This window comes from Ovis aries, chromosome 1, assembly GCF_016772045.2.
Source record: "Ovis aries strain OAR_USU_Benz2616 breed Rambouillet chromosome 1, ARS-UI_Ramb_v3.0, whole genome shotgun sequence".
NCBI classification, from domain to species: domain Eukaryota; kingdom Metazoa; phylum Chordata; class Mammalia; order Artiodactyla; family Bovidae; genus Ovis; species Ovis aries.
The window spans coordinates 13,794,689-14,344,571 of NC_056054.1; the positions used below are offsets into that span (position 1 = coordinate 13,794,689).

The window sequence follows — 549,883 nt, forward strand, 5'->3', positions numbered from 1 at the left end:
AAAGGATGGTGGGGCTGGGCCTGGAGGTAGGTCTAAGCCTAGAACTAGGTTTTCTTCCACGAGTTGGCCAATGGATAGCCTCTTTAGTGTCTGTCTGTCTGGTTGGCTGGCTCCGGCTACTGTTAGAGCACAAGAGACGGTGTACCTTTGCAAAGAGGACCAGAGAAAACACACACACACACACCCTCCCTGCTAGCAAGTAATTTATTTATAAAGCAGCAATTAACACATGTAAAATAATGCAGCATGAGCCAAACTGAAGAAGTGCTAGGAGTAAGCCTTCCAAAGGCTGGAGGAGCACCAGCAGGAGAAATGATTTGCACTTCCCTATTTCCTCTCTGTGCACGACCTGCCCTCAGCTCTCGGCCACTGAATTGGACTTAGTTGTCTTGAATCACAGATCTAGTTCACAGCCCCCACCTCTGTGTGTTTTCAGCAAGGCACCCTTGCCTTCAGCAAATATTTACTGAGCACCCATTAGGTGCAAAGCATTGTGTGCGGCCGTATGATGAAGAAAGTGAAATCAATTCTTCTGCCTCAAAGAATTTGTGAACCAGGGCACTAGGAGGCCGTGATGTAGGTAGATTGCACGCGCAGTATATGTGGCTGCCCAGGAATGGGGAAAGAATGGGTTTGTGGTTGGGATGTTTGAGAAGAGCCTCTTCTATCTGAATTGACTAAAAAATAACCTCAGGTCGTTTTCAGGTGAGCTTTTACAAGATGTGCAGGAGATCATTAGATGGAACTGGGGATGGAGGACATTCCAGGCGAAGCTTCTGAGTTTGATTGTTAGGGATAAGGGAAATCAGACTCTAAAGGAAGGTAGATGTCAAAATATGGAGGACTTTGAATGCCGGGCGGAGATAAGGGAAGCTGTGGGAGAAGCATACTTTCTTAAATACCCTTGCCTTCTATGGAGTCAGAAGCCACAGGCAGCTGAGTATTTTAGAATCATCTGGTTCAGTCATTCATGCATTTAATCGAAAGTTAAAACAAATATTTAATCAGTACCCTCTGGGCCAGGTCATTTGCTAAATGCTAAGGATCCTGTGGTGAACAAGACACACAAACAACAGCCCTCAGGGAGCTAGTGACTTAGTAAGGAGGGAAGACACTGAACCTGTAACTCCAGTGTGATGGTCATTACCCGAGGGGAGTAGAGAGGCAGGAGGGCCTACTAATCCGAGAGATTTTCAGCAGAGGCCTGAGCAGGAGCGAGCCAGGAGAAAAGAGGAGAGCAGTGGAGGGTTCTGGCCTGGGAGAAAAGCAGGTGGGGAGGCCTTGAGGAGAGAGAGCCCATAGGAGGTGGTGAAAGAAGTTGAACCTTAGGGAGAGAGGCACCTGGTGAGGCTTTTAAGAAGAGGAGGACACTCAGAGAAAATAGGGCTTTATTTACTTGCATTACCCCTTCCCACCACTAGATGCCCTTCGGAGTACACCTTGTCTCCTTCAGCTCCCCCTTGGCAGCCTCTTTGGAAATGCAACAGCAGTCTCACTATTGGAGCAAAGGAAAATCATGGACCAAAAGGAGAGAGCCTCAGAGCTGTCCCAATTGTGTGGTCTGGCTATAAATTTAGACGGTTGCCTGGAAAAAACTAAAAACTCCCCTGCCTAGGCTTCATTCTTCCCATCACTCCCCACCCCCCCAGCAGCCGCTTTGTTCCTCTATCCTTGTAAAATTTTCTCTGTATAAAACGGGAACATCAGCCAAACATGTGGACTTCCCCTTTTCCATTCATTAGAAGAATGCATTACTTCAAAATCTCTTGGGAGCATTTAAATGCAAATCATGTCAAGAAGCCCTTCTAGCCACAACCCAAACCAGAACTTTCTTCCTTAATTACCATGCTTCTTAATGGCATCTCAACCCCTTGCCCTCTCCCTCAGATCACCCCCGAAGCCTCCAGCAAAGCCTGGTTCCCAGAACAGATTCTCATTCCCTTCCTGCACTTGCCTTTCCTCACCTTTGGCAATTCTTGAGCAACCTGCTCGCTAAGTGGTGCATGTAGCAGCCGCAGGAAGGGATGGAGCAACTTTCCAATTTACTGTGCTGAAAATGAGGAGGCAGATACTGTTTGGGGGCGAGGGTGGAGGTGTGTGTGTCTGTATGTTTGTGTCTGGGCTTTCCTAGTCCTCTGCTATGAAATAATATAGGAAATGCAGATGACTCAGCATGAATAGAGTCAAGATCCTCAGAGTTAGCATTTCTATATTCTCTGCTGTTTACCAAAAATGTGCTTATGCCATCAATCACTGACTTCTGCATCCTGCATTTTCTACTGAAAGCCTTTTATTTTAAAAAGAATAAACCTCAAGCTTCTTCTCTTCCTTTTCTTAAACTGAGCTCATTAGCAGTTGATGCCAAACTGTGAACTAGCTTTTTCTGAGCACAGAGGACTAAACTGGAAGGAAACGAGCATTTGTCCAAGGCGCCTCCCTGTCTGTCCTCTTTCAGGCCCTTCCCTGTATGATCTCTATGCCTAGAAGTTGGGCAGGTCAGCAAAATTTGATGGAAAAAGACATGATTAATGACTTGCTCACACAATTTCTGATCATGGTATGATGTGGAAACAACCATCAAGCACCTATCAGTGAAAAGCATCATCTCTTCTTGTTATTAATGTGCTTGCTGAGCACTAATCAAATACTTGGCACTACTCATAGCGTACAGAGATGCAGGCCTTGCCCCGGGGTGAGAAGCTTCTCTTAAAAATCTGGAGAATGGGAACTGAAATGGAAGCCCAAGTCCCAAATTTGTCAGCTCAGTGTCACATGAATTCTTTTTTGACTTGCTAGTGCGCTGTTATTGTGAGATCAGTGAGCCTAATTTTTAACTCACAACCACATTCCCACCTGCTTGCTGCTGCCCTCCCCCTAAACCCCCAAAATTAACAGACTTGCGGAGGCTGGGAAGGATAATGGCTAGATAGGTGTAGATGTGGGCAAAAAATCACCTGCATTTACCTGAGTTCCTCACTGCTCTTGCCTCAGTGCAGCCCATGAATACTGGCCTGAATGGAGGATCAGAGGATGTTGGGAATGCCCTCCTCAAAATGGTCCTCAGTATATTCCTACCTGCATTCCCCAGCACTCTTTCTTCATTCTTTCCCTTTTCCCTGAGGACAGAGAGTTAGTGGCTTGCCTTTTTCTTCTGTGAGCAGTTAGGCTCCAGAATCCTTTTGTTGCATAGCAGACTCTGTTCAGCCTCAGGTCCCCACATTTCTCCCTTTTTATTTAAGCCTCTGTCCCTGTGGCCGTCACGGTGTAATAATATTCCTGTTGCATCGGTTCCCTGTAGATGTGTTATCTCCCCTCTCTCCTCTTATTCACCCCACGGTTCAGTCAGAATCCTGTTTTCCTTCCCTCAGTTGTCATTTCTCAGGCTCTGGCTCCTCGTTCTTGGCCTGGTTTATTTCATGGAGCTGGGATTCAGTTTCTTCCGTTTCTGGAAAACCCTTTGTTCCTGGGATTCTTTGTGGTCTGAGTGTTCCCTTGGCCTCGCCCGGCAGCCCGTCTGGATCTTGCCCCGGCTTCCTCCTGACCGTGTCTGGCCCTGCGACCTATCTAGGTCTTTGGCTCGCTCCCTAACCTTCAGCGTCCCTGGGTCCTTCTCCAGCCGCGGCACAGGCCCAGCTCGGCTTCTCTCCAGCCAGGGGGCTCCCTCCTTTGTCCCGGCTCCGGGTGTGGGCCCGCCCCGAGTGGGGCAGCCCGCCCGCCCCGCCGAGTGGGCCCCGGGGCTCTCCCCCACCGCGGCGGCCGGCCGGGCCTTTCATCCCGACGCGCCGGGAGCCTCCCACCCGGCGGGGCTCGGGCGGAACGCCCCCGCGGGGGCCGGCCTCGCGCCCCCCACCCCGGCCCCGGCCGCGTCCCGGCCGCGCGGGGGGCCCACAGACCCCGGGGGTGGGGGTGGGGGTGGAGGGGGTCGCGGGGGCGGCCGCTCGGGGCCCGAGGAGGCGGCGGGGAGAGGGGCGGGGAGCGGGCCGGGCCTGGCGCTCCTGACGGGAGGAGCCGCCGCCGCCGGCGGGGCGGGCTGAGGGAGGAGCGGAGCCGAGGGGTGGGGAGGCGGAAACGCCAGCGGGACCGGCGGCGGGGCGCGAGCGGGCTGAGGAGCCGAGCGCGAGCGGCAGGCCGGACGAGGCGGGCGCGGAGCGGAGAACCGAGAGCCGGGGGCACCGCCACCACCGCCGCCCTCGGGCCGCACAAAGGGGTCGAGGCTGGGGCTGCCGCCTCAGCGCGCCGGCCTGGAAGCGGCGCCCGCCGGGGCCCCGGGAGAGCGCGGCGCGGGCGGCCATGGCCGGCTACGTGCCGGGTCAGCAGCCGGCCAACCGCAACCAGGAGAAGGAGTTCGTGCAGGCGTACGAGGATGTGCTGGAGCGCTACAAAGGTGCGGCGGCGGCGGGCGGGCGGGCGGCCCGGGCCGGGGACGGGCTGGAGCCGGGGCCCGCGGCAGGTGGGGCGGCGGGCGGGGTGGCGCCCACCCGCGCCGGGGCCGGGCCGGAGCGGCCGTGGGCCGAAGCCGGCTCGTTTCTAGAGTTGAGACGAGCCTCCGAGCCCTCTCCCACCTGGGACGGCGGCTTCACAGCACTAGTTACATTATGAGCCCTGTTATCTGGCCTCTGCTAGAAGGAGGCGAGGCCAGGCGCCGCTTCGGAGACCAAACGCGGCGGGGAGTGCGGGGAGGAGGAGGAGGAGGAGCCGGGGCGGGAGAAGCCACCCGTTCCTGGAGAGGCTCGGACCTCCGCGTGCCCGCCGGGGTCCCTCGCCCCCTTTTGTCTCCTTCGGCCTCCGATCAGTCGCGTGGCAGCGGAGGTTGTGAATCACCTTGGTTCCTTGGGGGTCGGGGTGGGGGGCAGTGGGTGAGCGTCGGGCGGGGTCGGTGAGCGTGCAGGTTTGGTGACGAGGTCGCCTCCCACCCCCAGCCCCTGGGCTTCCAGCCTGATCGAGGCAGGGGTCTACTGGTCTTGGTCCTCCCGACCCCCTAAAAATTTGTCTTGGGAGCTCGGATTTCCAACCCCTGGAAGCTCTCTTGCTAAGCAGTTCTGCAAGTTAATGCCTTGTCCAAAGCCTGGGTGTCTGCAGAGAAAGTTTTGACAGGCCCGGAGGCTGGTGGACCGCGTTTGCCTAACTGCTGGAGGTGCCCTTTAAGTGGAAGCAGGGATTCGTGGCCTCGGTAGGCCCATGCTTTGATTTTTAACATCTAGTTTTGGGATTTTGCTTTGTGTGGCGGTTGTGCTTGCCACAGACATGGAGATTTCCCCAGAAACTACATGGACAGCACTTTCTCCTGTTTTATTCAGCTGGGGCCCTTGTGACTGGGCCTTTAGTTTCTTTTCATCTGAAGGAGAGGAAACTTCAGCCCTTTTGACCGAGTCCAGCATACTTGTTTATGGCAGCCACTCAGTGAAGGGAAACTAATGAAGAAGCTGTAAAACGCTCCATCCCCCCGCCGTGCCATTAGAGCTCTGCTTGGGAATGCAGCAGAGAGAGAGAGAGGTAAAATGCTGAAATGGACCTGTTTAGGAGTTCTACTTGTTCCCTTCTGCATCAGCTCCTGTAAGCTGTCCAGGTTTTCCTGCCTGCAGCAAGTTTTCTGTCAACCCCCTTGTGGTCTTTCTTTTAAGAAATGTGGTTCATTTCAGTGCACAAAGGGATTAGATTGTGCTGCTGAACTTCATTAAAAAAAAAGTGCTGCTAAGTGGATGGTTTCATTAAGTTTCTTTTGCAGGATTTTGGGCAACTCTTGTGCCCCTCTGGGCCTGTCTCTGGCTGCTGTAGCTTTAAAAACCAGCAGAATTAAAACAAAAATAAGTGAAGAAATCCCAGTACTTCAGTGGATCATCTTGCTGGTGGCCTCCAGCTGAAAGGAAGTGCGATTGCTGGCAGGTGAAGCTAGGAAAGAAGGGGGAAGTAGGGTTTGTTCCAGGAGAGGCTCCTGTGTCCAGTCCTTTTAGCTGTTTCACTCAGTTTGGCCTTCCTCTGAAGGACTTTGATCAGGTGTATAGGAATTTGATCCTTCCCAGACACAGATCTCTTTTTTGAGGGGAAGAATGAGTCAAAAATGGTGGGCCAGAGTCAATTAACTTGAGCTATATGAGACTGTTGTGCAGTCTGCTTTATGCTTAAGTGCCAAAGAATTTCTCTCCCTTCTCTGCACCATTCTCACTGGGAAGTCAGGGTGGATTAGCATCCGAACCTTTGTTACTTTGCTGTGTGGAATTCCTGCATTTTCCAGACTTAGAAATCCCCTTATTACCTTATAGAGAACTGTTTGCCTAAGCTGGAATCAGTAGAGTGAGCAGGGGAGGTAGTTTGTGAGGTTAAAGCCAAACATTCTTTTGGAGAGAGTTGGGGAAAGAGATGTTGATGATGATGGGGATCCTAGACACTCATTGTTTGACCCTTAAATGACTTGGATCTCTCTGCTTCTATTAATTTGTAGTCTCCTCACTCTACAAATGAAACAGGATTTTCGTACTCAGGAGAGCTAAAGTTTTCAGTTATATACACTGTCCCAGAAGGGGCAAAGATGAGAAGGGAAGCGATGCATTTGCAGCCTGAGGGGAGTAGGGCAGTATGTGTTGCGGCTGTATTAGGGTTGGTTGTCAAGCATGGGTTTTTCAGAATTGTGCCTGGCAACCATTTGCCTGTGTGTTGGTAGTGAGCATGGTTTTGGCAGGATTGGATGCAGCCTGGAGATAAACACTCTCATCTCCTGAATATCCGAAAGGCTCTTGCAGACCTTGACTGGCCAGCAAACAGGAGGTACTAAGTTTAGTTTAGTACCTAAACTTTGGATCCTACCATTTTACAGTGAGCAGCAACCTGACGGAATCAGGATAGATTCTTCATTCTTCTGATCCTCCAACGAACAATTATTAAATATCTTTTAAAGGTAACATAGTGTTAGCCATGGAGATGCCAGAATTTTGAATGAGATCTGGTTCCTGCCCTTGGTCATTCATATCTAGCAAGGGAAACATACATGCAAGCAGATCGTTGTGATCCTGTGAGCAGTGCTGGAACCGATGTGTGGGTGAAGTGCTGCAGAAGCAGAGGAGAGATGAGTGTCTCCACTTGGGGTTCTCTGGGAGGTCTGAGAAAACTGGTGACATTTGAGTGAGCCTTTAGGATAAATGGGGTTTAGTCTGATGGAGGAGTGTAGGTAGGGGAGAAGGCAGAGGAAATAACACGTGCAAAGGCGTGAAGGTATGAACTGAATGGAGAGGTTTGAGGAATGGGAGTAGTTGAGTGTGACTGAAGGGCTAGAGTTTTGTGGCAGCAGGTGATACTGTAAAGAACTCAGAGTCCAGCATATAAAGATTCTTTTGTGGCTTCATTCCATGGGCATTGGGGGAGTTAGTCATTGAAAGTTAAAAAAAAAAAAAAAAGCAACCGTTTGTAGGCCAATTTTATTGCTTCATAATAGAGGACATACCTGTCCAGTGATTGGAAATTCTTACTGCTGCCTGGAGCACACTTTTCCTTATACCAAAGTGCTTGTGACGCTCATAATCAGATGGTTGCTTGGTAAATATCAAAACAAGAGAGAAATGTTTCATCCAGATGATGATATGGACTGGTCACATGTACACTGAGGTCCTTATGAACACCAATGGGAGCTAAGAAGGAACAGTCAGAGAGGTAGGAGAACCAGAAGCTAATTCTTTTCCTAGTATAGAGACACACTCTATCCTTGGTCACGTATGGACGGAATTTTAGCTTTTAGAGAGGACGTTTACTTCCCTGGTGGCTCAGATGGTAAAGTGTCTGGCTATAATGTGGGAGACCCAGGTTCAATCCCTGGGTCGGGAAGATCTCCTGGAGAAGGAAATGGCAACCCGTTCCAGTATTCTTGCCTGGAAAGCCCCATGGATGAAGAAGCCTGGTAGGCTACAGTCCATGGGGTCGCAAGAGTCAGACATGACTGAGCAGCTTCACTTTTCACTTTCACTTAGAAACAGACACACTCTGGATTTGAGGTGAGTGGTTAAACAAAAAAGGTAATATGTAAGGAGGAATTATACTATGTTTTCACAAAGCCCCAAAGACCGAAGGGCCTTTACATGCTAGGCTGGACTAGAAATAAAAAAGAACGTTTACGTTTCAATATTGGTAACATGGACTATTTGGTATTTAAAAGCTTCAGAGTTCTCAGCAGGTGCCAGGGGTATATGAAGCTAGTTAAGACTGCTTTTTTTAAAAAATCATACCACAGAAAAGAACTTACAGAACTTAGTGCACAGAGAGGAGTGAAGGGTCGGCATACTATTTAACAAATTGAGCAAGGCTTTGTATTTCTTCAGCCCTGCTACTGCTGCTACTGCTAAGTCGCTTCAGTCGTGTCCAACTCTGTGTGACCCCATAGACGGCAGCCCACCAGGCTCCCCCATCCCTGGGATTCTCCCGGCAAGAACCCTGGAGTGGGTTGCCATTTCCTTCTCCAATGCATGAAAGTGAAATGTGAAAGTGAAGTTGCTCAGTCGTGTCCGACTCTTAGCGACCCCGTGGACTGCAGCCCACCAGGCTCCTCCATCCATGGGATTTTCCAGGCAAGAGTACTGGAGTGGGGTGCCATCGCCTTCTCCAGTCCTGGTTTTGCCATTTACCTACACTGTGTGACCATGGAAAAGTTGCTTAACCTCTGAGCTTTGCATTTCTCATCTGTTAAAATGGGGATGACAATACTAACTCCTTGGGATTCATAAGAATATAAATGAGCTATCAACACATATTAGGCCATTAAGGTTCAGTAAAACCTTCATATATATAGTACTTTGTATTTTACAGAGTGGCCTCATATTCATTACCTTATTTGATCTCCATAATATCCTGTAAGGAAAGTATTATACCTGTGGGCAAATTTAGTAATACAGAGTTAAATTATTGTCCACTAGTCAGAGGATCCTGATGGCTCATATGGTAGAGAGAATCTGCCTGCAATGCAGGAGACCCAGGTTTGATCCCTGGGTCAAGAAGATCCCCTGGAGAAGGGAACTGGCTACCCACTCCAGTTTTCTTGCCTGGAGAATTCCATGAACAGAGGAATCTGGCAGAGTGCAGTCAGTGGGATTGCGAAGAGTCAGACACAACTAAGAGGGTTTGAGCAACTTCAGTGAGAGGATCCAGGCTTCTAGATGAAAGTTCCATGCTGCGTGGAAAGGAAGGAAATTCTTCCATTCCTTCCTTTTTCCATGCAGAAGGAAATTTTAAAATCAGAGCAGTGACTTGGTTGAAGTGAGTTAACTGAAAATAGTCGTTACTATCATTGTTTTTTTTTTTAGTTAGATTTTTGTCAAAGTATACATACAGGCTTCAGCAATACATGAACCATGAACTTCCTGATGTTCAAGCTGGTTTTAGAAAAGGCAGAGGAACCAGAGATCAAATTGCCAACATCCGCTGGATCATGGAAAAGCAAGAGAGTTCCAGAAAAACATCTATTTCTGCTTTATTGACTATGCCAAAGCCTTTGACTGTGTGGATCACAAGAAACTGTGGACAATTCTGAAAGAGATGGGAATACCAGACCACCTAACCTGCCTCTTGAGAAATCTGTATGCAGGTCAGGAAGCAACAGTTAGAACTGGGCATGGAACAACAGACTGGTTCCAAATAGGAAAAGGATACATCAAGGCTGTATATTGTCACCCTGCTTATTTAACTTCTATGCGGAGTACATCATGAGAAACGCTGGACTGGAAGAAACACAAGCTGGAATCAAGATTGCCAGGAGAAATATCAATAACCTCAGATATGCAGATGACACCACCCTTATGGCAGACAGTGTAGAGGAGCTAAAAAGCCTCTTGATGAAAGTGAAAGAGGAGAGCAAAACAGTTGGCTTAAAGCTCAACATTCAGAAAACGAAGATCATGGCATCCGGTCCCATCACTTCATGGGAAATAGATGGGGAAACAGTGGAAACAGTGTCAGACTTTATTTTGGGGGGCTCCACAATCACTGTAGATGGTGACTGCAGCCATGATATTAAAAGACACTTACTCCTTGGAAGAAAAATTATGACCAACCTAGATAGCATATTCAAAAGCAGGGACATTACTTTGCCGACTAAGGTCCGTCTAGTCAAGGCTATGGTTTTTCCTGTGGTCATGTATGGATGTGAGAGTTGGACTGTGAAGAAGGCTGAGTGCCGAAGAATTGATGCTTTTGAACTGTGGTGTTGGAGAAGACTCTTGAGAGTCCCTTGGACTGCAAGGAGATCCAACCAGTCCACTCTGAAGGAGATCAGCCTTGGGATTTCTTTGGAAGGGATGATGCTAAAGCCGAAACTCCAGTACTTTGGCCACCTCATGAGAAGAGTTGACTCATTGGAAAAGACTCTGATGCTGGGAGGGATTGGGGGCAGGAGGAGAAGGGGATGACCGAGGATGGGATGGCTGGATGAGTCTGAGTGAACTCTGGGAGTTGGTGATGGACAGGGAGGCCTGGCGTGCTGCGATTCATGGGGTCGCAAAGAGTCAGACACGACTGAGCAACTGAACTGAACTGATACATACAGAAAAATATTTTCACAAACATAAATCATATATACCATCATTCACATCAACAAAAAGAAAATTATCAGCATCCACAACCTCTGTGTACTCTCTTCCAGTCATCCTCTGCCCCCACTATCCTAACTTGTAACATCACAGACTAGTTTTGCCTCTATGTACAGTATGTCTCTGAGAGTGATTAACTGTCATTGTTAATATCATTTATTGTTATCAGTTTTTAGCCCCTGAACTACTGTCACACACTTTATGTGGCCTGCATTTCCAGATCTCTGAGCCGTGAAGGATTTATTTTTCTCTCATTATGGGAGAGGTTTCATGGTATATAAATCACTGAAACAACGTAGTGTGAAGTGATAAAATTTTGTTAACACAGTGGTTGGAAAATACAAGCTTAGGATTTGGTATTGTTTATCTAAGTGACACTGTGAAGCAATCTCTTAGTTAAATGTACACTTGGTTTTTAAGTTCCTTTTTAGAACACAGCCCATGAATTGGAGTGGATAGCTTCTAGACAGAACAATAGAGTAATTGCTGCTTCTGGTCATGGACACTGTTAATTCAGAAAGTGAGTCAAGTCCGTCTGCTGGGAAATCACAAGGTTTGGCCACATTCATGCTGTTGAAATCGTAAATGTGTGCATGTGCTAACAGTGCTTATGAGAGCTGCTGCTTGCTTGCTTGCTTACTGTCTTGGACTTGCTTGGCAAGTGACATCATCCATGCCAGGGAAATACATCAGCTGAGGCCTTATTGTCCTGGTACTTTTCAGTGCCAATTTCAGGTTTTTAAGATCATCGTATAGAGAATACTTCAGAGTGCACATCTGGGAAGAGGATCAAAGTCACAAGTGAACAATTATGGGTTGCACAATGAGTTGGTAGTGTTTTCTCAATGATCCTGAAAACACCCAGGCATTCCTTTTACTAAATAAGGTTGGCACTTTCAGCTTCTGACAATTATATGTTGAGCCATGTTGCGACTAGGTGTGTGGAGTGCTAAAGCTCCTTCCTGTCTTTGCTCCTCATGGTTTTGGCTGGAGTGTAAGCCTCTGTTCTCTCGCTTCTGTCAGGGGCATTTACTGATTTCCAGGCCTGGAGGAACTCTTTCAGACCCATTGGCTTTGTGTGTTTGCAGGGTCTAAGAATGTTTATTCTGACTTTTTTGTTACTTCTAGTAAAATACTATCTTTTTCTTCCAGACCTTCTCAGTTCCTGGAATAAATTACACTAAATTTCTGAGTCTTTGTCTCCAGTTTTTTGGCCTTCCATAATTTGACTTGTTGTGCACAATGAAGTCTCGCCACTGTGATTGCTCTCTGCTTCATTTGGGCAGGTCTCAGTAATCATTCCCTCAGGTCCTCATACCTGCCCCTGTACCTTCCTGTTCTCTCTTCCTGGGATGCCCACTCCCTTTCGCTTTGATTCTTCACATCTTATCTCTCCTTATTAGCGCTGAGCACAAGGCCTGTGCCCTCCATGTGGCTTTCTCCCATTCCTCTATCAGAAATTGATCTCTCCCGTCACTGATCTCCTGGAATGTCTACCTCGTAATTAGTCTTACAACTATATACTGTTTTGTGTTATTCTTGCATTGCCTCATGTCTGTTTGAATTGTTTCCCTAATGAGATTTTATATTCTTACAGAGTAAGGACTTTTCATACTTGTTTTGCATGTGGTCCTTTGGCAGAGAATTTCTCTGAAGAGAAAGGGCAATCTTGGCAGCACTTTCAAGTCATATTTTAAGATAATTTTCTTTTCATATTGTAAAAGTCATATGTGCTTATATGCCTTCTGTGTATGTGTGGAGAATGTGTAAAGGCAGGCCTACCTGCAGATAGATGTGCTCTAGCTGAAGAGAACACAGCTCGCAAGAATAGGCCCCTTTTAGCAGCCTGGGATCTGATACCCTTAGCTTGCCTCTGGCTCCGTAAATTTTGTGTCAGATTGTGAGTCTGCTTTCGTGGGGCCCAAACACTTGTTTTTCTTTCACTTCCAGGACTGCTTCCTTCTGTAGGACTATGTGTCAGTCATCAGGATGTGCCAGTTATCAGGTTGATTTGGGCTGTAGCCTAGGACAAGTTAATTAATTGGTCAGTCAGCATCTTTCTCTTGGGCAAGGGCTTTGCCAGATGTACTGTTGGGTTGCCTCTTACCATTTCACATTTCTCTCATCATTTTTATTCAGAAAGGTAAACAATTCCTTTGTGTGAGTAAAAGAACAAGCTTGCTTAAAGTGTCTGTGAAGTTCAAATGGTTTCAACCTGCAGGAGCATGTTGGATTGAGATATATAGGAAGGGATTTTTTTTTTTTGGGGGGGGGCCCATGTTTTTCAGTGGGTCTTCAACAGTGAATAAGCTCACTTTTGTACACTGCGTTCTACTAGCAGCTATAAACAGATACTCTATTGGGGAGTGTGTTAACTGGAAGATGGGGGCACTTAGAGTTGAAAAGTAACATTGAGATTAGGGGTCGAGGGAAAGAAGGTCCTGAATGTTCATATGGGGAGCCTGAGTTTTATGCAATGGCAGGATTAGTGTAGTGACTGTAAATGATGAATGAGAGTGGAGATTGACTCTCTTGCATGTCACTGTTGCAACTGAGTCAAGAGGTTAGATTAAGGGATATTAAAGAGGGAGGGGCCTGTTTGAGAGACATTCTGGGCAGGGCTTCCCAGGTGGCATTGACAAAAGAGATGTGGGTTTCATCCCTAATTTGGGAAGATCCCCTGGAGAAGGGCATGGCAACCCACTCCTGTATTTTTACCTGGAGAATCACCATGGCAGGCTATAGTCCATAGGGTCGCAAAGAATCCGACATGACTGAAGTGACTTAGATGCACAGGGACCTAAGTTTAGATACTGTACCAACATTGTTAACTCTTCTAGAAGATTTTGTCTTGAAATGAATTAACTATCACTCATTCCAGGGCTATTCCAAAGCAAAATCTTTTTTCTTGTTTAAAAATCTTCTTCTAAAGATTTTACTCCAGCTGAACTTGTTAGATAGGGCTGTGTGTTTGAACGTAGGGCTCAAGATTGGGTTTCTTGGTCATTACGTCTCACTTAAATTAGCAATGCTGAGTGCCCCAGACACTTACTCTTCCCATCCTCTGACAGCCTTCAATGTGTGCTTCCAGGAACACCTGCTGAGAATTGCATAAGAAATCCTCTTAAATCCCTTCTAAAATCTTCCAGTATATCTTAAAGTGCTAATCTCCCAGAGTGTCGGGGGTTGTTTGGAGGATCCATTCATTCATTTAACTAGTGTTTATTTATTGACCACATCGTGTGGCAGTGGGATCTTAGTTCCCCAACTAGGGACTGAACCCACGCCCTGCAGTGGAAGCTCGGAGTCTTAACCTCTGGGCCACCAGGGAAGTTCCAGTAATCATTTAATGAATATCTGCTCCAAACTAGGCAGTAGGCAAAGTGTTGAAGGAACAAACATAATGTCCTTGCGTCTCTTTGACCTTACAGTTTAACAGGGAAGACGTTTTGGTGGACTGACAATGACCTTCCATTGCAGGGAGTGCTGGTGAACATGGGAGTCTAGTGCCATCGTAGTGAAAAGGAGTACCCACGACAGCCAGCGTAGGCAGGGGCCAGGGAAGGCATCCAAGAGGAAGTGGCTGACTTGCCACCTGGAGAATTCAGAACTCTGGGCAGAAAGTTCAGGTGAAGGGCATTCTGGGCAGCATGAACAGGAGGAGGGATGGAGAGCCTTAGGAGAGGAAACACGGGATCTTAGTAAGGGGGAAGTGGAGGATGTGAGGGGAGGAGAAATGAGATGAGGTGGCAAAAGTGGGCAGGCTGGAATGTTGACTGATACTCTTATCATACTGCAGAGAGTTCAGACCTCACCCTACAGGCTTTGGGGAGCCATTGAAGGATCTTAGGCAAGGAAGACTGGGATTGGATTTACACTTTAGAAATACCCCTGCTCTAGCAGAGCTGTGACAGAGGACTGGAGAGGGGCAAGGCTAATGACAGACCAGTTGGGCGGCTGTTAGAGTAGTTTACGAGTGATTAGAGTTTAAACTAAGGTGTGGACATAGCAATGTGGAGTGGACAAATCAAGAAATGTTAAGGGGTAAAATCCATTGGTTTTGCTGACTAACTGGATGTGGTGTGAGAGGGGAGAACCTAGGATGACTTGCAGGTTTCTGCATGGGTGGGTGGTGTCATTCACTAAAATCGGGAGTCTAGGAGGAGGAAGGCTATTTGTGGGGACTGGTGGCAGTGCTGGCGCAGGGGATGGTACTGAGTTCCGCTTTGGTTGTGTTGAAGTTGGGGTTTCTGAGGGGCACCGGCAGAGGTGCCCTGCCGGAGGGCGCCTATAGGATATGGAGCTCAGGAGGGCTCTAGATAGGAGTGGACGGACCAGGAGGTTGCTGAGCGAGTGTGTATACACTGAGAGACAAAAACCCTGGGGAACTCCCAAGGAGAGGGTGGCTTGGGGACCAGAGGAAGAGGATCCCGTGAAGGAAATCGTCCACCGAAAGCGAGTGCCCAGAGACGTAGGACGAAGAGGGGAGACCTGAGTTCAAGAAGGAGGCTGTGTCACACCGTGTCAGATTATTTAGAGGTCAGGCAAGACCTTTCTCCTCTGTTAGAAAGGTCACCTTTTCCTGGAGCATGTTCAATGGCAGTATGGACGGTATAGTCCAGAAAGCAGTGGGTTGGCGAGTGAATGAGAAGTAGGTTTTGAAACCTAGACTTGGATGAAGTAGAGAGGAGGAAGGCCCAGACTAGTTAGAGAGGGATGTAGGGGTGGAGAGCATTTTGCTTGTTAATTGTAACACAGAATTAAACATTAACACAGAATTAAGTTTAAGTGCTGTTTGAAAAGAATCAGCAGAGGAAAGAATAAAATTCAAGGGAGGGAGAGAATAATTGATCAAAGTGTGAGATCCAGAGTCAAAGGAGGAATGTGTCTGATGAGAAAGATAGAGGGAGGAAGCCAAGAACGCAGGTGGTCGAGCTGGTTGATTAGAGGCCAGGGAATTTCTCCTGATGGGTTCTGTTCTCTCTGGAAGTAGGGGGTGAAGTTATCTGCTGAGAGTAGGGGTTGTGCATCTGTATGTGTGTGTGCATGCTTGCCCAGGTGTGTTCATTCTCTCCCTCTAACCCCAGAAGCACTCACCAACCTGAGTCTAGACACTGAGAGAGCAGACAGGTGGATTGATCCGGGATCCAAGTTTTCCAGTGTAGGTTTGATGGAAGAATGAAGGGTCCTTACAGAACGGGGGTGGGGTGGGGTAGGGTAGGGGGCTTCCTTGGAAGCTCAGCTGGTAAAGAATCCGCTTGCAATGCAGGAGACCCTGTTTCGATTCCTAGTTTAGGAAGATCCCCTGGAGAAGGGATAGGTTACCCACTCCAGTATTCTTGGGCTTCCCTGGTGGCTCAGATGGTAAAGAATCTGCTTGCAGTGCAGGAGACCTGGGTGCTGTCCCTGTGTAGGAAAAATCCCCTGTAGGAGGGCACGGCGACCCACTCCAATATTCTTGCCTGGAGAATCCCATGTACAGAGGAGCCTGGCAGACTACAGTCTATGGGGTTGCAAAGGCTTGGGGACAGCTGAGCGACTAAGCACGTATGCACAGAATCAGGGGTCTTTCTAAGAAAATGTAACATCTGCTTGGTTATCGATTGTTTATGTTATTTTCTGACTTTTATTTTGTGCCCCTAGAAAAATTTTAAACTCTTTCGGAACCTTATGTAACTTGTATATTCTTCTGTATCATTTAGTAAAGTACAGGGCAGAAATTGATTTTTCTCTATTTGTTGACTTAATCTGACTTTTGCAGTTAGGAGCATCTTGACTCTTGACAAGGAGAGAGGCTTTTCTCCCCTGTGGTCTTTAATACTCGTCTCACTGTCTGTTGTGGGAGTCCTCACGAGCTAGCCTCGCTTACTCTCCCCAGGGCAGTTGAGCTCAGGAACATTGGTGCTTTCCATGAAGACTGCAGGGTTAGTATTTCCTATTCTGTTTGGACCAGGCTTGTGAAGTCCGGGTCCTTTGCAGGACTAAACAGAGTGGCTATTGTGGAGGACGTAGCCTCCTTTTTGTTGATTTTGGCAGGCAGGCAGCGGATGTGATGGATTTGTTCTCATGACTCAGAACCTCCCCTGCCTTACCTTAGCAGATTCAATATAATCAAAGTGAAGTCGCCCTCAGTCATGTCTGACTCTTTGTGACCACATGGACTGTAGCCTGCCAGGCTCTTCTGTCCATAGGATTTTCCGGGCAAGAATACTGGAGTGGGTTTGCCATTTCCTTCTCCAGGGGATCTTCCCAACATAGGGATCAAACCTGCATCTCCTGCATTGCAGGCAGACGCCATACATCTGAGCCACCAGGGAAGGTTAATATACAATCATCAGGGAAGGTCAATATAATCACAATTTTTCAAATCATGATAGTGTCCTTCAGAGTTTATCTGACCTTTGTATCTACAAAGAGTATTAGTTACCCTTCCCTTTGTCCTCTGCTTGCTTGGGTTTTTTTGCCTTTAGTGTAGAGGGTATTTCCTGGTGTGTTAGGTCCCCTTCAGAATTGACTTAGGTCTTCCCCCTGTGGTATTCTCTGATTTAGTTGTTAACTGGTAGGTTCTCCACAGTGTGACTTGTTTTCTGTTCTTTGTTGTGTAAATTTGGACTCTATATTGGGTGAACTTGATGTGAGTCATCCCTGGGAATGGAAGGTGTGTCTCCACTAATTTGGAGAGTCTTTGATCTCATTTCAGTCCCTGGTTTGGCTGATCCAGTTTCTGAGTCCTGCAGGAGGTGTGTGTATGCGCGCTTATTAGTTCCTTGCCTCTCCTTTCACAAAACGCAGTGGGTGCACTCCAGGGGATGCTGCTTTACGTGTATGATCGCCCTCTGCTAGCCTTGTCATCACCATCAGCCAAAAAATGCCTCTGTTAGGGGCCTCTTTGAATGTAGTGCAGTATCTACCACTGAATAAGTGGAGTTGGTAAACCCTCCATCTGCCCCCCGGGAATGAAAGTATACAGTGGATGTTACAAATGACAGACAATAAAGAACGTATAAGCAGTTGAACACATAATAGATGGTTACTCCTTTTTTAGGTATCATTTTCCCAGTAGAAATTCTCCTAAAAAGGGACCTAGTCCAGAAGGAAAGGGGTTTGACAGAGTCAAGCTTATTTTCTGTTCCAAGCAGAGTGACAGGGAGCTGCTGTCTGTGGCCCTTTGGTGTCAGGCAGTTTCAGTGCCCTTTCCAGTTGTGCAGAACCTTATTTCCATGTTCCCTCTCCATACAGCCAGGTCAGGATCCTAACTGGGCCCCCTGCTCTCTGTGACCTGTGGCTGGAGTGGTAGGCAGGAGACCATCCAGAACACTTGGGTTCCCTGTACAATGGTAACATGAGGCAATTCATCCCAGACCTTCTGCAGACACTCAGTGTCCACACAGAAACCAGAAATGAGCCATGGGGTTGCTGTTGGGTTGGAAAGAAACTGGGCTGGGCTGGGCTTGGGCACCTCTGGGCATCGGAATGTAGGACCCATCCCAGCCTCTGTTGGTTAGTTTCCCAAAAGGAGAACGGACCAGACTAGTTCAGGCGGGGTGCTTTGAGATCCTCACCTCTCCCAGAGGACTGATTCATTGTTTTTATTGTTGTTATTTTTAATTAGTATCACAACACTATTCATGTAGTGCTGCCTTTATTAGGAAGAATGGGTGTCTGTGAGGAGCTGGAATTTCCCTCCACCTGCCTGTGGGAGGGAAAGCTTTAGAGGGAGCATTTGATTCCCATCGGGCAGGCCTCCTCGCTCGCATCATCCTGTGGGCGGCTCCTGGGGTGAGGCAGTGGAGGCCCTGGTATGAACATGCCATTGAGAAAGGATAAGAGGCAGTAGCCGCTGTAGTTGTGGACACAGGCGGTCTGTTAGTAAGTGTGGATGGGCATGGGGGCACTGCCCTGGGGGAGAGGCAGCCTGCCGTCTCTGTTGTTGCTGTTGGCTGCTTCCCTCTGCCTTTGTCTAAAAGCAGAGCCACCCTCTCTGTCTTCTTTCCTCTCCCGCCTCGCCTCCTCCTCTTGATCACATCTCACTTTCGGGCTTGTAAAGATGTGTAATGCCTTCAGCAGATAGGCTTGTGATAATATGGAAAGTTAAAGAAATAAAAGCTCCAGAGATTAGAAAGTTGAGTGGGGATTTGATTAGTGGTTTAAGTATAACAAGTGTTTTTCTTGCAACTCATCATAAACCAAAACTGCCTTGTAGCATTTCTTATGTTTTTTTTTGTTGTTGTTGTTGTTAGTTAACTTTTTGTATGTATTTGTTTGACCTTCCCAACCTAATTATGATCTTGTTCAAGGTGTTCAGTTCAGTTCAGTCACTCCGTTGTGTCCGACTCTTTGCGACCCCATGAATTGCAGCACGCCAGGCCTCCCTGTCCATCACCAACTCCTGGAGTTCACTCAGACTCACATCCATCGAGTAGGTTGTGTCAAACGAGATGCATGTGATATACCAATACTTGAAAAAACTGAACCAGTTTGCAAATGTTCGTGGTGGTTATATTTCTTTGTTCTTCCAACAACTTAGAGCACCTGCAATGGGTTTTTCCATATGATTGTCCCACAGACATCTCAAACTTGATATGTCCAAACGGGCATCATTGTCCCTCTCCCTGCTCCCAGACCTACTTCACTTCCTGGGTCCCCAGCTCAGCTGAATGTCTTCCTCACCCATCCAGGTGTACAAGCCAGGAATCTGGCTTCATGCAGGTCTCCTCCCTCTCCTGCATCCTGCCCAGGCGACCAGGCTTTCAGCAAGTCCCATGGATTCTGCCTCCTGTAACTCTCTCCACCTCTCATCTCCTCCAGCGCCACTGCTAATATATGAGTTCAGAACCTTATCGCTTACCAGTACTGCTGTGATTGCTCTTTACTCCGACTTTGCTCTTACTTCAAATTCCTACCTGAAAAAAAAAAAAAAAAAAAAACAACTTTCCAAAACTGTAAAACTGTTCACATCGTGTGGTATGTTAGTAAGAGAAGATAGTGTGGACAGTTGTTTTTTGTTTTGTCTCTATGTTGGGTGGTGAAAAAAAAATGCTCTGAAAAACCATCCCTCCGTGTTTCTCAAAGGGTGCCTGTGCAGATACACACAAGCTGTAGTGAAAAACGGAAACAGGAAGACCAAAGGCAGCAGTTCTAGTTCTCCATGTAGACCAGCTAAAGTCTACTTTTCTGTACCACCTTTTCCCCCTTCCTGGAGGTACTGCAATATCAGGCCAGAGCTAGGAGTGAATGGCACAATCTCGTATCCCAACTCCCTGCTCCAAAAATCCATTTAATATATTGTCCTCGGATAGAGGGCGTACCAGATATTAAACTGGTAAGTGTGGGCAATTTTAAGGGAGCTAATAAAGGCAGAAAATATTTGTTGGTGTTATTAGCTGCTTCCTCTTGTTTGCATATTTGTCTAAAAGCAGAGTGGAAGTTCCTGCATGTTTTTGTTTATTAACTCTTGTATTCCTAGTACCTGGAAGAGTGTCTGGTGTATGCTGTTCTTTAGTTGGTAAGTTGTGTCCAATTCTTTGCAACCCCTTGGACCCCCGCCAGGCTCCTCTGTCCATGGGATTCTCCAGGCCAGATTACTGGAGTAGGTTGCCATTTTCCTTCTCCAGGGGATCTTCCTGACCCAGGGATCGAGCCTGCATTGCATTGGCAGGGCGGGTTCTTTACCATTGAGTAAGGTACTCAATAAATATTTGTCAAATCAATGAACTGGAAATGAACAGTTGAGCTCACTCTTGCTCCTTGGAAGGAAATGAAATGAGGAATGGAAAAGCGTTAGTAACTTGCCCAAGGTCATGTAACTAGTGCTAGCGCCAGATCTCACCAGGCGAGTGGTGATTTTTCTTTCTTTTTTTTTTTTTTAACGAAACCATGCCTAAACACAGTTCTTTTATGTGTGAACAGAGGCACATTATCGGCTTGATTGTGTATCCCTGTGAGGAGGGGTGGGGAAAGGAAACTAATACATATTAAACCCTGAATGCTAGGTGCTTTATCTCATTTAATCGTCACAAGTAGCATCCTGTGACAGTCCAGTGATCTTGGTGGATATTACAGATGAGGAGGCCAAAGCTTAAGGGACCTAAGTAAGTTCCCTGAGGCTCACATGCTGGTAAGCAACTGAACTAGGTTTTTGTACTCAGGCCTGTTGAACTCCAGTGGGCAGGGGGCCCTCTTACCTTAAATTTTGATTTTGTAGTCTGAGTTGCTTTAAAACAACTTAAGATGTTCAAGTCAGACTGCTCTTGAAAATGGTCTGATTTGAACTGCTCAAACAGAGTTGCAGTATTGTTGTTGTTCAGTCGTTATGCTGTGTCGGACTCTTTGCAACCCCATGGACTGCAGCACACCAGGTTCCCCAGTCCTTCGCCATCTCCCAGAGTTTGCTCAGATTCATGTCCATTGAATTGGTGATGCTATGTAAATACCATCTCATTCTCTGCCACCTCCTTCTCCTTTTGCCCTCAATCTTTCATAGCATCAGAGTCTTTTCCAGTGAACTGGCTCTGTGCATTAAGTGGCCAAAGTACTGGAGCTTCAGCATCAGTCTTTCCATTGAACATTCAGGATTGTTTCAGTTTAGTTCAGTTCAGTTGCTCAGTCACGTCCAACTCTTTGCAATCCCTTGGACTGCAGCACGCCAGGTCTCCCTGTCCATCAACCAACTCCTGGAGCTTGCTCAAACTCATGTCCATCCAGACGGTGATGCCATCCAACCATCTCATCTTTGTCGTCTCCTTCTCCTCCTGCTTTCAATCTTTCCCGGCATCAGGGTCTTTTCAAGTGAGTCAGTTCTTCACATCAGGTGGCCAAAGTACTGGAGTTTCAACTTTAGCATCAGTCCTTCCAATGAGTATTTAGAATTGTTTACCATAAGCCAATCCCATGGAATAGAGGGAGGGATCGTGGTGACAGAGAGGGGTCTGTGGAGCTCTTGAGTCAAAAAAACAATCCCATGCTCTGGGTAATGCTAGCCCGCCATTCAGTTACATCACACAGAACTGAATTTCAGACCCAGGACCACTATATAAAGGCTCAGACCAGTGCAGCACTTCTGAATGTGTTTGGTAGTGTTCATAAGCACTAAGAGCACAAACAAAGACAATACCTAAAATGTAGGACAGGTAGAGCAGGAGAGAGGGCTGAGCCTGATTGAAGCTAGCTGTTTCTGTAGTAAGTAGGCAGACCATAATTACCTGTGTTGCTCAGAGACCTAAACTGAGAGTGGGGGTGGGGAGAGGTCACACCCATTGTCTTTGGAGAAATGATGGGAGTAAATAATCCTTAGTTTCCAGTTTACTCCAGGAGGTTTCACCTTTCAGAGTCACATGTGGACTTTGAGGTGGTACCTTGTCACCCCAGATCATCCAAGCATAAGGTTAACATTGTTTTTGTTAGAAATCCCCTTAGATTCCCCAGCTATTCATTTTGAACTCTCTATTAGCTTCCTCTCCATAGCTTTGTGTGGCCTGCCTTAGAAAAGAGAGTGGGGCCCAGGAGGGGAGAGGAAGGAGCAGGGAAGGTAGCAGAGAAACAAAGACTTAATTAGGAGGTTCTTCTGTCTTTTGGGAGTTAAAGTCCTTTTCATTAGCTGATTGCTGAGCTGGGAATGGAGACCCAGGAGGAGGAGGAAGAATTGTTGTGAAAGCAGAATAGTTAGAGACTTGGTGATCCAGGACTAGCAGCATCCATAGCACCTGGGAGCTAGTTAGAAATCCACAGTGTTAGGCTCCACCCCAGACCTGCTAAATCAGTTTTTATTTTAGTGAGATTCCCAGGTGATTCCATGCAAAATTTGAACAGCACCAAGTTGGTAATAAACAAAGCGGTTCAGTGTAAGGGATTTTGGAGTCTGATAGATCTGGGATTGAGACCTGGTTTGGCCATTGAATAGCTGTGTGATCTTGGATGAATTCTTTAATCTCTCTGTGTCTCAGCATCTTATCTGCAGAATAAGGGGACTGTCTACTTCTTGGGCTGCTGGGGAGAGTAAATGAAATACTGATTCTTTCTGCGGTTGATGGTGTCTTAGATTTAATGAAATTTAGTAATGTCTGTAACCTATCAAATACTGAGCCTGGTACAGAGTAAAAAATAAATGTTATTGCTAATAACTGAATTAGGCAAATTTTCAGGAACAAAGCGCCTATTTCTTGTTTCCCTCTCTATCTCTCAATGAGTGCATTTGTCTGCAGTTTAATAAAACTACAGTCAGTATGTGTATCCTCTTTGATGTTTTACTTAGCATTATTATTTAATAATAGTTGGAGCAGGAGCAGCTAACAAATATAACACTTATTAATATTCCAGGCACAAAAATTTATGTGTGTCTTTATTCATTCAGCCCTTAGAGTAACGATGTAAGACAGGATCTCCATTTTCAGGTAAGGAAACCAGAGAGGTCAAGTGGCTTGCCCGAATCACACGGCTGGTAAATTGCAGAGCCAAGATTTGAACTCAGGTAGTCAGTTTCTAGCATCTGTGCTCTGTTTTCATGTATTACTGTTGTCCTCAAATGAATGGGATATAATGGAAATCAGGAGACTTGGGTTGGGTACCTAATTCTGATACTAACTTATTTGTGACTCTGATCAAGTCAATTTACTTCTTTGGGCCAATTTCCTTATGTAAAAATGGGCGAATTAGATAGGATTTATAAAGTCTCTTTTTTAATTCACTCAACACACAGTGCTTGAAATTAATAAAAGATTGTTAACTGGTTCAAAAGTACTTGCTCAGGCAGGTTGGTTTAGTTAAAAGCAAGGGGTTGGAATCTTGGCTCAGCCACTTTCTGGCTGTATGATATTGGGTAACTTACTTAACCTTTCTAAACATTGATTTCCTCGCTAGTAATGGGGTGATAGTTCATACCATGCAGGGATTTATGAAATTTGAATAAGATAATGTGTATTAGCACCTAATATCCATGAGGCACACAGTGGATAATGTGCAGAGTTCTCTTTCCTTCTTTCTTTACATCCAGGGATGGTTAAGGAAGCAGGTAGACTGAGTTCAAAAGGAGTAAGAATCTATATTGGACCTAGTGTCTTTTTCCCATAGTGGTATTTTCATTGTTGGGAAAAAAAGTGTATATATAGCCAGGTCCTGTCGTTTTTTAGTAATCCACCTTTGATTTTAAATTAAAATTTGCTTAAAAAATACATAGTTTATGAGCAGTTATTCTCGTTTAGTCACTAAGTCATGTCTGACTCTCTTGTGACCCTATGGACCGTAGCCCACCAGGCTCCTCTGTCCATGGTATTTCCCAGGCAAGAATACTGGAGTGAGTTGCCATTTCCTTCTCCAGGGGATCTTCCCCACCCAGGGATCTAATCCATGTCTCCTGCATTGGCAGGTGGATTCTTTACCACTGAGCCACCAGGGAAGCCCCATTAAAGTAGGATAAATGCCAATTTAAAAAAATGGTGTATTGCTTTCCTGGGGCTGCCATAGCTAAGTACCACAAACTGGCTTAACGCATTATTGACCAGAGATGTATTAATACATCCTTTGTTACCCAAACATTATTGGCCAGAGATGTTTCAGTATTCACTTAACATAACAAATTGCTGGCCACCGGCATTAGTTTTCTGCAAAAATTCCCCAGTCAATAATGTGTTAAACAACAAAAATTTATTGTCTTACAGTTCTGGAAGCTAGATATCCGAAATCAGGGTGTGTCAGCAGAATTGACTTCTTCTGAGGCCTGTAAGGGCGAATCTCTTCCAGGCCTTTTGCCCAGCTCTGGTAGCCTCAGGCATTCCTCGACTTGCAGATGGCTTGTCTCTATGTGCTTTTATACCGTTCGTATGTGTCTGTCTTTTTACAAGAAAACCAGTCTTATATTGGGTTAGAGTTCACCCTGAGGGTCTCATCTTAACTTGATCATTTGTAAAGCCTGTGTTTCCGAATAAAGTCACATTCACAGGTGCTGTGCGTTAGGACTTAAACATCTTTTGGGGGACACAGTTCAAACTGTAACAGTTTAGCTACTTCTAACCAGGAGAGAAGAGCATGTATGAAATTCTGCTTGTCTCCCAGAATTTATTACTAACTGTTTTCTTTAACTTTACAAATGTGCATACATATATCTCCTCCCTCCGGGACCTCCCTCCACCCCACCCCACCTAATTCATCACAGAGCACTGAGCTGAGCTTCCTGTGCTTTATAGAAGGTTCCCACCAGTTATCTATTTTATATATGGTAGTATATATATACATCAATTTGAAGGGGTGTTTCAGAGTCGCATGATCATGCAGAGTTGATGTTTGTCTGCAGGTACTGGAACGGGTTCTGACTGAGTAGTCTCTCATGCTTTTTGGTTACTGCCCACCTTTGTGCCAGATAATGGTTTGAAATCCTCCTTTACCTCTCAAAAGTCAATAGGAAGTTTTCATGCGAGCAGAACAGTGATTTTCATCCTTAAAAGTTTTTTCCCTAGCTTCTCTGGGCCACCTGCTCCCTGTGGCTCCCAGCCTCTTCCTCCATCTTGAAAGTCAGCCACGTTGAGTCTTTCACCGTCCTTCCGACATCTTCCCTCTCTTCAGTACGACTCTTTTGGTAGGAACACAGGAAGAAGCCAGGGTCACCCCCCGTCCTGCTTGCTTTGCTACACCTTGCTTTTGGCATCATTTAAGAAAGAGAGGGGAAATGGATCTGGTACATAGCATTGTAGGATATGTCTTTTTTAATGAACCGAATGGATTAATAATAAAGCTCCCATTAGTTGAATTTTTACCATGTGCCAGGGACTGTGTTAAGCACTTTATGTACACTAGCCGATTTAATTCTCATAACAACCTCATAAAATAGATATCATTATTATCATCATTTTACAGAGGAGAAAGTGTAGGCACTTGTAGTTCAGTTGGTAAAGAATCTGCGTGCAGTGCAGGAGACCCTGGGTTGGGAAGATCCCCTGGAGAAGGAAATGGCAACCCATTTCAGTGTTCTTGCCTGGAGAATCCCACGGACAGAGGAGCCTGGCAGGCTACAGTCCACGGGGTCGCAGGAGCTGGACACGGCATACAGACTAAACCACCAGCACCGAGGAGGAAAATGAAATTCAAGCCAGTGAGATAACTTGCCCAGGGTCACATCTAGAGATATAACTCTGGGGTGACAGAACTCCTGCTCTTAACCACCATGTTAGACTTTCCCTTCATTTCCTTGAATAGAACTGCTTGGCCTGAGCCTCCTTTTTTCTAAAAACTCCTAGTTCTGAAAGCACAGTGACTGAAAGGGTCAGGGAAGTGACCTTTATATGCATTTTTTAAGAGTTCCTATTGTTTGTGAGTGGGAAAGGGAGTGTGACTTGTGACTTCAGTTGGCACTTCTTATTTAGCGGTTTCAGTCTTTCCAAGGGGCCCTAGTCAGGTGTGGGACATTGTGAGTTACTTTAAAACAAAGAATACTGTTCTAGAACTGAAGAGGAAAACACACAGGCTTCCTATGCTTATCTAACTCTCATTATGATTACAAAATTATGCATGCTTATTGCAAATTTAAGCAGTACAAATTAAAAGGTAAAAGTTTTCAAGTCTTTCTCTCTGTAGTCTCACTGGTCAGGGTAAATGGTCTTTTAAGTTTAGTTTGTATTCTTTCTGCTTTTTCCTTGCCAGGTTTACTGTTTGTTTGTTTTTTTTTTTAAATAATTGAAGGATAGTTGATTTATAGTGTTGTGTTAGTTTCTGGTATACAAAAAAGTGATTTAGTTATTTTTATATATACATACATATCTATTCTTTTTTATATTGTTTTCCATTATGGTCTGTTGTAGGGTATTGACTATAGTTCCCTGTGCTACAGGATAGGACCTTGCTGTTTACCTGTTTCATGTATGGTAGTTTGTATCTGGGCTTCCCTGGTGGCTCAGATGGTAAAAAGTCCACCTGCAATGTGGGAAACCCAGGTTTGATCCCTGGGTTGGGAAGATCCCCTGGAGGAGGGCATGGCAAGCCACGCTAGCGTTCTTGCCTGGAGAACCCCACGGGCAGAGGAGCCTAGTGGGCTACAGGCCATGGGGTCGCAAAGAGCTGGACACAACTGAGCAACTAAGCACACATCCAGTTGGTATTTGCTAATCACAAACTCCTAATTTATCCCTCTCCCACTCTGCTTTCCCCTTTGGTAACCATCAGTTTGTATTCTATGTCTGTGAGTCTGTTCCTGTTTAGTAAATAAGTTTATTTGTATCGTATTCTAGATTCCGCATTTAAGTAATATTGTATGGTATTTGTCTTTCTCTTTCTGACTTCGCTTAGAATGGTAATCTCTAGGTCAGTCCGCATTGCCACAATGACATGATTTCATTTTCTTTTACTGCCAGGCTTGCTCTGGGCTCCTGTGGTGGCTCAGTGGTAAAGGATCTGCCTACCAATGCAGGAGTCGTAAATTTGACCCCGGGGTGGGGAGGATCCCTGGGAGAAGGAGATGGCACCCACTCCAGTATTCTTGCCTGGGAAATCCCATGGACAGAGGAGCCTGGTGGGCTACAGTCCTTGGGGTGGCAAAAGAGTAGGACGCGACTTAGCGACTAACCCCCAAAATTAAAAAAGCAAACTTACTTATTTACTAAAGGTGACGTTTACCTATGTGCCCTCTAGAAAGCAGTCTTTCATTGGGAAGGGCTTTGTAGGAGAGAGAGGCTGTAGATTGTCAGTTTAGCATAAGGCCAAAATTTCTTAGTAGAAGACACAGTCTCTCCACATTTTGGGTCCATACTGCGATTCTTGTTTTAAACCGCTGTCATCCTTTGCTGTACTCAGGCACCTCTGCATGTAGTTTACTCACACTCCAAATCATTTCTAGTTCATTTGTCTTGCTCGCATTTTTGCCTCTGTCTGCAGAGTCCTCCTAAATCTATTCTCTTGAAAAACTTATCCTTCCTGACTCATTCCCGATCTTATGTTGTTATTGATGACTTTTTGAGTTCTTTTGAGTGAGTGAATTAGCCACTCTCTTTTCTCTGCTTTAATATTCTATGCACACATATATTACTTATTTTTATCATAGCATTTATTTTTAATGCAAATGTTTTAGTGTATTTTTGTTATGTTTATTAAGTAAATAAACACCCATTATGATTTTTGCTCTGTGTAGACAATGTTCACATATTTATGTGGACCGTTTTTAAAGTCTTTATTGAATTTGTCACAGTGTTGCTTCTGTTTTATGTTTCAGTTTTTTGGGTGCTGGGCACATGGGATTGTAGCTCCCTGACCGGGGATTGAACCCACACCCCTTGCATTGGAAGGCAGAGTCTTAACTCCTGAACTGCCAGGGAAGCCCCAAGACAACATTCATCTGGATTTACCAAATATTTACCTTTTTTTAAAAGTTGCTTTTCCTTTCTGCTAGCATGTCCAGTCTTCCATTTGGGACAATTTCCCGTCTGCTTGAAAAAGTCCCTGTACTGATAGTCTGCAGCGTGGCCTGCTGGGTAACGCGGCCTCTTTGTTTGTATTTGCCTCTTATTTATTTTTGTTGCCATCTGTCCGGCTTACTCTGAAGCTTCGTTTGGTATTTAGTGCCTCTGCTAGCGCCGTCCCCTTCTCTGTCAGGTCTGTCCCCGCCTCTTGAAATCCTACCTGAGAGCCCAGCTTGAGTCCTCCCTTTTCCCAGTACTCCTTTGCAAACCACACTGACTTGTGCTAACTCAGCCGCCTTCTGCGCTCACAGCATTAATTTCTATCACTCACTGGCCAGTTGACCATGCCATGCTGTATGTCATCACTTGTATTTTATCATTTGGTATTTAGCTTCCCATGCATTTGCCCAATTAGCTTGTGCTTCTGGAGCTCACAGATTATGATTTGTTCTTCCTTCCATCTGTCATCTTGTCTGGCTCAGTGCCCTGCATTCAGCAGGTATGCACCAAATGTCAGTGTGATTGGATTCTCTTAGTACTTCACACTCTGTTAAAGATCAGGTGCTCACAGCCGGAACCCTGGGAGCATTCAACTGATGACATCATCTTGGCTGCCTATCACGAGGGGCGTGTGCTACTGAGGAGTGTCAGCAGATGAAACACTCGCGCAACAGGTTATGCTTCCTCCTCTAATGAATGGGATTCAGACTCCAGGTTGGGGAAAAGATAGTAAGTGTAGGAGGAGGGCTGATAAGGGGATGGAAGGGAGGTTGCTATGTTGTTAGATATGAAGGTATGACTTTCTTAAACACATAACTAGAAGGATGGCATAATGCAGAGAGAAACTCCTGGAACCAGGAGGCGGATCAAGTAAACCAGCTTCTCTGGTACAAACCAGTTATTAATTGCCATTCATTTTCTTTGCCATAAACCTGTACCATGCAGCTACTTGCTTTCTCATTAGAATGAGTCTGGGGAAAAGGCTTAGTTTAGAATTAGGAAATCCAAGGGAGGTGCAGAATAGCCAGAGTGGTCTCGGGGTGGGGGATGTACCTTTCATCCCAGCTGTAGACCTGAGGGGTTGCTTGAGTCTGCTTGTAGGGATCTCTACTAGAGTAGTAGGACACCTTTTATTTCTACCCTACTTCTTCCTTTTTGCCCGTCTGTCTTTCTTTCTTCCTTCCTTCCTTCACAGATGCCCTCCTACCACACACACACACACTAGGTTGGTCATCAGACTCATCTCTGAGGCCCACATATGCAGTGGACACTGCTGCTAGGTGCCCAGGCCTCAAGTGTAATCCAGCTAGCCTCCACTCCTCTGCCCTCCCCAAAGGATAGGAAGCTAGAGAAAAGGAAATAGAGTCTGATAGTTTAAACCCTTCTGTGGTATAGAGGGCAGAATGTTTTGATTGCCTGATTTAGGCACCTTGGGGTCTCCTAATAGGAGAATCTATTGTTTTGCTGATAGAAAGCCTCACTTCATTCTTCATTCTTTTTTCTGTGAGTAATGTGGACCTAGAAAAAGTCTTGTGCTGAGGGTTTGGTACCTGCCCCTGAGAGGGAAAAGGTCACTCTCGGACTTGATTTTATTTCCATCAGTGGTTTGTCATTATCAGAAGATGAAAATTAATGGTGTTTTGAACAGAATATAGAGTATAACAGAGTATAAATATAGCTAAGACTCTAATACATTTAAAATGATGGGGCTTTGGTTTTAAAAACACATTTTTAAAGTACACTGTTTTAGGCTAGATGTCTCGCTACTTTTTGTGGAATGATTTAGCTGCAGACTAATCTGGAGGGAATAACAATACTAAATGACTTTTTTATTTTGTTAGAGTATAATTGCTTTACAATGTTGTGTCAGTTTCTGCTGTACAACAGAATGAATCAGCTTTATGTATACGCATATCCCCTCTAAACGACTTTGAAGTCATCAAACATTATGATGTTACTGTGACTGTTTCGGTGGGGAGAGTTTTTGTCCAGAGGAGTAGTGTGGGTTTCCTTTCTCTGCCTTCAGATAAAGCCTCCTGCGTGTCCCATTCTCTGGCTCTGGGAGTGATGGACAGTGGGGCAGAGTTAGCACACTCATTTGATTGTTCAGGTGGTTTCCTGGGTGCGGTTCTGCCGGGCTTCCTCTGAGAGCTGACTCAAGAGTTCTCTCCCATTGTGGTAGTGTTCTTGTTTTTACACGCCATACCAGTTTGCAGCCTGGGCATCTGGGGGAGCATCATTTGGAGGTGTCAAGTCGGGAATGAGGAAAGTAAAAATATTTTCAGAGGTTCCGTGAGAGAAAGGTTCCTCTCACTGGACACACCAGTTCTCCCTAGATGCTATGGCTCGAGAACGGAAGCGTCCTAAGCATATATTCTTCCTTTTTGATGTCACTGATTCCTCTGAATAACAGTTACATGTTTGTCTTTCTGTGTCCCACGAGACTGCGCATCCTGAGAACTGAAACAGCTTCTCATCCATCTTTTTGCCCCCAAAGTTTAGCACAGCGCCCAGCTCGAAGTCAGTGTTAAAAAATGTTTGTTAAGTTGGATAATGGAGGGAAGCTTTAAATGCACTGGATGCCGGCAGACATGCCTGGCATATTGAGTTGGGAGACATTAGTAGAAAATGGAGATAGGAGAGAGAGAGATAAAGGAGTTTTTGTGGATAGGATACAGGGAATTTTCGTTGCCTAAGAATTACTTGAGAAACAGTTGTTTTGCAGTCTTCCTTCATGTGAGAAAGCATTTAAAAGTTGAATGTTAGTTCCATCTGACTAGCTAATGACCTTGGATAAGGCTTCTAATCACTGACCTTCTTTGTGGCAGGAACTAAAGATACATGCTTGTCCCTCTCAAATGGAAAAGGAGGGTGGTCAGGGTTAGATTGTGGCTGGGGAAGAAGGCATTGAGACCCTGCTAACCAGCATTGTGGAAACATAAAGCTGTTATTATAATGGTTGCTGTTGGCAAACAAGAAGTCTCAGCCTCTTCTCTGGTTTGTGTCCCACACTCAGCCACAACCTCAGATTGGGTGGATGCAGACTTTAAATATTGGGGTCACCTGTACCTAAAATGTCCCTTGTGGTTTCTCTGAGTATTGTGCAAACATTCCTTTTTGGCTGTTTCCTACATGAGGAAAAAGTAGGAAGTCTGTGGAGTTGTGCTTTTGGTTGGCATTAGGGCAGTGGTCCCTAGCCTTTTTGGTACCAGGTACCAATTTTGTGGAAGACAATTTTTCCACATAACCAGGGGTGGGGGGATGGTTTTAGGCTGATTCAAGTACGTTACATTTATTGTGTGTGTTATTTCTAATCTTATGCTGCTGCTGATCTGACAGGTCTGAGTCCCAGAGGTTGGGGACCCCTGCATTAGGGCATAAGGGGCTTTCATTTTCCCCTTTTATCTGGTAACTATCTAAACTAGTAAAGAGGTGTAAGAAAACAGCCCTGGCTTGGAAGTTCTCGCAGTAGTGACTGAAGCCTGAGAGGAACTCGGCTTTCATAACTCCCTGCGTTGAAGAAGGGGACAGTCATTTCCCTGACATGTCTGAGATTCTGGTCAGCTGATTTCCTGTCTCTATAGGGATGTGTTTCCTCTCCCTTCCTTCGGGAAGAAATGGATATTTTTTCATTTCCTGTTTGATAGCATATTTTCTGAGTACCGGGAGACACTTGCTGGCTATAAATCAGTTGGGTCTTGGGGAAGGAAGCTGCTTTTGTTTTCAGCAGAACAGCTTCCATTTGAGAGACAGACATGTACAGGAACCCCAGCTTCCTTGTGCCCCTGGGAGAGACACGGGGCCTAGAGGATTGTTTTGAATCCTTTGCTGGGCTGTCTGCTTGACCTGTGGTAGTAGCGCCCCTTCGCCCGTTGAAGATGAGAAAGGCTTGGTCCCTCACGGGGCCTGCGTGCTGTGACCCCACTCTGGCCGCGTCTTCTGGCCGGCGCTTTCGGTGCCTGAACACTGCCCGGGAGCAACTGTTAGTCCCTGCTGGAAGTGACACCATTCTTGGAATGGAGCCTGGCAGGATGCCCCCTGAGCCCTGCTGGAGTGACACAGGCTGGGCCTGCAATCGGGCTGTCCAGGTTTCCTGCCCTCACCAACAAGCCCCGCAGCTTCCTCTCGGGCGGCGCGGGCCTCGCTGTCAGCGGGCAGTGCCGCCTGTGGGCCGCACAGCAGTTTCGGAACCTGCCGGTGCAGAGCGGCCTGCTCCTCGTGGGTCGGAGCGAGAGCAGGAGACAGAAGAGGGAGGAGTGGGGAGGAAGTTGTGAGCCCCTTCGCTTCGTGAGGACTTTTTCTTAGCGTTTAGGGTAACCTGGAGTTTAATTTTGTGACACACTAACTTTTGCGTTTTTTTTTTTCCTTGACCTTGGAGAAGTCCTTAAAAGTTCTTACAAAATAAAACATTGCTTGATAGATTACGAGGAATGTCATTTTTGAGTTTTGTGTGTAACACAGCTTTTCCTAGTTTGGAAGGGTTTACATGAGTAGGTAATTGGTGTGTTTCAAGTTCTTGAAGGTCATCAGAGAAGAACAGCCTTAGAAGTGGAATTAGTGTGCCTGCCTTGACTTTGAACTCTTGACTTTGAATTCATCCTTTACCTCTGTCCCTTCTTGCTCCAGGGGCGTTGTGGTTTGTGGCTACTTTATAGTATCAGATAAATCTCCCCTCTAGGGTGGAGAGCAGCATTTTACAGTGGAAAGGGTATAAACGTTAGAATCCTGGTTCTGGTACTTACAAGCTCTGTGACCTTGGCCAGTCACTTAACCGATTTGTGTGATTTTTCTAAGTCCTCATTTGCAAAATGTTAATGATAATAACCACCTTGTACTGTTTCTCTAAAGGTTAAAAGAATTAATATATAGAAAGCATGCTACTTGATGTATAGTGGGTATGTAATTGTAGTTTCTTTTTATTTATAAGAGTCTTGTAAAATGTGATTTTTAATGTGGTAAAATATGCAAAAAATTTACCATTTTAACCATTTTATGCATACAGTTCAGTGGCGTTAAGTACATTCACACTGCTGTTGTTACCATTACCACTGTCCATCTCCAGAACTTCTCAAACTTATATTTCATACCCATTAAACAATAATTGCCATTTTCCCCTCCCCCAGCTCCTGGCAACTACCATTCTGTTTTCTGTCTCTGTTAAGTTTGACTATTCTAGGTAGTTCATGTAAGTAGACTCCTACAAGATCTATACTTTTGCGATTGGGTTATTTCACTTAGTATAATGTCTTTAAAGTTTATCCATATTGTAGTATGTGTCTTAATTTTATTCCTTTTTAAGGCTGAGTAGTATTTCCTTGTATGTACCACATTTTGTTTATTCATTCTTCCATTGATGGACACTTAGGTTGCTAAAATATGATTAGTCTCAGTAGCAGTATTGTTGAATTGATTCCTTATCTAGAGCTCTCAAAGCTGGGAGGAAGAGGATGAAGTGAGGGACAAGTCCATTGTGTGTCCACTTCATCTCTCTGAGTTTTGGTTGCAGGACCTGTTTTGATAGGAGTCTAACAAATGATGGAGCCCATTCTGATGGGAGTCCATATAGAGGGTCCAGGCCTGGCAGAACTCTAGTGGGGAAAAGTGTTGCTTCTTAGCCTAAGCAAGGAGTAGACTCTTCTCCAGGGATGGACTGCTTAACAGTAGCTGTAGCTTAACACCCTTGGCTTTCTTCCACCCTCTTCTGCCGTTACTGTGAATGGGACTCTTGCTGTTGTGATGTATCTAGACTCTTAGTTTGTTTTACACACTGAGGGGGAATTGTTGTACAGCCGTACAGTAAATAGCCAGTTGTGTGCCAGCCTGGCTTGTGGGATTTGTAGGCTATATACACACATGTGTGCGTACATGTATATGTGTGTTCATATGTATGCACATGCATACGTACACATATATCCTATCATTGGCAGTTGACACAGTATAGAAGCTGTGTGCTCTCCTCTGGCTTCGCCCCAGCCCATCCCTCGCCATGGTGTGTGGAATGGTAACAGGGGGTCCCAGGATGATGGAAGAGGTCTTCCATCAAGGGGATTAAAGCACTAAGAACCTTAGCAGGATGGTCTTGACAGCATAGATAGGCTCTTGCAGTTTCTTGCAAAATTCTGCAGAGTGCTCTGCAGCTCTGACTTCTTTGTCCCATCTTCAGGCCTGAGTTAGACCTGGAAAAGCCCACATGCTGGGCTTCTGCCTCCTGCACTACGTTGGACATAGAAGTGGAGGTTGAGAAGAAGAGGCAGCCCCTCTAAACTCCTGTATCCCTCTGTGTGGTCTCTCCTGTTTGTCTGAAGGGGCTAACGGGTGGTTTGTACTGATTTCCCCTGAGTCCCCTCTGTGCTTAAGGGGACTGCAGTGTCATTGGGGGTGTTTTGCCCCATTGTGTTAAGGATACAGGGACACACCCCCTCGGTGCACTCCTCCACCCACATTGGCCTACCTGCATGTTTCCTGTTCCATACCTTATTGTCTGTCTTCTAGTTATCTTTCTAAAGCTATTCAGGATGATTTTATGTTGTCAATATAATATGAGTGAGTGAATTCTATGTTAAGTTAATGAGATCACATTTAGTATTCAGTTCTAGTTGTGTAAGTACATATGATGAAAGAATTATGTTCGTGCTTTGTGAAGGCTGCTACAGGAAAGGCTCTAAAAGAAAAGAGATCTGAAAAAAGCTATTTCAGAAAAACATAGGTTAAATATGAGCGACAGTAGGGGGCACTTGTATGACAGTGGAGGAGAGACAAGCACAAGAGTGTTCAGTTTGATTTTTGATAATTGGTTCTTTGGAAAGCTAATATTTTTTCCTTAGGCAATTTTCTTTGTGTAAAATTGACAATTGAATTTTAGAGACAGATATTTGGCATGATCAACAAGTTATATTCACCCCTTGTCAACTAAAAATGGACTTTTTTCAAAGTTTGTTAAATTTGCTTTCTTTCAGATGTTCTTTGACAAGCGAGAGTTGCTGGATTAAAATTACATTATTTCGTTCAACCATAACAACATATAAAGCTTTAAAAATTTCTCTGAAACAATTTATTGGAAACCTCAATTTCTGTATCAACAGATTTGTGCTACTCTAGATTATATGCTTACCTTCTGCACAAAAATAATGAGTGAAAACAAAACACCAAAACAAACGTGCTGTATATTGTATTTAAGTAGAGGCACCAAAAAACACGTGAAAAATGGTTAAGAGAGTTGAACCCCTTCCATTTCATTTTGTAGCTGGTGTTAGGTGAACAAAGGTTGGTCTTAGTTGAATAGTGATGTTCCAAAAGGCCCAGTCTTTGTGAGCTCTCTCTCTCCTGGACTCCCAAGGAGCAGCTCTGATGAGGAATAAAAGTATTGTTTTCAAAGTGGCCCCTGCACAGACTACATATCTATAGTTATTCTGTTTTCCATACATATGATATAGCTGGCTCTTAATCCCTGAAAATGGAGCAGAAGGCATGCTGAATACTTCAGACTCACAGGCGTTAAGAAATCCTGAAACTAATTTTAACCCACTGTTTCATCATTTACCTAGTTGAAGTACCAAAGATGCTTATGGGGGAAAAGTGAACAGATATTTCCCCCCCTTTTGCCCTTTACCTGCCTTTTTAATGCCATCTCCCATTATTCTTTAGGGCTTCCCAGATGACTTAGTGAGAAGGAATCCACCTGCCAAGCAGGAGACATGGATTCGATCCCTGGGTTGGGAAGATCCCCTGGAGAAGGAAGTGGCAACCCACTACAGTATTCTTATCCGGAGAATCCCGTGGACAGAGGAGCCTGGCGCGCTACAGTCCATGGGGTCGCAAAGGGTTGGACATGACTAAGCGGCTAAACAAAAACAACAACAACCCCATTCATTATTCTTTACAAGTGGAATGAACTAGTCCCCGTTCCCGCTGCCCCCCTTATATGCCCTGTATTCTCACGTGTTTGCTTATGCTCTTTCCTCTCCTTGGATTTTCCTTTAATTTCTACGTCTTACTTAACCTTTCACGTCCATCTCATATGTCATTTTTTTGGGTGCAGCATTTCCTGGTCCCTTCAGTTACAAGTCATATCATCTTTCTAAACTTACATAATATTACTGAAAGAAATTCATTTAAAAGTAATAGTAATAGTTGTTCAGTCGCCAAGTTGTGTCTGACTTTTCATGACCCCGTGGACTGCAGTGTGCCAGGCTTCTCTGTCTTACCATCTCTCAGAGTTTGCCCAATTTACAGAATGCTTTCATATGTATTATCTCTATTGTGCCTCACAGATTATTATGCTGCTTGATAGCCTAAGGCTCAAGGAAGTAAAGTGACTTGCCTTAGGACATACATAGCTGGAACCGAGTCTAAATCTTGTGACCTCAAACCCAGTGTCCTTTCCATCGAAGAATGCTGTCTTCTGATTCTTATCACTGGCTGCTATGTGTTGCAGTTACTCCTGTAAACGTCATGTCTGAGGCATGCTTTGTCCTTGAAGGAAGGGTTAATGCCTTGTTCTTTGTGGCCCTTGTATCCCATAGCACAGAGTACTGCAGTTAATAAGGCATTGATAGACATTTGAAAGGCCGATGATGAGTTCGGGAGATGTTGATGGATGCATGTCTATGGCACAGTGCCTGGTACATATATGTGTTAGTTGCTCAGTTGTATCTGACTCTTTGCCACCCCATGGGGTGTAGCCCGTCAGGCTCCTCCATCCATGGGATTTTTCCATGTAAGAATACTGGAGTGGGTTGCCATTTCCTTCTCTAGGGGACCTTCCTGACCCAGGGATGGAACCCAGGTCTCCTGCATTGCAGGCAGACTCTTTACCATCTGAGCCCCCAGAGAAGCCTGATACATAGATGCCTAATAAATGTTTGTTGAATTTAATTGTAAAATGGATCAAGGACTATAGTTAGTAAGAACTTATATGGCACTTACCAAGGGCCACACACTTTATAAATGCTTTGCATGATACCAAGTCATTTAATCCTCACAACTAAATGATGTGGGTACTGTTATTCCCGTTTTCCATTTGATGAAACTGAGCAACAGGAAGGCTAAGTGACATGCCCGGGGTCACACAGGTCATAAGCAACAGAGCTGGGCTTTACACTGACAAGCAGTTGGCCCTGCACGCACTCTTAACCATCAGGCCACAATCAGTTGTTTAGGATATTTTTACACTTAAGTTCCTCCTGGACTCCTTTCTGTCTCGGGTGTGGCTCAAATAAAGAAAAGCAGAAGCAGCGCAACTTGTGAATTGAGCAGTGGTTCTCAAACTTGAGCCATCAGAATCACCCACCCGGAGGGCTTGTTAAGACATGGATGGCTGGGCCCCACCCCCAGCTTCTGATTCAGTATGTCTGGGGTTTGGCTTAAGAATTTGTATTTCTAACATGTTCCCAGGAGTTGCTGCTGTTCTAAGACCACTTATGTAGAGTATAGGGGCTGAGAGCATGGACTCTGAGGTTAAGCTACCAGGGTGTGAATCTCAGGTCTACTGTTTACCATGAACTTCAGCGAGTTCCTAAACCTTTCTGAATTTCAGCGCTTATCTGTGAAGTGTCTGTGCTGAGAGCAGCTGCATCATAGAATTCCCCTGGAGACTGAATACATGTAAAGTGCCTAGGATGGTGCTTGAAAAGGAAAAGTGAAACTCGCTCAGTTATGTCTCTTTGTGACCCCATGGACTGTAGTCCATGGAATTCTCCAGGCCAGAATACTGGAGTGGGTAGCCTATCCCTTCTCCAGTGGATCTTCCTGACCCAGGAATTGAACCGGGGTCTCCTGCATTGCAGGCAGATTCTTTACCAACTGAGCTATCAGAGTGTTGCTTGGCTTGTGATAAACATGCAGTGTTAGCTCAATAGTGGTGATAAAACATGGTTCCTGCCTCTGTGGAGTTTGCAGTCTAGTTACATAGACCTCATACTTGAAAAGGCGATGTGAAATTAGGTGTTAGTTCTGACTCTGAAGTACCTTAGAGATGACGTGTGTGTGTGTTGTAGGGCAGGAGAAGTGGTGAGGGATCAGGAGGACGAAAGCTACATGGGACCTTTGGAAATAGTGGAAAATTGCATCGTCAGAATTTGGAAAAGTTGGGGTGGTCAATGGTTTTGGTTTTACAACCGAAGAATTGGAGATGGGGAGGTGGTTGGAGAGAGATACAGAGAAAGAGAGATTGAGAGAGAGAGATGCTCTCACTCCATATGCCAAAGAGATAACTAACTCCCTTTCCCGTTTCTCTTAGAGCTGGTAGCTGGTCTGAAGGTGAAGTTGCTGGCAGTGTGCTGTTTGTTGGGAACAATGGCTAAGGAAGTGGTTTGCTACTGGCTTCTGAAACTGGACTCTACAACCTTTATCCTCCACAGCTGATTCACATACTTTTGATTCTTGCTGAGAAAGGCAGTTGTTAGTTTTGGAAGTTTTCAGATTCCAGAGCCAGCTGGACAGCTGACCCTCTGGTAACTATTTCCCAAACTTGCCAGCCCTCTGTCGCCTCATCTCCCTGGGCCCCGTCTTTTTTACTTTGAAGCAATAGCCTATATTTAGTGAATTAGTCAGTGAGAGGTTGGAGGAGGATTGAGGGGGAGTCTCTCCCACCTTCGCATTCTGGATGGATGGAGTATTTGGGCCTAGGAACAAGATGTATCCTGCTTAGAGATGTTAACCCCTTCATTGTCAGGCATGCTCAGGTGACAGCTTACAGTGCTAAGAATGTGCCTCTAGCTCATGGGTAAGGAAGGAGCCGTGTTTATTTTTGGGTGTCCTGAAGAAAATATTTGGGAGAAGGAGTGGGGAGAAGCTCAGACAGCTCCATTTATGGTTGAGCAATGCTTGGTATTCTACAGAGGGCCCATATGGGCAGTGGGGAAGAGTTCAGCATTCTCATGATCCACCTCTTGCTCTCTCCATTCGGAGATGATCAGGAACACCTCATTAGCCATTAGAGTGGGTCAAGGATTCCTTGGCATGACAGGAGCCTCACCCTCACATCCTGGGCGTCTTCTGCTCCACCAACCTGCTGAATCACCACCTAGGAATGGCAGTAGCCAGGTTGCCACCTGGAGCACTCTTGGCACAGTGCACTGTTGACTGGTCCTGGTCTCCTAGACACGGCTTGGGCCTCTCCAGGCCTGTCGGAGTGAGAGTCTGGGTCTTAGCTCCCCCTCCGGCTTGTTCCACAAGGCAGTGACCTACTTTTCAGAGACAATTAAGTGTTTGTGAGCAGAAGAAGGCGGTGACCCGAGCGAAGGTGAACGAGAGCTGCATTAAACAAACACCACTGGGAATTCACTTTTTTTTGGTCTCACATAGCAGGGGCCCACCTCGGTCCAAATGGAATGGCTGACCAGGCTGATGTAGGGGGCTGGATTCCAGATGCTTATCCAGAGAGCCAACCCGCCCTGAATTCTCCTTTCTTCCACCCATGTACTTTAATATAAGAAATTGCCTTTTATAGTCTTTGTACCCTTTGTCTTTGGGGTGATGGGGCAGGCTTGGAAAGCGATTGGGGCTCTTAGAGTGAGTCAGCGCTCTAAGCCAGCGGTCCCTTCTGGTGGCAATGTTGTGTTTCATTTGTAGCCCCTCTGAGAGGATCTGAATCTCTCTCTTTTTGTACAGGCTGTGATAATAAGCTGGATGGGAGCCCGGATCTTTAGGGAATGAGTGAGTAGCTTGTTTAGGTTTTCCTGTCCTTGTGGGAAGACAGGGTGTAGATTCAGTTTTTGCAGTGAAAGGAAGTGAACTCACTTTTCTCTTTCCTGGATGTCACTCACCTTATTAGCAGACCCCAACTCTGCTTCCCTGTTGAAAGTGATTATTGTGCTCTAGTTGTCACCCGTGACTGTTGTGAGTTAGCACTGGGGGAGGATCCAGGGCCCTACAATGAGGACAGTGACTCTTGTCCTATACCAGCTGGCTCCAGGATCCTGAGGGAATTGCTGAACTTGCAAGTAGGCAGTTTCTTAAACTTTTATTTTCAGCAGCTCCACACACGACAACTCCCCAAATCTCCCTGTTACTAAAAAAAACAGTTACTGATATTCTTCCCAGAGATCCAGATCAAATCTTACAGTCCAGGAAGGAAGACGCTAAGAGAACTCAAGCTTACCATTCTCTCACTGGAATTCCTTCTGACAGTCTTTGAAGTGCTGCCCCATTTGAAGAACTAGTTTACGTATCAGAGCAGGGCTTGGAAGGCAGCATGGCATCAATATTGGTCTTGGTTGATGGCTGAGCTTCTTGGGGAAGAATATTTGAGGTGACCTGAAGTTGCTACCCTCCTCCTAGGAACCCCAGAGCCTGGCTGCAGCCTGCTTTCTTCTGTTTCTCCCATCCCTTTATTCCCAGGAAACCTGGTCTCTGCTTGCCTCCCGGCCACTTGGGCCCTGGCTGGTGTTGTTGCCCTGCCCCTCTTCCTACACGCCGTGCTTGCCCTGGTGCTCTCAGGTCGCTTTCTTTCTGCCACAGTTTCCTGTCCTTTCCCCCAGCCGGACCCACGTTCACTTGCCCAGGCAGTTCTGCATAGCATTGTGTGAATGGGCTCTGTCACAGGTTTATGAGCTCTAGCCACAGCTTGACTCTCCACCCTGCCCTGAAATCTCTGTTCCCTCCTGGGTGACTCCCATTCCTTTTCCTACAGCAGCTCTTTCAGGCTTTCGCCACACTCCTCCAGCTTGCTGCTCCACCCCACCTTGTACACTTTCAGCAAGCCATTTAGCCTTTTACTTTCTGTAGGTCTGCCTCTCAGCTCATCTGTCTCTTCCTCACCTCCTTCCTCCTTTTTTCAGAGGCAGCCTCTGGGCACGTGCATAGTTTGTATTCTAAGTCTCTCCCCTCCTCAGCTCAGTTCAGTCGCTCAGTCGTGTCCGACTCTTTGCGACCCCATGAATCCCAGCACGCCAGGCCTCCCTGTCCATCACCAACTCCCAGAGTTCACTCAGACTCACGTCCATCGAGTCAGTGATGCCATCCAGCCATCTCATCCTCGGTCGTCCCCTTCTCCTCCTGCCCCCAGTCCCTCCCACCATCAGTCTTTTCCAATGAGTCAGCTCTTCGCATGAGGTGGCCAAAGTACTGGAGTTTCAGCTTTAGCATCATTCCTTCCAAAGAAATCCCAGGGCTGATCTCCTTCAGAATGGACTGGTTGGATCTCCTTGCAGTCCAAGGGACTCTCAAGAGTCTTCTCCAACACCACAGTTCAAAAGCATCCATTCTTCGGTACTCAGCCTTCTTCACAGTCCTATTCTCACATCCATACATGACCACTGGAAAAACCATAGCCTTGACCAGACAGACCTTAGTCAACAAAGTAATGTCTCTGCTTTTGAATATGCTATCTAGGTTGGTCATAACTTTCCTTCCAAGGTGTAAGTGTCTTTTAATTTCATGGCTGCAGTCACCATCTGCAGTGATTTTGGAGCCCCCCAAAATAAAGTCTGACACTGTTTCCACTGTTTCCCCATCTATTTCCCATGAAGTGATGGGACCGGATGCCATAATCTTAGTTTTCTGAATGTTGAACTTTAAGCCAACTTTTTCACTCTCCACTTTCACTTTCATCAAGAGGCTTTTTAGTTCCTCTTCACTTTCTGCCTTAAGGGTGGTATCATCTGCATTTTGGAGGTTATTGATATTTCTCCCCTCCTAGTAACTCTTCATAAGTATGTTCAAGTTGTCTTCATCCTAAGGAAAAGAAAATTTTAAGCTTTTTCCAACAAATTTATTCCATCTAACTCTGCTTTTTATTTTCTAACTACTAAACCTCTTTAATAGGCTTTCTTACATTCCTCTAGTCATCTTGACCCACCATGACATGGCTCTTTTGCCCTCCAGTCCAGCAGAAATCACTGCCACTTAGGATGACCTACTTGCAGAACTCAGTATTTCTCACGTTTGACCTTGTTACAGCTTTTGACACTATATTTGGGCCTCTCTTTCCCCTTTATTGTGTGCTTTCCCTGGATGAGTTCACCTACTCGGGTGATTTCATTTATCAACATTGTCTACCAGTTCAGTGATGACTCTCGAATCCAAATCTCTGAATGTGAACTTTCCCTTGAGGTCCAGACTTGTCTTATCAAATGACTACTGCCCTCTTCCACTTTGGAGTCTGTAGAAGTTCTAATATAACATATCCAAAACCACGCTTATCCTCATTCTCCTTTTTTCTCTTCCCAAACCTGCTTCTCTTCCTGTATGTGCTGTGCTTAGTTGCTCAGTCATGTCCGACTCTTTGTGACCGCATGGACTGAAGCCCATCAGGCTCCTCTGTTCAAGGAGATTGTCCAGGCAAGAATACTGGAGCGGGTTGCCATGCCCTCCTCCAGGGGATCTTCCTAACCCAGGGACTGAACCCATGTCTCACTCATTGCTGTTGGGTTCTTTACTGTCTGAGCCACCAGGAAAGCCCTCTCCTATATACCTTGTCTCATAATGGCAGTATCACTCTCTACCTGTTTGCTGCAGTGGGGAAATTCAGGTTTGTTTGTTTTTTGTCTTCCTTTGTTTTCCACATCTGATTGGTCACTAAGTACTGTTTGTCTCAACTCATGTTGAGTTCTAGCTCAACATGCATCCTTTCCCTTCCGTTCGCCCTGGATGGACCCACTGCCCTGGTTTAGACCCTCATCATCTTTGGCTTTCTGTCAGTGATCATGCCATATCTCTTCTTAAAATCTCCAGTGCTCACTGCCTTCTGTTCCTCCACAGGGTAGAGTTCAGACTTGACATGAGTATGATTCTCATGTTTATGCTGTTTCCTCTGCCTTGGATGTTCTTTCTATTTAATCAGCTTCCCAGTTCCTATTCATGTTGTTAAGTAATCTTTCATCTCAGCTAGAATGAACTGGCTTTTTATGGTGTTCAAGCTTATTTTCTTCTATCCCAGCCAGGAAAAATTTGACTTAGCTCCTCCTCTGAGTTTTCATGGTACTTTATACATCCCTTGTGGTAGTACTTAGCTCCTTGTTTTACAGCTGTCTATTTAATTGGCTCCTTTAGAACATGAGTTTGTTGAAGGCAGACTGTGCCTTCTTCATCCTTGGTTTCTTAGGGGGGGCTAAAACAATAAGTTGAATTGATGAGCTGTATATGAAGTTCTTGCTATCTCCAGATAAAGGATGTTTGCGAAGTCTAAAAGAGCTGTGCTACATTAGATATTGTGGTATAATCTGCCCTACTCTTTATTTCACAGAGTACCCATGTTTACTGCATGGAGATTATATAATAATAAGTAAAATTATAAAATTAAAGTCACCTAAAATCCCACCATTTTTGGATAATCACTGTAAATATTTTGGTATATTTTCTTTCAGACATTGTCTTCTGCTAATGTATATATATGTAAATATGTATTTTGTAAAAATATACTGTTCGTAACTTGTTCAAAACCCATGGTGAAAATCTTTCAGTGTCAAAAATATGTGCTTCTGTCATAGTTTATCTTGCTGTCTTCCTGTGTGTGGTCCAGTGGTACTTGAGATAGCCCCCTATTGTTGGACTTTAAGGTGATTTTGCATCGTTTGATGTTATAAACATTGGAACAAATATACTTTGTATGTGTGTGTGTATTTGCACATTTAGCCACAAATTTTATATAAATTCCTAGGAGTGAAATCACTGTATTAAAAGTTATTGGACACTTAAAAAAATTTTAGATATGTTTTGTTCAACCCCATTCCATAAAAGTTTATACATGTGGTTGAGTTTGTATACTTCATTGAGATTCCCACCCCTTCAACCCCACCTGCCATGGTAGGTTTTGTGTTTCTGTCCAGAGGTTTATCTATTGGAATGATTGAATAAAGGCTGTGTTTTAGGAAGATTATCTAGCAGCACGGGCAACATGGGTTGGGTGAGAAGGGAAATCCATTTTTTTTAAAAGCTATTTTAGCAAACCAGGTGAGAGGTAGTGAGAATTAGACAGGAGAGGCTGACTGTTGAATAAAGAAGGTGACTACTAGAGGTATTTGGAAGAACCACTAGGACTTGAGAGTGGGCTAGGCAAAGGATGGTGCTGTTACTCAAAGTAGGAAATTCAAAGGAGGCATTGATGTGAGGAGGAAGGATGTGGATTCACTTTTAGTAACTTGAGATCTAGTTGCTATGGCATACTCAGGTGGAAATGCCCGCCAGGCAGCAGGCACTGCAGAGCAGCAGTCAGAGAGGCAGGGCTCACTCTCCTCAGCATCACCTTTAAACCCTGCCTCCCCCGCAAACAAACTCCCTCGCTGCCTCCGCACATGGAAGCCAGGCAGGACTGCCTTTCTGAAGCATCTTCATTGTGTCTGCCATCCAGCCTCTTACCCATTGCTCACAGCCCACCTCAAAGTCCTCTAGGAAACCTCCTCCCATCACCCCCCTGGAAGTTAGTTCCTAAATGCTGATGGTCATTTAAAAGCTTATTTATTTGTCGTTTAGTTAGTCTGGGTCTTCACTGCTGCGTGCGGGCTCTCTCTAGTTGTGATGATCAGGGGCTTCCCTCCTCTGCGATGCCCAGGCTTCTCGCAGCAGTGGCTTCTCCTGTAGTGCAGCACAGGCTCCAGAGCGCCGGGTCAGGAGTTGAGGTGCACAGGCCTTAGTTGCTCTGCAGTGTGCGGAGTCTTCCTGGACCAGGGATCGAACCCATGTTCCCCTGCATTGGCAGGGGTATTCTTAACCACTGGACCACCAGGGAAGGCCCTCGCCAAGATTCTCAAGCATAGTTTATATCTGACCTTTAGCTTTTAACCCCCTCTGTGCTCCTGAAATTGCTGTTGTCCAATCAAGGTCACCAATCATCTCCTAATTGCCAAATCCAATGGCAATTTTTCAGCCCTGATCTTCCCTGACCTTTCTGTGGTGTTTGACACTATGAAATTAAACACTCCATCCTCCTTGAAAGCTCTCCTTCCCTAACCTTTTATGACCTGTGATTTTCCCCCTTCATTTACAGGTTTATCTTCCATTAAACAAGGTGCTTTCTAGGACCTGTCTGACCCTCTATACAGTTTTCTCAAATGGCTTTATTCACACTCATGGCTTCAATTGCTGGGTCTGATCTCGCTCCTGAGCTCCAGAAACTTGTCTTGGAGTGCTGGAGGACTTCTTTTGGATCCTGACTACACAGTTACCTTTTACTCAACATGTTATGAACTGAACCCTTCATCTTCTTCCCAGGAAGCCTGCTTTGTTGTTGTTGTTTAGTGGCTAAGTTGCATCCATCTTTTATGTCCCCATGGGCTGTATCCTGCCAGGCTCCTCTGTCCATGGGATTTCCCAGACAAGAATACTGGAGTGGGTTACCATTTCCTTCTCCAGGGGATACTCCTAACCCAGGGATCAAACTTTCATCTTCTGTACTGCCAGGTGGATTCTTTACCACTGAGCCACCAACGAAGCCCAGGAAACCTGCTATTCCTCTCTTTATTTATTTATTTATTTTTTTAAAGTACAAAATAATTTATTACAGTATTATATAGGTTGGCATTATTTTACAGTGAATTCTTTTCTCTCAACAATTATGAATCTAAATATAAACTTAGCGTGAAGGAAAACAATTTTAATTAGAACAGTTTCTCTAAATAAAATCTCTTTTGAATTTATATTTGTCTTAAAAGGAAGTATTAATGTTACAGACATATTTATATGGTTCTGAAAAAAACATTCAATGATGCCATTACTGTTTTCTGTACAAGACAGAACAAAAGCTGCTGCTGCTAAGTTGCTTCAGTCGTGTCCGACTCTGTGCGACCCTATAGACGGCAGCCCCCCAGGCTCCCCCGTCCCTGGGATTCTCCAGGCAAGAACACTGGAGTGGGGTGCCATTTCCTTCTCCATATTCCTCTCTGTATTTAAGGCCCTGCCTTCTACCCAGTCACACAAGTGACTTGGAGATTTTCTCTCTCTTGGTCCATCTACCCCATCCCACCTTAACTCAGGTAAAACAGTGATCAAATGCTGTATAATTCTGCTCTCACATTCCTTTCTTTTCTCCCCATTCTCAGTGCTACTTACTTAGAGTCTATTATTTCTCAGCATTTCACGTAGCAGGGTCATAACTGGTCTCCCTCCCTTCTGTCTTGCTTCCCTCCTTTTCGATACTGCTCAATGCTCTTCGTAGTCACTCCCAGGCTTAAACCCTTTCTATGGCTTTCCATTGCCTTCAGGATGAGATATGGTTTCGTGACTGTGGCATGCCAAGCTTACATGTCCTGCCATCATTCTTCCAGGGCAGAGTGTACCCTGCACGCTATCCGTGTCAAACTATTTTCAGTTCCTTAAACACATCACGTTCTCCCACGTTTCTGCTTTGCTTCCTCTGTCTAGACACTCCTGTCCCCATCAATCTAATTCTCTCTGGCCCTGAATCCCAGTTCCAGCCTCATCGCCTCCGGGAAGGCTTCCCCAGTCTCCCATGCTTCCTCTTTGTTTCCATGTACCTTCATCGGCATCAGCTGTACTATATTGTGTTTGGCTCACTGGCTTGTCTCCAGCACTAGATTGTAAGCTGGTTGAGGGAAGAGCACCCATTTCCTTCATCTCCATCCTCTGTGCTCTACAGATTTGGCACAGGGCAGACACACAGGGGAGGCTTGTTGAATGTATGAATGACTGTGTGAGAAGGTTAAGTTATCAGTGGCGGTGCTGGGATCAGGATTCAGAATCTCAAATCCCTGGCTTTTAAACACTTCTTTTTTGGTTAGGTAACATGTTCACGTAACTGAATATGCAAAAGTTACAAAATAACATATAATGAAACGTCTTTTCTTAACCCACCCTTTTTTAAACCCAGACACCCTTTTCCTCTCCCTGAAGAGTATTATCAGTTTGCATTTCCTTTCAGAGATGATATGTGCATTTAGTCCTTCACATATCTTATGATTAAAAAATTAATTTGGCAAATATTTATTGACTACTTACCATGTGCCAGGTACTATGCTAGGCTCTGGGGGTAAACAGTGAACAAAACAAAAATCCCTGCCTTTATGGAACCTAAATTCTTTTTTTTTTTTTTTCCTGGATTCTAAATTCTATGTATTCTTCCTCCTTCCTCTTTTTAAAATACGTAAATTAGAAGTAACTTACACGCTACTCTGACATTTTGTTTCACTTATTGTATCTTGAAGATTAGTTCCTATCAGTACGTTAAAGCCTTTTTTCTTCCATGCGTATTATTTTATTGTGTAGATGCACTATCATTTATTTAGCCACTCCCCTATTGATGGGCATTTAGGGTGCTGACAGTCTTTTGCTTTTGTGTTGTTCAGTTGCTAGATCATGTCTGACTCTTTTGCTCTTAGGAAATGCTGAAATGAAAAACTTCATTGTATACTTGTCATTTTATGTATGTATATCTTTAGGAAAAATTCTTAGGTGTGGAATTGTTGTATCAGAGGAGGCATATTTGTAAATTTGATGGATAGTTTCATCCATTGCTTTGATTTTTTATTATGACTATTTCAAGCATATAAGCAAGTATAGATAATACTTCAGCATATACATATATACCCACTACTCATTAAACAGGTGTTGACATCCTCACTGAGATCCTGTCTACTAGGTGGTTTTAGCACCTCCTTAATGTTACAGGGTATTCCAGCAGAATCTGGAGTACCCTATTTTAGTTCAAATTAAGTAGTTTCTTAGAGCTCATCCCTGCCATCCTGGAGTCACCACTAAGCAGTCTATCTTGAACGTAAAAATATATATGCATAACTTCATTGTTAGCAAATGATAGCTTCAGAGGAAAATTCCATTGTGTTATTTTTAGTACCTGGAATCTGACTCTTAAAAATGTTTATTTGTCTCCTTCCTCTGCTCAAAAGCAACAAAGAAATGCTACTGGAAGTTGGTGGCCTGTCTTTTTGGAGACTTGTTTTATTTGCTGGTCGAGGAGGCCAGGTGAATTGAGCCAGAAGCACACCACCACCCCTTCTCCCCCTTTGGCAGGTGCCTACCTTTAACTGACTTGGAGGTGTAGCAGTGTCCTTAGTGTGGGTCCTGATGGAGCTGATGAGAGAAACTGTTCCTGAAGGAAGGAAGCTGTTGATCTCTCTCTATTACACCTATATACCTGTAACTGTTTCAGTAGGCCTTTTTTTTTTTTGGTCTGCATTGCATGGCATGTGGGATCTTAGTTCCCAAACCAGGGATCAAACCCATGCCCCCTGCATTGGAAGCATGGAGTTTTTAACTGTTGGACCACCAGGGAAGTCCCTTAGTTGGCTTTTGTTGAAATTAATTTCCTTCCTTCCCTTCTCTCTGCTGGAGACCTATAACTACATTCCAGGGGTGGGTGACTCTTGGTTCTGATCTTTTTCTTAGGTCCTCAGAGTGTCCAGCAATAAGGCTTTCACATTTTATGGTTTTATAGACCTAGTTTCAGGTAGGTCTGAGGTCATGCAGGTGCAGATTCTCCCTAGGAGCAGGTGTTTCTGCCTTCCCTTCCAATTGCTCAGTCCTTTTTACCTTGTTTGGACTTGTACTTTCATGTAATCACCACCAGTTCAGTTCAGTTCAGTCGCTCAGTCTTGTCCGACTCTTTGCAACCCCATGAATCACAGCACACCAGGCCTCCCTGTCCATCACCAACTCCCGGAGTTTACCCCTCATGCCCATCGCATCGGTGATGCCATCTAGCCATCTCATCCTCTGTCGTCCCCTTCTCCTGCCCTCAATCCTTCCCAGCATCAGGGTCTTTTCCAATGAGTCAACTCTTCTCATGAGGTGGCCAAAGTACTGGAGTTTCAGCTTCAACATCAGTCCTTCCAGTGACTTGGAGGTATAGCAGTGTCCGTAGTCTGGGTCCTGATGGAGCTGATGAGAGAAACTATTCTTGGAGGGAGGAAGCTGTTGATCTGTCTCTATTACACCATATAATATGGTATATTACACCATTTAATATGGTAATCACCATAGGGAGGAGAGAATGCATGGGTTGCACCCATTTCTCCATGGACCACACAACCAAAAAGAAAAGGATCAAGGAGAGGGAGCTGGGTTGAGAGTCCATGGCCTAAAGCACAAACCCCTTTTAAGTCCATTGTCAAACCCTGTAGTATACGTTTGACCACACAAAGTGCCTCTCCAGGCCACGGGCAAGCACAGGGTGGGCAGAACTCCTTGGACTCACACTTAATTCCTGTTAAAGCCTCTTGTGGTCCTGCTATTTCAGTCTTTTCCTCTAAACAAGAGGTCTTTTTTTTTTAGTGTCATCATCGGCATTGTCTATGACCTACGACATTCACATCACTGAAGATTGGTCTTTTAAATTTTGCCAGTTGGATAGAGTAACATAAAATGGGTTAAATTTGTATAAATCTGAGTTGTCTGTTACTCTTGAAACTGAGTATTTCTTTGTGTATTTTTAAAAATTTATTTGATTGGAGGATAGTTGCAATATTGTGATGGTTTTTGCCATATGTCACTATGAGTTGGCCATAGATAGACATGTGTCCCCTCTATCCTGAACACCATCCCCCCCCCCGCCCCCCCCGCTTCTGTTCCTCAGCCCTGCAGCCTTGGCCTTGGGGACAAGCCTTCTTCAGATGGCAAACTCATTTTCTGTCTAGCGGCCCAGCAGGACAAGGTGTAATTCAACCCCACGCTCCATCAGACACTGCTGCCAGGGGAGATAATGGAGAAAGTGATCTTTGTTGCTCCCTGAATAGGACTATGAACCTGGCACCTGCTTTTGTTACTGGCTTGTTAAGTCACTGGAGACATTTTTCTTGTCTTCAGCTGCTTTGGGGTAACAGTGGCAACTGGCTGTCAGGGTATCAGTTCTGCCTCAAAGAAAATGATGTCTTTAAAGCAGCTTTACCTTTTGTGTCTCTAAAACCTCTTGTCTTGAGGGCTGGCATTGGGAATGAGCAGTTGAGCCTTCACTTCGACCGCCCATGACCCTCATCTTCTCTGGTCCTGAGGAGAGATTCCTTCCTTTTTCCTCCGGCTTTCTCGTTAGACTCTTGAGTTCCGTGCTCCAGGCGCATAGGTCAGGGGCTGGGCATGGCGAGTATGCGGCAGGTACGTGTGGAATGGGCGAATTCCTTACACTGTGCAGATTTAGGGTCACTGACCCTGATGACGAGAGGGTGACGTTTATTTTTAAGGGAAAGGTTGCCTCAGAGGAATACGGAAGGTCTGGATTTCCAGGAGGTTTTGGGAACTGTGGGAACGCCAAGATAGGACTTGTTCTCTCCTTTTGGGCCTAGAACATTCCCCTCAGCTGAAACTCTGCTGGCAGACTTGCTGTCCTGTTTCAGGAATAATATCCTGAACCTGACTCAGACCTCTCCACCCAGGCTCCACATCCCTGAGCCCACCCGAGGGCAGGGCAGGCATCCTTTTTGACTGCCATCCTGTCACCACAGTTGCAGTGCGTGAGGACCACACCTCATGCGCTGCAGTCTGGACTTCCTGATCCGCCTGCGTTCAGTCCAGTTCCACTCAGCCCTTAGGTGTCTGTGCCTTTGTAAAGGCTGTTGGAGACAGCAGGGCTTTTTTCCCCTTTGTCAGCAGCTGGCCAGGCCTGTTAGACTGCCAGGTCCTGAGCCTTTCACATTTTGTCTGTCTCTATCTGGAACTTAGGGCAGAATCGCTTACCACTCGAGGTTACCTCTCATTGTTCACCACTGTGGGACCTATGAGAATAAAAGATGAAGGGCCACGAAGATCACAGAGAGGTGCTGGATCCTGGTGCTTTGAAATGCTCTGATTCTAGTGAAAGGCCCTTGGTGTGCAAGAAAGCAACTGGAGTCCAGGCCATTGTCCCCCCTCCCCTCTTCCCAAGAGCCTCAAGTTGGAACCATCCCTCACTTCAGGATTCTAAACATCCTTGTTTTTGTTTAATTTTTATCTGATAAAAGGTTATTAATTTCAGTGGTGAAACACACAGAGGAAATGACAGACTAGCATGTGTTGTCTTTTAAGTGCACTTAGTTTAAGTGGCTATTTTAAAAGTCCGTTGTTCCTGCTGTCAGATCCCTGTTGTCTGGCCTGCTTTCCTCCCTTAGGTGGGAGGGGTCTCGGATAGAATTTTACAGGGACATTGTTCTTTCCAGTACTTACATTCAGACTGTCCCTTGTTAACTGCTTTCAGATCTTGACACAGACGAGGTCTTAGAAATCAGTCCAGAGGTTCTTTACCTGTGGTTCATTGACCCCCATCCACTTGTAAACAAAAGTTTGGCAGTAGGTGAATATGCCTTTTCCTAGGGAGAGTAGCTTTACTTTTCGTCAGGTTCTCGCTGGAGTTTGTAGCTTCTTGTGGCTTAAAACAAAACAAGAACTACCATTTTATAGGAATTTGGAGCTCCTGCTCACATGGCTTGTTTAATGGCAAAGTTGGATCTTGAGAGAAATTCTGGAATCCAGGTATCCTGACTCTGTAACCAAAGTTCTTTCCACTGCGCTCTCTTATCCATACTCTTCCAGGAGAAATAGTAGAATAAAGCCAGGGAACCAGACACATGTGATCTGAACTGTTATTTATTGTTTGCCTTTTGCATCCACAGCTTCATTTCATGGATGAGGAATCCAGGGTACTCGGTCTGTGACCTCAAACATAGTTTGGTTCTCACAGTAGTATGTTGTAGAATCTATAGTTGCTTTTGAGCACATATGTATTTATCATATCCCACTGTCTTTTATGCTTTGTAAGCATAAGAGCTTTTTATGCTTTTAACTTTGCCCATTAAAATGGTTCTTTGAAAAAAGGAACCATGTGTCATGTTCCCCCAACTCCTGACATTCAGATCTGCATAGTAGCTGGCTACCTTGTCGTCACCATTAACCAACTAGTAACACCAGAAGGCACAAAAGCTTGGGTTGGTTATTTTTATTATCTGAAGATTTTCCCTTTCCATTGTCTTGGCAGCTGTTAATGTTATTTAGCCTGATCTTTTCTAGTAGAAACACTCCCTTTTCTCTTTGTTTTCACAATGCTGCTTATACAGTTTCTCCACCTTGCATCCAGCCCGCATCATTGGGAGTTCTACCATGTCACTGAATGGCAGCCTACCCGGCAGGTTACTTTGGAAAACTTCAGACTTGGGAGAGAGGTATCTCTCTTATGAGGGGTTGTTCGTTGGATTCCGACTCGGTTGTTGCTCGTGGGTGCTTGGCTCAGGTTTGTGAACTATAGGTTCTTTTCGTGCTGTCTTACTGACCTGTAATGCAACTTTTGGACAGATTGCTTAACTTCTGTTTTCTCATCTGTAATTGAAAATTTGCAGTTACTTTCCTAAAAACATTTTCAAAGATGAGTATAACAATGCAGATGAACCACTTTGTATTCCTTACATCAAAGATGCTAAGAAGTTTGAGGATTTCTTCCCTTTAATTATAATCTTTGCAGATCATCCTAAGAGCCTGTGACAGTTAGGGTGAGTTGTCTTTTTGAGGCTGATGGAATAGAAAGAAGTTTGCGTCAGCTACTGACATCACTAAAGCAAACTGAAAACACACAAGCGGTGGTGGTGGTTTAGTCGTTAAGTCATGTCCCACTCTTTTACGACCCCATGAACTATAGCCTGCCAGGCTCCTCTAACCATGAGACAAGAATACTGACGTGGGTTGCCATTTCCTTCTCCAGATGGTCTTCCCGACCTAGGAAGCAAACCCGCATCTCCTGCACTGCAGATGAGTCCTTTACCGCTGAGCCACCAGGGAAGCCCAGAAACAAATTAGCTCAGTGAGATATTGCCCTAGAGTAGGGAGCATGCGGGTTGTGTCTGGGCTGCGTTTTCTCCCTTGTTGTGTTTGGGGAAGGTCTTGCCTCCCTGAGTTAGGCTTTTAGCACTTGGGGAGTGGGCTCCCACAGCAGTTTCTGCTTCTTTGCCTGCCTTGGACCGTGTTCCTATGAAGCGTCTCCTCTGTATGTGGCTGTATTCCAGTCTGTAAACATGACTGCTGTGAGCACGGTGCAGAGCTGGTTGTTTATTTTGTAAAACCTGTCTCATTGCCATGTGATATTTGCCCGGGAACGCCTGTTGTGGTGACACTCTATGGCGAGTGTGGCCCTTTAAAGGTTTCTTTCTCCGATGTTAAGATGGGCCCTTCACTGGTGTCCTGAGAAGCATTTAAGGCTCTCTCCCTAGAGTTTAAACCAGAGGGGCAGTAATCCCAGTGGAGTCTGGGCTGGGGTCTAACGGGAAGGTGGCAGATGACAGGCAGGGGCTGCTGTGGTCTCCCGCCTCATTTGCACAAAGGAGGGGCGGGCCTCTCTTGGGGAGGTATTTCTGCTCATTGCAACAAATGAGGGCGCACAAAGGGCTGTAATGTAATGAGGCTCCTCTGTGACGTCACTTGCAAGTGTGGTCAAAGTCCAGCTCTTGGGGGCTAGGAGACCGCAGTGGAGCTCTCCCTTCTCAGCTGTCACCGCGATATGGTGCCTGCTTCCAGCCACTGAGCCGACACAGCTGGGCCGGGGCATGAATGCTTACAAGTACCAGAAGTTCCTGGAGGGGCTCAATAACCTGAGAGGTATTGCAGGGCTCTTGGCTCCCCGCCTCCTGTCCTTACTGGTTGTGAACGCTTGCTATTGGTGTGTGTTGTATGGGATCTTTACTCTCCATCAGTCCGTAGGGGCTTAGAACGCCCTCTGACTCAGAGCCAGCCATAGTTTTTCCTGGGTTTGGGCAATGGCATAGGAGGGATAGAGTTTGTAAATGTGAGAGTGGGAGATGGGAGGGGATCCTCTCAGGTAATCCAGTTGCAGCCCGTTCTCTTGCTTGAATGGACACTAAAGCCACGTTCGGCCTCTCGAGCTCAGCAGTGTTCAGGGCGCTCCCCAGCAGGGGAGGTGGAGGGCTCCTGCCCTGGGCTCTGCGCCCTCACCTAGGTGCACCTGGGGTTCTTGGGCCAGGTTTTCCGCTTGCCTGTGTCTACAGGGAGTCAGAGCCCTGTCTGGAGAGAACAGGGAGTCGGGATGATTGTGGGGAGGAGGGGGAATGCTGGTTGGTGTGGTAGAGATGCCATTGTAAAGGGTAAATCAGTGACTTTAAAGAGGGCAACTTTTTACTAAAATAATATTTACAGGGAGTAGTGTTTGCTTTGCAAGGTTGGCAGACTTTTCGTTGATTATAGATGAGAAAAATACTCCCAGATAAGATGCTGCAAGGCTCTTCTTGGGTATTAAGGAGGAAAATGAATGAAATCTTTTTACTTCTCCCTTTTTCATTAATAGGTAGTTTTATTTTCTGTTTAGAAGGGTGCTCGAACCCTCCCTGTTTCATCAGCAGTCAGGGTCTGGACCCAGAGTGACCATGGGGTGTGGAAAGTGTTGGGGGAGACCAAGGGAAAGGGTGAAGTCACCTCCTTTGGGGTGGGGGGAGTGGCAGGAGGTCTGCACTCACATCCTGCCAGGGCTTCTCTAGATATTTTACTTTCTTTCATTATCTGTAGAGTAACAGTTTCCTGATGCTGGGAAAGATTGAGGGCAGGAGGAGAAAGGGACGACAGAGGATGAGATGTGGATGGCATCACCCACTTGAAGGACATGGGTTTGGGTAAACTCCGGGAGTTGGTGATGGACAGGGAGGCCTGGCGTGCTGCGGTTCACGGGGTCGCAAAGACTCGGACACGACTGAGCGACTGAACTGAACAGTTTCTAAAAGAACATAAATGTGAGGAGCTTTGTATGCTACAAAGGGATATACATCCATAAAGTATTCTTCCATTGATCTCTGTCTTCTCTTCCCCTTTCTCTTCCCAATGCCATAGAAACATTTTTTTTTCTTCAGAACTTCCAACAGCTGGAGCCAATCCCTTTTGGGTTGAGGGCTCTGCAAGCTCATCAGTCATCAGATGGGTCTTAGCAATAATGAGCAACGTCAACTGTTCCTTTCCTGTCAAAGGAAGTTTTGAGAGAACAGAAAGAGTCAGAACTCCTTTATCCAGACCCATGGGGAAGAGATGGTGGGTCGGGCCAGAAACCAGTGGTGCTTCTCAGTGACTCTTCCAGTTCCTGGGCCTTGCTGGGGGCTGGATGAAGGGATGTGCAGGACTGTACCCTTGTCCCATACAAGAGCCCCTTTTCTTGCCCTCTTTCCTGTCCTAGAGGATCCTTCTATATTCCTGGATATGAAGCCCACTCAACAGCAGGAGCCTCTTCCCTTGGAAGGGTTATCACATTAATTAATCTGCATATTCCTTCAGGAGCGGAAAAGCCTCAGAGTAGGAATCCCAGACCTCTCCTTGGGCACTGAGCTCCTTAATGTAGCTCTATTCCCTGTTATCCTTAGTATCATTCTTCTGATAAAAGGCCAGAGCTTTCTACAGATTTATGGGTGGTGAGTGGAAACTACTGGAGGTCAACATAACTTTTCCTTTTGGTTCCTCTTTTGTCAAGGGCTTAGAGAAGCAGTGACCCACACTAGGACAGCCACAGCCTATGGATCAGGTTTAGCAGTGACCTAAGTGGATTCCTCACGTTCTCAGGAGACCATGCCGCTCATAACTCTGCCCCCCTCTGCCGTGTGTGCTTCAGGAACAAAGGGCAGGTATGAGGGCTGAGAGCATTTCTTGTTTTCCTCCCATAAAACATGCGTGGGGGAAGGAGGCCTTTTTTACTCCCTGAGTAGGAGTTGTTTTGGTCCTCAGTGTCCTCTAACTCTGCTGACTTCATCTGGGGGCTAATGGGACAAGTAGCTCTTGATTTGATCATCTCAGGGCTGTAGATGTTAAAATTTACACCCTACATACAAAAGGTTATTTTTGCTTTTGGAGGAGGTTATATTGAAACCAGCTTGGCAATCATTTGTTTTCTCAGTTCACCTATAAAGTTTTTTTTTCCTCCTTCCTTTGCTCTGTTTTTACTAGGAATGAATGAATAACATAGCAAGGAATGAGTGAGTGACAGGCAGTGAATGTACCTGTCATGGGGAGTGTCCTTTATAGGACTGAAATCAGAGAAGAGGAGTGACCCCAAGAGTAGCAGCTACCCCTCCACTTTTCCCACCCAGACCCTGGGGCTGTCTGCCATGTTATTTTGGTTCTGCACGTCCAAGATGAACTCAGAGAAGCACTTACTGCCACGGACATTAAATAAGAGGACATATTACACTCAGTTCATGGTGTATATGTCTGGTATGTGGCTGGAATTCGCCAACTGTTCCACCTCTTCTTTCTCCTGTCTCTCCCACAGGCTGCTTTGAGTCACAGTGTGTCTTGTGCTTATGCTGGTCCAGGATGAACTGGGTCAGCTCACTTTCTGACTGAAGAGTTGTGCTCCCGGTCGCCCATCTTCATGTTTGGTTCCAGGTCGCACTTGATCTTGCTGATGGTTGAGACTGGAAGACAGCGGCAGTAGTGATATTCTTGAAAATGCTATGTGCTCAGCAAATGTTAGTTATGGACTAGGTACTGTTGTAAGCACTTGCCTGTGATTTTTCATGTAGCACTTGTAATAACTCCTGTAACATAGGCACTGTACAGTGGTGTAACCGAGGCTCGGCGGAGCCAAGAACAGGGTCATATGTCCTGCTAAGGAGACAGCAGTGCCTGGGAGTATAGCAGCCAAGATGGCTATGTCGTGCGGCTGTCTGATGCTGGGGACCATAGGAAGTAGGAGGGAATACCCAAGTCTGTCGAGTGTAGGTGTGAAACATGCTTGCATACCTTCCTCTGAGGGAGAGCAGAGCAGTATGGTGCTTTGGAATGAGGGCAGTAGAGCTTTTCTCTCACACTAGCCTCCTTGAGCCATGTTCTCTCTTCTAATCCTTCATTCACTTACATACACTGTATAATAGTCTTCATGGCATAAAATGTATAATATACACCAGTTTGTCCTGTTCGCTCAAAGAAAGATTAACTCCCTTCTCTCCCAGAACCTGAATCGTTTTCAGGTGGGAGAGGTGCCTAGAAAGAGGACATGTGGTTATTTTGGTTTAGTCCTTATAATCATTTCTGGAACATTGCTATAGGTCTTAGACAAGTATCCCCCCAAGTCTGAGTTGCCAGGCCAACATCTAGACACAAACTGCGGCCTTTGTCAAGCTCTCGCGTGGTTTGTTTCCTCACTGTCCTCTGATCACGGAGAATAGCTGCTTCCCTTGTTCATTTCACCTGTACCTTTGTGTATTCCAGAGGGACTGGCAGAGGCAGGTAATTGGCTCCCCCTCTTCTCTTAGCTACTGACTTTGCTCTTCTTCCCATGGTTCGGCTTGTGGCCACTGCTGCATCTCGTGGGTAACTGTTGAAGGGAGCCCAGTGGGAGAATAGAGACACTGTAAGTCTTGGTGTTTTTTCCATCTCCAATTTCCTGTGAATCTTCGTTGCTTTGATGCCAGGGTTGAGGTGCAATATATTTCATTGCCCCTGTTTCTTCTGGAAGGCTTTAACGTTTATTTGTCAAGCTTGCCAGAACCCACAGCTGTTGAACGATTTCTGCCTAGATGGACCTCTTCCGTGGGCATGACAGGTTGAACTATTGGCCCAAGCCCCACCCTTTGGCAGAGCCCAGGCCTGTGCTGTGACTGGTAACTGGGGACTAATTAGGGAGGCAGAGAGGTAGGTGAGGTGAAGTAATGAGAAAGTGGTTCTCTAGCCCTTGCTAAAAAAATTTGAGATAGGTTTGTGGGATAATGACTGACTTATTAAGGCAAATGTACCCCCAGCATATCCATGTACTTTCACCCTTTTTCTCCTATGCGTGCGCACACGCACACGCACACGCACACGCACACACACACACACACACCCAGTCTTGTTCCCTCTGCCTGGAAGACCACTGTTGTTTTCTCTTTGTGTCAAATTTCTCTTTGCCTTCACTGCCTAGCTCAGTCTTGCTACCTGCCTCCCCACCATAGTTTTTTGTTTGTTTTGTTGAACTTCTACATATAATTATTCTCTCTTCCTCATCTGTGTTGCCAGAATTTTTTTTTTTTTGCCATACTATGCAATATGTGGCATCCTAGTTCTCTGATTAGGGATCAAACCCATACCCTCTGCATTGGAAGCGTGAGTTCTTAACCACTGGACCAATAGGGAAGTCCCTGCAATATCATTTCTTAAGCTGTATGGTATTTCATCAAATGTAAGGGTCATTTATTTAACATTATCCAGTTATGGGGTGTGTACATTTCTAATTTTTCACTGCTATAATATGATAATGAACATTCTTATAAATAAATTTTTCTGTGCATCTCTGATTATATTTTTTGGATAGGTTCCTAGAAGTGGAATTACTGGACTTAATTCATACATTCACTGCTCTGAATATTGGTTTTTAACTTTATTTCACCTTTAAAAGCTACCGAAGATACCTGTAACCCTTTGTATACCTTTCTGATAGCTCTCAGCCCTTGCCCTCTGGGAATAGCTCTGTCTTCAGGCTCAGTGGCCAGCTGGTTCAGATGTTTTATTATTCACTTAATTTCATCATGGGACAGGCGCCAAGTGTCTCTTTCACTTAGTCAGCAGCTCCCACATGTCATCATCACATCACCGCACTGTCTCACTCTGAAGCTTTTTCCCTAGCAGCTCCAGGCTTCGTTGATAAATAGCTTCACTGATTCTCCCAAGCCCAGATTCTTTTGGATCAGGAGAGATCCATAATGTTGATCTGGAAACTGTAGTACCAAGAATGACCGAATCAATGCTGTATAGAAATCCTGCATTGGAAGCAAAGATCAGTACGAAGTTGAGATTCCCTCTGTCTTTTCTTGTTACTGAGATAGCCATCTAACTAGTAAATCGGGCCAGCTTAAGACCTGATATAATAAGTTGGCAAACTCCTGTGTTATCATCCCTAATTATGGTAGGTGTCTGCCTTTGATAGAAATGGAGATGATGCTGTATGTTTAAATCAATATATTGCAGTTGGGTGCAAATCGGCTTCTGTTACTGGGGACTGACAGCCCTTAGGGTTATGGCCGTGGGGAGAGTGCAGTCTTGTTTCTGATCTGGCGTTGACACACGGCAGCAGACAATGTAGGGTTTTCTAGTTGATGATAGGCTGAGGGTGTTTGGAGATTAGCTGGAGGACTGAGAGAAGGAAGACTTGTGTGGGGCTTTGTGTGCTGGAGTCAGTAAAGAACATCCTGACAGCATCCAGGATGGTGGAAAATGGCTTGAGTCGCCCACAGGATTGCATCCTTCCCAGTGAGAACTGTCTGCCTCTCCCATTCCCAGAGCCCTGAAACAAACCTGTCACAGTGGGATGGTTCTCTCCTCTGCAAGGAATCCGGGAGTCTGCATGCTTTTGGGATGAGGCATATTAAGACATCTTACAGCACTATACACCTACTAGACCCTCAGTATATCCTATACTTTCTGGATGAGGTAGTTTTGTGTTATTAAAGTTTATTCTCTCCTTAAATGTTTACTTTTTAGGCTTACTGCATGTCACTGGACTGGAGAGGGGCATTCTGTCCTGGTTTGAAATGTGTTGCAAATATGGGGTGTCATGGTATATTGGTTAGCACTCTAGACTCTCAAATGTGTGGGGTAGTTCTGTGGTGGTTTTTTTTTTCTTGTTTGGTTTTCTGGGGTGTTTTTATATATGTGTGTGTGTGGTTTTTTTGTTGTTGTTACAACTAGAGGTTGTAACCCTTTCTCAAAGGGTGAGCCTATATGCTAACAAAGTATAGATTATCACTGATGCCCCCATCTCTTGGTCTTGGATTCTTTTGAAGTAGGCAGTACTGAAAGGTAAGGCTCTCGTCTGCATTGTTCTGGCCACAGTTTCTTTTGGCAGCTCCCCTAGAGAAATCCCAGGCTAGTTGTCCTAATCATGTATGTTTCTCATTGCAGCTGTGGGGAAGGTCCCTTTGAATGACTTACCAGTTGCTAAACAGCATCTTTTGCTCATTGAGGGGCCAGGCAGGAACCTTTTAGACTTCCTGGTTTGTTGTATTTTGGAATCTTCTGATTTGGAAGATCATTTTTTACAATTTGTTATGAATTAACTATTTCACTCACTCATAGTGTTTCATGCTTCCTGTCTCTTTCACTGGAAGTCCTCACATCTGTCTCCTTCCCTCCTTTCGTTCAGAACCTTCTCTGTGTCAGGCCCTGCACAAGGAACTGGGGATATGACAGTGAATGACAGCCCCTGTTCCTGAGGGGAACAGCCCTAGTGAGAATGGATACACACGCACACACGCATGCACGCACGCACGCACGCACGCACACACGCACACACGCACACACACACGCACACATGCACACACACGCACACACACACACGGCGGGTGCTATTATAAAAATGAGTATAGTGCTGTGAGAACAGAGGGGGAGTAACTCCTAGCAGCAGTTGGTGGGTGACTGGGAAGCCTTTATAGTGGGATTGGTATTTGAGGTGAATCTTGAACGGAGATAGGAGTTTGTTAGTTTGTTAGTCCGAAAATGGGGAAAGGTATTCTGGGAAGGCAGCAGGGTGCGCGAAAGAGCAGACTCACGCAGGCCTCTGTTTCCCCTGCGCAAGGCGCAAAGTGTTACGAAGTAGGAAGCCGGAGAGAGTGGGGAGTTGTTAGGGCTGGAATGAAAAGTTGAGTCTGTTGTAAAAGGCTAAGGAATACAGTAGGTAGTAGGGGGCACTCAGTGTTTTTAAGGCAGAGGAATGGCATAAGTATTCAGGGTTCTTTTTTGGTGGAGGAGAAGTATAACTTTGGTAGCAGAATGAAAGGTCATTTTTAGGGAAGTAAGGCTATAGCTAAAGTGGAGCTTTACCTGATGTACCTGATTTTATTTGTCTAAGATAAGAGAAGAAGTAAAGAGAGCAGACGTGTGACATTCTTCTAAAAGAGAGTTTGGTTTTAGGGACAAGCAGATTTTTAAGTTGAACTGTATTCTGGATGGTGCTCCAGATTTCCCCTACTGCTCCAGCTGAGTCTGTCCCTGGGTTGTGCAATGCTCTGTGTTTGGGTTGATATTTCCTGGGATTGGTCAGATGATGTACCTCAGCATGAGGCCTATAGCTGAGACCAGCAGCCCCAGGTGTCTGTCAGAGATAAGAGGGAGAGAGGAGGCCCATTTAGGTCTGGGTAGGGCTTTCGTTTCTTCAACATTCTCTGGCTGCAGTACCTAGGGCTCCATCTTTTTAAAAAATTATTTATGTATATTTGACTGCACTGGGTCTTAGTTGTGGCAAGTGGGTTCATTGGTTGCTTGAGAGCTTGAGGGCTTCGTTGCCCTGAGGCATGTGGGATCTTAATTCCTCGACCAGGGATGGAACCCGTGTACTCTGAGTTGGAAGCTGGAGCCTTAACCCCTGGGCCACCAGAGAAGTCCCCCAGGGCTCCATCTTTACATGACCCTACAGAGGGATTTGGTTTGTTGACTTGTGACACTGTTGATCACATTCCTGCCTATTTCAAATACTCTCTTCTGTTGGCTTCAGTTGAGGGCATGTCTTGGTTTTCCCTTCCCTATCTGATTGCTGTTTGTCTGCTTTGGCTGGGTCTTTCCCTTCCTCTGACTCACTCTCAAGGTCTCCTAAGGGGAGAGGTAGTGTGGAGGACGGAGAAGAACATAGGCTTTGGATCCAGGCAGGATTGGGTTAAAAAATCCATGCTTCTATATTTACCACGGAGGTGACTTAAACAAGCTCCTCACTTTCTCTGAGCTTGAATTTTCTCATCTGTAAAACAGGGATAATAATATCTCCCCCCCAAAATTATGAGGGCTAAATTAATGGCCTAGGTAAAGCTCCTAACACAAGGCTGGCATTTAAACACCCAAGGAACACAGCTGACATTATTATTAGGCAGCTCTTGGCCTTCTTTTCTTTCTCCAGCCAGTTCTTCTGGCTCTAGCTTTTCTCTTAAACTGCAAATTCCCATATCTGTCTTCTACTACTTAAAAATCTAAATTGAATTTTTTTTTAAAAATTGTAATAAAGACCAGTTAACATGAAATCTACCCTTGTAACAAATTTTTATTAACTGTATGACCATTTGTTGTACAGGAGATCTCTAGTACTTTCTCATCTTGCAGGACTGAAACTGTTCTGGTTGAATAGCAACTTCCCCTTTCTCTATCCCCCCAGCCCCTGGCAACCACCCTTCTACTTTCTGCTTATTTAAGGTTGACTACTTTGAAAACCTCATGTTAGTGGAATTGTGCAGTATTTTTCCTCTTGTGACTGGCTTATTTCCTTTTGCATAGCATCCTTAAGGTTCATCCACGTTTAGCGTATGAAGATACTTCTTTTTAAAGGCTGAATAATATTCCATTATGTTTATAAAAATCTTTGTGTTTTAATTTCTCTTTCCAGCTGCATACAGGACATCCACAGTTGGATATTGCCTCAAACTGAGTATTTTCAAAACCAAGCTTAGACTTGGCAACTCCCCTCTTCCTGTTTTTTGATGACTGTGCGCACATTCTCCAGTCTTCAAGATCAGAAACCCTGGAGACATCTTTGACTCTTCTCTCTTCATCAACGCCCATTTTCAATCTGTCATCGAGTTCTTTTGTTTCTTCAGAACTTCTCCTAAATTTCCCCTTTCCGCCCCATTCCCTCTGCTAAGACTCTAGCTAGTCCAGTCACTCATCACCTCTCGCCTGAATTACTGGGACAGCCTCGGATTCTGTCTCCTGTGTCCTGTCTCTGCCTTCCAGTTATCACTGCCAGCTACTTCTAGTGTTTTCTGTTACCCAAAGTAAGAAAGACCTTTTATGCTCTGACCCCCTTCCTCCTTATCGCAGCTTATCTCACACGATTTCCTGGGACACTCCCAGACAGATACCCCTCCTCATTGTGCCCGAAAGTGCTTTGTCCGTCGTCTCCTCTTGCCCTTCCTGTGCAGCGCTCTTTACCTGGAGTGCCCTGCTCTTTGTACTTCACTGAAATCCACCCATTTCTGCAGATCTCTCTTTTGCACGAAGACGTCTGTGATTATCAGTCCATGCTGATGTGTCGCTTTCTCACACTCTAGTTCTGCTTGCATGTTGAAACTAGGCTTTTCGAGGGGACTGTTTTATAGACATTGCATTTCCATATCTCTCATCGTACCTCATTACTGAGCACTTATGAGGCACGGTGACCAAAACAAATCCTCCTTTCAGCTGACAAACGTGTGTGAGCGCCTGCCCTGTGTGCTGGGCTCAGGCCCTGGGATTCAGCAATCAACCACACCCTGAGAAGACTAGTTATGCTGCATGTAAACAGACAGATACTGGTCAGTCCACTGAATTTGAGGAAACCAGGTTGGACTCTTAAGTGAGGACAAATGAAAAGGGAGACTTCAGAAAACAAGGCGTAAATGAAACAGTTATTGTAAGAAAAAGGCATTTAATGGATTCATCAAGCAAGTAGTTTACTGAGTAACCACTGGCATCCATTTATTCGGGATATTTAAGGATATACCAGAGGACACGACCAAGTCCCTTTCTGGGTGAAGCTTATATCCTAACATTTAGAGGTATTTATTTTTAAATGAAAAGCACTTGATATTAGGTGAAGCCCATGTGTACGAGATCAGCACTGAAGGAGTTAATATGCTTGTAGGGCTCTAGGCTTTGTTGAAACAGATGGTTGCTTTGCCCTAGGGAGCTTTTTTTTTTTTAAGGGGGATTAGAGGACTGGGCTGAGGAGGGCCGGAGACCTCTCTTCCTCACCCTATAGCACACACACCTGCTGTTCTGGCGCCTGGTGAGCGATGTAACTTGTCCCCCACTTGGGTAGGCACTTATTTGCAGGCTCGTGATTGTGACTTTAGGGCTGGCTGTGTGCTCCTGGCATTCCTATATTCCTTTCCTGATTTTTATTTGTCATCTAATATCAGTGAAGTCCCGTTTTAACAGATGTTGGACTTGGCTGTGCTCCTTTCTGATCCATGCTTACTTTTATATAAGTATAATCCTGGCCTCTTTCTAATTTTTTTTTAATCTAGTTTTTTTATTGTGGTAAAATACACATGACATAAAAATTTACCATTGTAGTAGTTTTAAAGTATACAGTTGATTGACATTAAATACATTTTCAGTGTTGAGCAACCGTCATGACTGTCTAGTTCCAGAATGTTTCATGACCCCAAATGGAAACCAAGGGACCCATGAGGCAGTGACTCCCTTCCCCTCCTCCAACCCTGACAGCCACTCATCGGCTTGCTCACTTACCTGTTCTTGATATGTCATGTAAGTGGAGTCATATGACACGTGGCCATTTGTATTCAGCTGCTTTCAGTTGTTATATATAGATCCATGCCCTTTTCATGTAACATTTTAAGGTTGGTTTTTTTTTTTTTTTTTTTTTTTTTACTGTTTCCTTATAGTCATTATAACTTTATGTTATAGTGTTGATCATGGTTTCACTTAGCCATCGTGTTAAATGTTGAATGTGTGGATTGTTTCCAAGTTGTCGCTGTTACCAGAACTGCAGCGGTGGCTGTCTCCCGGACTGGGCTCTGCCATTTCCCAGGGGACTCTGTGTGTCGCACACCAGCTGCAGAACAACCGCTGTCCTCGGCTCGGATAGGGCAGCCTGTTACCCAGCTCTGAGAGAGAACAGTTGAGGAATGATTTTTTTTTATACAGAAGGCAGCATTTATACTTTGTCATAGAAGAGCTTGTTCACCAGGGAATGGCAGAAAAAAGAGTTTTTTCCCTACTGTCTAGAAGTCTTCTCTACTCCCTCCACCCCACTGGGTGTAGGAAGGGACTAAGTATGGCAGTTGAAGGTGAAATGTTTTATTTGTTTGTTCATTCAGCAAATGTTTGAGAACTTCCTGTATGCCAGACATTTGAAACTTGCCAGTGGTTTGAGCCGGGCCAAGCAGTGCCTTTTATTCGACTGGCCTTTGGTCCTGCCTGGGGTTAGGACCCAGGACCTGATTGCAGGGCAGTCAGGATTCAGAGTCTGGAGCCTCATAGGGCCTCATCACCTCTCGGTTTAGCACCTTAAGGTTTGGTACCATTATAGAGAATAATCATGTTGATTTGGGCTGCTTGCTCCCAGGAATTTCACAGCCAGGCTGAGACCCCCTCATACACGGCTGCTGCTGCTGCTAAGTCACTTCAGTCGTGTGTGACCCCCATAGACGGCAGCCCACCAGGCTCCTCCGTCCATGGGATTTTCCAGGCAAGAGTACTGGAGTGAGGTGCCATTGGCTTCTCTGCATACTTGGCTAGGCTACTCTTGTTCCCCACTGTGACAGAGAGCTGGCCAGTAGGAGGTGAGCCATCAGGCCTGTGGCTTCCCAGTGGTTTTGTTCACGATATCCTGGCAAAGCAACAAAAGAAAGGTGCTGTTGCCTGGGTCTCAAGGGTTCAAGCACTTTGTTACAGTGAAATTAGCATGTCCACACAAAGCGGTAGGATGGAGAGTCACAGATTCCGAGGTTAGTCCAGGTAGCTCTGGGATTAGTGCTGCTGGGACCTTCTTGTCTTCTGGTAGACTGTCCCGCCTCCCTTTTATTTCCTTACTGACCCATTTTATAAAATAGTCTTAATTTCTGCTTACCCTGTCTTACCACTTAAGGCCATTTAGGGCCACACTCTATCTTTAAAATCCAGTTGAAGTGGAGAAAGCACTGAACTGCCAGATCTTAACAGTTATACTTAAGAAAGTGCTCAAACTCTCGAGTTGCTGACTTGGGGTTAAGACTTGCAGAGGTTGGTGAGAGCACCCAGAATTAGGCCTAATCCCTGCCCCTTCCACCTGCCATGGGTTCCTTTCCTTTAAATGTCAGAACTTGATCTGTTATGGGTCTGTATCTTCAAATGCATTTTCCCTAGTGCTCTTTTAAAACTGTTGAACACTTCCTCAGGTAGAGGTGAAAGGAGTTAGACCCTCAGGAACAGAGACTCCCTTCTCTCTCTCCCTAGACCATGGCGTTAACAGAGTTGGCCTAGAGCTGCTGAGGGGCTGCTGTGTTTGTGTTTCAGTGGGCTGCCTTTACTGAGTGGGACACAAAAGCCCAAAGCACAGGCCATTCCCACAAGCCTAACATTTTCATATTTCTTTCTCTGCCAAAGAATCTTTGGTTAGGGTTAAGAATAACCAGTCTGTCTTTGGAAATACCAAGGCCTTTTGTTTGCCAGGAGAAAAGGGCTTTTGATTAAGGCCGTCTTCTCATTTTTTTTCCCCCTTAAGCTGCTGTGAGAAGACTTTAGAGCCTCTGAAGGTGCTGTGCTTGGGGGAAGGAAAGATAGCTGAATGAAGCCAGGAGAGACTTAATCATGCTTTGGCACCCATTTGTGCAGAGATAAAAATAAATAATGAATAAAATCAGTCCAATTTTTGGTGACTGCTTTTACCAGCCTTTCTTTATTCCTGTCTTTTCTTTTTGTTGAAATCCATACAAAACTACTGTTCCCCAAGGACCTACCATACAGATGAGCTTGAATCCCACTGTGTGACTGTGGGCAAGTTACTTATCCTTTCTCTGTTAGGTGGCAGTTTCTCAGCCATAAACTGAGAATCATAATAGTGCTCCTTTGATAGAGTTGTAATGAAGATTGAATGAAGTAATGTGTAGAAAGTACTTAAAACAGTACTTGGTACATAGTAGTGCTCAGTAAATATTGACTATCTCAGTAAATACTATTACTCCTATGTGTAGTAAATGCTGTTGCTGCTGCTAAGTCACTTCAGTCGTGTCCAACTCTGTGCGACCCCATAGACGGCAGCCCACCAGGCTCCTCTGTCCCTGGGATTCTCCAGGCAAGAACACTGGAGTGGTTGCCATTTCCTTCTCCAATGCATTAAAGTAAAAAGTGAAAGTGAAGTCGCTCAGTCGTGTCTGACTCTTAGCGACCCCATGGTCTGCAGCCTATCAGGCTCCTCCATCCATGGGATTTTCCAGGCAAGAGTACTGGAGTGGGGTGCCATCGCCTTCTCCACTAAATGCTGAGTATAGCTTTATTTTCCTGATTCTGTTTGTGGCTTGCTAGAGCTGTCAGAGTCAGATCTTTGTCTTTTTACAATGAGAAGGAGGCAAAGATTCCCATTGGGCTTGATCTTTTTATCAGAGGCGAAGGGAAAGCTTATTCTCTGGACACATCTTGCAGGCTCAGTGCCTTCTTAATTAAATGTCAATAAGGGAATCCATCTCCTAGGAGGAACGTACTATTCTTTGGCAAAAACAGTTATTTGTGGGGTGGGAATGGGTCATGACTACAGCAGGTCATTACTTCCTTGGTCTTGGAGGATGGTGAGGTTTCTTGTGCCCCAGGAGAGCCTGAACCAAGCTATAGAGGAGGGGCCTCTGGTCCTTCGAACATGCAGCAGTGGGAGAAGCAGGAGGCGTGTCAGGAGCGAAAGGGGGCATCCCCAGGGCTGGTGCCAGTGACTGTAGACCAGGTCTGGGAGTGTCATTAATGGAGGCGCCAGGCTAGTGCCTGGCCACTGCAGTTCCCAGGCCATAAGAAAGAGACGCAGTGAATGACTCGCCCTAAGCCTCTGAGCTGTTTTATAAGCAGCCGCCTCCTTTCCTAGATTGGTGGAGTGGCTAAGGAAGGGACACAGAAATTTAAGTTTGTTGTCTCTTTCTTGCCCATGTCTGCATTGCTGTAGCTTTTAGGAAGGATTGGCTTGTGTGGCTCCCTGCCCGCCACCTGCACCGCCCCCCCCCCCGCCCCACCCCTGTGGCCCCAGTACCTCAAGGTGAAGTTTCATCTTACCTCTTGCACGAAGTTAGTTTCTAAAGTTAGCATATAAAGTGAAAATCTCAAATAATCAAAATTATCCTTGAAAAATATCTCAAATGGTCCATAAATCCAAGTGTATAAACCTGGTTTTGTATATACTCCAGGACAGAGTTGGGACACCATATGAAGTATTCAGTCTGTAATTAGGGGTCAATTTAAGTGAACGGTAGCTGTGCTTAAGCACTAGAATCGTGTCAGGATTCAAGGTGCTCACAGTGTGTGTGCGGTATACTGGAGCCCAGCCTTGCTGACGTCTCAGGTGCAAGTCCCATCACCTCACGTCCACCTTGTGCATAACTTCACCTTGGTGTGAGGCCTCATCAAGCAGAATTGTGGGTAAACCTCTGCACATGTTTAAATTCTGTCTCCTCAGGTTTCTGTAGTTCAGTGCAAGTGTGTTGAGATTCTCTGGTATCCTTCTTTTGTGCATTCTGTTTTTATTTACTTTTTAAATCATTATTATTTTTTTCTTCTAAACATGTTTTATAACCCTCTGCAGTCGTCTTTTATCCAAAATACTTATCTGTGTGTCTGTTTATTGCATTCTTAATTATTTTCAGTGTTCAAGATTCTTTAAAGGGGGGCTGCAGGAGAAAGCAAGTGTGCAGGGAAGGCCTTAAACAATCTTCATTTAATCCTGTAACCATAGCTTCCACTTTCCTCCTCTCTGGTCCTCTGCTGACTTAAAATTCTTACCCCTTGCACATAAGACCCTTTCTTTCCTTCATTTTCTTCTCTCTTTACGTCATTCTTCAGTAGAAAATTTCTGCTTATGCTAGGCCAGTTAGAAATGAATTCTTGTTATACCTACTATACATCACTGGTTTAGCTCTAGATGGTTAGTTGGTTCATGGATTAACCCCAGATTCATAGTATCATTAAGAGATGGATGGAGAATGGAGCCCACCCAGAGAAGTCAAAGGACACTTTTCCCAGGTCACACAGCTGCTTACTGACAAACTAAAACCGTGACCTTGGTTCCTGATTTGGAGCTGAATTCCTTTTCTCCTAATCACATAACTTGCCTTTGAAGCCTTGGTTGGGAGCAGTCCTTTGTAACATTTTCTTTTTTCTTCCAGCCTTTGGGGAATTGTGACTTCTTTTGTTTAATTTTATTTCAGTTCTTTTCCTTAACAAAGATGCTAGACCATATGAATTTCAAGAGGGTTAAATTTAGTTCTTTGTCAAAGATATATTTGAGAATTATGTGGTGACTCTTGATAAAAGCTGAGGACTGTGTCACGACTTCCAGGACTGGTAATCACTGTCCCAGGCACAGAGGTTTGAGACAAGGGAGACTGGTGACCGTAGTTCTAGGTGGGTGAGGGTTTCTGTAGGGAATCAGCTGACACACAGAGGGTAGTCAGGGTCAACAAACATGTGTTGAATTCCACTCTTTGCAAGGTACTAGGACTAGGTGTTGAAAGAACACACAGTCCCTACTTTCATGGAGTTCAACTTGAGAAAAGAACGTTGTATGTGTATTTAGAGAGATACCATGGAGAGGCTGTAATTTCTTTTGTCCTGATTTGGTCACAGAACTAAAGGAGATGGAGCTGCTGTTCACTGGGACCTTGAAAGAAATCCCCCAATACAGGGTACTCAATGCTAGTTTAGCCCTCAAATAGGGCAGGTGGGGTTTCCCAGGTCCCAAGGTCCAGTTGTATTTTCTCAGTAAAAAGGGCAGGTGGGGGGAATGGAGTTCTTTATATTCTTTTCTCCTATTTCTGCTGGTAAGCATTAAGCTAGATACTTTCTAATTTAAAAAAAAAAATGCTATTTCTTTTGAGCAGTAGGGGGAGTGTATCAGAAAAAAATAACTAGTGAAAATCATGATGCTGCATGTAAATCAAGCAATTCATCAGGCCTGGGGGAAGTTGGTGCCCTGTTTTCAGAGCATCTGAAAGGAGCTTCGGACTGGTAGGCGCATACAGGTGTTCTGATCTTTGCAGCCCTGCTCCAACCTGTGCTGCTTGACTCCCTGAGCTTTTGTTGGTTTAAAACATCACATTACAACAAAGTTCAAAGCCGTTGTCCTTGCTTTCTCAATCCCAAGGAAGGAAAATGGGTTATTTTCAGCCATATATGTTTCTTTTGTCTCAGGAAAAATGTAAAAGCAAACGAACAAACAAGAAACAAAAAATGAACACCTAAACCTTCCAGTAAAACAAACTTCAGCAGCCATGATGGACTTGTGGAGCCTTTGTTGCTGGACCGCCTAACAGGGTTTCTCATACAGGAGTTTTCCGGATTGACAGCTAATGTATAGATAACTGAGCCAGGCCCTGGCTGTCGTCATTTTGCTGTTGGAGAAGTGAGCATCAGAGAAGGGCTCAGGACTCACTCCACGCGACACTTGTAGCATTTTCATTGCTCACCAAGAGGGGTACATTGGTGGTGGTGGGAGTGTTTGTGTGTGGAAGAGAATGGTAGGTCTGCCTGCCCCCATGCTTGGCACGGGTAATGCAGCTTTCCCTCAGAGTCTGCTCCACGAGGCAGCTCTGTGGCCCCGTCTCAGTTCTGCTCTTCGCGCTGTTTACTTTGCTCTCTCCCCCAGCAGCTGTGTGAAGGGGAGAGCCGCAGCCTGCTGAAGTACCCGTAGGCTGTTCCCAGTGACCCTCAAGTCTTCAGAAGCATTTGAGTGAGAAGAATGCTGAAATCCGTTAGCTCTTTGGCCCAAAAGAAAAGCTGCACTGCCATGGTGATAAAGCTCCCAATTGAATAAGGAAAATGGCAATTTCCAAGAATCTGGGTGGTAGTTGTTTTAGTCAAGTTGAGAAATGGGATCACTGAGAAGGGGATTTCCGCAGCATCTAGGCTGTCAGGGAAACAGTTATTCCCCTCTGCCTCCTGTTTACAAATTCCAGGAAGGGAGCATGAGGCCTCGGGTTGCATCTCCATACCCAGTAAGACAGGCAGTCTGCAGGGCCTGTCAGCGCTCTTCACGACAGTTACGCTGTAGTTTTTCCTATTAAAATTTCCCAAAGAAATAGAGAAAGACACTGTAGTCTACAAGCCTTTGTTCCTGGGGAAGTTGACAGGGATTTCGCTTAGCTTTGTGTCCTGTCAGACTCCTTGAGGGAGGTCGTAAGAACATTTCTCCCTTTCCCCCTCTCTTTCATTCACCCTAATGGGACAAAGAGTTGCTGGATTCAACATTCTTTCCCATATGATTCTTAAGGCATGAGGGTCACTCAGATTTATTTTTAAACTCACAACCTCAGGCTGAGGAAAAGCAGTTGTCCTTCCTGAATTCCCTTGGAGGCTTTCAGCTGCCCAGACACCCCACGTCTTTATGGGGCACATTCCAGCGGTCTTAAAGCCCTGGCCCTCGGAGTAAAATCTGGTCTGGCGTCTCACTCGTGGAATCCCTTCGTGAGCCATGGCATGAATTAGGTGTCAGATTGGAAAGCAGAAGGAGCAGGTGGCCTGTGAGCTTAATATAATACTTCCGGCTTGGTAAAGTGGTTTTGGAGCCTTGTGCTTATTGAAAGTTTCCTTCCGCTTTCTTGTCCGCTTTAACCATCTCTTGATGGTCTTTAGTACCCTTCTGGGATTTTTCTAGGAGTGTGCTGGAGACTGTCAGAATATAAGGAGTTAAACCACAGTGAACTTGTGGAGAATAATTAAACAGTGATTAAGTGATATTTTAACTCCTGTTTACAGGGGAGAAATGGAAAACATCAGGAAGAAACTTTGGCCGGGGTCATCTTTGTGGGCCAGAGCCTGCCTGCCCTTACCCAGTTTCATTTTTAGCTGTGAGGTGAACTCACGTACCCTTCTCTACTGATGTCCATCTCTGTCTTTGGCCGTACCGCTCCATCTTCCCTTTCCTGTTGCCCCCTCCTCTTCTCACTCTCCCCTCTTCACCTCTGCCTGCTTCCCTTCCTTCCCCACATTTCTTTAATTGGCCTGGGAAAACCAGTTCCACTCAGAACAGTTGGAGCGGGACTCAGGTTCCCTTCTGTTTTCTGTTCCTTGAAGGCCGTGAGATGAAGCAGAGAGATAGGAGATTTGGGATATTTGGAAGGCCACTGGACTAGTGGGAAAAGCACCTGGGATTGAACCCCAGCTCTCCTGGGATCCTACCTGTGTAACCCTGAACAAGACACTGAATCTTTGCAAGTCTCTCAGCTTCCTCTTGTATAAAATGGGGATGTGATTCCTAGTTGAAAGAGTAGGAATTAGAGAGGATTAGAGCCTTGCCTGCCACCCACAGTAGGTATTTGATTGTGTTTGAAAGTTGGAGCTTTGCTGCATGATGGAATAGGTAAGAGTTGATGGTAGGGTTTAGATTGCCTTTGGTTAGCTTTTTGCCTGTTTAACTACATGTTAATTGTATAGTTTATATAATATGAAGTTATGTTATTCTTTGCCTTTATTCTTATCTAGTAAATGTAGTAGCAACCCAAAGGAGAGTTAGGAGCCCTATTCCCTCCAGTCTTCATCACCTACTGTTCCTCAGCCATTCCAGATAAACAAATTTAAGTGAAAAGAGTTTATATATAAATGTAGAATTAAGGCTTTAAAATTATTTATTTTAATTGGAGGCTAATTACTATACAATATTGTAGCGGTTTTTGCCATACACTGACATGAATCAGCCACAGGTGTCCCGCGTCCTGCACCCCCTCCCACCTCCCTCCCCCTGCATGCCTCAGGGTTGTCCCAGTGCACCAGCTTTGAGAGCCCTGTTTCATACATCGAACTTGGACTGGCAATCTGTTTCACATATGGTAATATATATGTTTCAATGCTATTCTCTCAAATCATCCCACCCTCACCTTCACCCACAGAGTCCAAAAGTCTGTTGTTTATATCTGTGTCTCTTTTGCTGTCTCACATATAGGGTCATCATTAACATCTTTCTAAATTGCATATATATGTGTTAATATACTGTATTGATATTTTTCTTTCTGACTTACTTCACTCTGTGTAATAGGCTCCAGTTTCTTCCACCTCAATAGAACTGATTCAAATGCATTCTTTTTAATAGCTGAGTAATAGTCCATTGTGTATGACAAAGCTACAGTCATCAGGACAGTATGGTACTGGCACAAAGACAGAAATATAGATCAATACAACAAAATAGAAAGCCCAGAGATAAATGCAGGCACCTATGAACACCTTACCTTTGCAAAGGAGGCAAGAATATACAGTGGAGAAAAGACAATCTCTTTAACAAGTGGTGCTGGGAAAACTGGCCAACCACCTGTAAAAGAATGAAACCAGAACACTTGCTAACACCATACACAAAAATAAACTCAAAATGATTAAAGATCTAAATTTAAGACCAGAAACCATAAAACTTCTAGAGGAAAACATAGGCAAAACACACTCTGACATAAATCACAGGAGGATCCTCTATGACCCACCTCCCAAAGCAATGGAAATAAAAGCAGAAATAAACAAAGGGACCTAATTAAGCTTAAAAGCTTTTGTACAATGAAGAAAACTATAAGCAAGGTGAAAAGACAGCCTTCAGAATGGGAGAAAACAGTAGCAAATGAAGCAACTGACAAAAAATTAATCTCAAAAATATACAAGCAGCTCATGCAGCTCAATACCAGAAAAATAAACAACCCAATTAAAAAATGGGCCAAAGAACTAAACAGACATTTCTTCGTAGAATTAAGACTGTGATTGCTTCTCTTCTTCAATTAGATTGGTACTTTCAAGTCCATTTTATATGTAATTTCTGAATTCCTACTCTTCATACCGATGCAGCTATTTATTTCTCTCAGGAACAATTCATTTACATAGAAGATGTAAGTTAATTTCTGAACACTTTTTATATTGTCATATTTGAGGCATTTGTGATGGAGAAATAGATCATGGTTATTCCATTGTTTTTCCTTTACTGAAGTGGAATGAGCCAAGGCCAGTGGGACTTGGCATAGCACAGGGCCTTTGCTATTCCTTTCAGCCCTTGTTATGCTTGGCTGTGTCTCTAGGTCTTAGGCTGCTCAGCTGTTTTGGAAACTTGCATAATGCATTGCTTTGCAGTATGAAAGATATGCTGTGGCTTTGTAATCCTCTTCTTTTGGTATATCACTTCTTTTGGGGAGGAATCTTCAAAAGTCAAGTGTCTCTAGAGTGCTTAGTATTTGAAGAACATAAGGAAGTTTGAGTACTTTTGTCTCAAAGTATCACAAGACATCAGCTCAGATTGCTTTTTATTTTATATATTCATGAATTGAAAGACAATATTGTTAAGATGGCAGTACTCCCCAAATTGATCTGCAGATTCCATGCAGTCCCTACCAAAACCTCTGTTGCCTTTTTTTTTTTTTTTTTTTTGCAGAAATTGACAAGCTGATCTTAAAATTCATAAAGAAATGCAAGGGACCCATGATAGCCAAAATAATCTTCAAAAAAAGAAGAGGAAATTGAAGCACTCACATTTCCCAATTTGAAAACTTTACTACAAAACTACAGTAATCAAGACAGTGTGGTAATGATATAAGAATAGAGATATAAATCAGTGGAATAGAATGAGAATCCAAAAATAACCCCCTGTATTTATGGTCAGTTTTTGACAAGCGTGCCAAGAAAATTCAATGTGGAAAGAATTCCCTTTTCAGCAAATTATAGTGGGACACCTGGATATCCATATGCAAAAGAATGAAATTGGACTCCTACCTTGCATGATGTACAGAAGTTAACTTGAAATGGCTCATAGACCTATGTGTAAGAGCTAAAACTATAAAACTATTGGAAGAAAATTTAGGAATAAATCATTGTGACTTTGAAATAAGCAATGATTTCTTGATTATGACACGAAAAGCACAAGCAACAAAAGAAAAATGTAGATAAATTAGATTTGATCAAATTAAGAACTTCTGTGTTTCAAAGAAGTGTAACTTCTGTGTTACACTGTTAGGAAAGTAAAAAGGTGCCCCATAGAATGGGAAAAGATATTTGTGAACCATACATCTAACAAGGCAGGGGTTTCCAACCTCTGGGATCTAACGCCTGATGATGTGAGATGTAGCTGATGTAATAATAATAGGAATTAAGTGCACAATAAATGTAATGCACATGAATCATCCCCACACAATCCCGTTCAATTTGTAAAAAAATTATCTTCCATGAAAATGGTCCCTGGTGCCAGAAAGGTTAGGGACTGCTATATTAAGGGACTTGTATCCAAAATATATAAAGTCCTCTTAATTAACAGTAAAAGGACAATTTAATCACAAATGGGCAAAAGATTTGAATAGATGTTTCTCCAAAGAAGAAACATAAATGTCCAATAATAAGCACATAAAAAGATACTCATCATCATTAGGGAAATGCAAATCAAAGCTGCAGTGAGATACCATTCCATACCCACTAGAATGGTTACTATAATCAAAAAAGAAAGCAAGATGTGGAGAAATTGGAACCCTCATACATTGCTGGGTGGGAACATAAAATGGTGCAGCTGCTTTGGAAAACAATTTGATGGTTCCTCAAGAAGTTAGAGTTACCAAATGGTCCAGCTTTCCACTAAGTACAAATCCAAGAGAAATGAAAGTGTGTATCTAGCAAGATGTGTTTAAAAATGCTTATAGCAGCATTATTCTTAATAGCTAAAAAATGGAAACAACTCAAATACCTACCAACTGATGAATGGATAAGCAAAAGCAGTATATTCATACAATGGAATATTATTCATCAATAAAAAGGAATGAAATAATAATCAGTGCTAACATGAATCACACTTGAAAATATTAATATGCAGAGAGAAAGGAGCCAGCTTGAAAATATTCTAGGTGAAAGAAGCCTGCCACAAAACACCACATGTTGTATGATTTCGTTATACAGAATAGGCAGATTCCTAGAGACAGTAGTAGATTAGTGGTTGCAGGGTTAGGGAAGGGTGGGATGGGAAGTGACTACTGATGGGTGTAGAGTTTCTTTCGGGGGGTAATGAAATGTCCTAAAATTACATGGTGGTGATGGTTGCACAGCTCTGTGAATATACTTGCATTAAATTATATACTTTAAAAAGTATGTGTACGGTATGTGTATAAAATTCAATAAGCTGTTATCCAAAACATTTCAGGTGATTTGTATGTCTGAATAGTATTTTTTCAGTTTGAACTTGGCCCCTGTTCCTGCCGTCATGAATCTCGGAGTTAGAGCATCACTCTTGAGCACTGGGCAGGTGACTGTTGCCTCAAAGCCTTTCTCATCTTTCTTACCTTCAGTTCATTTCAGTTGCTCAGTCGTGTCTGACTCTTTGCGACCCCATGAATTGCAGCATGCCAGGCCTCCCTGTCCATCACCAACTCCCAGAGTTCACTCAAATTCACGTCCATCGATTTGGTGATGCCATCCAGCCATCTCATCCTCTATCGTCCCCTTCTCCTCCTACCCCTAATCCCTCCCAGCATCAGAGTCTTTTCCAATGAGTCAACTCTTTGCATGAGGTGGCCAAAGTACTGGAGTTTCAGCTTTAGCATCATTCCTTCCAAAGAACACCCAGGGCTGATCTCCTTTAGAATGGACTGGTTGGATTTCCTTGCAGTCCAAGGGACTCTCAAGAGTCTTCTCCTACACCACAGTTCAAAAGCATCAATTCTTCGGCGCTCAGCTTTCTTCACAGTCCAACTCTCACATCCATACATGACCACAGGAAAAACCATAGCCTTGACTAGACAGACCTTTGTTGGCAAAGTAATATCTCTGCTTTTGAATATGCTATCTAGGTTGGTCATAACTTTTCTTCCAAGGAGTAAGTGTCTTTTAATTTCATGGCTGCAATCACCATCTACAGTGATTGTGGAGCCCCCCAAAATAAAGACTGACACTGTTTCCACTGTTTCCCCATCTATTTCCCATGAAGTGATGGGACCAGATGCCATGATCTTCGTTTTCTGAATGTTGAGCTTTAAGGCAACCTTTTCACTCTCCTCTTTCACTTTCATCAAGAGGCATTTTAGTTCCTCTTCACTTTCTGCCATAAGGGTGGTGTCATCTGCATATCTGAGGTTATTGATATTTCTCCTGGCAATCTTGATTCCAGCTTGTGTTTCTTCCAGTCCAGCATTTCTCATGATGTACTCTGCATATAAGTTAAATAAGCAGGGTGACAATATACAGCCTTGACGTACTCCTTTTCCTATTTGGAACCAGTCTGTTGTTCCATGTCCAGTTCTAACTGTTGCTTCCTGACCTGCATATAGGTTTCTCAAGAGGCAGGTCAGGTAGTCTGGTATTCCCATCTCTTTCAGAATTTTCCACAGTTTTTTGTGATCCACACAGTCAAAGGCTTTGGCATAGTCAATAAAGCAGAAATAGATGTTTTTCTGGAACTCTCTTGCTTTTTCTATGATCCAGCGGATGTTGGCAATTTGATCTCTGGTTCCTCTGCCTTTTCTAAAACCAGCTTGAACATCTGGAAGTTCACCGTTCACGTATTGCTGAAGCCTGGCTTGGAGAATTTTGAGCGTTACTTTACTAGTGTGTGAGATGAGTGCAATTGTGGGGTAGTTTGAGCGTTCTTTGGCATTGCCTTTCTTACCTTGGGTGAGAAATTTAGGTTTGCAGTTAACTTCTTGAAGGAGAAGAGCTGATGGCACTTTGTATCAGGAACCAAACCTTTTAAGGTGAATGTTCTGAGGTTGAGACCTTTCCAAATTTTAAATGTGACTGTCTGTGCCCTACCCTCGTTTTTGTTTATCCTCTCAACTTTGTGTCCCACTGGAATAGATTATGTTTTGGATCCCAGATCCCATTCCCAGCTCTTCTAAGAACCTCCCTTCTTTTCATTTCTTACCTTTTTCGTCCAGGCTGTTCTTGCTCTGAGGCTTTCTTTCCTGGGAGGTCGGGAATAGCTGGAGGAGCCTCTGGGTGGCGCCCTGTGTCCAGAAGGTGGACAAAGGAGAAGGACTCGCCTGAAAGACGCTTAGGCCTGTGTTGGCAGGAAGAGATGACTCATTTTTCATCAGAGGAATTTCAAAGAAAATATAATGACAGGATGATGTCAGAGGAGCAGGTGGAGACAGGAACCTTGATTGAGGTGCTGGAGGGTGGTGTTGGATTGTACGGTTGCCAGGGTAGGCAGAATGATTGACTGGCACAGATCACAAGAATCATCACCTGTTTTTCAGTTCCTTTCTCAAGAGCCCCGGTGTGGGCAGAGCCTTCAGAGCATGTGGTCAAGTCCGTGCCTGTCTTGGGTGTACTGGTTTTGTATCTGGGTGAGACACTTCATCCCATCCCAGTCATGGACGTATTTCACATGCAGTGTGGTGTGCATCAGCTCCATGACTCGCAGGGTCTGTGTCTGAGAACTGAAAATCACATGCTCATAGTGGCTTGAGGGGTGTCATTTCCCCTGATATATTAGATACAGGAACTTGCCTAGATAGCAGAAGCTCAGATCTCAGGGCGTGTGCGTACTAAGTCACTGCAGTCATGTCCGACTCTTTGTGACCCTATGGACTTCAGCACGCCAGGCTCCTCTGTCCCTGGGACTTTTTTCAGGCAAGAGTACCAGAGTGGTTTGCTAGACTCAAGGGATCTTCCCAACCCAGGGATCAAACCGCATCTCTTATGTCTCCTGCATTGGCAGGCAGGTTCTTACCACTAGTGCCACCTGGGAAGCCCCTCAGATCTTAGGGTCTTTACCTTGTTGCTGAAAATGCTCTGGTTCCGTCCACTGTTTTGGCAAGAGCTGGATCTTTGTTCTAATCTTAGTGGGTTTTTTTTTTTTTTTTCTTTTCTTTGAGTTGAGTTCCCTCCTTGGTGTGTATGGATGAAGCTGATAAGTGGGGGGAACTTACAGTCAGGAGGAAGGATAGATAAGTCTTCTAATCTTTTCATTTTGTAAAGCACTCCAGTTGGTTAGATGTTTAGGCTCCTATTGATATTAAGACTGTAAGGCGTGCTCCTGGTCATCACTGTGTTTTCGCAGCTACCGGAGTCTATGTGCTTGTGAGGTTGGATGCTAAATCAGTAGTTTACAAAAGGATAAAAGAAAGGATATTTAGTGCTAGTACTCAAGGAATGGGATTCCCCAGTGGCTCAGTGGTAAAGAATCTGCCTATCAATGCAGGAGATGTGGGTTTGATCCCTGGGTCGGGAAGACCCCTGGAGAAGGAAATGGCAACTCACTCCAACAGTCCTGCCTGGAAAAAATCCCAGGGAAAGAGGAGCCTGGCGATTTACAGTCCATGGAGTTGCAAGAGTTGGACCCGACTTAGCAACTAAACAACAACTCAAGGAATATTTGAGGAGAGATATCTTAGCAATATCAATTGTTGCTTTTGTGTTTTATGCATCATTCCTCTGCAAGTGGAGATAGGGGCTTTTAGGTGGCGTGGGACGCTGCCAAGAAATAGGAGCGCCTCTCTCTAAGATACACCATATGTGCTGCCTGCTCTGTGTGCTAAGTTGTGTCCAGCTCTTTGTGACTCTGGACTGTAGCCCACCAGGCTCCTCTGTCTGAGATTTTTCAGGCAAGAATACTGGAGTGGGTTGCTGTTTATTCCTCCAGGGGATCTTCGCGACCCAGGGATCGAAGCCATGTCTCCTATGTCTCCTACAAAGCAGGTGGATTCTTTATAGCTGAGCCATCAGGGAAGCCCAGGATACATCATAAGTAGGAAGAAAAGTGAAAACAAACCCTCAAACAAACAAAAATGCCTGAAATTGGAAAGAGAGGGAAAGAGAGCTTCATTTATTACTTGGTGCTGTCTTTAATCGTTGGACAGCACTACCAGGCACACTGTGGGACTGAAACTGATGTTTGGAGGAGGGTATGGAGGACATGAATCAGACAGCTTTTCTTAGAGAAGGGTGCTGGGCTTGCTTGGGCCTCAGTTAGCACTGTTACTCCTCCCGGCTAGTTGTGCTTCTCTCTGTTACCTTTCCATAAAATAACAGGTCAGTAGAGTAGATTTTTTACTTGAAATGCCAAGGAAAGTATCCTCTAGAATGGATTTGATTTGGGAGCTTCCTGAGGTTAATTTGTGATGACGGTGTTTCAGAAATCACCACCTGACTCACTGAGCAGAAGCAGCAGTCTTGTCCTGAACGTGTTCTTTGTGTATCCATCCCTTAATGTATTCAGGTCCTCTCTTCCTTTGGTTATGAGCTCAAGGCCTTTAATCATGAGGTTGAGCAGTGGTAAGCAAGAACTATTCTAACATGTCAGTTAACCAGAATGTTAAAGGAATCCACATGGGAGCTGGGGTTCCAAACATCTCTGATTTTTTTCGTGGGGGTGGAAAAGGACTCCTTTAAGGGTTCATTATCAACTATAGAATAAAATCCAAACTTATCTTGTCACTTAAGACCTCTTGTAATCCAGCTTAACTTTCTATGAAATTGTTTTTATCAAAATTATATTTGTTCTTATTTTAAAAGGTCAAACATTACTAGTACTATGAAGTTTCTAACAAAAGTCATTTCCTGTTCTATCCCTTCGTACCTGTGAGAACTACTTCCAAGTCATTTAGCTGTTTCTTTTAGTATTTTCCGCTGCTGCTGCTGCTGCTAAGTCACTTCAGTCGTGTCCGACTCTGTGCGACCCCACGGCTGGCAGCCCACCAGGCTCCGCAGTCCCTGGGATTTTCCAAGCAAGAACACTGGAGAGGGTTGCCGTTTCCTTCTCCAATGCAGGAAAGTGAAAAGTGAAAGGGAAGTCGCTCAGTCGAGTCCGACTCTTCGAGACCCCATGGACTGCAGCCTATCAGGCTCCTCCATCCATGGGATTTTCCAGGCAAGAGTACTGGAGTGGGGTGCCATCGCCTTCTCCATCTTCCACTACACTTATTAAATATACTCTTGTACTAGTGACTTGAATTTTCAGTTTTAGACATTATCTGTTGATGTTCTACTCTAGGAAGTTTGGGTTTAGTTTTTTCATCCCTGCTCTTTCCCTGGTTTCTGTTGTCATGTATTATTTCCATTGCTAGGTGCTCAGTGTTTAGATGGTTATGATCATATAAAGTTGCTTAAAGCTGTGGCACATAGTATTCTACAATTATATTTACTTTCTTGACCAATTTTTAAAATTTTTTCCTGGGATTAGCAATTGTCCTATGTTATCATTTGTTTACCATTCTATGTACCTATCTCCATGCTCTCCTATGGGAGTGTAAGGCAACTCTGTGTGTTGGAACATATCACATAATCTTTTGGTTCATTATTTCCTTTGGAGACACCCCCCCCCCTCGACCCCACGAAGAGTTTTCTGTTTTCCTGCTTCAGCTTTTTGTAAAGCTCAGCCCTGAGTCTCCCCTTTGCCATCAGACTGGGGAGTTCCTTTGCCTCTCTTCTATATGGGCTACCATGTTTCCTGGATCTCCTGCGTTCATCTTTCTTGGTTTACTGCATCTCTTCATTGGAATATATCGTAGAGTAGCTTCCTGAGAAAGGACCCTTGAGAGATTCATATTTTTGAGATTTGCTTATTTGAAAACGTCTTTATTCTCCTTTTCATTTAATGGAGGGTGTAGAGTGCTAGGTTACAAATGACTGGCTTTCAGTGTTGCTCTTGAGAAGTCCAGTGGCACTCTGGTTCCTGACCTTTGTTTGTGATCTGTTTTCTTTTTGATAGCTCTTAGGATTTTATTTTTATCTCTGATATTCTGAAATATGATGAAGATGTGTACTGATGAGGATCATTTTTACTTACTGAGTTAGGTTCTCTGTGGGTCTTCTTTATTTGAAAACACCTCTTTCATTTATTAGTTCTTTATAATTTCCTCTCTTCCATTTTCTCCTTCTGGTACTTCAGTTAGTTGGATACTGGACTCCACTGTTGATTTTCTGTCCTCTCCCCCTCACTCTATATTTTCTGTCTCTATTTTTGTTGCGATTTATGGTGAAGATCTTCAGCTCCACCTTCCAGCTCTTCCTGGAAGTATTTATTTTTGCTCTCATAATTTGTGTTTCTAAGCATTTCCCCCTGTTCTCTGCGTATTGCATTTTTATATGCTTGTTCTTGTTTTTGGCGATATTGCCTTTTAAGGCTCTGAAAATAGTAATTACCGCCTCCCTTCAGTGTCTTCCTCTGCTTCCAGTGTCGTCTGTGTTTGTTTCAAGCTCCTTCTGTTTGCTCATATGGTCTCTGTCTTTCATGTTGGAGACTCTCTTATGTCTGAAGTTTCTTGGTGGTCTTCATAATTAAGAGTTAGCCCCTAAAAAGCTGATTGGTGGGGCTTGTTGCCTGGTGTGCAGTCATGATTGACCGGGTAGGGAAAGTCCATTTCCCCTGGCCAGTCTCCTTATCTAGGGCCTCTTTAGCCTGGCAGCCAGAGCTCTGGGGTTGCCAAGCAGGGCAATAGGGCACCGGGGAGGGTTGTGTTGTTCATTATGTCAAATTTCACTTAATGCTCCTGTTTTCGGTGAGGTACCTCACTTCTGACCTCAGGTGAGCCTGAAGACATTCAGCCAGTCAGTGTCCCACCTCACCCTGCATCTCTCCCCCACCACCAGGCCTTCCAGGGTACCGAGTGCTTCCAATTCCTGATCCTTTCTGGAGTCTTGCAGCACCCGTTGCCGTGTTCCCAGCCCCCTGAAGGCACTTAGCAGAAAGAGAAAGCTGAAATTTAGTGACCATTTATCTTTCTACTCTCTAGTTTATCAAATTTCTGTTGATATTTTAAATTCCAGACTGGTTTATAAAATTTCTGTTGTTGCTAATAGTTAATATAGAACCTAGGCAACTAAATATTTCACAGAACCGCAGAATTTTAGAGCTGGGAAAGAATTTAGAGATCTAGAATATCAACTCATTTATGAATAAATAAATGGATCCAGTGTGATTAAATGGTGCTAGAGTCATAATAAGCTAGAGAAATGGAACTGTCGCTTCATTGTCTAGCTCTCAAGCTGCTGGATGTACTGATAAAATCGGATACATGCTTAATTAAATATTCTGGTTAATTCAGAGTTAATCAGAGGGCACTTTCTGTTTCATTCTTTTTTTTTTTTTTAAATTTTATCTCTTTCTTATGGCTGTTGCTGCTTGGGCTTTATCTCTGGTTTCAGAGAGCAGGGGCTACTCTGCAGTTGTGGCACTCGGGCTTAGTTGCTCTGAGGCGCGTGGGATCCTCCCGGACCAGGGAATGAACCTGTGTCTCCTGCATTGGCAGGCGGACTCTTCACACTGAGCCACCAGGAAAGCCTTCTGTTTCATTCTTGTTGAAAATTTTTATACATTTCTTTTGGTCTTAGTAATTACATAATTTTGTCATAGGTAAGTTCTTTCTGATTTTTGTTTTTGACAAATCGGGATATTGAATATTTATTTTGAATTTTGTGAAAAACTGAGTTGTGTAATAGTTTTTCCCAAGGCCTTAGGAAACCATGGATTACTGGTGAGAAGGATATTAGCAACTGAAGTGAAAAACGCTGTGATTTCAAGAAAAATTCTTTAAAAATGAGTGATTATGATGTATGTGGGGTGATTATTTTTCTTCTTCAGTAGTAGAGTGCATATAGTAGGGGGCAACCCAGTCTAGCTGAGTCCTGGTTAAAGTTTTGCTGTTTGAATATATGTCAAGGATTATTGAAATATCCTTAAGGTAAATTGTGTCAAAGGTGCTCCAGAATTTCCCTGAGTTATTTAGCTCTTGGCAGTCATTTCTAAAATGTTTGAGATAGCTCTGTTGATGATCACTTCTGATGGGCTAGAAGCTCTAAGAGTATCTATTGGGAGAAAGCTGAACAGTAACTATTGTTTTTTTTTTTTTAAGGATTTGTTGAATATCAAGAATGCCAGTCACTAATCGAAACAGCCAGAAGCCATTTGTTTCCTCAGTCCCCACTTTGGGCACCTGAGGGTGGATGGGCAGATACTTACTTAAGAGGCTCCCTCTTCCTCAGATTTGGTTTTCATCAGTGCTTTGCCTCATAATATAAGGCTGCAGGATAGCAGATGGTCTGATGCTGGGGCTGGCTTGCAGTCTCCATTGGGCAGCGCTGTTGCTAGAGAAGCAGTCTTATGGTGGAACGAACCAGAGCTGACCAGGAGGCTGGGCTGGGCTCTGCTCCATGTCCATTACTCTCGGTTTCATCCAGAATAGAGACTGTGGCCCCCAGATTTTAGATGTGCTCGTTGGTGTTTCTGCCTTTGCCTGCTTCTTCATTGCCATCTGGCTGTCATTGGAGAGAATTCACTGTAGCTCTGAGACTCTGCAGGGAGTTGAGAGGAACTATGCTTGTTTCCTGGATGGGGTGTGTGTTCTCTTCCATTAAAACTGTTACCCACATTTCCTTTTATTACTCGTTAAGTCAGAGGCAGCTGGGAGGATGCATTACTCACCAGCCGCACACAGTGGCCCTGGCTGTGGACAGGGAGTCTGGGCTGAGCTGAGAGTGAGTCAGCTCAGGGAATGGAAAAATTGCAGGGTAGTGTGGGGTAGGGGTTGTGTGCCAGTGACTGTTCCTTCTCTGCTTGCTCTTTTCTCTATAAGGACTCATCAGAAAGCTCTGAATACTGAGCATCCAGTTTTGGTAGTCAGTAAGCCAGCCAAACTGTGGTGATGGTGTCTCCCGTGAAAGGAACCAGCTGACTGCACTTAGCGTTGTTGTCCTCTATGTTGTGTGTGTATAACATAGAAGGGTTATATGGGTTTTGAGGCAAGCTTGAGCTTGTATAATAAAAGTTCTGTGTGTGAGGATTTCACTAGAATCAAGCAATCACAGAGTCTCTTTGTCTTAGTTGTAAAATTTAGTCATCTGTATCTATTTTTGTCCAGTAGGGGTCACTGGGGTATTAAACTCTAAAGGAGAGAGCCAGCTAATCCCATGATAGACCAATCAGATTCCTTATCTTGATTGTTTAGAGTACTTTTTTTATTTTTAGAGCAGAAACGAAAGACGTGAACTTTGTGGAACATTAATTATTTGAAGAGCAGATTATTCCAATGGTTGACATGGAATTGATTAAAAAATAATAATAATAACCAGCACCCCCTGAGACCCCTTGAGTTGGAAGCAGGGAGTCTTAACCACTGGATCTCCAGGGAAGTCCTGAGATGGAATTGATTTTATGAGTAAGATTTGAAGAGCAGTTTTTAAAGACAATGACAAGAAATAGGGGAAGAAAATTGTCCATTAAATCATCTGATATGTACCCATGTACTTTACATATATTCCTTATTTAATCTTGTGACCAATGGTGAGAAACAAGTATTTATATACATATTATAAGTATTAGGGACCCAAGTTCAGGAACATTCGTGGCTTCCCCAGGTCACATCGTTATGAAGCGATACTATCAGAGGAGATCCTGTTAGCCATGTCTCATTTGACTTTGATCCTTGGACCCTGGTAAAGGGTCATGAGAGCAGAAGGTTATTAGAAGGTAAGCAGAGCCTGATGGTAGATTCTCCTGAGAAAGACTAAAATGATTCTTGTGTTGAATTAGAGTTCAGAGCAGGCTCCAGGGATTCATAAGTGGAAAGAAGCTAGCAAGTCTGTCTTTATCTTCAGGGGGCAAGTTCTACCTCTTTTTCACTTAGAGCTACCGCCGGGATGTGGTCAACTGTCTCACAGAGATCTAAAATTAGCTCTTTGTTTGTGTGCAAAGTTTGGTTTCCATGGATAAGTAGTTTAAGTTGGTCTCTCTGACCTGCCTTTTATCTTGGCCTAGACTCTTCTGAGCCTTGAATGCTGCTGCCTACTGGCATTTTCATGCCTGCCCGGTTATATCTTAGTTGAGCTCCCGAGCCCTCAGTCAGTTGCTTGTCTATTCTACTTCTGCATTCTTGATTTTCTGATATCTCAGGAAAACAAGTCGATCACACGTTCATAGCCAGACCACACTAAAAGACATTTCCCATTGAGACCATTGTTTTGTTTTTATTTGGAAAAGTATTTTTAAAATTGCATTTAGGTGGGATACAAGTAAGATGCTAACTCTCTTTAAATGTGCATTTACTTGGAATCACAGATATTTCTGGACAAAAATAACAACCTTGGCAAAATTCAGAAACAGCCCCTGTAGACAGGGCTTCTTCTTCTTAAGTCACATTTTTCCATTTATTTGAGATACTGACTCTCAGAGTATCCTGGAGAAAGTTTAATAGCTAGATCTTATTATTTTTACTTTGCTGGGGAAAACAGAACCCCAAAGAGAAGGATTATTTAAAATGGTGATATGGATATTAAGGTTGACTAATACTCTTACACTTACATATTCCTTTTGGAAGCAGGGCCATTGAAGCCCATTTTGTTTTATTCATTGAGTTGGTGGTTTAGAGCTGTTAAATACCTTGGCTTACCTCCTTGCATTGGCCAGTGAAGATGATTTGATGCTTTGCTAGGTCCCATGTGGCTCTGTGGTAAAGAATTTGCCTGCCAGTGCTGGAGATGCAAGAGGTGTGGGTTTGGTCTCTGGGTCAGGAAGATGCCCTGGAGGAGGAAATGGCAACCCACTCCAATATTCCTGCCAGGAAAATTCCATGGACAGAGGAGCCTGGTGGGCCACAGCCCATGGGGTCGCAAAGAGTTGGACACATCTGAGTCATGAGCACATGAACAAATGTTCTAGTGCAGGAACAATGATAACAATAGTTCACATTAATGAGGGTGAGAAAAATGCATGGACTATTTGGCACTAACATACATAGTGCTTACTGAGTGCCGAATAGTCCATGCATTTTTCTTACCTAATCCTCACTGGAACACTGTGAAGAGGTAACTTTATTATCCCCATTTTACAGACAGGGAAATTGAGAATGAAAGAGATTGAGTAGTTGGTCCAAAGATACAGCTAGAAACCATGAAGTCAGATTTTGGGTCTAGGTTTGGCTAAAGATTGTGTTAGAGTTCTGGAAAGAGAGAAGAGAATGGGGCTTGAGGAGAGTTTGGCTGCTGGATAGAATTCATATCTTGAGAGACTTGTAGAAGTGGAATTTCTGAATCAATAAATTAACTTTTTCCTCATAATCTCTCAGGTAGATTTGGAAGTTCACTGTTAAAAGTGTCTCGGCTCCTTTGCTAGTGTATGTTATCTGCTGGGCCTGTTGAGAGGAGCATGCTGAGTTATCCCTGCCGTAAGATGAATAGTTTTCTGGGCACTTGCTCTCTGGCGTGTTTTTGTGGTGAAAATAGACGTTGTATTTTGGGAATCTTGATGACTGGTTGGGTCCAGTCTTGCTTTTTCCAGCATGTTCCCCCTTTATTCGTGGCCCTCACAGTGCTCTTTAGATCCTCTTGCCCTTTTCATCCGTCCATGCATTCATTCACAATTCACTCATTTCCTGAGTAGTTCTTTAGTGATGAGATTTTATATAGGAGAGCGACTTCAGCTTCAAAACCTTTAGTGGAGTGAAAATATATACGCAGCCATATTATAAAGTAGAAAGTGCTGGATGTCATAAGAGAGAAGCCTACACATTGTAAGTGCACAGAAGTTGTTTACTTCTAATGGGGATGGAGGGAGTCACCGCGGAGAATTCTGTGAAAAGACTGGCTTCAGCTGATCCACAGGAGTGGGACTTTGACTTCTGGAAATGAGAAGGAAGTACATGCCAGGGTAAGTGAAGGAAACATTGTAAAGCCAGAGTTTTTAATTTGCTCACTGTGAGAAATGCAAGTTATAGAATTAAATGACAGATGAGTATTTATTGAGCATTTAAAACAAACCAGGCATTATGCGTGCTTCAGGGAGATTAATCTCACAGTGGATGAGAACAGGGTCAGCAGGTTGGAGACTGGGATTAGGAAAATTAGATTTGGTAGTTTTGGTGATAGGTTAGGTAAGTGATCAGTTTACCAAGGTTTTGTATAGTCTGAGCAGTATTCAGATGTCTTTTTTTTTCTTTTGGCTGCACCTTGCAGCTTGCAAAATCTCAATTCCCTGACCAGAAATTGAACCTGGGTCAAGGCAATGGAAACTTGGAATCCTAACCAGTAGGACACCAGGGAACTGCCTGGTGTTTCTTCTTCTTCGTTTTTTTTTTAAATTAAGTAATTAATTTATTATTGGGGCTACTCTGGATCTTGGTTACTGTGCTTGGGTTTTCTCTGGCTGCAGCCAGCAGGGGCTACTCTCTAGCTGCAGCCTGCAGGCTTCTCTGGTTGTGGAATGTGGGCTCTAAAGCTTGGACTCAGTAGTTGTGGCTCTCGGGCTTAGCTGCCCTACCACCTGTGGAATCTTCCCAGGCCAGGGATTGAACCTGTGTCCCCTGCATTGGCAAGTGAATTCTGAACCGCTGGACTGCCAGAGAAGACCTATTCAGAAGTCTTGTGATCACATATATTAAATAGTTTTTTTGCTGTCCCGCCAAATAATGATAATTACAGACAGTATTGTATTTATTGAGCACATACTGTGTGCCTGGCACAATCTAAACACCATCAATGCCTTAACTCATTAATCTTCACTACAGCTCTGCGGGACAGGTTCTATTATTATCATCATTTTACAGATGAGACTGAGGTTCCTTGAAGTCACTTATGTAACTTGCCCTCAGGTGCTAATGTACCATATATAGTAGAGTCTGGATTTGAACTCAAGTAGGCAGACTAAAGCCCATGGGGTTGCAAAGAGTTGGACATGACGGAGCACAGCACAGTCTGGTTTCAGATTGGGCCTGTAATCACCATGCTGCTAAGATAATCATGGCATGTAGGTTATCGAGCAAGAAATGTGGATATTTTCCTGCCTTTATTGTGTTCAGTGACTCTTGGGTATGTAGAAAATTCTTTGTAGACATTCTGAACCTTTGCATGTTTATTGTCTCAATACCATATTCCTAAGTCTTAGAGATCGGAGTTATAGATGTCTCCTAATTAGCTTCTATGAAGCCCATGTCCTTTGCCTTCTGGACTCAATGGGAGAACACAGGTGACAGGCATTCAAGGCCAGGATTTGATGCCTGGACCTCCCATTTCCAGAAACCCAAGGTTTCTAATCCTATTAGTCATATCGTAGTCTCTCCACCAAAATTTTAATCTTAAATTGTATTTGATTTTTTTTAAGTCTCTTTCTGTAAACATTATTTTTTCTAGATTTCACTCTTTTAAATGGGTCTTATATTTCCAGTCTGTATCTGCTAAAGTGCTGATGCTGGTGGATGTCAGTTATTTTTGAGACCAGGTATACTCCATGACAGTTCAAATAAAACATACAGCCTCCTTTCTCACAGGCTTGCTTTCATCTCAGTCACAGATACTGACGTGATTTGGGGCTGTTGCCCTGTTTCAAGATTTCTGTGGGTAACGGTTGTGGGTGACCAACCCTAAATCCTTGTGAGTGAAGTAATCTGATAGAAAGGCAGGTCTCAAGTCTTAATGAAGTTCAGAGTGTTGCTTCTACAAGGTTTTTTGCTGGTTTGGGGGCCCTTTCCATTGGCTGTTAGCAAAGGATATCCTGGAGGGTGCTGAATATGTCTTTAAATGGCCTATTCTTTGTATCATAAATGATCTCTAAAACGAAAACTAGCCACTCCCCTTGCCAGCTTCTAACCACTTCCTGTGACAACACACAGATCCATCTTAGTTTTTCTGAGTGAAAACGTTATTTTCACAAGGCAATTTCTCTGCCCTTTTTCCTTCCTTCAAACATGCATATGTACATATACACAAAAGCTAGAAACAAACTTTTGACTTGTGATATGTAGAAAAATGGTGTATCCAAGGTATAGCGTGTTATCTTAGAAAAATCTACAAAGAATAAATTAAGTTGGATACTTTCCATTATCTTCTCTGATAACAGTAGATTCAGAATGTATCTTGCTGTTTGAGTCCTTGAATTTTTTTCCCTTCAAATTTCCTAGGTGTTTTTGAATGGCACAAGCATGATACATGATTTTCCAATTAAGACAGCCTTGCAAAGGCTTCAGGTAGCAATGTAAGGAAGAGAAATGGCTTTCATATTAGAAAATGAAAATTTGGTGAAGATACTTAAAAGATTGCAAAGAAGTGTTATACAGTGGTGACACAGACAGCACTAGCTCTGTAACATTTTGTGTTGAAATTGAGCTTCTCTCTTTAGTGCTGGGTAGAGCTCTTTATAGGCTCTGTCTTACAAAGAGGAAGTATTCTAAATACATAAATATCTAGAATTGTTTAGCTTCAAATTAGCATACTGATTTTTCCAGAACTTTTCAGCAAGAGGAGATAGTGTGCTCAAAATAAATTGATTTGAAATCAGACAGATAAAAGTTCAGATGCCAGTTCATCCTCTTACTTTGTGACCATGGGCAAAATGACTTGAGCAAGTTACTGCCTAAGTGATCTCATGTAGTTTCTTGACTGTAAAACAGTATCCTGGGTCTCTCCCAGAATTCCGGGTTCATACATTCAATTGCATATTCAAAATTCCGCTAAAATGTCTACTAGGCATTTCAAAGTTAATACATCCAAAATGGAATTCCTACCCCAACCCCTCAGTAAAAAACAAACAAACAAAAAACACCCCCCTCCCAAGCAACTACAATCACCACTGAACCGCAGACCGTCTGCTTCTCTGGCTGCCTTCCCCATCTTAGGAAATAGCAGTTCTGTCTTTTTAATTTCTCAGGCCCAAACCTGGAAGTCATTCCCAACTGTTCTTTACTTGCTCACCTCACATCCAGTCTATCAGCCGATCCTGATGACTCTTTTTTTTTTTTTTTCGTTATAAAAATATTTATTTATTTACTTGGCTCAGTTGGGTCTCGGTTGGGGCATGCAGGATCTTTTTTTCCCAAGTGACAACATGCAGGAATTTTCGTTGCAGCATGGAGGATCCTCATCCGCAGCGTGTGAAGCCCTCGTTGCGGTGGGTGGGGTCTAGTTCCTCGACCAGGGATCAAACTGGGACTCATGCATCCTGCATTGGGAGCGCGAGTCAGCCACTGGAACACCAGGGAAGTCCTGAGTCTCTTTTTAATTTGTCCAGAATATGATCGTATCTTACCGTCTCCATCGCTGCACCCTAATCTCAGGCATCGTTTCCCAGGCGCTGGTTTTCACTTGGATCATTGTGATCACGTTGTAACTAGTTTCCCTGCTTCTGCTTTTGCCACTCAATAGCCTGTTCTCAATGCAGCAGCAGGAGTGGTCCTTTTAAGCCCCAAGTTAAATCCTGTCACTCTCTCACAGGAAACCCTCCAAAGGTTTTCCATTTCACTTAGGACAAAACCTGGAGTCTTTACATATGGCCTACACAGACACAGGTGATCCAAGCCCCCTCTCTGGCCTCGTCTCCTGACATTCCTGTTCGCTTTCACCTTCCGTCATTCAAGTTTCTTTGACGTCCCCAGAACACATCAAGCCCACTTCTGCCTCAGGGACTTTGCACTTGCTCTTTTCATTGCTGGGCTCGTCCTTGCTCTAGATAGCCATATGACTTGTTGGCTTGTAATCTGTAGGTCTGCTCAAGTGTCATCTTCTTAGAGAAGCCTTCCCTGACCATTCTGTACAGAAAACTGTATACATCTCCCCTCTGGTTCTCCCTTCTCCTCTTCATCTCCTTAGTATATATTTACTTTATTTTCTGTCTCCCTCTGTCTTCCTATTAGCATATGAGTCCCATGAGGGCAAGGTCTTTGCTTTATTCACTACTGTGTTACCAGTATCTAGAACAGGGCATGGCACATAATAAATATTTGATGAATGAAATGTAGGTTAGCATAAAATTGTAGATGATCTTGACACCAGATTAAGGCATTCATATTGTATTAGTTCCCCTATTAAAGGCCCTTTATTAACCTTTCTGGTTAGTAGATTGTTCAAATATAAAACCCTTCCCTTTTATTAAAAAAAGAAGGGATAACTTTACAGATATTAAAGCAGTTTGCATTTTTAAAACTTTTTGGTGGTAACACAGAGTGTTTATATACTGTAGTTTAAAAGGCACTGTAGAAATAAAGAGCCAGTTTGATAGAAAAAAGAGGCTGTAACCCTTCTCTGAGTGAAGGATCCTGGATGTTAGGTGTGCTCTTGGCTGTTGGGTCGTCTGTGTTTTTGTGTGTCCACACTTCATTTTATAAAGTATCTCTCCATAGGAAAGTAGATAAAGAGGGGGCACTGCAAGAACTTTGCATGTGCAGCTTGGATTGTGCAGACTTCTTTCTAGCCTTCGAATGTGTTTCTTAGGTTTATTGAAATATAATTTAGGGACTTCCCTGGTGAGCCAGTGGTGAAGAATCCACCTTCCAATGCTGGGGACACGGGTTCGATCTCTGATCAGGGAACTAAGATCCCACATGCCACGGGGCAACGAAGCCTGCGTGCCACAACTGTTGAGCCCTACGCTTTCTAGAGCCCATGCTCCATGACAACAGAAGCCCATGAACTGCACCTAGAGAAAGCCCAAGCACCTCAGTGAAGACCCAGCACAGCCAACATAAAAAATTAATTAAAAATATAATTTATATATGATAAAATCCATCCATTTAGGTCTGCAATGTTGTGGGTTTTGACAAATGTATATAGTAGTGGAACCATCATCACCATCAGCATATAGAACATTTCCATCACCTTGTAAAAATTTCTCCCGTTCCTCCTTTGTATTCTGTTCCCTTCCCTCACCCCATGCCCCTGGCAACCACTCATCTGGTTTCTGTTAGAGTTTTGCTTTCACAGTTGGCTTCTTTCATGTAGCCTGATGCTCCGGAGGCTCATCTGTGCTGTTGTGTGTATCAGAGGGATGTCCCTTTTGTATTGCTGTGTTGTAGTCCCTTGTATGGATGCACCACAAATTATTCGTTCACCAGTTGATGGACATTCAGGTTGTTTTCAGGTTTTAGTTATTTTGAATGAAGGTGAAGGTTTTTGTGTGGACACATGCTTTCATCTTCCTTGAGTCAATACCTAGGACTTATATTGTCTGGTCATTCTAGTATGTGTATGACTGTTTTCTAGAGTAATTTCCAGAGTGGCCAATTTCATCCCCACCAGCGATATATGAGAGTTCTGGTTGCTTTACGTCTTGCCAGGACTTGGTTTTAGTGATTCTAGAGGTGTGTAAATATTAAAATGTTTTCAGTTGCTGCTACAGTGTCCGTTTGGGGTTTTCATTTGCAAGCAGGTCTTAGTGTCCTGAAAGGCACTGTTCTGCGCTGTCATTGAGTGTCCTGCTGTCCCCTTGGGCAGCTAATGGAAATCAGGTAGGTTTTTCAATTTTGGAAAACACACTTGTGGAGCAGTTTTGTTCTCCTCGCTGATCGTCAGCATGCCTGTTTCATGGAGCTTGTCCTGCACGTCATCCTCTCCGTAGTGATGTTCGGATCCCTTGCCTCTCCCTCCCGGATTGTGGGTGTGGAAGGATTGCCCACCCACTGTCCAGGGAACTTGTGGACACTTAAACATCCTTCTGTACTTTGCCTCCTCCCTGCTAGTGGTTCCCTGGTGCTGCTGTGACTTTTTTCTTCTGGCTCCATCCCAGCCAGGCTGGGAATGGAAAGTTGAGAGTGTGACGTCCTCTGACAGCCTCCCATCTTGTAGAAGGGTCTGAGGCTTGTTTGTTTAAGCTGAACAGAGGATGCCAAAGATAGAGTTTGAGTCAGCTCAGCACCAGCTTAGCCGCCCCTTTTTGCTCTCCTTGTTCCTCCTTCCCTCTCCCCTCCCCCCTCTGGCCAGTTGTTTCCTGGGCTTTGTCTGAGACACACTGTAGAGTTTTAGTCCTGTCTGCTACTGCGTGCTGAAAAACAGGCGAGATGGGGGAGAAGCCGCCAGGAAGTTTCTGACAACCCTGAGCAGCGGGGCCTGGGCCTCTGCCTCTGCTGATAGTACAGGACGGCAGTAACCTCAGGAGAAAGGCATTTAGAGGCTGCGCCGCGCTGTGGGCTTGTGGCTAACTCAGGGGAGGAGAAAGGACGGGCCTGGAAATGCCTCTCTTAGATGCATCTTATTTGCCACCAACCATCTTTATTTTGACTCACATTCTTGGAGTCGCCGGTGTTCTATACTGGAAAAGATGCGCCAGAGGCAGAGCAGGTAACGGGCACCCAGTGCTTCTTGGAATCTGCTGTGGGGCTTTTGAGGGTGGGGTGGATGACAGAGGTCTTCCCACTTGCTTTCCTTAAAGGGCCAGCACAGCCTGTGGGCCATCAGACCTGAGTGTGTGGGGGACCTGCTGAGGAAACCAGGCTGCCCCGGGACCAGTTTAGGACTGGGCCCTTTCTTGCTCTGTGAGACTTGTCTGGCGAGGCGGTGCTGGGGGGATGAGATGATGTCTGGGCTCAAGGCTGAGGGAAGTGGCAACTCTGCTGACTTGTGTCCTTCCCCAGAGAATCAAGGCCTTCCATTCCTTACTTTCTCAGTCTCAGAGTAGTTTTTGGATCTGTTTTTGTTTTTGTTTTTGTTTTTTTAAGCAAAAACATAGAGTAACTCTGTCACCCTCCCCTAGGTATAAATGTGGGAGAACTTGTGGGATTAGAGAAGTTTCTGGATTTGCTAATTATTCGGGTGAGAAAAGGCAGAGGAGAAGAGGTCAGTGAGAGGAAAGGGTGGCAGGCTGTCTGCTGAGGTGCATCTGGGAACACAGGGACGCCTCTGTTCTCTTTGGTAGGATTGAAACTGTCCTTTTCCCCTCAGGCAGCTATACACTTTACACAATGTGTACCCAAGCCATCGTGTATCCTGTTCAATGCAAGGCAGTTAGCTGTTCTTTTCCCCGGGTGGATATTCAGATCCTGATACTAAAATTTTATTCATTTTGTTCTTGAGTGGTAGCAGACCCCTCTTTCTTCCCGAATTACTATTTGCTGCATTATATTCCTTTGGCTTCTAAATGCCCAGTGCTGAGATCAGCCCTGTGCTGAGATCAGCCCTGTGCTGAGCAAATTCTAAGTCTCCACAGTTGAGGACTGATACAGTCCGGCTTTTGCTGGAGTACACTCTCGGATCTCAGTGCCTTTAGCACTTACTGTCTTTGTGACCCGCCTACTGCCTGAAGGCAGTAAGCCAACCTATTGAGACACCTGTTACTTTATATCTTACAATTAAGATGCAGATTTGATGACTTATTACTTAGGAAACTATTAGAATTTCATGAATGCTTGGCAGAATTAGATTCAGTCATTCCCAGTGTCTTTTTCCAGTAAGTCCTAGAAAAGCTTATGACTAAATATTCAGATCCCAGTGTGCATCTGTATCAGCAAAAGCAAACAGACATTTAGAAATGTGTTCACTTGTGTAGTAGTGTGTTTTAGAAGGTAGCCCAAAGTGGCTTTCCTGATATGTAAGCCTGTGTTTGTACTTATAAAGAAAGGAGTAGGCAGGCATGAGTTATTTGGCCCTATATGCTATATCATATGCAATGAGAAAGTAAATATTATTTAAGCGAAGGCTGATGCTTTCATTTTCATTTTTCTGTGCATGATGGTAATGGCATTTCTCAACCACTAGTTGATTAACATTTTAAGAAGTTAATGCTCAGTATAGGATTTGCTCTTGAACTTAGAAGTCATAGCCCTATCTTTGAAGTGCTCCTTTATGTTTTAGTAAAACGAAGAAAAATACACTGTAAAAGCTTTTTATTTTTATGAAACAACTTTGAGTCTAGTGCCTGTTAGTTATATTGGGAATATGCTATGTTCAGTTTATCCGTAAAATTAGAGTGGTGGTTTTTTTCAGTTGGAGAATATGAATTCTAAAACTTTCACAGAATTACTTTGGAGGTTCTGAACCCATTTTAATTTAAATTTTAAAATGTATTTTATCTATTAAAATGTTTTTTAAAATTACATGTGTACTCTAATGTACTATCTGCCAGTTGGACATCACCAGAATAAAGTTTCTCCCCCATTTCTGTGTATATATTTATAGTGCTTATGAATGTATTCTTGATTAAAAAGGTGAAGATTACGTCTTCTAGTCTGGTCTTTTTTTTTTTTTTCCCTTCCTCTGCTAATAGCAAGTGTGTACAGTATTGCAGAACACACTGCAGAACACGAGTCCTGTGCTTAATAAACATTAGGCAAGTCTCGGATGTTCAGTTGTAATAGTGAGTGGGTGACATGTCGGTCATTAAGTGATCACATTGTAATCCTGGCTTAGTGTACTACCAGTTTCTATGCGCCTTGCCTCACTTTTCTAATCATATCTACATATTATAAGAATGTACATAGTGTTTAGATATTGAAGCCATTTAACTTTGAAACAATATTCCTGTTATTCCTTCATGCTCTTGTATCAATTTATTTGAATAATATGTTGAGATTAGGGGCAAACTGAAACTGTTACTACTTGTTTCTATTTGTATAAAGCAGTTAAAAAAAAAAAAAAAAAGGTTCCCTGCAGTAAAATACAGCACAGAAAAAAGCAAGATGCTGAGACTGATATAACTGTAATTAAGTAATCTCTAATTTCAACCAAAATTACTTGATTGGTTAAGTCATTTGGCTTTAAATAAGCAATATAAATTTGAATCTGTAAAATTGATTCATGCTATTAAACACTGAAATTACATGTTATATATGTTGAGTTCCATATAAGATTTGTTTGAAAAGTTTCTGCTGTTTCAGTTGAAATCACTAGGTTCCTTAGTGCTAGAGTTCTAAGATAGAGTACTCGAGTAAATCTTCATTGTGCTTGTGTGCATTTCTCATTTCTTCCATTCTTAAAGTTGATCACATATTCTGTATTGCTCTTAGAGTTGAAAGGGACCTTGCCTATTAACCAATCCAACTTCTTACTTAGTCCTGCCCTTGTCAGAAGTTACTCCTTTTGCTTGAAGGTCTCTGATTGTAGAACATACAACCTGTGGACTATTCATGCTGTTGGTAGTAGAGTCCTTTTTTAAGCTGAAAGTTGCCTCTTTGTAACTTATGCCCATCAGCCAAGTTCTGTCTGGCAAAGATCAAGTATACAGACAGTCCCCAACTGTCTGATGGCTCGATAGACTTTTCAATTTCAACAGTGGTATGAAAGCAACATGCACTCAGTGGAAATCGGTGTCTGAATTTCGATCTTTTCCTAGGCTACTGGTGGACAGTGCATACTCCCTCCTGATGCTGGGCACTGGCAGCAGCCACAGGGCTCACTCAGCCCCATGATCATGGGTGTAGACAACCGATACAATGATTCTGTACCCACGCAGCCATTGTTTTTCATGTTCAGTATGGTATTCAGTAAATTCCACGAGATATCCAGCACTTCATTATAAAATGGGCTTTGTGCTAGATGATTTTGCCCAGCTGTAGGCTGATGTAAGTGTTCTGTGCACATTTAAGGTAGGCTCAGCCAAATGATGTTGTTTGGATATATCAAACGGTTAGCTATATCGAATGCACTTTTGACTTACGATCCCCCCCGCCCCCCACCCCCATCCCCGCAGTTTTTATTTATTTGTTTTTGGCTGTGCCGGGTCTTCGTTGCTGTGTGGGCTTTCTTTAGCTGCAGCAAGTGGGGGCTGCTCTCTAGTTCTGGTGCATGGGCTTCTCATTGCGGTAGCTTCTCTTACTGCGGAGCGCAGGCTGTAGGTGCGAAGGCTACAGTAATTGCAACACATGAGCTTGGTAGCTGTGGCTCATGAGCTCTAGAGCAAGTAGCCCTGGTGCACAGGCTTAGCTGTTCTGTGGCACGTGGGGTCTTCCTGGATCAGCGACCGAACCCACGTCTCCTGCATTGGCAGATGGATTCTTTACCACTGAACCACCAGGGAAGCCTTGGCTTAGGATCTTTTTACCCTATGCTGGGTTTATCAGGATGTAACTGCATCATAAAAATACCTGTATTTCCTCTTCTAGTTGTCAGGCTTGCTTATACTTAAGCTGTCTTCACCAGCCTAAAGAATTCTCTTTCCATTACCACATGCAATTAAATCTCCTAACTCCTTGTCATTTTAGCATTCCCTTTGGACAGTTAAAGTGTTTTTGCTTTGAAAATGTGGTGGTCATGTGTGTGTATAAAGAGGTGAAGGAAGGACAGCAGAAACATGGGGAAGGCGTTTTTGATTACTTTTCCTTAAGCTTTCCTTCACTATTTCTTCTAGGTGTTAGGAGTGCATCGGTGAGACACTGTTATATATGTACATGACTTTTATAGTCAGGTTCCCAAGTCAACATGTCTTCAGCAGATGCAAACGAGAACAGGAAGACACAGTTTCTGCTGAAGCCGTATAATACCTGTAAGACAGAATTTGGCCCTCACTTAGTACTTGGAATGTTACATAGTTTTCAGCACACCATGTCTACACTTGCGTTCACATATATTATCTTCTTGTTTCCCAAACTTCCTACTGTTTTAGCTTACATCTTCATTTTTCCTCTCTGGGACTGCTGAAACAATCTATTTTACCTATTCTCTATATCCTCTAACCCCTCTGTCTTCTAACTGTAGCTAGAATGATCTTTCCAAACTACAGAGCTTTCTATGTCACTCTCCTGCTTAAAATCTATTAAAGCTTTCCTTCTGCTTTTAAAAGAAAGTTCAAACTTTTTAGCAGGAGATAAAAGGGTTTTCATGATCTGCCCATTGCCTGTTTCACTAGTTTTACTTCCTGTCTTGGCCTTATAAGCACTCAGTCCTGAAATACCATTTAAAACTTGTAGACATCTACCTGAAATGCCTGTATCTTCTTTTTAACTGGACAACTTAATACTTGTCCTTCAAGGTAAGTGGTTATCACTTGTGGAGAGCCCTCCTTGACTGGAATAAAAGTTCCTCTTCTGTGCTCCAGTAGCATTCTGTTAATACTTCTTATTCAAACCTGTGTTGTCATCTTTTCTAGCTTGGTTCTCTGCCCACTAGTTAGATTCTGTTAGACTGTAAGATCTTTAAGAAGAGGAACTCTTACTCATCTCAGTTTCTTAAATGTCTGTGACAGAATAGATGTCAGTGAATGTTACATGAACAAATAAATGAAAGAATTAAGATATCATTAGATTAAGCTGTAGTGGGAACCATGCCCGGTTCATTTGTATATATACAGGGCTTTGCTGAGCTTGATGTGAGGCCTGAGGTGGGTGCTTAGTATAGGATAACTGAACAGTATAGAGTTACCCTGTGCCTTAGCTTATTAATATACATATGGTGGTAGTCTAAACAGGAAAAGGGATTTATTTATATACTTGAGAAGAGCTTTTAAACTTTTTGTTTGTGAAAGGACAGATTTCCCCCTTCAGTCTTGTTTTCTTTCTCTATAAAATGAAAGAGTTGACAATCCAATCTCTTAAGGTTTTTTCCATTTCCAGCATCCTACTAGAAGGAGCAGCTATAATTCCTGAATATGGACCATATGAAGTACAATCTAAAATTATACCATGAATTTTTTTTTTTTAAGCTGCTCCATTACACTATTGAGTCTCAAAGTGAAAGTGGAGAGTGAAAAAGTTGGCTTAAAGCTCAACATTCAAAAAACTAAGATCATGGCATCTGGTCCCATCACTTCATGGGAAATAGATGGGAAACAGTGGAAACAGTGTCAGACTTTGTTTTTTTGGGCTCCAAGATCACTGCAGATGGTGACTGCAGCCATGAAATTAAAAGATGCTTACTCCTTGGAAGAAAAGTTATAACCAACCTAGATAGCATATTGAAAAGCAGAAACATTACTTTGCCAACAAAGGTCCGTCTAGTCAAGGCTATGGTTTTTTGAGGGGTCATGTATGGATGTGAGAGTTGGACTGTGAAGAAAGCTGAGTGCCAAAGAATTGATGCTTTTGAACTGTGGTGTTGGAGAAGACTCTTGAGAGTCCCTTGGACTGCAAGGAGATCCAACCAGTCCATTCTGAAGGAGATCAGCCCTGGGTGTTCTTTGGAAGGGATGATGCTAATGCTGAAACTCCAGTACTTTGGCCACCTCATGCAAAGAGTTGACTCACTGGAAAAGACTCTGACACTGGGAGGGGTTGGAGGCAGGAGGAGAAGGGGACGACAGAGGATGAGATGGCTGGATGGCATCACTGACTCAATGGATGTGAGTCTAGGTGAACTCCAGGAGTTGGTGATGGACAGGGAGGCCTGGTGTGCTGTGATTCATGGGGTCGCAAAGAGTCGGACACGACTGAGCGACTGAACTGAAACCTAAGTTATAAAATGACCAAACCCTGTGCATGAACTGTTGTCACTCCTCCAAAGATTGCTGTTCCTTTGGTTTTCTAGAACTTCAGCATAAGACTTAGACAGTCTCATGAAATTTTGTCCTGTGAGATTTAGTGCAGGTTTTTGAGATTGGTTTAAAATTTTTTTAGTACCTTTTAAGTACTTTTTTATAATTATTTTATTTTTTTGGCTGTGCTGGGTCTTTGTTGCTGCACATGGGCTTTCTCTAGTTGCGGTGAGCAGGTGCTACTCTTCATTGGGTTATACGGGCTTCTCATTGTGGTGGCTTTTTGGTTGCAGAGCACAGGCTGTAGGGCACATGTACTTCAGTAGCTGCAGCAAGTGAGCTCAGTAGTTGCAGCCTGGGGGCTCTCGAGCGTGGGCTCAGTAACCCTTAGCTTGTGGTGAGCAGGCTTAGTTGCTCTGTGGCGTGTGGTATTTTCCCAAATGAGATGTTGAACCCATGTCCCCTGCATTGGCAGGTGAATTCTTATCCACTGTACCACCAGGGAAGTCCAAGATTGCGTTGAATTTTGATTCTTCCTTTATGACTAGGCTGTGCTGCGTCCACTTGTATTATCTAACATTTTATTAGGGGCCTCCCTGATGGCTCAGATGGTAAAAAATCTGCCTGCAATGCTGTAGACTCCGGTTCGATCCCTAGGTTGGGAAGATCTCCTGGAGAAGGAAATGGCAACCCACACCAGTAGTCTTGCCTGGAAAATTCCATGGACAGAGGAGCCTGGCAAGCTACGGTCCATGGGGTCACAAAGGGTCAGACATATAATAGATATGCAGATATTTAAACAAATGGTCAAATACCTAATATATCTTTGCTGAGATAACTAAAGCATTAGGTGTTTTAATCAAGATGTAGTCTTTCTCTTTTTCTTTCCTTAGTTATTTTTTTCTAGGTTGTGCAGTGTGTGGGAAGACCAGTGAACTTAGAGTCAGAACATCTGGGTTCTAAATCCTAGCTTTTGTGCTTCCTACTATTATGTGATATTAGACAGTCACTTAATTCCTCTGGACTTGAAACCTCTAATTGGCATGAGAAGAAAAAAGACTGAAGTCTCCAGTGTTCTGCAATTCTGACAGTGTGATAATCTGGGCCACACTTGGATATAGCATGGAAGTGTCACTGAGAACTTATTGAGAGTCTGGAGTTAAACTGCCTGTATTTTCCTCCTGTCTCTGCCCTGCTGGCAGAGTGACAGTAATCTATATGGGCCTCTATTTCCTCATTCGTGAAATGGGGCTTATAATACTTCATGATTGCTCTGAGTTAGTTCTTAGAATATAGTCTACACACGGTAAGGACTGTATCATTGTTTGCTGCCATTAGTATACTTAAAATACCAAAAGATGTCAGTGAAGACGTTGCAGGTTCATGTAGGCTCCTGGGACAAAATATAAATGTTTGTTTTTACAGTTGGGAATTTAAAAATATGGTAGAAGCCAATGTGGAAATGTATAAAAAGTTGGTGACCTATTACGAATCATTGTCACACACATTAAAAGGAAAGACTCTGCTTTATTATCCTCAATACTGGGGTGATTTTGATGTTTTGGGAAATAAATGAATAGCTTCAGTTTTCTGTGCTAGTAAGAAAGCCAGTAGCTGTAAATTCTCAAATAACTTCTAGCCACGGAAATATTGGCTTGAATCTCCTTCTTCCATTCAACATTTTAACGAATCTTCAGGGAGCAGCCAGATTCACCTTTTCCTGCCTCTCACATCTGGTGAGCTATGAAATGGCTAAACATTGGGCTAAAAACGAAAAGGAATGACCTGGGTAATCATTATACCAGCTGATTTTCTCCGGGAATTAAGAGCTGACTGTCTCCATCAGGGTCCTGTCTTTTCTGTCAGCAGTGGATTCCGTTTTGAGGCTCAGAACCTTCTGGGATCCTGAAGGGAAGGCTTGTCTCCTGTTGGCTGGACTGACTTTGCCCCCACAGCTTTCTCTTACTTTCCACAGTCTCTAGTACGTTCTTCTGCCTAGATACCAGGGGAGTGAGAAAAAGGCAGGCTTTGGTTCACCTTCCCAAGAGAACTGTTGGGATTAAATGAAATGCTATTTGTTTTTAGCGCATTGCATGTGAACTAACAGTTACAGTAGATGCTCAATTAATTTCAGCTTGGATTATTGAGTGCCTTCTAAATGTGTTAGGGACTGGGGTATGAAAACTAAGACAGCCCGTGTACTGAAGGAATTTAAATCTGATAAAGGAAAAGGTTACTAAATATGAATCAGGAAATCTTTGTTCCCTTTTCTTCTCTCTTCCCTATTTCTTACGCTTTTCTTTCCCTAGTACAAGGTATTTTCTAGGAGAACCCTTCCTTCACGACTAAGAAGACTCTAATAAGAGGAACAAACTGAGTAGAGTTGTCACAGGTTATTGGGGTGACTGGGAGCTTAGTCAAGGTGGGATAAAGTCAGCTGTGAGTCCTGTTATTAGTAAGTAGTAACAGGATTATTGCTAGTTTGCAGGTGGGAGGGATGCCCTGTAGAGGGTAAGGAAGCTGTCAGGGAACTGAGGCAGGTCACAGGGCTTGTTTATCCTGAGTGACCTGCTTGGTAAACTTGTTTACTTTTTATTTCCCACTTGCAGTTTCTCGGGCTAACCTCTGGAAACTTGCTTTTCTGGGTGCTAGCCCTCCCTCCCTGTCTTCAGGAACAGGATTGGAAGTAGCATTAGCCTGAAGAAGTTGTTCTATTTAGGGAGCTAGAGCGGAGGGCCAGCGATTAGGCCCTTATCTGCAGTGGGGCCTTCTGAGTGGTGTGGGGACAGATCGGAGCGTCTGTCCTGACAGTGACAGAGGCTCGGTTTTTTCTGTGTCCTGGTTGGGTCAGAATTGTGAAGAAGCAGTGATGGGCCGGGCCATCTGAATGAAAAAGCCCTTCATTGTATTCCTTCGACATTCCAGTGTCTGGCACAATTAGCCAAGATTCGGAAAACAAGTTGGACAAACAAGCAAGCAGCCTTCCTCTGAAGGATAAAGGATTCCTGGCACGGCTGAGTCAAGTGCGTTGACTGCAGAGACAAATGGGAGGGTCTGGGAAGAGGTAGGGGACTTTGGGGTGACATTCCTGGATGGAGGAGGGGAAAGAACGGAGCGGCAAGCCAACAGTACTTTCGACACTGATAAGATCTGCTATTCTAGATCTACCTAGAGGCTGGCTGAGGCCGGGCTCACTCTGTAAAGTCGGTGGAATCACTGGGGAGAGACGCTGACTCTGGGCAGCTGGAAGTTGGGACATGAAGCTCCCTTCAGAATCTAGGAATCTGTTGGCAACAAACAGCGTATAGTCTTGCTTTGTGGTGGTCTCTCCCACTGCGGGGGCTTTTCAGTCAGTTAACACTATACAGACATTTGGCCTGAGAAGAGTCAAGCCCTAGGAACAGGCTGGGCACTGGGTACCCTGTGTTTGACTTGGCAGTAAGCCACTTTACCTCCCTGCCCTCCTGCAACTGTCTCAGATTCATGGGGTCATAAGCTTCTGCTCTGAAAGAGGGGAGTAACTCAGAGACTGGCTTTTGCCTAACCAGGCTTACTTCACTTACTAATGCAGTTGGACTTCTTTCCACCCGAAGTGCCCACCTCGCCTGCTGCCGTTGGTCTGCAAACACTGAGCTGGTGCCGCTTTTGAATAGGATGCCTTTTGCATGAAGACCTGGACCCAGTTTGGAAGTGCCCCAGGGAGGAGCTTCCTCTCTGACCTCAAGGGGAGGGAGGAGGTCAGTAGGAAGTGGTGGGTGGAGCCACTTCTCCGAACTTCTGCTGTCTCTGTTCATTGCACGGCCCTTTGGCTGGCTGTCTCTGTTCACTTCGCAGCCTTTTTCAAGGAGCTGCAGGGGGTGCACAGGCCCCTAGCTGGAGGTTCTTTGGGACACCTTCCTTCTAGGCAGGGTCAGCAGACGCTGGCGACATGTGGCCCAGTTACCAAGATGAGCACGAGTTCAACACCCACCTGGTTTGCCGCATGTGCTGTATGGGTTAGTATGTGAAGTTTCTTTTTTCCTTGCCTGGGCCTGAGGGTCCCAAATAGTCTTTACTCTCACTGACTCACAGGAACGCAGGAACTCAGAAGCCTTAGAGGCATTTACAGCCTTTGGGCTTGTTAAAACGTGCAGTGGGAGAGACCATTGGTTCCCGACTTCCTGGGGAACTTCTTAAAGTTGTAGTGACTGGCAGTTAAGAGCCTAAACTTTGGGTGTGGGACTTTTTTATAGAGACTGAATTCATGCTCACGCTTCTGTCTGAGTCAGGAAACCACTTTTAAGTTATGTTCTGAAAGTCCAGGGCATATTTTTAGGAGAAGTTGGTTGGTTACAGAGTCTACCTTGGAGCAGACAGGATTGTGGGAGGAGAGGAGGGTGGAGTCATGGCCCAGGTTTCCTCTTTGGGGCTGATTGCTAATTCTTCTGCACTTATTTACTCTCTTGCCAGCTGTGAGGAGGGAAAAAGGCTTGAAGGTGTTCTGGGGATGGGAACCTCAAGAAGATTTGAAGGCTAGGAAGAGTCTTGTTGCTTAGATCTCTTGATAAAGGAGAGGAGTTTGTTTAAATAATGTTCTGTGACCTTGAGCAAGTGGCCTAGCCTTTTTGGCCACAGATTTTCTTGGCTTCCAAACTGTAGGGTATATAGACTGGTGTTGGAGGCATCATCATCAATTCCCAGTAAAATGGATAAGATGAGGAAAATATAGTGTGTGCTTTTCATCACTTACTTAAAGAACTGTTCTTTATTCTGAAATTGCTATTTTTACTTTTTTGATGTTAAAATGTCCATTATTTTATGAAAGAATTATTGTCAGGTGGTAGTTTGTTTTTAGATAACTTTACTTAGCAAAATAAAAAGTTGACAACTTTATGTTAGGTTTTCTGATTTATTTTGGAACATTTACTCATTTACTGTGAAATCTAAGTTTAGGAACTACTGGATTGATAATACTACTAATGTCTTTTGGTTTTGTACTCTTAGTCTCTAAAGCAAAACAAAATTGTGACCCAAATGAGCAGATTTCTCACTAAATTTGAGATTGCCGGTTGTTTGATAGAGAGGAGATCTCAGAAAGGGAACAGAATCAGGGTTCTGATCCTGTCTCTTGACTGACGGACTGGCAGACGCTTTACTGTCTGAGCCCCCAGGGAGGCCTGCTGATAGACCGGTACTGCCGAATTAAGTGCTTTCTCAGAAATAAAGGTGGTGCTATAAGAATGGTTGTGGCACAGGAATAGCAGTTTTAGTCAGTTATTGTCATGGAGTCTAGCTTTTTATCTTTCTGGTATCGCTGAGATTTCCTCTGAGATCTAGAGGAAAGACTCTTACCTCTGAAAATGCTTAGTGATATGAGGGCCCCTTTTCTGTAATCAACAGAAAAATATAAGGAAGGCTAGAATCTTAACTGAAATTTTCAGGGCAAAAACATTGTTCTCCCAGCTCATCCACCTCCGTTTAATCCCCTGGCGGCAGTGTGACCTAACAGTTAAGAAAGTGGACTCTGGCCTCACTGTCTGCATGGGGCTCCTACTCTACCCCCTCACTTTCCACTTAACTTTCTCTGCCTCAGCTTCCTCATTTACTAAAAGATTAAAATAGGCCCTAATTCATACAGTCATTATGAAGAGTATATGTACTGGTGCCAAGCCCCGTGCAAGTGCCTCTGCTGATTTTGATATGTTTGGTTTACAGATTGATATTGGGGAACCGTTGACCTAGTCCAGACTCCTCACTTTATAGATGAGACTCGGGCTCACAGAGGGGAGATGAGTATCCTGCAAAGTAAGCCATAGAGTGGCAGCTGGGAAATCCAAGTTATAGGCCTGATTCTGCCCCTCTGTAACCTTATCTAAACCCAAACCTGGGCTTCAGTTTAATCATCTTTAAGATGATTTTTTGAGGATTGTTAACTGTATTCCTTCGTTTATTTATTTTTGGGTGTGCTGGGTCTTCGCTGCTGCGAATGGGCTTTCTCTAGTTGCAGCAAGTGGAGGCCACTCTCTAGTTGTGGTACTTGGGCTGCTCATTGTGGTGACTTGTATTGTCGTGGAGCACTGGCTCTAAAGCATGTGGGATTCTGTAATTGTGGCTTGTTTGCCCGTGGAATGTGGAATCTTTCTGAACCAGGGATCAAACCCATGTCCTCTGAATTGGCAGGTGGATTCCGAACCACCGGACCACCAAAGAAGTCCAAACCCTGTATCTCTTTGAAACTGTGAAGTATTTTATTTTTTCTGAGTGTGGTGTTCCATTAAAGACTCTAGAAGCTATTATGCTTTTCTCATTCTTCCATTCTCCTTTTAAGCCTTTCATCTCTGTGACTCTTTTCTTTTGCCACCAGGCTTAGTCCTGGCTTGTTTCTTTACCTAACTTTTGCCTTTCTGCCTTGTACTCTGATTCCCAGTAGCACAAAGAATTATCAGTAACAAAGTTCGGATTTTCCTAAGAAACAACATGAAAATTTTAATTTTCCCCTGAAGTCTCTAGTTATCACTTCCCTAAATTCCCAAGTCCCACCCAGTCCTCACTGAGACATTCTGAGTCTTCACCAACCTTTGGTGACTGATACCTTTCATGTATCCCTAGTGTAGTTATAGTTTGCACCTCGCCTCTTCCCTTCATTATATAGGACTGTGTAGTGTTGCCTTCTAATAATTTCACAGTGGTGGTAGAGTTTGGTAGTTAAAAGTCCATTTTAGACTTGGATTTGAATTTCACTTCTATTACTCACTAACCATGTGACATCAGGCAAATTTTTATTAAGTGTCCCTGAACCTCAATTTGAACTATGAAATGAAGATAAATAATATGTGCTTGATAGAATTGTGAAGATTAAGTCAAATACTAAATGAGACAGGCCTTGTACAGTGCCTGACAGAGGATAGATACAATAAATATCCAAGTCATTCTTACCTCCCAAAGTTGACTTGCATACTTCTAGGGAAAGGAATCATTATATAAGGCTGGTGCCATTCTGTATTACTGCTAAGCATATTTTAATCGCTTGATCTTCATTTTAGCCCATTTTCTTTGAGTTCATATTAAGTGGTGTGAAGTTTCCTCTGTCTAGATGTGGCAGGAAGAAATCAGAAAAGCTGTGACTGTGGAAAGGGCATCCAAATGGAGATCTCTGCTCCCTGCTGTAAAGTCTTCAATTATCATTTGAGAATATGTCTTAGTCTGATCATAAAGTATCCATATAGATGTAACGGCACATAGTGGGCTCTCACATAGTATATATTGTTAAATGAATGAGTATTCTCAAGTGCTTACTGTTGTCCTAAATGTTGGCTATTTAAAGAAATCTTAAAACATAATTCTTGACTCCAAGGGGCTAAAGTTCAGATAGAGAAATGGGATTTGCGTGTAAAGATGTCTAGCAGTGGATTTTGTACACTTGGTGCCAAGTAAATTAAACAAACACAGGCATCCAGAGGTGGCTGGGATAGCCAGAAAGGTTTAAAGGAAGAAATGAGACTTCAGCTGGACCTTGTGAGTAGGCTCTAAATCAGAGGGTAGATATTCCACTAGGGGGAAATGGATGAACAAAGGCAAGAATGTGCATGGTATGTTTGGAAACTGAGATCAGAATGGTTGCAGTAGAGAGTCTGAAGATAAAGTTGGAAGAGTAGATAGATTGTAAATTCCTTCAGGTCAGTGACCATGTCTTATCTTTATTTCTCCCAATCACCTAACATATAGTAAGTAAAAACTGGAATTGTATTTCAGAGGGGTGTAATGGACAACAGAAACAAAGGACGTAGACTTGAGCCTATGGTCTTCTGAGAGCTACTAAAGGATTTTGAATGAAGGGGTAGTATGAGCAAAGTGGTGATTTAGGAAAACTTGAAATAGGCTAGCTGTTCTACTTGCTGCAGCCTCAGCTATCAACTGTTAGCATCAAATCTGTATCCTTAGTTCTGCCTGCTCTTCTGAACTCTAGATCTAAGGTTCCAACTGTCTGCAAGAAGGGTCTGCTGACACCTCATGTTTCTTGTGCTTTGTTGTTGTTCCCAGTTAGTTGCTCAGTCGTGTCTGAATCTTTGCGACCCCATGGACTGCAGCATGCCAGGCTTCCCTGTCCTCCACCATCTTCCGGAGCTTGCTCACTCATGTCCTTCAAGTCAGTGATGCCATCCTACCATCTCATCTTCTGTCATCCCCTTCTCCTCTTTCAATCTTTCCCAGCATCAGGGTCTTTTCAAATGAATCAGCTCTTTGCATCAGGTGGCCAAAGTTTTGGAGCTTTTGTTTCAGCATCAATCCTTCCAATGAATATTTAGGACTGATTTCCTTTAGGATTGACTAGTTTGATCTCCTTGCTGTCCAAGGGACTCTCAAGAGCAACACCACAGTTCAAAAGCATCAATTCTTCGGTGTTCAGCTTTCTTTATGGTCCAACTCTCACATCCATACATGACAGCTGGAAAAACCATAGCTTTGACTATATGGGCCTTTGTTGGCAAAGTAGTGTTTCTGCTTTTTATTATGCTGTCTAGGTTGGTCATAGCTTTTCTTCCAAGGAGCAAGCATCTTTTAATTTCATGGCTACAGTCACCATCTGCAGTGATTTTGGAGCCCAAGAAAATAAACTGTCACTTTTTTCCTTCGTTTCCCTATCTATTTGCCATGGAGTGATGGGACCGGATGCCATGATCTTAGTTTTTTGAATGTTAAGTTTTAAGCCAGCTTTTTCACTCCCTTTCACCTTCATCAAGAGGCTCTTAAGTTCCTCTTCACTTCCTACCATAAGGGCGGTATCATCTGCATATCTGAGGTTATTGATATTTCTCCTGGCAGTCTTGACTCCTGCTTGTGCTTCATCCAGTCTGGTGTTTCTCATGATATACTCTGCGTATAAGTTAAATAAGCAGGGTGGCAATGTACAGCCTTGATGTACTCCTTTCCTGATTGGAACCAGTCTGTTGTTCCATGTCCAGTTCTAACCATTGCTTCTTGACCTGCATACAGGTTTTGCAGGAGGCAGGTCAGGTGGTCTGGTATTCTCATCTCTTTAAGAATTTTTAGCAGTTACTTTACCCAACCCAATCTGTGCCTTCTGTTTTCCTTATCTCAAGGTACCACTCCTCCCAGTTGCTGTGACTAGAAACTTCACGATTATCTTCCACTGTCCCTTTCTTTAACAGCTAGTCAGTAGCTAAAGGCTGTTGTTTATTCCTCTGCCTTGTGTGGGGGTCTGCCTGCCTTTTTGTATTCCCACTACCTCAGCACTGGGCTTCCCTGGTGGCTCAGAGGTTAAAGTGTCTGCCTGCGATGCAGGAGACCTGGGTTCGATCCCTGGGTTGGGAAGCTTCCCTGGAGAAGGAAATGGCAACCCACTCCAGTATTCTTGCCTGGAGAATCCCATGGGTGGAGGAGCCTGGTGGGCTACAGTCCACGGGGTCGCAAAGAGTCGGACACGGCTGAGCGACTTCACTTTCACTTTCACCTCAGCACTACTCATGCTGTGGGTTCTCTCTTGGTCTGTTGCACACAGTAGGCCTCTAGTTGCTTCTGCCTCTTAGTGTTTCTCTGCTGCAGTCTGGTCTTCAGTCCAATGCCAGGCTAATCTTTCCAGAGAAGTCTGGTTCAGGAAATTTCAGTGGTATCCTTTATCTACTGAAAGTATTAACATGCTCCTTATTCCAGCTCTGGAGTGGTGTGATCTCAGGTCACCTTACTAGCTTCCATGGTATGCAGCCACACCGTGCCCTCCAGCATATCCTGTGTGCTCACACATCTGCAAGTCACTGCTGAAGCTTATTCTTTGGAATTCCTTAACCTCTTTTTGGGCTGCCAAAATCATACTTGTCATCCCAGGTTTACTTCAAATACCACGCCTTTCATGAACTCTTCTCCTATCCCCGTCAGAATTAATCAACTCTGTTTATCCGCACAATTCTGTGCAGCTTGTATCTGGTATCTGTTTGCTTGGTGTTATTGTTAATTATTTATTTATTAATGCATATTGGTCTCTGCCACTAGGTTGACCTCATGTGGTCAGGGGACAGGCTGATCCCAGCTTTCTACATATTTATTTCCCTTTTTTGTCAGCTCACGTGTCTCAGTTTTAGAATTCCAGGTGGTTGGTGCTTCTTGGGCTTCTTGAACCACTTGTAATTTTTCTGTGGCCCTCAGGAAAATAAGCAGAGGCTTTTCTCTCATTTGTTTTTTTCATGATTCACGATGCACTGGGGCTATTGTAGGCTATGTTGGAGCAGAACACAGAACTTTGTGCCTCAAATGCAGGCTTTCATTTCTGACCTATCCTCAAGTTGTTCTGAGTACAACAGGACAGATGGATAAGCAAACTATGATACCTTGTAATAAGCACAAGAGGGAGATGACCTCAACTCATGTGTGTAAGGGATGGAGGAGGTGATAGTTAAGTTGAAGGCTGAAGAATGAATAATTGGGGAAGCCCGGAGCTGTCTTTCACACAGAGAGAAGAGTAAATGCAAAGCCTGGAGGGTATGAGAGCACATGCCTCATTTGGGGACAGTTGTACATTCACAACAAAGGTCCATCTCATCAAGGCTATGGTTTTTCCAGTAGTCGTGTATGGATGTGAGAGTTGGACTATAAAGAAAGCCAAGTGCTGAAGAATTGATGCTTTTGAACTGTGGTGTTGGAGAAGATTCTTGAGAGTCCCTTGGACTGCAAGGAGATCAAACCAGTCCATCCTAAAGGAAATCAGTCCTGAATATCATTGGAAGGATGGATGCTGAAGCTGAAACTCCAATACTTTGGCCGCCTGATGCGAAGAGCTGACTCATTTGAAAAGACCCTGATGCTGAGAAAGACTGAAGGCAGGAGGAGAAGGGGACGACAGAGGATGAGATGGTTGGATGGCATCACTGACTCAATGGACATGAGTTTGAGTAAGCTCTGGGAGTTGGTGATGGACAGGGAGGCCTGGCATGCTGCAGTCCATGGGGTCATGAAGAGTTGAACATGACTGAGAGACTACACAGAACTATACATTCACCAAAGCTGGAAATTAGAGTTTTTATGAAAGGTTGGAGAGGGAAAAGTGGCTACATCATAAGAGGTCTTAGATCTCAAGCTAAAAAGTTTAAATGTTATCCTGAATGCAGGTATCAGGCTTTACAATCCAGTAGAGCTGGGTTTGGACTTACCTTGTGATCTTGGGCAAGCCTCTGTGGGCTTTATCTTTCCAGTAAAATAATGCCTTTCATGGTTGAAGCTTCCCTGGTTGCTCAGAGGTTAAAGCATCTACCTGCAATGCAGGAGACCCAGGTTTGACCCCTAGGTTGGGAAGATCCCCTGGAGGAGGAAATGGCAACCCACTCCAGTATTCTCACCTGGAGATTCATGGACGGAGGAGCCCGGTAGGCTACAGTCCATGGGGTCACAAAGAGTCAGACACGACTGAGCAACTTCACATTCACTTTCACAGGGTTGTTGAGTACTGGGAACAATAAATGGGAGATACTTGACATATGAGTAGATTGTCGATAAATGTTAGCTGTTTTATTATTAGGAGGACAAAATGAGTCACTGAAGGATTTTAACGCGACAGTAAGATCATCATTCTTGTGAAAAAGGTTGCTGGCAGCCTTGAGGAGGAGCTGTCTTAGTCCGTTTGTTATTGAGTTACTAAGTCGTGTCTGACTCTTTGCTACCCCGTGGACTGTATAGCCTGCCAGGCTCCTCTGTCCATGGAATTCTCCAGGTAAGAATTCTCTAGGAGCTCTTCCTGATCCAGGGATCAAACAGATTTGGTACCGCTGAGCTACCTTTGGGCTGCTGTAACAAAACTGTAGACTCAGTGGCGTAAACAGCAGACACTGATTTTTCGCTGTTCTGGAGGTGGGTCAGTCATGGTCAAGGCGCCTACTGATTTGTTGTCTTGTAAGGACCTCTCCCTGGTTCCTAGACAGCTGGCTGACTTCTCACTGCACCTTCATGATGGAGTGGGCACGAAAGAGCTCTGGGGTCCCTTTTGTAAGGACACTAATTCCATCTATAGAGCTCCACCCTTATGACCTAATCACTTCCCCAAGGCTTCACCTTCTAATTCTGTCATATCACACTGGGAGTATGATTTCAGGGTATGAATTTTAGGAGGGCATAGACATTCAGACCACAACAAATGAATTATATATAGCAGGGAAACCTATTAGAAGCAGGGAGAGAGATAAGAGTTCATTTTTAGGCAAGTTGAGCTTGAAATGAGCATGAAAGTTTTAGGAGTCAGTTGGACATATGAGAATGGTATTTAGGATAAAGTACTGAACTGAAGATAATGAATTTGGGAATTGTCTGAGTATAGGTTACAGTTGAAACCATGGGTAGAGCAAATCATTTTGGGAGAATGTAAAGAACAACTCTTATTTATTTTTTTTGAAAGTCTATAGGTTTTTTGTTTTGTTTTGTTTTCAGCCCATAATATACGTAACACCAGAAATTTTGCCTCCAATTTCAGCTGGCTTATGACCCCACCCCCTCCAAACCCACTTATGGACCTTTAGGCCCATGGATATCTTAAGAAGCTGTAATATGGAATGAAAAGGAAAGAGGGCTAAGGATGAGTGAACATTTAAGGAATGAGCAAAAGAGGAGTAATCAAAGGGGAAGGAGGGAAACCAGGGCAGAATGGAGTCTCAGATCCAAGAGGGAGAGGGGGTTTAAAAGGTAAAGGAAAGGTCAGCATTGTCTTCTGGGTTGGCAGGTAGGTGACTGTGCGCAGAGCAGTTTCCATGAATTTGTGGGGCTGGAAGCCAGGTCACGTGGTGAAGCAGGGGGATGAGAAAGTGGAAATGGTGAGCACTGTCTTCACACTTGTTCATGTAGCCGAGAAGAGTAGATAAAGGTATACAAGCTAGGCAGGGATGGTTGGAATAAGCTTCTCAAGGAGAAGGGAAGACGTACGATCCGCACTTCAGGGGGACGGACTTAGGTAGCAAGGAGGGACTCTGCCAGTGACACTAAAATTAAGAAAGTTAGGGTACGTATTGGTAGCTTGGTGTCTTAATAAAGTTGGACATGAGTATTCAACCTTTCTAACTGAGTAACCCTCACATGACTAGTTGGTGCCTCCGTAAGTTCAGTCTAAGAATTTCCCAGGAGGCTGTTGGGTTCTTTGTTGTCAGTTCATAGCCTTTGGTGGAGCTGAATTTACAAGAAGCTTTTAAAAGTAACATCACCTTTGGTCTGATTGACTGTTTTCTTCTCATATAAATATATCTTCTTAAACTTTTATCTCCAGTGTTAGGTAGAAAGATCTTTGCTGGGCCTGGAATTAAATGAAGGATTTGTGTGTGGGGAATCGAGCCTAAAACTTATTAGAAACTTTTGAAGTCTGAGCTGTTTGGAGTGTTCTGAAGGTCTATGTAATCGAGTTGTTTGACTTCCCTAATGAATTTCCTTGCTGAAATATTAAGATGTTAAATTCCAGGCACTGCGGTATTGGTGTCCTCTTATCCTAATGCTTAAGTCAGGAGAGAATGTTCACGTAATTGTTTGGTCTGCAACATAGTATCCTAGGAAAGAATCCTTCAGCTTTGGGGCAAGGTTGTTATATAAAACCTTTTTCTGAGGAACTATAGCTCAGCTCTAAGCAGGCTAGCTGGTCTTAGGAAAGACTTGTAATCATGTTGCTTTTAGTAATTATATTCAGAATAAGTACTTGGACCTCTTCCCTCTGAACTGAAAGTCAGGTTTCTAGCTATTCAAAGCATGACTGATGTGAGACCATCCACTTTCCCTAGTGCATTATCCCCGTGGGAGGGCTTGGTAGGTGAACAGCATAACTGTGGGTAGTAAAATTTAAAAGACTCAGTTGTGTTAATAGCATCTTCATGTCTAAAAGATCTGAGACAGTGAACAGGACTCTTACAGGTGGCTTGGTTTTGATGTCATTCTGTGTGTTTCTTTAGCCAGTCTTCTAATCACATGTTGGCCAATCAAGAAATTTATTTCTTGTAAGAGTCTAGGGAATTCCCTGGCAGTCCAGTCGTTAGGGCTTGGCACTTCCACTGCTGGGGCCCAAGTCAGTGACATAGATCATGCAAATTGCATGGTATAGCCAAAAAGAAAAAAAAAAAAAAAGAGCCCAATCCAATATGTGAAAACTCCAGTGTCCCAATAAGTATCATCACCTGTTGGCAGGGACATGCAAACATAATGGAAAATAGTATTCAGTTCAGTTCAGTCGTTCAGTCGTGTCCGACTCTTTGTGGCCCCATGAATCACAGCACGCCAGGCCTCCCTGTCCATCACCAACTCCCGGAGTTCACTCAGACTCACATCCATCGAGTCGGTGATGCCATCCAGCCATCTCTTCCTCGGTCGTCCCCTTCTCCTCCTGCCCCCAATCCATCCCAGCATCAGAGTCTTTTCCAATGAGTCAACTCTTCGCATGAGGTGGCCAAAGTACTGGAGTTTCAGCTTCAGCATCATTCCTTCCAAAGAAATCCCAGGACTGATCTCTTTTAGAATGGACTGGTTGGATCTCCTTGTAGTCCAAGGGACTCTCAAGAGTCTTCTCCAACACCACAGTTCAAAAGCATCAATTCTTTGGTGCTCAGCTTTCTTCACAGTCCAACTCTCACATCCATACATGACCACAGGAAAAACCATAGCCTTGACTAGACAGACCTTTGTTGACAAAGTAATGTCTCTGCTTTTGAATATGCTGTCTAGGAAAACAATATTAAAGCTGACTAAAAGTTCTGAATTTTCACCAATGCCAGGTCTACTCTGCCTTGCTCTACTGATTAGCTTTATAACCAAAAATAGGCTGTTTCTAATACTACAGAGTTATCAATCTGAAGACACAAGTTTTCCTTATAGAATTTCTTTTTATTATAAAAGTAATACATGTTTGCTGTAATAGGTTAAACACTACATAGATGGAAAAGAAAAAGTTAATAAATTTCCTTTTAAACTTGCCAATATTTTGAAGAGGTGGATTCATGTGAATTCTTTTTAGTTGATGGCCTCGTATCCTTTAGACCTGGAGGTGTGATTAACATGATTGCATCGTCTTTATTTTCTACCCATAGTTATTCTGTTCGCCTCCCAAGCCTTCCCATGGGGATAGTGCACTAGGGAAACCAGATGGTTTCTCATCAGTTATGCTTCCAATAGCTGAAAAGCTGACTCTCTATTCAAATAAGTGGAAGAATTTATTTGAGGTTTTATTATGTCAAGCTTTAGATGTTAGTAGCTATGGTAGATATAAAAACGTAAAGCATGATGTCTTTCCTCAGGGAGTTAATGATCTTATTGATGAGTAACAATAAGGTTATTCGAAGTTTAGAATTTATATAATTATATAAATACAGATTGAGTGATTATCATAGTAGATACCATAAAAATTTGGAGAACAAAGAAACTGTTGAGACATGGGATTGTCGGGAAAGGCTGCCAGAGTAACGTTTCTCAAACACCAATCTCACCATGTCATTCTCCTGTTTAAAATCTTTTAATATGTTCTCTTATCTTCCCTTACCAGTTTCTTGGTGATAAAGTTTGGACTCCTTAGCTTGTCACAGAGAAGGCAATGGCCCCCCACTCCAGTACTCTTGCCTGGAAAATCCCATGGACGGAGGAGCCTGGTAGGCTGCAGTCCATGGGGTCGCTAAGAGTCGAACAGGGCTGAGCGACTTCACTTTCACTTTCTATTTTCATGCATTGGAGGAGAAAATGGCAACCCACTCCAGTGTTCTTGCCTGGAGAATCCCAGGGATGCAGGAGCCTGGTGGGCTGCCGTCTATGGGGTCGCACAGAGTCGGACATGATTGAAGCGACTTAGCAGCAGCAGCAGAAGCAGCTTTCATGAAAGGCCGTGATTTGACTCATGCCATTCTGTCCAGTTTTAAGTGTCACTAACACCTAATAAACATCCTGTCTTTCAGCTCCTGTTAATTCTGTGCAGTTGTCTGAACAGGAGCTCCTTCATATCTCCGTTACTTTGCACTAGGTGGAACTTCTCGTAGCCTTGCCCCTTCCCTTCTCTTTCTGACTAGCTTGTAACCATGTTTTAAAGTTTAGTAGAGTCACCCACCTAGAGACGTTCACTAGCCTCCTGTGTGTCCCTCCTGTACTCAGAGAGGCTTAACTGCTTCTCTTATGTTCTTGAGCACTCTATGCTTACCTCTGTTACAGCCACATTGAAGGTATTTCTTCTTTCTGCCAGACTGTCATCTCTTTTAAAGGTAGGGACTGTGACTTTGTATAATACAGGCTATTCCGAACAGCTAGCTCCTTACTAAGACCTATTCAAAGAATAAATGAGTGAATGAATGAGCTGGATTTTAAATAGCATTTGGAGAAGTAGGGAGGAAGAAAGTAGCTTGCTGTGAAAAGAACTTGTAAATGTCAGTGATTTAGATGAGATTATAGCTGCAAGCTGACTCTGACACAAGCTTGGAAAGGATTATGAAGAGGTCAGGTAACTAAATCAGCATCTGAAAAGATCAAATGATCAAAATATGTTGGAATGACAGTGGTCACATCTAATAAAAATTCTGACTTAAATACTTGCAGGCCTCTATGAAGGGAAAATTAGATTCGACTTTAAAAAACTTTCAACAGTTCCTAATGAGTGCCAATAGGTAGGATTTATAAGGATGCAGATTATGACAGTTTATGGAACTTTAATTAGTATATGTTGCTTATAAAGAATTCTCTATTAAGTTTTAAGCTCCAATAATATTGTAGATGTATGCAAGATTTGGACAGACCTTTCAACTCTGAACAAAATGATTGTTGTTGAGGAGATTTGCAAATCAGCAAGGAATTAGACAAATGCATTCTAATTCCTAACTTCCGTGATCTGTAGTAGGAAAAGATCACTGTTTCCTACAAACAAAGCCGGAAAGGAGGTGAAGGTAAGGTTAGAGACAGATGAAGGAGAACTTACTGGGTGGCTATAGACTCAGAGAAGTAAGAAGATGGGCATCCATCTGGAAGTGGTGGACCAGTGCTTGTGTGGCTTTTACCTGGGTATCAGTAAGAAGGGAATAACTGGGCAGTGGGGAAAGAAAACCTAATTAAAGTTTGTGTGAGTTACTAGTGAGTCAGATTTACATAGTTCTGCTACTTCTGAAATTTCTGTTAGTTGGAGAAGAAATGGAGGCGTGGTCATCGTGGCTTGGGGATTGTCCTAGTGAAAGTAGTAGAAGATCAGGGAGGTGAGAGTCCCTGGGGTACTCCTGACAACAGCTTTGACTTGCTTAATCATGTTGTCTGGCACAGACTGGGATAATCTTAGATGTTCTTAATAAATAGGATAAAGTAAGAAGAGAGCGATTGAAGGTTGAAAGTGAGGAGGAGATAGGAAAGATTGGTAGCGATGACTGCTGAGTGGCTATGTTTGGAGAAGGAATGAGGCCTAGGAAGTGGCATGGTGGTGGCTGGCTATGGATTGGAGATGAAGGTCAGTGGAGCCAAGCAGGCTCATCTGCATTGTCCACACGTATGTTGAAATAATTTGAGGATGACCTCAGAGAATACCCATTGAGCCAAGCTGTTTGGGGAGGTTAAGGTAGATTTGCCACGTGGAGGGGTGCATGCCGCAGGGAATGGTCGATGAAAGCAGGGATGATTCGAACAGGATGATACAGTGGAGGGAAAGGGCTCCAAATACATAGAAGAGGAACAGACCTGAAGGGTCAGTGGTCTGGAGGTGGCAGTGGTGGGAGAAAGTGAGTCCTCCTCGTGACCAGGCCTCTGTGATGCAGTCATTGTCAGGTGTCAACAGCCATGTTTCTGCTGAAGAGGTGAACAAAGTCAGAATGGAGCAGAATTTGCCGAAGAAAAAAAAAAAAGGGGGGTGTAAGGCTTGGAGAAGGGAGGGAGGGGAGGAGAGATTGCAGGGGGGCCTGGTGGGCAGCTTTGAGAATTTGGTTGGCAAGGCTGGGGAGGAAGCTGGAGTGAGGGAGTCCTAGGGAGGAGGGGGAGGGAGGAGAGCATTGATCAGGAGGCCCGCGTGTGGAGGGTGAAATGTAACCTCAGCACTGGGTGTCCCAGGGCCAAGGCCACTCCGCCCTCCTGCTGGGGGTCTTCACAGCTTTGGATTTTTGGAGCTTGCTGGGGGTGGGGTGGGGGTGCATGGAATCACTGCCCTCCCTGGAGAGTTAGGATGCGAAGGAGACTTTGTGGTGACATGATTCTTGAGGCATGTGATTCTGTCTAATGTGTAAAGGGACAGAAGAAGAAATTCAGAGAGACTGAACCTTCCCAACAACAAGACGCTGTCTCTCAGGCTGAAGAAGCCGCCTCCACTGTGCTGGAGAGGCTGGGTGTGGGCAAGGCTGAGGCTGGGGCACGTGGCATCAGGCAGCGCTAAGCCGGCGCCTTCTCCTTGTCTCCTCACAGATGAACGGGACCGAGTGCAGAAGAAGACGTTCACCAAGTGGGCCAACAAGCACCTCATGAAGGTAGGACCCCTCGCGGGCGCCCCTGGCCTGAACCCGTCAGGCCCCCTCCCAGACGGTTCATGTTGTTGGCTGCAGGGTCCAGTTGATGCGGGTGCATGCCTGTTTTTCTTTTCTTTCTTAAAAAAAAAAAAAATATATATATATATATATATATATATATATCTAACATAGCCCTAATAGTGGGTGTGGAAACCTTCATGGATGAGTTTCTTGGTGAAGACAGTAACTCCTCCATTACCTAAGAAGGCTGAGGTTGAGGATACCATGGGGTGATTCCTGAGATTCCAAGAATGCTTTGAGTCAAACTTTGCATACTATTTTATAAGCCCCTATTTTGTTTTAAATTTTTTAATCTGATTACTGTGTAAGGATAGGGCAGAGGGAGTCTTGTTCTCTCTTAAAGTGTGCAAGTCTTAAATCATCAGTTTAGTGAACTTTTTAGTATGTATGGACATGTTTAACCCCCATGCAGTTTAAAGTACAGAGCAAAATGGCTAGGGTTGGAGGGAGATCTTATCATTATTTTAAAAAAGAGGAAAACCCAAGGCAGAGACATATTACCAACCCAAGGATAAACAGTACGACTAATATGACAGTCAGATTTGAATGCAAAGTTTTTAAGTTATAGTAATTACTCAACTCAGGTAATTTTGAGTTATGAATAATTGCTGCTCTGAGAAAGATCACCAGGGGCCTCTTAATTGCTGTTTCCAGTGGTTTTATCTTTCTCTCATTTGATTCCTTTGTAGCATTTGATAGTATTGACTAACTCAGTGCTTCTTTAAAGCCCTCTCTTATGTTGCCTTCCAGGACACTGCTTTTTCCCAAGTTACCGCTTCCCTCCATGAATGCTCCTGCCTCTTTCACTGGCTTCTTGTCCTCCATGTTGACGTCCCCTAACCTTGACCATTTTCTTGTTTTGTTCTCTGTATTCTTGGCCGTCTCATCTGTGTTAGCCGCAGGGATCATTCTGTTTGCATAGAATGCAAGGAATCACACGTAGAGAGGGATAGGGGTGATCTCCAGAGTCTGGTGCCTGGATGCATCTGAGCTTTATGAAAACTGTACGTCACTAGGCAGCTGCGCTCTCCTCTTTTTATGAGCTCTTTGTTTTCTCATTTTTCTTTCTCTCTGTGTGTCTTCTACATTCAGCTCTCTGCACTCCTTGCTTTTGCTTGTGTGTGAGCCATGGTGGTTGTCCCTTAAATGGTGGTGTAAACCCCTGCAGCCACATGATTCTAAAGACACAAACACGAACAATCTGGGGGGCTGGGGTTTTCTTTTCCTCTGTGGGTTAGGGGTCTGTCGATGTATTTCAGTGAACTGTGGCCTGGGAGATGCTTACATAAATCAGACATAGCTCCTTAGGTCACTTTTTTAACTGCAGGTGAGGTCGGTTTTCAAACTCTTAATACAAGATTTAGATCAGGAGGTAATGATAGAGCCTTTCTCTGTGTTCTTTCCTAAGCCAGAGACCCGTATCTCAATAGTGTCCTCGACACAGTCATCTGGATGTTACCCAGACATATCCTGTATTCAGTACCTCCGAAAGTGCTCAGTATTTTCATTCATGTACCTAGCTATCCAAGTTAGTCCAACCTGGACTCATACTATATTTAGTCCCGCCCATCATCTCTCCCTGCCACCAACTCCAGTCAATCACTTCCAACTCAGAAAGATGCTTGCATCTGATTTCTCTTTTCTGCCCTAGTCCAGGGCCTCTTCTCTTGACTTGGGCACTATAATAGTTTCCTAATAAAGTTTTCTGTAAGAACAAACATGATGATAATGGTAGTAATTCACTGAGTGCTTAGTGTAAATTGTACTTTCTGTCCTAAGCCCTTTACATGGATCATCTCCTTTAATTCTTCAGTGACCTTATACTATAGATTCTGTTCATAGTCCCATTTTATTAATGAGGTTTAGCGAGGTTAAACAGCCTGTTCAAGGTCACAGCACTAGAAAGAAGTAGAATTAAAACACTAGAACTCAGGCAACCTAAAGTCTAGCACCTGTACTCTTCACCTCTGCAGTCCTGGCGCTGGTGTGCCCACCTCTGCGGCCTCATAGTGTCCTTACACTCTTGCTGAACTGTTTGGCACACTCTTTATGACTCTGTATCTTTGCTCCTGGGGCACCCTCTGCTTGGATTACCTTCCCCAACTCTGTTCTGCCTGGACACCACCACCGTCACTCCCCTTGGTAAATATCTCCCTGGCTCTCCCTCATGGAATTGACGCCCTTTCCTGGGTGTCCTCTCTGTCCTCCTTACGTACTTCTGTTACAGCAGCTGCAGCAGCTGTCATTCTCCCAGACTGTAATTTGAAGGTTGATGTTGTGTCCTATTTTTTTAGTCAGGACCAAGAAGGAAGGGAAAGGGAGAGGGAAGAAAAAAAACCTGCTGTTTTCCTCTTAATTTCTTCAGCATTTACCAGTTGCCTTTCATTTGGTGACAAATAACTCTGTCAGGGTGCAGAGCCCTTCACAACCCGTTTCCAGCCAGGCACTCTCCCCTGTGTAGCCTGCGCTGCAGCCACAGGAAGCCAGTCACCGCTTTCTAAACTTGGTATACTTTCACACCTCTCAGTTTGTTCGTTTCTCTCTCCCTTGAAGGCATGTCTTGACCTCTGCTGCCTGGCCATCATCCACTTACTCTTCAAGGCCCAGGTCCAGTATCCCCTTCCTGAGACCCTGACCTCCATCCCTGTGACTATTGCAGCTCCATCTCTGTTCCACACCACTTTGAAGAGACGGGTGTGTGTTCACACCTTGCTGTCCTCTGCTCCTTAGGGGGCTGGGGCTCGCTGTGCTGCTGTCTCATCCAAGTCCTGCACCAGGAGCATGAGAAGCATTCAGTAAGGATTTGTTCCCTGGAGTGAATAACAGTTCAGTAGTCCTTTTAGCTTACAAAGCATATTCTAATCTGACTTGATCCTTACAGTAACCCTGAAGGATGTAAATATATTTTATTCTTTCAGTGTAACAGCTGAAGAAGCTGAGAATTAGAAGGATGAAGTGACTTTTCCAAGATCATACAGCTAGTGAAGGGTGAAGCTAAAGACCAATCACAAGTCTTCTGAGTAAAATGACTTGTTTCTATTCAAGATGCCCCTATCTTGCTCTGTTTGCATACCTCATCTCTTAAGATTTGGAGAAACTGAACTGTTCCTTCTTCAGGCTTGTCCCCCTAAACTTTGTAGTTCAGTACAAACGCTCTGGCTCCCCGCTCTTCACTTGTAGCTGCTGTTGCCTGTTGGGCCTCGGCCTCAGTGCTGTGTGATGACAGGAGGCTCAGGGCGGGGAGAAACGAGACAAACACACATGGCATTGTTAGCAGTTGGAGGCCAGCCAGAGCTTTACTTAAATCCCTGGCGACTTTTCATCTCTTCCTATTCCCCCAGCCTTACAATTCCAATGGCATTTTCTCACCTTGGGGTATTTCACAGAGGTTCACTGCTCATCAGAATCATTGCTCCACGCTGGCTGTCTTTGAACTTTGGGCTGAGAATTATGGATCAAAATCTATTTTTTGTAGCTCAAGCATCCTTTGCTTTGCTCCCCAAGTACACATGAACCACATTAGTGTTGCCACTGGCAGGCAGACTGATGTAAGATCAAAGCAACCAAGCCCTCAAGTTGTAGATTTGGTTATAACCTAATCTCTTAGATTCCCAGATATCTCTTTAGGAAACAGTTCATTATTGAATAAGCTGATTCATTCCTCTTTATTAGCTGAGAACACTGTTGGTCCAATCTTAAAAGAGATTTAAGAATGCAAGCACCTGAAATACGCATACAGATCACCTAAGGGAGAAAGCAAGTCCTACAGATGGAAGAGTTCGGACACCAGAACTATCAAAGAGAAAGATCTAGAATTTTAAGTGAGGTTTTTATTTGCATTATCCCTGCTATTTCTCTGGGTCCTGGCAGCTTATAAAGTATAGATATATCTCCCTAAAAAGAACTTCAAGAAAGGCTGAGAGGGTGAGACAGAACAGAGAGCATGAGCTTTCTCTGGTCAGTTTCTATGGACTGCAGAGGTTAGTGGGTAGAAAGAAAGGAAAGCATTTAATCTAACAGATGGAATCGTCCTTTCTATTTTTTTTTTTTTTTTTTTTTCATGTATGCCATTTAGAAGCCATTGGCCTTCCTGGGATTTTACTTAAGACCTACAGAAAACCAGCAAAAGTTTTTAACTCCCAAGTTTTTACTGATGGTCTCAATTTTTTTCTGCTTGTTTGAGGCTCTCTAGCTAGTGGTTCCAGGCGCCCTTTCCTGGGCAGCCTCTGTATCGCGGCCACATGAGACAGCTCGCTGCTCCCTCAACACTGCGTTTACTTTCACACCTCTGCGCTTATTCATGTCTGTGGGAAAGGTCAGAAGGAGCCTGGCAGCGGAGTGCGATTTAGGTAGGAGATTGACAGAGTCGTGCTGCTCAGGAGAGGAGTGTTGCCTTTGTTGCCCAGCTGTGACCACAGGGTGGTGGCTTGTGACCAGCTCTGCCTAGACCTGAGTTCTCAGGGCTTGATTTCACCCTCGCTGCATTTCAACCCCCACTGAAGGATTCGGTTCTACGTTTGAAGTTGGATTCTCTACTCCCTGAGCATTAGTGCCTGCCTGTGAAGTAAAGCTACCCTTGGGGGACTTTACAGTCATCCCATCCTCAGAGAATCTTTGTTAATCAGAGTTGGCACATATCACTGTCAGATTCCTCAAAGCTTAAGGAACTCTCAAAACAGGAGACATAGAATTGTTATCTGCAAGGAGCCTCACACTTTACTCCCACATCATACTCTATTTATTTCAGCAGAGATTCCCAGCCCCCATTCTAGTTCCCTGCATTTGAGCACAGTTCTCTCCAGAAGTCTATGACCCCCGCTTCCCCACCCACCAAAAAAAACCAGAACAACAACAACAACAAAAAACAAACAAAATAACTTACGACAACTATAATCTGCTTTTTTAATGTTAGGCGTTTCCTGGAGGATAAATTTGGCTGTTGAATCAAAATGGAATTTTCCCTTTTATGGCTGAGAAATCTATAAATTCAGAAATGCATCTGAAGTTACCAGGCTCACTCTCATTTTCCCTGTATCTTTTAATAAGTATGTGTGCTAAGTCACTTCAGTCATGTCTGACTCTGTGCGACCTTAAGGACCGTAGACTGTCAGGCTCCTCTGTCCATGGGATTCTCCAGGTAAGAATGCTGGAGCGGGTTACCATTTCCTCCTACAGGGGGATCTTCCCAACTCAGGGACTGAACTCCATCTCTTACGTCTCCTGCACTGGCAGGCAGGTTCTTTACCACTAGCACCACCTGGGAAGCCCTTACTCTAGGTATAAATGAGAGTAAACAACATACTCTTCTCTTTAAAGCTCTCTCCTCTGACTTATGTATTGCTCTGCACCATAGTGTGGATCAAGGAAATTGAGCTGCTTGTGCTTCTTTTAAGAGTGAGTCTTTGAGCAAAGCTTTGCCAGATCAGGCTTTCTGCAGGTATTAAAGAATACTACAGGACAATCCTTGGTTCTTTTGGGGGAACCTCTTATAATTTAATAATGTTGTTTCTACCCTGCAAGCATCATGGAAGCCTTGTGAAGGGAAAAAGCAGTGAACACAGAGTCAAGAGACAGCGATCTGACACTTTCCAGCTAAATGATTTTACACCGCTACGTAACTTCTCTAGACAATGCATTTCTCATCTGTAGGCATTAAGTAATCTTTAAAGTCCCTTTGAGCTCAGATTCTGATACCAAGCACTCAAGTACAATTTATTCCCTTTGCTAAAGCCACTCAGAAACCGGGGGAAGCTGTTTAGTTTTTCATACCCTCAAGCCAATCTTTTAAGAATTGGGAGAGCAGAGCTTTCCTTGGTTTACGAATGCATGATGATTGGGGAGGATTGGCCTTGTCTGACAATTTAGTCATTCATTAATTTTTTTAAATAGCTATGTTGAGATTTAGTTTACATATCACACATTTAAAGTATACAGTCCAGTGACTCTTATTATAGTCAAAATTGTGCAGCCATCACCACAATTTTAGAACATTTATTTTCTTCATTCCCCATAAAGAAACCCTGTACCCTTTAATCATTCTCCTTATACACCTCTCCATTCCTTCCCCGGCCCCAGGCAACCACCAGTCTATTTACTATCTGTCTCTATAGGTTTGCTGATTCTAAACATCTCGCGTAAATGGACTCATACAGCGTGTGGTTGTTTGTAACTGGTTTCTTGCTCAGAGTGTAATATGTAGGCATTTGGGTTATTTTCAGTCTTTGGCTAATGTGAACAAAGAATGCTGCTATGAACATTCATTCATATACAAATTATTTTTTCTGAACATATGTTTTTAATTCTTTCGAATATATACCTAGGAGTGGAATTCCTGAGTCATACGGTAACTTGTGTTTCGCCTTTTAAGGAACTCTCAGGCTGTTTTCCAAAGCAGCTGCACCATTTTATATTCTCACTAGGAGTGTTATGAGGGTTCCAGTTTCTCTGTAGCTTCACCAGCACTTATTATTTGTCTTTTTGATTATAGCCATTCTAGTCAGTGTGAAGTGGTGTCTGTCTGTAGTTTGATTTACATTTTCCTTATGGCTACTGATAGTGAGCATCTTCTCATGAGTTTGTTAGCCATTTGTATATACTCCTTGGAGATTTCTAAAGGACCAGTTTTGATGGTGATTTTCACAGGGACTACAAACAGGCAGGGACCTGGACAGTTGAAGTTTTGCGCGCATCTTATTTGTTAACAGAGTGGCATGATTGCTGGAAAGAAGCATGCCTGTGGATGGCTCCTAAGCACTCTTGGCCCTAGCTGGCTGCCCCTCATATTCTGGTACTTAGTCCACCGGACTTTCTCTTGAGAGATTTGTGGAACACTTTAGAGGCAACCCAGTATGTACAAAAGAGGTAAAGACTTTAGAATGGGGGAAACCTGGATTTGATTGGCCTGGTCATTTACTAGCTGTATGATCTTGGTATGTTAGCTGAGCCCTCCAAAATCTCACCTCTGCATCTGACACTTTTCTGATGTAAAAGCACTAGTAAGTGTTGGCTAGTTCTTTATCCTTGTCTCGGCAGAGCTGTGTCCAGTGCGCTTCAGAAACAGACAGCTATTCTCTGCTGAAAATTCTCTAAGGGGCGAAAAATCTCACTACACTCACCTCCCCCATTACTTCTGTCTATACCTCTCTGCTGTTTTCCATAGGTACTTAGTTATTATATTCACACAAATACTGAGAAACTTAGTAAACTAGTTCTCATCTGAATTTCTTGTAAGGTTCAACTTTACTGTTCACAGGTATAAAACTTAACTGGAATTTTCAGAAGGAAATATTGGAGCTCTGATGTAAAACTGACCTTTACACTTTAAGGGCCCCCTTTTTCTGTTCAGCACTCTGGTGTTTGGTGTCCCATTGAGAACATGGTCTCATCTGGTTCACAGCCCTATATAATTTATTTAAATAATTACTCCTTGACCACTCCCGATTTTTATACCCTATATTCAGGTCTTAGCTGCCAAAAATAAATCGCTCATTGTTGTCTCTTCTCTTAACCCTTAATATCAACTATTTAATAATTTCTGGCTTTTAAAAGTCTTTTGTTTGTTTGTAACCTGATTTCCATCCCCCCACTTTCCAGAAAATTATTCTCACGAAAGCCCTCTGATCTGTAGGAAAACGCAGAAACCGTTTCTCAGTCTTCATCCTCCTTGTCCTGTAGCGGATACGGTGATGGTCTCTCCCTCGGTTTTCCTTCCTTGTTTGTTGCCTGACTCTTCCGCTGCCTTTCCCCCATCGCCCCGTCCTTTGTTGATTGCTTTCCCATCTCCTGCCTTCTAATTTCGGCTATTCCCTCAGGCTCAGTCCTTAGCACTCTGGTTTTTTTCTTGTTGCCCCAGCCCAGGAGGCCCAGCATTTCCCATGTGTTTAGCTAGCACCTCAGTGCATATGGCTTCTAAGCTCGAGTTCTCAGCTGACCCGGGTTGGATTCTGGCACTTCCAGCTGCTTCCAGAACATTTCCATTTGTAGCTCTTTTGCTGGCGTTTTATACTCAGCATGTTTAAGACTGCACTTGTCAGAACCGACTCCCTTTCCAAGCCTTCTGACCTGCTAATTTCCATGAGTGGCGCACTGGGGTTGTCCCAGGCCCCAAGCCTGAACCCTTGGACCCACTTGAGGGAGGAGTCTTAAGATTTTAGAGCCACCCGTATGTCACGGCCGGCTTTCGTGGCCTTGTGAGAGCCGAATAGCGAATGTTCAGGAGTCTTGTGAGCTATTTTCTAAGCACAGCCACGATCATAAGTTAAATTATATAAACTTACACTTGAATTATATTTAAAACGAAGGTAATAAATACCCAAAATTCATTCCTTCTTAGATACTTCACTACATTATCATCATCTGTGACCTTGAGGTTAGTTATGTCTGTTGTCTCTTTCTGGTGGAAATACTCTGCACTGGTGTGCTACTCTACATCTCTCCCCAGCATGGCAGGAGTGTTTACACCATGGAAATGAATAAGTGGTACAAGTCTGAGCTAAATGTATTGCTTCATTTATTGTCTAAACTTAAGAAAGTGAGGGAGAAAATGTTAATATTGAAGATTAAACTAAAAAGTGTATCATGTCATTGTCAGTATCACAAAAAAGGCTAAATATTCTTTAAAGGTTTGAAAGCTGTTATTTAATTGGTAATGAACTGTTTCCTCCGATTGGGTTATCTGTGTGTCAGCTTCTTAGCCCTACACGTACAGGTGTAAACATGTGCATCCTTCATATTTGCACCCTCCTGCTTTGTAGTCTGATGTGATTTTCCCATCCTCTTTCTTTCTATCAAACATTTTCTACCCTTCAAGTCCTTTCTCTTCTAGGAAGTCCACCAAGATGTTTCCAGCCTTTGTCTGTTCAGATTCTCAGTTTTGAATGCTAGAATATTACAGTCGGAAAGACTTACAGTTCAGGCTTCCATGTGAATGTTAGACATCCCAGTATCCCAGCCCTTGCTTGAAAAACTCCAGTGACTAGAAAGCCGCTACTTCTAGAGTAACCCTTCCTCTTGTTGCCTAGAAAGTTATGTATACTGTAAAGGGTCTTCCTTCTTACAATTTCCACTGGTCTTCTGATTCTGTTTGTACAACACTCAATGAAGTTGTCAGTAGACTTGGAATGGATCAGTCATAGTAGCCACGTCCTAAAGTTGTGTGACCATAACTTCTCAGAGCCTTAGCTTCCTCAGTTTTTCTTATAAAATAGGAAGTTTCTCTTATGAAATAGGAACTTCACAGGGCAGTTGTTTGGATTAAATAAATAGAATGAGATTATGGCTGATTACAAAGCCTTGTTGTAATGGCAAAGGCTAAAATCAGAAAGATGAAACTGAGGTCAGTTTTTCCACTTAGTTTTGACCTTAGGGCAAGTTACTTAACCTCTTTGTGCCTCATTGCCTCATATGTAAAATAGGCATAATATAATAATAATAGTAATAATGTGTGATATAATGATGCCCACCTTACAGATGTTAGGGGTAGGTGAGATAACATCTAAAGCATTTAGTGTTTGACATTACCCACACATTTTTCTAAAGTGATATTTGTTTTTCCTTAGTTTCAGTTACAAAATTAGAATTATTTTTCCCCAAAGGAAAAGAATTCTCAAATTCACTATTTATTTATTTATAGGTATTGGGTAAAAAGGGGGTTAACTGAAAGCTACACCCCATGGAACACTGAGTGTCTGCGTTTTGATTTCCTTTGTAGCCCTCTGGAGGGCTGTACTGACTCTGACGGGTCTCATGTGTCCGTCACTGGCTGTTGTATCATATTTTTGTCCATAATAATTCCTGAGATGTTTCGGGATGATCAAGACGTGGCCAAACTTTATGGAATATCATTCAGGGTCGACTGGTATATGTAATAGGTCTGGCCTCAATTAAAAAAAACACATATAAGCCTCTGTTAAGTGTTACCGTCCCACATGTATTGTATTCCAACCTGAATATTCCTGAATCGTTTATTGTTTTTAGTTTCAAACTCTTTAATTTGTGTTTACATAGAGCCATAAGAACTTGTGTGGATAATGAAATAATTCAAGATCAAATAAAAATCGGTCTTGTTTTGCTCTCATGCGCAGGTCCGCAAGCACATAAATGACCTTTATGAAGACCTGCGGGATGGCCATAACCTGATCTCTCTGCTGGAGGTCCTCTCGGGCATCAAACTGGTGAGCTTCTCTCTCCTCCTACTGGGTGACTTCCCAGGTGTGGCCCTATTAATGACATAGGTCCATCGTGTTGAGTGCTGGGGCGGTGGCTGTCACTTCTGTTACATGGGAGGAAAAGTAGAGGAGGTGATTGCTGGCCTTTATTTCTAACTCAGACGTAACACTTTACAAATGATACAAGTTCATTTTAATTTAACCTAATGTGTCGTATATTCTTATTTCTTTTTTTAAATTCTGGTTTGTTTTTTTTTTAAATTTTCATTTCTTGATGGAATCCAGTATTGGTGTATTACTTTTATATTTTCATGATTTCTCCTTGTTCTTTATCTATTTATACATGCTAGTATTTCAGGAATAGTAGATTCTCGCTTTAAGATTTTTTAATTAGGTGTGTTTTCCTTCCTACAGTGTTATTTCTAGTCTACACAGATTCCTCCTATTTTCCCTTCTACTGTGAATTACTTTATTTTCTATATTCAACAAAGAGCTGAGATTTACATGTAAAAGCCCAGGTGTTTAGAGTCATTGTTTCCCAAACGGCCTAACTTCCTCCCTTCTGGAATTCATTGTCTGTCACAGGTTTGAAGAAGAGCTGAAGTTGATGTCTGAGCATAGCCCCAGATGCTGTACATCTGGGCTCCTTGGATAATTAGATACGCCTGCATCCTCCCCACATGTATTAAATGTGGCTTATGGAAACAGTTACCTGTCTGAGGACAAAGCCTGTCGGAACCTCTTGGCTTATCAGCTCTTGTCCTCACTTTGTTGAAGGGATCAGCTTGGCCTCACCGTGGGCTCGTCGTTTCACATGTGGGAGCCTAACTTGAGCCTGTGATTCTGTGCAGCTCCTGCTCTGTCTAGAGTGTTGTAGACAACACGCCTTTTCATTTAGAAAAGGCCAGGGCTGAGTGTGGAGACACCTGGGAGAGGTGCGCCCTGGAGAGGAGGGCTCAGGGAGTCTATGGAGGGAGCTGGCACACTCTCTGTCTTTGGTGAATTCTAGAGTAGGATCTGACACATTAGATTTCTCTCCCTACGTAATAGTCAGCTGCTTTCAGGATTGGGCTTGGCTTTCCTGGGGTCCTTTGTTTTGGTTTCTTTTCTTTTTTTAAAAAAATAATTTATAATGACCTAAAATTGACAGATGCTTTTGTTGACATAGCTAGTACCTACGAATTCTAGTTCTTCTCTGGCCCTCATTTATAAATCTCCTAAGTAGTCAGAATTTTACTTTCACTATGTTGGACTTAAAAGTGCTCACGAAATTATATTTGAGGCAATTTGGCTGATACATTTGATGAACTTGTAGTGATTTTATATTGAAAAGTGATCCTTTGCAGTGATGTTGCTTACAAAACAGGTTGAAACCACTCCAATCTGATTTCTTTCGCCAGCCTTTGAAGACCTACAGGTGTTTATGGAGATAGTTGTAAAATAATGATCTTTTCACCAGAAACCACCCAAATATCTCCTTCTGGTTATTCTCATCATGCATTCTCCCTTACTTGATTCACAAAAGGAGGGAGAATGGATGGCCTGTGGAGAGTTAAAGCTGTGTTTCAACATAAGAAGTGTTCAGTATAACCATCTGTTCTGGTCTCAATTTTGTTTTGCATCTTTGTGGCGGTGGGAGGGTATTTTCAAGTTTATTGTCATCTTTTTTTTTTTCCTGCGTTCATTTCCTTTTCATTTATGTGTTGTGAATTTCCTGTTAACTCTGTCACGTCTTTGCCTTGGTTGGTGGCCAAAGGAGCCGGCAGGGCTGAAGACCCTCCGCCTGGTGAGCATGCCCTCCTGGCGGCGTGCAAACAGCGAGGAGCAGGAGGAGGAAGATGATGATGATGTCGTAGGTCCTCCTGGGGACACCAGCGTCCCAACCGGCGCTGCAGGGCCATCAGAGGGTTTGGGGTTCTCTAGGTCCCCAAGTAGCTCACTTACCAATTGCCTTCTTCCCTGTGCACCTGGGAATTTGGGTCCCAAAGAAAGTGGTTAAAACTAATTGTGCCTCATGCCACTGTTAGACGATCCCAGAGTGGGAATTGTTTTGCTTATCTGCAAGTAGCTGGCACAAAAAGAATAATGATGTTTGGCGGCGTCAAGTCCATTTGTGACCTGGAGACCCATGCCTTTCTGGTGGCCTTGCTGTGTTGTCTGAGTCTAGATTGCAGAATTATGGAAAGCTTAGTTGACAGCATGTCAGTTGCTGCTTCTGACTCCACACTCCAGACTAACGACTTGCTCTCCACCTCTCTGGCCACTAGGTTCTCACCACACACCGTGTCATTTGTTTTCAAAAGAGCCTGTTGTTTGCAAACCACTCACTGCATGGGCATACTCTGCCTTGGTCAATAACATCCCTAGTTGCTATAGAGGACAGAAATTTAACTTGCATGTTCTGAAGGGAGTACTTAGGCAGAAAGATTAGAGTGTGTAAGAGGGCCATTTTCTGCTTGCAGGCCCTAAGTTACAGCCTGTGATTTTTCTCCAGAAATAGAAATCAGGCAGTGTCCCCATCCCCTGTCCTCTTAAAGTCGTCTTTTCATCTCATTGATCTCCCCTCCAATTGCCTTAGCATCTTCTGTTTCACAGGCTCTGTCATTTTCTAAGCCATATTCACAATCAGTTCGGCTGGAATGACTGAGAAGAGATTCTTACTAAGAAGGTTTTTCCTAACACTTTGACTTACGAAGTTATCCTATTGCACAGAGAGGCCTCACCTTCTCTGTCGATTCTCTGGTTTGAAAGTCTTGCTTAGAAGGATTGAGGGACCCCCACAGAGATGCTTCTACCCCATCCTTCCACGTGCTGGGTTACTTTTTGCCCATCCAACCTGGGGCAGTGTTTCCTCTGTGCAGGTGCTACCTTGTGTCTTATTGGCCTTCAATTAGTAACATTTTGATATTTACAAATGAATTGGACATCGTCTAGTGAGAGTGATGTTTTAGTCCCAATTGTAGTGGGGCAGGGGGGATCCATGGGAAAGTGAGCAGGACAAGACATGCCAGGCGTGGATAGCCACCCCTGCCTGTGCTCACTGGAGAAACCGATTCCATGCACTTTTGGATGGGTGGGATGGGTGGGCGCTGGTGATGCCAGAGGCACTGGGTGGAGGTGGACTCTCCACTGTGGCTTGTGTGACACCCCGGACTGAGCGTGGCAGGAAATACCTTTCCTTGGAGTACTGTGTTGAAGAACCCTACACCATCGAGGTCTGGGTTTTTCAAACTGGGGTAAAAGGTGGCTTTCCTACTTTGTCTTCCTGGGAACTAGGTTCCTTCTTGATTCCTGCCTTTCATTTTAGGGTTTTCCGCTTACCGATCATGTGTAGCGCCTCGTTCCCTGGTGTAAGATTGACTGCCTCTGGTTTCTTTCGCCAGGTTGTAATATGGTTGGTGCTGTCCATTACTGAGCAACCTGTAACTAGGGCTTTTACCCTTCCCTTACAGTAACATTTTACTGTGGTTCTGGGAGCAAATCTTTGTGTGCATTAACCTCACATCCAGAACCGAGTTCTGCCACGTATGGCTGCAGAGGGGCCTGTAGAGATGCTGCGGCACTACTTCGGCATTTGCATTCAACCGTGCCGTGTGTTCACGGGGATCCGAGTGGTAAACGAGGCATTTTGGGGTCTCACCGAGCATGGTGAAAACACACACAGGTCCTGCCTGGAGGGGTGCTTTGTGTGACGCTCCCACGCCTGGCTTCAGTCATGGGAATTGTTTGTGGTCTTTTAGTTCTTGAAATGAAAGCAGAAAGGGATCTGCATGGGTAAATTGGTGTCGCTGAAACTAACATCCCTTTTGTTTGTTTGTTTGCAGCCCCGGGAGAAGGGCAGGATGCGTTTTCACAGGCTGCAGAATGTGCAGATTGCCCTGGACTTCCTAAAGCAGCGACAGGTAAGAGCGTCCCGTGTGTCCCTGACTCTGCCGGGGAAAGTTGGTATCGGATCCCTGTTTAGGGACGTTCTCATTGCCCCTGGTAAGTCCTCAGTAAATCCGACTGATACAGTTCCGAGTCTTGCTTGCTAGTGAGCGGCTGTATCGTGTCTGGACAAATCTTACACAGTGTGGCCTGTCTGAGAGGGAAAGTCTTAAAAAGAGCAAGATGCGAAAGATTGACTCACCTCTACTCAGGTGGAGGCCAAAGGGAAGATGAGCAATAAACCAGCAAAGAAGATGGGGAAAGGTACATCATCCAGGAAGAGGGGACACCAGAGTGCTTCATCATCATGAGAACTGGATGAGGGGACGTCAGGCTGGTTGAACGGCACGTGGGGCTGGAGGGGAAGCTCTCAGCTGTGCAGCACTGGTGACCTCAGAGACCAGGCTCAATAGAGCAGAGGAGTGTTTAGTAAAGAAGCTATTCCCACCCTAGATAGGAAGGAAGGAAGACAGAAGCACAGTTTTAGACCTAGGAGAAGCTAGCAAAGAGAAGAGACCAGAATGAGAGCGAAGAGTGTGTGTCAGAGCAGGTTAGCCCTGGAGGACGCCTTGGAGATCGCTAGTCCAGCCTTTTCATTTCCTACGAAAGGAAACTGAGAAATGACCTGCCCTAGATCACAGAAGTGAGAGCAAACCTGGGACTTCCACCCAGGTCTCCTGCACATTTTTAAAATGCTCCTTTCATGCTGCTTTCTACACACCATCCTTCCCATGACTCCCTAACTGATGGAACCAAGTCCAGGGATTGAGGGATGAGATCCAGAGCACAGCTGATGTAACTTCTTTGAAAAGGAAAGGAAAATGCCCATACAGGGAAGGTTTGTGAAAGAGAGGAAAGTGGATGGACGAGGGAGTCAGAGTTCATCTGCCTAGAGAGCTATTTGGAAAGATTTGGTATAACTACAGTTGCCAGGCAGCAGCGCTGGTCACAATGGCATGACATGGTGTGCATATTTTTAGAGTTAGTTCATTTTTGCCACTCTTATCAGTAATTCTCATTAACTTGGGAAATTCTCTGTCTGTGTACTCCCATAGCCGTTTGCTTCTAACATAATACTTATGACTTTATTGTTATTTCTCTGTTTGCTGTAATGCTTTGTAGGCCCATGGGGACGGAGAATGTGATCTACTTTAACCTTTTTATCTTCATCACCTGTCGTAATGAATGGTCCATAATTGACACTTAATAAATATTTGTTGAAATAAGTGGTAGGAGAATTAGAGGTTGAAGTGTTCAGGGGACTAGAGAAAGCATCCTTGGAATGTCTGTGTGTAGAGTTAGAGAAAACCAGAGAAGGCCTTAATGGTCAAGGTAAATTGAAAAGAATTGATTAGCTAGAAGCCTCAATAAGGATGGAGAGTAGATTGGTTACTAGGATATAATAAAAATGTGAGCCATGAACAGTGGACACAGAGAAGGGCAGAAAGAACTCTGGAGCAGTTCTTGGTGATGGTGAGGTTGTTGCTGTGCAAGTGTCCAAAGCAGAGTGAAAATGAAAGTCATCCGAAGTGGGAAGGCAGCTGAGTTATACAGATGGGGCGACACCTGGGCCATCGAGCTGATGCCAAAATTGCCAAGAGAGATGGTAGAAGATGTGGGAGGGAAGGTAGGAGTTAGGTGTGAGGTCTCCAAGGAATGGACTGGCAGACACTGGAAGGTGGCTTGGCCGAGGAGGTGTTCAGAATCCACAGGGAAAGCTGCCGGCAGTGGGGCGGGGGAACGTGTACTTGGCTGGTGCTGCCAGCCCACCAGCTATGGGCCATAGTGATGAGAAGACCTGCACTGAGGCAGGAAGCAGGGCCTCCTGCCCCCAGTGTGCAGAAGAGGAGACAGAGATGCAGGAAAGGGGCAGAACTCGCCCAGTGTCCCGGTTGTTCAGGTTGCTGTAACAAAATATCATGGCCCGATGGCTTATAAACAACAGAAATTCATTTCTCATAGTTCTGCAGAAGTCCAAGAGGGAGGCAGATGTGCTGTAGCACAGCTGGTCCTGGTTCTGAGACCGCTTTTAGCAGCGTCCTCATGTGATGGGAAGGTCAAGGAGCTTTCTGGGTCTCTTTTATAAAGATACTAATCCCATTCCCTCAAGACCTAATCACCCCCAAAAGGTCCCACCTCCAGATACCTTCGGATTGGGTGTTAGGATTTAACCTATGAATTTTGGAGGGACACAGCATTCAGTCTATAGCACCGGTCATTAAGTTGAAGTGAGGATGCTGCCTGAGGTCTTGAGTACATGAAGGTTTCGGTTTAGCTGAAGAGACAAAGGAAGGGCAGCTTCACGGCAGCTGCCACAGTTGTCAGGAGCTCCATGAGGGTATGACAGAGACTCACGGGGTGGAGGTGGAAACAGGCTGGTTTTCCTAGGACACTCTGAAAGGCCCCCATCCCAGGAAATCCCTCAGTCTCCAGCACACAGGGATGGTTAGTCACCCTGGTGGGGGAAGGGCCTCTGTGTCTGTGTACATCGTGTTGCTGGAATGAGATTTGAGGAGTAAGGCAAGTGCTGTGGGAGGAGGGGAATAGGTGGGACAGGCCAGAGAGCGGTGAGGGATGGGAGGCAGATCTCTCTCTCTCTCACAACCTTGAAAAAATAAGACAGAGAAAGAAAAAAGGGCTGGGAAGACTTAATTAAAAAGCAGCTCACAATAGCAAATGCTTGCGAAATTGCTTTGCTGGTGGGATTGCAAAATGGTACAATCATGCTGGAAAATTGTTTGGCAGTTTCTTACAAAGCTAAACGTATACCATATGACCCAGCAATCCCACTCCTATGAATTTACCCTAGAGAAATGAAAACATGTACTCACACAAAAAAACTGTGCATGAATATAAGAGCTTTATTCATAACTGGCCCAACACGGAAACAACCCAGATCCCTTCAGTAGAGGAGTGGATAACTATTGTGTGTAGAATACAGGTATAAGGTATACAGGAATACTCCTCCACAGTGGAAAGGGGCAGGCTATTGCTCCAGGCAGCAACATGGATGGGGATCTCACGGCCATTGTGCTGAGTACAAAAAAGCCAGGATCTGAAGGTTACATACTATGGGACACCATTTATATAACATTCTGGGTAAAGCAAAGCTGGGAACAACAGATCAGTGGTTGCCAGGATTTAGGGGTGAAGGCAGGATTTGACTGCACAAAGTCCCGCCTTTTGGGGTTGATGCTCCTGTTTTGTTACCCTGATTATAGTGGTTGTTAACACAAATCTATACAGATGTGAAAACTCAAACTGTACACCGAAAAAAATTAACTGCGTATGAATAATGAAAATCTATAAAAAATGAAATCAAAACAAAAAGTTGCAGAGCTCTCAGACTAGCTTTTGTTTCTTTTTCAGGTGAAGCTAGTGAATATTCGCAACGATGACATCACAGATGGCAACCCCAAGCTGACCCTAGGCCTGATCTGGACCATTATCTTGCACTTCCAGGTAGGGTCTGTGAAGTCTGGGGTCCTGGTGTTCAGTCTGGACGTGGCCTAGACAGAGGTAGAGATTGCTCTGCTTTCCACAGGCACACTGAGCCTTCCTTCTCCGTATCTGTCAGTGAATGAGGGAGGGGGCAGAGCAGGGGCTCTAATGGAAGATGAGCATTGGCCTGGAGGCAACGCTGTTGCAGTGTAAACCGAGAACTTCCTCATCATTTGCATGACGAAGGGGGATTTTTCACCTATTTATGCTGTGGCTCTGGCACTGACAGTCTAGTTACTAGCAGTCTGCCCAGCTGAGTCAAAACTGGCTCTTTGGGGACTCAGAATGTGAGGGATGAGGCGAGATGTTGGATTTGTTGCTCAGGAAGGGTGGGGTGAAGCCTTATAATCCTGCTTGATGTAGACTTTTCTTCATCTCTAATGATCTTAAACAAGCCTGGTTAATTGTAGCACTGTCTTAGTCAGGTTGGGCTGCCGTAATGAACACTGTAGGCTGGGTGGTTTGCAGCAAGCATTCAGTTCTCATAGTTCTGGAGGCTGGATGTCTGAGATCAGGGTGCTAGCTTGGTTGGCTCCTTAGTGAGGGCCCTCTTCCTGGTTATATCCTCAGGTGACCTTTCCTTGGGGCATGCATACACAGAGATCTCATGTCCCTTCAACTTTTCATAAGGGTGTTAATCCCATTATGGAGGCTCCACTCTCCTGACCTCATCTAAACCTAATTACCTCTTAAAAGACCGCACCTTCAGTTACCGTCGCATCACGGCTATTATGGTTTTAATATATGAGTTTCGAGGGGACACAAACATTCAGTTCATAGCAAGCACCTTGGGATATGTGCTTGTAAACACAATCTTGTAGCGTCCATCACACCAAGAACAGTGGCATCTTGGTAGTGTTCACGTGGTTACACAGCCTTCCTGTTCCTTCTCCCTAAGGCAAATCCTCTTCAAGTCTAGGTACTATTGGAAAGTCACAGCCCTATTTTTATAAAAAAGACTATCTTGAATCACGTTAGCTCAACTTAACCAAACTATTTCTCAGACAACTCTCGAATACCCAACTGCTGTATGCAAGGCTAATAGATGACAGGGATCACTTCTTGAGCAGGTGGGAAAAGAAGGCTTATATAAATATCTCACTCAAGGGGCTGACTCCAGGGTCCCTGTGGCTGTGATGTCCCAGTTGGGGAGTCAGCGCCACCTGCTGGGTGAATGCAGAACAGCAGGTGTCCCAGAATTCCTGAGAATCTGAGAACTTCTGAGAACTCAGGGATTATAATTTCTTGGGGCTCTGGTTTGGAGCCGCTGCTGACAATCTGCAGCATAAGTATGCTTAGGAAAGCGTGGAGGTAACATGTGTTTTTGTGGAACCACAGGGTGTCCTCAGGCATGCTTTGGATATAGGGATAACCAGGAACATGAACTTGGCAAGTGTGCCTTGGCAGGGTTGGAACAAGAACCTTGTTGAGCTTTCATAGCGTTATCCCCTTGGCAGTCTTATGAACAGCGGGCTGTTCTAGAGGCATCTTTTTGGTTGTTTGTATGCCACAAACCATCTCTCACTTTGAGACACCAGTGCTATCCTGTAGCCGTGAGGTAAGAGGCATCTGCCTGCTGTGTCTCCCTTTCTCCTGACTGCAACTCACTCAACAGAAGGGGACTTCAGGGGCCAAGGAATGCAAACGGAATTGGCTAGTTACACTTCTCCTGGGACAGAAGATGTGGGGATAATGGTCCTTAACTGAGCATGCCATTAAGAAAATGTCCTAGAATTCTCCCTCTTTAAACATTTATGAAAAATTTCAGACATTGATAAATGCAGAGGAAATGGTTTAGAACGACCGTGTACTCGTCACTGAGCTCACCAGCCACTAACTCGTGGGCAGAGTCACACTGTCTGCTTCCTGATCCAGTCATCAAACCCTCCAGTAGGTTATTTTGAAAGGAGTCCCAGACATCATATGATTTCATCTGCGAGTGTTTCAGTGTGTCTCTCTGAAAGAGTCTTCATTTAAGCAAAGCACAGTATTATAGCTCTGTAAAAATCAGTAATTTCTTAAAATCATTGAATGTCTAAGCAGTGTTTAGGTTTCCCCAGTTATCTCATTTTAAAAATGGCTTGTTCGAATCCAAAGCCCACACATTGCATAAAATCTCTCTTCCCCTCTTTTTGTCCCCTTAACTGTTTGTTAAAGAAATCAGTCTTTTGTCCTGTGCTGTTTATGGAAAAGATGCTGGTGGCGTCTCTGGATGTTTTCTAACAGTCTCCTGCATCCTTCTGTATTGTCTGTAAACTGGTGCTTTGGACCTAGACCTGAGGCTGGATCACATTCAGATTCCCTTTTTTGTGCTGGGGCAGGGCAAGGATGGTGGTGTCGAGTTGCATACTTTGACTGCTGCACATCAGAATGTCTGTTATCTGTCTTTTCATCATGTTAAGCTTAATTGGTGGGTTCAGGTGTGACCAGCCTGATCCATTCCTTGTAGACCCTTTCACCCTTAGCAGCTACTGTTTCATTGTTTCATTAGAAGTTGCAACATGGTGATACTCAAAATTCTGAAATTTTTTCCTAAAGCAGAACTTTACCTCATCAATTACTCTGATAGTTCCTTTAAGAAAGGCAAGATAAATTTTGCCCTCTGTTTCAACAGTTTTCGAAATAATTAGTTGATTCTCTTAAGATTCTCTGTAAGACCAATGAAAGTTTCATTGTTGATACTCATCTTCCCTTAGTAACACTGTGACTCTCGGATTTCTACCAGACTTAAATGTGTTCCGATTGAATATTAGCTGTCATTCTTTGTAATATTCAGCTCGTCCTTTGGCCAGTGAGTTTTTTCACATTGACTCTGAGTCCTTCCTCATGATCCATATAGTCTTTGATAATGTCCTCTATTTCTTGTATGAAGAGCTGTTCCAGATACTTTTTGTATATTTCCTGTTTCAGGCCCAGGATTAGCAGCTTCTCCAAGGAACTGAAATTCTTTATTGACAACAGTCTGAGTGCTTCTTGGGTTGGTCACTCTTTCTGGGTGTTTTCTGTGGACAGAACTAGCCAACATTTGTATTTGACTTGTAAAAAGAAATCAAGAATTTATAATGTTTCTAATTGGTATTTAGAATTAGAGTTTTATTCAACCTCTTTGACTTTGTATTCTTTTTTTTCTTATGCTAAAAATCTTGATCCAAACAAAGCAAGGGAATATTACTTATTCCCTTTTCCATATACACACATGCAAACACGTGGATGCAAGTATGTATAAAATCATGTATATATTATAGTGCATATACAAAGTCATGTGCATAAATGCACAAATTTGTATATTTGAATAAAAATAACCATGACAGTGCTTTAGTAACAACACAATTACTGAAAAGTTTGTGATTTCTTTGCAGTTCTTTTTGTGCTTTAGTGTAAATCTCCTAAGGACATAGAAATAATTTTATATTAAAGCCATTTGAAATAACTTCTCTCTGTGTTGTTAAGCCATCAGTCTGATACAGAGGTTCATTTGTATTTTATATTTTTTCAGTTTTTAGCGATTACTGTTCTCCCTTTCAATTTTATTTTGCATTATATAAATCATATATACTCTTATAACGGGAAATTTCAAAAAGTGAATACAAGGTGTGTTCAGAGTTTCGTTTCTGCCCCCTCCATCCTGTTTCTTCTCTTTCCAGCTGTTTTAAAGCAGCTTTTGGTCATCCTATTGGTTGTTTATTTTAAAAAGTAGATTCTTTTTTAAAAACAACTTTACTGAGGTAGAATTTACGTACCATAAAATTGACCCATTTTCGTGGTATAATTCAATGATGTTTATGAGTTGTACAGCCATCACCATAATCCAATTTTAGAACATTTTCATCATCCCACAAAGGTCCTTCTTGGCCATTTATAGTTATTCCATTCCCATCCACAGCCTCAGGCAGCCAGGAATCTATTTTCTGTTTCTATAGATTTGCTTATTCCAGACATTTCATTTAAATAGAATAATATAATATGTGCTCTTTGTATCCCACTTCTTTCACTTAGGAATATTCTTGTGGTTCATCCACGCTGTAGCATGTATCAGTGCTTTGTTCCTTTGTTGCAGAGGAGGATTCTGTTGTGTGGGTATACCATATATTTTGTTTATCTGTTCAGCAGTTGATGGCCATTTGGGTTGTTTTCATTTTTTAGCCATTATAAATAACGTTGATATGAATGTTTGTGTGGATATATGTTTTCACTCTTTTTTGGATATATACCTATGGGTGGAAATGCTGGGTTATATGAGACCCAGGTTCAGTTCCTGGATTGGGAAGATTCCCTGGAGGAGGAAATGGCAACCCACTCCAGTACTCTTGCCTAAAACATTCCATGGACAGAGGAGCCTGGTGGGCTACAGTCCATGGGGTCACAGAGTCAGACACGAGTGAGTGACTTCACACTCACACACGGCAGGTTTATGTATAACTTTTTAAGAAACTGCCAGACTGTCTTCCAAAGTGGCTGCTGCATTTTATATTCCCACTAGCCCAATTGTGTGGGCTCCTGTTTCTCCCTATCCCTGTCATTATCACTGTCTGTCTTTTTGGTGATAGCCATCACAGAAAGTGTGAACTGCATCACCTTGTGGTTTTAGTTTTCTGGAAAATATGTTTTTTAACTGAATTCCATAAACATTTACTGAGGTCCAGCTATGAGCAAGGTCTTAGGTAGAGTCTGTGGGAGATTCAAAGTTAAACTAGGTACAGAATCACTCCAGTTTGACTGCATAATTCAAAGGAGTGAGAGGAGACATACCATGAATTAACTTGATAGAGGTTTAAAGAATCAGGAAGATATGGGAAAGGATGAGGGAACACAGCCTGCACTCAATAATTGGCAGCAATTATTGGTAGTAGCCTATTATAATTATTAGTGAAGCTTATAACTTCATGGATTTTTGACCTAGCCTGCTGTTCTCTGCTGTTACTGATTTTACTGAAAGGTGTGAACAGGTTTGCCCTAGTCTGTCTGCTGATGCAGACTGGCTACCTGCTTTTCTCTGTTCACTATTTCAGCAGAGCTGAATTTTATCTTCTTATGGAAGGAAGTTCTGTTGCCAGAGTATTTTCCCAGATGCAACTAACTACTAATTACTTTTCTTTGCTGTTCTTGAAGGCTTGGCATTTGCCTATTAATTAGCTAAGTGTTTAGAAGTGTGGGGAAAGGTTCCCTGCTTACAAAACTTTTGGTTAACTGATAAAGGATCATGTAGAACTTCTGTCCTGTCTTGCTATAGATAGGAAGTGATGTGTCTCTTGCTAGTTATCTATCATTGTGATTTTCTAGTCTTTCATTATTGAGCTGACTGTTCTGTGCTAGCTGTTCTCATCAAGAGTGCATGGTATATAAAGCCAAATAAAAATGCAGAGAAGAACTATCAAATGTTAGGAGATCAGTGAAATAGTCATTCCAAAAACTAAGATCATGGCATCCTGTCCCATCACTTACTGGCAAACAGATGGGGGGGGGGATGGGAACAGTGAGAGACTTTATTTTTTTGGACTCCAAAATCACTGCAGACGGTGACTGCAACCATGAAATTAAAAGACACTTGCTCCTTGGAAGAAAAGCAGAGACATCGCTTTGCCAACAAAGGCCCATATAATCAAAGCTGTGGTTCTCCAGTAGTCATGTATGGATGTGAGAGTTGGACTATAAAGAAACCTGAACACCGAAGAATTGAAATTGATGCTTTCGAACTGCAGTGCTAGAGAAGACTCTTGAGAGTCCCCTAGACAGCAAGGAGAGCAAATCAGTCAATCCTAAAGGAAATCAAGCCTGAATATTCATTGGAAGGACTGGTACTGAAGCTAAAGCTCCAATATTTTGGCTACCTGATGCAAAAAGCTAACTCGTTGGAAGAGACCCTGATGCTGGGGAAGATAAGGGCATGAGGTGAAGGGGATGACAGAGAATGAGATGGTTGGATGGCATCACTGACCCGATGAACATGAGTTTGAGCAATCTCCCGGTTATAGTGAAGGACAGGGAAGCCTGGCGTATTGCAGTCCGTGGGGTTGCAAAAAGTCGGACATGACTGAACAACAACAAAAATAGTTGTTATAGCCAGTCTCTGTTATTGGTGTTTATGAAATAGATTCATGATGGAGATACATAGGTGGTGGTTGTCATCTCGAGAGAGTATTCAGTTGAAGGAGAGGCCAATTCCAGAGTAGACATTTGCTACTGCTGATGAGACTGGTAACTTTTTTAGAGATTAATGGTTTCCATTTTAACACATACTAAAAAGATACACACTAAATGGGAAATAAATGGTTGACGTTTAAAAAAAATTTAATTTGAGTTTTTAATTAATGAAACTTTTAATAACCCAGAGAAGTGCAGAAAAGTATATAACAGATCTTTGTGTGTGTAGTCACTCTCAGAATTAAACAGATGTGAATATTTATATTTGCTTCAGATTTTTTTCCTTTCTCTTAAAAAAAAAAAATTTCAGATACAGAAACTTTCTTGTTCCTTCATCCCCCAGGTAAATACTATCCTGAAGTTGAAGTGTATCATTCTTGTATATGCTTTTGTACTTTTATGACAGATGAGTGTCTTTTTTTTTTTAATAGCAGACACATCATATCTTCTATATATCCTGTTTTCTGGGGTTTTTTTTAACCATGTTTTGGGGGTATATTCATGTTGATAAAGGAGGACCTGATTTGCTTATTTTAACTAGTTTACATTGTCTATTATTTGAGTGAAGCCCCCTGCAGCTGTGTAACACAGCTATTATTATTTGCAGTAAATTATGTATTTGTATGAAGGAGACATTCATTGCTGCAGTAAACATCTGTCCTTATGCATATGGGAAAGTGAGTTTTGTGGCTAGATACCTGTTGGTGGGCTGCATGCTCTCTTTTTCTTTCTTCTGTACCCTTTTTGTTTTGCCAGTCACTCTCAGAAGCCTGGTATGACTTACAGGGTTGCTAATGTGGTTGGTTGTTTTCTGGATCCCTGCCCTAGGATACAAGCTTGAATATGGCAGTGATTTCATCTCTTATTTTCTTCTTTGCCTGGATTAGAGTAGGCATTCAATAAATACTCATTAAATGAATGGATATTGTATGACATTGATCTTCTCAAAGCTGTGGGGTAGGTAGACCAGATGGATAGACTATGATGTCTGTTTTCCTGTGCCCATTGTTCCAATGAGGAAGCCGAAACACAGAGACCAACTGACTTTTTTAGGTTACATATGCTTTTGAACTGTGGTGTTGAAGAAGACTCTTGAGAGTCCCTTGGACTGCAAGGAGATCCAACCAGTCCATTCTGAAGCAGATCAGTCCTGGGTGTTCTTTGGCAGGAATGATGCTAAAGCTGAAACTCCAGTACTTTGGCCACCTCATGCGAAGAGTTGACTCATTGGAAACAACTCTGATGCTGGGAGTGATTAGGGGCAGGAGGAGAAGGGGACGACAGAGGATGAGATGGCTGGATGGTATCACCGACTCGATGGACGTGAGTCTGAGTGAACTCCGGGAGTTGGTGATGGACAGGGAGGCCTGGCGTGCTGCGATTCATGGGGTCGCAAAGAGTCAGACATGACTGAGCGACTGAACTGAACTGAACTGATGCAGATACTAATAGTAGAATTTCTTATCTCTTGGTTTTGTCCAAGCCTGTTTTAAGGTACCTGTTAGGATTTATGGTTTTCCTAGAAGAAAAGTTCTTGAAAAATCAGAATCTGAAAAAATTAGCTTTCCAACTTTCAAGTGTTTATTAAATACTAGTGTATGTTTAGCACTTGGAAATTTTAAGTCTGGGAGGTCAGGTCAAGAGTGGTCTTAGCCAGGCAGATTCAAGGTTTACATTTTTTAATTCTTTATGACACTTAGTGCTTGGCATATAGATGAGGCATTTTTTCTTATTTGTGGAATGAATGAATGAGCTCTGGAGTCTTTCATGCCCCCTGTCTCTATAGGAGCCCTGTGGGCAGTAAACAATTAACTAGTAAAAGCCGTAGGAGAAGACAGGAAAAGCAGCAGGACGCTAGAAGCCTGCTTTTCCCGAAGGCAGCCACGAGTGTGCTAAGAGCTCAGGTTTGATGAGAGGATGGTCCAGGGGGACGTCCTTGTGCTCAGAGTTAACTTACTTGGGGCAATAGGGGAGGCAGAGGCCATGTGGAGAAAAGCAGGCACCTCAACTTTGGACCTTGGAACACAGCTATTTTCCTCAGAGCCTCATCAAAAAAAAAGAGTGTATCAGGGCCCAGGCGGTGGTGGGGTGCCTCATACCTCTGAGCTTCAGTAATAAATAGGGAGAACAGGGATTTACTATAGACCAGGCATGGAGCCACGCACTTTATAGACAGCATCCCATGAACCCTGTCTTAACCCCATTAAGTGGATGGTAGTGTCTACCTTTTACCTGTAAGGAGACTGAATCACTTAGCCAGTTATTTAGCTACTAAACCTGCCTGCTAATGCAAGAGAGGTAAGAGATGCTGGTGTGATCCCTGGGTTGGGAACATCCCCTAGAGAAGCAAATGGCAACCCACTCCAGTATTCATGCCTGGAGAACCCCGTGGACAGAGGAGCCTGGCAGGCTGCAGTCCATGGGGTCACAAAGAGTCGGACACAACTGAAGCAACTTAGCACTACCTTGCTGAACTCTCCGCTCCTTTCCTAGACCAGTTTTCCTCTGGAGTAGAAGGAAATGAAAGCCTGATTTGTCCAACATGTTCAGAAGTTTAAGGAGGAAAAGGCTCCTAGAAGTCGTCTGCTTGACTTAACCTGCAGTAGCAGTCACAGCCGGAAGCCATTTCTGTCCTGATTTGATAGTTTTCAGGAATTGGGTTTTCTTGTATTTCAGGAACAGAACAAGACCCAGAAGAACAAGACTCATCAGAACAAGGCCCAGTTTCCCCCTCAGTCAGTCTCTCCCATCAGGAAGCTTCCATAATCCTCTTATCCTTCTCCATCAGAGGGCAGATAGACTGAAAACCACAATCACAGAAAACTGGCCAATCTGATCACCTGGACCACAGCCTTGTCTAACTCAGTGAAACTATGAGCAATGCCATGTGGGGCCACCCAAGATGGGCGGGTCATGGTGGAGAGGTCTGACAAAATGTGGTCCACTGGAGAAGGGAATGGCAAACCACTTCAGTATTCTTGCCTTGAGAACCCCATGAACAGTATGAAAAGGCAAAAAGATAGGACACTGAAAGAGGAGCTCCCCAGGTAGGTAGGTGCCCAATATGCTGCTACTGGAGATGAGTGGAAAAATAACTCCAGAAAGAACGAAGAGACAGAGCCAAAGCAAAAACAACACCCAGCTGTGGAAGAGACTGGTGATGGAAGTAAAGTCCGATGCTATAAAGAGCAATATTGCATAGGAACCTGGAATGTTAGGTCTATGAATTAAGGCAAATTGGAAGTGGTCAAACAGGAGATGGCAAGAGTGAACATCGACGTTTTAGGAATCAGCGGACTAAAATGGACTGGAATGGGTGAATTTAAATTAGATGACCATTATATCTACTACTGTGGGCAAGAATCCCTTAGAAGAAATGGAGTAGCTATCATAGTCAATAAATGAGTCCGAAATGCAGTATTTGGATGGAATCTCAAAAACGACAGAATGATCTCTGTTTGTTTCCAAGGCAAACCATCCAATATCACAATAATCCAAGTCTGTGCCGACCATAATGCTGAAGAAGCTGAAGTTGAATGGTTCTATGAAGACCTACAAGACCTTCTAGAACTAACACCCAAAAAGGATGTCCTTTTCATTATAGGGGGCTGGAGTGCAAAAGTGGAAGTCAAGAAACACCTGGAGTAACAGGCAAATTTGGCCTTGGAATGTGCAATGAAGCAGGGCAAAGGCTAATACAGTTTTGCCAAGGGAACACACTGGTCATAGCAAACACCCTCTTCCAACAACACGAGAAGACTCTACACATGGACATCACCAGATGGTCAATACCAAAATCAGACTGATTATGTTCTTTGCAGCCAAAGATGGAGAAGCTCTATACAGTCAGCAAAAACACAACTGGGAGTTGACTGTGGCTCAGATCATGAACTCCTTATTGCCAAATTCAGACTTAAGTTGCAGAAAGTAGGGAAAACTACTAGACCATTCAGGTATGACCTAAATCAAATCCCTTACCATTATACAGTGAAAGTGACAAATAGATTCAAGGGACTAGATCTGACAGAGTGCCTGAAGAGCCGTGGATGGAGGATCGTGACATTGTACAGGAGGCAGGGATCAAGACCATCCCCAAGAAAAGAAATGCAAAAAGGTAAAATGGTTGTCTGAGGAGGCCTTACAAATGGCTGTGAAAAGAAGAGAAGTGAAAGGCAAATGAGAAAAGGAAACATATACCCATTTGAATGCAGAGTTCCACAGAATAGCGAGGAGAGATAAGAAAGCCTTCCTCAGTGATCAGTGCAAAGAAACAGAGGAAAACAATAGAATGGGAAAGACTAGAGATCTCTTCAAAAAAATTAGAGATACCAAGGGAACATTTCATGTAAAGATGGGCTTGATAAAGGACAGAAATGCCTAATAGAAGCAGAAGATATTAGAAAGAGGTAGGAAGACTACGCAGAAGAAGTATACAAAAATCTTCATGACCCTGATAATCATGATGATGTGCTTACTCACCTAGAGCCAGACATCTTGGAATGCGAAGTCAAGTGGGCCTTAGGAAGCATCACTATGAACAAAGGTAGTGGAGATGATGCAACTCCAGTTGAGCTATTTCAAATCCTGAAAGATGATGCTGTGAAAGTGCTGCACTCAATGTACCGACAAATCAGGAAAACTCAGCAGTGGCCACAGGACTGGAAAAGGTCAGTTTTCATTCCAATCCAATGAAACGAAATGCCAATGAATGCTCAAATTACCACACAATTGCACTTATCTCACATGCTAGCAAAGTAGTGCTCAAAATTCTCCAAGCCAGGCTTCAACAGTATGTGAACCGTGAACTTCCAGATGTTCAAGCTGGATTTAGAAAAGGCAGAACAACCAGAGATCAAATTGCCAACATCCATTGGATTGTCAAAAAAGTGAGAGAGTTCCAGAAAAACATCTACTTCTGCTTTATTGACTATGCCAAAGCCTTTGACTGTGTGGATCACAAGAAACTGGAAAATTCTTAAAGAGATGGAAATACCAGACCACCTGACCTGCCTCCTGAGAAATCTGTCTGCAGGTCTAGAAGCAACAGTTAGAACTGGACTTGGAATAACAGACTGGTTCCAAATAGGAAAAGGAGTACGTCAAGGCTGTATATTGTCACCCTGCTTATTTAACATATATGCAGAATACATCATGAGAAACGCTGAGCTAGAGGAAGCACAAGTTAGAATCAAGATTGCCAGGAGAAATATCAATAACCTCAGCTATGCAGATGACACCACACTTATGGTGGAAAGCAAAGAAGAACTAAAGAGCCTCTTGATGAAAGGGAAAGAGGAGAGTGAAAAAGTTGGCTTAAAACTCAACATTCAGAAAACAAAGATCATGGCATCTGGTCCCATCACTTCATGGGAAATAGATGGGGAAACTGGAAACAGCGGCAGACTTTATTTTTTGGGGCTCCAAAATCACTGCAGATGGTGACTGCAGCCATGAAATCAGAAGACGCTTACTCCTTGGAAGAAACATTATGACCAACCTAGATAGCATATTAAAAAGCAGAGACTTTACCAACAAAGGTCCATCTAGTCAGAGCCATAGTTTTTCCAGTAGTCATGTGTGGATGTGAGAGTTGGACTATAAAGAAAGCTGAGCACTGAAGAATTGATGCTTTTGTACTGTGGTGGTGGGAAGACTTTGAGAGTCCCTTGGATTGCAGGGAGATCCAACCAGTCCATCCTAATGGAAATTAGACCTGAATATTCATTGGAAGGACTGATGCTGAAGCTGAAACTCCAATACTTTGGCCACCTGATGCGAAGAACTGACTCATTTGAAAAGACCCTCATGCTGGCAAAGATTGAGGGCAGGAGGAGAAAGGGACAACAGAGGAAGAGATGGTTGGATGGCATCACTGACTCAATGGACATGAGTTTGAGTAAACTTCAGGAGTTAGTGATGGATAGGGAGGCCTGGTGTGCTGCAGGCCATGGTGTCGCAGAGTCAGACATGACTGAGTGACTGAACTGTACTGAACAGGAACAGAATTTAAGCTTGGGCCTTGGGGTGTGCATCTGTGAAGTCCCTTAGTTCAAGCACTCTTCATTGGAGGAGTGAAGGTCTGATGCCTGCCTGGAGAGTTATATTGTAATGTCAGAGTTTTTGCTGATTAGGTGATTTCCTGGAGTCTAATGGAGTTTCTCTCCCCTGCTAACCTCCTGGTCCTGTTTCTTGCTGTGGTTTATCATGGTCATAAGGAGATGGTGATGGACAGGGAGGCCTGGCATGCTGCGATTCATGGGGTCTCAAAGAGTCGGACATGACTGAGCAACTGAACTGAACTGAACTGAAGGTGGTGCTGCAGCTTCGCAGTCAGCCTTGGGAAAGGCCTAGGGTAGAAGGGAGAAAGAATACCACCTGCAGAGGTCCGGCACTCTAGCATCAATACGGCATCAAGCACTGTGTAGGAGCTGTGACTTCAGGGCTTCTCATGCTTTCCTTCATGTCGGGCATTTTTCAGGTCTCCAGGAGAGGTGGGTAGGCTTACTTAGAGCCAGGCCAGCTATTTCTCTCTGCAGAATGGTCTGGATCCTACTGGTATAGAATAAATAACTTCAACTGGGAGAAAACATGTGTAGCCTCTGTCCTTCCACTCCATTTGGAGCCCTTTGGACTGTGCTGTTATCTGTCACGTGTATACTTTAAAAAAAAAAAAAAAAAAAAGGTGGGCAAGCCCCACTGGCACAACAGGGTAGTTTTTGAATCCAACTTTTCAGGCCTTTAATTCAGACTTCCTGCCCTGCTGCAGTTTGAGTAAAAACCATCTGGGCCTCATTTTAGCAACTTCCTCTCTCACTCCCAAATAGCAAGTTATCTTTTCATTTGAGTTCTTGGTCTTTGTGAGTCTAGTTGCCAATTCAAAACAGTGGAGTATCTTCCTGTTTTACTTAACTGAATACAGACTTGCATCCCCGCTGCAAGTAGAAAGCAGTGTAACTTGGGGTTCAAGTTCAAAGTCTTAAACAGGCGTCCATGTTCTGACTGTAGCCTTGAGCAAATAAATCCATTTTCCTTGACCCTTAGTTTCTGTACCTGTAAAGTGTAAAATGATAGTTTTGACTTCATTTGGTTACTGTGGGAATTGAATGAGATAATCCATAGCTTAGCACAGGGCGTGGTCCATGACAAAATGCTAAAACTGCGCTAGCTGTCAGCAGCAGCAGCAGCAGCAGCAGCAGCAGCAATCACTGTTGAACGGTCATGTCAAGTATTGTTCAGCAGAAACACTGCTTCTCTGTTGTGTTTGTAAGTGGTATCCTTTTTACCCAACATCCTTAATACTGTACTCAACACTGATTTCCGGGTGTTCCCTCTGTGTGTCACCGGCCAGCAGAATTAACAGATGTCTGTCTTTCTCTCTCTCTGAAAAGGAGGGAAAGAAATGCTGCAAAAGTCGAGATCTTTTTCCTATGAAGATTAGGCTCTGGTCTCCAGGTTATCATTTTATTGTTTCTTGACCTGAAAATTCCGAGAATATGTTAATCCTGTTAGATATTTTCTTTTGGACATGTCAGTGCAGCTATTGAAATCTAGCTCCCTTCACAGTTTGGGGGCCATAGTCCTTGGCCCTGGTTCTTCTCGGCCTTGGTTCTCCCCGGCCCTGGTTCTCCTCGGCCCTTCCCTTCCTGGTTGGTACCAGCGGCTGGTTCGCTTTCCCCCTCTTTCTCCTCCTCCTTTCTTCACGTTACCTTCTCCCAGGGCCTCTCTTCTTTCCCCCTCCCTTTTCCATTTACTCTTACATTCCCTCCCTCCTTCCCGCCCTCCCTAATTCCTCCCCTCCCCTGGTTTCTAGCCCCTTTTTGCTTTCTGTTTGTGTTTCTGAGGGCCGTGCTCCAATTACCTCATATTTGGAGAGAGGAAGCTGTAGCCAATCCGGTTTCTGTCTGCTTTTAGGTCAAGTGATTTCTGAACTGCAGTGAGATGCTTTGAATTTGTCTTGTTGCAGCTCTGAGCCTGTAAGATGGCTGTCTGAATCGGCAGCGGCTGGGAGACAGAGAGAGGCGGGGAGGGAGGGAGGAAGAATTGGAGGGGTTGCCGGCATAGTGCATGTTTTTGAATGTACATCTAATCCGATGAAGCCGAGGTTGGGATTTCTCTGGGATCCCAGGACTGGCTTAGCTGCGTTTTTGCAGAGATTAGGAGAGGAAAGCAATGGGAAATTCGCTGGGCTGTGTTAAGGAGCCGAAAGATTCAATAGCCGTTCCCGAGAAGGCTCCCATATCTCCTAAGAAAAGGGTTCGGTTCAAAAGGAAGTGGAAGGGGAAGAAAACCCCTACTCCAGCAGCACCCCGTGAGGAAGAACCCTTGCAGGGAACTGGAGCCCTCGAAGAGACTGGAACCCTGACGAAGTTAACAGTGAGTCTCCAGAAGGGGGAAGGAGTGGGAGGGGCTGAGCCACCACCACCCGCGAACGTGTTACTGCCCAGGGACTCAGCCCCCAGTTCAGGGCTGGGAGCCCAGGGCATGATCGTTCAGGTGAAGGAGAGGTTCCAGGGGGAGATCCAGACCGCTCAGCTTTTGTTGGAGAATGAGTCATCAGTTGCCGGAGGGGTCTGGGATTCCCTGGAAGAGGGGACGACTGTCATCGCTCACCTGCTCGATAACCCGGCAGAAAGGAACTGCGAGAAGTCAGTGAGCCAACTGGTGGAATTTCCGAGGACAGCCTCCTGCAGCAGCAGGGCCGTGCTGCTGCCTTTGCACAGGGGGACTGCAGTGGAGAAAGGAGCCGCTCCACTCGGAATTAGGAGCAGCGCTTCCCCCAGGACAGACCACCCCGCCGACACAGACAGTCTTTCTGCTGGCTGGAGTGTTGGTGGAGGAACCAAGGGCATCTTAAGTGCCCCTCAGACAGGTCCCTGGACTGTGGAACATTCCGCTTCTTCATCACTGCCAGACCAGCTGAGAGGCCAGAGCTGCACAGAGCCTGCCTGTGTGGGTCGAGTGCCCCTCCAGGTGCCCAGACTGCCTACTTCTCAGAGCGACGTATCCATCAGTGGCCCGACTCTGAGCATCTTGCCGTCCTCCTCCGGCTATGGCAGCGACGGGCCCCACTTACTTGGAATCCAGCCTAAAGACCCGGAGCCTGAAAAGAGCTCCACGTCCTTCTCAGAAGAGGATGGCACCCTTTCTTTGGAGGCAAGCCACACCCCCTCATGGGGTCTAGAGTTGACGGGTGGGCATGCTTAAGGGATAGTCAAGCGGCGGTTTGCATTACTGGCCTCAAACTTACAGAAGTGGAGTGCAGCGAGCAGTGAGGAGCGCGGTGCTGCTTCTTACACTTTACCTGTCAGTCGGATACCGGGAGTTAGCCCCTGCTACGCTCGGCAAGCAGAATCTGTTTCAGGTCTGCCCCTTGATGCTTGAAACCAGCTTCTTGTCTCTGGGGACTCCCTGACTCTGGGTGATCATGCCGCATAATTGCTCCAGCTATCTGGTGGGGTTATCTCTCAAGGTGCAGGGCTAGGTAATACTTCACTCTCAGCAGGTCTATTTATCAGCTTCCATGCTGTGGGAAATTGTGGTACACACCGAGGTGATGGGGAAGCTGGCTGACTCTTTGAAGTGAGGTGGAAGGGGTCGGGGGAGGCCCTGTCTTCTGTGTGAGTGTGACTGCTCTTCTCCCTGGAGAATGGTGTCCTTCCTGGAGCTGATGTAATCTTTCCCCCCAGGGGACACTGCTAACGACAACACCCATTCCTGAGGTGGAGCGGCTAGTCCTCTACTGGTTCCTAATTCCAGCACTGGAGGAGAGGGACATAGGTTAGAGATTAGCCCAGAGCTTGAGGGGGCAGATAGAGAGGTTTAGAGCAGTCTGAAGGTTCAAGGTTAGAAAGAGTTTTCTGATTAGACTTGTTTATGTCCCTAACATGTTTTTGTTTGTGAGATACGTATTCAGACATAAGTGGAGGTGGTGGTAGTGATAGGTGGTGGGTGCTGTGAATGTTTTTAGGAGTCAAGGAGCAGGTGAGAATTTAAGAGCTCTGAACAGAGAGAGGAGGGAAAACCCCAGGTGGTGCAGGGTTTGGTCTGGCACATATGAGGTGAATGTGTAGGTGGCTGAAGTTATAATTATCAGTGACTGAAGAACTTTTGTTGGCATATTGGTCTCTGCAGCAGAAGAAAAAAACTTTAGGGGGCCAGAGGTAGAAGATGGAGCCGGGCATTTTCCATGTTGGGCTGTGGTCAGGTGCCCTGGTGCCTGCGGAGCAGACAGGGTCCCACCTGCTCATGCTCTGCTTCTCACCAACAGCAGGACACTGGGGAGAGATGCAAATTTAAGGTGACCTGTGATTAAATTGCCTGTTTGGGTGATGAATTTCCCCCACGGATAGGCCCATTTCAGTGCCCTTTGTTATTATAGAGTTTGGACAGTTGGAGGAAACAGTTGGAGAACAGTTGGAGGAAAAAATGGTCATTGAAAAATATTTATTATAAATTTATAATATTATTATAAAAGCCTTGGGCTTTTCATATAAAAGTGGGTGTGTGTGTATTAAGGTGGGGAGGGAGGCAGTGAGGCTGCTGGGGTGGGGTGTATCTGAGTTTCATTGGATAAGAGGGAACGTCAAAGTCAGCTTTTACCTTGGTACAGAACGGATGTAGAGTAATTGCGGCAGAACCAGCGGCTGAACTGATCACTCTTTTGATATTCCTGAAGTTGTGGAGGCGTCGTGATGATTTAGGATACATGCTCAGAATTTAGAGCGAGGTTTTCGGAAAGTTTGGAATATAAAATGTGAAGGAGCTCACATTTAGCAGAAGTCAGTTCAAGATAATGTCCCGTAGGTGACTGTGGTACTTTTGGAACAGGAAGGCTCTGGACAACTCTGTGAGGAGCCTCCAAGAAGAGATTGGTAGAAGAGACCTCTGGACCATGGTCTATAGTTTGACCAAATCAACAGCAGTGTGATTCTTGGGCTGTTCAGTATGAGAATCGCACTGGTGTGCGGTGCTTTCTGGGCAGTCAGGCTCTACATCCTGTCCCAGCTTCCCCGAGAGCAGACACGACCAGACTACACAGTTAGGGCCTAGGAAGAAAAACTAGGTGACCTGGAGTCAGCTCAGAAGTCTAGCGTGTCTTTGAGGTTCTGTGTCCATCTGGTGATGCAGGGACCACAGACTGTATGAACATCCTGTATCACAGATAAGAAGTGACTTCTCAAGATAAGTGTCCCTTATCCCTTAAGGATGAAGGTCTTTAAGGTCACAGGGGCCCGAAACCCTCCTCGGTCCCTGAAGGTCTTCAGGGAGCTGCGCCCTGCCTGGTAGGCTGCTCACAAGGCCAGGGGACAGCAAGAGAGGCAGGGGAGCGTGTTCTGACACTGCAGATTTCCTGGGAAATGTGGGTTGAGCCTCAGGGCGAGAGCATCTGACTGGAATATGAGGGCCCTGGGAGGACGCAGGGGTCAGGAGAGCAGCTGCTGCTGGTCACACACCAGCTCCTTCCTAAAGAGGGAACAGCAGGCACTCCAGTAGAGTTGATTTTTTGTTTGTTGGTTGGTTCTTGTTTTGTTTCATGTTTAACATGTCAGGGTGAAAAACAGCAAACTTTGCGCTCCGGAGTGGTGCCTGTCCTTGGCATAACTCAGGCCACATTGCCTCTCCCGTTGACGACTCCAGGGCATGGTGATGGGAGAGGGGCCAGACTGTGCCCACAGAAACTTGGCAGTGGGTTTCTTTCTTTTCAGGACAGAGAGAAATAGGAACTGATTCTGATTCCTGCTGAGTGCCGGCTTTGGGTAATAGAAGACAAATGGTCTGCTTTCTGCTCACCTGGTAGAGCGGACTCTTCCCTTGACAGGAAACAGTTAACAACAGAAATACGATGACAGCAGCCGGGGGACAAAAATGGTTTTCAGGATGATAAGTAGACTTGGATTTGGAGCTGGTTGGGAGCGAGTTAACAGCAATTGTACTTTGATGTCAGACAAAGGCCTTCACTGGTCCAATCCATCTCTCAGGAGGACTCCCTGCTCTCAGCTGCCATCGATAGCTATAATACCTGGCTTAATAGAACAAGGAAAACTGTTGAAAATCCCTTTCTTTTCTCTCTCGGCTCCACTGCCAGTCTCCTGGCCAGGGTTAGTGGATTCTGTTGAATGAATAATTTGGCTGAATACCATTGCCCTTGCCACAAACCCTTAGATTTTGGGTGAATAGTCAGAAAACACTGGGGCTAGACATGATGAGAAAGAAATCAGTTGGTATATTATTTTCTGGGCTAAGCCTTTCCAGTTATAAGTATCCTTTTCGCATCTCTCCTCTTTAATTATAGGGAAAGTTGTTTTTACTAATACTGGCTTTATATTACAAGAAGAAAGCAAAATTAACCAGATGATACTATTGGAGGAATGTAGCAGTTAAAGTTGCAGTTAGGCCTTTATTTAAGAAAGGAATTTTTTTCTTTTAAAAGTTTTACTTAATTAAAAATACTACCAAAGAATAACAATTATTTTTCAGGTATAACAGTGGTGTTGTGGCTATGTTAAAAAAAAAAAAAAAGAATCTTTAGAGATGCATACTGAAGTGTCTTTAGAGGAAATGAGAGTGTGGAATTTGCTTTATGATAATAGGGGAGGAGTGAAGTGGGTGGAGTGTAGATGAAGCAAGATTAGCTATGAGTTGATATGGTTGGAACTGGGTGATTGGTACATAGGAATTCACAATATCATTCTTTTTTTATATATATTTAGTATTTTCCAATTCAAATGGAATATTTTTTCTGCGTTTTGATTTGTTTTTCACTGTTCTTTTCACTAATTTGTTTTGGAAAATTATTTTTGTCAAATTATGTTATTTATATTAACATGTAATGAGTTTATTATCTTTAAAAAAAAAATCATCCCACACATCTCTGGGAATCACCAATTTCTTCTCTGTATCTATAAACCTTTTTTTTTTTTAAAGCTTTCCATGTATAAGAAAGGATTATACAGTGTTGTCTTTCTCTGTCTGATTTATTTCACTTAGCATAATATCCTCGAGATCCAATGATGTTGTTGCAAATGACAGGATTTCATTCTTTTTAATAGATGAATAATATTCCATTGGGTATATATGCCACAATTCCTTTATCTGTTCATCCATTGATGGGCATTTCAGTTGTTTCCAAATCTTAGTTATTGTAAATAAAGCTGCAGTGAAGGTGCATATATTTTTTTAAGTTAGTATTTTCATTTTCTTTGGATAAGTACCAGAAGTGATATTGAGCATCTTTTGATATATCTGTTAACCATTTGTCTAACTTCTTTAGAAAAAATGTGTATTCTGATCTGCCCATTTTTAAATGGGATTGTTTATGTTTTTGCTGTTGAGTTGTGTAAATTCTTTATGTATTTTGGATGTTAACTTCTTATCAGATGTATGATGAGCAAATATTTCCTCCCATTCAGTGGGTTGCCTTTTCATTTTGTTGGTGGTTTCCTTTGCTGTGTAGAAGCTTTTTGTGTGTCTGTTGTTGATGTTTTATGTGTGTTGCTGATTTGCTTTTGGCATCAGATTAAATACATCATTGCCCAAATCTACGTCAAGGAGCTTGCTGCTTGGTTTCTTTCTTTCCTTTTTTTTTTTTTTTTTAAAACTTCTTATTTTGTATTGGGGTGTAGCCAGTGAACAATGTTGTGATGGTTTCAGGTGAACAGGGAAGGGACTCAGCTATATGTATACAGGTATCCATTCTCCCCCAAACTCCCCTCCCATCCGTCTGTCACACAGCACTGAGCGGAGCTGCATGGGCCGTACAGTAGGTCCTTGTTGGTTATCCCTTTTAAATAGCAGCAGAGTGAACAGGTCCATCCCAAACTGCCTAACTGTTCCTTCCCACAAACAACCTTAAGTTTGTTCTCTAAGTCTGTGAGTCTCTGTTTTGTGAATTCATCTGTATCATTTCTTTTTAGATTCCACATGTAAGGGATGACCTTCTCTGTTCCTGTGTTTTCTTCTAGGAGTTTTATGATTTTAGGTCTTATGGTCAAGTCTTTAATCCACTTTGAGTTAATTTGGAGATATGGTGTAAGATAATGGTTGAATTTTATTCTTTTGAGTGTGGCTGTCATTTTCCAACACCATTTATTGAAGAGACTCTCCTTTAACCATTGTGCAGCTTTGGCTCCTTTTCTTGTAAATTAATTGACTGCATATGCATGGGTTTGTTTCTGGGCGTAATCTTCTGTTTCACTTATCTATGTGTCTGTTTTTATGCCAAATACCATACTGTTTTAATTATTACATCTTTGTAATTTTGTTGGAAATTGGGGAGCATGATGCCTCCAGCTTTGTTCTTTTCTCCAGATTGCTTTGGGTAATCAATGTGTGTGTGTATTTCCATACATTGTTCTAATTGAAAAATGCCATTGGAATTTTTATAGAGATTGTTATGAATTTGTAAGTTGCTTTGAGTAGTATGGATATTCTAACAGTATTGATTCTTCCAGTTTGTGAGCACAGAATTTCTTTCCATTTATTTGTGTTGAAATTTATTTCATTTATGTCTTATAGTTTTCGATATACCGGTCTTTCACCTTCTTGGTTGAATTTATTCCTAGATATTTTATTCTTTTTGATGCAGTTGTAAATGGGATTGTTTTCTTAATTCTCTTTCTGATTGTTCAGTTCCAGTCAGTCGTTCAGTCATGTCCAACTCTTTGTGACCCCATGAATTGCAGCATGCCAGGCCTCTGTGTCCATCACCAACTCCTGGAGTCCGCCAGTTGTTTGTTACTAGTGTATAAAAATGCAACAGATTTTTGTATATTGATTTTGTATTCTGCAAATCACTGAATTTGTTTATTCCAATAGTTTTTTGATGTCTTAGGGAGTCCTTAGGGTTTTCTATATATAATATCCTGTCATCTGCAAATTGTGGCACTTTTATGTCTTCCTCTCCAATTTATGTGCCTTTTATTTCTTTTGTTTGCCTAATAGTTCTGGCTAGGACTTTCAGCATCATGCTGAATAAAGTGGTGAGAGGAGACATCCTTGTCTTGCTCCTGATCTTAGAGGAAGGGCTTTCATCTTTTCATCATTGAGTATAATGTTAGCTCTGGCTAACATTATAATGAAATACCTTTCCTCTATACCTGCTTTGTTGAGAATTTTTATCATAAATGTTGCTGAATTTTGTCAAGTGATTTTTATGCATCTGTTGAGATGATATGACTTTTGTTCTTGCTTTTGTTAATGTGTGGTATATAACATTGCCTGATTTATGGATGTTGAACTATCCTTGCATACCTGGAATAAATCCTACTTGATCATGGTATATGATCCTTTTAATGTATAGTTGAATCTGGTTTCCTAATATTATTTTGAGGATTTTTGGATCTCTGTTTGTCAGGGATGTTAGCCTGTAATTTTCTTTTTTGTGTTGTTTTTGTCTGGTTTTGTTAGCAAGGTAATGCTGGCCTCATAAACTGAGTTTAGAGGAGTTCCTGCCTCTTCCATTTTTGAAAGAAATTTAAGAAGTATTGGTGTTAATTCTTCTTTGAATGTTTGATAGAGTCTTATCATTGAAGCTGTCCTGGACTTTTGTTTCTTGAGAGATTTTTGATTACTGATTCATTCTCCTTAATATTAGTCAGTCTTTTCAGAGTTTTCATTTAATCTTGATTCAGTCTTGTTAGGTTGTATATTTCTAGGAATTCATCCGTATCTTCTAGGTTGTCCCACCTGTTGGTGTATAATTTTTCATAGTATTCTCTTACAGTCCTTTGTATTTCTATGGCATCAGTTGTAACATCTCTTTCATTTCTGATTTTATTTGTGTACTCTGTTTTTCTTGGTGAGTCTAGCTGAAGGCTTGCCAATTTTATTAATCTTTTCAAAGAACCATCTCTTAGTTTTTTTATTCTTTCCTACTGTTAGGAAAAGTAATGGTGGAATTATTATACAGTGCATGGAGCTTCCCTGGTGGCTCAGCTGGTAAAGAACCCGCCTGCCAATGCAAGAGATGCAAGAGATGTGGGTTCAATCCCTGGGTCTGGAAAATCCCCTGGAGAAGGAAATGACAACCCACTCCAGTATTCTTACCTGAAAAATTCCATGGATAGAGAAGCCTGGCAGGCCACAGTCCATGGGGTTGCAAAGCACTGGACACGACTGAGCATGCATGTGCGCGCACACACACACACACACACACACACACACACACACACACTATGTAGTGCATATGCTGAAAAAAGATTAATGTCCAGAATATTTGAAGTCTAGTGTGAGTAAAGTGGTTAAGAGTATGGAGCCAGGTTGGCTGAGTTTGAATTCTAGCTCTACTACTTACTAGCCGTGTACCTCGGGGCAAGTTACTGAATATCTCTATGGCACAATTTCCTCATTTGTAAACTGAGGATACGAATAGTATGTACTTCTCAGGGTTGTTGTGAGAATTGTAAGAGTTAATGCAAGTAAAACACAATGAAAGTGAAAGTGTTGGTTAGTCAGTCCTCAGTTATTGATGTTCTTTAAATAATTTCTATAAATAAACAAGAAAAACGTAAACATGCTAGTAGAAAAAATAGGGGAAACCCAGGAATAAGCAATTCACAAAAAGAAGAAGAAGAAGAAACCCAAATGCCTCATACACAGGATTCTTTCTCACTAGTATTCAAAGATATAAAACTGAAAATAACAACAGAATGCTATTGTATACCCATGAGACTGGCAGAAAATAAAAAGTTTGGAAATGCATAGTGTAGGCAAAGGTGCAGAATGATGGAAAAAACACTTTGTACCCTTGTTGATAGAAGTATAAATTGGTGTTGTTATTTGGACAGTAGTTTGGTGATATTTAGGAGAATTTTTAAATGCCCATATTCTGTGATCCAGGATTTCCATTCTAATTATATTCCCTGGAAAGTCTTCCATGACTCTGAATTTGAATATTGAGAGGAGAGCTCACTTGATCTTTACCTAATTCTTTTGTTGGTAATAAACACAGCTGCCATAAGATCTCCCTAGTGAGGCATTTGTAATGAATTACTACCTTGTACCCTCACCTGTTCCTTGAATGAAAAGTTTGCAAAGTCTGATGCCTTCACTGTAGTGGGATGAAGTCAGCTAGAAACTTCAAGGCACATGAATCAAGTGTTATTGTTAGCTCATTACATCTAGTTCATTCCCTGAGACTTACATAGACTTATAAAGTTCATATTCCTCAGCCTGGTATTCCAACCCCTCCATAATCTGTCTAATCTTCTCTCCTATAACAGTTCCCAAGTAGAACTTTCATGTCTTAACAGGTCGACCTCTTAACTGTCTACTACTATTCCTGTTCCAGCTTCTAATCTTTGTTTGTATCTACTTTCTACATAGAATTCTTTTCCTCTTTTTTTTTTTTTTTGTTTGTTTCTATAACATCTTTCAAGGATGCCTTTAAATCACACTTCTCTAAGAAGTATTTTTATCACTCTGAAGTGAAGTGAAAGTCATTTAGCTGTGTCCCACTCTTTGCGACCCCATGGTCTATATAGTCCATGGAATTCTCCAGGCCAGAATACTGGAGTGGGTTGCCATTTCCTTCTCCAGTACTCTGCTGCTGCTAAGTCACTTCAGTTGTGTCCGACTCTGTGTGACCCCATAGGCGGCAGCCCAGTACTCTAGCCCATACTAATTATTAATTATGCTGAGATCCTCTATTGAATATTACTATTTACTATATTTTTTAAAGAAATATTTATTTATTTGCTGGGTCTTAGTGCAGCACATGTGGAGAAGGAAATGGCAACCCACTCCAGTGTCCTTGCCAGGAGAATCCCAGGAACAGGAGAGCCTAGTGGGCTGCCGTCTATGGGGTCGCACAGAGTTGGACACGACTGAAGTGACTTAGCAGCAGCAGCAGCGGTGCAGCACACGTGGAGAAGGAAATGGCAACTCACTCACTCCAGTATTCTTGCATGGAGAATCCCATGGACAGAGGAGCCTGGCAGGCTAGAGTCCATGGGGTCACAAAGAGCTGGGCCCGACTGGAGGGCCTTAGCATGCAGTAGGCATTGTGGCGCGTGGGACCTTCATTATTCAGAGCAGCATACAGGATCTTTAGACATAGCATGTGGACTCTTAGTGGCAGCATCTGGGATCTAGTTCCCTGAGCAGGGATTGAACCCAGGTCCCCTACATTGGGAGTGTGGCGTTTTAACCACTGACCACCAGGGCAGTCCCTGTTTACTATATTATTGTTCCTCTTTTGGGGCCTTAAATTATGTGAAACTCTTTCCTGTGATTTTACCACATATGCCTAAATACAAGGTAAAGTTTATTCCTTCAGATATTAGCCTTCAAAAAAAGAGGGGCGGGGGCGCGGATTCTCTTTGTATTGGATTTTTTTTTTTGCCTTTTTTTGCCTTTTTTTTCTGCCCTCTTCAACCAAGATATCTTTACATAGATATGCTGGTTCTTTTGAAATATTGTTTACTCTGAATTAGGTCAGTCCTTCCTAGATCAGCTATTTTCTGGATTTTGTATTACAGAGAGGCCAGGGCTGCAGTGTCTCTGCTTCAGAGTGGAGTTTATTATGGCAAGAGAAAGAGAGTGAGTGCCAGAGTGAGAGCAAGACAGAGAGAAAGAGGTAGTTTAGCCTTTACTTCCCCACTTTTCTTCTACAACTTAGCCCACATACAGACTACTCCCAGGAAAAATGACATAGGCTACCTGATTCAACAACCCCTACTCTCCAGTCCCTGACAGTCTGTGGTATCAAGTTTATAAACCAGGAAGTTTTGCAGCAAATTGTATATCCAGATTTTTTGTTACAAAATATTACTCTTTTGGCTCCTTGGTATCCACTGGATTTGGGAACTGCTGCTGAAAAACTGCTTCCCTTTAGTGCCTTCCTGCCCCTATCAGAACCTTTCTTTGTACTGGATTTTTTAAAATAAACTCTTTCTTGTTATTGGGCTCCCAGTGAAATTATAGTCAGTTCATGAAAAAGGATTAATGAATCTGCTAATTCATTGGATACCAGTTTTTGTAGAGATCAATTAACAAAATTTGTTCAATGAAAAGAGTAACTGAGGAAATTCTCTGGCAGTCCAGGGATTAGGACTCTGTGCTTCCAATCAGGAGGCCTGGTTTTGATCCCTGGTTGGAAAACTAAGATCTTGCAAGCCACATGTCCACAAAGAAGAAAAGAGTAACCAAAAATCTAAGAAAGTTTTAGCTATTGTTCTTAAGAGTATGACTTAAGTTGAAGTGTTGAATGTAGCAATTGTATGTGTTTAATCATATTTTTAAAAACTTTATTATTATTATTTTTTAATTAAAAGCATTTTTTTTAGCCGTGCTGCATAGAGCATGGGACCCTAGTTCCCCAACCAGGGATCAAACAGCACCTCCTGCAGGGGGAGTGTGGAGTCTTAGCCACTGGACCACCAGGGACGCCCCCAAACCTTTCAAAACATCACCCACATCACTTATAAAAGCACACGCACACACAGCAAGTGATCACATTATGGAAATCATAAATAGCAATAGAACGAATGGAAAAAAACCAGTATTACACAATTGGATTCTTGTGGCTGGGGTTGAAATTTACACAGACAGCATGGATTCAGACAAGTGCTCTTGTATCTCAGAAATCTTAGAAAGGAATGTAGATGATGTTTTATTGAAAATGCACCCAAATAGTAGCTTTATTATTTTTTGAAGTACCTTTTTTTATGAAAAAGACTGTGTAAGAATGCCTGTGAAGACTCTGAATAACATGATTTTATGAAATGTAAAGGTAAAAATAAGCATGAATACCAAATTAATGCATTAGACATGCTGCTCATTTTTAAAACTTGAAGTGTAGTTGATTTGTGTTGGTTTCTGGTGTATAGTAAAGTGACTCATATATATCTTCTGTTTTTACTTTCTTTTCCATTGTGGTTTGTTACAAAATATTGAGTATAGTTCCCTGTGTTACATGGTAGAACTTGGTCTGTTTTATATATAGTTGCTTGTATCTGCTAATCCCAAGCTCCTAATTTATCCCCTCCTTCCACTTTAATAACTGTAAGTTTGTTTCCTATGTCTGTGAATCTTTCTGTTTTGTAAATAAGTGGATTATTTTAAATATGGGTATATATGTAAATAAGTTTCTAAAAGTTTAGGTATTCATGGGGCCACAGAGCTTTCCTTTCTCCAGTTCTCTCTTCCATCTGTCTGTTGTCATTTGGGGAGATTTGGGACTGCCTGCTGTTTGGAGTAGCCTTATTTTAGCCTGAGATATGGCATGTCTCAACTGAGTTCTTTCAGAGCAAGCATGTCTGGTTTTCTGTTTCCCCTTTTTCATCTGGCTAACTCCTACTTGGGTCTTAAATTTCAGCGTAGATGCTGTCTGGTTGCCTCTGTCAAGTTCTTTGGTGCTGCCTGTTTGGGTTACTTGCTCACCTCTGTCACAGCATTGCTCTCTCGGCCTGGTGTCATCTTCCCTACTAAACTGTTTGAGCTTGAGGCCCAAGGTTGTGCTTTTGTCTCGAGATACCAAGAACTTGAACACAGCTGCTAGGACATAATCTTTGCTCAAGAAGTAACAGCAGAATGAGCACGTGGTGTTTGACTTTTTTTGTTCTTCTCCCTCCTCCTGATGTATGGTGTCTGCCATAGTGTGAAGCACAGATGAGATGCTGTTCAGTAAATACTTGTTGATTTGCGTGTGTGTTAGTCTCTCAGTCATGTCCAGCTCTTTGCAACCCCATGGACTGTAGCACACCAGGCTTCTCTGTCCGTGGAATTCTCCAGGTAAGAAAACTGGAAAGGGTTGCCATTTCCTCCTCCAGGGGATCTTCATGACCCAGGGATCATCCCAGGTCTCCCATATTGCAGGCAGATTCTTTACTGATCTTGTTAGGAGCATATTCAGTTGCTAGACATGCTTCAGAGAAGGAATTAATCAAGCTGTGGGAAGTGTGTGTTGAAAGAGAATTCAGGTAGGTGAGCTTAGTCTCTGAGGTGGTAATGAGGCTGTCCCCTTTTCCCAAATGGTTCCTTTTAAACATCCAGATGAGGGAGAAAGGTCCCTGGCTCTGAAGCGAGAATTCTCCATTTGGGAGATGAAGGTAAAAGCTTCTACATAGCTCAGAGGATAGCACTGCAATCACATGTGAATAGTACGTGAAGAGATGGACAAAAGCCAAATTTAATCACTGAGATTATTATGATGATAATCCCGTTTTTCTCATCCAGCTCACAATCTAGGAAGGCCCTAATCCAAACAGGGTATTTTTCCTTTCCCTGAGGGATCTAAACATTTCCCTGTCTCATTATAGCTGTGTGGAAAAACTGAAGTACAGCTGTTCATTGAACTGTTTCCAATACAATATACAAAGATAGTGTGATTGGCAGACAGGAGATGCCATCAGAGATACTGACTGTGATATTGTGGATATACAGTATCAGTTGACTAATGGGAATTGCTTTTTAGGGTAAAGAACCCAGATTCTCACATTTCATTTTGCTTATTCAAATTCTGTCCCTTTTCACATCAACAAATCTATTTCCTGTTCCCAGCAATATTTTGCTTTGATGTGTATGTGAAACGCTACAGTGGAAGAACTGGGATATGTCAGAGTGGGTGTCATTTAGCTATTGAAATAAACAGTTAGGAATGTTGTGGAGGAGCACTAGCAGGGAATTGGTACTGGTGGGAGGCTGTTAACACTGGACTCTCAGGATGATGGCTTGGGCAACACGATCCATTACTGGGTCCTTGGCTTGTTTGATAATACTCTATACATTATTTGCTGAGTAAGTTTCCTGTCAGAAAAGTAATATGTCTCATGATTCTAGGTGGGTCTTATCCCCAAATATATTTTATTTGTTTATTTTTATTGTTTATTACTGGGCTTCCCTGGTGGCTCAGATAGTAAAGAATCTGCCTGCAATGCAGGAAACCCAGGTTCGATTCCTGGGGCAGAAAGATGCCCTGGAGAAGGATATGGCAACCCACTCTGGTATTCTTACCCAGAGAAAGACCATGGACAGAGGAGCCTGGCTGGCTACAGTCCATGGCATCTCAAAGAGTCGGGCATGACTGAGTGACTCGTATACACATTGTTTATTAACCAAGTGATTATTAATTAAAGCACTTTAAGTGTCCATTATAGATTAGCACAACACTAGGTGCAATGGGTGATAATGTGAAACAGCCCTGATCACTGAGTCTCAGATCTGGAGGTTATTTCTTCTACAGTATCCAGGCATCTGCTGGGACATATTCTGTGTTAGGGAGCTCTCCTTCATAGCAGCTGCTGTGGTTTTAAATCGTTCTGATAGTTCAGATGTAGTATCTGCACCTCAGGAAACCTGCTCTCAAGGAGATATTAGATAATGTGCTGTGCTATGCTTAGTCGCTCAGTCGTGTCTGACTCTTCGAGACCCCATGGACTATAGCCCACCAGGCTCCTCTGTCCATGGGGATTCTCCAGACAAGGATATTGGAATGGGTTACCGTGTCCTCCTCCAGGGGATCCACCCAACCCAGGAACTGAACCCAGGTCTCCTGCATTGCAGGTGGTTTCTTTATCAGCTGAGCTACCAGGGAAGCGCATATTAGATAATAAAAACATATTAAATATTAGCCAGTGATACAAGATAACACTTAACTGATGATCTAGATATCAGTGCTGTGGGAGTTAGGCCAGCAATAACTGAAGGAAGACCCCCATTTATTCAAGGAAGAGAGAGGGAACACTTATTTGTTGAATTTAGCCATGTGTTTGGTCTAGGTACATAATCCTGAAAAGGTAATAGGTGTGATTCCCACTTTACAGATGTCATAAACTGAGGTCCAACTTACAGCTGGTGAAATTGAGATTCAGACCTAGGCCTGTGTGGAATCAAAGGCATGTACTTTTCTCCTCTCTCAAGACTGCCATCTCTCTAAAGTAGGTCCTGTGCTAGATTTTGGAGGTTTCTTAAAATAACTTTTTTCCTAAATATAAAAATATACATAATGTAGAAAGTTTGGGAAATATAAAAATCATCTATAATGCTATCACTTAGGTAGAACTATGATTACTAATTTGGTGTATATATATATATATATATATATATGTGTATATATATATATATACATGTATCTATCACATACATTATGCATATATATGACTTAGTTAACTATATATTATATTTTTAATGTAAAATCACTATTATTATTTATTATTTTGTTTGTATTTTTCTTTTTTGTTTTTTAGTCTTAAAATGTTTTTCTTTAGTTTATTGGTCACACCATGGGCATACAGGATCTTGGTTCCCTGACCAGGGATCAAACCCATGCCCCCTGCATTGGGAGCTCAGTGTCTTAACCACTAGACCAACAGGGAAGCCCCCTTCTTTTTCTTTTTATAAAATATGGTGGTTATTTTCCTGTTACTAACATTTTATAAAGCATACCTTTTTTCCCCATAAGTAAGATTTTTTTTTTTAATTGGTAATAAAATCAGCAAACTTTATATGGTAAAAATATCTGAGTCTTTTTACTCAAGGAAGACTTAGCAAAGGCAACCAGTTTATTTGACAACACATTTTTTATTTTACTTTACTTCATCTCATTAATTTACTTTTTCCTCATCAATTACTACTTCTTCTGTTTTTTTTTTTTTAAACTAAAGCGTACCTTTTTAAGTGCTATAAAGAATTCTGCCTTGTGTATGTGTTGTAATTTGTGACTAATCAATTCCTCATTGGAGTTTGAGATCTTTATAACATTTTGCTGTAAAATATTCATCATATTTTGATAAGCATTTGAAAAAAGTTTCAGCCTTATTGAAGTAAAATTGACAAAACTGTGACATATTTACAGTGAACATCATGGTGATTTGATATTCAGACAAATGTTGTGCTTTACAGATACTGTTTTTTTTTTTTTTTTAACAAACTGAAGGTTTGTGGTGGCCATGCATTGAGCAAGACTGCTGGTATCATTTTTCCAATAACATTTGCTTACCTCGTGTCTCTGTTCCACATTTTGTTGATTCTTATATTTGAAACACTTTGTAAGCAAAAAGATTACAATTTGCTGAAAGCTCAGATCATAGCTTTTTTTAGCAATAAAGTATTTTTTAAATTAAGGTGTATACATTGTTTTTTAAGACATATGCTATTGCGCATGTAATATAGTATAGTATAAACATAACTTTTATGTGTACTGGGAACCAAAAATGCGTGTGACTCATTTTATTGTGATTGACATCTCCTCTATTGCTGTTGCCTGGAACCAAACCTACAGTATTTGTGCTTATGTGCCTGTATGTGTATACTGAGAAAGGTTTCCCACCATCTAGTTAGCTAACATCCATCACCTCACATGAATATGTGTGTGTGTGTGTGTGTGTGTGTGAGAACATTTAAGTTCTACTCGCTTTTCAAATTTCAGTTACACAATACACGATTTTCCACTGTAGACACCTGTGTTTCGCATTAGATCCTCAGGCCTTATTCAGCTTACAGCTAAAGGTTTGTACCCTTTTTCTAGCCTCTTCCTATTTCTCCCAACCCACAGGCAACCACTGTGCTATACTTTCTGTTTCTATGGCTTTGATATATATATATTTTTTTTAGATTCCACATTTAAAGTGACATCATGCAGTATTTGTCTTTGGCTTATTTTGCTTAACGTAATGCCTTCAAGTTTCCCCATGTTGCCACAAATGGCAGGGTTTCCTTTTTCATAGCTGAATAATATTTTATTGTATGTCACACATCTTCATCCATCTGTGTGTTGAGGAACACTTAGGTTGTTCCTCTGTCTTGGCTATTGTGAATAGTGCTGCAGTGAACATGGGAGTGCTGATACCTCTTCGATGTCCTGTTTTCATTTCCCTTGGATGTATCCCCAACTTCCCTGATAGCTCAGCTTTTAAAGAATCTGCCTGTGATGCAGGAGACCTGGGTTCGATCCCTGGGTTGGGAAGATCCCCTGGAGAAGGGAAAGGCTACCCACTCCTGTATTCTGGCCTGGAGAATCCCATGGACTATATAGTCCATGGGTCGCAAAGAGTCAGACACGGCTGAGTACCTTTGACTTTCATGGCATGTACCCAGAACAAGATTGCTGGATCATAGGGTAGTTCTGTTTGGAACCACTATACTGTTTTCCGGAATGATTGCACCAATTTATATTCCCACCATGAGTGCACAGGATTCCCTTTGCAGCACATTTTCACCCACACTTGTTACCTTGTTTGAACACTTGCTTCCTTGTTCCTGATGACCGCCATTCTAGTAGGTATGGGGTGATGCCTCATTATGGTGTTACTTTGCGTTTCCCTAGTGAGCAGTGATGTTGACTGCCTTTTCATGCACCTTTTGTATGTTCTCTTTAGAGAAATGTCCAGTCGGATCTTCTGTCCAGTTTTAAATTGGGTGGTTTGGTTCTTCGCTATGGAATTCAGTGGGTTCATGTTTTAGAGATTAATCTTTTATCAGGCATAGGATTTATAAATGCTTTCTTCCATCCTATAGGTTGCCTCTTCATTTTGTTGACGGTCCCCTTTGCTGTGCAGGAGTCTTTTAGTTTGATGTAGTCCCAGTCGTTTGTTTTTCTTTTGTTATCTTTCATTTGGTCTTGATAAACATTTGTGTATAAATTTTTCTGCACATTTCTCTGATAACTTTCTATCAGGTATATGTCTATTTTAAGACTTATTTAAAAACTGTCCTCCAGAGGCAACTTATGCCCTTTATACTCCCACTAGTGGCAATATCATGAGAATACCCAATTTTAGATATTCTCTCCAATACTGACCAGTATCATTAAAAAATAAAAACTCTCCTAATTTGACAGGTGGAAAAAATGTCCTCTCATAGCTTTAATTTGCATTTCTTTGACTACCAGACAGAATGAGTGTATGTTGGGAGTTTTCATCTGAAGTGATGCCAGCCTTGGATCTCCTTCTAAGAGTCATCATGTATGAAGAGAAGACTAAAAGGCTCCATCTTATTTATCTTAAATTACTTCATGTCCTATCTTTTGACAGATCTCTGACATCTACATTAGTGGAGAATCAGGGGACATGTCAGCTAAGGAGAAACTGCTCCTGTGGACCCAGAAGGTGACAGCTGGTTACACCGGAATCAAATGCACCAACTTTTCCTCCTGCTGGAGTGATGGGAAGATGTTCAATGCACTTATTCACCGATACAGGTAAATTCAGTGGCGCCTCGGGGGCCTGGAGAGGCTGCTTCTCATCTCTTTCTTGTAATTAGCTATAATGCCACATTTCCTCTCGGCTGACAGTCGAGGCTCTGATTCATTTGTTTTATTTAAAAAAGGAATACGTACTGAAGTCCTGCTCTTCTAAGCACTGGGCTAGTATAGCGTGAAGAAAGCAGCTAAATTCTTCCCCTCATAGAGCTTACTTTTCAATGGGGAAAATAGGCAATAAACACATAAGTGTGTGCTGTCATACAGGGGTGAGGGCAGTGGAGGGAAGAGAGTGATGGGGGTTGTGGTGTTTTGGGCAGGGTGGTCAGCGGTGGCCTCTCTGATGGGGATGTTGGAGCAGAGTCATGGATGAGGAGTGGGCCATGCTGGCCTCCAGGGTCCGCGTGATTCACTTGGAGGAAGTAACAATTACAAAGGGCATGAAGTGGGGACTTGCTTGGAGTGGGTGAGGAAAATAGGAATTTTGAATGACAAAGATCAATATTATTGTACTCCTAGTGGTCGTAACCATGCGTTGGGAAAATTGGTACCTTTCCCTTGAAATCCAGCAAACCTACTATCCTGTAAGTTTAGAATTAGGGAGCCCTGGGTTCCTGGAATGTGATTAACAAGGTGACTAGTGCTCCTCTAAACCTCTTGCTTTCTCTCTAACTCATCCAGTATTTTTCAGCTTTGAGTACTTTTAAGAGGGTTTCTTTGTATGAATTCCCATGTGCCTGTAGCTAGGGGCATTTCATATGTCTTGGTGGACTTTTGCAGACCTGATCTGGTAGATATGGAGAGGGTACAGATCCAGAGCAACCGAGAGAATCTCGAACAGGCATTCGAAGTAGCGGAAAGACTAGGGGTCACCCGGTTACTGGATGCAGAAGGTGAGAGCTGACTGGGGTTGGCGGTGTTTGACATACTTTCATTATTTCTTCCCCAGTGGGTTCTGTTGTTCTAACAGATTTCTTGCCCTTTGTCTCTCAGATGTGGATGTGCCATCTCCAGATGAGAAGTCTGTAATCACTTATGTGTCTTCAATTTATGATGCCTTCCCTAAAGTCCCTGAGGGTGGAGAAGGGATCAGTGCTACGGTAAAAGAACATTTTCCTAAAATACCTTCTGGCTCTGATTGCTTTGGGTGGAGTGTTTTGATTAGACTATGTTTCTTCAGCACTCAGTGTGTACAGAGCACTTTTGTACAGAGCAGACTGAATCCACATCATCTTTATACATGGCTGTTGTCCTTGGTCCATGGGAATGAATGTAGATGGTGCTAATTTTGTAGCGTCCAGCATAGGCTATTCTAGGTGTCAGGAAATTGAATCCCATCTTGAGCGTCCTTGAGGAGCTTTGAAACTGGGACTCTGAGTGTTAAACTGAGCGGCTGTGTCTGTGTCAGTAATTAAAGGAAAGGGCTTTATGAGGTTTGGGGTGGCCTGAGCTAATTTCTCCTGAGCTTGGCTTGCACACTGCTAATCAGGGTGTGTGTGGTGTCTACCTTTTGGCAATAGGAAGTGGATGCCAGGTGGCAAGAATACCAAAGCCGAGTGGACTCCCTCATTCCCTGGATCAAACAGCACACAATACTGATGTCAGATAAATCCTTTCCCCAGAACCCTGTTGAACTAAAGGTAAAGTTATAGACTTAAATCATTTTCCATAAATTCACTCTGGGGAGTAAGTCTCAGAGCCTGTTGCTGCTGGCTCCTGGGTGAGGTGGTATGAAAACTGGGATGTTTGCATTCATTCACCAAATATTAATTTTGTAGGCACTTTATAATCAGTACATACACTTCAAAGAAACAGAAATTCTGGCCAAGGAGAGAGAAAAAGGAAGAATCGAGGAATTATATAAATTATTAGAGGTAAGGAAGCTTATCCTTTGCTGAGACCTGGGGTTTGCTGGCAGGCCCTTTGTTGCTTTGTCCCCTGCATCTTCCTCCAAACCTTCGTTAATAGCAATATTCTCAGGGTGACAAGTCGAGCATCACTCTCAGGCTGCTCCTGCGAGTTTACGGTAAAGGGGAAGCATCTGCCATCGAGGTTTTTCAAAGGGCCTATTGGAAAGTGTCACATATTCATTCAGAAATTTGGAGTTTTGTGAATGTTTTCCTATTTCTCAGGGGAAGACAGATAGAAAGAAAGAAAAGAGGCTTCCCTTCACATTTTGATTCCTAGAGAATTTGAAGTTGCGGAGATGGGCATTTCCACAGTGGGGATAGGGAGGACAGGAGGATTTATGGAAAATGTGTAAGAAATGGAAGGATTTCAAGCAAGTGGTCCCTATTTTAGAGGTGATTTTTTTTTGTTCTCACCTGAAGGTGAAGTACTGCTAAAATATTCACTTGTCATCTCTTATTAGACAGTGGGAAAAATTGGCTGAATGGCTAGGCAAAGAAGCAGGAAGTGATGGACGAGGCATAAATTAAAACTGGGGCCTGAGAGCATGGCTGTGTTTTTGGACTAAAAGAGTATCTCTGTTTTTGTTTTTTTTTTTTAGGTATGGATTGAATTTGGCCGAATTAAACTGCCTCAAGGTTATCACCCTAATGATGTGGAAGAAGAGTGGGGAAAACTCATCATTGAGATGCTGGAGCGAGAGAAATCACTTCGGCCAGCTGTAGAGAGGTGGGTCCAGAGTCTGGAGGGGATCTGGCATCCCTTACTGGGCCGCTTTGAGCCCTCCCCTTGACTCTGGTTTTCACCTTATTTTAGGCTGGAATTGCTGCTACAGATTGCAAACAAAATCCAGAATGGTGCTTTGAACTGTGAAGAGAAACTGACGCTAGCTAAAAACACGCTGCAGGCGGTAAGTCTGACTGCTTTATCTCACATGTTCATGTCACCCCTCATCCTGTGCTGTGATGGTTAAAGTCAACAGTGGAGGGATCCAGCTTGTCTTGGAATTGCAGTGGACGCCTTGGCTCCCTGGGTCCAAGTGGGTGAGAGCAGGGGAGCTGTCCCCCCTCTTACTCTCCCTTTCTCTCTCAGGATGCTGCTCACCTGGAGTCAGGGCAGCCGGTGCAGTGTGAGTCAGACGTCACCATGTACATTCAGGAGTGTGAAGGTCTCATCAGACAGCTGCAGGTGGATCTCCAAATCCTACGAGATGAGAACTACTACCAGCTAGAAGAGCTGGCTTTTAGGTGAGCAACGTGGGACTCAAACAGAGGGCCTGATCACTACTGGTTCTCAGATATTGAGAGCCGGGCACTGAATCCTACAGCCTGGGCATTAGAGATCAGTATCTCAGTAGGGATGCTACAGGTATTTGAGGCAGGAAAATTCTCATGGTAGAAGCAGGTTTCCTTTATTCTAGGCCCTGCCCACTAAGTACCTGAAGGATTCCCTAATCTTTGTGCATGGCATCTTATAACATCCCCACATATTTCAGAGGGGCCTGCAGCACTGTGGTGCTACATCTGCTTTAGAACTGCTGGAGCGATTCAATGTAAATTTTCATAGAGGAGGAACCCAACACATATGGAGGGGATGAGGATCTATGTACACACCTGAGACTGAGAGCTACATCTTTTGACCCCTTAGTTCATGGTTTATTCTGTTGTATCATCCAGGAGTTGTAGACACTGGTTCTGATTTGCTTCCCTCCAGTTAACTCTGTAACTTGGCACTTGCCTCAAAGATGACTCTGCACCATGAAGATGCACATAACACCACCTTGCATTCACAGGACACTGTTTCTTTTTAAAAACAGTTTCCCTAAGATGATCTCATCTTTATTTTTACCTCATCCTTGTCAAATGTATAGGGAAATTTTTATCTTAAAAAGCACATTATTAATTTAATGTCTTCTTTCTCTTCTTCCATTTCAGGGTCATGCGTCTGCAGGATGAGCTGGTCACGTTGCGTCTAGAGTGCACGAACTTGTACCGGAAGGGCCACTTCACGTCCCTTGAATTGGTTCCACCCTCTACTTTAACCACTACTCATCTGAAGGCAGAACCCTTGACCAAAGGAACCCATTCTTCTTCTACCTCCTGGTTCCGAAAGCCCATGACTCGGGCCGAACTTGTGTCTATCTCCTCCTCTGAAGATGAAGGAAATCTTCGATTTGTGTATGAACTACTGTCTTGGGTAGAAGAAATGCAGGTGGGTATACATTCCAAATACTTATGCAGCACACTGGTTCCTTGAACTCAGCAATTGTCTAAGAGTGTCGGGTTGCTCTGTGTCCCTTGTATAGATTACCTTAATTATCGCTGCTGCCTAGCTCCTAAGCCCCCTTCTCTATTAAATTTTGAAATAAGATCAGTTCAAATCATCAAATCCCATCTTAAATGGATGAAAGTGAAAGTGAAGTCACTCAGTCGTGTCCGACTCTTTGCGACCCACGGACTGTAGCCTCCAGGCTCCTCTGTCCATGGGATTTTCCAGGCAAGAATACTGGAGTGGGTTGCCATTTCCTTCTCCAGGGGATCTTCCCAGGGATCGAACCTGGGTCTCCTGCGTTGTAGGCAGACACTTTATTTACTGTCTGAGCCACTCGGGAAGGCTTAAATGCGCAGGCTTTTCTAATTTGAAGCCCTTCATGGAGCTCTTCCCTTCAGCTGACTGTGCTCTCCGTGGGAGCTGGTGGGAGAAGTTGCTGAGTCTGTAAACCCTGGTTATCTTTTCTCAAATTCCCTCATTGCAGAGGAGCTGCTGCTTCACTGTTGTGTTTGTATCAGCTCTGAAGTGTAAGCAAGACACAGTTCTAAGGGGCAGTATTCACATGTATTCCAGGGTAACGGTTCAAGTTCAGCATCGTCCTCTTACCCTCTAACCCTTTTGTTTTCTATGAAATTCTTCCCATCTTCTGATGACAGGTTCCCCCTGTACCAACAAATAAAGACAAGCTCTTTTACAATTACCTTCCATTTGCCAATAGTTGATGACATGAATGGAGCTTAGTATTTGTGGATATTTATTTATCTCCATTCTGATTGTGAAATGAAGAGACTCCGTAAAGGGAAATGCCTAAACTGTAAAGTTAAGCCTTTCAGCCTATGGGGACACCTTTCTTGTTGGTAAATTCAGGGATGTATTCCCATCATGCAGCAGCCGAAGGCTGCTGTTGCTGCTTTTAGGGATGGGGTTTATCCTCCAGCTCCTTGAGGGTACGTCATAACGTACTTGCCTGTAAGAGGCCAAGAGGGAGATGGTTTAGATGTCCTTTTTGCCGGTCCCCTCTCCACAGCCACGTTGTCCAAACTGATGCTGACAGTTTTCATCTTCTGCCAACTTAGCAATAAATTATATTCATTTTTTTTTTCCCCAGATGAAACTGGAGCGAGCAGAGTGGGGCAATGACCTGCCTAGTGTGGAGCTGCAGCTGGAGACACAGCAGCACATCCATGCCAGCGTGGAAGAACTGGGCTCAAGTGTCAAAGAGGCCAGGCTATATGAGGTGGGCAGCATTCAGAATCCGCTATGGGCAGCTGGGGTGGCTGTGCGATGGAGCAGTGTACAGGGTAGCGGTCCCTGTACATGAAACTCGACCACAAACCCCTTCTGCACACGAAGTATCATCTCTTGCTTTTTTGACGTAACTTTGTGGGAAAGGTGTTTTTTACAAATCCCTTTTTACTGAAAAGAACAGTGACACTAAGCTAAGGTCAAAATTAGTAAGTAACGAATGCAGTTTCCAAACTCGGGCCCTTGGATCCAAAAATTTATGCTCCTTCCACTGCCCATCTACGTGCAGTAGAGAGCTGGTAAGCAAAACCGTTTCCTCGATCTCTCCTCTCCCTCACTCTTTTGTGTTCTCCCATTTTAAATTCCAAATCTCCTCTTCCACAAAGCACCTGACTAGTTTGAGGAGTCAGCAGGCATAGTTTTGCTTAGAAACCCCCCAGAATCGCTGGAAGCAGAAGACCATGAGGTCTGTGAGGCGTCTTCCTCTGCTAGGCTGCCCACACTCAGTGCTGCTCTGAGCTGTCAAATTTCAGCCAGAGATGCCCCGTCCAAACTGCTGACTCTCAGAGTGACTAATCTCTGTCAGTGTGCAGACGTAATATTTATATAGTTGAAAGCATACCATAGATATAGTTTACTTTTTCTCTAATATATTTTTATCTCATTCTTTTCTTATCAGGGAAAAATGTCCCAAAATTTCCATACCAGTTATGTTGAAACTCTTGGAAAGCTGGAGACACAGTATTGTAAATTGAAGGTGAGTTTTGACTAACTCTGTTTTGTTCTGTTCATGGAGCGTATGGTTCCCTAATTCAGAAGGCTCTTGGTTTGGGCCCGTTTTGGTTTTCTATTTACTAGGTTATATTGTTTCCTGTGCAGTTGTTCATATGTATCATAACGTTTTTCTCAGTTTTCTTCCTGGGTTAGAAGCCACTGCCCCAGAAAGTTTGAAGTAGAGCTTATCATAGTTATTATGCTTCACCAAAGCAGTGGCCATCAAGTTTGAGATTGACAGGACAGGGACCCCTCTTCTGTTTGTTCTTCATTCTTATATTCAAGATTGTGCAGAGTAGGACCGGCCCAGGATCATTCTTTATCCACGAAGTCCCACACAGGCCTGGCATGTTCTCACTTCCAGCTAGGATTGACACGGGAGTCCTATACCAAACTTGTACTAAATTTAAAACTGAGGAGAAACACCCAGAGATTTAAAAAGCAAAGCTAAGTTCATTTCCTCAGCTATTCTTTGGTTTGATGTCAAATGTGCTATATTCTATAGATGAGAGGCTGACAGTCTAACCTTGTAATCCTTTCTTTGTCTAGGAAACTTCTAGCTTCCGGATGAGGCACCTTCAGAGCCTGCATAAATTTGTCTCAAGAGCTACAGCTGAGTTGATCTGGTTGAATGAGAAGGAGGAGGAGGAACTAGCATATGACTGGAGTGACAACAATCCCAATATCTCAGCCAAGAAAAATTACTTCTCTGTGAGTCTAGCACAACAGACCTGTCATATTTGGTAACAGCAGCGGAAGAAGCCAGAGGAGCTGGTCGGAGAGCCTGGGTTTTGGGATTTGCACTTTGCTAGGTAGAATAGGGACCCTGCTTAATATATCTGTTCCTGTGAGAAAGTGTATATGGAGAGAGGGGAAATCAAGCTCTAGAATGAATTTATTTGGAATGTAGTTAGAAAGGCAGTGTCTTGGGTGATGAGCGCAGCAGTCTGCAAATTGAATCATTTTAGAAGCAATTTAACTTTGTGGTCAAGGTTATAGACTTCAGAATGAGATAGACCTTAAGTGAAATTCTTATTCCTCTACTTGTTAGCTCCGTGACCTTGGTAAGTCATCTACTCTCCTTGGACCTCTGTAAAATGGGATAATAGTGACCTTTCAAAGGGTTGTGTAAAAGGCTAAGTAACATTTAGAGAGCAAATATAGTACAAGGCTTAATATTGTTTAACTGAAGTGTATTCTTGACTTCTTATAAATTCTGAATTCTCTGAAGTATGATTTTTCTCAAGTAAAGGAGAAACGATACTGTAATAGAGTAAATCATCTGTAAGAACGAAACTTAGGCTATGATAGAGACATAAGGAAAGTGCTCAGAGAGCATCAGGGAGAAAAGGTCAAATCTGATAGCGAGGATCAGTACCCAGCAGCACAGAAGAGCTGGCCTCTATACTGGGGCCTAAAGTGTTAACAGAACCTAGAGCGGGCCAGCCAGCTGTGTGGGTCAGGCGCTGTGTCAGTGGGCGCTGACGTGAGCCCTCCCCTCCAGCCTCGTTCCCTCCTTTCTTGCCTCCAGCCTCTCCTGTGTTCCCCTGCTTACTCACATCTGGCTCAGGTCCCGTATCTGCTGTGATTCATTCTCCAGTGATTCCAGCATTTTTGCTCTTCCCTGAAATCCTCTGGCACATACCGTTCATGCCTCTCATTTTGGCACTAACCCTGGGTTGCGGGCTCCTGTAAAGCAGGGTAGGGAACACAGCCCTTTCCTTATTTCTACTCCTTCTTAATAGCACCTATTGAATAAAGCTGAATTCAATTTTCAGGAGCTGACAATGGAACTAGAGGAGAAACAGGACGTGTTTCGGTCTCTACAAGATACAGCCGAGCTACTGTCCCTTGAGAACCACCCCGCCAAGCAGACCGTGGAGGTGCGTGTGACTTGAGGGTGTGAGGGTCAAGTGCACAGAGGTTGCAATTATACAAGTATTCACATCAAAGACTTAGCTCTGCTGAGGGGCCTGGAGGACGCATCAAGGATCATGCAGCTTAGGTCTTCTCCCTTGACACCCCAGCCCCCTAAAGACCGCAGAGATCTGTGATCTGACGAGGACACTGTGAGAAGCCCCAGAAGCGATGTCAACTCCTGACTTCATGGGGAAAGTGACTTGAACCATATTTTTTCACAGAACTGTCTAGACATCCTGCCTCTTGGGTGTGGTGCCTGTGGCCAGGGAAGAGGCAGCGGAGGCAGCATAGGGATTGACTTAGGCCTGGGGTTTGCTGCCCCCATCATTTAGTTGCAACTGAGTGTAGAAGAGGCCTTTTCTGTGTAACCTCTTTTAACAAAACCATGTTGGATAAAAGACGGGCCTCTCTTTAGTGGGGAGCTTTGAGCTGATGCCAGCCAAGTATCTCATGTATCCTCTGTGGGCCTCTGGCACTAGCGGAAGTGTAGCTGGATGAGTGCATCACACATATGTGGCAGGCCTGTTAAACCCCTGCCCTTCTGTCCGTGCGCCTGGTCATTGCAGGCTTACAGCGCCGCTGTCCAGTCCCAGTTGCAGTGGATGAAGCAGCTGTGCTTATGTGTCGAGCAGCACCTGAAAGAGAATACTGCTTATTTTCAGGTACCTGGGCTGTGTGTGTGTGTGTGTGTGTGTGTGTGTGTGTGTGTACGCGTGCGTGTGCACACGAGCATCAGAAAGGATGGCTCTGTTTTCATCAGAGGGGATACCTTTTTTCATTCAGGCAAGAGACTGTAAGTGTGATTGCCTGTGCTGGCGTGTGCCTGCAAGCATGCACACGGGATGGGTGAGGTTAAAAACACATCTGTGTCAGTGAACCTTTACTGCACAAACCACGACCCCGAAAGTTAGTTGCTTAGAGCAACGACCATTAGTCAGCTCGAGAGACTCTGGTTTGGTGGTTTGGGCTAGGATCAGCAGAAGATTTTTTCTCATCTTGTCTGGGTGATGTGCTGGTTGGTCCCGAATTGTGTCACTTCCATGTCAGACAGTAGACTGGGGTGACAAGTCAGTATGCAAGTCTCTAGCATCCAGTAGACTGTCCTACTGGATCCTTTAAAAATTTTTTTTCTGCCTGTTTTTGATTTTCCTGGAGGCTCAAGTGGCACATGACAGTTAATAAAATGACTTCAGAGGTAGAGGGTAGCAGGAAAACAAAAAGTCCACTGGAGTGGGAAAGAGTAGCAGTGTTCCACAAGTAGCCAGAGAAAGCATGTCCTGGTGCACAAGTTCTTTTTTCTGCTGTGGCATGCATTAATGTGCCATTGGCTAAAGCAAGCCCAGCTTGGGGAGGGCTTTGCTGGGGGATAAAAATAAATCCACCTCCTGATGGAAGGGGCTGTAAAATATCAGAACCTTTTGGATTTTTGCTGCGTAATTAAATAAGCTTCCTGATCATTTTGTAATCATTTCAGTAAACTGAAACACATGATCCCTCAACCTCTAGGCTTTTCATGAAATAGACCTGACAGTCAAGTGCCGTCACTAGCCAGCACACAGGAGAAAGAGCAGTGGTTTCCGAAGGGTGACGCGGATTATCTGTTGTATTGGGTTCAGTGGGCTTTGTGGCAGCCAGCCCTGCTGTTTCCCTGGCGTGGCCTTTGTGATCCAGGACTGTCTAATCAGCCGGCACAGTGGGGTTGTTCTTTCTCCATCTTGGTATCATGATGCACTGAGCCTTCCCTCTTATCCCCGCAGTTCTTCAGTGATGCTCGAGACCTGGAGTCATTCTTGAGGAACCTCCAAGATTCCATCAAACGGAAGTATTCCTGCGACCACAGCACCAGCTTATCCCGCCTGGAGGACCTGCTGCAGGACTCCATGGTGGGTGTTGCATCAGTGGGATGCCTGCTTCTGGGAAGCAGAGTAAACCTGTCAGCTGCTGCTGTTCATATCCTTGAAAGCGCCAGGGCTGCGGATCATTGCTGTAAAGTTTGGCTCACATTGGATTGGAGTTTAATCAATGTGGTTCTTTTTCTCTTTTCTTAAAGAAGGTGCTAATAAGAGTCTTTAGGGTATGCTCTTGAAGTAAGGGCCTGGCCATGTGCCCCGAGCCACATGGTGTTCATCACTGTTTCTTTGCATTGTTCCTTGTTTTAATTCAGTAGTTGGAGCCACAGATGGGGTGTAGAGCGTGAAAAATAGGGTTGATGGGATTAGCTGACACCAAATTCTTTTTCACTCTCTTGTGCAAAGAGAAGTAAAATACCAATGAACTAGACCTGAGCCAATTTTTTCCTGCTTTGCAAATTTTCTTTTGGTAACAATGAGATATTTGAAACATTAATATCTTATTTAGATGTAATACAGTATCTATCCAGTTTATTTGTGTAGCAGTATTAACTTTTTAAAAATAGTTTTGCATGCAGGATTTAATCCAAGTCAAGTTTATGTTATCCAATGAACTATTCCTTCAGTGGTGTTGGTAGTAAAAGTCAGCAGCAGACTACTTACTAAGCATATATTATATAGTTAACAAGATGGGGCTCAAACTACATCTCAACTTAAGATGGAAATATATATTTAATAGGGAAATTACTTTTCCTTTGTGAGAAGCCAAGGGGAGTCTCACATTTCAGTAACGAGTTATAAGTAAGAGAACCATTATTACCCCAAATAGTGTCATTTTCTTCTTTTTTTTTTTTTTTTTTTTTGCGTGGGTGAGACTTGGGAATTTTTGAACATTAATTGATTGAAAAAAAAATGCTTTCAGGTATTGTAAAGCTATGAATGAATTTAGGCTCAGTGGTTTCACCTGAGCAAAGAATTTGTGAACTGAATTAATTTGGAATGAAGGGTAAAGACCTGACTTTTCCGATGTCTCTAGAATGTCTCTCAGAGGCACATCAAGTATGAAGGAGGAATATAATAATCCTTGGCTATTATCTCCTCCCTCCCACAGAGTACCTTCCTGTCGTAGGGTAACTCCTCTGCAGGTGTTGTCCTATCTCCTCTTCTCGAGGGTCGCTGCTCTGCTCCCTCCTCTCCAGGTCAGGGGCATCGAGTTGGCGGCGTCATCGGGGCATGGAGTCACCTGGGTCTGCTCCGCTGCTTGTCCGTCAGGTTCGGGAGCATCTGTCATGGCTTCTGGTTCTTTTCAGACCTTGTACCACGCTGAGCACTTGGTCTCTGGAGCTTGAGATGTTTGGCTATGGGTTAGACAGAAATTGACATCTTTATTGCAAGGAAACTGAAATGGGTAGACCAGCTCTCAAGAATGGAACAATGTGGCTGTCTCCCTGACATATTCCATTCCTCTCTCTTAACTAATAAGTTAAAGTTGTATTTCTTCCAATCATGCTCCCGGGGACAGGCACAGGTAGTTTGTTTAAGCATTTCTTTTTCTCTACTTGCATATTCTTAATTCTTTAATGGCATTTCCTAACATTATTAACTCTTTGCTCTCATCACATCTACTTCCATCCCGAGAAAGCCCTCTTCTGGGGACTTTTTAATAAGTCAAAATGATCTCGAAACATCCTGGTTAATGGATAAAAGTTGTCTTTTACTCTCTAATGGAATTGGTAGTAGATTGCTACCAATTTTGTTGATAAGAAGTTCATTAGTTTTTAAGAAAATTGGGTTTGCAGAGACTTGAATGTTTCAATTTTGCATGAGATCTCTTTCAAATCAATCAAATTTATATAAATATAGCACAGCAAGATTCCAAAAGGTAAACCCTAAATTGTTTATCACAATACCTTCACCAACAACTTTGATTTATAGGTTGTTGGTTGAAGAGCTAAGATCTTTCTCTAGAAAGTTTGATTCAATCTAAGAAAGGAAAATATTTCTAATAGAGCTTGGGAGATAACATTATTTAAAAAAGAAAAAAATTAAAAGAGCATAACTCTAACTTCTCCTAAGCAGAGAGGCAAGAGCTGGCTTCTGTCAGTGAGAAACTGAATAATAATAATAATAACAACCACAACCTAGTTATTATCATTGTTTTTAACTTCCATGTTCTCTGAACCTTATTTGGCAAAATCCTTTGTTAGCTGTATTTGGCAGCTAGAAATTCTTATTTTGTTTTATTTATTTATTATTTGCTTTTGCATGTGGCTTTATGGTTCATTGAAAACTGCACAGGGAGAAAGCTGCAAAATTTGAGTATAAATGCACTTGGTAGCAGACAGAAGCATCCCCTCCTGTCTTCTTTATCCCTGTGTTTTTCTAAGATGGCTCCACCAAGGATCCCTACTTAACCGAGAAGTGACGTTCTCAGAGGGAGTGGAGCACTCAGTTTTCTTTGTTGACTCAGTCTCCCGAGGAGCAACATTAATGTCTCTTTGGTTTTCTTCTCATTTTGTAGGATGAAAAGGAGCAGCTTATACAATCCAAGAGTTCCGTTGCCAGTCTTGTTGGGAGATCAAAATCCATTGTTCAGCTAAAGCCACGCAGTCCTGACCACACGCTAAAGAGCACCATTTCCGTGAAGGCCATCTGTGACTACAGGCAGATTGAGGTGAGGAGATGGGGAGGGTACCTCCTGCTCCAAAGGGAGATAAGGGGCAAGAGAAGCCTTCAGTTAGGGTTATGATAGTAAGGAAAGGTCAAATGATAAGAGTTCTGTTGTTAGAACTTCAGTTCAGTTCAGCTCAGTTGCTCAGTTGTGTCCAACTCTTTGCGACCCCATGAATCTCGGCATGCCAGGCCTCCCTGTCCATCACCAACTCCCGGAGTTCACTCAAACTCATGTCCATTGAGTCGGTGATGCCATCCAGCCATCTCATCCTCTGTCGTCCCCTTTTCCTCCTGCCCCCAATCCCTCCCAGCATCAGAGTCTTTTCCAATGAGTCAACTCTTCACATGAGGTGGCCAGAGTACTGGAGTTTCAGCTTTAGTAGCATTCCTTCCAAAGAACACCCAGGGCTGATCTCCTTTAGAATGGACTGGTTGGATCTCCTTGTAGTCCAAGGGACTCTCAAGAGTCTTCTCAAACACCACAGTTCAAAAGCACCAATTCTTCTGCACTCACCTTTCTTCACAGTCCAACTCTCACACCCATGCATAACCACTGGAAAAACCATAGCCTTGACTAGATGGACCTTTGTTGGCAAAGTAATGTCTCTGCTTTTGAATATGCTATCTAGGTTGATCATAACTTTTCTTCCAAGGAGTATGTGTCTTTTAATTTCATGGCTGTAGTCACCATCTACACAAAAAATAAAGTCTGACACTGTTTCCACTGTTTCCCCATCTATTTCCCATGAAGTGATGGGACCAGATGCCATGATCTTCGTTTTCTGAATGTTGAGCTTTAAGCCAACTTTTTCACTCTCCTCTTTCACTTTCATCAAGGGGCTCTTTAGTTGCTCTTCACTTTCTGCCATAAGGGTGGTGTCATCTGCATATCTGAGGTTATTGATAGTTCTCCCGGCAATCTTGATTCTAGCTTGTGCTTCTTCCAGCCCAGCGTTTCTCATGATGTCCTCTGCATAGAAGTTAAATAAGCAGGGTGATGATATACAGCCTTGACGTACTCCTTTTCCTATTTGGAACCAGTCTGTTGTTCCATGTCCAGTTCTAACTGTTGCTTCCTGACCTGCATATAGGTTTCTCAAGAACTTAAACGTGCTCAAATCTATCATTAAAAACGTAAGCCTCAACTCTACAATCTTGACCTGCTCCCTGCCTCAGTAACTGACATCATTATCTACCCAGTTGCCTAAGAGTGGCTAGAAATGGGGCTTTTTAACATCCTAGAGAGATCCATGACTCCTCTCCTCTTTCCCTACAGCTGCTACCAAGTCAGCATTTGTAAAGAAACACCCCTCATTGTACTTCCCAGGTGGTGCAGTGGTAAAGAACCGGCCTCCCAGTGCAGGAGACGTGGGTTCAATCCCTGGGTCCAGAAGATCCCCTGGAGTAGGAAATGGCAACCCACTCCAGTATTCTTGCCTGGAAAATCCCATGGACAGAGGAGCCTGGTGGCTATAGTCCATGAGATCACAAAAAGTCAGACACAACTTGAGCACACACATACATACACACACACAAATATCCCTGAAGTATTCTTTCTATCCCTGCTGCTTCTACCTAAATCAGACCCACTTGGATTATTGCATCAGCCTCCCATTCAGTGTATTCTTTATCCTACCACCAGCATGATCTTTAAAAAAAAAAAAAACAACTCTCCCCTGCCTAAGTCCTACAACGATTCTCCATTTGTTCTTATTTATTTTATTTTTTAAGATATTTTTTCCCCACATGGGCCACTTTTAAAGTCTTTATTGAATTTGTTGCAGTATTTTTTCTGTTTCATGTTTTGGTTTTTTTGGCTACAAGGCACGTGGCATCTTAGCTCCAATCCTGACCAGGGATTGAACCTGCACTCCCTGCGTTGGAAGACAAAGTCTTAACCACTGGAGCACCAGGGAAGTTGCCCCATTTCTTTTCAGAAAGTCTGAATTCCTTAATGTGGCGTCAGGGTCTTGAATAATCTCTTTACCCCTCTAACAAAGACCCGGTCTTTCGCCTTCCATGCATTCCCTGGTAAACTGAGTTTGGCACACAGTTTTGTAACCAAATAGCACATCAGAATATGCGGGACATGTATCTCTAGTGGCCTAGCGTACTTCCGAGCACACAGTAGGCTCAGTAAATATGTGTTATACCAAAGAACGAATGACCTCTTCCCATGCTTTTCCTTATCTCAATATTTCTGTCCGTAAATTACACAGAAACTAATAATACTGGTTACCTGTCTCCCAAGAGAAAGAGCTGATGATTTCAAATGCTTAAACATTTCAGGGATTTGACTGGGGTGACAGGAAGGGAGGATGTGGAAGTATCACAAAAGCAAAGTTGTATTATATCCCTTTAATTTTTACCATGTTCATTGGGGATACAGAGATTGCTCTTGGAGCTCTGACAGTCTCCATATAACTGTCATATCTGAGTTACTCGACATGTAACAGGCATTTAATAAACACTTGCTTCATTTATTTCTTTCATGTTGCAACCATCCCTGGGTTGTATATTTATACACATTATCTTTTTGTCAAAATCAGAAACTTTCCCTAGGTGATAAAGATCTCCAAAATGATTTTTCCTTAAGGATTTCATAGCCTTGGGATCAGGCACCAGGTAATAATAGGTTGTTTGTTTATCCATTAGAAATAACTTATAAATTTGTCTTTTCAGATAACTATTTGCAAGAATGATGAGTGTGTATTGGAAGATAACTCACAGAGGACCAAGTGGAAAGTGATCAGCCCCACAGGGAACGAGGCAATGGTGCCGTCAGTCTGCTTCCTCATCCCCCCACCCAATAAGGATGCCATGGAGACGGCCAGCAGGTACTGGCTCAGCTGCCACCCTGTGCTTCCACTTCTGCCCTTTGCGGGTGAACTGATGGAGGGCTGAATCTGTGCTTGCTTTCTAAGAATTGTTGTAATTTTTCAAAAATTTCAGTTGGAGTTATTTTGTCTCTATTTTGTCTGTCATTGCTTTTCCACTCTGACTTCTCATAGTATCAATATATTCAGGTAACATTTATGATATTGCTAAATATGTGCTTGAGAATATCAATTAATTTAGGTTTAAAGATTTCTATGTTGTTAGTATTTCACTTGTTGCCTTTCTCTGCTCAGCTCTGCTGAGACAATCACATTTTTTTCCCTCAGAAGGTCTCTAGGGTGGACCTCAGGCCTTAGAAAAGCTATAGCCAGGTTTTGTGTTGCTTGTAGGGTGGAGCAATCTTATCAGAAGGTGATGGCCCTTTGGCATCAACTACATGTCAACACCAAAAGCCTTATCTCCTGGAACTATCTGAGGAAGGACCTTGACCTTGTAAAGACCTGGAATCTGGAAAAGGTAATTATGGAAGCTTTAACCCAGGCTTATAGCCTATTGGAAAGTTTTATTTTTTTAGCAGGAAGTTTTTTCTATTACTGTGAGACTCCTACTCACCCAATTAGTGGGAAATGAAGTCAGGGATACTGTTTCAGGGTTAGGAGCTTGAGGATCTTAGAAACTAAAACCTTTTGGATAAATGTGCGGAATAGGGGAATGCTGGTGCATTGGCCGTCATTAAGGTTTGCATCTGAGAGGGCACAGAGTGCTTCTGAGATGCTAGTAATGTCCTGCTTCTTGATCCGAATGCTGATTTCATGGACACATTCAATTTGTGAAAAATCGACATGTTTATAAATATGATTTGTGCACTATTTTGTATTACATTTCGATTCCATTGAAATGTCCACTGTTTTTTTTCTCTGCAGCTCCGCTCCTCAGCACCTGGGGAGTACCACCAGGTTATGAAGAATCTGCAGGCCCACTACGAAGACTTTCTGCAGGAGAGTCGTGACTCGGCCCTCTTCTCAGTGGCTGACCGTCTTCGCTTGGAAGAGGAGGTGGAGGCGTGTAAAACCCATTTCCAGCACCTGATGAAGTCCATGGAGAATGGTATGTGCCTTGGGAAGAGGGAGGGGAAAGGTGGAAGGAAAGCCCTGAAGGGTGCTGCTCGACCCTTCATAGACACTAGGAAGTATCATCACCACCTTTTTACCACTTGCATTGCTAGAAAAACTTGAGATAGCGAATAACTCACAGAGATGAATTCTCAAAATCAGATCATGGAAGAAAAGGCTGTATTTTATTCATTATTGCTAATAAACATATCCCGTTTTCTTGTGGAAATTATGTATTTGGACCTCAAAGATCAGTATATGATGCAGGGAGTTTGGGAACAGGCAGAAGGTTCCCCATATAAGGCTTTGCTGTCATTCATGGAGTATCAGCTCTGCTAGAACCAGTGGTACCCTGTCTAAGGGTGAGTCTGTTTTCCCCAGGTTTGCTGATCTCTGTTGTGGTGCTTAATGGTCTTCTGTGCTTGTGCATTCACAGAGGACAAAGAGGAAACTGTGGCCAAGATGTACATTTCAGAGCTGAAGAATATCCGGCTGCGCCTGGAGCAGTGTGAACAGAGGCTAATCCAGCGAATTCAGTCCCCAGCCAGCTCTAGGACTGACAGAGATGCTCGGCAAGACAATGCGTTAAGGATTGCAGAACAAGAGGTAAGCCTTCAGAGCAAGATGGGTGCTCTAAGAATGCTCAGCAGAGCTGCTGCTTCCTGCTCTGTCGCTCACACGTATGTTATGTTCTGTGACATGGTTACTGTCAGTCATGTGACTCCACAAATAGTACGGAGTGGCTCAGATTCTGCTATGGGCTCTGATGTACGCTTTTCTCTGTGACTTTGAACAAATTCTTTTTTTTTTTTTTTTTTGAAGATGTTTTTGATGGGGACCTTTTTTTTTTTTCCTAAGTCTTTGTTGAATTCTTTACAGTATTGCTTCTGTTTTATGTTTTGGTTTTCTGACCATGATGCATGTGGGATCTTAGCTCCCCAACAAGGGATGCAACCCACACCCCCTGCATTGGAAGGCAAAGGCATAACCCCTGGACTACCAGGGAAGCCCCTGTGCAAATTACTTCTCATCCTTAGTTTCCTTTCTCAGAAAATGGAGATAGTACGACCCTCCATCCATAGAAGAACTATAGATGGAGATGCGTGACATTGTGCAGGAGGCAGTAATCAAGACTGTCGCCAAGAAAAATAAATGCAAAAAGGCAAAATGATTGTCTGAGGAGGCCTTACAAGTAGCTGAGAAAAGAAAAGAAGCTAAAGGCAAAGGTACATACCCATTTGAATGCAGAGTTCCAAAGAACAGCAAGGAGAGATAAGAAAGCCTTCCTCAGCAATCAGTGCAAAGAAATAGAGGAAAACAATAGACTGGGAAGGACTAGAGATCTCTTCAAGAAAATTAAGATACCAAGGGAACATTTCATGCAAAGATGAGCACAATAAAGGACAGAAATGGTATGGACCTAACAGAAGCTGAAGATATTAGGAAGAGGTGGCCAGAATAAACAGAAGAACTATACAAAAAATATCTTCATGACCCAGATAATCACAATGATATGATCACTCACCTAGAGCCAGACATCCTGGAATGTGAAGTCAAGTGGGCCTTAGGAAGCATCACTATGAACAAAGCTAGTGGAGGTGATGGAATTCCAGTTGAGCTATTTCACATCCTAAAAGATGATGCTGTGAAAGTGCTGCACTCAGTATGCCAGCAAATTGGGGAAAACTCAGCAGTTGCCACAGGACTGGAAAAGGTCAGTTTTCATTCCAATCCCAAAGAAAGGCAATGCCAAAGAATGCTCAAACTACCGCACAATTGCACTCATCTCACACGCTAGCACAAGCTTCAATGTACATGAACCATGAACTTCCAGATGTTCGAGATGGATTTAGAAAAGGCAGAGGAACCAGAGATAAAATTGCCAGCATCCATTGAATCGTCAAAAAAGTGAGAGAGTTCCAGAAAAACATCTACTTTTGCTTTATTGACTACACCAAAGCCTTTGACTGTGTGGATCACAAGAAACTGTGGAAAATTCTGAAAGTGATGGGAATACCAGACCATCTGACCTGCCTCCTGAGAAATCTATAGGCAGAAGAAGCAACACTTAGAACTGGACATAGAACAACAGACTGGTTCCAAATTGGGAAAGGAGTACGTCAAGGCTGTATATTGTCACCCTGCTTAGTTAACTTATACACAGAGTACATCATGTGAAATGCTGGGCTGGATGAAGCACAAGCTGGAATCAAGATTGCCAGGAGAAATATCAGTAACTTCAGATATGCAGATGATACCACTTTTATGGCAGAAAGTGAAAAAGAACTAAAAAGCCTCTTGATGAAAGTGAAAGAGGAGAGTGAAAAAGTTGGCTTAAAACTCAACATTCAGAAAACTAAGATCATGGCATCTGGTCCCATCCCTTCATGGCAAATAGGTGGGGAAGCAATGGAAACAGTGACTGACTTTATTTTGAGGGGTTCCAAAATCACTGCAGATGGTGACTACAGCCATGAAATTAAAAGACGCTTACTCCTTAGAGGAAAAATTATGACCAACCTAGACAGCATATTGAAAAGCAGAGACATTACTTTACCAACAAAGGTCTGCCTAGCCAAAACTATGGTTTTTCCAGTAGTCCTGTACGGATGTGAGAATTGGACTATAAAGAAAACTGAGCGCTGAAGAATTGATGCTTTTGAACTGTGGTGTTGGAGAAGACTTTTGAGAGTCCTTTGGACTGCAAGGAGATCCAACCAGTTCATCCAGAGGAAATCAGTCCTGAATATTCGTTGGAAGGACTGATGCTGAAGCTGAAACTCCAATACTTTGGCTACCTGATGCTAAGAACTGACTTATTGGAAAAGACCCTGATGCTGGGAAAGATTGAAGCGGGGAGGAGAAGGGGCCAACAGAGGATAAGATGGTTGGATGGCATCACCAACCCAATAGACATGAGTTTGAGCAGGCTTCGGAAGTTGGTGATGGACTGGGAAGCCTGGTGAGCATGGGATTGCAAAGAATCGGACACAACTGAGCGACTGAACTGAACTGAACTATATGAGTCACAGAAGTTTTGAAAATTAAGTGATACAGTACATGCCATGAGCCTCCTGGAAAAGTAAAATGCTATGGAAATGTAAGGTGATATTCTTGATGTAAAAGCAGCAAATATTAATTGCTTTATTAAGTTTTGGGGGGCTTGCAATGAAAGTAAGCCAAAGGTCCTTGCTTTTGGCTTATAGTGTAGTTAAAGAAGAGCAAAAGATTAAAGTCACAGTTAGAGATTTCAGTATAAGAGACGTCATAAGAGAATACCCAGTGTACCTCCAGATTTCCAAGCAAACATTGCTGTATGAATGTAGAGTGTTACTGGAACATTTCTACTTGGGGTGTGACAAGAGAGCTCTGTGAAGAATATTAGATTTGATCTAGCATTTTAAAGGAAATGGAAAGGAATGCCTAATGAGGAGGAGAGAGTTTTCTCAACTGTCTCAGTAATTCCTAAGGCTTAAGAGAAGGATGAGAGCCCAGTGTAATTTTCTTTGGTCAAAAAGAATCTGGGGCTGTGTGAGGCATGTCACTGTTCCTTGCTGTTCAGTCTCCAACTCTCTGCAACCCCATGGACTGCAGCATGCCAGGCTTCCCTGCCCTTCACTATCTCCTGGCATTTGCTCAGACTCATGTCCACTGTGTTGATGATGCCATCCAACCATCTCATCTTCTGCTGCCTCCTCCTCCTTTTGCCTTCAGTCTTTCCCAACATTAGGGCCTTTTCCAGTGAGTCAGCTCTTTACATCAGGTGGCCAAGGTATTGGAGCTTCGTTCAACTTCAGTCCTTCCAATGATTATTCAGGGTTGATTTCCTCTAGAATTGATTGGTTTGATCGCCTTGCTATCCAAGGGACTCTCTAGTCTTCTCTAGAACCAAAGTTTGAAAGCATCAATTCTTCGGCTCTCAGCCTTCTTTATGGTCCAACTCTCACATCTGTACATGACTACCAGAAAAGCTTTGACTCTGAATCTGGATCTTTGTCAGCAAACTGATGTTTCTGCTTTTTAATATGATGTCTAGGTTTGTTATAGCTTTTCTTCCAAGGAGCAAGTTCTTTTAATTTCATGACTGCAATCACTGTCCACAGTGATTTTGAAACCCAAGAAAATAAAATCTGCCACTGTTTCTACTTTTTCCCCATCTGTTTGCCAGGAAGTGATGGGACCAGATACCATGATCTTTGTTTTTTGAATGTTGAGTTTCAAGCCAGCTTTTTCACTCTCCTCTTTCACCCCTGTCAAGAGGCCCTTTACTTCCTCTTCACTTTCTGCCATTAGAAAACCACTCTAGTATTCTTGCCTCTAGATCCCCATAAACAGTATGAAAAGAGTCATGTCAGATAAACCTATAATTCTCATATTGAAGTTTGGTTGTTTTTTTGTTTTTTTTTTTTTTTTAACTTTTCTATAGTCATTCAAAATCTATTTGTCCCTGCAAAAGAGAGCATTCAAAGAAATTCAGGTTAATATTGAGCTCTTCTAAAGGACTTTTTTAAAAAAATTATTTTGAAATAGTTTCAGATATATAGAAAAGTATTTATTCTCATGTAGCCTTCACCTGGATTCCAAAAATGTTACCATTTTTCTACATTTGCTTTGTCATTTTCTTCTAATAATAATAATAATCTTTTTTTGGAGAGTAACTTCCAGACATGGTGCTCCTTTACCCCTATATACTTCAAAAAACAAGGATAGTCTCTTACATAACCACGGGACAGTGATTAAAATCAGGAAATGAACACTGATATTGAATATATTACTGTTATCTAAGACCTTAATTGAAATTTCTTTAATTGACCTAATAAATGCCTTTTAACCCACTCCAGTACTCTTGCCTGGAGAATCCCATGGAGGGAGGAGCCTGGTAGGCTACAGTCCATGGGGTCTCAAACAGTCGGACACGACTGAGCGACAAACTACTAACTACTACTATGTGGCTTGCAGGACCTTAGTTCCCTGACCAGGGATGCAGTCTGTGCTCCCTGCAGTGGACGTGCAGAATCCTAACCACCAGACCACCAGGGAAGACACCCATAATTGCCCTTTTGGTAGCATCTCCAACTCAACAATTCCTGCTTCCTCTTACTTTTACCAACCCCAACCCTACAATCAGTGCCTCTCCGAGGAGTCTTGCTTTCTTTAGGTCCCTTTATTTAGGAACCAAGATTGGGTGCTGAGTGTGCTCATTTTTATTGGGCCTCTACTCTAGGCCTGCGCAGCAGATAGAGCATACACGTAACCACAAATGTTCGTATATATCTCTTTCCATCCTGTTCCAAACCAATACCTCAGGGCTTATTCTAACCTCTCTTTTCTTCCATATTTGTAACTCCCTTCCTCAAGACTGAAAAACCTCCTTTACATTATCCATAATGTAATTTTACTTATTGCTTAATTCTAACATGTACAGATCATGGTTTCAGAACTGCTAACTCATAGTATTACAAAAAGCAAACCTACTATCTAGAGTTTGCAATTCTTTTTGTCTTTATACTGAAGGTATGTCTGTAGTCAAGTCTGTGTTCAGAATTTATTTGTGTTCTTTGCCCTGTTCTGCCTTCATTGCGGTTGCCTGGTTTATTCCATCATTCTCTTATATATGACATTTGGTCTGTTTCTGATATTTTGCTATTCTGAACTAGGACTTCTTGCTAACCTCTTGGTTCAATGCTGTCTCTGTGTTTGTTGTGTGTCTTGTTCCTGATAGCACACTCAAGAGGATCTGCAGCAATTGAGGGCGGACTTGGATGCTGTTTCCATGAAATGCAACAGCTTTCTCCATCAGTCCCCATCTGGTTCCAGTGTCCCAACTCTGCGCTCAGAACTCAATCTGCTGGTGGAGAAAATGGACCATGTGTATGGTCTCTCCACTGTCTATTTAAACAAGTGAGTGAGAATTTGGGTCAAGAGGGCAATGTTTTCCATTCGGATGGGGAAAAAAAAGTATCTGGAATGTTTCATGAACAATTCAGGGAGATTACAGGTTTTGAAGAGCTTGTGCTCATAAAAAGAGACCTTGGCTTTAGTTCTAAATAACATGGAGTGGGTTCATTTGGGCTGCAATGAACAAATGCTGGGAATATAGAAGGGAAGAAGGGGAGTTGATTTGCAGCTTTATGACTATTTTGAATCTCATTTCTGCTTGATTAGATACTTCTTTTTAAAACAGAAAAAGGGACACTAAAGAAAGAGAAATTTTTATCTAAACTGCGTATTAGGCTTTGAGGGTCTTGCCTCAGCCCACACATCCACACCTATGACCTTGAGGAGATCTTGGAGTCTTCATGGTTTTGAGTGGGTTTCTGTCCTCAAGCCTATTTTCTTGTGAGACCCCCACCATATGCACACATGTGTGTGTGTCCCAGTGTCCCCCAAACTATATTTTAATTGGCTTAAATTGGCAGTACATATACTACGCTTGTTTTTATGAAACCCTGTCATCATTTAGTAATGGTGAAGTTGATTTTGACAGTTACAGTTGGTGACTCTCTTGGTAGTACTCCAGGTCCATAGCCCAGCTTTTAAAATGCATGTACTAATGGAAGTGATTATATCCTCACAGGCTGAAGACAATCGATGTTATAGTGCGTAGCATCCAGGATGCTGAACTCTTAGTCAAAGGTTATGAAATCAAGCTGAGTCAAGAAGAAGCAGTACCAGCAGATCTTTCAGCTCTGGAGTCCCATCGATCTACATTACGGGTTGGTTTTTCCTAGTTCCTAGTTTGACTTAACATACTCATTGCTTGGGGTTAGCAGAGAAATGCAGTTTTGGATGGCATGCCACTGATTAAAGTTTGCATTCAAATTAGGCAGAATATTATATTTAATGTCTTTTTATGTAGGTCCAAAGAAGAGAGGATCGAGACATATATCTAACTACAAAATAGAGATAAAGGACCATGCTTCTCTATTTTTTCCCTTTTCTCCCCAGTAAAGTCATAGTTTAATTGGATACAATCAATAGTTAGGCTGTAAGTTTGTAAATCACTTAGCTCTTACCTCCTTTGATGCTCACAAGCAACTCTGTGAGGCGGCTAGAGGAGGGAATTTTACCTCTATGTGCAGATAGAATACCAAGATTCAGATTGGCTAAGTGGCTTGTCATGGTTTCATAGCTTATACGTGGTGGAGTCAGGTTTCAAACACTCAAGTTTCAAACAGGTTTCTTGCACTTTTCGCTACTGGTTGCCTAGTGTGCCTAAGGACTATGGAGGCATTTCTGGCGCAAACACGGTAGAGTCTGGGTTTGAATCACAGATGTAACATGGAGCCAGCTATAGACAATAACTCGTTGTGTTCCTTAGTCTGAGTCCTTTTTATCATGGAATATATTTAACCTGTTGCTCTGCTTGTGTTTTTATAGCACTGGCTTAGTGATGCGAAGGACAAGAATTCAGTGTTTTCAGTCCTGGATGAGGAAATCGGCAAGGCCAAGGTGGTGGCAGAGCAGCTGAGCCGTCTGACCCCAGAGCGAAACCTGGATTTGGAGCGCTGTCAGGAAAAAGGTTCCCAGCTACAAGACCGTTGGCACCGGGTCATTGCCCAGCTTGAGACCCGGTGAGTGATAGCCCCACTCTTTTCTTCTCTAGGGTTCAGAAACTAGGTTTTAAATGAAAATAGAGTTATTTCTGTGTATGCTTATTTAAAGGCAGAGATTGGTCAGAATGTTGTCCAGAATGTATACTGTCACTTAATTTCACACTGTCACTTAACTTCTACCCCATCCTGGCTGATTCCTGCCTTTAAGTAAGCATACGCTCACTGACCAGGGCAGCTGTGTCCCCTGCAGTGGTAGCACGAGCCTTAACCACTGGACCACCAGGGAATTCTCTAGCTTTGATACTTAATATGAGTCATTATTCATAGTGGGGCTTTGCAGAATTTCTTGCTTCCTTTTCATTCGCTAATTTAGTGTTTTTATCTGTTACTTGAGGTTCTGTTTTTGATGACTGATTTGAATAGGGAAGACAGAAAACCACCTATCTGAGGCCAGGCTAGTTAGGAAAATATATAGGGAGGGGGGTGATAGAGACTCATGTAAGTTTGGATTAATTCTCTATAATTGAATTATCATCCCAAGGCTGCTGCTAAGTCGCTTCAGTCGTGTCCGACTCTGTGCGACCCCAGAGACGGCAGTCCAGCAGGCTCCCCCATCCCTGCTAGTGAGACTAATAAAAGTGGTATAAGAAGCTGTTACTGGAATTAACAGTAACTACTATTTTTCACCCACTCTACCCCTACTTTTCTCCCCAAGAAACTACAGTGAGTCATAAATCATGGCTGTACACTCTGACAGGTCCTCTATCACCAGGAGACCAAAGTGTACAGGCAGCACTACCTTATTGGCAATCCCAGTAATCCTTGGCAACATAGGTGAAAAAATTGACAAGGATTATCACAGGATGCCAGGCTTCAAAGCAGTTTCCAGGTCAGCAGGGCACGCCTGGTTTCCACTTACTTCTCACCCACAGAATGCTGGGTAGATGCATAGCTCCCACTCAGTGTTGCATTGCTGTTCCCTCGAAATACAGATGTATTCATTCCTCTGTGGTCAAGCTCAGCTGGAGGCATGGCTGGGCTAAAGAGGGAACTGCCTTGTTTACTTAGTTGTATTTATACTAAGATATCTGATAGCAGTTTCCCTTTGCTTCTGCAGCCAATCTGAGCTAGAAAGTATCCAGGAAGTCCTGGGAGATTACCGAGCCTGCCATGGAACTCTCATCAAATGGATTGAGGAAACCACTGCCCAGCAGGAAATGATGAAGCCAGGCCAGGCTGAGGACAGCAGAGTACTCTCCGAGCAGCTCAGCCAGCAGACGGTGGGTGTGGCATGACCCAGTGGAAGTCGCAGTTAACTTCCCCCCAAATGTCAAGACATTCTGAGCCCCTTCTGAAAAGGGTTCAGGCAGAATGATCACTGGATACTGGTTTTGCATTAGGGCCTTCCAAGATTGGAAGGCCCCTTCCAATCCTGAGTTCCCCCGAGTATATATTGAAAGCACTAGATGGTCAATATTGCATTTTGTTTTGCTGGGGTTAGAATATAGAAAATGAAAACCCAGGGAAGCTATGAGTTGAAGAAAATTATCTCATTCAAAGCTGTTTTTATATGTTGGCATTTTGAGGGATATTTTTTTGTTTTTGGCTTCCTTACTTGATCTTAATTACTTAATCTCTTAGTATTCTGCTTTCCACAGCAGTGAAATGCATATCGTCCATTACTTGTTCAACTGCCCTTATAAGGTTTTTGTAGTTACGATTAAATGAAATGATACATGTAAATTACTTAGAACAGTGGCTTTCAAAGTGTAGACAGCCAGAGTAGCAGCTTCAGCATCACTTGGGAACATGTTAGAAATGAGAGTTCTCAGACTCGAACCGAAATCTATCGAGTCAGAAACTCTGGAGATGGGACCCAGCAATCTATGTTTTATCCAGTGTTCTAGGTGATTCTGACACAGCTAAGGTTTGAAAACCACTGCCGTAGAACATGATAAACGCTTACCTGTTTCGGTGATGATAATGACAATGATAAAAGGTTGTGATGTGTTGGTTCCTAGGAGCTGTTTGCAGAAATTGAGAGAAATCAGATGAAACTGGACCAGTGTCAAAAATTTTCCCAGCAGTACTCCACCATTGTAAAGGTAATGCTGCCAGTCCTAAAAGTAACATAAATAGTCTCCAGCTTGAAGATCTGCGTGTCACTGGAGGTTTTGTTTTTGGACAAGCAAGCAGATCTCTTCTGCTCCATCTTTAAGTTAATGCAGGTGTGTTTGTCATGGCACATATTTGGGGATGCTCAGAGAGGTATCAGACAGAGATGAGTTTCAAGGAGTCTCCATTTGACTCCTGAATGGGTGAATGACAGGCCTCTTAAACTTGCCATGTGAAAAACAGAATGTTTGGGTTTTCTTCTCAACACACTTCTCACTGTCTTGCATATCTCAGGAAATAGTGTCATCATTTTCCTTACTGCTGAGGCAAAAAAAGCCCAAAGAGTCATTCTTCATTCTTCTCTTCACCTTAAACCTTATGTTTAATAGCATTCTGGGACCTAGTTGCGTCCATCTTGCTGTGCTCCCGGATCTGACTGCGCCTCAGCACCCCTTCCCCCTGCCACCGCGCCCCCCCCCCCACCCCCCCGCCCAGGTTTGCATCTAAGTGAAGAACCTTCTGGAACTGCTCCAGTGCTCTGAGCTGCTCTCTCACTTCTGCTCCTGCCCACTCAGGCTCTTTTCCCACACAGAAGCCAGACTCACTTTGTAAGAACGTACCGCATGTCATGGAACCTCAGACACTGTTGATTATGAGTCGCGTTACTTTACACACTGCCCAGAAGGGGGAAACTCCACCAATTATTGCCAATGCCAAGTGAGACATTTTCCAATTTTAGCGATACTAAAATGTGAGGGAAATGTGTACCTTGCCATAGCTGAAACATGATAGATTGGATCCTGTCACTCCTGCTTGGTACTGTCTCATGACTTCTTGTCATACTCATACTGAAATTCTAAATTCTTTTATAGTTTATCAGGCTATGCAAGATCTGGCTCCCTACTCCCTATTTCTCTGATAAGGTCTTTAAAGAAAACTGACCTGAGATTCTTCTATACTGATTTGCTTATCATGTGCCTTCCCACTAGAATGGAAGTTCCAGGGGAGTGAAGTTTTTTCTGACTTGTTCCCCACTATGTGTGTAGCACTCAGAACAATGACAAACACATAGTAGGTGCTCAGCAAATAGTTTTTTAATGCATACATTTCTTTAGTTAATAACAGGAGACTTGGTATCACAAAGAATTGGGTTCAAATCCTAGCTTTGCCATTTTCCAGGCTTAAGACTTCGAGCAAACATTTACCCCTTAGAGTTTCTGTTGCTATGTCTGCAAAATTATGAATAGTAGCTACCTCACTGAATGGTTGCAAAGATTAAATGAGATAATTTATACATAGGACAATACCTCAAAATTAAAATACATTCAGTAAATGGTAGCACATGCTTTTATTTTTATTAGTATTTGGTTGTTACTACGACTGTGCTAAGTCGCTTCAATCGTGTGTGTCTCTTTGTGACCCCATGGACTGTAGCCCACCAGGCTCCTCTGTCCATGGGATTCTCCAGGCAAGAATACTGGAGTGGGTTGCCATGCACTTCTCCAGGGGATCTTCCTGACCCAGGGATCGAGCCGGTGTCTCCTGTAGCTTCTGCATTGCAGGCAGGTTCTTTAGCACTGAGCCACTGGTGAAGCTTTTTTTTCTCTTCAGTAGACTGCTTAAGCACTCATTCAGTATTTTCCTCCTGCCTAGAATTTTCAAAGTTGACAACAGAAAGCAAAACATTCCAGGCAAAAGGAACTTCATAATTAAAGACACAGAGGAATAAAATACAATGATTATATGAGGAAATAACAAATTCTAGCTATCCTGGTATAGCTAGAAATTGTAGCATACATGAGAAACAGTGATTATGAAAACTGAGAGAAGAGATTGGGATCAACCCATGAAAGGCCTTGTTCAGTTCCTTTGTCTTTACCGTTTATTCTTGCTCCTCAAAATGTGGTCTTTGAACCAGGAGCATTGGGATCACTTGGGAACTGGTCAGAAATGCATAAACTGCATTTTAACAAGATCCCCAGGTGAAAGTTGATATTTGAGGAGATCTGCTCTAAGTCATTGAAAACTTTCAAACAGGGAAATGAAGTTATCTTTTTGACTTTAGAAAAGTTATTCCAGTAGCATGACAGAAAATAAATTGGAGGTGAGAGTCTAAGAAGGAGAATAGGAGGCTGTTGCAGCGTCATGTGAGCCAGGAAGAGGGCCTGGACCAGGGCGGCACTCTGAAAACCGCAGAGGAAGTGACGCAATAGCATGGCGACAGGAAGAGAGCATTAGTTTAGGGATGGATGGAAGACTGAGTCCAGTCCTGACTCTGTTGCTCACCCGCTGAGTCAATTAGGGAGACTCACTTCCTGTCTCTGGGCCTCAGTCACCCTGTATGTGAGATGAAGGATGCGGTCAGCACTCAACAAATTGCCAACTCAGGAGTCTGCAGACCTGACCCACAGGCTAACTCCAGCTTGCCTGCCAATTTTATATGGCCCATGAGAAAAGGCTATTAAAAAAAATTAATAATAATACCTCACAACACATGAAAATTATATGAACTTCAACTTGCAGTGTCTCTAAGTTGTGTTTTATCATACGCAGCCACACTCTTTCCTTTAGTTGCTGTGTGCGGCTGCTTCCACTTGCAGTGGCAGAAGTGAATAGATGGTACGGCCTTTTCAGAAAGTTTGCTAACCTCTGTGCTAGAGGATCATCACCGTGGAAACGCTGCGGTGCTACTGCATGGTGTGTGTGAGCCCTAAGCCCGGCGTAAATGCAGTTCTGTGTCTTCCTTCCCAGGACTATGAATTACAGCTGATGACATACAAGGCCTTTGTGGAATCGCAGCAGAAATCCCCGGGCAAGCGCCGTCGCATGCTCTCCTCTTCAGATGCCATCACGCAAGAGGTGAAAGGAGGGGGGTGGGCAAGGATGTGTACACTGGCCTCAAGGAAGGATTTGCTCATCGGGGCCTTATGATTTGATTACTGTTGAGCATGTGACTTCATGAAAACTTCCTCTTTTTGTCAACTATTTAAATTGACTTTTTTGGCAGATAACTTATCTAAATTGGTTTTTTTTTTTTTTTGAATCATAGTTCATGGACTTAAGGACTCGCTACACAGCATTGGTGACCTTAACAACTCAGCATGTAAAATACATCAGTGATGCGCTCCGGCGGCTAGAGGAGGAGGAGGTGAGAATAGCTGGTTCTAGATCATCTTGAGAGTAGAATAAAAAATCCTGTACCTCATCTGTCAAGATTTAAAATGCACACACAGCTGACGTCCATTTTGTACTTTTCCCATGAAGTTGCTGGGTGCACTGCACCAGCAAAATAAAGAATTCTTGTACCCATGGGAACACAGGGTTAGGTTCCTGCCAACTTTTGGTCAGTGGATAACATACAACCTGGTTTTATGTGTGTTTTTGTTTAAAAGCACTTTACCTAATACCTGTGTGCTAAGTCGCTTCAGCCGTGTCTGACTCTGCTACCCCGGGGACTGTAGCCCACCAGGCTCCTCTGTCCATGGGATTCTCCAGGCAAGAATACTGGAGTGGGTGTGTCATGCCCTTCTCCAGGACTTTACTTAATAAATCTTGCTGATTCACTAACACTGAACTCATATCTAAGAGAAGCATAACTCACACCTGAACAAGTCTTATTAAAGCACATTTTCTCTCTAAGGCACATGACAACCTTCTAGTGAATAATGAGGACTGACTGTCTTGTGTCCAACACTCCCACTTCCAGGGTTTGTTATTATAGAAACATTATAAGCTTTAAGAAAGAGCTATGGGGGCTTTCCCTGGTGGTCCAGCGGTTAAAACTCTGTGCTTCTACTGTAGGGGGCACAGGTTCAGTCCCTGGTGGGGGAACGAAGATCCCACATGCCCCGTGGTATGACCAAAAATAAATAAATAAATAAATTTTAAAAAAAGAACAAAAGAGCTGTGAAGAGAGATCCTTAATAAAGCATAATTTGTTAAAGGAAATATTGGAGCTATCCAAATTCCATATGATAGAATGCTATGAAACTGTTAAAAATAATGAAATAGATTTAAATGAACTGACATAGAAAGATACTTATAATACATTATTTGAAGAGAAAAAACAAGTTTGAGTTCTATGTATAATTACGATTTCAGGAAAAACAAGAGTGTGTACCACAGAGGTACCAAATGAGCGTAAAAACAAGTTTAGAAATATTCTGTATCAAACTCCTGAGGAAATGAGGTTAAAGGGACATATATTATGCATCTCAGATTGTTTGAATTTGCTGTAAATAGTATGCAGTCTTTCTGTAATTATAAAAATCTGTGTTTTTGCAAAATAAGTTTACTCATATTCAACAACTCTTACAAAAGAAATGCTCTTGGAAACGTTAACCTGTGCCAACTTTTGCCTACATAAGTTGGCCAAAGATTTTCTTTATGTCAGTACATACCTCATTTAATCTCTGTAGATGTCCATCTCTTCACTTGAAAATCTAAGAATTATGAAAATAAGATGCTGTATGTGAAGGGCTTCTTAAAATTAGTAAATAACTATTGACTGCACATCCCATAGGAAAATAGCATGCTTTTCTAAGAAAAGTGCCAACCTAGGTATAATGAACTTAGCTATTAGTATCACACAGGCACTGGTGAACAATGGTGTGGGTGGGATAAATTATGTTTAACTTGGGGTTATTGGAGCAACTGATTGAGGTAACTTTCATGTCTTTATTTTAGGAACTCTGAATCGGGCCTGTCTAGTAAGACATTGACCAAGATACTGATTTTCTATTTCTTCTTCTAGAAAGTGGTAGAGGAGGAAAAACAGGAGCACGTGGAGAAGGTTAAAGAACTTTTGGGCTGGGTATCTATCCTAGCGAAGAATACACAAAGCAAAGCTACCTCACCCCAGACCAAAGAACCAACAGACATTGAAAAGGCCATTTTAGAACAACAGGTGAGTGGAAGGTCCCTCCATCACTGCCTTGGTAGCATATTATGAGATTGCTCATTAGGTGGGATAATATAAGGTACATATGGGCCACTCAGGAATGATTATTATCTCAGTAAATGTTAGCTTCCAGGACTTAAAGAAACTGAAGAAGTCATCCTCTTTGTGTTTCTGCTTTCTAAATCGCTCTAGATAGTGGTGATGAAAATCTTACCTAAGCTAGGTTTTTTCCCGAGGATTTTATTTTAAATGACTTTGGATTCTTCAGTTTCTTGGCCTCTGAAGTTTTCTCTTTTCTTCTACTGCATAGGTTCTGGCAGAGGAGCTGACAACCAAGAGGGAGCAAGTCTCTGAGGCCGTTAAAACTTCACAGATCTTCTTGGCCAAGCACGGTCACAAGTGAGTCATAAATGAGACACAATGGCACGTGTAGAGGACTGGATCTTACTGACCAAAACTCAGGGTCACGATGAGAACTCAGGCTGGAGAAGTCAAGGTGGCAGGAGTCAGATTAGGAAGAACTTTGTAGTCCATGCTGAATTTGCATTTTATGTGTCAGGAGGGCTTTTGAACCTGATCAGGCTGTTCATAAAGGTTTCTAGAACAATTTCGTGGAGAATGGATAGACACGAGGCACGAGTAGAGGCCTCAGCGAGCAGTTAAGAGGCTGTTCTGACAATACAGGCAAGAAATGATGAGGTGGAGAAGAGACAAAGATTCAAAAGATATTAAGGATGATAAACTTACAGGGCTTTGTGACAAATGAAAATGATCAGGTATAACTCCCAGGTTTCTGGCTTGGGCCACTGACATTTGGTGATGCTGCTAAATGAGATAGGGAATACAGGAGAGGGTGTGGCTTGAGGGGTAAGAAGGCCACTTTAGTTTCAGATATTATGAATCTGAAAAGCCCACAGGACATCAGAGGATAAACCTCTAATTTGTATTTGAAAGACCCTGATATATTACTTATGCCTCAAGTGGTTCCACTAAAGTTGTCCAGTGGCAGCTATATGTGTAACTTTAGAATTTATGAGAGAAATTTGAAGTGATAGAGATTAGCATAGTAAAAACCATGACTGGATTATCTTACAAGGGTTCAAGGGCTTCTCAGCCTATAAAGGAGCCTTAGAGGAGTAAGGGGATATTATGAGTGAAACCTCAGAGCCCAGGGGAGAACACAATTCCAAAAAGAAGGAAATGGTCAAAAGTCAAGTAAAGTAAGACATGGCTATTAACTTTGGCATGTTGGAAGTTTTTGGTGACTCTGGTGAAAAGTTGGGGGATGATGTCAGATTTAGAGGAATGGGGAGCTCGTGAGGCAAGGAAGGTAGTGGTAGTGAAATTAGACTACTCTTCCGAGGAGCTTGTTGTGAGAAAGGAGAGAAATAGTAGACCAAATACTCGGAGCAGAATTTATCATCAAGAGAGAGTTTTTTGTTTTTGTTTTTGTTTTCTTAAAAGATTGAAGGGACTTAACTGTGTTTCTGGACTCTTGAGTCTCAAGGCCCAAAAGGGAGAGAAAAATTGATATCATGGAAGAGGGGTTGCAGAGGATGTAGAAGAGGATAAAATCCATCTGTGGGTAGAAAGTAAAAAGAGTTGAGGCAGCTTTTCCTCTGAGGTCTGGGGAAAAGGAGATTAGGGAAGATATGGATACAGGTAAATATACCAGAAGTAAAGTCAGAAATTAAGAGAATTAGTGCCCAGTGGTCTGTATTTTCTCTTTGAAATAGGTAAAGAGGTTGTTTGCTGAAAGTTAGAGTGGGCGCCCAGAGGATTGTCAGGAAGCATTGAAGTCTGGTAGTGGTTGGACCAGGAGGACTTCTACATGATTTTGGAATCCCCCCACTAGATACACCTGGTCTGCAGGTGGGATCAGAGAAGTCAAAGGGTTTGACTGATCTGGGTTTGGAGTCTTGTTAGTGAGGAAAGGGTGCAAGGGTAACAGTGAGGGATTGATCGAGAAGGTGGACTGTGTGGGTTTTAATGAGAAGAAAAGATAATAGATGGATTAAGAGAAATGGAGAGGTCAAGGAAGGTTTGGTAAATCGACAGGTAGTTTTAAGATGAATCATAAGATTCAGTCTCAGAAACACAATGTATCGATAGAATGAGAAAAGGAACTTGCAGAATTCACCAGAGTCAAGAAAAGGGTCTGAAGAAAATCTGGTAAAATACTAAAGTTTGGGAAAGTTGGGTAGTTAGGTAATGAGTAAATGAGTTTGCTGTATCCTTCTCTTTTGTCTCTTTAAGATATTTCATTTTTAAAAGAGAAGAGATATGAGTAAAGGAAGAAAACTAGCCAGGTAGGATTATAACCAGAAGTTATAATCAGATAGTAGATTCTTGAAGTTTAAAATGTCAGAAGTGGAATAGTTTTAGAGGATGGCAGCATCTAAGTATGGATGAGGCTGAAGTGGCCTGCAGGCCATTTGGATTGGGAGGTTTGCTGGACTACAGGTATAGAGTGTCAGATAATTGGTGGTATGAGCATTGACATCAGCAAGAATCATGACTCAGTCTGAGACAGACAGGAAAACCGTGAGCTAGATGCCAAAGTGTTCAGTGAGTATGGGAGACTGACCAGGTGATCCATCATAAATAGTGACAAAGAAGAATACTATCCAAGGGGGAGACGTCATTTTGAAACAATAGAGGAGAATTGGGGAAGAGGTCTTTCTCTAAAGGAGCTTTAAATGCTTTATCTTTTAGGCTGTCAGAAAAAGAGAAAGAACAGATATCTAAGCAATTGAATGCCCTCAGTAAGACTTACCATGACCTTTGTGAAGGTTCAGCAAACCAGCTTCAGCAACTCCAGAGCCAGCTGGCCCAACAGACAGAACAAAAGGTACTTTGAGTTTTTCTCTCCAGGTGTTGGAAAGGTACCTTGGGAACAGTATGACTGCAGCTTTGCTGATTGAGAGTCATGATCACTAGCTTTCCATGACCAGTGTGACTTAATTTTTAACCTCACCATAGCAGCCATTTGTCTCGTGTTTCTTTACTGGGGTTCCATGATGTGTTGGTCAGTCAGAATCACTAGAAGGTGCATATGGCTAATCCTTTAGACCTGCTTCACCATTGTGTCATCTTGCATTTTGTGGCAGACCACAGTCAAGGAGAACCTGAATTTTGTGTCATATTTGATGAGAAGGCAACATGGTTACTCTGTGGCATTGTCACTCAAAAGACAGCAGAGAGTTCTGAATATTGGGAAGGAAAGGCAGTGGACCTCTTCCCCCTGCCCCCCATACTTTTTCTTCCCCTATCTATTAAATAAATGAGAAATGTCAATTTCCAAAACAAACTGGTGAATTAGCTGCACTGACTGAGACGCTGGTTCCCCTTATCCATAGTCACCCCATCATGTGACATCTTTACCAGTTACCACCGTGTTCATTGCCTGGACTACATGGAAGTTGTTATGTTCCTGCTGGTTGTCCTGAGTTCTTCCTGGATACTTGTGTGTATATGTAAACTTACCATATTATATACATGTGTCTCTGGGACATATATGTGTGTTTGCCTGCTTATTTCCTATGTTGTGAAGCAATGGCCAAATTCTGTGAGGCAATTTAAGCTCCTGTGGCAATCAGATTTGGTCTAGACAATGCTCAAAATGATATTTAGGCAAAATATGCTTTGACTGTGATCCTGAAATGTGTATAGCAGGAGCTGGAGTTATAAAGGCCACAATGTAGAACCGGCTGTGATTTATTTGAGAGCAGATTTCCAAAATGAACGTGCTGGTTTAGCACTCTGTTTGTGAGGTAACCCACTTCTAATGGCTCATTGCTTCACCATATACGGGAGTACATGAAGAGTTTTAACAAAGTTGCTTGCTGAGAACACCCAGTTCTCATTTTGAAAGGTTAAGAAAGGGGAGAAGGAAAGCAAGAGAGTCGAGCTGCTGAGCACCTCTACATTGAGCATGATGTGCCCCTGTTACCGTTTGTGTGTTCCATGTGAAGTACTGTTCTGATTAACTGACATCCTTGCTTACAAGTTTAACTAACCCTTTGGAGTTTAAGCACAAATGCACAAAGGGAAAAGAGGACGACCTGTTTGGGGTTCTTTTTTGCAAAAAACAAACAGTCGCATGCTGGACGCTAACACCAAGCTTACACTGTGTGTGCGATACGGCTGAGCTGCTCCATAAGGCTCTCTCTCTTATCTGCCCAAGGCACACCCTGCAACTCTGGTAAGTAGAGCCTTTTATGTTTTCTTTCCTCTTCTCCCTCTATCATCTTCTGCTCGTGTAGGTCAGAATGCTCGTGTTTGGTGGGGCCGAAATGAATTTCTCTGGATCATATCCCAGCTCAGTGATTCTTGCCTGTCCTCCAATTATGAGGGTGTTAGAAGGAACAGTCTTTTCTCTTTGGCTAGACTGTGGACCTTTTTCCAATACAAGCATGTCTGAGAGTCTATGAACTCACAGAAGAAATTAGACATCTCTCAAAGAATCTCTTTCTTTGTCATATTGTCTGCTTCTGAATAGCCTTTATATGAATTTTGTAAATGGAATTTTTCATATATTTCAGAGTCGCATACCACAGTGGGGTTTTCCCTTCAGTCCCTATAGACCAGATAGTTAGTAGATTCACATAACATACATTTACCTTATGCAAGTTAAACTCTACATCCTGGGTCAAAAAACAAAAGGAGAATGAAGAATAACACATAATATTTTAAATAGTGTGAAGAATTCTCAGTTATTCCATTATTTGAACAAACATAGTACGATGAAGATGCAGCCCAGATCTGGTTCCTCATCTGCTATCTATTCTCCATCTCTGATATTATGCAGCTAATCCAGCTTGAAATTCTAAGGGCATATTCTTAAAATCTGGGCAAAGTAGGTTAATGATTTTAAGGATTTCCTTACTGTTTATCAGTTTATTCATCAAATGTTTCTTGAACTGCTGATACTAGTCCTAGACATCCAATGGGCAAAGCACCTACTTTTATGGAATTTGCTTCTCACTGAGACAGAAATGAATTGCATTATATGGGAGGCAAGGAGGTGACTGACAGTTGTTTCAGTAAAATCTTCCATGGATAAGGACAAATAAGTAATACTGATCAAAGAGGGACAGATATAAGCATGTATGGAAGATGAAGATGCTGAACACTAACAAGAGGAAGTAGAAAGTTGGAGAGTGATAAAAGCGATGTGTTCTCAGTGGTAAAATACTTGAATGACTTAACTTCTGAATAACATTCTGCCTAGAAAGGCTTCAAAATAGGAATTCTTCACAAACTGTTTTGAGGCTTTTTTATAAGGATGGTGTTGACAGTGTATAAGGCTGGCCTTATTCTGTGTCCTTAGTACTGAACTCCTTTGTAAGATGGAACTCTATTGTGCTTCCTCTTCCTGCTCCCCTGGATCTATCTGACTGCAAGAAAGTAGAGTAGCTTGCAATTTAGAGTCAGTCCTTGGTTTGATTCTGGAACTCACTTGTTTTGTGACCTTGGACAAGTTACCTAATCTCTGTGTACCTCATTTTCTTATCCGCAGACTAAAAATTAATTGCCTTCATAGGATTGTCGTGAGGATTAAATGTCACTGCTTAATAAATATTTTAAAGTGAAGTTGCTCAGTCGTGTCCGACTCTTTGCAACCCCATGGACTGTAACCTACCAGGCTTCTCAGTCCCTGGGATTTTCCAGGCAAGAGTACTGGAGTGGGTTGCCATTTCCTTCTCCAGGGATCTTCCCGACCCAGGGAGCGAACCTGAGTCTCCCGCATTGTAGGCAGACGCTTTACCCTCTGAGCCACGAGGGAAGCATATAAATATATTAAGTGCCTAGTAAATAGTAGCCATCATTGTGACGACTGTATTACCTGTTCTAGCCTGGACTAGAGGAAAATTTATTAGTGGTTTCAGAGTCAAGGGACCTTTGTCTGCTCCTTCCTTGACTTGCTGCTTCCAATTCCTAGAGCTAATTTAACTCAGAGCTGTTGCCATGGCAAATGCTAGCATTGGCCACCAAAAATGTGGCCACCCTAGTTGCTCAACACCTGCCTGAGTAACATACACAGGGCCATCTATGGAGCTGCACAGCTGTTGTGTGGCTCTTGGGCTGCGTATATCTGTCTTCTGACCCCATGGACTGATCCCACTGAACTCCTCAGCAGGGAAGTGCTACTTCAAGAGTCTTCTGCATGGATTGCAACCCTGAGAAGTTGTTATGTGAGGTCGAATTCTCACTTTGGGGGAACTGGTATGTCTGTAAGAGCCTTTTTGGTGATTTAGTCTTAGAAATAGCTGTCTCCTCACTTTCATTGCTTGCTACTTTGTAGAGCTTGTCACTCAGATACGCTTAATGCTACCATCCCTTGGGTACTCTGTAGACTTCTGTCTATGTTAAACATTCTATAGGTTAGAAAAAATCTTTTTTAGCATTAACACTTGCCAGGCTTCAGGATGTTTCCTACAGGTTGGGGCTCATCTCAGGCTGGGTTTTTCTTGTGGTCGGAATTTGATATACTGTAGTTCTTTGAATGACTCCTTTCAACAATTGTGCTTCTCTGATTCATTGTTCTTTTCATTTTTTCTTGTAGGGCTGCAGAGCAGTGGCTGGGGTGATTGACCTAGGCACAGTGGAGATATTTCCCATCTTCAGAGCAATGCAAAAGGGCCTCATTGACCAAGACACAGGCCTGGTGCTCCTGGAATCCCAGGTTATCCTGTCTGGCCTCATTGCCCCTGAGACCTGTGAAAAGCTGTCTTTGGAGGAGGGCCTAGCCAGAAACCTCATTAATCCTCAGATGTACCAGCAGCTCCAAGAGCTACAGGATGCCCTGTCCTTAATCAGCAGGCTCACTGAAAACAAAGGCCCTCTTTCTGTGGCAGAAGCAATTGAAAAGAAAATAATCAGTGAGAAAGTTGGACTGAAAATCTTAGAAGCTCACCTGGCAACTGGAGGTTTCAGTCTCCCCAATGATGAGAACTGTATTAACCTAGAGGAGGCTTTTCACCAAGGCCTCATTTCTGCATGGCTTCACTCAGGGTTAGAGTCCCACCTGAGATCATCCAAGAACTTGATAGACCCAAACACAGCTGAGAAAATAGATTTACTGGATCTGATGCAGAGATGTATTGTCCACCAGGAATCAGGATTGAAATTGCTGCCTGTCAAGCAGTTGGCAGGGGGAATGGTGAGCTTGAAATCAGGCCGGAAGGTTAGTATTTTCCGTGCCGTTCAGGAAGGGCTGATAGATAGGCAGGTTACTGTCCGGCTGCTGGAAGCTCAGCTTTTTGCTGGAGGCATAGTAGATCCAAGAACAGGACACAGACTTACAGTAGGAGAGGCTGTGAGACATAACTTGATTGACCAAGATATGGCCTGTGCTCTCCTCATAAGGCAGCTTCAGACAGGAGGGATCATAGATACTGTCACTGGGCGTAGGCTGACAGTGGATGAAGCAGTGAGCCATGATCTGGTAACTGCTAAGATTGCCCTTGTGATTCTGGAGTCCCTTTGGTCATTCATGGGGTTGCTATGGCCTGAGTCTGGAGAGATTCTCCCAATTACAGATGCCCTGGAACAAGGTATTGTGTCTACAGAACTAGCTCATAAAATCCTTAGTGACCGACAGCATATTAAAGCCATATTTCTACCAGCAACTACAGAGATTTGGTCCTGGGAAAAAGCAATTGAAAATGGTATGTTAGACAAAAGTCTTGCTAATAACTTGAAGTCAGTTTGCATCCCTGATGTGATGCCCCACATGCAATTAGCAGACTCTTTAGAACAAGGCAAGTTGAACACAAATCCTGGAGCGGCAGGTGTGCTGTGTAGCACAGGCCAAACCGAGGGTGCCACAAGCCACAACGAGAAGCTGCTGTTTCAACTGATGACTCACAGCTATATTAACGTGAGGGATGGGCAGAGGCTGCTCCTGTTGGACAATGAGCTGATAGAGGCACTAACAGCAAGAGGTGATCAAACAGGTCCTCCAGAAGTGTTTGGAAGTGGGCATCAGAGGCTAGAAGCTGCTGAGAAATTACAAGAAGCAGTGAATGTGAAAATGACGGAAACTTTCTGTGATGAGCTGAGTGTGAGGTCACATGAGTTCCAGTTTTCTTCTCAAAGCAAAGAAGATGCCGATCAGGTGAATTGCACTGAAGCAAAAGGCAAAAAGATCGTTGTAGAAACAGAATGCTCTTCTATAGAGAACCCCCAAATGGACCTGTTTGTAGGGCAACAAAAAGTGGGAAATCCAAATGTTGATACTTTGAAGGTCATAGATAAAGTCAAATCAGAGTTTAAAAGACAGTTGTTTGATACCAAAAAGGAAGAACAAATAGAAGTGTCTACCAGAGAAAATGTCAATAGAGAATTTCTCCTTACAGTACCTCCTGAGAAAGCAGAGGATGTGACTGTGGTGGAGGACAAAACCCTGCTCTCTGCTGAGTCACTGAAAGAAGAACGGCAGATTCTCAGAAGGACTTCCTCGATGGGTCAGAAAGAGCAAGCAGACACACTTGAAACTGAGTGTCCTCTAGGTGAAACTGGAAGACCTCTCATAAAAGCCCGAAGCAGAAAGTCACAACTTCAGGTCGTGAAAACTCTAGCTTTAGAATCGGAACTCAGGTCTGAAAAGGATAAGAATATTCATTCTCTAGACAAGAAGAAAGCATTAAGTAAGTCACCTCTGGGTAGGGATGACCATCCACAAAGTCCAGAAAGTCTCAGTGTGGCAGGCGGTAGCAGGATGATGACAGACAAGGAAGCTGATGGCAGTGAAACTCCCCTGCCAGGCAGTGCTGCTTCAGAATTGCTTGAGGAGGCTGCCTTGAGTACACTAGCTGCACAATTAGTAGAGGGCGGTATCCTTCATGAACAGACAGGCCAAAAGCTCTTACTAAGTGAAGCAATAGCCCAAGGCCTTGTGCCCAGTCACACTGCTGTGAAACTTATGGGAAAGATGAACATGTTTCAGGGATTCTTTGACTCTCAGACCTGCGAGTCTTTGACAACAGAAGAAGTCATTGATGAAGGTCTGATGGATGAGAAGTTGTTGCACAATGTCCTCGTGGCAGACAAAGCTATAAGTGGTGTCTTAGACCCTCATACCCGCACGCTGTGCTCTGTGAAGGAAGCAGTTGCCATTGGACTTCTTGACACACAAACAGCCACCAGAATTTTAGAGGGGCAGGTGGTGACTGGTGGAATCATTGACCTGAAACGAGGCAAAAAGGTTTCAGTAACTTTAGCCTCAAATCTTGGCTTGGTGGACAGTGCTGACCAGCCAGAGCTTATAAAACTGGAGAAAGCTTCCAAAGGCAGAGATGCTGAAAACACAGTTAGGGAGAGATTAATTAGCTTACAAATGGAAACAACTGGAATTATGGACCCTGACAGCAAAGCCCCTTTAACAGTCATGCAGTCCATTGACAGAGGACTTTTGGAGAGAGGTGAGGCCATTCAGTTGTTGACAAAGCAGGTGGTAGATGGAGGTATCATTCACCATATATCTGGAGTGAGACTTTCTGTTGATAATGCCTTTAAGCATGGCATCATTGATGAAGACTTAGCCAAGGAACTCAGAAAAGTTGAGACCTTAAGCCTCCTTCAGTTCTCTCATCCTGAGACAAAGGAAACTATTTCCCTCTCCGAAGCCATGAAATTAGATCTTGTAACGCCGGACCTGAAGAGAGAAATCCAAGAAATGCAGGCCTTCGCTGGAAGTTTTGTAGATCTCATTTCTGGCCAGCAATTGACCCTGGCAGAAGCTGAAAAGGAAGGACGATTAACTAATAAAGCAACACTGTCTTCAGGAATGATGAATGGGATTATAGATCCTGAGAGTTACAGAATTGTTCCCTATTCAGAATTAGTGAAAAAGTGTAAAATTGATATTGAATCTGGGCAAAGATATCTAGAAGTAATCCCCTTTTCAGACATTAAAGATGGAGCGAGTGACAAAGTACTTACATTGTCTCAAGCAATTAAGCTTGGAAAAGTAGACTTTGCAGCTACGCTGAAGGTTCTGGAAGCCCAGGCAAATGCTGGGGGAATCATAGACCCTGCCACAGGAAAAAGATTGACATTGGCATCAGCTCTGGAACAGAAATTAGTAGATGAAAACATGGTCAGAATTATTGCATCTCGGCAGGTATTGGATGGAGGAATTATTGACATATTCACTAATCAGAGAGTGACTTTAAAGGAAGCTATTGAGAAAAGACTTATCAGTCCTGAACTGGCAACTATAATCCAAGTAGATACATTTAAGTCTGGTGATCACCAGGCTCACATTGAAAAGCAAGATGGAATTGAAGTATGTGAAATAAAGAAGGAATTTCTAAGAAAGGAAATGTTAATTGCTCATAGTCAGCCCGCTGAAATGAGTTGTGGTAAAGGAGAAAGTGAGAAATTATTTCAAATTGAAAACCAGTCTGCACAAAAAAACATTGACGTGAGAGTTTCTAATGGGGAGGAGGTAAACAAGAGCAGGGAAATTTCATTAAAGGGATTGGAATGCGATGACCAAAATAAGAGATCTTCTCCAGATACTAAGGAATCTTTTGGGGTCATAATTCCTAGTGATGGTAAAGGTAAATCACTGGGCCAAGATTCAGAGACATATCTTCAATCAGAAATTTGTGATTTTAACCCCAAAGAGGTGGCTTATACAACTATGGGAGAAAATACAAACAAAGAGCAAGAAATTATAGTACAAACAGAAATTATTTCTCATATGAAACAGCCTGTACCAGGTCTAGATTCTAAAGAAGTAAGGGAAAGCCAAGGAGGAATTATTTCAGAAGTGCAAGAGTCAAATCATGAAACTTTAGACAAATTGCTAATTCAGCAGGTTATACCGAAACCAATGAAAACCACGGAGAAGGGGAAGAGAGGGAAGAAGACTGTAGAAGAACACGGCAAGACCCGCAGACCAGCAGCTCTTTCAGAAGGAAAGCTGAATCAGGAAACTGCCACTAGTGATGACCAGGACTCCAGTGTAGAGAATCAATGTATGGAGATAACTGCACGGGAAAAAGGGAAGGAAACTGACAAGGATCTGGGCTTTTCTGTTGTTGGTGAAACTGAAGACTCTTCTTCCCAAATAAAACCCAAAGGAATTTCTGTAAGAAATCAAGATGCTTTAACCTCCTTCAATTCTAATCAAGTCAGTGAATCTCAAGAAATTATTGTTGGGATCTCCTCTTTGATCCCAAGGCCTGAAGGATTGCACTACCAGGAACCGGTTGGAGGAGTCCAAGTTGCAGACACAGCCGCAGTTTTCACAACAGACAAGTCTTTCCAAGGAACCACCAGACAGGAGGCCAATTATCATCAAGATTCTTGTGTTACTTTTAAGATTAGGCAAACCAAAGATCTGACTTTCTTATCTAATGAATATAAAGAGAAATCATACCAAGAAGTACCTTTTGACTCAACAAGCACTGTTAAATTGGAAGAAATTAAAGGAGGCTCCAAAGAAGTCAGTAATCTGGAATTCTCAGACAGAAAGGACCTTCATCCTCAGGACAACAAAAGTGATCGTGAACATGGCAGAATTCTTGACTCTAAAATAGTGACAACTCAGGAAATACCTGGAGAGGAATCTCTACGAATGTCAAATCTTATAGTTACAGGCACAGAAGTAGGGTCCTTTGAAGGCATAGTGACTCAGAGGGTTCCCAGAGTCTCGGTGTCCCTTCTCCCAGAGAAGCTGTCCAGAGAGGTGTCTCAAAACGATAGTACAGGACAGCAGGAAGCCACCATTAGTCCTATTCCAGACACCAGTGAAGAGGAGATGGTGCCCCCAGTATCATGCCCAACAATGAAAATGGATGAGAAGACACCACAGGGGAAGCTCAGAGCAAGCCCTGGCAGCGAACAGACCCCCTTGATGACTGTACCAGGGGGAGTGAGTGTGAACCCGGAGCCCTTCAGAGCTACTAAAGTAAGTTACCCAGTGGTGTATTTGTGCGTGTGTATGTACTTGTTATGGCTAATTTCATGCTAAAACTCTTGACTGGATACTGAGTTTTCATAGGTATGATTAATTGTGTATATACATCTACTTAAGGACAACGAGAGGATTCTCTAAGATATAACTTAGTTTATTGTCATCTGTTTGTAACATAATTGTTGGAAAATTAGGTAGTAGCCCTGAATGTCTTTCCGAAATTTGCAAGGGTATCATTGAAGCTAAGTTCAAATACTGAGGTTATGGTACCTAAAGTCAGAAGAGGTTTTTGCTAAAATGATGCTTATAGATTGATAATCTTCAGCTTGTGCTCCTTGAGGAAATTAATGAATTGCTTTTCTGTCTATTGAGTTGAGACAATTTAGATAAAATAACACAATTTATTTCATTCCATGCAGTGTGTAGTAAAAATTTCTATTCTGTTCAATGACCCTTTCTGCTTTAAAGGCAGGCTTAAAGGAGAATGTCAGATTTGAGTGAGTTTTCTTTTTGGCTCCACAGAACGTATTTACCCGGCAGCTCTGCCTAGAACATGATGAGAAGTTGGTATCCTATCTGTCTCTTTTACGGGACATTGAAATGAGGACCAAACAGATTCAACCTCTGGAGCTCAACCTGGCAGAGCTCCAGGATCTGCTGTGTCAGGCCAAGGTAGGTTCCCAGAGACTTCCTCCAGGCCCATCAGCTTGGGAAAAGGAGAGAAGACACCACAAGAGAAGCTTCTGAAGAAAGAACATGTTCAAAAGCGCTGCTATTTAATGGACAGAAAGTAGATTTGAAATAATTAGAGATCTATGAAGGACAGCATGGGGTACTAGTCTCAGAAACCAAAGCATAAGAGACTCAAGGGAGTATTAGAGACAGTGGGCAGGATTAGATACTGGTCAGCAGTATTAGATACAGTAGGGGGACTGAGTACAGTAAAGACTAAAAGTGGGATTCAGTGGCTGAGAGTCACCGGGCACCCTGATAAGAACAGCTACAGTCTAGTGATGGGATATAAACCAGATTGCAATGAGAATAAACAGGATGTTGGAAGGTGGAGACAGTTAATTTGGTCATGCTTTCCAGAAGCTTGGTAATGCAGGCAAGGAAAGAGAGATAGGACGCTAGCTAGAGGAGATGTATTGGAAGAGGAATGTTTTGAGTGGATTTTTAGGCTAAGGAGAAAGAACCAGTAGAAAAGGAGAACTTGAAGTTAGGGAAGAGAATAAGTGATCACTGATGGAATGAGGTCCCTGAGACATGGAAAGACGTAGACACAGACAGCCTTGAGTGGGAGGAGGAGTAACTTCTTCACTGCAGCTGGAGGCTGAGCATTGTCGCAGGGTTGGAGTTGTGAGGAGCACAGAGATTGTAGAGGTTTACCAGCTCTCTCTGTCCCGAGGGTGGCCTTGGGCAGGATGGCTGAAGGGGAGGTGAGGATGATGCCCAAAGAACTACCAGGCTCTTCTAGAGCTTGTTTCTGGCTTTTCTGCTGAGGAGCAGAATATTGAGGAATAGCTGGGTATTAAAGCTGGCTTGGGGTATTTTTATGTTCTTTGGTTCCACGTGCTTGAACTTCAGAGTGGAAGAGTTGTCCTTTGGTTGACTTATTGATTGCATCACATTATTTAAAGCATAATGACACTCTTGGAGAGGTAGCAAGTTATAGAGCAAGAAGCATTGCCCTGAGTCAGAAAACCTGATTGCAAGTCTGGGCTCTACTGCTTATCAGCTGGGTGACCTCAGGGAAAAACAAATTCACATTTTTAAGCACTGAGGCATCTGTCCTATAAATTCAGGATTATGATGTCTGCTCTGCCTCCTCAAGAATGATTAATTGTGAGAACAACAGAAAAACTAATGAAGGTCTATAAAAACATTTTATAAGCCCTAAAGCCTGTGTAAACGTGGTGACAGAATAATGTGTTTATAGGTGATTCTAAGACAGCAAGATTTCTAGTCTTGATTTTGGAGGTAACTCCAGTTTATGCCCTCAGGTATTAGACAAGGAGCTAAAGGATCTGTCCAAGGTGGTGAGCCAGGAATTAGAGTGTGTGGATCAGATTATCATCAACCAGCCTCAGGAAGTCCCAGCTCAACTGCTGAAGGCGCTAGAAAAAGATGCCAAGAATCTTCAAAAGTCCCTCAGCTCTGTGAGTGATACCTGGGGTTCCAGACTGCTCCACCTCCAGAGTGCCTTGGAAGGACAGAAGGTAGCTTCTTGTTTTTATTTACAAAGGCTCACAGAGTCTGGGCAGGCTTGGAGAGATTTATCATCTAACTTGCCATTTATTTCTTAGACTAGAGTGTTAAATCAGTACGAACAGCTAGAAGGCAGACTTCAAGATCTGAGAGCCTGGGTTGGCAATACCCGTGCTATTCTGAACAGCAAGCAATATGACAGTGAAACGGATGCGGACAGCCTGAATCACCGCCTCCAACGGTGTGAGGTGAGCGCGCCGCCAGCTCTCAAGCATGTTTTATTTGCCCTTTTGTGTTGTCTTAATTTCATGTCTCTGCTAGGCAGACCAGTATCTGTACTTGCCTTTCTTAGAAAGTGTGACTTTCCATTTGAGAAATAAAAAGTCTTTGTGAACTTTTCCTGTAAAGGGCCAGATAGTGAATATTTTAGGTCTTGCCTGTGACCTGTTTCTGTGGCAGTTGTTCATCTCTGCTGCAGAAACATGAAAGCTGCCATACGCAGCATATGAACAAACGGTTGTAGACATGTTGCAGTAAAACTTTATTAACAACACCGGATGACGGGCAGGTCTCGCTTGGGGAGTGTAGATGACCAACCCCTCGTCTTGAGAGGTGGTTTTCTTCTTGTTAAACTCCAAGTTAATTGATTCTTTTTTGTAAGTCAGTGAGAGAAAAAGTTAAAGATTCTGAGATATATTTGAGCTGAGGATTCTCCTGCCCCCAACGCTGTTTCTTTAGAATTATACTTAATTTCAGATAATGCTCACACTGGTTTAGCTACCCTCTGCTATAGCTATTCCTCTCAAATTCTTTCTGAAGTCAGAGCAGGACTAGAGATGTTCCCTCCTATTCCAGCCTCTCCCAGTCTTGGGAGGTACAGACCTAAATGCTATCTGTGGTCAGGTTTCCCTTGTATGCATCCTTGCCCCTCTTTATCTTGCAAGAGTTGACTTGCCTTCTGCTTTTGTACCCTTTAATCCAAATACACCAATGGAGGAATGAGTAGCAGACTTTGTTCACTGACAAGAGTTTTGAAAGAAGCAAGGGTGACAAAAATTCCTGTGACATAGTATGAAATATAAAAACACAGAGCACCTCCTATATTGGTGTCCTTGCCTAGTTATAAATTATATGAATTCCATTATGGGGAGAGAGCCACAGTCTAAGCCTCATTTTCCTAGTGAGTTTCCCAAATCCATGTGTGCACAGACAAAGGAAGTATAGTCATATGATAAATATGCAGGTAGTCTTCCTAAAAGCTTGCTTTGCAGGATTGCTGACTGCCCCCAATTTCAAAGTGATGGACATGCAGATATCTTACTTATTTTTATGGTTTTTTAATTGCATCCAGTATAATATGGGTAATGATTACTAAAAGTTTGTGGGAATATTGCATGCTTTTTAATTGTCTAAAAGCAGGTAAATTCTAGTGTTTAGGCAGTTTTTTACTGCTTTATCTGACTGTAATCCTTTACAGTTTTAAAATGTATAATGTGTTTAACATTTTTGTACAGTTTTAAATGTATAACATATGTAACTATTTAAAAGTCAAATTTTAGTGAACCACTAAGAAATTGAATATTTTCTTATTTCTGGCTTACCAGTATCTCAGGGCTAGACAAATACAAATAGTTATTTGAACCTAATAAAATACAATTAGATCTGTCTCAGACCAAAAATTCATGCTATGCTTTCCAAAGTACAGCATGTTTTCACAGATACTTGGGATTAGCAGTGCTATAATTCTGTTAATATAAATAATGGAAAGTATAGTGCATTTAGAAATCAGTGGTTGATTTAATTTACTGTTCCTTTAATTATAGTTAAAGGAAACCTAGCTATAATATGTGAGGACTCTGGAGAGGCCAGAAGTGAGAGAGACTTCCATTGTGGGTTGGCCCTAGAAATAATCAATAATCAGTGTCACTTTTAAAAATACAGGAAATTAACTTCTGTTTGATAATGTTGATTCTTTGATTAGAACCAATAGTTTCTGCTTCTATAGAGAATTAGAAGTTTCTTTTCTCTTTTCTTCCTTTGCCCATTTCCCTTAGGACTTGAAACAACCCCTGGCTGAGAGGAAATCTCAACTGGATGCACTTGCCTTTGATATTCAGTTCTTGATCTCTGAGCATGCCCAGGACTTGTCTCCTCAGCAGAACCGGCAGATGCTGAGGCTTCTGAATGAACTGCAGAGGTCCTTCCAGGACCTTGTAGAAGAGACTGCAGCTCAGGGGGATGCCTTGCGGGACCGTCTTCAACAGATGGAGCAGGCTGCCCAGGTCAAGGTCAGACTGAACCAGCGGCTGGGCTCAGTTGGTCCCTGGGATGTCCTCTGTCTTTGGGTTTTCTGGCCAGACTCCGTCTGTCATGATTCCAGGAGCCTGTGTTTACCACTGTTGATTGGTCCGGCCAGTTTGGTTCTGGTCCTGGAGACAGCTGTTTTGACTGTCTTTCTTGCTGCGTTTCTGGTTTTATGTATGCGTGAGAGAATATGTGTGTTTACGTGAGTATGCATGTGCAAGGTGTTTTCTTCTTAGTTAGACTCTACTGTAACTGTGTCTCATTGTCTCTGACTTGGAAATGAGAATTTTATCCCCAGCCTGTCTTTCCCCTACTCTCCCTCAGTATTCTTTTGAGGGCTGTTAGGAGCAGTTAGATACTCTGAGCTCTTGAGAAGAATGGTCCTGAGGTTAGTTTTATACTGGGGCTTTTCAGATGATCAACAGTAAGATTCCTTGACCACCTTCAGACAGCTGACAAAAAAGATTTTTATCAGAATCATATTAATTCTTTAGCACCTTTGAAAATTTATTTTTTGGCACCTTTCTTCACCCTGTTGTTTCTAGTGCTTATTCAGTTGTGGAAAACTGTAGAAGCAACATTGGTAAATTTTGCAGGCAGCCAGGAGGCTAATCATCTCACCACCTTCTATCACAACCCTCTTGTTGTAGAACTCAACATAATTGCATGGTAACGTCGTAACCTTAGGATACCAAGAATGATGCTTATGCCATTCTTCTGTATGAATAATAAATTGAAATTCAGCAAGATAGTATTAGAATTGTTATCACCAGTAAAACTGTCTCAGTGTCTCTTTTATTAAATATTGTGCATAGTAGAATTGAGCTTTTGAGTCAGGCTTAAAGGATATTTAGTGAAGTCTGTATGTCCCTTGTTACTGCTTAGTTGTTTCAACTATATTAAAATTGAAGTAAGATAGTAATGAAATATGATAGGTTACCCTCTAAATCTGGAAATTTGCAGTGTCCTCACTTGGATTTCATACAGCTTGGTGTAGCTTATGGATAATTAATGTAAGAGCAAAGGTCTGGGCCACCTTAAAATACAGCCCACATCCAGGGTAGGCCCCTGAGCTGCAGAAGATGGTCCAGTTGCATGTGAACATTCTCTTTAAGCGTGTAATTAATTCCACGACATTTATTAACCTTATTATTGTCAGAAATGCTCTGCTTCTCTCTATATTTGCCCTGAATGCATGTGTTTGTCTATGTGTTAACTTGTTTGCTTTGCTTTTTTCAGATTCAGTCTGCACCCATCCTAACCCATGAAGATCCCGTTTTACAGCTGAAGAGCTCTTAGGAGTTCTCTTCCAGAGCCTTTCTATTTGTCCTAAAGCGGGGGAGAGAGGGCCAATTTGGGCACCTGTTTGTAAGTGCAGGTGACTCAAAATGCCATCAGAAGGTAGAAACTGGTGGAAAAATGGTCTTAGAAGGATGATCAGGAGAACACATCATGCTCAATTGCTCAGTCAGGTGCTTCAGCGTCATGTGACTGAGAGGTCTGGAAAAGGATCAGGCACAGAAGCAAATCCCTGCTCCCCTCGGGCCGGCTTTTCTCTTGGCTATTGGTGTAGACACCTGAAGGACAGAGCCCATTGCTATTCTTGGGCACTTCCCTTCTCAAAATAGTCAAGCCCCTCACGCCTGGCAAGTAATCATTCCATTTAATGGGTGTCTGCATTCGTGAGACATTTGATTTATATAAAGTCAGATTAATTATTAAGAAGCTCAATTAGCTTATAAATTATCCAGTTTCTTGATTTTTCCTCCTAGTCCAGTCCTTCTAATTTTCCATATTATGACTTCATATGTAGTGTATCATCCAGTTCCTATAGAAGTGATCAGAACCTGTCATTTATTATCATACCCAGTATCATCTATGGATTTTAAGCATCTAGGCTCTCTCTTCTCCATTTCCATGGATAATAAACAGTCTGGCAAACGAGCTTCCAAACCAAAACCTCAGAGCATTCTCACCTGAAATCACTCCTAATTGTAATTCAGGCCATAGATCTAGACCAATAGACTGTCCGAACGAGGGGAACTTTCTGAATATGGTTTCTGTGCCTTTTCCTGCTCTAGTCTCCCACCAACTTTTCCATCCTTGTGATATAACCTTCCTGTTTTACATTTCAGGGAGTTATCTTATATTTATAAAATGAGAATCATTAATTATCTCTTGGCCCCTTTGCATTTTAATTAGACCCTGCAGAAACAACAAAATACCTGTCACCAGAAACTGGAGGATCTTTGCAGCTGGGTGGGACAGGCAGAAAGAGCATTGGCTGGCCATCAGGGTAGAGCCACCCAGCAGGATCTCTTTGCTTTGCAGAAGAACCAAAGTGACCTGAAGGTCAGTAAGAGTTAACTCACTTTTTTCATCCCTTCAGCAAGTAGTTAGAAAGGCTTGCTATGTGCCAGGCCCAGTGACTAGTGCCCGCAACATAATGGTTAAATATCCCTGCTCTCATGAAGCTTACAGTGTCATGGAAGAGACAGACTTTACACAGATAATCACGAAAATGAGCAGATAATGTATTCACTACTACTTCTACTAAGTCACTTCAATCGTGTCTGACTCTGTGCGACCCCACAGACGGCAGCCCACCAGGCTCTCCCATCCCTGGGATTCCCCAGGCAAGAACACTGGAGTGGGTTTCCATTTCCTTCTCCAATGCATGAAAGTGAAAGTGAAGTCGCTCAGTCGTGTCTAACTCTTAGCGACCCCATGGACTGCATCCTACCAGACTCCTCCGTCCATAGGACTTTCTAGGCAAGAGTACTGGAATGGGGTGCCATTGCCTTCTCTGATGTATTCACTATTATATCTATAAACGAAATGTTACATAAGAACATATAACAGACCCAATCTTGACTTGTCTTTCAGAAGATTCCTTTAAGGAAGTATCACTTAAACTGAGAATCAAAGGATACATAGGGGTGGATGCATGAAGGGGTGGAAGGAGGAAGAAGACATGCCAGACAGGGGCCTGTGCATCAGTCTGAAGGTGGAATTGCAATCAAGCACAGTACTTAAGAATTGGAAAAAAGCTAGTTTGACTGTACTGCAAAGAACAAAAGGAAGATTAGTGAACGATAAGCCTGAGAAGGAGGCAGGACCCAGATCGTGCTAGGTCTTGTAGGCTACTTGAGGGTTCAGGAGTGATAACCGAGAGAGTTACGAAGAACCAGCCAGGTCTCAACACTGTTAAAGTCCCATTGTCAGCTCTGCTTTACAGAAGAATGATCTCTTTGAGGATAAGTCATTGCAAAACAAAAATCATATTTGTGGGCATTTTCCTTTTATATCTTCACTAAATATCTTCTTAGAAATTTAATTTTTTCTTAAAAAATTAAATATTTTTAGAAGCTTCTTAATTAAAAAGCATTTAAAATTTTATTAGCTGCATTGGTTTAGGCATAAACCTGAGCAAGTTATAGTCAGGGACACATGTCCATTGCAGATAATGTCATTCTAGTCATTCCATCTTCGTGCTGTTGAGAGGTCTTAGAAGTGCTAAAGTTGAAGCCTCTGCTATCTGTTTTCGTGTGTTAAGGATTTACAGGATGACATTCAGAATCACGCCACCTCATTTGCCAGTGTTGTCAAAGACACTGAAGGGTTCTTGGAAGAGAACCAGACTAAGCTGAGTCCCGATGAGTTGACAGCTCTCCGGGAGAAACTTCATCAGGCTAAGGAGCAGTATGAAGCTCTCCAGGAAAGGACAAAGTTGGCCCAGAAGGAGCTGGAGGAAGTGGTGACCTCAGCCTTACAGCAGGAGACTGAAAAGGTAACCAGACTGCTGTGAGGCTTGGTGTTTTTCAAAAAAAAATTTGGTACCTCCACAAATAAAAGCTGATGGCCTTCCAGAGAGCATGGAATTGAGGAAAAGGGCTCATTCAGGAGCTGATCTACGAGTTGATATTTATTTTTATAAGAAACATTCTGAAGGACTTTAAGTCAGGAATAGTTGATAGAAAGTTCATATTCCAAATCACCATCACCATCATCATCATCTTTGGGGAAAAAGCACAGGGCATATTTTTAACATGAATCTAGACTGGTGATCCAAGGGTGCTAATGAAGACGCCTGGGCAGTCTTAATGGGCCTCCAGTTCTCCTCAAACTGCCGTTACAGTTTCAGTGGGAAATCATGGCACTGGGATAAACCAAAGAAGGTGAAGTCTCATGGTCTTCTGCACCCCACTTGGCACTGGCTAATTGAATTAGAGTTCTTTGTCTGGCTGTGAACTTGTACACTGATTAGGGCGGTGGAGAATGTGGAAAAGAGAAGTGCGTTACCTGAGGATGAATTCTGAAATACATGTGCATACCACTTAGCATAACCTGTTTTATTAATAAAATACTTGAAGATTCAGAACATAGAATTTGAGAGGCAAGTTTCAGAATTCAGTGCTCTACTTGGCAGAGGAACGGATGAGAGTGGTCTGGGATTTCTTTAAGGACGAGCAGCCAGGTAATCGAGTGTAATTATGCTATTTTTTATCCTACCAAGGTAGTGTGTAACTTCTGCATACCTAGCAAGGATTCTGTTAAAACCTGGAGGGTTGCCAGGACAAAATCACCACTTAATAGAGCCTTTTCAAATCTTGGGATTCAAATCCTTTGTTAAAAGTGATGAGCTATAGATCAAATTTAGGGATCATTTTAAATGATTATTTTTCAACAGAGTTAGAAGATGCTTGTTTTTCTTTGTGGGTGCAAAGACTGTTTATACCCAGCCTTAGAGTTTCTCTCTCTCTGTCTTTTTTTTTGACCTAAACATCTTTCCCTTTACTTAACCTTTGGTTATATGGTCGCTGAGTATTTAAGGCCTTCTCACTAGACTCCCCCTGTGGCTTTCAGAGTAAAGCAGCAAAGGAACTGGCAGAGAACAGGAGGAAGATCGATGCTCTCTTGGACTGGGTGACCTCAGTGAGATCATCAGAAGGACAGATGGAGCAGCTCTCAGGCAACCTGGAGAAAGGAGCCTTGGATACCACTGATAGTCACACTGGGCTGAATGAAGCCCCGGAGAAGCTGGACAAGCAGTGTGAGAAGTTGAAGGTGAGCACATTAGCTTGTTCTCACAATGCTGAGTGAATCTCTCCTGCCCTGGGCAAGTCACCATAACCTCCTGCCCTAAATCCAGTGAGAATTTCTCATTTCATATCTCTGATTTCTCAGCAGCCTTAACACCCTTGACCACTCCTCTGGAAATAGTTTCCCCCTTGTTTCCATAGCAGTATCTTCCCTGGTGATTCTCTTCCCTCTCCTCTGGCCAGCTTCTGAAACACACTGACGCACTTCCAAGTTGTAGCCTAGGTCTCATCTTAATCATTTAGAATATACTTTCCTTAGGTAATCTCATCCACCTGTGACACTTCACTTCCTGTTTGTATTAGTGATCTCCATGTATTTGTCTTCAGCCCAAATGGCTGTCCTGAGTGTACGCATCCTTCTCTCTGTTTGCAGCTTGGAACCACAAGCACCTCAACCTGAGAAATGGGCCTCCTGTCTTCTAAAGTACCTCTCCCCCAACGGACATGTTCTTCCTAAATTCCCACTCACTTGCCTGGACTAAAACATGACCCTAGATTCCTTCCCCTCCCTCCCTCTCCCACTTTGAATCAGTCATCAAATCCCGTGCTTCTTACATCTCTCAAAGACATCACACTTTTTATCTCCATCGAGGTATTATTGCAGTTCAGAACACAGCTTTCCCTTGTGTTACAGTAGCTTCTATTGGTTTCCTTGCCTCTTGACTTTTACCCTCAAGTCCATTCCCACACTACTAAGTGAGCTTTCTTAAATGCTGTCTTTCTGCTTAACTTTTTTAATGGTTCCCTGATGCTCTCAAGAAATCATTTCTTACTTTCCTCTACTCATTTATTCATTTAGCAATCATCAGGAACCCACTGTATGACAGGCATTGGAGATAAACCAGTAAACCAACCAGACCCATCATCTCCACGATATTAACTGGCATGTGCAGGCATATTGTAGTGCATGATCAAAAGACTATTATATATTTAGTGAACTTAGAAGACACATGGGTCCCATATGTTAGTAGTGACACCTTTATAGCAAATAAAATTGGCTTAGCTGGAATGCTTCTGTTGAACACCCTGTGTGGGCCATTGCCTTATTTTGTATTCATAGCATTTCTGCCTCTTGCAAGCTACTTCCTGCGCTTGGCAGATCCACTGCCGTGTGTACCCTAAAGCCACGGCAGTCTTAGCACAGAGCAGAAATGGCCCTGCTGTCACAGGCGCTTCCTGATACTGCTTGATGGCAGCTCCATCCTAGCTGGGAAGGGAGCCACCTTACCTTGGGTGGATGAGCGTGGGGACATCTGGCGGTACACAGACAAGCTGTAGTGCTGCCCCCTCCTTCTCTTTCAGCCAGATACATTTGTCACCCCAGCTTCCCTGAGAGGGCGTCAGAAGCTGAAGCTATCAGGTTGCCATTGTCCTTCTCTAGGGAGTTGCATTCACGGTACAGACAGTCAAGAACACTTCCTAAGCAGCCACTGTCTTCTGGTAGCCTCGGGAAGAACATTTTAGGAACAAAACAAAGCAACCACAACTGTCCTCAAAGAACTTATGTTCCCTTTTTTAAATAGAAAAATGGTCCACATGTCCGCACATAAACATAGCACACACAAAGTGCAGACTACCTGTACTATCTGTACTATGCAGAAATACAGTTTATTCTTACTCATATGCAAATTGTTTATCTGAAAAACTAATTTCCCAAGATATTTTCTAGTAGGAACACTCTTCAAGGATATATGAGTGAGGTGTTTCACAGCTTAGCATTTGCAGATGACCTGTTTTATGCTGGCACACGTATGACTTGTGAAGCTTGCTCACTCCTTCCATCAGTGTGGGTAGTTTTAGTTGGCCACTTGTACCATCTCTTTGACCTGGGGTGGTTTAGTGAAGAGACTCCAGTTCTAGTCGCAGTTTGTCCCATAATTATCTGCATGGCCTCTGTTAAGACATACAGCACCTTTTTGGCGTTCACTCATCCCCTCTTTGATGCGGGAATTATATAGTCCACCTGCACCGCAGATGGTGGCGCAAGTCAGATGAGATAACACGTGATAGCTGTCAGATCCTTTGTAAATCAGTTCACCTGGGATTAGCATATGGCATAATACCTAGCAATTCAGAGAGATTGGTGATATCTGAGCAGCTGGAAAAGTGGCCTGTTGAGATCTCTCCCTACTTCCGGCTGTAGACATAACCAAGTCATTGTGGTATCCCTACTGATAGTCCTTTGTTTGGGGGGATTCTTTTTGCCAGGCTCGTCACCAAGAATTGCTGTCTCAGCAGCAGAATTTCATCCTGGCTACGCAGTCAGCCCAGGCCTTCCTGGACCAGCACGGCCACAGCCTCACACCCGAGGAGCAACAGCTGCTGCAAGAGAAGCTTGGAGAGCTGAAGGAGCAGTATGCAACTTCCCTGGCCCAGTCGGAGGCAGAACTGAAGCAGGTGCAAACGCTGCGGGACGAGCTGCAGAAGTTTCTGCAGGACCATCGAGAGTTTGAGAACTGGCTGGAACGATCTGAGAAAGAGCTGGAGAGCATGCATCAGGGAGGCAGCAGCCCCGAGGCCCTTCCCGCCCTGCTGAAGCGGCAGGGGAGCTTCTCGGAGGATGTCATTTCCCACAAAGGAGACCTGCGATTTGTGACTATCTCAGGACAGAAGGTCTTGGACACAGGAAACAGCCTCGATGATGGCAGGGAAGCGTCAGCAACCGGAACCTTAGTGAAGGCCAAGCTGAAAGACGCGACAGAAAGATACAGCACTCTCCATGCAGAGGTATGGGCGAGGCATCTGGCAGCCCCTGGTGCAGCAGTCCTGGCAGCCCTCACACAACCGTGGGTGGTTTCTGGGGCTTACAGTAAGAACCTCAGGACACAGTGAGCAAGTGGACTTGCAGAATGTCTTTATGAGCCTCTGGGGGGGAAAAAAAGTGCGGAGGCCCAGGGGCTTATGCTCGACCTGAGCACTATCTAGGGATATGTCTTACTCCAGTGGTGAAGGTGGGAGTGATCGCCTCCCTGTATCTTGACCAGCAGGCGTGGACTCCCAAAAGACAGAGCACAGGGAAACTTAAACCAAATACATAGTCTTCATTCCTGGACAGAACATTTAGGGTAAATCTTCCTTAATCTTCCTCCCTATCAAAGAACTTCCTTTAGCTCTTAAGATACAGAATCCGCTTAGTTCTTTTTACCAGTCTTATGTTTTTGCCAACATCTTTAACGCTCCCAAAGGGAAAATGTTTTGTACCTTTGATCCCCACCTTTGCTTGCAGCTTGATGTGTATTTCATCGGTAGCCTGTCATACAACTCACTGAGTCTTCCCCGGTATATAGTAAAGTTGGGGTGGATAGTATGGATCAAACAATCAGGACCCACTTGTAGAAGATGGTTGCTCCTGTCTACCTGGGAGGCTCACCTACCCTTACCTGTAGTCACAGTCAGGTCCCTGGAGCACAGTCAGGCCTCTTTGGACTTGCCTGGGAGGCTGCTGCCTCTGGCCTGACCTGCTTTGGTCTGCTTTCCCTTCTTTCTCTGGCACAGTGTACACGCCTGGGCGCTCACCTGAACACGCTGCTAGGCCAGTATCAGCAGTTTCAGAGCAGTGCCGACAGCCTACAGGCCTGGATGAAAGCTTGCGAGGCCAGTGTGAAGAAGCTCCTCTCAGATACAGTTGCCTCCGACCCTGGGGTCCTGCAACAGCAGTTTGCAACCACAAAGGTGAGCCAGGGCACGGGGTCTTGTTACGCACAGCCCAGAGTGCTCTCAAAGCAAAGCAAGTGCTTGCAGAGGTGAAAGGCAGGGGTCGGGATGCCTTGGATGAGATCTGATTCCTGAACGCTATATTCTGATGTCTATTGCTATGGATAAACAGAATTATTCTACAGAGCTGCCCAGTAGCTCTCGATCCCTAGAAACCAGCTTTGATTACTTCACTCTAATAGTTTTCTTTTGTCCTTTTTCATGGACAAGCAGCAGTTGCAGGAGGAATTGGCTGAGCATCAAGTACCTGTAGAAAAACTCCAAAAAGTAGCTCACGACCTCATGGAAATTGAAGGGGAGCCAGCCCCAGACCGCAAGCATGTTCAAGAAACTACAGGTATGAAATAGCAGTGGCCAGAGTGCTCCCCTACCTCCAAGTGTGTCCCTCTGTTCTGTGATATCTCACACTGTGGTGTACAAGCATCTGTGCTGCTGGCGAGGAGCTGCGGATCCAAGCACAAAGAGCTAGCCCTCTAATGAAGCTGAATCTCACACCATAGGAGGCCTTCGTGGCCTGGCTTCAACCCTTTTTCCGCAGACACTCGCCTTCCTACCACACCCGACTTCCTTCCTTTCCCAAATGAGCTAGTCATTTCCTCATTGCTTTCCCCCTTAAGTTTGTCCTGTTTCTTAGCTGCTAAAATTTATCAAGTGCATATTGTGCATGATGAAATCTTGCTCCTGCTTCTAGATGTAACCAGGAAGTTACTTCCTTGGTAAACTCCTGACACCACCCCCACCCCCACCCCCAAGAAGTAAAGATAAGAAATAACTTTTCCTTCTGGCTTCTCTAGTACAGTACTCTTAGTACCAATATCGCACTTGTGATTTTATTTTTATGGTTAATTGATATGCCTTCCACTACCTACGCTCTCTTTTAGAGTTTTAAGGTTTGTGGAAGGCAGGACTTTATCATAATAATCTTCAGTCCTCAGCACTGAGCGTAATTTTTGGCACTTAGTAGGTGCTAAATATATAATGCCTATTGAGTTTGGTTCAAATAGTGATGTATTTAAGCTTATTCTGTTTGCCTTGATGTCCATTGTTATAATAACTAACATGTATAATTTAAATACATTTTTTAAAAAGTGCAACAGAAAAATTGTCTCCACTTTTTCTTGTCACGGCCTTGATTTTCCAGATTCCATACTCAGCCATTTCCAACACCTCTCCAGCAGCCTGGCGGAGCGCTCTGCTCTGCTGCAGAAGGCAATTGCCCAGTCTCAGAGTGTCCAGGAAAGCCTGGACAGCTTGTTGCAGTCCATCAGAGAAGTTGAAAATAACCTGGAAGAGGAGCAGGTGGTGTCGCTGTCATCAGGAGTCATCCAAGAAGCCCTGGCCACTAACATGGTGAGACTTGTGCCCCAGGAGTTAGCATAGAGGATATATTTGCCGCCTACCATAGTGACATCATTTTGGAAAAGTATCAGGAAAAGAATGTATTTCCATGAATATTCTAATAGACTTAGAGATGATGACTAATCAGTGTAAAGGTATGTCCTCTCAATTTCCAAACCATTGGTAAACTTGAGGGAGAGTGATAAGAGCAAAGTCATTGGTGGCCTGGGGTGGAGAAGAAAGAGTATCGGTGATGTTCTGAAGGTTCAGTTGCAATCCTTCAAGCCTCCTTGAGGAGGTGAGCATGTAGTTACTAGAAGTTTATTAGTCTGTGGTTCAGATGTCCCAGAATAAGTGAGCCAGGAGCTGACAGATATGCTCTTGATGACAGAAATTGAAGCAGGACATTGCTCGGCAGAAGAGCAGCTTGGAGGCCACCCGTGATATGGTGACCCGATTCATGGAGACAGCAGACAGCACCACGGCCGCTGTGCTGCAGGGCAAACTGGCTGAGGTGAGCCAGCGCTTCGAACAGCTCTGTCTACAGCAGCAAGAAAAGGAGAGCTCCTTAAAGAAGCTTCTGCCCCAGGCAGAGATGTTTGAACATCTCTCTGAGAAGCTGCAGCAATTCATGGAAAACAAAAGTCGGCTGCTGGCCTCTGGGAATCAGCCAGATCAGGATATTGCACATTTCTTCCAACAGATCCAGGTGAGGCTTTATCTGCCAGATTGGTGGAATAAAGGGGAAGGAAGGGCAAGGAACAACAAATGTTTACTGAGTATGAGCACATAATATGTTAGTCAGTACACTGGAAACTTGACCTGCATTGTCTAAAAGAATTCTCACAGCCATCCTGTAAACTTGATATTGTTTGTTCATTTTTAGAAAACACAGCCTAGCTTTATTTTTCACTCATAGCATGTGTTCAGCCCAGATCAGCAGGGATACTTAGCTCACCATAATCACTCAGTCTTTCAAGTTGATGGAAACTGCATCCTGACATATGTTTTCATGATTACTACTGCAAAGGGAAGAGCACATACCATATCCAGTTGCATTTTATTAGTCAAAGCAAGTTTCACACGATCATACCTGACTTTCAAGGTGGGTAGAGAAGTGTAATCTTACCATACACCTAGTAGGCAGAGCTGAAAATACTACCTTCCACAGATTCAGATGTGTATCCAGGAGTAGAACTGCTGGATCATAGTCTATGCCTGTACTTAATTTGATCAAGTAGTGGCTAACCTGAGCTCCAGAATGGCTGCAGCTGCCCACCTACCCACCTGTAGTACCTTAGCGTTGCTCTATGCCCACATCACTACCTTGGGTTTATCCAGCTATGTGACCTTTTCCATACTGTACTGTGAGCTCATTGTTTGGTTTGGTTTGCTCTCCTCACCTCTTGCTTTTTGTTTTGAAAAATTTTCAGATTCTAGAAGAGTAAAAGGAATAGTACAATAAACACTTGCATACTTCTCATCTCGATCTACCAATTGCAGTTTCTCTTTATAAATGTGTAAAAGAGTGTCACTGTGGGGTCCCATATTCATTATCATTATTGTTCTTTTTTATATTCGAGCAATCTCCCGTTTTTGCTCAATGAGAGCCCCTTAGGCTGTGTCCTGGTGTCTTTTTGACATGTCCCTACAGTATATTAGTACTGTCTTACTTTCAGCACAGTGTGTCACGGTCACCTTGTAATTTCCCTGTCCCATGAAATCCCCTATTTCTCCAAGGAAGCCTGTTTTTACTGGAGAATTATATTTAGACATCAAAATCCAGATACTGCATGAGCCACTAGGATGCCATTGCTTCTAGGTCCTTTCAGTGGGTAGGATTAGGAAATCTTTCTCTCTCTCTCTCTCTCTCTCTTTTTTTGTTACCTATTTTAATTTTATTTTTAATTAAAATATAGTTGATTTACAGTATTGTGCCAGTCTCTGCTATACAGCATAGTGACTTGGTTATAGACGTTCTTTTTTTTAATATCTATTATGGTTTATCACAGGATATTGAACATAGTTCCCTGCGCTGTATAGTAGGAACTTGTTGTTTATCCATCCTACCTGTGATAGTTTGCATCTGCTAATCCCAGGCTCCCAGTCCTTCCCTCCCCCACCCCACTTCCCCTTGGCAACCACAAGTCTGCTCTGTGTCCGTGAGTCTTTTCTGTTTTGTAGGTAAGTTCATTTGTGCCATATTTTCTCTCAGCTTGTCTTTTGTTTTTCCTTAGGATGTTTTTTGGTCATGTAAAATTTTTTGTTAAATTTTTACACAGTAGATTTTATCAGTTTTTTTTAATTGAAATAATATAGTTGACATACAATATTATGTTAGTTTCAGGTGTTCAGCATAGTGGCTCAACATTTCAATACAGTATAAAATGATTACCATGATAGGGCTAGTAAACATCTGTCGCCACTCAGAGTTATTACAGTGTTATTGACCATATTGCTTATGCTATATGTTATATCCCTGTAATTTAAATTTATTTTATTACTAGAAGTTTACGCCTCTTAATTCTCTTCATCTGTTTCTGCCTTTCTCCCACCCTTCTTCCCTCTAACAACCACCTGTTTATTCTCCGTATTTATGAATCTCTTTTCATTTTTGTTTGTTCCCTTGTTTTGTTTTTGAGATTTCACATATAAATGAGATCAACAGTATTTGTCTTTCTCCGTCTGCTTTATTTCCTTTAGCATCATACACCCTAGATATCTCCGTGTTGTCACAAATGGCAAGATTTCATGCTTTTTTATGGCTGAGTAATATTCCTGTGTGTGTGTGTGTGTGTGTGTGTGTGTATCACATCTTCTTTATCCATTTATATTCTGGGCTTTCTGTAGTGTTCCATTGATGTATATGTCTTTGTGTGTGTGCGCCAGGACCATACTGTTTTGATGACTTTGTAGTATAGTTGTAGTAACTCTGGAGTATGGTTTGAGGCTAGAGGTATCACTCTTTCATTGAAGATGTATTTTTAGTCATAGTTTGAAAGCCTTTTGCCATATTCAGGTTATGATGAACTCTACCTACACAGTTTCTTTTTTTCTCCTCTCTTTTTAAAATTCTAATACTTTAACAATTCAAGTTTATTCTGAAGTATATATGAAGTATGAATTCAAGTTTATGTTTTCCCAAAGTTCTATCTAGTTGTCCCCAATGTCATTTATTTGAAAAATCTGTATTTACCCCAGTGATTTGAGAATCTGTCTTTATCATATACAAAATGTCATATGTATTCAAGTCTGTTTCTTGATTTTCTATTCTATTTCACTGGTCTTTCTGTTAACATTCTAGAGGATTTATGGTATGTTTTACTATCTGGTAAGGCTAATCTCACCCTTTTTTTTCTTTTTTAGGATTTTTCATAGCTATAATTGTACATTTATTTTTCCATGTGAACACTTGAATCAACTATCAGTCTTAGAGAAAAATGTTGGTCACATTTTATTTGGGTCACTTCACTTATTCACAACATGTATCTGCACACATACACACACACACACACACACACATCTTCATGGACTTTCTTCCATGTTTACAGGCCTGCTTTCATGTCGTTCAGACATGTTTTAAAGTTTTATTTGTAAAGGTTCTGTACATTTCTTATTAGTTGATTCCTAAAATTGTACCTTTTATGCTGCTATTGTGTTATTCTTGATTTTAATATGTTGAGTTTATATTCTTCTCCCTTCTTGGATTACTTCACTTTTCAATCTGGTTATGTTGTTGATTCTCTGAGATTTTACAAATATACTTTCATGTAATCTGCAAATATAGTTTTATCTCTTCTTTTTAATTATCATGCCACAAAATGTTTTTTTCTTACCCAGTTGCATTGGCCAATATCTTCAATATGGTGTTAAATAACAGTAAAGAGTTTATTTACCTGTTTTAAAGGATAGACAGACTATGAAAGCTTAGAGAAGTTTAATAGCTTAAGATCATAGACTAGTAAGTGACAAAGCCATGATTGAATTTCACATCTTTTCTACACCAGAAACTTATATTCTTTTTATTCTGTCATGCTGCCTCTGGATTCTTCAAAGATTTGTTTAAAGGAGACGCGGCTCCTTTCTAATTTTCAGCCACTCTCAAGTGGATTGGAGAAATCCTACGTATTTTATGTTTTGATCTAGCAACCAGCACAGTGGACACGCTCAATTCTTGTTCCTTCTTTTTCTTTTTCTCAGCGTGCTTATTTTTGACTGTCCTAGGGCTTCGCTGCTGCGTGTGGGCTTCCTCTAGTTGCAGCAAGTGAGGGCTGCTCTCTCGTGCAGTGCATGGGTTTCTCACTGTGGTGTCTTCCCTTGTTGAGAGCATGGGCCCGAGGGTGCGCGGGCCCAGTAGTTACAGCTCCTGGGCTCTAGAGCACAGGCTCAGCACATGAGCTTAGTTGCCCTTGGGCATGTGGAATCTTCCCAAATCAGGGATCAAACCCATGCCTCCTGCATTGGCAAGTGATTCCCAACCACTGGACCACCAGGGAAGTCCTTGCTCCCTCTTTTTCTACAGATCAGAGAGAACGTGTCCCAGCTTTAATCTAGACACCTTTCATTCTTTTAGAGTCTTAAGTATTTATAAAGATCAGAGGACTGAATGCATTTCCTTGTTTGCTTGGCAGGAGCTCAGTTTGGAAATGGAAGACCAACAGGAGAATCTGGATGCTCTTGAGCACCTAGTCACTGACCTGAGCTCCTGTGGCTTTGCTCTGGACCTGTCCCAGCACCAAGACAGGGTGCAGAACCTCAAAGAGGACTTCACAGAGCTACAGAAGACGATTAAAGAAAGGTGAGTTTTCATATGTGCGTCGGTGTCATGGAGCTAATTTGTTCTTGCTGTTGAATGAAATGACTTCTCCTTCACCAGAAAAGATAGCATCAAAATTCTGATACTGAGCTGTAAGGGACTGGAAAATGCCTCTTTGAGACAAAGCTACTCAGTCTATGTAATACTTAGTGGTCTTTCTGTTAGTAAATAGTGAGTTCCTTCTCAGTAATGGGGCTCACTTCCCCCTCTGTACAAGGGAAAGCCCAAGTCACATGGACCAAACAGAATAAATCTGAGACAGCAAGAAGGATTGTGGTAGGATTAGAAATAATGAGAAAAAATGGAAGAGAATTCGCAGACGTAATTAGAGGTTATTTGGCACTCACATTGCTGGTTTTGACCACATTTCAGTTTGCCTTCTTCTTTGAAGGCAAACATGGGAATATATGGCAAAGGTGGCTGATTTCAGGTTATTGGCTCACTGTTGAAAAGCTATAATTCCCTCCTCAGAAAGCCTCATGTGGGTTTAAAAGTTTGATAAGACTTTTCTTGGTTTAGCTATAAATATCTCGATTTGGCAGAGGACTGCCTTAGTGACTAGAGGAAAGCAGTTGCTCAAATCACCACTGTGAGCGGGAGGTTATTTAGTGCAGGCGAAAGGGATAGGACACAGGCCAAGCAGGTTTTGTCTTTCTTTCCCTTTGCGGAGGGCCTTTAGCTATATGAAGAACCAGGATCTCTGGTCTGAAGTCTAACAGATGTGACCATTTCCAAAACTTAATTTCAAAATTGAATTCTTTCTCCTTGATTTATTTGACTCATGGGTGTGCTTAGCCTCACTTCTCTGAGCCTCAGTTTTGGCATCTTCCTTGCTAAAGGAATTAGCATGTGAATTGGGCCTTAAAAGAGTCAAAGACCTAAAAAGTAGCAGAGCTGAACTTGAGATCCAAAGCCTGCATTCTTTCCATTGTATCACAGTACCTAAATAGCAATCTCCCTTTAGTTTTTCTCACTTTCACTTTAGCCTTGAGTAAGATTGAAGACTCCTTTCCCCAGAAATGTCCAAACAAGGGCAACAGATTCCTCAGTTTGATGCTCTCCTACATTATATGTGGTTGTTTAGCCCGAGCTGCCATGGAAAAGATTATGAGATGGGAAGGCCCTGTTAGGAAACTGATGCCTAGAGTCCTAGAACAAACCTAGTTTTAGTTCAAGTTGACTTCTTTACAAAGCTTCGTCTGGCAAGTTACAAAATGTCTCCCTTGACAGAGAGGAAGATGCATCATCTTGCCAGGAGCAATTAGATGAATTCCGGAAGCTGGTTAGGACTTTCCAGAAATGGCTGAAGGAAACTGAAGGGAATATTCCACCTGCAGAGACTTTCATGAGCACTAAAGACCTGGAAAAGCAGATTGAACACCTGAAGGTAGGTGAACAAAAGGATTGCCAGGAGTCAGGCTAGACAGCAGTTTGGAAGCTAGTGTGTACTCATTTCAGTCTGTGGTGGGGAGTGGTGTGAGAAAGCCAAGTTGTCCATCTGTATCAGAACAGCAGTGCCTCCATGCTCTTCATGTGAGTTCCGCCTACCCCTGTCCAAGCACTGAGCACCAAAACATCTACTAAAAAAAAAAATCTGGGAATGATATCTATAAAGTTTCAGCTCTTTAGGGGGATGCCTGTCATGCTGTGGTAAATCATAGGAAAGATGGTCATCAGAGTCCAGTCTTAAGAAGCTTACACTCTCATAGTGTGTTAGACAGTTCTATGGGAGCAAGTGACCAGACATGTGATCACAAAATTTAGAGAATTTCTCCATAACTAATTAAGGGAAAGTTAGAGTCAGTGGTGGGAAGACACCGACAAGGGTAGTACCCACCTTTCTCCCATCTGTTGCAAAATCTCTTCTCTGCTATCTTGATTCATTTTCATCCAGCTCTGTTTGCACCACTAACATGTTTCTTATTTGTATTGAAACCAGCCTCCATCTAACTCTCATGCATTTGTCCTTATTTTCTTAGTAAAACAGGATTTATCCTGAATAGATGAAAGGGAAGAGTTTGATTGTTTTCACAGAGAGGGTGCCAGGAGCATTTGCTGTGGAGAGTTGCCTAGGACAGAGGTTCCCTGATTTCTTGGTTCATGGTGCCCTTTATGTTTCAAGACATTTTTCATGGCACTTCAAGGCCAGAAAAAACAAAACCTAAAAAACCTCACTTGTAAGTGGTCAGACCCAAACAGCTTAACAGTAGTTGTTCACATGGTGTCCAACAGATGTCACTGTTTTTCCCTCAAAAATTTAAAATATCCTATGAGTCAGTGCAGAGTTTTGAGAACTGTGGCTCTTTGGAATCAAGAGTGACTAATAAAAGAACTGACAAAGTCTGAACTGACAAGGTTAAGTCTGAAGTTCGGCGCATGAGCTTGCCAGATGTTCATGGCTCTGTGTCTTTGCTGCTGCTGCTCTGCAGCTTTAAGTCAAAAGCAAACTAAGTAGGAATTCAGTGTGGAGGAAGGGGTTGAAGCGTAGGATCATATCCTTTCTGGGAAAGGAGTAAAATTCTACTTATATAGCAGGCGGTTCACAGCTTAGAGACAATATTACCGGACACTTTGTCTTAGAGCAGATGTCTTTGTTTCGTAATGGCTTTCTGTGATGGTTAGAGCTCTGACTTCAAACCCAATATAAAGTTCCCCTGAAAATGCAAAGTGTAGTCTATGATTCTGTGTATTTCTCTACATCTCAGTGTCTAGCGCCTCATCTTACCTTCCAACACCATTTCCTTTATGTTCTTTAATGCATAGTATTCCCTTTGTCCACCTGGCAAACTCTTTATCTTAATGCCAACCTTTCCTCCTTTCAGGCAGTTAGATGTGTCTCCTTTTATGTCCTTAGAGTCTAGTTGGAGAAGGCAATGGCACCCCACTCCAGTACTCTTGCCTGGAAAATCCCATGGATAGAGGAGCCTGGTAGGCTGCAGTCCATGAGGTCGCTAGGAGTCAGACACGACTGAGCGACTTCACTTTGACTTTTCACTTTCATGCATTGGAGAAGGAAATGGCAACCCACTCCAGTATTCTTGCCTGGAGAATCCCAGGGACAGGGGAGCCTGGCTGGTTTCTGTCTATGGGGTCACACAGAGTTGGACACGACTGAAGCGACTTAGCAGCAGTAGCAGCAGCAGCAGAGTCTAGTGGCTCTCCATATTTCTGCAATATCATTTATCACATTATAATTGATAACCTGAGCTGTTGGTTTAGGAACTGTGTCATAATCCTATTTTGTATCCCCAGCGTTTGGCATGATGCCTGGTGTATAATAAATGCTCCAAAAAAATTTTTTTTTGCTTGATAAATGAATGAACGAATGAGAAGGTCTTGAGTCTTCCAGCTGGCTAAACCAAGTTCTTGAAATGACTGAATAAATGAAAATGGTTACTTAATGCTTATCAAAACTTTGGGGGAGCTTATAATTATGAGGAGAAAGCCTCCAAATACTACATTCTGCTATTTTGTTCTTTAAACAGAGTCTCCTAGATGACTGGACAAGTAAGGGGACTTTGGTAGAGGAAATCAATTGTAAAGGCACTTCTTTAGAAAATCTCATCATGGAGATCACAGCACCTGATTCTCAAGCCAAGACCGGTGAGTGCAGACTCTTGAAAAAGTATTGAATAAACATCATTCTTTCCTTTGGCCTTTGATGATGACCCCTTGTTAGAATCAGGGTTGGATATGAGAACAAAGGAGGCTTCACAAAGGAGGCAGTCTTCCCCCTCAATCTGATCTGTTTTCCCTTTTGCTTTGTAACATTGCTCCATTTTACAGAATCTCTTCCCATGATGGGAGAAAGTAAAGAGACTAGGTGGCTCACACAGAACTGACAAATGAACATAGAAGGATTAAAATAGGATTTTCCATCTTGAGGAATTTCCCTCTTCTAAATATTAACTTTAAATTGGGGTCAGCGGTATAAGCATATCTTGGGAGAGGCTAGGTTTTTAGGAGTCAGCGTCGATACACCAGAAACTGGTATACTTATTGGAAGTACATACAAAGAGTGAGCCCAGATGTATGAATAGTCTCTGCCTACAAATTAAGTCTTTCAGACAAATGCATCCTGAGCTCACAGTCACTTGCTGGTTGTTAACTGGGATCTCCTAGATTTTATTACCAGACTGTGTTAATGCACTCCCATAGTCCCTTAAATAGTAAGAGTGAAGTATGCTTTCTCTTTTCCCCCTGAGAATGGCTAGTTTCCTTTTGTATCCTAAAGTTTTAAAGATGTCTGGAATAACCTAGAAGTGACAGCATTTCAGGGAATTGGTGACTTTTATTTTCTAACACTTAAACTTCTAAGTTCAGTGACTTTTGTGACATCACCCAGCAAACTTTTTCTGTAAAGGGCCGTAAATATTTTAGGCTTGTGGGTCATATGGTCTCTGTCACACTACATGTCTTTGCCATTGTAGCACAAAAGCAGGCATAAACAATATATAAATGAATGGGTGTGGCTGTGTTCCAGTAAAGCCTTGTGTACAGAAACAGGTGGAGGGACAGGTCTGCTGGTGAACTAACTCTTTCTGACTCCTGAAATGGATCAGTGATTGTCAAATTCTTTTACTAGCATCTATTTAAAAATTAAACCTCCTATAGAACTATACTCTATAAAACAAATAAAAATATTTTAGTGGCATGAATTTCCCTTATAAGTGAATTTATAGCATTTTATATATTATAAGATCCATCAATTCATCAATGAATATTAAGGTTATCTTAGTAAATATAGAAATGTGAAGGAAAGAAAAGAATGTTTGAATGACTGCTTCATTATTTGATTATTTCTCCATTTTTTTCTTGGTTGCACTGTATCAAAAAATATGCTTCACACAGATAAATAGCTGCAAATGATGGCAAAAGTTTTTAAAAAGTACACTTTACTATATGAAGTGTTAAGAGTTCTGTTATTACACAATTCTACCTGATGAGAGCCTGCTTTGAGCCTTTTTGTCATTTTATGTAATACACATGTGCTATAGATGTTTTTCTTTGTATATGAGTGGACCTGTGTCAGATTGAATATTTTAAAGAGTTAGAGAAGAACTATAATTTTTCCCATCAGTGACCCTCAGAAAGCAGTTAAATGTATGCACAGAGGTGCAGGAGCTCCTTTATTCCCCCCCAAAGGCAGCATGAAGTGAAGTGAAGTGAAGTGAAGTCGCTCAGTCGTGTCTGACTCTTTGCAACCCCATGGACTGTAGCCTACCAGGCTCCTCTGTCCATGGGATTTTCCAGGCAATAATTGACTGTATCTACTGGGTTAATGTGGTGTTCACTGTGATAGAACATGCATGTTTTACTGACATTTCTAAGTACTTAGAAATATATGCTGAATCTTAAAGTTAAACCAAACATTTACAGAGTCCCTAAAGCACCTTTTTAGTTATTTTGAAAACCAGTGTGAAGATCACTACCCTGAGTGCTTTTAAAGTTCTCTTCCATCTTTGAAAACACGCGAATGTTCTAGTTCCTTACATTTGTGAGCTCTTTTGGCTTCATAAAGTGCTTTCACATACACTGCCTCACTACCTCTCACCTGTAACCCCATGAAAGCTGACCAGATTATCTTCATATCCCAGAGAAGATACTGAAGTCTGTCCACAGACTGAGGCTCATGTACTGAGTTAGTGACAGTCTTGTCTAGACTGTCGTCTTCAAATTACTAGTCCAGTTTCTTTTTAGCCATCACCGCACTGAAGTGGAATATGATCTTTGTGTTTGATCTATTTTTTAACTGAAAATACAATAATTTTAACATTTAAAAATTTTGCAATCACTGTTTTCTAATATAACCTCACACATAACTTTTTCCACAGTGAAATTAGTGCATGTGAGAGTCTTACTCAGCTCTTGGAATGTTACATTATGTCATGACTGTTCTTCACATTTCTTTATAATCTTTGTAATTGCATGATCTGGTTTTTACTTACTTGGGATACTCCTGAAACGTAAGGAATCAACTTGGAGAGAATATAGGTCACACTGTGGTAATTAGAAACAGAACCAACGACCCTAAACAGAATTTATGGGAATGTTTATGAGCCAGATTTATTAGCACTTAGAATTTCTGTTTTCTGGTGGGGTAAGGGGAGCAGAAAGTCATGGAGGAAAAAAAAAAAGACAGGGAATCTTTTGAAACAATATAAGAAGGGCTCACTTTTATGTCTTTACTAAAAGAATGCTGCTTTTTATGTCCTTAATTGTACTTACTGTTTATTTTTATTATGGTGAACAACATTGATGTTAAAGTCGAACCTTTTTGGCTATATTATAAATCCTCATTCCAAAGTATGTCAGATATTTGTGTCGAGACTTAGTCACTCTGCTAAATACTTGCTTCACAAAATTAGGGCAGAGTCCAAAGAGTTCAAATTGGAGATTTAAGAAGGGAATTTGGATTTCTTCTAGAAAGGATTAGTAATCGTTACTGCTAAGGAGCTGAATCACCCCTAGTGACAGTGTTGCCTGGCAGCTAAAATGATTTGTCTCTTTCCACGAGTATGTTGTCTTGTGCTGTGTTAACTTCCTGATACCTGAGCTTACAGTGAGTGCCAAAGAATAAACTCGGTGCCTGTATGTATTCCTAACACGTTTTGTCTTGCCCTGTTTGTCTCTCTGTCCTTCTGCTCAGGTTCCATACTGCCCTCTGTAGGAAGCTCTGTAGGCAGTGTGAACGGATACCACACCTGCAAAGGTGAGAATGCCATTTCAACAGTGCCTCTTTGTTGGGTGTGTTAGGACAGTGTTCGTGTTTGCATCTGTGTATGTTTCCATATGTGTGGAAAGACTGCTGCTAGGATGGGCTGTAAGGGTAAGAATCTGGGGAGAAGTAACCGTGAGGCCTCTTTGTTTCTAGCTAAAGGCTAAAACCGATTGGCAGGCAGTGAAATAAAGGTACAAGCAAATAAACTGGACCACTAGATAAGACCAGTAGGAAAAGACTTGGAAGAAAATGTATGCAAATCTTTGAATTATAAATAAGTTACACTAGAGGTGGTCTAATCTAGCCCTGAGACTCCCCACCAAGTTTGCTTTGTAGTTAAAAGAAGTAGAAGAATGCGTCAAATCCTTCACTCTCTTTACTTTCGCTGCTCCTGTGTTTACTTAGTATTTTATTATTTTATTTATACATGTGAGTATGTCATGCCAAAATCAGAATGAGAGCTCTTTTGCTTTTTGTTTGTAAACAGGAACTTTCATGTGATTTAGCAGGAAGATAATCTCTAGTTCACTAGAAAGAGTGGGAGAGATACTTAATCCTGATGAATAATTTAGTGAGGAACCAGTGGGGATACTTGAGAACTATTCCCAGTCTGATTTCTGTTTCTGTGATGCTAGATCTGACGGAAATCCAGTGTGACATGTCAGATGTAAACTTGAAATATGAGAAACTTGGGGGCTTGCTTCGGGAACGGCAGGAAAGCCTTCAGGCTGTCCTGAGCAGAATGCAAGAAGTTCAGAAGGAGGCAAGCTCGGTGCTGCAGTGGCTGGAATCAAAAGAGGAAGTCCTGAAAGGCATGGACGCCTCTTCATCTCCAACCAAGACAGAGACAGTGAGAGCCCAGGCTGAGTCTAACAAGGTACTGTGTTCACAATAGCTGCATCTCAATACTAAGAGGAAAGGGCTGTTGTACTAGTGTTCCTGCCTGAGCCCAGGGGCCTGAGAAGGAGACATGGCCAACCACCCCGCCATGATGAGCAGAGTGTTTGATTTTCAAATTCTTAGTATGCCTAAATTCTCCCAGAGAACTTTCTTGCCAATGAAATTAGAAGTTGTTACAAATCAGATTGAGAAACAAAACCAGATCCGTTTGCAGAAGGAGAATAAGGAATAGCCCTCCTCAGAAGCATCAGTTCAGAGAATGAGATCTCATTTTCTATGTGATGGTGTAGCCAAAACATCCCATCAAAGCACAATTTAGAGGGATCTAAACTGCCATGATTGCAGTTCATTCTTAGGATTGACATGTAGGACTAGAGAAAATGGTGGAACAAATAAGACCATGTAAAAAATTCAGTAAACAATTTTCTCCCCAAGTTTGAATATTCCATTTGAGTCTAGCATATCAACATTTACAACTGCATAAGGATCACCGTTATCATCATCATGATCAGGATCAATTCCTGACACTTTCAGTTTATAAGGATTAGTTATTTTCCTATAGTTACTAATGTATGTTACATAGAAGGAATTCAGATCTTGCCATCTAGCTTTTCCTTTTAAGTACAAATTCAAGCAGAAAGGTTAGGTATGTTAAAGTCATGAAACAAGTCGTGGAGAGAATCAGAAGTTGAGCCTGTAATTGCTGCCCCATCTTTCCATCATTTCCTCTAAACTCCAAGCTTTGTTTCCTGTCCAGAAATCTCATGGTGTGTGTGATGTTCTTTCTCCTAGGCCTTCCTGGCTGAATTGGAACAGAATTCTCCAAAAGTCCAAAATGTAAAGGAAGCCCTGGCTGGATTACTGATAACATATCCCAACTCACAAGAAGCAGAAAACTGGAAGAAAATGCAAGAGGAGCTCAGTATGTTATCACAGGGGTGTTACAAATTCACTAAATTGCTTGTCCTCAAACAAATATAGGCTTTCAGCACATCCAGTAAATAAGAATTATTTTTTGTTAATTGTCAAAAGCCAGCAAGAAAGGCAGGTAGGGTTAGAGAATGAACCTGATCATGGAAAAAATTCAGAGATTCCACTCAAGGTGTCAGAAGTTTGGCTTCTTCGGGCAAGTCAAACGGACAGTCTTTCTGTGACAAAGAGAGCATTGATGATAAAAATTAAAAACAGGAAATAACCTAAACATTCAGTGAAGGAGTTAGATAAATTATGCTGTACTCATGGAGAAGAAAATGGCAACCCACTCCAGTATTCTTGCCTGGAAAATCCCATGGATAGAGGAGCCTGATGGGCTACAGTCCATGGGGGTCACAAAGAGCTGGACACGACTGAGCTACTAACACCCATGCACACATGCTATACTCCTGCTATGGAACTATAAATGATGTAGGTGAATGTGTACTGGTATGAAAAACTTATTGGCATGAAAAATGTCCAGTTCTTAATTAGTAAGTTTAAAAACAGGTTATAAAATAATATATATGTTGCATAAGGTGTTTTACATGTATTGTGTATGTATGTACTTCTCTGAAGTTTTATCCCATGGGTAGTTTCATATAACTACCACCATAGTCATGAATCAAAACTGTTTGTGACTTTAGTTAAAATTAAATGCAGGTTATTTTTAACTTAAAAAAATTAAATAATGCTCCAGGGGTCATTTCCTGTAGAATATTAGGGACCAGGCTAGTGGCTGATGAGGATAAAGGAATCCATTCTCTCATTTCCTCTCTACAGATTCCCGATGGGAAAGGGCCACCGAGGTGACAATGGCTCGGCAAAGGCAGCTGGAGGAATCTGCAAGTCATCTGGCCTGCTTCCAGGCTGCAGAATCCCAGCTCCGGCCCTGGCTGATGGAGAAAGAGCTAATGATGGGGGTGCTGGGCCCCCTGTCTATTGACCCCAACATGCTGAACGCACAAAAGCAGCAGGTCCAGGTGAGCAGTTCTGACAGCTTTCGAGCCAAGAACTCAGAGGCACACGAACCTGGGTTTGAATGCTGCTCTCAACAGATAGATTCACATGACCCGGGACAAGTCATTTAACCTCTCGGAGTCTCTACTTCCTCACTTTAAATGAGATGCTTGTATGGTCTTTATCATGGTGCCTATCAAATAGCAAACGTTCAATAACTGTATTTTTGATATTGTTGACCGAGGCACAGTAAGATGAGCAGATGGTAGAATGGGAACTTCTGACTAAATGTTAGAATCATATTTTACTTTCAATCCCCAGTGGTAGTGATTCACATTACTTCATGCAGGGTTTTATATCTGCTGGCTTTACTTAAAGATTTTCTGCTGATCAGACCTCAGGACCTAAGATCCTGAGGATCTGTGAGATGTAGGTTGGTCCCTTATGTCATTTCTGATGAAATCCTGCCTAGAACATTTCCTTGTTCTGTATCCTTCCCTAAACTTGTTCTGTATCTTCTCACCACCCGCTAAGTCCCCTAAAACTAATTTTTGAAAGAACCCTTTCTCTTAGCCCCTGCTTCCAATTAATTACCAAGTTCTATTTAGTCTACTTACAAATTTTCTAATCCAGTGGTTTTCTAATCCTTTGGTTTCCATTCCAAAAGTAAACATTTTGCTCTCAAAATCCTTTTACCCTCTTAAAAATTATTAAAGATCCCGAAAAGCTTGTGTTCATCTACTGATATCTATTCATTTTAACTGTATGAAAACACTGAGGAATTTTTAAAATGTACATTTATAAATTACTTTTTTAACACTAACATAGATAAACACTAACATAGATAAACATTTTTATGCAAAAAATATTTTCCAAAATATAAAAAATTGAATGAGAATGGCATTATTTTATATCTTTGCAAATCTCTTTAATGTTGTCTGACTTGGGAATTCTTTAGTGATCCAGAGGTTAGGACTCGGTGCTCTCACTGCCTAGGGCCCAGATTCAGACTCTAGTCAGGGAACTAAGATCCTGCAAGCTGTGGCCAAAAATAAATAAATAAATAACTTTTTAATGTCTCACTTAATAGAATAGTCCCATAGATTTTCATATCTGCCTCTGCATTCAGTCTGTTGTGATAGCCGATGTTGTGAGAAAATAAGAATCGTAAAAGGTAGACAACATCTTAGTATTTATAAAAGTAGTTTCTACCTTACTGATGCCATGCAGGGGCTTGGGACTCCCAGGGGCCTCCAGACCCCAATTTGAGAACCACTGTTCTAAGCCTCTCTTCTCCAAAGCCTCTCTTCTCCACTCTACATGCTAGTAGGCTGCATCTCAGGCTTCTTCCCATTACAGCAGCCCCTTAAAGGGCTTCTTGGTCTAGTTTATCCTCCACACAATTATCAAGTTATCCTCTTAAATCATATATCTGAATATATTAAAATGCCTCTGTGGCTCTTGGCTGCTTATTGAACAAAGTTCAAATACCTGCTCACTATGGTGCGTAAGGCTTTCCACAGTCTAGTGCCAGTTTGTCTTGCCAGCTCTTTTCCCACATACCCGGGCTTCTTCCCACCCCGGGAGGAGCTCCTCCCTGAGCACGCTGCACTCCCAGACCTCGGGATCTCCGCACCTCTGCGGCCCCCGGCCCTCCTCTGACCAGCCTCACTCTCTGTTTCCTGGGAGGACTTGTGTGCCGTTCAGTGTCACCTGGAAGCCCTTCCTGATTCCCCTCTTCTGTGCTTGTCACCCCCTAAGGAGTTAACCACCTTTACTTCTTGCTTTTACAATTCCACGTTCATGTCAGCGGTTTAGCATTTTAATTTCTGTTGCATTCTATTATAGTTCATTATTTACACGTCTGTTAGTCCTTGAGGCCCTGGCATATTTAAAGTACTCAGTGCAAGTGCTGAGTACTTTTGCTAAGTTTTCTTTTTTATCCCAACAACAGCCAAGTAAGTGCTTTAGTACCCTCATATTACAGATGAGGCGGCTGGGGACTGTTCAAAAACCTGCCTAAGTTTATACAGCTTAGTGAGTGATGGGGTTAGGATTTGAACCCAGAGGTCTAACTCCAGAACCTGTGATCTTAACTTCTTTGATGAGTGAAGCAGTGGACAGAAAAGGGTAAAAAGAATAGTACTTGCTTTAAAGAAGCTTTTTGTGTAATTGTGCTTTATTATAATGTATAGCTTTATATGTGCTGTTGGAAATTTGAGAAAGGAAATAAGCAAAACAGGGCATTTAGAGTTGAAATGGCAAGCTCTGCCAGTAACATAGTTCACTTTGGGACCCAGGATTTCAAGCTCCTCATTTAGAGGCCTGGGTTTTGCCTGGCAGAGCTTACGAGTGCCAATCCAGTCAACAAACTTTGTTTTCCCAACCAAGGCGGACCTTAGTAACTGATGTTGAAACACTGTAGGACAAATAAGGAAGAGAAATAAAAGAGACACAATCAGTGATCCTTTCAAAATAAGTTTTGTTGTTGTTGTTTTTTTTAATTAAACAGCTGTTAAAAGTGATACTACATTTTCTCAGTAGCCTGGTCTTTGGAGTTTTCTGCTTTATTTTCAAAAGGAGTTGGCACTACTTGGCACAATCTAAAATCAGTTTGTGTTTGACACTGTTTTTGGATCTGTTTTCTATCTAAACATTGTGGTGTCATTTCTATCACAGTTTATGCTGAAGGAATTCGAAGCACGCAGGCAGCAGCATGAGCAGCTGAACGAGGCAGCTCAGGGCATCCTAACAGGCCCTGGAGATGCCTCTGCTTCCACCAGCCAAGTGCAGAAGGAGCTCCAGAGCATCAATGAGAAGTGGATTGAATTGACTGACAAACTCAACGCCCGTTCCAACCATATTGACCAAGCTGTTGTCAAAAGCACCCAGTACCAGGAGCTGCTGCAGGACCTATCAGAGAAAGTAAAGGCAGTTGGGCAGCGACTGAGTGGCCAGTCGGCCATCAGCACCCAACCCGAGGCTGTGAAGCAGCAGCTGGAGGAGACCAGTGAGATTCGATCCGACGTGGAGCAATTAGACCAGGAGATTAAGGAGGCGCAGACGCTCTGCGATGAGCTGTCAGTGCTCATTGGTGAGCAGTACCTCAAGGATGAGCTGAAGAAGCGTTTGGAGACTGTTGCCCTGCCCCTCCAGGGTTTAGAAGACCTTGCAGGTGAGTTGAGGTGAAGAGCACACTGCTGCCATCATTGTTGGCAAGCCAAAAGAAGGAGTGGATTCGTGGTCCCAAGAATCTAAGGTGACCTTTAAGTAGCTTTTGGACTCAGAACGGTGTGACCCTACACCTTTGTCCAGCTACAGTGAGGACTGCCAAGGTCATCACACATTGGTTGGTCACGAGCAATGGCTTTACATGGCTTTACATACCATGACCCTAAAGATAAGAGTGCTGGTATAAATCCAGCCAGCAGGTAGAGATTCATGCTCTTAGATGTACTTATAGGTACAGTTACACACATACTTTCATTAATACTCATTAATATTCTATGTGTACATGCATAAATACCATATATACAAAATTAGAACATGTTCTAGACTTCTTATGATGGCCTTGTTCAAGAAAAATTTTGTTATTAATTTGTTGTCTCTTTATCTGGAGACATTTATGGCTTTTTACTAGCTTAGAAGTTAAAAGTTTACTTGTCTTAGTCAGATCACCTTACAGACTTGATGTGAGGATTGAATAGGATACAGTATATGAAAGAACGTAGCTCTGCTTTTTTTAGGTGGACCTTTCTTTGGTTAGCATCAGTTTCCTTTTCCTACAATTAGACCATATACTCCCAGGAAACATTTTGAATGCCATGTTCAGACTTGATGATTTAAATTTGATTTTCTCATTTCAGCTGATCGCATGAACAGACTCCAGGCAGCTCTTGCCAGCACCCAGCAGTTCCAGCAAATGTTTGATGAACTGAGAACGTGGTTGGATGACAAACAAAGCCAGCAAGCAAAAAACCGCCCAATCTCTGCAAAGCTGGAGCAGCTACAGTCTCAGCTACACGAGAATGAAGAGTTTCAAAAGAGCCTTAACCAGCACAGTGGTTCCTATGAGGTGATTGTGGCAGAAGGAGAATCTCTGCTGCTTTCTGTGCCTCCTGGAGAAGAGAAGAAGACTCTACAAAACCAGCTGGTTGAGCTCAAGAGCCACTGGGAAGAGCTTAGTAAAAAAACTGCAGACAGACAGTCCAGGCTCAAGGACTGTCTGCAGAAGGCTCAGAAATACCAGTGGCACGTGGAAGACCTGGTGCCATGGATAGAAGATTGTAAGGCCAAGATGTCTGGCTTGCAGGTCACTCTGGATCCCGTGCAGCTGGAGTCCCATCTCCTCAGATCGAAGGCTATGCTGAGCGAGGTGGAGAAGCGCCGCTCCCTGTTGGAAATCCTGAACAGTGCTGCTGACATTCTGATCAACTCTTCAGAGACAGATGAGGATGACATCCGGGATGAGAAGGCTGGTATCAACCAGAACATGGATTCCATCACAGAAGAGCTACAGGCCAAAACAGGGTCCCTTGAAGAAATGACTCAGAGGCTCAAGGAGTTCCAGGAAAGTTTTAAGAATATTGAAAAGAAAGTCGAAGGGGCCAAACACCAACTTGAGATTTTTGATGCCCTCGGCTCTCAAGCCTGCAGCAACAAGAACCTGGAGAAGCTGAGAGCCCAGCAGGAAGTGCTGCAGACCCTGGAGCCCCAGGTGGACTACCTGCGGAACTTCACTCGGGGCCTGGTGGAGGATGCCCCTGATGGATCTGATGCTTCCCAGCTTCTCCATCAAGCCGAGGTTGCCCAGCAGGAGTTCCTAGAAGTGAAGCAAAGAGTGAACAGTGGCTGCATGGCCATGGAGAACAAGCTGGAGGGGATTGGCCAGTTTCACTGCCGCGTCCGAGAAATGTTTTCTCAGCTGGCAGACCTGGACGATGAGCTGGATGGCATGGGTGCTATCGGCCGAGACACTGACAGCCTCCAGTCCCAGATTGAGGATGTGCGGCTGTTCCTTAACAAGATCCAAGCCCTCAAGCTGGACATCGAGGCCTCAGAAGCAGAGTGCCGACAAATGCTGGAGGAAGAGGGGACTCTGGACCTGCTGGGTCTCAAGAGGGAGTTAGAAGCCCTGAGCAAACAGTGCAGCAAACTTACCGAGAGGAGCCGAGCTCGGCAGGAGCAGCTGGAGCTGACCCTGGGCCGCGTGGAGGACTTCTATCAGAAGCTGAAAGCGCTCAATGATATGACCACAGCAGCAGAGGAGGGGGAGGCCCTCCAGTGGGTCGTGGGGACCGAGGTGGATGTCATCAACCAACAATTGGCAGATTTTAAAGTAAGCCTTGCCCTTGTTTTTTTACCTTTTCCTGTCTGATATATGTATTTCTTTTCTTGTAACTTGGAGACCGATTGAGTGCGCATCCTCACGGCTGTCTCTGGGTTCATTAGTCTCACTCCCGTCACACCAGAGCACACAGTTCGCAGACTAAATAGTCTCTTGCACTTCTGAGCAACTGGGTTGAATGTTCCTCTATTCTAATTTATTTTAATGTTTATAGCCGATTAAGGATATAGACAGACTGAACCTTATTTCTTATTCTAAGAATCTTCTCTTGTGATTTCTTGAGAGTTCACGTTAACTAACTTTTGTAACAGCAGTGAATGTTGGTTGAGGGCTCTGTTTTTCAGATGGAGGTATAGGAACCCATAAGATAAACATGGACTCTTCTTCCTAAAGTGTGGGGTTTTTTTTCACAGATTTGGAGGGAAAATTACCGACACATGATTGATGTGTTTTGAAAGAAAATGAGAAATCCTCGTGAACTATTAACACAAAACATAACACTTCAAAGAAATTTTCCACTTGTAGCAAGTAGTGCTTAAGATTATGCCCCAGACTCCTCAAGAACACAAGTTCTCTGCATGTAGGAGAGTTTGAGAAGCACAACCTTAATTGCAAAAGTATTTTGATTCTTTGCCTGAGTCAGAATTCCCAGTCCTGAACTTTTGTGAGTCTCTATTAAAACACCAGGGGAAGAAGACAGGAGTTGACTCAAAAGTGCAAATTTGCCAGGTTTGGGCTTGGAACTTGGGCCTGTCTGTTGGGTGTTGGCTCTCACTGCTTGGGGTGAGCCTTTCACCCCAGACTTACCTGAAAGGGCCTCTCTCCCCTGCTGGAGGCCTGTGTGCCTGCTCTTTCCTTCTTGGTTCTTGGGGTAAATTTGGAAAGGGTACTTCCAGCGCTTGACTCCCATTACCGGTGGCGATGGTTCCTACTTACACGGAAATGCTTTGCCATCAGACTTGCGCTCTCAGTCCCTGCGTGTCAGGATTCTTCCTATTAAAAGTATGGATGGAAAAAGGTGGTATGACACCAGATCAGAGCCACATGGCCCCGAGAAAGATCACAGATTTGTAGACAAGATCCAGGTGGCTGTTTCAGAAGGACCCCTCTAGGCGAGGGGATGTTCAGCACTAAGGCGAGACATTGACTGAAGACCCCCTTACAGTGCAATGTAAGGAGCAGCCCTAGTTATCACAGCTGGGATTCTTGAGGCCCTGGGTAAGGAAAGGGTAGGTAGAGAAAGTCCAAACCCACCAGCCCAGGTGTTATCCTCGGGGAAAGGCCCTACCTGATCAGTGGCCAGGTGGCCTGTCCTGCTGTGTCACACGGGCTTCTCTTCCCTCTTCCGCATAAGCCCCTCGAAAGCAGAGCCGCTGTTATAGGCATGCTGCATGGGTCCGGTTTACTTGAATCCAGGTTCAGTTCAGTTCAGTTCAATCACTCAGTCGTGTCCGACTCTTTGCGACCCCATGAATCGCAGCACACCAGGCCTCGCTGTCCATCACCATCTCCCAGAGTTCACTCAGACTCACGTCCGTCGAGTCCGTGATGCCATCCAGCCATCTCACCCTCTGTTGTCCCCTTCTTCTCCTGCCCACAATCCCTCCCAGCATCAAAGTCTTTCCCAATGAGTCAACTCTTCGCATGAGGTGACCAAAGTACTGGAGTTTCAGCTTTAGCATCATTCCTTCCAAAGAAATCCCAGGGTTGATCTCCTTCAGAATGGACTGGTTGGATCTCCTTGCAGTCCAAGGGACTCTCAATAGTCTTCTCCAAGGTTAATTAGAATCAATTGTCTAATCAACTAAATGAGGTTTTTTTTAGAAAACTGAAGTTTATCCTTTGAGGCACCAAGCTATAGTTTTATCAAACCAAGATTCTGGTTTATATGGAATTATTTTAACTCTTATTTGGCTAATTTCCTAAACATTACATTATATTGTAAATTTTTCTTTACAAGTGCAGGTTAACATTACTAAACAGATTGTAACTGTTTTCCACTGTGGTGATATCCTCAGGAACATGAGACATATTGGGGCTACTTTATACTAAATGTTCTTAAATTACCATGCAATTTAAGTTCTGTTTTGAAGGGCCTCTGATAGCTGTACTGGTTGAGTTCGAGTGTGTGTGTGTGTGTGTATTTGGGGGGATGTAGTTTCTGTTTTTTCCCCTATTACTCTGATACCAGGTGTGTTTGTGTGTATTTGAGGGGATGTAGTTTCTGTTTTTTCCCCTATTACTCTAATACCAGGTATTATTTCTTACTGCTATTACTTTTCACTGTCTTGAGCAGGCTATCTCTTCCTTCAGATCTTCAGTGAGCTGAAAACAAAGTAAACAAGCCTGTTAAAATTGCATTAAATATGACCTAGGATATTAAAAAGAATCCACAGGCAAGCATATACAGTGTTTGGATTTGAGGACAAGTAATTGTTTCCTGTTCATTTAATCCTTGGTTTCTAGAGACATTCTGAATTGTGATGCTGCTGAAAGCTTATAAGAAATTCCTGGACATCCTTGTATTTTATTTGTATCTTAGCATATAGCCCAGCAGCACTCAGGGTTCAGTAGCTGCTGAGTTGCTTGGTATAGCAGACATGTTTAACTGATTTTTGAGAAGCCTCCCACCACCAGCACTGTGGCTGTGAAGGCTGGGGCCAGCATGTGTATCTGCAGGGAGCTGGTGTTGACAAGGCAAGACCGGAAGATGAGTGTGAGAAGGAGGGTGGTGAAGCTGCGTGCCCTGTGTGTACCCTGCTCGAGATGGGGATGCACATCAGCAGCCTGGTTCCCCAGATCCACCTTATCAAGGCAAGGGCTTGGGGAAGAGTTTTTGTCTCCTCCCAGCAAAGGTCTTGAGGCAGGAGGGGAGGAAGACAGTCCTGGCTGAGCTCATGCTGAACTCATGGGAAGTGAAAACAATGAGAAGGGAAAAGCTGTGTGTCTCAGTTCACAGTCCCCAAGAGGCTAAGCCAAGGGAAGTTCTTTCTGGACCTGTTCTGAGGACTGAGTCATTTTCATGATCCGAGTTCCTGGGTTAATGTGTTCTGTATTCCAGCGATAGACTCATCTTCCCTCACCCCAGCAGCAGACCAGATGCATGTAGTGTGGTTCGGCTTTCAGATTCAAATTATTTTTAATAAGGGAAAACAAAGATGAAGATCAAGTATCAAAAAACAGCATTTGTTTTAAGTTTTCACCTCTTTTCTTTTTATAATGGGATCATGATCTCAGCACAGGATCTGCTGAAGAGAAGAGTATGAATCTGTGAGATGGAAATGCGGGCTGTGGTTTGACCCTGCTGATTCCACTGGGGATGGTTGGAATGGACAGATGAGTCAGGTCTGTGGAGGACCCCAGGCTTGCCGTGCAGCAGTGCTGATAAATGCTTGGAAAGGCAGTTGGCCTCTGGAGAAAACGGTTTGCTTCTTAAATGAATGTGAAAAACTGGAAGTCATTATTCCTAGGAAAGACTTTTCCGTCAGTTGCTTCTGAATAATTGATAGAATCTGGTCAGCCAGCGAGGACCCATGAGATGGGAAGGGAAGAGAGTCCTTTCCCACTAAACAGGCAGAGACCTCAAGCCTCTTGAGTTAGACACTTCACTGCATTCTGCTCTCTCTGTCTTCCACAAAACAGGAAGAAAGACACAAAGGAAAATAGTGAGCATGTTTGGAGAAACTGGAAGGAAAAGACTTTGGTTAATCTCTTCAGGAAATTCCATTTTCCTGAACAAGAGAGTCTCTGATTATTGAGAAAAAGGAATTGTATTAAATATATGCATAACTAGAGTCTAATGAGAAAGGAAGGACCTTCATTGCATTGAAACTTAAGCCAAAGAATTCCCTCAGGGTGACCTTTCTAGGAAGGAAAGAAGACGACTCTAGATGTGGAGAAGGAATCTATGAAGTCTGATGATAACAAAGATGTTTTGAAATTGCCTGTGTAGGTTTTGTAATCAAGAGCTGAGATCATTCCGAGTCTTACACTAGCCCCTCCCTTGTATCCGCCTCAGGACCCGCAGCGGCCTCTCAGTCAGGACGTGTGGAGGTCTGGGTCTGAGGGGCTGTTGGTGAGGCCGCAGGCTTCCTTGGGACCGTTCTGTCTTGACTGAGGCTGAGCAGAGCCCAGGGCTGCATGCCCTTGCAGCCTGTGTCTGGAGACCTCTATCCTACTGTGAAGCCAGAACAAGAAAGCCCCATAAACTTGTTCATTGGATTCTTTTTTTTTTTTTTTTGGCCTCATGGAAAGCAAGCATAAGCTTCCCTGTGAGCACATGTAAAAACTCTTGGAGGACAGGGCCTGCCATGGAGCTGAGAGACTGCCAATTTGGACAATGATGGATATTCACTCCTTTTCAAATAATTACAAAGACAGGGCAGTGTTTGCCAGTTGGACTTACCAGAGAGGAAGGCAAGTGAGGTTAGCATTATCTGCCTGCCCTCGGAGAGAAAGGAAATCACACTTGGTATGACCCGTCTGTCTCCAGAGGTTTAGGTATCGCCAGCTTTGCAGCAGCCAAGATAAGATGAGTAGACACCCCCACCCCCACCCCCGCCGACTCTACTTTGTGCTGACCCTTGGCCTGTGTCGGTTTTTTCTTTCTTCCTTAAACCAGGCTACCCTGGTGGCATTAGTGGTAAAAAATTCGCCCGCCAGTGCAGGAGACATAAGAGATGGGGTTCGATCCCTGAGTCAGGAAGATAGCCTGGAGGAAGAAGTGGCATCCCACTTCAGTATTCTTGCTTGGGAAATCCCATGGATAGAGGAGCCTGGAGGGTCACTAAAAGTCGGACACGACTGAAGCGACTTAGCACAGCACAGGACTAAACAACGACAACGCCAGTGGAAACTGGGGTCCAAGGAAGTAGGAAGAATGCCCTTGAATAACGTTTCTCAACCTGACCACTCTAGGTATTTGGAGTGGGACAGTTCTTGGTTGTAGGCAGCTGCCCTGTGCACTGTTCAGCAGCATCCCTGATCTCCATCTGCCCGCTCGATGCCAGTAGCAGCCTTTCCCTGCTGTGACAGCCCGAAATGCCACTGCATATTGCCAGATGCCCCTGGAAGGAAAAATCCCCTCAGTTGAGAACCACTGCCTGAGGAAGGAGAAAATTGCCACCTCTCTGTGGATAATTTAGAACTCAGTTGGAAAAGGTGCTTGTTGATTAAGGTAAATCTTAATGTAGCAAGCCACCTTCTGGTAATCTGATCATAACTGTGAAGCAGCAATACCCGTCTGTAAATCAGCTTTCCCTTAGGCTGGGCCCTGGATTCTTTATTTTTCCTGGTGCTAATCTCTGTCTGGTTTAAAATGTCCTCGTCACTTTTCCTGGCATCTGCGGTTGGTTTCTTTTGCGTAGAGTTGTTGATGCAGGTGTTCAGCTGATGGAGCGTTTCTGTGAAGAAGAGAAACTTCCTTTGTGGAAATACTCCAGGGAGCTTCCTTGCTCTGTGCCTTTAAGGGGAGACTACAGGCTGTCAGTTGTTCTCGGCCCAGGAGCTCACAGTTTGGCTGCTGATATTTATAACCCTTATGTGAGCATCTCCCTCTGCACCTCCCCGCCCTGCCCCCCCCCCCAAGAATTCCAATGCTGTGTAATAATCCTCTCCACCCCCACCGTTGCAGCTGGGTGGGGAGAAGGTGAAGGAGCCTTTAAGACCTTTAAGTTAGCTTCATGTTGAACTTTTTCCAGCCTCATTTTAAAGTATGCCGTTAGTATTTTCAGTATCAGCACCACAGGCAAAACCCCAAGCTTGCAGCCATTACATCACCTTGAAGGAGCCTCACGTCTCAGTGAAGGTAGTAAAATCAGATGGAAGGGCATCAAGAGAGTGTTGATGAATTTCACAAAAATCCGGCTGGAAATTTTGATAGCAAGGGAAGATTTTAAAGCAACAAATGAATATGTCCTCAACCAGAAGGAAGGACTGAGCAGTTTCAATTGAGTTTCCTGAAATTCTTCACACATAGTGTCAGCATGTAGCATTTGCAACTAAGACTGATCATCATGGGAAACACGGGTATCCAGAAAAACTAGAATTTACCCTGTGCTGAACTTGGGTTTGTCGCTGAGTTTTGAATAGTGGATGTGATTGAGATAAGCACGGGCTTGCAGAATGGGGCTATTTCTCGCTGTGTCTAGAAATGCTTGGTAAGTGGCCTCAGCCTTAGCCTAGTCCTGGGCACTTTCCAACGAGCTCTCTGGCACACAAGCCATAAGAGGTAAGCCTCGAGGAAGTGAGATGAGTTGCTTTGAAAGGCACTGTGTTGTTAGAGGTGGTTGGTTTACCAGGAATAAAATCAGTCCCACAGGGAGTCAGGTCAGGTCAGGTCACTGCACCAAAACATCACTGCACAAAGGCTGTCTCCTGCCAAACGGACTCGTCCCAAGTCTCAGCTGTCCCGGGTGGAAAAGCCTCGCTGTGGGGAGAATGTGTTCCCTCCCCACCTTCCTTCATATTTTGCCACTGCCAGTCCTGGGGTGTTGTTCAGATACCAGTGTCTGGTATTGTCTGTGAAAGAGTAACACGATACACTTCTCCCCTGAACCTTTACAAGCTGTTTTCCTACCACCGGTCCTGTGATTTGAAATGTGGACCTTTCACAACTTTAGCCGTCAGGGATGAGAGTAAGAGCTGCAAGGTGATGGTCCCTGGATCCCTTCGGGGAGGTCAGGCGTAAGGGGCTCTGAATTCCTTTCAGTCCATCCTTACTGAGCACTTGCTCTGGGTCAGTCCTTCGTGCAAGCTTGGATCTCAGATAGTCTCTAGTTAGCAGTGCAGCATGAGAAACAGGTGCAAAGAGCTGCAATAGTAGGGACATAGAGACAAGAACAGTAAGCGAGACCTAAGTCTAAATGATCTCCAATCCTAACTTCCTCCCCATCCCCACCTCCATGAATCAGACATTTAAAATCCTAGTTGCGGATAAGAAAACTGAGGTTGGAAGGTGTCAAGCCACATAGCAAGTAAACGTTGGAGCTGGGATTGGAAAGATATTTGGCACCAAATCTCATGCTTGACCAGTGGCCCCCAGTGAGGGTAGGGGAGGCAGTTTTGGCCCTTAGGGGATATTGACAATATCTAGAGACATTTGTACTGTCACAACTGGGGAGGCTGCTCCCAGCGTCTAGTGGGTGCTGCTTGAATTTCCTATAATACACAGAATAGCCACTTAAAACAAAGGATTATTCAGCCCACTTCTTGGAATACAGGGGATTTTGGAATCTTGCCCTTTTCAGATTCCATGACAAGTAAGAGTTAACTGATGAAATAGTCCCATTGCCTGGGGAAACTTCGTGGTTTTCCTTTTAGTGGGAAAAAAAAAAAATGTGTTGGTTCTGAGAGTGATTTAAACAGATCTGTTAGATCAAGTCAGGATCTTGGTGAACTAATTTGAGTCAGTGGCTAAAGAATGCCCTCCATGCTTGGCCAGTCCCCACCCCACCCTGCCTGCCACAAGACTCCTGCTATGGAAGTCAGTCAGCTGTGTATCTCAAGCTGCTTCCTGTAGGGTGTGTTATGGAATGGCATAAGCCCTGCACCAGCTGGGAGTACTGACCTCAGTGTGATTTTATCAGACTCCGTCCCTTTTGAGCCTGGCTATTTGGAACAAAAGATCCTCTGTTAGGAATGCAGAGAGCTAGTGTGATTGGACAGCCAGTGTGTACGCACATGGTTCCCACGGAAAAAACAGGCATAAATTATGCTGTAGCCTTTTAAAACTGAAGCCTCCCAGGTGGTCTTCCCTTAGCTTCTGTCTGTACTCACCCTTCTTTCTATGAGTGCTTATCCTCCTCCCAGATCTAATGGATTAAACAGTGGCATCTTCAGAACTGGTCTCTGTCTGTGCCTATCACACTTTTTTTTTAATTTATTTTTTTATTGAAGGATAATTGCTTTACAGAATTTTGTTGTTTTGGTCAAACCTCAACATAAATCAGCCATAGGTATACATATATTCCCTTTTGAACCTCCCTCCCACCTCCCACCCCATCCCACCCTTCTAGATTGATACAGAGCCCCTGTTTGAATTTCCTGAGTCATACAACAAATTCCCATTGGCTGTCTATTTTATATAGTAATGGTAATATAAGTTTCCATGTTACTCTGTCCATACATCTCACCCTCTCCTCCCCTCTTCCCATGTCCATAAGTCTATTCTCTATGTCTGTTTCTCCACTGTTGCCCTGTAAATAAATTCTTCATTACCATTTTTCTAGATTCCATATATGTACATTAGAATATGATATTTATCTTTTTTTCTGACTCACTTCATTCTGTATAATAGGTTCTAGGTTCATCCACCCCATTAGAACTGACTCAAATGCATTCCTTTTCATGGCTGAGTAATATTCCATTGTGTATATGTACCACAACTTCTTTATCCTTTCATCTGTCGGTGGACATCTAAGTTACTTCCATGTTCTAGCTATTGTAAATAGTGCTGCAATGAACAATGGGATACCTGTGTCTTTTCCTCGGGGTATATGCCTCAGAGTGGGATTGCTGGGTCATGTGGTGGTTTTATTCCTACTTTTTTAAGGACTCTCCATACCGTCTTCCATAGATGCTGTATCAATTTACATTCCCACCAACAGTCCAAGAGCATTCCCTTTTCTCCACACCCTCTCCAATATTTATTGTTTGTAGACTTTTTGATGATGGTCATTCTGACAGGTGTGAGGTGATATCTCATTGTAGTCTTGATTTGCATTCCTCTAATAATGAGCAATGTTGAGCATCTTTTCATGTGTTTGTCAGCCATCTGTATGTCGTCTTTGGAGAAATGTCTATTTAAGTCTTTTTCCCATTTTTTGATTGAGTTGTTTGTTTTTCTGGCATTGAGTTGTATGAGCTGCTTGTATATTTTGCAAATTAATCCTTTGTCAGTTGAGAAACTACATTTTTGATCCCCACTGTCTATCCAGTCTTGTTTCTTATGTAGACCATCCACTCCATCCACTTACCCCAAACACTCCTTAGCATTTTACCTATTTGATTTCTACTCATACCTGAAGGGTTAGCAGAAGTCCCATATCTCCTCAAAACCTTGATTCCCCTCCAGCCCAGCTCACCACCTCTCCTGCTCTCTTAAATCACTTAATATGTGTAACTCATGTAGCCTTTATCATTACTGCCTAATTTTGGCATTTATTGATTATATGCAGTGTCCCATCCCTCATCTTAATGTTTCCATTTTTGTGTCCCTCAAAGTAGTGAGCATCAGTGTATACATAGTTGGACATTAGTGAATATTTGACTAAGTGAATGCTCTTTATTTCTCATAAGCCATGTAAGCTGTGGGATTCAAAATGCCATCTACTTTGCAACACTTGAGCTAAATCCTTGTGTGTTCTGAGAAATCGTCATCCTAGCCTGGACTCCTCACCTTTCCATCTTGCCCCCAGGCTCCCTTCCTTCTCTCCTACTTAGCATATGTTAAAGGAACATAATTTCATTTCAGTATTAGCCTAAATAAGCAAAATTTGAAAATTTGCTACTTTGGATGCAACTGAAGAAAGCAGGTTCCGAAATGCCGTCTTGTGGTTAAGTTACCCTTTACTTTAGAGTCATTGTCATTTACAGTGACAGCAAGAAGAGTCTCCATACTTCTATCAGCTCAGTGAGGAAAACTGAATATGAATTTGAGTCTGAAATTCTCAGCTTGGAATTCTGGCTGAATCATTTACTAGCTGAGTGACCTTGGGGAAAATTACTTAGCCTCTCTGTATAGTTATTTCTGCTATAAAACGTGAGCAGTGGTAACTCCTACCTTTAGGGCCTTTATGAAATTTAAATGAAGTGACGTAGATGAAAACACCAGGCAGATACTAAGTGCTCAATGATAATATTCTTTTACTTTAGAAAGTTTATCCAAATACACACATTATAACATTATGAAATGTTTTTAATAAGTTATTCCCTTTTTGCCTACAGCTGATCATTCTCCAGAAGATTTGATCTAAGACCCAGCACCAAGTTAGATTAGCTCTTTTTCTTCTTGAAAAAAAGGAAATGATGAAGATAAACTAAATTAGTTTGATGACAGCAGTGAAACAGGTAGATGGACAAAAGGCCTTCCTGAGCAGTTTCTCTGAACAAATGTGGAGCTCATTGCCAGCCCCAGACCAGCAATACATAAATAGGTTTAGGTCATGACTCCTTAACACAGCTTTAAATACACTGTATGTACACATACATACACATACATGGTTATTAAATTCATTCATTCATTTCAGAATCCCACAGCCAGCAGGTTTCTCTGAGACCATTTTGACCTTGGCTTCTATGCTCTACACATCGGTATTATTTTCAAGTCATTAACCAGAATTAACCAGAAGCCATTACCAGCTCAGTGACTTCCGCAGTCACTCAGAGTTACCCAGCAGATCAACTTAATGATCTGAGGGTCCTTGGCCTAATTAGCTTTAGCATAGACCATGTTATCTTCCTCTGTTACCATATAATGGCAACTACCAAGTCAGCATCTTTGATAGAGACACTTATTAATTTTAATCAATCTTTAACTAAAACATTAAGGGAGAAGATATCAGCTTAATTTCAGAGGAAGCAGCTTAAAAACACAGATAAAGTTAATCTCTATGCCAAGTATATATGCCAAATCAAGATGTTCCTCAGAAAAGCTTGCAGCAACTACATGTATCTAATATTTGGTTACATGTATCTATGAGTTAAGGGAAGAAGAAGATAAGAATTCAAAGAAATTGAACCTCTCTTAGGTCTTCTGCAGCTTGGATTCATTGCATCCATTCAAGTGAACCATTTACTGTCTCATCTTGCAGTTCACTCCCAGAGAAGAGCTCTGATTTAAGTCTAATTCTTTAAATTGAGCCTGTTGCTTGTTCATGATCAATGATAAGAACTGCTTTAGTAACAAAATGAAAGACAGTTTTCAAAAATCTCTTAACTTATTACTTATTTTACATCCTTTTCTAATACTGGAGAGAAGATCCCTACAGGAAGATTCCTTAGAGATTCAGCCCAGCGACCTGTTTCCTAGAAACAGCTAAGCACCTTTGTGAAGTTGTTACTTTTTGAAAGTTGTGGAGTCATGCCATCCTGGAACTGGAAAGGCTACTCTCGGTGTTAAGTGAAAGCCCACGTGGTCACTTTCTCAGGGAAGCCCGGCACCTCCAGGCCACATCAGGCCCCTTGACAGATGCGCTCAGAGCACTGTTTGCTTTTCCCTGAGTACTCACTGCAACTATCTGTCTGTCTGTCTCTACAAGAATGTAGGCTCCTGAACACATCTTGCTCATCACTCTCCCTTAGTGTCTGGCATGGATTAGGGCACACAGTAGATCTCAATAAATATTTGTTGAACAAATGAAAAGAATCAAGGCTACACCTTGTGGAATTACTCTTCCTAAGAGGACAGGAAGAGGAACCCAAAGACACCAAGCAGGACTGGCTAGAAAGATAGCATCAGGGTAGCACAGTGGCAGTGGAAGCCAAAAGAAGAGACACAACAAGGGAGGACCAACACTCACTTTCTCACCACTGCTTATCCTTGATCTGCTACCGTCTGACCCAGCACCCATCACTGCCCTGCTAGCATTCTTGCAGAAGTACTCACTGACAGCCTAGTTGCCAAGCCCAGTGGCCTTGTCTTAATTAATGGTCTTCTTCCTTCCTTGTGCACCATTTAACATCCTATCTTCTTTCTCAGAACCCTCCTGTCCACTTAGCTTCCTGACATTGCACTCTCTCCATCTTCTTCTCTGGCTGCTCTTCTGCTTTGTTTCGATTTGTCTTTCTACTTCCCTCACATGTGGCTCCTGAAATCCTGTCATCCGCCCTCTTCTCACCTCTCTCCACACTCAGCCCTGGGATGTCCAATTCCTCACTGTCCTACAGAAGTTTTCTACCTCTGTTATCTCCGCCCTGACCTTTGGTCTTTCTGGATGCCTCCACGTGGGTGGCCTTGGCGTGCCTCACACTCAGTGTGTGCTGCACTGAACGTGCCAGCTCCTCCAGTAGGTCTTCCTGTCTGTGGCTGTTTGATAGTGTGCTGTGCCCTCAGTCATCCAAAGCTGTTTATTATTTTTTAATATTTATTTATTTGTTTGGTTATTATTATAGCCAAATATAAAGTTTCATTATTTACTATTAATTATTTAATAAATAAATATTTTTTTAATTTATTTGTGCCAGGTCTAAGTTGCAGCATGTGAGATTCTTGAGTTGTAGCATTTGAACTCCTAGTTGCAACCTGCAGGATCTTGTTCCCTGACCGGGGATCAAACCCAGGCCCCCTGCATTGGAAACACGGCATCCTAGCCACTGGACCACCAGGGAGGTCCTGACAGCATTTTTTTACATTTATTTTTCCCCCTAACCCCTACCCTCTATCTGATCAGTTATGAAGTTCAAATAGTCTGCCTCTGCAATTAAGATTTGGATTTTTTGTAATGCAGTAATTTATATCAAGTGGCAGTTGAGTGAGCAGCCAGGCTCAGATTCTTAGAAATTTTCCACACACGACTCAGTCACTTGTACGACCCCTGGTAAGTTAAATAAGGAAGTCTTGAGCTTTCCAGGTGGTGCTAGTGGTAAAGAACCCACTTGCCAGCAAAGGAGAGGTTAAGAGTCGCAGGTTTGATCCCTGGGTCAGGAAGATCCCCTGGAGGAGGAAATGGCAACCCACTCCAGTATTCTTGCCTGAAGAATCCCATGGACAGAGGAGCCTGGCGGGCTACAGCCCATGGGTTGCAAAGAGTTGGACACAACTGAAGTGACTTAGCATGCACAAATAAAGCATAAATTCATGTTTGACATTCAAGGGCCTTGGTGAACTGACCTTGAGCTACTTACCATTCTGACCTTTCATTTTTCCCTTGCATCTGTCCTATAACTCAAACCATGATAACTTTGAATTGGCCTCTTTAGGTTTCCAGCCTCTAGTCCTTCACTTAGAAATCCTTCTCTCTCCCATCTCTGTATCTCCAGATCCTGATGTGTAAATGTGATTCCCTCCATAAAGCCTTCCTGGAATCTCCTGCTTTCCTGCCTCTCACTATCCTATTAGGTCTTTTCTCACTTACAAAGCCTGGTGCTTTTGTCTTCACCACTGTCGTGGGGAGTGGCTAAAGAGGGATTAATATGGAAAGTGTACAGGCAGGAAAGGGCTATAGGGGTCATGAGAGTTCCTGAAGAGTGTATGGAAAGCTTTCTCATAGGTTTAGAAATACACAAGAGCTCAAATAGCATCAAAATCCTTAGATTTAAAGCAAGCTTCACATCATTCTGCATTGCTTAACGAGCCACTCTGTAGCCATCTTTATGTAATAAAAAGATGGTAGTGACTGATGCCCAACAGGTTCAGACTAATACTGTGGAGTTTCCACTTGCTACTAAATAAATGCTTGTAAAGTCTAGAGATCCCAAGATGAAAGGCATTTTGTAGGTTTTAAATGTGCAAGATCCAACCAGTCTTCTGTCTCCCCCTCTAGTCAGCACTAATCCTCCAAGAGAGAGGTGGATGAAAAGGCATTATAGAATCTGAGGAAGTGTGCATCTAGGGTCTCCAGATTTTCCTTGGAGGCTGGTGGTTTAAGTCTGGAGCAGACAAAGGCAAAATGCCAAGTCCAAAACTTGGAAAGGGAGCTGTGTTAGGGTGTGAGGCGACTCCACCTTTCTGTTTTAATTAGACAGCAGAAAGGGCCAAGATTGTTCTTTCTTCCAAGTTCACCAAAGGAAAATCTGACACCAATTATGTTCTTAGGAATTTCAAAATAAATAGAGAATTCTTTGAACTCTGTAATCAACTAACTGGAAACTAATTTAAAATTTGGCATCAGCACATATATTTGTGTTATAGGAATGGGGGAAGCATCAAAGAGGTGCTCCCTATACTTCTCTTTTTAAAAGTTTACACACAGCATGTGAAATGAACAGATGCTTTTTTTGTTGGAGCTATCAGGGTAACAAGAGGTTGAAAGCTGTATCAGGTATTTATTTCAGTCACTGAGATGGCTATTGGCAGAGTTCCACATACCAAAACTAAGGGGAAACTCATGAACAGATTTAAAAAAAAAACATGGAGGAAAGAGACTCTGTGCCTTTTTTCCTCTGTCAACACAAACTGATGATTTAAAGAAAGGAGCAAAGTACTTTTTGCAGGGGAGGGGAGTAATTGGTCAACTTTATATAATCCTTTCTATAAGGCCATGTTTGAATTTTGGAGAGATTTCTTTGTAATAGTCTCTTAATATAGCCTCCTAATACACTAATCAGAGAGAATGTGACTTAAGCTGATAAGTAATTTGAATCTGAACTTCATAGTTGCTAAAATGCTCCCTTTATTTAGTTGACTGTAATATGGAGCATTGGTGAGAGTGGTGCGACTAAGGTAGATAGGTGTGGGGAAGGATTAAGAAAAGACTGAATTTATTGGCACCTGACTTAGTGAGCAAACAGGAAAGGAATTTCTGGCTATGAAGTTTGTGATTCCACATCAAGATCATTCTTTATAATAGAATAACCACCCACCCTTAGTCCAGAGCCAGAATTCCTCAGATTCTTCCAGCCAGAGGGCCCCTGGCACACTAAATAGTCTTTTATGATATCTGAACACGTAAGTGAGCGTATTTGGCCAGGGAGATTTGCTAGTGAAATTGATCTTGCCTTCCCTGGGTTTTTCCAGTTATACTTATTAATTAAAGGAAAATTAAAACCCAGATTCCCTAAAACGTTAAGTATCAGATACATAAGCTAATCAAGCCCTCAGATCACATTGAATTAGAGTTAGAAGGGACCTTAAAATTCATCTTGAACAAATTGAAAGAGGAATTGTAAATCTCTTTCCCCAAATCTCTGCCAAGTGATTGCTTGAATTTCTTCTCAGACACCTCTGGGGTCTGGAAAGTCATCCATTCAGGGGACGCCCTATTCTTCGAATAGCTGTGAGAAAGCTTTGTGGGTTTGAAACCTGCCCTTGGATCATAGTGTGCCAGCTTAAGTAGACATCCAGAACAAGCTTCCTTCCTCCCACTTCCCAGCCCTTTAGATACTTGATGTTCATCATATTGCTTGGAAACCTTCCCTAGGTCAAACATTTTTGGTTCTTTCTGCTGTTTGTTCCTCAGAGGACAGTCCTTCAGTGTAGGACCAGGAGGAGTCAGCATTGTGGGGCAGCTCCTTTAACAGTTTTAGGACTAAAGAATATTCAAGTTAGAAAAGCTGTCAAGACACAATCTAGTCTGCCCACCCTCCCTTTCAGTTTACAGATGGATAGAGAGTCTTTTGAATTTGAGTGGGCAGAAATTGATCAGCAGCCTCTTTCGAAGTGAGAAATGAAGTGTAAGACATTTTGCCAGTGAAAGGTCTTTTAGTTGCTTAATTATGATCGCAGGCTTCAGCTGACACCTCCTTTTTGCCAAAGACCTCTCTGGCTCAAGTCAGCCTAAGGCTCAGCTCAGAGTTTCACTGCCAGATCTCCATACACCAGCTATTGGCTTCACTTACAGTTTGTATAGAGGGTAGAAATAACTTTTCCATAAGTTTTACCATCTGTATTGACCACATGGTCAGTTGAGAGATTTTAATAGACTTTTTTTCCTTCATAAAATCAGAAAATGACCATCACAAAGGAGCAGCATATTACACCCCTTCTGATATGCAGCTGCCTCTGGTGGACGGGTTTCTGGGTTGCCCTTTGTACTTTCTTTGTTTAACAGTCACCAGGCGTCTAGATGGCTTTTATAAAAGCCAAAAAGCTGTGGACGGGATTGTGGGCCATTTTTCTTTAGAATTTTCCATCATGGTACTTGAAATACAGACCCCTGCTTTTCATTTGGCCCCGAGGAGCTCAGGTTTCCTTGGATGTGCCCAGTGGTGAAGGAGCCCAGGTTTTGGGGCTTGGGGCGCTGCTGCCAGCATCTCCCCCGGCCACCCCCGGCGTCAGTTCCCTTTGCCTCAGTCATCAACGCCATTCAGATCTGTGGGCAAAGAAATCCCGGCTAGGGAATGAACCAAGACCTGACGGACGTGAGGAAAGGGGGAGGGAAGGTGCCTGGAGTTTATCCAGTAACTTGGTCCGAATTGAAGTGCTAGGTTTAAGGCTGGAGTGTTTTGGGGCCCGGCAGGGGCGCGCTAAAGGTGACATTGGAGGGACTAGGGACACCCCTTTGGCGGCAGAGCCGGAGCGAGAAATGATGCCGGCAGATGGGGCCCAGAATGGCCCTTGCCAGAACCGGCTGGCTGCGGGGCGGCGGGGGCGCCCCTTCTGGGTTAGCTCGCCCTAGGGCTAGGAGCCTGGCGGGCTGGGACGCGGCGGGGGCGACAGGGGCCGGGCCAGCGGCGGGAGGGCGGGGCTTTCCTTTGTCAGGGGATTTGCGCTGCGCGGCCGAGACTGGCGCTGGTGCCGCTCCCCGCCCCTCGTTCTCTCGGGGGGCGGGGCTCTCCCTCCGGCCCCGGGGGCGCGGTGGGCGTGGGCCCGCCAGCCGAGCGGCGGACGCCGGGCTCCCTCGCCCCTAGTCGCGCAGAAGCCCCTCCCTCGGTGCCTCGGCCTCCAATCCCCTCGGTCGCCCCCTCCCTCCGGCTCGGCAGCTCCTCGCCCCGGCTCTGCCCCGCCCTCCTCCCCGGGCTCTCCGCGTCGGGTTCCCGGGCTTCCAGGGGGGCTGCCCGGGCGGGGCGGCGCGGCGGCGCGGGGAAGGGGGAGGAGAGCCGCCCGCCAGCCGAGCACTTCCAGCGAGCGGCGGGCGAGCGGGCCGCGCGGCGCGAGGGAGGCGGGCTCGCCCCCGCCCGGCCCGAGCGGAGCCTTTTGTTCCCAGCCAGAAGTTTGCATGCCGGGACCGTGACAGCTGCGGGCGGGGAGGACGGCGGGGCCGCGGGGCCGGCGGCAGCGGCGGCGGAGAATAGAGGCGGCTGCTTGACATGCAGCCCACGGCGTGGCGGCTGCGGACCGGGGACTGGCGGCGGCGGCGGGGGAGGCGGCGCCCACAGCACGCGGGACTCAGCTGCCGGAGGGACCAACTAACTTCCTGAGCGCGGGACTGGAGGCCGGCGCGGCCAGGAGCCACCTGCCAGCCTGCGGTGAGGCGACCGTGGCCCTCGGGGCGCGCGGCGCGGGGAGGCGGGCGGCAGGGAGCCAGCCTTGCCGACTGACCCTCGGCCGCCGCCGCAGCCCTCTGGCCCCTCAAAGACCCGGCGCCGGGCTCCACTCGCCTTGTTTTGCGGCCGCGGCGCTGGGCTGTTCTGGGAGCCACAACAATGCCATGATGTTTTGGAGACAGGAAGCCCCAAGCTGGCCGCGAATGAAGGACTTCCTGTGTTTAAAGTTGCAGGAATATCCGCCGACCAGCCCAGTTCAAATACAAACACCCGAGCTAGGGAGGACGAATGGCTAATTCAGACCAGCTGGACTCTCCAGAGCTGGAACTGAGGATAAAATGAAAAGAATTCTTAGGAGCTTGAGCCATACTTGAAGACCAGAATGGCTGTGCCATTGTTATTAAAGGACGCAATCAATGTAAATCCTCTGCTTCCAATTCTGCTCGGGTGAAAAGTGAGTGGAACTAGATATTGAATAAGACTTGTCAATATCTGATGATTTTTTTTAACTGACTGAGTTAGAGCTGTGCTCTTAAAAAAATAAAAGCCATAGAAGAAATAATTTTGTTGATTACGTTATACCACTTATCTGTCTGCAACTATGAGGCTGCCAACCTGTGAGGAAAAAACTGTTTCTCTTAGAGCTTCTCCCAGAATAGTTTCAAAGTGCAACTTCCAGGCCTTTCTGGAGGGAAGATCCGATTGGGGGGTTCACAGTTATGAACATGTAAAAGGGTTTTTAACTTACGCGGAGTGCATTTTGGGGGAACCTGTGAGAAACTTTTAAAAGGTTGATGGTTCATCTTGATTGAAAAAGTATGGGTAAGCCACTCAGCAGGCCGGATTGTTTAAGGCAGAACCCCACCTGCCTGGGAAAGGGGGAGGAAGAGGACGGCTACATAGAGGATTGCTATGTTCCACAGCGATCTATATATGATACAATGAGGATAAATGAACAAATTGACCAGGGATCAAAGCTTAATCAGACTTCAAAAAGCACCATGGAAAAGATAGAAGGAAGCACTATATCCAGCAACGGTACGTTAGGAGCAGCCGCTAATGTTTTTGAATCCAGAGCACCAGAAGGCAAAAAGTTGGACGAGAGAATAATATTTGACGCACTAAAGCTAAGCAGTGATGTGCAGAAGTCAGCACCTGTGCCACCCAGAAGGCGGCCAAATGCAGAACGTAAGGACAACGTTAACAGGAGATCTTGGAAGTCCTTCATGCCACCCAATTTCCCAGAATTCGCCGAAAGGATGGAAGCTTCTCTCAGTGAGGTTTCTGAAGCCGGTGTTTCAAATCCTTCCTTGCAAGAGAAGAAGGAGTCCAGTTCTGCATTAACCGAAAGTTCTGGTCATGTGGACCACAAGGAACTTCAGTCAGAGTCAGTAACTCTGGAACATGTGTCTAAATCCATAGGTATTCCAGAAATGCAGGATGTGAAAAACTTAGGTGGAAACAGCCAAGACTTCAGATTGCAGCAGCGCAGTGAGAGCTCTTCCCGTGAATTCCAGCCTCTAGAGTCAGAAGCTGCAGCAGCAAGTGGTAACACAGATGTAATGCAGGAACACAGATTCCCAAGTGCAACCTGGCCCAGAGCCATGAAAAGTTTGGCTAAGGGAGGCTTCAGTGAGAAGCAGCACCCCCTGGGGGACACAGCTTGCACTGTAGAATTGCCACCTCTCTCCCCTTGCCTGAGTGAAGAGCTGTTGGATTCAGAGTTGCATATTCTCATAACCCCCAGCCTCAGGGAGAAAACAGAGTCTGAGCTAAAGTTTGAGGAGGATGAGCGATGGATCATGATGGAGGCTGCGGAGGAGTGGGAGGAAGAGAAACTGTCAGAGAATGGAAAGACTTTTCTAACAGCAGATGAGGAGAAGAACAGCCTGGCAGATATCTTTGAAGGAGGAGAGCAAGCAGATACTGCGGCAGTGGTGGAGGATGGAGTTGGCTGCTCCACCGCTGTCTTGGGAGCTTTTGAGCCCCTAGCTCTTGGTCAGATCCGTTGCTCTGATGACCTGCAGCCTGCTCAGAACTGTTTGGCTTCTGTTCTCGAGGCCGCATCTTTGGATTACAACTGTGTTCTAACAGATGAGAGTGCCGTAGGAGAACTGAGAAACAGGACTGCTCTGGGGCTGGAGGGTCTTGTTTCAGATTTAGAATGCACTGTTGGTCCTGCCGACTCAGAGCAGCTCTCTGACACAGACTCTGTGCAGATGTTTCTTGAACTTGAAAAGGAGTGTTTATCTGAAGAAGGAGTGACTCCTCTAGTTGAGCTGGAGAATCAAGCCTTTTCTGAAGGGCTGGCCCCATCTCAGGACGCAGAAAATTCACTTGTAATCAGTCCTTTTTCAGGGGCTGCCTTAGAAAAGGAGCACGTAGGCCTTTTGAAGGTAAGAACGGAGGACTGCGGTCCTGGGTTGGACAGTGACTCTTTCAATGCCCTGGATTCTTCTCAGGTGCCTAATACTGTGGAATTTACTGCCTACTCTGATTCCATGAGGGACGCTTCCACTGTTAGTGAGGAGGAGGGTGAAAAAGTGCCTTTTAGCCCCGACACTGCCGGGCAATTTAACCTTAGACTCATGACTGATCTGGAGTCCCTGGGAGGATGGTCCAACTCTGATCACAGGGCTTCTCCTAAAGAAAACGTAGCGGACTCTGAGGCCAGGCTGGCCAAAGGACACAGCAGTTTGTCCCAGGTGGATGGTCATGAGGGGGAGGGGAATGCTGAGGAGCGTGTGGAGAGAGCCCCCCTCAGTTCTGCCATTAGCCGTAAACTCACAGATGTTACCTCAGGATCTGAAGGAGAGGCGTTGCTGGACGATTCACCTTTACCAACAGATGAGATTCATCTGGAAGGTGAGAAAGGATCTATTAATGAAGAAAATAACCGTCTGACTTCCTTGGGAGATGTGGACCCTTGTGAATTGTTGTCCGTGGAAGGAGCTTGTGATGAAGGTGGTGAAGCTCAGGCACTGGGCTATGAAGCCAGGCTGGAGGACCAAGCCTCAGCACACCTTCCTGGTGAACTCCCAGAGCGAGTCTCCCAGAATCTCCAGAGGAAGTCCCCGGAGTCAGAGTTCCTGAGTGCGCACCTGCCGGTTGGACGACTGAGGCATAGCAGAGATGGAGTGGAGACCGTGAATGGGACCAAGCCCAAGCCGAATGTGGCCTCAGTGGAGGAAGGGGAAGCAGAGATGAGAGATCCCAATTCATTGCTAAATACCTTGCTGGAGGAACAAGTTACCAAGGCTAGTAACACGGAAGCCGTTTTGGAGGACTGGGCATCCATCCCACAGAAGCCTGACGCCCCTGCTGCAGTGCCCACTGTGGAGGATGCCCTACATGCTGGAGTGCCTGTCCCAGGGGGAACTGCGATCGCCGCTGTCGCAGTGCCCTTCCCGGAGGAGCATGTCCCAGTTGTTTCTGTGGGCACCATAGAGGCACATGTCCCAGCTGCTTCAGTTTTTACCCTAGAAAAGGATGGCCCAGCTGCTGCAGTAGAGAGGGCTGCTGCCCCGGCTGCTGCAGTGCCTGTTCCTGAGGGGACTGCTCCAGCTGCGGCAGTGCCCACCACAGAGGATGATACCCCAGAGGAGCCTGTCACCCCCACTGGTGCAGTGTCCACCCCAGAGGAGCCTGCTGCCCCAGGTGGTGCAGTGCCCACCCCAGAGGAGGATACCCCGGAGGAGCCTGTCACCCCCATTGGTGCAGTGTCCACCCCAGAGGAGCCTGCAGCCCCAGCTGGTGCAGTGCCCACTCCAGAGGATGATACCCCGGAGGAGCCTGTCACCCCCACTGGTGCAGTGTCCACCCCAGAGGAGCCTGCAGCCCCAGCTGGTGCAGTGCCCACCCCAGAGGAGCCTGCCACCCCAGCTGGTGCAGTGTCCACCCCAGAGCAGTCTACTGCCCCAGCTGGTGCAGTGCCCACCCCAGAGGAGCCTGCCACCCCAGCTGGTGCAGTGCCCACCCCAGAGGAGCCTGCCACCCCAGCTGGTGCAGTGTCCACCCCGGAGCAGTCTACTGCCCCAGCTGGTGCAGTGCCCACCCCAGAGGAGCCTGCAGCCCCAGCTGGTGCAGTGCCCACCCCAGAGGAGCCTGCCACCCCAGCTGGTACAGTGTCCACCCCAGAGCAGTCTACTGCCCCAGCTGGTGCAGTGCCCACCCCAGAGGAGCCTGCCACCCCAGCTGGTGCAGTGCCCACCCCAGAGCAGTCTACTGCCCCAGCTGGTGCAGTGCCCACCCCGGAGGAGCCTGCAGCCCCAGCTGGTGCAGTGCCCACCCCAGAGCAGTCTACTGTCCCAGCTGGTGCAGTACCCACCCCAGAGCAGTCTACCGTCCCAGCTGGTGCAGTACCCACCCCAGAGCAGTCTACTGCCCCAGCTAGTGCAATGCCTTCCCCAGAGGAGCCTGCCACCCCAGCTGGTACAATGTCCACCCCAGAGCAGTCTGCCACCCCAGCTTATGCAGTGCCCACCCCAGAGCAGTCTGCCACCCTAGCTGGTGCAGTGCCCACCCCAGAGCAATCTGCCACCCCCGCTGGTGCAGGGTCCACCCCAGAGCAATCTGCCACCCCCGCTGGTGCAGTGCCCACCCCAGAGCAGTCTGCCACCCCCGCTGGTGCAGGGTCCACCCCAGAGGCACCTGCAGTCCCAACTGGTGCAATGCCCATCCCAGAGCAGTCTGCCACCCTAGCTGGTGCAGTGTCCACCCCAGAGGAGCCTGCTGCCCCAGCTTGTGCAGTGCTCACCCCAGAGCAGTCTGCTACCCCAGCTTGTGCAGTGTCCACCCCAGAGGAGCTTGCAGCCCCAGCTGCTGTACTGTCTGCTCCAGAGGAGTCTGATACCCCAACTGTTAAAGTGTTCACCCCAGAGGAGCCTTCTGATGCAGCTGCTGCAGTGCCAGCTGTGGAGGAAGTGTTCCCTGTTGGTGCACCCTTCCTGGGAGATACTCCCCATGCTGATTCAGTGCCTGTCTCAGAAGGAACTCCTATTCTAGAAGAGGCTTCCCTTACTGGAATGCCGATCCAGGAGGAGCTTGATTGCCCAGCGTTTGGAGTAAAAGAGGTGACTGGCACAGTGCTGCATGGGAAAGTGCCTCTGGCTGCAATTGATGGATTAAATTCAAATGAGGTAATTGTTGCTCATTTTGTTAGGGCAGGATGTGGAGAGTAAAGTGAGATTTGCAAGTTCTGTGACTTGGTGGTGATTAGAAAGGGAACAGATAATTCTTTGGTTCTCTTATGAATGCCTGAGTTTTTCTGGCCTTTTTTGGTCTTTTTATTGAATTTATGGGGGAAATGTGTCTTTCATCTGCTGAAAAACTGTATAATTTAAACTTTTTCTAATTGGGATATAAGCAAAGCTCAAGGAAAACAGGAATGTAAACAGTTTTGCCTTTAATTTTGGAAAAGATTATTAGCGGGAAAGGGTGATTCTGCTTTTGAAATTTATAGTAAGCATGTTCTTTCCTAAATCAAGAGGCTGCTTATTCATTGTTGATGTTTGCAGTCAGGTAGAAGCTAGAGTATATGCACTTTGGATTGAGACCTGGGATACTTTTAACCACTCTGAGACAGTTAAATTTCCTGAGGCTCCAGTTGCCTCATTTGTTAAGGCAGAAGAACCCTGTGAGAGTTGTGAGGATAAAATGAGATCATCCATTCAAAGCACCAAACACAGAAGATTTGAGTCATTGTCGATATGTTTCCCCTTTCCCTTTCAAATAGATAATGTTGGTTAACTGAAAGAATTCACCAAAGCAGGTTGGGTGAAAGCCATATATGGATATGTGAATAGCAGTTTTTAAATACAAATGTGTATTTTTAAAGCCTGGAAAAGGCATGGTAATGATTATGAAGAAGGTATTTTAGTAATCTTGTCAGTCTTTGTGTTCAGAAACAAGTCAATTTTCTTTCCCTGGACCTCTTGTTTCTTAATCTGTGAAATTAGGAAATTGGGCTAATGTCCTCCTAGGTCTCATAGCTCCAAGATTTTGAAATCCTCACGTTAAAGAACATAATGTGTTGTGAACCCTATTCCCAGGATTCCTATCCTTTAGCGTTTCGTAATCAAAGGATTTCAAGAGTGGGAGCTCTCTGCACTTTACTGTCCTGGTGTCATTGGTCACTGATAAGGAGGGAAGGGAAGGAAAGTTATGACCAACCTAGATAGCATATTGAAAAGCAGAGATATTACTTTGCCAACAAAGGTTCGTCTAGTCAAGGCTATGGTTTTTCCGGTGGTCATGTATGGATGTGAGAGTTGGACTGTGAAGAAAGCTGAGCGCCGAAGAATTGATGCTTTTGAACTATGGTGCTGGAGAAGACTCTTGCGAGTCCCTTGGACTACAAGGAGATCCATCTTAAAGGAGACTATCCTTGGTGTTCATTGGAAGGACTGATATTGAGGCTGAAACTCCAATACTTTGGCCACCTCATGCGAAGAGTTGACTCATTGGAAAAGACTGATGCTGGGAGGGATTGGGGGCAGGATGAAAAGGAGATAACAGAGGATGAGTTGGCTGGATGGCATCACCGACTTGATGGACATGAGTTTGAGTGATCTCTGGGAGGTGGTGATGGACAGGGAGGCCTGGCGGGCTGCAATTCATGGGGTCACAAGGAGTCAGACAAGACTGAGTGACTGAACTGAACTGAAGGAGGGAAGGAGTTAGAAGTTTAATCAAATATAGTCAGTGGTACCTGAGTGCCAAGGTGGTTTTACTTTTGTACCATCTCCAGGACCCAAAACAGCGCCTTCCCTGTAGTATGCATTCCTGTTGACCAAGTGGATGAATGTTAATCTCCTGACTATCCATAGATGCTGTGAGAAAGTTGGGTTCACCTCCATTGCAGAACCTTTCAAGGCAGCCTTAGTCAGCTAGGACCAATTAAACATGCAGCTGCCAGCAAGGAAAGATCATTTTAATTGCAGGCTAGAAGCCGTCTACTTTGCCACAGGTTTTCCGCTTAGCTGTGTGGCGGTGGTGTCACCTGGACTTCACAATTATTTTGTAATGGAGCACCCCATCAAGTTAGAGTGCATCACCTTTCAGATTGATGGATTTGATCCACTTTTCTCAGTTTTACTGAATTTGGGATTGACACCAAGATCCCAGCATCCTATGCGAAGTCACCAGCATTCTTGATTACACAGACTATTTCTAGTATAAAGCCTGCAGCAATAGTCAATTTCATTATAAAGAGCCAGTCAAATCTACATAAAGGAAAAATATTCAGAGAAACTCTTAAGTCAGTCTCTGGGATCTCTGGTAGTCTGGCAGCTACATGAGGTAGTCATTTTATGAAATATTGGCTGATACAAATGACAGGAGAAACAAATAATAGCCCAGCTGCAAAACCTGTGATTTAGAATGAATTGCTTTAGATCTTCTTTGTGTGTATGTGTAATGTTCACATGTGTACATGGTTAAAATAGATATAACCATTCTAATCGCAATCACCAGGTTTGGTAGAAGAAAGAAAAGCCAGAACTTGTTTGCTATTTCCATAGTGGGATCCTACGTCCTCTAAGAGCAATCTGTGGTTTTTTAAGCCTTCTTCTCATGTGTAGACTTCCTTAGACTTAATTTCCAGTCACTGGTTCAATGAAGAAAACAACCATTTGTATAAAATAGTGGTCCTATAAAATTAATTTGCCAAGGAAGTTTTTAAGCAAAAATTGGAGAGCCTCACAATCTCGGTTCAACACTTGAATCCTCAGCCAATCAACAGAACTTTTATGGATTTATTTGCTTTCTCTAACACTGTTTCTCTACAAGGATTCATTCATTTACTGGATAACTACTGATCATATACCCAGTACTCTGTGCTGGGTACTGGAGCTTCTGCAGTAAATAGAGTTGGCATGGTCCCTGCTCTTGTGGAACTTACAGTGTAGCAGGGGAGGCAGCATGTGTGTTAAATTGCTACGGTCCTGTCTGACTCTGCAACCCTGTGGACTGTAGCCCATTGGGCTCCTCTGTCAATGGGATTCTCCAGGCAAGAATACTTGAGTGGGTTGCTGTGCCCTCCTCCAAGGAATCTTCCAGACTCAGGGATCAAACCAGCATCTCCTTCATTGCAGGCATATTCTCTGCCATTGAGCCACTGGAGAAGCCCAAGGGAGGCAGAAATTAAGCAAAAATGATACAAATATATGGTTATGCTGCTGCTGCTGCTAAGTCACCTCAGTCATGTCCAACTCTGTTCAGCCCCATAGACAGCAGCCCACCAGGCTCCGCCATCCCTGGGATTCTCCAGGCAAGAACACTAGAGTGGGTTGCCATTTCCTTCTCCAATGCATGAAGGTGAAAAGTGAAAGTGAAGTTGCTCATTCGTGTCCGACTCTTTGCAACCCCATGGACTGCAGCCTACCAGGCTCCTCTGTCCATGGGATTTTCCAGGCAAGAGTACTGGAGGGGGGTGCCATTGCCTTCTCCATATATGGTTATAAATAGTGGCAAATGCTTTGAATAAAAAATAATAAAAGTTATGATAAGAAACATTAGGGGTATTTAATTTCAGTTGTCGTGTCAAGGAAACAGTTTTAAAACTATAACCTGAAGGATAAATAGAAGTTACTTAGTCAAAGAGCATTCTGGACAAAGGAAATGGAAACTGGAAAGAGCTTGCCATGTTAAAAACAAAAGAGAGCCAAGTGACCGGACCACAGTAAGCAGGGTTTCCAGGAGAGTGTCTTGCAGTGAACCTGGAAAGGTAGAAAGGGGCCAGATGATGCAGGGGCTGAGAAAGAAATCCTCAAGGATCTCTACCTTAAAAGCCATAGGCAAGTATTGAAAGATTGAAGTAGGGGAGTGAAATTATTTTGTTGACATTTTTAAAGGATGACTCAGCTTAAAGATAGATAAAGCTGGTTCACATTGACAAAAAATATTTTTAACATTATTTGGGTTTATAAATCTCAGATTTCTTTTGTCTTATATTTTGATAGTTTATATTATAATTGACATGGAATTCAGAAAACACAGAATGGTTTGCAACTTTAAAAAATCACACTGGCTACTATGTTTAGGATGGATTGTAGGGGATCAAGGACAAGGTAGAGAGGCCTGCCCAGTTACAATTGTCTGGGTGGCTTAGATGGAGAGTCAGTGGATTTGCAGACAGTTGGATGGATCTGAGACACAGTTTAGGGGCAGAATCAGTAAGACCTGATAATGGTTTTCATGTTGGGGGGTAGTGAGGGGAAGTTATCAAGGATGGCATTGAGTGGATGGGTGGATGGATGTTGGAGGGTGGAGGAAACAAAAAGTACCCATTGAACTGAGAAGGCATTTTGAGACCAAAAAAGAAGGCAGGCAGCTCCATATAATCAATGGATCCGTTTATTATGGAGTAACTTACTCTCAGGCTTCCTTGGTTCTCAGCAGTTAAGAATCCGCCTGCCGAAGCAGGAGATGGGGGTCGGGAAGATCCCCTCAAGAAGGAAATGACTGCCCACTCCAGTATTCTTGCCTGGAAAATCCCGTAGACAGAGTAGCCTGGTGGGCTACAGTGCATGGGGTCACGAAAGGGTCAGACACAACTGAGCAACCAAACAACAACTTACTCTCAGGGTAGCATTAGGCAACTACAACCCAGATGCTTTTGCAGCTGCACTCTGCACCGTCATGGGGCCAACCAGGACAGTTCTGCAGTTAACCTAGAGGGTGGGGATTGGTGCTTGGGAAAAGGACTTGTATTCCTAAGGCAAGATTTATGAATGGGTTCTGCTCTATGGGACTAGGAATATACATCAGCAAAGGTTTTCATTGTTTGGGGACTAGCAGAGCATAGGGGCTACCTGGTCCTGATGATTATTAAAGAGTATCTATTATCTACAAAGCCCTTGACAACAGAGAAGTGATTTACTGTACCGTACAGTCCTCGGTGGGGTCAGCAGAAGGACAGGAGAAACTCTAAGGGCCCAAGATGGTGTCAGCTAGGCTCACAGGCCAGTGGGGAATTGCTCAGGGAAGAGCAGCGTTGGGGGAGAGGAAATTAGCAGGTTTACTGTTCAACTTTGGAATGGTGTGTGGCAATATTAAGGAAAATAGGTGGATATTTAGATTTGAAATTCAATATATATATATAATTTTTAGAGTAATAAGCATTTATTATGGTAAGGAATGCCATAGGAATGGGTAGAATTGCCTTTAGGGGAGTGTAGATTGAGAAAAGGCCTCAGGACTGGCGTCCTACCCTTATCTGTGCCCCTCTAAGGCTAACATTTGGAGATCTAGAAGAGAAAGAGGAAGTGCGCGAAGGATATCAAAAAAGGATCAGTCAGGATGAACGCTGGGAGAATGTGGTATTACTATAGATAAAAGTGATTTAAGAAGTTCTTTGGGAAATTTTCTGTTTTATGTCCCTGTTGCATCTTACAGCCATGCAATAATTTTTACTAGTGGTCTGCTCTGGGAAATGTCTGCCAGCACTGGTCAGTTAGTAACACGGCACAGTCCATGTGCCATGAAATACTAAGGAGTAGGAATTTTAATATATCTAAAAGCACAAGTTTTGCAAAACAGCTTTATTTGGGAATTAAGAGAAAGGAGCAAGTGTTTTCAGATTTATTTTCTTTAACATTCTGTTCAATTGTGTTCACTATAAATATTGAAAGTACTAGTATATAGAGGCATTTTCATATATTTTTAAACTTCTGGGGAAAAAAAAAAGACAAATACCCATTCCCTGTCAATCCATAGAGTGGACATGGAAACTGAAGAAATCTCAAATACGTTATGTGAAATGTTCACGAGCAAAGTAAATCCAAATTTTAAGAAAAGAATTGGTCTGTTATATGGAAGAGATTATCAAGCTACTTAAATTATGTTTTTACTTTTCTGTATGATTTACACTGATACCAGTAGAGCTTCTTGCCAAGATGGAGGTATTCACTGTTGCCCAGTACATGAGACCCTTAGCCACACATGGCCTTTGACCCCATGAAATGAGGCTAGTGGGTGGAGGAACTGAATTTCTAGTTAACTAGCCACATGTAACTGTTGGCTGCCATATTGGACGACTCAGGAAAAATTACATATCAGTCACAGCATGAGACAGGACTTGATTGCTGGGTAAACGGGGGCTCTTCCGTGTGGGCTGGACACCTTCCGTCTGTACTTCAGGCATTTCTGCTCCCTTCACCTTTCCAGCCCCTCCCACAGCCATGTTGTTTTTTCCCCTCTGCTCTGATTGTTCTTCAGTGAAAGCACGTTTAATACCAAGTGGAATCATAGCACTTGCTTTCTCCAGGAACCATGTTATTGGAGTAACAGTCATTTTTAGCTGAACTGCTGTGTAGAGTTGCCTAACAATATGGTGTAATCAAATTGTAGTATAAAACGAAGCCCACTGGCAATTACCTTTATAACCTTCCTTTCTCAGTGTCCCCTGGGGCCTTTCCTCCTTGTGACTCACTTGTTCAGCCACAGACCATTCTTTCTAGAATCAGTTTCCTAATCCTAGTGTGATCTGTGGTCTCACATAGGCCAAAATTAGTCTTACCCAAACTTATAATTTTCTTTTGCATTTATTTTTGTCCTCTTGGATTCTTCAGCTTTCATTGATTCCCCTGTCTCCCTGAGCTTGAAGGAACTTTATGTGGAAGAAAAAGGAATGGAAATCTAGACTAGTGGAATGTGGCTGATTTTATCCTCTGACAATTGAGAGAAATCTGATCTTAGGGACAAATATTTATTTCATTTTTTTCCCTTAATACCATTGGAATGGCAGAAGTACTGTTCTCTTTGTTTCCTTTTATAAATTTCTAAGTAATAATGGACCTTGACTGCACTAGAAAGAAACACTCACATTGCTTGTTACACTTGTTTACAGTTATAAAATTCCATTGTTTCATGGTAAACATGGATATATAGTATCGCTGTTTTTGAAATATTTTATGTATATCTGAGTCTTGCTTAAAATATGTCTGAAGTTGTTAAGGACATCTCCCTATAATACTGGCCCACTTCCCTTTGTAATCAGAGGAATACTACTTCAAGATTATTGGCTGTTTGTGGTCTGTGGCCTTGGAACAGAATGGAATTAAATGGCCACAGGGGTATTAAGCTATGGGGTTGGGATTCTTCACACCATTAATGTGTTTTGGTTAATTATTAGTCCTAGTCAGAGAAGAGCATTGCATGTATCATGGTTGGTTAAAGCTATCCCCCAAGGTATTTTTAATCTTAAGTACTAGTCATTTGATATCACCCTTCCCATTTAGGATTGATAATGCATCACACTTTCATGGTATCTTGAGGCTGATGCTTCTTTATTCTCAAGAGCTTTTTGCATTAAAAAATTAACAACAGAAACAAACTATGAGTCATGGTTTAAATGCCTAAGTAGTGCCATAACTCTCTGTAATTGCTTGTCCATAGGAGAATGTTTTGAAATGTGAAACCACATTCTTATTTGATACTTCTTGTACAAGTGGCTTGTTTTGTCTTGTTACCCACTAGCCCTCCTTTGTTAAAGCATGCCTCCCCCAAGAATAACCAGTCACTGTCATGCCTATAGATTAAATCTTCTTTGGCTTACAATTATCTAGATGTTTCAGAAAGAACAGGTGGATCCTCTTCAGATGAAACTGCAACAGGTGAATGGGCTTGGCCAGGGCTTGATTCAGAGTGCCGGAAAAAACTGCGATGTGCAGGGTTTGGAACATGACATGGAAGAAATCAATGCTCGGTGGAACACACTAAATAAAAAGGTGAGTGAACGGAGGGCATAGAAAAAAGATATGGCAATTTCAGGTTTCCATGGCACCTGAATGCAAATAAAACTTCAGTAGTTCCAACCTGGAGTTAGGAAAAGGGATGAGAAGGCATTTCAGAACTCTCCCCTTTCTCCTCTGTGTCTGTGAAACAGGTTGCACAAAGAATCGCACAACTGCAAGAGGCTTTGTTGCATTGTGGGAAGTTCCAAGATGCCTTGGAGCCATTGCTCAGCTGGTTGGCAGACACTGAGGAGCTCATAGCCAATCAGAAGCCTCCATCTGCTGAGTATAAAGTGGTGAAAGCCCAGATCCAAGAACAGAAGGTAAGGGAGAATGTTGGGGCAGTGAACGGTAACAGCCGAAGGGAATGACAGACAACACAATTTGCTTATAGTTTCAGGAGCACAGTTAGGAGTTTAGCAGAATCCTAACCTACCTTGTGTGATCCAGAAAAGAAAGATGGAAATTGATTTTTGTCACCTTTGTAATCTCCTAGTTTACCGTGCCGTATGTTGAACTGAGAAGTTTTGCTGGTTCACTTATCCTGTTTCAGTGTTTGTCACCACTTTATCTTAAGAGATTTTGAGTGTTTTTAGGGTCGGCAGTATTCTAAATAATGTTGTATATCATGTATAAGGTTCTCGCTGGTTCCCCGCCCCCTTGGTTTAATTTCCACTTCAGTGCCTTTTTCTCTTGGTTCAAGTTAAATTCCTTTTCAGTCACATGATGACAGTCACTGCTCCATTTAAAAACCTGAGTGTAGGAAAAGTTTATATGAGTGGTAGGAATTATATCTCATGTTTTTGCCTCAGGTTGAGGGGAAAAAAAAAAAAAACTTCCCTGTTAATTAAACTTAGGGCTCGATGAGGTGAGGTTTTTGGATTTTGTATGTTTTACTTGTTTTGGATTTTAAAAGTGACCCCATGTTATCTTTTTTCATTCTCTTTAAACATGTACATCAGTTGCTCCAGAGGCTACTAGATGATCGAAAGGCCACAGTAGACATGCTTCAAGCAGAAGGAGGCAGAATAGCACAGTCAGCTGAGCTGGCTGATAGAGAGAAGATCACTGGACAGCTGGAGAGTCTTGAAAGTAGATGGACTGGACTACTCAGCAAGGCAACAGCCAGGTAAAGCCAAGACTTGTGTCACTGAGATGCTGTAAAAGCCCCTGGATGACGCTCATGGAGCTCTGGAGGTGTTTAACAGCTTTTATCTTGAAGAGGGATAAGTTTTTAGAGATGATCCGCATAACCAGAGTGACTCTCAGGAAATGAGCCTCAGCTCTTCCGTCAGTTTCTGAGAGCTGGGAGACTCATTGCTCTGTGGTGGTGCTCAGTTGCAATATCATCATATCATGCTTTCAAATGATAGACGTGGACTCCTACAATCCAGCCAAGTAATTTTCTGAGTTTTGGAAACAGATTTCTTTTTTTTCCCATTAATATTTATCAATCATGTTTCTGATACTTGGAATTGAAAAGTATCATGTTTCTTTTCTGTTAACTTATCCCAGTATTAAGGGGTCTAGGAGCTAGCCTGCATCTAGGAGCTAGCCTGTGGTTCTATTAAATGAGCATTCAAGAGCTGCATGGACTGTCTTCACCAAAAGCTGCAGGCAGGCAGTGTACTTCTCTCCTCCACAGAGGTGGTTCCTCTCTTTCCATAGCTATCAGTTTGTCCAGTGTCACTTGAACTTAATAAGTCACACTGGGTCTTTACTTTCAGCTGGTACTGTTCCCAGTTTTAAAAGTAAATGATAATGAATCAGAAATGAGTATGAGAGTTGTAAAGTTGATCACTTATTATTTAGGTAGCTATGGGTAGTCTAGAGGTAACCCCCTCTTCAGTCTCTTTACCTGTTCATGGCTGGCTTGTTTCTCATCTGAGCTACGAAGTATTTACTTGCCCATGTTAGTAGGAGAAACAAAAGAAAGAATTCAACTTACTTTCATTTCCAAATTGCACTGCTTTTTTTCTTCCCTCTTTCTATCCATTTCCAGTAATAGTACCATTGACCCTCCAACTACCTGGGTTTAAAACCTCAGCCTCATTTTCTTTTTATCATTTTTTCCCTCCCCTGCTTTGTGTCCCATATCTATCGGGATACTAAATTCTGTCTATTTTGTGTCTACAGTATCTTTCCTCTCCATCCATTTCTCTGATTCCAGTTCACTTGCCTCAGTTCATGACTTATGAACTCTCACTTGGGCTCGTTCCCATGAGGTAGCTCACCTGAGGGCAGCCTCCTAACTAGCTAACCGTAACCACTCTGCTGCTGTTTCCCCTCAGGCCTTCCCTCTGCACAGTCAGAGACATCTAATGACTGCCTGTTGCCTATAAAATAGTCTCATTAGCCCACCATTCAAAGGTGGCCTTAACCCACCTTTCTTCAGTGCAGTTCAGTCACTCAGTTGTGTCCGACTCTTTGCGACCCCATGAACCACAGCACACCAGGCCTCCCTGTCCATCACCAACTCCCAGAGTCTACCCAAACCCATGTCCATCGAGTCGGTGATGCCATCCAGCCATCTCATCCTCTGTCATCCCCTTCTCCTCCTGCCTTCAATCTTTCCCAGCATCAGGGTCTTTTCCAGTGAGTCAACTCTCTGCATGAGGTGGCCAAAGTATTGGAGTTTCAGCTTCAACATCAGTCCTTCCAGTGAACACCCAGGACTGATCTCCTTTAGGATGGACTGGTTGGATCTCCTTGCAGTCCAAGGGACTCTCAAGAGTCTTCTTAGTTTCTGCTGTTCTTCTCATTCTTTATGGTCAAAGTAACCCATATTTGGTTCTTCAGTGTCTTCGGTCAGTTTCCAAATTCTGTCTTTGCTGATGGTGTTCCATCTTCTATGAAAGACTTTTGTTCATCTCCCCTGCTTTTATGAAGCTTTTCTTTATTCCCAAGCATAGAATAGTTTCATCTTCCTCTTAACTGCCCTGACTCTTCATGTGAACCTTGTATTATGGTCATTATTTTATGTGCTTACCTCCTAGGTCCTTAAGCTCACTAAAGTCATGATTGTTCCTAATGTATCTATTTATGAATCTTTCCTTCTATCCTACTTGCTTCCATGTTCCGAACACAGTTTCTGGACCAGTATTTTAAAGAGAAATACCAAGAGCAGCAGCATTTGTTAAGGCATCCTAAAGAATTCTGTTTAGGTTCTTTAATATTGTATTTTTGATGCCTCCAAATTATTTTAGCTCTTCTCTTTTCTACCCCAAATCCTGTTACAGTGATTTCTTCAGATTTTCAAATCCTGGAGTCATAGATAATTCAGAAAGATCTAACAGTCTAGGACAGTTCTTTAAGAATTAAATTTTTAAAATTTAAAATTTGGAAAAAAATAGACACATGTATATGTATAACTGAATCACTTTGCTGTAAACCTGAAACACTAATAAAACTAACATTAATTTTATTAATCAGCTGTACTCCAATATAAAATATAAAAATGTTTTTAAAAGTTTAAAGCAAAAAGAGTAAAACCTTTAAGCAGGTCATTAACCAATGAAAATAAACCACCAAGCAATTTATTTAAGATTATATTTTATGTTTTAGTTGTATTGATTGAAGATGTAGTTTGAAGGTTGACATAAACTAAGAAAGGAAATTCTGTACTTTATATTGACGTTTAAAAATAGCATCTAGAAATACATTTTTCTTTACACTCAAGCATTACATTTCCGGATAATTCAAATGGCAGGTCTTTATATTAAATCATTTATTATTAATATAAGTTTGTCCAGAGTACCCAGCATAGGACCTGACACAAAGCAGATGTTTAGTAAAGATTTATTGAAATATAAGTACTTCCCATCACCCAGGCCCTTTTTGAATAACACAGCGCTTAGTCTGATCTTAATGGTCCAGAGTCATTGTTATGGCCTTTGATGATTATTCTGTGTGCTAATATAGTTCTATGGTTGTTTTTGTGTCTTTTGTTTATTAGGCTGCCTTCAGTATTCAGGCTTCACCTCTCCTTTGTAATTGGCTGATTTTAATCTATAGGGTATTTGAAATCCACACTTAGTATGGATGTTACGTTAAATAAGATTCCAGATTCAAGATTCCAGTTATAAAGTACATAGTTCTTTTGGGTGCCATTTGCCTTAGCAGATTCAGCTAGTTTGAGGTGGGGTTTTTTTTGTTTTTTGTTTTTTGCCTTAAGTCAGAATTCAAAGTTATGCTCTGAGGCTTGAAATTACTAGAAGCCTGACTGATTTAGGGGCGATAGGAAGGAAGTTCTTGTTCACAGCTTGATCTACTTGTGCTCTTCAAATCCTGTCTTTTCTCTTCATAAGTGAAGATAGCAGTGACAGGGAAAAGAGAAATGAAGACTGATCGATTTTCCACTCCTTTAAACGTTATTTTGGTCACATGCACAGAGGATGCACGTGCTATATCCCATAGGAGAAAGAGTAGAAGGTCTGATTCTAATTCCCACTGTGCCATTGCTACCCTGTGGGCGATCTGGACAGATCTTTCTTTAAGCCTTCAGGCTTGGTTTTCTCTGTTTATAATAGTGGCATAATGATGCCTACCTTACAAGGTCGTGACAGAACCTAAATAAGGTACTGCAAGCCTTTAAAACAGCAAAGTGCTGTTTTCTGTGTGTTCTGTTTGCTATTGATATTTCAGATGTGCCTGGTTAAGATTGGTCTTTTACTGAATATAGTACTGTTAACAGTTTTAATGTGACTTTTTGCCTGAGCAGCTTGTTCTATATATTCGTGTAGGCAGAAACAGCTGGAAGATATCCTGGTTCTGGCCAAACAATTCCATGAGACAGCTGAGCCTATTTCTGACTTCTTATCTGTCACAGAGAAAAAACTCGCCAACTCAGAACCTGTTGGCACCCAGACTGCTAAAATACAGCAGCAGATCATTCGGCACAAGGTAGGAAGTAGTTATGGTAAATGAAAACACAAAACTGGAATCAGAAATCCTAGAAAACTTCCTGCAGCATTCTAAAAGATGTATTTTGGGTTTTTTTAAATAAGTTTAACTTAAAATATGGTCCACTTATTAATTGGACTAGTCACATTCTTCAAGTAAAAACAGAATTGGACTTATAGGCTACCATCAGAAAAAACAGCTTTTTGTTCTCTGTTTTTATGTTATTTTTACCCTTCCATAGGTAAACTTATATATTATTATTTATTATATCATTTGTGATTCATTGTCTCATGTTTACTTTTCATTTATTTTGTTTCTGTTATTCATTTTTTCCATCTGGATTTCCAGGCTCTGGAAGAAGAAATAGAAAGCCATGCAACAGATGTGCACCAGGCAGTCACAGTTGGGCAGTCCCTTTCCTCCCTGACGAGTCCTGCAGAGCAGGCTGTGCTGTCAGAAAGGCTAGACTCGTTGCAGGCCCGATTCAGTGAGATTCAAGACCGGTGCTGTCGGAAAGCAGCCCTGCTTGAACAAGCCCTGTCTAATGCTAGGCTTTTCGGGGAGGATGAGGTGGAGGTGCTCAACTGGCTGGCTGAGGTTGAGGACAAACTCAGTTCAGTGTTCGTAAAGGATTACAGACAGGATGTCCTCGAGAAGCAGCATGCTGACCACCTGGTATTCATGCTTTCCATTCTTATTGGTTATGTTACTAAGTTATTTTGTCATTTTAATTCATGTTTGTCTTCATTTCTCTCTCTCCCCCCCCCCTTTTTTTTATTCCAAACATTTCAAATTTATTTTATACACAAGTGCTTAGTTACAGACTTGTTGCTAAGGACTAATCTATTTTTTGATGAGTCCATGGAAATACTTAACAAACTGAGTCATTAATTCTAGAAGATGATCCAGAGTGTAATCAGGAGCCATCTCTATTCCAACTCATGTTTTACATCACTCAGGAATGTATCATTCAGCTACCACTTGAGCACTTATGCAGAGGAGTATGTACTTTAACAAAGTGTTAGTCACTCAGTCATGTCCAACCCTCTGCAACCCCATGGACTGTAGCCTGCCAGACTCCTCTGTCGATAGAATTCTCCAGGCAAGAATACTAGAGTGGGTTGCCATTTCCTCCTCCAGAGGATCTTCCTGACCCAGGGATCAAACCCAGGTCTCCTGCATTGCAAGCAGATTCTTTACCATCTGAGCCACCAGGGATGCCCAAAACTTTAAGAAAACCAGATTACTTAACAGTGCTCAGCATTTGATCATATAGTGGTAACTTTTTAAATGTTTCTAGAATTTATATGCTCGAAGTGCAGGAGTTCTGGGTCATCTTAGTAGAAAGAACAATTTGCCCTTTTGTTTTGTTTTTATGGAATTTCTTTGGAAATGGTAGATTCTTCTACTTCATTGACTTCAGATATTGAGAGTTTTTAACTAGGATTCTAATTTAAGTTGGCCTGTTATTGCTGATTTTCTTTTTTTGAATTTTATGCCTTTTCCTTTGTTTTGGACATAGTAGACATTTTTGCTGAATTCTTCTTCTGCCTTTCTTGGGCTCAGGTTTGGTACCAATAGGTTAGTAAAGTGGATTAAGTCCTAAATCTCTTCTCATCAAAGGAAGGCTTGCCTATAAGTATCTGATTTCATTGTTCTGAGTAATTAAAGGGGTAACCAAAGAGAAAACGAAGGAATCAAATATCTCATGTTTAAACTGATATTCATCTCCTTATTTTAAATTTGGTCTCTTAAGGGTCTCACATTTCTTCCACTTTGTTGTGTCATAGTTTTAGGATTAATGGTGTTCTTTCCTTTCAGGCTTTAAATGAAGAAATTGTTAATAGAAAGAAGAATGTAGATCAAGCTATTAAAAACGGTCAGGCTCTTCTGAAACAAACCACAGGTACTTTGAAAAGTGCATCTCTTAGTGCCTGGTCATACAGACATTAATCAGCACTCTGCACTAGCCACTTCTCTTTGTAGATGGGAGGGGCTTAATACTCACTGATTGTATTATCATGTGCTTCCTGGCGACTGGGGCTTGGGTTTCTATTTCCTGCTACATCTTTTATTGAAACACTATATTGTCTCAGATCTGGTTATAGATGAAAACTCTCCCTGCCCTCCAATATGTTGAATTACCAGCATTTACTGAAAGATGCGAAAAGTGTCTAGAAAAACCTGCAGTCAAACTCAGATCCTAATAATCTCAGAAGTCATTTCTTTTATTGATTGAAGGTTTCTTTCCCACTTCCCTTGGTGTGGGACGCTAGGTGAAGTCACTGCCATAGGGAGAGAGTATCCATAAAAGTTAAGCTCTGACTTGAATAAAGAGAGGTTAAAAGGGCTCCCTTGTAGCCTATTAGACACAAATAAACGGTGTGCTGTCTCCCACAGGTGAAGAGGTATTGCTCATTCAAGAGAAGCTGGATGGCATAAAGACTCGCTATGCAGACATCACAGTCACTAGCTCCAAGGCTCTCAGAACCTTAGAGCAAGCCCGGCAGCTGGCCACCAAGTTCCAGTCTACATATGAGGAACTGACTGGGTGGCTGAGGGAGGTAGAGGAGGAGCTGGCAGCCAGCGGAGGACAGTCCCCCACAGGGGAACAAATACCCCAGTTTCAGCAGAGACAGAAGGTGAGCTGACATCCCACACTGTAAAGGGAAAGAATTTTTCTCTTAGAATCCTGAAGTTCCAATTCTTGAGTTTTACACCATCTATCTTTACCTGAAATCTAAACCAAAAATGTCTGTCTGCCTTGTTTTCTGTTTATTCGTGGAAAAATAAGTTTTGACATAAGGACAGGCCTATATAAGAGCATTTATCATGGTCTGAAGAAGAAAAAAGATTGAATCTGAATACCCTAGGAAGCTTGCTTCATATGGAACATTTTAGAACTTACTGTCATAGTTCACTCTCTAAAAGAGTACCTCATAGTCATCTCTAATTCTCCTGCAGGACCTGTGCAGTTCTAGATGCACAGAAATACGATGCATTTGTTGAGGTAAATAAATGCCTATGATTAAAGCATTATTTATCATTCTGTTGAAGTAAGGAGGAAAAAAAGCAAGAAATACCATTCATGTTACCCAGAGACAGTCTGGCCTGAAAAGTCTTGCTGACAGTTCTAAGCAGCTGAGCCTAAAGTCAGGCTGTGGAGTGACTGAAAAATCTGAGACAAGAAAAAAAAATAAGTGAAGGAAGGAGGTCAGAGCCCTGCTGGGATGTGTGGTAGAGTGAGCATTTTCCACCCAGCACAGCTGCTAATGTGCTTAATTTAGCAAGAGATGGCCTGAAAACTTTTTTCCCTCTTTAGGAACTGAAGAAGGAGGTCATGGAGCACAGGCTGGTGTTGGACACAGTGAATGAGGTGAGCCGTGCTCTCTTAGAGCTGGTGCCCTGGAGAGCCAGAGAAGGGCTGGATAAACTCGTGTCCGACGCCAACGAACAGTACAAGCTGGTCAGTGACACTGTTGGACAAAGGGTGGATGAAATTGATGCTGCTATTCAGAGATCACAACAGGTAATCTTTATAAACACCCCTGCATTAATATTTTAGGCAGCAGGGATATATATATATGGGAAGTACAAAACTATGACCCACATACATACAGTTTCTGGAATAGGAATAAATGAGATCAAGCTAAATCTGATGCAGCAAATTATCTCAGTGGTAGGAAGTGATTTGATAAAGTTATGTGAGGGTAGATCTAGGTTTGACTGAAGATGCTTGACCCGTTTGAGGAGAAAAGAACTTGGAAAAGAAAAGTGTGTGGGCCCTTTCCTTGCTAATGCCCTGCTTAGAGGCAGATGGTGATAAGGGTAGATAATACCTAGATCGAAAAGGTCTGAATGCATCAGTCTTAGTTTGACATCATCAAGTGTTTCAGCATTAGATGGAAGAGGGGACAGAACCAAGAACTATAATTACTATCAAATATGCTAACCAAAATAGCAGAGCCATCCAAAATAGAATGCTGCCAGTAAACACAGGTGTCATGTTTCCCTCAATCATTTGTCCTTCCTGCTTTCTGGGAAAAGTTGTTTTCCTTTGTAGGTGGATATGCACCTATTAATGTGCCATGGTGCAAAAATAATATAACATGACCCCTTGGGTTCATGGTGATAGGTAGTTGCTTTCTGAACCCCACGAAAGTTTGTTTTGATTCCAAATTGTGGCCAGATATCTAAGAATGAGATTTATCACACTTGGGAACTTCTCTTTAAATATTAGTGTAACTGGGCAACATTGATAAGGAAGAGACAGAAGGTTGAGGGGCCCTTATTAAACAGTGGCCACATAGAACATGTTCTCTTGTTGTTGGTGTCTTTGCGTATGACTTGTCATTGCCTGCTGCATCCCATTTAAAGGCTTGCTGTTCTTCGGCAGTCTTAAACTTCTTCAGCTAAGCGAGTAGTTCCAAGTTAACTTGGCTCCGCCATCTGCTGCCATGTTAAGTTTGTATTTAAACATATGACTACTGCTATTTAGTGTGTGGATAGGAAAAAAGATTGGCAGAAAGAGAGCACAGTCTCATAAAAGTACTCTCATTAGAAAGTGTATTTCTTTTGAAGAGTCTTAGTTTCCATTGTTATTTCTAGCTATGGAACCATTGACTGGGTTCTGGAATGTCTTTCCAAAGAAGTTGGAATAGGATCAACTCATATTTGTTGAAATATAATCAATGCTAAATTTTCTGCATCTTGGATTTGCAACTTTTATGAAGTTCTCACCAATTTGGGCTTTACTCTATGAGATGTAAACTGCATTACTGGAAATCTAGGCCTTTCTGTGTTGAATAAGTTAGAATTCTTAGAAGGAAGACACTGGCTGTAATATGTTCATTTTTCTTCGATATGTCTGTCAGTATGAGCAAGCTGCTGATGCAGAGCTAGCTTGGGTTGCTGAAACAAAACGGAAACTGATGGCCCTGGGTCCAATTCGCCTGGAGCAGGACCAGACCACAGCTCAGCTGCAGGTTCAGAAGGTACGTCACTGGCACAGTCACTCCGTTCTGAGCTAGAAGAATCATCAGTCACTTAGAGTGACTAGCACAGAGTTTCTGGCTATTCCAAGTCAAGTAGAATGATTTAGAGTCATGATGGTGGATAGAGACTTAATTTTATAAATATTTGGTTAGGATGAAGAAGGGACTTTTTGCTTTGTGAAAAGGGAGAAACAGGTCTGTTAATCCAGGAAAGAATAGTTAGCAATTTTCTATGTGGGTTTTCAGGGCGGAAGATATTTTTGTAAGCTACTGAAAGATAAGCATTGGAGATAGGTGGATAGACAAAGTGTCAAACTTCTTAAGAACAGTTTTTAATGTGACTTTATTAAAGCAAAGGATTTTTCATAGAGTATGTCTGACTTTTCACTAACTCAGGCTCGGGGTCCTTGTGTTACTTAACAATAGTTTGCTTTTCAAAGGCTTTTTCCATTGACATCATTCGACACAAAGATTCCATGGATGAACTCTTCAGTCATCGTGGTGAAATCTTTGGCACATGTGGGGAGGAGCAAAAAGCTGTACTGCAGGTAAACTACATGTGTTTATTCACCATATTCTTATCTTGCTCATGGTAATTTGGAAGTACAATTGTGAGATGATAGTTTAAGAAGGGTTTTTTCCCCTCTATTACTGATAGTGATATTTAAGTCCAAGATGATGTCCTAGGGAATTCAGACTCCTCACCCTGTGTTCACAAATGTCTAAACAGCCATACTGTATGATGTGAAATGCATTGCAAATCCATGTTCTTAATAACAGAGGAATTGCTCCTTGTCCTCAGTCCGTAATGAGTTATGTTTCCAGGTAGATAGATTTTTCAGAACCAGATCCAGATATTAATTCCTGCTTTCAATTCAATTCAGTTCAGTCGCTCAGTCATGTCCGACTCTTTGCGACCCCATGAATCATAGCACGCCAGGCCTCCCTGTCCATCACCAGCTCCCGGAGTTCACTCTAACTCATGTCCATCGAGTTGGTGATGCCGTCTGGCCATCTCATCCTCTGTTGTCCCCTTCTCCTCCTGCTCTCAATCCCTCCCGGCATCAGGGTCTTTTCCAATGAATCAACTCTTCGCATGAGGTGGCCAAAGTACTGGAGTTTCAGCTTCAGCATTGGAAGCACCAGTCCTTCCAGTGAACACCCAGGACTGATCTCCTTTAGGATGGACTGGTTGGACCTCCTTGCAGTCCAAGGGGCTCTCAAGAGTCTTCTCCAGCACCACAGTTCAAAAGCATCAATTCTTCAGTGCTCAGCTTTCTTCACAGTCCAACTCTCACTTTCATACATGACCACTGGAAAAACCAAGGCCTTGACTAGACGGACCTTAGAGCCTTCTAAAAAAAATTGTTACCCATTTCTAAAAGAATTGGCCAACAGAATCCATTTGTACACCAGTTTTGTTTGTTTTATTTATAAAGTGAAAGCCACTTAGTCATGTCCGACTCTTTGCGACCCCATGGACTAAACAGTCCATGGAATTCTCCAGGCCAGAATACCAGAGTGGGTAGCCTTTCTGTTCTCCAGGGAATCTTCCCAACCCAGGGATCGAACCCAGATCTCCCACATTACAGGCAGATTCTTTTAACAGCTGAGCCACAAAGGAAGCCTTTTTTGTAAAGGGCATGGGTAACTACTATTTCCTCAGAAATCTTCATAAATTGAGCTGCTCATACGAAACATGCGAAGTATAAATAGCAGGTTTGTGGACACTCTTATCAGAGAGGAAAAGACAGATGAAAGTTGATGAGCGAATCCCCACTGTAGCCCCTGATACAGTCAAACCAACCTATTGCAATAATGCTGGATCTGAAGTTGTGAAAGGTACTCACTAACGGGCTGTTTTTGCTGTGTTGTGCTTGTGCTATTTTACTGCTGGCAAAATTGTTTTAAAAATTATAGAAATAATGCATATGTGTGATAGGAAAATTCAAAAATTCAGTTAAGTATAAAGAATATAAAAATCACTTGTAAACTTGCTAGATTAATTGATTTTTGTTTTTTTGCATTTTAGTGTATATTCCTTTATACTTTTTAGTGTATATCTACTTAAATTTTTTATTTAAAGAAGGATTCATCACGTTAATAATATTTACACTTCTTTTTGTTGTCCATAGGAAAAGACAGAGTCTCTGATACAGCAATATGAAGCCATTAGTCTGCTCAATTCAGAGCGTTACGCACGCCTAGAGCGGGCACAGGTCTTGGTGAACCAGTTTTGGGAAACTTATGAGGAACTCAGTCCCTGGATTGAGGAGACTCGGGCACTCATAGCACAGTTACCTCCTCCGGCTATTGATCATGAGCAGCTCAGGCAGCAGCAAGAGGAAATGAGGGTAAGGAGCATGCCGAGTTTTATTTAATTGCACAACTGGAGATGGGCTGCACAGTTTGAGAAACAGCCTGTTTATGAGTACCTACCAAGTGTAAGTCTGTTTTGAAGTTAATTCTTAACCCATTAGAATTTCTTTGCACAGGAAAAATGCATATCTGAAATATTTCCTTTGTTCTTTAATATGAATCAGTTAAAGAATGAGATTATAGAGATGTCAGGAATGTGAGTATTAGAGAAGTAAACAAAGCGCCACATGAAAATCAAGGGAACTTAAACTCTTTCCAGCGACAACAGTGTTCGCAGACTCGGGTATGGTTGGGTGGCCTTTTCCTTGTGGTTAGGCCCCAGCTGGAGTGAGAGCCCCACCTCAGGAATGTCAGAAAGCAATTTGCTGCAGAGACTTAAGATGAAAGGAGAATTTGTAGACACTTCAGCTGATGGTATTACCATCAAAGATGGGTTTTTTATGTTTATTTTGTTTGTATATGGCTTGTGCTTACTCCTATCTCTGCATTCCTGTAACAGGGAGATTGAACTGGAAGTAGCCAGCCGTAGAGTCAAGGAGCAGTTGGATTCCCAGAAATATTGTTTGTAGTTTGTCCTGCTTAGTGTCTCCCAGTCTGCACAGGGAGACAGACGTTAAACCACTGAGACTGCAGTGGAGTACAAAGTACTTCTGAGTGCAGAAGGCAGTGGGATACTTTTGTTTTGAGAGCAAGAGTGAGGGAGGCTGTCTCTGGGAAGCTTCTTGGGTGGCGGAATATCTGAACTGGCTTTTAAAAATCAAGGGAATTAGAGTCAGTGCCCTAAGACTTAGATTTTCGCCCCCTCCATAAATGGTGAGATGTTGGGACTTGCTGGATATTATCAGTTTAGTTTGTTCCGTTGGTATGAGCTCTGATTACAGTATTTAAACAAACAAACTGGTATTAAAAGACTCATTTTAATCCATATTTTTTTACACAGCAACTGAGGGAATCCATTGCTGAACACAAACCTCATATTGATAAACTGCTAAAGATAGGCCCTCAACTAAAGGAGCTAAACCCTGAAGAGGGGGAAATGGTGGAAGAAAAATACCAGAAAGCAGAAAACACATATGCCCAAATAAAAGAGGAGGTGCGCCAGCGGGCCCTGGCTCTGGACGAGGCTGTTTCCCAGTCGGCTCAGGTATGTCTGTGTCTTAAACTCATATAACCTTCAGCTGTCCTTTAGTCTAAGCAGGAGGCTCTGTATCAGTATGTCCGTATGCCCAGGAATGTCCAGACCATGTATGCTGGTGATACATTATCAAGAGACTGGGAGCCTTTGCCCATTTGCATTTTTATTCCAGGAAGCATTGGTTACACTGACAGCTAGGAGGAGGGTGAAATGCATCTTGGCTGGTGTATCAATTGTCTGTATGGTTTTCTTCAAAACTTGATATCGTGGTGATCCTTTAACAGAGGTGATTTTGGGGTAAATTCATCTTGAAGCAGCAAATGCCTCAAGTGAAGTCAGATTGCCATTGGACCTGTTGCTTCCAAGATGCAGACAGCACATTCGTTTTCCTGCTCAAGAGGCCACCAGCTTGCTCCTCATTCAGAGAAAGATACTTGACTAGGGAGAAGTTAGAGCCGAGGAGAAACAAACCACCAGCAGTAGAGTTTAAAGCATGTAACTACATACTTTTCAACTAATATATTACTGTTATGTCTGGGTAATTGATGCCTGCGTTTAGTCAGTACTCTTGGTTGATATTTGTACTCACTCACGTTTCCCCCACCTTCCGTCCCATCTCCGCTCACATTGTGGAATGTGTTACTTTGTATTGTTGCTGCCTGCTCCTGTCTTCCCCACATCGTCACATTTCATTGTTGTGTTGACTGCGCCCACCATTACAGATTACAGAGGTAAGGTGCCCACCCCCATTGGGATTAGGGTGTTCTTTTGAAGCTGAGAATTGAGAGGGTTATTTACAAGGAAACTTGCCTTAACTTTAGTGGTATAAATTTTATTAATGCAGTCTATTGTGCCAGTTTCATTTGGGGCATAACCTAGAAGTGAGGGAGCAATGGGAAGGGATTTTGTTTACCATGTGATTTCCTATAGGACCTTGAACAGTTGGTGAGCCTTATTCTAGTTGATGAATCCAAAGTTGGCTTTAGGGGGCAGGCTTATCTGTTTTGCTCCCTTTTCTCCCCTCTCTGCTCTATATTGAAAATCACAGTTTTACAATTATAGATATGTTATAAAACCTGTAGAAAAGTGGAAAGAGTAGTTCTCTTGGAATAAGGTTAGATTTGACCTTCCCTAATTATCTTTCATCATGTCAACATTTTCCTTTCTCACTATTACATCCGGTGGGTTGTTGAATTGCATGTCATGGTACTTTTAAACTCCAAGTCATGTAGCGTATTGAGTTCCCCATCCATTTACACAGTTGGTGGAGGGCATCTAACTTGTTGGTCTAATCTGTTGCATGCAGCTGTCATCTGAGATGTTGACACACTGACTCTCACTGGTTTCATAGTCTTGTCCCTTTTTCATCACATTAGTTGGAATAGGGAAACTATTGTAGCACCATTAACAATGTGAGTTGAGTTTTGGTATATTAAGCAATAGCTTTTTGAGTCATCAGATACTTTTCTGATGGCCCAGCTCTAGTGTACTGTACCCAAAATGGTTTCTTAGCCACAGCCAGCACTTGACAATCCTAGGGCTAGGTTGAGCATAGGTTTTATCCGAAATAGTAAATTTATACACTGGCCTTAATCCCTAACGTTTACCCCAGAAGTGTGATGCAGCACTGCTGTGATGGCTCATGGTCCAATATCTGTTTAGTTCCATGATAAAATTGAGCCCATGTTGGAAACTCTGGAGAATCTTTCCTCTCGCCTGCGAATGCCACCGCTGATTCCTGCTGAAGTGGACAAGATCAGAGAGTGCGTCAGCGACAACAAGAGTGCCACCGTGGAGCTGGAAAAACTGCAGCCGTCCTTCGAGGCCCTGAAGCGCCGTGGAGAAGAGCTCATTGGGCGATCTCAAGGAGCTGACAAGGATCTGGCTGCAAAAGGTGCTTGATTAATCTAATAATTTTTTTTTTTAATCTTAAATTCTAAGCTGTGGTTACCTCCAGCATCCCACCAGATGTATTTCATTGAATGCAAAGGCAGTACCCAAGTAATGAGTATTCTATGAATCATTTAGAATTCAGAACACATCTCTCCTTTGAAACAAGATTACAATTGGTAGTTAGATTCCCAGGCCAGGAAACAAATGCTCCTTTACCTTCTTAATATGAGGAAACTGCCGTACCAGTAGTGGGAAGAACATAACTACCTTTTATACAATTTCCATGGGAAACATAGCAGGTTCCACGCAGAATACTAGAAATAGAGTTTTCATCCAAGCCCCTTTATAAGCGTCTTAGCAATACTTTTTTAACAGATAACTCATTTCCACATTACCTCTGTGATCTCTTTATTTGGGAGGCCAACACAAGTGGGAAATGAGAATATGGAAATAATAAAGCTAAGGTAGAAAACTCTCTTTCAGTAATATATTTTTAGAGCCTTTTAAAGTATCATTTCAGTGAAAATATGAGGATTAGATCTAATATCTGATGAGACTGATTTCAGTCCTTAGAGAAGTCTGGTTCACTCTCCTGCACCCTCTCAGAAATCCAGGACAAATTGGATCAAATGGTATTCTTCTGGGAGGACATCAAAGCTCGGGCGGAAGAGCGAGAAATTAAATTCCTCGATGTCCTTGAGCTAGCAGAGAAGTTCTGGTATGACATGGCAGCCCTCCTCACCACCATCAAAGATACCCAGGATATCGTGCATGACTTGGAAAGCCCTGGCATTGACCCATCCATCATCAAGCAACAGGTTGAAGCTGCTGAGGTAAGAAAACAAAACCTCTTCCAGGAAAGCACTTTATCCAAGTATGTTGTGTTAGCTGCTTAGGCTGAGTGCCTTAAAAGTTGTTTTTGTTTTTTTCTTTTTTTTTTAAGTTTAATAGTATGCCTTTATACTTGGGGCGGGGGCTTGTTATAGTAAATTTCTTTCTTTTTTTAGTGTACAGGCTTAACCACTTGTGTAGGTACATGCAATCACCAGTTGTGATACACAGCAGACTGTCACACAAAAGTAGCTCTGTCATCAGTTTTAAACTTAACAATTCAGATTATTAGAATGTGCTTTAAAAATCTGGGTTTGCTTTCATTTCTGAATTCCGTCCTCACTTTGGTGTACCTTATTTCTCGATTAACTGTAGAAAAATAGGAAGTAGAAAAGAAACTCTGGACTTAACCATCCATACTTTGACATACCTTTGTTTAATATTTGGGTGGAGCCTAGTTTTTATTAAATGTATTTCTTACCTCATTTTGTCCATTTAGGATAAGCCAAGGTAGTCTTGATACTCTGTATTCTTTCTCTTACGTCTGTCTTTTATGTCGGCCGTTTTCCACCTCCTCATCTCTGTCATTGGCAATCCATGAACCAGTTTTTAGAATCTGACACTGAACTGACTTTCTTCAGGACTATGTAGTCTAGCATTCCTATTTTGCACATCTCCCAGCTCTTAAATTTATGACTTATACTCCTGTTTTATCCTTGTTGATATACTTCTCCATCATAGACTTCTGGTTATAGATTATAATCTCTGCAGACCTTTGCTGAAATTATTGAAGCTCATTGCACCTTTGTCAGATTATTTTATATATTTAATGTTAATATTTAAAAATATATTTGATGTATGTATTAGAAAAATAATCAGACTGTGCAGCTCCACTATTTAGATGAGTGAAATGTTGAGAACACTGAAAGACTTTAATGAAATTGATCATTCTGTTCAGCATCTGCTCTTGATGGGGTATAAATTACATTTGCAAAGTTTGGGAAGTTCTGTTCCTCTTCTGTTTTGGCTAATGTTCTGTTCATTTTCATGTAGACTATTAAGGAAGAGACAGATGGTCTGCATGAGGAATTGGAGTTTATTCGAATCCTTGGAGCAGATTTGATTTTTGCCTGCGGAGAAACTGAGAAGCCGGAAGTGAAGAAGAGCATTGATGAGGTGTGGAGAAGTGGACAAGGGGTTCAGATGAAACGTGAGCGGACTTGCACTAAGAGTGGGAGGAATTGGGGAATCTGATTGACTGCTTTTCCCCTAGATGAACAATGCCTGGGAGAACTTAAACAAAACATGGCGAGAGAGGCTGGAAAAGCTTGAGGATGCCATGCAAGCCGCTGTGCAGTACCAGGACACTCTCCAGGTGAGAGCCGAGCGTGACTGCCGCGGACACACAGGTGCCATGGTTTCTCTGTCCCTCGTGAGTGGGTCACCTTCCCAGGACTGCAGCATTCTCAAACCAGAGGTGTTCGCGCTGTATTCCTAGCCAGTTTTCCACTTCTGATGAGGAAGGTTCTGACATCAGAAGCTTAGGCTTCTTACCGTGTTTTTCTTTGCATGCTTATCCTATAATTTATCCTCATGGAGGCTATAGAGTGAAGCTGGCCTTGCTGTCAAAGTCATTGCTTGTTAGAAACTCCAAACCTAGGTTATCTTGAAGCACAGCTTGGCACAATAGCTGCAGCACATCATGGGCTTGCTAGCTGGCTGGTTTTTTTTTTTTTTTGTATTTAGTTTTTCCAGATTGTAGTTCATTTTGGACATTATTCCAGTCATGTTGGCTTCATTCTTAAGTCCCTGTATTACTGAAGTAAAGATCATTATCTCTTATCTCTTTCCCCAACTTCAGTGCACAAACAGCACAAGGTACTTCGATTTAACTCTGTTTAGCAGAGATCATGCTAATTGTCTCGTGATTTCTCATAGTTTTGTTTTTTGACTCTTTTTTTTTTTTTTTTTTTAGGCTATGTTTGACTGGCTAGATAACACTGTGATTAAACTCTGCACAATGCCCCCTGTCGGCACTGACCTCAACACTGTTAAAGATCAGTTAAATGAAATGAAGGTTTGTCCCTGGGAGCGGTTTTTGAAGGAGGACTGCTTCGTTTTAGGCTTTGTTTGTTTTGTTCTGGGGGTGCGTCGGGGGAGGGTGCTGCAGGTTGTTTTGCCTTTTGGCTGTGCTCGGTCCGGTCCGTGTCGCTGTGCGCCGTCTTTCTCCAGTTGCGGCGAGTCGGGGCTAGGTACTTGTTGTGGAGCACAGACTTCAGTTTTTAGTGGTGCACAGGCTTACCTGCCCTGTCGCATGTGGAATCTTCTCACACCAGGGATCAAACAAGTGTCCCCTGTACTGGCAGGCGGACTCTTCATCCCCGAGCCACCAGAGAGGTCCCATTTTAGCTTTTAAAGACTTGCTGTGCTGCTGACATTTAGTATGTCTTTGGTAGGAGTTCAAAGTGGAAGTTTACCAACAGCAAATTGAGATGGAGAAGCTCAATCACCAGGGTGAACTAATGTTAAAGAAAGCTACTGACGAAACGGACAGAGATATTATCCGGGAACCCCTGACAGAACTCAAACACCTCTGGGAGAACCTGGGTGAGAAAATTGCTCATAGGCAGGTAAGGCAAATGGCAGAGTGCACCCAGTGGACTGCTGTCTACTGTTTCCTAATTTCCTAACAAACGTTCCCTCGTATCGTTTTCTGAGTAGCATAAGCTGGAAGGTGCTCTCTTGGCCCTTGGCCAGTTCCAGCATGCCTTAGAGGAACTAATGAGCTGGCTGACTCACACTGAGGAGTTGCTGGACGCTCAGAGACCAGTAAGTGGAGACCCAAAAGTCATTGAAGTTGAGCTCGCAAAGCACCATGTAAGTATTGTCATTTTTTATCTCTAAGACTATATTGGTTTGAGATTGGGTACTGCCACCAGAAGTTTTTTGGTGTTGTGCATACCTTAGAGAGCCAGGCTTAATGATACCTGTAGAGATAAATTATGTTGTTCAACATTTTTTAGGTTCTAAAAAATGACGTTCTGGCCCATCAAGCCACAGTGGAAACAGTCAACAAAGCTGGCAATGAGCTTCTTGAGTCTAGTGCTGGAGACGATGCCAGCAGCTTAAGGAGCCGTTTGGAAACCATGAACCAGTGCTGGGAGTCAGTGTTACAAAAAACAGAGGAGAGGGAGCAGCAGCTTCAGTCGACACTGCAGCAGGTACACACTCCATCCACGCTAGTGCCCTGTGGAGCTGTGCACATGACATTTGGAAGAAAGTGCGTCTCAGCTGACGAAAGGAAAGCAGTTTGGTGTAGAACCATCTGCCTTGAGAGGAAGGTCAATTCTGTGCTAGAACTTGTCTGGAAAGAACAGCTTTTAATTACGTCGTTCTTTTTGGATTAGTTTATGGTCCAGTGCCTCCATCTCCGGTTCAAAGTTAGGAGATCATTGCTGTGACAAACCTTGTTCACAGATCAAGTTATTTCTTGGATTAAGTCAGGTCCCTCCATATCCAAATTCAGCAGTACCTTAGTCAGTCAATCCATCAGGTTGTATCAGACATCTCTGTGTTACAGTGAGGTGTGAAGGATTCTGTTGAGTTGTAAAAATAATATGTTGGCCCCGTGCTCATCCAGCAACAGAGCAACCCTGCCTGAGAGCAGCGCCCGATTCTGTCCTTAAAAATTCCTTGTGTGATCATTTAGAGAGTTTACTTTGGAAACTAGAATTGACTGCTGACCTTTCTAATGTCTTTTCTCAAAAGGCCCAGGGTTTCCACAGTGAAATTGAAGATTTCCTCTTGGAACTGACTAGAATGGAGACCCAACTTTCTGCATCGAAGCCCACAGGAGGACTTCCTGAAACAGCTAGAGAACAACTTGATACACACATGGTAATAGATTTCTTGAAGTTGATCATAGACATCCCATATTCTGTAGCTCCTTTATGAAGTCACAGAGACACGTGTCTGGGAGTCTACCGAGTAGTACACTTTTACTGATAATATAGTGCTTGGGGCTTGCTGCGTATATACAGGTTTCTAACATCCTGATAGGCAGCAGTAGCAATGGGGAAGAACTGGCAAGAAATACCCTGGTGAGCTGGCAAATTTCAGGTTAATCAGACTGTCTGACACAATATTGATTTGAAAGTGAGAGCATCAAGAAGACAAATACCTAATACAGACATGGTGGTAATTTAAGAAAAAGACTACTGGGGCTTCCCTAGTGGTCCTGTGGTTAAGACTCCACACTTCCACTGTAGGGGCCACAGGTTCAATCTGTGGTTGGAGAACTAAGATCCTGCTTGCCCACGCAGCACAGCCAAAAAAATGAAAAAAAGGGGGGAAAGAAAAGAAAAAGACGTCTTAGTAGGGGACGGTTTAGGGAAATCCAATAGAAACTGACAGTGTTTTAACAAAGTATCCGAGAACAAAAGGCAATGTAATTTCTAGGCAAATCCCTCAGGAAAAGGAAAAATAAATTGCTGGGGTCCATTTTTGTGGTCACTGGTCCTTAAAAAATTCTGTTGGTGAGAAAATTATCTTTATGTTAAGGAAGAATGGTGGGTTTCATCAGTTGAATCTAAAAGGAAGGATTTTAATCCAAATGAGACCTTCCTCAGCTTTTCCAAACTATTCTTGTAAATCTGTGTATGGGTGTCTTTGAAGAAATTGGCATTACGGACCTCTTTCTTGCCCTTTCTTATAGGAACTCTATTCCCAGCTCAAAGCCAAGGAAGAGACTTACAATCAACTGCTTGACAAGGGTAGGCTAATGCTTCTCAGCCGTGATGACTCAGGATCCGGTTCAAAAACAGAACAGAGCGTAGCACTCTTGGAACAGAAGTGGCATGTGGTCAGCAGTAAGATGGAAGAAAGAAAGGTATCACCACAAAGTTCAGTTTGATTGCTGTTTAAGGAGTTTTCTTAATGATTGCATGTAGTTGTTAGTAGTTTCTATGGAGGATTTAACAACACCCAGTTGCATTGTGACAGGCGAGCAGAACTGATAACCTCAGAATTGGCTTTGTGCTAATCAAGCCATCTTTTCTGCCTTGACATTTCTATTTTCCATCCATGTCAAGTTGCATTGATGCTACTAGTTTCTGCCGATACTTGCTTTTATAATATTTATAATACTGCGTCCTTTTTCTGCATCTACCAGTTAAGGCACTGCTCAGTGATGGACTGTATATTCCATCTACTTAAAAACAGGTTCTGTTGGAGTTGGTGACTTGAGAATGGGAGGTTAGGAACAATGTGCAGGGAGTATCATGAGTAATTCCTCACAAGGAATTTGATTTCTAGTTACCAAAACTCACGAACAATAAATCATATGGCCTTGTCCTACTCTTCCTCAAAAATCAAATTGTCTTCAAAAGAAAAGTGATCAGAGATCAAGGCATTTGCCCCCAAATAGTATTTTTTATGAACACAGAGTTTTAGGATATCACTCTGCACACACAGTTCCTGTGCTGGGCAAATGAAACATTAAATATGTGTCCAAATCCATTGGCCACATCCATTGAACAAATAGTTATTAGGCATGTTTGTACTAGGCACTGTGCTAGGTGTACAATGGAAATAATAAAGGCATAAACTCTGTCATTGTGAACTTGAATGGGCAGAAAGAAATAAACCACATACTCACATTATAAATTAACATTTTGAGAGAAGCATTAATTTACTAGAATCCTTCTAGTGTGGGGGTCTGGTAACTTTGTTACATGAAAAATGGGCAGAGGACCTGAGTATATGGCTATGTTCTAATTCTTGGACAGGCTCTTGTTTATAATTCCTACTGAATGTAGAACTCTTTAAAGAAAGCAAGGTAGATTCTGATTCATCATCAGGAAGTTTCTACAGGGTTTTCCTAACAGTGGAGCAAGTAGCCTCGAGGAATACAGTTTTGACCCTTGAACAACATAGGTTTGAGCTACTCCGGTCCACTTGTGTGCAGAATTCTTTTCCCCCACGCTGAATATGTCTACAGTACTACGCGATCCCTAGTTGGTTGATTAATCTTTGGATTCAGAACCATGGATATGGAAGGCTGACTATAAAGTTACACATGGATTTTCAACTTTTCAAAGGATTGATGCCCTTAAACCTGTGTTGTTCAGGGGTCAACTGTAGTGGGTGAACTGATCAAACGAAGGCCAGCTATCAAAGATATTATTTTTGATTTTGCAAGAACATGACATTGCAGAATTGCTAAAATTAAGCTCTGCTGAAGACTATGTAGATAAAAGGATGTGGAAAGATGTCCTGCCGTCTAGGAACTTGCAGTGTATTGACTTCTAAACATTTCTTTGATAGAATTGAGGTAGATTTTGTTTTTCTACTTTTTTGTTTATATTGAGTCTGCATTTTTGTAACATTCATTGTAATGTTGGGGGGGGGCAGCTAATGTTTTTACTGGCATTACTTCCCATCATCTGGGAAATTAGTCTGGCCCAGCCAACTCCCCTTTCTCCCAGCCTGCTGTGGGGGAATGGCATGGGGTGGGAGGCCACCTTCTGCAGTATGCTGCAGCCCAGGCCCTCCCGCAGGGGAAGGGAGGCACTCAGAAATCGTGTCGACCCCTGCCTCTGGATACAGGAGTGGGGACGGGTGGCAGCACTCCTGGAACCTCCCTGCCCAGGTGATGCAGAGTCTAGGCCGCTGGAATGGCCAGTCCAGGCAGGCCTCAGTTTGCCCTACTCCAGAGCACTGCCCTGCTCTCCCAGTAGACACCAGGCACTTATCTTCTGACTGGACCAGGAATAGGGGAGGGGTCTGGGTGAACCCACAGCTACCTCCAGCCTTTTTTTGCAGAGGCTTCAGAGACCACCCTGCTTCCAAAAGTTAAAGTCTGGCCTCCAACTGTAGCCAGGCTGAACCTGGAGACATTGCCCAAAGATAAGCAGGGGTCAGGAGGGGAAACGAGTGTTGGAGGAATAGGGTGCGTTGAGTTTTACAATGCTTTTGTTTGTTATTTAGCCGCTAAGTCCTATGGGACTCTTTTGCAACCCATTGCCTATAGCCTGCTAGGCTCCTCTGTCCATGGAATGTCCCAGGCAAGAATACTGGAGTGGGTTGCCGTCTCCTTCTCCATATAGTATTTGTTAGGTTACAGAAGTAACCTGAAAATGCCAAGAGGAGGGTAAAAAGCATTCATAACCCAGTTAATAGTAATGAATATTCTTAGTATGTTTCTGGTGTTTCTTTCTGTGAGAATTCTGCATATATTCATTTTTAACAACCTGTCATTATCCTGTGTTGCCCGCCTGATAGATGGGCCAGAGGCAAAGGCCATCCCAGATGTTCTGGGTGGAAGTCTCCGAGGATGGAGCTTGTAGACTAAAATTGGGCTGTATTCACGGAGAAATAGCATGCACCCTGGAGGAAGCACTGTTTTTGTCATCCTGATTTAGATAAAAATGACTAAAAATTTACATCTAATGTTGTCACAGTTTTACTTGAAAGATTCTGACCTTTATTGCCTTTGTTGCTTGTAGCATAAGCGTGTTTCACACTCAGACGTTTTCAAGTGCCATATTTTCTGAAAACATATTTAAACAGAAAGCATTGCAGTGAGCATCTTCATCACAGTGAAGTGCTTTTCATTTAGTTGTTTTTATGTCACAAAAAGGACATTAAAGCAAACTGAGACTTTGCCCAAAGCAGGTTGGAGATCCTGCAGCTGTCACCTCTAAAGGGTCTGTTCTCTTACAGTCCCTGAATGGCTTGAATGGCTTTATTCCTGTTCTTTAATGTCCCAGGAAGTGGGGAATGGCAGAGAAAGCAACTTAGCTGCAAACTGTGCTCTTTCCTTTTCCAAGCACAGTTGTTTGAGTTTCAGACACTAGCATTCAAAATGTCCCCTTCTTTGCAAACAAGGCATGTTTGGAGGTTGATTAAATGAGGCTTCCTTCTTAGAAGTCATTTCATTTGGTGTACAATTCACGTCTTTGTCCTTGAAGCTATAATTCCTGAATTTGGTACTTGTCTTTTTGTGTGTGTGCATGGCACCTGAAAATTTAGTCAAAGCTGGAAGAGGCCCTCAACCTGGCAACAGAATTCCAGAATTCCCTGCAAGAATTTATCAACTGGCTCACTCTAGCAGAGCAGAGTTTAAACATCGCTACTCCTCCCAGCCTGATTCTAAACACCGTCCTTTCCCAGATAGAGGAGCATAAGGTAACAATGCCATTACAGTGCCGCCTTCCTTTTACAAGTACCAGTTGAAAGGGATGCTCCTCAATCTTAGCTCCAGTTTAAAAACAGCAATATTTTCTCCTCAGGTGTTTGCTAATGAAGTAAATGCTCATCGAGACCAGATCATTGAGCTGGATCAAACCGGCAATCAGTTAAAGTTCCTTAGCCAAAAACAGGACGTTGTTTTGATCAAAAATTTGCTGGTTAGCGTCCAGTCTCGATGGGAGAAGGTTGTCCAGCGATCTATTGAAAGAGGGCGATCGCTGGATGATGCCAGAAAGCGAGCAAAACAAGTAAGTTATAAAAGAAAGACACCAATTTACTGAGCAACCTTGGGCTTCATGTGTTGCGTTCAGATAAAAGTGCTGTGTAGTGTGCATGTCCATCCCTGTTATAACTTACTTCTTCAATAATTTCAGTTCCATGAAGCTTGGAAAAAGCTGATTGATTGGCTGGAAGATGCAGAAAGTCACCTGGACTCAGAACTGGAGATATCCAACGACCCAGACAAAATTAAACTTCAGCTCTCCAAACATAAGGTACATCAGCTCACTGCTCTTCATTCCTGAGCTTGGGATTCACTGATGTTTGTAGCCTGCTAAAAGAAAAGAAAAAGCTAAAACTTTTAGCTTGCTGAAAGAAAACTAATTGGTTAATGTTAAACAGTTAAGATCATAGAGCCAGCCTTCCATTTTGCATGTAGACAGTGCCTAACCATGACAACTGCTTATTTTAAATAAGAGTTCAAACAAAGTGACTGATGAGTAGCCAGCTAAAACTGTGGGCTTTTAGAAAAACTCATGATCTGGTGTATGCGGCACAAACAAGAGCTTAAGAGTTTCTTCAGGGTAAGCTGTTGTTAATATTAGTTCAAGACGTAGTGACATTCATACTGTATCTGGTTACCACCTGAAAACTCAGTGTCATCTGACTTGCAGCATTTTTTTTTTTTTTCCTTTCTGAAAACAGGAGTTCCAGAAAACTCTTGGTGGCAAACAGCCTGTATATGATACTACAATTAGAACAGGCAGAGCACTGAAAGAGAAGACTTTGCTTCCTGATGACACTCAGAAGCTTGACAACTTACTGGGAGAAGTCAGAGACAAGTGGGACACTGTTTGTGGCAAGTCTGTGGAGAGGTGAGCATGCATGTCCCCTTCGTGGGTCTCTGTGTCATCCCAAAAGTCACCAGGAGACGGTACCAGAGTCTGTAAAAATGATAATGAAGCTAATCCATCAGTAACAGTAGCCTCTTGGTGTTTCCAATTAATTGAGTGATGAATTATGAAGTAATTTGAGGAAAATATATTAAAATTATCTTACTTAAACTTGAAACGTACTGTACTACAAAGAGAGAAGCCTATAAACTCAAGCCAATGATAGTATTAATAGATCTATAAATATATTTAAATCACCAATTTGTAATGCCGGTAATTGTCTCAGTGATTGTCTCTTGTGTTGAATGTTCTGCAAAAGCCTCTGATATAGTATCTCATTTAACCACCTTGAGACTCACTCATCCTCATAACAACCACTGAGGCGGGGGTACTGTCCTCCCCCTTTTACAGATGAGGAAACGGTCATAAAGAGGTTTCTTGACTCTCCCATGCTCACTCTGCCAAGTGGCAGAGCTCATGCCAAGTGGCAGAGCTGAGATTTAGTTCTAAAAGTTCACTCTCAAAAATGGATTAAGCATAGTACAGGTGGAGACGCAGTTCAAGAGTCCAGCTGCTATACACATAGACACACCCTACGACCCAAGGTCTTTTTATTTACATTACACCACTCCAGTAGAGGGTGACGGTTCTATTAATGACCTGGGGCCAACAGTTCAACTCCTAAATCTCCATCTGTTATAAGACTCTAGGCTGTCTCTTTACCTCTTTGAAACTCAGTCACCTCATCTGAAAAATTATGATAGGTCTGTATTATTTGTACACCCTCTACTGGAGTGGTATAATGTAAATAAAAAGACCTTGGGTCGTAGGGTGTGTCTCTGTGTATAGCAGCTGGACTCTTAAGATCCCAGAAGTGCGTCTCCACCTGTACTATGCTTAATCCATTTTTGAGAGTGGTTTACCTAAACATCTCTTAGTCACTTTTTATAATATTTCTAACTGTTCTAACATGGTGGTCTCTAGATAGAGTTCAAGCAGTATTCCCTTTCAATGGCCAGAACTGTGGGCCATTCATAAAAGGATCATGAAAATTAGTGAGGCTTATGTGCTTGTCTCAGGCAGCACAAGCTGGAGGAGGCCCTGCTGTTTTCGGGCCAATTCATGGACGCCCTGCAGGCCTTGGTTGACTGGCTGTACAAGGTGGAGCCGCAGCTGGCTGAGGACCAGCCTGTCCACGGAGACCTGGACCTCGTCATGAACCTCATGGACGCCCACAAGGTGAGGGGCAAGATCTGGGCTGTGTGGAGGGCGAAGCCATTGGGTCCTCCATCCCTGTGTGCCTTCTGCACATGCTGCCCTCCTAAGGCTTCCCTAGAAAGAAAGTCGGAAAGAGCCTGTCTCTCTGCTTGTCAGAGAGGCGGCTCCTTGCTCTGTGTGTTTAAACAAACTGCTGCCGGATTCTGCATCAGTCACAAAAAATTGACCAAACTTGGTTCGATTCAGATGTGCCGATGTGTAAACTTCATTTTGAGGTTCCCTCCCACTTCCTGTTTATATGTCTCAATTGAATCTTACATGTTTCAGTTGAATCAAAATGGATTTAAATTTAGGAGACCCTCAAGATATCCATTTCCCACTGATTCTTTCAATGAAAATGAGTGCTTTTTCAACTGCTTGTGAACCTGACAAGTTAGCACCGTGCATACCAACATTTAGTACCTACACGTGTATATTGAACTGCATACTGCTCTCCTGCTTCAGCATCAAGCATTCAGCTTTACCGTGAAATTACACCAGATTTTTACATACCTGGCAGGTGGGCTCTTATCAAGAGGGAAAAGAGGGGAGGGATAAATTGGATGATTGGGGTTGACATGTACATAGGCAGTGGCACCCCACTCCAGGACTCTTGCCTGGAAAATCCCATGGGCGGAGGAGCCTGGTGGGCTGCAGTCCATGAGGTCTCGAAGAGTTGCACACGACTGACCGACTTCACTTTCACTTTACACTTTCATGCATGGGAGAAGGAAATGGCAACCCACTCCAGTGTTCTTGCCTGGAGAATCCCAGGGACAGGGGAGCCTGGTGGGCTGCCGTCTATGGGGTCGCACAGAGTCAGCCACGACTGAAGCGACTTAGCAGCAGCAGCATATCTAAGATAAATAGCTAACAATCTACTGAATAGCACAGGGAACTCTCCTCAATACTCTGTAATAACTTATACGGGAAAAGAATCTAAAAAAGAGTGGATGTATGTATATGTATAACGGGTTCACTTTGCTGTACAGCAGAAGCTAACACAACGGGGACTTCCCTGGTGGTTCAGTGGTTAAGACTGTGCTTCCAATGCAGGGAATCCAGGTTTGATCCCTGACCAGGAAACTAACGTCCCACATGTGGCATGGTATGGCCCCAAAAAGGAAGCTAACCCAACATTGTAAATCAACTATACTCCAATAAAAATCAGTTTTAAAAGTCCCACAGTACCAGAGAGGTTAGTATAGCACAGTTCCTGTATCACAGGTGAGGAAGCTGGGAGTCCAGTTAAGCGGCTTATCCAAAGTCACATGGCCCTCATTCAGACCCATGCTTCTTTCTCACTTGTGGTCCCACCTCCATCTTTGCATAAAAGACACACAGTTAGAACCTATTAAAGGAGAATTGAAAGAAAAGACTACTTTCTCTTTGGTTCTACTTCTTGAATTCAAAACGCTTGTGAGACAAACTAATTCTCCTGTTTTCCAGGTTTTCCAGAAGGAACTGGGCAAGCGAACAGGAACCGTTCAGGTCCTGAAGCGATCCGGCCGGGAGCTGATAGAGAACAGTCGAGATGACACCACTTGGGTGAAGGGGCAGCTCCAGGAGCTGAGCACTCGCTGGGACACCGTGTGCAAACTCTCCGTCTGCAAGCAGAGCCGGCTGGAGCAGGCCTTGGAGCAGGTCAGACGACACCGGGGTAGGCCTGGACAAAGTCAGTCTAGCCTCTTTGTCAGGATCGGTTCCCGCCAGTCTCACAGGGTCTCACAAAATTTGATGTTCTACAAGAACATTTAGCACATCTGTATTAGAGAAATCATGACTCCAGTTGATTTTCAAAGTTGCACAGATGAAAAATGACCTCTGTGGGGCTTCAGTGGAGTCTCTAGGTGCCTGTGATAGGCCAGTGAGTTCAGGCCAGACCCCTCTCTGGGTGCCTTGTCTGGGACCTCAGCCGCACAGAGAGGCTCAGGCTCTTGTGCTTGGTTATTTCAGGCGGAAGAGTTTCGGGACACAATCCACATGCTACTGGAGTGGCTTTCTGAAGCTGAGCAGACGCTACGCTTTCGGGGAGCACTTCCCGATGACACGGAGGCCCTGCAGTCTCTCATTGATACTCACAAGGTAATCCATCTCGGTGCAGGGCCCCACACCACCCACATGGGGAAATGACATGTGGGTTTTCTGACCCCGTAGAGACCACCATCCTCTCGTTTTCGCAAAAGTGGCACTTACAGGTTATAAGCAAGTCAAACAGCTGGTATTAATACCAGAGGAAAAATGGGCTGCTGTAGCTTTACGCGTGCCCCACCCCCACCCCTCTGCATACACCTTGGGTGGCTTTCCTCCGTGACCAGCTCCAAGCCTGATCTGTGCCCCTAGAGCCACTCACCAAGCTGCAGGGTATAATGTGGTGTCTGGGGCCTCGGTGTGACTGTTGTAAGGAGGTGGGAAATGTTTCCTTGTTTAGTTTTTCTATTTCCCATCTAGAGATTTTACTCGGTTTTGTGATTGCATTGTGTTACAGGCATTGTTAAAACATTGTAGTGTTTTGTAGCTGTCACTATTTTTGTCCAATACCGTTTACACATATGGAAATGAATGTAAACACTAATTTGTGAAAAGAGGGAGTGCTCAGGAAGGAGGTCAGCTTCTGCATTCCTAGTCCTTAACGATCATGCACTGAAAGTCATTCTTGTATAAGTCCCTCACTTTCCCACACCTGTGAGAACTGGAAGGAAAATGCCAGAGACACCTAAATACAGACTTTTAGAGATCTGATCAACACAGAGTCCAAAAAAAAAACACTGAAGTGGTTTTCTCCTCTCAGTGTAAACTAACAGTGCTACTAGAGTAGGTTTAAGGTTTCAAATCTTGTTTGTTTAGGAATTCATGAAGAAAGTGGAAGAAAAGCGAGTGGATGTTAACACAGCAGTGTCCATGGGAGAAGTCATCCTGGCGGTCTGCCATCCTGACTGCATCACCACCATCAAGCACTGGATCACCATCATCCGGGCGCGCTTTGAGGAGGTGAGCTCCTAGGTTTCGAGGAAGACCGCCAGTGTCCCATCCACCATGTAAGGAGTCTTTCACTCACTCTGAATAGCTCAGCAGGAGTCAGGTTATTAGCGTTTTAGTAGTGACTGTTTTCTTGATAATGTGCAGAAACCTAAAAGGACGATGCTGGTGTCATGACGTGTGCCTTGATAACGTCCAGTGGACACATGCCGTGCTCTTTCCTCCTTCCAGGGACCTTCTGTGTCTAACACCACGTGCTACATTTGTTTTCAGGGGAACTGGCTTCTTATTCCAGCTTTGTCTCTGGAGCAAGAGAGGAGCCTCTTGACTGGTTGGGTGGTCTTTTCCCTAAAAGTCGTTGTTAGGCTCACACAAAAAGGGGCTTTGAAAACAAGGAATGTGCTTGACTGCAAGCCAACGGGTTCCCTCCCCCCACAGGTCCTGACGTGGGCTAAGCAGCACCAGCAGCGCCTCGAAGCTGCCCTGTCAGAACTGGTGGCGAACGCTGAGCTCTTAGAAGAACTTCTGGCGTGGATCCAGTGGGCCGAGACCACCCTCATTCAACGGGATCAGGATCCGATCCCTCAGAACATTGACCGAGTGAAAGCCCTTATTGCTGAGCACCAGGTACCCCAACCGCGTCCTGTGGTCACAGGTGTCCTGTGTGGCTCATGGAGCCCATTTCCTTTGCTCTGTGCATCCATGTTCTAATGGCTGCTGAACGTATGCCTGCAGACTCAGCAGCTTAAAACATGCTTACTGTCTCGCAGTTTTTGTAGGGTGGGGGTCCAGGCATGAGTGAGCTGGGTCTGTTGACTATTGGTTTCTATTGACTAGCCTCTATACCACGGTCCCATTACCTGGGACCTATCCCATCACGCCTGGATTCAGAAAGATTTCTTACATGAACCCAGACAAGGGCCAGACAACATACCGAACTAAATTGAATGGAGGAAAACTCGGTTGAGCTGTCTTCATATACCGTATATTCTTAGGAGACAAATACTTTTTAACAGCTGTTAAAAACTGTGGATTTTAGCCATGATAATTTACACTGAATGCAAGTATAGATCTTGCTTAGTAATACCATGGGTGTAAATTCTTTTTAGCGTGTGTAATTAACCTTACCAGTGAGAACGCCCCGTACTTCCCTTCGAGTTCACCTACACTGACCTCTCCTCTCCTGAGTAAGAGGATCTGCTTCCATCAAGGCCAGTCCCTCGCCCGTCTGTTACCGCCTCTCATTCCTTCTGCCTTCCAGCTCCCCGTCTTTCTCCCCCATGCCCCCTCCACCGCCACCATCTGTCTGACCGTTGCTGCTCAGTCTTCTTAGCTGGTTTCTCTTCCTGTGTTGTTGGTTAGCCAGCTAAGTTATGTCCAGCTCTCTTGTGACCCTATGGGCTAAGGCCTACTAGGCTCCTCTGTCTTTGGGATTTCCCAGGCAGGAATGCTGGAGTGGGTGGCCTTTTTCTTCTCAAACCCGTATCAATGATCAAACCCATATCTCCTGCATTAGCAGTAGGTTCTGTACCACTGAGCCACCAGGGAAGCCCTCTTCTTCCTTTATTCACTTGTTAATGTTGCTGTTCCCTAAAGTTCCATTCTGAACCCTCTCCTCACACCCAAGGCCCTCTCTAGCCTTCGGCTTCAGCCAGCACCTGAACACCAAGGGTTTCCATATCTCCTGCCTCATCTGCACCCACAGGAAGCCAGAAACAGCTCTGAAACTTCCCTGCAGCCTTGCTTCCTGGCCCTGGCCCTAACCCCACCCTTCCCTCCACACTGCCTCCTCTCTCCTCATCCACTCAGTCACCCAGCACAGAAGCCGGTGCTATGTGTCTGGGATTTCTTCCCTTTCTGTAGCCCTGCATTTAGCCAGTTGTTGGGTCTTATCTGTTCTAGTTTCAGGATTCTGCATGGCTCCTTGTCTCCTGCCCTGGCTTATGCCCTCACTGTGTTTTGCCTCAAATACTACATTAGGTTCCTAACTTCTGTGCCCCTCCACCCAGCCCCTTATCTCATGTCCTCCCTGCTACACTGACGCCAGAGCGATAGCTCTAAGACAGAGATCTGTTGGTGTCTCTTTTCTGGATCAAAATCCTTCAGTCGCCCACCCACCTGTAACCCCCTTGCCAATCGCTTTCAGAATAAAGTCCCAGCCCCTCAGCCTGACACAAGGCTTCTCTGGACCTTTCTGCTGCCTGCCTCTGTAGCTGTCCCCCTTGCGCCTCCAGTTGCATCCTCAGCTCAGCCAGTGATCAGGGCCCTGGCTCACTCCACTGTCAGGCTCCTGTGGGACCGCCCTGCCCCCAGTCTTTGGCTCATTGCTCAGCACGCAGCTCAGGCACCAGCCTCCAGGCAGCCTTCCTGCCCAGCTGGGGCTGTGCGTGCCCATCCTAGGCCTGCCTTTGGGGACCTGGGTGCCACTCATTGCTCTGCCTGGCCTGGCTTCCTCACTCAGCCTTGAGCTCCTGATAGTCAGAGTCACGTCTTACTCTTTCACGTCTCCAGCACCTGATAAACTGCCTCACTCATGTTTCTCGAAAGGAGTAGGGCCACGTACAAAGACATCTCCAGTGGCCCATTTGTAGCAGGCTTAATTAGCCCTTCTAGTAAGAAGTTGCCTGTTTCCGTCTTAGTCCAAGAAAACTCTCAACTCTTCCTTGTTATGTGTTCAACAGACGTTTATGGAGGAGATGACGCGCAAGCAGCCTGATGTGGACCGGGTCACCAAGACGTACAAGAGGAAGATCCTAGAGCCAGCCCACGCGCCTTTCATGGAGAAGTCCCGTGGCGGCAGTACGTGGAGCCCTTGGGCAGGAGGTGTCCTTCCTGCTCACTGAGGATGAGCATTTCAAAAACCATACGGGATTGGAATGAAAATCTTTTTTTAGACAGTAGCTAGGCTCCAGTTTTTTGAATTGGTATGAAATTTTGGGGTGGCTAGGCCGATTCATTTCTAGCGGCCTTCTGATTATTTTAGTCATCAGCACTGACTGTTTACATTTGGTTTACAGTAGTTTCTTCTTAAAATAAGTTGGCTCTTGTAGAACCGTTGATGTCTCCTTGGTCCACTAAAGTGGGACAGAACTGATTGAAAGGATGAGACAGGTACCTGTTGGCTGGGAAAGAGCAGCAGTTTGTGCTTCCGTATCTCAGTGTGGCCGGGTCCCGCGTTTCCTTCCTCAGTTAATGACCAGATATCATTGTGCAGATCCTTTAGGTTCATCCAGATGGCACCTTCTCATTGTGAATGGACAAAACCAGCTTTTCTGATCTCGTGATTATTTTTCCTTTCAGGGAAGTCTTTGAATCAGCCTGCCCCTCCTTCCATGCCTATCCTCTCACAGTCTGAAGCAAAAAATCCGCGGATCAACCAGCTCTCTGGGCGCTGGCAGCAGGTGTGGCTGTTGGCGCTGGAGCGGCAGCGGAAGCTGAACGACGCTTTAGACCGGCTGGAGGAGGTGAGGCCCCGCCAGGCAGCCATCCCTGGAGGGAAGTGACCTATCAAAACACAGCCCTCCTGAGGCTCTGAGTACTGACCCGTATGCCTTGACCTACTGCTTCTGCGGAAGGAGCAGCAGAGCAGTGTAGGCCAGGATTCAGTCCTGCAGGCCCCCTGGGAGAAGAGACTGACGTGAGGAAACATAACAGCTGAGGGCTGCAGCGCTGGCCGTGGGAAGCAGGCTGCCGGATCCGGGTCCGGCCTGTGGCGCCATCCTCCTTAGCGCCCGGCCATGCTTGGGAATCAGGAACCGGACCTGGCAAAGTTACCACCGGGTGTGGAGCGGCTCGTAAAAGTGACCATACTGAGCCCTTTGTGTAAAGATATAAGCTCCCCAATTATGAAATGAGTAGCTTTTTTAATAATCCTATTATTTGTCGATTCTTCAGTAGATTATAAAAAGCAAATCTATTTTGAAATATCACTAACCAGTCTGAAAAATATAGTACTTCACTTCTAGTTTCTAAAACAAATTTCTAATATCTTTTATATTTTTTTATTTGTGCATATCAAAGCAGCTATGCCCAGAAGTGAGTGTTCTGTGTTTTTTGTTGTTATTTCTATAGATCCAGTTGAGTTTTAAGCATATTTGGTTTTGGCTTTTTCTTTTTTTTTCTTTTCCCCATTCCTTCCAACTTTGGAGTTTGAAAGACCAGGGGGAAAACCGCTGCACTGTTTAAGTCATCCTGAGTCCATGTCACTGGCATAGTCCAAGTAGCTCAGCATCACTGTGTCCACTGCATAGGCCCACTGCTGTCCACCAGGGCCAAATACTTACAGTGGGAATCAGAGGGCAGTTCACTCCCTCTGGCGCCATCCAAAAGAAACACCACATAAGTGGGGAGCACTGAGGACTTTCTTCTGGGGTAGAATCCGTTCTTTTCCGTCTGAGGGGGTGATCCTTTGAGAAAGCGCCAAGGGAAAGCGAGGCTGACCCTCCCTCTCTTGCTCTGCGTGCTCTGTGTCTTCCATGGCGGTTGTTGAGTGCCTGTTTCTCTCCCTGCTCCCTTTTACCGCAGCTCACGTAAGCAGTCATGGCTTTAAGTGAAGGAGCCAGTGTGCCTTCACAAAAGAGGCGACACAGAGACTTCACTGTTGGTCCCCTCAAAAGGCCCGCATGGCTTTGCTGGATGTCTGAAAGTTTGGGTACGCTCTGGGCAGGTCTGAAGGCCAAACCAGCAGGTCTTGTTGACTCCTGTGATCTCTGTCTAGTTGAAGGAATTTGCCAACTTTGACTTCGATGTCTGGAGGAAAAAGTATATGCGTTGGATGAATCACAAAAAGTCTCGGGTGATGGATTTCTTCCGGCGAATTGACAAGGACCAGGATGGGAAGATAACCCGTCAGGAGTTTATCGATGGCATTCTAGCATCCAGTGAGTCCAGTCACAATTCCAAACCCAGATCACACCTAGACTCCTTGCACTTGCTTTGTAGAAGCAGGCTATATTTCTGGCTAAACGGTCTTTCTTAAGTGAAAGCTGAAGTCTTAGAGAAGAAGTAGTGTACCTGCTTACTAAAATTGGTCTGTGGTTTTGATGGGGAGTCGGACCTCATTTTGGTTAGAATTAAAAAACGCAGGTCTTATTTGACACATTATGGCAAGCAAAACACATTCAAGGTTTAGAAAAGGAGCTAACTATTATGAGTAATGAGGTTCTAACTACAGGCAGACATTGGAGATATTGCAGGTTCACTTCCAGACCACCTTTATAAAGCAAATATTGGAATAGAGAGAGCCATTAGAGATTTTTGGTTTCCCAGTGATGCAAAAGTTATGTTTATACTATACTGTAGTCTATTAAGTGTTCAATAGTGTTATACCTTAAAAAATGATGTATATACCTTAATTTAAAAATATTTTGTTGCTAAAATATGCTGACCATTGTCTGAGCCTTTAGCAAGTCATTATCATTTTGCAGTAGTAACATCAGAGATCATTGATCACAGATCATCATGATAAATATAATAATAATAATGAAAATTTGAAATATTGCAAGAATTACCAGAATATGACACAGAGAGATATGAGGTGATCATATACTGTTGGGGAAATGGTGCCAACGAACTTGATTGGCATGGATGGAGTTGGCGCAAGCCTTAAATTTGTTTTGAAAGAGGGGGATAATATCTGAAGCATAGTAAATGAGATCATATATTTTATAAGCTGTTACATAGATGCCAGAAACTGACATGAGATATGCCTATAAAATATTTTTTTTAAGTTTTTCACAGTATCAGTTGTTCAATAGGAATTCAGTTTTTTTTTCCTTGCAATTTTATTGAGATATAAGTAGCATACAGCACTGAATAAGACTAAGGTATACAGCATAATGATTTGATTTACGTATATGAATAATTATCACAGTAAGTTTAGTGAACATCATTTCATAGGTACAAGTTTAAGATATAAAAAAATTATTTCTTGTGATGAGAACTCAGGGTTTACCCTCAACAGCTTTTATATGTGACGTATAGCAGTAGTAATTATATTTATCATTTTGTTGTACATTACATCCCTCATCATGTCAGTTTCTGGCATCTGTATAAAAGCTTACAAAATGTGTGATCTCGTGTATTTTTAGCAAAAGGAATAAGTGAGGCACTCAGTGAAGTGACTTGCGCAGATCACCAAGCACAGCTCACAGGTGTGCTGCTTCACATGGAGGCCCAGGAAGGCCTGTCTGGAGGTAGTAGCTGAGTTGAGACCTAAGTGATGGTAAGGATTCAGCCACGTCAAGATTTCAGGGGAGAGACAGAGGCAGAACCGCAGCAGGTACAAAGTGCTGAGAGGAGAATGAACTTGGCAGGTTCTCAGAGGTTAACATGGATGGAGTCTCATGACCTCAGAATTGGTAAGATGTGAAGTTGGAAAGGTAGAAAACAACTATTAACAGGGGGCGTTGTTGGCCATCGTGAAGGGATCAGATCTTATTCTCGAGACAGTGGGCCGCCAGCAGAGATTTCCATCTGAGAGACAGTGTGGTCCACTTTATGTCTGAAGAAGTCGCTCTGGTTATTGTAACATTCACACTTTGGAAGGCAGTTGTGAGGAACCCAAAGCAATAATCTAAACGTAGAAAAACTTCACCCCGTTTATTCCAAATTGTCACTCTCCTGAAATAATCTAAATATCCAACCTATTGATAGTGGAGTGAATAAGTATATTCTGAAGTTTGGTGGTAGGTCTCTGGTTTTAAATTGCATAGGGGGTTGGGAGGGTTATGAGTCTTATCAGCAAAAATGCCAAAAACCAAGTGTTCTGGGCCGTGCTCTGAGTATCCCATAATATATTTTGGGGTGATGCTTATCTCCTTTGTAACTTTTTGTATTTTCTAAGTTTTCTAAAGGGAGCATGTACTGGTTTTCAGAAAAAAAAAAAAAAAAGACAAATTCTTTTAAAGAAGTATTTATATAACCTCCAACCAGCCAAGTAAGCCTTTTTTTTTTAATGTTCCAAAATGTGATTAATTTTCCTCCAGAGTTCCCTACTACCAAGTTAGAGATGACTGCCGTTGCAGACATTTTCGACCGAGATGGGGATGGTTATATTGATTACTATGAATTTGTGGCTGCTCTCCATCCCAACAAGGATGCTTATCGACCAACAACTGATGCAGATAAAATTGAAGATGAGGTATGAGAAATAATTGTATTTTGAGTACATTTTTGACGACACGTTGCTACTGTCCTGAATTTGGTTGGGTGCTATTGCCATATCAGCCCTTCAGCATGTCTGTTGGGAGGTGATTATCTGGAGTTCTGTTTGGGGATCCCCTGCTGGATGGTGGAGCCCCCTTGGGTCTCCAGCTATCGAGCGTGGCTCCGTCTTGATGAATTCACTCACCTGAGTCTCCTCTGTGTGGTGCTCTGCAGTTTCGGAGAACCTCTCCAGGGCACCACGTTGCCTAGAACAGACTCTGCCTCAGGGTCCAGAGGAGCATCTTCAAATGTAGCATTTAAGGGTTGAAACATAGTGTTTAAGTTTAAGTGTTTAAGAGAGGCACCAACCTCTCTGCCTATTTAAGAACTGTATCACATTGAAAACTGCATCGCTGAAAAGTATGAATTCATTAGGAGCTCACAGAATTGATCCTGAGATGGGGGAGGCACTGGGCCTGGCCTAGGGAGTGGCCCAGGGCCAGGCTCCTAGGTAGAGGTTTAAATCAACTCATAATTTGCTGTTAATTAGTCAGTTAATATTGATGCATGCATACTAGCACATTTCTCTGAGGGGATTTTGAAGCAAGATGGAAGAATGTGTTGTATCATTACTGGTGAATTTCCTTTATATTCAGCATCTAACTGAGTCTCCATGAGACTCACGATAGAAGATGAATGCATGAAAATAAAAAACTAAAAAATAATAATAATAATAATTTTTTAAAAAAGAAAAATTTATGAAACAAACAAAAAAAAAAGATGAATGCATGTATTAAATGCCTGGAATTCCGGAAAATATGTAATGAAGAGCTTCTCTGATGACATGTAAAGATCTTTGTTTCTTTGAAGAGAAAGTCTTACTTTATCCCTCACACTTTTCTTTTTGTTTTTATTCACTACTAATAGGTCACAAGACAAGTGGCTCAGTGCAAATGTGCAAAAAGGTTTCAGGTGGAGCAGATTGGAGAGAATAAATACCGGGTAAGAAAGAGAAAACCAGTGCTTTGTGGTGGTCATTTCTCCTGTGTGGCCCTTACAGGTGAAAGAGCCTGACACACGACAGATGGGTGACCCCAACTTCCCACTCCCGATGCTTGGAGGACCAGAGCCAGTGGGACTTGACATGCAGTGTCTGGCCCTCATCTCTGCAGGTGTCAGGTGTCCTGTGGGCTAAGATTCAGAGCCCCGCATAATTGCATCTGGAAAATAGTGCCCTATTTGGTCCGCCATTGCTTGTATGAGATCCAATAGAGGAGACATTTCAGAGCCCTCTCTTCACTACTGAACAGGTCTTTGTGGACGAGGAGGCACCTTTATCATAAGATAAGGAAACAGCTATCTAATGAATGGCCATTGCCCCCAAGGAGCTAGTAGTTGTCATAAGCCCATATGGCTCAGAGGTTCAGGGCTAGAAGAGCTGTCTCGAGGCCCCACAGGACTCTTAGCCTGCTCAATAGTCTTCCCTAGAAAGCCATACTGAGTAAGGCCATAAATGACAGTGAGCCATGCTGTGTTTTAGCTTCGTTTGGGGCCAGGCAGGGACATAAAAAGCATCTATGACAGGTCTCCTAAAATGCACTCAGCAGTGTGTCAGGATTCTTTAAGATCCTAAAGTAGATCTAGTATTGGCAAAGAGGATTTAGGTGGCCATTTCAGATGACAGAGTGACATGCAGCCAGTTAGGAGGAGGAAAATGAGATTCATGGGCATGTCAAAACTGTCTTCAAGGTACAGCAGAGCCACCCAGTGCTGGTCTGAGCCGGGGAGCAAAGTGTCACGTGGCTCTGCCTTAGATCCAGCCCAAGTTTTGGGTTATAATAAGGCTCCAAGCAGTCTTACCCTGGTCTGTTGAGTTTTGTTTTGTTTTAATTACCTATAAGAGGGATGAATTAACAGGAGCAACAAAGAGTGCAAAAGTTAGGTCTTAGCTTGTAAAACCGCATCCCTGAGTCTGAAGCTGGATAAGAATATGGTCAGTATGTTGTTCTTCTTGAAACTGTTAACATGATTACATGATTTTCATTCCTTAGTGTTAATTTGACAAAATGTTCTCTGTTTTTTTTTTTTTTCCTTCTTCCATTTCCTCCGTCCTTTACTCTTAACTGTCTATAGTTCTTCCTCGGCAATCAGGTACAGTGTGCCTTGCAAACATTGTTTTCGGTGGAAATGGTCTGTGTGGCTAATGCTGCCTGTTCTTTGCTATGGGGAGAGGACATAATCTGAAGCATGCCTGGGTCACATCAGGTTGTCTTACCAAGCGGAGAAACTGCTAGCGGGGCAAGTGTTCTAAAGCTGTCTTCCAGGCAAAAAGATATAAGTGTATATAATTTTCCATTCAAAATTCGATCAGCTAAAAACAATATTTTGCTGGGCTGAGTTATAAGTATATAGTGTGGTTCCGGGGAAGTCAACTGTGGTATCAGTCTAGCCCACTTCTGAAAAGAGCCCAGTCTTTTGGAAGTCAGAGCCCCTTATGTTTTGGAAGTCAGAATACCAGACAGTACAGTTCTGATTTACACCCAAGTCTTTTGACCATTAACACAGAATTTATAATGCACACTAAGTCAAAAAAGTCTTGGGATATTTAAGGTACTCAGTCGGTTTAAATACCTTATTAATATTTTAGTTACTTGTACTTATAAGGTATGTGAGAAGTGTGGTGTGGAATCATACTTGGCTGTAGCCTGAAAGTTTGCCAATTACGGCCAGCCAGTATGATCTAATGGGATCAAATTAGACTTGCAAAGAAGATTGAATGCTTTTGACTCTGCTTGGTAATTCTAACCTTTTAGATCTTTTTGAGGGCTCTGGGGTCCTATGTCTTTAAATGGAAGGAAGTTGCATGGGTAAAATTTGTCTTGTGAAATGAAATCAGAAACACTTGGTAGATTTGAGGCCTTCAATCAATGTTGAGTTCCAGGCTCTGCCTTAACCACTAACTATAGTAACATTCTGGGCCAGTGGGAAGAACAAAGGATGGAAAGAAAATGAAAACAAGAACATCCAAACTGACTTTAAATAAATCATTGCAGAAGAATGCCAAGTAGCACCTAAGGTTGTGCCTGTTTGCTAATGACTGCATGTGAGTACAGGGCCCTTTGAAGTGGCACTGATGTTCTCTTCTACTCCACTGACCGGCAGAGGGTCAGAGGAGTCCATTCCAGTGTTGGGAACAGAATTATGAAGTTCATTTTATACACGAGGCCCCTGAGGCCTTAAGGACCACTGTGCCCACAGTTGCACGGGAAATACCAGAGCCATGGCCCAGGTCACTGTAAGGGATTTTCCTTTTAAGAGAAGGAAACAGAGCTTACTGTTCCCCCTAAGACTGTCCAGAGGTCCTTGCTTCTCTGGCAGCTCCTCTTTGCCAGATTTGTGCCGGTCCCTGTTTATAGAGCTGTGGTAGTTCCTTCCACACTCATCACTCTGGCCTCAGCTTCCCCAGCCACTTTGGCCTCTGGCTTAGGTCAAACCTCCTTTTCCCCATAGCTCAGTAAAAGCAAGTTAGAATACTTCAGAGAGAGCTTTAGTAAGAAATTAAGGAGAAGAAAAGAAAAGAAATTAAGGGGGGGAAAAAATGAAATCAGTGCAATTAGGCTAACAAATCGTTGAGGGGGCACAGTAATCTAAGAATATAGCTCAGCTTGGGGCTCCTTCCTGGTTCCCTCTGGGAGATGCAGAGCTCCTTTTCCTTCTCCCCTCACTTACCCAGAGAAGACTCCGAATCGTGACGCAAGCTGACACTGCCCTTAGATCCGATGGAGTCCTCGGTGCCTGCCTGCTCCCACTCACAGGGCCAGTGTCTGAGGGCAGCTTCCTTCCTGGGACAGGACATTCATTCCCTCACGTTTCTGGCCCCCACTTCAGTGCTCTTCACACCACACTATGCTGTGGCTGCAGTCACTCTGTATAAAAACCTATAACCTGGGTGAGAGGAAAGATGTAGGACGATTTTTATTTTCTGAGATAAGGGCTTGGGTTGGGGGTGGTATTTTTTTTCAGTCACCTTGCCTGTATAAGTTAACAATTAGCTTGAGTGAGTACAAAGTCATATGGAGAATTACCACAAAAATACTAATTTTGAAAGAGGTTGATTATGGATCCTTCTCAAAGATCCTTTCTGGCATTTTCAAATTTTGTGCCCTGTTTCAAAGTTATGGTTCTCCTTTTAACTTTGAAAATCATAAGTAATTGAATCCCCATGCCCCCACCCCCTGCAACGTTCTCTTTGAATTAAACAATTCTAGGAATTCCATTTCTGCAACCATATGTTTGATTTTTGTTTTGAGGTCTCATGATTCTCTTCTGTTGCCTCTTTATTTTGGGAAGAGGATAATTTATTCGATAGGAAACTCCAAATGTTGATACAGTTGGGAAGTTGGCATATTTGGCAGGAAAAAAAGGAAAAATAAATATCAGAAAATCATACTTGTTTTAATATCTCAAAATGATTGTTGAAAGCTACTTACAGTCAGCATGGTAGATTAAATTTTTTATTTCTTCAACTAAATTTTAGTATAAACACTATCTAATCATTTGTTCAGCTGAAGAAAATTTTCTGCTGGTGACAATCACAATTAGAGAATATTTAAGTGTTTATTTATAAAATAATATGGAAAATCAGATTTCCTTCTAAGCTGGTAATGATGATGATGCTTTGCAAGAGTTTCCTTGAGACACGAGATTATTTGCTATTTTCCATTTAACTTTTGAGCACACTGTATTCAGAAGCTGACATCCACCTCATAGCTACCTTTTCTTCTATGGAAACAAACTAGCTTAACAAAGAATTGTACTACTGGATTTTAATTTGGGCAGCGTCTTTGAAAGACTCAAAGTGAGCTAAGGCCTTGTCTGCCCTCCACCTTCCCCTTTGGGGCAGGGTCACAACCCTCAGCACTTAAACTTTATTCCAGTAGAAAGTACGTCAAGACAGTGGCCTTTAGCTTTTCCATATTTTAAGTTTTCTGTGAAAAATGCAAAAGAGTGAGAGTTAAAATTCGCCCCACAACTGCGAACTTGTCACTCCATCTGAATACAGTCTGCTCCACTAGGGGCATGTCGACCCACCCTGCCCCCCAGCGCCCTGGCTCACCTGTGTCCTTGGCCCTGCAGTTCGGGGACTCCCAGCAGCTGCGGCTGGTCCGCATCCTGCGCAGCACCGTGATGGTCCGCGTCGGTGGAGGGTGGATGGCCCTGGATGAGTTCCTCGTGAAAAATGACCCCTGCCGAGGTAAGAAGCCACGTTCAGCACATGTTACTTGTCAGCCATGCCCTCACCACTGGTCTTTCGTGATTCCATGGGGTGCTGGCCGTGGGGGTCTGTTTGGTGTCTGTTGTTAAGCTACCCAGATGTCATCCCAGTTAGTGCAGATGGGAACTTGGTCAGGGTGCCAGGGCAGACCAGGGGAGAGAGCAGGAGGGGTGCATGTTGTTGAGGAAGATGGGTTTCTGGAAACGCAGTAAATAAGAATTAGGAATTTATTGGTGTCATGAAATATTTCCATGTGAGGTGTTACGCTAACACCAGCCTGGAAAGAAGCCCTAAAAAGGCCTGTCGGCTTCCTGTTAGTACTGCCGGTGACCTTGCCTGGAATTTGTGCGTCTCAAAGTCGGGGAGGGTGCTAGGCCCCTCCAGGGAGGGGAGGACTGGGAGCTCCTTTAACCAGAAGGATGCAGGACACCTGGCAGTGGGCCTGGGAGTCACCTGAGTGGGTCCATGAAGTCTCGGTCTGCTTCATCCCACAAAGGCTGGCACACCAGCCCAGAGGCCAGAGAGGACGGCCAGTTGAGTGTGAGCAACGGCGCCTGCCGCTGGAGGCGTGTGGGGCCGCGGCCAGTGGGAGATGGTCAGATCCCGGTCATGCGTCCCCTTCAGCTGCTCCTTCCCTTCCCTCTGTTAGCTGAGCTGCATGTGGGTACGCAGGAGCCTCCCCCACTCTCTGCCAGTTTGTCTTTCTTGACCAGTTTCTGCGTTTCCTGCTCTGTTTCTTTGTGTTTATGTATTTTTTATTCTAGTGCACCATCCTGGGAGTAAAATAAAGCGCTCTGATTCCAGCTCTTCGATTTCCAGTCAGTCTCCCATAGGTTGGCTTTTAAGCTTTGTCCCTCTTACCCACATCCTGGCCCGTTGAGAATGGCTTTGCTTTTTAAACTGTAGCATCTCTTGGCTCTGTGGTATCTGCTGCCTTTATGAATGCTTTGAAATAGCCAAACCGTAGCTCTTCTAACTCTTGTAAGTTGACAAAGCATAAAATATGCCTGTTGAGACAGTATCCATGGAATTGGTTCTGAGTTTCTGTTTAACAAATACTTACAGGTTTTTATACTACACACTATTATAATCATTTTACCAATAATAACACATTTTCACCTCTAGAAGGGGTAGCTACTATTATTATCTCCGTTATATAAAACAGCAATTTGAAGCACAGAAAAGGTAAACAACCTTCCTGAGGAGAGGCAGCTAATAAATGGCAGAGACAGGGTTCAGATCCCACAGTCTGGCTCCTGACCTACATGCTGTGTGTTTCGTGGGCTAACATACCCACCACCATCCCTTCTTATATGTGTTCTACTGCGTAAATTCATAAGGCTTACTTTATAGACCTAACAGAAATGTTTACAGTACTGTTACATCGCTTCTTTGGATGTGACTGATTGTCAGAATCTGAAGCATTTAAAGCTAAAGGTTTCTGGGACTTCCCTGGCAGTCTAGGTTCAGACCCTGGTCGGGGAGCTAACATCCCATGTGCTTCCTGGCCCAAAATCCAAAACATACAACAGAAGCAATATTGTAACAGATTCAGTAAAGACTAAAACTGGTCCACATCAAGACAGTCTTTAAAAATAAATAAAAAATAAAGGTTCTCACATGAATTCAGATATGCTCATAGATTTCCTTTTAACTAATTCTGCATATACTCCAGTAAACCCAGAGTAATAATAGGGCAATACTCTTCATTAGGAATTTCTTTTTATAAAGTAGTTAGTTTTAAAAACACCTATTCTGGTAAAAACTAGAGCAGGTTTAAATCTATTTTAGAGTTTAATTATATCACGAACCAATTTCTTTGCTATAAAAACCCCTTTGATTATTTCCAATGAGAAGCAATATATATTTCTTTTTAACCTTAAGTCAGTAAAATAAGATTATTCATTTCCAAATCTATTAATAAAGTTTTATTTTTCATGTCATGTGTGATTGAACTAAATAAACAAAAGAGAGATACTGCATGTGACATTTTGGAATCTTTGCCTGTTTGCTGCCTGCTCTACTTGCTCTATTTACGATAACATTGTGCTGCTGGCCAAGGAGAACACTGCTTGCTTTTCCTTATCTTGTTAGCTAGAAATTGGAACCCCCCCAAGGATATATGGGAGGGCCATCTAGGAGCTATTTTCTATGGAACATAGTAGCCTTTTTCAGCATCTCTTGGAGCAGACAAGGTAAGGCTCACCCCTATGCCCTCCCAAGTGTGCCCTCATCCTGATTCCATTGGCTGTAGAGTCCAGAACTCCTATTAGGCTTAGATATCATAACTCTGCCATGATGGACAGGATGAGCTACATCTCAGCAAATAAAAGTTGTGCTAATAAAGGAACACTTAAGGGCCCAGGCAGATGTAATAAGTGACTTGGAAGGGCATGAACGTCACAGTGAGAAGCTGCCTAGGATTCTGTGAGGATTACTGTGGCTTCTTGAAGCTCCACTTCGGTGGACTTTTTATTCATTTGGGTTGCATTTACTTGGCTGCACCACAGAGAATGTTATTCTGTGGACAGTACAAAATTTATGATATAATACTGATGTTGCGTAATCGTGTTAACTGCCTTTACACAGCTGTTTGAGATGATGAAAGCTATCTCAGCCTGCACATTTCTTTAGCCAAACTAGTCAATTCAGTAGGTACCTGGTACTGCCGGAATTGGAGATTTGATTTTCTGAATTGATCCATGGCAAAGGAAACCATGTTTGGATGGAGATAATGAATACGTGCACATTTACCCTAGGGGTCCTTGAATGTTTCTGAGCATTAGACAAATTAGTTCCCTGAAATTTTACTACCTAGAAAAACTTTATTGTGAAGATTTAAAAGACACAGTTTGGCTTAGAACTGATTTTTTTATTATATGGTAAAATGCATGTAACTTACCATCCTGACCATTTTTAGGTGTACAGGTCAGTAGCACATTCACGCTGTTGAGCTACCATCACAATCTCCCATCCACAGAACTCTTCATCTTGGTATACCAAAACTCCGCCCATTAAACAGTGGAAGTGAATTTTAACTAACAGGCATGTTGCAGCCAAAATCAGTGGCTAGCAGTAGTCTCTTGGAAAAATGATGATCTCTCTGGTGGTTGAAAAACTGAACTTGAAATGACTGCCTTTGGGGTCTGGGCCCTAAGATATGATCTTTTAAAAAAAACCAAAAAAGTCATGGTCAAATGAAATGCATTTGTTAAGTAAGCAGGTTTCTTTACTGCAGGACTTTTCAGAGTTTATAAAATGCTGATTGCATTAGGGCTCTCCGAGAGAGAGAGGGTGGAGAAGGCAATGGCACCCCACTCCAGTGCTCTTGCCTGGAAAATCCCATGGACATGGACAGAGGAGCCTGGTAGGCCGCAGTCCATGGACTTCACTTTCATGCATTGGAGAAGGAAATGGCAACCCACTCCAGTGTTCTTGCCTGGAGAATCCCAGGGACAGAGGAGCCTGGTGGGCTGCCGTCTATGGGGTCGCACAGAGTCGACCATGACTGATGCGACGCAGCAGCAGCAGGGGGGTGGGGGGGGAATGTAGAATCCAGTGCTTACTAAACTTCTCTTCATAGGAAACCCCTCAGAAGCCTCAGTTTGGGAAATGCTGCTGTAAGCAATGAAAGACCATGGAAAGGTTTTACACTGTTTAGAGAGATCAGATTTCTATTTAGAAATTCAGTCTGGGGAATGAGGAGGGAGGGAGGGATGGGATTGAGATGAGAAATACAGAGAACATTTGGAAGCCTGTTACAGTGGTCCAGGGTTAGGGAGATGAACCACATAAGTTTGAGGTAAGTCTGATGGGATTCAAGAAGTATTAGAAGGTGGAGTCAACAGTAGACTCAACTGCCATCATGAGGGAGGGGCCTATGTCAACAGCCAGGTTTCTGCTTCAGTCATGTCTAATCAGTGTTGGATGTAAGGTTCTGGCATCTAGGAGAAGGCCTGCACTGGGAGTGTAACGGAGAGGCAGGCAGGGCCTGAAGATGGTGCTAAGGTCTCAGGTGGATGAGCTCATCACCAGATTGAAAGTCTAAGAGGGAGAACAGGACTGCAGACAGAACCAGGGGGACATCAGCATTGAAGAAGTGAATGGGACGGGGTAGTCTGCAGGAGGCGACAAGCAGGGGTCTTAGAAGCCAAGGGAGAATGTTTCAAGAGGAAAATAGTAACGCCCCCACTTGCGAATGACAACAGCAGAGAAGAGTTTTTACCTGTCAGATTTATCTGGTTTTTACCTGTGTTCAGGTGGTACACATGAGTACGCACATACTCTCTCAATACAGGGGGCACTGGCCAGAGTGAAGTAAACAGAATATATTCATAACATTATTTTTGAGAGTGTCCATGGGTGTAAAATTTTGTAGAGCAGTTGCTATTTAGTTGCTAAGTCATGTCTGATTCTTTGTGACCCCATGGACTATATATATAGCCCACCAGGCTCCTCTGTCCATAGAATTTCCCAGGCAAGAATGCTGGAGTGGGTTGCCATTTCCTTCTCCAGGGAATCTTCCCAATCCAGGGATCAAACCCACATTTCCTGCTTGGCAGGCAGATTCTTTACCACTGGGCCACCAGGGAAGCTGTAGATCGGCTGACAAGTACCAAAAACCTTGAGTGTGCATCCTTTTCCCCCAGCAAATCCACTTGTAAAGACTTGCCTTAAGGAAGTCATCATGGATGGGCGCAAACACTTTCCTCAAGTAGTCTGTCACAGCACTGTATACAGTATGTTAAAAATTATGAACAAATACAACACAGGGTTGGTGAAATAAACTCATTTCAATATGATGAAATAATACTGTGCAGCTAGCTGAAGTTATGTCCAATACATCAAGCACGGAGGAATGTTTCTGATGTTTTTGCATTTTTTATATATTTACATACATATACACAAAGTTGTGCAGAGAAATAAAGATACTAACAGTTTAATAGTATTGTCCCCTAAGGTTAAGCACCTTTAATTCTTTGAAATTTTCTGTAGATTTCAACCTTTCTACAATTTAAAAGCATCCCCTGAGGCAGAAGTGGTCTGTGACCCTTGCCAGCGATTGCCCCGGGGAGGGGGGATGTTAGAGGGGCTTGGAGCCCAGAGTTGGATGAGCTTGGGTAGCTGATGATGCAGAGAGCTGGGGGTGGGCAGAGCGCAGCTTGGGTGGAAGATGAGGATTCTGGTTCCAGTTCTTGCATAGTTTTCCCTGCCCTCAGCCTCTGAGCTTTGTAGTTTTCCATGACGTGGGGATGCTGACTGGCTGCCGAGAACAGTCAAGCGTAGTATTTACACATGATCACGCACTGTAAGCTGCAGAGTGCATGGGGAACATGTTATCGTTATATTATTGCATTTAACATGTAATTGCCCTCATCAGTGATGCCATTTCAGAGTCTTCCTCTTGTATCACTGTGGTGTTTTCCAGAGAGTGAGCTCAGTGAACTCTTAAGTCTCGTAGGTTTAAACCACACATCTCAAGTTCTGTCTGGCCTAGGGTCATAAACAACTCCTCTGAGGCGTCGTGGTCCTCAGTTGAGTAATGATTTCCATTTGTCAGTGTTACTTCAGCACTTGCTGTGCGTCCGACGTTGTGCTGGGCATGTTAGCAAATATAAGATGAAATAAGTGTTTAGTGATACAGAATGTTATTAAGTACCCAGGTCAGTGCTGAAGGAAATTCTCTTTAAGAATCATGAGTTTAGACACTGAGGGAAGTGCTGGAGTTTGGAAAAAGGATGAGTAGGGAACCAGAGGGCCCAGGAATGAACCTTGAAGGGCATGTTCTATTGGGGCCGGAGAAGGAAGGAAACAGGTTAGCATTCCAGGAATGCTACACCATCAGACAAGAAGGACCCTTAGACATCAGTCAACCTGACTGATCACCTGTAGGGAGGCTGAGGAAACAGAGTCCCAGGCAGGAGGGAATCACAGCTGGGAAGAGCCTGGACTGTAACTCAGAGGTTTTGATATCCAGGTTAGCCCTTTTAAGCTGATACTCTGATATGTTATGTTAACTTCACATATTGAAAAGAATTTGGATTTGACTTAGGAATTTAAACCACTCTGCTTATGAAGCCTTGTGCAACCTGATTTAAAGTCTGATTCTACCAAGATTCCTCAAATTTCTTGAGGACTTGTGGGACTGGGCAAGAAAGAGGAATGTGTACCATTACCTGAAATCTTCTAAACTTGCAATTTCTGGCCAAAGTAAAACATCTAATATAGGGAAGAATGGCAGATAGTTTGTTTATGATGGTTCCCTTTTCCCAGGCTTTACTAAGAGTCCAGTTTGTTTAGACCTGTCCTAAACAGGGAGCAGCTTGGGGGTGAATAAGGAGACAGAAGGTGGTCACAGAATTAACACCTTTCAGTGAGGAGTGACCTAAGAACACACTGCAGAGGAATTGTTTCTTTTAAATTCATAACGTCTTTCACAGTTAACGTGTGTGGTTATCTTCTGAGCGAATCCAAGCGTGGGGTTCTGGTCTGGTGGCTCCAGGAAGCCCTGGGAAGCACTACTGTGTTCCCAGACTCTCCAGCTGGCATCCCTCTCCCATTGCAGGTCTGCCCTCAGCTTCTCCTGGCTTTCAGCTTTTGACCTAATGGTTTCTCACTGGCAAGTTTTGTGCATGGATGGTCTTGATCTCTCTCTCTCTCCTCCCACATGTTTACTTCTTAACAGTTCAGCCCAGATCTTTTCACTGTCCTGAGTTCCTGGACCCCTTTCTTAGGATTATTATCAACTGGATTTAAGTAGAAGAGTCTAGATCAGTGGTCCCCAACCTTTTTGGCACCAGGGACCAATTTCGTGGAAGACAGTTTTTCCACGGAACCAGGGGAGGGGGTAGGTTCTGGATGATTCAAGTACATAACATTCACTGTGCCCTTTGTTTCTAATCAAATGCCACTCCTGGTCTGATAGGAGGTACTGGTCTGCAGCCCAGAAGTTGGGGACCCTTATCTAGATGACGTCAATTTCAGTGATCTGTTTTTCTATACTGTTTCATTACCGCGTGTCCTGCAAGAGTTGAGCAAAAAGTACACATGTCCTGTGAGAGAGAAAAGAGGGGTTTTGATTTAACCTCGGAGGTTTGTGGACTGCTGCCTCTGCTTTCTCTTGACCCCAGGGGACAGTGGCAAGGCAGATCGTGACTGCAGCATGGGACGGTGCTTGGTACACAAAGAGTTCTTTATTACAGCAAACCAAGGGGTTCTTCATTAATGTGTCTGCTGTGGGTGAGAATCATGACAAGGCTGATAAATCAGGAATTTATCTCTATTTCAAAAGAAGCCGCAGATGGTACTAAACCTATAAATTATATAACTGTTTTCGTGGGGTCAAGCAGCTGTGTGACCATCAAAGATATATTTTTTTCAAGGTTAACTGTCACTGTATGTGTGTGTGTTTATTTCCTTTTCTAGCACGAGGTAGAACTAACATCGAACTCAGAGAGAAATTCATCCTCCCTGAGGGGGCATCCCAGGGCATGACCCCTTTCCGGTCCCGGGGTCGAAGGTCCAAACCATCTTCCCGTGCAGCCTCCCCTACTCGCTCCAGCTCAAGTGCTAGTCAGAGTAACCACAGCTGTACGTCCATGCCGTCTTCTCCAGCCACCCCAGCCAGTGGCACCAAGGTACGTACAGCCTCGGTGTGACCTCCTGCCCCGCTCCCAGCTCTGCACATGGCCACTGTTCAGTGTAGCCTCTGAAAGACTCCAGAGAGGAGACGCACTTGAAGACATAGAGACCAGGCTGGCCAGGCCCTGGTGGTACACAGATCTGGGCCTTTAACATGGCCGCAAAGGACGTTTAAATAGGAATTAAGTCGTTAGGTCCAAAGCGCTTCTTTCCACATATTCCCATTTTGAGTTTGAACCCATCCAGAGTTACTGATCTTGAAAATTCAGGCACTGTCTCTGCAGCTGGAGCTAAGTAAGAGAGAAGTTTGCTGTGATGATGGGTTGTAGCTGAAGAATGCTACTGCCTTTCTGCCTTGGCCCCTTTCATCCCGTTGGACTGATGCACATTTTACTTTGTTTTCTGTTTCTTTAAAATTTAGTGTCTTCTATTTATTATTTATTTATTTATTATTTATTTTATGTTCCCAATTTGCTCCTTTTGTGTTCCACTTTCAATTGTTCCCGTCCTTCCCTTTGGATTTCCGTTTCACAGACTCCGCTTCAGTTCTCTCGCTGTTATGACAAACCCTGGTTGGTAAACAGTAGAGCTGGCACCCCTGTCAGGGACAGCCACTATCCTGACCTCCAGCTGCCCAGCCCCGAGGTAGAGTATGGCTTTGCTGATTAAGGACACAGGGAAGACCAGGCCCTCGCTCATGCCGAGAACCTGACCGGCTCTCCCTCCTGACACGAGTCCGTGCTCTTTTCCATCTTTGTGGTGTTTGCTTTCACGGCTGATTCATCCCGTCCATTGTCTTTCAGGGGTTTCTAACTCGGATTCACCAAAATTGGAGATAAATAAGAGATGCCTGAGACTGGATTGTGTAACAACTTCCCAACAGTCCTTAGAATGATATTTGTTCAGGGTGGTAAACAGTGGTCATTCGTGGTGATTTATCAATATTGTTTATAATCAGGCCTCTTGGAGTCTCCAGATGTCATATCTGACACAAACGAGTTATGAACACTTGAAATTCAACGACGGTGCATGTTCAACAGTGTTCTACCCTTGCTTAGGACAGAAGAGTGGCTGGCACCCTCCCGCCTGGAGTCACATTGCAGGGGTGGTTGGTATTGCCACGCTTCTCCGAGGCTTGGGTGCTGCCCCCTTCAGCCAAGCACAGCACTTGTGAACACTGCTCTGAGGCTCAGGTTTTAGTTTCTGAATTCCTTGGCCCAGGCACTTGGGTTTCTATAGCCTTGATTTGAATGCACATGCCAGCGGTTCAGCATGTTCAAGTGCAGTCGTTAAAATGCCCAAGTGCTTTTGGAAGAGCAGTGTTTCAGAAATAACATGTGGACTAGCAGCTTGTCTGATAGTGGTACAGCTGGCACTCTGGCTCCTGCCAGGAAACACTGGGTTCTTGTGCCTCAAAGCATGACACTGCGTTTAGTCGTGTAAAGCTTCAACCAGTGTAAACAGGAGGTACAAGAAGCCAGTGTCCACAATGGACTCGCTTCTCTGGGTTTCATCCCACTTCAGTTCAGAAATACATCTGGCTTAGAACATGATCCGGGGACCCACTGACACTGAAACCCCCTGATTGAACCTGCCTATCCTGCTTTTTCTTTAGTGGCTCCAGTTTCATGAAAGTCTCAAAAGTTCTAGAATTTTTAATGTTTTGATTATGAAGTGCCAATCTCATAGGATTCTAATAGATCAGCTTTTCTGTCTTAAGGTTTTGCCTTTGGTTTCATTTCATTTCAAGGATTCATCTTCTCTTAATTACTGATACTCCGCACACTGTCCTGGCGCAGACTCCCAGCCCGACATCTCTAGGGCCACGTCTGCCCAGCAGCAGTACCTTCTGAAACTGGTGCTCTTCCTCCTGTGTGGGCCAGGAGGGTTTGTGCTGGAATGCGAATCCCTCTGTCGCTTTTGCTCTTTCTTTATAAAGAAAAAAGAAACACAACAAAATGGGTTGCTTCACTCTTTTCTTTGTATAAACATCTTAAAAGTCCTGGAAAACAATTTACATGATTGATTTCAAAGAAAAATTAGAAGAGTATGCTGTGGCATGAGTGATACTCAGAATAGATTTAAAATATTTTCCCTCCAAATTCTTTTTTTAAAAAAATATATACACTCAGATGGTAAAAGGAGCTACTACCAGCATCAGTAATGATAGCATACATCTAGCCAGCTCTTTGCCAGTTGGGGAAGTGCTTCTGCATGTGACTTATTCACTCAACAAGTTTATATTGAGCCCCTCCTCTGTGCCGGATGTAGTATTAGGTGCCTAGGGCGTGACAGGGAGCAAACAAAGTCCCTGCTTTTCTGGAGTTTCTGCTTTAACCTGGGAGATTTCAGGCAGCAAACAGGGAGCCTTCCTGGGCTGTTGAAGGGACAGCAGCAGGCCAGTGGCTGCAGTGGACTGAACAAAAGGGAGTATGTGGCAGCGGGGTTCAGAGAGGCAGGCTCCTTGCCCGGTTTCCAGGGCGAGAAGTGGAGGCATGCGTGCCAGGGTATGTTAAGTCCAGACCCAGGCCCTCTGGTCCCAGGCCGTTCAGAGCCTTGTTCCTCATACCACAGCCGCACTCTCATGTGCTTCTCCTAATCGTTTATTTTATCAGGTCAAGTAATTTAATCTTCACTCTACCAGTGAAGAAATAGATCTACTTCACTGAATTTACTGCATCTCTATAATAGGGACTGGAGTAATATTTGGATCTCCATGTTAACAATTTGGGATTATAACTCATATGTCACATATCTAACCCCAAAACTTTGATACTTTGGAGTATTTGGATTTCTTACCTTTACTCACTTATCATATTTCTGTTTGTTATGACTACTGTAATCTTAGCATTTGAGGATTTTTTTTTTCTAGTAGAAATTTGTCAGTGAGATAAAAGGCATTGGAAGACATTTTAAAACCTTTAATTGGCGCATGAAGGCTTTATTTTGGAAATGCTCAAAATTCATGACCTAGCATACTTTCAAAATAAATCATTGTTTTCCTGGACTTTTAACTAGCTTTTCAGTTTTTTAGAAAATGAGGAGGGCTTAAGTAAACCTTGTAAAGTGGAATTTCTGTCAACGGTTTCACCAAGTAAATATGACCTTTTTATTTTTTTTAAGGTTATTCCATCAACAGGCAGCAAGTTGAAACGACCTGCACCTGCCTTTCATTCAAGTCGAACATCGCTTGCTGGCGATACTAGCAACAGTTCTTCCCCAGCACCCACGGGTGCCAAAACTAATCGGGCAGGTAAGGACCTGCCCCAGCACTTCTCCACTGGGGATAAGGGTGAGGGGTGTGGCCAGGCTAGGAATCTGAGGAGCAGAGAAGGAGAGAAACACAGGTGCGGTGCCCAGAGGACAGCTGGCTCAAACCGTGCCTCCTGAGAGCAGGCGCCCCCACAGCCAAAGCCACAGCACCCGTTCGTCATCAGAAACCATTGTACAGGGGAGAATGTAAGAGGGGGAAAGGGCCTCCTGGAGCTGGGCCTTCCTGACGCTCCGTGTTTATGTCAGCTCGGAGCTGAGAGTCAGGGGAGGATCGCGTCTGCTCACCTCTGGACGTTCCTCCGGGGAACCTAGGGCTTTGGCTTCCACTTGCTGCTGTTTGCCGGCCCTCCTCGCCCCCATCCTTAGTCCGCCCATGCGGCTCTCTCCTCAGAGCCGAGGCCCAGGGCAGCCCCGCTCCACTCCGCCAGGGGGCGAGTGAGGTGACGGTGCTGGTGACAGAAGCTGCTTTCTGCTCCTCAGGATGCTTCTCAGGTAGAAGCCCAAAGTCAGAAAAGGCTTCTGCAACTTCTGTGTAGGTGAGAGAACCGAGACTCAGAAAGACTCTGGTTTGCCCACGGTCACTCAGCACGTCAGGTGGTATTAGGATCAGAACCCTGGCCTCTGGTTCTTTTGTTCTCCACCCACCCACCAGTGCTGTCTCTATTAAGTCTGCCCCTTTATTCTTAAATTCCAGACCCTAAAAAGTCAGCCAGTCGCCCTGGGAGTCGAGCTGGGAGTCGAGCCGGGAGTCGAGCCAGCAGCCGTCGAGGAAGCGATGCCTCTGACTTTGACCTTTTAGAGACACAGTCTGCGTGTTCAGACACTTCAGAGAGCAGTGCTGCAGGGGGCCAGGGCAGCTCCAGGAGGGGGCTCAACAAGCCTTCCAAAATCCCCACCATGTCCAAGAAGACCACCACTGCCTCCCCCAGGACTCCGGGCCCCAAGCGATAACACTGTACAAGCACCCCCAAGCCTCTCTCCACTTTGAATCCTGCTCCATGCATTGGGTGTATATTTATTCTGAATGGGAGAAGTTATATTGTTAAAAGTGTAAAAGAATAATTGTGTTATGAAGCTGCCTTATTTTTTTTTCTTTTTGTAAGTTACTATTTTCATGTGAATATTTATGTAGATAAAATTTGCCTCCTGGTAACCCTGTAATGGATGGGGCCCAGAAATGAAATATTTGAGAACAAGCAAAAAGGTCAAGATGCAAATGTGTATTAAAAAAAAAAGCCTCTAAATAGGGTTTCTGCGCGGTGCAGGGTTGTAAACCTGCTTTATCTTTTAGGATTATTCCTAAATGCATCTTCTTTATAAACTTGACTTGCTATCTCAGCAAGATAAATTATATTAAAAAAAAAAAAATAAGAATCCTGCAGTGTTTAGGAACTCTTTTTTTGTAAATCACAGACACCTCAATTAGTGAGAACCGAGGGGAGGGCACTTCTGATTGCTTTTTCCATTGTTTTTAATGTTGTGTGATTTTAGCTGAAGAGAGGGAACCTCATCTAGGTAATGTTTGCACATGATACAGCAAAAGGAGTTCATTGCAATACTGTCTTTGAATACTGTTTCAGTACTGGGTGTTTAAAGGACAAATAGCTGCTAGAATTCAGGGGTAAACGTAACTGTTCAGAAAACGTCAGAACATTGGGGTTTTTTAAGAGTCCTGGTTCATAACTTCCTATCCGACCTGGCCGCTAATGACTCCTGTGCTCACTGGGACCCAGGCCGTCAGCAAAGGGACACTCCCTGGTGGCATCGTGAATTACAGTTTGTTTATCTGCATTTTTTGCTATTTATTTAAAATGGTCGATCAACTTCCCACAAACTGAGGAATGAATTCCACGAGCCTATTCTGAAAATGTGGACATAAAACAAACACTCACTCGTCCTTTAAAGGAGTTCACCAGCACACTTGTTAACAAGTCCCGTTTGCTTCCGTCTTTTTTTGTGCGTAATAAAGTCAGCTGACCAAGTGACCATGAAGAGGGGCTGTCTGGGGCTCCTGATTTTTAGCTGCTGTTCCTTTTCAGCTCCGACCATGTTGCTGTGTGATTATCTCAATTGGTTTTAATTGAGGCAGAAACTGAAGCTCTACCAATGAACTGTTTAAAAACAAGACACACTTTTGTATTAAAATTGCTTGCAGTAACAAACATTTTGTATTTCCTGCTTTTTTTTTTTTCTCAACCATTACCTTATATATAACATATTACTCTGGGGAATGATTGTGTTTTAGGTACTTCAGTGTATTATTCAAATCCAGATATCTTGGATAAATTATGGAGCTCCTTGTAAGGGAACAAAGAAATACTCAGACGGTTGTTAATGTAAATCTGTAGGGCTATCTACCCCACTTACATCAAATAACAAATAACCAGTATGTAAGAACATTTCTGTTGTAGAAATCACAGGCCTTAGAGCTTCAGAATATGGGCCAGTTTCCCACAGTATGCTGAAATTTCTGGTTAAATGGTAGAATAAATAGAATTTCAGAGGTAGAAACAAAAGTGGTCATCATATCTAGCTCCTTTGTTTTATAGACAGAGAAACAAATGGGAAAGTGGGAAGAAAGTAATTTCCCGAGATCACATAATAAACGGCAGAAGTGGACCTTGAATCTAGTCCTTGGCTCCCTATCCAAGCCTGCCAGTTCTTTTCCCTTCAGCCCCTGGTTGGCTTTATAATAATTAGAACAGCCAAATATTAAGTAACTCTGACACAGGAATTAGACTAGGAAATAACTAGAGAACCTGAGAGGTAAGAGCGATTCAACCTCATCCACCTGCATCCTTGTTCACTGGGTCGCACTCCCCTTGTGATATGGGAATTCAGTAAGAAGGACACGATTTCCAGAGCTGTTTGAGGCCAAATATGGGAGAAAAAAAAAAAAAAAGGAATGTGCAGCCTGATGGATTCTGAAGCAAGAGCTTGCTTACTCTGTGGAATCAAATTTAACTTCAGACTGTTGGAACTTTGTAGGAAGGTATTTTCACTCAAAATCTGCTTACCCCTCTAGACTTCCTAGCTGCAGAAGCATGCTGGAAGGAGCTCGATCTCTACTTTCTCAGAATCTGGACCACAGTCACTTGTTTTTCTTACCAAGGAATTCAGGGTTTCTCTCAGTCTTTGCAACAAAGTTCAGCTAGGGTGTACTCTGCAGAAAGTGTATTTCCATTCAATAAACACCTGTGTGTAAGACCATGTGGAAAATTGAGGGATGACAGGAAAGGGGTTAAAACTGCAGTACTGTGGCACAAATGCCAAACAAGTAATGCAGACTTGATGTCTGCTAGGATAGAGGAGGGCAGGTTCTGGAGCCTTGAATAATAATAGCTAACATGTATTGAGTGCTTGCTGTGTGCCATCTCTGCTAAGGCTCTATGTACATTCTTACATAATTCACATCATAATCCTACAATTATGAGCCTCACTTATAGATGAGGGACAGCCTGAGAGAGGTTCAGTGACTTGCCCAAGATCAGAGTTGCCAAGTGGCTGGGGAAGCCCTTGTTTGACCCAACTCTGGACATGGAACAACAGGCTGGCTCCAAATCAGGAAAGGAGTATGACAAGGATCATTGTCACCCAGCTTATTTAACTTATATGCAGAGTACATCACGAGAAATGTTGGGCTGGATGAAGCACAAGCTAGAATCAAGATTGCTGGGAGAAATATCAATAACCTCAATAGGTAGATGACCCTTATGGCAGGCAGAAGGCGAAGAAGAGTGAAAAGCCTCTTGATGAAAGTGAAAGAGTGAAAAGCTTGGCTTAAAGCTCAACATTCAGAAAACTAAGATCATGGCATCCAGTCCCATCACTTCATGGCAAATAGATGGGAAAACAATGGAAACAGTGACAGACTTTATTTTGGGGGGCTCAGTGCAGATGGTGACCACAGCCATGAAATTAAAAGACAGTTGCTCCTTGGAAGAAAAGTTATGGCCAACCTAGACAGCATATTAAAAAGCAGAGACATTACCTGGTCAACAAAGGTCCATCTAGTCAAGGCTATGGTTTTTCCAGTAGTCACGTATGGATGTGAGAGTTGGGCCGTAAAGAAAGCTGAGCACCTAAGAACTGATGCTTTTGAATTGTGGTGTTGGAGAAGACTCTTGAGAGTCCTTTGGACTGCAAGGAGACCCAGCCAGTCCATCCTAAAGGAAATCAGTCCTGAGTATTCATTGGAAGGACTGATGCTAAAGCTGAAGCTCCAACACTTTGGCCACCTGATGCGAAGAACTGACTCATTTGAAAAGACCCTGATGCTGGGTAAGACTGAAGGCAGGAGAAGGGGACAAGAGAGCATGAGATGGTTGGATGGCATCACCGAATCAATGGACGAATTTGAGTAAACGGGAGTTGGTGATGGACAGGGAAGCCTGGCGTGCTGCAGTTCGAGGGGTCGCAGAGAGTCAGACATGACTGAGCAACTGGACTGAAATGAACTCTCCAAGAAACCTTCCCCATGCCAGTTCCCCTCAAGTTCAGGAGTTTCACGATCCCACTCACAGATCACCTGTCCCCACTTTTTCTGCCCTTCCAGACACTTTACTGGCCCCTCTGTCAGAGAACAGCCTCCATTCTGCCTTCAAAGAGACTGTTCACTCGTGACCCCTGAGGGCCACTGGAGGGCAGGGAGCTGGGCAGCTTCATCTCTGGCTCAGGGCACAGTGCAGATCAGCACCCAATGGTTTATGGGAATGTGAGGCTATCATTTTGAGAGCACAGCCATCTCCACTCATCCTAAACGGAGATAATTTGTATTACAAGAACCAGACCAGCGCTAGGGCTGCTTGCAGTCTTGCTGGGAGACCAGTATCATACAGCACACAATGGGAGAATTACAGGCTAGATCTGAGGCCCCCCCAGACTCAAAGAGGAAACGCAGAGGGAAGCTCAGGAACACAGGGACAAGGAAGAGGGCAGGAGATTTCAGAGACCTGACCAAGTCGACAAGGGGACACCCTCCACTCTGTCCCCTGCCTGTGCATGCAGTCACCAAGCCTTGTGGATTCACTGTAAAAGCCCTCCATCCCATCTCTATTAGAGGATCATTGTTGTCTTGACCCCTCGCATTACTGTACCTGTCTCCAGCTGTAGGTCCTGAGTCCATGCTCCCTCCAATCCATAAGTCCCCTCTGCATCCAGCCTCTGGTCAGGTCCTGGGCACTTTGAATGGCTAGTCTGAAACATTCTTACCAGGTTTAGCAATCTTGTAGAGATTTACCTGTTGGGTAAAACGAAGACTAGGCGTAAGACACCAGCAAGTGACTGGATTTAAGATTTTATATATTTTTAAGTTTGATGTGATCTTGGGGAAATCTGAATTTTATTGGATAAATCATACATTTATTTTGAAGTTGTATCTTTAACCCACACTGGGGTGCCATAACCATCTGCTATCCAGAGTCCTCACCTGGTCACTTGCCCCCCAGTCTTTCCAGGCTTCACTGAACAGCTCACTTGCATGTGCTTACCTACTCCGACCCAGCTCCACTGTTGTGTGACTTGAGGGAAGTCCCTTAACCCCTGGGTGCCTCTGTCTCCTCATCTGTTAAGTGAGGTGGGGAATGGGTGGTGCAACTCCCCTATAACAAGGTGTGAGCAGGAAAGAAATGACACAGAACATGGCTGGTACACGAACAGTGCTATCATCTGCTATCCTTATGCTCTTTGGAGTCGCGGCCTTCACACAAGCAATTGCTTCTACCTTGAAACACTCCACTCCTGACCAATTCACTCCAGCTTTCAGAGCTCAGTTTAGGTGTCTCTTCCTCTCAGTGCAGCTCCTTAACCATAAATGAAAAAACAAGGTGAGATTAGCACCTAGGGAAGGGTCTGTGCAGAATGGTGGTGGTGGTTTAGTCACTAAGTCGTGTCCAACTCTTGGGACCCCATGGACTGGGGCCTGCCAGGCTGCTCTATCCATGGACTGGGGCCTGCCAGGCTGCTCTATCCATGGGATTCTCCAGACAAGAATACTGGAGTGGGTTGCCATTTCCTTCTGCAGGGTATCTTCCCAATTCAGGAATCGAACCCAGGTCTCCTGCACTGCAGGAAGATTCTTTACCGACTGAGCTATGCGGAGCTAGTCAGTCGAGGAGCCCTGTCTCAAACCGCTGAGGGCCATGACAATTAAGATGCAAAAGATCAGGAAGGACGCCAGAGTTCCTTGACCGGCGGGAGGCATATCCCGCGCGGCTGGACCCGCACCGGGGTCCAGTGGGCGCACAGCAAACCTGGAGATGACAGCGCGGCTGCTGGAGCTGCTGGGGCGGCCGGCCAGAGGCGCCGACCGAGAGCGCGCCGGAGCCAGGTGGGTGGGCGCGCCGGGAGCAGTGACCCGACAGGTGTCAGAGGTCCCGGAAGGAGCCCCCAAAGACTCACACAAGAGGACTGCGGGGAAGACGCTGGGAGGCCGGCCAGCAGCTGCAGTGGCGGGAAACTCTGGCCCGGATGCTGCTGCCAGAGGGATGAGACTCACTCTCTAGACTTGGCTGGTACCCGCGAACCCCTCCAGCTCTAGACCCGACTGAGACGTCTCGGGTCCTGGGGTGACACCCCACGCACCAGGCAGGGCTGCCGGGTCACTTCGGGGGCCAGACGAAGAGTTGGGATCCGGCTCCGGCAGGGCGATCAAGGAAGGACACGCCTCTGCGGGAGCGCAGGATCTGATCTCCCCGACCGTGCTTCTACCCTGGGTCCCCAGTCCGCGCGCCTCTCGACAGCGGAGCCAGCAAGGGAAGGGGAGTCCAGGACAACAGCTGGCCCCAGACAGCACTACTGCGGATTTCTCGCTGTATCACCTACACCGAGTCTTATCTCAGTCTCCATCGCCAGGCGCACAGAGCCCTTTTCCAGAGCCTTGTCCCCGCCCCTGCGCCCCCATTGGTCGGGTCCGAGGGGCGGGACCCGACGGCTCCCAGCGGGACAGAGAGAGGCGGCCGCGGCCCCTCGGAGCGGTACAGGCTTGGTCCGCACCTCCCCGAACCCGACGGCAGCTCTCCCTGCGCCTCTAAGCTAAGCGGCCTCGGCAGCAGCCGGACTGTCGGGCGCAGCGGAACGGACAGACTAGCCGATCGTCCCTGGTTCCCAGAGGAGCTCCTGCCCGAGGCGGTGCGGCCGCAGCCGACGGTCCGGGAGCTCTAGGGGTCGCGCAGCGTTCGCGGGCGACCCACGCCCCGTCCCGCCGGCCCCAAGCCAGGCCCGCCGCGCGCCGTCGGGGCGGCCCCATCCGGGCCCCGCTGGGAGCGGATGCGCGCGCGGTGAGGCCGCCGGGTCCCGCCATGGCCGCGCGCCCCGGGCCGCTCTGGCTGCTGGGCCTGGCGCTGTGCGCGCTGAGCGGCGGCGGCGTCCCCGGCCCGCGCCCCCCGCTCGGCTGCCCGCAGCGCCGCCTGGGCCCGCGCGAGCGCCGCGACCTGCAGCGCGAGATCCTGGCGGTGCTCGGGCTGCCCGGGCGGCCCCGGCCCCGCGCGCCCCCCGCCGCCGCCCTGCTGCCGGCGTCCGCGCCGCTCTTCATGCTCGACCTGTACCGCGCCGTGGCCGGCGACGACGACGAGGACGGCGGGGCCCCCGAGCGGCGCCTGGGCCGCGCAGACCTGGTCATGAGCTTCGTCAACATGGGTGAGCGCGGGCCCCGGGCGGGCGGCGGCGACCCCGGGGGACGGCGGCGGGCTGAACGGCCCTACGGGGGCTGAGCGCGAGCGGCGGGGGCGTGCGCGCCACCTCGCGCAGGGGGAGCGCCTGCTGGGGGCGGGGAATCCTTGTCGTGGACAAGGACCTGCGGGAGGAAAACCTGCCCGGCTCAGGGCAGCGAAGTCTTAGGGATGTGGGGGTCGGTGAGCTGCTGGACAGACAGGGACGGACGAGGAATGTGAGTCCCAGAGGTGTGTGCCTTCACCCGCCCCCAAACACCCCCGACGGTAAGATCCTGTAGTGTTAGGTGGACGCAGGTAGTGCCAGGAAGACAGTCTGGTCCTGGCGAGACAGATGAGTAAACAGAGGCTGTGATGCTGTCCCTGTGATAAGGGCGGTATGAAGCGTGGGACAAAGTTCAGCGTGGAAAACCCTGGTCACGGCATCAAAGCACCAGAGTTGAGGTGAGGACCCAGATGTCCTGAGCCCACACCGAGCAGCCTCTTGCCTGGGTCACCTAGGGGTGGGGGCAGGGGAGGGGAAGGCGTGGACTCTGAGCTCAGTGGGGCAGGGACTGTGGTCTTGTCACCCTGAGCTCGCATCTGGGACTTGGCTTGTCGTGGAATGAGTATCCAGCCCCAGTGAATGACCCAATGGGCAGTTTGAACCCCATTTGTTCTCCCCAGCAAAGCCCAGCTTTTCTTCTCTGCAGAAGCTATACTCCAAATCATGGAGCCATTTACCCTTTTCTCAAAGATCACCTTTACCATAACTAAACTCTCTTTAATCTACATTCATGAACATAGGTCTCCCATCTGCTTTGCTTCCTGCCTGTGGCCAGTGAGGGGCATGGATCTAGGCTGCTGCAGACACCAGGCTAGACCTGGGGACCAAGGACCATAGCTCAGGCCCAGGTGGGGAGAGCCATGGGACCCAGAGCAGGGAGAGGCCCCTTGCCAGGGCCACCAGCCTCCCTCCACCTTGTAACCCCCCAGCAACCCTGTTGGCAGACATGATATTCATCCCCATCTCCCAGATAAGGACGGTGAGGCTCAGAGGGGCGGTGTCTTGCTCAGGACAACGTGACCTCTGTGTGGCTGAGCTGGGACAGGCCCAGGTTCTTTGGACTTCCATCCCAGGCTCAAGGAGGTGACAGTTCTGTGTCAGGAGATCAGGCTTTCATGGTGGAAAGAGCTGTCAGAGGGGTTTCGGCAGGGGGACCCAGGGGCCAGAGCGACAGCAGGTTTTATGCATCTTCGGCCATTTGCTTCCTACTGGTAGGGCAAGAAGAGGGGACAATCTGGGAGGCCTGTCCCCTCAAACCAGAGCTAGTGATGGGTTCAGGTGGGAAAATGAGCCATAGGAGGTAGTCGTTAACCTCTGCTGAGAGCTCAGGACTTGGGCTGGTGGGTTCAAGATGCCACCTTTGTGGTTAGAGATGGACAGGGTGGGGAGCTGGGGATAGAGGCGACCATATGTGGAACTGAGGCTGGAGCTCTGTGCTGGGGACAAGCTGACTCCGGGCACAGGACCAAGAAGAGCTGTGGATACAGCCCCCATGAGAATGCCCCCACGGGAGCCCTCCGTGAGTGAGTCACCACCTAGCCCAGGTCCCTCTTTCCCCAGCAGCCCCCGGGGCAAGGGGTACACGGCCCTGGTGGCAGCTGCTGCTGTGAGTGAGCAGCACCCTGAGCTCAGGACCTGGTTCCCCTCCTGCCTCTGCTGTGTGGTCCTGGGGAAGTCCTTGCCCTCTCTGAGCCTCAGAGCTCTAATTGTAAAATGGGTTTCCTCATGGTCTGTCCTCAGAGTTGTTGTGAAATAGGTTGATAGAGCAGAAAGTCAGCCCCCTTTTAGGGGGAACCCAGCCCTGCTCAGTGCTGACCCCAGCCTCTCGCAACTGCTGCTCAGCCTTGGTGTGGATGTGTGGAAATGTCCCACCTATCTTATAGACACGTGAGACCCAAAAACAGATTTTTAAAGCCAACCAAAGGTGTTCCTCAGTTCAGTTCAGTCGCTCAGTCGTGTCCGACTCCTTGTGACCCCATGAATCGAAGCACACCAGGCCTCCATGTCCATCACCAACTCCTGGAGTTCACTCAGACCCACGTCCATCGAGTCAGTGATACCATCCAGCCATCTCATCCTCCATCGTCCCCTTCTCCTCCTGCCCCCAATCCCTCCCAGCATCAGAGTCTTTTCCAATGAATCAACTCTTCTCATGAGGTGGCCAAAGTACTGGAGTTTCAGCTTTACCATCATTCCTTCCAAAGAAATCCCAGGGCTGATCTCCTTCAGAATGGACTGGTTGGATCTTCTCGCAGTCCAAGGGATTCTCAAGAGTCTTCTCCAACACCACAGTTCAAAAGCATCAATTTTTCGGCACTCAGCCTTCTTCACAGTCCAACTCTCACATCCATCCATGACCACTGGAAAAACCATAGCCTTGACTAGATGGACCTTTGTTGGCAAAGTAATGTTTCTGCTTTTCAATATGCTATCTAGGTTGGTCATAACTTTTCTTCCAAGGAGTAAATGTCTTTTAATTTCATGGTTGCAGTCACCATCTGCAGTGATTTTGGAGCCCCCAAAAACAAAGTCTGACACTGTTTCCACTGTTTCCCCAACTATTTCCCATGAAGTGATGGGACCAGATGCCATGATCTTCATTTTCTGAATGCTGAGCTTCAAGCCAACTTTTTCACTCTCCTCTTTCACTTTCATCAAGAGGCTTTTTAATTCCTCTTCGCTTTCTGCCATAAGGGTGGTTTCATCTGCATATCTGAGGTTATTGATATTTCTCCTGCCGATCTTGATTCCAGTTTGTGCTTCTTCCAGCCCAGCATTTCTTATGATGTCCTCTGCATATGAGTTAAATAAGCAGGGTGACAATATACAGCCTTGACGTACTCCTTTTCCTATTTGGAACCAGTTCCTACCAGTTTTTTAATAAAAACGAAGACTTGAAGTACCATAGGCCTATAAATGTAGCAACTTGTGAAGCTGTTTTACCAACCTCATTCCATGGCCTCAGAGAAGTTAAATTACCAACCCAAGGTCACACAGCACATCCATGACGTCATTGAGGCTAAGGATTCTAAATTCCAGTTTCTTCCCACGCCACCTCTGCGTGCTTCCATGGAGATCTAAGACTTCTGATGCTATGGATTAACAAGCCGATCTTTGTTCAGGGGAAGCCTGGTGTGTGGGCAGGTCCAGCCAGCTGTCAGAGGGCCTTCTTTATTCTGATGTACTAATTGCACTAGTAAAACTTCTTCAGTTGGAGCAGTTTAACTGGTAATTATGTGGGCTGATGCAGGGATTAGGCAGCTACCAGCGTTGCTTCCTCCTTTGGAGGCCCCGGCCCCAGGCCCCTGAAGGTCCTCGGGCCCTGAACCACCCTGGAGTCTAACAGCAGAGTCGCTGCGGCGTCAGCACCCACGCTGAGGCTCCCACACCTGTGGCCTCCAGCTCCCCTCTGCTGCTGGCCTCACTGGCTCCTGAGAGGCCAGGCCTGGGGCTTGCTGGGCCCTGACCATCAGCAGCACCTGTAGGACCCAGAGGCCTGGGCCTCTCAAAGGCTTCCGTCCAGGGGTCAGGCCTCTGTCCAAGCAGACACTTCAGGGGCTGAGTTGTGACTAGCAGGCCTGTGCTGGGGACCAGGGCTGTGGTCAGAGCCGGGCCCCACCTGGCCTGCCTGTCAGTCTCTGCCCGTGGACTCTTGGCTCCCTTTGGCCAGGACACAGAGATAGGTAGGTCTGGGACCTCGAGGAGTGGACAGAGCTGGTCCCTGGTGTCGCCTGAGCTCCAGGGAGGAGACCCTGAACTGGGAGGCAGCACCCAGGGTCTTGGCCCTCCTGGGTCCTCCGTTGATTCCTGCACGTCCCTCCCTTATCTGGTCCCTTCTCAGCCCACTGCCCACCCCTCCGCCCAGCTCAGGTGTGACTGGCTGGACCCCGAGTGTCTCAGGCTGGCCTGGCCCCTCCAGAGAGAGGCAGGAGAGACACCTCTGGTATTCCTCCTGAATCCTTCCCCACCTCCTGTCCGCAGAGTGGGGGTGCCCATGCTCCAGACTGAGAAACTGAGGCACAAACAGCACTGCAGGCTGACGTGTCATCAGAACTGAATGGGACCGTCTTCTCCTTTGTCCTGACCCTTCCCTGAGCTGGGCTCCCTCATTCCCGTGGTCCCGGGCAGCTGAGGAGAGGGGTGTGAAGGAGCTGAGCTCTTGGGTTCGGGAGAGGCAGGGCTCCATGGGAGTGAGGAGCCTGCCCGGATCCTGTTCAGTCCCTGACCTTGAAGGAGTGACCCCTCACCTCCATAAGCCCGGGGTCACTTACTTTGCTTCCTTACTGCAGAGTTCTTTCATGTTTTCCTGACTTCACTCCACAAACGGTCCTGGGGCGCTTGCTCTGTCCTGGGCTCCATTCCAGCTCCTGGAACATAAGAGGGGACGAGACAAAGACCCTCCTTGTGGAGCTGACCTTCCAGTGGGAGAGACACATGCCTGCCCCTCAGCCGCAAGGTGACTGTCACCTGGCCCACACAGTGACGCCCTCCCTGGGCATCAGGAGGGGATGGCCAGTGTGAGGACGGGCAGGACGGGCTGGCGTTCTGAGCCGGACTCAGAATTTGCCTCTTGACTCCACCTCTGCTGCCAGTGTGATCTGGACTCTCCAGTCCACCTCTCGGAGCCTCCGTCTCCTCCTCTGTAAATGGAGATGCTCATGGAGCCCACCCTGGAGGCTGTTCAGGGGCCGTGTGAGCAGACACCCAGTGACGACCACATGCCGAGACCCTCCATGTCTGTCCTTCCATCTCATCTCACAATTACAGTCGCATCTTTGTTTTAAGAGGCTCAGAGAAGTTAGGTGGTCTTCCCAAGGCCACACAGCTGGTCATCTTCCTGCCTGTGTATCTTCTGCTCTTGTCCTACACGGAAGTGGCCTCTCCCCCCGGCCCAGGGCCCATGATTAGGTGCAGTGGGTGCTGCTCAGTTGGACTGTGTTGAATGTATGTTGTAAACTGAGAGTCCTATTTTTAAAGTGTCTTTCTTGTGTGGGGATTTACAGATAAAGCATGCTCACTGTACAAAACTCAGTTTACAGAGGAACACGTAGCCTGAGTGCCCCTGGGAAACCTACTCCTACCAGCCCATCCCCTCAGGCAGAGCCGCTTTCTGATTTCTGTCACCAACCAGTCCTTTGATCTGTTCCCAAACTTCATGAGAATGGAATCATAGTACAATACTCTGGGTCTTTCACACAATGAATTGTTATTGAGATTCATCCATGTTTTGTTGTATATATTGTTTGAATATAAATGAGTTGTCTTGCATTGGAAATCATGCTTATTTGGGACATTTGGGTTGTTTCCAGTTTTTGGTTGTGCATAGAACTGTCTAAATATCCTTGTATATATCCTTGTACACAGGTATACTAAACCTGGATTTCCATCCTGACTGTGCCACTTGGGAGCTGCGAGACATCACACAGCTTCCTTTTAAAGTCTCTGCACCTCATTTCCTTTGCTTTAAAACAAGGTTCATAGGGACTAACTCCCAGAGTTGTGTAGGATCTGTGATACATACACGCAGGTCAGATGCACACCTGCTACACAGTAGGAGCGTAATACGTGGGAGCTGATGTATCACATCCTGTTTCTGAGCCCTTGCTCACATTGTACCCTCTGCATAAAATATACTCACCTCCATTTCTTCTAAAAAGGAATGGGCAGGGGTTTCCATAAATCTGACTCTTCCTACCCTGCTCCTCTCAAGGAGACAGACTGCTTCCATGATCAGAACCCTCACCCTTGATCGCTCGTATTTCTCAGGATTTGTCTGTATGATCTGGGGGCACATCTAACCTGTCTTTTTGCCACCTCCCCCCAGGAAACTGTAAATAACCTGAGAACAGGGACCAAACATGAGTCTCATGGCAAACCAACCCCCCAAACAAATCCTGCCCCCGACCCCTGTGCGGCCAGCTCTCAGGGCAGACTGGCGATGCTGAGGGAAAGAGGCAGTGGGAGGCAGGGAGCACCGAGAGCCAGGGGAAAAAGCACAGAGCAGGGCCCGCCTCCCGTCTGTGCAGATCAGCTCCCCTCCCCTGGGACCTGAGTCCCTGCAGGGCCCTGCCTGGAGGACCATGGCCTCAGGAGGTCGCTCTCAGGCACCTGTTGATGGAAGAACCTTGTGAACGGGTGACCACCCCCCCATCCCAGTATCGCCACCAGAGCAAGTCTGGCGCCACTTATATCACATGGGCTCCAAGTCTGCAATTCCACGTGAAGGGCCCCTAACCTGACACATGATGCCCGGCAATCCTCTGCTCCCTTGGGCCTCAGTTTCCTCATCTATGCAGGGTGGCCCCGAAGGCCTTTCCAGCTCCCACCAAAGAATGTGCCCCCGCCCTCCCCACCCACTGGTGGCCGCCCACACCCCACCCTGGGGGTGAGGCAGGCTCGGGGAGGGAGCACACGGCCAGTCCTCACAGGCACGCACTCAGAGGGACAGAGGGCGTGTGTCACCATGACCGCGTCCTTCTGGAAAGCCCCACAGTTCGGGTCTTTCCTAGGTTGACCTGGAGGAGCCGCATCCTCCTTGCTCACATCTCCTGGGATCTATTTTTGGCCGTGGCGGGCTTGATGTGGTGCGGCGGGCGGGTGCCCCTTATAATTTGGTCTCTGAATCTGGCTGAGGTCTAGATGGCAATTATGAGCATGGAGCCATTTATGGAAACAGGTCCTGAAAAAGTCAGTAATGAGAACTGACTAAAAATGCCCCAGAATGAAGCAGCGCTGAGATTCCTGAGTGGGAGGGAACCCTTCAGGAGGCAGAACCGGGAGGTGATGGAGTCCGCCCCTAGGACCTGGGGCTGCGGAGACTGGGTCTTGTCTTAGGTCTGAGGGGCCCCTTGGCCTCGTTACCAGTGGGACCAGCCAGACAGGCCCAGCCCGTCTGCCTCCAGGGCCCCGGGGGAGCCTGTCCTCCTTGTCAGGCTGTGAACAGAGGCGAGTCCCGCAGCAAATAGAGAACATGGGTGGCTTCAGATGGAGGCCCGAGGTGACCTGGAAGCCACTCCCAGACCAGCAGGACCCCCCAGTTCAGGGACTGCACTGCTGGACACTGAGTCACTGTCCTGGGGACCAGGGGCCCTTGGGAAGAGGAGCTGGACAGCCCCTCTCCGGGCCCAGGGGACACGAGGGGCTGGACGAGCAGACCACCGAGGCCTCCCATTTCCACCCAGTTGTTCAGTTTCTGCCTCCAAATTGGTCACCGTCCGGAGGACAGATAAGCCAGAGATGGGGACCCGGGGACAGGGAAAGGGAGAGACTGACAGGCTGATGTGTGTTGGGGTCAGGGGAGGGCAAGGACTCCCTGGACTGGGGAGTACAGCTGGACTGAGAAAAGAGTAGCCTTTATACTTGGTGGGATGGGGCAACCCCCGGGAGAGGGCTTCAAGGAGGGTCTCCGGGGAGGGTGTTTATACCAGATGGTCCAGGAGACCATGAGGATGAGCCGGGCCAGCTCAGGAGGCCTGGAAGCAGAGCCAAGCTTAAGACCCTCCCATGGGCCCTGAGGGGCTGGGGAAGGGCTTGAGGGCAGGAAAGACTGTCAGGACAGGAGATTGCATTTTCTTTTTAAAAAATTTTATGGAAGTATAATTTATTTATAATGTATTAATTTATGCTGTACAGCAACCTGATTTAGTTAAATATATACACGTGTCTTTTTCAAGTTCTTTTCTCCATTAGGTTATTACAGAATATTGAGCAGAGTTGGCTGGGCTGTACAGTAGGTCATTGTTGGTTATCTATTTTATTTATTTTATTTTATTTTTTTCAAAGTACCTGTATTTTTAATAATTTCTTGACATGGTAAAAGAATTTTACATTACGATCCAAGGGCAGTAGGGGGAGGAGGAGGCGTACTGGAACAATCCAACAAACAAAAAGGGAAACTGAGAAACACAGGATGGGAGGAGGGAAGGGTTTTAGCTGGAAGGGGTCTGGAGGGTGGGTAGGGGCACTGCCCAACTAAAATGCAATTGGTTTGTTACTGAATACTATTCATGGGAAGACAGCATCCGAACTCCTCCTCTATAGCGTAACGGGAGACCAAAATGATGCGCTCAGATGGAAATATGATTGGAGGTTGGAAGACAGAGATGGGGCGGGGAAGGGGCAAGGATAAAAGTCAGCAACAGACACTGAGAGAAAGAAAGAGAGCCACCAACAGACTCTCCTGGAGTGGCAGAATAAAAACGTAGGAGTTGATGAGGGTTAACACAAAAGTTGTAACAAGTGGTATCTCTGGAAGATTTGAGAGATAAGAGGCAACTCTTCTATGGCTGTGACTGGCTCGGCAGATTTCCACATACACACACCGTGTGCGTGCGTGCATGCGGATGCACGCACATATACACACCAGTGACCACCTTCCCGGGGAGCACAATACTACAAATAAGAAAACATCTTCCCCAAAGGGAAAGCCTTGTAGCAGCAGCAGCATCTGGCCTCACAGCTGCAGACACCCTTACCCCAACTTACAACTGGGCTGGGAAGAGGCAACCAGGGGTCAGAGGACAAGCCTTTGCAAAAACGCCCAAAGGGACCTGAGTCACGGAGGAAGCGGCCTTCCCCACTCCCTCTGCTTCTTTTCTCTCAGCTCACCTCCAACTCACAGCCTCAGGCACCAAAAGGCTACACTATCAGGAGACAATGGGCCCTGGTGGAAGAGGACTAAGACACCCATCACCTTCTAAACAGAGAGTGTGTGTGTGTGTGTGTGTGTGTGTGTGTGTGTGTGTGTGTGTGTGAGAGAGAGAGAAAAGGCGAGAGAGACGGGGTTCACAGGTGGGCAGGGCGGGGAGAGGGGAGGGAAGGGCATCAAGTACAGCAGCAAGGCGTGTGTGCTGCACGTATACGTATATATTTATCACACACATACGTGTATGTGAAAATCCTAGTTATAAAAACATCTGAAGGAGCTAGGGGCTTGGCAGAAGAAGATCTAAGGTGTTTCTTGTCATGATCAGGTTCAAGGTACAATGTATGTAGACGGGAAACCCTCAGTCATCACCAGGGCAACTGTGGCAGGGAGGATCCGACGTCCCAGAGTGGCAAGGGACACTAACCTTCCTTCCGGAAGAGAGGAGTTGGTCCCCTCCATCCCACCCCAGTCCCTACAAAACACCAAGCACGTTCCTTCCAGTTCCCTCAGCTTCTAACCAACTCATCATCAAAAGGAAGAAAACACAAAGCCCAAGACACAGGAGGGAGCCGGGGAGAGAAAACACAAGTATTCTTGTGCCAGGATCCTGCACACGCAAACCTGGAGTTCTCCAGAAATTAGGACAGGGGGGCGTGGGGGCATTAGAGAAGGAAATAGAAGAGTTCCTGAGGCCTGAAAAAAGAGGTAAACACGTCACAGAACTACATGAGAGTTTCATTAGACTCTAACTAAAAACAGAGAGAGGTGTGATTACTATTTCCAGCCAGTTTCCCCATCACGATAGTCATGTAACAAACCAAGGCAATGTCGGTCTTGAGCCAGACTCACAGAGTCCCCTGACCCTGGCCCCGGCCTCAGTACAGTGTCTCTGCATTGCTGCTCCGGGGCCGTTTGATCTTCTCAATATTTTTCAGGATCATGTCATGTAGAGTGACATATTGATTCCTTAGCTCTGATATGATGAGCCGAAGGCTGATATATTCTTTCTCGTCAATCTCTGTCACGGTGCGACGATAGTCTTCCACATGGGGATATTTAGCTATTTTAGAAACCAATTTGGCTCTTGTAATATAATATCTAGAAATCTGGTCCAGATAAGATGCAGCTTCACTCTCAACAGTTCTTAGTTCTGCAACTGTCTCCTCCTGAATGGACACCCCAAAGTTGTTCCCATCTTCTATCCTAGGAATCAGGAGTTGTACCCACATTTTGACCGTGTTGCATTTCTCAATCAGCAGCCGGATCTCAGGCTTCACTTTCTCAATAATGTCCACCAGCTGCTGGTTGCTTTTTAGCATCCTATTGGGCATCACAAACACCTTGGTTCCCTGGAAGGCCTCTTCACATTCATCCAATCTTCGCTTCTTGTAAGTGGGACCATCCAGTCCATCATGGCTGTTGGTGAGAAAAATGGGGTCAGGGACTGGGAGATTCATGTCTGAGTGGATCTGAGTTAGGTCATGGATGTTTAGGATTGGTTCCTTCAAAAAACTATCAAGTTCTAACAACTTCTTTGGGAAAAAATTTGCCACCAAGTCTTCTGCCTCACTTGTGATCCGCTCCCTGAAAGAATCAACCTTGAGCTTCACTTCCTGATCCACCTTCAGCAACGAGGCCATGGCCGGGCCGGGCCGTGTCCGCTCCGCTGGAGACCGGAGGCGCTGTGGGCTCCGGGGAGGGTGTCAGAAGGAAGGGAGAATCTCGGCTGCTTTCAGGACGCGGCCTCCCTCGCTGGGTCACTCACTGATCACTTGCTCCCTCCTTTCGTGCGGTCGGTCAGCCAGCCCGCCTGCTGCCTGTCCCTGCTGCCTGCTCCCTCTCTCGCTCGCCCTCCCGGCTTTCCGGTTATCTATTTTAAATATAGTAGCATGTACATGTCAATCTCCAGCTCTCAGTCTATCCCTCAAACTAATATTTCCAATTCAAGCTTAGGATTATAGACTTTACTCAAAAGCTTTTTTTTTACATTTTATTTTTCTATTTTCTTTTGCACTGAATAACTTGGTCCTAACGACATTCATATGATCATTGCTGTTGTTCAGTCACTAAGTCATGTCCAACTCTTTAATAGGTATAGAATAACATCATCATCATAGCAATATGCTTACTGAAAAGTTAAGATTTATTTTTAATTTTGTCCTTAAGCTATTCTACTAGGGATATACATCAAATTATTCTGTTTGAAAATTACTTGAAATTATTCCTCACTGTGTGGTTAAGCCACCAACTCAATACACCCACCATTTGTTTACTTTATTTTGCGTTTTAGTGTTGGGTATTACTTTTCGGTTTTATATTTTGAATTATTTTTGTTTTATACTTATGTGAAATAGTTTACAAAATTTACAAAGCAAGGGACATTTGGAGAGACCTAGCTTCCATGCCTGTCTCATACACTATGTCTCTGCCCTCTTCCTCCCATAAAAGGTAACTACATTTTAAAAAATTAATTCATGTATTAATTGTTGGCTGTCTGGGTGTTCACTGCTGCTGGCGGGCTTTCCCTGGTTGCATCACGCAGGGGTGGCTCCCTGGCTGCAGAACCAGGACTTCGCACTGTGGCGGCTTCTCTGGTGGAGCACAGGCTCTAGGGCCCCTGGGCTCAGCAGTTGCGGCACAAAGGCTTAGATGCGCTTCGGGATGTGCGCAAACACACAAACATTTGGATTGTTTCCAGTGTTTTTCTGTAACATATTACAAAACTGGGCTATAACAAATAGTCTTGTATGTACATCTTTTTGTGTTGTACCTTTGGGACAATTTTTAAGCAGTGAGATGTCTAAGTCAAAACATGTATCATTTTGCTAAATGTTGCCAGAGTCCCCTCCATGGGGATTATGCCATTTTGCCTGCCTGCCTGCCAGCAACACATGAATGCTTGGTCTCATCTTAGAGTGTCTTAATTGAAAGATTTCTCCAATGTACCGCATCTAAAGTAACACCACACTGAACTGGAACTATAACTCCAATTTTTAAGATAGATATATCCAGAAAAATAGAAATCAATACAGACATATGTTTATGTGTGGGTTCAGATTTGTTGCTGTCATTCAGTTGCTAACCCATAGAGTAAATTAAATGTGCATGAACCCATAATGATAGAAATAAATGAATGGATAAGCATGGGAGGAAGAACAAGTCTTCTTTTCAAAGAAATTCCAATTAATAAATGTAGAGTGAAAGGAAACAGAAAATCACTATTGCAGATAGTGCAGTAATAATCACTACAGGCAAGAGCCGCTCCTGGTGCTAAATTAGTGGGCAGAAGTGTGAGGGAAAACAAGGTATATGCACAAATCTCAGTGTTTCTCCCTCAAGATGTATATCATTTCCAAAAGAAAAATAATGACATTACAGTGAAGATATGTGGCAGATACCACCTTAACCAAAGAATTAGTAATCACTAGTAATAATACACGGAGAAGGCAATGGCACCCCACTCCAGTACTCTTGCCTGGAATATCCCATGGATGGAGGAGCCTGGTGGGCTGCAGTCCATGGGGTCGCTAGGAGTCAGACTCGACTGAGCAACTTTACTTTCACTTTTCACTTTCATGCATTGGAGAAGGAAATGGCAACCCACTCCAGTGTTCTTGCCTGGAGAATCCCAGGGATGGGGGAGCCTGGTGGGCTGTCGTCTATGGGGTCACACAGAGTCAGACACGACTGAAGCGACTTAGCAGCAGCAGCAGCAGCAGTAATAATACATGTTGGAATTATGTCATTCAATTTGATGTGCTCAGTAGGGGACATTATATCCATGGTATTCTTCTCCAAAATCTGTAACTTCGATTTAATAATGAGAATTCGAGAACACATCAGATAAACCCAAACTGAGGGACCGTCTACCACATACCTGACCGATGACCTTCATAATGGCAAGGGCAAGAAAGACAAAGAATGGCTTAGCACTTGTTACAGGTCAGAGCAGATCAGGGAGCCCTAACAAGGAAATGTGATGTGGGATCCAGGGTGGAATCTTGGAACAGAAAAAGGACGTAAGCGGGAAAACTGGCAAAATTCTAGAAAGGTCTATAATGTACTTAATAGTATTGTACCAATATCAGTTTCCTGGTTTTGAACACTATGCTGTGGTTTGGTTATATAAAATGTTATCAGTAGGGAAAGCTGGGTAAATAATATGGAAAGTCTTTTACTGTTCTTGCAACAATTTTTCTCTTAATCTCAAGATCAAAAATCACTACAAAATGGAAGTTAAAAGCATAAAGTGACCCCACATACCCGCTTTGCACCCCCTCTTGCTGTCCTTCACAGAGCTCCTCCCTTACAATGATTGTCTGTTTTCTACCTGATTTCCCCACTGCGCATAAACTTGACGGGCACAGGGGCTGGCCTGTCTTGTAGACTGCAGTTTCCCCAGTACCAAAGTACTGACTTGCATACAATAAGCACTACTTTCAAATGTGTTGCATAAATGAATGAATTAATGTTCCCAGATATGCCCAGGGAAAAATGAATGGAAAATGAGTGTTCTTAGAAAACCTCCAGAGCGTGAGAAGACAGCATAGGCAGGGATCTACTCCCACGTGCCCAAAGGTGAAATTATGGGACACTCCACCCCCATGCAAGATTAGGAATTCCTACCCTAGATTCTGCAGATGGAAAGAATAATTTACTACCCAGAAACCTTACTTCAAACATCAGCAGTCCCCCCCAGGACATTCACAGAGACAGGATTCCTGGCAGGACTTATCTCAGATGGCCAGGAGCCAGAACATAGGTCAGGCAGGGACCACCTCCTGCCCTGCGGCATCCCCACCCATCCCCCCCTCTCTGCCTGTCTGAATCTGCCAGGGGACCTGGGAATGAACTTCCCAACTCCACAACCAGCAGCAAATTTTACCGGGAAAACCCAGGAAATCACATTGTACAGACCTTGGCCTTTCCCCTAAACTCCCTCTACAGAGCATCCCACAGCTGCAGCAGGGTGGGAAGGAGGGCCAGGTCAACTCCGAGGTGGGGAGGTTATGCCATTTTTGCAGCACTGGATGGTGGAGGGCCACTGCGGTGGAAAAAGCCCAGAGGAGAGCCAGAACTCCTGGGCTCTGTCTCCACACGTGCATAAAAGTGGGAGAAGACTGTGTGCAGTGATCTTTCTTCCTTGGGCTCTAATGTTCTGGAATCATCAGCACGTTCATAAAGAAAATGTTGCTTTATGCCTGAGCCAGATCACAGTGGACGCCCCCACTGGCAAGGCAGGGGGCCTACCTCTCCTGGCCTGGGCACTTTTGGGAGATTCCAGACCTTGGTTAGAGGGGAAAGTGGAGGCTGGGCATGAGTGTGCACTGATAAGGAAATGCTCCTGAATAATCGGAAAGAAGCATGTGCCGGGCCACCACCAAGTGCAGCCACAGAAGCAGACAGGGCTTTGGACCCTTTCATTTCATTTCTGTATCAAATGGTCATTTTGTAGATGTGGATTCTGAAACGCAGAGGATCAAGTATCTTCATAAAGGTCAGGCAGGTGGAAAGGAGGCTCTTTGAAGCCATCCAAGTGCCTTTCAGTTGCACTGATATATTTTTATGTGAATCTTTCATTCCATAATTTATTTAGAAGAATAAAGCTGAGTATCTGTCTTTCATCTTCTGTGGCTCTTGAGTCACACATGAAACCCCCATTGGTGCTGGCAGGATGTTCTTACTTTGTTATGTCTGTTAGGTGAGGAAATTAGGGGTCAACACCCCTCCCACCTCCTAAGGAATGGCCATCGCTACTATCCCATGATCCCTGCCCTTTACAAAGCCCTTTTACAGCCCTGTGTGGAAAGGATCCTAGGACCTCCCCCCAACTTCCCAGATGAGCAGACTGAGGCCACCCACAGGAAGTACCTGGTTACTGACAGAGTCAGGGCTAAGACCAAAAGCCCCAGTTGGAGATCAGGGCATCTACCCCGCTCAGTGCTGTTTTAGTGGCTAGAGCAGGAGCAACCAGCCCGGGAACTACCATATGGAACATCCAAGTCTCAATAAATCCTGCTCCTTAACACCAGCATCTGAGAACCATCTTCACTAATCCACAGAAGCCACTGCTGAAAAGCCATACATCCACAGATTCCAGCAAAGAAAGCGGGGCAGGGCAGCCGGGGATGAGGGGAGGGCTCTCCTTTGGTTAGTGACAGTAATGTCTAGTTTATGGCCTCATCTCAGAAGTTTTATCCATTTCTGATGAAAATCATTTTCTTAAAATGTCCCACCGCTAGTGCTTGCCTGGAACAGCTGGGACAGGCAGTTTCCTGTGCGGGAACTATGGGGTTGGGGTTGGGTGGGCATCGCTTTCACACACCCACAGCTCAGAAGCTGGGAGCTGAGGTCAGTCCAGGGGAACAGGGCTCTCTGGACCCAGCACATGTGGGCCCCAGGTCAGCAAGGGAGGGAGGCCACAGAGCTTGGTGCCCTTGGAGCTGGCAGGTTCGTGGTTATTCCCTCAGTCCTGGATCCAACGTGAGTCAGTGTTAGGCCTGCAGACAGGTTCCCAGGGACCCACCTGTCAGCCCCCTCTTTGTCTTGGGGGCAGATACACTTAAGGATGCTTTGAGAGGGGTCCGGTACAGGGCATGGCTGGGCTACCCTTTTTCATTCTTGGGGTCACTCCTTGGAACAGCCAACAGCCTGGACCTATTTCACCCTGCAGATCAGGGCTGCTTCCATAGCCACATAACAGAGGTGGTCTCTCCAGTTACCTAATCCACGGAAATTGTCCCCAAAGCTGTGTGTGTGTGTGTCTGTAGGGAGGAGGGGAATCATGTGGTGATATTCATGGCGAGCATCACTTGGTGAAGGTTCAGAACCCTGCCCTCCATGCCCTGCCTGTGTGGGAGGACCTGGATCTGCCCGTGTCATGCTGCCCATGAAACAGCCTGGCTGGTGGGTGGGCATTTGCTGCGAGTCCAGCCCCCATCAGACGATGGGCGTTCTGTTCCCTCCTCCCTAGTCTGGGGATGAAAAGCCCATCTCCTTCCCAAACACGTGTGTCCACTGGCCCCGCACAGCACAGCTGTTTGCCCATCCCTGGACCAGGTCCCCACCGCGAGGACAGGAAGTGCTCCCACATCCGCCTCCACCACCAGCCTGGTGACTTGTGGTCGCTGAGTCCAGTAGCCAGAGAGAGAATTTTTAAAAAGACTCACAAACATGTAATTAAAATCTCAGTGTTGGTTTTAGGGGAAGGCTTGGGGCGGCTCCCACCCCTGCTTTGTGGAAACACAGATTTTTAGTGTTTGAAAGTGACAGGAGGCTAAAGTGAGATGCCCTAAATATACTGTCCTGGGCATTTCCGGCAGCTGGGGAAATGTGGGGTTTACTCCACTCCTGCGGTCTCTTGCCCAGACTGAGAGCATCCTAGCCACCAGCCCACCTCGGGTCCCTGCAGTCTGGGCTTTACCCTCGCCTCCACACATAGCTTCCACTCCACCCTCAGACCACGACCCCCTGCTGCCCAGAACCCTGGCCCTCCACTGGTCAGAGCACAGCCCACGCTCCAAGGCCAGGATTCCAGCCCTTGCAGCTGGACCACAGCCAGACTCACACCACGAGCCCCAGCTCTACACACCTGTGCATAGAGGTCCCCTCTGCCTAGAAAACCTGTCCTCCCACCTTCTCCACCCACCAAGACTCCATCCTGGCCTTCAAGGCCAGTTCAGGTGTCACCTCCTCCAGGAAGCCCCCTCAGATCACGCCATGGGACCCTACAACTTCCCCAGCCAGCATTTCCAGGAGCTGTTCCCCTACCATGCCTCTTCCTGGTCCTTTCCCTCAGATCCCCCTCCCTCTTTCCTCTTGTTCCTGTCCCCCTTTGCTGGGTGTTATTACTGTTTCTCCCTGCTGGTGCCATTGTCCCTCAGCTCTAGACCTTTACTAACGCTGGTTCCTGCCTCTGTGGTTTCTTCTCCCTTGACATCATGGCACATCCACTCTCACCCCAAGGCCCAGCTCCAAAGTCAGCTACACACCCAATCTCCCCTCACCGGCCATCCAGACACCAGCAGGCTCTGGGAGCCCTCGTCCCACTCAAATGCATTCAGCTATGTCTCTTTTCAGCCTTGGGTCTGAGTCCGTCTCCCCAGAGGAGGGACCTGTCCTGTACCCCATCTGTGGGTCCAGTAGGATGTGAGCAGGGCAGGCTGAGTTTAGGGCTCGGGGGCCATACGTGGACTCTGCCCTGTGGCACTGCCACGTGGCACTGCCACATGCCGGGTGCTGAGCCAGGCATCTCACCACACAGCTCTCGGAGCCCTCTGAGCACCCAGGAGGCAGAGCTGGGACAAGCCTGTTTTCGAGGGAGTCAGTCCTGCCCAGACTGCCCAGGCCCCCGCCTCCCACCCTGGAGCCGGAGCCCGAACCTCGAGTGACCGCCAGCCCCGCTCTGTCTTGCAGTGGAGCGTCACCCTGCCCTGGGCCACCAGGAGCCCCACTGGAAGGAGTTCCACTTTGACCTGACCCAGATCCCAGCCGGGGAGGCTGTCACGGCCGCGGAATTCCGGATTTACAAGCTGCCCAGCACCCACCCGCTCAACCAGACGCTCCACATCAGCATGTTTGAGGTGGTCCTGGAGCAGTCCAACAGGTGCTTGCCCCACACCCCCCCATACACCTGCTCAAATCTCTGTCAGGGTGTCTGGCCCAGCCCTGGGGTGCATTTTCCAGAAGACAGAAGGGGAGCTTCCTGGGCAGCCCACCCTCAGAGAAGAAAGATGTTTGGCCCAAGGCCTCGTCTCACTGTGGGGACAGGCCAGCAGCAGTCCTGGATTCAAGTCCCCAGCTGTCTTGGCTGTGGGACCATGGATGGGTCACTGAACTCCTGAGCCTCAGTTTCCCCATCTGTACACATGCTCCATAACACCTTTGTAGAGTAGACAGTGAGATAAGGCCTGAAAGGCACCCAGGCCAGAGCCAGGCGGGTAGAGGCCCCACGAATGGTCCCCCGGCGGGCACTGGAAACACAAAGGCAGCTGTGCTGGCCCTCGGTTAATTGTTCTTTCGTGTCCACAGGGAGTCTGACTTGTTCTTTTTGGATCTTCAGACGCTCCAATCTGGGGACGAGGGCTGGCTGGTGTTGGACGTGACAGCAGCCAGTGACCGCTGGCTCTTGAACCGTAACAAGGACCTGGGACTCCGCCTCTATGTGGAAACAGATGATGGTAAGACAGGGGTCAGCATCGAACCTTCCCCTGGGGCTCCTCCAAGGAAGCTGCTGGCAGCAGACACAGCTGGAGCCCCCTCATTTGGCCCCGGAGGGCTGGCCTTTCTCAGTCGAGGGGACTCAGTGGGTAGAGGGTGAGGGTTCCTCAGTGCGGGACAGCAGTAGGGCAGGTTGCTTGCCTTTCCAGGCCTCAGTTTCCTCACCTGTAAAATGAGGATTCGTGCCTTCATTCATTCATTCAGCCGGTGTTTGGGGGAGAGCCTCTTTTATCCCGGCAGTGGGACTAGAAACCCTGCAGGTGGGCCCGCGTTGGTGTGTCTGAGGTGCAGCAAGGGGCCACCATGGCTAGAGCACAGAGAGCCAGGGAGCGACTGTGAGGAGACTGAGAGAAGTGGCCAAAATATAAAGTATGAAATCAGTGTTATATTTTTTAAGAGAAGTGGAGGCTGGCAGGATCTGATTCAGCTTTTTTATAAAACAACCCTCCGAGACGCTCCCCCGCACGGGGGTGTAGCCTCTCCCCTTCCTTCAGTGTGGGCTACACTTAGTGACTTCCTTCCAAAGTGTGCACAGGCCAAGGTAGTAACTTTAGGGGGAAGCCTGAGTGGCACCCCCTCAGCCAGGTGCTTGGGCTCCTATGAACATCTCATGTAGCTCCCAGACACCCTTGGTCTGACAAGATGAGAACACTTCACCTCCGTGGTCTTTATCCTTGAAACCCAGAACCCCAGTCTCACCATGAGAAAAACACCAGACAACCTAAAACTGACGTACATTCTACAGGAAAAAAGACACTGAGAAATGAATTAAATCCGAGTCAGTCATGGTGTTTAGTAAATAATAAGACACCAATATTGGTTCATTAGTTGTAACAGCGGTACCACAGTCATTTAAATGTGCTTTCCAGGTGAAACTGGGTCTGAGCATGTGAGAACTCTATATAATCTTAGAGTATTTTCTCTGAATCTCAACTATTGTAAAATGAAAAGTCCATTTATCTTATGTACAAAATAAATATCCTCTGATTAGTGGGGAGAGTAGACTGTGGGGGACAAGAGCGAAGTCAGAGAGGCCCCACAGCCTCGCAGGGTCGAGGTGGGAGCTGGGGGTGGGGGAGCTTGTCCAGGGAGGAGGGTGCTTGGAGGCCACACCGGTGACAGGACTGAGCCAGTGGCTCTTTTTATTTATTTATTTATTTATATTTATTAATTTTTATTTTTACTTTATTTTACTTTACAATACTGTATTGGTTTTGCCCAGTGGCTCTTTTTAACAGGTTTGGTGGTGTTCTTGCCCGAGGTGGGGACAAAGAGAGGAGGAGCAGGTTTGAGGCAGGAAGGCAAGAGGTCTCCTTCGGCGGGGCTGTCGTTGAGGCCCGGCTTGACGAACGTGGAAATGTTGCAGGACCGGGAGCGCTGGGGACACAGGTGTTGGAGCCCGTGCCCCGGGGGTGGAATTTTGGGGGGTGGGGGGCGACGCGAGTAGCGCGCCTGGGAGGAAGGGTGACGATGGAGAGGGCAGGAGGCCGGCGCCCAGGCTTCCCGGGAGGGACGTCGCCTCGGGGTCTCCGAGCGTCAGGCCCGGGATCCCTCTGGTCCTCCAGACGACCCAGGCGGTCCCGCCTCCCGCCTTCGCGGCCCGGGAAGCGCGGGCCCTCGGGCCCTCGGAGCGCGGAGGCGGAGCGGAGCGGCGGGAACCAGCCGGGCGGGCGCATCACGGCTGGGCGCCCCCTGCTCTGTGACGCGCGGGCGGGGACGCGCGGTTGCCTCCTGTCCCCGCCGGGCCCGGAGCCCGAGCCGGAGCGGAGCGGCCGATGGCGGCCCTGCGGCTCGTGGCGTCGGCGCTCGGGCGCCGGGTCCCCGCCGGCCACTCGCGGCGCGCGCTGGCGAAGGGTGGCGCGTGCGGCTTCGCCTGCAGCGCCCGCGCGCGCGTCAGGTTCTACACGGACCCGGTGAAGGCCGTGGGAGACATCACTGATGGCTCGAGGATCATGATCGGGGGCTTCGGGCTCTGCGGGATCCCGGAGAACCTGATAGGGGCGCTGCTGAAGACCCGCGTGAAGGACTTGACTGTGGTGAGCAGCAACGTGGGGGTGGAGAGCTTCGGTCTCGGCCTTTTACTGGGGACCAAGCAGATCACCCGCATCGTCTGCTCCTACCTGGGGGAGAACTCGCTCTGTGAGCAGCAGTACCTGGCGGGTGAGCTGGAGCTGGAGATCACGCCCCAGGGTACCCTGGCCGAGCGCATCCGCGCAGGGGGCGCCGGTGTGCCCGCCTTCTACACCCCCACGGCCTACGGGACCTTGGTCCAGGAGGGAGGCGCACCCATCAGGTACTTACCAGATGGCCACATCGCCATCCTCAGCCAGCCCAGGGAGGTGAGGGAGTTCCATGGGCAGCACTACCTGCTGGAGCATGCCATCACCGCTGATTTTGCTTTGGTGAAAGGGTGGAAGGCCGACTGGGCAGGAAATGTCATCTTCAGGGCCAGCGCCAGGAACTTCAACGTGCCCATGTGCAAAGCCGCCAGAACCTCCGTGGTGGAGGTTGAAGAAATTGTGGACGTGGCAGCCTTTGCCCCAGAAGACATCCATGTTCCTAACATTTATGTAGATCGCATAATACAGGGGGAAAAATACGAGAAAAGAATTGAGCGCTTAACTGTCCGGAAAGAGGATGATGAAATATGCACGTCTTCAGATAACATAAGGACACGGATCATCAAGCGGGCAGCTCTTGAATTTGAGGATGGCATGTACGCCAATCTGGGCATCGGCATCCCTCTCCTGGCCCCCAACTACATCAGCCCCAACATCACCGTGCACCTTCACAGTGAGAACGGGATCTTGGGCTTGGGTCCCTTTCCATTAAAAGAGGAGGTGGACACGGACATCATCAACGCGGGCACGCAGACAGTCACCCTTCTTCCCGGGGGCTCTTTTTTCTCCAGCGATGAATCATTTGCCATGATTCGAGGGGGACACATCAACCTGACCTTGCTGGGAGCCATGCAGGTTTCCAAGTACGGTGACCTGGCTAACTGGATGATACCCGGCAAGAAGGTGAAAGGCATGGGGGGTGCGATGGATCTGGTGTCCAGTTCCAAGACGCGAGTGGTGGTCACCATGCAGCACTGCAACAAGGCCAATGAACCCAAGATCGTGGAGAAGTGCACCATGCCGCTGACTGGGAAGCGGTGCGTGGACCGAATCATCACCGAGAAGGCCGTGTTTGACGTGCACAAGAAGACAGGACTGACCCTGATGGAGCTCTGGGACGGCCTCACAGTGGAGGACATCAAAAAGAGCACGGGGTGCCCCTTTGCCGTCTCCCCGAACCTCAGACCCATGCAGCAGGTCAAAATGTAGCCCGAGAGTGAACCTCGGTCCCAGAGCGTGTGCTTCTGCCTTCACCTCCCAGGACTGCATTCCAAGGAAGCCACAGTCACATTTGTACATTTCACCAGCATCCTGCCGGCTTTGTCCTGCCATCCCAGGCTGCCTGCCCCTGGATAGCCTAGGTTCTCTCAGGAGAGACGTGCCTTTAATTAAAAATGAAAGGAAAACAGACACTGCCTTGTATGTCCTGTGAGTTCTGAGAAAGCTGTTTCCATCACCCTCCTCACTGTCTGTGATATTGTTACTGAAAATGCAAGTCCTTGTGCCTGATGCACAGTGAGGCCAAACAATACTAAAACATTGGAGTTTGGAACAAAGAAAGGTTTATTACAGGGCCATGCAAGGAGATGCGTGGCTCATGCGCTAAGAACCCTAAAAACTTTCAGCAAAGCCCTTTTATAGGCAAGGTGAGGAAGGGTCCTGGTTAGTTGTTACAAACTGCTTGGTGACAGATCCTTTGCTCTTAAAGTCAGGTCATTGTCAGGTAAGGATGTTCCTGTAAGTGAAAGTGAAGTCACTCAGTTGTGTCCAACTCTTTGTAACCCGGGGACTGTAGCCCACCAAGCTCCTCCATCCATGGGTTTCTCTAGGCAAGAATACTGGAGTGGGTTGCCATTGTAAGTCTCTACCAAATTCTCTGCCCTGACAAGAAAGGGAAAGGTCCCAGGGCACAACTTTCACCCTCCAAGGTCTCAGTCCTGACTTAGAGGATGCAGCTTTCAGTTGGCAGTGCCCTCAAGGCCACGTTCCCAGACTCTGCCCAGCTATCATCACTGAAGGAGCCAGGCACCCAACCCAATCAGCTCTCCGGCTCCTCAGGCCACCCAAAGAGGGGGGAGATCAGGTCCCACAAACTGCAACCCAGGCAGACTGCCGCTGCTGTCTGGCCACAGAGACAAGGATTGGGGAGAGGATCACCGCTGCCTCGAGGCCTGGGCCAAGGCTAGTGGATGGCCTTGATGACGGCTCTGGAGCCCAGCAGGATACAGCCCTCAGTCTGTTCCCTGGGCACCCCGGCTCACGTGCTGGCTCAAGCCTGGGTGAGCTGGAGGGCTTCCTGGAGAAAGCCAGGATCCCCCTGTTACCCACCTCTCCACCTCATGACCATCACTCCACTGTTTTCTGAATCCCTTCACTAACTGTCCTTTCTTGACAATTAGAGGCTTGTAGGCAGGGCCCATTGGAGAAGGAAATGGCAACCCACTCCAGTATTCTTGCCTAGAGAATCCTGTGGACAGAGGAGCCTGGTGGGCTGCTGTCCATAGGGTTGCATAGAGTCGGACACGATTGAAGCAACTAAGCAGGCATGCATGTATTGGAGAAGGAAATGTGGGGTCTTCATCCAGAATTGAGAAGCCTGGTGGGCTGCCGTCTATGGGGTCGCACAGAGTCGGACACAGCTGAAGCGATTTAGCAGCAGCAGCAGGAGCAGCAGCAGCAGCTTGCGGGGCCTGTTACAGCACCAACCAATGACTGAGCAGGACCAGTAATGGTCACTCATTGACAGTTGGTTGTTTATGGGGGAGGCCCACCAAGGCACCGACCAATGGCTGAGCCGGACCCGTTGCTTGGTAACAGGATGCGGAGTAATGAGAAGCAGCAATGGCTGCAGGTTAGAGGCTGACCTCACTGCTCTATTACAATATTTATGTTAAATTCTTTGCCGCTTGAGATGATTCCACAGTAAGGGTTTCATTGAAGTGTCTGCTGTCACAAATGGATCCTGAAATGTAGGGGAAAGTAATGGAGGAGAAACTGTTACGGACACAAGTTCTCTCTGCTCACTGCTTGATGGATCAACCAATCCAGAGACAAGTTTTAGGGGCAAGGAAGAATGACTTTAATAAGAAAGCTAGCAGGCCGAGAAGATGGCAAACTAGCGTCTCAAAAAAACCATCTTGTCCCAGTCCCAATTTGGGCCCCTTTTATGCAGAGGAGGGGGAGAGGACTACTGCAATGCCAACCAATGGCTTGTTGGAACCACTAACAGTTGCTTGTTGCAATAGTTCACTTAGGGGAGGGTCTTGGAAGAGGGACACACCGCAGTGCCGACCAATGGCTGAGCAAGTCTGCTATAGGTTGTGCCTGTCCCGCCCCTGTTCCCCGCTGTCAATGTCCATTTCACAGTCTTGTGGTAAAAAGGGGCAAGGATCTTTCTGACTACTTCCTGTTGAATAGGGGCGATGAGGGGATGATTCTGAAATGGAATTGATCAGCTTTGGGTTGAGAATATTCGTTAAAATTTTATTAAGCACTACAATTCTTTATCTTGAGACTATTCCTTAAAATTTTAGTAAGCACTACAATTCTTTATCTACAACTCTTGGAACATAATGAAATCCTTCTATGAAAGTTGAAATATTTTTTATTTGGGGCTGCATCAGGTCTTAGTTGCGGCACGTAGGACTTTTGTCGTGGCCCGCAGAATCTCCCGTCGTGGCACACAGGTTCACAGATTTCTCTCTAGCTGTAGTGCATGGCATCAGTAGTTGTGGCGTGCCAGGCTTATTTGCCCCACAGCATGTGAGATCTAGGTTCCCAGGGATTGACCCCACATCCTCTGTATTGGAAGGCAGATTCTTAACCACTGGACCACCAGGGAAGTACCTACCATGAAATTTTAATCTCAGTATTTACCCTTTGCAAAGAGTAACCTTAAATCTTCTAAGGGTTCCCAAACCCGTTGCTCTCTAGGTCTCTCAGGAGTTGGGTCATTTTCTCCCTTTTTAAAATATTTATTTGGCTGTACATAGGACCCAGTACCCTGACCAGGGATGGAACCCAGGCCCCCTGCAGTGGGAGCATAGAGTCTTAGCCATAGGACCACAAGGGAAGTCCCAAGAGCTGGGTCATTTTCTGATGACAATGGGGCTATCTTAACCCAAGTGTGATGAATCCATGGCTTTACTCCAGCTAAACTGACAGATGAATGCATGGTAAGGACCACATGTGGGCCTGTCCACTTGCCTGTCCAGATGCGAAAGGATGCAAGGCTGCCTCAGGTGGATAGTCAGACCTGCTGGAAGCAAACTCATGAACAGAGATTAGTATAGTGCCCACAGTTTTCACGTAATTGGCAACTGCTAGATCTTTCAGGCACTTACAGATTCTCCTGCCCGGGCAGACGTCTGGAATGACCACAATGATACAATATTTCAGATGGGCTTAATTAAGCCTACTTCTGGGAGCCACTCTGACTAGTAGCAGGGCAACTGGCAAGGCTGTATCCCAAATTAAATTAGTCTCTTCACATATTTTAACAATGTTCCTTTTTAATGTGTGGTTCATTTTCTTGGTTTTTTTTTCTGCAGATTGTGTTCTCCAGGATGAATGTAGCTTCCAAGTAATTTGCAGTGCCTTAGACACTTGTTGGGTTTTGCTAGAGACAAAAGCAGGCCTGTCATTACTTTGAAGGGAGTGAAGCAGTCTGAATTGGGAGGTTATTTCCTTAAGGAGGGTTTCCCTTGTGGATCAGATGGTAAAGAATCCACCTGCAATGCAGGAGATTTGGGTTTGATCCCTGGGTTGGGAAGATTCCCCTGGAGAAGGGAACAGCTACCCACTCCAGGATTCTGGCCTAGAGAATTCCATGGACAGAGGAGCCTGGCAGGCTCCAGTCCATGGGGTTGCAAAGAGTTGGACACAACTGAGCAACTTACACTTTAACTTTCCTTAAGGAGAACCTTAAGCATTTCAGAGGCTTTTTCTTTCCTGGTGGGATATGCCTCCACATACCCTGAAAAAGTGTAGACAAATACTAGCAAGCATCTGAAATTTCCTGTGACTCAAGGCGTTTGAGTGAAGTCTGTTTGCCAGACCTCAGTGGGGCAGGCTCCTCGTGTTGAGTCCCTATCTGGGGAGGTCTGACAGCAGTCTTGGGGTTATTTTTCACATAAATCATGCAATTTTGAGTGACTCACTGGATGGTCCTTTGTGGTTAGGCCCCATTTATGTATTTTTGCACTCCATAGTCCAAGCAAGGGGCTCAAAATCATGTTCCTTTAAAGCTTCATAGAGGGTCTTTACTATGAACCCATAGTTCAGGATCCAAATCCAACAGAATACTGAAATTCCCAGAAACACCCTGAGTTGTCTGTGACTCTTGGGTGTTTCCAAGCCTGTGATTACCTGCAGGCAAAATGTCCATGGGAAAGGACAAAACTCAGATACGTGACTTATTGCTCACATGCTTGGGCCTTTTCTTGGGAGACCTTATATCCACAATCGGCCAAATAATTCAGGGTTCTTATGGTATTCTGTAGACACTTACCATGTGTAAGTCTTGCTAAAAGCATATTGCCCATATATTGGAATAAGAGTTTTTCATCCAATGTTAAGTTTCTCAGGTCCCTAACTAACATATCTCCAAACAAGGTGGAGGAGTTCTTAAGTCCTCGAGGCAGGACTGTCCAAGAATACTATTGGACTCTCTGTGTTTCTGGGTCCTGCCATTCAAAAGCAAACAGCTGCTGTGGTTCTTCTGCAATAGGGATGCAGAAAAAAGCCATCTTTCAAGTCCAAAACTAAGAACAAGTTATTTTCTCCCAGAAGAATTCTGACCAGTGTGGATTATGTTGGGCTTCCCAGGTTGATCAGTGGTAAAGAATCCACCTATCAATACAAGAGATATGGGTTTGATCCCTGGGTCAGGAAGATCCCCCGGAGAAGGAAATGGCAACCCACTCCAGTCTTCTTCCCTAGGAAATCTCATGCACAAAGGGGCATGGTGGTCTGCAGTCCATGGGTTGCAAAGGAGCTGGACATGACTTAGCAAATGAACAACAACAATGGATTAGGTACCACAGAGTGCAAATCTTGAACTATTTCATTAATAGCCCTTGAGTCTTGGACGAAGTGATACTATGTTGAGTTTGGCATTTAAAATTTTTTATTTATCTTTATTTTCGGCTGCTCTGGGTCTTCCTTATTGCGCTTTTTTCTCTAGTTGCAGCTGGCAGGAGCTACTCTTCTGTTGCATGCAAAGGCTTCTCACTGCTGTGACTCCTCTTGTTGCAGAGCACACGCTCTGGGCTCAGAGGCCTCGGTAGTTTCAGCACTGTCTCAGGAGCTGTGCCTCACGGGCTTAGGTGCTCCTCGGTGTGTGGAATCTTCCAGGACCAGGGATTGAACCCATGTCCCCTACATTGGCAGGTGGATTCTTATCCACTGCACCACCCAGAAAGTCCAAGTTTGGCTTTTTGATTGGGCGGATGGGGTGTTATTCGGGGACCTGCAATGTTTAGTCAGTCCTGTTTTAGGAATTTTTTCAAGAATTAGCTGAACTCCCTTTTGGGTCTCTTGCCTCAGAGAGTATGGTTTTAAGTTAGGTGTCCCAGTGTCCCTTTTTAATGGGACATGTATTAGCCATGCATTTTTGCCCTTCCCTGGGGTGCCATCAGCCCATATTTCTAGCCTTACCTTTTTTTAGACCTCAAGGGCAGAAGCGATGGGGAAGAGCTCTGTCACCTTTTCTGGGGTGTCCATGAGTGCCATCTGTAGCTTACAGCATGCTCTGGTGGGACCCTGATGTCAAGCTACTTTGACAAAAAAAAGATACTTGAGCATTTAATTTACAAACTAGATCTCAACCCAAAAGATTGGACACGCTGTCATATATAAGAAACTGTGTTTCAGGATGAGGTCGTCTAACTGGCATTCTAGAGGTTTGTAAGAAAGAATAACTTTGTACTTTTCCAGAAACTCTTGTGACCAGGATGGACTGAGATGTTTTCTGTGTCACCTTGGTGTCTACCAATCAGAAAGTCAATCAACTTGTCCCTCACTGTCAAAGTTACCTGGGACTCTGCGGGGAAATTGGCATTGGACACCTCAAGTCTAAGGGAGCCCCCAGGCCTCTTCATTCATCATCAGAGTGTTCCTCTCTTTCTACCAGATGGGAGGCTCCTGTCTTTCTTTCATTGTTTTACTCTTTAGCCTAGGGCACTCCTCCTGTGCCCTTCCTTTTTACAGTAAGCACATTGATTCCTCCCTGTGTGGGCTCACTTCTCTTCTGGGTACTTGCTTTCCAGGAATCCAACGCTGTGGCCAGAAAATTGTGTTCTGTCTTGCATCTTCTTCCTCTGACCTGTCCCCTGTTGTTGAACACCTTAAAAGCAACAGCTATCAATTGAGAAGGGCTCATTCCAAAGGCACCATCTGACTTTTGTAATTTTCTTCTTATATCTGGGCGCTTTACCCAATGAAGGTACTATTTACCATTCTCATATTTTCAGAGGCCTCAGGATCTGCACCAGTATTGTGCCTATAAGCTTGATAAATTCTTTCTAAAGACTCTGATGGATCCTCACTGAGTTTTGGTTATCTCTTGAATTTTTTTTAAGTCTTTTGTCTCATCTTTCAAAGACCCGCACTTCCTATAATGCTGTAGGAGAGGCATGTCTCCATTATTAGGATCCCAGTTGGTCTCAGCAATAAGGACTGCCAGGTTTGCTTCTGGAATTCCATCTGGATCTGCTAGATGAAGCTGGTTTGCTTCCCCTCTAACCTTGTCAAAGACTATCCTTCTTTCATCCCCAGCAAGCACCATATTCATAAGCGTATGAATGCCTGCCCAGGAAGAATCAGTTCAGTTCAGTTCAGTCGCTCAGTCGTGTCCGACTCTTTGCGACCCCATGAATCGCAGCACGCCAGGCCTCCCTGTCCATCACCAGCTCCCAGAGTTCACTCAGATTCACGTCCATCGAGTCCGTGATGCCATCTAGCCATCTCATCCTCTGTCGTCCCCTTCTCCTCCTGCCCCCAATCCCTCCCAGCATCAAAGACTTTCCCAATGAGTCAACTCTTCGCATCAGGTGGCCAAAGTACTAGAGTTTCAGCTTTAGCATCATTCCTTCCAAAGAAATCCCAGGGCTGATCACCTTCAGAATGGACTGGCTGGATCTCCTTGCAGTCCAAGGGACTCTCAAGAGTCTTCTCCAACACCACAGTTCAAAAGCATCAATTCTTCGGCACTCAGCCTTCTTCACAGTCCATCTCTCACATCCATACATGACCACTGGAAAAACCATAGCCTTGACTAGCTGGACCTTAGTCGGCAAAGTAATGTCTCTGCTTTTGAATATGCTATCTAGGTTGGTCATAACTTTCCTTCCAAGGAGTAAGCGTCTTTTAATTTCATGGCTGCAGTCACCATCTGCAGTGATTTTGGAGCCCCCCCAAATAAAGTCTGACACTGTTTCCACTGTTTCCCCATCTATTTCCCATGAAGTGATGGGACCAGATGCCATGATCTTCGTTTTCCGAATGTTGAGCTTTAAGCCAACTTTTTCACTCTCCACTTTCACTTTCATCAAGAGGCTTTTTAGTTCCTCTTCACTTTCTGCCATAAGGGTGGTGTCATCTAGTGAGTGGCAAAGCTAGCAGTGACAAGTTCAGTCATATGGAAGAGGTCCTCTCAGTATGTAGGGTTATTGGGTTTTCCTGTTAAACAGATCTGAAGTTGAGAATGGCTTGTGCATCCACAGAAACCCAGCCGGCTGGCCATCTGCTTTAAAGCCTCCTACGGGATATCAGCGGGCTCTTCCCTGGTGGTTCAGATGGTAAAGCATCTGCCTACAATGTGGGAGACCTGGGTTCGATCCCTGGGTTGGGAAGATCTCCTGGAGAAGGAAATGGCAACCCACTCTGGTACTCTTGCCTGGAAAAGCCTATGGACAGAGGAGCCCGGTAGGCTACCGTCCATGGCGTCACAAAGAGTTGGACACGACTGAGTGACTTCACTCACTCACAGAATATCAGCACAAAGAAAATTGCCCTGTTCCAGAAGTGGCTCCCAGTCCAAACTGGGTGCCTTATTGGGTCTTAAATGGTGACACCAAACCAGGTCCCTGTGCCTGGGAATTAACATGAAGTGAAGTGAAAGTCACTCAGTTGTGTCCAGCTCTTTGCGACCTCATGGACTTTACAGTCCATGGAATTCTCCAGGCCAGAATACTGGAGTGGATAGCCTTTCCCTTCTCCAGGGGATCTTCACAACCCAGGGATTGAACCCAGGTCTCCTGCATTGATGGCGGATTCTTTACCAGCTGAACCACAAGGGAACCCCAAGAATACCGGAGTGGGTAGCCTAACCCTTCTCCAGTGGATCGTCCCGACCCAGGAATTCAACCAGGGTCTCCTGCATTGCAGGTGGATTCTTTACCAACTGAGCTATCAGGGAAGCTGGTATAGGGAACCTGTTGCCTCCTGAATGTCAGTTCCTTGCTCCAACTGCCATGCATGGGGGCAGCCAGGGCCACTTCAGGGAATTCTTGAAGGGAAGATCCTCAGGACAAGTGGCCCCAGGAGCTCCTAAGGCCTTACCAGAAAATACCCCACCTGGGGCCAGCTAGCTGCAAGCATCAAGGCTCCTGGCTGGCTCACCAAAATTTTTTACTGAGCCCAAGCTAGTTCTGCTCAGGCCAATAAATTAGGAGACAAGTTGTTGGGACAAGCAAGAACGACTTTAATCAGAAAGCTAGCAGATCAAGAAGATGGCTAGCTAGTGTCTTAGGAAAAAAAAAACTATCTTGTCCCAGTCCGAATGTGGGCTCCTTTTATACAGAGGAAGGGGAGTGAGCGGGGCCTACTTCAGTGCTGACCAATGGCTTAGTGGAATCACTAATGGTAGCTCCTTGAGTTGCTCGCTTGGGTATGGGGCCCACTGCAGTGCTGACCAATGGCTGAGCAGGGCTGATTAGGTTGTGCCTGCCCTACCCCTATTATAGAACAACATCCAAAGTCTGCAGTAAGGCACTGTTTTACTAGAACCATGAAAATCTGCGTAAATGTGAATTTTTTTGTGGTCAGGAGAAATGCTGTCTGAATGAAAGATGTTTTTCCTTTGGCCCTCTGACTTTTTTTCTAGGGCCTTTCATTCTGTCTCTCTTTTACATGTAGCCTCACCTCCTCTGCCTCCCACATTTCTCCTTCTTGTAGCTACATGGATGTCTCTAGAAGGGAAGAAGACTGTCTAAGCAGCTAGTAAACTGGTCACAGGGGCCTCTGAAGGGGGAGAGACTGTGAGTGCTAACATTCCTCAGGGAAGTCTCCTCTGAATAAACAGTCTGCCCGTGTGTGGCCAAAGGCTGTGACTTAGGTAGGAGGGATTCTAGAAACCTGACCGATGGACTTCAGTAGGTTTTCTCATCGCAAATCATAGTGTTCCTATGTTGTCCAGATCAGACACTATACCCTTCCACTCTGTCACAGAGCCTAAACCAGCCTTTTGTTCATATTCCCTTGAAACCCGAGAGGGGCAGAGAGGTACTTCATCCTGAATCCACAGTCTCACAAGCTAAACAGAAGAAAATACGTGTGTGTGTGTTTGTGTGTAGGGTTCAAACACAAGCCTGCTGTGGAGCTCACGCTTTCTCAATGTGGCCCTAGGGTTGCACAGGAGCTCGTGGGTAAGAACACGAAGCTCCAGCTGGTTGAGGAAGGCCTTTCGGAGAGGCCTCCCTGGAGCCTCACCCTGGCGGGAGGCCCAGATCCTGCAGTAGAGACAGTGCGTCTGAAGGGACAGCCACAGGATGTCGGGACTGTCAGCAGGCGGGCAGGGGATGGGCGTCACTGGGGGGACGGTGCAGCACCTTCCGGGGCTTCTGGAGCCGAGGACCTGACTGCCCTGGGTGTTGGGAGGAGTCTTCCAGCAGCAGCAGCCAGGACAGGCAGAGGTTTCCAGAAGCAGAGCAGTGAGAGGGCTGTTCAACAGTAGGAAGAAGGAGAAGCGCTGAGTTCCTAGTTCTCCTGGTGAGGAAACAACCCGCGGGACAAAAGGCGGCCGGTCACAGCTAGTTCCCTCTCAGGCCCCCAGGCGTGCTCCTGGCCACAGCTGGCTTCCCTCCCAGGCCCCCAGGCACCCCGACTGCCCTTCAACACGCGGCACGAGGGTGCCATCCATGGCAGCAGGCTGAGGGTGGGCAGGGGCTGCAGGGAGGCTCAGGTGGCACCCAGGGCAGAAAGAGGCCTTGGGGAGGGATGAGAGTGACCGTGGCCTGGCCCAGGGGGAGAGGGATGAGTCCCTAGGGATGGGATGGGCAGGGGAGCTACCATGACATCCAGGCCCTGATGGGGAGGATCCAAACATGGGGGGAGGCTGGGAATGTCGGGGGCCCCCTGGCCCAGAAGAGCAGCATCTTCATCCAGGCCTGCAGTGGGGGAGGGAAGGCCGCAGTGTGGCCCCCATCTCCAGGCGTGGCCACACATCCTTGTCCCCTGCAAAAGGACGGCATGCTTGCCGGCACCCTCACAGCTAAGGTCTAGAGTGGGGACTCTGGGCCCCAGAGGCTCCTGGAGTGTCCACTCTGCTTTCTCGAAAGGGTCCTGCCAGAGCCAGGCAGCCTGGGCGCCACCACCTTGACAGTCCAGGGCTGCCCTGTGACCCAAACTCTTTGTGCCCAGGAGACCCCAATACCAGACAGTTGCACAAAGAGAAGCCTACAGTGGTCCCAGCCTTGGGTCACGCAGGGTCTCCCTGGCCTGTCTATGGACAGGGCTCTCCAGGGACACACAGGACAGGGTGCTGCACACACAGGCCCGGAGAGTTGCTGGGCCAAGGCCACCCCACATGTCCGCTGGGCATGGAGCTCCACTCCAGTTCTGCATGGATGACAGCCATGAGCCTGCCTATGTCACTCCTTGGCCACCTCCTGGTGCCCTCGGGGCCCTTCCCTCTGGGGAGGAGCTGCTGTGTGTCTTGTGGCTTCGCCTCCTCACGGGCCGGCTCTTCCTGTGACCCTCACTTGTCGTGACCCAAACTCCCCGAATGGCTTCCCCCTGGGCCTCTTCAGTGTCAGCTCCTGTCTCAGCAGGGTCATTCCCGAGTGGCAGCTCTGATGATGAGCCCAGTGCATATAGTGGCAGGTGATGTCATAGGTCATAGTTAGTCTCTGGTTGATTAGTTGTTCAGTCAACTCTGGCCCCTGGACTTGGGGATAACCACAGATGTTTAAGGACTGACCTTTGAGCCAGGCTGTGCTTGGGGCAGTCAATGTCCTTGACTTGTAATGTACAGTAGAGGATCATGAGACTCACTAATGGAACACATATTTTTATGTATGTGTATATATGTACACTCACTGTATCAATGCACATGTGTGTACACATACATATACTTGCATGTGTATATATGGCTGTGCATCACTATTTCAACACTGGGGTGAAGTGTACATGGAAGTGGAACGCTAGGTTCTGTATTTTAGGAAACATAACCTGTAGTCATGTGCCTGTTTTTAACATAACTATGTTATATTTCCTTTAAAAATACCACAAGGAAAGAAATGAAGACATTCTATCATATTCTAATCTTTATGATGAAACCAGTAAATAACCTAAATGTCTAAAGATGAACTAGTATCTAAATATTAAGCTATATCTTCTCAAGAAAGTGAAAGTAGTGAAAGTCACTCAGTCGTGTCTGACACTTTGCGACCCCATGGAATTCTCCAGGCAAGAATACTGGAATGAGTAGCTTTTCCCTTTTCCAAGGGATCTTCCTAACCCAGGGATCAAATCTGGGTCTCCCATATTGCAGATGGATTCTTTACCAGCTGAGCCACAAGGGAAGACATTTGAAATGTTCATAGTTAAGACTTAACAATGGAGAAAAATGTTAATGTGGAAAAAAAGTTGGGAGTAAATACAGAATTCTTTGTTATGCTCACGATTTAAATTAACATATGAAAATATCCCAGGAAAATGAAAATGTTGTGTTGGAGTAGGGGAGGGATTTATGGGTGATATTTTTTCTAAGTTTTTGTACAGTCATTACCTTGCTTTGACAAGAAAAAAGAGGTCATTGGGAATACAAAGAGGTACAGGAATATAGTTTTATTGGTGGAGTTGACTTTTCCAGGGATAATCAGTGTGTTTTTCCTGCATCCTCAGGCTTTAAGCTGATACGAATAAAATTCCACTTTTACAAGTGTCACTGCTCTGAGACTGAGGCCCCAAGCATGTCTCTGCCCGCAGCCTTTTCTCTTTTTCCTCCTTTTTAAACCACAAACCTGGTGGCTAAGGACATAAAGGGGCAAGAACTTGGGCTCTGGGATTAGATGCACGTGTTTAAACCCGACTCTGGGACTTGGGGTAAGTGTCTCTGCCGGCTGAGCCTGGGGTCTCCTTTGGGGGCTTCAGGGGACGTGAACAGCCTGCTCTTGGGCGGTGCTCAGAAGAGCAAGCACTGAGTCCACCCCTTCCTACACTGATCCCCAGAAAGGATGGGGTGGGAGCTCGAGCCCCAGGACAGAGGTGGGAACCTTGGTTCTGAGAGTCCCCAGCAGTGGGGCTCTGGGCCGTCTCTGAGCGGCTGTTTTTCAGTGAAATGATGGGTTCAGGGTCACCGTGAAGACCGGCCGAGAGCCTCACGTGAACTGACTGACAGCTGTAAAGCGCTGTTACGGCCAGAGACCCAGAGACGCCCTCAATCCTCACTAATCCTGACCCTGGGCTCCCGAGGCCCCCCCCACCCCTAGACGCGCCCGCTCCGGCAGGGCTGTAGGAGGGGTGAGAGCGGGCAGGGGGGTGGGGGGGTGAGAGCGAGCGGGGGCGGGGGGGGGAGAGAGCGGGCGGGGGAGGGGGTGAGAGCGGGCAGGGGGGTGGGGGGGGAGAGCGGGCAGGGGGGCGGGGGGGGGGGGAGCGGGCAGGGGGGCGGGGGGGGGAGAGCGGGCAGGGGGGCGGGGGGGGAGAGCGGGCAGGGGGGTGGGGGGGGAGAGCGGGCAGGGAGGTTGACTGGTGGGGGCTGGACTGGGGACTCGGGTCTTCAGAGGAGGAAACCAGGCCCCGTGGGTCCCCGAGGCCTCAGCCTCGAGCTCCTCGAGCTCCTCGAGCTCCTCGAGCTCCTGGCCGGCCCAGAGAGGTGCCCATTCTGTCCCCGCGTAGCGCCCGCCCTCGAGTGACCCCTCTCTGCTCTCTCCATCTCAGGGCGCAGCGTGGATCCTGGCCTGGCCGGTCTGCTGGGGCGACAGGCTCCGCGCTCCAAACAGCCTTTCGTGGTCACCTTTTTCAGGGCGAGCCCCTGCCCGGGCCCCGCCCGAGCCCCGCGGGCAGCGAGGCCCCTGAAGAGGAGGCCGCCGAAAAGGACCAACGAGCTGCCGCCCCCGAACAGACTGCCCGGGATCTTCGGTGAGCCTGGGGACGGAGTGGGGATGGAGCCCCTCTGGCCTCAGCGCGGTCAGGCCCACGGTCACCCCACTGCCTTTCCTGACACCCTCTGCCCTGCCCCCTGCGGAGCGACCGCCCCACAGTCTCCAGGGCTCTGAGCATCCACCCTTGCTGCCCCCGCTGCCCCAAAGTCCCTTCTCTGCCCTCGGGGCCTCAGCAGCCCTCGCCCTGGTCTCTGTCAGAACCAGGGGCCCCTGCAGCTCTCGGTGCTGCCCCTGGCACCCTGCAGGGTCCAGGCGTTTGTGTGAAGGTCACCCCCCCGGCCGAGCCCCGCAGGATCAAGGCCACCAGGGGCCCTTTCCTTCATGGGAGCCAGCCTTTGCTTGACCTCAGTGGGAGCACTTGTCCTGTGGAATGGGCATGGCAGGAGAGGCGGGGGGAGGTCAGGGTGACTCTGGGGAAAAGGCTGCTGGATGGCCAAGGGCCCCTGGGGCTTTTCCTGGATTATCAGGACCCCACAGGCTGAAAGTCAGGGGAGGCTGGACTGAGTGTGGGGTGACTGCAACCAGAGGGAGCCATCGAAAGTTCTTGAACTGGGTCATGGCACCAGCAGAGCTGCAGACATGGGCTTTAGGAGACCAAATGGGTTAGTTTCCCACCATTTATTATTCAACAAATGTGCGCGTCATGGCGTCCCCCGCCCTGGGAACAGCAGCCCAGTAAAGCCCTTGCCCCTCGTGTCCCTGCAGACGACGTCCACGGCTCCCACGGCCGGCAGGTGTGCCGTCGGCACGAGCTGTACGTGAGCTTCCAGGACCTGGGCTGGCTGGTGAGTCCCGACTCTCCTCCTTTCCTAAACGACCTTCCCCACCTGGAGACCGCAAGTGTGTCCCAGGGGAGGTAGACCCACGGAGAACTTTGACTGTCTTTATTTTCCTCTGTGTTTTCCAAGTTCTCTAAAGGGAGAAATGCTGTTGTGTAAAACCATGAATACGGAGACTGAGTCCTCAGCCATAAAATGTCCGAGCTGCAGCAGGAAAGCTGAGGCCAGGGTGGGCAGTGCCTCTGGCGGGGCTGTGACTGGGGGCGGCGGGGAAGGACGCAGCTGTGCGCTGATGGCGCATGGAGGGGACGGAGCTTGTGTCCAGCTCAGTCCACTGAGGGACTTCAGTGGATGTCTGACCTGGGATGGGGGGCACTCTGCCTTGGGAGGTGTCCTGACGCTGTGGGAGAGAGGGAGCAGCCCTGAGTGGTGCTGTGACAGGTGCTGGATGAAGGGCTGGGAGGGCACGTGGATGGGACTCACCTTCTCCCACTACCCCCCAGGACTGGGTCATCGCCCCCCAAGGCTACTCAGCCTATTACTGTGAAGGGGAGTGCTCCTTCCCGCTGGACTCCTGCATGAACGCCACCAACCACGCCATCCTGCAGTCCCTGGTCAGTACCGCGCCCTCCTGCCCGGACACCTGGGGGAGAGGTTCGCCCTGGGGAGGGGGCCGTGCAGGCAGGAGGTGACGGTGGACTGCTGTGTCAGGGAGCCTTCTTCACGTGGAAACCTGCCTGCCTGCACGTGCAGTGGAATCCCACAGCCGGACAGAGACGGGCCCCTGTATGGCCACTCTGTATGGAGACCCTGCGTCCCATGCACTTGAACAGCGTGCAGCAGGCTCTTGCTGGTGTGCACACATACACACCTGTGCACTCCACGTGCACATGGGGTCATTCACATCCATGGGGTGGGCCTGCCTGCTGGTGGTCGAGGCACGGCACGTTCATGACCGGTGGGCATCCCACGTAACTACCCGTGCCCCAGGTCACACACGTGCACCGCGTTCACTGCCGAGTTTGGCCTCCTGTGGGACACACACCCTGGGGGTCAGGCTGAGTTACACGTGGAAGTTCTGTCCTCTCTTCCTGCATGAGAGTCACGGCGTGCCCTGTGCCCTTCTGGCTTCGGCTTCCCCTCCCGGTCCTTTCCTGTTGCTTTTCTTCCGGGTCCCTCTTGCTCTTTGTGTTTCTACAGATCTTAGGGCTTCTGATGCCCTAGTGTCTGGGGTAACTTTAAATGCTGGAAGTTTCTAGTAGGAACAAGGTTGAGGCTGCTTATTGCTAAGTGCAGTGGTTTGTGTGTGTCTGTGTGCTGAGGCTTATTTCTAGAATGTTGACCTGGGCACTCTAGTTAGAGGCTGTTCAAAGTGTTGTCAGAGTGAGAATAAGTGAATTAAGAAAGCAGCCTGGAAGCCCGGTAATGCCTCCTTTCCCAGTGGTCACGTGGGGTTTGCTGGACACCCCCTCCCCCAGGAGCCACTTTCCTTGCAGAATCTCGGGGTGATGAGCCGTGTGTGGGCTTCTCTCTGCCCTGTGAGGGGGGCACAGGGTGATGACGGCACTGCCCCTCCCAGGACTGGTCCCCTGGCTCTGCAGCAGCCCCGCCCCTCAGCCCCCGAGCTGTCAGTCAGCAGAAGGGAGCGCCAGCTCTGTGCTCTGTGCTGTCAAGGTAGTGGCTGCCCTCTGGGTAGGCTGTCAGTGAACAGGAGAAGAAAGCACAGCCAACACAGTGGGTCCCCTGAGGAGGGGAAGACTGGGGTGAGCTGAGAGGGCTCAAGGACCCTGGCTTGGAGGGGAGGAGGACGGAGGTGATGTTTGGGCGGCACGGCCTCTCCCACAGGTGGTAGATTTAATCCCAAGTAAACTGAGGGGCTGGAGTAGATTTCAGAGAAGCAGGGCCTGGTCTGGGCACTCTCTGGAAGCATCTCTGGCAGCTGCAGGAGGAGGACAGACTGTGGGGTCCAGGGTGGAGGAGGCAGGGAGGAGTGAGGAGCTGCTGTGGTCCCAGCAGGAGGACCAGGCACCTGGTGGGGTGAGACGTGGATGGTGGAGGCAGAGGGCAGGAGCCCAGGCCTCCAGGTGAGACCCTCCCCCAGGACGAGGAGGGGGCAGCGAAGGTGCTGGGTTGAAGAAAGGATTGGAGGGAATCAGCGGTTCTGCTTCCATCCCCACGTGTGTGAGGCCCTGCAGGACCCTACGTGAGAGGTTGGGGGCAGTGGGTGCAAGTCTGGAGTCTCTGAGTCGTGAGAACAGAAGAGATTTTCTGGGGGGACAGTGGAGGTGGGAGAGGCCTGGGGACGAAGAGGAGCCTGCGTGGAAGAGAGCGAGTGAGATGGTGGTTGGGGAGTCCTGGGCCAAAGAGCAGGAAGTGGGTCCCTCCAGCCTCACCCCCCACATTCCCCATGCAGCAGCGAGGGTCGCACTAAAGCACAAAGGTGACCACCTCCTTCTGGGCCAAGAACCTCCCCGTGGCATCCCTTATCCCTGGGGAGGTCTGAGCCTTGGGCCTGTGACTCGGGGCCCCTCACTGGCCTACCCACCTCCCCAACGTCCCCCAGCCCACGTCCCAGTGCCCTGCCTCCCTGCCTTTGCCCAGGGCCTCCTCGTCCGCCCCAGGCCAGGCCAGGCCAGCTCCTGCTCGGCCTGCTGCCTTGTCTCTGGGTCCTTCCCAGCCAGCGTCAGTCTCCCAGAGCGAGGACAGCTGCTGTGACCATTGTACTGTTCTCGGGGGTCCTGGGTGTTTGCTGGAATGTTCCCCTGTCTCCCTCCCTGTCCTGCTGAGGATCAAAGTGGTGACCATGTCTGAGACATTTCTGTATTTTCCACCTGGGCAGGGCTGGCACAAGGCATGTGTCTGAAATACATTTGTGTTGGGAGGGAGAAAAGCACCATTATACCCATTTGGCAGAGGAGAAAACTGAGGTCCACAGAGGCATGACTTTTCCTGAATGATGCACAGCCAATAAGTTTCAGAGCTTCTGATTTGGTCTGCCACGTGGCTCTAAAGTGACGTGAATGGAAAGGCACATCAGACGCCAGATCAGTCTCTTGGTACAGACAGCAAAGGCTGTCCTCTCTGTTGATCACCTGGTGAAGCCTGGTCCAGGATGGACTTTCAGAACAGCTGCGCCCCTGTGGTGCTGTCCCAACCTAGGAAAAGCCCTCCCAGGTTTCGAGCCACGTAGAGCCTCCACGGGTGGTGCAGGTGGGCAGTGCCACCTGGTTTCTTTCACGTGGGCCTTTGAAAGCCAAGCCCAGCCACCCCAGGTGGAGACTGGGAAATTGGGGAGCAGTGCCCCCACAGCCCAGTCTGGCTGGACATCCCCACAGAGGCCTCTGGGCCCCAGGCCAGTCTGGTGCCTGGCTGACAGTCCTGGCAGCAGGCTGGATCCAAGCTGACGCTCCCAGGACAAGGCTGGGCTCTGGGGACCAGGGGCCAGGGTGCCTGACATTCACCCCCACTTCAGATGGCTTCATCCAGGTCCTGCTCAGCAGTCTCCCATGAAGGCTGGGAAGTCCTGGTGGATGGATACAGGTTCCTTTTTCTCTCAGGCCCCGACTGAGTGGGGGGGGGGGGGGAAAGGGGGTGCCTTCAGGGCCTGTCCCTGCATAAATATTTGTGTGGAGGCTTCAGAAGCTCCCTCAGAAGGGCTGTTTTTAGGGGTAGAGCTGTTTGCAGGAGGGTAGCACGGACTCCCGGCCCCCTCCCCAGTCGGGTCCCAGCCTTGTGTGCAGCCTCAGCCAAGCAACTGTGCAGGTGACTTGGCCCCTGTGCCCCCAGCGGTCATCCGCCCAGAACAATCCCTGCCTGAAGTTGTTACAGGGGTGGAGGTGCTTTGAGAAACAATGGTGTTGGACACCCCAAGGGTGAGCCTGGGAGTCTGGGCATTAAGAGGTGTAACAGGGACCTTCACCAGCTCCCAGCCTGGAGGGGCGGATGGACCAGAAACAGCTCATGCGGGCAAGACACAATGCGGAATGTTACAGAAGCGATCAGGGAAGGAGGGGCAGAGGGGGTGGGGAGGGGGAGGCCGGCGCTGGCACAGGTGCGAGGGACCCGCAGGGTCAGGGCCCTCCCATCTAAGGGGAGGGGCTGTGGCAGGAGCCCCTGGTGCTCAGTCTGGGCCTGAGGGCAGTGGGCAGGGGGCATCAAGGGGGCGGGGCCGGGGCAGAGTTCAGGCCAGCGCCTGCCCGGGCTGCGGGGGGAGGGGGCGGGGAGGAGATGGAGCTGGGAAGGGGCCAGCGGCGGAGCCCCAGGCGGCAGGAGCTGGGCGCTGGAACGGGGGTCCCGGGAGGAGCCCGAGGTTCTCACGCCTCTGCCCCCCGCCCCCTCCCCGCCAGGTGCACCTGCTGAAGCCGGACGCGGTCCCCAAGGCGTGCTGCGCGCCCACCAAGCTGAGCGCCACCTCCGTGCTCTACTACGACAGCAGCAACAACGTCATCCTGCGCAAGCACCGCAACATGGTGGTCCGCGCCTGCGGCTGCCACTGAGGCCCCGCCTCCACCGGCCAGCCCTCCGCGGGGGCGGGGGCCCGGAGACCCCCCAACGCCGTCACAGCTCAGGCAGAGACCCTCCCAGCGCCGTCCCAGCTCAGGCAGGGCGGCAGCGAGGGCCCCCTCCCCTGCCCACATCCTGCCAGGGGCTGGTCCTCCCCAGGCCCTCTGTCCCCTGCCCTGGGATGTGTGGTAGCCTGTCCCACCCAACCCCACATGGCTGATGCAGGCTGCGGTCAGCACAGAAGTCCCATCTTAGGACCTGTCCTTGGCCAGACCTTTCCAACTGCGTGGGACCCGGGATGGTCTGCGAGCACCTGGAGCCTGAGGCTAGCAGCCGGGGGGGTTGCCCCACTCACCACGGGTCTGGGTGTGGGTCTGCCCCTTGCCAGCACAGCGCAGTCAGAGGTTCACATGCTCCAGTGTAGTGTATTAGTGGTTCCTGACTTGGCCTTTAGGCAGTTAGCACTTTGGGAAGGAACAGTGGGCCTTCTGCTTAGGGGTGAACCAGGTGGGAACATCTCCTGCCTGGGGAAGAGGTGTGGCCCCCAGGGAAGCAATGAACCTTGGAGATTTCCAGGTCCCTCCATCTCTCTGCGTGGTGCTTTGCACTTAACGTGAACTCTTAGCACAAACAAGGGCACAGCTACAGGGAGGGCCAGGCCGACAGCACAGATGTCACAGCTGAGCCCCTTGCCCACGGCCATCAGTCACCATTTTCCACGGACCCTGAACAGGGCCTCAAGGCGCTCAGCATGCGATTCCAGGCAGCCAGCAGCCCTGAGTCCAGCTTACTGCTTTCCCTCCTGCCGTGCTGAGGAGCAATCCAGGGCACGCAGGCACAGGGCAAGGGTGGGCCCTGCGTCAGCCAGCGCCCAGAGGTAACAACAGGCTAATCACCCAAGTCTGAGTCACCCTCTGTGCCCTGGAACCCCATCCTGTTTCTTGGGGCCTGTGAGCCAAAGAAAAGGCCCCAGTGCCAGGCGAATGACAGGCGGCAATTAGGCCGAGCAGGGTCGGGAGGTTCCCGGAAACCACTGTTCTGCTTGGAGCGGCCACCTGGAGTGTTTATTTGATTTCTAACTTGGTAAGCCTGTAATTTACCTGGTGGACCAGACAGAACCCAGCTGCCTGAACCCCAAAATATCATTAAAAGCAGATCCTGGGGCTGCCCCAACCCACAGGCCCAGCCCAGGATGACACCCCTGGAGTTCACTCTGTGCCCTTTGGAGGGGCTCCGGGAGCGCAGCAGGGGTAGAGGAGGGGGCTCTGCTTCAGGACAGCAGCCCCTCCGCCTGGACCTAGGAGGCGTTCTGGGAGCCAGTGCACAGGAAGAGACCCCTCCATGGACACAGGAAGACGGTGATCTCCCTTTTGGCCTGGGGCTTTGACCTCAGGCTGGCAGCAAGAGGACCAAGTACCAGCACAAATGTCAGTAGACCCATATTCTGGCTTCAGCTCAGTCACTGACCTGCCTGATGTCTGGGCAAATGCCCTTCTATTCAGGCTTCAATTTCCTGTCTCTGACATAAGAACATACATAGGATTCTCACATCTCCCACGGCCCTTCTGGCTGGAGAATCCACCTACAACTCTGGGCCTCTCCTCTCCCAGAGCCAAGATGTGGTCTAAGTGCCCTGGGACTGTTTCAGGGCCTCATTCAGAGCTCTCTCCTCCCAACATCATGGGCGGTGGAAGCCTGGAAACTTTTGACAGATGTCAGTGTTAGGTTTCTTCATTGCCTAAGCACATAACCTGGTATGGTTTGAGGCACCAGGAAAATTTACAAAGTGAATGTTTTGAAGATGTGACTGCCCTGCCCATCGGAGGTGCGGAACATAAGGAACACAAGGATCATGACGTGACTCCCTTCTCGTGCAGTAAAGTCAGGAGTCCAGTGGTTGTGGCCTTCCTGACACTTCTAGCACCCTCAACCATCCACTTGGCCACCGAATGAAATCCAACAGGAAAAGCCTTCAGAGGAGGGAGGTAATTAAAGACAAAGCTGATGAGGTGGCAGTGGCTAGTTACTAGGGCCATCTCGTTTACCTGGTTCCCTTTGGCAGTGCAGGTCACATTTAAGGCTGCACATGAGAAGCATAAATAAGGGCAATCAACTCAGGCCCACTGGCAGCAAAGTGAAAGATGATGTGGAGGGTGGGCACAAAGGAAGCGGTGCCTGGGGCCCATGCTGTGGAGGGCACTGCTTTGTCCACCTCACCCTAAGCACATCCTCATGACTGTACAGCCAGCCTGGCCCAGACATCAGCTCATTGGACAAAGCCCTATTCTTATTTCCTATGTAGGGAAGTGGGTGACATGCTTCAAAAAGTTCCCTACAATTTCATAGGAAAGGAGGCGATGACAGGAGAGGGTAGCTGTGGCAGCCAGCAGACCCGCCAGCAACAAATCCTGGCTGTGCCTCGTGTTGATGGGACCACATGAGCACCTCAGAGACAGTGACTTCCTCTCTGCAGAATGAATGGGCTACGGGTTCTGCCCTGGTGGAGCCAGTGTGGGGATCAGGTCTGTCCGGGGCAGTTGGCACTGATTCTGCACACATGTGCTGAATGAACAGTATTAGTGGCCTTATTTTAAATGAACTTGCAAATTTGGGCTTCTCCTAAGTGCCTTCCTGTTAAAACCCAGTCCTCCCAGAATGTGTCCTTGGAGGTGCTACTGTACTCATTGGGCTTTTCCTTAAAAAATAGAAACTTGGTAATCTCCCGGGGTGAGGTGTGGACTTGCACACCACCGCCCCGTCTGTGGAGGGGGTCCCAGCTGGCAGTGACAGCTTGATCCTGTCTCTCCTGAGGTCGGGGCAGCACTGCACCCCCACCCGTCCCGTGGCCCTGCTTGCAGTGCGGCTCAAGTGGAAACTTTCTGGGGGTTTTGTTCTTACTGGGAAGCCTTGAGCAAGCATTTGGCCCTCTTTCCTCACTTTCAAAAATATTAATGTGTTGGAGATGCTCTTGAAAATAAAAAACAATAGAAACACATAATCTCACCACATGGAGACAACTGTTGTTAATCATTCCAGTCGTTTTTCCGTGGCATATATGTCTTTTTACATAATACATGGGTTACTTTACAGTTAGGATCATACTCTGTGCACTGCTTAGTGATCTAAATTATTCGATCTATGACATATTTTGAACATTTCTGTTATTAAATACTCCTTGGGAACATAATTTGCAGTAGCCTTCCATCATTTGATTTCTGCCTTAGGTTTTGTTACCCACAAACCAGGGCTCACTATTCCCTCCCCAGAGGGTGGTGGTGGGCCCCCAACCCTATCATCTGCAGCAATGGGAAGGAAGGAAGGTAGCGAGGGCATGGCCCCCAGGCTGGCCAGTAGCTCAGAAAACCTGGACCAGGTCTGAGGCTCAGGTTGCCACCTATACAAGGCTCACAGGTGATCACCATGGCATAGTTTCTGGGGCAGCCCTTGCACAGGACAGGGTGAGCAATCGCCACCTGATGGTTCCTCCCAAGGCAGCCTTTCCGGCCAGTCTGCTGGTCCCCACCTCTCCAGGGCAATCAGGAAAACACAGTGACCAAGTCACCCCACCCCCACCCTTCCCTTGTTTCACAGGCTTTGTGACCAGTCCTCTCTGCTGGGGCCACAGGCCAGCCTGCTCTCTGCCCGTATGTCACCCCCAAGGCCAACCGTGCTGAGTCTGAGTGCTCCCCCGTGTCGCTCAGACATCACACCAGCCCTGAGTGGCTGCTGCCTGTGCTGACAGCCACAGCTGACCACCTATGTGAAGTGAGAAGGCGCCTATGTTAAGAAGTGAGGGTCCCGGCTGGGATACTGCAGCAATGGGTCCCAGCCACAGGAGCGGCCCCAGCCAGCCACGGAGGACGAAGCCCCAGGTGAAAGCAGAGAGCCGGGCTAGCAGCTGTGCCTCTGCAGGATCTGGCCTGGGGGTGCTGGGGCCAGGGGCCAGCAGGCTACCCTACCCTCGCGACTCAACCTCATCGCCAAACCCAAAATGAGAACACAGGCTGAGGGAATGAGCCCAGCCCAGCGGTTTCTGAACATCCAGACTCGATCCGGACAACCAGCAGCCAGCGGCAGGGGAGCAGGGGGCAGTCCTGGAGGAGGTTCCCAGTGATGCACTGATAGGGCTCAGCCTTGGTACGTTTGAGTTGCTGTGAGGTGGCCTGGCTGGCCAAACACAGGTGTAGGGTGAGAAGCAAGCCTAGAGCAAGTGACAAACCATGGCACCAGAGTTCAATTTCCAAGTGGACCAGGGGCAGGGCAAGAACCACCTCTGGCTTCTTATGTCTCCCCAGCACCCAGCACAGGGCCTGGCAAAAGAAGAGCCCTGAACTCTGCCATGATACAATTCTATTGGTCGAACGAATGCACAGCACGTGAACAGGTTGCTGAGACTGACTACAGTGCCTGTTAGCCCAAGACCAGCAGGTGCAGGGCTAGGACTGGAGCCTGGCTCATCTACCTGGCCTGCCTGGTAACAGGTGAGAGAGAGAAGACAAGAGGCGCTGCTGCCTGCAGAGATCAGACCAGGGGATGCTTTTCTGCTTTTCAGGCAGTCTGGAGGGGAGGGAGGCCACACAGGGGATGCTACAGTCTGTCGTCTGTTGCATCAGGACAGGTGAGTCATAGTTGCAACCTCTGATAACACCTGGGACCTGGCTGCATGGCAGCAGTATAAGAACTAGGATTTCTTTTACCAGAAGATACATCCAGTATCCACACTAGGTGGGCCCAGAGAAGCCCTGGCAGCAAAGGCCTGGAAAGGCCATGCACAGCCGTCCATGGTGGGGAGGGGAGCCCCGGGCCCAAGGCCACACCTGAGGAAGAGCCAGAGGAGGCGCAGGCTGTGCCTGCAGAGGAGTTGCCCCACGCTGACCCCGAGGAAGGGCCAGGACACGAAGCCCTGCTCGCTGCCAACGGGACACCTCGGGTGCCGGTTCCCCAGGTTGACAGCTCCCCTCTCACATGTACTCCCCACAGTCGGAGATGATCACCTTCTGCTTGGGCTTCCCGTCCTTGCTGCCCTGGGCCTTTGCGGGCCGAACAGAAGAGGAGGAATCGGGAGGGAGGGTGGAGAGTAAGTGGGTACCCGCCCTACCCACCCCATCCCAGCAGCAGCAGCCGCCACGGCCTCTGTCTCCAGGTCCCAGGACTCCTGTTGCCACCCTCTCATAGGGCTGTGCACCAGGGGCCCGGGTGGTCACCCACCGTGTCCGTGCACACCGCTGTCAGCCTTTCAGTCAGGCAGGCTCAGGCTCCGGGACCTACAGAGTCTTGGTTGCCTTGTCTTCCACTCAGCTGATAGTGAAGCACTCAGCATGGTCGTTTCAATCATTTTATACTGGTGTGTTCTTTCATTAATTCATTCAACAAATACTTATTACTTCATAACCAGGCACCTATTGAACCCTGGGGATACTAGTCCAAGTTTGGGTGGAGCCCACAGTCTAGCAGAAAAGAGTCACTCACAAATTATTAATTCATCTCAGGTTGGTTTGCTATCCAAAAACCAGATCAACAGAATAAAAGACAAAAACTGTATAATAATCTTAATAGATGCAGGAAAAAAAATCCAATACCTTTTCAAAATAAAAACATCCAACAAACCAGGAATAAAAGGGAACCTGCGCAATCTGATAAGGGTTCTACAAAAAAAAAAAAAAACCACACGCAGCAAAAGACTAGATATTTTCCTCTCTAAGATAAAGAATAAGACAAAGAGCTCCCCCAAACAAACAAACAAAAAAAAACAAAAAGCATCCTATTGGAAATGAAAATGTAAAGCTGTCTCTATTTACACATGACATAATCTTAGAAAACCCTAAGGAATACACTAGAAAATTATTAGAACTAGTAAACAAATTCAGCAAGGTTGCAGGATATAAGATTAATATACAAAAATCAATTGTATTTCTATATGCTAGCAATGAATAATTTGAAAATGAAATTAAGAAAATTTCACTTACAATACATCAAAAAGGATAAAATACTTAGGAATAAATTCAAAAGAAGTATCAAATGTATACCCTGATAACTACTGAACAAACTTTCAGTACTGAAAGAAAGAAAGTGAAGTCACTCAGTCGTGTCCGACTCTTTGCGACCCCATGGACTATATCCTACCAGGCTCCTCTGTCCATGGAATTTTCCAGGCAAGAGTACTGGAGTGGGTTGCCATTTCCTCCTCCAGGGGATCTTCCCGACCCAGGGATCAAACCCAAGTCTCCCGCATTGCAGGCAGACGCTTTACCATCTGAGCCACTGAAAGAAACTGAAAAAGACCTAGATGAACGGAAAGACATCATATGTTCATGGATTGTAAGACGTAATATTGTTAAGATGGTAACACTTCTCTAATTGATCTGCATATTCATTGTAATCTGTACCAAAATCCTAGCTGGCCTTTCTATAGAAATTAATAAGCTTATCCCAAAATTCACATGTAAATGCTAGAGCCCCAGAATAGCCAAAATAACCTTGATAAAGAGAAATAACGTATGAGTAAAAAAATTTTACTATGGAGCTACAGAAGACAAAACAGTGTGGTACCGGCACAGGATAGATATACAGGTGAAGGGAACAGAATTAAAGTCCAGAAATAAACCCTTACATTTCTGGTCTACTGATTTTTAACAAGGATGCCAAGATAATTAAACAAGAATAAAATAGCCTTTTCAACAAACAGTGCTGAAACAACTGAATGTCCACATACAAAAGAATGAAAATGGACCCATTCTCTCACACTATACCCCAAAATTAATACAAAATGCATCAAAGACCTAGGTCTTTGCTAAAGCCATAACACTCTTAGAAGAAAATATGGAAGTAAATCTTCATGCTTAGGTTAGGTAAAACCTTAGACACAATACCAAGAGTACAGGGACTCCCCTCCCCCCAGAAAACAGATAAACTGGACTTCTTCAAAATTTAAAACTTTTTTGTTTCAAAGAACACCATAAAGGAAGTGAAGAGATAATCCACAGAATGAGATAAGATATTTGCAGATCACATACCTGATAAGGGACCTATATCCAGACTATTTAAAGAACTCTTATAATTCAATAATAAAAGACAAATGACCCAACTAAAAATGGGATCTGAATAGACCTTTCCCCAAATACATACAAATGGCCAGCAAGTACCTGAAAAGATGCTCCATATCATTAAGCATCAGGGAAATGCAAATCAAAATCACAGGGAGATACCACTGTACATCACTAGGAAAACTATAATAAGAAAGCCAGACAATAACAAATGTTGGTGAGGATGTAGAGAAATTGGAATCCTCAGAGAGAATGCTGATGGGAATGCAAAATGGTGCAGCCACTTTGGAAGATAGTTTGGCAGTTCCTTACAACATTAAAAATAGAGTTATCAAATGGTTCAGCAATTTCAATTCTGGGTATGTGCCCAAGAGAACTGAAAACAAATGTCCACGAAAACAACTTGTCTATGACTGTTCACAGCAGCACAATAGCCAAAAAGAGAAACAACCGAAATGTCCACCAACTTGTGAATAATAAACTGTGGTATATCTATGCAGTGGAATGCCAAGTGACAATAAAAGAGACTTACACACTAACGCACACTATATTGTAGACGAACATTTTAAAAAACATTATGCTAAGTGAAAAAAAAACCAGTCACAAAAGTCTACATAATGTATGATTCTATTTATATTAAATGTCCAGAATAGGCAAATCCATGAAAGAAAGAAAGTAGATTAGAGTTTGCCTAGGGCTGGGGTATAAAGGGCTTGGGGAAGGACTAAAGAGTGTGGGACTTCTTTTGAGGGGATGATGAAAATATTCTAAAATTATATGAGGTGATGTCTGCATAACTCGGTGAATTCATTAAAAACCACTGAAATATACTTTATTTGTTTTTTTGGCAATGTGAGATCTTAGTTCCCCAACCAAGGATCAACCCACACCCCCTACGTTAAGAGCATGGTATCTTAACCACTGGACCACCAGGGAAGTCCCGAAATGTGTATTTTATTTATTTTCCCAAAATGTAGTCTTTAAATGGGTGAACTGAATGGTATGTGAATTCTATCTCAATAAAAATGTTTAAAAAAAAAAAAAAGATGATCATGCTCCAAAATAGGGAACCCTAGTGGCAGAGACGTTTGCTCAGCAAATGAGACCACAAAAGACAGTCACCTCTGACAGACACACAGACACTGGTGACAGTATCATGGAAGGCTTTCTGGAGGAACTGACATCAGGGGCTGAGGGACAAGAAAGGCCAGCCCTCGTGGCTGGGTGTCCCTTCAAATGGGGATTATGTCCCACTCTACTTTCAGGCTGGCGTTGATCAGAGTGTCTGACACATAATGAACCAGCACTGTGAATATCTGTTTCAAATATTTAAATATTCAAATATTTACTGCGGGTTTACTATGTGTCAGATGCCCTTCCAGAGTACAATGGTGAAAAAGACAGACTAAATCCTGCCCTCATGGGGCTGACATTCTCAGAATTAAGAAAATGAATAAGTAAAAGAGTAAATTTATAATATGATTTCAGGTAATCAGTGCATGAAGAAAAAAAGAAGCTGATTAAAAAGAAGAGGGAGGGATTTCCCTCATAGTCCAGTGGCTAAGACTCGACATTCCCAATGCAGGGGGGTCTGGATTTGATCCCTGGTCAGGGAACTAGACCCCACGTGCTGCAACTAAAGATCCTGCACACTGCAACGAAGATCAAAGATCCCCTGTGCCGCAACTAAGACACAGTGCAACCAGATAAATAAATATTTTTAAAAAATAAAAAGAAGAGCAAGATAATAGGAAAGCCCATTTTAGAGAGAGAGGTCAGGGTAGGCCTCTTGGGCTGGATGACCCGAGGTGACCCCTGGAGTAGGTGAGTGGTGACACCTGTGGGTGCTGGAGGAAGAAGGCCCCAGAGGAGGAGCCAGTGAGCTCTGGGTGTCTGAGGAACAGCTAGGCTGCAAAAGGGGGCACAGAGGGTGAGCAGCACAGTCCATGAGCCAGGTCAGCCAGCCTGCAGGACGGATCCTACGAGAGTGAGAGGGATGTCAGCAGGAAAGCAATGTGATGAGAGAGATGCTTAGAAAGGACCACTCTGACCATCCTGCAGAGACTAGACCATGAGGGGGAAGAGGCAAGGGCAAAAGGAGGCAGATGGGCTTGGGGATGCTGGTGGAGGTGGAAGAAGGTGAAGAGCGGTGGCTGGACCTGGAGGCTAACTGAAGACAGATGGAACTGCCATCCAGGTGACAGGGCGGGGCAAGGCTGAGTCCTAAGCTTCTGACCAAGCAGACAGGTGGATGGTGGCTTTGTTGACTGAAAACAGGGGAGACGGGAGGAAGCGCTCAAGGGTGAGAAGCAAGAGCTGCTTGAGCACGTGAAGTCTGCAACCCTGCTGGGATGTCCAGGGAAGACACAGGAAGAGAGCAGTGTGCACACTTTACATGGGGACAGGATGGAAAGGCGCTGGGATGGGATGGGATTGGCTAGGGCAGTGGTTCTAAATAGGGTACTGCTGCCCCCTTGAGGCTATTTGGAAACTTCAGGGTGTGGTTTTGGTTGACTGATGCTGAAGCTGAAACTCCAATACTTTGGCCACCTGATGCGAAGAGCTGACTCATTGGAAAAGACCTTGATGCTGGGAAAGATCGAAGGAAGGAGAAAGGGATGACAGAGGATGAGATAGTTGGATGGCATCACCGACTCAATGGACATGAGTCTGAGTGAACTCCGGGAGTTGGTGATGGACAGGGAGGCCTGGCGTGCTGCAGTCCATGGGGTTGCAGAGTTGGACACAACTGAGCGATTGAACTGAACTGAACTGAATACTGAGGGAGCAGGGATGCCCTGCAATGTTCCACCTAATGAAGAATTATTCTAAACCTCTTAGGCTTTCAATGCCCGGACAAGCATTCAGGCAGACAAAAATCTGTTTATAATGACCTGAGCCTAGAAACTAACTCCATTTGACTTTTCGGCCAACCTAATAAATCCAAAGATTTATTGTTTGCCTCAAATTTTTTTTTTTCAGAAAGGGACCTACCGTGTAAACTGAGGGAATATTCAATTTCTTTCTGTTCAGAATCTTCGTTGTTTAGTTATCAAGTCATGTCTAACTCTTTGCAACCCCATGGACTGTACCCTGACAGGCTCCTTTGTCCATGGATTTCCTAGGCAAGATTATCGAAGTGAGTTGCCATTTTCTTCTCCAGGGGATCTTCCTGGGTTAGGGATCGAACTTGCATCTCCTTCTTGGCACGCTGATTCTTTGTCCCTGAGCCACCTGGGAAGCCCTGTTTAGAATCTTACCAAGAGATTTTTCACTGTTTCAGAAAATGACATTACTGTGACTCTGGAGACGTAACACAGCAGTGCCAAGTCAGTCTACGCTGTCAACCTGCTCCAGGCAGAAATCCAAGTGTTTAAATATTCCATCTATGCAGTTGTATCCAAGCATCTAAATACTGAAATGCATATTATTTTATTCTAAATGCTTTCTTTTTGTTACAATACTATTTTTTAAAAAATTATATACTGGCAGGATATATTATAATACTTGTGACTGTCACTTCAGCACATAGTAAAGTGTAAAAGGTGGGCACGAGGCTAATGGGTTAAGAACCATTAAGTAAAGAGTAAGTATATGGACTTGCCTGGTGTTCCAGTGGTTAAGAATCTGCCGGCCAATGCAGGGGATGTGGGGAAGATCCCACACGCTACGAAGCAACTAGACTCGCATGCCACAACTAGTAAGCCCAGACTAGAATAAGTGAGGGACAAAGGTCACCAGTAAACAACTGCTAAATGTCAGTGGTAAGCAACTGGGAAATGTGAACAAAAGGCATATAAAGGTTTATGGGCGGTGGCTCCTTGTTCTGTTCTTGCAAAGTTTCTGCAAATACAAAATCACATAAAATAAAAAATTAAAACAATAACAACATACCACTGTAGCAGCAGGACCAGGCTATATGCCTCTTTCCCATAAACGGAGGCAAGAATGACTATTTCAAAGTGAAAAAGCAACCCATTAGAAGCCTAGAGCTCCAGCCAGGCCGAACGCCTCCCCTCTGTTCCCTGGGTGGGGATCTGGAGGAGACCAGAAGCACAGCCTGTCACCCACCTGCGCAGCCAACCTGCCCCAGCCCAGCCCGCCGACCATCACCCACCAGCCGATCCCACCTGGTCCCATGTGTTTGAGGATAAAGTTTTCATCGTCAAACTTCTTCCCGTAGATGGACTTGCCCCCGGTGCCGTTGTGGTTGGTGAAGTCACCGCCCTGGCACATGAACTGGGGGATGATGCGGTGGAAGCTGCTGCCCTTGAAGCCAAAGCCCTTCTCGTGGGTGCACAGGCAGCGGAAATTCTCTGGGGCCGAGAAAGGAAAAGGCGCCTGATTAAAAATATCTAACTGGATAGTTAAACCTCCAGCTCTCAGACTCTAAGAAAGTATATAATACCTTCATTAGAAGTAAGTGTTTCCTAGTGGGACGGCACACAAAGAGACTAAACAGACCAAGGGAAGAGGATAGTCCAGAAACAGACCAAGGTACATATATAAATTCAGCATGTCATAAAAGTTGGCCTCTTAAAATTGTTGGGGCAAAAAGGGACATTTTCCAAAATGGTGCTGGGACAAACAAACAAATATTTGGGTTCACAACTTAACCTCACTGCAAGAATAAACTCCAAATGGGTCAGACATCTAACTGTAAAGAAAAATAATTAATTACCAATACTAGAGGACAACATAGGTTGGATTCTTCTATAACCTCTGTAGAAGTTAAGACTTTCCAACTATGATTCAAAATCCCAAGTACAATTTAAAAAAATATTCAACAACTTTTGCATGGTAAAAAAAAAAAAAAAACACAAGCAAAGTTAAAACAACAAAAAACGACAAACCAGGGGAAATATTTGTTGGCAATATATATATCACAGAATATCTAATATCACTAATATATGAAGAACTCTAAAAAATTGGAAGGAAAAAAAGAAAGATTCCGCATACCAGCTGCACAGGCATGTGGGCCACAGCACCTTTAGCGACAGGTACGAGCCTGCGGAGGACATGTTTCTGCTGCTGGATGTACTCAAAGCAGCGGCAAACTCACTGGAATGGAAATACGCCTCAAAGGAGGCGTAGGGTCTGGAGTGATGCCTGAGTTCCTGGCCTCTATGATCAGTCCTCTAGCTTTGTACATGTGCAGTGCTGTCAAACCCCGAGGCAGCCGTGTGTACCCTGGAGACAGTATGCTGCAACGAAGCCCACACTCAACCAATAGATCACAGATTTCAAAAGGTCTACAAGGGACCACTACACTTTCCAGACAGGCAGGCCAAGAAATCCTTTCAGTCCTCAAGTTCACCAGGTCCTAATCTGTAGTGTATGCTACCTAAAGCTGACCACATTGGCATATTTTGAAACTGAAGTAATTTCTTAGTTAACAAGTAAAACTGTCAGAAATTTGTCATCTAGAAAAAGGCAGACGAGTAAGGGCATTTCCTTTTACCTAACAATCAATCAGGCACATAGAAATATGTGCACAAATACAAGTAAATATATATAAATTTTGAATTTTACACATTATATATATGTAGAGAATATATAACAAACAAGTTATATTTAATTATATGTAAAGAGGATGCTCATTTCAACAATACTTATAATGAAAAAAAAAATAAGGAAAAAAAGATAAACTTAATAGAAAAAGTGACAAAAGACACATAAAAAAATTCTCAAAAAATGATTTTTTAAGTCATTAAATACATTAAAAGATATTCTTCAACAACCATAATAAGAAAAATTTAAATTAAAATACTGTGAGACTCCATTTCTCACCTACCAGACTGGCAAACATTCAAAAACTTAAAAACATAAACTATGAGTGAAGCTAGGGAAACAGGCAATCCCATACATTTCTGGACAGAATACAAAATGACACCTCTTTGGAGGAGAATTTGGCAATATCTAACAAGATGACCTGTGCATTTATCCTTTCACCCTGTTACCCTGCTTCTATGACTGACCCTCCATTCATATTGGAGGTAAATATACCTCCAACAATATGAAATCCATATACACAGTGTAGCATTATTTGTAACTGCAATATAAAGCAAATAACCTAAATGCCCATGCAAAAGAATCTTGTTGACTAAACTATGTTATGTCTACCCTATGACCCGCTTTGAACTAGAACACGAGATCTCTATGGACTGATATAGAGTGATTTCCAGGATGTGTTGTTCAGCGAAAAAGCAAAGTGTAAAAGAGAATATACAATATGCTGGATGTGGTGAAAGAATGAAGGAAATATTTCTGTATTTGTTCATTTTTGCAAAAGGAAGCAAAAGGATTAACCAGGAACTAATTAAATTGGTTAGTCATAGGAGGTGGGTGGGAACAGGGGCAGAGGGGGAGAGGAGGGAGTGACACATCCCATGTGTACTTCTTGGTGTAGTTTTGACTTTTGAAGCCTGTCAGTGTTTATTCAAAAAATAAAGCTCAATCAATAAGACTGGGAGTGGAACCCCTAAAGCAGAATACAAAGAGAAACAAATGAGAACTTATGTTAAGTGGACAACTTAACTACAGAGTAGGAAAAATAAGAATCTAAGGATATTTGAGCACAGTATTTGGACTCTTTAGAGACTAAAGAAAAAGGACAGCTCTACTATATAATGCAGGGAACTGTACTCAATGCTCTGTGTGACCTAAATGGGAAGGAAATTCAAAAAAGGGGGAAATATGTAAACGTATAGCTGATTCACTTTGCTGTACAGTAGAAACCAACATCAACATTGTAAAGCAACTACACTCCAATAAAAAAAAAAAACAGAGAAAAAGAACTGCAAAAAAATTATTTGCTGGTAGTGGTACAGCTGTAACAATTCTGAAACTATCTTATAGTATTGAGCAGATAAGTGACTACACTGATATTGGGAGCCAAGGCTCTGACTGTGGGAGAAAGGAGATATAAATATGAAGTATTCAACAGAAATTAGAGTATCAGTATGAATTCATAATTTAAAGATACACACAGACATACTTCCTACTGCTGAAAGGGCCTAGAGTGAATAACACCCCCAAAAGCAGTATACCTACCCAGGATCCAGATACTGATTTCTAATGATTATTTCCTACTAAAAGGAACAGCACCTTCTGAAGACAAATGGCTGATTCCGGGGTCAGAGCAGAGAGAGTACAAGATAAGTCCAGATCTTATTATTATATTAATACCAGAAAGTAAGGAAATGTTCAAAAAAGACGGTGAGTGTCAGATGGACGTAGAAGCAGGCTTGAGGGGGTCCCGATGGCCAGCCTTAGGACTGTCTGAGCAACTGACAAGTGAGTAATTGTGAAGGAGTAGAACACATTGAATAAAAAGACTCACGAGTCCACAGTAACACACGAGCTGCTAATACAGAACAAAAGGGGAGGGAGAAAACTCTTTTTCATAGCAGAATGCAAACTACAATAAATGTAGAAAAGCTAATTTTTTAAAAACATAGATAGTGCAATAGCTAGAAAGTTACCATCAAGATAATAATTGACTTAATCTAGAATCATAAAAAGGACACTAAAAGTTACCAGGTGAAAAGTCTTACAGTGTCTCCCTAAAAGTCACTTATCAATTACAAAGGGGAATAAAAGTACCTAGTGAGTGGGAAAAATTGGCAGACACAACTTTAACCAAGTAATCCGCACCAATAATGGAAAAACCAACATTAGTGACATGGGGACAGACATGCCACTTCTGGAGTACTGCAAAGAATGCCAAAAATAGCCTGAATCTAATCATGAGGAAAGAAACTCAGATTTCTGTTCTTCAGAGGAACTATCTATAAAACGTCTGCCCTGGAGTCTTCACAAATGGCAGTGTCACAAAAGACAAAGGCTGAGGAACAGTTCCAGATTAAAGGAGACTAAACAGACACGACAAACACGATGCATGATTCTGGCTCAGGGGGAGAAAGGTTTCTATGAAGGACAGTGTTAGGATATCAGACCTGATATCCCATGAGGACAGCCCTAAATCAGCCATCATTATCACGTGGGGGTCCAGGAACCAAGAGCAGCAGCTGGGGTGGCCCTGGTTACCGTCACTCCTACTTTCCATTCCTGACACTCAGGGCTCTATGGGTCTAGAGATCCTGGCTCCCGGGGGCCACACCTTTGCTAGAATCCCACTACACTACATTGCTGCCTGATCAGGCTCCTTGCGCCAGGAGACAATCCAGTAAGAAGAGTCGTCATCATCTTGGCAGGATACTTGACCATGGTCTTTAGGAGGCAGGTTTGCACAATAAGCCAGGTCAGAATATGTTTAGGGGACCCATGGGGTCTCTTGTACTCTCCTGCCCAACCTGGATGGGCAGACATGGCCTGGGAAAGGCTCAGACCTTGGATAAAGGTCTAGGCCACTTCATCAGGTAAGCCATGTAGACAAGCAGAGAAGCCAGTTGAGATTAAGGTGAGAGGAATCTGGAATAAAGTAAGGGAGATGACCAGTATCATTTGTGGTTCTGAGACCAACAGCAGCAATGGGATTAGCTCATTCCATTAACATTCCTCTGGAAATTCCCCCAGAAAAAGAGATCAACCAGAGTTCCAGAGAAGGTTTCCAGGTGAGGTAAGCAGATCTGAGTGGCTCAAGGGGTGGATTGCAGTGGATGTTAAACCCACAGATCCTTTCCAAGACCAAGAAAGACCCTCATTCTCTTGCCTCCCAGGAGTGTTGTATGTTACCAGCCCCAGGATGAATCCCACCCAGGAAATGCCTTTGGCCAAAGAGAACAGCTTCGCTACTCCTGAGAATTAGGCAGAATGTACAATTGGTCCATGTGAGGTACAACAGGCTGGCACTTGGCCTCAGTTCAAAAGTAGACATTCTGAAGGGGCATCCAAGCTCCCAAACTCCCCCTGGGATCAGTCTCACTCGTGTGATTGCAAGGCCGTTCAATTACTCTCTCTGCCCAATCTGCTCCTCTCCTTCTCTTGCAGGAGTTATTCCTGAGATCACTATCCAATAAACTTCCTGTATCCAACTCTCTAGGAGTCTGTTTCCTAGAAAAACTGACCTAAATCAGCCAAAAACGGAGAAAGATCAAGTAGCAGTAACATGAATGTATTTTTCAGAGCTAAAGCAACAGAAGTCAAAATAATCGCCTAAAAGAAAAGAATGCTGCAGGGCAGGAAAATTATGATAATAGGGGAGCAGAAGAATGCCATGTTTTGTAACAAACTCCATGGAACAATTTATCTTTAAACTGTATGCAATTATGATAAGCATTTAAAAAAAAAAAACAGCTAGGTTGAAATAAACAAAAAAAGGATTATGGGTAAAAAGTGTAATTATGAATATTTAAAAAAAATAGGCAATGCACAACTGTCAATATAGTTACCTCTGGGAGATGGGCTGGAGATAATGAGGAGAAAAATTTTAGCTTTTAATTTACAACCCTAAAATAGTACCTTTTCAGGGGAGAAACCTGGCAGAGATCTCCCTAACCACGTGGCCCAAGTTAACATCACAAACACTGGAACCGACTTTAAGTACTTCCTTATATGATGCACTAACAAGAAAAAAATGTTCTTCTGTGGGATTCCTGCCAAAACGCATAATCTAAATTGAATCATGAGGAAGTGCCAGGCAAAGACAAACTGAGAAACACTCTTAGAAATAACTGGCCTGTGTCTTCAAAGATGTCAAGATCAAGGAAGACAATAAAAGACTTCCCTAGTGGTACAGTGGATAAGAGTCTACGTGCCAGGGCAGGAGACACGGGTTCCATCCCTGGTCTGGGAAGACTCCACATGCTGTAGGCCAACTAAGCCTGTGCACCAGAACTACCGAGGCCCGAGCCCTAGAGCCTGCGCTCTGCAACAAGGGTCGCCACTGCAGATGAGGGGCGCTTGCACACAGTGAAGAGCAGCCCCTGCTTGCCACAGCTGGAGAAGGCCTGCACACAGCAACGAAGACTCAGCGCCAACAAACTAAATACATAAATCTTAAAAAAAAAAAAAAAGTAATTGGGAAGCTGTTCCAAGTAAAACGACTTGCCCACTAAATGCAATGTATGAACCTTTGTCAGGGAAGAAAAGTTATTAAAATTAGTATAAAGAACAATACTGGGATAAGGGATGATATTTGAATATGAACTGAAGGTTAGTTAACAGTGTTGTACTGATGTTAAATTTCCTGATTGTGATAGCTGTACTATGATTATGTAAGTCTGTCTGTCTGGCCTCTTTAGTGTGGATTAGGTCAACATATAGATATAAATTCTCAGGCCAAGCCCCAGGTTATCAAATAAGATAGGGCTTCTCTGGGTGGCTCAGATGATAAAGAATCTACCTGCAATGCAGACCTGGGTTCGATTCCTGGAGAAGGAGATGGCAACCCACTCCCATATTCTTGCCTGGGGAATCCCATAGACAGAGAAGCCTTGCGAGCTACAGCCCATGAGGTTGCAAAGAATCAAACAGGACTGAGCAACTAACACTGTCACTGTCTGCCCTTGGAAAATTGCCCATCCAGCAAGGGAGGAGCAGCCACACTGTGAGAGCACACAGATCCCAGAGTCACACAGCCTTGGTTCAAACCACAGCCCCGCCACTTGTGAGCTGTGTGACATCCACAAGTTATTTGACCTCACTGTGCCCTGGTTTTGTCACCTGACTTTGGGATAATAACAGTACTTATCTCAAAGAATTGCCAATAGGATTAAATATATGTAAAGCCATTAGTGCCTGGCATAGAGTAAGCAACATTTAAAATTTGCTAAGTAAAACTATGTCAAAACAATGCAGTAAATGCTAGCATAAAGGGTTCCATGGAAGCCCAGAGGTCATGCAAACCCAGAAGGGGCTGTGAAAGGTGAGTAGGAATTAGCCAGATTACACTGGAAAGGTCCTCTTAGGCAAAGGAACTGCTTACACTGAAACACAAGAGATTTGAGAATTCCCTGGTGGTCCAATGGTTAAGATTCCACACTTTCGCTGCCAAGGGTGCTGGTTAAATCCCTGATCAGGAAACTAAGATCCTATGAGCTGTACATTGTGGCCAAATTATAAACAACAACAACAACAATCCACATATAAGAGATTTGTAGGTAACTGCAGATTTGTTTCCTAGAATATAAAATGGGGCTACAAAAAGAGATGAGCAGAGTCAGAACATGGAGCATCCTTCTGTGCCTCTGATGGAGCCCAGACTCAATCCTCAAGATGAGCAGGTCCTTAGAATGCTTGTGGAGAACAATTATCCTCAGACTCACGCTTTAGAAAGCCCTACCTGGCTACTCAGATCAGGAGGAAGCAAGCCTGTGACAGAGAGACCAGTTAGGAAGCTACTAGCATTAATCACAGGACAGAAGATGGGGGCTAAACCAAGACAGTAGCAACAAACAAGCAGTAGAAACTAACAAGGGAGGAAAGATTCAGAGAAACTTAAAATAAGCAGAATATGGCAATGCATCAGGTATGAATTATAATCAACTGAAACTTCTGGTTTGACCAGAAGACGGGAAAATTACCTAAAATCGGGCACAGGGGAGATCAGAGTGAAGGAAAGAGGAAATCCACTCGAAGTGTACTTTGTTTATTTATCAGGACTGTGAAATATTCAGGCAGAAATATGTGAAACTCGAGAGAGAGGTCAGGGCGAGACTAGAGATAAAGAAATCACGAGAACACTGAGTGGTTGCAATCATCTCAGACAAGGAAGAAAAGCAGCGAAATACGCAAGGACAGTGTGGAGAGAGGAGGTGAGGGAGGGAACTCTGAGCAACACCGTCATGCAAAGCGCGGACACAGGAGGAGGAGCCCCTGGATTATTCTGAGCAGCCAGGGTTGGGATGTGTGTTGAGAAGCAGAAGAAGGCGCTGAGGCAGGGGGAGCCCTGGACCTGGGGACGTGATCTTCCTGAAATCAGGGCAGCAGGAGGAAGACAGGGAGCCTGGCGCCAAAGTCCTCAGTGAGGGGGTGGGGAAGATCGGGGGTGAAAGGGGCAGGTCGTGTCCTTCCTCTTCTAGGACACCTCCTTGTTCAGCAGCCATCGCAGACTGACACCCAAGCACACATTAGGTACTTCTCACCCAGTGCCCTACAAGGACAAGACACTCACTTGTTCGATTCACCCAACACCACCCACATCAAAAGTGCCCTGGGTGCAGAGCTCTCTGGAAGCACAATCTCGCCTCCTGGGTTTCCAGTTTGGGAAGCTCTGACCCTTCTACCTCTTTACTCTCTTAAGAGTCCATCCTAGAAAATGTTTTCAATCAGTCATCATCTGACCAAACTGAACGGAAAGAATCAAACACATGTTAAGAAATTCAAGCTCTCAGCCAACTGCCCATTAGCCAGATCCAGTTCATTGCTGCTTCGGTCAACACCATGTGGACTCACTACGAGGACCCACTGTGTCGCTCTCACAGGACACGGAGAAGATGGGACATCTTAGGAGCTCCCCAGGGCGATGAAAACTGTCACTGGGAAATGTCAGGCCTTCAAGTCCAGCTCTTAGCAGAGGTGGGTGAGAATCAGGAGGAAGCCCCAGCCCCCGTCAAGGCTGGAAGGACACAGTCTATGTCCCGAAGCAAGACCTTCAAAGGAACGATGCCTCTAGCTTTGTTGAGAATCTCAAATTCTTTATTTCCATGCAGGTACTGCATTCTCTTCTCTAATATACACCGCTCTCTACTCATGTAAATGTTACCACCACAGCAGGAAGTAAGACAGGGATAAAAACGAAAAAGAGGCCACAGTTCCAGACATGACGGGGAGTCTATGGTTGTCCCAACATACCTGGTCTGGGAGAGCCTTCCTTAACTCTCTCTGGTTTGGCCAATGTGACACGGATTGTCTGCCCAAAGAGTTCAGATTCATTCTGAAAAAAGTGCATTACTCAGCTGCTTAAACCTTGTTAGGTTGAAAGAAGAAGGCCTGGCAGCCTTCCATTAGCTTCTAAGTAGACCAAGACTCACGGATCCTAAGTTGGGAGCCCGCAACCCCCAGCGGCAAGCTAAGCACATAGCTCACCGCAGAAAGCCCCTGAGATACCATGCACTTCCTTTCTTCCACCACCACCAACAGACAGGTCTGTGCTGGCATAATCTTTGGATCTGAGCTCAGGACTCTGAAATTAAAAGGGTAAGTGCAGTTTCCAAGTACCTGAGTCTGCCTTAAAAAGATCAGATCAGTACTGAACTGGAAAAAAACCAGCCCTGCTGACTGTTGATTAAAGAATGTTTGATTAAAGAAGGACAGAGAACACAGAATGATGTTTAGGAATATTTCATTATCCAAGAATAACTGATACCAGGAAAAGGTAAGGAAATAGATTTTTCAAAAAGGTTTGTTTTGGGCCTTTTCATGAAAACTGAAAAACAAAAAAAGGAAAAAAAGGATCCCTTAATTCAACAAGATTTAGGTTATAATTATAGCTATGCCTTTGTTCTCAGAAACTGAGATGAATAAAGTACTAATTTTATTTCCAGTGATTAAGAAAAAAATTGAATGACAGCATGAAATAACATCCCTACTTCACATTTATTCATGAAGAGTGATCATAAGGATTTTTAAAAATGGAAAAACATTTAAGGGTTTTATGACAGGCAAATAATGGCCTGCCCAAGATGTCCACCTACTCCTAGAACCTGTGTGTGAGTGTGTGTGTGTGTGTGTGTGCGCGCTCAGTCGCGTCTGACTCTTGCAACTCTTTCAATTACAGCCCCCCAGGCTCCTCTGTCCATGGGAATTTTTAGGCAAGAATACTGGAGTGGGTGGCCATTTCCTCCTACAGGGGATCTTCCTGACCCAGAGATCAAACCCGTGTCTCCTGCATTGCAGGTGGATTCTTTACCACTGAGCCACTGGGGTAGCCTTCAGAACCTATGAATATGTTATGTGACATGGCAAGAAGGAAATAAGGTTGCTAGTCAGCCGACCTTAAAATAAGCATATATCCTGGTTTATTCAGATGGGCCCAATGTAATCACCAGGATCCTCTAAATATGAAGGGGGAGACAGAGGAGTTAGTTTCAGAGAGATGCACTGTGAAAAAACACATCCTGCCATCGCCAGCTTGATAGAAGGAGCCAAGGGCCAAGGGTTATAGCCAGTCTCCAGAAGCTGGGAAAAGGGCAAGAAACAGATTCTCCCCAGGAGCCTCCGGAAGGAACACAGCTCTGCCAAAATCTTCATATTCGCTCAGTGAGACCCACTTTGGACTTTGGACCTCCAGAACTGTAAGATCAGACATTAGTATTAAGTCAACAAATTTGGGGTAATTCAGCAATAGGAATTCAAATTATTTTCTTCTGAAGTACCCATCCTGTTATAATCTTTGTAGGTTTTCTCTTTGTCCGTTGTTAGTTGATTTAACTTGATGAGGCCATCACTTTCCAATCGCTCAAAAAAGCCTCACTTTTTTGACTAGACACAACTGCATCAGTTTCCCACAATCCCTTCCATACACTGCGTGAAACCTTGCCTTTCACACAAGGCCCACCGTTTTACCCTGCAATCAGTGTACACTCTATTTGTAATGGACTGCCCTAGGCTATGGGCTGGCCAACTTTCTGTAAAGGGCTGGATAGCAAATATGTTAGGTGTTGTGGGACACACGCAGTCCCTGCTGCATGTTCCTCCTCTTTTTTTTTTATCCCTGAAAACCCTTTAAAAGTATACAAACCATTTAGCCCATAGGCCACACAAAAAACAGGCTGCAGAACAGATTTGGTCCATTGACTGTAGTTTTCTGACCTCTGATATAAAAACGTCAGGGAGAGGACATCCCTGGTGGTCCAGTGGCCGGGACTCCACGTTCCCAGTGCAAGGGGCCTAGATTCGATCCCTGGTCAGGCAACTAGATCCTGCATGCTACAACTAAAATATCCCGCATACCTTGATAAAGACTGAAGATCCCAAATGCTGCAACTAAGACCCGGTGCGGCCAAATAATAAATGCTTTTTTAAATGTCAGGGAGAGACTGGCCCAATAAACATGGTTGATATTTTACACAAACGTTAAATGGAGAGAATTTCTGAATAATAATTAATTTTAAAAGTAGCCAGTCCCTAGTGAATACTTCCAAATAATGGCAATTTTTGCTTCCTTTATGACTTTGAAACTGTGAAAACTGGAAACAATTTGTTCATCAGGGTCCCATGTACCGTGAAGTAGCACCAGGTAACAGCTTCAGTGAAAAGCAAAGATTCTCAGCCATACTATATTGTTAATAGCTACTTTGCATCTGCCAAAAGAATATCAGGAAAAAGTTGATGTCTGCAGTTCAACTTTTTAAAAAATTAATTTATTTTTTAATTGAAGGACAATTGCTTTACAGGATTTTGTTGTTTTCTGTCAAATATCAACATGAATCAGCCGTAGGGGTACATATGTCCCTGCCTTCTTGAACCTCCCTCCCATCTCCTTTCCCATCCCACCCCTCTAGGTTGATAGAGAGCCCCTGTTTGAGCTCCCTGAGACACACAGCACATTTCCATTGGCCATCTATTTTACATATAGCAATGTAAGTTTCCATATTACTCTCTCCATACATCTCACCCTCTCCTCCCCTCTCCACATCTGTTCCTATGTCTGTTTCTCCATTGCTGCCTTGCAAATAAACTCATCAGTACCATCTTTCTAGATTCTCTATATATGCATTAGTATATGATGTTTGTCTTTCTCTTTCTGACTTACTTTGCTCTGTATAAGAGGCTCTAGGTTCATCCACCTCATTAGAACTGACTCAAATGCATTCTTTGCATGGCTGATATTCCATTGTGTATATGTACCACAACTTTTATCCATTCATCTGTCAATGGACATCTACAATGTTTCCATGTTCTAGCTATTATAAATAGTGCTGCAATGAAAACTGGGATACATGTGTCTTTTTCAATTTTGGTTTTCTCAGGGTATAGTTAGCACTCAAATAAAATCTCAGTACCACAAGCACTGGAAAGAAAGATGCTCCTTTCCTTCCTACTACTTAGATTGTGTGTATTTAACAAAGAGCATGTACTTGTTAGAGCTGGTGGTATAAAGACATGTGCTTGGGCTATGGAGACAAGAATATACATAGGAACTATGTACAAGCTCAGGGCTCCGCAGGACCTTGTCTTTCACATTCTGACTACACGCGGGGGACTTGGAGCCAGGCCTGGTGGGCTTTCCTTCAGCCAGAACTTCCTGGCTCCTTGCAACTGTCATCACCAAGACACTGTAGGGGGTTGGATAGATCCCCCCAAATTTCAGGTCTATCCAAACCTCAGGATGTAATCCTGTTTAGAAACAGAGCTTTGGCAAATGTAATTAGTTGAGATCATACTGAATTAGGGTGGATCCTAACTCCAATAACTAGTGTCCTTATAAGAAGAGAAAACGCAGAGAGATACATGCAGTGGGAAGGGCCATGGGGAGACGGGGGAGAGACTGAAATGATACAGTTATGAGTGAAAACCTGCCGAGGGCTCCTAAGAAGAGCCGAGGAAAGGCTCTTCAGAAGGACAGGGCCCTGCCACTACCTTGACTTCAGACTTCTAGCCTCCAAGCTATGGGAATGAATTTTTGGTTTTTAAGCCACGAAGTTTGTAGTAATTTGTATGGCAGGCCCAGAAAATGGAGAGTGGCACCTTTTGTAACCAATGACAACAGCAACACTAGTCAAATACTAAACAGGAGAAATTGCTTACCTCTCCCAACTCAGATTCAGCAAAAGCAAATCCTCGGTGTTTTGCTATAATAGCAGAATTGGGTGGTTAACGTGGGTAATGGGAGGAAACATGTCATTTCCAGATGCCATCCAAAAAGCAAAAATCTAATTTTTACATTTTTCTTGGCTTATTCAACAATGCTTCCAGAAATATTGAAGTCATTTTGTTTTAAATAAACATACTAAATAGTGAACTAAGGTTTTAAACTTTGTGGTATTCAATTTCACCACTACAGAATTGAAACCATAAGTAACTTTTCAAGTATTTGGTAATCTTTATATACAAGACTTATGCAACATAGAAAAGCTGTTGATCTGTCAGTTATTCATTCTAATTGAGCATCAACTATGTACAGAGCTCCGACTTCACTATTGGGTTAGGTGACTATTAAGGCACAGTGCTGTCCTCAGGAAAAGTTATTTTAGTTGAGGAAGAGCAAGAACAATAGGACTTATTAATTTATAGAACTCAGAGGGAGAAGGACCAAAGAGTTGATCTTATCCTTTCATTTATGCATTGAAGCAATGAAGGCTCAGAGCATATACGTGTCGCACAGTTAGTGGCAGGGCTGGGTCTGAAACTCCTATCTTAGAAAATAATAGCCAAGGGTCAAATAGAAACGTGCATGGAACTGTGACACCGATTGAAGGAAAACTCACCCAGGCGAGCAGAGGCCAAGGCTCCACTGTCAAGGCTCAGATTGCGCACTTCAGTTCAGTTCAGTTCAGTCGCTCAGTCGTGTCCAACTCTTTGCAACCCCATGAATTGCAGCACGCCAGGCCTCCCTGTCTATCACCAACTCCCAGAGTTCATTCAAACTCACGTCCATCGAGTCGGTGATGCCATCCAGCCATCTCGTCCTCGGTCGTCCCCTTCTCCTCCTGCCCCCCAATCCCTCCCAGCATCAGAGTCTTTTCCAATGAGTCAACTCTTCACATGAGGTGGCCAAAGTACTGGAGTTTCAGCTTTAGCATCTGTCCTTCCAAAGAACACCTAGGGCTGATCTCCTTTAGAATGGACTGGTTGGATCTCCCTGCAGTCCAAGGGACTCTCACGAGTCTTCTCCAACACCACAGTTCAAAAGCATCAATTCTTTTGCGCTTAGCCTTCTTCACAGTCCAACTCTCACATCCATACATGACCACTGGAAAATCATGCCCACTGCCCTGTGCTATTTAAAACCAAAGCTGGACTTCCCTGGTGGTCCAGTGGTTAAGAATCCGCCTGTCAATGCAGGGGACATGGGTTCGATCCCTGATCTGAGAAGATTCCACATGCCGCGGAGCAACTAAGCCCAGAGCCGCAATTAGAGAGCCCATGCCCTAGAGCCTGCAAGCCGCAACTTTACTGAGCGCAGGCACCCTAGAACCTGCAACAGGACATGCCAGCACAGTGAGAAGCCTGCGCGCCACAACTTTAGAGAGTGGCCCCCAGGCAGCAACAGAGAGCCAGCACAGCCAAAAATACGTAGATAAAATAGAAGCATAGCTGCTGAGAATGGAGTTCTGGTCAACAGGTGTGGGGGCTGAAACAACACCCAGACCGTCTAAGATTTTTCTAAGACTATCTTCCTACTGGTTCTTACTGTACAGTTTATATATTAACAGATCAGAAACCAAAATCCCTAAATGATTCCAATGTAAAGAAATCCTTTCCTCAAATCCAACAAACTGTCAACCTCTGTAAATTTCAGCCCATAACCACACCACCTTTCTGCCCTTGACGTCCTTAGAACATTCCTTTTCATCATCCAAAATCACAGTCATCCTGCCCTAGAGAAATATCCTCCTGAACTTCAATACATACCAACCATACACAGAATGCACACAACTTAAATTTTTTTTCAGTTTCTTTTCCTGGCATTAGACAGCGGAACCTGAGAGACACCAAAAAGACACAACAGTTCCATAATCCAGTAGAATCTGAATGCCTGTGATATCTCCAAAAGGAATAAAAGCAGCATGAAGAACATTGTCATCCATCTCCTCTCCCAACCCACCTACAAAGACACCAAGTGCCTTCTGGACTGATGTCCCCCACACTCTTGGTATGGCTTCTGCAACACCCTGCCAGCAAGACAGCCACAGGGAGGGAAAGGAAGGGTCCCCACAGTCTTTTGGGCATACAAATGATATAAGGGACACCCCTCTTCCCATTCCTCTTCAGACCTACATCTAGCCCCTGGTTATTCGGACAGCTTCCTAAATGGGCTGACTGCTTCCAGTTTCTCTCCTCTACACAGCCACTAGAATGATTCCAAGAAAGGCCACTAATCATTATTCTAGAGCCAGACATCCTGGAATGTGAAGTCAAGTGCGCCTTAGAAAGCATCACTACGAACAAAGCTAGTGGAGGTGATGGAATTCCAGTTGAGCTATTTCAAGTCCTGAAAGATGATGCTGTGAAAGTGCTGCACTCAATATGCCAGCAAATTTGGAAAACTCAGCAGTGGCCACAGGACTGGAAAAGGTCAGTTTTCATTCCAATCCCAAAGAAAGGCAATACCAAAGAATGCTCAAACTACCGCACAATTGCATTCATCTCACATGCTAGTAAAGTAATGCTCAAAACTCTCCAAGCCAGGCTTCAGCAATATGTGAACTGTGAACTTCCTGATGTTTAAGCTTGTTTTAGAAAAGGCAGAGGAACCAGAGATCAAATTGCCAGCATCCACTGGATCATGGAAAAAGCAAGAGAGTTCCAGAAAAACATCTATTTCTGCTTTATTGACTATGCCAAAGCCTTGGACTGTGTGGATCACAACAAACTGTGGAAAATTCTGAAAGAGATGGGAATACCAGACCACCTGACCTGCCTCTGGAGAAATCTGTATGCAGGCCAGGAAGCAACAGTTAGAACTGGACATGGAACAACAGACTGGTTCCAAATAGGAAAAGGAGTACGTCAAGGCTGTATATTGTCACCCTGCTTATTTAACTTCTATGCAGAGTACATCATGAGAAACGCTGGGCTGGAAGAAGCACAGGCTGGAATCAAGATTGCCAGGAGAAATATCAATAACCTCAGATATGCAGAAAGTGAAGAGGAACTAAAAAGCCTCTTGATGAAAGTAAAAGAGGAGAGTGAAAAAGTTGGCTTAAAGCTCAACATTCAGAAAACGAAGATCATGGCATCTGGTCCCATCACTTCATGGGAAATAGATGGGGAAACAGTGGAAACAGTCAGACTTTATTTTGGGGGGCTCCAAAATCACTTCAGATGTTGATTGCAGCCATGAAATTAAAAGACGCTTACTCCTTGGAAGAAAAGTTATGACCAACCTAGACAGTAAATTCAAAAGCAGAGACATTACTTTGCCGACTAAGGTCCATCTAGTCAAGGCTGTGGTTTTTCCAGTAGTCATGTATGGATGTGAGAGATGGACTGTGAAGAAGGCTGAGGGCCGAAGAATTGCTGCTTTTGAAGTGTGGTGTTGGAGAAGACTCTTGAGAATCCCTTGGACTGCAAGGAGATCCAACCAGTCCATTCTGAAGGAGATCAGCCCTGAGATTTCTTTGGAAGGAATGATGGTAAAGCTGAAACTACAGTACTTAGGCCACCTGATGCGAAGAGTTGACTCATTGGAAAAGACTCTGATGCTGGGAGGGATTGGGGGCAGGAGAAGAGGGCGACAGAGGATGAGATGGCTGGATGGCATCATTGACTTGATGGACGTGAGTCTGAGTGAACTCCGGGAGCTGGTGATGGACAGGGAGGCCTGGTGTGCTGCGATTCATGGGGTCACAAAGAGTCGGACACGACTGAGCAACTGAAATGAACTGAACTGAACTGAAGAAAGGGCAAGTCTAATTACATCACTGCCCTGCCAAATGTTCTCCAGAAGTTCACCACTGACCACAGGACAGAGTCCAAACTCTTAGCATGGCATGTAAGACCTAAACTTGAGCCCTGCCTGCCAGGGTCCTGCCCCGGTGGATCCAGGGAATTTGAAGGGGCGACAGGGTAGGCGAGGAAAAACTTATTTATTTAGAAATATAAAAGAAATTAAGAAGAAATAGTATAGTAGGAAAATTTAGTGGAGAAAAGAGGCTGAATAACTTGGTTTATGTGGAAAACCAATAAAGTTCCAAGACAAGGAGCTTGCACCATCTACGTTACGCCGCCGGCGTTCTCTTGAATAGCAGGGGGTGCCCCACCTTGGGCTCCCTCTCGCGTGGATCTTAAAAGCTGGGGCAAGTAAGTAGACATGGCGAGCCTCCACGCCCCAGATGGGAATTCAGCCAGAAAATAGAGTAAGAAAAGAAGACACAGGGGAAACCAGTCTTTCCAATGACTGGCCTCTCCTCTATTGTCCGGAAAGGCCTTATATACCTTTTGATTTTACATAGAGATCAATAGATAATACAAAATTATGCAGCGTCAGCAGCCCTGACTCTTATTGAGACCAGGCTTTCTCTCTGCATACTTAGTTGTATACACAAGTCTTGGTTGATTTACATCATCTTCTGGCCAGAAGGCCAATTAACATTTTACAGTCCTTTTCTGATAACGGTTTGCCAACCAGAAGACTTATTTGTGTTGTTCTTCCCAAAGTCTGGTGCCACTCTCAGAAAGCACTAAATAAAGTTACATTCTTACATAGCAAGGACACAGCAGTTTATAACAATGAAAGCAGTACAGTGATTTATAACAAAGAGTAAGTTAATTAACTCAAAAGTCTAGTGTTGCTAACATCAAAACTACTATATTCCTATTTCTGTATCCCGATTACATTGATTAATATCCTCCCAGGTGCCTAAAGATATAGGATATGGAGGCCTGGCGGCACACATTAACTCAACAAACTCTTCACCAAACTAATTCTTAACTCTAAAAGGCTCTATATCTTTAAGATGTTTTGAGCTTCGTGCCTCTCACAGTTGGGGGCTGTAAACAATCCACAAGTTGTAAAGCAGACCGGTCAGATAAGACATTCTTTTTATATCCAGGACACTGTTAACTGGAGCTCTGAATTAACTCTTTCCAGAGAAAAGGTGGTAATGTCAGAAGAGTATAGTATAGCAGAGAGTAAACAGACAGATTTTGGTTTTGGGGTAGATGCTCAGATAGAGGACCCCTCGAGACCTGACTCGCCTTGCCCATCAGGCCTCTCGCATGACCTTGTCATGGGTGGGATCACCCGTACTGGCTCCCGGCATCTGCCCATCTTTATAGCCTCTTCTCTCCTTGCTTCCCCAACACAGACTACTTGCCCCCAAGTGCCAGACAACTTCACTCCTTTCAGCTTTCACTCTTATAGCTCTCCATTTAAGAATAGCCTCTCCCATCTTAGCTACCTGCTAAACTCCTGATTTTTTTAAACCAGCTCTAGCTTCTGTGCCTCAAGAAGCTTGATCTCACCTCTTTAGATAGACGGGTCATTTCTTAAAACCCTCAGCCCAGCTCTTGTCAACACTGTCTGCCATACAGTAGCATCAAAGAGCTCACTAACCCCTGCAGTTCAGTTCAGTTGCTCAGTCATGTCTGACTCTTTGTGACCCAAAGAGTCTTTGGACTGCAGCATACCAGGCCTCCCTGTCCATCACCAACTCCCAGAGCTTTCTCAGACTCACGTCAATCCAGTCAGTGATGCCATCCAATCATCTCATCCACTGCCACCAACCTTTCATAGCATGAAGGTCTTTTCCAGTAAGTCAGTTCTTTGCATCAGGTGGCCAAAGTATTGGAACGTCAACATCAGTCCTTCCAATGAATATTCAGGACTGATTTCCTTTAGGATTGACTGGTTTGATCTCCTTGCTGACTGAGGGACTCTCAAGAGTCTTCTCCAACACCACAGTTCAAAAGCATCAGTTCTTCCACACTCAGCTTTCTTTATGGTCCAACTCTCACATCCACACATTACTAGAAAAACCATAGCTTTGACTCTTTGACTAGATGGAACTTTGCCAGCAAAGTAACGTCTCTGGTTTTTAATATGCTGTCTAGGTTTGTCATGCATTGGCAGGCAGGTTCTTTACCATTCTGCCACCTGGGAAGAGCTAGGGCCAGCAAAGTCATTAGCTTGCAGGCACTGTTAACAAGTTAAGGGGGTAAAGGCCCATAGGAGACCCCGGCCCGGGCCACTGCATGCTGTATGGTGCCCCGGGTCTGCACCCAGTCCACGCCGACCCCAAGCTGGACTCAGTTGGAGCAGCGCCTTGCCCTTACTTCAGCTCACCCAAGGAGAGAAACATCCTGGAGGCAGCCATCTTGCTCCCCAGCTCTTCCGCTGGAAACCAGCCCTCAGGCCCCGCCCATGGGCCCACCCCCTCACCAGTTTTTCTTGGAGGCTCCCACACAGCTCCGTTATCAGGGAGCTGGTTTGATGGGACAGTCTGATGTTAAATAGCTGCAACACACTGGGGACATCATGAAATAGGAGAATCTACTTTAGATTGGACCTTTACATCAGTTATTAAAGGTGAAACCATACCTTGAGGAAAAGGGGGAACTTGCCAAGAGGCATGAACCAGAGAACAATCCAGAGAAAAGCGACTGCCTGAGTACACCTAAGAACAGCCTGCCAAATCTCAAGAAAGAGGGAAAAGTGTTGCTGGTGGACAGGAGGGCAAGTAGCATGAGTGACCTTGACCAGGTTAAGGTCATTCTGAGGACTGAAGGAACCACGCACTTCAGCCACTCAGATCTCTGGAATATTTTCCCACTGCTAATGCAAATCACAATCTGGACAAGTGGACCAGCTTGCAGGATGAACTGACAGTGGGGATAAGAGGGGACTTGCAGACCTTAAGCAACACAGTCAAACAAGGGAGAGGTTAGGTAGGCACTCCATCTCCATACCATGTGTTCGTGGAAAGCATATCATCATACCCTGTACCCAATTTTCCCACGCCAGGTCCAAGGTCTGTTCTGATCATACTAGACTTGTTTCAGTTCAATTCGGTCTCTCAGTCGTGTCTGACTCTTTGTGATCCCATGGACTTCAGCATGCCAGGCCTCCCTGTCCATCACCAACTCCCAGAGCCTACCCAAACTCATGTCCATTGAGTTGGTGATGCCATCCAACCATCTCATCCTGTCATCCCCTTCTCCTCACGCCTTCAGTCTTCCCAGCATCAGGGTCTTTTCAAATGAGTCAGTTCTTCATATCAGTTCAGTTCAGTTCAGTCACTCAGTCATGTCTGACTCTTTGCGACCCCATGAATCGCAGCACGCCAGGCCTCCCTGTCCATCACCATCTCCTGGAGTTCACTCAAACTCAACTCCACCGAGTTGGTGATGCCATCCAGCCATTTCATCCTTGGTCGTCCCCTTCTCCTCCTGCCCCCAATCCCTCCAAGCATCAGAGTCTTTTCCAATGAGTCAACTCTTCACATGAGGTGGCCAAAGTACTGGAGTTTCAGCTTTAGCATCTGTCCTTCCAAAGAACATCCAGGACTGATCTCCTTTAGAATGGACTGGTTGGATCTCCTTGCAGTCCAAGGGACTCTCAAGAGTCTTCTCCAACACCACAGTTCAAAAGCATCAATTCTTCGGCGCTCAGCTTTCTTCACAGTCCAATCAGGTGGCCCAAATATTGGAGTTTCAGTTTCAACATCAGCGCTTTCAATGAATACTCAGAACTGATCTCCTTTAGGATGGACTGGTTGGATCTCCTTGCAGTCCAAGGGACTCTCAAGAGTCTTCTCCAACACCACACTTCAAAAGCATCAATTCTTCTGCACTCAGCTTTCTTTATACTCCAACTCTCACATCCATTCATGACTACTGGAAAAACCATATCCTTGACTAGATGGACCTTTGTTGGCAAAGTAATGTCTCTGCTTTTTACTATGCTGTCTAGGTCGGTCATAACTTTTCTTCCAAGGAGTAAGCGTCTTTTAATTTCATGGCTGCAATCACCATCTGCAGTGATTTTGGAGCCCCAAAAAACAAAGTCTGACACTGTTTCCCCATCTATTTCCCGTGAAGTGATGGGACCGGATGTCATAATCTTCGTTTTCTGAATGTTGAGCTTTAAGCCAACTTTTTCACTCTCCTCTTTCACTTTCATCAAGAGGCTCTTTAGTTCTTCATTTTCTGCCAGAAGGGTGGTATTATCTGCATATCTGAGGTTATTGATATTTCTCCCGGCAGTCTTGACTCCAGCTTGTGCTTCATCCAGCCCAGCGTTTCTCATGATGTACTCTGCATATAAGTTAAATAAGCAGGGTGACAATATACAGCCTTGACATACTCCTTTTCCTATTTGGAACCAAATAGTCTGTTGTTCCATGACCAGTTCTAACTGTTGCTTCCTGAACGGCATACAGATTTCTCAAGAGGTGGGTCAGGTATTCCCATCTCTTTCAGAATTTTCCAGTTTGTGGTGATCCACACAGTCAAAGGCTTTGGCATAGTCAATAAAGCAGAAATAGATGTTTTTCTGGAACTCTCTTGCTTTTTCCATGATCCAGCAGATGTTGGCAATTTGATCTCTGGTTCCTCTGCCTTTTCTAAAACCAGCTTGAACATCTGGAAGTTCACAGTTCACATACTGTTGAAGCCTGGCGTGGAGAATTTTGAGCATTACTTTACTACCATGTGAGAAGAGTGCAATTGTGTGGTAGGTTGAGCATTCTTTGGTATTGCCTCTCTTTGGGAGTGGCCATGAGGAGATACCCCACATCCAAGGTCAGGAGCTGCACTGGAGCAGTCATGAGATACCTCACATCCAAGGGCAAAGGAGAAACCCCAGCAAGATGGTAGGAGGGGTGAATTTGTGTTTAGAACCTTTTAAACCCCATTCCTGCTAGTGATGCTCAGAGGGATCAAACCTTGTGCACACCAGGACCCAGGGACCCCCCAGACAGAACTGTGTTTGGGCGACTCCTGTGGAGGTACAGGTCAGCAGTGGACTGCCACAGGGACAGAGGCTCTGGGTGCAGCAGACCTGGGTATGGCATAAGCCCTCTTGGAGGAGGTCGCCATTAACTGCACCATAGAGCTGCCAGAACTTATACAGGACTAGGAAATAGACTCTTGGAGGGCACAAACAGAACCTTGTGTGCACCAGGAACCAGGAGAGAGGAGCAGTGACCCCAGAAGAGACTGACCCAGACTTGCCCCGGAGTGTCCAGGAGTCTCCAGCAGAGGTGTGGGTTGCTGGTGGCCTGCTGCAGGGTTGGGGGCAGTTGAGTGCAGCAGTGCATCATGGGACCTTTTGAAGGAGGTCGCCATTATCTTCATTACCTCCACCATAGTTTGGCCCCAGGTAAGTAACAGGGAGGGAACACAGCTCCACCCATCAACAGAAAATTGGCTTAAAGATTTACTGAGCATGGCCCCACCCATCAGAACAAGACCATTTTCCCCAAGTCAGTCTCTCCCATCAGGAAGCTTCCATAAGCTTCTTATCCTTCTCCATTAGAGGGCAGACAGACTGAAAACCACAATCACAGAAAACTAACCAATCTGATCACAAGAACCACAGCTTTGTCTAACTCAATGAAACTATGAGCCATGCCATGTAGGGCCACCCAAGACAGACGGGTCATGGTGGAGAGTTCTGACAAAATGTGGTCCACTGGAGAAGGGAATGGCAAACCATTTCAGTATTCTTGCCTTGAGAACCCCATGAACAGTATGAAAAGGCAAAAGATAGGATACTGAAAGATGAACTCGCCATGTCGGTAGGTGGCCAATATGCTACTGGAGACCAAGTCAAAGCAAAAATACCCAGTTGTGGATGTAACTGGTGATAGAAACAAGGTCCGATGCTGTAAAGAGCAATATTGCATCAGTTCAGTTCAGTCACAGTCGTGTCCGACTCTGCGACCCCATGAATTGCAGCATGCCAGGCCTCTCTGTCCAAGACCAACTCCTGGAGTTCACTCAAACTCACGTCCATCGAGTCAGGGATGCCATCCAGCCATCTCATCCTCTGTCGTCCCCTTCTCCTCCTGCCCCCAATCCCTCCCAGCATCAGTCTTTTCCAATGAGTCAACTCTTCATGAGGTGGCCAAAGTACGGGAGTTTCAGCTTTAGCATCATTCCACCCAGGACTGATCTCCTTCAGAATGGACTGGTTGGATCTCCTTACAGTCCAACAGACTCTCAAGAGTCTTCTCCAACACCACAGTTCAAAAGCATCAATTCTTCAGCACTCAGCTTTCTCTCACATCCATATGTAACTACTGGAAAAACCATAGCCTTGACTAGATGGACCTTTGTTGGCCAAGTAATGCCTCTGGAATCTGGAAAGTCAGGTCCATAAATCAAGGCAAATTGGAAGTGGTCAAACAGGAGATGGCAAGTGAACTTCGACATTTTAGGAATCAGTGAACTAAAATGCACTGGAATGGGTGAATTTAACTCTACTACTGTGGGCAAGAATCACTTAGAAGAAAAGGAGCAGCCATCATAGTCAACAAGTCCAAAATGCAGTACTTGGATGCAATCTCAAAAAAGACAGGATGATCTGTTTGTTTCGAAGGGAAACCATTCAGTACCACAGTAATCCAAGTCTATGCCCCAAGCAGCAATGATGAAGAAGCTTAAGTTGAACCTATGAAGACCTACAAGAGCTTCTAGAACTAACACCCAAAAAAGAAGTCCTTTTCATTATAGGGGACTAGAATGCAAGAGCAGAAGTCAAGAAATACCTGGAGTAACAGGCAAATTTGGCCTTGGAGAACAGAATGAAGCAGGGCAAGGGCTAAGAGAGATTTGCCAAGAGAACACATTGGTTATAGCAAATACCCTCTTCCAACAACACAAGAGAAGACTATACACATGGGTATCATCAGCTGGTCAACACCAAAATCAGATTATATTCTTTGCAGCCAAAGATGGAGAAGCTCTAAACAGTCAGCAAAAACAAGATGAGGAGTTGACTGCGGCTCAGATCATGAATTCCTTATTGCCAAATTCAGACTTAAACAAAGTAGGGAAAAACCACTAGACCACTCAGGTATGACCTAAATCAAGTCCCTTATGATTATACAGTGGAAGTGAGAAATAGATTCAAGGGATTAGATCTGATAGAGTGCCTGATGAACTAGGGACAAACGTTCGTGACATTGTACAGGAGACAGGGATCAAGCCCATCCCCAAGAAAAAGAAATGCAAAAAAGCAAAATGGCTGTCTGAGGAGGCCTTACAAGTAGCTGTCAAAAGAGAAGCAAAAAGCAAAGGAGGAAAGGTAAGATATACCCATTTGAATGCAGAGTTCCAAAGACTAGCAAGGAGAGGGAAGAAAGCCTTCCTCAGTGATCAGTGTAAAGAAATGGAGAAAAACAATAGAATGGGAAAGACTAGAGATCTCTTCAAGAAAATTAGAGATACCAAGGGAACATTTCATGCAAAGATGGGCTCAATAAAGGATAGAAATGGTATGGACCTAACAGAAGCAGAAGCTATTAAGAGGGGGCAAGAATACACAAACAAAGCTAGTGGAGATGATGGAATTCCAGTTGAGCTATTTCAAATCCTAAAAGATGATGCTGTCAAAGTGCTGCACTCAATATGCCAGCACATTTGGAAAACTCAGCAGTGGCCACAGGACTGGAAAAGGTCAGTTTTCATTCCAATCCCAAAGACTTCTGTTTACATCCTCCCAGCTCTACATACCTTGTTAACCCAAAACAATCTGCTCACACAACTTCACTTGACCTTATTTACATCCAAAAGTTATTTTCAGCGAACACTGCAATTTACAGAGAACTGTGGTCAGAGAAAAACAGAGTCAGTTTTATGGAGATTTTTTTCTTTATTGAGAAACTTAAGACTTGGGTACATCAAATAAAACCAATTTCTGGGGGAAAAAAATCAAAACCCACAATAGAAAAAAAAGTTAACACTGTCTGGGCCACATCAGAACCCAGAGAATATATTCTTTAAATTGAAAAATTCTAGGTGCTTCATAATTGACCTTTTGATACAAAATGACCTATTAAATTTGCAATTGTGGTTCTTGGTGTTGAGGTCCATAGGACAAGCTAGGAAGTCTTCAAACCTTGAGCTGAATTCCATGAGGGTTTATTTGGCTTTTGAATCCTGAAAAGAAAAGCACCAACACAATAAATACATAATCAAAAAAACCTCAGAGACTCACAGAAACCTCTTCTAGAAATACTGCAGAGTAGGGTTTCTCAGCCTTGGTGCCCAATGACATTCTGGCCCAGGTAATTCTGTTGGGGATATTCCCGTGTATTTTAGGCTATTTAGCTGCATCCCTGCCCTCAACTAGATACCGGTAACACATTCCCACATTCCCAGTTGTGACACATGTCACATGTCCTCTTAGGAGGCACCCCTAGTTAAGAACCAGTGACTCTGCGGCTACTGCATGGAGAGCCCCACCCTTGACCTTTCCTGGGCATCCCTCCTCCAACTGCAAACGACAGGGCTCAGGCCATGAACAAGTAGGACAAGACCTACCAACATTCCAGCCCTGGCCCTCACCGTGGGCTCTTTCCCCCTGCCTCTGCCCATGTTTATCTCTCAGGGGGATATTCAGGAGTTAAAATCATTGCAGAAAAGTAAAATAGCCAAACATACGGTTCGTCCTTGTCTAAGAGGTAGCAGCAGCAACAGCGCCCACCTTCTGAGCAGCTTCTTTCTTGGCATGATGAGCCTGAAGGACCGCCACAGCCTCATCCACCTGTAAGAAATGTCCAGGTGGTCAGTGGCATCTAAGGAGAGCTCCCCTGCCCCTCCCTGGAGCCAGGCCCCGTGGGGCGTCTCCTGGTGGTAACTACTTTCCCAGATCCCCACAACCCAGCAGTCCTTAGGTCTCAGGTGAGGCACAACAAAGTGGTCATGGGGGTAGCAGAATCTTCTCTCTGCCACTCCTGGGTGTTCACAGCCACCCCGGTCCTCCTGAACCCAGTGAGCAGAGGCCAGAGGATCTGAGAACCTGCTCACCTTGGAGCGGAGAGACTCGGGGGACTCCAGCATGTGCAGCAGCTCCGAGTTGTCGATCTCCAGCAGCATCCCAGTTATCTTCCCAGCCAGGTTCGAGTGCATCGTCTGGATAAGTGGGAACAGACGTTCACCTGCGGGAAGGTATTCCGTGAAAAACCCAGTGGAATCCCAGTAGAGGATGGACGCTGGCATCTAGGTCAGTAGTTCAGCGTCACCCCCCCGGCCCCCCACTTCTGCAAGCACATGGATCCCTTACCCAGCATCTGCTTCTGTTCCTGGGGGGGTGCTGCAGCCAGCATGGAGGCAGTCAGCGGCTCCTGCCCCTGCACGTGGACCGCAGGCTGGGGTGCCTGGGAACCAGGAGAGGCGGCAGGTTAACACATGGCAAGGACAGTGACAGTGGTTATGAGCCCAACCACTCAAGTCTACTGAGTGAAAGAGGAGATGGAAGCAGTTGTCCTTGCTCTCGGGGAACTGACTTCAGTCTTGGCGGACGGAGAGGGAGGAAGAGAGTGGTGTGAGGAAAAAACCAACAACCAATTAAAATGGCATGCTACTCGAAGCGAAGGGAAATGATTAAGAAAAACCTACAGTGCTAGGCAGTCATCCACCAAATAATTTTAATTGACTCAAGGCCAGTGATCATAATTTACCAAATGCATCGAAGCCTTGATAATAAACAAGGTCCTGTGAACACTGCTATGTGCAGTTGTCTGCTAAAAGTTTTCCTTTAGGGGTGAGTTCCCAGTAGAAACTGGGTCAAAGGGCAGAAATAGCAAAATGCTTATGACTGCATCCTGCATCTCCTTCACTGCACCACCTGTTTATTGTATCAAATGCTTGAGGAATGTCAACACGCAATGTCAATACCAGTCACAGTCGTTTAAAAGAAGGGCCTTGTAGACAAAAAATATTTCACATAGGGCCTCCTGGGAAATTTCCAACCTAGAGCATGGAGCCGGAGGAAACAAGGCCCAGCAACACTCCCCCGAGCAAACTGCAGAGTTCTATCACAAGCTCCCTGTCTGACCTGCCTGAGGGGCCCAGCTCTAGACAGCAGTTCCAGCTCAGTAAACCTGGGATCCGGGTCCAATTCCTCCAACCCAACCTAATACCTCTGAAGCCAAGCCTTTCATCTGTAAGATGCTCACCTTGCAGAGCAACTAAGGATTAACTCAGCCACTGGATGTGAAAGTGAAATGGAAGCTCAGAGCCCCTGCACATGGTGAGGAAGAGAGCAGGAAGCAGGCTTCTCCTCCGGGGCACTGCTGAGTTAACAACTCTCATCAGGAAGAACACCTGCAAGCCCCTTCTCTCCCACTAGAGTTCCCCACAGGACACAGCCCCCTGATAGAGAGCAGGCATTTAATGCCTAGTAAAGGAATCCAAGCAAGGCAGCTTTGAAATCAAGGGGAGACAGGGGAAACCCTGCTAGGGTTCTGTTTGGTGGGCCTCACCTGCAGGGGCTGGATGGCAGGGTGAGGACTGCGGACGCTGGAGGCGTATTTGTAAGGTGCAACAGCCCGAGGAGCAGCGGCAGCAACGGCAGCACGAGGCGCTAAATTCTGCACAGCTGTGGGAACACCTTAGGAGAAGGACAAGTGAAATTAAAGCCCAATGGTCTGGGCAAAGACCCGTCAAATCCCATCTTTCCCCATTCTCTGTGCATCCAATACCACCTCCAGACTGGCAGCTGTCAGTCAGCCCTTGCTGGGCGGCACCAGCCCCACCAAAGTCCATAGCCAAGCGGTCCGGGCACTCAGACCCTACAACAGACCAGCAAATGCACATCAGTGTTGGCGGCAGACGTCCAACTGGCCACGTCCCACGGAAGGAGCGATTCCAAAGCATGTTCACACAGCACACATGGGGCCACTAGCGCTACTTTCGAGGAAAAGCCAACAGATAACATACAACTCTTGCCACCTCTTGGTTGGAATACAGGACATAAATCTGCAAAGAAGTGCCTTGAATCTCCCAACCCCACCCAAAGAACAGGCTGCCTCTGCAGTCATTCAGCTAACACATTTCTACACTTAAAACTTTTTCACACAGAGTCACCGATGAGGCAAAGAATCTTAAAAGGAACCAACACTCAGAACACAGGTTGTTTTCCTGCTGCTCAAGTACCTACCTAAGCACACAGCTAAGATTACAGAACCAGGACCGGACAACACGGTGAGCCCAACGAACGGACCAACCCTGGGCAGAGCCTAGTCGTCCTGACTCCCTCCTCCCCGGGCCACACTTCAAGGCCAGTTTGCTCACCGACTCTCTGAGCGGTAGTAGGGAGGCCGCGAGAGGCCGGAGCATTACCAGTTGGAGCCAGATGGCGAAGAGCTGGACGAGGCCCAGACTGGCGTATAGCACTTGGCATTCCTTGGAAGCCTGGTGAAGAGACAAAAATCGCACATCACTGGTGAATGACATGGACCTGAACCTAGGCTGTACCCCAGAGCAGGCAGGGAGGGGAGGTGGGGGAGCCCAGGACAAGTACATCCTGGGGGATCAAATCACTGTTCCCCACCACCTACCTTGAGGTCTCCCACCTTGCTGCCAGCGTGGATTAGGCCTTATCTGTGCTAACTGGTTAGGTGTGTAATATGGAGGTCTTCCCTGAGCCTGGAAGAAAGAGCAACCAAGCCCTTTTACTTAAGTACCTGAAGCCACACTAGAGTAGTATCTCATCTCATCTCCGTATCAGGCTCTAGGCTGATTATTTGGGACAGAGGCACTCTCTACTCAAGGGCGTGGGTGAGGGGCAGTCAGTCAACAGGGCCTCTTCGACTCTACCCCGCCACTGTGTGTGCACGACCACAAGTCAGTCCTCCCTTGTTTTATTTGAAGGATCTTTCCTCTGACATTCTAAAGCTCCAATATCCAGAAGTCCATCTCCCCCACCACTGTGGACTACAGGAGCAGCTGTCAGCAGGCAGGTTCCAAAGAGGCATGAACAGACAGCACACCTACCTGTGGAACTGCTGGCACAAAGTAGCCCCCAGCTGCCGGCTGGAACTGATTTAAGATGGCGTTGGCGGGCAGTGCCCTCATCCCGGCCACCCGCTGCATATATTGGTTGGTCAGGTGAGCCTTTCTCTCCTCCTTTCTCTGGGCCAGAGCGACATACAGTGGCTTGGAGCCCACGATGCGTCCATTCATCTCCGTGACTGCTTTGGTTGCCTCCTCAGGGGATGAGAAGCAGACAAAGCCAAATCCTTTGCTTCTCCCATCCTCCAACATCACCTACAAAAACAACACCAGCCACTTAGGACAAAGGTGTCCATGTGTTAAAACCTGAGCTCCCCACTGTGAGAGTTGCCAGGTCGAGTCAGGGCATCTCAGCCCTGTCCCATGATCAACCCCAGACCAACTGAGTCACCACCTCAAAGGGAGAACCCTAAGCATTTTGCCTTTTTAGATCCCCAAGTGACTGAAGTTCCCAAATACCATGAGATGCCTAATGGCTGAAGCAGGAACCCAAAGATGTTTTCTGAAACCCAGAGGCATAACTATCTCTGGGAACTCGGAGATCTGGACAGCAGCATCAAGCAATTTATCTGTAGAACTCATCTGCCCAAGACCTTGGTGAACTGAACTTCAGGAGTTGTAAAATCTATGTATGCCACCCTCAATTCAATGGGAATAAACACAGCAGAAAGACAACCAGCCAGGAGACAGAGCTGGATTCAAGCCCTGCTCTGTAATCGCTATGCTATAGTGCTTAAAGGAAAAAAAAAAAAAAAAAAAAAAAGGCCTTTTCCTCGCCCGAGCAGCTCATTTCTTGCTTTTCCCAGCCTCTCTCCTCAGAAGCACTGGGAGCAGTGTGACCATGTGGGTTGGATCATTAGCTCACAGCCTGGATAATCTCCTAAAGAGGAGGCCTGGGGAGTAAAGACATGTAACCACCCAACAACTGTCTACCAACAAGGTGGACCAATAATGCACATGAAAGTACGATGACATCTTCATCTTGGAAATGGCACCCAGGAAACTTAACACATGGTGCTTCTGCTCGCTTCTTGCAAATACCATCACGACTCCTGTGCTGGTCAGCTAGAAGAGGCTATCTATCATTCGTTACACTGCTGGAGGCCCATCAAGAGGGTGATAAGAGGGAGGGGGCAAGGAACTGAGGCAATTCCTGAAGGTGGCCTCTGGCCAACACCCTGCTACCACTGATAATGCTCCTGGGCTGTGAGTGACAAGCTAAGGGCCAAGGCAGGGTTGCCAAATCTTAACTGGCCCACTGGCCTCCCTTCCTGAAGGACTGTGATGTGGGCTACACCTCTGTGAAGTGGGAACAGAGTCTGTATGAGGCTCTGCCCCAGACTTTCAGGCGCCACCAGTTCCCACCACAAACCCAGAGCACTTAGGACATGCGGTGTGACATCTTCACCTAACCAGTATTCTCTTGCTCCTTATTTTTACAAGGGGGTTTGCACTTACTCCCCCTGGCTAAATCAGTTGATATAATTAACAAGGAAAATCAAGCAGATGCAAAACACAGAACAAACTTTCCACTCTCCTTCTTACGAGACCCAATTCCAAAATCCTCAAAACACCTCCGTTTGAGAAGTGTGGCAGAGTTGTAGAGACAGGCCCCAAGACAAATGGAAAACAGCCTGTCTGGATTTCCTCTGCTCATACTGTAGCACCATCTGTCCCCACACCAGCACGAAGCAGCAGAGAATGGGAAAGATTCAGGTGCTCTTGGGGGCTGGAAGAGAGGGTCTGAGTCAGGTTCACCTCCACACGCCGGTGCCTGGGAGACAGTGCAACGTTAACCCAATGAACTGTCCTTCTCCAGAGCATATACTCAGATGGCAAGTGAAGACAGGAGAAATTCCTAGGCCAATGTGGTAGCTACTCTCAGAAATGAACAAAATTTAGATCCTATCCCTTCAATGAAATGAATGCAATAAACTTCTACAGGATTATAAATTTTGTTTTCAATCCCCAAACCTCAGTATCAAATACCTTAGCACTGGTGATTGATCCAAAAGGAGAAAACTCTTTCCTTAACTTCTCATCATCGATGGTGTCATCCAAGTTCTTAATGTAGAGATTCACCCCCTGAAGCAGAAAGATCTGTTACACACGCCCTGAAACTCTGGTTCTCAAAATTTGATCCCCAAACTCGTTAGAAATGTGGATTCTCAGGCAAGCACCTGCCACTAATGAGGCAGAAGCTGTGCGCCCAGCTCTGTGTCTTCCCAAGCTCTGCTGGGGATTCTGATGCAGGATCAAAGCTGAGGAAGGACCACCGGAAGACTCGACGGGACCATCGATGCAGTCCCAGCCTTCCTCACAGCTGCGCAGGCTCACCAATGACCCCAGCAGGGCTCGCCTTACCACCATTCCAGACAAATGGCTATCATTTAAGTAAACAGAACAGAGTCCCTAAACAATTTAAATCTTTGTCCCTGTCCTAGAATTGCTGCTGTATCTGCTAGGTATATCCTTTTAAACCTGATGATCTTGAGAGAAATCAGAAGAGCAAACTCATGGTTCCCAAAGAGAAAGCCTACCAATCAAAGGATGCTTTTGCCAATACCTTGAGGTACATCCCTGCTGGTAGGCTGGGCTGAGACCACCTCTCACCTGATAGCGACTAATCCTTTCCTGCTTCAGCTGTTCAAATTTTCGCTTTAACTCGGCCTGCCGCTCCACTTTCTTTTGTGCACGGCCAACGAAAATGACCTTCCCAGTGATTTCTTTTCCATTCATCTCTTCCACAGCCTGAAGAGGAAATACATGACTTTAAACCAAGATGCAGAGGCAGGGGCCTTGCTCTGTAGGTATGTTAACTCCCACCAAATATTCTGAGAAAGAAATAATCCCTATAGGGCTAAAAACTAATTTCCCTCTGAAGTCAGCTAAGCCAAACCAAACCTTCTCATCAGTGAAATAGGGTTAATATTTAAATGGGTCATTGGTCGAGATAATACAGTGAAAAAAATCGTACAGCTGTATAAATACAAGCAGAGCAGACATGAGCCTAGGCTGATAATTTGGCTGCCACTACATTTCTCAGGTTCTTTCGAGGATACTGAGTGATACTGAGTGCTGAAGGCCAAGCACAATGCTTTCCCCAGAAGTGGCTATTGCTCCCAAGTTGGCAACTCTGGGCTCTTGGTTCCCTCACCTACAAGTGGGAACAAACCCCTGCCTTATACTTTCAACCTATAGGCCTGAAGAGCTGAGGTGACAGGCACATGCCAAATGCTTTGAAGTTACGTGAAATGCCTCGGGAAGGTGACTCCAGAGCCCAGATACTGCACATAACTACTAGATTCTCAGGGAATGACAGCTCCACCCTATGTGGTGGTTAAGACCCTGCCCACACGCTGGGGCCACTCCCTACAAATTTCCCAGCCCTCATATTACTCTCACCTTATTGGCATCCTCGTGTTTTTCGTAACTCACAAAGCCAAAGCCTTTGGATTTCCCACTGGGATCTCTCATCACCTTGACACTTAGGGTCTTACCTATTGCCAAAGGACAGAACTATTAGTAACAGCATCTCTACCACAGCTCAAAGAAGAGGCTTCTTTGGGAGCTCACTCGATGCTCCTGCTGAGGCCAGACGGACTCAAGAGGCACCATGCCTGGCCTTCTAATTCTGACCAAGCTGCAGAGATGGTCTTGGGAATGGGACAAAGTAGGATAAAGCCAAGAGCTGAGGCCTGGGCTCTATTCCTATTTACCCGGTAGCCTTTGTCATATAAGGCATTTTACCTCTGGGTCTAGATGCCCTCATCTCTTAAATAAGTAAAAAGATGAATTCCAGGTCTGGTGGGACACAGGGGGGCAAGGGACCCTGACTTACCAAACTGGCTAAATAGCTCTTTCAGATTCTCATCATCAACCTCTTCCCCGAAGTTTTTGATGTAAACATTGGTGAATTCCTTGGCTTTGGCTCCAAGTTCAGCTTCCCGCTCTTTTCGAGACTTGAATCTGCCCACAAACCTTGAAAAGAAACCAAGAAAAGTACTGATCACTCAGAGGAACAAAACATGATTTCCAGGGGCCCAACGGAATGCAGATTAAAGGCTGACAGGAGAGGTTAAAACACGAGTCCCCCTCCAACCACCAAGAGAGCAAGCTCAGAGATGCCCCAACTCCCCAGCAGAAAGAGAAAGAGGCGGGACTATCCTTCGAGGATCAGCCCCAGGGCTCCTGGCTCAGGCCAGGGCCCCTCCTACCACATCACATTGCCTTCGTGAAGAAACCTGATGACCATGTTTTTAAAACGTTCATTTCTGTACATCTATGTAAATGCATAGAAAAGGTCTGGAAGGATACAAACCAAACTGTTAACAGTGGTTAATCCTAGGAGTGAGATTGTTGGAGTGAACCAAGAGGCAGCCTTTGTTTTTTATTATATTCATTTCGGTGCTGTTTACAGTTAACTGGAAAAGGTACCCTTACATTAAAAATCTTTTAGATTTCTTTCTAGTGATACCTTTAGGAAGACTTGACCACTGGGGCAACCCATTCCCTGGTCTATTCAATAACACAATGGCCAGAAAAGACTTTTGCTTGTCATAACTAAGATTTACTGTATGGTCCCTTCTCTCTCTGCGTGACTTAACTAAGATGACCATCTCTCCACTCTAAAGTAACCACACCAAAGCAACATGGTCTATTATGAGCAGTCTTCTGCACTGGGATGAGAATTTTCGCTGTTAAAATACTACTGTGGAGCCAGCCTAGTATTTTGAAGGCCACTGATTCATAAGTTAGCCAAGTGGAGGGGACAATTTGGCATCAACTCCTAGCGAGTGACCCCACAGATAGACCTGAGTCATGGAAGGTCAAAGTCACATGGCTAGTATACAGCTTCTGGTCAGTCCCAGGCCCTCTCCACTCTGCCGCTGGCCAAGACCCCTGCTCAGAGTGGGCTCAAGAGCTGCTTTCCAGCCAGCCCCCGTTGCCAATGCTCACAAAACCCACAGACGGATGCTTCTAAGGGAGAGGCGGCAGGCAGGCCATGGCTTGGGCTGGAAGCCCGCCTTGGCGAGTCAAAAGGGCTGCCACGGCTCAGGCAGGGAGACTCACCAGCCCTGGAGTGGAGAGGTAGGAGCAGGCCACACTTGGGCCGAGAGAACCAGTAGCCGCCTTGTGTGTGCCAGTTAATACCGAGGTGGGGCCACGGCTGGCTCATGCGATGGCTGTTGCTCCGGACTGGGACACTCACACTTTGCGGTCATTGAGGAGCATGCCGTTCATCTTCTCGATGGCCTTGTCGGCAGCCTCCTGGGTCTCGAAGTGGACAAAGGCATAACCCTTAGAGCCGTTCTCATCACACACCACCTGTCAAAGATAAGGCGAGCCACTTCAGCACCACTGCCCAGCTCCAAGGACTCTAGAGCCATGTGGGCTCCTGAGTCTGAGCGGCCTCTAGCCCATCCATGGTCAAAAGGAAGGAGATTACAGCAGGTACCTAGGGATGTTCCACTTACAAATGGTAGCCACCATTAGGCTGCACTCTATTCCAAAAGTTTTATTTCATTAAAAAAATATTTTGAGATCTGGGTACAAAACCACAAGGTTACAGAAAGACAAACCATATTCCAAGCCCACAACAGAATTTCACTCTAGTGTGGAGTCAGCTATGCAAACCACCACCACGCAAGTTGCACAAAATGCCCCCACAGAAACAGGTGCACGGAGAAGGAAGAGGGTGAATTCATGCTTCTAAAATGACTAAATACAGCTTCCTGGAGACCAGGCATTGCTCGGGTACTTGCCACCCTCCCCACCCAAGAGAACCTTTTGATGCCTTCCAAAGTTAGGAAACAGGAAGGATATTTCAGGCAGAGGGAAGAATAAACAAAGACAAGAAAGCACTTGCTGGTTTATGCTGGGCTGTGGCACTGAGATTATCTACAGGGAACTTTTAGACTTCTGAGCCATTTCCAGCATTTTGAAAATTATCATACCCAGCCTCCCAACTCCAAGGCAATTCCCCACTTAATATTTGTTTTTATGATTCAGTTAATTATTCTGCTGGAAATCATTTAATCAGTGTTTACCTTGCAGGACAGAATGTTCCCAAAAGCAGAAAAAGTATCATAAAGTGCCTTGTTATCTATAGATTTGTCCAGGTTCTTGATGAAGACGTTTCCCACACCAGATTTTCTCAGAGACGGATCCCTCTGAGACCACATGATCCGGATCGGCTTTCCCTTAATTACATCAAAGTTCATGGTGTCCAAGGCCCGCTCAGCTGCAGAACAGAAACACATTCCCGTCGAGGATTCCCGTCGAGGATATAAAACGTCACCTTGCGTACTTAAATGACTGTCACCATCCCAGGAACAGATAGCTCCAGGACTTTTCAAGGTAAGCACTCTGATACAGGGAATTCTATTAAAATTAAACGACGTCCATTCCTCTAGCCTGCAACGCTACTGAGGATAGAAGTTCTAGCAAATCGTCCTCCTTCATGGCAGAAGTCTCAGTTCCTCTGGGCTAAGGCAGTTAGGCAAGATAATCTAAATGCATTTATGGCACCAGGATCAAATGATAACACCTTACATTTGATTAAGCTTTATCATCTATAGAGACTTTGCAGGCTATGCAGCCTACTACCCACAGGGAGGGAGGTGGAAGAGGTGAAATGACCCATCTTATCAAATGGACAAATTTATGATCAGGATGGCTAAACAGTATAGCTAACTACCGATTAAGAAACTAATGGCCGACTTTCTGATTATTTTTCAGTAACATATTGCATCAGCGTTATCAACTAGCTGTCACTTAGTTTACAACTCGTCTGTTGGACGAATGACTAAAAAAATCCTGTGAACGATCACTGGGGAAAACGTGCTCTCTGAATTCAGCCCAGTTTCCTGTATTTTTAATTTCTGGGAAAATTCAGACAAAAAACCTTAATTATCAAAATGATGGTCACACATGGAAATGTCCTTTGTATTATCAGAATGAGCAGGATGAAACCTCAACACCTTGCCGCCTAAGCCGCCAGAGCAGTCAGGCCCTGCACCTAATGGTTTCTAGGCTATCAAGCCTCCATCTGAGTTCCGAGGAATTCCAGGAATTTCAGATGTCCCAGTGCCCAATCAAGTTCTCAACCTGGTGCTCTGGGATCTCCCTTCACTTCTCAACCAAACCCAGGTATACAACATCTGTCAGCAGAACACTTCTCTTTACCGGCAGTAAACCGGTTCAGACCCACTTTTCCTGACTTACGCACTGACATCACCCAGAATCTCCTCCAGGAAAGGACAGGGGCAGGGGGTGTTACCCCTGCCTCAAGGCACCATCTCACTTAAAATAGGGACAAGATCCCTAAGCCTTCCCCTCCACAAGCTCATCTGTCCAGTCAGCCAGCAGAGTAGCTCCTTTTCAGTACTTCCAACCACCTTTCCCACTGTTCTCAGCTAGATTCGTTCAGTATAAGGGAAGGTGGTCAGGGAAAGGGGAGACGGCATGTCCAAGTCAGCAAATGTCCAGGACCGAAGGGCTCACTTCTGAGGACTCTGATCCACAGCCTGCGACCCCAAACTGTGTTTCATGAATTAGCAAGGAAGAAGCCCGTTTCAACACGGCTCCTGTCTATTTCCAGACAGCACTGCACAAGGCAAGTCGGCTTAGTCTGACAAATCTGGCTGCACTTATTTATAGCAGGGAGAGGTCCTGCAGAGGTATGTGTTGGCAGACACACTAACCAATGGCTTGTGCTACTATCTCTAAGTGACAGGACTTTTGTTCAGAAGAGTCAAGGAGGCTGACAAGAGCCAATGGGCCCACTACTCCCCCCTAAAAAGGCCACACTCAGCTACTTCCTTGTGCCCTGTGGCCAGAAAAAACCCAGAGCCCGCTGAGCTGACCGGAGCAGTGCCGTGTCTCTCAAGTCCACTTATCTGGTCTCAGCTGCATCCTGGGCAAGTGACATTCTGTGGGTTTCACGGACAGTGGACCAAGTGGGGGAAAAAGTAGGGACCCGAGACCCTCTGCCACAGGACAGCTCGTTCTCCCAGCAATGGTCTGTCTCTACGGCTGTCCCCTTCTGTTCTGGAGTCACGTGCAGCCCCCGATTAGGTTTCTTTGGGCCCCACTCAGGCCAGGCCTGCAGGGCACGGCACCCACAGTCCCAGCTTAGCCTCCAGCCTCTCGCAGTTCCTTTTCCTCTTCGGAGGTCCTATCTTTTTCAGATGAGATGAAGTGAAAGGGTTTTTGACAAGTGTAAAGCACTGTCCACAGGTGAGGTGATAATCCCCAACAGCCTAGTGGATTTCCAAGGGGCGCCTCCCTGACTACCTGCGCAACCTGCTCCAAAGCCCAGGGAGCTGGCCTGGCACCACACACTCTGGTTGTGCTAACACAAGTGCCGGCTCAAGCTCAACACACAGAATTGTTCCCCTGCTCCCTACCTGCCCCTGAAAGATCCATCAGCACAAAACCAAAGACTCTTTAAGCTTAGGGTCAAGTGAGGGGAGGGGACAGCAGTTTTGCCATGTAAAATTTTGGAATAAATTGTGTTTCAATCATCCTAACTTTTCCTCAAGCCTGTGAGGGGCCGGAGCCCCTGGCCACCTAAGGCTCTCTTAACAGAGCAGCCCCGCTACCCCCACACGGAATGACAGCAACTTCCTTCTGGTCCTCCTTGGGCTCCAACACCCCCTCCTCCCACCACTGATTAGCCCAAGGTCACCCAGTTAGAAAGTGGTGGAAGCAAGACTGAAACTCTGGTCATCTGATGCCAGGATCCCAGGATCTCAACCCCCGCATCCCGTCCCCTACTAAGGCTTCTGTGCGCTCTCGCATGCCTCTCCCCGGGGGTGGGGACCCACCTGGAGAAGGACCCCAGGGTCTCCTGGGAGCCCACAGGTTTGTGGCCACTGCTCGTACTCACCGTCAGCCGGTTGCTGGAAGTTGACGTAGGCATAACCCAGGGAGCGGCGGGTGATCATATCACGGCAGACCCGGATGGACAGCACAGGCCCCGCAGGACTGAACTTTTCGTACAGCATGGCCTCGGTGACGTCCGAGTGCAGGTCACCCACGTACAGGGAGGCCATGGGGTAGCTGCTGGCCGCAGCGTTCATCTCCCCAGCCCCCACCACCCCGAGCCCCGCCAGGAGGACTTCTTAAGAGGGACCGCACAGGACAAAGGGGGCTCCGCTCGGAGCCGTGGCCCACGCCGCGGCTCACAGGTGGCAGTGAAGCTCGGAGAAGCTGGCAGTCGGCTCCGAGGGCCGGAGAGGAGTTCGGGGACGGCTCGGACGAGACTGCCAAACCGCAGACAAAAGGCTCTCAAAAACAATATGGCCCTCCCTGGGAGTTTTTGATTTTTCAGCTGTCCTGGTCTGAAGCTCCCAATTTCAAAAAAAAGGAAAAAAATTAAAACGGGGACTCCCCTCCGAATGACAAAAAAATTTCCAGAGGCAACCCAGCGGTGCCCACGGCGGCCTCCGGGACGCGCGTTTCTCTATAAATATAGGCCTCGGGCTCCCGGCGGTTTAAGATTACAGCAGCCCGGGGAAGAGGGAAACCAAATATTTGTCGGTGCCGACTCGGCAAGCCCCGGGCGGCCGGAGCGCGCAGCCGCCTCCCACGCCGGGCCGGCGAAGGGCAGCGCGGACACGTGGTGTGGGGAGGCCGGCGCGCGGGGGGCGAGGGCGGCGGGCGCGGGGCTGCCACGCGGCGCAACCGGGCGGCGGCGCGTGGACGCGGGCGCGCGGGCGGCTCACCACCGGACCGACGGACGGGGACCGACAGACGCCCAGGTGCGGAGCGGCGGGCAGGCCGGAAGCGTGCGAAAGTGACTTCCCCGCGGTTTCTCCGAAGAGGATTCGTTTTTTTCTTTTTCTTTCTCTCTTTTTTTTTTTTTAATTTTAAAGCGTTTTCGGGTTTTTTTTTCTTTTATTTTTTTCTTCAGGCTACTAGGCCCGAAAGTCGTGGAGGCTGCGGCGACCCGGGGCGGAGAGAGGCGGCCGGGGGAGCCACCGCTCCATTTATACCCGCCCGCCCCGGGCGCTGCTGGTCGAAGGGCGCCTCGCGACCTGGGCGCAGTCGTGCCCGCCCACTCGGCCCTGGGGCCCGAGGCGGGGCGGCCACACGAGAGCGTCCCGGCGCGGCCGCTCGGCGCCACAGCGACCCCTGGCGCTCGGAGGACCGCTCCGCTAGGGCCTCGGCCGGACCCAAGCGCCGCTTTCCCTACGGAAGGCTGCAGTGTAAACCACCCGCTCATCTGCTACTAGAACGCAAGGATAATGTCACCCACTCGCGCGCATCATGTTTGTAATCAGTGTCTTGCCGAAGTGTAAAATAAAGATGATATAAAGTAAATTATAGTTACATAATAGGTGCTCCATGTACATGATTGGGCCCAAATAAAGAAGCTTTTAGATTACTGGGACCTTGCATCGGGAACACGACAGCTCCTCCTGCAGTAGTACCCGTGGGTGATGAAATGCTCTGGAAAGATGAACAAATTTTGGAAAAGCTTCAATAAAACAAGATACAATCATCCCTCTATTTACAAGGTTGTGGTCTTCCTGGAAATTTAGTTGATATTTAAGGACACTGAAAACTGGACATTACTAAAAGGCACACAAATGCTCTCATTGAAAACCATTGGTTTGATTAAATGAATGAATGAAGAGATAATAGTATTTGTGAAGGTGAAGTCGCTCAGTCGTGTCCGACTCTTTGCGACCCCGTGGACTGTAGCCTACAAGGCTCCTCCATCCATGGGATTCTCCAGGCAAGAATACTGGAGTGGGTTGCCATTTCCTTCTCCAGGGGATATTCCTGACCCAGGGATCGAACCCAGGTCTCCCGCATTGGAGGCAGATACTTTAACCTCTGAGCCACGAGGGAAGCGCAGCCAATAGTATTTATACATTTACTCAAAGAAATGGGCTCGCTCTATGTCAACACCAGATAAAGGTGCTAGCGGATACCATGGCGGACAAGGCAGATGAAGTCCCTCTCTCTCTTGACATTTATACTCGAGGTAGTGTATTTTTTTTGGGGGGGGGTAGTGTATTAAATCAAGAAACATTTATGGAGCACTCCATCTATAGATAGATGCCTTCCTGAGGGAAGCCTTCCTAGACCACCAAGTCGTTTAAAGTAGCTTACCAGCACCGTACATCTCAGCACACCATTCTGTCTTCTTATCTTCAAGGCTCACTATCTGAAATCATGTCATTCACATATGTGTTTGCTTGTTTGGTTTGTTTCCCACTGTAAGAATGCTTCATGAGAGCAGAAACATGGGCCAGTGCCTACATGGCACATACTAAATAATAATATCTGTTAAACAAATGAATACCATAAGTAAACCTTGCATAGTCCCTAACCTTGTGTAGCTATCTAGTGGGGAACTTACTACCTGTGTGACCTTGAGCAAGCTAGTTGACATCTCTGACTCAGATTTCCAATCTGTAAGCAAACTAATGGGCTTCCATGGTGCCTCAGACAGTAAAGAATCTGCCTGCAATGCAAGAGACCTGTGTTCAATCCCTAGGTTGGGAAGATCCCCTGGGGAAGGGAATGGCAACCCATTCCAGTATTCATGACTGGAGAATTCCATAGACAGAGGAGCCTGGTGGGCTACACTCCACAAGGTCACAGAGTCGGATATGACTGAGCAATTCAGGGTGGGAACACAGCCCCACCCATCAGCAGAAATTTGGATTAAATATTTACTGAGCATGCCTTGCCCACCAGAAGAAGACACAGTTTTCTGCACAGCCAGTCCCTCCCATCAGGAAGCTTGCACAAGCCTCTTCTCCTCATCCATCAGAGGGCAGACAGAATAAAAACCACAATCACAAAAAACTAACCAAAATGCTCATATAGATCACAGCTTTGTATAACTTAGTAAAACTATGAGCCATGCCATGCACAGCCACCCAAGATGGACCGGTCATGGTGGAAAGTTCTGACAAAACATGGTCCCCTGGAGAAGGGAATGGCAAACCATTTCGGCATTCTTGCCTTGAGAACCCCATGAACACCATGAAAAGGCAAAAAGATACAACACTGAAGGCTGAAGCCCCCATGTCAGTAGGTGTCCAAAATGCCAGCGGAGAAGAGCAGAGAAATAGCTCCAGAAGGAATGAAGAGGCTGAGCTAAAGCGGAAATGATCCCCAGTTGTGGATTTGTCTTGTGGTGAAAGTAAAGTCCGATGATACAAGAACATGGAATGAATGTTAGGTCCACGAATCAAAGTAAATTGGAAGTGGTGAAATGAGACAGCAAGAGTGAACACTGACATTTTAGGAATCAGTGAACTAAAATGGACAGATATGGGCGAATTTAATTCAGATGACCATTATATCTACTATTGTGGGAAAGAATCCCTTAGAAGAAACGGAGTAGCCCTCACAGTCAACAGAAGAATCTGAAATGTAGTACTTGGGTACAATCTCAAAAACGAAAAGGCAAACCATTCAACATCACAGCAATCCAAGGCTATGCTCCCACCACTAATGCCGAAGAAACTGAAGTTGAACAGTGCTATGAAGATCTATAAGACCTTCTAGAGCTAATACCAAAAAAAAAAAAAAAAAAGTCCTTTTCATCATAGGGTATTGGAATGCAAAAGTAGGAAGTCAAGAGATACCTGGAATAACAGGCAAGTTTGGCTTTGGAGTACAAAATGGAGCAGGGCAAAGGCTAACAGAATTTTGCCAAGAGAACGCACTGGTCATAGAAAACACCCTCTTCCAACAACACAAGAGATGACTCTACACATGGGCATCACCAAAATCAGAGTAATTATATTCTTTGCAGCTGAAGAAGGAGATATAGAGCTATACAGTCAGCAAAACAAGACTGAGAGCTGACTGTGGCTCAGATCATGAACTCCTTCTTGCAAAATTCAGTCTTAAATTGAAGAAAGTAGGGAAAACCACTATGCTATTCAAGTATGACCTAAATCAAATCTCTTATGATTATACAGTGGAAGTGACAAATAGATTCAAGGGATTAGATCTGATAGAGTGCCTGAAGAACTATGGATGAAGCTTTATAACATGGTACAGGAGGCAGTGATCAAAATCATCCCCAAGAAAAAGAAATACAAAAAGGCAAAATGGTTGTCTGAGGAGGCCTTACAAATAGCTGAGAAAAGAAAAGAAGTGAAAGGCAAAAGAGAAAAGGAAAGATATACCCATCTGAATGCAGAGTTCCAAAAAATAGCAAAGATACATAAAGCCTCCCTAAGGTCCCGTCACTTCATGGGAAATAGATGGAGAAACAGTGGAAACAGTGTCAGACTTTATTTTGGGGGGCTCCAAAATCACTGCAGATGGTGATTGCAGCCATGAAATTAAAAGACGTTTACTCCTTGGAAGGAAAGTTATGACCAACCTAGATAGCATATTGAAAATCAGAGATGTTACTTTGCCAACAAAGGTCCATCTAGTCAAGGCTATAGTTTTTCCAGTGGTCATGGATGGATGTGAGAGTTGGACTGTGAAGAAAGCTGAGCGCCGAAGAATTGATGCTTTTGAACTGTGGTGTTAGAGAACACTCTTGAGAGTCCCTTGGACTGCAAGGAGATCCAACCAGTCCATTCTAAAGGAGATCAGCCCTGGGATTTCTTTGGAATGAATGATGCTAAAGCTGAAGCTCCAGTACTTTGGCCACCTCATGAAGAGTTGACTCACTGGAAAAGACTCTAATGCTGGGAGGGATTGGGGGCAGGAGGAGAAGGGGACAACAGAGGATGAGATGGCTGGATGGCATCACCGACTCTGTGGACATAAATTTGAGTGAACTCTGGGAGTTGGTGATGGACAGGGAGGCCTGGCATGCTGCGATTCATGGGGTCGCAAAGAGTCAGACACGACTGAGCGACTGAACTGACTGAACTGAAGTGAACAATGAAGAGAAATAGAGGAAAATAACAGAATGGGAAAGACTAGAGAGCTCTTCAAGAAAATTAGAGATACCAAGGGAACATTTCATGCAAAGATGGGCTCGATAAAGGGCAGAAACAGCAAGAACCTAACAGCAGAAAAAGATATTAAGAAGAGGTGGCAAGAATACACCGAAGAACTATACAAAAAAATGTCTTAATGATAACCACGATGGTGTGATCACTCACCTATAGCCGGACATCCTGGAGTGTGAAGTCCAGTGGGCCTTAGGAACAAAGCTAGTGGAGGTGATGGAATTCCAGCTGAGCTATTTCAAATCCTAAAAGATGATGTGGTTAAAGTGCTGCACTCAATATGTCAGTAATTTTGGAAAACTCAACAGTAGCCACAGGACTAGAAAAGGTCAGTTTTCATTCCAATCCCAAAGAAGAGCAATGTCAAAAAATGTTTAAATTACCACACAATTGCACTCATTTCACATGCTAGCAAAGTAATGTTCAAAATCCTTCAAGCTATGCTTCAACAGTGTGTGAACCGAGAACTTCCAGATGTACAAGCTGGATTTAGAAAAATCAAATTTCCAAAGATCAAATTTCCAACATCCATTGGATCATAGAAAAAGCAGGGGGAAAAAAAAAAAGAAAGAAAAAGCAGGGGAATTCCAGAAAAACATCTACTCCCGCTTCGTTGACTATGAGAAAGACTTTGTGTGGATCACAACAAACTGTGGAAAATTCTTAGATCTGGGAACACCAGACCACCTCACCTGTCTCCTGAGAAACCTGTATGCAAGTCAAGAAGCAACAGTTAGAATCAGACATGGAACACTGGACTGGTTCAAAACTAGGGAAGGAATATGTCAGGGCTATATATTGTCACCCTGCTTATTACCTTACATGCAGAGTACATCATGAGAAATGCCAGGCTAGATGAAGTTCAAGCTGGAATCAAGATTTCTGGAAGAAATATCAATAACCTCAGATATGCACATGACACCACCCTGATGGCAGAAAGCGAAGAAGAACTAAAGAGCCTCTTGATGAAGGTGAAAGAGGAGACTGAAAAGGCTCAACATTCAAGAAACAAAGATCATGGCATTGGTCCCATCACTTCATGGCAAATAGATGGGGAAACAATGGAAACAGTGACAGACTTTATTTTCTCAGGCTCCAGAATCATTGCAGGTGGTGACTGCAGCCATGAAATTAAAAGACACTTGCTCCTTGAGAGAGAAGTGATGACCAACCTAGACAGCATATTAAAAAGCAGAGACATCACTTTGCCGACAAAGGTCTGTCTATGCTTTGTCTGTAGTCAAAGCTATGGTTTTTCCAGTAGTCATGCAAGGATATGAGAGTTGGACCATGAAGAAGGCTGAACACCAAAGAATTGATGCTTTTGAACTGTGGTGCTGGAGAAGACTCTTGAGAGTCCCTTGGACAGCAAGGAGATCCGACCAGTCAGTCCTAAAGGAAATCAGTTCTGAATGTTCTTTGAAAGGACTGATGCTGAAGCTAAAGCTCCAATACTTTGGCAGCCTGATATGAAAAGACCCTGATGCTGAGAAAGATTGCAGGCAGGAGGAGAAGGGGATGAGAGAGGATGAGATGGTTGGATGGCATCACTGACTCAATAGACACGAGTTTGAGCAAGCTTTGGGAGAGAGTGAAGAATAAGAAGACGTGGCGTGCTGCAGTCCATGGGGTCGCAAAGAGCTGGACACGACTTAGTGACTGAACAGCAAAGTACACTAATAAACGTGCTTACTTAGTCGGGTTTTCATGACAATACACATAAATACACATGAATCGCTTGTGTAAATGATAATTATTATTATCAAGCTACATTTGTACTGAGAAGAGAGGAGAGTTACCTAAGTGAAGACAGGAAGAGCAGCTTGTGCAAAGGCCCTGAGATAGAGTGGACTGGAGTGGAGTCTGAAGGACAGACTGGTGCTGTGAGAGGTAGACGAGACAGCCGGCTCTAGGAGATTTGAACCGTTTTGGACTTTTTCCTGAGATCAAAGGGCAGAGCTAAAGGATTTTAAGAGAGAGCTGCCTTGGTTCAAATTACATTTCTTAAAAAACCTTTTGGGAACTTCTCTGGTGGTCCCGTGGTTAAGAATCCACCTTGCAATGCAGGGAACACAAGTTGGATCCCTGATGGGGGAACTGAGATCCCACAAGCCACGGAGCAACTAAGCCCACGTGCCGCAATCAGAGTCTGTGCGCTGCTAAGGAATATCTTGCATGGTGCAATGAAGATCTCAAGTCTGCAGCTAAGACGTGATGCAGCCAAATAAATTAACTAATTAAAAAAAAAACCCTTTGGGCTACAGAATATAAAAGGATTAGAGGGTGATTGCAAGGAAGAGACTTGGGAGGTGAGGGCCACTAAAGTGGTGGCCGTGGTGATGGAGAAAGTGACTTGATTAAAAAAGAATTTAGTCTGATCTGGGACTAGTCAGATGTGATAACTGAGAGAATAAGAGTCAAAGAAAATAAAATTTTCAAAAATCTGGGAAGATGGGGGAAAAAAATTTAGATTCCCCACATGTCAACACAAGGATATCACTTAATAATAAGTCTTAGAGGGAAGCAAAGCCACCAAAGGAGACTCTTGGATTCCAGGCCTGCGAAATCCAAACAGGACTGGGTCAGGGTCTGGTAGGATGGGTAGAGGCTGCACAAATGACCAGACTGGCGATCAGGAAGGAGGCCTGAGCACAGAAGTGCAAATCTACCTTTGCTGGAACGGGAAGGGGTGCACTTTTTTTTTCACTGGGGCAGAACTTACTCTTAGCGGGTCTATACTTGAAAGATTACGTATGATGTGTCAAGAGAAAGAATGAGCCCAGGGTGGGAAGAGGAAGGGGAAAAAAAACTTCATGGTGACGACATGGCAGCAGGGAGGTCTCTGCAACTGAGGATTCTGTAGTATAGCAGAATGTCAGAGCTTTGCTTTCTGGAGTCAGTCATTTGTCATTTAATCAAGGTCCTATGGCATATCTAAGAGCCAGGCTTGCTCTGTTCCTGGTGCTGGGGACAACCTGTGAGCTAAACATTCACGGAATGTCCTGCCCATACGAAGGAGAGAGATAAAAAAGCAACCAAATATGTGTGTGTATGGAACTTACGAAATGTGCTTTGAATCTAGAAACTTTTTGAGGGTAAGAGCAGGGGAAACCCAGCCCCATCCTCCCAGCAGGAGATCATTCCACCTACAAAAGCTCCATTTCCTATAAGCAACAAAGGCTCTGCCTCTCAGGAAGGAAGACCCTTCCTCATCCACAGACAGGGTCTCTGAGATCATGGAGGTTTGGTTCAGGCAAAAGACGAACCGCACAACTTCGGACCATTGTCCCATCTGCGGGCCTCCTCCATCGTGTGATGGGCTCAGTCGGCCCTTTAAGGAAGAGGGACCCAGAATCTGCCACTAAAGGGAGGATGTTCTTTCCTTTCTGTCCTCCCAAGGCAAACTTCCTGGAGGAGGTAACAGTGGAGCTGAACCTTTAACAGAAGGTGGCGTTTTGTAAGGTAGAAATGGAATGGAGGCCAGGAAATCATTCTACAGACAAAAGTCCAGCGATGGATAAAGCATTTACTTGCTTAGTAATGAAGTTTGGGCCTCAGTTTCCTCACTGATAGAATACAAATGGTATGAGATAATATACATAAACTTTGTACACAGTACCAGGCATACAAAGAGCATTTGGTAGACAGAGGATAATACAATACTATATTATTACAACATGACATTTTCAAGGTTGCTATGGGTGGCCCAGTGAGGCTAGAACTTGGAGTGTGTGTGTGTGTCTGTCTGTGTCTGTGTGTGTAGTAGGGAAGGGAACTGCAAAATAAAGTTGAAATCTTTCAGAGGTTTTGAATACCATTCTAGAGTGTAGCATTTCCCAGGAGTAATTGATCCAGTGAAGACTATTATTTGGAAATAATGACATTAATAGCTAATGCCACGTGGTATTTTCTACACCCTAGGCACTATTCTACACTCTGTAGAGTAGCTGGCCAAGATCAAAAAACTGACAAGAGTGGGTTGAGGCTTAAGTTTTTTCTTGCTCTAAACCTCGTGCTATCTAAAATAGCACAGGCTGATCTCGTCTTACTGCACTTTGCTTTCACAGACGCTGTGCTTTTTACAAACTGAAGGTTCGTGGCAATTCTACATCAAGCAAGCCTATCAGTGCCATTTTTCCGATAGCCTTTGCTCACTTCGTCTCTCTGTCACACTTTGGCCATTCTCGCAATATTTCACATTTTTTCATCATTATTGTATTCGTTACGGTGGTCTGTGATCAGTGATCTTTGATGTCATTATGGCCAAAAAATTATATGATGTGCTGATGGTTAGCAATTTTTTAGCAATAAAGTACTTTTTTTTCTTAGCAATAACATACTTTTTGATTAAAGGTATGTATATTGTTCTTTTCTTTCTTTTTTATTTTTATTTATTTATTTTTTATTAATATTTTCTTTTTTCTTTCTTTTTTTAAATTTTCAGCCACGCTGTGGGACTTGGTGGATCTCAGTTCCCCAACCAGGAATTGAACCTGGGCCATGGCAGTGAACACCTGGCATCCTAACCACCAGGCCATCAGGGAACTCCTTGCATTGTTCTTTTAGACATAATGCTATTGTACATTTGACTACAATATAGTGTAAAAATAAATATTTTGTATGTACTGAGAAACCAAAAAAATTCACATGACTGGCTTTATCGTGAGACTTGTTTTATTGTAGTAGTCTGGAACAGAACCCACCATTATCTCAAAAATCTGCCTATACTAATCATGATAACTAACATGTATTGAGGCTTACACACATTATTTCATTTAATGTTCACAACAGTCATAGAAAGTCAGCGCTATCATCCATCAATATGCAGATGAGGGAACCGAGGCTTGGGAGAATGAGTGGCTTGTCCGCGGCCTGATCACTGGTAGCTGGTGGGACACTGGGAGCCATGGAAATGTGCCAACCTAATTCCTTCTGGAGAGCCTGCTGTGGGGGTGCACTTGATTGACAGCAGCTGTCCCTTTGGCTCCACCACGGTGTTCACGAGGGGCCACAGCCAATGACAAACACGGTGGAGGAATGAGTGCTGCCCTATTGCTGCCTGGTATGAGACTCTTCTACTGGGTGTCCTTGGCTTGAGGACTCACCATCTGTCTAGCCAAGATTCTCTCAAAGCTGTAGTGTGAAGCTCTTCCTGCCCAGGCCTTCCTTCCTGCTCCCCCAACAGGTATCAGATCTACTTCCTGGTCTGAAGGCTCTCCCTGCTTGCTTCCACACCCATCTCCTTTATCCTTCATTGACATTTTCCTGACAAATCTCTTGCATACTTAACCCCATTTTAGTGTCTGCTTCTTGAAGGACTAACAGACAGAACACATGTTATAGATTCTCAACCACCCTGTCTCTTGTGGATGACCCCTGAGGGTGACAAAGCAATTCACATAGACTAATTGTTTTGTGTTGACAAGAAACATGTCCAGCAATGGGTTTCTCTGGTGGCTCAGTGGTAAAGAATCCGCCTGCAACGCTGGAGACATGAGTTTGATCCCTGGATAGGGAAGATTCCCCGGAGGAGGGCATGGTAACCCACTCGCCTAGAGAATCCCATGGACAGAGGAGCCTGGCAGGCTGCAGTCCATAGTGTTGCAAAGAGTCGGACATGACTGAGCAACCAAGTTCACATGTACATGCTGACTCCTCATCTGATAGCTCTGATTTTGGAAAGAACTCACCCACCCACCACCCACCCACAGAAAGAGGTGATCTTGGTGGCTAACAGGATTAAAGGCATGTGGATGCCTTCTATGAGAAAGAACCCAATTTCCCTGCCCAACAGGTAGAAATCCTCTGTATCTCTCAATAACACCTGAGAGCTTCCTAGCAGTGTAGCATCTCAGGCCCTACTCCCTGTCTATTGAACTAGAATCTGCATTTTATCAAGATCACCATTACAATTTGAGAAGCTATATACTGTCGTGCCTACCTACCACCACTCTGCTCTGCCCAGGGCCCAGGCCCTTGGGATATCCATACAATTCAATATTATTCAGCTAATAATAAAAAAAATAGTAATGATGTACTGTTACATGCTACATGAAAGAACCTTGAAAACATCATGCTACGTGAAAGAGCCAGTCACAAAAGACAGCATATTGTAGGATTTCATTTACATGAAGTGTCCAGAAGAAGCAAATCCATAGAGATAGAAAGCACACTGGTGGTGCCTAGGGCTAGAGGAGGGAGGTGGGTAGGAGGAAATGGGGAATGACTGCTAAGGGATAAGGGGTTTCATTTTGGGGTGACGAAAAATATTCTAGACTTGACTGTGATGATGGTTGCACAACTCTATACTCAAAACAATTAAATTGCACACTTTAAACGGGTGAATTGCATGAGTTGTGAACTATAGCTCAGTGAAGCTGGGATATATGTAAGAAGGTCTGGCCTCAAAGAACTGTTGTGAGAACTCAACAACACACTCATGTGTGCAGAGCTTTGGTTCTGCAAGAGTAGCTACTGTGGAGGAGACACAGACCCTATCTTTGAGTTAGCTCATAGTCTAGTGAAATAAATGACAACGGCATAAGAAACAAAAAATCCAGAAATGAATGGACAATGATCTCTAAATTAGGAATAGCTACCATGTTGGGCAGATCATAAAAGAGAGAAGTAACTTGCTTATTCATCCTTCCACCCATCCATCCATGCATCCATCCACCCAGCAATTGCTTGACACCTATTATAAGCTGGATATGGGGAGCAGAGATGAATAGTATAAGAAGTAGGCACACGAACATATACATTCCATCATAGTATGGTAAATGCCTTGGAGAAGACATAGCGTAAGTCCAAGATGGGTGTAACTGACTAACTAAAAAGATGGAAAAGTTCTCTCCAAAAGGGGACAGCTGGGCCCTTCTCTTTGTTTCTGATATAACCTCCTTATCATTTCAAACTAAAGAGCAATGCTTGCTTATTGAAATAAGCCAAACTGTAAGGAACAGTATAAAGATGAAGGCAAACTTCCCTCTCCCCAGTGGAATCATGGTTTTGTGAATTCCTTCTATACTTTCTCTCTGTGGTCACACAAATGGGTATCTACTTGGCACTGTGTCATGTGTGATTGTCATACACTGAGATCAGCCCTGGTAGATCTAACCTATTCCTCGTCAATAAGAGTGAACCATAATTCCTCAAACATTCTCTATCCACAAACACACAGTGTTTCCCGGTTGGAGCCATGATAAAATATTGCATGAACATCTTGACCTTAATTAGCAGGGCTTTTAATTTGACTGAACAGAGTCTCAAAAGGATTACAAGGGTCAACGAGCACATGTATTTTAAATTTTAAGAGGCACTACCAGAGTTTTCCAAAAGCTTTCTTTAATTCAGTCTCCCAAGAGAAATGTATGAAAAAGCCCAGTTCTCTGCATCTGTGCCAGTTCTGAATGTTATCAATTTAAAACATTTTCCTCAAGCTGATAGGCAAAATGGTATCTCTTTGTTGTGCTGTTGATGCTACTAGGGTTACTGCCTTTTCATATGGTTATTGACATTTCCATGTCTTTATTTGTGAGGTGACTGAGCCTGGCTTTGAACTAAGTAAATGGCATTGAGAAAGTAAATGGGACACTTAGCAGAAGACATTCCATGCAGAGAGTCTGTGCAAAGAGCTGCGGAGGAAATCTGTTGAGAGAATTACGAGTGGTTTAATGTCGAAAACTTTGCAGGATGATGAGAATGGCAGGAAATAGAACGATGAAATGGCAGGCTATATGCGGGGCTTCCCTGGCTGTCCAGTGGTCAACACTCTGAGTTTCCACGGCAGGGGATGTGGGTTCGATCCCTGGTCAGGGAACTAAAATCCCACAAGGTGAAAGGTATGGAGGAAAAAGGAAAAAAAAAAAAAAACAATTGAGAAGAAATGAAAATGGACATACCTTAAAAAAACTGGATAGGGCTTCCCAGTGTCGCAGTGCCGACAGGTGTCACAGTGTTAAAGAATCTGCCTGCCAAATAAGAGACTCAAGTTCCATCCCTGGGTTGGGGAGATCCTCCAAAATAGGAAATGGCAATCCACTCCAGTATTCTTGCCTGGGAAATCCCACGCACAGAGGAATCTGGCTGGCTACAGTTCAAGGGGTTGCAAAGAACTGGACATGACTTATCGACAAGATAAAAGCAACAAAAACAGATCAATCTGGGCTTCCCTCGTGGCTCAGTGGTGAAGAATCCACCTGCCAGTGAAGGAGACACAGGTTCGATCTCTGGTCCAGGAAGATCCCACATGCCACGCAGCAATGAAGACCCAGCACAGCCATGAACAAAACAGATGAAGAAACAAAAGCTGGATATATGGACAGAGGACCAGATCTATTTCTTTGGCTGTGTTGGTTGCAGCTGCAGTACATAGGATCTTCATGTGTCATGAGGGATCTTTCGAACTCTCTCTGGCTGTGGTGCCCTGGCTTAATAGTTTCAGGGTGTGGGTTTAGTTGCTCCACAGCGTGTAGGATCTTGGTTCCCTGACCAGAGATCAAACCCTTATTTCCTGCATTGCAAGGTGGACTCTTAACCACTGGATCACCAGGGAAGTCCAAGAGAGGGCCAGATCTTAAAGTGACTTCATGCCATACCCAGCACCAAGGTCTTTTCCAATGAGTCAGCTCTTTGCTTCAGGTGGCCAAAATATTAGAGCTTCAGTTTAAGCATCAGTCCTTCCAATGAATATTCAGGGTTGATTTCCTTTAAGATTGACTGGTTTGATCTCCTTGCTCTCAAGGGATTCTCAAGAGTTTTCTCCAGCACCACAATTCAAAAGCAACCATTCTTTTGCACTTCGAAACCAACCTTCTTCACGGTCCAACTCTCACATACGTACATGACTACTGGAAAAACCATAGCTTTGACTATATGGACCTTTGTCAGCAAAGCAATATCTCTGCTTTTTAATACACCGTCTAGGTTTGTCATAGCTTTTCTTCCAAGAAGGATGCGTCTTTTAATTTCACCTTCCATTATAGTTCCAACCGTTTTGAAATCTTCAGCTCAGAACTCTCTCCCGTCCCTTCTTCCTGTGGCTACACTGGAAAGGCACCCTCCCCCACTTCCCAGGAATGCCAGGTTGTCAGTCTTGCTCACCACCGTATTTCTGGTTTTTAGCAGAAGGTGTTATGGAGCATCCTCCTTCTCTGTGTGCTATGCTCAGTTGTTCCAATTGTGTCCGACTTGAGTGACTCTCGGGTGACCCCATGGACTGTGGCCTGCCAGGCTCCTCTGTCCATGGAATTTTTCAGGTAAGAATACTGGAGCGGGTTGTCATTTTCTACTCCAGGGGATCTTCCTGATACAGGGATCAAACCCGAGTCTCCTGCATCTCCTGTGTTGCAGTCAGATGCTTTACCTGCTGAGCCATTGGAAAAGCTCCTCCCTTCCCAATCCAATAGTTAACGAACTGGAGGCCTGGAGGGCAGTTTTGTTTTAAAGGAGACTTGAGGAGCCATGGTTTTTCAGCAGCAATGGGGAAGGGCCACTTCTAGAGGGAGTGGGAAGATGAGCAGACAGCCCATCGGGGAGGCAATGGCAGAGAGAGTCAAGTCTTCCAGAGGCAGAAGGCTTTTCAGTGAGGCAGTCAGTTGATGGAGGGTAGGGCATGAGGATGAATGGAGCAATGTGGTCCAGTGGTTAAGGGCAGGGCCTGAGTCATCAAGATATTGTTGTTATTCAGTTGCTAAGTTGTGTCTGGCTCTTTGTGACCTCATGGATGGCAGCACGCCAGGCTCCTCTGTCCTCTACTATCTCCTGGAGTTTGCTCAAACTCATGTCCATTGAGTTGGTGATGCCATCCCACCATCTCATCCTCTGTCTCCCTCTTCTCCTATTGCCATCAAGATATAGGTGATAGAAACCACGGAACCCACTTAGTTCCTGCACATGTAGAGCGATCAGTCTCTCGTTTTTGAACTGCAGACCATAGGGACTGAGTAGGCACGACCCCAGAGTCCTAACTGTGATCAGCCTGAACCAATCTAGGAAGCTGGGCTCTCATGAGCAAGTAGTCCAGAATTCTGGGGCTGATATGAAATGGGAGGATCACAGAAGTGTCTACTTATCTGGGAAAACCTTGAATCAGCACAGAGAGATAAAAGGAAAGAGATTTTGGTTTGGGCGGAGGATGAGGCTCATGTGGGTGCTGGTGGGCAGGGCCAGCTCCTTTCCCTTCAGATCCCCATGGCTCTTCCCTGGAGGCCTGCCTCCTCCTCTGTCTCCTTCAGGAGGCCCTGCCATATCCCCTGCACTTGGCAGCCAGAATCCGTTTAAAAATATGTAAATGAGACCATGTTATTGGCCTCACCCAGTCAAAATACTGTTAAAGTTTTCCAATGGCTCTTAAGTTACAGCTGGTGATAAAATGGTATTTTCCAAACTCAGATGGGAAAGGGGATGATTTTAGGTGGGACAGGGAGGAACATTTTTTAAAAATTTCTACTGTGTATTAGGGAAAATATGTGGTATGCCAGTCCTTTGATGTCATGCATATTTTTGCCTAGGGTAAGGATACAAAGGGAGCCGACTGAAAGAAAAAATGTAAGGCAGAGAGTACAGGCAGAGGCCCAGGAAGGCCCCTCTCCCGTCTCATCTGGCCTCTTGTCCCTCCCTCCCTGGCTCTAGCTGGGCTGCCTGTAGGTCCTTGAAGATGTCACCCACTTATCTACTAGGCTTGTGCCTCACCCCCACACCACTGCCCCCCCCTTTGGCTAAGATAACATCCACTATCAAGGGCAGGAGAAGGGAGTGCCAGAGGATGAGATGTTGGATGGCATCACCGGCTCGATGGACATGAGTTTGAGCAAGCTGTGGGAGTTGGTGATGGACAGGGAAGCCTGGTGTGCTGTAGTCCATAGAGTTGCGAAGAGTCAGACACAACTGAACAAGTGAACAACAAGAGCAACATCCTTCAGACCTCCACTCTAGTGTCATTCTCTTGTGGGGGCATCTTGTGGTCAGGGGCCCGCGGTGATCATTTCTCAGGGCCCCCTATTTGGCCTTCATACCATTTCCCATCTTGCGCCTGGGATTAAACCTGAGGCTCCTGCTAGAAGGCAGGCTTCTTGAAGCTGAGTGTGCCTTGCTCACCACTGTAAGCCCAGCAGCTAACACAGCACCGGGCTCGTTCTAAGCACTCATCTGAATTAAAGATGCAGGAGAGCATGAATGAGCCCGGTGACTAGCGGCTCTTGCATGCTGGTATTGCCCAGCTGGGGCTGCCTTTGTGGAGTTAGGAATTGCTCCTCACCAGTTCACCGGTCTTTTAACAAAGTACCCCACATTCCCGTTGTGCACTGGGCCTCATAATTAGCTGGTGCCAAGTTGAAAGTGAAAGTGTGAGTCACTCAGTCCTGTCCAACTCTTTGTCACTCCATGGACTGTAGCCCACCAGGCTTGTATGTCCATGGGATTCTCCTGGCAAGAACACCAGAGTGGGTAGCCATTCGCTTCTCCAGGAGATCTTCCTAACCCAGGGATCAAACCCAGGTCTCTTGCATGGCAGATAGATTCTTTACCACCTGAGCCACCAGGGAAGCCCAAGGGAAGTCCCAAGTGGGAGCTTGAGGAATTTGGGGGACAAGGGGGTGGGATTGCGGTATGGAGATTCCTTCCAGAAGTATGGCTGAGAAGGAAGGAAGAGAGGGTGTCTCATCCTCTCTCTCCCCGGCCCTGGCTATGCCACCAGGGGTCTTAGAGACCAGATCTGAGCTCTTTCCCTGGAGGGCCCAGGAGAGACCTGCAGGAGGGGTGAGGGGCTTCTGCCCCAGGCTTCTGTGGGCCTCCAGTCACTCCTTCCTGACCTTAGGCTGGGCTTCTTCCTCCTGGCCTCTCCCCACCCCTCAGTGTTTGCTTTTCCTGGCCTCCCCCACAGCCCCCTGATGCCAGAAGGTCTTTTACTTCGAAACATTTAAGAATATTTCAGAAAAGCCCAGAGAATAATGTACTGAAAACCCCTGTGCTCATAAGCAACTATTAACATTTTTGCTTCAGACAGATTTTTTTGTATAAAATAAGTAGAACATCACAGATAAAGCTGAAGGTCACTCTGATCCCCTCCCCGGTGCAATTTGCCTTCCTCCCTTTCATTCCCAGGCACAGTTGTTATTATTAATCTAATGTGTATCCTCCTAAGCTGTTTCTATGCACAAAACAGAATGTTGATAGCAGGACTATTGACAACAGCCCCAAAGTGGAAAACAACCCAAATGTCTATCAACTGATGAATCAATAAACGAATGTGGTATGTCCATATGATAGAATATTATTTAACAATAAGGAAAAAAGCACTGCTAGCATGCTAACATGGACCAGCCTTGAAAACATTATCAGTGAAAGAGGCCAGCCACAAAAGGCCACATATTGTATGATTTCTTATCTACAGGTAAGTCCGCAGATGCAGATAAGAGGTGAACTGTGGATCAAACCAGTCCATCCTAAAGGAAATCAGCCCTGAATATTCGCTGGAAAGACTGATGCTGAAGCTGAAGCTCCAGTACTTTGGCCCGCTGATGTGAAGAACTGACTCACTGGACAAGACTCTGATGCCGGGAAAGATTGAGGGCAGGAGGAGAAGGGGACGACAGAGGATGAGATGGTTGGATGGCATCACTGACTCAATGAACATTTTGAGCAAGCTGTCGGAGCTGGTGATGGACAGGGAGGCCTGATGTGCTGCAGACCATGGGGTCGCAGAGAGTCGGACAGGACTGAGCGACTGAACTGAACTGTGGCCGGAGACCAGGTGGGGAGGAAGGAGGAGGGACAAGTAACTTTTGACAGGTATGGAGTTTCTTTTTGGGGTGATAAAGTTCTGGAAGTAGATGGTAATGATGGTTGCATAGCTCTGTAAATAGAATAAAAATCACTGAATGTTCACTTTAAAATGGTTAATATGGTAAATTTTGTTGTGTGACTTTTATCTCAGTAAAAAGAAAAAAGAAACGTGATTTTAAAATATCTTCCTAAGTGATTTCCCACTGCAGATATATTTCTGCACCCTGTTTACTTGCTCAGCATGATATTGATACATACACGGTAAAGCGTCTACATACAATGTGGGAGACCCAGGTTCAGTTCCTGGGTTGGGAAGATCCTCTGGAGAAGGAAATGGCAACCCACTCCAGTACTCTTGCCTGGAAAATCCCATGGATGGAGGAGCCTGGTGGTCGACAGTCCATGACACGACTGGGTGACTAAACTAAACTATCTTTTATTGGAAGAACATACTATAATTTATTTCTACAGGTGGGCATTATTGGTGATAAAATGTTTCTCTTTTTTTCTCACTCAAGCAGTGCTCCCAGGAACAGCCTTGACAGTTTCCTGGGGCCCATTTGGGGAGAATTTCTCTAAGGTATACCTTTGCTGGGTTGTAGGAAATACAACTTTTCACAATATAGTCAGTGCTTTCAGTTACACACCCATTGGCAGCTTGCGAGTATTCCAAGCCCTTGTTATTTTCCAACTTTGATTTTTGCCTATCTGATAGTTGTCCCATTTTAACTTGTGTTAGTATTTCCTTTATTTCTAGCTATTTTTTCTTTTGTCCCCCTCCTTCTCTCTTTATTCCTTCTTTCCTTTCCTTTTTGGTATTTTCTTGAGTATTCTTGAATCTTTATCCTCCATATGGATTTGGAATCACTTTGTCTAGGTCCATGAAAAACCTTGTTAGATTTTTGACTGGAACAGATGTGAGATCATAGATTTACTTGCAAGTTACCTGGCATCTGTACTCTATGAGCAACTCGCATCCATGAACAAATAATATATTTCCATTTATATAGATCTTCCTTTACTTTAAAAAATATTATTTATTTATTCGGCTACACCAGGGCTTAGGGTGGCACGTGGGATCTTTGATCTTCATGGTGGCGTGCAGGACCTTTTTTTTTTTTCAGTTGCAGAACATGGGACTTATTTCCCTGACCAGAGATGGAACCCTGGGCCCCCTGCCTTGGGAGTCTTAGCCACTGGACTACCAGGGAAGTCCCTCCCTTTATGTTTTAAAATAGACTTTATTTTTTAAAAAGTAACTTAGGTCCACTGCAAAATTGAATGGAAAGTACAGAGAGTTCGCAAACATTCTTTGCCTCCCTGCATGCACAGCTTCCTCCAGCATCAACATCCTGCCCATCTGCACATTCCCCACCAGAGTGGTCCATTTGTTACAATCAGTGGACCTACACTGACACATTGCTATCATCCGAAGTCCATAGTATACATGAGGGTTCACTCCTTTTAAAACAGTGTTCCTTTGTTCATTTAGTTTTGATTGTGCTGGGTCTTCATTGCTGCGAGGGCTTTTCTCTAGTTGCAGCAAGTGGGGGCTACTCTCTAGTCACGGTGTTTATAGGCCTCTTATCAGGTTGACTTATTGCCATACTAATCCAAACTCTTCTCTTGTGGAGCACAGGCTCTAGGGTGGGAGGGCTTCAGCAGCTGTGGCCCGCAGGCTCTAGAGCACAGGCTCGGCAGCTGTGGCGCATGGACTCAGGTGCTCCGCAGCATGTGGGGTCCTCCAGGATTGGTGATCGAACCCGTGCCTCCTGCACTGGCAGGCGGATTCTTGACCACTGAGCAATCAGGGAAGCCTAAGCAGGTCGCCCTTGGCCTTGTTTTTATGGACTTTGACAAATGCATGACATATACCCACCGTGATAGTATCATACAGAGCAGTTCAGTTCAGTTCAGTTCAGTTGCTCAGTCGTGTCCGACTCTTTGTGACCCCATGAATCGCAGCACGCCAGGCCTCCCTGTCCATCACCAACTCCCGGAGTTCACTCAGACTCGCGTCCATCGAGTCCGTGATGCCATCCAGCTATCTCATCGTCGGTCGTCCCCTTCTCCTTCTGCCCCCAATCCCTCCCAGCATCAGAGTCTTTTCCAATGAGTCAACTCTTTGCATGAGGTGGCCAAAGTACTGGAGTTTCAGCTTTAGCATCATTTCTTCCAAAGAAATCCCAGGGCTGATCACCTTCAGAATGGACTGGTTGGACCTCCTTGCAGTCCAAGAGACTCTCAAGAGTCTTCTCCAACACCACAGTTCAAAAGCATCAATTCTTCGGCGCTCAGCCTTCTTCACAGTCCAACTCTCAGTTTCACTGTGCTAAAAATCCTCTGGTCTCTGCCTCTCCCCATCTGCTCCTTTGCCCGACACCTTACAACCATTGATTTTTACTGTCTTCATAGTTTTACCTTTTCCAAGAAGTCATGTGGTTTGTAGCCATTTCAAATTAACAGCTTCCACTTAGCAATGCTACACATTTAAGTTTTCTCCATGTCTTTTCATAACTTGACAGCTCATTTCTTTTTAGAGTTAATAATATTCTATTGGCTGGATGTACCACACTTTTTCCATTCACCTACTAAAGAACAAATTGGTTATTTGCAAGTTTTGGCAATTATGAATAAAGCTGCTATAAACACCTGTGTGCAGGTTTTTGTATGGACGTCTTTGCAGCTCAGTTGAGTAAATATCCAGGAGAACAATTGTTAAATTATTAAATTATTATTAAACTAAACGTAAGAGTACGTTTAGTTTCATATTTCTTTACATTAAGAAAAGTTTTACAGTTTTCTGAAAAAAATGTAGACATTTTTGTATATATATTCTTAGATACCTTGTAATTTTTGTTGCTATAGGAAATGGTATCCTTTTAATTACATTTTCTTGTTTCCTGTTGCTAACCCAGTAAGCATTCAATAAAATGTCATTGATTTATGTAGGATGCTCTAGTATTCAGCAATTCTGCTAAATGCTCTTATTCGCTCTAATACTTTACATGCAGATTCCTTTAGTTACTGGAAAAAGACTAAACCGTATGCATATAAGGATGGAGTTAATTCTTCCTTTCTATTTTCTAAACCTCTTCTTTTCTTTTACTACATTTAGCTAGAAGTTTCAGTAAAGTTGAGAATAAAGGGCATTCTTATCTCATTTTTTATCTTTATTCTAGAATGGTCGAGTTTCACCCTTAAGTAAAATGTCTACGTTTGTTGAATATCTTATCAGGTTGACTTATTACCATATTAATCCTAATTCGCTAAGATTTTTTAAAAAATGAGTGATTTCATCAAATGATTTTTACACATTTATTAAAGTGATCATATGCTTTTTCAGTCAATTCAGTCTCTCAGTCATGTCTGACTCTTTGCAACCCCATAGACTGCAGCATGCCAGGCTTCCCTATCCATCACCAACTCCCAGAGCTTGCTCAAATTCATGTCCATTGAGTCGGTGATGCAATCCAACCATCTTATTCTCTGTCGTCCCCTTCTCCTCCTGCCTTCAATCTTTCCCAGCATCAGGGGCTTTTTCAATATGCTTTTTATCTCTTAATATATTAAGGTTCAGAATATAGGAATTTTTTTCCTGGTGCTAAACTACCCTCACTTTTTTGGCTAAACCCTACTATATGTTTCTATATGTTTGTACAATATGGATTCTGCTTTCTGTTTTATTACATAGGATTTTTGCATCTTATAATTACAATTAGGCTTATTCTCTGGCGTTCGTGCCCCTGTGTGCCCTTGCCTTGGTCTGCTGTCGAGGTCACACTAACACTAGAAGGTGAGTTAGGCAGTTTTCCTTTTATTCCATCTCCTAAAACAGTTTGTATAAAATAATCAGGGTTCTCTAGAGAAAGAGAAATAGAACCGATAGTATGTATGAGAGTGTGTGTGTCTGCACCTAACTATCTATCTCCATCTATCTATCTTTAAGGAGAGGAAGAGATTTATTATCAGTAATTGGCTCAAATGATTATGGAGACTGAGAAGTCCCAAGACCCACAGTTGGCAAGCAGGAGACTCAGGAGAGCTGCTGGTGGCTTCACTCTGAGTCTGAAGGCCTGAGAACCAGAACAATCAATAGTATAAGTTCCAGTCTAAAAGGAGCAGGCTTGAGGCCCAGAAAGATCTGACATTTTATCTTGACTCTGGAGGCTGAAAAAGGCCTATGGCCCAGCCCAACCGTCAGACAGGCCAAGTTCCCTCTTACTCAGACCTTTTGCTCAGGTCAAGCCTTCACCTGATTGGATGAGGCCCACCTGCATTATGCACAGCAATTTGCTGACTCGATCTACCAATTCTAATGTTAATCTCATCCCAAAATACTCTCACGGACACACCCAGAATAATATCTGGATATCCTGTGGCCCAGCCATGTTAACATAAAATTAACTGTCATTTAGGGAGAATATGTCCTTAGAAGCTCTGAGAAACTCAGCTGTAAAACCTGCCACCATTTTGTGTGTGTTTGTTTGGATGGGGCTTCCCAGGGGGTGCAGTGGTAAAGAATACACCTGCCAAAGCAGGAGACCCAAGAGATGTGGGTTTGATCCCTGGGTGGGGAAGATTCCCTGGAATAGGAAGTGACAACCCATTCAAATATTCTTGCCTGGAAAATTCCATGGACCGAGGAGCCTGGCAGGCTGCAGTCCATGGGGTCACAAAGAATAGATTACGATTGAGCTACAGAGCACACACACATTTGGATGGAGAGGTGGGATAACTTATTTTATTTATCTATTTAAAAATATTTATTTTTATTAATTTGGCTGCACTGGGTCTTAGTTGCAGCCTGCAAGATCTTCGTCTTTGTTGTGGCATGCGGGATCTTTAGTTGTGGCATATGGGATGTTTTAGTTTAGGATGCTAACTCTTAGTTGTAACAAGTAGGATCTAGTTCCCTGATCCGGGGCTGAACTTGGGCCCCCTGCTTTGGGAGGTGGTGTCTTAGCCACTGGACCATCAGGGAAGTCCCTAGGGTGACTTATTTTTCATGAGGATCATGTCCTTGGAGTCAATCTGCCATTGAGGGACCCATCTGGGCTAGCCCTTTCTACTTCCCTTTGGGAAAGCCTCATCCTCACTTAGCCCCTGAAGACTAATAGGATCTAGGACACCAAAGGAGTCAAGAACCCTGGACTATTTTACCTGCAGAAACTACTGGCTTTCAGTTCAGTTCAGTCTGTCAGTCGAGTCCAACTCTTTGCGACCCCATGAATTGCAGCACACCAGGCCTCCCTGTCCATCACCAACTCCTGGAGTTCACTCCGACTCATGAACATTGAGTCGGTGATGCCATCCAGCCATCTCATCCTCTGTCATACCCTTCTCCTTCTGCCCCTAATCCCTCCAAGCATCAGAGTCTTTTCCAATGAGTCAACTCTTCACATGAGGTGGCCAAAGTGCTGGAGTTTCAGCTTTAGCATCATTCCTTCCAAAGAACACCTAGGGCTGATCTCCTTTAGAATGGACTGGTTGGATCTCGTTGCAGTCCAAGAGACTCTCAAGAGTCTTCTCCAACACCACAGTTCAAAAGCATCAATTCTTTGGCACTCAGCTTTCTTCACAGTCCAACTCTCACATCCATACATGACCACTGGAAAAACCATAGCCTTGACTAGACAGACCTTTGTTGGCAAAGTAATGTCTCTGCTTTTTAATATGCTATCTAGGTTGGTCATAACTTTTCTTCCAAAGAGTAAGCGTCTTTTAATTTCATGGCTGCAATCATCATCTGCAGCGATTTTGGAGCCCCCCAAAATAAAGTCTGTTTCCACTGTTTCCCATCTATTTCCAATGAAGTGATGGGACCGGATGCCATGATCTTCGTTTTCTGAATGTTGAGCTTTAAGCCAACTTTTTTGCTCTCCTCTTTCACTTTCATCAAGAGGCTTTTTAGCTCCTCTACACTGTCTGCCATAAGGGTGGTGTCATCTGCATATCTGAGGTTATTGATATTTCTCCTGGCAATCTTGATTTCAGCTTGTGCTTCTTCCAGCCCAGTGTTTCTCATGATATACTCTGCATAGAAGTTAAATAAGCAGGGTGACAATATACAGCCTTGACATACTCCTTTTCCTATTTGGAACCAGTCTGTTTTTCCATGTCCAGTTCTAACTATTGTTTCCTGACCTGCATACAGATTTCTCAAGAGGCAGGTTAAGTGGTCTGGTATTCCCATCTCTTTCAGAATTTTCCACAGTTAATTGTGATCCACACAGTCAAAGGCTTTGGCGTAGTCAATAAAGCAGAAATAGATGTTTTCCTGGAACCCTCTTGCTTTGTCCATGATCCAGCAGATGTTGGCAATTTGATCTCTGGTTTCTCTGCCTTTTCTAAAACCAGCTTGAACATCTGGAAGTTCACGGTTCACATATTGCTGAAGCCTGGTTTGGAGAATTTTGAGCACTACTTTACTATTGTGTGAGATGGAGTGCCATTGTGCGGTAGTTTGAGCATTCTTTGGCATTGCCTTTCTTTGGGATTGGAATGAAAACTGACCTTTTCCAGTCCTGTGACCACTGCTGAGTTTTCCAAATTTGCTGGCATATTGAGTGCAGCACTTTCACAGCATCATCTTTCAGGATTTGAAACAGCTCAACTGGAATTCCATCACCTCCACTAGCTTTGTTAGGTCTACGCTATTTAGGGACTGTGTTTCACATAGAAGGTATGAGTTATTTTGACTGACCACTAGAGGGCAGTGATTGACTGAAAACGGGCGGTGGTGGTGTTCGTGCGGTGTCGAAAGGACTCCTTTGGACCCTGTGGACTGGAGCACACCAGGCTCCTGCCTTCCACTGTCTCCCGGAGTTTGCTCAAATTTATGACCATTGAGTCGACGTGAAAAACAGGTCCAGTATAATAAAATGGCTGAAACAGCAAACGCTTGGTAGATTTTCCCGTTTGGGCGCATAAGACCCTGAGATTTAGAGAAGATAAGAAACCTATTCAAACCTTGTATTCTAGTTCACAGAAAATCTGCCATTTTACCCTACTTCTGTCTGATTCTAAACTTCATTGTTTCTGCTGTGGTTGCAATAATAACTCATTCATTTTTTTTTCATTTATTAATTCATTCATTTGAGAGCAATATAGCAGAGTGGCTAAGAAGTCAGTATCTGGAGTCAGCTATCTGGTAAAATTCTGGCCTCAACACATACTAGCAAGCACTATAAGAGTTCTGTGCTTCATTTTCTATATCTGTCTATGGGGATATTAAGATTTGCTCATGAAACTATGGCAAAAATGAATTGAGATGGTATGTGGAAAGTATTTTTGAAACAGTGTCTGGCACTTAGTAAATACTTTAGCTACTGTTATTATTAACTCAGCAAATATTTATTAAGTGGCTCCTGCGTTCTAATACTACCACCATTGTAGGTACCAAGGATGGAGCAACCACACACATGCACACACAGACCTCCCTGCCTCCTGAAGCTTACACTCGAGGGAGGGAGATGAATAATCAACAAAATGAGACAGAGTTTGTATTTGTCTTAGCATAAGCAATGAAGATGGCCAAAAATAGAGCATGGAAGGGGACAGAGCATGGGGCTTGAGGCGGACTTGCAGTTGAAAGTGGGGCTGTCAGGTATTTCCCTGGTGGTATAGTGGGTAAGAATCCACTTGTCGATGCAGGGGACGTGGGTTTGATCCCTAGTCCAGGAAAATCCCACATGTTGCAGAGCATCTAAGCCCATGCACCACAACTACTGAGCCTGCGTGCTGCAACTCCTGAAGCCCATGCGCCTAGAGGCTGTGCTCTGCAGCAAGAGAAGCCACCGTAATGAGAAGCCCATGCACCACGGTGAAGAGTAGCCTCTGCTCGCCACAACTCGAGAAAGCCTTCTCACAGCAAAGAAGACTCAGGACAGCCAAAAAATGGTCTGCATCAAAAAAAATCTTTGATAAATAAATAAAATAGGACTGTTAGAGAAGGCTTCATCGAAGTGATATATATACAGCAAAAAACAGAGGAAGAGAGTGGGCCAACTTCTGGATGTCTGGGAGCCATGTGGACGTCTGGAAGTCAAGCATTTGGGCAGAGAGAATGTCTCCAAGGAGTGGCAAAGAGGCCAGGGTAGCAAAAGATGGAGGGCGATGGGGCGAATACTATGACATGGAACCGGAGGTGAGGTGGGGAAATAGGGAGACAATCTTGTAGGGCCTTGAAGCCTGCCAAGCGCTTTGGACTTTAGGTGGGCTAAGACGTTGTTAGGTTCTGGGCAAACGGGGGGGCCTCATCTGATTTCTGTGTTCCAAGCCTCCTGCATTTGCTGTTCGGGGAATGGACTGCAGGGCAAATGGAGGCAGGGAGCCCAGGGAACAGGCCACCGCAGAGATCCGGGGAAAGAGATAGAGAGGCACTGAGGGCTTGGACGGGAGGATAAAGGTGCTGGAGGTGCTGGTGGTGAGACGTGGCCAGATTCTGGATCTGTTCTGATGACAGAGCTGATAGGATTTGCTGACAGATCCAATGTGGGCTGTGAAAGAGGTATCAAGGACAACTCCAGGAACTGTAGCCTGAACAACTAGCAGGACAGAAGTATCATATCCTGGGACCTTGAGGATTCAGGGAGGATAGTGTCAGGGACGGGGGGCAGGGTGGGAATCAGGAGTTTGGCTTTGCGCCTGTTAGTTTGGATGCTTCTTAGACACTTGGCTGTTGGGGATCTGAATCTGGACTTTAAGGGCCCGGGCTGGCGATGTGGTTCTGGCGGCTTTGAGCTGGCTCCGCCCACGACCACCCAGGGAGGCTGGTGGAGCTCTGCCTGGGACTGGGGCCGAGGTTCTCCACTCAGAACCTCAAGCCTGGGTTGTGTCCTAGGGAGCCTGCTGCAGCCCCCATACCTCCCAACAAGGGGTCTTCAACAGAAGCACCCACTCCATAAGAGTGAGTAACACCCGGGCCTCCTGTTCACTGCATGGGGTCATCGCACTGCAGGTCACAGTTCACAGATGACAGGAACAAGCCCCAAGCCCAGTTAGCCATTAACCCAGCCCTGAGTAAGAGCCAAGTGGACAGGCCTCATTTCCTCACGCAAGGTGGTTAGTCCAGGGAAGGCACCTTATATGCCAACCTCAGTTAATTAGGTTCAGCCCAGGGTAGCACTGTCTTAACAAGGGGAAGGCATGTGATGATTGATTAGCAATGTCTGCCATGGAGACAGGATCAGAGAGTGGTTGCTCGTGTACCAGATATTTGTTATTCCTGATCTACCTGCAAATACTCACAGGTTTTTGCTTGAAAGGACCTGTTGGACCACCATGTAGTGTGGTCAGCCAGCCAGCTTCTTAGGTTGAGTGAGAAGCTTTCAGTCCTTCTTGAATCAAACAGAAAGAGCCCCTAGAGACAATACCTGTCACAGTTTCACTCACCCCACCAGCTATGTAATGAGGGCCTCTCCGCAGCTCTTTGAACTGAATCAGAGATTCACCTTCACAAACAGAATTTGAGGTCCTGGTGAGGATGTGGCTGGAAACCACAGCCTCACAGCTGTCATTCTTAGTGGGCCAGTGACCTCAATGAATGAGAGGGCCGTGGTTTTTTTTTTTTTTTTTTTTCTCTTAAGCAGAAACACATCTTTCACCCCTAAGAAAGTTAAAAATTAAGTTCTGCTACCTGGATGGAACTTTCTCTTTTAGAGAGTAGCTGATGTGGGTATACAACTTAGCTAAGGAAGATTTAGGATTAAGCGCATGTGTGGGTGCTAAGTCGTTCAGTCATGTCTGACTCTTTGCAACCCTATGGACTGTAGCCCATCAGGCTTCTCTGTCCATTGAATTCTCCAAGCAAGAATATTGGAGTGGGTTGTCATGCCCTTCTTCAGGGGATCTTCCTGACTCAGGGATTGAACCTGTGTCTCTTAAGTCTCCTGCATTGGCGGGGGGTTCTTTACCACTAGTGCCACTTGGGAAGCCCCTTAGGATTAAGTAAGTACAGCATGCTAAACAAGAATTAAAACTCGAGTATTGTTAGTAACATTTCTGTTTAAAAAAGAACTCTCCATACATTTAGCTTCATATATAAATAGATTTTTAAGAGAACTTAAGGCTCATCATATTTATAAGTCGGATTTATTAGATTTATAAGAATGAAACTTTAGGAAGTCTTTGTTTATATCAGGCAAATGAGATACTGAAAAAGGAAATCAAAGCTATTCATTTATAAATGTACTTAAACGTTTGAAGAGGCAAGTTTGTAGGAAGTCCCTTAATAACACTTACTAAAATCTGCCAGATTCTCAAACATGATTTGTAGGCTGAGTTTTAAAGGTTAAGAAAGAACTAGTGTTTTGAATTAGTAACGTTAATGAATAGAAACATATTGTGTACTCCCAAAATAAACTTCTAAATAATCTTTTTGTATTCTCAGAGAACAACTCAAATGATCATCAACAGGTGAACGAATCAACCAACTGTGGTCCATACCTGCAGTGGAATACTACAGCCCTAAACAGGAAGAACGGAGAAGGCGATGGCACCCCACTCCAGTACTCTTGCCTGGAAAATCCCATGGACGGAGGAGCCTGGTGGGCTGCGGTCCATGGGGTCGCTGAGAGTTGGACACGACTCAGTGACTTCACTTTCCCTTTTCACTTTCATGCTTTGGAGAAGGAAATGGCAACCCACTCCAGTCAGTGTTCTTGCCTGGAGAATCCCAGGGACGGCGGAGCCTGGTGAGCTGCCGTCTCTGGAGTCGCATAGAGTCGGACACGACTGAAGCGACTTAGCAGCAGCAGCAGCAGCAGCAAAGAGGAAGGAACAGCTGATTGACAGAACTTGATGACTCTCTAGAGCATGATATGAAGAGAAGGAAGCCAGACTCAAAAGGTTATACACTGTACAATTCCATTTATATGAAAATTGTTTAAAAGGCACAAATGTAGTGATGGAAAGCAGATCAGTGATGGCCAGGAGCTAGAGTAGGAGGAGGTGATTGACTTCATAGCAGTAAGTAGAAGGGAACTTTTTGGGTGACAGAAATGTTCTGTGCTGCAATTGTGGTGATTACCTGCAGGTATACATTGTTAAGCCTTACTGAATTGTACATTTTAAATTTTATCAGATGTAAATTATACCTCCATACTGTTGACTTTAGAAAATACTATGATTCTCAAGGTCACCTAAAAGCTCCATATTCAACGTGAGGGATGAAGCAGGACCACCATTTCTTTTTTTGGTTCTTTTTCTTTTGTTTTGAGGGGATCATCTTCTGATGATGGTTCAGGTAGGGCAATGAGGTTGTGAGGAGAGAGACCAAGTAATACTGTAGTTATCTTGAAAAGCCTGGTGCAAGAGCTGATTATGAAACAAACTGAGGTTTCTGATTATGAAACAAATCAAACCAATGGCTTTTCTAGTTGGTTGAATGACTCTTTTTTAGCAGGTGTAAGACAGGCAGGATGTTGGTTGTAACCAAGATTCAGGTCTTGCCTGGTGTGTTAATTATCTATTGTTGTGTAACAGTGACCACAAACTTAGTGCATTAAACAATATACACTTCTTATCTCAAGGTTCTGTAAGTGGGAAGTCCTGGCATGACTTAGCTGGGTCCTCTGCTCAGTGTCTTAGGAAGATGAAATCATGATGTTGGCTGGGCTCATCTGGAGGCTCTCCTGGGGGAAAATGCACTTTCAACCTCATTCAGGTTGTTGGCAGAATTCATCCTGTGATGAATGATGGAGTCCTAGCTGTTTGCTGGCAGTCAGCAGAAGGCCACCCCCGAGGCCCTAGAGACCACTTACAGCTCCAAAGTGGCCACTTACTTCATCAAACCTGCAAGGAGAGCCTCTCCAGCTGGTTAAGACAGACCCCCCCCCCCTTTTCTTTTTTCAGTAAGTTGTGAGCATCACTTTACGGCTGGAAAGCCCTACAGTAATCATCCAGTTTAAGCTCAAAGAAATTGAGGTCCACAAAACTTAACAGATTTAACCATGGGTAGCAAAAATGAAACTAGAATTTAAATTAATCGATTCCTAGTCCAGGCATCTTTTTAACCAGACCAAATTACTTCCTATATTTGCTTCATTGTTTAAATGAGAATGGCAATCAGCCAATAAACACTATTCATATTATTTAAACATAATAGTCTCCTTAATATTGACCAATATTCTCCCATTTTCTGGAATATCAGCCAAAATAGGGAAAAAAAAATACCAGTAATAATAGTGAGTGCCTTCTACTTGCTGGGCCTATAGAATCTTCACTAATCTTCACATAAAACACAGATGAACAGATAGAGAAGATGTGATGTATGTATGCCGCTGCTGCTAAGTCGCTTCAGTCATGTCTGACTCTGTGCCACCCCAGAGATGGCACCTCACCAGGCTCCCCCGTCCCTGGGATTCTCCAGGCAAGAACACTGGAGTGGGTTGCCATTTCCTTCTCCAAAGCATGAAAGTGAAAAGTGAAAGTGAAGTTGCTCAGTCACGTCCAACTCTTAGCGACCCCATGGACTGCAGCCCACCAGGCTCCTCCATCCATGGGATTTTCCAGGCAAGAATACTGGAGCGGGGTGCCTCTGCTTTCTCTATCTATATATACATATATGCATATATACACATATATTCCATTGTAGATATATATATATCTACAATGGAATATTACTCAACCATAAAAAAGAATGAAATTTGCAGCAACATGGATAAACCTGGACATTATCATATTACTGTTTTTTTTTGGCTGTGTCACACAGCATACAGGATTTTAGTTTCCCAACCAGGTATAGAACCCATACCGTCTGCATTGGAAGCTTGGAGTCTTAATCACTGGACAACCAGGGAAGAGATTATCATATTAAGTGAAGTAAGACAGAGAAAGACAAATTTCATACAATATCACTTAAATATGGAATCTAAAAAAGTGATACAGATTAACTTATTTACAAAACAGAAACAACCTCACAGATAGAAAAATAAACTTATGGTTGCCAAAGAAGGAGGGGAAGGAAGGATAAGTCAGGAGTTTGGGGTTAGCAGATAAAAGCTACTATATATAAAATAAACAACAAGGTCCTACGGTATAGCACAGGGAACTATATTCAATATCCTGTAATAAATCATAATGGAAAAGAATATGAAAAAAAAATATATATAACTGAATTAGTTTGCTATACACCAAAAACCAACACTGTCAATCAACTATACTTCAGTTTTTTAAAAAAGTGAAAAAAAAAGAGTTATATAAGGTAAGGTAATCATGGGAGTGACACCCACCACTTTTGCCATAGGATGTAGCTTAAACAAGGGGTGACAACTATCCCATTTGCCATATTCTATTGATGAGAAGCAAGTTTCAGTTTCTGCCCACTCTCAAGGCGAGGGGATTATGCAAGAGTCTGGACACCAGGAGACAAGGGTCGTGGGGTCCACTATCAAGTCTGCTCCATACCTGGTGACTGCAGTGGAGGAGAGGGACGACAAGGAGTGAGGTAGTTTGAAGAGGGGATTTCAGACACGAGGGTCCTTGGGCCCTTAGCTAGGTAGGAAGTGAAGTCAAAGTAGGAAATGACCAAAGGAGGGGGTGGTGGGGTCAGTGATTTGAAGACTGTTTAAAAAGTTTTACTTACTTATTTATTTTGGCCACATTGAGTGACTTGCAGGATCCTAGTTCCCCCAGCAGGATCAAACCTGGGCCCTTGGCAGTGAAAGCCCATTTTGTAACCCATGGACTGCCAGGGAATTCCCAAAGACCTTCTTAAGTTTGAAAGTTTTCACCAGGGGAAGGTTGAGCAGAGGGAGCTTGAGGTGAGATGCGTGGCTAGAGAAGGGCTTGTGTGAAGTCGGGATTTCCCAAAGGAGCCATTTCGGAGGGATGGTGAGTTCTTGGGGAGCAGGCAGTTAGGTAGTGTGAAGGAGGCCATGGGACTGGGGAGGTCCAGATGGCCTCCCTGCTCCTGCCCTGGCCCCCCCAAGTCTGTTCCTAACTGCATGGCTCCTGATATGCTCATCAGATCCTGAGTCTGCTCTACAGTTAACCCTACCAGGCCTTCCTGCCTCATTCAGAGTAAAATCTAACTCTCTTCCATGACCTGCCTCCCACCATCCTCAGCTACCCTCCTCCCCTCACTGTCTACACTCCAGCTACACTGGCCTCTGGGACTAGCCCTTGATGTTCCTGGCCTGGAATGCCCTACTCACTGATGGCCTCGTGGCTTCCTCCCTCCCTCTAAGTGTCTGTTCAAACGGCTACTCTGGACTTGCCTGTCCATCCCGTATAAAACAGCACTTCTTCCCAATCACTCTCTGCCCCCTTAGCCACCTTATCCTTCTTTCATATCAAGCATTTCATGTATGTCTTCTTTTTTAAAAAGACATTTGTAGTTATTTATTTGCTGGACTGGGTCTTAGTTGTGGCACATGAAATCTTTGTTGTGGCATGCAGGATCTAGTTGCCCAACCAGGGATCAAAACTTGGACCCCCTGCACTGGAAGCGCAGAGTCCCAGCCACTGGACCGCCAGGGAAGTTCCGCATGTATGCCTTTGTCCAGATGTTAATCGTCTGTCTCCCTTAACAAGAATGTCAGCTCCAGGAATCTAGAGGTTTGTTTTACTCACTGCTGAATCCCAGAACCTAGATGGATGCCTGGCACATACAGTGTTGTTATGAAGGCAGACAGAGCTGAGGGGTGTCCTGAGGGGTGGCTGAGTTTATACCAATGGGTCTGAGGCCAAAGCGTTGAGGTGTAAACCAGGAGCTGTTTTGGAGGCCTGAGCACCACCTCTGATATCTTGAAGGAGTGAACACAGAAGTTACAGCACTGGATAGACTGTGGAACATGGCAGTTAAGAGCCCTGCCACTTAATAGCTATGTTACCTAAGAAAGTTACTTAATATCTCTGAGCCTTTGTTTCCTCATATGTAAAATGGAGATAATGATAGAACCAAAGTCTAAATCATGGAGTTATGCAGGTACTTGGTTCAGGGCCTGCATATGGTACATACTTGGTAGTAACTGGATAATGTTATATTACTTCTCTGTGCCTGCTTACAATCTGAGACTTTCCTCTGCTGTCCAAACAAGCTTTTCCATTTACTGTTATTCCAATCTGGGCAGATCATTTTACCTGAAATGAGATTCAGTTTCTCGTTTGCATCACGGAGATAATAATTTCTGCCCTGACTCCCTTGACCAAACTGTTGAGAGCTGTAAGTGAGGTGATGCATAGAAAAGCACTTTGAAATGTTTTGTTGATATGTGACATAAAGGATCATTGCTTTTCATGCTTGCTGACTGGTTCCCTTCAGGGTTGCTGGAGTTGTAGGCAATGAGTGATTGGTTAATTTTCAGAAGCTCCAACAGAATACCTGGGGTGCCTGGGACAGGGTGTTGCCACAGTGGACTTCCTTGAGCAGAGGAATGGAATCCAGATTTTGCCCAAAGCCTGAATTTAAATGGCCCGTGTTTGTGTGTGTGTGTGTGTGTGTGTGTGTGTGTGTGTGTGTGTGTGTGTGTTAGTTGCTCAGTCGTCTCCGACTCTTTGTGACCCCGTGGACTGGGGTCCACTAGGCTCCTCTGTCCATGGAATTCTCCAGGTAAGAATACTGGAGTGGGTTTCCATGTCCTTCTCCAGGGGATCTTCCCAACAGACGAATCGACAGAAGAATCGAGCCCAGGCCTCCTGCATTGTAGGCAGATTCTTTACCACCTGAGCTGAGCTTGGCAGGAATGAATTTAAATGGCCCTTGGGCTTCCCAGACAAGAGCTGGTGGTAAAGAATCCACCTGCCAATAAAGGACACATAAGAGATGACTCAGACTTGATCCCGGGTCGAGAAGATCCCCTGGAGGAGGGCATGGCAACCCACTTGAGTAGTCTCAGGGCTTCCCTGGTGGTAAAGAATCTGCCTACAACGTGGGAGACCCAGGTTCTCTGCCTGAGTCAGGAAGATTCCCTGGAGAAGGGAATGGCTACCCACTCTAATATTCTTGCCTGGCGAATCCCATGGACTGTAGCCTTCCAGGCTCCTCTGTCCACGGAGTCTCAGAGTCGGACACGACTGAGGGACTAACTCTGCAGAAATAGAGAACAGACTTGCGCACACAGCAGCGGAAGGAGAGGGCGGGACAGCCTGAGAGCAGCATTGGCATCCATACATTAGCATGTGTAAAACAGCCAGCGGGGAGCAGCTGTGCAGCACAGGTAGCTCAGCTCAATGCCCTATGCCAACCTAAAGAGGTGGGAGGGAGGGGGGTTCCAGAGGGAGGGGACACATGTGTACTTATAACTGGGTCATATCGACATACAGCAAAAACCAACACAACATTGCAAGGCAATTGTCCTCCAATTTAAAAAAATGGCTCTTGGGCTGAGAGCCACCAGCTTTCTGCAACTCACGGCCTGAATAACAGTCTAGCTTCTCTTAACTCCTACATGCATGCTCAGTCGCTCAGTCGTGTCCTACTCTCTGTAATCCCATGGACTGTAGCCCGCCAGGCTCCTCCATCTATGGAATTTTCCAGGCAAGAATACTGGAGTGGGTTGCCATTTCTTACTCCAGGAGATCTTCCTGACCCAGGGATCAAACCTGCGTCTCTTGTGTCTCCTGCATTTTGACATGTGGATTCTTTCCGACTGAGCCACCTGGGAAGCCCTCTTTTAACTCATACATGAAGCAGAAAAGAAGAATCCAGAGCCTGGATGTCTGTCTTTGGAGACTCAACACCTGGCCCCTTTTTACCTGCCACTGTCAAGTAACCAATGAAGGCATCTCAGAGGCTCTATTCATGAGAGGTTCAACTTAGATAAACAGAACCCACAGCCCTGCGAGACCCAGAGCTCCTGAGCTGGCTGTGTCCCTGGTAGCTGGGAAGACAAAAAAGCACAGCAGCCATCTAGGTCAGGGAAGATGTAAGCATTCGTCCGTGCCTCCTCCCCAAGTGGGAGCCAGGATGCAGAAAGGCCCTTAGGGTTCCACGTGGTACACAATCCCTAGGTGCTGATCATCAGTCAGCGTGGCACCCACTGGGCATCCTAGAGGAACAAACGCTCCTTTCTTACATGGTGTGTCCTAGGCAATTTCCCCAGGGACCTGGGTCCAGTAGACACAATGCCATTCATGGGTATCCAACCTACCCCTGCGGAGCCACTATACTTGGTTTCTCCAACTCAAAGTGAATTGTCTTCCAGATCAAATGCACATATACACACACACAACCAGCCAGGTGGTAGCTACTGACGACACTGATTCCCACATTCTCTTTAACCAACCAGCACAGGAGGTAAGAGTGAAGTGACAGAAACTATCTACCAATATTTATTCACACTTAGTCAGAGAATAGGGCAAAAATTCATTTCCCAACCTCCTTCACAGTTCGATGTGGCTATTCATTAACGTTCTCACCAGGGAAATGTGGCTGGACGGGACACCTTTTTGCTACTTCAAGGCCCAGGCTTTAAGTCTGTGGCCACATCTCTGCCAAGTTCTCTTCCCCTTCCTGCTGGCTTGAATTCAGGGAGACCTAGCTTAACAATGCAGGGAGAATGCTCTGCAGAATGGAGAATCGTGATGGAAGGAACCTGGGCTTGACAATGTCTGCAAAGGATACAGCTTCTGGCTGCTCTGGAATGGTCACTAGGCAGTTAGGTGAGAGATAAACTTCCATCTTCTTTTGCCCACGGAGTTATTGTTGGGCCTCTTTGTTACAGCTGCTGAGCTTTACTCTGACTAGCACAGGGGAAAAGAACATGGCCAAGCTGGAGGGCTTCGCAGGCTAACATGGCAGCCCAGACCACCAGCCCTATATGACCTACCACTGAATGGTTTGGGTTTGTGTTACAAGAGGCTGCTGGGGAAGGAAGCCGTGCTCTGTATTGATTAAGATGGAATCAGACAGGGACTTCCCTGGTGGTTCGGTGGCTAAGACTCTGAGCTCCCAATTCAGAGAAACTGGGTTCTATCCCTGGGAACTAGATCCCACATGCTACAACTAAGATTCGGTGCAGTCAAATAATTTTTTTTTAAGATGAAATCAGACAGATCTAGGTTTTAATTTTGTTGAAAGTGAAAGTGAAGTCGCTCAGTGACTCTTTGCGACCCCAAGGACTGTAGCCTACCAGGCTCCTCTGTCCATGGGATTTTCCAGGCAAGAATACTGGAGTGGGTTGTCATTCCCTTCTCTAGGAGATCTTCCTGACCCAGGGATTGAACCCAGGTCTCCCACGTTGTAGGCAAACGCTTTACCATCTGAGCCATCAGGGAAGTCTAATTTTGGTTAGAACATTCATTAGTGTTTTGAACTTTGGATACTTTCACTAAAAAATTAGGTCTCAATTTCTTCTGTAAAATGAGGATACTAGAACCTACTACTATATGAAATATCACCTATCTGATTATATGAGATAATATAGCTCAAGGGCTTGGAAATGTTTGCTGCTATTAATGGGATCAGATGATATCCAGATGTGATCTTTCCCACCCTCATTCTCTAGGAAGGAGGGAAGGGAGCTAATGTCTTTTTAAAAATATTTATTTTTATTTTATTATTTGGCTGCTTTGGGTCTTAGTTGCAGCATGTGGGACCTTTTAGTTGTGGCTTGTGGGATGTAGTTCCCTGACCGGGGATTGAACCCTGGGCTTGCTGCAATGGGAGCGTGGAGTCTTAACTGCTGGACCATCGGGGAAGTCCCTCTGGAATTAAAAAGAAAATTTTTATTGATCCATGGTTGGTTGAATCTGTGGATGTGGAAGCCACAGATACAGGGGGCAACTGTCTAAGTTCCTAAAGTTTTCAACACATAAAGTTTCTTAAGTATCTGCTATGGGCCACAGACTAGGATGGTGCTGGAGAACAGAGAATGCCCTCGTGGAAATTAGTTTTTCTCTACTTTGCAGAAGGCAGCAGCCTTTTCAGGCTCATAAACTGGAGTCCAGATCACCTATTGAGTTGAAATTTATCTTGACCAAGAAAGAAATCCTGATTCTTCACATTGCCTTATGGGATGCCCAAGTCCCAGTGCAGGTAAGTTAAACCGTCATCTCTGGAGCCTGGATGCTAATGTTTCAAAAGCACTGAGGTGTCTCCAGTAAACAGGCGGCACTGAGTCTGAATACTGCTCCTCCCAGTTGTCCACACCACGCCAAGCAGAAGTCTCTTAAACAAGGTCTGAGCTTGGCATTCACCTGGCAAAACCTTCCATGGCTTCCACTGCCTACAGGCTGAAGTCCAAACTCGGCATGACATTCGCAATTTGGATCCAGCCTCTTTCCATTAATAACACGAATGGCTAAAGTGGACTGGGCATTTCATGTTTCATACATATCCTGTGGGATGTACCAAGGACTTTCTGTGTATTATCCACTCACTTGTGGCCTAACCTTAGTAGACTATGTCTTGCCCAGCTTCTATATTTTAATAAGATGGGGACGTTCCAAGAAAAGCATTTAGCACAGTGGTATGTAGTTTACTGCTCAGTTAACAGTAGCTATGACAGCTATCATCCCTGTTCTAAAGATGAGAAGGTTCAGAGGTGTTAAGTAACTTGCCTAAGACCACAGTCCTGATAAGTGAACAGAAATGGGGCCTGAACCTGAGAAGTCTGGCTTCAGTGCCCAGACTACCTGTCTTTCACTCTGCCACTGAAAGCAGTGCTTGTCTCAGGCCATCTTCTAGAGCTGCCCCAGAGAATGTTCCCTTCATGGTTAGAACACCTCCCTTCGGCCTCCTCCAGGAAGGCTTCCTTCCTGCACTTCCTTCCCTCACGACCCCCACTAAGCAGAGGCTGATACCCCTTAGCTTTCTCAACAGACCTCCCTCTCCACTCTCATCCCACCCAACTGCCACTTAGACAGAGGGTGCACCCCCTCAAGGGTCACCTCGTCCCCTCTGGCTCTGCCATGCCTGGCCTGGCATGGAGCAGACCTCTGTAAATGTTTGCCTGGATTCACCACAAGCCAAATCCATTGATGAGAACTGGGCCAAGAGTGAAGAACAAGACCTTCTGGCAGAAACGGCCTGCCTGTTCCCAGCTGTCACAGTGCACTCCAGAGCAAGCACGCTCGTGCTTTTCTTTGGCCAGAGTCCCCTCACCATTGGCCAGAACTTCCAGTCCCCTGGTCCTGCTCTCAGTGTGCTCTCCAGCCACCCCCTGAAGTTGACCAGCACGGGGTTCAGTCCAGAGGAGCCCAAATCATCCAATAACACGAGTCTAGAAGATTCTTCACTCCCCCCAGTTCATTTTTTCAACAAATATTGATTGAACCCTGACTTTGAGCCCAGCACTGTGCTTGGCACTGGATACAGGGTGGAGTGCAAACCAGGCGTGGTCCCTGGCCTCATTCATGGAGCTTATGCGCCGGCGGGGGAGGCAGTTCACCAGTAAGTAAACACACAAATGGACGTGCAACGGTAAATTCCATATGAGAAAAAAAGAATAGAGGACTTTGAGATAGAGTCAAGCCCAGGAGTCAGGGAGGGACTCTCTGAGAAGGTGACATTTCAGCCAAGGCCTGAGGGTATGAAGAGCTTTTAGCCTGCAAAGGGTGAAAAGAGCATCCTTGGCAAAAGGAACAGCAGATGCGAAGTCCTAGAGATGGGAATGAGGCTGGAGTAAGGAAGAAATGAAGGAAGGCACGGGTGGGAGAAGCACAGGCAACAAGCTTGAGATTGGCAAGAAAAAGGCTGAAAGTGGATTTGGGAGCAGAAGAAGAGCTTGGCTTTTATCCTTAGAATAATAGGGAAGTGGAGTAAGGGTGTGAGACCAGGGTTGACATGCTAGGGTTTGCATGTTTAGAGCTCTCTCTGGCTGTGCTGAGAACTGACTGGCAAAGCAAGAAGGAAGCAGAGTGACCTTTCAGAGGGCAGAGATCTGGGGAGAGCTGCTGTGGCCAGACCAGCGTCGGGGCTGTGGGCTCAGAGAGAAGTGGATGAACTCCAGACATATGTAAGAAGTAGAACTTTGCAGAGGTTTTCAGAAAAGCTAAAAACAAAAAACAAAAAACACCTTTATTGAATATATGTGACAACCCCAACGATGGGGTGGGAGTCAGGGGCACCAGAAAGATTTGGGAATATAAACAAAGATACATGTGCCCTCAGCCATGGAAACCAACACACAGAGGCACCGTTTCCCCCACAATCTCTCAGGAAGAATGAACCCAAGAGCAACTAAGACGCTAAGGTTCTGGGTCATTCCTACCTCATTCAACGGTGTCAACTGATTCTTCTGAAACAGGGTATTTGAAACGTGAAAAACGTTTCCCACTGTCCTGCCATGAGATGTTGGATTCTTGGCTAGGAGGTGGCCAAACTGCAGAAATGGAGCACTGACCTGATGTCCGGGGAGCAGGAGGGTGCCAGGGAAGAGGGGAGGGTGGAGGAGGGGCCTGCCCCTTGTAAGAAAGGTGAAGTTGGTCTTTGCCTTCCACCACCACCCTCTGTGCCCCCTCCCAACCCCCGGGAACCCGCTGGCAGCCCCCCTCCGTCTCTGTGTCCCTCAGCAGCAACCTCGGCCAGGGACCCGCTCCCTGAAATGACGTCTCTCTCCACGCAGAAAGAGGTGGAAGACAGCAGAATCTGATCCAACCACCTCACACTGAGGCGTGAAAGAATCCCTTTCGTTCTTTATCCCTCCTTGAGGAATTCGCCTTCTCAAAAGAGCTTTCTGGGTCATTTAAATGATCTCTGCTCTTCTAACCATTTGTCTGAAAGGGCCCTTTCTCCCCAGGGCTTTTGCAAACTCTACTTTTTAAGCCCTTGCAGTCTTCTCAAACTCAGCTTCTTGGGAGGGTAGTTCCATCACAGGGTAGGGGTGGGAGGCTCTTCCAGGGGTGGCATTAGAAGCAGTTGGTAACCGCGCAGTCAGCACCAACGACTTGCCAGCGGGAGGGCCCTGAGGCCTTGGGGCAGCCAGGCCTTAATCAGCCTGGGGTCCTGGGCAAAAGCCACGTGGTGGAGGCACCCGGAGGCAGTCGGGGAAAGCAGATACTTGTCAATAGGCACAGAAGTGCTTCTTCATTTTAACAATCATCTGGCAGCGCTGGGCGGGCGGTGTGTCAGCTCTGGCCCTCCCCATCTTGTTTGGTTTCTGCTGTCCCACTGGGGGGGTCTCTGGGCCATTTGTCCCGTTAGAGGGAAAGTGGCGGGTGGGAACTGGGGAACCCAAGGGCCTTTGGGCAAAGCCAGCCAGCCGCGTGGAATCCCAGGTGAAGAGGATCCCAGGCCCTCGACCCACTGCGTGACCTTGAAGGGCCGAGCCGCCTCTCACTGTCCTTCCTCTCGCCCCTCCTCACAGCTATTTTTGTCCAGCCTGACAGCCCTTGGCGATCCCAGCCGTCTGGGCTCCGCGAGCCGGATGCAAACCAGGCAGCACAAACGTCTGGTGCTGATTCCCAAGAGGATTCCTCTCTGGGCGCTGTCACGTGGGAACGCAGCTTCTGTGCTATGTATCCGACGGGCCACAGGCCCGGAGGAGGTGACCATGCGGGAGGTAGGGAGCCGGGTTCTCTGCTGCACAAGCCTGGCTCCTGTCTAGGGGCACCAGCCGGGCCTGGGGGTGAGGACACCCAGTCAGGGAGCCCAGAGACCTCCCAGCTGTGTGCAGGGAACTGTGGTCACCTGGAGGGTGGGTGTCGGCAGCTGGAAGAGCATAGGTGCCGGCCCTGCTGGGCTCCCAGGCCCCAGTTTTGGCCGTGATGGACAGCAGGTCTGTTCTGGGGTTCACTGGGATGGGGGAGGAGATAGGTGGGCTGGGGCAGACAGGGTTCCCAGGAGACCTCTTAGTGGCCCCTGTGCGGTTTCTATCTCAGGAAGTGAAATAGACACTATGTTCCGGCCCAGGGGCCTGGGAAGGCTGCAGCCAGGCAGTCCCTGCGACAGGCTGGGGTCTGATCTCTGGGGAAGCAGCACGCCTTAGGTCATTGGGCCTTTTACAGAGTTGTTCCCAGACCTGAGATTAATGCCTACTGCCCCATGTGTTCTCAGGCAGAAAAGGGGTCTGGGCACAGTTCTTGGGGGACTCTCCTGGGACTCCTCTGTCCAGGGAAGAAATGAGACCCAGACTCTGAGATCAGAACAGCTCCAGGAGAAGCTGGAACAAGCAGTGAGGAGGGGAGATGGGCCAAAGGAGGAGGGTTCCTTGGATGGGTGAAGATACCTTCATACATAACCAGTCCAGGAAGCAGAGCAGAAAAGGCAACGCTGTTTTTAGAACTCCTAGAAAAAGAACTCTCCTCCTTCCTGGGGGCAAAGCCAGCTCAGAAAGCCCCAACTTCAGTGATCTCAGAGACCCAGGAGCGGCAAAGCATAGCTCCTGCTGGCCTCCCAGCTAGCCCCGGGGAAGAGGGCCTGGGGGCAGGAACAGCCACATAAGCAGGAGACCCCACCATGCCAGGGGAGGCAGGGGAAGGAGACCGAAGGAGGGGTGCCATGTGGCTGCTCCTGGCGGCCCTGCCACTGGGGGCCGCAGGCAGGGGGGCAGCTGGCCTTTCCAGGGGGCGCGCCCTCCGGGTAGAAGATGCCCCTCGACTGGGCAGCAAATTCCTCCGGGCTGGCAGGATGGTGCCAGCAGCTCTGCGCAAGGGGGCTGCTCGGAGGGCCGGGATGGGGTAAGCCAGAGAGGAGGCATTGGGAAGCATGGGGCCAGGCACTCTTCCTAGGATGGCGAGCTGGTTGCTCGGGGCAGAGAGCCCTGGACAGCTGTGGAAGAAGGACCAGGGCCAGGCAGGGAAGGCCAGGGGGCCGGGAGGCGTGGGTGAAGGCTCCATCTCGGCTGCATAGCTGTTGAGGTGGGAGAGAAGGCGGATCCGCACGGGGTCTGCACGGCTGCTGGGTCCTTCCAGGACCCCCAGGTACCTGATGACCTCAGTGAGGCACTCTCGAAAACCGATGCTCCGGAAGTCGACCGCCAGGGCTCGAGCATCAAAGAATCCTGAAAAGTGAGGCACGATGAGAGCATGCCGGGCAGGGGACAAGCACAGAGCCTGAGATCAGACTGTCCTGAGTTCTGAACCTGCTTTACTCACTCACCCCCTTTGTGACCTTGGGCATGTCACCTCACCTTTCTGAGACCCAGTCTCCCCATCTGTAAAGTGGGAGTGGTCAAGAACCCGCCTGCCAATGCAGGAGACACAGGTTTGATCCCTGGGTCAGGAAGATCTCCTGGAGGAGGAAATGGCAACCCATCCCAGTATTCTTGCCTGAAAAATTCCATGGACAGATGTGCCTGGTGGAGTATAATCCATGGGCTTGTAAGAGTTGGATACAAATGAGCATACGCACACACACCTGGGGTTGAGGAGGTGAGGTCTGAGGACCAAATAAATTCACTAACCGCAGAGCATTATAAAATATATTGTTTTCATCGTTAACTCATGATTAACCCAAAGAAGAAACTCTGTGGCCAAGATAACTTCATTCAAGCAGACGCTTGCCAGGTGTGAAAGGGTTGTGCACACGGGGGTGTGGAACAGCTCTGAGGATGGGGTGGATGCTGGGCGGTGGGGGTAAGAGCCATCCGAGCTGGGAGAGTTCTTGGAGAGGGGAGCGGAGAGTAGCCAGGAAGCAGGAGGTCTTCGGAGGCCTCAACAGCACTCTGACTACGGACAAGATTCTTACTCTTTCCATGCCTCAATTTCCTGAGCTGTGAAATGGGCATGTAACAGTACTTGCTACATACAGAAGGGAGGACAAAATGAAATGGTGCACAGAAATACCTAACAAATGAAAAGTGAACTATCATTTATACGACTGCTTGGGCCCCCATAGGTATTCGACTTTGTTTCCCAGCACCAAGCGCAGTCTAGAAAGCAGGATCCCACCCTGGACCTCAGTGGCTGCCCTCAAGCCACAGACTCTGTTTTGGGGACCTGATAATCAATTTGGGGTGACCAGAGTGACTGCCAACAAGAGTATTCACATTCTCACTGCCTCTCCGCTCCTGCCCCTCTCTCAGTCACCTTCTGGGCAAGGATGGAACAGCCCCAGTGAGGACTGGCCTCATGATCATGGCAACAAATATCAGTCCCTGGTTCATGGCTGAGGCCCCCACAGAGGGACAGCTTGGCAGGAGACTATGTTTGGAGCCAGGCCTCCCTGGAGGCAAGACCTGGCTCTGGTGTCTACTTAGTTGTGCAACTTTGAGCAAATTAAATCACTTCTCTCTGTAGACTGTTCTTTTTTCACTAACATTTGCTGGGTTCTTCCTAAGTACTTAATTTGAACTAGCTAATCTGAACCTCATAAAAACCTATCATTAGTCCCATTTCAGAGATGAGGAAACTGAGGAATAAAGGGCTTAAATCATTCATCTAAGGTCCTAAAACTAGTAAGCAATAGTCAGGGTTCAGATCCAAAGCCAGTGCTCTAAGCCACAAGTCTCTGTCTTTCCATCAGCCCTTAGCCAGAAAACAGTGAGGACACCACCACCCACCCTCGAGATTCTTATGAGAATCAAATGAGATAACATTAGAGAAAGCATTTTGAAAACCATAAAATGATGCCAAAATATTAGTCACTATTTTTCTTTAAATTGGGTAAATACAAAAGTAGCTTGAACTATCTCCTCCCTTGGTTGATTAGAGACAGTTTCCACTGTCAGCCACGCATTCCTTTAGTGGAAGTTTTCCAATTGACTACTTGCAGCAGGGTCATCAGGCATGCTTGCTAAACTGGCAGATTCCTAAACTCCAGTCCAGACCTACTGCCTTGGGATGGCTGGGGTGTGACCCACGACTCTGCCTGCCCTATGACACTGCTGCACACCAAAGCTTGAGAGGCACCAGGCTGGCTCACTTAAAATGCAACTGTCTCCTTGACGGGTAGCAAGTTAAGGGTTCAGGGCTTAAGTCTTCACAGCCAAGGTCTGTGGAGCTTTCACAGTTTCCCAGTGGTGAAATTACGAAAACACACAGAGCAGCTTCAAAATTTCCATTTGCCCAGAAGTCTTTTAAAAACCGCAGTTCCGTGACATTTTTGTAGTGGACTAGCTCAAAATAACAGAATGAATTACATTTGCATCTTACTACCATCCCACAACTGATCTTTAACTGTGAGTGTGACGTGTTCCCCCCAACACCGCCAAGATCACAAGAGTCCAGAAGCCTAGATCAGTGGGTTGGCACACCAATGAACCGCCATGGCTAAAAATCTCCCACTGGGATTGCCGTGAGAATGCGCTCATTCAGGCTGATGCTTAACAAGGCCCTGGCGGAAGGGAGGGACCAGTAGTCTGTTATAGCAGAGTTCCTCCAAGGTTCAAGGTTGGCAGGAGTGGAACTGAAGAAAGGGCAGGATACAGGGAAACAATGAAAGCAGAGAGGGTGATGCCAAAGGAAGAAGAGAGACAAGCTTTGCTTCAGCCCCTCTGTGAACTATGAGCTCCACGAGGGCAGCGACCATGTCTGCTTTGCTCACCACTGTATCCCCAGGGCCCAGCGCCCAAATACTGGCTGCAGGAATGACTCCGGGAGAGTGTAGTATCAGTACCTGTGCCTCCAGTGGCGTGGAGCATTTTCAAGTGATCTACCGTCATCTGCAGGACCTCAGCTTTCTCCAGCTTGGAGGAGCCCTGTGTGTACAGAATACAGAAGAGCGATGGTCTTTAGCTGACCTCTGTCACCTCCCCTGCACAGGGTAATCAATGCTCATTGGCTCAGTTTTCTCCTCTTCCTCCAGCTCCACCAGTGCCTGAAACTGGGCTTCTGCTTTGGCCAAGCCTTCCAGAGCTAATAGATTCTCTTTGGTTGCCATTTTAGCCTGCTCTACCATCAGTTTGTAAACGTCCTCCTCCCTTGTCTTCTTGCTCTAGCTGACCCTTAAAACGGTGGTGTTCCCAGTGGGTGATGGCCCACTTTTCTTGCTCTGTGCACTCTCCTCAGAGGGTCCCCTCTACCCCCGTGGCTTCAGGCACCCTCACCAGAATGTTACTCCTGCATACCCACCTGCCTCCTAGATCAGCTTTACCAGAAATCCAACTTCATACTCGCTACACACACACCCAAGATCTGGCTCATAGTCTTACCCCAAAGCGCCTGCTTGTCCTTCATTCTCTCTTGGGAAATGTTTCCAGAGACTCCAGCATCACCTGGTCTCCCAGGTGAAACCTAAGGGCTGGACTCTCCATGTGAGTCCCTTGAAGGTAGGTACTAAGTCTAGCTCATGGCTGGGCTTGTGAAGGTTTTAGTAAAGGTCGGTGGAACGACTGACTTGTTCTCTCCAGCAAAAGGACGTCACAGGACCTATGATGGTGCTGTGGTGCACACAGTGAGGATCTCTGAGGTTGTCTGATTGATTCAATTGTCTCACTCAAGGAGTCCCTCCACCCCAGCATGTTCAATGACAGAGCCTTACTCCCCAAGCAGCCTGTTCTACTTTCACACAGCTCTGGAAATGTCAGTAGTGCCGAGGGACAGGGCACTGTAGGATCACACAGTCTGTGTTCCAGGTCCACTCTGCTATTTACTAGCTGTGTGATCTGGAACATGGAGTAAGTTACTTCTCCTCTCTGTGTTTTAGTTCCTCACCTGTGCAATGGGCATCATAGTCCCAATCCTTCGGGATCGTCCTGAGGATTGAATCCAACTGATGATGGACATAAAGCCACGGCCCCTAAGACACCTCAGTCAATCTGAATTTCCATCACCCTTATTCCTGGCCATCAACAGGCACTTCAGGCACTTCAGGCAGCTGCCACCCATCAGTAAGAGATGCCGTGAGAAGTGAATCCTATCTGCAACCTACGCTGTACTTCCTCGAGCATGGTCAGCAGTATCACATACCTGCTTCTCAAAGGCAGTGGGGACCAAGCGCCGCAGTTCAGAAAGGCTGCTGTTGATGCGGTCCCGGCGCCGTTTCTCTATGATCTAAAAAGCAACGAGGAAAGAAACAAAAACCAGGTAGGCACTTCCTCACAGTTTCCAACATGTTTTGATGGGCACTGACTCACTCATCTTCCTTCACAATATTCCTGTGAGGGCGATAAATCCATTCTTACATTATGGAGGGGGAAAATAAGGCTCAGAGAGGGGCAGCAATTTGCTTAAGGTCACACAGCAAGGAAGTTCAAGGCTGGGAATAGAACTCAGATCTCTTGTCTTGATCTGAGGAGTGGTATTCAACACAATTAACCATTGATACAACAGGGCACTGATCAATTAGAATACAAACACCAGCCACAGCCCCAGAGCAGACCCTGGAGACCTCTGCTGGGCCAAGGAGACCCCCTTCAGTTGCTGGGTCATGAAGTCAAGGAGTCCTAGGCATGGCTCTCTCCAGCCAGGAAGGCCTTTCATTCCCAAGAGCTCATTTGCAGCTCATCACACTGGTAGCAGAATGCTTATCTCAGGATAGAAAGTATGACGCCCATTTTATGGACAGAGAATGAGGCTGGATGGAGGAGGCTTTTTGGTTAGTGAGTGGTGGGGCTAGTCTCTGCTGGATTCTGGGTCTCTGGACTTCCAGGACAGAAGCATGGTACATCTTTCTTCTGTCCCCCTAACTCACCCCTCAGCACCCCGGGAGGGAGTTAAAGTTCCAGGCTCAGAGAGAAGTGGGGAAGACTGGGATAAATAATAATGGCTAGTTAGGTGTCACGTTTTGTTCTGAGCACATTACATTAATTCACTTCAAAACAGCCCTTTGAGGAAGGTACCATCCTGATTTCAGTTACACAGATGAGAAAATGAGGCACAAAGAGGTTAAGTGGCTGCTCAAGGTCACTCAGCTCACTACCAGCAGAACTGGGACTTGAACCCAGGCAGCATTGCTTCCCCGCCCCCCCGACCCCCAGGGGTGTTTCTGACCAGGGTTCTCTGGGCCAGGCCCCCTGGGAACTCAGGGCAAACCTCTGTACCGCAAATCTGCTGAGAAAGACACTCACCCCTCTGCGTTTCTTCCTGGCTTGCATTTGTGAAGGGCTGGGGGTGGACAGCGGCCGGGCCATCTGGCTGGAGAGGAAGAGAAAGGCTGATTTTTTAGAGGACCATCTCCCTGGCCTGGGCTGACCTCGGAGCCGGCTGTGGGCGGGCACAGCCCCCTCCCAGCGCCCGAGGTCTCCCAGGCCCTGGGGCGGGGGGGGGGGGGGGGGGGGGGAGGCACAGGGCAGGCGTGGGTGGGGGCGCTTTCTCTCCCCTTTCCCCCGGGGGCTCTTTTCTCCTTGGGCCAAGTCCTCCCCTGCACCGAGTTTCCTGCTCCAGAGTGGCCGGCGGCTGGGGCCATGGGATTGGGGGGGCTTGACTCTAGTCCGGACCTGACCCGCTGGGCCTCGGCCCCTGCCCCTCGCCCTCGGGAGAACCGCACCCGGCCAACCGGCTCCTGCAACCCGATCCCCCGGGCGGGGCGGGCAAGGGCACGGGCGGCGGCAGCGGCGGCGGCGGCAAGGCCGGGCCGGCGGGTTGGGTTTCAGAGGGAGCCGCTGGGAACGAGCGTGGAAAGAACAGATGCCGCCGCTTCCCACGGGCCGGGCGCGCCGGCCGCCCGCCCTCCGCCCGCCTGCAGCTGCCGCCTCCTCCCACGCTGCGCGGCCAGGCCGAGGGGGAGGCAGCATCTGGGTCACAGGCCCCTCTTGGACTCTAGGGACGCGGCCCCGTCCTCCCCAGAAAGCCCTAGCCTCACATCACTTCGGGCCTCCAGTCCGCCGGGCCTCGCTGAAGGATGGATGTTCGCTCACACTCCAGGAGTTCCCATTAGGTGGAGAAGGCTCAGCCCTCTGGGGCTTTTCGTGCCCCTCTGATATTCTCAGCCCAACTGCTTGCCATCTTAAGGATCTCCTGCTTCAGAGGATCTCCTGGAGTGAAGGGGATTTGCTGGGCTGCACTTAGGATCATTCATTTGGCCAACAGGCCAGGGGCCCCACTCAGACCTAAGACTGTACTGGATGCCCTCGGCCAGGCCCCAGACCCCTAGAGCCCAGCTCCCATTGAAGACATCACAGCCACAAATAACTGCAGACAAGAGGACTCCCCCTGCTTTTTCAGACACACATCTGAACAGGAACTTAAGAGCTCCTCTCCACCTAAAACCTCCTTGCACCCCCACCCCCACGCCCACCCGGGTTCTCATCTCAGTAAAGGCACCCATCTCTCATTTCTGCAAGGTGAGCATTCAACCACCATCTCTGATTCCTTCTCTGTCCTCACCTATCCCATCAAAACCTGCCTATTCCTATCTAAAATATATTTCACACCTGTCCCCCTTATCTCCATTGCCAATCTTAGGACCAAGCCTCCATCACCTTTCTAGTCTGCAGGAGTCTATTGTATCCCACTACCCCCTACAAGCAGGCAGAATGATCATCTCAATGCAAATATTGGGACCTCCTTGGTGGTTCAGTGGTTAAGACTTTGCTTTCTTATGTAGGGGGTGCAGGTTTGATCCCTGGTTGGGGAAGCTAAGATCCCACATGACTCGTGGCCAAAAAAACAAAATATTAAACAGAAGGAATGACATATACATTACTGTACGTGAAACAGATACCTACTGGGAAGTTGCTGTACACCACAGGGAACTCAACCTGGGACAACCTGGAGGGGTAGGATGGGGTATGGGTGGGGTGGGGTTAGGTTCAAGAGGGAGGGGAAATATGTATACTCAACGGCTGATTAGCGCTGTTGTATGTCAGAAGCCAACACAAAATTGTAAAGCATCTATCCTCCAAATAAATCAACAACAACAACAACAAAAACAAATAATATTGTAACAAATTCAATAAAGAAGTTAAAAAAAAAGTCTTCAGTATTTCCCTGGTGACCCCGTGGTTAAGAATCCACCTGCCAATGCAGGGGACGCAGGTTCGATCCCTGCTCTGAGAAGATTGCCCTGCACCACAGCGAGCACTAGCGCCCATGCCGTGTAACAACAGAGGTTACTGTGGTTGTGCTGTGCTCAGTCGTGTCTGACTCTTTGCGACCCTACAGACTGTAGTCCACCAGGCTCCTCTGTCCCTGGCGTTTTCCAGGCAAGAACACTGGAATGGGTTGCTGTTTCCTGTTCCAGGGGATCTTCCTGATACAGGGATCGAACACACATCTCTTGCATCTCCTGCCCTGACAGGCAGATTCTTTGCCACCGTGCCACCTGGGAAGCCAGTAACAAGAGAAGCCACCACAATGAGAAACCCGAGTCCGGCAACCAGGGAGTGGCCCCGCTCACTGCAACTAGAGAGAGCCCGTGTGCAGCTTCGAAGGCGGAGTGCAGGCAAAAATAAATAATTTTTTTAAAATCTTAAAAAAAAAAAAACAAAAAAACAGATCATGTCTCTCTCTTAAACTCCTCAGGGACTTCCCAAAGATCAAGGCCACCATCTTTCAGGTTGCCTGGCTGGCCCGTCACCTCCTAGACGCTCTGTGTGCTCCAGCTTGTGAATGCACCAATCCCTTCTGGCGACACATACTGTTTCCCTGGTCCACTCCCCTCTCCTCACCCCCACTCCAGCCCCTTTGCCTAGTAACTTCTACCACCTTTCCGATCTCAACTCAAATGCCAACTTCCTGGGGCAGTCTTCTCTGACATCACCCCTCCCACCTGAGATTTGATTGTCTATCTCTCCATGAAGTCCTTAAGCTCCATGAAGCCACGAACCATGTCTGTCTCATTCACAGTTGTGCCCGGTACTCAGCAAAGCCTGGAACATGACAGAGCTCGAGGTTGAGCTCCGCCTCCTGCCCTTGCCTTTGGCATCACTGAAGGACAGAGAGGTGACACCATAAAATCGACAGTCTTAGGCCTTCATGAAATGGCATATGTGGCTCGCCCGGAGGGTTCCAGCCCACTTGACAACCCTCTTGGCCTTAGAGGTTGGATCATTTTCATCACTGCTCAAAAAGAGAAGGTTGCAGGGGAGACCAGATCAACATTTGCCAAACCTACTGCTATGGCCCTGGCTTTGTCCAGCTACATCTGGAAAAGGCTATTTCCATCCAAACATCTGGACAAGAATGTAAGGTGGGTGAAAACTCCTGGGAGGGATGGCTCAGCAAGCTAGGCCCAGGGCTCAAGGGGCCAGATCCTGAGATCTGTAGGGCGGCTTGTTTACAAAGCTTCACTCCGGACAAGCCACAAGAGCCAAGATCTACTAAGAAACACGGCCTTTGTCCCTCCAGGGTGGGTAAGGTGTCTCCGGGGGTATTGGGTTAGCATTGTGCGCGTCACTGCCTCTCAGCCTGATCCCTCCTCAGGGACCATCTGTTGGAGGCTGACACCCCCCTTTCAAGGGAGCTCAGCCATCCCTTCTCCCATCCTCCTGATTCTCTGCAATGTTATCCCTCTCCCTCCACTCTTGTATCCCACAGGCATGCCTCACATCACAGCTTTCCAGGCATCACCACAGGTATTAACACTTCTCTCCTCTGAGGGACAGCCCCATTTCACCTGGTATCACCATAGGTATTGATACTTCACTCCTTTGAGGGAGAGCGCCATTTCACCCAGTATCACCACAGGTATTAATGCTTCACTCCTTTGAGGGAGAGCTCCATTTCACAGATGAGGATGCTGAGCATGGGGAGCTACAGCAGCTTGCCCAGCCTATGCAGCTGCTGAGGAGCAAAGCCCACATGGGAATCCATGTCTTTTGGCTCCAAATTCAGCATTGTTTTCCCTCCTAATTCCTACTTCCTGTCTGCCTGAATAGCCCTCCAGTCCCCTTAGCCGTACAGCTCCCAAGAGCCCAGCCAGAGCGAGCTCTTTTCCAGGCTGTGATCTGGCCCTGACACCAGAAGACGGTGTGAGAGCTTCTTGACTGAAAGCCTGGAAATAAGGCAGATTTTCAGGGACCCAGAGAAAATACACTGAGTCACAAGATTGGTTCCATGGGCATCAAGGGATCCCTAGCCAGAATTCTGGGGTGGTCTCTTGAGGGAGAGGCAGCTTTCCAGGTGGTCTGGCCACCAGTCATGACCACCCTCAGCGGTCAGCCTCAGTTCCTTTTAGGGAAATACCCTGAGGAGCCTTTGCAGGTGACCCCGTTCATTTTCCATCAACCAGAGGCAGACTCACAATGTCTCCAGTGAAAGGCTTTCAGAGAGCATTCAGCCCATTTGTAATATGTGGAAACTCAGAGAGGGGAAGGGATCTGCTCCAGGTCACACAGCAAATTAAACGAAATTACAGAGCTGAAGCCAAGTCTACTGGTTTTTCATCCACTGCTCCCCATGTAGTCATCATCCCACCGTGTAAACTTCATAGCCAGTACTTTCTGTTCTAGACAGCACTTCACATTTGCTTGTTTCATTTATCAAACAATAGCTCTGTGAGTTAAGTATTGGGGCCATTTCACGCTAAGGAAAAATAATCATTTGATAGCTGGAGGGACAGAGGCACAAAGTCCAGTCTACAGACATCCAGGCTTTTCATTAGACCATGCTGCCTCATGAGCAAGGCACCCTCCAACCAAACAGTGACCCTTTAGAGGGCAGTTTTTAAAAAATTAATTAATTAGGCTGCATTGGCTCTTCACTGAATCACAGGGGATCTTTCCCTGAGGTGCACAGACTCTCTCATTGTGGCCCATGGGCTTAGTGGCTCCGCAGCATGTGGGATCTTAGGTCCCTGTCCATGGATTGAACTCGTGTCTCATGCATTACAAAGGGGACTCTTAACCACTGGACCATCAGGGAAATCCCTAGAGAGCAGCTTTATTTGGAAGTTGCCTTGTGTCAAAGCAAGAAGTTGTATGCCTTAAGTCCATTATCCTATCAAAGCCTCATCCTGCGAGGTAAGGTATTAGCATCCCCATATTGTAAAGGGAGAAAACTGGGATTCAGAAAGGGGTAGTCACTTGCCTAAGTTAATGGTGGTGAGAGTCACACACAAGTCTGTCTGACTTCAAAGGCCACCATGTGCCTCAAATCACGTAGAAGCAGCCCACAGACCCTGAACCAGTGCCTGACGTGTGGCATGGTGCTCAATAAATTTTTGCAGAGAAGGGGAGAGGTATATTCTCAGTTTGGACCCACGTGTGTCAGGGGGCTGGGTTCAGATAGGAGCTCTGAGGGGGATTCTCACATGTGGGGCAGGACACGGCCACCAGGCAGATGCCCACAGTGACAATGGAACACGCCCCGCTCTTTACTCTGAGTGGGGAGGGGTTTGAGCCCTGCCTCTGACCCTGGGGAGAGGCTGGCTGCTTCAGTTCCCTGGCCCTCGACACTGTTTATCTGGCTTTCTTTGTCCATGAAGCTCTTCTTCTCAGAGAGTTCCCTGAGGGCAGAGGCTGAGCAGGATACATCTGGGCCCCCTCCCCTCAACCCACACCCAGCCCAGGGTCTGGGCCACAGCAGGCATCGTTCAGCGCTCCCTGAATTAAAGCATTGATGTCTGCTGGGGGGAGGGCCTTTTGGTGAGTGCTACAAAGAGGGGTCTATAAGTCCGCCTCTGCCAGATGTCCAACTGCTTTCTCTCCTCTGAGGGGGTCTGCTCGCCAGAGAATCTAGACAGTCTCAAAAAATGGGCTCTGGTTGAAAGGACAAAATGTTGTATAGGAAAAAAAAACTACGTACCGATCCTTTATGCCATAGTCTAAATGCCACTGCCTTCAGGAAGCCCTCCTTGCACATTTGGTTGTGAGTGACCTCTCCCCATTCAGGTGCCCTCACAGCTCACAGTCTGTCTCTCCTTCCATCTTCCATCCTGCCCATGGACTTTGTGTGACCTGGCAGGTCACTGACCAGGCTGCAAATTCTTGGGAGGACAGAAGCCAGCTCCCATTGGCCTAGCTCTCTGACACCAATTTCACGCCTCTGATTCATTAGGACCCAATGACACTGAGCTTGAGACACCTCCCCCAACCCCCCCATCCTACCCCACCCCCCACCACCACCACATGGCGTTGGTCCCTTCCTCTGCTCCCAGCAAGCACAGACTCAGAGAACTGATTCTTTAAATAGCAGTTTCTGCGAAACAATTTTTAAAGGCTAGTAAGTTGCATAGGGAATTGTATAATATACCCCCAAACCTTATGGACAGGAAATTACCTCCTATTATAAGCTAGAAATGATTGGAAGGTGGTGGCCCTTTATTGGACTTGTGATTGAAAAGGATCCCCTGGTCTCAGAAAACTGGAGCTCACTGAAATTATGACATACTCTCAGAAACATCCCTAAGAATGAACGGAATTCCCTTTGCAAATCTAGTCTAGAGATTCAGGTTTAGATGAGCCAGGAGGGACCAGATAGGCCTCCCTTTTCTACTCTCTGCTCTCCTTTATTTCCTGATGAGGAAACAGGCTAACAAACAGAAAGCAATGGCCCAAGGTCAAACGGTGAGTTGGTGGCAGATTTGAGGCTAGGACCCAGGCCTGCAGGCTCACAGTCAGTCCCCACTGCTCTTTCAAGTTCTGGGTATCACATATTGAGTGCCTGATACTAATTAAGCATTTGCTATGTACTAGGCTCTGTGTGAAGCTTTTGACATAGGTTATCTCATTTGATTTTCCTAATAATCCTATGAGGTCAGATCTATTATTTATACCCATTTTATAGATGAAGAAACCGAAACTTAGCTTGTTCACAGAACTGGGACGTAGCAGAGCTTTTACAAGCCTAGTTTGTTCTACAGGTTTGACACCAGGTCTGAAAATGTACCAAGAGTTGAAAGACATTGGCAACAGGCTCATGTGGTAGAAAGGGCACTGGGATTGACTGGAATCGAGGCCCTTGCATTGACCACGGGCAAGTCAACGATTATTTTTTTCAATATTAAAACTTTAATCCCAAAGTCCAGTTTGCTTAAGGGGGATTTTCTTCCCCTGGAAATTTTTCTGTGTGTAGTGTATGAAAAGTGCACCTAAGCTAGAGTAGAATTAAGGTGTGGTTACTCTTCATAGCCACTGCATTCTGAACCAGGGGGTGTGATACCAACAGCCCGGGACGGTTCCTAAGATCTTCAGGGAAAGTCCTTACCAGTAGCCTCGCCCGGGCACTTGGAAAGACATCGCCAACTGGACCTCAGACCCAGAGATGTACTCTGCCTCCATGAAGCATCCCCAGCCCTAAACGGCGGAGAGAGCGCGGGATCCTGGATATTCGTGCGCTTAACAGTGGCACCACACCTGCGCCGCCCCAGGATTCGCCCAGCGCTCGCCAGCCCGTCGGGCGGCTTCCCAGCCGGCTCGCCCCCGCGCGCTCCGCAGCCCCAGCCCGCCTTACCTCAGCTCGCCTTCGCGGCCGACGTCGATGGGTCCGTCGGACTCGCTGTCGGAGCCGCTCGGCTCCCGGGGCCGCTTCATCATGAACGCAGGCTGCACGGGTCTCCGCCGGGAGGCGCGGGCGGCGAGCCGGGAAGTCGGGCCCCGCCCCGGCCCCGCCCCGGGGGCGCCGCCGCCGCCCTTTCCCAGGGCCCTTTCCTGCGCCGCAGCCCCGGGCGCCCCCTCGCCCCCGCCGTGACGCGCTGGCCGAGCCGTGGGAAGGCCCCGGGCGGTTGCCGCCCCCGCCGACGGCTGGGAGGTCCGGCTCCGCTCCGCAGCCTCGGCCGCCGCGAGCTGGGTGGCCTTGGGCAGGTGCCCTTGGAGGCCCCCGGGGAGTCCAGGGAGTCCCCCTCTGGCCCAGGTTCGCCCCGGGGCGCTGCTGACTCCGCGATGCCCCAGACTGCCGTGGTCTAGTCGTGTTGGGGTTCTGGGGGCTGCAGACACATCCGGTTTGGGGAGGTTGTTGGAGGCGGTGGCCTGATCCTCGACCAGAATCCTCCAGCAGCTTCTCTCGAAAGGGTGGAGAACAAGTGTAATGTGGGGCGAGGGGCGGCTGTCATCCCAAAAGGGATGGCCGAAGTTGAGGCTGCATCCCCTGAGCAGGATCGGCTCTGGCCAAGGTGCCTGAGGACCTGTCTTGGTGGTGGGGGTGCTGGGTGTCCCTGGGAATCAGTTCACTAGAGGCCAAGCTGTCCTGGGAGGCCAAGAAGTCTCGGAGACGGCCCATTCCTGAAGCGATGCCTCAAAAGGGGGTGGGCGGCAGTCTCCAGCCTCCTTTCCTGGCACTCCCCTACAACAGACCAAACTGTTCACTCGGCAGGGGCTCCTACTGCTCTGCCCCTAGGAAGGGAGACTCAAGGAAGAGTCTCAGCGATTCATCTGCCATCCTCATGGACCAGAGGATTGACCCCCAAGGCTCAGAAGGAAACCGAATGGGGCCTCCTGGAAGGTGGACTTCATGAGCAGGGAGGAGGAGGAGACGGGACGGCCATCTCCATGTAGTGGGTCAGATACCAGCTAAGTCTTTCCCTTTGACTCACCCACCAGGACATGGAGAAAGCCACTCCCACCCCAGCCCCACTTGGGAGAGTGGGGTTGGTCATCTGAGAATAACTGCACTTTCACTCCCTCAGCAAGACCTGCCTGGGGGCACTTGATTATGGTGGGGGGAGGAAACAATTCGATGCCCCCTTCCACACATGACCACAGACGTTTTCCCGTGGCCAGGTACACAGACACAGGCTTCCTTGATGGCTCAATGGGTAAAGAATCCGCCCGCAGTGCAGGAGACACAGGAGACATGGGTTGGATACCTGGGTCAGGAAGATCCCCTGGAGGAGGAAATGGCAACCCATTCCAGTATTCTTGCCTGAAAAATGCCGTGGCCAGAGTAGCCTGGTGGGCTACAGTCCACAGGGGTGCAAAGAGTTGCGCGTGACTGAGCGACTAAGCACAAGTACACAGACCCAAACATGCAGACACACAGATAAGACAGCTGGCGTGCACAGTCAGAGCTGACAGCCTGGGCTTCCTCGGGAGACGCTGATGGTCACACCAGCCGCACCTGTGGACTCTCTTCCTCCAGATGTCCTCGGTGCTCACATAGCTTCCACGGGCACCCACTAGTGGAAAGGAAACTTCAAAGGAGGTTTGCAGCCATAACATGTTGAGATTTTATCATCTTTTAAACATATTGGATTAAATAAAACATTAAAAATTAACGTGTCTTTTTAGTTTTTTTTTCTTTTAATGTGGCTGCTGGAAAAATTTTAAATTGTATATGCTGCTCCCTGTTCTATTTCCATTGGACAGTGCTAATCTAGTACAGGTTTTCTTTCTTTTTAAAAAATCTTTATTCTTTTGGCTGCACTGGGTCTCAGCTGTGGCACTCAGGATCTTCTGTCTTCGTGCAGCACGCGGGATCTTTAGTAGAGGCATGCAAACTCTTAGTTGTGGCATGTGGGAATCTATTTCCCTGACCAGGGATTGAACCCAGGCCCCCTGCATTGGGAGTGCAGAGTCTTAGCCACTGGGCCCCCAAGGAAGTCCCTAGGACAGGGTTTCTTGACCTCAGTCCCACTTGACATTTTGGGCTGGAAAATTCTTTATTGCCTGGGGCTGTTCCGTGCACTTTAGAATGTTTAGTAGAATCCCTGGTCTACTTGCTCCATACCAGCAGTACCTGCCCAGGTCATAACAGTTAAAAATGTCTCTGCTGCTGCTGCTGCTGCTGCTAAGTCGCTTCAGTCGTCTCCAACTCTGTGCAACCCCAGAGATGGCAGCCCACCAGGCTCTCCCGTCCCCGGATAATACCAAATGTCTCCTGGGCAAGAAATCCTGCACCCTACCCCCCCCCCCCCCCCCACCCACTGAAAACCACTGGTCTGGAGAAACCCCCAAGATTTAGAGGCTGAGTAGAAGAAAAAGAGCTGCCAGAGGAGGCTGAGAAGAAACAGCCGGAAGGTGGAGGAGAGCCAAGGGTGGGGGTCACAGGAGCCAGAGAGTGTTTCAAGCACTCGGTCATGATCATTTAAAACGTCAGATCACATCACTTCCTGCTCAAAACCATCCATAAGCTTCCCGTGACATTCAGAATAAAATGCCAGCGGCTTACCGTGGCCTCTACACAGGGTGACATGTGAGACTGGGGCCCCTTTGCGAGGGAAAGAAAGCAGCCCTAGTAACTCTCAGGACCGCCGGGGCGTTACTGGGCGTGAGGCCATCCCAGGCCCTGGGCTCTGCCCCTTTTCTGCTCACCCAGGCACTAGAGCCTCTGTGCCCTTCTGCTGACATCTCCTGCCTGTGGTTGCTGCAGGACTTCCAATTGGTTGTTCCATCTTCCCAGACTCCTCTTCCCCCAATTGTCTCAGACTCATCACACTTTATTCGGGTCTTTGTTCGTATGTTACATCCTTAGAGAAGACCTTCCTGACCGCCTGTCTAAAAGGGCCACACATCCTCGGATCACTTTGTGCCCCCTGCCTCACACCATTTTACTTTACAACATCTATTAAGCTCGTTGTTGTTGTTTAGTCGGTTGTGTCCATCTCTTTGCGATCTCATGGACTGTAGCCCGCCAAGCTCCTTTGTCCATGAAATTTCCCAGGCAAGAATACTGGAGTGAGTTGCCATTTCCTTCTCCAGGGGATTTTCCTGACCCAGGAATCAAATCTGCCATCTCCTACGTTAGCAAATGGACTCTTTACCACTGATAGGTTGAGATATTTATTTATCATCTTCCACCACAAGATAAACTCATTGAGGGTTGATACTTGTCTCTCCTGTTCCCTGCTGATTCTCCAGCACCTAGTACAATGCCAGGCATTAGGTAGATGTGCAGTAAATATTTGAGGGCAGAATAAACTCATTTGAGATGCTTGACTATGATGGGAATGTAAGCTAGGATAATAACTGAAGGCAGACGTGGAATCTGGGTTTGTTTATTTTTGCTTTTGTTTTATTTTAAGATGGAAGTGAGTAGGGCATGGATCGAGCAACAGGAATCCATTCCACCTTGACTGTGAAGTTCTTGGGGGTAGAAATCATTTGTGTTGTTCATTATCATGTCCCTTAGTGCCTAGTAAAGTGTCTAGTGCATAGTAAGCATTTAAATTGTTGTGAGGGACATCCCCAGTGGTCTGATAGCTAAGACTCCACACTCCCAATGCAAGGGGCCTGTGTTTGACCCCTGGTGCTAGTGATAAAGAACCTCCCTGCCAATGCAGAAGACACAAGACAAGCGGGTTGGATCCCTGGATCGGGAAGATCCCCTGGGGGAGCGCGCCGCAACCCACTCCAGTATTCTTGCCTGGGGAATCCTGTGGACAGAGGAGCCTGGCAGGCTACAGTCCACAGGGTTGCAAAGAGTCAGACATGACTGAATCGACTTAGCAGAGCACGCTCAGGAAACTAAATCCCACATGCTGCAACTAAGAGTTTGAATGCAGCAATTAAAAAAAAAAAAAGATCCTGCAGGCCACAATGAAGATCTTGCATGCCACAGCTGAGCTCTGATGCAGCCAAATAAAGCTCTGATGCAGTCAAATAAATAAATATTACAAATAAACTTGTAAAATAAATAAATGATCATAATACCAATGCCAAATTAAAATTTTATTGTGCTTTTACTGCATCGTGTATCAAGCACTGTACTATTTGACATGTACTAACTCGTTTCAACCTCACATGTGTTCTTAGTTGCTCAGTTGTGTCCAACTCTTTGCAACCCTCTGGACCCACCAAGCTCCCCTGTCCACGGGATTTTTCAGGCAAGAATACTGGAGTGGGATGCCATTTCCTCCTTCAGGGGATCTTCCTGACCCAGGGATCGAACCCACCTCTCCTATGTCTCCTGCATCGCAGGCAGATTCTTTACCTACTGAGCCCAGGGAAGCCCATTTAAACTTCACAACAACCCTATGATAGAAGTTACTATTTTTACTCTATTTTAATCCCATTGTACTGAGACATAGGAAAGCTGAGTAATTAATCCAAGATCACACAGCTAGTAAATGGTAAAGTTGGGACTCCACCCAGGTAGGCTGGCACCAGATTCATGCCCTGAAGTGTGGTGGACCAATCAGAAGCCTCGTACAAAAGTCCAGGCAGTAGGTTCTGGTTTAGAAGGGAAAAAGTGTGAAACAAATCCGCATGGTGCTGGGCTCCTGTCTGGATGACTGAGTGGGTGAAGGTGACAGGCACCAAAGAGAAACACACGAGCAGGTAAGTGCACTGTGGCCACTCTGCTTGTGTGACCCATGGGGAACACCCAGGAGGAGAACTCGGGGAGATGTCTGGGCTGGAACAGAGATTTGGGGACTCTCAGCTGAAGCTCCAGGGTACATGGGGTGTCTCAAAGAGCTAGTGCAGAGCAAGGAGGAAGAGAACTTAACCTAGATCCCTGTGAACTATACCCAGAGAAAACTCTGGGGGTGGAGGAGGAAAATTGAATAAGAATAGAGCACCTGGGGCTGAGGTCAGAGAGGGTCGGGAACCAGACCAGGGGCTCGAAGAGGAAGACACGTGCAAACACAGAGGCCTTGACGTGAATGAAGGAAGCAGAGGCAAGGGTCATACCCCCAGGGATCCAGAAGCGTCTGTGGAGAAGGCAGACACAGGTTTGTAGAAGGGACACGTCAATGAGAGAGGGTACCACAGGCAACACCAGTGGCTGCAGGTCCTTAGGAATCTGCTTGCTGATGGAGAGGAGTCAGGGTGGCAGAAAGGTGAGCCCAGCAGTAGTAACTAGCCTCAGTCCAAAGGGAGGGAGGCAGAGGGGGAAACTTCACCCTCTCCACTTCCCCTGTCCCCCCACCCCAGAACAGAGTGAGCAGGAGAGATTATCTGGGGGAGGTCTCAGCTCCAATGATACTTTCTCAATCCCTGAGCCCACATTAGGTCAGCCCCCTTCTTCTCCTAGGGCTGGTAGTCCAATAACTAGACAGACATGGCTTGGTGCCAATGGTTAGATTGCATGTGGGCCATATGTTGGAATGGGGTTTCAGAGCCCTCTGCTGGGCCAGACACTGAGCACCTAACTGCAGAGTGACAGAGGTGTTGGGAGCCCTAGAGGAGAGGGTGGTTGTCATAGAGATGCTCTGGACAGCCATTGTGTGGGGGTGCTGAGTCGCTTCAGTTGTGTCTGACTCTTTGCAGCCCTATGGACTGTAGCCAGGCTCTTCTGTCTGTGGGATTCTCCAGGCAACAGTACTGGAATGGGCTGCCATGCCGTCCTGCAGGAGATCTTCCCGACCCAGGGATCAAACCCGCGTCTCCTGCATTGTCAGGCGGTTCCTTACCACTAGCGCCACCTGGGAAGCCCCTGGGCAGCCATTGGTAGTTATTAATCATGTGATAACTTATATCTGTCTCTGGGACATAAAGGCAAAAACCGAACTGTTTGCTCCTCATCCTCTCCTAACAAAGCAGTGTTTGGCACGTAATAAGTGTTTGGTAAATATTAGTGAGTGACAAGCGATGGGGAGGGAGCAGGGGCCTCCCGAAGGCCTCTACCTTCTCTGTGGAGGAGGCAGGACTCTGTCTCCAGGAAAACAGCAATTACAACAGGCACAGTCCTGGTCCAGGGTCTGCGAGGATTGGCTGGAGCACCTGGGAGCACTCAGCCCTCTCGCTGCAGGCCCTTGCCCCCTCTATGGGTCTGTGGACGCTGAGACCCAAAGAGGGACAGAACACCCCTTGGGGCCACACAGTGAGGCAAGAGGTGAGCTGGGATAAGAAAGAATTTCCTGTGGTTTTCTCATCTGTAAAATGGGATGATAACAAAGCTACTCACTCCATAGACTTGTTGTAAGAATTAGATGAAGTGAGATGCATAGCACCGTGCCTATTGTTTAGAAGGAGTACTTGGTAATGTTAGCATTTGGGCTCAGCCTCTGTCTCCATGTACTTTCTCTCTAGGTGATTCATCTCCTCCCATGCCTTTACCTCTTATAAGCCAACCATTCCCCGATTCTTTTTCTGTTGGGCTGCACCTGGTATTAGTGGCGGCATGCTGGATCTTTTAGTTCTAGCATGGCGGATCTAGTTCCCTAACTAGTAATCAAACCCTGACCCCCTGTATTGGGAGCTTGGAGTCTTAGCCACTGGACCACCAGGGAAGTCCCGGTTCCCTAATTTTTAATCTCTAATGCAGACCTTTTTTCTGAGCCCAGACCTATGTATCCAACTGCACAGTCTTTCTCCTTACAGTCGAGTTGGTCCACTTGTGTGCCAACACCTAGAACACCTGGAACCTAGCCTACCCTGGAACTCCCCCAGGCTCTCTTCGCCAAGGTCCGCACTGCCCAGGCCTCCTACCCAGATGTCAAGCATTCCCCATCACTGCTTTTCTACTCGGTATTCCCTCCTGAGAACAAACTGAGCCTCCTTGCCTCTCCACCTCCCTGACTCCTGCTCCTCCCAGGCCCTTCCTGTCCTCCCTTTGCCCTCCTCCCCTGCTCCCCTGGGACCCATCAGTGCTCACTCCCTACCTCCCCAGCTGCCGCCACAGCTGGTCACTGATGGAATGTGCAGCTGCTGGGAGCCACATGTGCGGAACAGGCGGTGCACAGCCACCCCTGGGGCCGGCAGGGTGGGGGCTGGGGCCATCTGTCTATGTCTGTTTGTCTGCCTACAACACACGCACACACACTCTCCTAGCTCCCTGTCCAGGGGAGTGATGGATAGTACTGCTTTGGTTCCCTTCCCAATCCCTGGGCTGCAGAATTCACAGGGGTCTTTTTCCATCTATAGCAAGCTAAGCTTGGGACCCCTGAGAGCAACTAGCCTAGCCCACTGTCTTGATGCCCACACACTGCCACACCTGTGTGCAGGCAGCGCAAAGCTCCACATAGGCCACCCGGGGCCAGGTGATCAGGGCTCTCCTAGATTTCTCAAGCCCTGGGGGTTGGCCTGTAACAGAGGAACCCGGAGGCCCCGGACGCATCCCAGAGCCCCTTAGGCAGCATCCAGACGCTCTGCTGCTGGGGCGGCGCCAGCAGCATCTGTCCGGGTTCCCACGCTCTGGCCTTTCTGGAATCTCCACAGATTTCTCTTCCATGTGTACATGACATCAGCGGGACAAGGACATGGGGAGTGGGGGAATGGGAGGGGCTGAGGACACCCTGCTCCCTGAAGTCAGATGGCCATGAGGGGTAGGGGAGAGCCTGGTCCCTGGTACTGCCCACCCAACAAGGAGAGGACCACTTGGCCTCTGCCTCCCAAGCCTGATCTGGTCTTGACACTGCCCAGAGCATTCCTGTCAAAGCTCCTCACCGTCTCTGGGGAGGTCTCAGTTTTCTCATCTGTAAAATGGAGCTAAGCCGTCTAAGGGCAATATAAAGGCTGTAAAATCCCTAGCCTTACTGCAGGTCCGTTATGGGCACAGCTCATTCTTTCAGCGCTTCCCTGACCCCCACCCCAGCCCTGCCATTTCTGTCTTAGGACACATAAATAACATAGGTTCATGCCTCTGAGTCTTTGTATTCTGTCCATTTTGAAAGGCTTTCCCTTTTCTATCTGGGCAATTCTATTCCTCCTTCAGATGTAACTGTGTTAGTCGGTCAGTTGTGTCCGACTCTGTGAAATCCCGTAGATTATAGCCCACCAGGCTCCTCTGTCCACGGACTTCTCCAGGCAAGAATACTGGAGTGGATTCCCATTTCCTACTCTAGGGGATCTGTCCCGACTTGGGGATAGAACCTGGGTCTCCTGCATTCCAGGTAGATTCTTTACCATCTGAGCCACTAGGGAAGTCCTCTGCCTCCAAAGCCCAGCACGAAAGTTCTTCTCTTAGAAGCCTGTCCATCCTCCTTTGGGTGCTGGTACTGCCTCCTTGTACCTCCATGGTCCCCCTACGGCAGCCTGACCTCCTCGTATCACTACTGTCTGCTCACCTTCCCTGACCGTGGCTTCTCAGGGAGCTATCCTCCCCGGGGTCGATGGCCACCCCCAGGAGTCCAGGCACAGCACTCAGCAACCTGTGGGATCTGGCCACAGTCAGGCATGGTTCTAGGCCTGGCCTCCCTTGATGCCGTCAGGCAGAGCTTCCAACCTGTACTGTCTGGTCTGGTCTTAACAGCAGAAGTGAGTGTGTGTGCACACTCACAGTCATGTCTGGCTCTTTGTGACCCCACAGGCTGTGGCCTACCAGGCTCTTCTGTCCACGGGATTTTCCAGGCAAGAATACCAGAGTGGGTTGCCATGCCCTTCTTCAGGGGATCTTTTCAATCCAGGGATCGAACCCACATCTCTGGCATCTCCTGCATTGGCAGGTGGATTCTTTACCACTTGGGCCACCTGGGAAGTCCTAACAAGCAGAAGGATTAGCTTAGTCATCACGAGCTGCCAAGGCATTTCTTAAACCCAGACCCCCTTATATCCCCCTTCCCCTACCCAGGCCAGTCAAGCCAAAGTCACGTTGTACAGATGGGGAAAACTGAAGCCCAGAGAAGGGAACTCAGCAACAGGGACAGGATTAAAGCTCAGGGCTCCTTGCTGTGCAGCAGAAACTAACACAACATTATAAAGCAACTGTCTGTGTGTGCTTTGTCGCTGCAGTCACGTCCCACCCTTTGCAACCCCATGGACTGTAGCCTGCAAGGCTCTTTTGTTCATGGGATTCTTCAGGCAAAAGTACTGGAGCGGATTGCCATGCCCTCCTCTAGGGAATCTTCCTGACGCAGAGATCAACGCGTGTCTCTTAGGTCTTCTGCACTGGCAGGCAGGGTTCTTTACCACTAGCGCCACCTGGGAAGCTCAAAGCAACTATACTCTCATAAAAATCAATTTTTTAAAAAAAAGAACTTCCCTGGTGGTTCAGGCTTCCCTGGTATCTCAACTGGTAAAGAATGAGCTTGCAAGGTAGGAGACCTCCATTCAATTTCTAGGTCAGGAGATCCACTGGAGAAGCAATAGGCTACCCATTCCAGGATTCTAGGGCTTCCCTCGTGTCTATGCTAGTAAAAAGTCCACTTGCAATGTGGGAGACCTGGGTTCGATCTCTGGATTGGGAAGATTCCCTGGAGAAGAGAATGGCTACCCATTCCAGTATTCTGGCCTGGAAAATTCCATGGACTGTATAGTCCATGCAGTCACAAAGAGTCAGACATGACTAAGTGACTTTCACTTTCCCTGGTGGTTCAGTGGTTAGGAATCTGTGCTTCCATTGCAGGGGACAAGGGTTCGATCCCTGGTTGGGGAACTAAGATCCCACATGCCCTGCAGCACCGCCAAAAAAAAATAAATAATTTTTTTTAAAAAAGGAACTCAGGGCTCCTACCCTAGTCCAAAGCCCTGAGGCCCTTTTCTCTACCCTGAAATTTCCTCCGGACAGAGGGTCTGGAGGTTGGGAAGTGGGTGGGGTTGAGGCAGAATACAGGTAGGGTGGGAACCCCTGATGTGGAAAGCAGCTGTTTCTCACTTCTGGCTATGGCTACCATTGAATTCCACTATGTCACCTGGTGGTGACAGGGAAGTCTCACTTCTATTCCACCACTCAGCAATGATGGAGAATTGTAAGGCCATTGCATATGAGCTATGTTGAGGGGCAGATGGGTTGTAGGGCCTACGGCCTAGAGAGGGTATATCATTCAAGTCTTCTAGGTCCTAGAACCCAAGAAACACACACTAAGATGAATTGGAGGTGCAGGAGACATTGAGGAAATCACTCTTAAGGAAAGAGGGAGGGAGCATGAGGAAGCAGGGAGAGCCTTCTGACCATGATGGAGGTCTGACACCTGTGAAGGGGAGAGAGCAAGAAGGAGGGTTGGGGAGGAAGAGCCCTAGACTGCAATGCAGCTTTGAGAAAGTCTTGGTCAGGACCAGGGCAAAGACCATCCATTAGAGGAGCCCCATGTAGCCTGGCTCTTGTCTTCCTATTGGGCCCAGTAACTGACCGAGCATGGCCTGGGAAACACACCCTCTAGGCAGATCTACAGAGACAGTAGCTGAAGGAGTTAAAGACACTCCTTGCAGCCAGTTCTCTCTCTCTCTTTTTTAAAATCAGTTTATTTAATTGGAGGCTAATTACTTTACAATATTGTAGTGGTTTATGCCATACATTGACATGAATCAGCCATGGGTGTACATGTGTTCCCCATCCTGAACCCCCCTCCCACCTCCCTCCCCATCCCATCCCTCAGGGTCATCCCAGTGCACCAGCCCTGAGCACCCTGTCTCATGCATCGAACCTGGACTAGTGATCTGTTTCATATATGGTAATACACATGTTTCAATGCTATTCTCTCAAACCATCCCACCCTCGCGTTCTCCCACAGAGTCCAAAAGTCTGTTCTTTATATTTGTGTCTCTTTTGCTGTCTTGCATATAGGATCTTTGTTACCATCTTTCTAAATTCCAAATATATGCATTAATATACTGTATTGGTGTTTTTCATTCTGACTTACTTCACTCTGTATAATAAGCTCCAGTTTCATCCACCTCATTAGAACTGATTCAAATGCATTCTTTTTAATAGTTGAGTAATACTCCATTGTGTATATGTACCATAGCTTTCTTATCCATTTATCTGCCGATGACATCTAGGTTGCTTCCATGTCCTAGCTATTGTAAACAGTGCTGTGATGAACATTAGGGTACATGTATCTCTTTCAATTCTGGTTTCCTTGGTGTGTATGCCTAGCAGTGGGATTGCTGGGTCATAAGGCAGTTCTATCTCCAGTTGTTTTTTTTTTTAAGGAATCTCCACACTGTTCTCCATAGTGGCTGTACCAGTTTGCGTTCCCAGCCAGTTCTCTTGTGGGCACCTGCAAGTTGTGTACCCTCCTGGCAGCTGCAGAGGCTATGTGCTCTGCAAGGTCACCCAGCCCAACAAGCAGGTGACAAGTTCACATGCCTGGTCAATGGCTTTGCTACCATAGCATAGGAGTGAGCTTTAAACCACTTGGATCTTCACAAGGCTTCTAAGGGGGATTTCGACAGATGACTGAAAGAATGAAAATTCAGGTGAAATTACAGGGTTTCAGAGAGAAAAACACTGAATTTGGAGCAACAGCCAGGCATCACAGACATATGTCCTTGGACAAGTTGCTTCCTGTCTCTAAGACGGGGTTTTCACTTTTTTCAAGATGTGGATGGAATAGCTCAGCCATGCCTCTCCTGCCAGATTCAAAAACAACGGGGCAAGGGGAACCAGTAGTTTTGTCTTTGGAAAGACGGCTCAGCTTCTTACAGAGGTGCCTGTGAAAGACCACTCCTCAAACTTTTCTCCTAGAGTAATCCAAATGGCCAAAAATTATTTGTACTACCTCTGAGGCATATCTCAAACTAACAGTGTGAGCTCAAAGTTTTTTTATGTGTGTTTAATCTTAAAATGTACACGAGAATCAGTATAGTATAGCACTTAAGATATGCAGTTTGGAGCCAGACAACTTGAATTTAAATCAAGCTCTGCAACTGACTAACTACGGACCTCTAGTGAGTTAACTTACTTCTCTGAGCCCTAGTTTCCTCATCTGTAAAATGAGGATAAAAATAGTAACTGCTGCATATGATTATTGTGAGGATGAAATGAATTGATTTGGATTAAGTGCTTGTTTAATTTTTCAGTCACACCACACAGCATGTGAAATCTTAGTTCCCTGACCAGGGATCGAACCTGTGTCCCCTGCAGTGGAAGCACAGAGTCTTAACGTTGGACCACCAGAGAAGTCCCTGGATTAAGTGTTTAGAACAGAGTCTATTCTGTTCACTGTTAAGATGTGAATTTGTGATTTTATTTCTTGACTGATCTGTTTATAAAGTTTAAAAAAAATAATTTATGAGCAAGTGAAACTGGCCACCAATAAGAAAAAAAAAATACACATAGCTCTCAGGTCTTAGAAGAGCTTCGCAAGTGGAAAAGGGAAAGAATAGAGGAGGAGAAAGAAGTGTGTCCCTGATTTCTCCGTCCATTGCTCCTCCTCTTTCTGTTCTAAGCCACAGTTCCATCTCAACCATGTTGTGGGGGTTTTGCTCCCAAATCTAGTCTAAGATCATGTCAGAAAATAGAAGATTCAGTTCTGGCACCAGAGGGTTGAGTCTGTTCATCCAAGGTCCTAGCAGGAAAGGACCAGCCCCTCCCCACCCCTGCCCTTCCACTCACCTTAGATATGGTCCATTGGGTACAAACCGGTGTGAGCAGCTCCAGCACCACTAGCCTCGTGGACACTGTAAAAACTTCACAGTGAGACCAAGACATCTCCGAACACAGAGTTTCCATGACGTTCCTAAGTAGGTTACCCCAGGGCTCCTGAATGAGTCTGCTGGGCAGGAGTTATAAAGAAGGACCTTATCCCTGGTGACTGGGTGGGTGGGGGTGGGAAGTGGGGACTTCAGGTTGGAGAATTGAGGAAGCACATTTGGGTCTAGTCAATTTTTTTTTTAAGTTTCCTTTTTAAAATTTATTATTTTTTTAAAAAATTTGTGTCTAGTTTTAGCCAGAGGCAAGAAAATAGCTATGATAAACACAGAGGCCCCTAGTTATTCTAGGCTGAAGAGGGTATAGTAACACAAGGGAGTCAGCTTCAGAAAGCCCGATTATCTCCGCTCCCAAGTGTTTCACACCGTTGTGTGAACCTTTCTCACACTAGATCAAGTTGGTCTTTGTGATCAATAGACTATGGTAGAAGTGATACTATGTCACTTCTGAGGTGAGGTCATAAAAGACAGCTTTTCAAATTTGGGGCTGTGCCTGGTCTTCATTGCAGTGTGCTGACCTGTGGAACATGGGCACGAGGGCGCGTGGGCTTAGTTGCCTGTGGCATGCGGGATCTTAGTTCCCCGATCAGGGATTGGACCCATACTCCCTACATTGGAAGGCAGATTCTTAACCACTGGACCATCAGAGAAGTCCCATAAGGTAGTTTTTAAGAGCAGATTTGCTTTACTCTCTCTTGGATTACTCTAGGGGAAGCAAACAGCTATGTTGTGAGAACGCTCAGGCACCCTGTGGCAAGGGATTGCGAGCACCAGCCAATAGCCATACAAGTGCGTCATCTTTTGAGCATTTCCTCCAGCTTCCCTGGTGGTGCAGAGGTTAAAGCGTCCGCCTGCAACGTGGGAGACCTGGGTTCGATCCCTGGGTCTGGAAGATCCCCTGGAGAAGGAAATGGCAACCCAGTCCAGTATTCTTGCCTGGAGAATCCCATGGACAGAGGAGCTTGGTGGGCTACAGTCCATGGGTCGCAAAGAGTCAGGCACGACTGAGCAACTTCACTTCACTTCTCCATCCCCAGTCAAGCCTTCAGATGATGGCAGCCCGGCTGATAGCTCAGTAAGAACCTCACGAGACACTCTGAGCAAGAACCACGCAGCTGGGCTGCTCCTGAATTCCTGCCGCATGGACACTGTGAGATAATAAATGTTTGTTGTGTTAAGCAGCTAAGTACTGGGGTAATTTGTTACATAGCAACAGATAAACTAATCTGCCATAAGATTCTCGTGCCTTTGGTTTCCTTTTGAGAAGAGATAGTCAAAATACTTTACAACCAGTTCAGAAACAACCTCGACTGCAAACAGCTGGCCCAGTCCCATCAGCCCTGAGTTCAGCCATGGGCATGTTGATTGACAGCTACTCAGGCTGGAAGATCCCCAAACCGAAGCTGAAGATGCTCTGTTGGGCTATGGGGGAAAGAAGCGTGGACCTAAATACTGTTCAAGGGAGGAAGTGATCTGTCCCTCGATACACAGAGTTTTGAGGGAGCCTAGCTGAGAAAGTTGTGTTTGAGATTAGCCTGGACGCCTCCGCAGATAGAGTTGCAAAGGTGAGTGCAGCAGAAATGAAGGTGGTGGATGGAGTGGAAGAGAGGTACCCTAGGCCGGGTGGGCTGTGGGCGGGGGCGGAGGTGCTGGAGGACAGATGACTGGGGGCCGAGGCTGGAATCTGAGTCCCTCCCTTCCTTCTGCCGCTCACATGCTCTCTTAGCGCCTCTTCTTCCTCCCACTCCGTCCCCTCCCTGCCACTTGGTAGTTTCAGATGGGGATATTGGGTCCACACCGAGAGCACTGCTGGAGGAAGCTGGCCTTCTGATGGGCTCACACCATCTCCCTGGAAGTTGGCATTCAAGTGGGTGGGGAGAGTCCATGGAAAGGCACTGATACTCAAGGATGGAACAGATACCAGGCCTGCTCACTCCATGGGTCCTCACTGGCATTTCTTTGTTTAATCTTTTAAAAGCGTTGGCTGCACTGGGTCTTCCTTGCAGAGTGCAGGCTCTCTAGCTGTGGTGTGCAGGCTTCGTTGCTCCGAGCAGCATGTGGAATCTTAGTTCCTGATCAGGGGTCGAACCTGCGTCCCCTACATTGGAAGGCAGATTCTTTACACTGGATCACCAGGGGAGTCCCTCTATTGGCATTCCTTGAAGGGACCCTGAGCCAGTTGGTGAGAACAATTGTGAGGGGGCGACAAGCAGGCAACGTAAGTTTATTTTAAAAGTCCTCTGTTTATTTGAATGGCTTTTAAGAAGCAGAAGGCCAGATTGTAACACTAGGAGTAGGACAAGCATGAGCAGTGAGAGGAGCCCACGCCAGCAAGCACAGAGCACCCTTTCTTGCATGACTGGGTAAACGCTACAGAGCCAGACAGGGCTGGGGCCTGCAGAGGGCTGAGGGCAGGCCACGGAGGGGCCATGCTGGGAAACGCACCAGCGGTCTCACCCCCAGGCCAGGGAAGTCCCACAGAGGATGAAACACAGGCTCCACCTGTTTAAGGAGGCACTTACAGGTCTACCATGGAAAGCAACCGAGACAAGCCAGGTTATAAGGATGGCCAGGATAGCCCATGTTTGCAAAAGACTGAAGTAGACCTATCAGAAACAAATGGTATAAAATAGGGCTTCTGACAGGTAGACACAAGCCCACTATGTGTAGAGGTTTCATTTTAAATCTTCTTCTAAATTGGGGGTACCAAGATGTTGGTGAGTAGAAATTAGAGCTTAAGGATATGGGCTTCCCTGGTGGCTTGAATGGTAAAGAACTTGCCTGCAATGCAGGAGACCTGGGTTCGATCCTTGTGTGGGGAAGATCCCCTGGAGTAGGAAATAGCAACCCATTCCAGTACGCTTGCCTGATGAATTCCATGGACAGAGGCGCCGAGCAGGCTACAGTCCATAGGGTCACAGAGCTGGACACGACTGGACGACTAACACTTCTACTAGAACGTCAGGATATGTGTGTGTGCAAGCTAAGTTGCTCCAGTTGTGTCCAACTCTGTGTGACCCTATGGAGTAGAGCCTGCCAGGCTCCTCTGTCCGTGGGAGAATACTGTCCAGGCAAGAATACTGGAGCGGTTTGCCATGTCCTCCTCCACGGGATCTTCCTGACCCAGGGATCAAACCTGTGTCTCTTATGTCTCCTGCATTGGTAGACGGGTTCTTTACCACTAGCGCCACCTGGGAAGCCCAGAGATGTGTGTACTGTTAATAAAGGAGTTTATGTGTACACAGTTTAAAACACACAAAGGTATGAACCAGGTTATCTCCAGGGTCTCTTAAAGATCCAAAGCTCTGTGAGTCTGAGTATTATATCTTCATACTCTTAATTACTCGTTTCTGAAAAACCCAATTCACCAAGCCTGGGTCAGAGGGTGCAAACTGGAAACTCAAAGGCTGGATTTGGCCTGTAAGATGTGTTTTATTTGGCACGCACAGTGTTTTCTAAATTCATAATAGCTGCCAACATTTAAAAGTCCAAATTTCTAGCTTCTCTTGGAAAATGGGGAGGAATATTTGGCAACAGCAGCCCACATTCCCACACAGCAGCAACCGTGTCAGACGACAGTATCTGTGTTCCCCATTTTGCTACAGTCCTTGCTTAATCCTCTTGCTCATTCATGTCTCCTGCCTGGCCCTCGGAGGCATCAGAGTCTGTGGCCTGGCCCAGACGTCCAGTCTATAGTGACCTCATCATTTTCTATCTGATGAAGCTACACGCCCAGCCTTGAGGCTTCTACCCTAATTCCATAGCAGACCCATCTTAACAGTTGGCCCATGAAGATGTTTTTACCTGCAGGCCAGGAGTGTGGAAGTCAGGACTCCTGTCTGCAGAGTTTTGGTTTGTGACCGAAAAGTTGCCAGCCATATTTCATTTTCATAAACTGAATCCAAAGCCCTCTTGGGGATGACCCATCAGATACTTCCTGATCAAGGCCAAGGGTAAGTCCCTTCTGGATCAGACCAGAACACCCAAGTGGAGGACAGTCCCAGTCTAGGCCAGGCAGGACCAGGAGGGCAGGGAAGAAGGCAGCTTTCCTAGCTATGGCCATGAGATGACCAGGGGAGCTGGGTACTGTTAGCAGCTTTTATAGATGCCTAGGAGGTATCACTCACAGTGTGAATGGCTCCATCTGCATTTGTGCAGTGCACAATCTGCCCGAAGGTATATGCTGGCCTCAGGACTGTCAAGAGAAGGGAAGAAATAAATGTAGATGGTGAGGCAGGTGCATTCAGGAGTGATTCTACCACTTTGTCTCTAAGGCTGCAGGGATGAAGGGTGGGAGGCAGAGGGTGAGGAGCCAAGACCTTGTTGGCCAGAGAATAGAAGCTGGAGAAATAGATAAGGGGCCTGGCCTCAGAGGGCCCCACGCTGCACATGTGAAAACGCCCATGAGATGACAGGAAGAGCCAGGACTAGTCCCAGGAAGCAGGGCTGGCCATCAGTATACCCAGGACCCTTGGTTAACAGAGATAACCATCCTGTACACACACACACACACACACACACACACATTCAGTCATTAGCAGAGTAATCTGCCCCATTATACACACCCACAAAACATTATACAAACCCACAAAACCACAACATGCACAAAAAGCCTGCACATGTGCAGTTTTTGTCCTGTTGCACGTGCATATGTGTGTTCATACACACCATCACAGTGGTTGTTGGTAAGAGCAGCTAATCACAAAGGTACGTTCAACGAACATCTTCAAAGCACCCAAAGTCCTTTTTGACTAAGCTACTTGCAGGAGTCCAGCACAGCACCAAGTAACAGGGAAGGAGAGAAAAATAATCAGCAAAGAAAACCAGAAACTACGGCCAGCAGCAGAGTGTTGGCCTGCAGTGCCCCCTACTGGTAGGAGGGGCATTTGTACTTTGCTTGAAGACGGTGAAACCTGAGACACTGCTTCTCAGGCACCTCTTCTTTTATTTTTTAAAAATTACTTTATTTCAATTTTGGCTGCACCAGGTCTTCTCTAGTTGTGGGGAGTGGGGGATACTCTCTAGTTGTGATGCGCCGGCTTCTTATCGCGGTGGCTCCTCTTGTTGCAGAGCACAGCTCTAGGGCATGCAAGCTCAGTAGCTGCCGCCCGCAGGCCTTAGAGTGCAGGCTCAGTAGTTCCGGCGCATGGGCGTAGGTGACCCACAGCATGTGAAATCTTCCCAGACCAAGGATCGAACCTGTGTCCCCTTCATTGGCAGGCAGATTCTCAACCATTGGACCACCAGGGAAGTCCTCAGGCACCCCTTCTAAGGAAGCTGCCAACACAGGATGCCATTCTCCGTCCTCTCCCCGCCTCCCTCCTCTCACCTAGCCAGGTGAGACCCTAGCATCCTCAGAGTTGCAGCACAGCATCAGAGAACAAACATTCAGGGCCTTGCACACCCCCCTGGAGAGCAATATCCACCACCAATAGGGATGGCAAAACAGGTTTTTCATCTTTCGTGTCAACTCCAGCTCACCAGTGGTGGCTGCCTAGAATGCTGGGTTGAGAAGGCTTCTGAAGCCAGGTCTGCGCTTAGCACTGAAGGGTATTCTTCTACTGTGGCACAGTGCCAGCAACCATGGCAGTAAGCACCACTTGCCGTTCCCTAAATCTCCAGATTTCTCCTGACCTACAATTCCAGCATGAGGATATGTATGTCTGTGACCCTCTCACAACCACAGGAAAACTGTCATTCCAGCTTTCACCTGAGTTTTATCTTACTTGATCAGTAACTTCTGAGCCAGCTGAAATTCTCCCTGGAATCCTCTCTGTGAAGAGTTATTTCTTGCTTCCACAGACAGCATGTGGATGACTTGTTAGATCAAGGTCCTTAAGTCAACAGGGGGGACTTCACTTTATCCCAAACTAATATTTACCTAAGGCCCATCTATTTACCAGCACTTATCACTTCTCAAGAAACTCCTCAGGGGGCACTCATGAGCTGAGAACCACACGGCTGTGCTGAGCAGATACAAGCCAGCCAGCTGGGCTCAGCTTTAGCCAGGGGTCCTGTTCCCTGCCCCTCACCCAGCAATCAAATCATATGTGTGCATCGAAATTCCAAATTACTATGTGCCATGGCACTTGAAAACAGACCTTGAAATCTTCAGTCCTCAGATGCTAAGGGCCTACAGTGTTTAGCATCAAGATTCTCAATGCCTACAACCCCTGATGATGCCTGCAGATGGGCACAGAACCCACTCCGGCTGCCCCCCTCTGCAACCTAGCCAGCCTCTGCCTCTGAATGCTTAGGTGGATGTAAGCTGGTCTCTCCCACGAGGAGTAGGCCAGGGATGTTTGCCTTAACTCAGGGGTCAGCAAACTCTTTCCACAAAGACCCAGAGGAAAATTTTCAGCTCCTTGGTTTCTGTTGAAGCAATTCAACTCTCTTGCTGTAGTTCAAATGCTGAAGACGTATGTAAACAAATGGGCATGGCTATATTCCAATAAAATTTCTTTACAAAAACAGGTGGTAGGTGGAGAAAGAAATGGCAACCCACTCCACTGTTCTTGCCTGGGAAATCTCATGGACAGAGGATCCTAGCGGGTTACAGTCCATGGGGTGATAAAAAAGAGTCAGATGCAACTGAGGGGAGAAAATAATCCCAGGAAAGTTGAGGCACTTGCCAAAGGCCCCCCTGGAGCCTGGAGCCACAACTGCTAAGCCCACGCGCTGCAAGTACTGAAGGCTGCACGCACCCTAGAGCCTCTGCTCCGCAACAAGAGAAGCCACCACAAGGAGAAGTCCGCACACCACAACTAAAAAGTAGCCCCTGCTTGCCGCAGCTAGAGAAAACCCCACGCAGCAGCCGAGACCCTGCACAGCCAGACATAAGAAAAAAATCATTAAAAGGAAAAACAGGTGGGCTAGATTTGGCCCAAGGTGCCACAGTTCGCCAAACCCAGCATCAGCCCAAACATGCGGAGTTCCACAGAACATGGGGGTGTCTGGAGGTGCTTCAGAAAGTCTGCAAATGCTTGATTCTAGCTTAAATTCTTCTTCGCTATTTGGGAAGGTGCAACAAAGATGTACCCACTCAAGTCTATTGTGTCATTTTGCCAGGCAGGGGAGTCAATACGTTCAACAGACTGTCCGGTGTTAAGAAGCGTCACATCTAAGCACATGGATGGGCCATTTGGCAGAAGAGTTGAGAGCCTGATTCCCAGCATCAAACAGACATGAGCTTGAGTTCTCCTGCTGCTACTTCCCAGCTGTGTGACTTTGGACAACTCACTTCACCTCTCTAAGCCAGCGGAGCCGGGAGACCACCAGAGTGGACACCGGCCATCCGTCATGCTGGCACAGGCTCCCACAGCCCCTTTTTGCCGAAATGTGAGAAGACAGAGGGGCCAGGGCAGCTGAGGCAATAGGGAGGGGGCACTCAGGGGCTCAGGACAATGCTATTTATGGAGGCATTTCAGTATTATAAGCACCAGTTTGGCTGGACTGGTGCACACCAGCCAAATATCATTATAATGCTGAATCCACCCTGGATTTAGACTTCTTTATGATTTCAACTCCTCTGGCATCTTCTGCTATATCCCCACTGCTCTGACTGGGTTCTCAGAAAGCGGAGAGGACTGTTTTGCAGTGACCTTGGAAGTCTCAGTGCGTAGTAACAGGGCTTCTGTTTTAACTAAGTGGCAGTTTCCACTGGGTCTGGGACTTGGTTGGTAAGTATTTCCTGGGACATGCTCTGCAGGAGTGCCATGCTTTTGGTTAGAAGCTGTGTCCTCTCTGTTCCATCGCTGCCGTCCCTGGCTGGGCCAGGGGCTCCGGTGCTTGTATGGCTTTTTAATTTGCCTCAGTTCAGTTGCTCAGTCGTGTCTGACTCTTGCAACCCCATGGACTGCAGCACACCAGGCGTCCCTGTCCATCACCAACTCCCAGAGCTTGCTCAAATACATGTCCATCGAGTCAGTGACGCTATCAAACCATCTCATCCTCTGTCATCCCCTTCTACTCCTGCCTTCAATTTTGCCCAGCATCAGGGTCTTTTTCAATGAATCAGCTCTTTGCATCAGGTGGCCAAAGTATTGGAGTTTCAGCTTCAGTATCAGTTCTTCCAATGAATATACAGGGTTGATTTCCTTTAGGATGGACTGGTTGGATCTCCTTGCAGTCCAAGGGACTCTCAAGAGTCTTGTCCAACACGACAGTTCAAAAGCATCAATTCTTTGGCACTCAGCTTTCTTTATGGTCCAACTCTCATAGCCATACATCACCACTGGAAAAACCATAGCTTTGGCTAGATGGACCGTTGTTGGCAAAGTAATGTCCCTGCTTTTTAATATGCTGTCTAGGTTGGTCATAGCTTTTCTTCCAAGGAGCAAACGTCTTTTAATTTCATGGCTGCAATCACCATCTCCAGTGATTTTGGCACTCAAGAAAATAAAGTCTGTCACTGTTTCCATTGTTTCCCCATTTATTTGCCATGAAGTGATGGGACTGGACACCGTTTTTGGAATGGGACTGGATTTTTGTTTTTTGAATCTTGAGTTTTAAGCCAGCTTTTTCCACTCTCCTCTTTCACGTTCACTTTTAATTTGCCTGCTGACACAATAAACAGTCTTCTCCCCAGCACACCTCCTCACCACTTGAAACAATCAGAAGGTGTGTCTGGCAGCTGCTTCAGCTTGCCCCCAGGACTTCTGGCCTTTTATTGCAGCCACTGAAAGCTCTTTTCCAGGCCTGAAATGCTCATTTATGGTTTCAATTATAGAATTTGGACCCTCGTGTCTCTCATTGCCCAGGGCTATCCAAGTCTATTAACAGTGCTCCAGTGAAATAGATAGCTTTTAGCGCACCTTATCTTGCTGCTTTCCACATCATACCTTCCTGCTTCCTGAGAGCCCTGGAAGAATCAGCCCTGTAATCACGAGGTCCTAGAGGCAAGACCTCTTGGTCTCAGAGTCCCTGGGGTGTATCTTAATTAGGTGACATCTGGTGCTGCCCTCAAAGTGCACGTGTCCACCCTGGTCACTCAGCCTAGTCCAAGCAGTGAGCTTCGGTTGTGCCCAGCCTCTCAGGCTTCTTTTGGCTACCAGCTGGCTCTGAGAGCCCTGGAGGCTCATCCAAGTGGTGATTCTGACCCCAGAGGAAAGCAAGGCAGAAGGCCTTGGTGTGGTTTGGCCAAGAGCAAGGATGACTGGGGCTGAGCTCCTTCCCTCACTTCCTTTTCATCTCCTCGAGGTCGTCCTCAGGCCTCGCAATATCTCTGGCTGGGCTGAGCTTCGGCAGAGGAAAGAGCTCCCAACCAGATCCTCTGACCGGAGGCCTGGAAGGATCCTGACTGTGGCTGGGAACGACCTCGTGCAAGGACACCTTTATCACTTGCCCATTCCCCGATAAAGCGTCAGCAGAGTTGCCTCAGCACCCCTCCACTCCCCATCCGCGGCACAGCCTTACCCTTCCTCCGCACAGTCAGACTCCTGGCTGCTCCAGCACTGAGAGGGACAGCCGAGCCCAGGACTCTTCTCACACAAACTGCTGCTCATTTCCAGAGCCAGCTCAGTCTTCTCACTTTGTTCTCCCTCCTGGGTTATTTTTCTGACTCTGCTACTATGCCCTACACTGCCCAGAACCTGCGCCATTCGGACCCTGGGCTGAGTCCTCAAAAGGACAAAGGACAGGCTCCACATTGCCCTTCACTCCTTTCCCTGCCCCCAGAAGCATTCCAGCTCCCCTGCATACACCTCCAATAGCACCTTTGGCTTGCCTCATAAAGTGGTTGCTCACAGCTGGGAATTCCCCTGGGGAGCTAGACAATCAGTCCCCGCCACTGATGTCTGCTTACCCCTTTGGATCTTCCTGTGGGATTAATCATTGGTGCTCCCACCTTCTCTCCAGAGAGAGCCAGGCTTGTCAGCAAAGGAAGAGGCTGACTCATCAAGCAATGAGAGTTCTCCCCTGGTGACAAAGGGGCTGCAGGGGCTCCTGCAAGTTCACCAGTCATCTCACCCTGGAGTCTCTTGCACAGCATCTTTAGAGCCAAGGAGCTCACGACCTCCACTCAGAATCCCGTCGCTGGAGAAGCTTGCTAGTGCACATTTCAGCTCCTTCCTCACTAATCAGTCACAACCCAAACCAGACCTCTTCACACTTTCTACATCACCCCAGGCAGGCCTTCCCTCGGGCTAATCCTGGATGACCTCCCACTTCAGTCATTGAGCTTTCTCCCTTGAGTTTGAGCTTACAATGGTGAACACTAGTTCTCCGCTTCTTCCTCCACCAACAGGGCTGCTTGGCAGCAAAGCAGGATACAATCACGGAGGGAGTAAAGACTGAGATGAGAGAGTTGGCAGGGAGGAACAAATTAAATTTGGCTAGAAAACAAAAGCAAAGGAAGCACTGATCAGGCAGTGCCCCCTGCTGGCCACAGCAGAGTTTGCATGCAGGTTAAATTCACTCCTTCCACAAATTCTTGCGCCTGGCTGTGGACCCTTGATGACTCAACAGGATTGCAGGAAGCAGACAGGCCATCTAGTCCAGTGGTTCCCAAATGTGTAAAACTGTAGGGAAGTGGTTGTGGCTGATTGCGCATATCTTGCCCATTTGACAAAGGCCTCTGGGCTCAGGAGCCAGCAGGGGCTGAAATCCAGCCTATATCCTGCTAACCAAGCTGTGAACCCCAGTGTGGTCTGGGTCAGTTCACAGGAACAGTTCTCCTTTCATAATTCATTCCAAAGACCTCGTCCTTCTATAACTTGTACAAAAGTGCCATGTATATCAAGAGCAGCCCTGGTACACAATGCTTTCATCGAAGAGGGCAATCTCATAAAAACCAAGCTTCTTCAGCTAAAGGAGAGTTTGAAGACCACCTAGAAGATGGGGAAACTGACTCATCAAGCAGTGAGCGTTCTCCCCCAGGAAATGGTGACAAAGGGGCTGCAGGGGCTACTGCAAGGACGGAGTGTTCACCAGCGCACCTCGGGGGGAGGTCACCTCATCCTAGAGTCCCTTGCAACGGAACTTAAAGTCATACACTTAATTTGCCAAGACAGAGCTTAGAAGCCAGATCCCATCTCTTTGTACTACACTGAGCTAGTTTCAGAAGCCCCCCTTGAGGCATCCTGGCTGCTCTGACTCTCCCACCCTGTCTCATCAACTTCCCCCTGAAACCCAGCTACTCTGTACAGTCTTACTTTCTGAGCCAGGATCATGGCACAGTGTTTGCCTAAAAGGAGGGCTGGTGAAGATGCTGGCCCTGTCTGCAGTTTCCTGCAGGTACCTCACTCCCAGGGATGAGGGCAGACATGCAGAAGAGCAGAGAGGTGAGGAACCAGAAGGGTCCATCAGGTGACGTGTATGACAGGGAACCATGCCTGTGAGTCAGCGAGGCTGCTGGCTCAGCTACTGCGCAGGGGGGGCCTGCTTCGTAGGTGAGGTCCGCCAGGATGTCTGAGCCACGCCATAAGGCACATGGGCGGCCACCGTACCCATCTCCTGAGCCCCAGCCACATGGAACATCTGGTCGTCAAAGAAAATATGCGGGCGGATCTTCTCCAGAAGGGGGCCCTTGGGTGCTCCTGCAAGGAACAGGGCCTCATCCGTCTCTAGGCCCCAGCTGCGCAGGGTCTTGAGAGCCCGGGCCCCCGAGCTGGCTGCACTGCGCGCTGTCACCAAGTAGGTGCGAATCGGACACTCTAGTCGCAGGCCCTTGGAGTAGAACTTCTTCTGCAGTCTCCCCAGTGCCTCCAGGAAGCCCTTTAAGGGGCCCTACAAGAAGGCAAAGGAACGCTGTGAGCTTACCCATCTCCCAAACACTTGCCCCCTCACCAGCTGGGCTCCTCCCTACAGCACTAAGATCTTGCTGTTTGTGGTTGGAGTGTTTTGCAGGATCCCTATTAATCTCTCAGTTCCGCCCTGCCTGCTCGGGCCACTGCGTGCATCAGTTGGGTTGTAGGTACCCATGGCATTCTAGGTGTCCACACTGCTGTGACTGAAAAAACATACCTGGGCCCCTGCTACTACAGCAGCCCACCAGGTATATGGGTGTCTGTCCTACAGCTCTGTAAGTGTGGTTTTTGTGCTCATCAGCAGGGAGGAGATTAAAAATATTTAGTAACTATGGCATGGGCACCCTTCAAACAGAATGGATTCTGGTTGCAGACTACTGGGACAGACAGACCAGTGTGTCACTGCCCAGTATTGACCCTGCTCCTGGGGCACATGGGTGGCTCACAGGGTCATGCTCCAGTTTCATAGGGTCAGGGAAAGGATCAGGAAAGGTGTGCTTCTAATCTTGGAGACCCCTCACTTGCTGGGTGACCTGGGGAAAGCAGAGGTCTCCTGGGGCTCTGCCTCTCACTTAGTATAAAACAAACAAACAAACAAACTGTCCTGCTCTGGATTCCTAAGGATTTAGGAAGGAACCAACAAACAAGGAAGTGAAATGAATACTCAGGGGTCATAGCTACAGCCAGCTGAGCTCCTGGAGAGAGGGACTTTGGTGTAATTGAGCACCCAGATTTTTGTTAAAAGCATAGACAGGAGCTCCCCATGGGCTGGAGAATCCCAGTAGTTCCAACCCCAGGGGATTTCCATCAGCTCTAGGTCTGTTCTGCTCTCAGGGAGACTCTGAGTAGTTTGAGGGTGAGTGAGGATCTCCGAGCCCCTGGCCAATGGATGGAAGACAGAAAGTGAGAAGGGGTGGTATGACCCAGAGCAGATGGGCTGCCCCAGACCCCACACCAGCTGGATCTACCTGCCCCGAGGAGGGACATTTGTCAGGCTCTTCCTTTCCTCCAGTGAGGGAATCGGGGGCTTCTTGAGAGGATGGGACCCTGCTCAGAGAGGTGGGGGAATCTCAGAGAGGGAGGGGCAGCTTCAGAGAGACAGGGTGAGGCATTCAGAGAGGGATGGGGACTTCAGAGAAGGGATGGAGATCCAGAAGAAGATAGAGGCCTTCAGAGAGGGGATGGGAATTTAGCAGGAGGATGGGGGCTCCAGGGAAGGGATGGGGACCTCATAAATGAGCTGCAAAGAGGCATGGGCTTCAGAGAGCAGCTTCAAGAGAGAACGGGGGCTTCAAAGAGGGGTTAGGAATGTCATGAAAGGGGTATGGGCTCAGAGAAGAGGTAGAAGCTCACTGAGAGGAGCCAGGGGTCAAGGTGAGAGAAAGGAGCGCTGGAGGCCTGGGGAGGGGCCCTGGCTGGATTCTGGGATGAGCCTAGGGTTTGGCTCTGGGCTGGAGGTTCCAGCCAAGGGCAGGTTCTGGGGAGCTTCCTTATTCCACCCAGGGGTTCCGAGGAGTGTGTGGAGCACCTGGGCCAAAGGCTTGTTCTCGTGGGCCTTCTCATGCTCAAAGAACCTGTCCAGCCCATGGGCCTTCACAATGCGCTCTGACTCGTCTGAGAAAAGCACAGCGTCCCCGTCGAAGGCCACGCGCAGCTGACTCTGGGACACGGCCACGTCCCTGCTGGGGCTGAAGATGGTGGCCGCTGCGATTCCTGCATGGAAAGAGGCAAGAATGTTCCCCCTCGTCCAGGTAATAGGCGCCCTGACACCTGCCTCAGCTGCCTGCGGGGCCAGGAGAGGGCTATCTCACCCTATCCTTACCCCATCTGCCTCACCCAGGACTCAGGGCCCAGCCAAGGAGGAACAATATTCAGAATATTACAAAACAGGCCAGTAAGAGTGAACGGTGGAGGGAGTTTCCTATCAGTCCAGTGGTTAAGACTCTGCGCTTCCAATGTAAGGGACGCAGGTTTGATCCTCAGTTGAGGAACTAAGATCCCACATGCTACATGAAGTGAAGCCAAGAAAAAAAAAGAATGGACAGTGGCTTTATCTCTGAGTAGGGCTCTGAGGACCCCAGCCTAAGCCAGGGTTTCCCCTTTAGTTGCTGCTTTGAGGGAAGGTCTGGTGGGGAGGGGCTCCCAGCGAACGGGAGGGCACTTGGAAGGCACAGGGCAGGAGCTATTAATCTTTATCAATCAGTATCAGGCCTTTCGATACTTTAGCAAGCCCATACTGGTATGGACAGTTGAACATCAGTCCTGAGTAGAAGGCAGGGCCCCCAGGGCCACCACTGTCCTTCCTAGGGCTCCTCACAGGCCCCTCATGTACACCTACAGGAAGGACTCCTGACCCTGGCTGGGCCTCAGTTACTCTCTTACTATTGGTTCCTGCAAGTCCCTCACCTTCTCGACCCTGATAAAATTAAGGATGCTTCAGCTCTGTCCAAGGATCCCAGGCTTCAGTCTGGGGTGGGGGCGCTGTGGGCACCCCCTAGTCTGCAGCCAGGTATGCCCTACTCCCTGGTGGCTCAGATGGTAAACAATCTGCCTGCAACGCAGGAGACCTTGGTTTGATCCCTGGGTTGGGAAGACCCCTTGGAAAAGCAAATGGCAACCCATGCCAATATTCTTGCTTGGGAAATCCCATGGACAGAGGAGCCTGGCAGGCTACAATCCACGGGGTTGCAAGAATAGGACACGACTTAGCAGGTAAACCACCCCTACATGCCCTACCTAGGGCTGCCTGGTCTTTAAAGTTTCCCGGGGGTAACGCGGGTGGCCGTGGGAGGCAGCACTAATGACATGTGACTCTGTGTACAGACTCTGGACTTCTCCATGGGGTCCAGTATGCCTGTTGCGAACCCTAGCTCCAGACTAGAGCTCACTGGATGACAGAGAGCAGTTTCAGGAGGCTGGAGACCTGGGCAGTGTGCTCAGCCCATCCTCAATTCTTTACCTCTCCAAAGGCCACGTCAGCCCTGCTCTTTGGGGATCTAGGGTCCGTAGGCCTGGGCAGAGGCAGAGCTTTGGGAGGAGTGAGAAATGCCAGCTTCACCTCACCTTCACTAAGCCTGAGGATGCTATAAGCAAGCTCAGGCCCTGGACATCAGGCCAGGTTCCTTCTCAGCTTTAACAGTGCCAGAGCCAGCCTGAACCAGAATCATCTGATCTTGAGCAGGGCCTCCCTCCTGACTATGCCCTGCTCCCCAGCCTGGGCTTAACTTAAAGACATATAGAGGGACTCAGGCAGGACAGTGCCAAGGTCCCAACCAGAGGGTGTGACATCTGTCTAGGAAAATGGGTTCTGCTCTGGGCTTAAGAAAGCCTCTTGGAGCCCCAAGCAGCTCAGGTGAGTAGGCCTTAGCAGGGAGAGAGGCCAGGCTTCTAGGCAGGAGACAGCATGAGAGAGGAAGAGGTAAGTGAACACACTGTTGGCTACAAAGCAAACTTTTGGCTGCCAGAGGGGAAATATTGGTGGCAGAGGTAAATCAGAAGCTTGGGCTGAGCATACTCACAGTACTATATATAAGACAGAGCGCCAACAAGGACCTACGGTATAGCACAGGGAACTCTATTCAACATTCTGTGAGAACTATATGAGAAAAGAATGTCAAAAAAGAATGAATACATGTATAACTGACTCGCTTTGCTGTACGCTCTGCTGGAAAAGTGCTGATTTCCTTCCTCACTGGCTCAGAGAGGGATAGAGGCTGCCCATGGTCACACAGAAATCAGAACTCCTGCTGATCTGGAGGATTTTTTTAGAAGGGAATAGCTTTCTGGGCTGCAAAGCGGGTTCCCACAGAAACTGACGGCTGGGTGATGTGGATAAGTAAAAGCACCCTTAACATGGTAGGGCAGGAGGTGGGAGAGGGAACTGGATGGGCAATGAGTGAAACAGATGGGACCTTGTTCTCAGGGTTTACAGGACAGGCCATAGGAATTAAGGGAGGTACTGCCCTTCCAGTTACCATAGTAACCCCTAGCGCCTGCTCAGAGCTTTAGGACCAGGCTGCCCATCTCTGACGCTGGCTCCCCACACTCCTCTTTGCCAGATCCCCCACACTCTCCTTCTCCAGCTTGACTCACCCTCGTCAATGGCTTCCTGCACTTTTTCTGCATCAGCCGACAGGTAGAGGTTGGTGTGATAGGCCTTGAGGTAGCAGATGGGGCTGTTGCCGCCTGTCATGCAGAACCTCTCGATGAACAGGTCTGGGGAGGATGTAGAGAGAGGAGCCAGGTGATGTCTGGGTCAACCCTCAGCACCTCAGAGTGGTCCCTCCGTGTCCAATGGATGCCAATGGTTCTGAGTGGTGGTGGGGCAGCAGAGTGATTCTCAGTGATTTTAGGCCAGCGTTCCCCTTCTTTGAGCTCCCCCCATCCTTCATCCACGAAATGGGGATGACCGCATCTCTGAAGGGGCTGCCTGGCTCACAGTAACATCCCCTTGTCAGGGAACCACAGTGCTACAAAGGCAGGTCCCCAGCCATATGGCTTGTGGTCGATCCTTCCTGATCGTAGTTGACTGTATTGGGGTAGGCACCTGCTTCAAGCTGGGCCAGTCAGATTCTCTTCCAACCTGGGCTGATAGTCACCTGGTACCCACATCTGTGCGGGCTGTAAAACTTTGCTTGTCAGTCAACAGCTGCTGCTCTGAACCCACGGAGTTACCCCATCATTGCCCCAGCCCCTCACACAGGACGGTCCACCATGGAAGGGCACAGCAGGGGTCTTTCAGGACCCTGCCTCAGCACCACAGGTGGTGTCCATCCTGACTCCTCAGAGCTTGTGTCACAAAGTCGGTAAATATTTTTAATATCACCCCTGCTCCCAACAGTTTGAAATTAGGATTAAAACAATGCCAACTGGTTCTCTTGATTGCTGAAAACAAGGACTTGTAAACTTGTAAATTTGGGCCATATTCAAGAAACATGGTTTGGAGAAAGAGAAAAAAGAGACAACAAAGGAAAAAAAGGAATGGATTTGCTGAGAGAAGCAGAAATCAGGGCTTTTGTGGTCCAGAGAGAAAAAGAGCCCTGGAGAGATTACCAGTACTTGGATTCAGGCCCTTTGGGCTCAATTTTACTTCCTTCCCTGTGGTTCCAAGAGGCACTCCAATAACCTACTAAGAATCATTCTCTTGAGCTAAGGCTGGCTCCAGAGGGTCCATTACTTTCAATCAAGAGTTTGGACTAAGACACAAAGTCCCTTCACTCTGACGACTGCACCTGCCTCTCCCAGCAGCCCTGTAAGACCTGTCAGCCCCACTGCAAGGAGAAACTGAGACACAGAGGCAGCAGATATCCAATTGGATCGCGAAGGGAGTGGGGCCTGTGCAAGGATGTGCTGGAGCTGGCTCGTACCAGCTTACAAGGGCCAAATGTCAAACATTCAGGGACTTTTGGAGCCAGTTAGATTGTTCAGTTATTGATAGCTTGACATCAGCCACGATGGGAGTATTAACACCCTGAAAATGGCAACACTATGATCCGAGTTAGGGGAGGGGTTGTTTTGTCTTTTGAAAGAGCCTATTTACCAGAACCCCACAGGGCTTAAGACTCCAGCGGGCATACCTGCACCCTGCAGAGCTGTGATGCCAACCCTGGGGGTCCTCTAGGGAGCATGTCATGGCCAAAGCTGTCTGCTCACCATAGTGGTTGATGCTGTTGATGAGACGGACGCCCACTTGAGCGTGGTTGTTGGTCACCAGGACAATGTCGAAGAGGTCCTCGCTCTCAGGGTACAGCTCCCGCAGCCGCCTGTTCACAGCCTCCAGAGCCTGGATGGGAAAGTGGGTCCTAGGGCTCAGACTCCCCAGGGACTGATGCCTGGTGTTAGTAGCCAGGGTTGGGGATGTGGGGTGGGCTGGGATCCAGTGCTGGGAGGGGAGGGGAAGTCAGGGGCTGGGCTCGAGGTCAGGTCAATGGACACTATCACCTCCTAATCTCTGTCCTTGTATGGGTTGATTATTGCCCACTCAATAATATAAATTATTAGATTTCGACGCCTCACTAAAAGGGTGAGTGGACGTCGAAATTCAGCTTAGGTTCCACGCACTAAGCTGGTTACCTGGAGCGGGGCTGTGTTTGTTCAGGGGATGGGGAGGACTCTTCTTCCCACAGTGGCTGTCCCCTTGCCAAGTCACGCTCCTATGGGGTAGCACTACCCAGAGGGGACCCTTTTCCTTTACTCAAATCCCTATGGGAGTGCGTTTTTTAAAAAATAAGAAGTAATTAAGATTTCTTTAAATAAATGAAAGCAAATTTGGTAGATAAATCATAAATACAAAATATAAAATAGTTCAATGTATTAGATCAAGGTATTTTTCAGTTACATTATTAGGTTCCTCTCTAAATAGTTAATCTGTAATAAAAGACAGTGTTCTTTGGGGGACTTCCCTGGTGGTCCACTGGCTAAGACTCTGGGCTCCCAATGCAGGGAGGTCCAGATTTGATCCCTGGTCAGGGAACTAGATCCCACATGTGACAAGTAAGTGTTCGCATGCTACAGTTAAGACCCGGTGTAGCCGAACAATAAAGATTAAAATAACAACAACAGTGTTCCTTGGATGAATACTATGTCTGAAATTATAACAAGATTTGCAGCAGAATATACTTTTTTATACATTCCTTTTTTAATATTTTTTCTATTATGGGTTATTACACGATATTGAATATAGTTCCCTGTGTTACATAGTAGGACCTTGTTTATCCATCCTAAATGTAATCTACCAACCCCAACTCCCATGGGAGGGCTTTTAGCTAATGCCCATGAAGGCTTTGCATGGCCAGTGGTGGGACTGCCCCTCACCTTCACGAAGGGGAAGGCTGGTCCAGGACTGAAGGGCTCGTTCTCGTGTTCCAGCTGGTAGCGCACGTATTCCTCCACGCCCTGCTCTGTGTAGATCCGCTGCTCCTCGTCCATGCGGAACAGGGCTCGGGAGGACACAGCAATGGTGACAGCATTCTGGGGCTTGGGCTGCAGGGATGCAGGAGAAGGGGTCGACCCTCAGACTTCCCTGAGGCAGGTCTCAGGTACCAGCCTTTCTGGGAACTGGGGCAGGGAGAGATCCCAGGCCCGGCCTCTGCCCTAAGGAGCCCAGTCTTGGGCAGGGACAGACGTAGATCAGGATCCCCTCAGTGAAGGACCCAGCTGGGGACTGGGGGGAGACGACTGCTCCCCAAGGAGGAGGACAATCTGGTGGGAGGCACATGTCCTCGGGGAGTTTGCGGTCTAGCTGCCCAGCTTGACACGGCAGAAAAATGAGTACAGTGTAAGCAGCTAAAGCATGATCGATGCTGAAGATGGTCTTCAGAAGGTTCCCGTTATAAAACGGGAGCTACATGCCCCAGGCAAGAAAGGGCGCCCAGAAGCATGACAGTTACAGAAGAAAATCTGTCTCCGGCCTAGATCTTTCTCCTGAGCTCCAGACTGTTATTTCTAACTGCCCAGTTGACTAACAAACACTCAAACTCATCATGCCCAAGGCTGAGTTCCCAAGGACAGCAATCTGTCCACCCTCAACCTCACCCTCTCCCTTCTTCTTCGTCTCAGTGCTCCGCACCACCAACCGCTCATCCCCCAGCCCAGAGCCCAGAAGTCAACCTCAAGTCTTCCCTCTTCCTCTGCTCCCTTCAATCAGTCACCCAAACCTACCCACTCTACTAGAATCCATCCACTTCTTCCTGTCTTCCCTACCATGGGCCATCACCATCTCTTATTCCCTCCAATATGTGGTCCATATTGTTGTCAGGGGACTTTTCTCAAATTCAGGTCTGATCATGCCCAGCCCCTTCAGTAGTGCCCTCTGTGTGGTTAAGAACCTGCCTGCCGATGCAGAAGATGTAAGAGACGCAGGTTCAGTCCCTGGGTCGGGAAGATCCCCTAGAGGAGGGCATGGCAACCCACTCCAGCATTCTTGCCTGGAGAACCCCATGGACAGAGGAGCCTGGTGGGCTACAGTCCATAGAGTCGCAAAGAGTCAGACACAAGTGAAGTGACTTGGCACACAGGCACCCACTGGCATCAAATTCTTCTCACACTCTGATCAGCAGCCTTGAGCATGGAGTAGGGAGCCCTTCATGACAGACTCCTACCTCTGTCTCCTCTCTTACCTTCTCATTACCCTGCTTTGCTCTATCTGACCTTTCTCATGTCTGAGCACATCTTCCCCAACCTCGTCTCTGAACTTTTACACTGGATGTTTCCTCCGCCTGATTTGCTCTTTCCCTGACTCCCCATCCAGCCAGCTTCTACTCAACCGTCATGTCATCTTTACAAAACTGTCCCTTATCCCTAGTAATGGGCTTGCAACATTTCCTACTGATTTCCTTTTTAGCAAATTTAGTAAATTTTTTCCTTTTAGTATAATTCATTGATGTAGATGCTTGACACTGAGGAAATGCTGAATCTCTTGGACTTTGGTAGTCTGTCCAATCTGCCGGTCACTCAGCCCACAGTTGGGATGAATTTCAAAACACCATGTGGAGCCGTTTGAATCTTTCTGCTCTGCTGTAATATTTTCAATAAACCCCTGATAACAACTATGTATGTATATATGTTAATATAGATAATTGCTTATTTGTTGTTGTTGTTTAGTTGTTAGGTCGTGTCTGACTCTTTTGCGACCCCAAGGACTGTAATCCACAAGACTCCTGTGTCCATGGGGTTTCCCAGGCAAGAATACTGGAGTGGGTTACCATTTCCTACTCGAGGGGCTCTTCCTGACCCCAGGGACCAAACTGGAGTCTCTCTCATTGGCAGGTGGATTCTTTACCACTGAGCCACCAGGGAAGCGCAATTGCTTATTTAACTATTTCCATTTCTAGCCAGAGTTCTAGAAACAGGAACCGTGCTTACGTTCTGAGGGAGCCAGAACCAGAGTTATCGTGTTCATTTATTGTATCTCTAGTCCTCCAAACTGTGCTTAGCATATAGTAGGTGCTCAGTAAATATTTATAGTCTCTGAACTTTTTAGCAATTTATTTTAATGAAAGACAGTATTTGCCATAACAAATTTAACATGAACCAGAAACTCCATTGCGGTGCCCTTATCTGTTCAAATTGCTTGAAATATAGTAGGTGCTCAGAGAATACTGTTTGAGTTGATGCAGGCTTGACAAACATTTATTATTGTTTCTTTGTGCCAAGCACCTGGGCTCTGCCTGAGGATGATCCTGGTAGAGACTCGGCTCCTGCCCTGAGAGTCAGAAGCTGGTGGGGGAGAAAGATGGGTAAACAGGTGCAAAAGGGCCTGAAATGAATGCTAGAACCAGGTGAAAGCAAAGTTCAGAGGAAGCTGCTATGGGAGAGGTGGCGTCTCAGGAGAGCCTGGAAGGAGGAGTGGGGTGGAGGAAGGCATGAGGAGCTGTGAACACACGCCGTGCCTTCACAAAGGTGAGCAGAGCCCTGTGCAGGGGGGGGCAGAGTGCAGCTGAGCCCAGAAGAGTAGGCAGGTGCGAGATTCCAGAAGGCCTTCTTTCAGGGGCCCATGAGGGTCTCAGAACTCCTTCAGCACCTCCAGTGGAATAGGGAGAGGTGAATGCCACCACAGGCAGCAGCTGGACCCTGCATAATCCGTGGGGAGGATGAGAATGCAGGTCCCCAAGGGACTCACAGTTGTCTAGAGAGTCCCACCACATTTCTGTGACCTGAGCAATCCTGGGACCACGGTTCCCATTTGACAGATGAGGCAGCAGGGACTCAGTTGGGGGCAAGGCTCATAAACGGACCTTGCACTGTGGCCTGCCCCTAACAGCCCTAGCAGCCACGCCGTCAATCCCATTTTCTCTCTCTGGAGTCAAGCCTGGCTCCCAATCAGCTGACAACACTGAGTGATGACTATGTGACAGGCACTGTGCGGGGGACCATACAGATGTGACCCCGCCCCCAGGGGGCTTATGATCTGTCCCCAAGGCAGAGGTCCGTGCTTCCTTTAGAGGGACAGTGTCCAACAGGCCTCTCTGTGAAAATGGAAATGTCCAGCGCAGTCCGTGCAGCTGAAACGCAGCCAGTGAGGAGGAAGAACTGAATTTTTAATTGCATGTAATTTTAATCAGTTTAAACTTAAGTAGCCATAGTGGCTAGTGAAGCTGTAGAACCTCAAAGTAGGAACAGAAGACCAGAGTCCCCAGACTCATGAGGCAGACCTCAGTTTGCATTTGACTTTTACCCCAGTCAAGACAGTGTGTGGGGCCAGCAGGGTGAGTCTAAGGTGCTGGCACGACAGGTGACCGTCGTCTGGGGCTCAGCCCAGGAACTCTGTCAGCTGCCAGCCACCCCCAGTGTCTGTGTGTGTCCTTGGGCTGGGTACCTCCCAACCCCCTTAGCCACTGTGAGCCTTCAAGGAAGGAAGGTAAAAATTAAAGAAAAGGGGTAATAGAGGGATGGCCTGGGACGGTAAGGGTACAGTTGGGCAGGTAGGGAGACCTGCTCTCATAAACCCAGGAGGTCTGCTGGCCTTCAAGGCAGGAGCTGAGCTTGCCTCACCCCCCTGGACTTACTGCCCCAGGGACAGGCCCATCACCCCTTCAAGGACAGAGAGCCAGCTGCCCTCCCAGCCCCTTCAGGCAGGTTCCCAAGCCGCCGCTCCAGCCCAGGCAGCCAGCCAAGGTCTCGCTCCTCACTTTCTGTCCCACAGTCCCTGCCAGACTGCTGTGTCCTGGGTCTTCTCTGGCTGACCTGCCCAGATCCCATCGCATCCCACCTCTGGCCATTGCAAGAAAAAGATCCCAGCTGCCTCAGTCCCAGGAGTCTCCACTTCCTTCTTTGACAGATGGGGAAAGAGGCCCAGAGATGGGCAGAGTATTACTCGAGGTCATCCAGCAAAGCCACGGCAGAGCCAGGGTAAGATCCTAAGCCTCTGGCCTCTGTCCACACACCAGCACCACCCCCCTCTAGTCCCCTCCTCCATCACTCCTGGAAGACCCCAACCCCTGCTACCTCCGCCGTTCCCTACCCCGCTGCCTTCCCTTTCCAGATCTGCGGGAACTGGTGAGGGGCACTATGCCTTCAGACGGAGGTTTCTAAGGGTAGGACTCTTTACCCCCAAAATGGAGAGTCCCAGGATGGTACCCTGCTCTCCTGCTTAGCCTGCTCTGACTCTGTACAAGTGAGGAGGAGTCTAAGGGCCTAGAGGGCCTTAGCTGCTGTGGGAAATTCAGATCCCAGCTAGGAGAGAGGAACAGCCTGTCCGGGCTCCAGGCAGAGCCGAAAGAACAGGGGAAAGGGGCTGCTCGGAGCTAGGGAGAAGCCAAGCACCTAGAGATGTCCTTGGACCTCGCTGCAGAGGGAAGCCACCCTGTCAAATGCCATCAGGTGCACCTAGGGGCAGTTCCTCCAGAAATCAGGAAGAAGTCCAGACACTGGACTGAACCGTGAATCAGAAAGACCCTCTACGCCAGACCAAGGTCTCAGTTTAGGAGCTCTGGACTCCAAGAAGCCAGGTCCCTCCAGCTCTCTCTGTCTTTCACTGGAGTGGTGTTGGGGGACCGGCTGGTTACTCCTGCTTCAGGGACAAGGATTGAGGCATCATGCAGGGCAACCTGGCCCCACCTGTCTGCCCGAGGAGCTCTCATTGAGACCCTGGGATTTTGCCTGCTGGGCCCAAGATAGGAACACGGCCACACACTGCTGTTTCTAAAAGGACTTAGAGGCAGAACTGCTGGAGGAGAGGGGAACAAGACAGGTCTGGGCTGAGGAAGTCCTCTGACCTCTTGAGGTGAGGGCCTCATATAGACCTTCAGGGTTAACTCACTCAGGAGCAGGGGGATGAGGATAAGTCTAGGCCAGACCAGCATGGGGCCCAGGAGGCCCAAAGCCCCCAAAATAGCCAGTGGGGGGAGGGGTTCCCACAGGAAGGAGTAGGGGCCCGGAAGCCGATAGTCTCCTTGCCTCCCAGAGAACAAGGCCCAGGGACTGACTGAGATGTGACGACTGGGCCTGAGCTCCCGGAGGAAACGGACTGGGGAGCCCCACTCACCACCCTAGTCTCCAGCCCCTTTTTTCCATCCCTCAGGCTGTGACATTAGTCCAGCTTCCTCCCCAGGCAGGAGCCAGCCTCTTCACTGCTCTGCCTGTTACCAGGCACACCCTCTCCAAGCCATCCACAAACACAGCCTCACTCTAGCAAAGCGACCTTGCTAAAATGAAAACGAATCAAGTTAATCCCTTGTTGAAAAGTCCTGTGGTAGCTCCATAATCGTCTTCATACTTGTTTAAAAAGTAGGTTGACATTTGATGCAAATAAACTTTTTTGGGGGGGAGCCCCAACATGTAAACCATGTAGTACCATATTTTATTGGTATAAATTCATACTATGAATTCAATAGGGCTTCCCTGATAGCTCAGTTGATAAAGAATCTGCTTGAAATGCAGGAGGCCCCGGTTCAATTCCTGGGTCAGGAAGACCCCCTGGAGAAGGGGTAGGCTATCCACTCCAGTATTCTTGGGCTTCCCTGGTGGCTCAGCTGGTAAAGAATCCACCCGCAATGTGGGAGACCTGGATTTGGAAGATCCTCTGGAGGAGAGATAGGCTACCCACTCCAGTATTCTGGCCTGGAGAATTTCATGGTACAGTCCATGAGGTCACAAAGAGTCGGACATGACTGAGTGACTTTCACTTTCACACACATGAATTCAAATGTATTACGTATTCAGATGTTCGTGGTATATTTATATTTAATGTCCACCAATGAATACAGGAGACCAGTGAGAATTTAAACTTCATCATCTAGTCAGTTTGTTTATGTCTCAATTTGCTGGTTTTTGCACAGCATTGAGAAAGTCCTGATTCATACCAATAAGTGGCTGCGAATGGTAAAAAAGGCTTTTTTGTTTTGTTCTATTTTAAACTACAAGCCTCAGAAAACTCAACCACAGTTGTCAGCAATCTCACGATACTCTTCTGTTAAACAGATCACCATAAAAGCTTTATTCTGAGGTTTGCTGAAAGAGATAATCAACCCGTAGCATAAGGTAACACACTGGCAGTCTCCAAGGTGCTAAAATGTCCAACAACACGTTTGAGTGAGCTGAGTTTTATCACATATTTTTACTTTTGTAAAACATAGTTTGAGGAAGAAAGAAAATGAATTGACTTCATCTGTGAGCAGACACTCTGAAACATGGGTCTTCATGGAGCCTAATTTTAAGACCTCTAACCCCACTGAATAAGATCTGGACTTTTTAATGTGGCACTCAAGACCCTCTGTGGGTCTCTGGCATCTTCCCAACTGCTCTCCTAAAGATCCTGCATTTTATTTTCTCACTCAGTTTCAAAGACATCAACCATGTGTGTTTTGCTCAACCTGTCTCCCTGTCTGGGAAGGTCCACCTACTCAGGCTTTACGATCAGCTCAAACCAAGCCACCTCTACAAGACTTCCTGAGTTGGCAGGGGTCACTGCCTCCCTTATGGTCCCACTGCTAAGGATTTCACCTGGGCATTCATCATATCTAGGGTCTCTGTGAGCTCCTGGGGCAGGGACTCAGCCTAATTCTTCTCTCAATCCGCACTGCTGAGCAGGACTGGAGGTGCAGCAGGGAATGACTGTTGACAAGGTGGGCCTCATGGGAGGGGTCTTTGGAGGGAAGCAGCAGGGTGCTTTAAAGTCAGTTTGTAGCTCTTTGGAGGATGCTCTGAGCTAGCTTCCATCCTCCATCCCCTTTCCAAGCTCTGATATCAGGGAAGTTGGAGTGAGCAAGGCCCAGGAACCAAGCGGAGAGGAGACTCCTCCTCTGTGTGAGTCCTGGAGGGCTGAGGCGACCACCTAGGTAGCAGAAACGCTGATCCCAGCGAGGGGTACCCTGTGAGGGGAGCAGAGCCCGGAGATGGGGCACAGTCCAGCGCTGGGACCCCAGAGCCAGGGACGCAGAGCCCTAAGCTCAGAGCGCAGATTCCAGTGCAGCTCCCTTCTTTTAAAACCCAGGGAGCCTGGCACCCCGAGCCGAGCCCGGAGCCCTGTACGCAGGATGGCAGAAACCGGAGCGCACAGCAAGCAGCCGGGTTTACAGAGTCCGGTTACCTGAGCCTCGGCGCTTCTGCAGTTGCCACTGACCGGCTTCACCAACAAGTGCTGTCCCCGTGCCCCTGGCTGGGCCGAGGCCCGGAGCTGAGCCCTGATGACAGCATGGGGGAGGAGGATCCTGGCGTGAAGCGGAGTTCCGAGATAAAAAAACACCCGACCAGAGCTCTCAAAATAAAACGGAGCCTATGCCAACGGCCTGGCATATGCTGGTGATGAGGAACTGCGTCCCTTCTCGGAGGGGCACCACGGGTCCCTCCCGAAGGGCTGGCGACCCCTCCTAGAGTGACCCTCACCCTGCCCTGCCCCATACCCATGCCCTGGTCTTACCGATTTGGGTTTCTTCTGGGGAGCGAGGTTGTCATAGAAAGTCTTGGCTTCCTCCCAGTGCGGGGCCGCGGCGGTCTCTGCTCCCGGCCCGAGCTCGCGGGGCTCCCGGGGCTCACCGGGTTCCATGCTCAGCTCTGACCCGGCTGGGCCGAAGCAGGCGGCTGCGGAGAGTGGAGCCGGCGGGACTGGGCTGCGGGAGGGAGGGAGGCGCGTCCCGGGCGTGAGAAGAGGGCGGGCAGCCGCCGGGAGAGTGCGCGTGCGGGCCGGCAGGAGGGAGGGCAGTGCGCTGGGTGCTCAACCCGACCAGTCGGCAGTCGGTGTGTAGCTGCTGTTGCTGGTGGAGTTATATTTTGGGACACTGCGCTCTCCTTCCCTGCCCGCCCCACGCCTAATGGGGGTTTAGACCCTTCGGCTCGCAGGACTGAGCCTGAAACCAGGCCTTCGGGCTGCTGAGGTTTCGGGATTGCGGGGATCCTGTTCTTCGCAGGCGGTCAACGGCACCGAAAGAAAGGGAAGCCTGACGACTTTTTTTTTTTTTTTTTTTTAAACCCAGGGTGGTGATCCACAAAGGAGAAAATTAAATTCTAGACCCCTCCCCCCAAAATTAAAAAGCTATTCCCCCCTCCCCCCCCACGCCCCCACCGTCTTTCCTCTCTGATGCCAGGACCCTGGAACCCTGAGCGATGTCTCCTCGGATCCTAGTCAATTTCGCGGAGGGAGAGGAGGTGGTGGATGGACAGCTCCATCCAGCAGGATGGACGGTTCCTGCTAGAGGAGGAACCTGCTTCTAGCGGGGGCCGCATTGGAGAGCCCAGCCCGTCAGCTTCTCCCCAACAAGGCGGAGGGACCCTTGAAGTCGGTGGCAACACCAGGTTCCTCTTGGCGGGGCTGGGAACCCAGACCAGACACCGATGGCCAGCAGGGGGCGCACCCTCCCAGGTCCCACCGGCTGAACTTGGTTAGTTACAGGCCTTAAAGTGATGAGATGGAAGGAGGATAGAAAAGAAGCCTAGGAATCCAAGAGTCTTGGAACACTATCCTGGAGTTCTAGAGCATTGTCCTCCTTGGTGCAGAGCCCAAGGTGTAGACACTGATGCCACTCATTCCAAGGCACGGGTTAGGAAGCGAACAAGGGACATCTCTGTGTGTGTCTAAAAGAGTGCAAAGGTGGATGGGGGCAGCAGGAGAAAAATACTCGCTTAGCTTGGAGGAAGTATGGCTGGGATGGGGTACAGAATGCAGGGGTCTGCCCACCCTCCATTACGACCTGGGAGGAACCAACCAAACTGCATGGGAGGAAGGGGGAAATACAGTAAGTCCCCTGCATACAAACGAATTTCGTTCCAATACATTTGTAAGTTCAATCTGTTTGTAAGTCCAACAAAGTTAGCCTAGGTACCCAACTAACACAATCGGCTATATAGCACTGTACTATAATATGCTTATAATGTATTTCACATAAATAATACATATAAAACAAACCAAAAAAATGAAAGAAATATTTTTAACCTTACAGTAGAATACTTTGAAAAGCACAGCAGTACCAGCTACATCACCACTGTTTTTATGCTTGCTTCTGGCCATTCTGGGCTTGAACTAGAGATACTGTACTATTGTGCTCTATACACTGCTATAAAGTACACAAAAGCACAACCACTTGTACAGGAGGCACCCATGTGACAATATACACCAGACACATGAACTAGCTGACACGATTGGACAGGTGACTGTACATTCACATCTTTGTTCACAACTTGGAGGTCTGTATGTAGGGGACTTACTGTAATCATAACAAGACAGTGTAAGATTGAGGGAAGTATGTTTAGAGTTGTCTTTCTCCACTCATGGTAGAATATTTCCCCCATGGTAGATTAACCGGCCCCAAACTCTCTCCCATCCTCTTGCCCTTTGGCAGTGTGACTTGAACATTCCTCCCTTCCAGAAGTGGCACTGAATCTGAGTCGACCTAGTGTCTTGCTTTGACTGATAGAGTGCTGTAGAAGTTATGTATGGTTTCCAAGCTTAAGCTTTAAGAGGCCTCACAGATCGTTTTTATGCCCTCTTGGGAGCCAGTCACAGTGTAAAGAAATCTGGAAAGGTCACATGCAGAAGCAGTGAGGCCCTGGAGGATCAGAAGCCAGTGATTTCTCAGGCAACTGTCAGCTGCAGACATATGAATGAGACCACCTTAACAGTTCCAGTCGCAGCCCATCTCCTAGAGGGATGCTGTGGGATGAGTGACCCCAGCCAACAGCATGTGAAGCAACAAAACCTCCTAGCTGAGCCCAGCCAACACACAGAGTCATGAAAAATGATACACTTTTGTTGTTTCCAGCATTAAGTTTTGAGGTATCTTGCTACACAACAATAAATAATGAAATTCTAGGAAGGGGTCCATTATTCTTAGGTGCCTCATGGAGGAGGAGAATGTATATTCGTTATTTGGCTGGCAGTGAGTACCTGATGCAAAGGCGAACCATCCCCTTGCTGTCTAGTGACCTTTGACCTGTGCAGCCTGAGTTGAAAGGAAAGATCTGGGCCAATCAGATTTCTCTTCCTCAGGAACTGGGAACTGGGAAACAGAGGCTGGACAGTCAACCATAAGAAAAGCAGCTAAGAATACTACAAAATATAGTTGGCGTCTAAGAGACCTAGATGGGCCTTAGCAAGCTGTAGTTATATGCAACATAAAGCGAAGAGGAGGCAAAAACTCTTGTGAGCAGATTGAGCCCACCAGGATATAAAGATGGAAGCAATGTGCAGAGACTCCATGAAAGAGAAACCATGCTTCCCTGAGAGGGAGCTACTTCTGGTCCTGACAGTTTCCCAAGTCCTAGCTTGAAGCCTGGCTATAGTGCCCAGCTCTAAATTTCCGTGAGATTCTCCACATCACTTCTACAAATGCTCCTCAGAAGTTGGTGGCTATTGGATTTGCTGACCAGCATCCTTTCCCACTCTCTTCTTCTAGTAACAGGCCCTGCCTCCCTGGTCACAGGAATAGGCATGTGATGTAGACCTGCCCAATGGGAGAACCCTTTTCCCTGGACACAGTGATTGAGCCAGGATGGGCACATGACCTCAGCTGCATCACTCACTCTCCTATACTCTTATATCCAGGTGCTGGGAAATTTGCCTCTGTCTTCTCCAGAGTTATTAATTTGGGACAATGTGAGCCGAGAACCCATCTTTCCCTGCGGCAGGTGAAAGCACAGGAAAAGCCCATCTAGGGAGGACTCAGGATTCTACCTAACTGCTCCCGTGTGGACAGGTCTTTAGCAAGACCAGGGGTGGACACCACCTCCTGCTCTCTTGATGAACAGGAGCTTCATCCTTCACCTGTCCTCCTCCCCTACCCCTCCTCTACCTCCTGGCCTGCCAGGGAAGACTCTCCCTCCTCTGAAGCACAGAACTTGAGGTCTGTTACCTCTGTTTTCACATTCAGATTTGGATTCACTCCCCACAGATGAGAATGCATGATAAACAGTGGCCTTGAAGTTAAGAGATCTGAGTTCAAGTCCCGGCCTTACCATCCATTCTCTGAGTCTTCATTTCCTTTAAAAATTTTTTAAAAACAGAATCGTAAGTGTGCATTCAGCTCAGCCGGCAGGGAATCGCATGGGAAGCTGTTTGGTGACTATGATGGACTGTGTGGACGCAAGGAGCCAGTTGCTTGAGAGCTGGGAGGGCTTCACAGAGGAGATCACTGGAGATGGGGACATGGGTGGCCCAGGGAGGGGCAGTGGCTTGCCCAGAAGCACAGAAGCCTAAGAGATCCCTGACCAGCATCCTTTCCCACTCTCTTCTTCTAGTAACAGGCCCTGCCTCCCTGGTCACAGGAATAGGCATGTGATGGAGACCTGCCCAATGGGAGAACCCTTTTCCCTGGACACAGTGATTGAGCCAGGATGGGCACAAAATGGAGGGCAATTCACAGTGATTCATGTGCAGGAGGGGTGGTAGGGGGCAGAGCTGGCTTCTGAGGTCAGCAGGTGACAGGGCGGAGGGGACTTTGAAGGAGCTTATTATACTGGAGGAAGAAGCAGGGCTTGGAGAGCTGACGTGGTCAGATCCGCGCTTTAGGAGGAACACTGGATCTTCAGGGCCAGATGGCGCAGAAGGCAAATGTGATAGCAGGAGGTGGACCAACCTGTGCCCTCAAACCAGGCAGGAACAGGGCTCTCCCTCCCTCTGGTGTGGCTTCAGCTGGAAACAGCAGCTCCCCCAGTTCTTAGGCCTCTGAGTCACCTCCTTAGGTTCTGTTGCCCTGAGGCCAGGTCGGCCTCCCTCCTCTGTCCTAATTGCTTCCTGTCAAGGGAGCTGGCCCCCTCCAAGCGTCCTTGGGAAAACCTTTGTAAAAGTAATCGAGCGTTTCAGGAGGAAGCAGAAACCTTCAGCTGACCGCTCCCCCCTCACTGGCCCCCACTCCCTGTAGGGAACAGTGCTTCTCTGGCTGTTGAGGGGGGCATGTTCTGAGAAAAACATTTTGCCACTAACTCCCATCACCACCCCACCACCTCTGGGTCAGTGTAAGCGGTTCTCAGGACTCTGGGCTCCTGTGGATGGTGGAACAGTGTCTGTGCTACACAACACCCTGGACCAGGGGGGCAAGCGGGGGCTGAGATCCAGGCTGTGTGCCCCTTGCCAAGCTGTGAACTGGGGCATGAAAGGGGTATATCGTTCTCATTAGCTCAAATGTGCCATCTACTGGCCTAGCTGCATGCTTATGGGATTGCTACATTCAAAGGGGCACCTTTAACGTGTGCAAAGAGCACCAGGTAGACTAATTGTAATCCTGACTCTTGGCCTTTCTCCCCACTGCCCTCTATCCAGTAACTGCCCACTAACTCAGGTGGGCTCTTACCATGTCTTCCATTGGACAGAGGGAGAAACTGAGTCCAAGGCTTGCTGCCACTAGCTCCCTTTTGGGGAGAGTACTCCTGCCCCCACACCCGCCAAATCAGCATCTGGTCTGGCGCTGATGAATGGACCAAGGGCTCCCAGGAAAAGCGAAGCTGAACCAATCAGATTCCCTTGCTTGAAAACTGAATTAAGAGACACAGAAGGGAGCTGTCAGTCATTGGTGAGTCTGGATACAGAGTTGAAGAAGCAGCCACTTTGTGCAGGGAAACCAAGGGGGTCTTAAGAGAAACTAAAGAAAAGAGTATAGACGCGAATATTGCCAAAGGGATAAGAACCTTCAAGGCCCAGAGATGAGAGGGCAGAGGTCCCACTGACAGCGCCTGTTCTCTTGAGGCCCAGCCATTCTTGAATTTCCATCTTTAGAGTCCCTTGTTATCTGCTCACCCCTTGCTGTGAACTAGCTTGAGTGGGTTTCTGTTCCCTGTAACCTGGAACAAGGACCTCTGCCCCAAGGAGGATGCCGAGGTTCCCCCATTGTGTGAGCTCCCTCAGGTCCTTTCTCCCCTTTTCTCCTCACCCCAGCCCTGTCTCCACTGGGGGAAGAGAAGAGGCCCCCAGCACGGTCACACTTTTTATTCAATGTCAGTGGAAAAAAAAAAAAAATACACCACACAGCACAGGGTTGAACGGTGAGGACAGTCACTGCAGGCACAACAGGAGCAGCCATCAGGAGAGAGGGGGCCACGCTGGAGAACGGGTTGGGAGGGCCCCCCTTCTGCCACTCAGCACCCCCTACTTCTCCAGGCCTCCACCAAAGCAAGCAGGGCCAGATGCCCTGGGAGGCCCAGTTCTGCTCCCACCCTCTGGAAAAAGTAAAAGAAAACCCTGAAAGTTTTGGAAAGAAAATTCCACATTTTTCTGAGACTTTTCAATTTCAGCTTCAAATGACGTTTTTTTCAAAACTGATGAATAAAATATGTAAGCAATGTGTTCTTGCCCCCACAGTGATCTCCAAAGTCAGCACAAAGCCTCACCCAGGGTGGATCTTCAGGAAATACTTGTTGTTTTAGTAAATTTTTGTATAAAAGTATTTACAGGGTCAGCTTACTCCCCTGCCCAGCCTCTTCTCTCTCTTTCCTTTCTCTCCCCTCTCCTCCTTCTCTCTTGCTCTGCAGTAGGATGGATTTCTTCCTTGAGGGACTGTGCTGTTGTCAGGAAACACTTCAGTGCCTTTGCTTATGGGCTTCCTTTTTCTTAACTTCTGATTTAAAGGTAAATCATATAATCTTGACTACAACTCAAAAGACTAGAGTGGACATCTGAAGTTCCCCTTTATAATGATATATATATCATTTATATATATGTATTGGCTGAGTCACTTGGTTTGTGGGATTTTAGTTCCCCAACCAGGGACTGAACTCGGATCCTTGGCAGTCAGAGCATGGACTCATAAGCACTGGATCACCACGAAGTCCCAGTGATGATTTTTAGAGAGAAGAAATAAGGGGCTCATCAGTTAGCCCAAAAGGATGAATGAGGGCAGAATACAGTTAGAAGGCAGATTGAGGACCTTGCAATTCACAGAGCTGCTGCAAAAAGATACAGAACTTCAAGGGAGAGTTTGGATATATCAACATTTTAACTGTCCATATATTTTCGTGTCTATGCAAGTCATACTTTATACTCCGTGAACTCTGCGGCAAGTCCTTCTTTGCTGGGGCAGGGATAGGAGGACTGCCTCTCTTCTCAAGGCAGGGCTGGTGCTCTACCACAGGAATTCCCAAGCACACAGTCCCCAGGACATCCAGGAGCATGTGGAAGCAAAGCCTGGCCTGCCTGTGGCTCCTCCCATGAGCAAGATGGGGGTCTCAGTTCCCAGCCTGACATTATGTGTTCACCCTGCTGAGATGGCTGAGAACCTTTGACCTGAACAGCAAATATCACCCATGGTATGTGTCCAGAAGCTTGGAGTGATTAAACATGCTTTCATGAGTAGGATTTTCCCACCAGTTAGAAAGAAAGAAAGAGAGAGAGAGAGAGAGAAACAGTTCCCTTAGGGAGCAAGATAGTAAAGACACTGCAAGGTGCTTCCAAGGTTGAGTCAGATGCCTCCTAAGACAGCACTGACCTGTTAGCAGAGCTGCCCAGAAATAGAAAATAAGATGTTTGAAAATGTGGGGGCTTCAATCAAGCTTCTATTTCTCTTTGGAAGACCACAGCCTCAGACACTGCTTAGCAGGAAGCTTGTAAAGGATCAAAACCAACTTAGTTTTCTTTACAGTCAACCTCTGTACCACTCAGAGTGAGAGGAATGAGCGGGGAAGAGGCTATGAAGGGAAGAGACCCTCATAGAGCCCTGGGCTCAAGTCCGGGCACTGTGCCACCTCCTGACTGTCCTCGTGCACTAGAACTCCACTCTGTGCCTCAGTTTCCTAGCGTGGAGAAATGGAATGAAGAATCCTATTTCCCTAGGCTGTGAGGATAGAATGAGATGGGGTCAATGGCAAGATTTAAAGCATGAAGTTCTGTGTGATTGTGAATTAGGTTAGAGTCAACATTTGGGGGATAGGAACCCACTTTGTAAAAAGTCTCCCACTGGAAGTCTAAGCTGAGCTGGGCTGTAGAGTCCTATGTATCTCTGGTGCTGACTGACAGCATAGAACAGACCTAACGGCCAGCTCCTGAGAGTAATGGAACATCCCTTGAGGCATTACTGGATAAAAACTTGCTGGTTACTGCCCAAGGATGTGAATTCCCTAGCCTGACCATGTGGCTGGTCATAGGCAGAAGGATGAAAAGAGGGTGACAACTCAGTGGACTTGCTGTCTCCAAGGGCAGCAAGCAGGAAGGTCTAGGAGAGTTTGAGGGAAAAAGTCAGCTTCCCCAAGAGTCTCCATCTGCAGAGAGGGAGGACTCAGAAGTAAGAGGTACGCTGCATCCCTTTCCTGAAGGTATACTCTTGTACTCCCCAACCCGGCAATCATTCCCTGCTCCCACACTGGGTTGACAGCACCTGTGAACTAGACTGTTTTCACCAGCAGTTCAAGAGGAAATCCACTGTCACTGCACATCAAAGCTAATTTCTGATTATAAGCACAGGAGAAAGTAAAGTGAAAGACTTGATGAAGCAAGATTAATTTTCCGGCAGTCAAAGCATGCAGCTGTAGAGCTCACTGATCCAAAACTGGAAAGCAGACACTGAAAAGCAAAGCCAGTATACTTGGAAGATGACAAACTACCTGGCAGATTCAGGATTGGGAGTTAGAAAAAGCCTTTCAGATGGAGCATGCCCGGCACATTTTTAGGCATTTAATCCATAAACGCAGCCTGGCAGCCTAAACAGTGGCCGGCTGGTCTTCTTCTAGCTCCTTCTGCTTCTGGAGCAGTGAAAGAACAGAGCCCATCCTTAAACTAGACCAAATCCAGATGTGGGAACTACACTTGTCTCACTCTTGGCAAGCCTTATGTTCTCTGTTACTGAAGTCAGCTCCTAATCAGCATTAAGTGCACAGTAGAGAGTTGCTCACTGAATTGAAAAAAAGATCATTTAAAAGGAAGCAGCAGAAGCTGCTGACAGTGACAGTTAAGGATTTAGCCTGATAAAAAAACGTGTCATCTGGTAAGTTGGGTGATATTTTCCTCTTTTTTTTTTTTCTCAGCTCTTTTTTACCCCCTGAAAATTAGCACTTTCTATATTCATTTAATCGTTTTACAAGAAACCAAGTCATATAAAGTATGTTTTAATATCCTCAACTAATAAAATGAGTTTAGTCCTTTTAAAGGGTATTAAAAAATAAGTATTACCTCAATTTCAATTTTTCTTAAAATCCCCACTGTGGTTCCTAGATTTCCAAATACTTTCCGTTTCATCCCTTCTGCAGCTCTGTGTGGAGCTGAGCAGAAAGATTTAACTGTTCCTCTCAAACTAACCAGCCTTACTGTATCCTCTCCTCACCTGAGCTCAGTGTCCCTGTCTGAGACCCTGACCACTACCCTGTGAGCTGCCAGAGGGCCAGAATGTGTCTTGTAAACTACCATAGCCTTAGCACCTAGGGGTGCCTGGCCTTGAATAGGTGCTCAATAAATGTTAGTTGAAGAAAGTACTGAGTGAACACTCCAAAGGCTGGGGCCAGAGGGGCCAGGTAGATTTGTGGGGGCAGGGCACAGACCACCCTTAAGGGTTCTGGGTCCTCAGTGAAGGACAGACCCAATTTGGCCCTTTAACTGGGGTCTGTAGGACCACATCCTATAAAGCACAATCCCAGAACAGAATTTCAAAGCAGAACCCAGCCCTCCTCCCTTCACCCTGTACCTTGGGGCAAAAACCAGCTCCCCTATGCCCAGCAGATGTTGGTTCTGGGCCAAGACTGGGGCTGAGGCTAGGCCATTAAATACCTGAGGATCTTCTCTATTCCAGGGTGAGGTGGTCCCTTAAGGATCTTGACTGAGGAGAGCAAGGGCTTGGGCAGAGGGGTGGGTGGGCCAGAGAGTGAGGCTGGAGTCCCCCTCCCCCTAAGGAAGGGCCAGCCAGAGAGGTCACTGGGTTGGGAGGTGGCCACGCCCTTCCTGGCCAGGGGCCCTGCCCCTCACCAGCCTCTACTTCTGCATGTCGCACTGCAGCAGCAGCACAATAGATGGGTCACTCTTGGCCGCCTCCTTGAACTCCTCCAGTGTAATCTGGTCGTCCTTATCTTGATCCATCTTCTTGAAGATCTTGTCCACACGCTGCTGGGGCGTGAGCCCATCCTGGTTCATGCGCATCATGATCACAGTGCCCACCATCTTGTAAATAGCCTGTTGGGGCAAGGAGGGAGGTGTGAACACTCACCACAGGGACAGGGGACTGGAGGTGAATGAAGGGACCCGGGCGTGGCATGGAGAACAAGGGGTCGTGTGAGGATACTGGAAGGTGATGTACAGTCATTAAGACTGGCTATTTACTCAGCATCTCACACCAGATGTGTCTACTACCCAGCTCTTCACCTCCAACCTGCTTCTGCCCCAGCGGGCCCTGTCTCAGTGAACAGCAAATTCATTCTTCTAGATGTTCAGACCAAAAGCCTCGACACCATTCTCGACCCTCCTCTTCTCACACCCATGTCTAATCTTACAGCAAATCTTGTCAGCCCTAATTCTGAACAGGCCCAATAACGAGCTGCTGCCTGCTACTTCCATTGCTCCACACCTGTCGCCTCCATCCCCCTGTGACCGGACTGCTGTGGAAGCCTCGCAACTGGTCTCTCCCTACTTTTGCTGACCTCCCACCCGCTCAGTCTGTTCTCCACACAGAGAATAGAGGGAGCCCTTAAGGGCTTCGCATCTCACTTAGAAGAAAGTCAAGTCTCTATCCCAAATGATGATGCTAAGAAACAGTCTCCTGACTACCTATCTGACTTCTTCCTACCACTATCCCCTTGCTTACTTCTGTCCCACCACCCTGGGCTCCTGGCCACTCCTTGAACACTGGAAACACAGTCTAGTGGGGTCTTTGCATTTATTCTTCCCCATATGGGGTCACACAGAGTTGGACACAACTGAAGCGACTTAGCAGCAGCAGCAGCAGCAGCAGCAGCAGCAGCAGCAGCAGCAACATGCAGAGATCCTCCCCCTGACACCTATGCAGTTAGCTCCCTTACTTCTTCCAGGTTACTCCTCACATCTCACCTTACACAAAATCACTTTTCCTTCAATGCCCTCTCCTCTTACTTTGCTTTGCTTATCTTCTTTGTAATACTTACTGCCTGACATAGCATAGGCTTTGTTTTGTTTAATTTTCTTGCCAGAAGGAATGTCCTATGAAAGCAAGAATTTTAAACAGAGACTGGCAGGTGGCAGTCTCTGTTGAAAGAATATGAGTTAAGAACTTGGACTCTTGTTGAAAGAATATACATTTGTTGAAAGAACACTGAGTTAAGAATTTGGGACTCTGGAGTCAGACTCCTTAGATTTGGGATCAAGAACCAGTCACCTGATACATTTCCTCAACCGTAAAATGGGGTTTCTAACAGTACCGCCTAGACTTGTCGGGTAAAGTACTTAGCACAAGACCGGTCCTACTCTGAACACCCAATCAAGGCTAGCCGCTGGATCCTGGGAGGAGGCAGGAGGGAGGAGGGGAGTGGTGGGCTCTCGAGGCCTGAGCGGGGAGGGTGGCTGGAGAACGGCCCTCGCAGCGAAGACAGGAAGCGTGTCTTCCCAACCCACCTCAATGATCTCCAGCATCTCGAGACGCGTGATGCGCCCGTCACCGTCCAGGTCGTACATTTCAAAGGCCCAATTGAGTTTCTGCTCGAAGCTACCGCGGGAGGTGACCGAAAGGGCGCAAATGAACTCCCGGAAGTCGATGGTGCCGTCGCCGTTCTTGTCGAAGGTGCGGAAAGCGTGCTGCGCGAACTTGGAGGCGTCACCGTAGGGGAAGAACTGAGGCGGGGACACGCGGGGCTGGGGCGCAGCGACAGCTCCGCGCTCGCGGCCCACCCCTTGGCTGCCTGGCCCCGCCCCCGCTCATCCGGCCCGCCCTCCAGAGTGTCTGGCCCCGCCCCCGCTCGTCTGGCCCGCCCCCTAGAGTGTCTTGCCCCGCCCCCTGTCTTCCAGCCCGCCCCCGGAGTGCTGGGCTCCGCCTACCTTGATGTAGAGCTGCTGGAACTCCTCCAGGTTGAGGATGCCGCTGGGGCAGTCCTTCAGGAAGCCCTTGTACCACTGCTTCAGCTCCTGCTCACTGAACTCGGTGTTTTGAACCAGATCTTCCAGCACCTCTGGGGCCAGCTTGCTGTTAGTCTTCCCCATGGCAGGGCCTGGAGGACAGAGGGCTCCCTCATTTTGGTCCAGGGCAAGGCCGTCACCTCAGCAGCCTTCCGCCAAGTCTCTCTAGGACGGGGTTCCCTTTCTCCACCACAGCCCCTTCCTCTAACAAACTCCACATTCCCACAGCCAGGACCCCATCCTTCCACAGCGGGGCGGGGGGAGGGGTCCTCTTCTCACCTCCATGGTGGACACCCCACCTCCTACAGATGGGTTCTGTCATTCCACCACACTCCTTCCCATAGAAGCTCCTGCCTCTCCTCTGCTCCCCTCTTTCCCCCAACACAAAGTGGGGGCTTTCCCCTTATTACATCCCGATTACAGGGCCTCCTCTCCAAGCAGGCCTCTCCTCTCTGCTCACAGCAGTTTTCCTCCCCTGGCAACCAGGGTCTCTAGCCTCCCAGGGCTCAACTCTCCTCATTCTCACTGACCAGTTTGCAAATCCCAGTCTTCATTCTCTCCTCTCCTCTTTACACCTTCCATAGCTCCCTACACCCATAGAATAGTCGTAATCCTCTCCTTGCTCTTGAGAGCTCTCTGCACTCAGCCTCTACCCACCGCTACAAGCTCCTCTCCTACCTGGCAGGTTCCTCATGTGTTCCCCTGGCGCTGTCTCCCAAGTCCTTCCTCAAGACCTTCCAGGCCACCTGAGCAAGAAGCTTCTCTCCCTTCTTCCTCTGTACAAACAGAAATCCTAGCTGGTAACCCTGATGACCCTGACTGTATTCTCCTTTTCATTAGTTCATTCATTCCCTGAGCATTTATTGAGGCTGACCATGAGCCAGGCCCTGTGCTGATGATAGGGATAAAGTCAACACGAGCCAGACTTCACTAACTCATAACTCGATCAAAGAGGCTGATTGTAAAGCACCTTAAATCCACACCAAGGAGTCTGGCGTGGGGCACAGAAGCTCCTGTGGTTTTAAAGCAAAGGCTGGAAAGACCAAATTCATTACACAAATACTTATAGGTTGTTTACAATATGGTGCTGGGGACCCAGAGAGAAGGAACGTGTTTTTCAGATTTTTCCTTGGCTACAGTGTACGAGATGACCTGGGTCGGGAGAGGAGGGGCAGCTCTGCTGCAGCGTTCAGGTGGGAGGTGATGACAACAGGGTGGGGTGGTAGAGGGATGTGGACGGACTGAGAGATGCTAGGAGGAGGCACTGGCAGGACCTGGGGACTGAATGCATGCGGGGCTGAGAGTGACAGAGGACTGCAGCCAATGCTCAGAACCGGGGCTGAATGGATAGAAAGGATAGAGGTGGTATTTCTGAGACGCAGGTTTGGGGAGGGTGAAGAGTCAGGCCCCAGTGGGACCATGAGCCCCTCAAGTATCTTGTGCCTGAGGAAGTTCTTGCAGAGGGAGGTACAAACTCTCCCCAGGAAGCCTGGCTGGAGTGAGGCCCCTGGCAGGCCCTGAAGGCTGAGTTGACATTCTTATCAGACCTCCATGGGGGGAATGTCCTGCTAGAGCCTGACTTCCCCAGGACATGACCTGGGAGGTGAATCTGACCCACCCAGAGTCTCTTTGGAAGAGTGCCAGACCCCAGCTGCAGGGTAGCCTGTCATGAAGACACTCTGGAAAAGGACACCCGCAGGCTGGCAGAAGGAATTCCACTTCCACAGCCCAGTGCATGCCTGTGTGGCTTCTAATCCTTACTGCTGGGAATACCCTAGACAGCCAGGTCTGAGTTTGGTCAGTTCCCTGCCCTCTCTCCTTGCTTCATGACTTCAAGCAACGATCTCCAGCCTTTTTGGCACCTAGGACCTGTTTCATGGAAGACAATTTTTCCACAGACCACAGGGTGGGGGGATGGTTTCAGGATGATTCAAGCACATTGCATTTATTGTGCACTTCATTTCTATCATTACTATGTCAGCTCCACCTCAGACCATCAGGCATCAGATCCCAGAGGTTGGGGAGTCCTGAGTTACAGAATACCTCTGGATCTCAGACCCTCCCCAGGGCCATGAAGAAGATCAAGGAGCAGTGGAGGCAGCAACATCCTTGCCTGCCTCCCACCCCCAGAGGATGATGAATCCTACATGCTCCCAGGGGAAGCCAGGGAGGGGGAGGTGCGCCATCTTCAGGAACTTGGAACCAGGGGGTCCCACACAGCTGTCCTGGGACCGGAATCAAAAGCACAACTGAAACACACATGGGCAGAAGGAGGCGGGCTGCATCCTCAGCTGCCCCCTCCTCCAAAGCACACTGAAGGCTCAGGTACGGTCAAGAAAGTTCGAGAGCACAGAGGTAGTGGTGTCTGGTGGGGGAGGCAGAGCCTCTCCCTCTGTCTCCTGTGAGATGTGCCCAAGTGTCTGTGTAAGCGGTAGGAGTGGGTGGGAGCACGTCAGGGTATAAGACTGCAAATCTGCCAGAAGGCACACACACGTGTGTGTGTGTGTGTGTGTGTGTGTGTGTGTGTGTGTGTGTGTGTGTGTGATGGAGTCTATGTGGCTCTCACCTTCTGCCCCTTTTCTCTCCCCCGCTCTGTGCTGCCTTCCCACCATTTTCTGTCTCCTGGCCATACCTGTTCTCAGTCCCCATTTGATTCCTGGCCCACCAGGGACTATGAAGGAGGCTTTATCTCTCTTCATTCCTTCTACCACTCTTAGGTCAGCAGGCCAAAGCTTTTAAGATCATCCCCTTACGTTAGTGAAAAACTGGAACCCAGAGAGAGGAGAAAACTGGCTCAGAGTTACACCCAGGCTGAATCCATGCCACCTGCCTGGACTGAATCCTGCCACCCGCCCTCTCTGAATCACCTCTTGTCCACTACAGACAGAAAATCTATGGCTCTGATCTGCCTCTTGGCCTCAATGGGACCATTTTGCTGGCTCCAGGTCACACTATCTGATACCCAGGAAATATCCACCCTTGGGGTGGACCACCAGAGCCTCTGACTCAGCACAGCTACAGCCAGATTCACCCTCAATCTGTGATGGTCCTTCTCTCTCCATCATCCTTCCTTCCCTCCCTGGGATCAGGGAGGGAATACAACCATAGTTGCATTTAGTTTCCCCTCTTCCTTTTCCCTGGGTCCCACTTGCTACTAAGGCCTATTGTTCCTTCTTTTCAAGTGCTCCTGGAATGTACACCACATCCTCTCCCCACGACCCCCCCACCTCGCCACTGCATAGTCAGGGCCAGGGGCACAGCCAAAGGGGCTGAAACCCAGCTGAGGCACTGCTTGCCAGGGCTTTCCTTGTGATTCCTCTGTTCAACAGAATGTCTTTTCTAGTTTTGCCCAGAGGTACAATATAGGGTAAGACTCTTGAGAGTCCCTTGGACTGCAAGGAGATCAAACCAGTCCATTCTGAAAGAGATCAGCCCTGGGATTTCTTTGGAAGGAATGATGCTAAAGCTGAAACTCCAGTACTTTGGCCGCCTCATGCGAAGAGTTGACTCACTGGAAAAGACTCTGATGCTGGGAGGGATTGGGGACAGGAGGAGAAGGGGACGACCGAGGATGAGATGGCTGGATGGCATCACTGACTCGATGGACGTGAATCTGAGTGAACTCCGGGAGTTGGTGATGGACAGGGAGGCCTGGCGTGCTGCGATTCATGGGGTTGTAAAGAGTCGGACACGACTGAGCGACTGAACTGAACTGACAATATAGGGTAAGGGTTGCCATACCCATGGATCCCCTCAAACTCCAGAACCCTCTAGAATCTCATGTCTCGAGTCAACTGTCTAGCGTTACCTCCCACTACTCCCCTCACAACTACATACTTCAGTCAGAACCTACTTCAATTGTTGTTCATAATCCTTCCTTCTCTTCTGGGCTGATGCAGCCACAATCAGCCTTCAGGGCTGACTAAAGCCCACTTCCTTATGATCAGCCTCTCCCAGACTGGAGAGTGGACAGTCAGCAGCCTAGACTTAGCATTCTGGGCATGAGTAGACCCTCTGAGGCCACAGAGTTGACCCTGACAGGTGCGTAGACTCCAGAGCTCTCAGACCCTCACCTGGTGCTCTGGAATTCCAGAATGGAGCCTGATTTGGGGAAGAGTTTTGCATTACACTCTTGTCTGGACCAGAAACATTTCTCCAGACATTTTGCTCCATGGTAGAGAGCTTATCCTCTCCCAATATAACCCTGTCTGCTTGGGAGCAGCTCGGACAGTGAGAAAAGTCATCTTCCCTCACTCCCATTTTCTCTCTTGTAGCTGCCCACACAGGTTCCCATTCTGCCCTCTCTGGCAGGACAGAAGTGCCCTGCAGAGACCTACTCTGGAACCCAGAGATGTTCAATGAATGTCCCTTTGAGGATTATATTCAAGGGGCAGAGCCCCCTTCTTTCTCCTTGGAACAGCATCAGGCTGTTTTATCTGTGTTCTCCTGCCATTGCACCCACTTAGACACAATAGAACCTAGATCTGAGGAAAGGAAGAGTTCACCCAAGGTCAAGTGGAGTCCATCAGCATGAAGAAGGCCAGAACCCGCGGGGGCATGTTCTGTTGGAGCTGTGGCCTAGCTGAACGTAGGCAGGCTCCTCTTGAGGGCTGCCTCCAGCTCTGAAGAAGCTGGCACTTCCCCATGCATGAAGACACTGTGCCTCTGGGCTCAGAGGCTTCTTTCAGAGGGCAGAACTCAGAGTTGTGGGCTCCAAATGGGAGCGTGGCAGAGAGGGTGGGAGGGACTGAGGGAGGCAATAATCCCACACCCTCACCAAGCTTCAGAGGAGCTGGTGCTGAGACTGTTGCCATGGTGACAATAGCTCCCTGGTCAGGAGATTTTTTTCTTCTCCTCCCTTTGCTCTTCTCCAAGCAGCAGCCATGGCGGCAATAGCTAGGTCTTCTCCTTCTCCTTATTAGTGAGTGGCAGGGGATGATAAACCAAAGGTGGGCTTGTTGACTACCTTCACCTTGGAGCTGCCCATGCCACGTGGGCTCTTGGTCAAGAAGGGACTCCTAATTGTTAAGGAGGAGCCTGAGCCTGGAGAGAGTGTAGGAAAGGGGAGGCCCATACCCAGGCCTGGGTAAGAAGCAATATCCTTTTGGTAAGGACTAAAGCCCCTCAGACCTCCTTTCTGAAATGTCCTAAAGGTTTAGGAAAAGAAAAAAAGGGTCCTGTTTTCTCATAATCAGTCATAGAATCAGAATGCGTCAGTGTTGGAAGGTTGTCCAAGATCATCTCATCAGATCCACTCCCTGTCCTGCCCATCCACCCTCTGTTTCTTATCTCATGAAGGATCAGAGAGGGAAGTTTGACTTGGTCAAACAGCAAAGGCAAGTTCTTCTGCCCTCCAGACTCAGGCTGCCTTAGGGAAGGAGCCATACAGTCCATGGAGCTTTGGCACGATTCCCACTGAGCAGAAGGAAGACGGGAGAGGGAGCGGCTGGGTGCAAGAAGGCCAGAGAGGGTACGAATTAGAACAATATTTGAGTGGTGGAATGAGAAAACCTGGTGCTTTGGCTGTGAGGGGTGAGGGGAATGGAGGAGGCTGGGACCTTGGCAGCAGTGACTGACAGGTCTGGGTGGTCTGCTGAGGGGTGGTGTTTATCTTGAAGCCAGCTGAAAGAGGTGGAAGATGGGCCTCTGTCTCTCACTGATACCATTGGGAGGGGGGCCTGCTGAGAGAGAGTCATGAGGAGGAGAACTGGGTGGCCCCCAGGTATGCTGTGAGCTCTGTCAGCTTGAGAGGTGGAGGTGGGGACGGCCTGAGGGGCTGTGTGAAGTGAGAGTGGGCTCTCTGTGGAGGTGGAGGCTGTCTTTCGGGACGGGGACACTGTGGTATGAAGTGCAGTGAGCTGCTCCTGGGGCTGCGTGGTGTGGCTAGGGGCTGTCAGTGGAGGTGGGAGGTGGCCATGGGGCTGAGCTGACTGCCCATGGGGGAGGGGGATGGGTTCCTCTAGCATCAGCACCACCACACCCCCAGATGTGTGTGTGTGTCTGTGCGTGTGGTGTGTGTGTGGTGGTGGTGGTGGTGGTGGTGTGTGTGTGTGTGTGTGTGTGTGTGTGTGTGTGTGTGTGTTGGGGACCAGAGCAGTTGTTGCTTTGGGGTTAAGGAGGCTTCTTTGCCTCCTTCCCTGGGACCTGTGGGGCCAGGACTGCAGTGGGGGTCCCCTGGCCAGGGGCGGGACCCCCATAAGCTGCCGCCTACGGTGGAATCCGGGGTCAGGGAGATGAATCCGAGGGTGCAGGAGACGAGGGAATGGAGAGTGGAGGGGGAGAGGATACGTGCCTCCGCCCGGCCCTACCCGCGTTACCTGAGGCCGCTCGCCGGGTCGCTGGATGACTCTGAGCCTCCGCGGGTCGCGGGGACCGAGACGGGCTCGCGGGCCGGCCTCCAGGTTCTCCAAGGTCCGCGCCGAAGCCGCCTCCCAGCTCTTGGATCACTCTGTCTCTCGGAGGAGACACGATTTGCATAAGCCCCGCCTCACCCCGGGCATGTTGGGCGTTGATTGGGTCGGCTGAAGCGGAGTGGCAGGCGGGGTTTCAGGTGGGGACCCGGTGGCCAGTGAGGCCCCGCTACAGGAGCGCGCCTCGCCCGCCCGCCCTGACCTTCCCAGAGTCGCGAGGAAAGGGGAGGGCTGTACCTTCGCTTGTATCCCGCCCCGAGACTCAGACCCCAGGCCATCGTCTGAGGTTAAAAGTGTCCACGATTGAAGTGGGTTTGCAAAAACAACCGCACGGTTGCTATGGGAACGGAAGAACCACAGCAGAGGCTCTAAGCCTTTCCTTCTTGGGCCCAGCGAGGGTGGGGATGGAAAAGGGGATGAGTCACAAGATGTGATCCCCCTCCCCCGCACATCCCACCCAAAATCGGAGGAGGGCCACGAGGAACTGAGCGGGGAGGGAAGAGATGAGGTGGTCAGCAGCCCACGCCTTCACATCATTCATCGCCTCCCCCAACACACTCAACTCCCCCCAAGCCATGGCAGGTGGGCGAGGATGGCGAAGTACCCAGCCCCTACCTAACCCCACGCTAGAATTTCGATCCTTCCCCCACACAGGCATTCGTTACTTCTCACGGAGTCCTAGGAGGCCTCACGGGATCTCCCTGAGAGGTATCTCTCTGCCTCCCCCATGAACCCCTCCATTTCCCACCCTCCCGTCTTCCCGTCCCGTAGACGGAGCCTGTCCCCAGCCCCCGCCAGTCTCTGGCCTCGGATGTTGACACAAGCTCGAGGCGGTTTACACTGAGCGGGTCTGGAAGGTTTCAGGGCCCTGGGAACACCTCCTCCCCGCATTTGGGGGTCTCCCCAATGCCAAGCCCAGCCGCCCGCCCCAGCTGCACTGGCAGCTGAGAGCTTCCAACCCAAGGCGATTATAAGGAACCCTTTAACTCCAAATCGGGGGCGAAAGGGGAGCAGATAGCTTCGGGTTGGGCCACGTGCGGGGGAGGGACGTCTAGGGATCTGTCAAAAGTAGGGCGGGGCTTCTGGGGATTGGTTGAATCGGAGAGAGGATGTTGGGGGACAGGGGGCTGAAAGGGAGGCGGGGCTTTTGCCAATTTTGAGGGCGTTGAGGTGGGAGGGGCAATAGGGGATGAGGATCAGCTTGCCAAGAGTGGAGGCTTGATCCTAGAAACTTCACAGCCAAACTCCCTGGGGAGGAGCCAGTGGAGTTCTCTTTTTCCTTAGGAAGCGTCCATTCCCCCTTGAATCTGTTTTGCTGTCCCATCCTCCCAGCTGCAGGCTTTGTCTTCTCTTTGGATTACTAGCAGAAAGACAGCATACCTGGCACGTCCCTGGCCCCTTAGTTGAGTGACACCCCAAAGACAGGTGTTTGAAAACCCTGACTCTGTCACGTCCTGAGCACCTGACCCTGGGAACCCCGAGAAGAGCAAAAACACATTCCTGCTCACAGGTATCATAACCCAAGGCATGAGCAACGGGGGAGAAGCAGCATGAGATGCTGGAAGCGGACTCTGGAACTCAGATGGAATCCCATCTCTGCCAGGGGAGCCCACAGATGAGCACGGGCAAGACCCTTCTCTCTCTGGTGCCTTCCTCAGTCTGTAAGGTTGGGAGCTGACCCAGGGACACAGGAGGCACGGGAAGAATTTCAACTAGGAGGGTGAAGAAAGACTGTCATTCTGGACAGAATTTTGTGGGCGTGAATCTGACTGCTCTCTGCTACACTTGTAAGCTTCTTAACAATAGATGACATATAGAGAGCTTGCTGCTGCTGCTAAGTCGCTTCAGTCGTGTCCGACTCTGTGCGACCCCATAGACAGCAGCCCACCAGGCTCCCCCATCCCTGGGATTCTCCAGGCAAGAACACTGGAGTGGGTTGCCATTTCCTTCTCCAATGCATGAAAGTGAAAAGTGAAAGTGAAGTCGCTCAGTCGTGTCTGACTCTTGGTGACCCCATGGACTGCGGCCCACCAGGCTCCTCCGTCCATGGGATTCTCCAGGCAAGAGTGCTGGATTAGGGTGCCGTTGCCTTCTCCGATAGAGAGCTTACGTTGTGTCAAATACTATTCTAACACTTTATATGTATTGCCTAATTTATTTCTCATAAGAACTCTTTGAAGCTGGTACATTTTTTAAAGATTTTTTTTAATGTGGACTATTTTGAGTCTTTATTGAATTTGTTAACAGTATCTCTTCTATTTTATGTTTTTGTTTTTTGGCCCTGAGACATGTGAGATCTTAGCTCCCTGATTAGGGATGGAACCTACAACCCCTGCATTGGAAGGCAGTTTTAACCACTAGACTGCCAGGAAAGTACCCCAGAGCAGGTACTTTTATCACTCCCATTTAATAGATTGAGGCATTTAACAGTTAAATAACTAGCTCAAGTTCTCATAACTGGTAAGCTGCAGAGCTGGGATTTAAATTCAAGCAGTTTGGCTCCAGAGTCCACACTTGTAGCCAGTACCCAGTATTGTCTCTCTTTAAGATCCTTCAAATCCTCAATGGGAAGGGCTTTGGATTGGAATATTCTTTTCTGATTCCCCCAAGGCATTAGAAAGGCAAAGCCCAGCGGGATATATTGGTCCTGCTCTGGCTCTTTAAACTAGGCAGGACATCCACCCAGCCTTGCCCATGAATCATCACAGGCCCTGTGACTGTTCCTGAACTGCCAGTCATAACCCATCTTCACCAGCTTATGACACTTGAGACCTGATCTTGATCCTGCCTCTGCCCTTTAGATTCAATGTTTAAAGCAACAGCAACTGACATTGACTGAGTTGCTTCACTATGTACCAGACACTCTGCCAAGTCCTTTATCTGTATCATCCCAAATATGACTTCTGCCAAAGGTGACATTTAAAATATCTAACAACCAGTTCAGGCACAAGCATTACCAGTCAGAATGGATGCTGGCCTTAGTTTTAGATCAAAGACTCTGTTCTTCCAAAAATGAACACTTTAGTTACTGGATCAAGGGGAGCAGGCAGAAGAGAAGCTAGGAAGATAGAGGCCCAAGGCTATGGCTAACATTTACCAATCAATTTAGATTGATATTTTAACAACCTGCTGTACCAGTGTGTAGGGACTAAATTTCAGTCCTGGTATCATTATTTTATTTCTTAACAGTGAATGGCAGCTCAGAAATGTTAGAGAACTTGCCCATTTTTAACACAGCCCATTTAGTGACCGAGCTGGGATTCTAACCTCCGTCCACTCCAGAGTACACAGTCTTTTTTAAATGAAAATATGTATTTACTTGACTGCATTGGCTCTTGGTTGTGGCACGTGGGATCTTTGATCTTTGTTGCAGCATGCAGTATCTTTTAGTCGCAGCATGTGGATCTAGTCCCCTGACCAGGCATTGAACCTAGGCCCCCTGCGCTGGGGGCTTGGAATCTTAGCCACTGGATCACCAGGGAAGTCCCCAAAGTGCATGCTGTTAACCACTAACTGACCTGCTGTGTTCCTGGGAAAGGAGAGTGTTCAGAACAGAGCTGTTGTTTCCACTGTTCTGCAGCTAAAGGCTGAGCCAGAGGAGTGAGATTTAAGTTCTGGAGCTTCGTTGTGACCAATCTGTTCTCAGGCTTGGCAGCACCTGTGAGGTATGTTGAAGGAAGGGGCTTGGCAGAATGAGGAGGGCGGAGCAGCCTGAAGGGAAAGAGGAACAGTGTGGTTGTGTAGGAGACCCCCAAAAGGGGGCACAGAAGAACTGAGCCCAGAAGGGTTTCGGTGGGAGCAGACATTTGTAGGCAGTGGCCAGCCGCTTCAGTCTGCTCTACTGAAATGCTAGCATTCTTCCCCTTACTGGTCCCAAACGGTGCCTTTATGATGAATAACGCTTCCTGATTCCCTGGGTTTCCTCAGCCTTCTCAGTGTGGCCTGGTGACAGCTGGAATTCCCCTGGGTTCTAGATATTTCGTAGTCTTCTTAGTGGCTTGGAAAGAGTGAGATCACCAGCTTTGGGCTCCTTCCTTTCCTCTATTGGCTAAGCAGGATTTTTTTTTAAATTTTTCAAAATAGAAATCTATTATTTTTTTTCTCTTGTTAATACACAGTAGCTAAAAAATAATAGAAAGAGAGTGGAAGTTCCCTGTACTCTCTCCCTTGAGCATTACCTAGAGGGGACCTTGTGTTTTGATGGCCCTGCTCTCATTTATTTTCTGTTGGAGAAGCCCTACGGTGTAGTGGGTCAAATGCATAGACCCTGGGGCTAGGCTTCCTGGGTTTGCATCTATCACTTTCCAGCAAGGTGACCACAGGCAGGTTACTTTATCAGCGTCTCAATCTCCTCATCTGTAAAACAAGGATAATAATAACAGTACCTATACCAAAGGGATACTCTAAGAATTAAAATGAGTTAATACATGCCAAGTGCATAGAACAGATTTTACTTTGGGGAATCACTCCTTCCCCATTGTATACAGTCTTGGTGGGACTATCAATCTAAGTGTCCTGCCTTCCTATGGACAAGGATTGGTCATAAGACTCAAATAAGGCTAAACAGTCTCTCTCGCTGTTCCTCTCAAGCTAATCCGAATCTTGAGTGAAGTGACTCAAGTGTGGTAAATGATTAGCTCTGGTTTATTCCAGAGCGGTGCCTTGATGATGCTATAATTCATTGCTGCTATCTGAATCCTCAGAACCACTTTGGTACACATTTCTTCCAAAGACCTACTTCTATTTTTCCTTTGGCTCTGTGAGCCATTTTACATCCCTCCCTCAAATTTATTTTCTTTCTTTTTTTTAAACTTAAGTTCTCCAGAGGTGACTTTTGTTTGCTTGCAGGAAGTACATGTGTGTTTGTCATATTTCTCTATCAGTTATGATTCTTGGTTGCAACAGACAGAAAATCCAACTCACAATGGGCTAAGCAAAAATAGGATGAAGTAGCTCTAGCAAGGGAAAACTCTACAAGTAGATTGGACTTCAAGGGGTGACTTGATTCAGAGGCTTAAGCAATGTGATTAATATCTGACCTCTTTCTAGAGCGTGGCTTTGCTGTCCTGTGTCAGTGTCAATTTTGGTTCTTGGGATCCATATAAAGGCAAGATATCTGCTATCATCTTTAGCAACATCCTTTCCAGGGGAGTCCTACAGAAAAGAAGAGTTTCTCTTTTGCAGAGCAGCCAGTCAACATCTGGGTTGGTTCTCATTGGCCTGATTTGGGATCCAGGCTAAACTCAGAATCAGTTTTTGGAAACAGGGGAATCCAGTGCTCTCCTTGGCTAGGACTGAGTTACTTATCCACCCCTAGAACTGGGAGGTAATTCTTCCTAAAGCATGTGTATTCAGAGTAGGGAAGGAGGCTGTTCCTACCAAGGACAACAGTTCCAAGTTCCTAAACTATAAAAACACACAAAACTAGGTCAGTTTTCATTCCAATCCCAAAGAAAGGCAATGCCAAAGAATGTTCAAACTACTACACAACTGCACTCAACTCACACGCTAGCAAAGTAATGCTCAAAATTCTCCAGGCTGGGCTTCAATAGTATGTAAACTGAGAACTTCCAGATTTTCAAGCTGGATTTAGAAAAGGCAGGGGAACCAGAGATCAAATTGCCAACATCCATTGGATCATAAAAAAGGCAAGAGAATTCCAGAAAAGCATCTACTTCTGCTTCATTGGCAACGCTAAAGCCTTTGATTGTGTGGATCACAGCAAACTGTGGACAATTTTTCAAGAGATGGGAATACTAGACCACCTGACCTGCCTTGTGAAAAATGTGTATGCAGGTCAAGAAGAAACAGTTAGAACTGGACATGGAACAATGGACTGGTTCCAAATTGGGAAAGGAGTCCGTCAAGGCTGTATATTGTCGCCCTGCTTATTCAACTGCTATGCAGAGAACATCATGCGAAATGCTGGGCTGGAAGAAGCACAAGCTGGAATCAAGATTACCAGGAGAAATATCAATAACCTCAGATATGCAGATGGCACCATCCTTATGGCAGAAAGACAGAGGAACTAAAGAACCTCCTGATGAAAGTGAAAGAGGAGAGTGAAAAATCTGGCTTAAAACTCAACATTCAAAAATATCATGGCATCCGGTCCCATCACTTCATGGCAAATAGATGGGGAAACAATGGAAAACAGTGACAGACTTTATTTTCTTGGGCTCCAAAATCACTGCAGATGGTGACTGCAGCCATGAAATGAAAAGACAGTTGCTCCTTGGAAGAAAAGCTATGACCAACTTGCTGCTGCAAGCAGAGACATTACTTTGCCAACAAAGGTCCATCTAGTCAAGGCTATGGTTTTTCCAGTGGTCATGTATGGATGTGAGAGTTGGACCATAAAGGAAGCTGAGCACTGAAGAACTGATGTTTTTGAACTGTGGTGTTAGAGAAGACTCTTGAGAGTCCCTTGGACTGCAAGGAGATCAAACCAGTCAATCCTAAAGGAAATCAGTCCTGAATGTTCATTGGAAGGACTGATGCTGAAGCTGAAGCTCCAATACTTTGGCTACCTAGTGCAAAGAACTGACTCATTAGAAAAGACCCCGATGCTGGGAAAGATTGAAGTCAGGAGGAGAAGGGGACAACAGAGGATGAGATTGTTGGATGGCATCACCGACTCGATGGACTTGAGTTTGAGCAAGCTCCAGGAGTTGGTAATGGGAAACCTGGTGTATTGCAGTCCATGGGGTCGCAAATAGTTGGACACAACGGAGCAACTTAACTAAACCGAATTGTATGGGAAGCCAGTCGATAAAGAAGTCTGAGAAATGTCATTTATAGGCTTCCAGCCCCTGGCTATACAGAAGAGGGCATAGTAAGACTAGAAAAGAGAGAGCAAGCAGGTAAGTGGCTGGTATTGTAAATTCAAAGTACTAAGACTTAGTACTTAGTTTCAGCCACCTTCCTCAGTGTTTGCTGAGAGATGCCCAACTTCAAAACTAGCCAGAGAACCTCGCTGCTCTCCCAGTAGGTTTCTATAAAGAAGACTGAGACCTGAACAGGCCATGATTATGAAGATGAAGGGAGACAAACTGCCCTTGCCCCTCATTCCTTTTGAGTCTATTCATATAGTCCTTTCTGATAGTTCTTGGAGGGGGAATCCCAAAAATTAGCTCATGAAGTTTTGGGATATCCTCAGTATAAAGGAAGAACCTCAGTTTTCTGCCTCCTGTGTCTTTGTTTCTTGTGTGTCTCCTTTTTTTGGAATTAAAAAATTTGGGGGGCTGTACTGCACAGTATGCAGGATCTTAGTAGTTCCCCAACAAGGGATTGAACCCACATCCCTGGCAGTGGAAGTGTGGAATCTCAGCCAACAGACTACTAGGGAAGCCCCACTGTGTGTCTCCTTTACATTCACATTACTATCACACTCACCCAGAAGACTTCACTTTTGACCCTCTGGTCCCCACACCAAAGCAATTCTCTGTGACACCAGCAGGGTGTCTTAAAATTTAACTCAATTCTGATGCTGTCTACCTGGACACAGAAGCTGAAAGATTCTATGGTTAAGGGCTCAGTCTTACCAACTTCTCCCATCCTACTTCAGATGCCAATCACAAGTAGTAGATCCCCAGATCACCCACAATTTTTAGCCCAGTTGGCTACAAATCAGTGGTTCCCATGATCCCTGCCTTGGGATAGATTAATCTGCTAGTGCCACACAGAACTCAGGGAAATATTAATACTTAGGTTTACCTGTTTATTAAAGGACATGGTAAAGGTTACAGATGAAACCAGGCGAGGAGAAGCACAGGGCAAGGTATGTGGGAAGGGCTCAGGACTTCCACGTCCTGTCTAGGTGCCTCACTCTCCCAGCACCTCCAGCTGTTCACTGACCCGGAAGCTCTCCAAGCCCTCTCCTTTTGGGGTTTTTATGGAGGCTTCATTATATAGACATGATTAGCTATGTAAGAAACCTGTATGCGGGTCAAGAAGAAACAGTTAGCATCCCATATGGAACAGGATTGAGAAAGGAGTACGACAAGGCTATTTATTGTCATCCTTAATACCTTTATTTAACTTATACACAGAGCACATCATGTGAATTCCAGGCTGGATGAGTTACAAGCTGGAATCAAGATTGCTGGGAGAAATATCGACAACCTCAGATACATGAATGATAACACTCTAATGGCAGAAAGCAAAGAGGAGCTAAAGAGCCTCTTGATGAGGGTGAAGGAGGAGAGTGAATGATTTGAGAGAATAGCATTGAAACTTGTGTATTATGTGAAATAGATCACCAGTCCAAGTTCGATGCATGAAATAGGGCACTCAAATTTGGTGCACTGGGGCAACCCAGGGGGATGGGATGGGGAGGGAGGCTGGAGGGGGGTTCGGGAGGGGGGTTTGGGATGGGGGACACATGTACACTGATTCATGTCAGTGTATGGCAAAAACCACCACAATAGTATAAAGTAAGTAGCCTCCAATTAAAATAAACAAATTAATTTTTTAAGCCAATTTAAAGATCAGTATTAAAAAAACCAAGATCATGGCATCCAATCCCATCATTTCATGGCAAATAGAAAGGGAAAAGGTGGAAGCAGTAACAGGTTTCCTTTTCTTGGGCTCTAAAATCACTGCAGTTGGTGACTGCAGCCATGAAATTAGAAGACGATTGCTTCTTGGCAGGGAAGATATGTGTTAAACTTTTTATTAAAAAACAAAGACATCACCAGGCTGACAAAGGCCTGTATAGTCAAGGCTCTAGTCCTTCCAGTAGCCATACACAGATGTGAGAGCTGGACAATAACGAAGGTAGAGCACCAAAGAATTGATGCTTTCAAACTGTGGTGTTGGAGAAGGCTCTTGAGAGTCCCTTGGACAGCAAGGAGATCAAATCAGTCAGTCCTAAAGGAAATCAACCCTGAATACTCTTTGGAAGGACTGATGCTGAAGCTGAAACTCCAATACTTTGGTCACTTGATGTGAACAGCTGACTCATTGGAAAAGACCCTGATTCTGGGTAAAATTGAAGGCAGAAAGAGAAGAGGGCAACAGAGGATGAGATGGTTGGATGGCATCACTGATGAGATGGTTGGATTGTGGACGTGACCTTGGGCAAGCTCTGGGAGATAGTGAGAGACAGGGAAGCTGGGTGTCCGTGGGGTTGCGAAGAATTGGCCACAACTTGACAACTGAACAGCAACTTTGTAATTGGTGATCAGTTCAACCTCCAGCCCCCTCCCCTTCCAGGGAGGGACAGAAAGTTCCAGCCTTACAACCAAAGAGTTGGTTTCCCTGGCAACCAGCTCCATCCTTAGGTAACCCAAGTGCATGCTAAAAGTCACCTCATTAAACGTGATGAAAGACGCCATTCTCTATCTATTTAGGAAATTCTAAGGGCTTTGGATACTGTGGGGGGGACACCAAAGAGAAAATAAACATATTTATTATAATTCACACAATCAGGAAGGGGAGTCAACTCCCTTCTCAGTTCTGTCTCAGCTGACCCATAAGGTATTAATATAATTAACGTGTCATCTGTCACTACTGCCATGGCTGGGGTAGGACAATATAGGAAAAAGCACTGTGGAGAGATGATGTAGTGATAGTGCCAGCTGGAGAGAGAAAACAGTGTGCCCTAGAGTGGTCAATTCCCGAGAATTACAGAAAACAGATCCTACAGTCCAGCACTGATCCACTGAACTTTTCGTAACAATGAGCATGTTATACCTCCATGCTTATCCAATATGGCAGCTTCTAGCCACTCATGACTGTTGAGTACTTGAAATGTGGTTAGTGCTAATGAAGAAATAAATTTAACATTTTTATTTAATTTTAATTTAAATAATGGCATATTGTCATTTGTTGTTTGCTCACTAAATCCTGTCTGACCCTTTTGTGACCCCATGGACTGTTGCCCGCCAGGCTCCTCTGTCCATGGGATTTCCCAGGTAAGAATACTGGAGCAAGTTGCCATTTCCTTCTCCAGGGGATCTTCCTGACCCAGGGATGGAACTCACATCTCTTGCATTGGAGGCAGATTCTTTACCGCTGAACCATGAGGGAAACCTCATAATCACATAAAAATTGTGGTTATTAGATTGGACAGCACCTGCTGCAGACCTTGAAGTTCAAGATAAAAAGGCTACTTAAGATTGGGAGCTGTACCACTATGGAGAACAGTGTGGAGATTCCTTAAAAAATTGCAAATAGAACTACCTTATGACCCAGCAATCCCACTGCTGGGCATACACACCGAGGAAACCAGAATTGAAAGAGACACATGTACCCCAATGTTCATCGCAGCACTGTTTATAATAGCCAGGACATGGAAACAACCTAGATGTCCATCAGCAGATGAATGGATAAGAAAGCTGTGGTACATATACACAATGGAGTATTACTCAGCCGTTAAAAAGAATTCATTTGAATCAGTTCTGATGAGATCGATGAAACTGGAGCCAATTATACAGAGTGAAGTAAGCCAGAAAGAAAAACACCAATACAGTATACTAACACATATATATGGAATTTAGGAAGATGGCAATGACGACCCTGTATGCAAGACAGGAAAAAAGACACAGATGTGTATAACGGACTTTTGGACTCAGAGGGAGAGGGAGAGGGTGGGATGATTTGGGAGAATGGGAATTCTAACATGTATACTATCATGTAAGAATTGAATCGCCAGTCCATGTCTGACGTAGGGTGCAGCATGCTTGGGGCTGGTGCATGGGGATGACCCAGAGAGATGTTGTGGGGAGGGAGGTGGGAGGGGGGTTCATGTTTGGGAATGCATGTAAGAATTAAAGATTTTAAAATTTAAAAAATTTAAAAAAAAAGACAAGGAAAAAAAAAAAGATTGGGAGCTGTAGGCGTGCTGGGACTATTGGAGAAGAACCTGGTGTGCTGCCAGCTAAAGGTCAACAGAAAAATGTGACTATGTTTTAAGAGTCCATCCATATCCAAGAGGATGGTTTAGGGTCAAATCTCTCACCAGCAGAGTCTGTAGGGATGTCACTACTGACTCTGAGGCTATAGTCAATGAGTTGGGTTAGTGGTGGCAAGGCTGAAATTTACCAGAACAATATATCAATCATTAAAATATTGAGACATTTCCACATCAGTTGGTAAATAGCCATTTTCTCAAGTGCCAGCTGCCACCCCTTCCACCCTGCCCCAACCCCAGTAGGACTCCCTGGACTTTTGAACCACCAAGTGGAATCAGCCCTGCCTGTCTGCCTCTGGCCTGACACAGAAGGGGGCTTTCAGAACTGACAACTCGCCAGCAATTGTTCCAGTGGGTTGGTGCCTGTGCCACTGAGGTTGTTAGATGTTTGGAACATCACCCCTGGTGTAGTACACTGAAAGTGCAGCAATTGCTGTGTGGTTACTTGTGCAGGGAAAGGGCGGTTATGACCCACAGGAAGAGGCCTGCCCAAACTCACCATGGGCAGTCACATGAGGAACCTGTTTTTTCCTTTCCCCCTCCTCCCTGAGACTCACAGCAGAGAAGCGATCACAAGGAAGGGGGTGAGTGTGTAAGAGCTCCCTCCCTACCCCCAGAAGCTAGAGCTTTAGGTCTGCCCTTCATGGAGTAGAGCTGGGAAACTGTAACTTTAATTGACTTTCAATTCTTGAAAGTGATGGAAACGGTGGGCTGAGGAGTGGTTTGGGCAGGTGCAAGGAATTTGCTCCTTGATCCAGTTGCTGATCTCTTGTCTGCCACTGTGCATCTCTGGCATATCTCCTCTTTCTCCCTGGCCCTGGGATGCTCAGCCAATGAACCCATAACAAGCCCTGTCCTTTGCCCCCCCACACACATACACACACACATCCTAGCCTGCCTGGCTGCCTCTTAACACTTCCAGGGGCCTTTGGGAATACTGGAACAGATCAAAACATACAGGGGCCAGCCTGGCCATTAGAGGAGAGAGCTGTCATGTGGCCCCATGGCTTGTGGGAATAACTGATCAAATGCTGGGAATTTGGAATTTTGAATGGAGAGGCATAGAAATCTCAGTGTCAATGAACAAGAAGCCCATTGATGGCAGTGCTCTAGGAAAAAAGCCCTGTAATCTCTTGCTGGGAGGTCTCCAGGTCTGCCTTTCTGTGGCAATTTCTTGGCTGTTCAACCCTGTCTTGGAATCCATGAGCTATCCCTTGACCTTTCTAATGTTCATCGCCTGCTCGCCCCACCTTCCTCCTGCCCTCTTCACCTTAAGTTAGCCGGAGCTGGTTTCTAGGGCTCGCAGCCAAACCACTCTCAATTAATGAAGGCCACATAAGGTCAGAGACAGAAGGTGCAATAAGAAGCAGTGACAGCAGAGGGCACTCTGGGCTCACTTTGAAAGGGGGCCTTTTGGTGGCCCCAAAGGTTTGGCTCAGATGGTAAAGAATCTGCCTGCAATGCCGGAGACCAGGGTTTAACCCCTAGGTTGGGAAGATCCACTGCAGAAGGAAATGGCAAACCACTCCAGTATTTTTCTTGGAGAATTCCATGCAAAGATACTCTTTGCAACAGTCCATGGTGTTGAAAAGAGTCGGAGACAACTGAGAGATTAACACTTTCATAAAGGTTCTGGAGGCCTTTGAAGGAGAGATGAGTGGCTCTTCCTTCAAGTATTTATTCTAGCAAGAAGGGCAGGGAGGGTGCGTGAGCAGATGATGAGACGGAAAGTTGAGCCCTCTGTTCCAACCATGGTTGCATCGTTAACTTCATTCACTGTGTGACCTTGAGCAGGTCACCTAACCTCTCTGGTTTCCTCATTTGTGAAAATTAGATAAAACTAGAACCGATCTTACAAAGTTGTTATGAAGAGTGAATGTAAAAATGCATTTAAAAAAATTTAAGTATACTTGATTTACAATATAGTGTTAGTTTTAGGTAAATAGCAAAGCAATTCAGTTATACATTATATGTAATTTTTCAGTTTTTTCCATTATAGATTATTATAAGATATTGTATATGATTCCCTGTGCTATACAATATATCTTTGTTGTTTATTTTATATATAGTGATGTATACCTGTTAATCCCATACTCCTAATTTACTCCCCACCATCTTTCCCCTTTGGAAACTGTAAGTTTGTTTTCTCTGTTTGTGAGTCTGCGATAATGGATCTTAAGTGCGTAGGAAAAAGCCAGAGACAGAACCAGAAAATGATAAGTGATGACAAAAGAGGGGCCCTGGACAGTGGCCACTGACTTCAGATGCTTCTAGAGGACAGAGACGTTATTGAGATGGGGGAAGGGTCCTTGGTGCAGAGGAGAAGGGATAAAGGGAAGATTTGGCAGCAAAGTTTGGAAGAACCATCTGCGAAAGGGAAATGGGGGCACACTCTCCTTTGAGGTGATCAGAAGGGAAACCAGGACAAATACTGGAAAAACTGAGGATAGGCATGTAAGCTGAGAGACTTCCTCCCCCCACACAGGCCTCTCGTCTTTGTGAAGCAGGCCACCAGCTCACTGAGGGTCTGATGAGAAAGGCTCAGCTCTGCCACCTTCACAACCCTGAGCCTCCTTCTTTATGCAAATCCTGCATCATTCTTCCATCATTCTTCTCTTAACTTGCATCATTCATTCAGTCATTTAATACACATTTTTGGATTAAATGTAGTACTAAGTGCTAAACTCTGGGGAGACAAATGTGAAGCAGACTGTATTAGTCAGGGTTCTTGAGAGAAACAGAACTAAAAGCGTTTACCTGTCCATCTATCGAGAGAAAGAGAGAAGGAGCATCTTCCACATCTGCAACCAGCAAGCAGGGGACCCAAAAGAGCCAGTGATGTGAGTCCCAGTCCTAGTTTGTGGCAGAAGACCAATGTCCCAGCTCAGAGACAGTCAGGAGAGAGAGCAAATTCTCCCTCAGCTTCTAATTCTATTTGAGCCTTTGTGGATTGGATGAGGCCCACCACGCTGGGGACTGAGGCCCGCTGCTTTACTGAGTGTGTGCATGCATGCTAAGTCACTTCAGCCGTGTCCCACTCTTTGCGACCTCATGGACTGCAGCCCACCAGGCTCCTCTGTCCATGGGATTCTGGACACCCCAGGCAAGAATACTGCAGTGGGTCACCATGCCCTCCTCCAGGGGATCTTCCCGACTCAGGGATCAAACCAGCAAACAGATGCCTCCTGCATTGGCAGGCAGGTTCTTTACCACTAGCGCCACCTGGGAAGCCCAGGTGCTTTACTGAGTCCACTGAGTCATATACTAACCTCATCCAGAAACACTCTCCCAGACATACTCTGCAGACTAGTTGAGTTGACACATGACATTAACCATCATAAAGACCAACATGGCAACCCTCTCACAGTTTACAGTCAAACAGGAACAACAGACATAAAGTAAGCCAATAACTGCATAATTACACATTGTTGTTATAATAGGCCTGGAGGGAAACAACAGAGTGCTTGAAGGAGTAAGGGGGTGTGGCATTTGGAGCCAAACGGGAGGTGTGCGGAAGCTCCTCAGAGAAAATGGCGTGTATATAACAGTCTTTTGGACTCTGTGGGAGAGGGAGAGGGTGGGATGATTTGGGAGAATGGCATTGAAACATGTGTAATATCATATAAGAAACAAATCACCAGTCCAGGTTTGATGCAGAATACAAAATGCTTGGGACTGGTGCACTGGGATGACCCAGAGGGATGGTACAGGGAGTGAGGTGGGAGGGGGGTTCAGGATGGGGAACACATGTACACCCGTGGTGGATTCACGTTGATGTATGGCAAAACCAATATGATATTGTAAAGTAATTAGCCTCCAATTAAAATTAATAAATTTAAATTAAAAAAAAAAAAGGTCTGTGAGTGGCCAGCTTGGTGAGAGACGAGGGACGAGGAGGAGGGTGCCAGGCAGAGGGACTGCGTGGGCAGAGACCCTGAGGTGGGGCAAGCGTGGCTTCTCACATGAGCTCAGAGAAGACCCTCGCAGCTGGAGAGAAGTGAGTTCCCTGAGAGAAGACTTCGGCTGAGGGGTTGAGTTCTATATCCAGCGCCACCAGGCTGTTTCGTGGCTGGGGGTGGGTAACGTGAACAACCTGAATCACGCGTTTCAGGATTTCTCAGGCTTCTAGGTGTAGAGTGAGCTGGGGGCCTGAGAGGTGGAGTGGTTCAGGGGGTGGGGACCTGGACCGGAAGTGCTGCCACGGGGTGGAGAGGGGTGAGCACGTGAGAGCTGCTGGGAGGGGAGTC

The 549,883-nt window shown here is 45.8% G+C and overlaps 9 protein-coding genes, 1 long non-coding RNA gene and 4 other non-coding genes across 35 annotated transcripts; 5 read left to right on the forward strand and 9 right to left on the reverse strand.

The window, feature by feature from the left end:
- The first annotated feature begins 4,064 nt into the window (after positions 1-4,064).
- MACF1 (microtubule actin crosslinking factor 1) lies at positions 4,065-330,303 on the forward strand. Of its 7 annotated transcripts, none has more exons than XM_060395413.1 (100): positions 4,065-4,384; positions 117,792-117,853; positions 127,996-128,085; positions 131,904-131,981; positions 135,376-135,468; positions 167,616-167,782; positions 168,563-168,675; positions 168,776-168,882; positions 169,303-169,422; positions 169,561-169,656; positions 170,292-170,419; positions 170,507-170,600; positions 170,783-170,937; positions 171,625-171,901; positions 173,070-173,198; positions 173,886-173,963; positions 174,530-174,691; positions 175,759-175,863; positions 176,467-176,562; positions 177,658-177,783; positions 180,272-180,424; positions 183,106-183,260; positions 183,651-183,777; positions 184,185-184,368; positions 184,810-184,979; positions 190,096-190,274; positions 190,951-191,089; positions 191,754-191,947; positions 193,047-193,209; positions 193,951-194,034; positions 196,796-196,903; positions 197,094-197,192; positions 198,798-198,950; positions 199,255-199,343; positions 201,660-201,795; positions 205,513-210,870; positions 211,399-211,548; positions 212,880-213,095; positions 213,183-213,332; positions 215,139-215,372; positions 217,591-217,740; positions 218,945-219,178; positions 220,255-220,455; positions 222,699-223,217; positions 223,986-224,162; positions 224,418-224,541; positions 225,346-225,554; positions 225,934-226,251; positions 230,174-230,340; positions 231,589-231,745; positions 233,844-233,961; positions 237,008-237,070; positions 237,715-237,956; positions 238,772-238,901; positions 239,735-239,934; positions 242,591-243,086; positions 243,778-245,249; positions 274,907-275,068; positions 275,227-275,397; positions 276,037-276,203; positions 279,817-279,976; positions 280,325-280,651; positions 281,798-281,882; positions 282,377-282,618; positions 283,299-283,505; positions 284,851-284,970; positions 285,411-285,518; positions 287,106-287,324; positions 288,290-288,493; positions 290,147-290,378; positions 290,984-291,210; positions 292,262-292,384; positions 292,482-292,583; positions 293,184-293,285; positions 293,665-293,838; positions 293,930-294,085; positions 294,232-294,429; positions 294,977-295,105; positions 295,923-296,096; positions 299,240-299,395; positions 299,500-299,706; positions 299,833-299,952; positions 300,383-300,552; positions 301,650-301,809; positions 303,277-303,471; positions 303,784-303,912; positions 304,675-304,818; positions 305,245-305,433; positions 307,488-307,629; positions 308,107-308,270; positions 309,524-309,686; positions 311,793-311,947; positions 312,880-312,954; positions 314,086-314,103; positions 317,089-317,206; positions 317,992-318,060; positions 324,653-324,864; positions 325,403-325,513; positions 327,992-328,121; positions 328,836-330,303. In XM_060395413.1, the coding sequence occupies exons 1-100, from the start codon at positions 4,291-4,293 to the stop codon at positions 329,090-329,092; spliced, it is 22,461 nt and encodes a 7,486-aa protein (XP_060251396.1). In that variant the 5' UTR covers positions 4,065-4,290; the 3' UTR covers positions 329,093-330,303. The 7 variants fall into 7 exon arrangements, with proteins under 7 accessions (XP_060251396.1, XP_060251412.1, XP_060251384.1 ...); XM_060395429.1 differs by lacking the exon at positions 4,065-4,384 and adding an exon at positions 93,024-103,435; XM_060395401.1 differs by lacking the exon at positions 4,065-4,384 and adding an exon at positions 93,024-93,382.
- Positions 19,743-19,929, reverse strand: LOC114110953 (U2 spliceosomal RNA). The gene has a single exon (XR_003587089.1). It is a non-coding gene; the product is annotated as a U2 spliceosomal RNA (small nuclear RNA).
- On the reverse strand, positions 86,859-93,426 carry LOC121819031 (uncharacterized). The gene is made up of 2 exons (XR_006059160.2): positions 93,328-93,426; positions 86,859-86,961 (listed from the first exon to the last, which is right to left on the reverse strand). It is a non-coding gene; the product is annotated as an uncharacterized LOC121819031 (long non-coding RNA).
- TRNAR-GCG (transfer RNA arginine (anticodon GCG)) lies at positions 108,681-108,752 on the forward strand. The gene has a single exon. It is a non-coding gene; the product is annotated as a tRNA-Arg (tRNA).
- LOC121819029 (uncharacterized) lies at positions 149,600-158,208 on the forward strand. Its single transcript, XM_042245990.2, has one exon. The coding sequence runs from the start codon at positions 149,818-149,820 to the stop codon at positions 150,850-150,852; it is 1,035 nt and encodes a 344-aa protein (XP_042101924.1). The 5' UTR covers positions 149,600-149,817; the 3' UTR covers positions 150,853-158,208.
- Positions 257,513-257,585, reverse strand: TRNAG-UCC (transfer RNA glycine (anticodon UCC)). Its single transcript has one exon. It is a non-coding gene; the product is annotated as a tRNA-Gly (tRNA).
- Positions 330,304-335,423: 5,120 nt separating the features above from the next.
- Positions 335,424-378,693, forward strand: LOC101120626 (bone morphogenetic protein 8B). Its single transcript, XM_015091655.4, has 7 exons — positions 335,424-335,776; positions 352,917-353,106; positions 353,532-353,680; positions 370,001-370,201; positions 370,930-371,009; positions 371,507-371,617; positions 375,350-378,693. Exons 1-7 carry the CDS (start codon positions 335,440-335,442, stop codon positions 375,497-375,499), a joined length of 1,218 nt encoding a protein of 405 aa, XP_014947141.3. The 5' UTR covers positions 335,424-335,439; the 3' UTR covers positions 375,500-378,693.
- LOC114114126 (proteasome activator complex subunit 3-like) lies at positions 345,216-346,365 on the reverse strand. Its single transcript, XM_042246011.1, has one exon. It carries the CDS (start codon positions 346,139-346,141, stop codon positions 345,377-345,379), a length of 765 nt encoding a protein of 254 aa, XP_042101945.1. The 5' UTR covers positions 346,142-346,365; the 3' UTR covers positions 345,216-345,376.
- LOC105604051 (succinyl-CoA:3-ketoacid coenzyme A transferase 2, mitochondrial-like) lies at positions 355,430-364,276 on the forward strand. Its single transcript, XM_060399536.1, has one exon. The coding sequence runs from the start codon at positions 355,496-355,498 to the stop codon at positions 357,047-357,049; it is 1,554 nt and encodes a 517-aa protein (XP_060255519.1). The 5' UTR covers positions 355,430-355,495; the 3' UTR covers positions 357,050-364,276.
- A 32,223-nt stretch (positions 378,694-410,916) lies between the features above and the next one.
- PABPC4 (poly(A) binding protein cytoplasmic 4) lies at positions 410,917-425,051 on the reverse strand. Of its 12 annotated transcripts, none has more exons than XM_060399560.1 (16): positions 423,975-425,051; positions 421,132-421,325; positions 420,294-420,409; positions 418,923-419,062; positions 418,487-418,581; positions 417,695-417,832; positions 417,071-417,166; positions 415,064-415,336; positions 414,628-414,715; positions 414,410-414,481; positions 413,773-413,859; positions 413,551-413,678; positions 412,350-412,443; positions 412,094-412,224; positions 411,771-411,830; positions 410,917-411,223 (listed from the first exon to the last, which is right to left on the reverse strand). In XM_060399560.1, exons 1-16 carry the CDS (start codon positions 424,165-424,167, stop codon positions 411,206-411,208), a joined length of 1,923 nt encoding a protein of 640 aa, XP_060255543.1. In that variant the 5' UTR covers positions 424,168-425,051; the 3' UTR covers positions 410,917-411,205. The 12 variants fall into 12 exon arrangements, 10 of the variants coding, with proteins under 10 accessions (XP_060255543.1, XP_011957491.1, XP_042101964.1 ...); XM_012102101.4 differs by having other exon boundaries at positions 414,362-414,481; XM_004001827.5 differs by having other exon boundaries at positions 411,046-411,223; positions 411,728-411,830.
- Positions 416,667-416,801, reverse strand: LOC114111320 (small nucleolar RNA SNORA55). The gene has a single exon (XR_003587401.1). It is a non-coding gene; the product is annotated as a small nucleolar RNA SNORA55 (small nucleolar RNA).
- Positions 425,052-462,764: 37,713 nt separating the features above from the next.
- HEYL (hes related family bHLH transcription factor with YRPW motif like) lies at positions 462,765-478,021 on the reverse strand. 4 transcript variants are annotated; one of them, XM_042246058.1, is made up of 6 exons: positions 477,916-478,021; positions 472,251-472,293; positions 470,652-470,718; positions 469,552-469,635; positions 468,260-468,341; positions 462,765-465,704 (listed from the first exon to the last, which is right to left on the reverse strand). In XM_042246058.1, exons 3-6 carry the CDS (start codon positions 470,712-470,714, stop codon positions 465,031-465,033), a joined length of 903 nt encoding a protein of 300 aa, XP_042101992.1. In that variant the 5' UTR covers positions 470,715-470,718; positions 472,251-472,293; positions 477,916-478,021; the 3' UTR covers positions 462,765-465,030. The 4 variants fall into 4 exon arrangements, with proteins under 4 accessions (XP_042101992.1, XP_011958030.2, XP_004001878.2 ...); XM_012102640.4 differs by lacking the exon at positions 472,251-472,293 and having other exon boundaries at positions 470,652-470,714; XM_004001829.5 differs by lacking the exon at positions 472,251-472,293.
- Positions 478,022-492,872: 14,851 nt separating this feature from the next.
- NT5C1A (5'-nucleotidase, cytosolic IA) lies at positions 492,873-516,936 on the reverse strand. The gene is made up of 6 exons (XM_004001830.5): positions 516,750-516,936; positions 509,207-509,374; positions 508,046-508,175; positions 506,486-506,608; positions 503,922-504,106; positions 492,873-502,373 (listed from the first exon to the last, which is right to left on the reverse strand). Exons 1-6 carry the CDS (start codon positions 516,873-516,875, stop codon positions 502,008-502,010), a joined length of 1,098 nt encoding a protein of 365 aa, XP_004001879.2. The 5' UTR covers positions 516,876-516,936; the 3' UTR covers positions 492,873-502,007.
- A 5,291-nt stretch (positions 516,937-522,227) lies between these two features.
- On the reverse strand, positions 522,228-534,766 carry HPCAL4 (hippocalcin like 4). Of its 2 annotated transcripts, none has more exons than XM_004001831.5 (4): positions 534,629-534,766; positions 528,234-528,403; positions 527,814-528,029; positions 522,228-526,403 (listed from the first exon to the last, which is right to left on the reverse strand). In XM_004001831.5, the coding sequence occupies exons 2-4, from the start codon at positions 528,393-528,395 to the stop codon at positions 526,206-526,208; spliced, it is 576 nt and encodes a 191-aa protein (XP_004001880.3). In that variant the 5' UTR covers positions 528,396-528,403; positions 534,629-534,766; the 3' UTR covers positions 522,228-526,205. The 2 variants fall into 2 exon arrangements, with proteins under 2 accessions (XP_004001880.3, XP_042102011.1); XM_042246077.2 differs by lacking the exon at positions 534,629-534,766 and adding an exon at positions 528,990-529,103.
- Positions 534,767-549,883: the final 15,117 nt, after the last annotated feature.

Coding starts and splice junctions, on each gene's coding strand:
- MACF1 (XM_060395401.1), top strand. CDS start 93,274: ATGCCTCTCTTAGATGCATCTTATTTGCCACCAACCATCTTTATTTTG. Junction 292,584..293,183: donor AGTACCAGGACACTCTCCAG/GTGAGAGCCGAG, acceptor TTTTTTTTTTAG/GCTATGTTTGACTGGCTAGA. Junction 325,514..327,991: donor TCCAGCTGCCCAGCCCCGAG/GTAGAGTATGGC, acceptor ATTTTTTTTAAG/GTTATTCCATCAACAGGCAG.
- LOC121819029 (XM_042245990.2), top strand. CDS start 149,818: ATGGGAAATTCGCTGGGCTGTGTTAAGGAGCCGAAAGATTCAATAGCC.
- LOC101120626 (XM_015091655.4), top strand. CDS start 335,440: ATGGCCGCGCGCCCCGGGCCGCTCTGGCTGCTGGGCCTGGCGCTGTGC. Junction 353,681..370,000: donor CTATGTGGAAACAGATGATG/GTAAGACAGGGG, acceptor TCTCCATCTCAG/GGCGCAGCGTGGATCCTGGC. Junction 371,010..371,506: donor TCCAGGACCTGGGCTGGCTG/GTGAGTCCCGAC, acceptor ACTACCCCCCAG/GACTGGGTCATCGCCCCCCA.
- LOC114114126 (XM_042246011.1), bottom strand. CDS start 346,141: ATGGCCTCGTTGCTGAAGGTGGATCAGGAAGTGAAGCTCAAGGTTGAT.
- LOC105604051 (XM_060399536.1), top strand. CDS start 355,496: ATGGCGGCCCTGCGGCTCGTGGCGTCGGCGCTCGGGCGCCGGGTCCCC.
- PABPC4 (XM_004001826.5), bottom strand. CDS start 424,167: ATGAACGCTGCGGCCAGCAGCTACCCCATGGCCTCCCTGTACGTGGGT. Junction 417,167..417,694: donor AAAGGATTAGTCGCTATCAG/GTGAGAGGTGGT, acceptor TTTCTGCTTCAG/GGGGTGAATCTCTACATTAA. Junction 414,716..415,063: donor TTGTGCCAGCAGTTCCACAG/GTAGGTGTGCTG, acceptor TCTTTCTTCCAG/GCTCAGGGAAGACCTCCATA.
- HEYL (XM_004001829.5), bottom strand. CDS start 477,998: ATGATGAAGCGGCCCCGGGAGCCGAGCGGCTCCGACAGCGAGTCCGAC. Junction 470,719..477,915: donor GGCCGCGAAGGCGAGCTGAG/GTAAGGCGGGCT, acceptor CTTCCTCTCCAG/CCAGATGGCCCGGCCGCTGT. Junction 465,705..468,259: donor CCACGCCACTGGAGGCACAG/GTACTGATACTA, acceptor CTCACTTTTCAG/GATTCTTTGATGCTCGAGCC.
- NT5C1A (XM_004001830.5), bottom strand. CDS start 516,875: ATGGAACCCGGTGAGCCCCGGGAGCCCCGCGAGCTCGGGCCGGGAGCA. Junction 504,107..506,485: donor GCAGGAAGCCATTGACGAGG/GTGAGTCAAGCT, acceptor CTTTCCATGCAG/GAATCGCAGCGGCCACCATC. Junction 502,374..503,921: donor AGAACAAGCCTTTGGCCCAG/GTGCTCCACACA, acceptor GCCTTCTTGTAG/GGCCCCTTAAAGGGCTTCCT.
- HPCAL4 (XM_042246077.2), bottom strand. Junction 528,030..528,233: donor TCCAGCAGCTCTACATCAAG/GTAGGCGGAGCC, acceptor TCCCCGCCTCAG/TTCTTCCCCTACGGTGACGC. Junction 526,404..527,813: donor AGATGCTGGAGATCATTGAG/GTGGGTTGGGAA, acceptor TTGCCCCAACAG/GCTATTTACAAGATGGTGGG.